Source organism: Falco punctatus (assembly GCF_963210335.1).
Source record: "Falco punctatus genome assembly, chromosome: 3".
NCBI classification, from domain to species: domain Eukaryota; kingdom Metazoa; phylum Chordata; class Aves; order Falconiformes; family Falconidae; genus Falco; species Falco punctatus.
This window is the reverse complement of record NC_137582.1, coordinates 107,280,993-107,756,683: the sequence shown is the minus strand read 5'-3', so window position 1 is coordinate 107,756,683 and position 475,691 is coordinate 107,280,993. Positions and strand designations below refer to the sequence as shown.

The window sequence follows — 475,691 nt, the reverse complement described above, 5'->3', positions numbered from 1 at the left end:
GTTGGCTTCATCCGCTTTCTACCCTTTAATTCATGCCACACCTTTTAATACTTTAGCTGTGGCTAGAGTTGTTTGCACACACCTCACACACACCCCTCTCCTACAATAACTATCAAGAACTTTTCCCTTAGATCATCAGTTAAGTACACTTTCTGATAAAAAACTCCTGTTTGAGAATGTGTGCCACCTTCCCATATCAGACCCGCACTTAGATTCAACGACAAACAGAAGCTCCTGAAGTGCAAGAAACCATTTTCCAGTCTGTCCTTGATCGGAAACCAAATTTTGAGCAAGGGTGAAACAAAACCACAAAGCATTTGGTTTCAGTGTCCATGCCATCCTGAAATCATCAGGAATTTTGTCACAAACTTCAGCCGAGGTAGGATCAAGCCCCTATATCAATGACAACAAGAAAACAGTCCTTCGCAGTTACCAAAACCAATCAGGTTTTCTAATTTCTAAATAGCATTTTCAACCACTTCTACTTTAAAAAGGTCATAGACTCGTCCGTGTAGCTCATTGGATTGTATTATCAGGATAAATCCACAAAGTGAGAACAAGTTAAGCCACTTGAGAATGTAACAGTTTGGGATTTTTTTTTTTTTTTGCCTTCTTCCTTTATGAAGAAATGTATTTTTTCAGGAAATGGGGGAGCTGCAAAGAAGTGACAGTCAGTGAGTGATGAGACAAACTTGAAAAAGAGGAAGCAATTGCTACATTTGGAGAAATACAGGCAACGTTACATTGCTTTTTAGGAAGTGCAGTATTTTGAGTCCCAGTTTCTCTTTGATCCTCCTCCTGGGCAATGTTAAGAGCCCAGTCTGCAAGGAATTAAGGAAACAACAGACTTGTATGAAGTTAATGGTATCTTTAATGTAACTCAAATGTCCTTCAGGTGCTGAAAGATCCATTCAAACTGTAAAGTGATAACACAGCGTGACGCTAGGATGGAATATAGCACTAAGTTTTACAGAGTCAAAGAATTCATCAGTAAAACAACACTTTCCAGCAGAGAGGAACCACACTCAGACACGGTGCCTTTGTCAGCCATGCCTGTCCATATCAATTACTGACTACAAAAGCTAACCAAGTAGTAAATTTACATTGGAGTTGGCTCTTGTGTGTTTTTTTCCAAATTCATTAAGATGAAAGTGCTAAATCACTACTAGAGCCATTTTCCACAAGAACACATATTGGCTGTTAAACATTTCAAAGCGGCAGGGCTTTTTCCCACACAGTAACTTCATGCAGTTGCTCAACATTTCGCAAGAGGCATGAACTCTACAACACGATGAACGCTTATCCTCATTAATTGGTGGAGATAAGACTGCTAATCAGCTGAGCCTATCCTATTTATAAAAGAGCTACAGTTACAACAGCAGCTCTGAGCTGCCCAGGTTCAGCAGCGACCTTGGAAACTCTGCTTGCTGGTCTGGATGAATATAACAGTCGGACTGGTAACACCTCTTCCCTCCTCTACAAACTGAAGTGCCATGAGAAATAGTAGAGTCTTATGTCCCTTTTGAGCATGTCCTCCCTACCATCACGATCAGAACAGTGTAGCTCAGCACTCTAACCCAGATTGTCCTTCCTTTCTCCCAGGGAAGACACTGGGAAAAAATAAGGGGAAACGTTGTCAGTAACATTGAGAAATAAGCATGAAAACATGCTGCTTTTTTCTACTAAGGGTCTCAGTTCTGTGAAATATAATTTGGCTTTGAACTAACAAAAAAGATAATTTAACAAAAATGCTATTGCTTGTTTGACTAATCGCACAGAAGACTGGTGCCTGATACAGAGAAGCTCTGTTCAATCTCCATCTACAGCCCAAACCTACCTTCAGCAGTAGAAAGGACTTCCACTGAACAGGAAACAATTAACAAATTGTCTCTATTAACACCTATCAGGGTTGAAAAACATAGTTCTTACCTCCCAAACTTAATTCCAGTCTCTGATGACTCAAAATTCCTGAGAAATCATGAGAAATAAAAATGTACCACAAAGTTTAAATTCTGAAGAAAATGGTGGCATGTGAGTATGACAAGTAAGGTATTTATCAATGGTCACAAACTACAAAGCCACTGACATAAAGACAAAGAAATGTATGCCACAGCATTGCATTCGTTATTCAGGCTGATTACAAACACCTCCAATCCTTACGTAAATGTCATTATCCCAATTTTAAAGACTGAACTAGATTAACCAACTTGCACAAGGGTTAATAAATCTGTGGCAAAGCTGAGATAAGCAATTGGGAATGTTGGCTTGTAGCCCCACACTCAATCCACCTGACAATACAGATCGTGTTGGATAACGTCAGGATAGGATTGAGAGCTGTTAGACAGTAAAGAAAACCTAGGTAGTAAGGAGCAGAGAGATTCTGGGGAAATCAAACAGGTCAAGGGCAGTACCAAACAAGCACCCAGGACTTGCCTCCTATCTCGTGGCAGGATGTGGAGAAGAGACCTATGGAGAATGGCTTGGGATACAGCTTGGGGAGTTTTGGGAGGTGGTCCTGTCTCTCCCTGCGTGACTACTGGAGTCTGTTTTTCTGCCTTCAGAACAGATAAAGACAGTTACTTCCCTCTTTATCAATTTGTCAAGACTGTAACCTCATTGATACAGGAAATGCCTCTTTGCACGCGCCTGAGAAGCACACAGTCCATGCTTTATGGATTTCCAGTTGCTACCCTAATACAAATAAGAATTAAAACCAAGGTTTACTTACTACACCATGTTCACAGGAAACCTGGTGATTCTTTTTAGGAAAGACCTTGATTCACAGGAGATCTTGATTCATTTTAGGAAAGCAGCCTGATTAATTAGAAAATTTAAAAGCTTCTAGTTGCTTCAGTTTCCCTGGAGAAAACAGAATAAGGTGTCTGATAGGCAAGCACACTGCTGCAGCACTGAATTTCAAGCCAAATTACTAACTAGATGTGCAGTCCAGAAGAATTAATTCTGTTGACAAAGCCAACATTGTCCACAATTCCAAGTGGAGAGACTAAAGGGAACTCTAGAGAAAAACTCTTGGTTTTCTATTAAATACCTTCACCCTGACTGTTTGGGGAGATCTGGGTGATTGCAGTTGCTATCTACCCCAAGCCACCAGTGCCTCCAACACTTACGATAGGAACATAGGAGATATGTCAGAATCCAGCCTTAGGGAATTCTAGCACTTTCTCAATATTTCAAGGAAACTGTCCTCTTTGTGTCACCTTGGCTGTCATTGGAACACACCCCATCACTGTAACAAACAGCTAGAAGAGTGAAATTGCAACTTCAGCTACCAGCTGGCTCTTGATAGCACAGGCAGCTGGTTGTTCTATGTTCTTTACTTGCCAGAAGCCACTCAAGTCAAGCAAGTAAGATAAACACGCTAGTGTAATAATGGAGGAAGTTGGGTCACAAGCTTTCATAACTGCCCAAACTTCGAGAACAGTCTAACGAGCAGCACCAAAGAAACTGAGTAAGATGGTTCCTTTACATTCAATTCCTCTTTGTTGTCATGTATTATCAGTCACGTTGACATCTGGAGACTGTTATGCAGCTATGGAATGATTTTAAGTAGCAACAGGCACAAGCTCAGCAGGTGACATGAAAAGTAAAATGGCCAAACCCTGTTGTTGTTACTAGCAAGGATTAGCAAGCGAAAGAATTACCACTGCAGGCTTTTCTTGTCTAAGTGCTGTCAAGTATAAAATACTATGTTCTTGTTCCAAAGAGAATGTAGACGGAAGAGTCATTCTTATGTCTAGGTTACCACAATAAAACCTTAACACATACCAGCTGACTACAGTCTGTACCAAGTAGTCATACAATGTGCTGCAAACATGCACATTCACTACTACAGTGTGGCTGATGCTTGCTAGCTCGTTATGAGTTAACACTTAAATTTCTGCTTTGAAAGTCAGTAGCGAGCCCATTTGCAGCTTGGTCACGAACAAAAATTTCCTTGCAGCCCTAAGACACTACAGTTCTAAGTCCAAGAGCTTTGTTGTCCTCAGCTGGCAAAATTATTGACATCTTCTTACTATATGGCTCTAAAGTCATTGGAAGTAAGCACTCCTTTGCAGTGGCTGGTTTATCAGACAGACTGTACTCTTGTATTAAACACTTAAAAAAGCCAACAGTCCCTGGATTACCAAATTACTCTTCCTCTGTTATTTTTTTCTTGTAACTGAGGCTCTTTTGTTCCTTTGACTTTTAGGTTTGTGCTGTCCAAATTACTAGCTAGATGTGCGTGATAGCACATGAAAGAAATCTAACCAGTGTCTTGGTATTACCACGGCACTCTTATTTTTTATTTATTTATTTTTAATAAACTTAAAATCTTGCTGAAAGACCTTCATAAGTGAGTGTCTGGATTGCGACTTGCTGATGAGAGTCTTATGGAGTCGGCTTGCTTTTCACGCAGAGGTGAGCCAAACCAAGGCCAATGCCAACACAACATGGACTTGAGACAGAAATAATGCTTGGAAAAACCTATGCAAAGGGAAAACTTAAAAATAATTCTGAAAACAGGAACATGTAAAAACAGTTGATGTGATCAGTACAACACAAATGCAGAGCAAACAAATTTGGAATCCAAAAGCTTCAGTGTAAGATAAGATTAATTCTGAATAGAAGCCTTAAATCACACCCTTCTAACTGTCAAAAACAGAACTGAGGAGAGACTAGTCTCTGCCAGCTACTGGTGCATTTGCATTACAATTATCTATACACCAGCATTATTAACATTCTTCTTTTCATGTATTCAGTTCCCTTGTATTTTGCAGATGCTCAGATCACAGATGCATTTGAAAACCTTCCCGTTCAAAACCTTTGTTCTAGTTCTCAGAAAGCCACAGAAAGGTGATGAAGATATCCTTTTCCTTTCCACAAAAGGAAATATACCTACGAAATAGCTTATACTAAAAGAACCACCTGCACTATAGTTAAATGATCCTTTTCTTCACAGAAAAGAGCAAGGTAATTTTTTCAGATAAAAGAATGACACACAAGAGGTCTGCACCTGCATTTACAACAGCCTGGGTAAAATTACTGGTCCTGCTCCCTTAGACAGGAGGCTGAGTGACTGTGGATCCCAGTGAAACCTCTCTTTTCCCTAAGACATTTGCGCTAGAAAAAGTGCCAGAAAGAAGCACTGGTCTGTTCTTGTAAGACTGACTTGTTCCCATGATTCATAATAAGCTACAGTTAGGCACCAATTTACCTTTCCTCTTCATTCCAGGTGATTTTCCTAATTAGTGGTCAGGCAGCTATTTAAAAAAAATAAATTACCAAAACATCATCCAACAATAACATCCATGCATATTGCCATCTCCCATCAGACCTATGTCTCCACCTCATTCCCCCAGTTAACTATTTCTTCCTTAAAGACAACGTTTCTTTTTAAACCTAACAGAAAACCTTTAGTTTCCTGCATTTGCTGATTTCTTCCTCTGCTGCTGGAGAACAAACTTTCGAGCATTTCCAGTTCTGGCAGTGTTCCCTGCTAACCCTCAAAGCTTTCCAGCAAGCATGGCTGATCCTGAATCATGCTTTCGCTTCCTGTTTGTCTCCCAAGTATTCCCCTGGTGTGAGATGGCAGCAAAGTTAGTCAGAAAACATTTCAGTAACCAGGTCAGCAACGTAATGTTTATAAGTCTATTATTGAACAACTCCTAAACAGAGGGAAATAGGGCTTGGTGATACCTCAAGAGGTCATTCCTTTGCCCCAAGGCAGGGATCAATTCTATCCATGTCATGTCTAGCAAAAATTTACCAAAACTGTTCTCAACGTTTGCTAATGGTAGAAACACTATAGCAACCCAAGGCTACATATTTCAGTGTTGTAACCATTGCATTACTAAGCTTTTTCTAGTGCTACATTCTGATACTCCGTACATCCTTGATACATTCAGAACTCAAATTAATTCATCAGGGACAAGGGAAAAAAAAATAATCCATTAATTCCAGCAGCCTTTTACACAGAAACTTCTGTCTCTTCTCAGTCTTTTTTTTTTTTTTTTTTAAGATTGAAATGCCTCTGCTGTCTTAAACAGTTCTTACACAGTATGATATCTACATCTCTGATATTTTCATTGTTGTCTTCTGGACATTTTCCAGCTTATCCATGTTTTTCTTACAGAACACGACCTGACATTGCAACCATTACACTGCTTGAAACTACCACTGCATCAGAAAAGTTACTTTACAAGGCTTGCAGGGATAATTCCATTTGTACAACCTAGGATAACATTAGCCTTCTCTGCAGTGGCATGATGTTGTTGATTGACATTTAGCTGGGGATCTATTTAAATTGTGTGATCCTTGTCCAAAGCACTGCTACTGATCTTTGCCTTCCCATTTGTATTTTTGCATTTTCTTACTTCTCCTACACGAGGCAGTACTTTTTCCTACTGATTGTTACCTATTTTTTCTGGACAACTTCTCTAACTGACCTAATCACCACAGAGGTCACTGTTCTCCAATGTATTTGTAGTCCCATTCATTCTCACATTATCTACTCAAAGCACAGTAAATGATAAAGGCTTTCCTCACATCTTTTGCAAGTTTACTTTTAAAGCAACTGATTTTTTTAAAAAACATTTAATTGCTACAAGACTTAAAATGTGAAAGTACTTGAAATACATGAGAAATTCTGAAGTAAATACTTGGCTTTTCAGATACTTGGAGTGACAGCTTTTAGCCAGTTTGACTTGTCACACAAAACCTTCTTGGGTACAAAAATTGTGGCAGTTGCAATGACCACAGCAGAACGTATACATGTTGGCAGAGCAAATGCAATTCTCTCAGCTTATGAGTACGGCTGTAACTGCTTCCCCTTACACCGAGCTTGTATGTGTGAACACACACAGAGTGCTATAACCATGTATGTAACCCTGCACACATTTGCTTGGCACCAATTCTCATTCTTTACATGTTCTGGAGTTTCCCTGTAGCTTCCAGAATTGGAATTCCTACAGCCTACAATCACCTCTCAGGGCTTGTCAGGTAGTTCACAGGCTCAAGCAAAGGTGTATGCCCTGCTCTTCATGGTGTGGGACTGCTGTCCCCTCAGGACAGGAGCAGCAGGAGTGTGTGCCCCCAGGGCAGGGGTACCCAAACAAGTCTGTGCCACAGGGAGCGGCAGAATTGCCGCTGCTCCTATCGCACCACTGCACCTTCTCCCAAAACCTGCACAGAGGTGGGCAGGGAGCAGGAAATCCTGGAAACCAGGGAAGAGCTGCTGTAAAAACTGCAGCAGCGCCCTCTGGCGTTTAGGAGATGGTGCAAAGTTCTTAACTGAGCTTAATTAATGAAGGGGCAAGTCGTCCATGGGTTGAAGCACAAAAGGTTAGCTTTGTAACTAAGCTCAGTAATGCCACTTACACCATCTCTGTGACAGCAGACTGGCCGTCAGCCAGATGCAACTCGTTGTTCTTTCCCACATGGTTCCCTGCAACTTTTAAGTCCACCCAGTTTGGAACACACAAGAGGTTGGCTTTGCTATTCCTTTACACACAGGCTGTGTAAAGATTGAGAGTAGAAAAGAAGTAGTATCTCCTCATCATACTTTGTATTTATCAATCAATGCAGAAGATTCAGGAAAACAGCATGTTTTGCCATGGCATCTAAGAGGGACAGAAGGATGCAGTAAGACTTTGTATTGTAGGTTTCACAAAGGAGTATTGTTTCTAACAGTATTCCCTAACAATAGCAGTTGTATATTCCCAAACCACTAAATACAAGAGTCTCTGGAAACACGCAGTAGGGCATATTTCCTGGTATAAATCATGTATTGAAAAAATTATGCTGGCCTGAGCATTTGCTTACCATCTTTCATCAACGCAGCATCTTACACGCACTTCAACCTACTACACACACCACAAAGTCATTACCGACCAGTAAATTACTAATAGGTTTTGTATAATTGCTGGCACTCCTATTGTGGAGTATAAATCTGTCACAAAATTTAAGACTTTGTTCATAGGGTTTTGTTATTTATTTTATTTCCCTACTCAGAATGTAATCACAACCCATTGAAGTAATATAATAAAAATATAGATGATCTTCAACAATATGAAGACCCTTAACAACATACTACACTGTTTACCTTTTTGTGTGTTAGTACTTTGTCACGTTTGCAACATTTTTGTGGAATCCTCTTGGAAGCTGTCAGCCCCTCTGATGCTTATCATTGATGGGAAGAGCCTGTTGTGTAAGAAGAGGGTCCACCTCTCTCCAGGGAGGTATGGGTCTACATAAATCAGACCCTGGCAGGAAAAATAAGAGTGAAAAAAAAGCTGACAAGGACAGGGGATCCAGGTTAGAATAAGAAAGAGCAATGCAGGAGGTTGAAACAATATTCATGAGCCTGTGAAAGGCTTGGGAAATTAATAGGTGGTCTCTAGAAAAGCTTTGCCCTACTGGATAAGTAGACCAGAGAATGGAAAAAGCCCCACATTTCAATGAACTTCCCCCTGTTGAGCTTCCTTCACTCACATCAACAGACTGAAGGAGAGGTTTTGAGGAGAACATATCATACCCCCTTTGGAACAACATTCTTATAACCCGTAAAGTGGAGCAGAAGAACAAAAGTTAGGCTTTCTCCAGGGATGAACCACAGTAACAGGTACCAAAAAATCCCAGCTACCTTACGCTGCAGGCTCGTTAGTGCTGTATTAGATGCATTTCCATTTTAGGTGCATTTCCACCACAACAGGGCTAGGGCATATAAAACATGATGAGCTTGCCTCATAGTAAGGGCTTATCTTTGCATATCATTAGAAGATATGATGAGTGTTCTCACAGGGTTAATGCAACAAGGAAGACCATGCTGTGGCATTTAGAATAATCCAGAGCCGCTACGTGGCAACTCTGGCAGCAGCAGCACAGCCAGCTATACAGAGGGCATGGCAGCTGCCATTCCTAGCTTTTGGTACCTCGATTGCCCTTGAGCCACACCTTGACATTGAGAAAGACCTCTACTCTTGCAAATCCTTATGGATCACTCCGGGACAAGTGCCCAGGCTAAACGGGGCATCAGCAGCAGGTGGCAGCTGCAGCCTGGCACTTCCAAGCCAGTGAGGCACGCTGGGTTCAAAGCAAAGTCAAATTTTGTTTCATGGTACAGCACCCCAGACACAGCGGACTCGGTGAGGGTCTCATGCTCACCGTGGGATGGTATCTTGCAAGAGAGCATATGGAGGCAGACATCAGTTCTATCAATTTGCAAGGTCGTGCCCCACTCTATGCTGTGTGTGCATGGAAGCAAGCCCGTCCATAGGTCTCTATAGGGATACCTTACCTCACCGAGCGACTTGCAGAAATGAGAGGCTCATGTTACTCATATCCCAGCTGCTATTTTCTCCACATTTTAAACACACTCTCCTAACATGCTCAATTGTATGATATTAAGTCACAAAGGCGTAATATTTTTTGTAGATGGGCTGAAGTTTCAGCTCTATTTTAATACATGTCCACAAAATTAAGAAATACCCTCCGCTACCCTTCACCTATGGCAAGACAGCATCTATAAATGCTCCTTGCTTTGGCAATTACATTAGCAGTGTGAAGTTGCAGGCGGGGGTCAAGATTTACTTGTACTGGGTTCTGCCTACGAAGCAACAGGAATCAAATCCCACAGCTAAAAAGCTTCTGATGAACTTTAGGGTCTTGTTCCCTTACATCTCTTATATTTGTTTCCTTTCATAAAATACGCTGGGAAATTCATGCACATTCTGTCAAACATCACTCTGGAACCAGAATTTCAAATCTCAACATAAGTGACCAGAAATAAAACTACTTAGATCTAATTAACATAATAGTTCATTATACGGTTATGACTACAGGGTCAGAAGCCAGACCCCAAATGTCACGCAAGTCTAGGAAAAGCAGTATTTGATGTTCACATATGGTATAACCTTCACTTTCCAGCAGTGAAGAGTCCATACCCGACCACTCATGCGAGCAAAGCTCCTAAATGACGTATGGCACTACTAGGAATTAGTTCTTAACGCTTTCCATCGGGATCGCAAGTCTTTTATTTCAGCCAGCAATAGTGCAGGTAGCCCCTCTGAAAAGGGTAGGATACACATCAGAATCACTTGCAGGCTGTTTCACCAACGATCCTCAGAAGCTCTGGACTAAGAATGAAAGTTGCTGGCTTTGTGACATGGAAAAGGAGGGGAAGGAAAGATCCAAGTAACTTTCAGATGTGATGCAGCTGCCCAGTTACGTAATTTTTCAAAGAGCCCAGACAATTATTTTACGGTCTGGTCTTCCTCCACAGAGCTGAATTTCCATACTGCAAAGCATTAAAGCCTCTCACTACCAACAAAACCAGGGCTGTCACCCGAGTAGGGAGAACAGGTTCATAAATCCCCTTTGATATAACTGCAGAGGATGTCCTGTGAAAAACTCAGCCAAATGCAACTCCTAAGATTCTCTCTACTAGAATAAACTGTAAAATTAAGACTATTCGTGCTTTACCTGGCTTACACCCAAATGTGTTACAGCACATTTCCTCCAACAATACCAGAACGTCATGCTAATCCCACCCTGATCCTGTTGCCATCATCTTTTGCTGCTCACTAGAGTGATTCTGCATGGCGGAAAATGATGGCAACTGCCAAGATTCATCAGCCTGAGCAAGCGGATGTCAGGCAGGAAAAGCAAACTTGAAGGAACACTCTTCTCGCCAAACACAGAACCGCAGGCCGGGGAGCAAGCCCGTTTTCCTACTCAGCCATTACACGACGAGGGTAAATCGCAAGCATCTCCACGCCACAGGCTCCCTGTATACAAAATGGAGGAAACTCCCTCCTCATGGGAGTACAATGAAATCTGCTGGGAGGTTTTTGCCTTTTTAGCTGGAGACACATGCAGGCATTGTGTTACCAAGTTGACAAAGCAGTTCAAAAGGGCACATGCAGGTTTGGCAAGAGATTTTGTAAAAAAAAAAAAATAAAATTGGAAATGGTTCAGATAAAAAGGCTTCTTTGCAAACATCTTGCTGCTGCAATATAGCTGGTGAAAGAAAACTAAACAGCCTGCTATTGTAGCACTGCTTCTTGCCATTCAAAATGTAAACAGTAAAGCATTAGAAATAGTTAAAACTCTTCAGACCCAACATGAGGACAGAAAGGTTTTGAAGTTCTTAGCAGCTGCACTACTAACCGTAACTGCACATTTTCCATCCAGCGCGCACCACAAGTTTTAATTGATGACGCTGGTTGAACTACAAAGAACTGACAAGAATAGTTTAGAAACTAAGGGTGAGTACAATACAGCTGCCACACTGTAAAACAGGTCCAAGAAGTTTAATTTATGTTTTTAGTAGAGAACCAGAAGCTAGCGCTGTTAATTTAAGCTCTACAATTTGGTGAGGAACTTTCACTTTTACCAGGATCAGAGCTGAGGTCAGAAGGCAGCCTGGCTCACATGTGGTATTTCTGGTTAAGTTACTCTTGGCGTAGAGAACTGTGACAAGCTTCAAAGAACAAGAATGATCCTCTTGCTTATGAAAGTTTAACCTTCAGTTCTGATAAGCTGTTCCTTGGAAGTCTATCTGTAACTGCTCCATTTCCTGCCACCACATCTGATGCTATCACCTGATTGAAATAAGCCATGGGAGGAGAAAGATAAAACTACTCGACAGGATCATTTTTTAATTCCAACATCACTTTTTAGAGCTGCCACTGACACCAGCCTGGGCAATGCATCTCATTTTCCTCCACACTGAATGTTCTTCACTTTTTAGCCTTCCTTTATAATTCAGGTTAATACCTCATACCCCAGGCAACTCTCACATTGCTTGACAGTGGGAACTCGTGACACGATTTGACAAGCTTTTCAGAATGCAGCGGGTTAAACACAGATCTGATGCAAGTAGCACATGAAATACAGAATTGTTCAATTAAGTGATGCGGTCATAGTTGGAAAAGCTCCCAGATCCCTCATTAGTGCAAACTGGTGTCCATCACGCCCTGAGCTATCACTCCTCGAATACTTAATTGTTCATTCAAGAGCTCAGATCCCCACTAGGCAAAGAACAGCAGCTGTTGAACAGTTAAACAGCTCCTACCTCTGTAAGAAAACTTGGGAGGGGCCTGGAGGGGCCAAAGGAAAGGTGGAACTGGTACTCCTAAGTGGAAATCCCGATGATTCCTCCCTTCACCTATTTTTTTTGTTGCTTTCAGAAAGAAGAAACCAGGGTGAAAGGAACTGTTAAAATGCTTAAACACTGAAAAATAAGGTTGAGTTTTCATTGACTCGAGAAGATGGATGGACTTCAGCTCCAGCAAATACCATCAGCTTGTCATTTTTATTTTTCTATTGCCAGAAGGTGTCTTCCCAAGCCCTCCTGAAGAAAATAAGGTGAGGTGAAAGATACTAGTTGAAGAGGTTTTTATCCCCAGGCTTTCTTTGCTTGATGATGCCAACTGTGAATGCATTCATGATTTATGGTCTCAGACTATAAATCATACTTACAACAAAATAAACTAAGCAAACTATATCCTGCCCCTCCTGTTGCAGCTGAAGCAGCAGAGGTAATACATCCCGACATAGGGGATGGAAATGGAGTATCCAATGACATTCACACTTTCACAAAGACGGGTCCACAGGCAAGAGTTCCCTGGCAAACGCAGGCATAGAACTATTAATGCCACAGGAGCAGAGGTGTTTATCAATATGTAAGACACTTCTTGTTTGTGATTAGCAAGATTTTTAATTGCTCTGTGAGTTAGAACCTCTTAGAAACATTTCTGGTAGTCTGCAGTATGTATATGTACCTACAGGCTAAGGGAGATGTAACAAACCTGCGTGTTTCTCTGTTACCTGCAAAGCACAGCCCGTGTCACAGGTGGTACAGACGCTGATGTTCTCTACTTTTCCAAAACAGAATTGTTTAGAAACTCTCACAGCTTCTTGTATTATTTGATTTAAACACTAATTCGGTGCCACTAAGCACAGAATTAAATAAAGGTATTCCCCTACTTGGCTGCAAGAGAGGGACTCCTGTGGGTGGTTCTGAAAATCTAGAAAGGTCTCTAGTGATCTGCTTTCCGACGCACTGATGGACAGCCGTGGCAGCAACGTTAGGTAAGACTCCAACAGCCAGACTTCAAGGTAATTTAACCATCATATCATCACATGGGTTAGAAACGCGGGAGCTCAGTTGTAGTTCTAATTTCACATCATGGGTTTGTAAAACTCATGTAGGTCTGCAGACCATCTTACAGCAAAGCACACAAGCTGGTTCACGGAAAAAGACTCAAAAAACCATGAAAGCAAATTCCAAACAGTTTTGCTTGGTGTGAAGAGGAGACTGAAATAACCTTCCATTAAGTGAACTACAAACTGTACCTAGACCATCTCATGTACTATTTAACGCCCTCTGGTTACTACCACAGTATTCTGAGCACCTTCAGTGAGAAAGAACACAGTGCAAAAAACCTTGCAGTTCTAAAGCTTGAGTAACTTTAAGTGCCAGATGTTGTCTACCACTCTAATTCTTGTTCTTCCCACTGGATTAAGCATCAGCTTCAGGGAGCCAAGGATCAAACACAATTATTCCCATTAGACCTTGTTTCACTTTTGTTTATAGCAGCACAGTAAGTAAATCGCTAAAAAAAAAAAAGACAAGGAACTATGGTGAAAAAATATCAATGAGAGTTTAAGTAAATATATGCATTTACATATGATTACAGCATGACTCACTCTGTCAAGCATGAGCCAGTGTAGAAGAGGATCTGCTGCTGCCTACTTGCTGCTCTTCACTCAACACAGATCCTTATTTTGCAAGAGACAAAACCCGATTATTAGAATTTTACAGATCTTAAAATAAGTTTGCTTTTGTAAACAAGGACTTGGAATTTATGTGATGGTTCTATCAGATACAAGAATAGTATCTATCACAGCCATACTCATTCCAACTGTACAAAGGTGCTTCACTACACTGCTAGATAGAAGCAAACAGCAGTCTGACCTTAACGTGAATACCTTGTCAATCAAAGTAGCTTCACTATAAACTCCAGATCCCGATTCCTACTTAAAGCAGAGGAAGAAAGCTGAAAAGAGCAAGCACTTGGGATCAGAGCTGTGATACAGCATGTTAAAAATGTTGAGCAGGAGTTCAGATATACTGGGGGTGGGGGAGACTCAGAGAAGAGCAGAGAATTAATGGATGGAGGTCATGAAGCAAGCCTTAGTATATTCTAAATAAGACTTGGATTTAAAGCAAAGAGACCCTGCTCTAGTTAACACTGGCTCATTTTAACCTCTCCACCTCTGCCATCTGAAGTTTTTACGTTAAAAATTAGAAAAGAAAATCCCTCTAAAAGTTAGGAAAAGCTCGTTTTGTTTTGGGAAAAAAAATCCGAGCCTCTTCAATGGACTCTAAGGCTACACAAAGAAGGCGTTTCACATACTAGGAACACATACTGCAGGCAGATTCAGCACAGGCTTTTATGTCACACATGCTTTCTCCATACTGACCACCCATCTTGTTATGTTTGATACCACCAGATGGAGCTGCACTGTTTGTACTTCCACATGTGACTTTCATGAAACCTCAGCATTTAACCATCTTGAAGAGTTCATCCTTTTTACCAGACTCTTTCCTCGCTTATCTATTTTGCCATTTAAAAATCTGTTATGTCAAATCAACTTTTCATTTTTACTTCCAGCTCCACAGATGATTACCTCTCAGGGTCAATCCCATCTCACCACACTCATCTAGAGCAAATGGCTTATGAATAATTAAAGAAGGAAAAGAAGATTCTCTTTGTTCTATTTTATGACAAAATTGACTTGGTTTAAGCCTGGAATTACTTGAATGAGTATTTTGCGGGGCCTGTGTTTCTAAAGGGTGAGTTTTTAGCAGCCAGCTCCCTGAGCAATGGGGCGCACCCAGCTTTTATTCACATTTCTATGGCTTCAGTTTTCTACGTGACATAGTGGGTAATTTCACAAACACAGTCTGTGTTACTATCCCATCCATGCTTTTCAAAATACTCCTTGGAGACTTCTTAGTATTGACATTTGAAGAAAAAGGTGAGTAGCCTGTTTCAGAAGGATTCAACTTTGCCTTCCTTTAATGAACATATTTTGAGCAGGCCCAGATCATCGGGGAAGCGCTCTGCAGTGCTGGCTCCTCGTCTGGCAGAGCCACAAGCTGTCCGTATTGGACATCAGTTGAGGAATGGCCATGGCAAGCAGGAGCTCAAGCTTTCATACTTCTGCTGAACTGATTTAAGCCATAAAGCAAGTGCTACATGAGGAAACGTCTCCCTGGTCTGCATTTCAACGCTCTGAAATACGCACAGGAGACAAACTGGCAGCAGCAGCGTCCAGCCCCAGATGTGCAGCCCTGTGGTCAGGCAGCCAGAAACCTGCCAGTCGCACACCAGGGAACAGGAACCGCAGCTTGTCTGAGCAGCATTCCCTGCAGAAAGAGTTTAACACGACCAGTTCAGCCTGCAACAACAACCAGCCACAGCAGAACCAAAACCTTCATTTTCTCCGTCCCAAGTGGTGACAGAGCCGACCCCTGGATTTTGATTTACCAGAGGTTTCACAACAACAGTAAGAAAAGGAGACAGAGGAGGAACTTTTTAAATCTTCAGGTACACTAGACCAAAGTAATGATGTCTACATCAGCAGATAACACTGCTAACAAAAAAAAGCCATGTGACAGGACACAAGCAGCTGCCATTCAGACATAAGATGTCTGCTCCCATCGCTGAGCAGACAGGGAATTTTCCTGTGACAGGGCCATCCACATCAGGGCTCCCAAGGGAACAGGCTAAGCATCCCTGTTCTACAACAGTGCAACTGAAATCTACTGTTTATTCCTTCAAAACTTTCTCCAGTACTTCTTTCTCCCTTTCTAGTAAACCCCTGAAACAGAAAAAATTCAACTTCTCACGTGCTTTAGGAGAATTATTACACGTTGGAATGCAATACAGATAGTGAGCAATTCAACTCAGATCCATTGAGCTACCTGGTGTTTAAAACAGAAGCAGAATTTCTAAAGACTTTATAAAAATAAAAACAGTGTATGACTATGCAAAAATAGTCAACTGCTGTTATAACTTGTTCATTTATTATTTTTTTTTTATTCTTTTCCCCAAAACTGAATTCATGGTTACACCTACACTAAAAACAGTGCTACTCGTAACACTGATCTGTTTCAGACCAAGTTACACAGAACTCAGCAAGGGTGGCAGGTTTTATTGTTTACTTTGCCACTTCCCAGAAACCAGATCATTATATTTTTAGCTCTTACAAGGCACGATTCAATCAGTAATTCAAGTATGTTTCCCAGCTGATTTAAAACATACACTCCAGGTCACAATGATCAACAGTCAGAATGGCCAACTCCACTCTTGGCTAGTAGAACCTCAGATCCCTTCCAATACATTAAATTCGTTAAAAAATTAAGGGCCTTGAGCGGCACAGAAAACATTGTAATTAAAAGTCTTAACTCAGATACCGAAATTGAGAAATCTGTTATCTCTTCCTTCACTTGACTCCTTCCCCTCAGCTGCACGAGAAGATTCCAATCCCATGAAGTCCCTCTATTACTGGGACACACCTTCCAACCCAGGACCAGACAACTGCTTTTCCCACCTCCACACCCACCCGTTATCCAAGTACCTCAGATCCATCGGTCTTGTCCACCTTTGCCATCTAACATGCTTCATAAACATGCAAACTTCTACTCCATCCTCCTTCGCAAAGACACCACTCCTCAACGCTTCACGTATCTAGTATCTACTCGGGAGCCCATGAGTAAGAAACTGCAAGCGCTGCCACTAAGACCAAGCAGAGACAAAGCATTCTCACATATTGGTGTTCTCAGTTCATGAAACCTTGCTCCAGAAATTTGCCAGCAGCTAGGCGAAGCTGCTCTTTTGGAAACACATCCCAGAATTATCTGTAAGTCAGAGTCTCTTCAAAGCCTACAAGAGCTCCTGTGTCACTACGATTGCTATAGGAAAGATCACATATGCCGTTTTGGTTTGGCTCCTGATCCAAGCCCACCCTAAAGCTAAAGGCATTTGAAACTCAAAGACTTGGCCCAAAGACGCAAGAGTTCAGAGCTTCTCACTTTGCACACCCGTTTTTCTTCACTTACAGCTCTCTGAATAACTAAGCACACAGACAGATATTTAAATAATATAGTTTAAAGCTTCACATTTAACAGCACTGTCTGTAATAAGAGGCATTTGCAACTGTTTGCATTTCAAATAAATCATGCTGCACATTAGCCTCTTGACACAAGAGGTTACTATCTTGGCAGGGATTTTATTGCCAGCAGAGGCATTCTCAGCACAGGCAAGAAGCAGTAATTTAACATACGGATAGAGATTAAGGAAGGTAAGACAGATCATGTCTGCATTGATTTTATTATAGACTAGACAAAGTCAGAGATGAAATACCCGTTGGAATAAAAATGTACCACACGAGCGGAAAAAACAGCTATACCATTTGGAATTGGAAAAGACTAAATCTGAATTCCCAGATTTAAGCATTTCCAGCCACGAGCTACTTACCAGTACTCTGCAGTCCAAAAACCCAAAGCCTGCAGTTACCGGCTGCTAGCTAAGTAATGTCACCATCATATTTTCCATACTCACAGCTTTTAAAAACTTCTCCATTGAGGCTGAGAATTTCCATGTTTGGTATGAAACCAAGCCATGGCATTGGAATTCCTCTCGATTGATGCAAAATGAGGGCAAAACCACTTTTGTTTAGGTCAGAACAAGAGAAGAGACTTTACCCACTAAAAATACAAAACAAAACCCTCAAGTGGACCGATACCAAGCTGTTAAACCAAATGCTTTCAATACCTCGTCTCAGGAATTTGCTTCTGTGGGTATGAAATCCTTTTTTTTTTTTTCTAGATACAGTTCCGCCTTGTGGAGACTTTGCTCTTACCAAGCATTAAAATGACAACTACTTACCTTTCTCAATCCCTACAGTAAGGACAGCTAACAAGGACAACAGAGCTTATATGGTCAGATCCTCAAATGGCAATAACACAAGATGTCCCGCTCAATTCTTTTCCTATTCAAGGACACAAAAGTTTTAAAAGAAGTTACTGAACATTTTGCAGATTTCCTATTTCAGGTGTTAACACTTTTATATACCACAAAGCATTTTTGTGATGTATACCACACGAATCATACTAGTGACTTTCATTTGGAGGTTGAGCTAAGAGAGCTACCAGCAGTTTTTGATTAAGCTTTTGAGCAGCTCTAGCAGTCAAACCAAGAAACGTCCGTCTTGCATTGTTCCGAATGGAGGAAGCAAAACGCCTGCAGCCACTAAGCTCCTCCACATCCCTGGCATTCAGCCTTAGCACATATTGCATATTTACACATACACATCCCGGTGACACTTTCCAATAACAAAACCCATGAGCCTTTTAGTTCATCTCGCAGCTCTGTTTTGCTTTAAAACGAAACCCACATCTCTGCACATCAATACACACCTCATAACATACTGCACACCCTGCCCAATCAATCATTAAAAATCCAAGCTGTTTTAAAATGCTGAACAATTTGTTGTGGGGCAGCATACATGTGCCTCATGTTTATTTCATAACTCAAATCCTGCCGGAAACAGTTTTGGGAGTTGAACAATAAGCTGCAAAACAGATCAGTCAAAACTCATGTCAAACTGCTTTATTACATCTTAAATAACATTACATTTTAATATAGTATCTATCTTGCATCCAGCTTTCTTGAAGTACACTGACTTTAAAATTAAATACAAAAGGTGAAGAGGGATACAGGGCGTGGAGAAAGCTCTACAGAGTAGTTTCATGAGAGAGAGTAAGAGGGAATTCATCTTTTATGCCAAATCCAGGCCTAACGCACAATTACAGCACATTTTTGTACAGAATGTTGCAGAAAAAACAAAATGGAGAAAAGCTACTACTGCTGCTAGGAAGGAGCATTTCTGGATACAGTGAGAAGATAGGAAAGTTTAACAGAACAATCTGCTGTCCAAACACTGCTGCTTTTAACATTTTATTTGAAAAGAAAGCCAGGAAAACCTGCTCATTACAAAAATGACTCTGATCAGATGCAAAGGACTCATCCTACAAGAGGAACTGGCTGTGAGGAACTGATTTATAAAGAAGATGGTCTAGGTTCCCTCCTCCCACACCCCAGAATCTTTGACAGCGATTGTTTGAACAGGCTGTTTCTTTAAAAAAAAAAAAGTGACTTATCACGCTACTCCAAAACGTGCATAGCTTTGTACTCGAGTTCTTCATAGATTTATGCACAGAGTAGCAACAATAAATGAATACAGCGACAATGGTTACAGTTTTTAAACAGGTTATTTCTTCAAAGAAAAAACATCTAAGGACTTAGTCCAATATGCACTTTTTAGCATTTCTACAGCATGCGATTCTAAGAGTAAACCCACCCAATATGGCAAACAATCAAAAAAGGTTTTTTTTTTTGTTTAACTTAGAAAGTTCAAGATCATTATTTTCAAAACATTGATTTGTACATCATTTCATACACAAAGAATTGACTCAATACCCAAGTGTAGGATAGGTCTCTTTTGAAAACAGAGATTCCTGGTTGTTGAGACTTATAGGATAGTGTTAGGATATATAAACTGCCCTTTCAAGTGGACAAAACCAAAACAGATTAAAAAAAATCAGTGTGGTGAAAAAGGGGGGGGGCAGGAGGGACCAAGGATTGCATTTGTTATCCATAAAAGGTGAAAGGATTCTTTAAACAAGCATTCATTACCTTTTACAGCATGTGCTTGGTTACCTTACTGCTTAACATTATCCTATATATGCCAAGTTTTGTGCAACAATTATCTGTGATACTAAAAAATAAAATAAAAAAATTAGGGACTAAATTTACAGCGTTAACAACCCCCAGATGCTCTGGGCTAGGACTCCCTTGTTTTGCTCAATTAAATACATAAAGAAATGTATTTAAAAAGGAAACTTGAAAAAAATCCTGCTACAAACATGACTTTAAAATTTGCAAGTGTGTGAGATAAAGTCCTTAACTTCAACTTGGAAACTACAGTGAAAGCTAACTGTTTCACAATTATGCTCAAGTTTATTTTCTGGTCATGCTTTTATGATAGTGTTTCATTTTTAAATTCTCAAGACAAAAAAAAATGGTCCCAAAAGGAATGCACAATTTCATTTTGCTTACAACACAGAAATTCTTCTTGGAAAGGTAATTGTGCTCTTCATTTCAGCAACAGGAGACGGAAAAGATCTTGCCCTTTGAAGTTGGGGAGGATGGGGGTCCAAGTTAGTATGGTTGGATTGGATATGCTATCATTTTTAATTTTCAACCGTTGGAAACTTCTTCCAGTCATGGAGTCCGCTGCTCTTCTGACACATAGAAAGATTTGTTAACAGTTGCACTTCGATAAACCACAATCAAGTTTAAAGTTTGCTCTCGCTACCCACTGACACATTCGGCCATTACCTCACCACTGTCAAGAATGCCATTTATTTACCAACCCAGACTCAGAAGACCATACGGTCATCCCAACCAGGAAAATAAAATATGCCAAAAATAGTTCATCACAAAAATGTCCTTGCATACATTAAACAAATAGCCTTTTAAGAACACATACATGTTTTTTCTGCAGTGACTTTCCTAATCTGAACTATAAGCTTGCAGCATGAGTAAAACAGCACTGTTTGGACCTGGAAAAAAGCATTCTGAATCCCAAACAAGGAGTCTTAATTAACTGGCTACCTACCTGCTTCAGTTCCAGATCTTGAGGAAGCTGTCCCATGATCCTGTTGCCACTGCCATACCATCATCAGTCACACCTAAGCAACTGACACGGTTATCATGACCGGCAAGGACACCTATAAATAAGAACATGTAACAAACACATTACCTTCATGATTTCGTATTTCAGTTCCAGTAACAGAGACGCGCACATTTGGATTAGTCAACATATCCAATCAAAGATCTTGAACAAACATAGCTGGAATTTTTAAATGCTTTTGGTTTTATAAGCACAAACATAGATATAATTGGGTGCGTTTGCAAGGGGGTAATAGAGTAAATGCATTACTCCAAAATTTTCCTTGTGTATTCCCCACATTATGACCTTTACTGGTTTCTCATGAGTTGTCAAGTCACCACCCCGAAAATTCTGCTGACAATGTCATAGCAATCATAACCACACACTGCACAGCTCATAGTATTTCCTCTCCACAGTGATAAAGATCAGTTAGATTTTTACAAAAATTTTTACGTGCAAAATCAGAAGTTAGGCTGAATTATGCTATGAACACTAAAGCATTTTAAATCTAATTTTATCTTACTACATTCACAAGCACTTACAAGACAAACTCCTATAAACCCATATTGACAAATAGATTGTATCTGGTACAATTCAATTACAGTATTAAAAAACCCAGAATCGGCACATCAAACAGAAAAATTAATGTTTTCCTCTATCCCCTTTAATTTAAGGGTTTGCAGCAGGTAAAAAGAAAACTGAATTATGTTCAAGCTCTTTCTCATCCACAGCACTGAGCTAAGATATTCTTGACAGTCTTAAAACTAATCTTCCAGCATCAATTACACTGCTCATAGGATTCTCCTCATTCATATTTTGGGCTTTCCCCCTCCATTTATTATTCTCCAATACAGAACATTAATTAAGTCAGTTTTAGTTCTTACACGAACTAATACGTTTCAAAATTAGTATTTTTAGCTGCTAAAAGTCTGTGTAACAATGACTACTTGATACACAAGGATTCCTGATGTTTGGACAAGTAACATTTCTGATCTACTCTGTAAAAGCAGTAACGCTGTGCGAGTAACACCATTAATCTCCAGATCCTATTAAACCCATACAAGCGTCTAAGCCTCAGCACAGAATTGTGCCCTCCTGCAGCAGAAACCAAATCGTGATGGAGCAGACAATACCATGTTCAGAAATTCAGTGCGATACCAAACACAGCTGCCAGAGCTAAGAGAAATACTGTGGGGTTACCTAGGGTGTACTGTGGATATAGCATCAGTATATCAAGATGTGGTCTACTATCACATTAGTTATGCGCTGCAATTTGGTAAAAGAGCATGCCAGGCAGTCTACATTTGAATTGAATAAATAACCAAGGTGTTTAATGTAGAATCAGGCATAATAGAGGTGTCAAATCTGCTCAGCAATCTTAAGTCTCAGAATATCTCAAATAAGCAGAACATTTGACAAAGTACTTGTTGAAATCAGTTCTAGAACTTGGGAATAAAGAATCAGACTTCATGGGTACGTGGCCATAAACCCAGATCAGTATAAGGAATTGTCTCTCATTCCTACAGGTAAGCAGTATCACCACCACCTCCTATTCTTTTTCTTAATGAAGGTCTTTCAAAGAGAAAAAACCAGGGAAAACCATGTAATTGTTTTCACAGTACTTAAATACAGCCAACTGTAAACTAACCTAAACACAAATCAAGGGAATTATCTCAATTCATCTCCATGCAAGCTTCTACACCCAATTATGGTCTCAATCAGAAGTACAAGAAACTCGAGTTGTACATCTCAACACACAGACAAGACAAGGCTGATTCATAAAATACATTTCAGTACCAAAATAATTGTGTTCGGCATCACCAACTTGCAAACAGAACCAAATGCTATTGTACAATATATGAACAAAGTATCCACAGTTGCAGCTTCTCAGCACTGATAAAAACTATCATGAATACTGGAAGGAAGAAAGAATAAAATCTGAGTGGTAAAACAAAGTTGCTAGAAACAGAAATTAACAAACCCAGTGGAAACTATCTTGGTATAGTCCAAGATTACATGATTGTTGACATTTTTTTCAACTTGCAGTATGTGCTCCCCTCAAAGCAAGGAGTCAGTCTGCACCAGATAACGTACTTCACAAATGCACGTGGAAGAATATTCTGCTTGGCTGGTGGTTTTTGTTTGCTTTTAAAACCCACCCATGATAATTTTAAAAGCCCTAGACTACTTTATTTGGTAAGAGTAGGTGCTTGTTCTCCTCCCTGTTCTGATACAGGTAACAAAACATTTGCAGCCTAATTTATACCTTTTCTCCTTTTTTCTAATACGAGGTTTCACTTTAAAGAACTGAAGTTTAATTATCTTTGAACCATAAATTTCATACTCATCTCCTCAAAAGATAATCTCCAGTGTTTGCTGTTTCACTGCTTTCTCTACAGCTACTGCTACAAATAAAAAAATAAATAGCAACATTAAGGTTTAATTTTTGAACAGTTCCTATATAAAAAATGCCATAAAGTCTAAAAAAAAAAAGCCCTCCACTTCCAAACCCTTGTCTTTAATAGCAGTCTTCCTATTCTCAAGCATCTATTATCCCCTTCTATTTTTTAGCAGTATTCCAATTTATTTATTAACACCATTAAGCTACTTTCATCACCCGTCATCCTAAAACAGGTTATCACAGAGTTTTAAAGAGACAGGGAATGCTACCATGTCCATCTATACGACAACTTACACATTCAGTACGCCACACTGTTTATAATTTTTAAAACTCAAACCATTTACCTGCCCTATCGGCTTTCAGTGTGTCCCAGACATTGCAGTTGAAGTCATCATAACCAGCTAGGAGGAGACGTCCACTCTTGGAAAATGCTACAGAGGTGATGCCACAGATGATGTTATCGTGTGAATAAACCATAAGTTCTTGATCAGCCCGAAGATCAAAAAGCCTGCATGTAGCATCATCCGAGCCTGTGGCAAATGCGTTGCCATTTGGGAAGAACTTTAACAGGGGAGGAGAAGAAAGAAAAAAAAGACACATTATTTCAGACTATTCCTCCGTCCCATTGAATATACCGTTTTGTACGGACCGAGTGAAAAGAGAAAGCAGCAAAGAAGAGTATACACCTCTCCACTACTGAGACAGGGGAAAAACCAGTGAAGTGATTAAGAGCATGCAAAGAACTGCCACTGTTTCCATTTACCACAATGGATCTGAAGTTGTACAAACTTCAGGTACTTTCCCCAGCTACAAAAGCTATTAATTAAAGAAAATATGCCATAATACTACCTCATACAGCACATGCTCAAAAGCAAAGACCAGAGAAATAGAAATTTATAAATCCCATGTCTTTTGTTCAAGTTAATACGTACACAGATGGCATTGATGTCTGACTCATGGCCAGTGAAGGTTTGCCGACACATTCCTTCTCTAACATCCCACAGTTTGGCAGAGGCATCACAGGCACCAGAAACAAAACACCGGGCATCAGGAGCAAGAGACAAACTCATGACATCTCCAGTGTGCCCAGTAAATGTCGTTGTCTGCTGACCAGTTTCTATGTCCCAGAGAGCGCTTGAAGGAATAATTTAAAAGGCAAAAATCAACATATTTGCACTCCATTAGAAGGTCTAGACCGCAATTCTTGCCTAAATCTGTTCATTTACATCACTGCTAAGAAGGAAAACTCCATGAAGTATAAGAAATATATGAGTAGCAGTAACAAACATTCTTTGTTGAACTATTTGGTTATGTTACAGGATAACTGCACACAGAAGATTTTAAAAGCTATCTTAAATTTTAAAATATTGAGAGATTTAAATTGAAACAGTGCATACAACCTAACTACTAATACTCATGGCTGTTTATACACAAAGTTCTTATGACATGCCAATGACTATTGCCCAGTACTACTACAAGGCTGATTTAAAGCAGCAGTGTTAAGGCTATAGCAAAAGCTGAGCCAGCTTTTCTCCTTTTAAAAACTTAAATCATGAAGTTACACATCCTCAGTATGTCTGCCATCTCAAAGCTGCACCACTTGCCCAGCAAAATCACAGCAAGATCACTACTACAGTGATAATCTGAAGAGTATAAAAGGATGAAAGAACACCATCACCTCCCTAACAAGAGGTCCAAACGGTTAAGGAAGATTTTTAATTTCTGTAATCAGAATGGTGGCAGATTTGCACTAGGCAAATACTTTGATACTGTACTTTGAAGCCCAGCTGAACCGATGTTAAGGACCAACTGTCAACCAGACAACTGTACAGTTACTACAGCTGAAGCAGCTGTATTTTTTATAAAGAGCATAATTTTAACAAACCCTGTTTGCAGTTGGTTTGTTTGTTGTTTTTAAAAAAAAAAAAAAAACCAACACATATTTAGAAACATTCTTGTGTAAAAAACCAAACATATATATTCAATAGCTACTCAGAATCAGTGGACTAATAGGTGGGCATTCAAAGAGACTGACGTTGTGTAGGAAAGGTATTTATTGCACAACCTTTGCTAGAAGAACTGCTGGGTCAGAGAACTGTAATGCTTTTAGGAATTAGATATAATAGAAAATTCCCTGAAAGAAGATTGAGGTCTTTTTTTGTTCAGAAGCTAGTACTTAAGACATACACCTACATTCTCCTCAAAAAACCCAACTACTGTCACTGTAGAATATTTTCTAAGAGCTCTTCTGAATAACAACTTAAACTAAATTCTGTGTTAGAAAAAGCTAAAAATGACTTTACAAATAATACATACTGAATACTAAACAAGTTTGAGAAAACTGATTAGTCTAATACACTTATTTCTGAAAGCCAAACAGTTACAGTAAAAAAAAAACTTCCCATACCATCTTAACACAAAGAATTAGGCCAGAGTCTTTGGAACATGGGCATAACTAAACAGCCAAAGTTCACAAAATTTCAAAGTCCAGCTTTTCCATTACTAATAAAACATGACCTATGAACAATAATCAATCACATTTAGTTTCTGGGTGACGATTAGGTTTACGAAGAATAAAGTTTCCTTCAATAATAGAGTAGAGCTGTGAAAAGTCATTACTAACAATCACGTCAACATTCTACTGCTTACCAAGTGGTGTCACCAGAGCTGGTAACGATTTGATTATCATCCAAGAAACGACAGCATGACAAGTATCCTGAAAACAAAATAAAAAGTTGATGAATAAGACCAGAGATTACTCTTCACATAGCATACTGGCTTGCTTATGTTGCTTCTTCCTCTCCTGAAGATGCAGCAAGAACTACTATATAAGCTTAAAATACAAACGCAGCCGATCTTTATATAGGAACTTCCAATGTTTTGGACAAACAAAAATGTTTGGCTGTTTAGAGACCATGCCCAATTCAACCGCCACGCTAGCACAGTGATACACTGGCATCACAGCAAGTCAGCCTAAACAAAGATATCTGTGACACAGAAGAAAAACTTAAGCAGCTTACCCAAAGAGGGTAGAAACTTTTGGAGACACCTTGCCAATTTTTCTGTTGGTAGAGTGGGGAGATTAGGAGGAAAAAGAGAAAGAGAGTGTAGCGAGGCAGAAGCATGGAATCCACTGGCCAACCTGGCGAGAAGTATAGGTAACCCTGCACCGTATACACTAAACTTTCTTTAAAAGTGGATCTGTAATGTCACTGCATCCAGGAACAACAAATGCTTATGACCTCCACAGTATCATGCAACTACTGAGAAAAAATAAACTACATTCTTGGTCAGTACAGAAAACAGAGACTATACATCGGATGTTTCCCAACAGTGGCATCAAAGAATTTCATCTGAAAGCTCTAAAGCATCTTGGTACTGAGGTACCACAAGCCAAACTATCAAGCTAACAACTGATTACAAAATATGTCTGTCCTGCCAGCCGCCTCTGTTTCAGACAAACATCTTCTGAAAATCCAAACTACAGCAAAATATGAAACCTGTAAACATCAGCTTCCAGCTATAGGCTTTGTTCAATTCTGGAACAGAAATGCAGCTCATTCTTCAAGAAGATTCCACACAAACTGATCAGGCCTCAAATGTACTCCTTTGACATTCCTTGTATTACAGCAAAATCCCGCTTCTCATGTTAAGTAAACTGTTTCCCCAGTGATATAGTTTATAACCATAAAGACCATTAAGAAGCTATATATCAATAGAAATAATGCCCTTTTATTGCTAAAATATTTTTCAGTATTTTGATATATACATGGCCACACACTGCAACCTAAAACTCCCTGTGTCCAAACATCATTCCAAACTTCCCTGTGTCCTGAAGGGTGGGCAGGAGGCAGGGGGAGAAGAGAAGAGCACCTTCCTGGAAATCACTTTACTGGTCATATCACAGCCACTATCTGAAGGTCAAATCAGCACTGCATTCTCACACCCTTAACATCATCCACAGGGTACAGAATTCCTCTAAATCAATAAAACATGCTTTGCAAGAAAAACAGCTGAAAGAAAATTAAGTAACATTAAGTATACTTTAATTCACATTTAACTTTCTGCATAAAAATTCGTTAACATATAACTGTTTATTTCTGAGTAACCTTATTTGCTTCAGTGAGCAGTCTATACCATTTTCTTTACTCCGAACAGTCAGAAAACCAGCAAGGCACAGAGCCCACCTGACATTTTGTCTGAAGAACTGTTAGAGGCTTTCTCTGGAGCCAAGCTGAAAGCCTTTAGAGCAACCTACCTTTGTTTTGGATTAGTCCTTGTGGAAACAAAAAGACCATAAAGATGACACGCAGCTTCAGAGCTGCAGCTTTAGGAGAAATGCCTAATTACAGTTCATTCCTTCACTCAGATTGCTGGAGGTATTACTGATTCCACAAGAATGCAGAAGACTACCGATGCATGCGGCAGGCTCAGTACTACATGAGAACTTTACAAGACGCCAAAGTGCCTAATAAATAGCCAGTGTTTTCATTTTCAGCAGAGTTCAAGAAACAACCCACACAGCTTTCCTCTGAAAATTTTTCCAAGCCCATTCACAGAAGAATAAAAATACAACCTGTCCATTGTCAGACAATATACAAAAGCAGCTCACATTTTTCATGTTACTGCTGCTTATATGGTGCTCATCTCTGTTAACTGTACATTCTTCGGGAAGTGAGAACCTCTTCAGCCACTGAATTTGCTTTAGTAGGTACTTTGTGACACTGGGTCTCTTCAGAAACAAAAACTTTCAACTTATCCCCAATACTTAAAACAGTAGCTTTTAAGCACCTTGAGGGATTTTCTTGCTTCAAAAATTAACACCTGCGTTTCTACAATCCTTCTTACCTAACAAGATAAATGTTGCTTCACCTGTCACTAGGACAACTTTGCAGCTACAGTTTACAACCTAATTCACCAAGTAAAGCCTACAAGTCTACCCCTCTCATCAACAACAAGGAAGCCCACCTTAGAAACTGAAGGCAAAAATTAGTCTATTTATTTTGGGAAGAAGGGAGGGAAGTAAAAACAGAAGAGGAAGCAACACCACATCTCTGCAACTAAAAAACAGCTCCACCAGAAGGCAGCTGTCTTGCTTATGAAAAGTTAAAACGCATTCTCATTATACTTCTTTTGTTCAAAGAGTATCATCCTTAAAAAAAAGTTTTTAAAAAGGAGGGAGAAAAAGCCATTTAAAAACAGGTAGCATGCAGCTACGGTCCCACCTGAGAAACAGAGGCGAACAATGAAGTTTCTCTCTTTAATTAGGAAATTATGTTTAAAAGGTTGTGGTTTGTTGGGGTTTTTTTGTTTTGTTTTGTTGTTGTTTTTTTTAAAATCTTCACCATGTGCTTAAGTAACTTAGATCATTCTGAACAGGCACTCACCTGTGTGACCAGCTAGTTCACGGCTGACACGTACATTCCCTTCACGAGTTTTCAAGTTATAAATGGAACAGATGTTATCAAGACCACCACAAGCCACATAATTTCCAGAAGGAGCATATGCACAGGTCATGACCCAGGATGAACGCAGGGGAATAGCATGCACCTGAAACCAATACATTAATGTATTTCATCTGCAAAACAACTGGTTCAGTAATTTATTAGCAGGAAGTTTTTCACTTCTCTCAGGACATACATCATCTTTTTGTCAAAAGGACAAGAAGAAAACAGTGAAAAGTCTTTGGCTGTTTGAGTATCAAACTATTTTGAGGGTAATTTGCATATATAGCTCACCAGGCTCATCATTACTTGTAATGACGTAATTAATACCTCACATTTGCCTTTCCTGCGTTCAGTTTAATCAGCAATTTTTGTAAAAACAAAATTATTTCATTTCAGTGCTCTGATTACTATTGGTTTATTATAGATTCAGGAAAATATTGACGTCCAAGTACAGTCAGCAGAACTGCAAATTCCAGGCTTAGATGCTATGCTATGAATGAACAAGTAAGGAAATCGCTTTCACTGCCATTTAAATCCTTCTTTGGAAACCCACTGCAAGCAATCAAGCTTCACATTTAAATAACTACCCCATGTTTCCTTGTCATGCTGTGCTCAAAGAACTTACTAAAAAAAATTATCGAAGCTAAACCTGTTCTATCTTGTAAACTCACTGCATTCATCCTTCAAATTTGTTCATAACATCTTTAAGAAAGTGATCATATCCTTATAGATATTGTGAGATTTCATGCAATATTAACAATCTTCTGGCATTTAAGTAAACAATAAAGATTACTGTAGTAGCAGAGGAATATACAGTAATCAGTGAAACTACAGCAATCAGTAGTTAAACCACCACCACCACCCTGCACTAAAACCAGAACCAGCTCGTTTTTGGAAGCCTTCTACCAAAGAACTATCAGAATAATAAACTTGAATAATTTTATTTTATCATCAGGAAAAGCTGATATTTCTGACAACTGCATTACTGCCAAAAGAACATCCACAGACTATCATTCAAGTATTTTTGCATTAGTGGCTTCCAGGTGCTACCTGGTCAAGTTTAATACCATTTCAACACCAAGCTGTTGCCTACCTATCATTCCAGAGGGTTGGTGGTTTGGTTGGGTTTTTTTGGTTTGGTTTTTTTTTGGGGGGGTGGGGTGGGGGTGTTGTTTGTTTGGGGTTTTTCACTTCTTCTGGGGTGGGTGTTTTTTTGTTTTCATCCCAATCGCTATTTCACTGAATCAATACTGCCAAGAGGTATGGGGGGAGGACATTCTTTGCAGCTGAACAGCTCTATTTCCGATTCTAGTAAAAATTTTACCAGTCTAGTAACAACCTCTGATTCCATTCCCCCCAGTTAAGAAAGCTGCCTTCTGCCTCTTGATGCTGCCAGGGATTACTTGGTATTCATGTAAGAACTGAAGGTACTAATACAGAAATCATGGTATACAGTGATTATTTTACTAGCTTATCTTTCACCTGTTACAGTAATTAGGTCACATTTTCCTGCAGGCTGGGGTCAAAGGAGAAGGATGAAGGCAAAACCAGAAGGTTTTTATTTTTGCGCTTTTTTTTTTTTTTTTTTTTTTTACAAGCAGTATTATTACTCTTTAGAGAAGTTATGGATTCATTAATTTCACAACTGGGATTCAACAATAATCCTAGCTATTGAGGTTGATGCTGCAATTGTTTGGTTTTGCTTCTTTCTCCTCTGTAGCATGCCATTTGCTCCAGCACATTGGCAAAACTGCTTTTAAGGCTATGACTAGCTGAGCCATGAAAATTTATTTCAAATAAAGTCAGTTCCATGCTCCTGGACATGCACAACAGACTTGAACAGGTCTGTCAACCCAACTTAAAGGGGCAATGTGTGAATTGTTGATAGCCCTGATGCAGTAACCATAATCAGAAAATACCAATCACTGTCATATGAAAGCAAAAGTAATCCTGAACTGCATCACGTGACTGCAGCCAGAAAGTGATGACCCATTATCTATACACCAAGTCGTTCAATACTTAACTGCAGACACCAAATTACTACAGCTATGCTTGATTCTCTGACCTTACTGGTGCAACCTGCCGATTACTTCTTGCCCTCTGTTGACCAGTTTCTCTGCAGTACCAAAACAAATCAAAGCCTTCTCTAGAATTAATTATTCCACTGTTTTCCATTTGTGGTGCACATTTCTCTACACAATGTGCTTAAGATACTGCTATATTCTTTAAATGCAAACTTTCTTCTTTTAGACAATTCAAAATTTGGTCTTAGGACCATTGAACTAACGTGGCCATCATCACAACAGGCAACATTTCCTTCCTTTGTATTTGCAATTGAATTACATCGCAACACACCCATCAAGGCTTACCTTGTTTGTAGTATAGCTGTCCCAAATTATAAGTTTGCCATCCTGGGAGGCACTAACTAGAAGCCTAGAGAGGAGACAGGAGGAAAACACAATTATTGCACGAAAAAAGAAGGATCATTTTTGTAAAGACATTTGCCTCAACTATCAAGGCCAAGGTACTTGAAACCATTTAAATACACTGCGGCATTACTCAATTCAGGTATTAGCACTATAAAAGTAATTTTGCAAGTACCCAATTTCAATGCTAAATTTTACAGAACCATGTGATAGAACACCTGCATGTTAACACATTCTGACTTCAGGAAAACTGTAGCCATATAAGTAACATCTCAATCTTGAAAACTGATGGAGAAATCCTGCACAGAATCAATGTTTCTGTGTTCTGCATGCAGCCTTCAGATTCTTGGAGTTTGGCAATCTACGCTATCAATATGTTTTCCTTTTTCCTACATTTACAACAGGAATTTAAGTTACAAAACATCCAAAACCCCTGAATGAATGTCAGCACTGAAATACAATGGAAACAAAACGCAGCAAAGATATTGCTAATGGAAGGGTAGTATTAGAAGATTTTTACTCTAAATTGGGACCATCTCAGTCCCCCACCCAGCGATCACATTTGAAATGTGATGCACCTAATTCATTGTTCAGAGCTCTCTTACTTGCTTTGAATGCGTTTGATAGATCAGATATACTGACATGAGAAGTCTGTATAGTCTCCACATTTTCTAAGTCACTGTGGATAAAATACTCCAATATGGTACTCAAATTTGTTCTGTGCATCTTCTTCCAACCATTTTCAAGCTGAACAATACCAGGCAATCAGAGTACTCCAGTCTCTCTGCATTTTTTTTTTTCTCTCTAGGTTATATTTTAGAGCAATCTTGAAACATTTTGCCAAACAAATTGAATCCCCATCTTTTAAATAAGCTGTATGCTGAAGAGAAGCCTGAAGCAATGAACTCTACCTATCAGTGGAAATTAGCTTCCTTCACAGGCATAGAAAACTGAGGTGTGAAACACTGAGTTTAACAACGTAACAATTGTGATCATTGTGATTTTTAAGTACTAAGCAATTCGGAAACGGAAAGTTTAAGTATGCACCTTCATGATGCATACTGTCATCTTTGTTAAGCACTTGGCTTGTTGCTTTAGTGTATTTACTGTATGGATACACACAAGAGTTCATGCAGTTCTTCCATAAGGCACAGCTTATTTACACAAATGTGGTAAGACTGTAAGTTCAGTATCAAGCTTCCAGCAGAGGCTACCTGTAACTTACAAACACCTTAGCTGCAACTTCAGAATTCTTAAGGGGAAACTGATTTTTTTTTAATCTGTTCCTGCAAGGAAGCAGCAACGTATTCTTTGAACTGAAGTCTGAAAATTTGCTGCCATTAGTGTGCCTTAAAATTCTTGTAAAGAAAAAAGAATGAAAGTAGCTGACGCTACTGTCATTTAGTTTCTCTCTAACCAAGTATCAGTAGTTAAGAGGAAGCATTTAGGGAAAAAAAGACAACTGATAATGAAACCTACTCTATCTCCACAGCTCCTCAAAATTCATGTGCTACTGCAAGTACATTTTTCAGGCAAGCAGACAAAGACAGGTATTGTGCTATCAAACTTAGATTTAGATTGGAAAAACACAGACATTAGGAGTGAAAAAGTGGTATTAACTGTTTCTGAATTCTCTTGGCTGTCTGAGTTCTCTTGGAATTAGCAGTTCCTAATGGTCAGAAACAGAAAAATAACAGCAACCTCGGCATCCAACTTTCCAAAGAACAGTGAAGCCAGTGATGCAATTTTGTTATCACTCGCACCCACCTGGAATCAGTCCCCCAGTGCATTGCATAAATTTTAGCCAGGTGTCCCCGGAGTGTTCTTCTAGTGCGCATTTGAATTCTCCCCACTGGGTCAATATTGGCTGTGATCTGAAACAGGAATGGTGTCACACACTGAATTTTTCACTTCAGAGTTCCAGAAGTAACACATCATACCCAATTACATTTAAATGAGCATTTCAATGCAGTGTAAAGTCCAACATTTTCAACACTGACTGAGTTTTTACAAGTTGCCTAATCAAAAGTTACATCATTTTATGTGCTGTATCTTTATTGAATGAAGAAAACAGCCTCTCTATTGCATTTATAGAGTCTCAGAAATCACTTTGTTTAGGTTGTATCTTCTCAGACTTCTAGGATTTCAGACCTTTGATCTGAGTTTTCTACTCCTGTAGAGATAAAAGCACTAGACTAACATTTTTTTTCTAGAAAGATGGGTGTGGGGAGGTATATCAGGCTTTAAACATGTCTCCACCTTTAAAGAATGAATTAATAACTTGCTTTCGGCTCCAAATGGCTTTCCCTTCCAAGTATATGATTATCAAATTCATAGTACTCCTGATGTAACTTCTTGAAGATAAAAGTAGCCTCTAGAATAAGTGAATAGCAAAGCGAGGAAGTTTAGCTGTCATTATGCTGTTAAATTAATTAAGTTCTCCAGTCTGGAAAGAACCAACAACCACCCAAAAAAAAAAACCCCAAAACAGTACAACACTTCCTTAAGTAGTAGACTCCACAACAAATCCAAGCGTTTCTGAGTTTATTTTATGGATAATGTCTGCATACTTCTCATGTCTGTGTTACAAAATTCTTTAGCCAGTGCATTTGAGTAAAGATCTCTGCTTCTCTTCAAAGGCTATCAACACAGCTTAGGAGTCAGATGAACAGCTAAGAATGCTTTCCTGAAATAAACTCCTTTCATGGTGGACATCTTTCATATTAACTAATAATGAAGCTTTTTTTTTTTTTCCTTTTCTCTTTTTCCAAACTTTCATCCTGGAAAATACTCTACATCATGCCTCATATAAAATGAGATCACAAGATATGTATGTACACTTAAATAAATACTGATCATACCTTTAATACTTGATACTTTAGTGACATTTTAAATTAATAACCTGACATCAATCACTTTTGTACCAGCTATCTTAAATCAGACACACAGGATTAATAGTCAGCATTCAAGCAAATATAGTGAAATAGGTGACAAGAGTAAATTGATTCATGATGTATCTAGAAAAAACCCAAAGACTTGCCACCTGTTCCAGTGCCATAATAAGCTGCTTCAGTCTAAATTCCTACCAGATTTCTAGAAAAAAATGCTACTGTACCTCCATGAGATACATCTCCAGAGCTGTATCTCCAGAGTACAAATTTTCCTTTCCCCAAGTTCATGCTGGCTGAAGCCATGCCAATAGGATGGAAATGTGATAGTGCAGCAAGATGCTAAGGTATTAGCCCGAGTTCAGAAGCAGTTCAGACATAAGTGCAGCATCATGAGGAAATAAGTAGGTTAACCTCAGCAGGTCTTACGGTTCAGACTACCACGGTAACGCAACTGCACTACCACCGTATCTGCAGCAGAACACAGAGGCTCCCCTGCATTATTTTCCATTGAGATGTGCCCCGAGTCACTTCTTTAAGAAGCTACTGCTCTCAAAAACCGGACAAATGTAAACAGCGTACTTATTTCTGGAAGAAACCACCTGAAGGCAAAACGAAAAAACTAATAAAAAGGAGGCAAAAAATACTCACTTGCACTTACCTTCTTATACCATATTTTCTTTTGGTAAAGGAGACAAATTTTCATAATTCATGTTAAACTCTTAAATGCTTACCTGAGCCAGGGTGGCATCCGCACATGCTTTCCTAGCATCCTGCAATGGGAGAAAATTGGAGAAATCGGAGAAAGTTCTGTACATTTCTTTATGCTCTCTCTGTTTTGTCAAATTGATCAAGCACACTCAAAACAAAATTCAGAAAGCATTTCTGCTTGTCAACCAGAGAGGACCCAGCCTAACTGCAGCACAAACATGATATGCTGTCTGCTGTCAGAAAACATTGAGCATATTGATCATTTATAACTCAGAAATTTTCTTCTTCTTTTGAAAGAAAGGTAACAATTTTCACCATGAAGACAGTCCAGCAATGGAACTGCTGGCCCAGACAGGCTGTTCAGTCTCCATTCTTGGAGGTTTTCAAAACCTAACTGGACAAAGGCCTGAATAAGCTGGCCTCACTTCAAGCAGATCATTGCTTAACATTGGTTATGGTCTGCCTCAGAAAGACTTCAGTAAACATTTATTTTGATTAAATGCATTCTGTGCATTATTTGCATAACTATTATCTTCTAAGCAATATTTAAGACCAAAAAATAATTTCCTAAAGCATTTACAGGCACTTGCCCTTTCTAAATATCCACAACATTAACTCTGACGTTGTGAAACTATTTAACTCAACACATCGTTTCTGTCCATCTCTCTTCTCCTCAAGACACACAAATGACAGTTCATCTGTACTGGTGCTTCAGGATCCACGGATACAATACGTACTCTGATTTGGTTTTTCAGTTGCTCAGCCTCCTGGCGTAACTGGTCAAGCTCACTCATTTTCCTGTGCTAAAGGTGTGCTTCACTGCCACCTCTGAAACAACCAGAAATCTGAAAGACAGGTGATAATAATGAGAATCAGTAGCAGTCATAGCCTGAAGTTACTGGAGTAGAAAAGTCCTTCCAGCCACCTCAAACAGCACTTGAAAAAAGGCAGACTGGTTTATAAGTATTGGAACACACATGAAAATACTTCTCTGAAATCTCTTCAGAATAAGGTGTTACCACACATGAATATACTTCACTTTTTTCCAGCCACAGTAACTAAAATACTACTTGGACTTATTCCTTTCCTCCAGGTCTCATTTTTGCAAATCTTTTTTTTTAAATTAGTGTTTTTCTGATTCGGTTTTGTATAAACTCAAAATTCTCAGAAGGGAACCAGCAGATACCCTAATGTTAGACAAGAAAATCAGAACTGCTCTGTAGGTTTTAAGAATAGAGTAAGAAATCCGTCTACCAAAGAATAAGCACCTTAAGCATTTACAGACTGACACAAGCACTTGCAAAATGCTGTAGAAAAGACCTATTATGAATGCTATCTGCAACACAGCAGTTATGAGAAGTGTTCCAATACAGGAATAAAATGAGATTGCTCACAAATGTTGTTCATGATTTTACTTTTTTGTAAAGACAATTGCTAAATTGTCTCCCTGAGATATCCAGAATAGATTCTAACATGTTGTCAGGATAAAACTATTATTTTTTGAATGTAAGGATGAAGGGAGGAGTTTGAGAAACTGCTGCCAAACATTTTCCCCCTCTAAGACTCTATTTTCTATTATCAATAAGCACCAAATTACTAACACGTATCCCTCTGCCTGCTGTACTCCGCAGCCAGCAAGATAGAGGCTCAATAAATCATAATGATCACTGAAAACTCTCAACTACTACCTATACAGTCCCTGAACTATGGGACTGTTTTCCGAAATAATAACCATCTAGATTTTTAAGCATAGAACTTACATTTAAAAGCCACTGTTCCAGAAAGATAGTGTTGGTGTTTTCCCTAGCATTCCATACCTAAACTTCAGCTATTCTTGAACTTTTTGTTTTAAAATCTCTGCAGCTTGATACCAATATGAGATACTGAGGAAACATGCTGATGAAGTTTTATCTTTCATTGCAGAACAAGATAATCTGTTCCGTTTTCAAATGCTACACAGATCACCTGGAGTTTATAAGTAAACACTAGTAGCATGGTTTTTGAACATTTATTAGCCAGAACTGACCCTTTATTATTAAACAAAGCAAATGCTTTGCTAGCAGCTTTACATATTATTCTGTTAAGATTTAATCAGCTTATTTATCTTTGCAAGCATGCGTGTGTTGGTTGTTTGGTGTTTTTTTTCCCTAAAGCCCTTCCCAAGGAGAAAGATGAGGATAAATTCCAAATTTTTACCAAAGTAACAGAGAATATACTGTGGAGGCAAACTAAAGCAGCGGAGCAAACATCACTGTCAAAAGACAAGCCTCAAAAGAGTTATTAAGAGTTTAACATTCCTTAAATGTTGTTATCCCACATCACCAGACATATCTCAGAGTTCTCTTCATAGTGGCCTGTATTCCAAGGCAAGGACCTCAAGGAACAAATGTCACATCTTGTTGTATCATCATTTACAAATTTATGCTCCTCTCCGAAACCCAACATATTTTAGAAAAGTCATTGTAGCTAGCTTGTCTCAAAACCTCCATTCACACAACTTCAAAGCCCTTTCACTGTATTGTGAAACTAGGTCTCCCTCTCTTCTGGTCCCAGGGTCATCTGTAAGTCCCTTTAAAGACTGCTTGTTCAGCAGAGTCCAAAATCCAGTTAAGACAAAACCTATCAAGAGTGGTTTATTATCCTATAACCACCTTTTGTTTCAAATGCTCTTCTGTTTCTCAAGACGTTTTGTTCATTCTACATTTAAGACAAAACACTCTGTGGTTGGGTGTCCCTACAGCTTTTAACATGCAGTCATCACTGTCCACAGCTCCTGTGTATTCACACACATTGTGAAACAGTATGCACTACTCTTGCCATAAAGAAATCAAACTCTAAAGGCTGTTCTTAAGAATAAACTGCACATTTTCAGATCTTTTAGCTTTTTGATATCCAGTTCTCTTTCTGCCATTCTCCAAGTTAATATATAAGCCCATTTTGCACTAAGCAAATACTAACTTCTCCAGGCAGAATACAAAGAATTTAGAGATGGTATCATTCCTGTTTCAGAGAAAGAAGTAACGACCCAAAACTTAAGCTTTGCTCAAGGTCACAGCAACTCAAGGACAGGATTAAGGTAAAGATTTAGGACACTAGAATTCCAGCTGCAGAGTTACAGGTAACTACACTGAAAATTTACATGCAGCTTTATTTAAATATAATAGGATGAATAATCTAATGTCAGTCAAAGCAGATACATACTCTAGTAACATGCAACTTAAAATAGCACCAATTTTTTGTGTGCGCTATGCAACAGAATTCTCCCGTAATTAAATGAAACAAAGCTTCTTCATATCGAACAGGAAGAGGCCCACAGAGATAAACATTAATCCTAGGAAAAAAGTCATACTGAGAAAGTTTACTTCACAGAAACTGAACCTGCAGTTTAATTTAAAACAAATCATACAAGCTTATTTCATGGCTTGTGCCTTATTGCTTAACATAGCATGCACTGAAGGGTACTACTGCAAACGTAAAGCCAGATGAAGCAGCCCAATAATATCGAGTGTCTTCTGCAGTAACACAGAAGCAGTAACACTGATACAGCCACATGAGAAGCTGAAGGGACGTAAATCGCATTCTCTGGGTGATGGGATATCATAGCTTAACTAACATGTACGTGTGTGCCTTCACACCAATAAAACCTCCATTACACTCCGACAGGCCTAGCACAGTAACTGTATGGGTACTTTTGTTACAAAAGAGACTGTCAGACCAAATTCAAGACAATACTCTGCCGCAGCACTTTGCCTCCATTCTCTTCCAAGTCCCACTTAGGCAGGGGCAGAACAACCCAAACTTCACAATCTGTAAGGATTAACTAAACACACTGATGGAATTCAACCTTCGGAGTCATTTCATAAATGTTCTTTGCCGCACAGGGAAGTCCAACATGCATATATGTAACCTGCCCTACCTATTGTGCAGCTAACCTCCTAAAATGCTTTATTTGTGAGCTCCACATCAAGATAGCTGCTCACTAACGTTTTAAGGAAAGCTTCTTTTTAATGAACAACTTCAAAATGGTTTACCATCGCTACAGAAACCTTCACACCTACATATAAGACACTGTCTCCATTATCACGAGGCAGCAAGTTGTTCAGGGAACTTAACTACTATTGTTGAAGCAGCTTTATGGATCTTGACCTTCGGCCACTTGCTAGGTATGACTTAGGTTTCATTATTTGCTGCATGACAATTAGTAGCCAAATGCATAGGACCCTTCATGTCTTTCCCACCTCCAACATCGTATCTGCGAGCAAGTCCCTATCTCGAAGTTAGATACACTTTTAGAGTTATAAATTAGCCCCCGCACATTACCAGCAACTCCAAACTCTGGACTGCATTTCTGACAGCATCCATAGGAATTAATTAAACCAGATTTCCACATCCCCTTTGTAGTTTTTGTTGCTTCAACATCAACAGGAAGTTCTAATTCCTGCCAACTCACTAACACTCAGGAAACAAAAATCCTAATGAAGCCAAGGGCATTAAAATATAGCAGTTCTCTGAAGCAGACTGTAAAATTTATGGGACAACCAGCTTGGTGATCCCTCTATTTCTTTTACACTAAGTCTTAGGCAATTAAATTTATGGCAGAAACATGAGATCCGTGGGGGAAAAAGGGTTCCATCCTCTCGTGTACCTTTCAACTATACTGTAAATCAGCAGAATTTACTAGTGTCTAGCATTTGAAAAAAACCCAAATCTTTAAAAGAGCAAGAACAGGTAAAGTCAGGAAAATGTATAGGAAAACAAAATATTTTTACCTGTTTTCACTCTTGATACATGGGACATTTTTATACACATTTATTCGTATTATACGCAGAACTACCAAGCAGAGACTGTTCAATATATGATATATGCTCATCACAAACTAGCACAATTGAATATCAGGAAATAATGTATTTTTGTTTCTTCGCATGTTCTAAAAGGCATTTCACCCCCATTTTAAAGGACAGTTTCTAGGAGAAACTGTAAGCTTGAACTGGATGATGCTTGTATTTCTGGGGGTTTGAAAGACATTACAAAATTTCCAAATCAAGCAAACCTCATGCAAAAAATAACTACTCAAGTTCCACACACTTTTTTTCCAAATAATCACCATAGCTGTAAGGAAATAGATGGCAGCCAAACCCATGCTTACCTCACTTTCTTTTGAATATGTTACTGTGTTCTTGAAGGCAGTCTTCTCAAGAATAACACATTCACTTTGCTGAACTCATTCAAGACCTTTCCAGAGGCTGAAGTGCTTAAGTGTCTCTGCTCTAAGCCTAATTCCCCCTAATCTTGTTGACAAGTATACCTTGTAGATAATTCTCTTCTTGCTAGGGACAACAATATGCATACTTGCAAAGTCAGTTTACTAGTCTTCACTACTCCAAATGACCCAAATCTCTAATCTCTTCTTACAAGTTACCCATAGAAAAGTCACTTTGTTCCCCACACAGGAAAATCACATATTGACTTCACCTAATTTATTACTTTCCATTTATGATAAAACTTCACAATTCAACTATGTCAAAACAATTTGTGTCACTCACCTCAAAGTAACAACTTCGGGGTTTGTTTTTCCTCTAAGCTACGTGAGCTATATTCCTATGCAAAAGTAAAGTTATATAATTGACTGTCTGCCCAGTGGATGTATATGTTGAACTTCACACAGAATCTTTGAACTGAATGGAAAGCCTTATGAAATCTACAAAACTTCCACATACTTCCTGCAAATAGAGATATACTTAGGACCCCAGTATAATAATTCTAATTTAAAGGCAAAGCTCACTACTCAGAAAACAGTGACAGAACAATTAAAAGACTAAGCAAGAACTCAAAATCACTCATTTCATTGTTACAACTCTAGTGTCCTTTCCAGAGCTCAAGCTGTTTATGCAATTAAGTCCAGTTACTGAAACCAAGGTATCATTAATATCATCACATTTATATGTAGACTGATGTTTGCCTACATTATAAGAGAAATGGGAAGAGTTGAATACAACTCATCCAAAAACTAAATATGATTCCTCCGAAAAACCACCTGGTAATAGCAATGAGGCAACTCTTACTAACCACTTTGTATTTTAATTTTCTCACACCATTCCTATTTAAAAAAAAAAAAAGTAAAGAAGGACAGAGTCTTCCATCCTCCCCGAAACAGCCTGTCCTGTGAATTATCTCTACAGATTCAAGGAGAGAACACAATTTTAAATCACAGCTATCATTAAATCAAATATTTAGATCTTCTATCCCCTGATGGCCAAACCTTGTTTGCTACAAGGTATCTTAACTATACATTGCTACTACCAAAAAGTAAAGTAATCGCACCAAGCCACTGTTGATGCAAACTCTGGTAACACAAAAGGTTTAATGTTATATTGTTAGAGTATTATTACCCAAGTACAATAATTTCATTAGAAGGTTAGCCAAATCACCTTCTCCCAAATGAATAGGCTGTCCAATACTTGTTCCCTCAACATCTTTCCTGCTAATATGCATCACTCCAATAGATACAAAACAGCTAGAAGGAAAGCAAAACACATAATTTGCAAAAACAGACCCAAAACTTCACAACCTTAATAATGAGCTCATGTTATGCCTACCAGACAGTCGCATAGCAGGTCATCTGATTAAATGAAGCTGCGCTAATCTAGTAGATACCATAAATCCTATTAGCAACATTCACAGCAGCTTGTACATTTTCACAATGACAAAGGAATTATAAACAATCCACCATTAGTTCCAATGTTTTGACACCATATTGGCTTTGAAAAGCTGAGAGGTTTTTTGCTATTTAATCGGAAGTATATATTGATCCCTATTTGACCTTTATTCAATAGAAAACACAGTAAGATCAGAATTGTTGTGGAATAAATTTGAGGTGTTCTCTCCCCCATTTATATGATCCAAAATAGAAGATGAAAAAATTTGGGGCTGCCTTCTGATCCTAAAGTACACATACCTCCAGATACAGTGATCACCAAAAAAGGTGTCCATAGTTTCAGAAGTTAAAAATCATAGAAAAGGTATACAGGAACACAACATAAGAAATCTACGGAATCACACAAGCTTCTGAGAGACAAACTTTATTTGAATGGGGGGAAAAAACCCTGTGGAACACACACTGAATACCTCAAAGACATTGGCTTAATAACCAGCACTGGTTAAAACAAAAGATTACACAGGAAATAGGACAGAAAATACTGAAAACAGCATAATGCCTTTGAGTAAAAGCAATGGTTTGTCTACACTGGGAACACTGTATTCCGTTTCTGCTTCTCCAAAAAAGAACATTGGAGGTGTCTAGGGTTGACCAAGGTAACCAATTAAAGAACATCTCAGAAGACAGATTTAGAGAAAGAGACAGGGACTAGCCTGCTGCTTGCTTTTTGAAAACCATGTAAATAACTAGTAATTGATAGTAACATGTTTAACTGAGCAAATCCTTTCTACACAATACATGACTAACTAGTAACGTTCCTCACAGAATAAAGGGCTCTACAACAGGGAAACATTTGATATTATAGTCTGGAAGGTAATGAATATTTCACTGTTCCAAGACTATTAGTAATAATTATGATCACATAGAACATAAACTCTGGAACTTTCAGGTTCTGTTTAAATAATACTGACACACTGAAAAGAACATTCTGACAGGAGCCACTTTGCTCAAAAGAAATTTGGCCTTCTTTTGTCAAACATGGCAGATAAGTAATTTTTCATTCATGAGAGAATAACTGTTCTCATAATTTTATTTATTACAGTTCCCTGCCCCACTGAGATGAAACAGTTACATCTATGGTCTCCCTCTGCTTTGTCAGTTCCATTTCTGAAAGAAGGCAGGCACTAACATCTATTATTTACCAGGTTTCCTGGCCATTTAAAAATTCTTCCTGTTGACATAAGAATATACATGCCAAAGTATAGACTTGCACAGATTAACAGCCAGAAACCTCAAGTTAGACACTCTTTAAAAATAGTGTGACTTTCTCAAGCACTAGGAAAAAGAAATTATCTGATTTCTCTACTTACATTTTCTCTCACTACAGTAGAAAGCCAACTTCTGCTGTCAAACATGTAAATTCTGGAAAAAAAACCCAAAACCAGAATTAGTATAATTATCAAGAAATAATACCAGTTTCTAAAAAAAAAAACAACCTAACAAATCAAAATACCATCAAAGCACAGACTAATTTTTGTTAGCTAACTTAAACAGCTGGCTTGTCTTCATGAAGGAAATGGGCACTGCTTTAATAATACTAACATAACCAAAAGATTTGCTCATGTCAAGAACTTTTAACATTCTTTTTCCAAGAAAACTCCTGCAATCCTCACATCACCAATTCTCCTCCCCTAGTGACAACAGAAGTCCATACTATTAGAGAGTTTAGGATTGTAACAAAACATTGTCTCACTCATACAAGACTTATTTTCACTGCACTACAAAGTGCCCCCCCAACTGCATTTACAAAGCATTGAAATTATTTCTGCTCAATACCATTCCTGACATATGCTTGCTTTCCAAGCACAGTTAATATCAAGCTACCTATTTTATCAAAAGAAGTTATATAAACCTCCTACTAAGAAGCTCAAGTGAGAGCACAACACTCTTCTAGAAGAGTTACGACTTCAAATCACTAAAGATACTAAGAAGTAAAAATTGTCATATTAAGCAACTCACACACTTGCAGTCTGGAAGACTGTAATTATTTAACATACAAACTGGCTTTGTAGCAAGGTGAAAAAACTTCTTGTAAGAGATTTTGGAACAATCTTTTTACTCTGGCAGCACAAAGTAATAATTATAGTTCACCCCAAGATCTGAAACATTAGACAACCGCTTATACCTTCAGAACACCTGCAGTCTGTCACTAACAGACAAGAAGACAAGGGCTATAGGTGATGTCAATAGACACCCGAACGTACATAGTCAGAGCCACTGCATCAGGACAGCGGAAGATTATTCTAAGTGCAAAGCAAGAATGTACTGAAGCAAAATAATCTTAAATCAGAAAGCCAGTCAACAACTTCATATACTTTAAACTGAAATGCTTACATGTAAATGTGTCTTTCTGATTTTACAGTTCACTATAAGCTGGAAAATTTACAAACCACTTCAGTGTCTGGTATGGAGGTTAAGCTACTTAGGATATGGATCATCCTCATCCAAGCTCATTTACAGATGAACAGTTTAATACTGTGATTATGAAACCATCACAGTGTAAGCAGTTTTGTTTGTTACTGCCAGAACAACACACTTTTAGACATAAAACAGTAACTCACACTTAGAGGCCAAGCTCCACCCTCCCCCCCCCCCCCCAAAGACACAAACACATGACATGACCATTTTTAAGTTCTGAAAAAAGATCAGCTATATTCAACTTTCAGAAGATAGGAAAAAAATTGCCCACACTGCAGAGATAATGAAATCTAATTAAATTCTTAAAGAATTACCTGAAATGTAAACAAGTAAAATTATGCTGGAACACTAACAGCACACAGAATACACAATAGCAAAGGCCAAAACACACACCATTATTGTCCTGTGCTGCACCCTCATTAATGCAGGAGAGGTGTTGCAGATTTCATATGCCTTCTGCAAAAAAGAAAAACAAAAACAAAACAAAAAAAGCTACTTTAACCAGCCTGCAAGAAGAGTAAGGAAGCATAACAGCAAACTTTTCCACAAAGTTTAGTTTATTTCTTAAACCAGGTTAAGTTTTCAGTTAGGTATGCTGAAAGCATCCTGTGATGCCTGCAGAATGCAATCCTGGCAACTGAGGTATTTTCAATTCTACGTTAAAGACAGCTCATTCAAGAACAAAAGTAGACAGGCTACTTAGGAAAAGAAGGTCTGCATTGCACAAGCTTCCATTTTTAGTTAAAATGTAGCCTGGCAAAAGCAACATGAAAATTACAGGCCAACTCGTTCACCACACCACAGTACTGGTTCAGGAAAGGGAGTTCTTGTAACAAGCTTCACATACTCTGCCTTAACCAGCCTTTAAACCCTGCTTAGCTGAGAGATTGAGGTTCTCAACATCAAGAACTGGGGTTTCTAAAACAGAAAAGAACAAACTTCAAGCATGGTTCAAGTACCAAAGCATCTGAAGGTCAGCCAGCCCAACCCATGGCTAGCATCCCCAGTGTCCCCACGTGCCCACAGCCTTCTGCTCAAAGCAAAGCAGCACAGCAGTTTGGACTAAAAACAGTTGGGTAGCTCCAGGAGGCAAAAGCATCATCATTTCTGGGTAGTTTCCCTACTACAGGTACTTGCTAACTGCTGTCAGCCTAATAATCTTTTTTCCTTTAAAGATACTAAAGTAGCTATACTGAGGTGACAACCCAGCCTAAAAAGTTAACTCCAGCATCCACCAGAATACAAATTTTCATGTGAAGACAACTCTTCTGCAGAGCAGACTACAACTTTTTCCATGAGGTTGGGGAAAGCAGGGAAGAAAAGAGGGAAGAAAGGAAGAAAAGGGACTCTGAAGAGTAGGGAAAGAAAGCATTTAGAAATATTTTACTTTAACATCATAGCAAATCTGAACAACCCTCCAAAACTCAAGCAACTTTCTAAGAAGATTAAATACATTAACTGTAGCCCTCTCCAAAGCCATTCACTGTGTAAACACATTTTTCTTATTGGCCTATGGATTCAGTGAGACATAAACCCCCAATATTCTGGACATTAACTCTACCTGCACATCACCTTAAGACTGCTTTACAGTCTGACTAGATGCTAAGGCCAATATCTGAACTGCAGCAAAAGCATTCTAGCTGGTCAAAACACACCATCAATTAATACGTAGGCTGACGTGAGGCCAGGCACATCAGACAAGACACTTGCCCACCGTTTGGCTCAGCCCCTAGGACAAGGTTTGACCAGGCTTTGTAAGCAGCTGCCTCTAGTGTGGGGATGCAGACAGAGCACAGGCAACACCAATTCCTCTTTAGCAGGGAGATCTCCAGCATAGCTGCAGGAGGGATCCCACCCCAAACCAGTCCCCAAGAGAGGTATACCACATTTTGGGGGCCCTGGCTGACTGCAAGCTGAACACAAGTTTGGCAAAGACAACCAACAGCACCCAGCACTGCATCAGGAAGAACATTGTGGGTCAAGGGAGGCGATCCTTCCCCTCTGCTCAGCACCGGTGAGGCCACATCTGCAGTACCATGTCCAGTTCTGGGCTCCCCAGTACATGAGAGACATGGAGCTACGGGACAGAGTTCAGCAAAGGGCCTCGAAGATGATTAAGCAACTGGAGCATCTCTCATGAGGAGAGGCTGAAAAATACATTCAGCCTGAAGAAGGCTCAGAGAAGGGGTTTATCAGCGTTTTCAGTCTTCTATATACACATGTTCTTTGAGTGGCTTTGTCAACATAGTTTAAAACAGATCTCAACCAACACTAGTAAAAACTAGCTTCCATAACCGTTACACCACTTGAATCTTAAAAAGATCTTGCACACCACATCCTCCTGCAAGAGTGGCACATAAAGTAGTTTTACCCAAGGCATTCAACCAGATATGATTTGATTGGAGGGGGAAAAAACAAAAACCTACTAGCAAACATCAATATTATTATTTAGATAAAACAAAAATTTCAAATGAAGTTACTTTGCTATGCTGGTGTATCTTCCTTATCAGCATGCACCCATCAAACAGGATGCATCCTATACCCAGCAAGGATGGCTGTATGTAGGCAGGCAGTTATTAATTTTGCGTGCAGATGCTTCTGTTGAGGTACGCAACACTTATCACCACTATAACATTATCAACTACATGGCAGAGATGTCTGTGAGACCAAGAACTGCAAGTTAGTTTATTAAAATTATTTCTTATAGTATACATAGATTACTATTGTCACAGAACAGTATCTTGATGCCCAAGAGATGACACCACCTTTCCAAATCACTGCAACAACATGAAATTCCCATTACGCCATCAGGCAACAGTAATTAGAAGGCTGAAATTTAAAGCTATGCTTCAAGACTGTTCTGTATAAATAAAAAAAGAGAAGACCTATCCTCAGTTTGATGACTTGGTCCTACATATCGATATAAACAGTTCCATCAGACAGCTAGAAACTTGAAGGACGTTTTGCTATCTGCATGCGTATGTGCTTCTCCAAGAGTTAATTCTTGTTCAGACTTTTCTTGTGGAGTACAGATCTGTATTGCAGAAAGCTTAGTCTTTGCTGTCACCTCCTACATGAGCAGCTTTGAAGGACAGCCTGTGGAAGTATAAGATAATAATTACAAATTCATAAATCTAAATATGCTCAAGTGAATGGATACAACCTCTTCTCATTTATTTGAAGCCTTCTTTGTGGGAATCATCTGCTGCGTCTATAATTTCCAAGCACACAAGCTTTGAAAAGCAAGCAATACCTTACTAACAGGTTTGCAAAACAGACTGCCCTAGTAGGGACAATGCCAGATTGTATAACTCCTTTGAAAACTTAGTGAAAACACTTCTGTAGTCAAAGGCTAGCGTGGCTGGACCATTTCTGTGGGAGGTATTGGCTGCTTCTTGTGTGGAAGAATTGCCAAGTTTCCAGCTGAAGCAGTTATTGTGCTCAGTAGACATTTTTCCATATATTAGTGTGAAGTACACACAAAACACGCTAATATCAGGTCAACAAGTGTTAATGGTCATTATGCAACAGTTACATTAGCTGGTTAAAGACCTAACAAATTTCCATTAATTCTTGAATTACAGGTCTTCATTTAACTACCCAGCTTTCTAGGTGGGTCACTGATGATAATACTTAAAAGAGATTTTGTGCATAAACCCCCTGCAGAATACCCGGTAATGCAAGATTCTGAAAAACTAGTTTTGTTGCATCTGCTCTGTCCAAAGTTAGGATTTTCTGGTAAATTAAATTCTTTGCTTGTTTCCCCATGCACAAGATTTCAAGGAAAATACATTTAAAGCTCCACTCATAACTTAACAGTATAAAGTTGCAGCTCTATTAGGAGCTATGATCTTTATGACTTGACTACAAATGACATGTCCTTCCCACCCCACCCCATTTCCAGTAGCAGAAATCTAGAAATGCTTTCCTCCTGAAGAAATTTGTACATTTTTGTACAATTTGTACAAAATTTGTACATACTCTGCTTCACACGTCTAGAAGACTGCATAAGGTAAAAAAATAATTTCTCATAGCTGCATAGACACAGCAAAATTGCTGCCTAAAGAATAAAGGTCAGTTCTAGGGTCCTACCAAAGTTCTGGCTACACTCCTTCATCCTGTAATGTTATTCACAAAAGACAGTACGTACAACAGGAAAATCCAGGCATAACAGATTTACATGGAACAGCTTCTGACCAGTCAGCATGACCTTCCATCAAACTGCCTTCAGCTAAGTAGCAAGGACAGGAATTTTAGCACTTCAGAATCTCACAAACAAAACAAAAAACAACCAAAGACAACAAAACCCATCCACCATTAATAACTGCTAGTACTCAGAAAAAAAGAAAAATAAAAAAATTAAGCTTTCATTTCAGAAAATTCAAGGGAGAAACCAGATATTAACGAATCTGGAAACCTTGCAAGACCCTGAAAAGCCCCAATTCAATGAGACAGTTTCACATTCAAAGTCTCAAATTTGAATTACTGTCTCAGTGAAACACTGCATTGTTGTCTCTTCCAAAAGTGTTACAGAATAAGAATAATTCACGAAAAAGTTAACTTCTATGTGCAAATTCCTATGTGCATGAGGTTATTACCTCTGTAATATTACCAAGGTAAAGCAACACAGCATCTACTGAAAATCACCAAACTAGCTATACATGCATCAGCTTTCACTTGCATGGCCAAATTTTCTAAGACCTGACAACTCATCTCTCCCTATTCTCAACAAGTATTCAAAAATAAACCTTTTGGATCATTACCCACTTCTGCAGAATAGAATACTAAACAGCAGACAACAATGCTTAAGATCACGGCAGGCACATATGCTTGCAATAAACAGCTTTGCAGTGAAGTGGACCATCTCCTTCTGCCACCAACAGTGAACAAACTCAACCTGTCTTCATGCAAGACAGCATCCCAATGCTGCCAAAATACTCACATTTCCTGATGCTAATCCCATGACCTACATTTAAAAAAAAAAAAAAATCATACTGATGCAGTATCTAAGCATAAAAATCTGGACTGTAATAGGTCACTTCATTAATCCTTTCTAAATGTATCTGCAAGCTATGTGCATTATTAAAATAAAAATCTTAATTCTAGGTACAGCAGAGAGTTTATGTAAAAAAAAAAAGAACTGATGATGACAAGTTTAACAAATGCCTAAATCTAAATGCTTTAAAAAAATAATCAAAAATTTAAAAAAAGAGGGGTCTTAGGAGATTCTCTGAAGTAACTCACAAACAGTAGTAAGTGTTGCTATTTTAGCAACCCAATTCAAGAATTCCTAACTACATCTCTTCTTTCTGCCTTGCATGAAAGAAATTCACATTTAAGAGCATTCTAACACTCCCTGATAAGTGGCAGGCATAGGAAGCCTGCTTATTTTAAGAACAAAAATTAGTGATATGTAGTATAAGTTTTCAACAGTTATTTATTAAGAATGTCAAATGCCAATACTTTGGGTTTTATTCCTTTGTTCAAAATCATCTCTAGTTATTACTCCTTCTGAAGAGCAACACACCTACCAATAAACTGCATCAATTTTATCAAAGTGGCCAGTGATGGTTTTGGCTGTCGTCTTCCCTGATCTTACAATTAAAGAAACCAAAAAAAAACCACAGTAAGTCAGGAAAACTTAGAACCTGCTTGTGCATAAATTCTATCTACATTTATCAGAAAAATAAATTACTGAAAATTGTCACTTTATAGTCAAGTATCCCCTTATCCAAAATCAAACAATTTGGTTGCCTCATACTAGACATAACCCTTTAGACAGGAAAACACAACTGAGGCAGCACTGAAGGAGAATATATTACTATTAATTAACCAACACAGAAATGACTAAGCATTTATTACTAAATGCTTCTATCTGCAGAGCTTTACAGCAACTGAACAGTTGTTTCTTACTTCAACTGTCATCTTTCATTGCTTGCTTCAGTTCTTATCATTAACCCCCAGTTTTGTACTGGCATTTTCACTTCATTTGTAAACTGACAACAATCTCTGTTTACCTAAGCAAGGCAAAGCACATGCACAACAGGGATATCGCAGTCCTACTTCAGACTACTGACACACACCATATTTCTCACTACTTAAAACTAATAGCTACATAAGTAGCTACAAAAGTAAAACGTATAACTAAAGGTTGTTGGATCCAAACTCTTCTCACAACATACAACTATTTATGAGCTGCAGAATCAAAACCTAAGTCTTACTGGCTAAAAAAAAAAAAACAAAACACCAAAAAAAAACCTACCACAAACCACTCTGCACTTCAAGTGCAAGCGACAAATCAAAAAGGTTTTAGTTAATTCCTCAGGCCCACTAATATGAATCCACTAGGCTTTGTGCCATTTGTCCAGATAGTATTGTTCCTTCCAATATTTTTTTTTTTAATCACAGTAACTATTTATATCCCCTTGGAATTGTGATAAAGTTATTTCATAATTTTTTTAGGAAATAAGGTGTTTTTTTTACATAAGCCCTTTAGCATCAGGAATGCTTAAAACCTTTACTTAAGAGGGGGAAAAAAACCCCACATACATAGCAGGAGTTATCTGGAAAGCTGCTAGTAATAATACCAGTTTCATAGTTTGGATTTTAAGTGTTAAGGAAGCACAAGGGGAAAAAGCCAAGGGTAAAACTTTAGCACAAATCCATCAAATATAGCAAGGCTGCCCAGTGTGAAATGTCACCAACAATGTGTTTGCAGAGGTGAACAAAATAATGCACTCTCATACACCCACACCCCCACAAAACAAGAAATCCATTATTTCTTCTCCAGAGGACCTAAAGTAATGTCACAGTATCAGGATATTACCTTTTCAGAAAACGTGTAATTTCTCATAAAGATCAGCTGAATCTACAGGTGGCGGGTTTAGGGCAGTTCCAAATGCAAGCTACACAGTACATTTTCTTCTAGAAGTTGGAAATGGAAGCATACTGCTGTAGGACCAGTTCACACATCATCCCAGTGTAACAAATCAGTGACAGAATTGCAAAATAACAAATGACAACACATTACACACCTGAATATATATACTTGCTTCTTTTTAGTAAAAGTCAACATTAGAAATATATTTATTAAGGTAACAAAACAAGTTTGTAATCCACAATTTAAGAACATGACTATACTAAAATGCAATCCTATTAAGAAACATAATTCTTGCCAATTCTCATTAAGTTTCCAAACGTCACTTTTGGGTATACCAGTTTTCCAGTAAGTATTCAGGTCATTTTCTACGATTTAAATACGTTCAAGAAGTCCTCATGAAGAGTGATATATTTCTCTCTCACGATGATGCTCTCTGCTCAAGCTCTCCCCAGATATTTCACAGTAGTGCTGAGGAGAGCACAGCATGTGACTGGAACATGTTGCACTGAATTCACAAGCAGATGAATGGCTAGATACAAAACCTGGCACAGAGGTGAGTGCTTACACCACATCCTGCCACCAAAATCCCAAATATTACAGTAAAATCCATCAGGTGGATCAACTGCCACTGTCTGGGGGTTAGAGGTATGAGAAGAACAAGTATTTTCCAAAAGCCTGAATGATATTCCTCAGCTCTGCTTGCCAAGACATCTGTATCAGCATCATCTTCTCAACCTTGTTAAAAATCATGTATTGTTTTAGATATTACCATTATGGTGACATCAGTAGGTACGTTAAGATCTTCACTACAATATTTATTATATTAGAGGAGGAAATGCGCTATGTGTATGTGATCACTTATTTACAATACAAAAGCCAGAAACAAAAATAGCAAAATTAGACACAAAACAACATCAGTAAGACTGTGTACATGCATAAGCACAGAACATTAGTAGAAATTCCTATTATTGTATTTTGTATTTCCAAAAATTTCAGCTCAACTATTTTATCAACAGAAGCTGAATCACCCGTTTCATTCTACATATGCCAGCTAGTAAAGAGTCAACTGAGTCAAAGGAGAATCAGCTGCTTCCTATTTACACCCTTTAAAAAAAAATATAACTTCCAGAATGCTACTTTTAGCAGTACTATTTTGTACATCCTTAAAAGTCAAACCATTTGAAATTAGAAGAAATAGCCTATCAAATCAACATACCCTTATCCCTGAGCTAAGGGAGACATTTACAGATATAATATGGTCTTTTATGGAGAATTTTGCTTCTGAAGAGCATCCCCCTCATCCACACATGTAGAAACAGACTTTAATTGAGATACTCACATGTTTAAATGTCTCACTGCGCTAAGGACCTCAAAACACTAATGAAAAACATATTATGTTTCCAGGAGCAGCAAGATAATTTATATTCTATCAATTCTGAACTGTGCTTTACCACACGGATCGGGAGTTCTGCCCAAAATGCCTTTCACTGTAGGATCGAATCCTGAAAGGGTACTTCAGTAACATGGATTCTTCTTTCTGCTCTGACTTAGAAAGACTTGTAAGAGAGTAAGCAAGCTTTACTCATATTAAGTTTTCATAAAAAATAAAAAGACTACTAATAAAAAAATCCAATAGCATCAACAAAGGCACTGCATCTTAGAGACAGCCTGGACAAGCCTTAATAACTACCTTCTCACTGTAACTACGATCACATCCTCCCTCAATAAAAATACGGTAGTTAAGACATTTGAACAAACCATCTGCTCTCTTTGTGCGTCTGCTACAGAGACCGTGCAAGACAGCCTCAGAGATCATCTAAGAGAAAAATAGTCATTCTTTACAACCATGTTAAAGATCTTATCCAAGCTTTAGCTAAATAATAAAAAGAACACATTTCATTGAAATAAGAATTTAGGTGTTCAAACTGCACACTGTTCTTCAGAAAGAGATTAACAGACCACTGTTAGAAAGAAGTTAAGCTACACCATGAAATAACCACTTCTCAGCACCAGTCTGAAGATAGAAAGTATTTATTTCAGTGGACCTTAAAACTTAAAATTTATTATATACATTGAGCAGATAAAAGAATACTCAGTAGAGATTAAAATATGGCATGACTTCTCTGATCTTTCCCCCCCCAAATTAGACAGAGCAATACTTTGTTCTTTAGCTCTGCAATCAGCATAACCCATCTGTAATCAAAGTGCAAGCAGTTCCACTGGATTTGGTAGCAATGATCTATACCCCCAGTAGCTCACCAATTTCTCCCAGCACAGTGACTGTATTTTGATATGTACTGTAGATACACGGTAAGTTAAGGTACAGAAGAACAGGAACAAGAAAAGCAAGGTCGACAGACTGGAAAGTAGAGTAACACAGGAGACCTTGAAGCCATTAGACTGAGAACTGTTGTTTAGGAACAGACACAATGCAACAACACAGCCCAGAGACGGAATCACAACAGAAAGCACAAAGGTACAACAGGAAACATTTGCTTTCACACTTGGGTGTTCTTCTTTCCATAATACTGCATTAACCCTCTTAAAATTTCTGGCATTAGTCTTTAAGTAGCAGTTGTACTCCTCTAGGTATTATGCATCCAGTTAACTGATAAAAATCGAGGAAAATTGGATAAAAAGAAAACGAGTACTACTAGGGTTTGGAGCCAGAGTGGAAATTAAGACAGACAAAACTTAAAACATCAGAAGACAATCCCTTCTTTTTTTTCTTTTTTTTTTTTTTTTTTTTTTTGGGGGGGGGGGGGCGGGATACATGCAAAGTGAATTCAAAAAAGCACAGTCTGCTTTAAACAAAGCCAGCTGCCAGTATAGTTAGTTGAAATCTGTTACTCGAGGTTTTTCACTGATTTCCCTAACCGTCTGCACACACCCCTTCATACAAGCGCTGCTTCATGTTTATTTGGAGCCTCTGGACACTACTGTAGTGCAAAACTATGTGGGTTTTTGAAGGGAGAGTGGTTTTGCATTTGTTTTTCAAACAGAAAACGCACTAAACTGCAGTAGACAATGTATCAGCTTGGTCCTTTAAAAACAGAAGGGGAGAAAGCTTTGAAGACTGGCCACTACCACCTAATACAGAGTATTAGAGATTCTGACTTGGGAAAAAGTTACTGTTGCTTCCAACTCCAGCTTCCACTTAGAAAAGCTTGCTTTTACAGGTTCCTCCATCTTTTGTGAGAGCCAAGCTGCTCATTATCTAAAAGCCAAACTATCACAGTTTTGCAGCACAGGGTATGATGATAAACTGTTTGCCCATCTTGGTTTCCTCAAATGCCAATTTGTGAACTGGCAAGGCAGCTGCTGAACAGCAGATGTCTATGCCACCTTTTGTGACAGAGGGCAGCAATAACTGACTTCCCCAGAGCGAGCCCTTTTAAGTTTAATTCACAACAGCAAGGATATGGAACAGAAAAATTACTACAGGATAAATTTGACTGAGAAATCAAAAACAAATGAATTAAACCTGAAATCTCCACAGGATGTATCCAGGTGAACTGGTAGGCACTGCTAGCTAGGTGACACAGCTTCACATCCCATCTTATCTCAAGAAAATATGTTCAAAAGCTTTATATATTTGATCCCCAGGGTAGCAAACACAAAGCAGCTTGATTTAGTATGAGTTCCATCTTCTGATAAGAGTTAAAGGGAATAGAGAAGAGTCAGACTAGAAACAAACATGAAGATAACTGGGCATCTTCTCACATCTAAGGAATTGACTAAGATTTCCATAATTTTTTTAAGAACTTCATTCTGTTTTCAAGGTTTCTGAGTTTATAGTGTTTATAACATGTTTCCTCCTTGCCTTCCAGATACTCTACTCTGCTTTTAAAGGATACAGTTTTTTATTTTTGAAAACATTCCATGATTTAACCTCGGATCTCCTGAATTTACAGGATGTCAAAAAAGACTGATAAGACTTTGAATAATCAGATACGTAACTACTCACACCTGTGAACTACTTGCCCAGGTATTAAAACTGCAAACACAGGTTCTGCACAAGTTCTGCCTTCCCCACATACCAGCAATGAATCTTTTTGTAGGACAAACCGAAGTATTTCCTGAAATGCTGAAGCTTCACCTATTGTCTATAGGCACAAGAAAAAAGGAAGACAGTAAAGTTGAACTAACCCATGACTTCACTGTGCAGTTTCTACGATATTCAAGTTTTCATACATGAAAATGCACTTCCCCAACTTCTCAAGCATCTATTAAAGACACACTTTGTCAAGACTTTAAATCTGTTAAATTGTTGCTGTTCAGTATTATTTCATTTTCTTTAAATATTATACCATCTTTTAACCAAAATGCTGTATATTGACTTCTACAGCAAGTTGACAGGCACTAGCCAGATAATATCGGACAACCTGTAGTGAAATCCAGGACTTAGTAACTTGAAGCACAATTAAATTGCCACATGCATCAAGTGAACCATCCTTGACCTCTGTACAGACAACACCTTTGTTAAACAAGCAGCAGTGTATCTCCAGTATTTTACCACTTCACAAAGAATGTGCAACAGGAATATCAAACATATGTTCTAACAAAGAGAACTCCTTAATTAGTACAGTAAAATCTTATTCCAAGTACCAAAGGTTTCAGCAGACTATCACATCGACTTTGTTTTTCTAGACAAACAGAAAAAAATTACCACACCACCCTCCAAACACATTTGCTTGGCTATCTGAAGAAAACAGTTTTGGGAACTAAACTTGAAAAATCCAAAAGGCCCATAAAGAGATTTCTTCTCAGCATCTTGAAGCACATGTAGGCCTGCTTTGGTGCACACTGTCAGTTCATTTACTGGAAACAAAACATACATTAAGTTTTGTATTATGCAGTTATAACTCATGGTGTTTGTTTTTTTTAATTTTGAGATTCAAATGTTGCTATGTTCAACACATACCTTGAACCACTTGGTGTTAACTAACATGGATCAGCTCAACAATTTAAAAAAATGGAACAGAACTTTAGATATATGGCAAAACCAGATTGACTGCACTAGTTTTCACCACAAAGATCTCACTAGAAAATATTAGTTTTGCACACATATCAAACTAAGTTTGGGGATATCTGGTCAATGCTGCTTACTAACTGAACATTTCTGCCTGGTCTTTCAGTAGCAAAGATAACTAAGCATTAAGTTTTAAGATCTCTGCATTAACAAAAAAAGGCATGTTCCTACCATTGTCTGTATGCTTTTAACCTCGGAGCTTTGACCCACCTCCTATCCTTCAATTGTTCTGGCAAATCTCTCAACTACCTACAGAAGTCAAACAGCTGAATTGAATACAAAGTGTTCCAAATTTAAAAGAGTACACCAGAGCAGTTCAACTTCTCTAATTCCAGAAGCAAGCCACATACCCCACCAATTACAGGGGAGCAACACCTCAGGCAACAGCTTACAAGGCACAACATCTGGACAGATACAAGCATACCAGATAACCTCCAAAAACGTTTGTAAGCTGAACAGCCTGCTCAGGGTATATTTTACTAGACTGTTTACCTACTAAGTCCCAATGAGAAAGTTCTCATTACAATAAAGTAAAGCACACAGCATTAATACTGGGCACATATTTCATTTTCTGCGAGAGTTCAACTGCAATTTTTCAAGTGCACAATTAGCAATTTTTCTGTCAGAGCAGTGTTGGAGATTTGTTTTGGCATTTCACAGAAATAAAACAAAACCAATCCAGCTTCTGGAATAGCTCCATGGTTTTGCAAATAATCTTAGATAACCTCTATTTATTGACAGATTTCAATAAATCCTAAAATGTCAGGATGAACACAAAGCACATGTTACTGAACAGACTTCTAAGATGGTTCCCTACATCCAGACCAAGATAGGCCAGGCAGCCAGAAAAGCAGTAAGAAAACAAAAGTGTACAGAATTAACAGCTCACCTGCAGTAGTTAAGCAGATATTCTTTGTCTTTCTTACAAAAAAAGAAATAACTAGCATAAGCTACTCTAAAGTCTACCATAATAGAAGAAAAATCAAGCCACAGAGGTAAGACATTGCTTTCCTGTCAGTGATGTCAACTTTGTGGGTGTTCATCTTTGTGAAAGTCATACAGAAAGCTTTGCGGAATTTCTTATTTAGTCCCCTGTACTCAATACAATTTGATTTTGTAAAAAAAGATGAGCAATATCATCACTGATACCTGAGCTGGTAAAAATCTCACAACTACTTTGACAGACAGCATGCAGGAGTTTCCAGAGGGAAGTATTTTGGTTTTACTCTCCCCCCCACACACACACACACCCCCACCCCAGCCCCTTTCCCTAGGGGGTGAAAAAGACAGACATGAATATAGTGAGAAAAATCTTTACATAGTTTTTAATATAGGCCTGCATTACATAAAGCTTCAAAAAAACCCACCAATCTAATCTATCACAGATAATTAATATTTTCTTTTTTGGGAGTGCTGACAGGCATTACTGCAGTTTTCAAGACGACATCAAAAATTTTCTCATCCGAGAAAAACATGATAAACATAACTGGCAAGAAATTTTAGGCAAACCTTCCTCAGATCAATATAGGAACATACAAAAAAAAGAGTATTTAGCTATTTACAATTCAGTTCATCCTTCTAACATATAGAAGGTGTTTCTTTTCTATGCATAGGACCCTTAGAAATTGTAGTAATCTGACAGACTGAAATTCTACTTAAATAAATCCCCCATATTTTTAATGAAGCGGTTTCATGCAAACTACTTACAGAAATGAACTACATTTCACATTAAAATGGCAACTAGATCTTCAATCACTCTTTCCCTTCACTGTGTTATCCTGCTACTGATTTTCCCCCTCGTCAAGTTCATATTATTTTTATCAATAGTATTTAGAAGATTTAGCCTTTACAGGTCTTTACAACCGTCAATTACAGAGCTACCTTCCATCTTGTCTCCTTTAAGTTCCCTCAGATCACCTTTTTCAGGTCTTCAGCTTCATTTTCCCTTCTGCATTATTAGGATTCCAAAACAGACACGGCACAGGAAAATCAAGTTTTAACTCTTCAGCCTCACAAAATAAAAAAATAATTATAGCTCTTATCTTCATAAGTCTGCGACAAGTGACAAAAATAACCTTTTGTCTTCAAAATTGTTTTCAACAATTCCTAAGTCAAAGAAATTTGGAAAAAATAATTTTAAAACAAGGTCTACCTGAGTATTCAAGCCAGTAAGAAATCTCAGAGATCTTGGTATTAACCTACATATTCCGCTTGTTCACCAGCCAAACAGGGCTCAGACTCATGAGCAAGTTTCCAACATCAGCTGACCCACAAAAGTCATCTCTATGCACCCTTTAGGCTTACGTTGAGTTTGAGATATTGGGATTAATTTGGTCCCCCCTGAAAAAGGGCTATGCTTATTTGAATAACCTTGCATTTATCTTAAGAGTGCAGGCACGGATAATTACCACGGAATAGCTGACAGAGGGCAACCATTAATCCAAAGACAGGTCTTCTGAACGTCTGCAACATCTAAACCATTCCCATTTTAAACGTGCTATAGTTATTTGTATTGGATTTCAACAAGGTTTACATCCAGCAACATTTAAACAACTGAAGTATTTGCTTAGTAACTGCTTTCTCAAGCAGTTATTCCTGTGTCTGTCATTCCATGCCCCTCGCCCCAATGACCTAAAATACCAATAACCAGGTCAATGTGTAACATTTACTATGGGATCCTTATTTTCTGGCACTTAATTTTGAGAACCAAACAACTGAGTGTTCAGGCCAGTGCTGGAAACCCTGGAGAGAATTTAAAGTTATAATTTCCAAGATTCCCTACAAATTACGCTTCCATGATGTCTCCAAAAATTTTTTTTGGCTTACACATACAAATTACCATGTAGGCATCTAATTACAGCATCCCCAGTAACACTGAGCATAAGATATGCACAGGTAAGATATGCACAGCAGGCCGACACCTTATCTTCACCATTTCCAGATGGCATGCATGAATATTGTTGTGTCATTACTCTCTAGCTGGGTTCAAGAAAGAAGATTCCTGGATGTCTAAAAATATACCGGGCAAGGCAAGCATTGCCCCCTAATAACAATTACACTCAAGGTTCCAACCAGTCTTCCAGACAAACAGAAATACTTTATTATATTTCAAGAGGCTAACACATTGTACCACATTCTGTATCACTAATAAATGGAATGGACATTTAATACAAGTGAATATAGTCTTACGAGCTATTAATTGTGAAGAACACATTTTAGAAGGTCAGCTGTTTAAAAAACAGGCCAAGAACATCTGATCTTTGTGTTCCCAAAAATACTTCTAAATGCGTATTTTTGTTCAAAGGCTAACCATCTCCTTTCGCTCTACCTAGAACCCTGCTAGTACTTTAAAAATGCAGTATTCTGCTTCAAAACCTATTTTGGAGTGTCCATATTTTTGTACTGTGGAAGAAAGCCTTCCACAGTAATTTACATTGATTATTTTGGCATCTGAAGTAAAGGTACTGTTCATGGCCAGCTCAGAGCTTTTAAAAACCTCTTAATGTTCTGCTGAACTACCAGTTGGCTCAAGTATCTATGGATTCTGCATACATTTCTGTTTGGTGAAAAACAAATCCATGCACACAAAATCCCCAGCATACTAGACACCCTGTGAAGAAATAATAAATTGAGATACTATGTTAAATAGAAACATAGGGGCTTGGGGGTATTTTTGTTTTTTATCATGACCTTGGCTAATACTAGTTCCAACATTATCAGTGGGGAGAAAAAAAACATTTTGAATGGAATATGTATTCTTTTCATTTTGAGTCTGCACTTCAAGCAATCAAGAGACTCCCTTAATTTTTTCTCCACTTTATCTTCAATCATACGTTTAAGAAACATTCCATTAACATGAGTGAGTTTTCAAGATTATAGATATTTTCCCCCCAACATAATCAGTAAAATACTAGGGGGGGGAGGGGGGGAATAATACCCAAAATAACGTCATGAACATAGGCATTAAAGGCTCCAAAGACAACTCACCTAAGTATAATTCAACCACATGATTGCACGATTTCTCATTCAACTTGCTAGCAACACACTAGCACCAAATGCAATTTTTGAAACAATATGGTATGCCATATGGCTAAAACTGGATATTAAAATTGAGAATATCAATTACCAATCCACTAATGCCGAGAGCCAAAATCCATGGACAGTAAGAATTTAATCCAATTCACTGACTACAACATGAGCTGAGCCCGATGTACATAAGACAAATCTATTGCTGGCTTCACAGAAAGCAAGCAACTTTTTTTTTTTTTTAAGCACAATAACTACAAAGCTAGCTAAACCAAACACTTCCTTAACATTCCTAAGTACAGCAATAGGCATCACAAGAATCTGCAGAAGCAAGGCAAGTTTCAGATGAACTGGCATCTTGTTTCACATGGATAGAAACATAAAAACTAAGTAACTAAGAGGAAACAGTTAGAGTTGTTTTCCACATGACCAAATTGAAGCCTGCAAAGCACCAGGAAGTTATTACACACTACAGCCAACGTCTTGCTTAATTTCAGGAAAAGGCATCCTACAAACGCAAAAGATATATATTTCTACTATAATTAAAGGATCCTGAAAGTAATTGCATTAATTGAAGGAATTTCTTTTTCTATTGTTTTAATTGCTCTAGTTTAAATTTTTTTATAGCTGTATAGACTGTTCATTCTTGGATGATACTAATACTACACAAAATTCTATACGCTTCCTAATTAGACAACACTTTATTGGTTATTTACACAAGAAGAATCCTCATTAAGTATAAAAACAACATTCTCAGATTCCATGAGGTATGGAGATGATTTAAAAACTGTTCTGCTAAGATTTACTATGGAATTCTAACTTACATGTTGCCAAAGCTTTCATGGTAGAATGCTTGCTACGTACTGACTTAGCAGCTGGCAAGGACTAAACAAGGATAAATGCAATTTATCTTACCCAATACAGAATCCCACATCACCCTACTCCTTTCTGATCCTGTACTGAAAGGCCCAAGTAGTAGTACCAAAAAACCTGCACAACTAGTTTCAAGCTCAACAGGACATTACAAGTACCATCAAATGGAATTAACAGTTTATTGGACAAGTATTCTTGATTTAAAAATTGATCTTAACATACCAGATAAGTAAAAGGCATTTAGCTAATTTCAGGTTTGTTTGGGGGGTTTTTTCCCCCCCCTTAAAAAAGAACAAACCAACAATGCAAGCCTCAATTGCAAATCAGCTCTTCAGCTTCCTAGCTTCCTTGTGTATGAACTACAGCTGGGCTATTACAATAAACTAACAAACAACTGATTATACATTAAGCCATAGATAACTAGTACTAAAAAGGTTGATATTACCAAAGGTTTGGAGGTCATTTAAATACAGGAGACATAACAAGCATTTATTATTTTTCATGCTGGGAAGTGTATTATTTTAAGCCTGAGTCCAGTATATCAAATATTAACCAAGCTATTTTGTTTGGGCTACCAAAGTTAGGAAGCTTGGCACTATAGTGAAAGATCACAAAAGTTACAATCTGAAAGTCCATTTTCCTTAAAAGATGCTAAAAAGCACACATAAGAGGCTTTAGAAATGTATAATGTCATTTTAAATACATCACAGACACAGACCTGTTTTAATAGCCCCAAAACCTTTCTTATTCTTTCCCATAGGAATTAGTTACCTAGAGTATGACAATAAATCTGGGTCAAAAGCAGTTTTAATGGGCCTTTGCAAATTGTTAGCATTCTGAAGCAGATGGAAGACTCTCTTGTATTAGAGAAAGATAACTGTCTGCACGGGGTCTGATGATTACCTGGCTAGTAGAGAACCAGCAACAGTACACAGCCCCAGCAGAGCCTTTGCGTACCTGTGGTCTAGGTTTAAAATACTGTTTTTCAGCAACAGGCTTAATAAAAGCCAAGAACATTTTGATGGTATTAAGCAGGCACTGCAAGGTAAAAAAGAAAATCATGTCACCCCTTTATCCAGTAAGAGCCTATGTGAACATTTCAATAAAACTATTTACTCCTCCCACCTAGTTCCTATCTGGAGAAGCTCACAAAAATTAAGAAAAAAACCCCACAGATTTCTTGCAGCAATCTTCCAAATGCTCCTCCTACCCCCACCCCCCCAAAAAAAAGAAGAAAGCAAAAAGAACGAGAAAGTAAATCTAAAATACAATTACGAAATAAGATCTAGTTTGGCAAAGCTGTGGTGAGGAGGAGTTGAAAAATGAGAGCTGCCTTGCTGCAAACGCCATCTTGTCGCAGCTATTGGGCCCAGGCACAGAAAGATCCATTCATTCACAGCAAAAAGAAAATCAAACACACACCCTTGGCTAATCTGCAGCCACCAAAACAACTACACTATTATCACCCCTTCTCTTTCTCCTTTCCTAAGGCATGGAAGGAGGAGAAGAAAAAAAAAACCAAAACGAAACAAAACCTTCGATATATATTACATTTAGAGCAAGTTTAGATATTAACATGTTCGTTTCCTCACATGTATTTCACACACACATCAACAGCATTTTGTCTTGATTTACATCCTTGTGTTTAGCGATCAGCTTAAAATATGGGATAAATCTCCCGCGATTAGGTGCGGATGTTTTACAGCAGCAAAACGTTTAATTTTTCAGTCTTAAATCACCTCTCCAAGTTGAGCCAACTATTCTCAAACGCTGTTTCAATAATCACTTAAGGCTTACATTTACAGTCCTTTCCTCCTATTTTCTCCTGTGGAGACAATACATAATAACGTGGCAGCCGGCATCCTAGGAAGAATGCCTTATTTAAAATAACGAGTCCCAAGCAAGACTTTGTTGGAGAATAATGAAATATCACATTCGTTAAAATTTCAGTTCATTTTCAGGAATGATGAATTGATGTCTTACAACAACCTCTATATCATTCTGATTTCCTTCTGGACAAGAATTTTTTTTTAATAGAACGCCTCGTCTCTTTCATATTTACATACAAGACTTTACACCTCTTCATTTCCTATAAAGCTGTAGATTTAAAAACCCTGCTCCTTCAATATCCTTGGTATGGATAAAAAATAAACAAATACTGAAATGCTTTCAGTAAGAAGCGGGGAAGCGAAACGATATCTTTAAGAGCATTTCCGAGGAGCAAACTCCATTTTTCTATTGTAGCAAACACCCTCCATGATCTTCGTTATCGCTGCTACGGGCACACAGAAACATGCAGCACCGTGATACATGGGGGGACGACAAATACACGGTCTAAATCCCCCCGAGGCTCGGCTTTTGAAGGGAAGAAGCCCCTTCCCCAACCCCCCCTCCCGGGCACAGGCAGCCGGGGCCAGCCTGCGCGCCCCCCGCCGGGCCGGGGGCTGCTGGAAGCCGTCTTACCCTGGGCGTCTCACCCCCGTCTCCTCTCAATCAGTTTTCCACCATTACAGCCGGCACCACCATAGCTTTTTCTTGAATCTCTCTCCAAATATCCCCTCTGCCGGCTGGATGGCTCGGGAAACTCGCCTTTTGCGCCTTAACGAGTGCAAAAAAACACCTCAAACCCGTCTAGCAGAGACCACTACGGCGTAATTATAATTAAAAATGGAACCCCGCAAGATCCAAGGTCTCCTCCCTTTTCGCCTTAAAGCCTTCAAGAGAGAATCAGTCCCACCCCCACCTTTCTCTCCTCCTCCTCCAGCTACAAACACACTTCTTTTTTAGGGGAAGCTGGAGCACCGAGGAGGTGGGGAAGCGCGGGGGAGGGGGGCTATTTCCAACCCCGCCATACTAAGAGGTGGACAAACCATCAGCCGCCCTTCCTCCTCTCCGGCGGGGGCCGCGGAGAACGGGTGGGCGAGGCGGCGGGGGCCGGCCCGGGGCCCCGGCGAGGCGAGAGCCGAGGGAGCGGCGGGGGGCGGGGGGCCGGGGGAAAGGAGAAGTGCGGCGGCGGGGGAGAGGAGCGGGGCGCAGCCGCGCAGAGGAGGAAGGAGCCGGCGCTGAGGGGGAGCCAGGGCCGCCGGCGGGAAGATGGCCCCGGGGTGGGGCCGGGGGGCTCGGCGAGGCGGGCGGCGGCGGGAAGGCGACGAGGCTTTTGTGCGCTCCCCCCCCACACCCCCACACCCCGCTTTCGCTCCCCTCAGACGGTTACCTGCCCTTCCGGCCGCTGCTCATTAACCGGGCCGGGACGTCCGTCGCCCGCGGCTCCTGCCCGCGTCCCGCCGGCCTGGGGAGGGGAAGGGGGGCGGAGGAGGAGGAGGGGGCGGAGGAGGAGGGGAGCCGCCCGCGCTCTGCCCGGCTGGGTCCCGGGGAGGCGGCCGCGCCGGCCGGGGGAGTCGAGTCGGAAGGAGAGCGCGGCGGGGGAGGGGGGTGTCGCTGGGTCTCGACTCCTCCTCGCACGCCGGGCGCCCGCTCAGCTCCCCGCAGCCATCGGGAAGCGAGAGCCTGGGCGCGGTTAACCTCCCCCCTCCGCCCCGCCCGTGCTGCCCGGCCGGGAAACCCCGGCTCGGCTCGGCTCCACGCCCCGCCGCCGGCCCCCGGCACCGCCCCGCCCTGCCAGGCGGCGCCGCCGACGGCAAGCGCAGGCCCGGCCTCGCCGGAGGCCTCGGCGCCTCGCCCGAGGCCTCGGCGCCTCGCCCGGAGAAAGGGGGCGGGGGGGGAACCCGCCAGCGCGGCCGGCGGGGCCACGGTGCGCGCTCCCGGGCCCTCGCCGCGCGCGCACGGGGGGCAACGCCCTTCCAGTCAGGCGGGCGGGCGGGAAGCGGGGAGCGCGGCTGCCCGTCCCCCGCCCATGGCGGGCTGGGTCGGCCCCGCTCCCGCCGCTTCCTCCTCCAGCGCGAACAAAGGCCGGGGGAGGAGGCGAGGGGGAGGGGAGGTGGGCTCGCTCCTGCCCCGCCGCGCCCAGGCCGCAAACAAGCGTGTAAGAGCCTGGCCGCGAACAAAAGAAAAACAGGCCCGGAAACAGCCCCACAAACGACGTTATGTACGTAGAGTCGCTCCGAGAGAGCAGGGCCCCGAGGAGAGGCCGGCGCCCCTTCAGCGGCGTAAGGCAGTGCTGAGGTAGGCGCCTCGGGCTGCTGAGCACCAGTGAGGGGCACAGGTCTTCAAATGCCACTTCCAAGAATGCTGGCGAGCAGCAAACACCTTTGTCTCACCATCTTTACCTCAGGAACTCGACAGCGAGCGGCAACTCAGTATCCTCAGAACTTCTTTTTTCTAATGTTGCTTATAAGGGTACTAGCACGGCTAAAGTTTCCAGAGCCTTCTTTTCATATTCTTCTCACAGCTTGAGTGTCCATCGCTGCTCAGGAAGGCACTGCAGGCAAGGGCAAATCAAAGAAAAGATTAGGGAACATAAAACCATGCCATTTCTGTTTTACAGACTGGGCCTCAAGTAAGCCAGGCACGATATATGTTCCAGGATGGAATCAGTTCACACCAGCACTCACACACTAAAACATTGTTACTTAATAACAATACTTAATAACAACACTTAAGTATACATAAAATATTATATCACTTCTTGTTCTACCATTAGGTCTAAATCTGGGAGGGGTGGGGGAGTGTTCCCACATTTGTTTATACTTTTCTAAGAGGTGAAATTACCTTGCTACCCAACTAGGGTTACAATAAAAGGGAAAAAAAAAAAACAAACCACAGCATCATAGCAAATTTTGAATCAAAAAACCTATCCAGAAAGAACATGTAAAAATAAAAAAAACCCTCACAACCAAAAAAAAAGGTTAGGGAGAACAGTAGTTTTGCAAATTCTCCCCTTAGTAGTTGCTAGCTTCTCCAGAATTTAAAACAAACTGTTACTACCGCCATGCTTTCTGGGAAGGTAGGTGTGGTTACCTCTAATTAGTAAGAGAAAGAATAGGTTTGCCAATTAAATTGTAGGAAAGTGGGTTGGCTATTATTCAGGTTGTCTGTTACTAACAGCTATTAGATCCTGGTGTGGTTAAGTCTTTGTTTTATAATAACCAAATGCTTGTTTTTAAATAACCTGTATGCTGTGCTAAAGCTTTAATTCTTTGCCCTGAGATTCACAAGTAACAAAATAAGAAATCTACTGAACTCAGAATAAAGGATTTTTGATATATAGTCCCAAATTGCTTATATTCTGCTCAGTAACCGTGTGGAAATAATTCCTGTTCCACCCCGAAAGAAATACGCATGCATGTGCATTGTGGACAGGAGCTGACCCATTAAAATCTGTGGAGCCACTTGTATGCAGATGAGGATGTATGTTGATGTTCTTGAGGCTGGGGCTGGACATTCATCTAGCATTCCCATCTGCAATATACCAATTAATGTAAGTGCTTAAGAAACACCACAAGTTTATTAGAAATTTGTAAAGTTTTCTAGAGATTTCAGTATCAGTTATACACATTATTGCAATATTTAAGTCAAGAAGTCTCAGGGAGATTTATAGTAGATAAGTTTCACGATTTTGCATATGTGTGTGTGCTAGGGATTGCTTTTATGCATAGCAGACATTAAAATGCCCTTTTGGGGATACACCACCATTTGTGTAGAAAAGAATGGCCTACATCGTGAGGGGAAAAAAAGTATGATACATAAAGGATTAAAAAAAAATGATTTGCTAAGAAAAATTCATAAGTCCTATGAGACTTTGTGGAAAATTTTCAGCTAACACTGGATCATACAGAAGAAATCTGTGTAATGAACAAAAATAATGTTCTGATGTTCATAATAAATAGTAAATCACATTTTGTTTCTTCAAGAGATTAGTGGCATTGAGATTTTGCTACCAGACTAGAAGAATTGTTGTGTGAATTAGCTGTATCATAATAAACTAATGCATGCTTCTTTCCCATTGCACATGCCTTATCATACAAATACTTACTGCTGTTCTTCCTTATAATCCTCTTTCATGCTTTTAGTAATGGGATAATTATAGTACCTAAACATTTTGTCTTGGTTTGGTGGTTTGTTTTTTTTTTTTTTAAATGAAATACATGTTCAGATCTTATCTTCTCCTAGGAATCTCTAATTTTTCTTGCATTCTGATTTTGATGCTTTCTCTCTTCTATGAGAACTGAAGGGAATTTCTCTCCACAGGTCTGTGCTCTGCCATGTCTTTAATTCCATGGAATTTGGGTAAGGAAATCAAACTGGCCGAATGTGTTCAAACATGCTGAATATAACCACATATACACATAACTAATGCGCTCACCACACCCGTTCTTTTGTAAAAATACAAGTGTTACAGTAGTTCCTGTTTCTGATCTAGTGATGTAATTGTATCTTATTTTCCACTGAAAAATTTGATTGATACATAGTTATACTACTAGCATGAAGAGGGATTACAAAGATTGGAAGTGGTTGTTTAACAGAGCAGAGGGTTGGTTTCAGCTGGGGTGGGTGGGGTGGTTTTGTTTTGTAAATCTCAAATGGGCAAATCAGTTTTGCTGCATTTTAAAATCTGCCAAAGGAATCACACATTACTGTGTGCAACACAATGTTTAATTCTGATGCCTTCATATAGTCCTGTACTATATATGCATTATCTTTATTTTTAAAATTTCTTTTTGATTTTTAATCTTTTTTTTTTTGTATGTGCATAAAGATACATACAGAAACTGTCCTAGATTGTAGCATTCAGTGGAGGAGTGTGCAGATCACCAGAAATAAGTGGACTTACTCGATGTATGAGTTTATGATTCTGTACATTACAAAAATATTGGTTGTAACTGAAAATATAACTAAAATATCTGCTAATACCTGAAGTTGTAATATATATAATTAACAAAACCAAATCTTTATTGGTCCCCTTCAAAGTACCTAGTATAGGCGAAACAAATTAAAATATCTGAAATAGACGGGAAATGTAACTCTCACGGTTTCACAAAACAGTGAAACCTCTAAGGTGCAGCTTCCACATATGCTAGGACTAGGTCAACTGAAGCCAAAATAGAAGTTTTTCTTCTGAAGCTTGGTTTAGATATAAAGACAACCTCTCCTGTAATCAGGTTGCTCCATAGTTCTCAGTTGCAAAATTTCTTGTACCTTTTTCTCAATCAGCTGATATTAACCCCTTTATAGAGTGCATACTGAATTAGATGAACCTTTAGGCAGTTTCACTGGTTTGTGTGTTTGTTCAGCTCTTTCAAACATGATGATAAAACTACCCGGACTTTGTCATACCTGGTGTGCTGCTAGAACACCTGTTTTTGCAGGCTGTTCTGCCATTCAAAACCCTCATGTTACAACACAGCTATAGCACACTGGTGGCGAGACTGAAATAACATTGTTTCAAGCCTTTTGTGGAATACAAAGGAATTGGTTGTTAAAATGAAAAAATGGCTGTCTCTGTATTGCTAATGGTGAAGAATTATGCCACACATAGTTTTATACTTTTACCAACTCCTGATTAATAGGGCATCTGCTTAAACAGAGCCAATGATTGCATACATGTGAAAAATTGCTTTGTAGCTCTCAGCCTCCAGGCTCTGCTTTTGCTCTTGCGTGTGTGTGGCTGCCATCAACAGGTAAAAATGAAGGCTACTGAGAGGCTTTAGAATATTTGTGAAATACAGACTTAGGAATCTTAAGAACAAAAAATGCCATTTTTTTTCCCTCATCTGCAAAGGTCTTGCACTGTGTGAGAGAGGGGGAGTACTTCCAGGGAGTGGGAGTACTGGAATGTTTCCTACATCCTGGTCTTACAGCCACGTGTGGCCTATTCAAACATCCCCGCCTATTCAAAGGCAATAACCCTCAGTCGAACAAGTGGACTAGACAGGTTAGGTTAATGAACTGCTTCAGGAATCCCAACTACATTTTCTGTCAGATACATGGCTGTATCTTTAACCGTAAGCCAATTAAAAATGCAGACCTGGAGGGTGCAGTTGAATTTTTGAGTCTAGTAGCTAATATGACAAGTAGCCATGCCATGTGATATTCCTTGAAAGCTGTGGAAACTTCACCTTAAGATTAGTTTGTTTGTTTTTTCCCTTTGCTAATCCACTTGTAAGGCAATTTGCCTCTCAAAGCCTTATTGCATTGTTTAGAAACAGTGACATTCACTCATTTAATGATGCTGTAATGCATACTGCAGTAATTCTGGAGGCATTCATATCAGGTCTTTGTAAGCATAATGGTTAAAAATGCAACAGCTGCTTTTCTTAGGCTGCAGGAGCAGGAAGTCTTGTTCAAAAGCAACAAGACATAAGGACAGATACTGCATTGTCCTGAGAGGAGGTGTTCTTTTTCAACAAGAGCAGCAAGGATGTAACTAGGTCCCCAATGTATTAATGAGTACGGGTTTTATTTGCAAGTGAAATTGCCATTGCATGTTGTTTAGAAATATGCTATATTCATGTTTCATGGAATGTTTTGTCAGGATTTTTGTAATTTCTTAGAAAGTAATTAATTTTTGCATACAAAAATAGCATTTCTATAATCAAAATTTACATACTGTTATTTGAGTAAATATACTGCGTGATTCTTATAACAATTGAAGATGCTCCTTTAAAGGGTAACTACCACCACACAGCTATGTTATGCTTTCTAAAGGAAGGGTGGAAAATCAGCACTTCTCAAAATTGCATAGCTCCTCACATGGTATAAAAATACTACAGAATTAATAAACAGTTATGTTTTGCCTACATATCTGTGACTTCTCAGGTGAGCATTTCTGATGGACTTACCCAAAACAGTAAGTTAAAGCACCACCTCATATTCCAGAATCACACCAGCACTATTTCCCATTCCAGAATATTTTGTCTGCCTTTGTATCCTTTGGTTGTTATAGTGTGCATTCCATTAAAACTGCAGAGATTCATAGAGATGTTCATGTGGTTCTGACCTTTAGTTCTTGCTCCATTTGGTCCCAAACGCAATGCAGAGCCCTTGTTCCTCCTGCCTTTCCACCCAAATTAAATGAAGCTTATACAATGTTTCAATTTCAGCTATGCTTCAGTCCCAAGTCTATTTAGAGGATCAGGTTTTTTTTGTTGTGGGTTAGGTTTTGGGTTTTTTCTTAAAAAACAACCCTGATTCAGAACTGTTCCAACCTGCTGTTATTTGCCAGTTCTTCAACAATTGAAAGAAAATCATGGCTGCTGCTTTCTGAGAAAGGACCCAGGTAGCAAAGTATCAAGAACGTTCATTAGAGAAAATAAATAAGTAAAAGCATACTGAATAGAAATACTCAGTGAGGCCAAGCAGAGCAAAAAGGAGGGGTAACTCAGTTTCCTTAGTTACATTCTACATTCTTACAGTTTCTTTCAGTTTGCCTATTACAATGGAACAAAAGAGTTATTTTAAATAAATTCTGATAACTAAAGTATAAAATTAGAGAAACTGTTTTAGTCTGAAGAGAATATAATTGACAAGATTTTGAGGTAGAAGGAGCTAGTTTTGAGAGTCTTCATTTAATTTAGGACAAAAAGGCAGGAATATCCATATACCTGAGTTTTCTGACTAATACAGTCTTGGAAGATGATACTGAACTTCTTATGGTATGGATTAGAGTGGCTTATCTCTGAAATGGATCAAGAACAGTCGATTCAGAATTGCTGAGAGACTTTGCAAGTTGTTTCAAAATCCTTTGAAAAAAATTCCATTGTTGTGTGTAAGCAAAGTAGAAGAGAGTTGTGAAGGCCCACAGCTTTCCTATAGATTTCATTCTGTTGCATTGATGTACGTATATGTTACTGTGAGTGTCATAAGCATATCTGTTACATAACTGTCTTTGAATATCTCATTCTTGACGGAGGCAGAATAAACTACATGGGAACAGTATACACTGGTCTACATATGTCCTAAAGGGCATTATATGTAGTCTTGTTTTCTCATAAAGTCTGGCTGAGGTAGTTTTATTTCCAGGGGAAAATCTCATTCCTATTGCCTTGTGCTCCATTTTTAAATCAATGCTCATAAGCATCTCTGACTTAATCATAAAAACAATCATAAAAATTTGTTGCCTAGATCCTGAGTGTGATTGTTATGTTTAGCATACCTTGAAGCACTTGCCAAAGCCAAAAAAATATCACTACTGTCGTCTTAGACATAGGAAATTGATGCATAATGATGTGAAATTACTTAGCCACTACCACCGAGCAGTTTATGGAAAGAAGCAAGATGAAGTGTTAGGGTTGCTTGAACCTGGACCTAATATTCCTTGCAGTCGGTGCCATAATTTTATACTGTGATACAATCATATAGTGCAATACGAATATGTAATTTTGTAATCTATATGGTCATCTGCCAACCTTGAAGTATATGGATGTCTTAACATTGGTCCAAGCCTGTTTGTACACTTAAGAACCACTTTATCTGTTTTTTTTCCTTCTATTTATAGAAACCCATATTGAGAGAGCCAGAAAAATAGGGTTTTGGTGCTCTTTTCGTACAATCAGAATTGTGTCCGAGCTCTTTTCCATGTGCTGGGGATTGTACAAGGTTTTGTTCTGGTTTTGCTTCATATTCAGGTGTGTATTACTAGTTTGCTTTTTTCACTGTACCTTTAAACTTGGCAAGCTGTAGCTTGGCTTTTTAAATTCCTTTGGTACTCCTGACAAAGAGGCTGCCCTACCTGGGCCAATGGTTATTTTTTCAACACGATCAAGTCCCTTAGTGAAATGGAACAAGCATAGCTGGCTTTGCAGTGGCTTGAATCACAGAAAACATTGCTAGAAACAAGGGATAATATAAAATAAGGTATGAACATCTTTTTCAAAATCTCATATCCTGTATGGAGTGTAGGTCATTCAGAGCTGGGGTAGAAATGAAGGAGTAAGTGCACAAATATTTAGAAGCAAGTAAATGGAAATATGTTTTCCTGTATGGACACCCATCCTGCAGCTATAATAGCAACAAAGGGCATTGTTCCAATAATCTTAGAAATCAGATTCTATGGGGGTGTGTGTGGGTGTGTGTGTGTACACATATACACACATCCAGCTACACACTTCTATATCTTCCTTGAAGTAATCAATCTTTTAAGTAACATTTCCATTGCATGAATACTGCTTAAGCAGTTTGAGGAAAAGCTTAAAGCCAAATATTTCCCATTTAAACGGACTTTCCTCAAGGGGATCATTGTCTTATTGGGCAACTAACAGATAAACAACTAGTACCTTGGAGATGCTGAGAATTTAGAATCCACATTGAGAATTCAGCCTAGCTACTTGACTTTCCATGATGTCAGACTCATCAGACCTGCAGTATATTTTGCCTGCGAGAAGTACCTCCAAATACAAGAAAGAATTTGCTTACCTAGCTATGTGTCAGATTCCCACAGAACATTCTTCCATTCTTGACAAAGCAGTTTTGGAAAGTGGGCACAGGTGTGTGTCCTAATGAAGCTCCTACCAAACATTGGTGTTACTGATGAGAGCACTGTTCTTTCAAAGAGCCTTACCTTATTTTATTGCTGCAGTTGAAGGAGAGCTTTGATTCCACAATCCAGAAGACAAAAACTGCATTCATAAAGCAAAAATATTTGGAGTCAGGGGACTTTTACTACTGTCCTTGGAGAATGTATGTTTAGTCAAACAAAGCCTGTTTGTGATACAGGAAAGGGATAAGGCATGCTTAGAATGTTAAATAGTCATTAATTTCATCAGAATATATAATATAATGAGTGGATTAAATAATGGTTATATCCTGTACTTCAAAAGTATCTATTTATTTGGGACAGTGTACTGGGACTGAGCAAAATACAATGATGAAAGACAGTCTGAAAAACGGGTAGACTTCTGTCATCCATATTAAGAAAATCGGCAGCTGAATTCAGCCCAATCACTCTGTTCCTGCAGTGGAAGAGAACTCAAAAGAACAAAAAAATGCATGCTAATCTTATTATCTCAGAAGCAGCTCCAGAAAAATCAGTGTGAATGTTATATAAGGTGTGTAGGGGTTATTCATAGACTGTATGACAATGGAGGCTGTTGCTTAAGCAGCCCTAAGAGCTTTCCAGACTGAAGATACAAAATGGTTAAATGACATGACTGGGCACGAAGTTGTGAGAGAAGCAGTGAGAGTCACTGGTCGTCAGGTCCCGAGTTGTGTGCGTTTGGTTATGTGTACTCCCTGCTGTGCTGGTCTTGGACAGGAAAGCACTGTGCAGAAAACCTAGAAGAGAAAATTGGTTCTAATGGTACATTAAACCACAACCTGAGCAGGCCAAACAATACAGTGATTCCGAGAAAGACCTGCATATTGCTTTTCCTTATTCACCAGAGCAGAAGGAATTAGTATGAGAAATTAATGAAGATCATGCGAGGAGCAGAAGGGATGAAATTTCTTTACAGAATTGAGTTGCAAAAACCCAAGCAGAATCAAAGTGGGAGTATTCAGGACCCCTGTCTACCTTGCTGTTCAGTTGCTAAGGATGAAAGAACTTGCACAGGTCTACACTTCTCATTCAAAGGACATGAATTTTCAAATATACAAGATGATGGGGTGAGTCTTCTAATTTACAGAAAGAAAACTTGCAAGCTCCGGGTTTCTGTTACAGTAAACATCCCAAATCTCAAACCACTTGTCAGCAAAAATACCAATTCTGCAAAACCTTTTCTTGTGAGCACCTGTTAGAAAAAAATGTGCTTACAAAATTCACGTTTCCAAGCAACAAAACAAAACATACATGAAGTGAAACAGCTCTTAAGCCACTACCCAAGGGAACTGATAGAGACAGTCACCTATAGTACTAGATTTTCAGAGGCTGAGCAGTACGATTCCAAGAGTTCTGAGATTTATGTTACATGAACACATGATATGCAGTTTTACCCCCTCGTAACAGCCAGAATTTCATTGTGCATGCTTGAATGCTTAAGTTGGTTATAAAAAAAAAAAGAAAGAAAAAACATGAGCAAATACTGTCATGAACAGAGAGGTAAGCATACACTCCAGCCTTACTTCCAATGAGCTGGGCAGCTTCAATTACTCAGCACTGGATAAAGAGGAACATACATAGTTTCTTACATCTTTATTTAAAAGATTTATAAAGCCATAATGTAACTTTTTCATTTCATTCCATCTTTTCCCCCAATATCCACAGATTGGCTTGATACAAAACTCTGTGTTGAAATTATTTTGTTTTTTTAGGTGCTGGCTTGTATTTCTTAGGGAAATAACTCCCATGGGCAACACTGAAAATAAGATGTGGGCTGTACAGGTTTTTTATATGAAGTAAAGACTTTTCAGTCCTGTGTGTTTCAAATACCGTATCTTAGCATCTCCTTGGTGCTAACTATTGTTTATGAATGTTGTCATTTACTTTAAAGGAAATCTAACTTCTGTTTTCTTCTTATCCATGCTTCCACTATCTATATAACTCTTCAGCTCCCTCCAGGGGTGTCAATACATGGTTTGCTGTCTTGGTTATCTCTTTTAAAGAAAAATCCACTTGCAGTTTATCCTGCCTGCATAACAGTCTTGTTGCTAGTTGCCCCATATAGCACAAAACAAATGGGTTATGGCTTCTTCAAGAAGATGGGCTTGAAATTCCAGAGTGGGACTCTAATCTTTTCAGATTTATTCTTGGCTTGGCTGTGGAGGCTGATTTTGAATGAATTATTTAGCTCCTTTCCTTTATATGTACCAATGGGGAATGGACATAGCAATGCACAATAGTAGTATTGCAAGACTTCCAGTAATGCTTTCAAAGTACTTTAAGATTCTTGGATTGGAAAAAAATGAAGAAATTGTAACTATTGTTGCTGCTGTTACTGAATTCAGTGTTTCTCAGCTCTGGAAATAGGATTCAAAAATTCATTGGCAGGGATACGGGATGAGAAAAGTTACAATCCTTCTCCTGTATTTTGCAGTATTTGCATGTGGAAATATCTGTGTGTGTTTGAGCCAGTAGGAAGTTTCTCTCTTGGGAAGAATTAACGCTTTAGTAAATAAACAGCAAGCAAAACTGAGTTTTTATACAAAGACAATTACACGTAATGGAAAAAAAATAAGCCCCTCTACATGTATATTTTTGCTTAGTCAAGCCAAAATATTTATTGAAAAAATAATTTTGATGGGAAATATTTTGATAAACCTTAAAACACAAACAGATTTGGACTAAGTCGTTCTAAAGGGTCAAGGAACACATTCAAAAAATAGATAATCAAAGTAACATAAGCTACCCATTTTCCTCAATGGTAACAGGTCTCCATGAACACACACAAAACTAGGAAGAAAACCCACAAAAACCCCGGTATTCTCCAAAAGCCTTTAACTTTTAATTAACTGAACAAACTATTTTCAGAACTGATAATAAACTATTCATAGGTGATTATTGCATTATGAGTTTTGATACTTCATTAAAGAAATTTTTACTTGAGAACTGTAACAGCTGGAAACTAGGTTTTAAATTATAATGTGAGCAACATGCTGGCAAATTTCTTACCTACAAAAGCTCAGTAACAGAGCTGCAACATTGCCCATGTGTGTTTAGGCTGAGTTATGCTGTTATATTACTGATGTGTATTATGCTAATCCAATAAAACATAAAGACCATTGTATCTTTTCTGACTTCTACCACACTGGTACCAGTAGAGATTTGCATTGGTAATATAACAGCAGCAGAACAATCTAGAGAATTGTTGATGCGTCCTATTTTGAGGTTATGGATCTTAGCCTGCAAGTAAGTAAAATTACCCACTAACTCCAGTGACTCCTGAAAGCTTTAGAACATCCTAGAAAAGATTCAACATTATGAAGGAAGACATATCAATATGCTACTCACCACTTAAATATGAAAAACCTTTATGACAGTTTCAAATATGTGAGCTTACTGCAGTATTTTGAACATCTTAGATTACTGGATAGTACTTTAAAGAATAGTTTTGTTTCCTTCAAATAGAATATTTCCAAAAAGTAATCAAATAGTTTCATTTCTCCATGTTCCTACCTTTTTTTAAATTTTTTCAGTCCTATGGATTGTAGGCTGCCATCATAACGTACCTACAGATAATTTAGCTTGCAATGGCTTTAAAAAGAATATGTTAGAGGAGAAACAGACCTTGAAAAACAAGTCTTATTAGTAACACCTTTATAGTATTAGAAATGCAAGAAGTGAACGTACTTTTAAATGTAAGCTTCTGTTTTGAGTTTCCTTTAGTTTTATGATCAGATTAGTCAATTTTTGCATCTCCCCATAGTTCTGTATTGGGGTTTAAATCCTCACAACTGATGTAATACAAGTAAAGATGAATGACATTTTCAGTACTTCTAATAAAACCTCTTTCCACTGCCAAAATTAACATTGGCGTCAAAGAGAAAAGCACTACTATGTGGTTTACTAATATGCACTAGTCAGCAGATAGGAGTCTAGGTACAGCATCACCCTTCAGCATTTCTTATTGACAGTACTCCTGTTTATTGATCTCTTACTCTAAGCACCCGAATGTAACCAAAACTCAGTGGTTCTTTTTGTATTCTTTTTTCTTGTATGAACAAGCGGGTGACATGGTATGGATTTTAAACACTCACTGCTTCCCAAAGCAAGCAATTGCATTTGGCACTGAGGTGACCCCCCTTTTTATGCTTTCACGTTTTGACTTTCTGCCAGCCTTGGGGTAGGCTGCCTGTTAGTAACACGTGTCTCATAAGAAAGCTGTCAATTATTATTCAAAAGCAGTGCTCTGCTCTGTCTATGGATTGCATTAGTTTATTTTCAACAATGTGCTTGCTCAGCCTGTGCTACAGCTAAAACCAGATCTCTGTACTTATTTCTGCCACCATACGTATAGCCATCAGAGAAGCGAGAAGAGATCTTGGGAACACAAAGATTCAGTCCAGGGGAACTGAAAGAGCTATAGCTCTCCGCCTGTCCTCTTCCTAGTACAACTACTCAAAATAGCCTGCATTGTGGATCACAAGAGTGATTAGCTGTGCAGGCCTCTCTCTCCCTGTTGTATTGCAGCTGTACGGGTGCCTATTCTAGCTACGCTGGTGAAAGGTACTGAAGCAGGTGCTGCTACTGTTCTTTTCCCTAGTATAGCATGTTCTGTTCTGGAGATAGGTTGGTGATGGAATAAACTATGCTTGGTAGAGCTTAGTCATACGTGCTCTGCAAATACAGCATGCTGGTTTTGTTATACCAAGAGAGCATTCTTGCAGGGAATGGATACGCCATACACTAAAGCATTAGTAGCATAGCCACACATCCCAGAGATAGCTCAACAGGCAAATATCAGAACTGAAAGCATCATAAGCTATGTCAGTGTATTGCCACACCTCAATTTAGCCCTGGTGTACAGTGCTTCGCTACCCTGGCTGTATTGGTTCTGTGATCCTAGCAAGGATCTTTGCATGTATACATATATACCACAGAGTAGTGCCAGTTTCTACAGACCTAGCTCAGAGGTCTTTAACATTGTGTCACTCTTAAAACATCGTCATTTTCCTAGCATATTTAACATGCAAACTACATTATAACTAGGCTCTGGAAGTGCTGGTTTTTTGACGTATTTCAGCTTGAGGCTCAAACTGGACAAGTGGGCAGACTGGCCCTCAGCCTGGAGCCTAGCAAATTGTTTTTAAGGGACACTGAAGCCTAGACAAAAATCTAGGAAGTTAAATTAGCCTATTAAAATTAGTGATAGCTTAGGTGTTGACTTGCTCCAGACTTGGTTTTCCACAGTCTTTCTTACTCTGAAATTGTTGCAAATTTACACTATGGCTAAATTTCTCACTGTCATCAATAAGGGTCTTGCCTAATTTGCTGTGGAAATGGGATTGCATGTCAGTAAGAGATACCTTTATCACCCATTTTGATCACATTTGCTTTAGGGACTAGGTGCAGCTTTGTGTGCAGTTACAAAATGCAGCTCAACAGTTCAGGATATTTTAGGGATTAAGTCTCATCATTAAGAACCACTGTCTTCTGTGCTGCCTGTCTTGAACACTTCAGCTGAAGGAATTGGTTATCAACACAAACTGCTCTACAGTCTTAAAGGTTTTCACTCTGTGCAGGCAAGGCTTAAATATGTTCCCTGCTATTCTGCATATAAAGAGGTGGAGGAAGGAAATCTGGAGAGGAAGCTGAACTTCCTGTGCCAGAGATTTCATACTGGAACCTTCCCTGAATTCAAGACAATGTAGCAACAGTTTAAGATATGAATCACTAGAACTGCAGACATACACAGGATTTGAAGAAAGACCCTTCTGCATGCAGACCTGTGATTTAGGGACTCGTGTTTCTGGAAATTCATAAAGAACAAGCTGGCTAATTTTTAGACCTAGCAGTTGCCTCTTTCACCCCCCACCCCATCTCCAAGCTGATAATAAACTCCCTCTTTTTTTTGGTTTCATTTCTCCGAATGTTGTTTCGGAGTTGTGAAGCAGCCAGTTTGGGCATCTGGGTTAACCACGGGTAAGTGACTGCACAAAGTGACACACAAAAGAAACACACACCGAATGGCCATCTAAAAGGACAAGGTCTAAGCAGGCAAACGGGAGGTGAGAAGGAAGAAGGGCTGTATCTAATGGAACTATCAATTGATTAGACACACACAAACACTTGCAGTTTTATGATTTACAATTACAAACGGATTAAGAAGTCGCCAAACTAATCCCACAGATGCTCAAATTACCCTTATTCTGATTCTTTTTCCATTGTTTAATTATGTTAGCGTGTGTTACCTAGCATCTTGCACATCAATTAAAGGATTAAATCTTAGAGATTTGGGGGTATAAGTTTTGTACCTAAAATAGTGGGATGTGTTAGCAAATAAAGAGGTAGGAATTGATCTTTCTTTATTATTATTCTTATAGCATAGTACTGAGCAGAGGATTTACAGTATCACTAGCTACAATTCACATCAGAAAACAAAGACAATTATTTTTTGTCAATAACTGATCATTTTGATTGAAACATGTAGCAGCAAGGGCATGCTATGATGAAATACTTTTTTTTGTTGGTGACAATGAGATAAACTAGATAAAGCAAAGGAAATATCTCTTCCTTTTCTGGCCTGGAAGACCATTATTCCTTATGTTCTTTTTTTAATCCAGGCAGTTTCCTGTATTTCTAAAGCATGATCTCCCACAGGAGGGGTCTTTATATAGCATCTTCTACCCAAAAGCACCATGCAAAGCAGTAGGAAGATTGCATTTCTTTTTCCTGCTTTCAAGCAGTTTATCCATTTCTGATTAAGCAGTTCATGCAGATGCATCTCCTCTCTCTCCTCTGCTCTTTGTCTGATTTCATCTTGCCAATTTTCTTACCGTTGGGACACAAATCAGCAGCATACTGAGCTGACCGCTGTAATCACAAGCTTGTGTTGAACTCTCACTGTATGAGATGATGCAATGTCAGTCTGAGTAGTGCAATAAAAACCATTGCATAGGTAGCATCAGCAAAGCTTACAGCCTGCCAGCACAGTATGAGGAGGTAAACAGAGTGATCAGGTATCCGGCTTACATGATATTTCCCATGGTCTGCTTTATGCAACTGTTTATTCTAGGCTCACATTCAGTAGAAATACACTAAATATCACACTTAAATTCAGGTGAAATTCATTAATGATTTAGACAAGCTGGACAAAGGATGAGATAAAATATTTTGATGATTAAGGAATTGAAGTATCTGACATAAAGAGAGGATGAGCAAGCTGGGATTCTATGGCCTCAAGGAGAGATGGTTGAGGAGGGATCTTATCAATGCATAGAAATACCTGATGGAAGGGCATAAAGATGACAGAGACAGACTTTTCTCAATGGGCACCAGCTGACAGGGTGAGAAGCAGTGGGTACAACCTGAAATGCAGGAAACTCCACTTCAACATTCAAAAAATTAATTCTACTCTAAGGGTGGTCAGACATTAGAGCAGGCTGCCTAGAGAGGCAGTGGCACCTCCACGCTTGGAGAGTTCAAAGCCAGGGTGGACAGGGCCGTGAGCAAGAGGGTGGTGTCCGAAGGTCCCTTCCAGCCTCTGTGGCTCTATAATTGTTCACCAATGGAAAATGCAGGGGAAGACGTTGGAAGTGATATGTTGTATAGATGCCCAGGATATCCGTGGTAGAGCTGGAGCCTGTCACGCTCCAGGATGTCTCTTGATTGAAAGATAACCCTACCCATTATCAAAGAATTTTTCTGTAGTATTAAAGTGAAACATAACGGAACTTTTTTTTTACTTCCCACATGGCCCAAGTCAGTTGAATTCCAGTGTTTTACAGCAGATATGGGGGGCGTTCTATCAAGATGGAAAAATAAAGAAGTCTATATATGCAATTTTAAAGTAAGAAAGAAAATCGTGTAACAGTTTTTCCTCCAAATAATCTCACAAAATTTAATTGACTTCATAGGTGTTGACTTCCAGCACCGTGTATGAAAAATGGACATTCACATAGGCCACTTAGGCTCCTTGTGCCATCTTGTGGAAGAAGGCAATCTAGCTAGCGTGACAGATGTGAAGACAAGTTCTCCAAACACACGTGGTTTGTTTATTTTTATGGCCTTCTGGTTAGCTAGCTAATCACAATTAAATTGCCTTTAAAAAGAGCTGAAGTGACCCTATGTGCAGTGCAGAACAGCTTCTTTCTATCTTCTTCACAGAAGACTGGTGTGTCTCTGACAACTGCCTTTTGACAAGGGATGCAGCCACTTGGCAAACGTTGTTTGGGGGTAAAAAGGCTGGCATGTCTTGCCCCACGGAGCTGAACAAAGCTGCTTGCCTAGTCTGATCTGGAAAGTGTGGAGAGGATGGAAGGCAGACTACAGAGACTTCTGAACTAGACCAAAAGACTATAGATTACAGATCAAAGACTGAGTCTCAGCAAGAGAGAAATCAAAGTTATAAAAATTAAATGCTTGTACAAACTGACAAAGAAGTAGCATTCTTTTTCATGTTTACATCCAAGGTGCTGTCTCTCAGGACATTTGATCCCCAACAGGTCAGCAATCTGGCAAGATAAACTACTGTCACAAGATGCCTACCATCATCTCGTTAGGCAATCTTGCACTGATCCTGGGCCCATCACGGAAATTTCTCTCTCCTCAGCTTCTTCCTCCAGTTAGGAATGTTGTAATGATGACTGGATTAGGCACCTGAAGACCAGAGGCTGTTTCTAAATTTCACACTGCTCATTTTCCCCTAGTTCCTTCTCTAGATTCCACCCCCCTCCAGAGGGGGAGGGAGCAGGGAATTTTTTTTTCCTGAGCTTCATGTCCCACACAAAGTTCATCATGCTCTGACGGTGTTATCTGTATTTCATTATGACAGTGCAGCCCACGCTCAATGTATTCATCCTCAAAATTCTTTGCAAGATAAGATAGTGCTGCAGCCTCTGTTTTACAGGCCCATGTCATATGGGAAGCCTGTGGCAGAACCAGTAGCTGAGCTGGGTTTCCCAGGCCAATACTTTGACCTTGGGACTATGCTTCCTTACTTGTGAGAAGGAAGTAGCTTATGCTGTAAACTGTTAGCATGGAAAGAGAAAAAACAATGCACACAGAGTTCAACATCAGGCGCTTCTTTGTTTGCTTCCTTTTTGAACTATTTGGGAAAACAGGGTAAAAAAGTGAGTAAAAATTAAGCGGTTCAATGAAGATTCAGGCATTTCTACATTTGAGATAGAAATTTATTTTCTCCTTTCTCCAGGTGTCCAGAGCAAGCTTTATTATTCTAAGAAGATGTGAAATATCTTTTAAAGTATGCATTCTTTTCCACAGCCCCCTTCTTCCCCCCAGTAAGATAAAAAGAGCTCTGGTATTTTATATTCTGCATTTCAACTGACCAGAACAGAATGTTTCCCCAGTAATGTGGTTTTGCACCTAAGCTTTTTTGTGCATTGGATTTAACCTTAGGATGTAATATTTCATAAAACATTTATGGTCTCCATTTTTGTAAAGCACAATTCCCCTATGATACTTTGTTTTCATAGTCTGCTCTGAATACAATTCAAAGGCTTTTCTCATGGTTTGCATTTCAGTTGTGGGTAGAGGAAAGAACCTCTGCTACTTGCAGCAAAATTAATAGATATCTCCCTAAGCAAAAATAGTTCCAACAGGTAAAGATGATTAGAATCAGAGCCAGGAGACAGGTGAGAGCAACAATAGGGAAAGTGATTCTGTGAGAGCTATTTTATTCTGTAAGCAAGCAGATTTTGTACGTCTCCAAGTGTCCCACTCGTCAGTACTGGCAATAGCAGTGAATCTTTTCCCTCAAAACCTGCACCTGATAAAGTTGAAATGCAGTTAGAAAAGAAACCAACCAAACCTTCTAAACTTTGCAAGGGGGAGGGGGGCGGGGCAGCAAGGCAGACAAAGGCAACTGCAAGGCAGAAGAAGAAATGTTTTTTCTCTGACTCTTACTATATCTAGACCCTATTGATGCTTCACTTTGGATGCTGCAGGTTTACCACTTAATACCCTCCGAAGATGATAATGCATCGATTATAAAAGCCATTATAGATGTACCACTTATATTGTTAATGAGCTTGGCTATAAAGGGATTTGCAACCTGAATTGCATGACAGAGCCAAGGTATAATTTGCTCTGGGCTATAAAGCCTATGAATTATTGAGGCAATTTACTTCCAAGTCTGCATTTTCTTTTTGAGCACAAGTGCTCATGATGAGTGCATGTGTGTGCGAGAGTGGAGAGACAAGACTGCAAGCTGCTGGCAGTGATGTAAGCACCAGCTTCTCCAGCAGTACATCTCCCTGTCATAGGCTCTTTCACACAGCCAGCAAATAGCAACAGAAAATAACCAGCAAAACAATCATTTTGGACAAATGAGAGAAGAAAAATTGCATGCTAAACAGTGCCAAATGAGCACCAAATTCAAATCACAATTAGAAATGCACTTTGGGTAATTACAGAGAGGGGCTTTTCCTTTAGAGATGTCACAAAGCTTGTGTGGATATAATCGGACTTGAGTGGATCTCGTGATGGTGAAAAAACACTAGACTGAAATCAGAATTCTTAGATCCTCCATCAGCTCCCCCCTCTGCTGTGGGATTAACCCTCCTACTTTATGTTCTTTTTAAACCTGATTTCTTATAGAAGTGAGGCTTTGTAATCACAGTCAAATCCATGTCTCGTCTCCCCTCTTCCCACTCTCCACACCCAGATAATAATTCCTGAATCCACTGACCAGTTTCAAGCACGGTGATAGGGAACGGGAGGTTTCAAAGACAGGAAGCTTCCAAATGTTTCATGAAAACAGGAGCTGCATAGAGAAGGGGGATCTTTTAACACCACCATTGCAAGAAAGACTCGGGCCTGAGCTCACCCTTCTTAGGCACTGGAGGGTGCACACAAGAAAAAGCTTATGCATGCCCTAACTGTAAGGAAAGCTGCTAGTGCAGGTTACACCTTCTTTAATGTTAGGGAACTTTGTCATAAGATTTAGGCACCTAGAAAACCAGGCTGCATTACTTCCACTGCTCAAGGAATTCAGAGGTTTGGGTTTTGGGTTTTTTTTGAGGGTTTCTTTGTGGGTTTTGGGTTTGTGGTGTCTGTGTCCCACAAATCCCCAGCTGTTGGTATTATTTGAATATGAAGAATATGTCTCTATGACCAGATTCCCACTATAGTAGGCACTGTGGGAGAATTTCCTGCACCAGAGAACACAAGTCTTAAACTCCAGACTGACAGGCTGGGAAAAGAAACAGAAGCATAAGAGAAACGACTCGATAGAGGTCACCTAACAGTCTTCTAAACAGAACACATCTCAGCAGCACATGCATGGGCAGCTGCAAGCAGATTTCCCCACAAGCCAGGGAGTAGAAGCCTTCGTCGTTAGAAAGGGAAATCATTGCAATAGTGGCATTGTAAAATGTGAGCACTTGCATCAATATGCTGTCAATGTAGCTCTGGGTAAGAAAGATGCTGCATTTAAAAATCACCAAGTTAATTGTGGTCATCAAGAACCTGTCTAGATTATAGCTTCCAGTACTGCCAGGACCATTAAAGCCCATTTAGTATAAGCAATCCTGAGAAGAGTTTGTAGATTTCTTCAGCATAAACCAGATTAATCTTTGGTATGTTGTCACAATAGACCTTTTCTTATCTCTGCAAGTGGTATAAGTATTTTTGGCACCAGCTGAGTACCAGGGAACAACCAGTGCCATGGATGGATTATTTGTTATTACTCAAAAGGTTAAAGGAAAGGAAATATCTATCAAATGTTTTCTCTTAATTGTCTTTTCTGAAATTCCTAGCAAGTATATCTATAATTCTTATATTTTAAAATATATGGTTTCAGAAGAAGTGTCCTTTGGACATGTTAGACACGTAGAGCTTGGCTGTGAGCTCCAATCTTAAGCAGATACTCAGAGGCAAGTCTTCCAAAAATAGGGCTCTCAGTCTCAAGCTCTTGAAGCCATAAGGGGTGTTCAAGAAACCCTGTCTCTAGATGACTAACTGCCTAGCCGTCTTCTGCAATATGAAAGGGAGAGTTCATTTTCCATTTAGGGCCAGCACTTCACATAGATTAGTGATTTTCTATCTGAGCATTCTTCAAAGATACTAAGAACACGACACATAGAAAGAAAGGCAATACCTTTCTTTGCTGTACCACGCTAACACCTGCAGCTTCTCTATGTGCCTGTAATATTCCATTTTTTACACACATAGCACGAGACTTGTATGAAAAAAGTGTTGTGATACACACTTATCAAAAACAAATGATTTCAGAGTAACCCTGAGCAGATCTAACTATGAGTGGAGTCCTGTTTGGTTAAATGCCTACCTTAAAATCATTTAGATACGCATGAATGACTAGCTTATTAGAAAGTAAATGAAATTTTTTAATCTGCCCATTTAAATTCACTTCTCTGTTCTAGAAAACTTTTTTTTAAAAAAAACTGTTTAATTATTAAAGCATTTTTGAGCGGGCATAATTTATAGGTTATTTCTTTATAAATGGAGATATACTGATCCTGGATCTTCCCGAGAGACTGTTCTATACTACCACAAGAGACAGCACATTTCTCGTGAAAGGCTTCTGGTCTACACATTCGCAGTTTAGATGACTATAGCACTAATAAATAGCATCAGTTATAGTGTCTTGTTTTGAAATTTCAAAGTACATTAAAAACTGGCTATAAGAAATACCCATAGAGAACACTTCATTTCTCACTAATATACACCCATGTCTAGATGCTGTTTGATGGCTCTTTAAGAGCCTATGGCAACACTGTGCAAGGTTTCTGACCAGAAACTGAGACATCATACCTGTTTGGAAATACAGGAGGGAATGTATATGTGGCTAAAAGGAATAAAACTGAACGTAATCTCTTTTTCTGCAGAAGGATCTCATTTTGTGTCCTCTGACTTTAATAGTGCAGAATCCAAATCTAAAGGCAAACATTTACATTCCAAATACTTATCACTGAGAAAACCAGGGACCCAGTCATCATACCCGGCAAGAATAAGAAAAGTTTAAGAATAATCCTATCCCTCCTTTCCCTTTTACATGCTCTGTAGAATAAACACAAAGGAACACTATGTCTGTCTAGGCTGTGAGCTTTTGAAAGTATCCCACTTTTGAGGCTGTTTGAACCTCATTAAGAGCATCAACAACAAAACAAAGTTTTCTAGGACTGTAAGATCAGATCCCACACTGAGAGGTAAACAGCTTTGCAGAACACAAAGCAAAAGTCAAATGAGAAACAGCTGAAAACAGCAATTGAAATCAAGACAGAGCATTAATCTCCCTTCCACATGTTTGGATTTACTTTGTGAGTTTTAAAACATCAGTTAAAACAAAGTTAATTTTATCTTACCGTACAGTAGGATTAGGAGCTCATAGTGTCCTCTTCCTGGTCATATTACAAAGATGCATCTTGAGCAGAAGCTGGCAACTAAGCCTATTTTTATAGACATCAGCAACAGGAAAGTCTGTCTTTCTCCAACTTGCCCAATTAAACAGAAAGGACACAGGTGATCAGGTGAGACTATTTCCCACTCTCCTTCCTGCTCTTTAGCATTAGGTAGAGCACATGGGAGCAACGTTTTCAAGCTGTTGCTTGTGTAGGCCAGGATTCAGGAGACCACTCTTTTAATGCTTTTTTCTGACATGAGTTGGTTAAGGGGTCATTTTCTCTCACTGTATGCCCGCACACAACAGTGATTCTAATTGATGAACTGGACTTTCTGTACAAATATAAACTGTTCTGAAGATGGGAAGACAGCTCTTTGTTTGCTGCAGGAATTTAAATGGAATTTGTAAATCCCCTAGTCATGATCTTTCTGTCTGGAGGGATGTAACTTCTGCAATGCTATTGAGCTGAAGAAACCTGTTAAGTGGAGATGTAAATAACGAACAGTTGTGGGGGTAATTTGCCTCCTCAAAAACATAGGGCCAGGGACAGCTTTGATTATCGGTTTTCTGTAAGGAGTCAGACAATTTTGATAAAGGGCTGAGACATGACTATTGAAAACATTGTCAGGAGCAAACTGAGCTGCTTTTGATGTACAAAGAAAATTCTGTGTTTCTGCAGGCTGATTAGGTCGGCAGTTTATGTTAACAAATAGTTTATATTTGAATTAATGAACCATGTTATAAGGCAAGGGACCTGGGCAAGACACAAGACTTTTCCTTAGGTGTTAGAAAGGAAACACCAGGTGATGCCCTTCTTCCTAGGAAGTCAGGGAAAAAACTAAGTGCTTTATTCACTGTGCTGTGTCAAACAACACTTGCTTCCAACATGGATACACAGAAACTCCATTCCTGCAGCGTTACTCTTTCCCTACTCTGTTCTTTTGTAAAGCAGAGGCAAGTCCAGTTGTTTTCTTTTACTCTGGATAATGACTTGTGGAAGTATGGAATTAAGGACGGGAGTGATAGATTACTGCAGGGCAATTCCAGCTAGGCTAGACTGGCAACAGAGGTGCCCCAGATTGAGACAGGCTTTTCTATTAATGCAGGTGGTAACAGAGTCAGATCTGATTTGTGAGCACTCCACAGGCACTTAGAGTTTAGACCAGGGTCTTGCAGGTAGAACTATCATCCTCCATAACCAGATGGAGACAGATCTCCCTGTGGTTTGGTAGATTAGTCTGCCAGGTCCAGCTGACAACTCACAAGACTGAAGCATTGTGTAAGTAAAAGCATGAAGGGAAGTCAAACCGTTGTGCTGATTCCTCCATCCTCCCCAGGCAAGCTCAGTCCTTGCACTGCAGAGCAACCTCTGAGCGACAAAGCAAAACCAGGCCTTAGGGGCACCCTCGCGCCTGCAACAGCTTGGCTCTGCTGAAGCTCTTCCCCGGGGGGAGGTAATGCGATATACTGAGAAGGGAAGGACTGCCCTCTTGTGTCAGTCACCATTTTTTCAGTTGCCTGGTTTTATGTTCCTGTTTCTATTAGTGAGTGAGTGCTCAGCCATTTCCCACCAACAGATATTTCTTCTTTGGAAAGACATAGAATTGGTTCCTGAGTACTATCCTGATGGGAAAGCTCAATAAATAAAAATACATCTGCTCTATTTGTGACATGGGGACACCCAGAACTGGGCACATGTTGCTCTTTCAGCTAGAGATATCTAAATAGCTACATTGCGTTATGCCTAGCCTCCATCCTGGCACAGAAAAAGGCAGAGGAGAGAATAAACCAGAAGTATAACTAAGAATGAGAGAGAAGAGATAGAAAAGAAGCAGATCTGTTAAACCAGCCTTTCCCTGCAACACTCATAGTAAGCTACATGCAAGTTAAATATAGAATCAACACTTCCCTAGGGAGCCGGACTCTAACAGCTCACACACCATGAACGTGTGGCAGAGATTTAGTCCCAGTCCTGTCGGCTGGCAGAGAGATCTTAATTTTTAAATCATTAGTGCTCATTCCCAGGGTAGTTATTGCAGCAATGGTTGTCAGAGGATAGGCTTCTAAAGGCCATACAAGATTTCGTGCCCACCACTTCTACTGCTTATTAATGACAGACACCTAGGATTTGTGGAAGGTAGCCCTTTCTCACAGCTACCAAAGCAACTTCAGCAGAAATGCAGACCACCAGTCACATTCTTGTTAGAAGGCCAGTCAACAGTAACTCTGACCTAGCACTTCACACTTCAAGTTACATTTGTTAACAGCACCTAGTGCTCGTGCTTTCTTTCCCTCTTTCATGTTGTAGATAATCACATAGCAATGAACCATCCTGTAGATTGCTCATGTTCATAGAGGTAGCCAAATTAGCACCTTGTTAAAGTGTATTTAAAAAAATCACTACTCAGGAGTGGACAAAATCCATACTGTTCGGAATATGGGAGGGACAAGAAAGGGAAAGCTGTCATTTAAAAAAAGAGCTCTCATAGCCCATATTTTTGTCTGGGCTGAGACTACTCTAATAGACTCCAAGCCCCAGCCTTAAAATAATGCACAGCAGTTACCCTTGCTATTACTATTTCACAAAGAAACATTCCTAAAAGAGTAATTTTCCTGGGCTATTGCGCATCCCATGCAATGACATTTAGTATTTGTAACCAATTCTAGGTGGCACAGCTAGAATATGCTTTGTATCATCCTGCACAGTACTGAGCTCATCTCCATACTGAACTGGTGAAAGCTGCCAAGAATGTTCAATATTTTTTTTTCTTTTCTGTACTGAAGAGACGCCCTGACACCTGAGCAGATTAAGTATAAGCACCTTTGAAATATCTGATGACTATTTGAAACTCATTAGTAATACTTAACCATGTGTGCAAGTGTCTCTTTGAGACTAGTTTGTATTTTAACTGGCAAAAATAAGTAGTAAAAGGATCCCACTCAAGCCAGCTCATCCTGAAAATATAAGTTTAAAGATACTAAAAAGACCACAACCCAACTCAAAAACAATCCCTTCAGGTCTCATGACCAACAAAAAAGTATCTTTTCTCATCTGTCTCATTCCTTGTCTCTAGCTGTGAAACATAACATCATGCATTTCCCTCCACACACTTTCCTGTCCTTCTTTGCCATCTTCCTGCAGTTTAATGAACATGTGCCATTATGTAGCAATTTGCACTCCAGCAATTTCCTGGACAGTTAATGTTCTGAAAAGAGGCTATTCAGCGTGACTTGCTAGGATTCCCCTTTCAACTCCAGTTTGGGAAGCTTCTGTTCTGGAACAACAGCTTGCTCTTTGTACTGTTCTGACTCCTTGTGTTCGTTCCCAAGATGGCAAAATTCCCCTGACCTTTTTTGTTGCCATATGCTGGACACAAGGAATATATAAATATTTTTTAATCTGAAGATGGAAAGCATTCATGTCCCACTTTTACAGGCATTTTTAAACTTCTGCCCTTTTACTTCATTTCATATCCTTGAAGGAGCTTTACCAGATCACAGCCGTCATAGAAAACATTTCTTCTAACTGTCAGATCATTACAAGGGCATGAGAGGAAACATCTTTCCATCATAACCTACTTATAAAACCAAACTCTTCATGTCTTCTTTAACTCTTACTGTGCTTCCCTTCCTTTACTCCCCATCTGAAATGAGTCAGAGCTGCAGCTGTTCTTGTGTTGCATCTTCTGATTTTTCTGAATCTGCCTGTGTTGCTGGATCTCTGTTGATTGTATCAGGTGAATACTGGATGGGATTCAGCCCACCTGGTGTCACCTGTCCAGGGGTGTCATTGAGTTTCTGGCTTATCTGTGCTACTTCAGTGTACTGTTTACCCATTTGGACAACTTCATCGTAAGAAGGTGGCAACTCCATCGCATAGAGACTGTAAGCTGGAGGGGACACAGTGGTCTTATCCATATCTACAAATAGCGAAGGAATAGGGACACTCAGAGGGTACTGAAACGAGCTATATGCTGTGAAGAAAAAGGAATTAGAAAACAAAATTAGACACCTGCATGGAATGCTGATATATAAAGCTATAATCCTGCTTTTCTCCAAGAAATTATGGACTCATTTTTGTGGTGTCAGAACATATGCACTATATACTAAAAGCTATCAGTTATAGTTACTCATGATGGAATCTAAACATTCTCCAAAAGAAAGCAGTCAGAAGAGAAAATGCCTCTGCATATCACCATCCAGTTGTTATTGTGAAATACCTGATGTAGTACATGTATGTTGTAACACAGGTAGTTTCAGTTGGGTTTGTACATGAACAACTGAACAGTTCCTCACATTAGAGGTAACTTTGGCTGGAATAGCTGGACAGTGAGATGGGCAGAAAAGTTAAAAAATGTGGGAATGGCGATAAGAACAGATGTGGGAGACTACATATAAGATGCTAACCCACCATGGGCTTTATTTTAACCCCTCTAGCATTAAATCCTACTGGTCTTCTGCAGTCACTCACTGTGTTGCCCTGATAACCTTCCTTTCCCTCTCTTGCCCACCCTACGGGGCTGAAAGTTGTTCTGGGAGTACATCAGAAAGTCCCGGTTACTGCAAGGCTTAGACACAGCATTCCAGGCACTTGTTCAATAGCAAAGCCCTGTTGAATAGTTGACACCCAGAGGATACTTACAGGTCACGGTGCTGTGGGCAGTGCTGTCACTGTCAATAGCAATAACTGTCAGATCATCAGGGTGCCTAGGGCAGGTCTCAACTGGAAGCCTCTTCTTCTGGCAGCAGAATCTGATGCAGCTTGCTGTGATCCCACAGAGCAGGAGCAGGAAAACAGTCAGCAAGATTAGCCTTAGAGAATGAGGGAGAATTGCATCATTTCATCGCTTAGATTTTACTTCTTCCAGAGCTGAATATATTTTCACTTTAAACAGGTGAAAGGTCAAACCTCCTAGGTTTAGTTCTGAATTGGTACTGGATCCTGAATTAGAAAGTTGGATCACAAACACTCAGTATAAAGGCTGGATTTGAGGGCTTCAGACTTGCACAAGTTTTGTTCATTTTTTTGCAAATTGTTTTAGAAAAATGCTTGCAAGCAACTTAAAACCCTGTGTGAGAAAAATAAGCTGCCCCACTGGAACTTTGCATTGAAACATTCTTCCAGCACAAGGAGTTCTTACCTCACCGCCAGCCCATCAGTATTTCCTAACACTCCACCAGCTGCATGCTGGTGTGTTCCCTGAAATCATCCTGCCTTTATGCTGCTGCCCCCGATGAAGGCAGAAATCACCCAGGTAAAGACATCTCAGCATAGTAGATCTCAGTATACATCTCAGCACTAGCTCATTAGCTTTGATTATTTCAATGCTGCCTAATTCCAGAAGCCTTCTTCCAATATTTTACCTAACCACGTATTTTTAAACAGTTCTATGTATCAACAAGTTCTAAGAAAGCAAAGAATATCAACCAAAATTAGTCCAGACTGAATGACAGCTAAAGTAACCAACTCACTTTGTGTGCTACCATTGAAAGTAATATATTGATGGAATGCAAACTATAAAAAAATAATGCTAGGACACCTATAATGCATGCTAGGCAAGAAACAAAAATCCACTTCTGAGAAGAGTTTACCCTTTTACTTGTGGCTGTTTTCCCTCTTTCATTCAAAGAGCCAGTAAACAGGTTTGTAGAGAGCTTGAGTTCAGGATGAAAATGCAACACTGAGCTACCAGTCCCTCGTCCCCTGAGCACCGAGGCTGTGTGCTGGGCAGTGTGGCACCGGGCCCCGACGCGTCCTTGCTGCATAGCTGCTGTTGGGTTTGGCAAAGCTGGCTATGCAGAACGAGCAAACAAGCCCCTCAGTTAAACTGTCGCGTACTCAGAAAGGAAAGATGACACATCCCCAGACGAATGCTGAACCCTGCCTGACACCTTATCTCCCCCGTGCTCTCTGCTGGAACATATTCTGCTGGCAGCTTTCATAAAACCCAGGAGAAGCCCTTGCCTCCACCCTGTCTAAGAGAAAAGTGTTTCCATTGCTTTACTACAATTACTGGTCATAATAACTTCCAAATTATTCTGGGCTAGTAAGATTAATAGTAGACTTACCAGACATACCACAGACTTGTCCAATTAGGCATGTTCTAAGGGCATCTGTGAAAGAAGGCAGATGATTCACCGATTTAAATACTTGCAGTCAAACACAGAATGTACGACAGGGAATGAATTTCACTTGATCTCCGAGGTGAAAAAGGGAAAGCAATCAGTAAGAACATGGAACAAAACCCCTTTAGATTTAGTTTCAGAGGACTGTTCTTAGTAGTTGTTAAATTACTTCAGCTGAGAACATGCAAATAATCCCACTGTAAAAGCTGGCTTCCAAGTCAATGTTTTTACAAACTAGTACTTTACTATTGCTTAGGAGAGAGAACTACACATGCTGGATTCTCAAAAAATGAATCAAAATGTTCTTTAAGGTTAACTGATCTGAGGTACCTAGTACCTTAGACCCAGCCTAAGACAACTGCCTACTGGCCCCAGTTATTTTTTAATTACTTTTTCATAGCTCCAATGCAACCTGAAATGTTGGTTTTTTGGTTGGGTTTGGGCTTTTTTTCCCCTGATCTACTTACAGTACAAAGGGAACAACTTCTATTGCATTTCAGCTGCCACAGCAGCATCGCACAGCCGCTGCCCTGGGCCACGGAAAACTCTGCACAGGGACTTTTCCAAAGGTGGCACTTCAGAGTCATTTTGAAACTGAGAGCCACCCACCCTCGCCCGCGGAGCGGGGCGGCCGAGCCAGGCCTGGGACTTGGCACGGAGATCAACACCGCAGCGGTAAGGGACGGCGGCCACCAGCCCTCGTCCCCGCCCGTGGAATCGTGGGTTACTCACTGATCAGGGCTCCTGCAGTTACTCTCAGAAGAGCAGAGCGATACCTAGCCAAGAGGGAAAAGAATAACCAATAAAAGATCTGTCAGCAGGCAGCCGAACGAGGAGCCGCGGCTCCAGCCGGCGCGTCCGCCCAGCTGAGCCCAGTGCTGCGGGGGGCTCCGTAAATACCGTCCCGCCGCGCGCGGGCGGCGCTCCGGGAGGCACCGCCCAGCGGGGGCTCGGCTCGGCTCGGCTCGGCTCGGCTCGGCTGAATTCGGCTGGGCTCGGCTGGATTAGGCTCGGCTCGGCTCGGCTCGGCTCGGCTGAGCTCGGCTCGGCTCCGCTCCGCTCCGCTGGACTCGGCTGGGCTCGGCCCGCCGGCGGAGTGCGGCTCTCCGCGGGCCCTGCTTGGCATGACCTCTGGCAGCGGCAGCCGCGCACCCTGCGCCCGTGCGGCCTCGGGGTTTGAGGGGGGGATGTGAAAGGAGTGAGAAACCAGGGATGCAAAACAGCTGAGACAAAGGTTTGGAAAAGCAGATCATTTCCCTTTTTAAAAATAGTCCTGTTAAAACGCGTGAAATGTGACTGTGAAGGCATTGAGTGCTCTCTGGAGACCACGTTGCTCCAAAATAATTTAACTCCATCCCACATTTCAAATTCAGAAATTCAGTTAAAATACCTACACGTTGCTCTACGGTTACCTCAAACCCTGGTGCTGATGCTCTTCGCTAGAAACTCCAGGGAGAGATGTCCCATGGCTGTGGTTATCCTGGCTGTTACAGCGATCCTGCCCGGCCCTACGTGGCAGATTCCCAGGCGACGCCTGGCTATTTAACGGGATTGCATATAGCCCCTGGTGCCGAGAAGCTCCAAGCCCTCTCAGGAGTTAGGACTCACTACCAGTTGAAGAACAAGCCGTGTGCCAGAGGTCAGCCCGACCCACCCTGCGAAGGGGCGAGGACTAGTCCTGCTTCAGAGCAGAAGGTGCCTTCAAGGGAGGACTAACATGGCAGAGGTCAGTTAGGTGGCAAAGAAAGGTGTTAAGAGATGATGATAGCTGGGTGATCATGACGCTGGGTGAGCAACAAAGACAGGTATCTAGAGCTGCACAGCAGGGGAGCTAATTAATGGATTAGTGAGATTTCAACTGGAGAAGAAAGGGGAAGATCAACTAAAGAAATGGCATTTTGAGGTACCGGCTGATGTCCCCGATAGACTCAGAGGTGCATATGGGGGTGCATCTATAAAAGCCGCTCTAGTAATGAGAATGGGACAAAATACAAGGATGCTTGGGGTGGCTTTTTTTTTTAGATTTTAAGGCAACACAAGAGAGCATATTTGGACTTGTGTTGTTAGAGGTTTCATCTATAAGAAGCATGGATAAGTTCCAGTTGGGTTTGCGTGGCAAGGTTGTGGAAGTGGGGGGCTACAGGGGTGGCCTCTGTGAGAAACTGCTAGAAGCTTCCCCCATGTCTGGCAGGGCCAGAGCCAGCTGGCTCCGAGATGGACCCGCCGCGGGCCAAGGCCAAGCCCAACAGTGACGGTGGTAGCGCCGCTGGGATAACTTATTCAAGGGGGAAAAAACCCTGTGCAAGTGCGCCAAAGGGAGTGAGGGTATGTGAGAGGAACCGCCCTGCAGCCCCCCGGGTCAGTGCAGAGGGCAGGAGATGCTCCAGGCACCGGAGCAGAGATTCTCCAGCAGCCTGTGATGAAGACCATGGTGAGGCAGGCTGTGCCCCTCAGCCCATGGGGGTTAGTGGTGGAGCAGATCCCCATGTGCGTCCCATGGAGGACCCCATGCTGGGGCAGGGGGTGCCCGAAGGCGGCTGTGACCCGTGGGCAGCCTGTGCTGGAGAAGCTCCTGGCAGGACCTGTGGCCCTGTGGGGAGAGGAGCCTGGGCTGGGGACCCCATGAGGACCCAGGCTGGAGCCGGCTGTGCCTGAGGGGCTGCACCCCATGGGAAGGACCCTCGCTGGGGCAGCGCATGAAGAACTGCAGCCCATGGGAAGGGCTCAGCTGGAGAAGTTCATGGAGAACTATCTCCTGTGAGAGGGACCCCAGGCTGGGGCAGGGGAAGAGCATGAGGAGGAAGGAGCAGGAAGACAATGTGTGATGAACAGACTGCAACCCCCACGCCCTGTCCCCCTGCACCTCTCTCAGGAGTAAAGTTAAGCCTGGGAAGAAAGGAGGTGTTGGGGAAAGGTCTTTTAGAATTTTGGGTTTATTTTTCATTATCCTATTCCAATTTGATTGGCAATACATTATTTTTTCCCCAAATTGAGCCTGTTTTGCCTGTGATGGTAATTACCAAGTGATTTCCTGGTCCTTATCTCGACCCACAAGCCTTTCATTACATTTTCTCTCCCCTGCCCAACTGAGGAGGGGAGGGATCGAGCAGCTTTGGTGGGCACCTGGCATCCAGCCAGGCTCCCGTCCCCCAAACATGGGGGCCATCACGCCATTGGGAGCAATGACGGACAGCTGGGAAGTACCGGGTTCGATAGATGGCATTTGTTCCTTTTGCTCCACCAGGCTCCGTAGTGGCATGTGGCATACTGACTAAAGTATTTTCCTACAGGACTGCTCAGGGTCATGGGACCATTGCTCATTTAGGAAAAGCCGCAGTTGTTAAGTGTGAAGCAATCTCTGAAGTCACTCAATAAGCAGAACGTATATTAATAAGATATGTATGACACTAGTACTTATTGTCTCATTTCCTTTCTGTTTTAGAAATGAGCTAGATATAGCTTTTAAGGATAAAAAGAGCATACACAGATATGAGTTGCTTTCTTATTAAACTAGAACCGGATCAAAGCCAAGTGTACGTTTGCATTTAGCTCCAAATCTGAAAGCGCAAGAGTTTCTGTCCAGCAACCCCAGTGACTGCAGTTGCAAAACGCAGTCTGAAAGCACACTGTTCAGAAGTGCAGTTACAGGAACAGAAAACTAGCTTCTGGGAAACTTGGATATACTTTTGGGGTTACATTGTTCATATTATCCTCACAATATGGCCTCCATCCCTTCTGGAGTCCTGTAATATGGAAACAGAACTATCAGATTACATGTTTAGAATCTCCTGGCAATTTCCATACCGCATGTGCTGTGATTGTGGATAACCTGCTTTGGAAGCACAGTATTGAACAGGATTTTTTGCTTTTTCGAGAGATTAACTTGCATGAAGGGTATAGCTGCTGTGTTGAGCTTCTTCTGGTAGTTGTGAACTTAAGCCATGCAAGTAGAATATGCAATAGCGCGCTCAGGTCTGTCCTCGAGGAATTACCTACAAACACACTATTTCTAGTTTACCTTGGTGTGTCTAAATTAGCAGGAGAATTGTTTTCAGTAGTCAGTCATCCCAGTCAATTTTCTGTTTCCTGTACTGGGAAAGATCAAGAAGCTATTTTTGTATATGTCATACATAAGAATTGTTTAGGTAGGAGCATCCCCGTAGAACTCCTAAATTTTCAGTAGACTGACAGTGTGCACCTCGGATCCCTGCAAATTTGCATTGTGAAGATTCTAAAGAGGCTCAGCACCAATTAAAAATATAGCAAAAGCAAGTATGTTAATTGCATGAAATTATTTTAGTTATTTCTGTTTCAGAAGTCAGATCTCTTAGGGAATCCTTGGCTGCTCACTCATCATACACACACACAAGCAAGAGGTTTTAGGCAAGTGGAGAGTCGCAGTGGTGAAATGGAATACAACTGTCACAGGGTTTAGGCACTGACTTTTCCACTTTAGTCAGCTTATATCAAAGAAACAAGCTCTGTCCGGTATCTATTAAGGGAAACTTGTTTACTCCACTCTGCTATAGACTGGCAAACCTAAATTAAATGCTAGATCAAGCCCAAGAACCACAGCAAATATGTAAGAGGATTCATTGTTTCTTTTTGGAAAAGATCCCACTGCTTTCTATCTGCCCTTGGTGAAATGGGCAATTCTCATTCGAATGACCCTGGAACATCCAAGGGCTACATTCTGCAGGAAAAGTAACCGTACTTCCACTTTTCAAGTTGTAGTTGTGTTCCAGGTGAAGAAGCATAGCCTGCACGTCTGTGTTAAGTCTTACAATGGATCTGCTTTCCCACATCAGATAATTTTCCCTTTCACATCAGCTTGTCTCTCTCATTGCCCAAGTATTGCTTCACGCAAGAGCTGGGCATGCTGAACTACGTGTGCCAAAGGAACCAATACAATCCCATAAGAAAGGAAAACCCAGTCCTGCACGGATCAGCCATTATGCCCCCAAGAAGTCAAATATGATTAGTTTTGAGGCCTGAGATAAATAACAGGCTTTCCTCTTATGAAAAAGAGTAAAAAACATTCAGATTTCTGCAAGTGCTTTACCGAACGTCAGCTGCTATAGTGCAGGCATAGTTTTCTTTATTTTCAGGACCCCAGAAACAACAACCTCTTCTTACTATCATGGTTCCACACTCCCCTTGGAGAGAATAAACACATGTCTAGCTTGGAGTATAGAAACTTTGAACTGTGACACCCAGAACCTTACACTTACTTCAAGTCTGTGAAATAATTCCTATAGATTGTCAAGATCAAGTCCAAAGAATGCAGTTAACGACGGGTTCCACCCTTTGCCTGCCTTTGAAACCATTTGGTGCAGACAATGACTTCAGGTGGTCAATGGCGGCTGATCTTTATAACCAGCTTAACGCCCTGATGAACACACCAATATGATGCTGTGTGCTTGACCCTCCAGCTTCTACAGCTGAGCGGGCACATCCAGAGCTCTCTAATGCTGTTACGAGTCCGTCAGATCCAGCGTTACTCTCGGCTGGACCAGCCGGTCCTTGCATATATACACCTTCTTCCCACTTACTAAACTGCCTTCTTGCTCTTGGAAGCAACCTCTGCATTTTTTCAACATTGTCACATTCTTTACATGTATTCTTTAAACTTCTTTACCTTTTTTAATCCTTTGGATGCTTTTTCACAGTACCTGACCTCTATGAAGTGGAAAATCCCTGAGACAGGGGTGTTGTTTCCTGGTAGACAATTTTACACTTATTTTCAGCATATTATATGGTTATGAGAGTCTGGAGACTAATTTACTCTCAGCCATTACTTTTCAGTTTTCAAGAGTGAAATCCAAGGGACCCTCACATAATGGGTGCCCTCAAATTAACTGCCTGAAATAAACCTTCCACTCCAACGTGCCGTGCCCTTCCCTGCTTTCTGCAAGCTTCCCTATCATGAGGTGACTGTCAGCTGTGCAGTACTATTTGCAGGTTTCCTATTATGTAGCGATATTTCATCTCCCTTTTAGGGCTGCAAGGACTGTAAGAGAATCAGCACACAAACCTCATTGTCCTGAACCTCAACCCGACCACCACAGCTGTGCCACCAGAAATACTCAGCGCCTCTCTTAGGGAGGCAGAGCTGTCTCTGGCTAGCACTGCCACCTCCCCGCCAGCTCCTGCCTCCTCCCATGGTGACTTGTTCATTGCTTCAGTATCTGTAGGTCTTTAGACTGAAGGGTTCAGTAACCGCAGCCACTCAACCCGGTGCTATTCAATGAGAACGGATCAAACACACTGCCTTTGGGAAAACAAGGAACTCCACTCCATCAGTTATACAAGCTTCCTCTATAAAAGGGGGATACTAGTTAAAGTATTTCTTGTGACAGTTGCCTTACTCCTTTTTCCTGCAGTAGCTTGTCACATTTTTACCTTAGGGATATTTCCAAATGGTCTGTTTCTATCTTCCCACTACACAATCTAAATAAGCCATTTTAACAGCTACACAGGGGCAAACAGCAACATACCTTCAGAGTGGTGGTGAGGGAGTTTTCCCACAGACAGAGTGCGATACAAGATTTAAAAGGTTATCTATGTTCCTAGATGTCTGCTTACTTCCTGGTCCCTTGGCTGTCCACAGTGTAGTTCCTCTGGACTTTTCCCTGAACTAGTTACTGCTTCCTGACAAAAGTTACACCTGCAGGGCGCTCCAGCCACCCCGGTAACAGGAAGAAATGTACTCTTAGTCAGAACTGAGAGGAAAGCAAATGTAGAGATACAAAGTTCCTGTACAGCCATGACATAAGGCAAATGTTTAACTCTATCCAGCCACGCAGTGGACAGCATGATCACTATTTCCTCCTTGACCATGCGTCATCAGGAAGATTTCATAGTGTGTTGTAAAAACAACCGCCCAAACATTTTGGAGGAAACTTGAATAAGAAGCTTTATTCTGGTCTTCAGAAGGGAAAAGTTAAGGATCTTCTGAATCCATGAAAATGCATCTCAAATTGGAGACAGATACATTGTTTGAAACTCACCCATGTAGATGTAAAAAAGATATTCATGCTGAGGGAATGCCCACCTTCGGGAGACACTGTGATTAACAGCAGATGGATCTACTTGGGCCCCTCATTAATTCTTCCACCACAAGATTACTGCCACAGAGTCCGCTTGAAAATGAAACTAGTGGAACCAGAGTTTACATAGAATTTTGTGGGGAAACCCCCAGAAATATTACATGTTACCTGCTCCCCTCGCATATTTGCAACAACTTCAAAATATTTACGTGTTTCAACCGAGAACCAGTGATCTCCCAGTAACACAAGCCTAATCTTTCCGTGTAGCCTGGTTCCCTCACTTAGTGGGAGCATATGCAGACACAACTTTTGCCATCAAGAGGATCCGGTAAGATTCCTTAACGTCACCTTTCAAGGTCAGGAGGGCTGTCACAAGCAGAGGGTCATCAGCCTATAAGAAAACGCACACGTAAAACCAACCTTTTTTTTGTGTACATAGAACAAGTTAGTTGATCAAGTTCTAAATTATGTATTTTATGTCTCTGTTGTAAGACAGACCAGTTACGGCTACAGATTACCTCTCTTCCCACTGTGTTGGCTCTGTATTTCCATGCAAGGCTCATACTGCAGTAAGTAAAGTAACAATGACTAAGCATTCTATCCCTAGAGTGCTATAGATATCGTCACCACATCACAGCCATGACAGCTGGGTACAGCAGCAGTGCAGTGCGCTGCAGTGAGGGTTGGGGAAGAAGTGGATCCTGTTAGCCATCAGTTAGTGTTAAATCTTGTGTAACAACCAGTGGTTACCAAGAGGCACGATGGCAACCTGAGAAATCATCCCAGGAACTCTACTGCCTTCTTTCTGCACATGACAGCAGCAATCTTTTAATTTTGGAACAAGCTACTCATTCCACCATCCCACACACAGCTCACAACAAAAAGCAGGGGAGTAAATTCTTTCAGTCTCCATGAATGCCCAAGAAGATGAATCAGGAAGGGCAATCACAGCCCTGTAGAGATGTTTGGACCTCCCACCTAGACTGTGCAATACAAAAAGGCAGAAGTAGCCAGGGAAACAGGGTTCATAAAGCCGTTCATAAAGTGGAAAATCAAAAACGCCCCACTGACTTCCAGGAACACACCAATGGAAAGGCAGCCCACAGCTGAAAGAAATGTGAACACTGTAGCAAAATGAACCCTGTAAACTTAGTTCTGTGTCAGCGGGACTGCGGGCTTTCTTGCACAGGGGACATTAAAAAAATCAGTGTTACTTTAGTTACCAGCAGCAGCACTTTGGCTTTTTGGTGCTATATAATGCCATGACCTGTCAGAAGTCATTCTACGTTCTGTAAGATGCGAGCGAAATTCTTGTTCTTTTCATCACGCAGATGAACGGTGAGGTGTAGCAAGCCTCCAAATCAAACATACCGTTTCTGGCTTTTATTCTCCCACCGGTGTTTATACCAGCCTATACACCTCCCTTTGGTAGCTACATGTGGCTGACACGGTAGAGATCAGCTTTTGTACCGCTCCTACCAGTCGGTGCAAGCAGCTGCCACACGCTCCCAGTTTCAGCTGCAAAGTGCTGTAGCAACTGTGACTTACCTCGAAGTCAGCAGGTGGCACCCAAGAAACATCGATGCATTTTACTTGTCCGCGCTCAACCGTTCCCTTCCCAGCGCCGAGGGTGAACCCCTGCTGCTGCAGGAGGGGCAGGCTGTCCAAACTGAACTCCACGGGCTGCGAGAGACACACAAACCCCTCGTTACAGCCCGGTCTGCTCCTGCAGCACAATGACTGTTCCTCACTGCCTTGCCCAGATGCTGTATGTGGGCCCGCCGCTTGCCAAATCGCTTCTGCCCTTTGAAACTGCAAGGGGCCAGCCATCCTGTTTGCTCTGTCAAGTTGGGACGAAATACTGTACTGAAATAACAGGGGCAGACCTGTAATTCAGTCCTGTGCTCAAACGTCCAGATTTCAGAATTAGGGAAGCAAACTGCTACATTAATTTTGTTGCTGACTTCATATGATAATGCAAAATCCTCATATTAGCTCCTGAAAAAATAATCTTTTCTTTTCAAACATCGGTGCTTTTATAATGTAAAGTTTATCAGAAATCCTGAAAACTGTATTTTTTCATTTATAGACTGATTTTTTGAAAGAAAGAACCAGTAACCATTTGTACACTGTCAGTATTCCTTACAGCACCTGACATAAAACCACCCTTTTTATTTTCTTTACCTTCTTAGATGCAAACCGAGCTGTCTGTATAGCTCCAACTTTCAGTTCTGCCCTTGCTGGCACCGGAGGACTCTCTCCCTCAATGTACTCCAGAATGAGGAGAATGGACTTCACTGGTTCCTTTGGCTCTAAACAAATATGAATCAAGTAAACTTTGAGACAGTCAAAACTGAGCGATCACCAGTTTGGAACAAGCATAAATCACACCAGGATGGTTCAAAACAAAATGATATTGTGGCAAAGTCATCAGCTGGCATAGATAAGTAGATCCTCCTTAAAGAGTTAGTGAGGAATTAAGCAAAAGGAGGTTTTGCATAATTTGCAGTTGCAAACTGCAATTGTTAATTGTTTATCAAGTTTCATGTTTGTTTTCTAGCCCCATGGCACATATATTGTATGTATTACACTTCTACTTGTGTGTGGTACATGCTTGGATTTATTTATAACTCAGGAGCTAGGAGTTGTTTATATATGGTTTCTGAAAACAGATCAAGTCCAAGAAAGTTAAGGGAGAATAAACTTAAGCCCCCCAAATCGTGTCTGTTTCGTAACAGCACAATCAGGAGAGTCCAGGATGTGTTATTATATATGACATAATTCTATAAACATTCAGTACAAGTCAGAGAAGTGGCAGAAAGCAAACACCTCTTCATACCTTGTAGCAATATTAAATTACAACCATTTCTTGCAAGGTACATTGCAAAGACAGAAGATCGTCATTAAGATAGAACTGCATTACAATTAAGAGAAAACCTTTCCATAAAGATAAAGCTTCCTGCATTTTTTGTGTGTTACAGATACAGGCTATGCCATGCTATTATTTGTTCTGATTCTGGAAAAGTAATCTTTAATTTACTTTTTCTTAAAGGATGAGGAACAGGCCTGTGTCTTATCACCCACTGCTTTGTAGGAAGGTGCAGGTGGTAACATATTACCTCCTTTTAGCGCTTCCTGCGATGACACAGGTGACACTACAGCCAAGGACTCCACGGGCACATCTAGTGGAACCCCCCCCTCCACAAACATGGGATGCTCTCTTGCTGCGCCCTTTAGCTGGATCACATGGGCTGTTTCCTGTGTGAGACAAACGCTTCAAATGCAGGTTACAGCTTAAGTCCCGGTGTAACTGGGGTACCGACACAACAGCATCCATCGCACAGACACTACTACATCTCCCGCCTCTTGCCGAGAGGCCCTGTACTCTACTGCCAAAATCCCGCACCTGCCCCTTGCCCACCCACAGGCACTTCTGTATGAAACAACCTTTTGTTCTTGGGCAGGGAGGGGACTGGACAATTTATACTAAAGCCCCTAAAAGAGCTAAAATTATCTGCCGCCGAACTCAGCTAAAGTCTGTGAACCAGGACCAGTTTCCATTCCTCTTCAGTGTATTCCCATTTGCATTCTTAACCCCAGTTCCAAAGATAAATGGGGAGACAAAGCTTGCAAGGAGAGAAACGGTTCTTATTTGCTCCCTATCAGTCTCTGCTCCGCCTTTGCAGTGCCTGCTGATGGTCATTAGCTGGCACTCTTCATTAACCTTTGCTGGGTCTCCTTTGGAACAGGGCACGAAGCCCCTGCTGCGCTGCCAGCCTGCGTATCCTGACTTGGGCTCCGTCTAAGCTCAACTGCTGCTCTGCAGATGGAAACCACTTTCCTCATGCTGAGTGACCACAGAAGCAGCGCCTGGTACTCAGTGCACCTGTCAGTTTGCATTGTGCAGGGGTAGCTCTGCTCTCCGCTGCCATTAAATGCTACCTGCAGAGAACCCAGCCGGAGCTGTGCTCGGTACGTGGCAGCTCCCATCACCTCCCACTGACACCGTGCGGACAGCTGGGCAGGACGCGGACTGAATCCCAAGTCGCTACTGTTATGAATTAATAACTGAATATTTAAAACCTGAAAAAAAAAAAGTGAACCTGCCATCTCCTGCCTACCTCAGTTAATCTAATGCAGGTAGTATTTCTGCCTACAAATGCTGTCCACTAGATATAATTATTCGAAACTCCTACCAAGACCCATGCTGATAAAAGTTACTATAAGTCATTCTTAGACTTTGGTTTCATAATCCAGGTATCTTGATGTCTCACCTTGCCAAAGAGCACAACCTTGAGACGGTCAGAATAGTACAGACTTTCATGATCAGGACTGAAAGTAACTGTAAAATCCTGACTCTTCCCAGAAACAATTTCTCCTTCTGTTGGAAAGATGCTGAACACACTTAAGCCATTATAGTTCTGTGTTCCTGGTAAATAAAAATGAGGATACAAATAAGAAAGGAGAACAGCTCCGTTTTACTTCCTCATGTATTTAAACCCATTTAATTTTTGGTGAAGCAGCAAGTAAATAAGACCCGATACCTGGTTCTGCAGCAAAACAGGGGTTTAGAAACATCAGATAAATCCATCTATCGGTTTAATGCATTCACCTCTAGAGGAACTGAGGAAGCATCACCAAACCCCTCCTATATTCTAATATGTTTTTACAGAGGTGGACATCCCTAAATTTAATCTTTAATATGCTATTACTGTGTGGGCTTATTCAGATTCAAATACTAGTATCTCCTTGCTGGTAGATATTTGCTCGGGCTGCATAAATTTATAGCTAGTCATATTGAAAGAATCGGTATGGCTCCTACCGGGGAAACAAAATCTTAAATTTCAGTGATGTGATACCCCAGGTTTTGGCAACTGTGTAGCTCTAACAGGACAAAGTAATTCTGCTTTATACTTCATGAGTCTTAAACAAAAGAAAAAGAGAAAAAGAAAAAAAAAGTTTACCAACAAACTCTGTTCTTTGCAAAGAGGACGTGATAAAGGATGGAAGGCTCTGCTGATCTTTGTCCCTCGCTGATGAGAGCGAATCCAGTTGTATGGAGTATCGCAGGCTCAGCGTGGAAGTGTTCTGTATCTGATGACATTCATTCACACAACGTCATTTTCATTAAGAAAAACGATTCTCAAGCCTGTAGGATCCATGGTTTGTGAACTGGCTGAATTGATTTTGCTGCATTGCTGCACTATGTACCCAGATGCCACTGAAAGCACGCGCTATTGCCACCCACAACATGCCCTGTCAGCCCCCGGCCCCCAGCAACAGGGACCAGACTCCTTTTAAAAATCTTGCATCATGTAATGTATTTTGGTTACTGACATACTTAAAGCCAAAATCTGAGAGGAGAAAAATTATGCTTAGATCTTGACCTGTTTCCGAGTCTGGGGGAACGTGCAGTACCTGAATGAGTGAATTGGAGTTAAACTGCCCCAGACCGGACCACGGCAGACCCTCACGTGCTCTTTGTAGCAGCAGTTCTGCATTTCACCCAGGTACCTTTGTCACTGCTTTGTGTGCATGCTGCGCAGCCTCAGCTGTGACAGCAGTCATGGGCAGAATAAAGAAAGAGGGCAAATGTTTCTAACCGTGGTAAAAGCAAAGCCATGTCTGACTTCACACCCCTTTCATACTGACTAGATCTGTGGAGATCACCGCACCGAGCATCTCTCATTTTCCATTACAAAAGTGCCAGATCTCTGTTTTTCTGTAGAGGCTGCAGGCAGGACAGAAGCAGCCGACAAGATCCTCCCGGCACAGCTTTGTTACCTTTGGCCTGAAACCCTCTCGGCACCACGCACTTTTGAAGCGACGTTCTTTTGCCTGCAGTTTGCCACCCAGCCTTACATTCTGCTGGACTAGAAACTACAGAACTTCCTTACAAAAATGGGCTTCCTGGGTCAGCATCGAGGGATTTACCTTGAATGTGGAAGTCACCTTCTCTCTGGCTACAACATAGCCCATATGGAGTACTTCGTCCACAGAGCAAACCGTCGATGGCATCACCCCATGACCCGTGATACTGAGGGTTAGATTGGTTTTTGTCATCCCGACATCCAGCGTTTCAAAAAACTGCCAAGGGGATTCCTGTGTCAGCCCTTCTGTGGAAGGAAAACAGCCCCCACCCTCCACCCACCCCCCTCGCACCAACGGGCTGACACTACAGAACTTCTGGATTTAGCGCACAAAGATCCAAACATCGGGAAAGGCTATGCACAGGCAACCAAGCTTCTCTTGCTATTCTACAGCCTCACCCCAGTCAGCAACAGGTGTCTATTGCACAGCCCGTTACATCTCTCTGTCCCTCTTCTTTTTCCCCATTAATGTTGTATCTCTTACTCACCCATTTACTCTCATTTGGACAAAAAGAGATGATGAGGGCTTTATTTTCACCTGGCTCAAGCATCTCAACTCGTCTGACCAACAGGAAGGGACCATTGGGATTCAGAACTGAGAATCCCAGCTAAAATAGTGCAGCTTAAGGAAAAAAGAGTTTATAAACAAAGACTGAGGAAAGAGATATAAGGACAGGTTCTAAGTATTGTTCAGACCAAATATGTATAAACTAACCATCTATAAGCTTTTTCAGAGATCAACACCTAACTCAGAGAAAAGAACTAATTTTTTTTTTTCCCCCACAGAATTTATATAGTTGCAAGACTCTTTTCCAGCTAATAAGATAGCCACATAATTTTATTTTCAGGTTTTGCCTGGACCGGCTCATTAACACCCTAAGAGCCAGAGACATGCCTTTTCCTACATTATCCCCCACAGTTTAACCCAGACAAGCCAGCGTAGCAGCCTCTTCTTACAAGGTATTCAGGAATTCAGAGAATCAGTGTGCAAAAAAGAGGAGTTGTGCTGCTTCATATGTACATCATCCTGTTTTGAAGCTACAGCTTTGCCATCAGTACCTAGCACTCTTTAGAGAGTGGTTAAGTGCTTCTCAAGTTTGGCTCTAAGCAGAATTATTTCCAGTGAAAAGGGTGGAATGGAATTAGCTTTCCAGTAGGTCACCTGGGCTCGTCCAATATATTCTTCATGTCACCTGCTGCCTCACTCTGAAAGATGTGTGTTAAGTCTGAAGTGTGCTACCTCCTACTTATTTTAGTGTCAAACAGTTCCTCCTACAGATAAGAGAGTCAAATTAAACAGAAGATGAATGGCAAATGAACTTACGTGTTCCAAACAAGGATACTTCCAGCTTCTCTGGGGAGATATTTTGTATTGTAATTCGCTTAAATGTTCTGTGGCCTGACAAGAATAAAAACATTTCAAAAAGTGATGATGCTCACTCATGCACTACCTTTCCTCCTTTTTACCTATGCTTCTACCTGGGCCAAACATTCACCCCATTTCCATGGCTAGTACTTTAGTCAATGCCCTCCAAAATACTTTCAGATTTGGACAGTCACTTGTAGAGCTTCCGATGCCATGTTTTGGAACCAAGTCTGCTTTTTTACATGCCTTAGCTGGCCAGACAGGCTCCTAATTTTCCACCTAAGTACCTATCCCAGGACTAATTTCTATACTGACATTTGCAAATCAACTGAACAATGTAAAAAGCAAACACACAAATCTGTGCTGAGAAGAAATTAACATCAGACAAAAGAAATCAAAGCTTGAATTAAAATTTCATACCTACTGCAACATCACCAAAATTGACTGGGTTTTTTCCATTATCTGAAGTGACCACAACAGATGGCGCTACAGCTGGACAGTGCAACTCCAAATACAAAGTGTTGTAAGGGCTAGAGAGATAGTAAAAGGATATTTGCTCTTGGATCATACAAAAATAAAAACTATTGTCAGAAATCTGTTCTTACTCTGTATCACAGGGTATCAATACATTGGTATTACAAAACAGTAAGTAACTTCTGATGGCTGACTTGACGTTCTGTATGCCCAAGCAGAAAGATGAACTACATCTGGCTTAAGTTTTTCATAAAATTACTCTTCAGGCTGCTTTGATATTAATGTGTTTGATTCTTATCCAACTAGTGGGTTGTAAGCATGCGTTTCTACCAGTGACCTATGAAATAATTAAGATCAAAAAAACATTTTCCTCCCCAAATGACTAAATTAACATGCCCACCATTTCCCCCTCAAATTTCTGAACTATCATGAATTGCAAATACCTGCAGCTTAAGTTTTCAGGGCCTTTCGTTTCATCGATATGTCCGCTTGCAACAAAGCATGGTATGATGTATTTTTCAAACTTCCCACTGAAATTCCTCATCAGGGAGGCCTGGGCTGCCATATAAGCATCAGAACTAGAAAATCCAGGAATAAGAATCATCTCAGTAAGTGAGAGAGCAAGAAAAGAAAAAAAGGCAAATATCTACTGAGCTATTTGTGTTTACTGTTTCTTAGGCACACATTCAAGATGGAACAGTGAAACTAAGCGACTGTCTTGGTGCACAGTCATGGACTCACCCTACTAAGTAGTCTGATTTTCTCACCAAAAGAGAATAAAAATTATAAATCCAGATAATAGAAGTTATATGAAACACTGCAAAATCCTCAATACGATTTCCTTATGTTGAATACATTAGGTATTCCAGTGTCTTCCCATACTTCTACATCATTTCAATGATGTGTGAAGACATGATCACATTTCTCTAATGCAATATGCCAAGCAACACTTCATAATGGGAGTTTTAAAATATAAATTTTATTTTGATGACATGTACTGGAAGTATTTAAAAATTACAATTAACGGATTGCAGTGAACTTGGGATTTTAGTTAAAAAATATCTAGCATCCAGTACAGCCAAATGCCTGATGTTTAAACATATATTTACTTCCAAACACTTCTAAATTCCTCAGATTAGGCAGAAGCATGGTTCTAAAAAGTTGAATTATATGCTAAATGTGGGACCTCAAGTATCAGATTTTGCATCTAAGTATCTAAATCTGTAGACTGCACATGCTACCAATGTTAGTTCTCACTGAGGTACATGTCCTGTAAAAGGACTATTTAAAATGCACATTTCCAGGACTGAAGATGACCATGACTAATATTGACAGACTGCATAAGCCCTCAAAAAAGGGAAAAAAATATCAACCCACACCCACTGATATGGGCCATCAGATGGCTTCTGTCTGGGATGATTCAGCTCTGCTAGACCTCTTCAGACAAGGTGTATGCGTAGTAATCCCCTTTGGTAACTGAGTTGAGCTTCCTAGTTGCCCTTCAAAATAATACCCTTGTTTGCTCAGCCACATACCCACAGAGACACATCTCAGGCTTTCTGATATATTCTTTGAAGTCTTCAATCCGTCTGATGCATAAAGGGATTCTGTGCCTTACATGAGAGGGTACAGCTGTGTGGCTTAAAAGCAGTCCTAATTTTGGAAACAGCCTTTGCAATACAGCAAAAGCTATTTCTTCTCTACAGTGTGCTTGCTCGTCTGCCTATAGGTTTTAGTAGATTTATTGAACTACTTATAAAGAGAATGTTGTCCACATAGTACAAGGTGCGTTTGTCGACTTACTCAGGCTTTAACTCTTCGGATTTTGGTTGTTCAGAACTGTTTAGAGAAGTCAGGTATTTACTGCCCTCATCCCTTACAAGCTGTCTGGAAGACTGCCGCCGGGTAATGGAAATGCTTAATTTCTTCCCCTCTCTCTTTTCATCTTTCTTCCTTTTCTGCAAATACACACAGAGAGGCATTATACACTGAGGGTGTAATCCAATCAAGACATCAATTTACAAATACACAGGCCCTGGCCCAAGGAAACAGATCCTAAGAGTTTATGGAGTGCACAAAACAAGGTAACAGCAGTACAATTATGGTTACAAGCCACAGACAACAGTAGTTATTACATATATTTCTAATAATGTAAAATTAAGTTGAAATGGACATATTTACCCCATCTTAAGAGTTCCACTACTGAAGCACATGAGTAAAAGACTGTATCTCTTATAGGAAATGTACCTATTTATCTCATAATTAAAGACACCCGTAAGTGCTCACATAAATTAACTGACCCACAGCTCTGCATATAAAGTTCACGTATGCTGTAAATTGGCATGAGGTGTAGGAACTTTTCTTTTTTTTAAGAGTACCTGCAGTTAGCATTTGCAAGAAAATCTGCTAGGGATCCTTTTGAAATTGTTAGCATGAAATTAAATTATTGTTCAGCAAGGAGACTACACATTAAGCACAACAGTACCTTCATACTCTTGTCTTTTATAGGCAGGTCTTACAGGGATCATGAGTTTGGGCTTCATTAATATGCAAATAATTTTATGATAAAAATACCATCCAGATAAACAAATATCTGGAAGTAACAGACCAACAGCATGTGCTAGTTCTTAGCATTCCTTACTTGTATTTCTGCCCCCATCGCAGCTGCTCTGCAAAGCCTCCGAACTGCCTCTTCTCTGATTAGCTGATCTGACAATGTTGGTCTGAAGGACACTTGAATCAAGCTTTTCTGGGAGTGCGAGAGCATACACAAGAGCGATAGGCAAAAATTCAGCCCTCATACTTGCATGACACCTACAAAGCTCAATAGCAGCAGACACATGAGAGCAAAAAAATTAACAAATAAAATACAATTGTTTTGCCAAGTGAGTAAGACGATCCCAAGGTTAGTTGGAGCTTTTTTGGAACTCTGCTGTGTTACAGTGGGCTGGTTTTACATGACCAGTGTTTTTGATATTTAAACACTCTTCAAATAAATCACAATGACAACAGTGGGGAAAGAACATTCAGGGTGAAAATTCCCATAAAGCATTAGCCAGGTGTGATGGTTAACCCCTCACGTGTTTGATTTAAAACACTGGTTCAAACATTACAAAATATTGTAAAAATTGTCTTTTGCCTTGTTAGCTTAAAAGATTATGTCCAACGTCAGACTTTCAAGGGGAAGAAGTATTCCAAATCCACCATTGGGTTGAATTTCAACAAACTTCAAAATGGCAGGATCAGAAATTATTGCGGGTAAAATAAGAAAGTATTAGCTAAATTATCAAAATTACAAAATATTCCATCTACTCTAATAATAATTTCTGTTTTCAGCTTCATTTACAAGTGACAGCATTTGTGAGGATGTAGATGATCAAAAGATTTGGCAGAACCCTCGAGGTTTAAAGTGAATTTACCTTCCCAGGCAGCACAGTTCCAACAGAAGGTGCAATTGTCACTGGACAGTCTTCTGGCACACAGAATTCAAATGAAGCGGGTCCAACCGGGGCAACTTCCCCGTTGCCAGTTCTGGGGACAGCATGAGTAAAGGGGTTGACGCTCACACGGGAGTTCATCACATACAGTGTTGCTGTAGACACACCATTTAAAGCTGTTGCAGCAAAGCGAACTAAGGAATGAGACAATTCAAGAGGTGGGTGGACTCCAACTGCTTTGCATGACAGCTTGAATTGTCTAAAAATAAACACATGATAAATTGTCTCAGCATAAAATAGTCTCTTAATCAGCCCGGAAAATAGGGAACTAATCCTGTAGTCCCTATTTAAGCAGAATTTCAAGCTTGCAATGGGAATTTTGCCTAAAGATGAACAATAATACTATCTATTTTTAATGCACAATTGGCTAGAGTCCCTGCTTGAATTCTTCCTCTGTGAACTTCTGGAAATACATCCAGTCAAATCAAAGTTTATGCCATCATTATTTTAGTAGCATTAGCTTAACGTATGAAACATTTTTACAAAAAAGATTCCTTCGGCAATTCAGCTGAAAAAGGAAGCAGGGCACAGCAAGTGAAGTGACCTGGGGCAAGCCTGCAGCTTGGATAAGTGACAAGGATAAATTTCAGGAAAAGCCATCTCAGTAAAGACAGACGTAAACAAAGAATGAAACTAAGAAGCACTGAGCAACTCTTGTCAACTGGAGAATCCTTACCTGCCTCACATTTTTATCCTAGCCTTTCCTCTTCAAAGCAGGCAGGGATTTAATTTCGGAACTAGCTTACCAGTGGAAATCCAGTGTGATTTAGACTTCTAGATTACCTACCGGTTTCTTAACATACCTATTAATCTCTGACTTGCAGGTTAGTTCAAAGCTGTACTCTTTGGCCTTGTTAGCTTTAAAGATTATGTCCAACGTCAGGCTTTCAAGGGGAAGAAGTATTCCAAATCCATCACTGGGCTGAATTTCAACAAACTTCAAAATGGCAGGATCAGAAATTATTGTGGGTAAAATAAGAAAGTATTAGCTGAATTATCAAATCGTTAATAAATTAAAACAAGACATTACTGGCAAGATAAGAAAATGTTGTTTTTAAATCTACAGATGTCAGAGGAACAGAAACCTTCTACTGAGAAGCTTTCATCTGAGTTAGTGACTAGCGTCTGACTGACGTGCAGATTTCTCATCTCAACGTAACTTGAAAGGCATTAAATCCATTAACTCAGGCTTCAGCGGAATCTCTTCTCCGGTTTCTTACCATCTATGGTAATCACCATTCCCTAATGATGTTTATTTACTCTTCATAGCCAAATGAATGAAATATGATGAAAATCTCAACAGTTCTCCCTGTGTCTTTGAAGAGCTGATTCCTCTGTGGTATGCAGATACCACAGCAACAAGTACCAGTTCAATATCTATAAATGTATACTGGTTTGTGTTTGAGCTGATGATCATTCACGAATGTCTCCCCATCACATTTTAAGCTTATCATGAAAGACATACTGTGAAGTAAAGATTTAATGAAGCTGAAGATACACATTTCTTTTAGCTATCTCCTTGATTTTAATCCCTAAAATGGCAGAGAGAGGGAGAACGCCTAATTAAATGTCAGGTTCCTCTAGCTCTGATTCCAATATGCCAAACCATTTCACACTGCAATCATCATGCTGTTATGAAGCTTGAACAGCTAACTTTTGGGGGAAAAAAATATAAAACATCAGTAGACCTAGCCCACACGAAACTGGCAGCTCCTGTGATTAATTTAGCTTCCGTGTCAATTTACAGTAAAAAAAAGTCAGAAAACACCTAGGCTTGGGTCAAGGGATGGCTCCCAACACACAGTTTGGCCATGGCCATCCTGCTTTACAAAGTGCTTAGGTGCTTGGATGCAAATTGTGCGATACTCCTCAGCCTCAGCCACAGCGACATCCCTAAGCCTGGTGTATTTAGTAGTGTAAGTGACCTGTGAGTCTGAACGACAAGTGCACCAGGTATTGTTGGAAAGACCAGGTATCCTAATAGGATAAAGTCAGCCTAATGACGTTACGTAGGCGAGAACTGTAATGGCTCCTCAAAGGTGTTCATACTGCTTGGAAAATACTTAGGGTATAGTAAGATGAAATTTACACAAAGCAGTACCAGAACTGGTCTGCGTGCTTCCACAGTGCTGAGGCAGAGGTATTTCCATGGGTTTGCAAGAACCAATGGTGATTTATTTACATTCACATTGAAACACGGTTTCATAACAATTACATGTATTTTGATGCAAGAAGAGGTGTGTGTGGGATAACTACGTACCTCTGGAAGCCCCACAAATCCAAACTCTTGCGGCAAGATAGATTTGTTTGTTATCCTGACATTTGCCTGCACAGCTTCATGGATCGTACAGAATCCAAAATTTATTTGTGATGGACTGATTTCCAAATCAGAAGTAGTAACAATTGCATGGACAGTAAAATTAACTTTTTTAGCCTGAAACAAATGCAAGAGCACAGGATAAAAAAACCCATCTGTAAGGGCAGGATTTAAGTGAATTGTCATCTGAAAAGATAACAGCAAAAAGTTATTCTACTCTAGTCCTTGACAATAACATGTGTAACATGTCTACATAACAAATGTAAATATCTATCTAGGCCTCCTTGTTTTCCAAAAATAAGCAGTAGGAAACATCTTTGATAAGTAAAATTAAAAAAAAATAAAAATCTGTATCTCAAATTCCACACGCTAGAATGGAATCACACCTGCATCTTCAGGAAAATGTAAACTGTAAGAATATGCTGCACCTGCAGTACACATCAGAATACAAAGATTGTACTATGGTATCTAATCACTCTCTGGTACGAAATAAGCTACTGGGGAATAGATGAGCGCTAATGAGAAAGGATGTACCTTTCTACACTGTAAACATGCTGACCAGAAGAAACCATCAAATCTGTATTATCACTTTAAGCACCTTTTACTTGTTGAAGTCCTATGATAATAGTAAAGAAGTAATCTAAGATTAGGTATCACTAAGTGAATATTCACTAAAATTATTTCATCTATTTTCAGTCTGATAACCAGCATAATTAAAATCACTAACTTTATCTGCAATCAGTATTGTCACTGGGACTTCCAGAATTCTTGTTTCCTCATTAAAATAGCTCCCTGCATCTTCAGGAAGAGAGTGCCTGAAAATCAAAAATACATTGTTTCATAAAAATATTCTTACTGTCTTTTAGCTAAGGGGAATAATAAAGTTTTGATGGATGTATTTCTGAACAAAAAGTAAAAAATCAAACCAGATACTTAAGGTCTAAAGGTTTTATTATTCACAGCTTTTATTCTTAACACAGTATTTGTGCTCAAATAGGAGCATTCTCACGTATAACTGGATAAGCGTCAACTCCAATGCTTAACTAAAACCTTGTATGCAAATACTAGGGAAAATGGTGGAAGAAAAAGCCAATCAAAAATTAGTGACGTATGAATTTCCACCTTCTGACCAAGAAAAAGAAGATGCAGTCAGATCAGAAATATTACGGACTTGTCCCAGTTTTCCTACACAACGGCATACCTTCAGCCAACCTGCCCTGGGCAGGTACGCACGGCTTGCAAGGGTGCAAGGAAGGTAGAGCAATTGAGCTTGCGTGTTAATGCTGGATTTTTTTATTTTTAAAGACAGGATCTCGCACACAGAGCAGCTCAGGGCAGTTACTCACAGAGGCCTGCATCCATTTATCCTCCTTTCAAATGCCATCCAGTCATTTAACATTCTGAAAAATTTACGGCTTACTTTATAATTGGAATATAAGCCGCCTGCGTCTTTGCTGCAACCACAGCACATACCCAACCCAACCCCACCCAACCCAGGCAATCATTTCCTTTTGACACTGATGTTAGTTAATTACCAGCCAGTCTGCGGCAGAACCAATTGTATCGCATAGCACAGAGACCTAAATAAAGTGAAACAAACTTGGGAGACCAATAGTGTCTGATTATATACCAGATCCGTAATTTATAAGAAGTACGTGGGGCTTCTGTAGCTGAAGCATCTTGCCATCATAAGCTCAATTTCAGAGCTTCAAGCCAAGACAATACAAAAGCTCCAGCATTTTTAGCTTTACTGGTCTATTTATAGTGTCTTACAGCATCCGAGTGAATTGCTTCATATTCTTAGGTCTCCACAGTGATCATGTTCCTACTACTACTACTGGAATTACATGCAATTTTTAAATGTATTGTTAAAGACTAGTTAATGACCAGACAGCACCCACTCAGTCACCATGGTGATCCAAAATCCCGATGGCTGCTATTTTGCAAGTCTGAAATGTGACTTTAGAAGGTGATTTTCCAAGGTGTTGCTAACTTATTTAAAGATAGCAAGGTAGGAATAAAGTACCAGCTTTCACTTTGTCACAGGACATTAGAATAGGAGAAGAAATTCATCTATTACAAAATAATTCAGAGGCGGTAAAAATAACTGTTAACTGTACGTGCACAGTGATGGACTCTAAATTAGCTGTTAACACCTTGGGGAAAAGACACTGAAATCCTTCAGACAGTTCCCTGAAAATGGCATCTTCATGCTTAAAAGCAATTAAAGAGAAGCATAAAAGACAAATCAGATTTAGACTGCCAGCATCTGCAGGACTAGCTCCAAATGCAGAAAACCTAAAAGACGTGGTATTTGGGAATTCTGAGAGTCAGCAGATTAGAGAACAAGTAAACAGAGAACGTCTGCTTCAAACACCCAGGAAGTTATGAGTGTTGTAACATCTGATCAAGCATTTCAGTGTGCGCAGAATACTCGGGAGAACTTCCCAAGCCTCCAGGTATCTATCTGTTCCCTTGGTATTGCTGAATGAGTGTTTCTTTTTACTTTTGTGTTACCTGCAATATAGCTTTTCTATTACTACAGCTTATAGCACTGAGGCAGTGAGGAGGCACTTACAGAAATGTATCACTTGCTCAGGACTTCGCACCAGCTTGTAGCAAGCTCAGCTTCCCTGTCACACATGCACCCCCCCTGTGCGCTGGGTCTTTTAAAACTGATCCGTATACTGAAACAGCCAAATACTTATTTGTGTATCAGAAATGCCTTAATCTCATCAAATCTCCTTTCTGAAGCTTCCCCATTTTTCAAAGGAAGATTAATGTTCTAAATCCAAGCTATGCTTCTATCCACTCAGTACGCAGCACAGTGCTTTACAGCATCCGAAGTTTAGGAACTGAAAAATGTCACGATAATGGTTACTGTTGTTGTAATCTGATCGGATTTGAGATGTTGGAAGAACTGTAAATACTTCCAGTTCTTTGAAAACTAACCTGGTGAAAATTTCAAAATCAGTGATTGCCTCTCAGTTTAGAATCCAGAGACACTGAGCACGTCAGAGAAGACCCAAATATACACTTACATCAAAGGGACTACATAACCTATATGAAAATAGCAGCAGGTTTGCAGCAGCAATCAACGCAGAAGCTGCTGAAGTACTTGGCTCTACACCAGAATTAGGTTTTATATCATTTAATTTATATTTGAAAAGAAATGTCCTGTTAAATTCTTTAGGATGGCAATGATGAGGTAAATAAAACTAACAGTGATCAACAGAGGCTCTTGTATTTAAATTTTTAAAAACCAGAACTCTTCGTTTCCAGTAACTGAGTTATGTTTGTATATGTCGATGTGCCATGAAATGGAGAAACTTGCTGGGATAAGGCTTTTAGCATCTTAGAAGACGTCATATAAATTGCCACATGAAATTCAAGACCAATACATCCATATTTTGAAGAAAAATGTAAACAGGCAGGAGAGAGAGGAACAGGAAGCCCAACCATTCTTACCTTAATTAGCAAGCACAGGAGTTCTTGTCCAGAAATTATTTAATCAGTGATCCGTGAAGTAGCCACCTGCCTAGATAACCTCTCTCTCATATGAGAATAGCTTCCCCACAGAAATGGGAGCAGCCTACCAGGAACGCAACTGCTAAGATTTTCACACTACTGCTGTCACCACAGGAGAAGCATTTCCTCACAGGTATGTGATCCAAGTTAATTTCCTCCTTGAGCATCTGGCAACTTTTAAGGGGGAGAGCAGGGGGGAGCGGAGGCCTGCCTTGACACCAGCAGCGTGAAGTCCAGCCTGCTACGGTGTGAAGGAAAAAAAACCCCAACTCTGCTCTGCTTTTCCACTGACAGCTTCCTACAGATATTGTCTTAAATACTGAAAAGATTAGTGTCGTTAGATTACCTGGGCAGAAACTTAAGTCGCACACTGAAGGATGACTGAGCTTGAATGTAACCTGTTTTTGGAAGCAGCTCCATGTGCTTACTCAATCCTTTGCATACTTCAAACTTCAAACGCAGCGTGGCTTTTGCTCTGCAGACAGATCAGACATGCCGAGGTGGCTGTGAGGCCGCCTGCACAGCCACCTCAGCAACATTTGCTCTTGGAGTTTGGTTTCCTCCCACCCGCACCCTCGCACCTCTGCTCTACATTACCATTATAACAACTGTAGGTACACCTAGCTGTATTTCAAGAAATATACACAGCTGATTGGAACATAAGTGCAGCACAGCAGTAAGTCAGATCAGGGGAAAATCAAAGCCAAATTATTGTGAAATATCAGATAATTATTTGCTCCGAGCATAATTTCCTCTGACTGAATCAATAGGAATGACTCACGTAATGTTTGAGACACCTAATTGATCCTAGCTGCAGCAGAGAACCCACTCAAGACTCAGAGTAGTCTTGTCATGCTGGATCTAGGTTATGTAACAATTGCTGGTGGGTAGGACGTAACAAATAAAAACCTGTTATTCTGTCTAAGAAACAGAAAAATGAAGACCAGCGACCCCCAAGTGGGGCCAAGGGTACCTAGATGCTGCTTAAGCGGCTAACAAGCACTTGAAGTCCCAGCCTGTAGTCAGAAGAATCAAAACAATGAACCTGGAAGTGCAAAACACACCTAAAACATCAACACGTACCCGGTTTGTGAATTCCATTCATCCTCTTTGTCATAATTATCTCAAAATTTCAATACCAAAAATTAAGCCTGTACAGGCAGGAAAAGAACCCTCAGACTCAGGGGCAGGGGGGAGGCAGGCCTGTCTTATCCCATAAATGCACTGAGAACACTGCTGCTGTTGGTCTTTCTCCCCAAAACTGTGGTGACTTTTTTAAACAGATGTGAATTCACAGTGCTCTTGTAACTTTCCCTCTAACAGCAGAGATCCCGCAGGGCTAGAAGTCATAGCGTGGCTAAGCTGAGACTGCCAGTTCCTCTGCTAAAACGTGTGATCAATCTGCCCTATGAATGGCATCTTGGAAGTTAGGAAACATCTCCCTGTTCGCTGAATTCTGGCCATATTATAATGCAGCGATAGCCACAGACCATACCTTGCCCTGGAATTGTATGTCTAAGTGCAAAATTGCCAAGCAATTTACAAATATTTCAGCTTGTCATTTTCCTTCTCTTGGACTGGTTTACAAGCTGCCAGTCCAGATGGTCTGCTCTAAATCAACAGCTATAGCATGTGGTACCGGGAGCCTGCAATGATTTCTGACTGTTGACAATCTAAAAGAGCTATATACTACTTCATTAAATCAGTGCAGATTATAACCTGCCAAAGAAATTACTTTTCAAAGCGATTTATACTGGACAGGATTCTGATAAGAAGATACTTCCACCCTTTCTGCTGCTGCTTTACGCTTTCTGATTACTGTATTCTATGTGACCAGAAAAAAAGCCCAAAACCCCAAACCAACCCAGTATTAACTAACATTCTGCGATTCTACTGAGCTTGCTGGGGCACTTAAGTGCCAGAGCACTTGAAAATTTGATCTGCTATTTATGCTGTAGACTACAGTGTCATCGATTGCTGCAGCAATAAGATATAGGCAAGTTCTTTATGCTCTGCTGTCAGATGTTTGTGTGTACTGGAGCTGGACAAAATGCTATTCTAACCATTCATCTCCCTTGGGTTGGGGTCAGATTTTGCCCCAAAAATCTGAAGAATTATCTCACTACGAGTTTTAAGGTTGTTTGGGGTTTTTCCGATTGTTTTTTGTTTGTTTGTTGTTGGTTCTTGGTTTTTTTGCTATAACTAGTTAGGGATTGGAGCAGAAATTTGTAAGAATACTCCTGAAGAGCAGCATTATTTAAGTATCTCATTAACACTTAATTAAAGTACCTGCGTTCTGGAAGTTATGCCAATAAGATTTCACATCTACTGGCTTCAAACTTCAGTTCTCACTAGCGAAGGCATTTCAGCAGCTGTCAGACAAGCAGCCTTTTCAGCTGGGCTGCGGCAAGTTTACCTTTGGGCTCCCTCAAGTGAGTGGCTGCTCCCAGCGTTAGCTCAGACAGAGCTGTAGTAACTCTAGCTGATACACAGCTCCCATGTGCAGCCATTGTAACAACCCGTTACCTTTGGTTGTATCCTGACAGCAGTTTGGGCGCTTCTTTGCTTCCCTGATAACTGTCCTGGGCTCGGGATCCTGGGTCTGTGTGTAGCTCCAGACCACAGACCCTAGTGAGAGGACCTTTCCCCAGTTTTTCACTATCACAATTAAAATGCAGCAACTTACTACTCTAACTTAAGAAATTTTTCTTGACTGATAGTAGTTTATAGCTATTTTCAGCAGTTTAAATTCATTCTGTTTGAGAAGTGGTTTGACATGTACCGTGTAACAATGAGGAATCCTCTTTGATACACGCTACATAATATTTTCAGTAGCTACTAGAGGAAAAAACTTCTCAGGCATCATGTCTGAATGACAAAATGTATCTACTTTTGCAGCATAAAATGTTGAGAGACGTGATGTTCCTGCACACTAAATACTTTGAATTTCAGCCCAAATGACTGTGTAACAAAGAAAATTTTCCTAACTGTGGAAAATTGGGTGATAAATCAAAGACTTGATTTGCCAAGGTACGAAGGCCAGTACACTGCGTATTAAGTGCTCTTAATTTAGTGAAACTTGGCAAAGGATCAGCAGGATTTTTCCCTCAGTTGAGAAGTTTTGCCCTAAGCAATTTGACAGCTTCTATCTTTGGGATCCCCTTGAAATCTTAAGTTTTCATTAGGAGAGTTATTCTGCTTCTATACTTGCAAGTTTTATCCCTGGGTTATCTAGACCAAGTAAAATCACTTATATAACAACTTGTGCTTGTCATATCTGTAAGCTGAATTTCTGAGATAACAGCTTTACTCATTTCTTTCCAACTGTGAAGAATCTCTGCAGTCTGTAATTCTGGTAAGAGGTTTAGAATGGATGCCTTCTACAGAACCAATCTCTCCCCCACCCTCCCACAAACCCACCCCAACCCTATTTAAAAAGAATCTAAGAAATGCAAATTGTTAAAATAAGCGCTCAATAGTGACTGCATTAGGTGGAGAGAAGACACCCAGCACCTGAAGACAACTGAGTAAAAGATCATACAACTACCCTCTAATAGCACAAAATCTCTGGCAGCCAATCAGCTGAAATATTATCTTTATATTAGAGTGCAAACAGAACCAGTCTCCGGACATCACTGACTTGGACTACAGAAACACCCAGACATTTTATCCCCTGCACATTGCTATTTGGTCACTAGCTGTGTACTCACAAGGTATCCTGTCACTCCAGTGCAGTGCTAAGGCCTGTATGGGTTAGGAAAAGTTGTATCCTTCCCATTTTATGGTAAACACAAAAGGACTGACACGAGTTATCCAGCATTGTACTCCAAATCTGGAAATACTGGTGACTGACCTTCTCAATAAAGAACAGTTGGCATGCGGCTGGCTTCCAGACTGTAAGTCTCCCATGGACTTTAATTAAAGGTAAAATAGCTGAGAAACAACAAAATACTCTTTCCTAAATTTTCCTGGCTGAAGCAATTATACCCAATGTGCACTTAAGTTTAGACTCATTTATCTCCCTAATGCTCAGTGTGCAAATCCCACACGATGGAACTTGGTGGGGCTGCTGTTCCCGAGGAACTTGACAGTTCTACCATAGAACAGGTACAGCACAGGGTATCTTGCAGCAGCATGTATTAACCCAGATACTTCATAGCTACGGCTAGTCTTGGGAATCTGGGAGCGTAGGGTACCCAATTCCAATTTCCACAGCAGCGTGGAACTTGGAGGACTTTCAGGATGTCCTCCTGGAACACCAGAGAAAAACCCAAACTGTTCTTCAGCTTCCTGGGACAAGATGGGTCTGGCACAACAGAATCTCAAGACATCATCTAGTAGCTGAAGATCTCATTATTTAGCCATAGCAAGGCAGCTGCGAATTAAAGGGTAGCTCACCTGCTTTGAATGACAACGCAATCCTGATAGAGTCGGTCATACATACAGATCTTTAAATCAACGTTGGGATTGGGCACCCAAACCGGCACATCAACAGAAACCCCAACGGCACTAAAGCATAGCTGTTAATACATAAATCAAGAGTGCAATTATTTTTGTTAGTCTCAAATTCTTACTGATCTAGACAGAACAAGACTTTCTGCTATAAACTAGAGCTGAATAAAATATTCTAGTATTCATATTGCAACAGGTTCTTTAATTAGGCAAATCATTCATAAAATAAAACCTAGGTGTTATGGTGTCCCAGCAGGAAAAAAAACTGTACTTTGATTTCAATTCTTTGATAGGGAACATGAAGGAATTGCATGCATTGAAAAGAAATATTTAAAGTGCATCTAGCTTAAGTGAATATGCCGTAATTCACAAACTTGAGAGACTGCAGCTTGTTTAGCCAGCAGAGCAATGCTGTAACAGCAGCAGTGCTGCACTTGCTGTAATGACCTCAGGTCTGACAGCAGTGACCACATAGCTCAGACTTGGACAAAATGACCCTGCAGGAGCAGGAGAGGGTGCCCACAGGAGCCTTTGGTACGCATCTGCAGCTCCTTTTGTAGACTACTCCATCTGTAGACCATGGAGAGAGCCAAGACTGGCCTACTGAGCTTCTTGGAAATTTTTCTTTTTTTTTTTGGCAAGCTTCTGTGAACTGTTCCCAGGCAGAATTTGGCTTCCAATGAAGTGTAGAATCAAAATATGCTGAAGTGGTAACTAAAGTTGTCATCTCTTCCAGCTTTCACACATCAGTTTCACTACTGCACGCTAAATAATTCCAATTCTGATATATCAGAAAGAAAATAAACTACGTGGGTTGGGAATAGAGGGGAATTAGATGTTTTCCAGTATGATGTCTGATAAAATGGGAATATCAGGATTATTTGCACAGAAATTTAAGGGAACCAACAAGTTTAACAACCATACTGCATCAGAAAGAAGGACCGTGATTTACAGTTACCTCCCACCAGAGCACATAATACTTGATCACGTGGTACCTCATTGTTATTACTTAGAACGTTCATAAAACATATCTGTCCTCTAACTCCTTCTCCTGTTTTTAATATAGGATTTTTGAGCGCTCTTAATTCTTGGGAAAAGCAGAAGTAGGAGGACTCTAAACTCTTTTTCTACAGTGTTTTGAAGCAAGTCTTGCACAAAATCACTCACTGGTTTGCAGTCTGAGTTGTCAAACATGATCACAAACTCTGCCCGCACATCTCCAGGGATAGCTGGGACAAATATAATCTGAAGTTTGACTGAGCTGCGGGGTCCAATTTCACCTTCAGTAACCTAAACAAGAAGTAACATGTTTTTAATGAAAATACTATATTACTGTAGTTGGCTATAGACTGTATTGAAATAAAGAAGCACTATATACTCATACTATACAAACACTCTACTACACCTAGCTTGTAACCAGATTGAACACACTATGCAAGAGAAAAAATAAATAAATCAGTATTAGTAGCTCCCTAGGAGGTTTGTTGTGGGGAAAAGACTTGGCATGACACATGGTTTCGCAACAAATCTTACTGAGTCTCCCCTGTTACTGCAGGAGTCTGTATGACAGCTAAATAATGTGGTTTACCAAAGTGTTTCCATCATGTATTGGGGAATGTGTAACTAAAACATGGAGAAGCAGCCTTCTGCAGCCATTCAAAGATCTGCTCTGCTGATTGCAGCACTGAGTCCACCTGCCTTTCGTATGCATAAGAGGAAGCCATAAATGCTAGTACCACCAGGATCTGCGCTCTCATACCCACATTTTGTAATATGGCTCAAGTCTGACATTTCCCAGACATTCTTCCTGCCCCATCTTTTGTGTTGTCACCAGACTTTGTGTAACTACAGAACAACACAGCAGAAAAAAGTTTCACATACACACATACACACAGAGTTAAATTATGGAAAACGTAAATTTATACAGAATCTGTCAGCTCAAATAAGTCAAATAAGATCAAAAGAAAGGGCAAATGTGTCATGTGATTTCATTTAAAGAATTAATTGTAATATAGTGAAGTCCAGCGGGCTTGAAACCGATCATGCACCTAACCATTTCCCACCAGAGCCAAAGCAATGTATTTAATGTAGGCTTAGACTAGTGAAAACCTTGGATCCGTATCTCAGGGTATTCATTACCTTTCCAAGCATGATTTCCACTGGTGTTTCTTCAGGCGAAAGTTCCACTACATTATGTGCGTTGTCTATGTCTAGATCTGATCTGGAATGTGATATATCTTGACCAAGTTGTTCTGGGGAAGAAAAAAAACCAAACCACAACCAAAATCCCACAGAATGCTGGATGTGTGCATCTAGTCACTTATCAAAAATAACAAACCGGGCAGAAGTACATTGATTTTGGTCAATATTGCAAATCAAGTAACGTATGCCAGTGATGGGGAAACATAAATGTCTAGAAGGCGATTTCTGTTTGGCCATACAACTTTGCCCTACCCTAGAAGCCTACCTCAGGCACCTGAGCCTTCCACTACAGAACACCAATATTGATGTTTCAGTAGGACAAAGCGTATACTGGAGGTTGTTAACATCAAGGAACGCAAATTCAGCTGAAAGTGAGAGCTGGGCTTTAAGAGCAATTTCAGTGGGACAAAGCAAGGCAGTGTGGAGGACTCGCAACACAAGTGAAAGTGCTGCTTCACTTTATGCTCAAAACAACTGCAATAATAAGCACCTTTTAAATAAACAGTCTCCCACTAGGGCTTCAAAGTGCCTTAAACTAATGCATCACGAGAGAGATGAAGCTAACGCTGGACTCCATGGCAGTACTCAACTGCAAACCATATCCTTCACGTTAACCAGGAAAAAGATCAGAGTGTCACAAGGTATGTTAATGTGCCAAAGCAGTGGATTTTTTTTTTTAAGGTCTGAAAACATCTTTACGTGTTCTTTGGAGACAGCTACTGTGATTTATGGAATCGCTCCATTTCACAATACAGATCCCAGATTTAAAAAAAGCAAGCCACCCACTACCTTTTCATGGAACTTTTAGTTTCCTGCAATTGGAAAGATCAACATCGAGACGTAATGTTAAAGAATACAGATAATAAAGAAATCAAGAAAGTCTTTCTTCTACAAGACTGGATTTTATTAAGCACCTGGTAAACATCAGGAATGAGATGGAAAATGTCTGAGGAGGTTCATCTTTCTGCTTCCTTGTTCCTAGAACCACAGACTATAAAAATAAACCTGTCATGTGGATTTCTATTCTGAGAAGTGGGTATTCAGTTGCTGAGACAAGAATGATAACAATTTTGTAGTTTCTGTAAGCCAGTTGGGTTCTGTATTCTTCTGAGACTGAATTGTTGATCGCTAATGAGAAGTGAGATTCTCTGCTGCTTTTGATATAATGGTGTCAGTACATTATTTTTAGTCATTTTTTTGTGAGGCAGCATACAAAGAACTCTAACATTACTACTAGAGTAATGAACTGCTTAATTTACTGAGTAACTCTGCAAACTGAATTCCACAGTTCATTACAGGAAACCCTACAAATGGATAATGCTTGGCCTGGAAAACTGCACTGGCTATTTTCTAAGGTAGTCAGCTTACCTGCGGAACTACTGCTCCGGCTTGTCTCAGCTCTCTGCTGCTCCACCTGGGCAGCACAGCAGGTCACTTCCTTACTACCCTCAGGACAAACTTGTTCCTTCTTCTCAACTGCAGCTGTCACAGGACTATCGCTGTTTTTCTTTACAGGGACATCGTCACTGAAGTGTTCAGTAACCTATTAGAAAACAAAGAAAAAAGTATTTTCAACTGTGTCTGCTCATCTAGCTTGCATCAGCTCCAGTTTTATCAAGCAGTTGCAAATCAAACTTGTGTTTTCTTGCAACTGTTCCACATTATAAATGGAGAAGTGTGCTGCACTTTCTAAAAACTACACATTCTCCTAGACCTTTATGAACGAGCAGATTTAATTTTTGCTGGCTGCCCAAAACAGGTAAATAATACAACAGGAGCAATACAGTGTCAGTTATTTTACAATTAACAGAACTAACATTCTTCTCGTGGAAACACAGGCAGTTCTATGTCAAAATTAGGTCTGCTAAAACTAGACTTCCGTTTATTACACACCTACAAAGGACAGAATACAGAAGGGAAACCATGGATACAGACAGTGTTATTTCACAAATTCTATTATTTGAACCATGCTTTTAATGTAAGGATAATATATGAGTTGAAAACCGTGGCAAATAGCTCAGCAGTTTCACTGTACGTAGTATTTAATGTAATGTTTCAAATGAGAGGTCATGTCTTTTCTTGGAACTTAAAAATTTGCTAGATTATCAAGCAGAGAATTTTGAAAACCATCTGAGCCAATTGTTCTTCAGCAATCAAAGAAATTAAAAGACTGCACTGATGGAAAAAGGATAAAGACTCTGCACTGAGCTTACAAGAACATACAGGCACTTCATAAAAGATACACAGCCTAGTAGTGCTATTCTCTCTGGTCAAGGACCTGTGAAATCTATCTGTTTATGTGTACTACCTAGGCAACACTTGAGGAAAAAGGAACATTTATGATAGTGATATTCATCAACACAGGAATTACAAAACACAAGCTCCTACCACAGTGAGCGGTTCATTGCTGTTGGGGTTTTTTTTGTTTGCTTGGGTTTTTTTAAAATCTGAAAGTTTCCCCACTTTAAGAATGAACTCTACAACTTATTTAGCACATCTTCAGAGTTAAGTTGTTCCGACTACTCAAAAATCCGGCCCACAGTGCTGACATGCAAAGACAATTGTATGCATGCTTTCTTGTGTCTTTCACTTAAAACTATCTGCTACATGGAGGAGTACAACTGTTAGGATTCCTCCGTTTTCTGTCAGCTTTGAAACTGGCATGCTGTAGGAGCAACCATCAGGTCTAACACCACACATTTTGTCAGCTCTGCACCAAGTGTCTGAGTCTTGGTACATTTCTCCAGTCTCTGCTTCATTCCCACCCAGGACATTCCACAGGACACAGTATTAGAATCATTTGCATTCATTCCACTATTGATTGGAGAGATCCTCTTCAATTTTTTTCACACTATTTATTATTGTTGTTTTCAGGCAACAGCCCTCAATGGGATTATTAGTCAAACGACGACAGCTCCTTCCCTTCTAACAACAGCTGTCAGTAACTGTGACTGTCCTTTGGGCAGCAAGGGAAAATCACAGGCTAGTGCTCCCATTTGTCATTACTCCATTGCTAGTTTTGCAACTGTTAGCATTTCTCTTAAGTCCAGGAGTTGGGACTTTAAGTGACTCTGCCAGAATCTCCTCTTAACCAAAGTATTTTTTCCTAATTTTCATGGATGTGGAGAAGATAGAAATCATTACATAAATGACTGAAATGTTACAAAAAATTATCACTGTTAGTTTCCCCCCTACCCCCTAAATAATTTTAAATTACTTAAATTTAAATTTCTCTTCTGATAGTTGGGGATCTAACAGATTGTATCAAGACAGGCCAGCTCAAACATAAACAAACTACTAAAGGTTGGAGCAGATGATCTTCCAAAGCCCACTCCAACCTGAGCTATGATTCTACCACACTTTGCAAAGCAGAATGTTTCTGTTGATTTAGGGAAATCCTTTTGAACCTACCATTCTTCCAGGAGAAGATTTTTCTGTTGCTCTGCATGTACTACTGTCACCTGCTGACATCTGAACTTTGAATCTTGTTCCCAAAGCTCCACTGTTTGTCAGGTTGATGGTCCGTGAAATTGTCTCTCCCACCACATGGCTGCCGAAGTCAATGAGCTCTTTATCTAGTGCCAGCTGTAAGAAGATAAACCATTATTTACTACTGTCCTAGATAGTCAGTAATGTCAATTAAATGAGCATCCACCTTTTCAAGAATAAGACTTTGCATTTCTTATTATCATTTCAAAGACCGTATCAAATAATGACATGAACTGCGGGTATCCTTCTGCCTTCTTGCAGCAGCCAACTCATTAAAACAATGTCATGTTAAACTGAGCCCCTTCCATCGCAGTCCGCAAGGGGAAAACCAGGCTAAATTCTGCTCATAGTAACAGCTTGCATAAGCCTTTAGGTCGTTACTCTGGAAACAGGTAATATTTATGTACCAATTCAGCACTGATATTCTTGTATTACAGAAAAACGGTTTTCCTAGCATCAAGCTGAGAAGCAAGCAGCATTTAACATCATATAGTGACTATGTATCAGTTTGTAACACATCCTGCCTTGTTTCTTTGAGCTATCGTGGTTTACAAGGAGTTTATGAAGTAATACGCTGCTTCATAAAGAATTTTTAATGATTTTGATAACAAAAGGCTTGTTATTCAAGTTCAAGCATCAAAAAGACAAAGGCAACTTGGTTGCTTGTTAGTATCCTGCTTACAGCTGAACTCTTCCCACTTTCAGGGCATAAAGAACAGGAGTTCCTGGGTGTAATCAGTGCCCCACGCTGGTATGAACTCTCTAGATGAAGAAAACTCCTCCTCTGACCAAAGCTAAACGTGCTGGCTTGCAGCTGCATTGTGCAGACTCATCTTCAGGATCTTCTAACTGGAAACCAACAGAGTCCTATACACATACTCAGATTTAAGATATCACATATTGCTGTAGGAAGCTAGAATGATATCACAAGTGCTTAAAATGAAGCACATCCTTAAATATCTTACAAGAATGCTAATATAATAATTATAGCGCACTAACTTTCAGTTACTTCCCCTCTTCTATTTTCTGTGTAACAGATTGTTCTTGATTCATTTCCCTGTGCACAAAATTTTCAACATGTTGTCCGGTAAAGAAACTTTACATGCAATCCTATTCATTCAATTTACTAAAATCTAACAATCACAAATTCCAGGAAGACACTCATATGTCTAAACACCTTTTAAAAATTATTTGTTATTATTACGTATGCTCCCAGCATGCCCCAGATTTTGTATTTCTAGTCTTATTCTGATACTGGGTGTCTCCTTGCATAATCTTTTCCCTCTAGCATTGTATATACTCATCTATAGTTTCTTTTGGCCTATAAAGCTACTCTTAGCTGTGAAGGAAGTAATTTAAAAACAAAGCTGTTGCTTTTATCAAATACTTTATTCAAATTAGCTCATAGGAAGTTAGGGTATCTAAAAACAGTTAGTGCAGGCTGTATTTCCAACTCTTAAGAGTAAACATATTATCTTCTTCACCTAAAATTCAGTATAGACTTCTCAAAAGATTTTGAGATGCTGAAAGGAAATGATACATGCTTTTGACAAATGCCAGAAAAGATAGAAAGATATTATGTGGTTTTTGTCTACATAGAAAACTATAGAATCAACTACTGCAGGTCTGGGATGGAATTTCCAAAAATTCCAATGAAAAAAAGATAGTTCATTTCCAGCCAGCGTTTCTCTTCCCAGTGTAACACCATGTCATCCACTTCTGAACAGAACTACTGCAGTCAACCCCAACCTGAAGTTAAAGCTACAGTTCACGGTTAAGTAAACCCATTAAGGTAATTTTGTATAAGGCTCACTGTAATCTGGGAAGCTAAGGAACGAATCATTTTCTGGAAAGAAACTCTCCATTTAGAAAATGAAAAAGAAAGAAATTTAAATATTTCTTGCTAAATATTTTCAATTATGTTTATGCTATCACACATTTTCTATTACTGTTGTTATACTGACTCTGAACATACTTGAAGTCACTTACAATGCATCTCTTGGGTGTACATTTCAGTGGAACAGAAAAAGAACCTGTCTGTGCCATAAACATGACTTCTCCTTCCAGGGTTTCATTTATCTGGAAAACAACAACAAAAAAAAACCAACCAACCCAACCAAGTAATCCTGAATGATTCAGCCTGTGTAGCCTGGTGAAAAATATTTTCACTCATTCTGAGTAACATACCTATCTCTACAGATTCTACATTTCTGCTTTAAAATAGTTTTGGTAACTGCCTGGCTAAGTTTAGCTAGGCGGTATTATAGATCTTTTTGTTTGGAGCATGTTTCAAAACATAGTCCAAGAATACTTAGTGGCAGGCATTCTAAAACGTGTGCTCAGAATATGCCTTACGACAATTTAACAGAGCTGGAACATGCACGCAGTCGTTCATTACAACACTGCCTTGCCTAGGAATGTCGTTTCCTTGTTAACAGTTAAGAAATTAAATTAATGATGCTTTTAATCAGACTGCTGGATTATATTAGGATTCTCATAATTGTGTAACTTAGCACTCTGGTACACTTACCATTGGCTTAAATGTTACCACCAATTCACAGGACATTCCAGCAGACATTTTGCCGGGTGGGTCAAAACTGTGGAGATAATTAACATAAAACTCCAAATTAAAGCTATGTATGAAACATCCAGCTCCTACTCTGGTAACAATAGCAGATCTATTTTTCCCCCCCCACTTGGATAATTACTTGGAAAAGTGAGAATGAGCGACAGATTAATGAAAAGCTATAGAACCCTGCTGCAATTGTAAGACTACAAAGGCTGACTCTTTATCGAGGCTTTACTCAGAAAGCCTTACAAGTGCTTTTAAAAGGCAAGACTTACTGCCTTCGTGCTACAGACAAAGAGCCTGCAGGCAAACAGGTGAAGCTGAGGCTTGGTAATATCACCAAGAACAGGGTGGCCCAATCGCCTATTCAAACAGCGAGGAAGCTTCTCCTGTCACCCATTGAGCGTTGCTCTGTAACATCTCCCCTGTCCAAACAGGAAATTAAGTGGGGAAAAAAACCCAGAAGGTAGCTGCAAACAATTAGAGAATGTGCTGCTCGCTGCAAACTGTATCAAAATTATCTTGAATAGAAACTGTCACTCATTTCAATGCCTCATTTCACGGTCTCTGTGATGCAAGCAAAATGCCCATCAGAAGACAAAAAATCTCACAGCTGCACTCTAAATGAAATTATCAAGGCATGACTGGAGACCTGTTCTGCCTGACGGAAACAGAAAGGAAGATAAGACAAAATAGATAAAAAGTTGTTAGCCGTGGGTATACCTGATCAAAGTGAAACACTGAAACAATTTTAGCAAAACAAAATGAAAACCAAAACAAAAGCAAGATGAAACATTTTTAAACAGAAAGGGGAAACGCTGTTCAGAGTTCAGGAGCTTAAAATGTGAACAGGGAAATAAGCATCTGTATAGTGACCTTCAGAACAGGTCACTAGCAGTTTCCCCTGAGAAAGACTCTAAGGAATAGCTCCTTTATTTCAAACGTTACCTTGATAAAATATTTATGATTTAGAGCACAGGCTGCCAAACACACAAACACACAGAGAACCACTATGCTAAGAATAGATCCTCATTGCATGAGGATGTAATAATGCTCATTTTAACCATTAGAATATAGTCTTTTATTAGCAAATGTAACATCTGTCACTAAACAGTTCTCAAGTAGTAAGTCTACAACTACCTGTGCAAATGATGCAGAGGACAACTGATACCATGGCAGCTTAGATGTACTGAGCATTTTCAAAAAGCTTGGTAAAACTGTTTTGTGACAAACAATTTATGTATGGTTCTACCCGAGAAAAGATAATCATTATACAGTGTAAGGACAGTGTCTGCAAATCTGATCTGTGCTCTTCAAATTATTAATAATATGACAAAGGTTAATAAGATCTATATGTTATTTTTGCTATCTATCTATCTATCTGACAAATGTATGGATGTCCAATTTACTTGAAAAAACATGAATTCATCCCTCAGACATTGAAGAATCATTGACTCTTTCTATTCACAATACGTAGAGTTTCATTTGTCTTTGGAGAGTACTTTGAAAGGCAATTATATCAAGGAAAGACCTAGGCCTTCCAGAAAGAGTTCTTTCATTTTTGGTCACAAATCCAAGGTGCAGATTTAAAATATTGAATTGTCCAACACACTAAATGAGAAAAAAATCACCTAATAAATCGGTCTTTGAGAGCCTGAAACCCCTCTCATTTTGTCAGAAGATTAGTTAGCTTCAGGCTTTGTAATAGAAATTAAATTTATTGTAAGTCAGTCCAAATTAAACCGACATACCTGATTTCAAAAGGAGAAAAAAACTACATTCATACTCGGCCAAGGACCAGAGCAAGTTTAAAAGCTTAAGTGCTCTGCTGTATTGTGGTCAATTACGCACCTCCATCAGCCTGTGACTGAAGTGCTAACCATCTCTACCAAGATCTCCTACAGCAGCTGGATTCAGACCTTACAGCTCTCCAGTGATTCCCTTCAGTCAAGAACTGTAGCATCTTCACATCCCAGTGTACTCTTAACAGGGACCAAGAGGGCAGGCAACAGCTTAACTATACACTGTAATTTTTCTCATCGAGCAAGCTGGAAATTCCAAGTGCAATCTAGCACTACAAAGTGGCAGTGGGTAGTGAGCTGGAAAATGATCCCTGGAGTATGAAATCAGTTACTGAGGTAATACAACTTATTTATTTCACCGGGATATAATTAAACAGAATTGGTTTCTTCAGGTCAGTCAGCGATAAGAATTGAAGTCTTTATGTAAAGTTAACTTTTTATGTAAGCCAAATTAATTCACTCTGGTGTCTCCTATTTGTCAATAAGGTTCACTTACACACAAACAAGAGCTCTGGCAGTTTTTCATTTTTAGGCTAGACTAAAATCTTTCTTTCTTTTCATTTCACAGAGTTCCAAGTAAATATTTTATTTTCTTGACTCACTTTTCAGGTAAAGACAAGTTGTGGAAAGTAATACTTTACATTGTTGAAGACTTGGAGTATCTCCAGAGAAAGCTAGTGCCTGAATTATTCTTAGAAAGCAATATTTTGTGGATATTTCCTTTTATTTATTTACTAACAGCCAAATAAAATCATTTATACAGTTAAACTGAGATCAATTTGCAACCTCTCCCAACTGGATGGAGTACTTCGTTATATAACCTGTCAGCAGGATTATATGAATGTTCTTTCCCAAGACCACAGGATTTGAACTTAAGTGCTCTTTGCCCACAGACTGCTTCCTTGATTTCATCAGCTTCCTTACACACAAACTTCAGCAGTCATCTAGAAATTCTGTGAATCATGCACCGAAGGATGGCAGCTGGTGAGAGGTTTGCCTGGGTTTAAAGGCCCTTGTGGTGGCCTAGAAAGAAGCTTGGGTCCTCTTTTACTTCTTTGTACCAATGAAGAGGTCCTTTTTAAAATGTTCTGACATTTTTGAAAAAAGCTTTCTACTTGTTCAGGGCTGGTAGCTGCCACAGGTCTCTATTGCTTTCCACAGATTAGGGGCTGGTCCCTTCTTATCACCACTACAGAAACCAACGACATGCAGCTGAGGCTTAGTAAGCCTCTTGCTCCTCAGCTTGGAGACACAGTTTCTTTCCTCGTCACACAAGAATGGAATCTAGTAATTTAGATGTGTCTACTGAAATTATTTAATATGATACAGAATTTGCTTACATCTGCTGTGGTACAAAGGTAAAAAAAGCAACTAGTCTACAGTTAATTTTACTTACTGAATACTGATGAAGTCCTTAAGCCATTCACTGATTCCCACTAGTCTGCAGGAATTAACACTGTAGGATGCGTTTATCAAAGCTATCTTCTTTTTGTAGATTTGACCAACATCAAAATCCTTGGAACACCAAACATATCAGGTGGTGTGAGTTACAGGAAGTAGCGTTTACACACATCATGACAAAACCAACTGCTTTCACCACAGCTGTGCCCACAGTCCCTATTGGGGTCCTTGGCCTGTGTGCAAAGTATTATCTAAACCCATCAAGCCCTGCCTGGCTCCAAACAAACCCTTGTAAAACACATAGCCTACATAGCCAGGAACTCACGCTTCATGGCTGGGGCACATTACTTGCGTTGGTGCGCAGCTAACACACCAAGCTGCTCTGTCTTTTCTTGCAGTGAACGTCAAAGATGTCAAGTCACATGTGTGGACTAACCAAGTTAACAATTTAAGACTGTGTGTAGCAAAGGCAACACAGATTTCTGAAACACAGAGCTGGGTGTCACCGTCTTCTGACAGAGGTCTGCTGTTTCTGTGCAAGGCACAGGTTCCCAGCTCATCAAACCTCATCAAACCAGAACGCCAGGAAAGCTGTACAGCTGGGCACATCCACTAACACGTAGATGAGTCTTGTGGGCTGCCTGGCAGCACGTTTCTCTGACACAAAAGGTTTGTCTGATGTGCCATACTAGCAACCTTTTCAAGTACAGAGGACTAGGCAGAGTGTTATACTTTCTCACAGTACACTTGTTAATTAAAATACAGATATACTGCCGCTCACTTTCCTCATGACCAGTACGATATGATGGTCGCTTGCAAACTGAAATCTTGACTGGGTCATAGTCATGACTTCAAGGGCATTTTTTTATAGTCATATTGTATATACAAACAATACCTAAGTAACAGTTAGGCTGCGCTTAAAAAAAACCCAACCAAACAACAACAGAACACAGCGTAACAAGCTGTTTCATTATTTGCTCATCTTTCTGGCAGTATTTAAATTCCCCTAAGTAAAGGAAGTATTTTATAATTTAGAACTAAGTAGTGAAACTAAGTAGTTTATTTAACCTGATTGTAACTTAAAGAGATTGCTAGATAAAAAGGCAAATACTGTCTCACGTTTGACTAAAGACCTATCAAAGACAAGAAGTATTATATTTTCTTTTCCTTCCCATGCAACAGACTTTTGATCAAGACATTGCTATGTACATACAGTAGACACATACATCATCTTTATAGATCCTACACAGAACGGTCACTAACCTTAAAATGAATGCAGCTTGGTTTACTATAGAAAGTACATCCCTTACGTTCACGACCAGACACTATTTGCTTGTGAAAAACTCCAGTTTGGAATTTCTCCCTTTTTTTGTCAAAAAGTTCTTCTTTCACTACACTTGTAGCCAGCTGCTTTGGAACCATTTCTTCTTTGGATATCTAATAAGGAACATCGATAAAAAACACCATGACTGTAAGTGTGATCACAGAATCTGTAGCTCCAAGTAGAAAAGTCTGCAGAATGGAATCTTTTAGGATCTGGCCAGCCTTTATCTGTTTCTCTCCAGATCAAATTCAGCCTCCCAGCTTCCATATGAAGAATTTTACTCTCAGCTGTCTGTTCTGTAGCTTATCATCCAACACTATGACATAGTGTTTTTAAAGGCAGCATTAGATCTTGTGCGCTTAAAGGATTTTTTTCTCCCTCAACTTCTTAAACAAATACTCATTCAGAAAAAATCAGCTAACTTCACTGCAACATGGCAGCTAAGCTGGTGAAGGTTCTGGAGCATAAGTCCTATGAGAAGCGGCCGAGAGAACTGGGGTTGCTTAGCCTGGAGAAGAGGAGACACAGGGGGGGCGTTATTGCTCTCTACAACTACCTGGGGGTCAGTCTCTTCCCCCAGATAACAAGTGACAGGACAATAGGAAACAGCCTCAAGTTGCACCAGGGGAGGGTTAGATCGGGTATTAGCAAATTTTTTTTCAACTGAAAGGGTGGTAAAGCACTGGCACAGGCTGCCCAGGGAGGTGGCAGAATCACCATCCCTGGAGTTGTTAAAACAAAATGCGTAGATGTGATGCTCAGGGACATGGTTAAGCGGTGGGCTTGGCAGTGCTGGGGTAACGGTTAGACTTGATGATCTCAAAGATCTTTCCCAACCTAAGTGATTCTGTGGTTATCATTTCAGTTATGGTCCAGCACTTCTTCCATGAAAGTATGTACTGACATTATTTCTTTTTGATTGATTACAAAGTCTGCTCTTAAATGTCTTCTACATCTCAGAAAAAGCAGTACATGCAAGTATACCTTTGAATCACATTTAGGATTTTAACTTCACAGTTCCACTGTATAAGAGTATTTTATATTATTTTATATTATACTCCACTTTATAAGAGTATTAAGTATATTATTTACTTCTGTTTAGAGTATAGAATACTACTACTTTGCTAGAAGGTATGCTTTTCTTTGCCTGTTATTATTTCTAGTACGAGATATCACAACTTTTACCTTGTGCAAGTCACATTCCTGATCCCAAAGTCCTGGGAACTCAGGTTCTAGTAGGGTTTTGTCCCTCTCTTTCTCATCGTCATCACTTTCACAGAGCACGTCATGGGGTATTTCTTCAGAATTCTCTCCTACAGAAGCAGTTCTCTCACCCGCTGAGGAACAAGCTAGTGGAGAGTGCCATGACTTCTGTGAAAGACCGTAAGTTTTGAAGATACAGTTAAAAATTACTAAAGGACAGTTACTTCAACAGTTAACAGTTTATGAGCTCTTTTAACACAAAAATGACAGGTGTATAAAGCTCAGAGGCCAAGGATGACAACTTAGGTCAATCCTTTCTTAAAACACCGAATACAAACAAAATCTTACGTTAAAAGCATCTGTACGCTGTTAACTGTACACTGTAGGAGGCTAGAAACCAGTCCCCAGGCATGAGAACACTGACTGCAGTTTTTGAATGTTTTGTATATCACGTGATAACCAAGGGCTTTGTTGTTTCGTTGTAGTATGACTATTTCTACCAACACCTCCCTCCCCACCTCTTTTCTTTTAAATACCTAAAGATTGCATGAGGCCACTAGTTTCATCAGGGAATTAAATTCCATCATTTCACCTCCATTCACCTTCATTTTCCAAGCCAGTACTCCCTGGAATACTGCGAAGATAAAAACCAACGGAACTATCCAGACCGCTTATGTCCCTGGTCTCCTTTGTAATACAGTTGAAATATTTCTCGTGTGCTCACAAACTCATCTGAATCCTTACTCAGGGATGAAGGTAATTAAATAGGAAGTGATGGTACTCTGCATGGCTTTTGATGCCTCTTGCGATTCATGTGTCTGAAAATTCATGTCTTCTTACAAACCTCCCCACACCAAGCAAGACAGTGTCTTTATTCATATAAGCATCAACAAGCAAGACAAGGGAGACTAACGGTCATTAAGAGATCTAGGGGAGAAATGACCACCCACTTGTTCTGTACTATCCGGTGTTTGGTTGTAGGCTCTGCTATTCAGAGACAAGAGAATTCACTGACCTGCACCTCTGACAAAAAGTACACCTAAAGACAGGTAATTCTTAGGCCTTTGTTTACCTGTGATACTGCTCCAGCTGAGTGTTTGCAGGTCTTCTCGATATATCGCCACGTTTGCGTTCTCCACAGTGAAGAATCCTCAAGTTTACCACTACCCTTAATTGCCTTAGTACAGGACTGACTTCTTTTCTGCTTGCAAATAGAAGCTTCTTCTTGCAAAATTCGAGAAACAATCTCAATTTTTCTTGACTTTTGCCGTTTTCTAAAAGCTCTGTAATGTTGTAAGAAATATTAAACCAACTATGAATTATTATATTAATAATATTCACTGCAGTCCAGTTTCTTTTGAGCCTCTAAGCTAAAGAGCAAGTCTTTAAATTGGGTGCATTGGTAATTTGTGCGAAGACAACAGGTGATTTAGAGGCTATTTATACATTTTTGCAGACTAAATATACTCAATTACAGTGTTTTACAAGTTGAGGAGTTGACAAACCATAGCAGTCACCGCTACTGAAAAACGAAGGGTTTAAATACTTTTCCTAACCTTGTCAGCTATTTAAAGAAAACTGCCTATCTGAAATCCAGTGGATTTAATAAAGGAAGGAAGAATGTTTTAAGATAAGGACATAAATACTGAACTTGGAAGATATGAATTCAAAGCTATGTACAACTACAAATTCCATGACACACTGCGTAGCATGACAAAAGTGACAGTAGATAATTTAATCTCAGTTTTAATACCAGCAGTTTAGTACACAATTTTCTGCAACAAATATTACCCACACTAATGATCAGTTTTAATATAGACCTTCACCTCTTCAAGTAATCCATATAAATAATTACTGATTCTAAACAGGAGCAAAGAAAATATCACCTCTCATTTAAATACAGGCTACTAGCTACTGAAGCACTTTAATGTCTGAATGTAGCCTCATAATGTCCCATTGCAGCAGATAAATGGCATCCTATTTGTAATGTATTTTTGCAAAATCGCAGTACAAGGAAGTTAAATCACGGATACAAAGACATAGGAGCAGTATACTGACTCCCAGTGCTAACTGCCTTAAGTAAAAAGCCATCCACTCTTCCTATCAGTTCTTGGCTTTACAAATCTTTTTGTAGGTGATATACAAATTAATGGCATAATGGTTTTAATGACTAAAGAATTATTTTCTTTTGCAGATAATTCAGAAATGTATGTTCAGGCTGAAATCTACTCGGAGAAAACTGAGAACATCCCTTCACAGGAGAGGAGAATGGCAGAGCCCTGGGAGAAATAACTAAGCAGTTCCTCAGCAGATTAGGAGGATAGTAGCTGAAATTAGAAGAGAACTGCTATGAGGAACACGACACAGCTAACGTTAAGACTAACAACCTGTGATCTCCCTTGGCCTGCAAAGGGAAACAGTGAAAGGCAGAAAGCAAGGTGAAAAGGATTAAACTTAAGAGTTGGGTATTTCCAGCAGATCTCTACAAACTCATACGATTATTTTATTAATATGCTTTTTAGAACATATTTAGGGATAGCAGAGGTGGTGTTACGCAGCTGTCAAAACTGAAGCTTTATTTAATCAAAACTTAGGACTTACTGGACCTTTATTAAACCTCTAACATTTGCTACAGTTTACTGCCCTTGTAGCAAAGCCAGCATGCAGAAATGCATATCTCAGCCATCCTCTGTTTGGTATCTTAGCTCAAATTCATCTTCATGAGTGGTTAAAAACAATAATTATGCTTTTTACCAGAGCAGATGACGTACAGGCACATTCCCATCAACTTTGTTACACAGGCAGACGAGTACTTTCAATCAGAAAAAGCATGAAGACTACCTTGCTTCTACTGCAGTGCAATCTTCCAGAGACTGTCTCTAAAAGCCTATGAAAGCTATTCAGTTTCTGTAGGGACAGCGTTCAGGAAATGCAGAAGTACAGTTACTTCGGGCATCCAGTTTAGATTCACTGAATTCCCCTCCTGAAGCAGTTTATCTTCTTTGCACTACTGATAGAACATGGGCTCCTAACTTTGGTTCTCTGAATAACACACCTAAGCTAGAAGTTCAAGTCGCTTAGAACAGACTATACAAATATCACACATCCAGAGTATAAGCATGAGTTCACTCCCTTGAGACAGCATCGTAAATCTTATGTTTTCAGAATCTGATTAAGAGCTCAAATATATTCCTGCATGAGCATCAGTAGGCAGCTGAGAGTTTGAGATAGATAGGAATACTTACTGTTTCTCTTTTTCATGCTCTAGCTGTCGTTTATGGAGGAAAATTTCCTTGGCAACATTGCCTCCTTCTGCTAGGACAGCTTCCCTCATTTCCATCTCCTGCCTCTTTGCCTCAAAGGCCATTGCTTTCTTCAAAGCCTGAAGAGTTTGGAGTTTTTCCTATGAAGCCACACAAACCAGTTTAGTATTTGATTCATGTATTAAAGAATATAAACCAGAATCTAGTGTTGGTCTCCTTATCTAAGTATGAATTCATGGTAGATTTCCCTGAAGTAGAACTTCCTGTCTTTAATACACACGGTACTCATGGTGTGCTGAGATGCAGAAAGCTCTGCCTAGGTTAGGGCTACTTCTTTACGCTCCTAGCCTGCCTCTGAAATGCTACTCCATGAAGCAATGTGGAAAGATACAGTTCTAAACAAACCAGTATTAAATAAATGTAATTCCTTCAGATTTTACAGAACATAAGTAGAAAAGCAAAGTAGCACAGCTCAGAAATTCTTAGTTTACATTATTTAAATTCTTAAGTAACTGGTTTTCTTCTGTATGAAGCATAGTTGCACTGGGATTCAAATAACTAGAAATGCTTCTGGCTGGGTTTCAGAGAACTTGTAGTTTGCATTATTTTGAAGAGTCACCCTACCAGAACAGCTAGATTGTTGACAGAATCAGCTCTCTAAGTAGAAGTGTCAAAATCTGCCCATACAAATCTAGCACCATTACTCCTATAGTTAAATTCTCCCCAGTTTCAAGGGATTTGGTCAGTGATCTGACAGCATCACGCAATTCTGCAACAAAAACTCAAATTACTTGCATTAAAACCTAGCAGTCTAACAAGCCAGTTCCTTCACTCCCTATGCAAGCCACAGCAGCAGTACCCTGTTGGAAGTTAGGCTGTTTTTCAGGGAAAGCACAGCTTGTATCCTTCTCTCCATATGCTCCTGAGTTTTCACTTCTTCCTTTGCATTTTTTTCATGAATTCTGTAAGCAAAGTAAAATCTTTCAGGCTCATATCCTGGAAAGCTTTTAGTATTAGAATGTTTAACCTGACAAGTAGTAATTGTCGATGTCACCAAACATTCTTCCTGTAAGCCTCTGTGTTTACTATGATACTGGGTGTGGGTACAGCGTAACAGTTGGAAGACTCTTCTATATACGGTACCGCTCAAGTTGCAAGTGCCAACAGGCTTTCAACTAGTTTGCTCAACAACTTTTTTTTTTTTTTTTTTAAATTTTGAATATGAAGAATGTGTTCCACATTATGACATATGTCTAGTTGCTAAAATAAAGTAAGAATTCAGGTGTTGCTCATATAACCATTATCTAAACAATTACATAGCGAACTTTATATGAGCCAACCACTTGTATCCACGTTAAAAATAAACCCTAGGAACTCCAAAAGCTAGAAATATGTGGGCATGAATCAAGCCTGAGAGTATTCCAGGTAAACTAGAAAAAAACCTAGTAAGATCAACATATTTGATACATTACCCAGGGAAAAAAAAAATGGTTTGTTTCTATTTGGTTGTTTGTTTTCAATTATTAAGTCTCACATGCCATCTAATGAAAAATAAACCATCACAGAAACAGTACAATTATTTACATGACCTTTTTCAATGAAGTGCTAGCATACAAGTAAAAGTAAGTAACAAAGCTTCACAGTTTCTTTAGTAGCAAAATAATTCAACAGCGCAGTAATTATATAAACATAAACCCATGAAGAGAACATTTAATTTACCATTGTCCTGGGTTCAGCTGGGGTAGAGTTAATTTTCTTCTTAGTAGCTGGTGCAGTGCTGCCTTTTGGATGTGGTATGAGAACAATGCTGGTAGCACACTGATGTTTTTAGTTGTTGCTGGGTAATGCTTATACTAAGTCAAGGACTTTTCAGTTTCATGGGCCCTGCCAGCGAGAGGGCTGGAGAGGCACAGGACAGGACATGGGGGGGGGACACAGCCAGGACAGGTGACCCGAACTAGCCAAAGGGCTATTCCATACCATATGGTGTCATGCTGAATATATAAACTGGGGGAAGAAGGAGGACAGGGGGGACATCAGGCATTATGGCATTCGTCTTCCTGAGTAACTGGTACACGTGATGGAGCCCTGCTGCCCTGGGAATGGCTGAACACCCCCTTGCCCGTGGGGAGTGGGGAATGAATTCCTTCTTTTGCTTTGCTTGTGTGTGCAGCTTTTGCTTTACCTATTAAATTGTTCCTATCTCAACCCTCGAGCTTTACGTTCCTTTCTTATTCTCCCCCTGTCCCTCTGGGTGAGGGGGAGTGAGCGAGCAGCTGCGTGGTGCTTGGCTGCCGGCTGAGGTTAAACCACAACAACCATCAACCAGAAAAGAACAGGAGCACAAAGAAATGGCCTATCAACCAATTTCACCAGGCTGCAAGAAAGCTTTTTTACCACATTTCAGAGGGAATATACAACAGCAGAGAGCAGGTTTGAAACCTGGAATTTAGTTATACTACTTCAGAAACAGTTCAGTTAATGACATAAATATATATGAAATGTTTCAAATCGTTATTAATGCCTGCAAGCAGTCAGACCCCTCTGCATCTCATCAAAAAGGGACACCTTCAGCTACAGGGACCCTGAAGACTACACTAGTGCAGTAAGTGGATCGTCAGCTTTCCAAGTCCTTTTGTGCCATGCAAAATTTGATTGCTTCACTGCCACTAAGTGAATGCTTCATGGCAGAAGATTTCCAAGTGTAACGGAAGACACACCTAGCAGAGAAATGACTATATTTCAAAGACTGAAGGATAAACTATTGCACACCAGAGAATGTATACAATAACAGAATAAACAATAACCTTGCTATGCTTTCTCTGAGGAAACGGACTGCTTTTTCATGGTTCCTTTTGGCATCTTCAAGTATTTTTTTATGCCTTTCTTGATATTTTTTCTGGGCTTCCTCTTCTTTTCTACAAAAACACAAGCAAACCAACAATTGCAGCAGGACTAAGGAAACCTTAATTCCAACACAATGACATCTAAGGGTGGGGGTGGGGAGATTATTAATATGTGCTGAAACAAGGAGACTAATCTCCGCCAACTTCCCCCCCTCCCCCTCCCCTCCTGTTTTCACAAAACCAAGTGGTTTTATATGTAGAAAAATTTTTTTAGACATTTTAGACAAATTTCTAAACTAGTGTTCGCTTTCTCTCCAAGAAATCTCGATGAACCTCACCATAGGTTCAGAAGGTGCTGGTGGCCAACAACAATGCAGACACATGCAGTTAGTCTGATCCAGCAACTTCATTTCCTTAGACAAAAAGCATTCACAGTTTTTGTGTTTAGCAAGTTTATTTTCATAGATCAGAAATCTTTGCCTGCAGAACTGCAAGACTGTGGGCAATTTTTACTTTAGTTATGTTTCCTCATGCTTCTGAAGCAACATGCAGCTAAGAAACACAATATCACTATTTTTGGATATTATTTAAATTAGCTCATCTTCTCAACACCTGAAATAGTGAGCTGGCTAAAAGTAATTTGGAGAAAGGAAGCAGAGGCTTATAGATGCTTACTTTGCTCTAGCCCGCCGATTTTCTTCTGCTTGCAGTGCTGCTATTTCTTCCTTCCAAATCCGCACCTTTGCTCGTTCTTGGTATTGCATCTCTAGCTCCTCCTCATCTTTTTTAAGTTGTTCATGGAGGATTTCATATTTTCCCTGCTCAGTTTCTATCTGCCACATCTCAAGCCTTTAAAACAAAGCATGAGCTGCTTTCACTGAAATACTGACATTCTTTCACTTACTTGAGACTATCGGGTAGCTAAGGCTCTACATAAAATAAATAAAATAAAAGATAAAATCGAAAATATATCCATGTTTTAATTTATTTCTTTAAATTATATTGTAAATCATACCTTGTCACTGACACAGGTATTGTACCTTTCAGACTAAGGCTCATATCTAACAGCATATCTCATTTTAAAGACATCAAAAATATCAGTAAGCAAAAAAGTAAAAACAAATTAAAGCTCAAGGCTCTCTTTCTCAAATTTACATTCACCCAGAAAAAATAAGACAACAAGAAAAATTAGAAAAATAGCTTTTTCTTCAACAGTAAATAACTTCAGGGACAGGCCATAGCTTTTATTCTTCTATGCTTTGTTGAAGGAATTTCGATATGATAGGGATACGTTTGAACCGATTAATAGTTATTGCTAATCACACAATAAATGAGTCAAGCCTTTATAAGCTATTATACAACACTGCAGCAGAACACTCTGTATCCTGGTTAACCAAGTGGTTAACCACATCCATAAGCTCATGCTTGTGTTCTTCCTTTGATGCAGTGGCATTAGTAGTTGTACCTCTGGTGCTAAAATATAAACACACGCTCCCATTGCCTTCCACAAAACAGTTTTATTCTGTCTTATATAAGTAATTTAGTATGTGTGAACAATCAATTACAAACAGCAATACTAGCCTAGCATAAAAATACCACTACAATGTCTCCATTCTCAATTTAAATCTTTTTCTTTATGCCCTAAAAAAAAAACCACTAAGAAGCATATATTAGAAGCATTTATGCTCATTCAGAGATCAATGTCACAGACAGATTTACTTTCATCCAGCTTATTTCCCATTTAAAATAAGACCTGTTTAGGTCCACAAATTCTGGACAACTCAACTAAAACTAAAACTTCATTTATGTGTGCAAAACTAACTCAAGGACTGAGCCACAAGCAAGCAGTTTCCTAAGCAATGAACTGTTCAGGCTAAAAGTTGCTCTTGAGATCCGCTGCTTTGCAGTCAACCTCACATGACCTCAAACGATGTAGTTCAGTATTTACAAGCAACTTCCGTAGTGATTAACTTTTGAATCCATTAAACAGTATATGAAGAACACAATAAAGATTGATTCCCATCAGACTGTTTCTCATTCCCTCACTTACATGTTTTCTTGTAGTGTCACAGCAACTTTCAACTCAAAATCCTCCTCTTCCTCCAGTTCAGCGCACAATTGATTGCGCAGTGCCTGAAGGCGGGACAAGGCTTCACTGTTAACATTAAAAAGAAACAATCAGGAAGAAACTGGAACTAATAAAGGTTAAAAAATATAATCTGACCCCCACCTCCAAGATCAGCAGTGATAAAAAGTAGGTTTGAGGCTGAGATTTATGTTTTAGAACTCCACTAATTTATGCACTCTCTTATTTAGCCTTCTCAGTATCCATTCTTCATTCAAAGGCACAGCTTTCTTTAAACTATTACACACTGAAATACTCCTCTAAGTTTCAACCAAAGCCATTGACCGGTAAAGTTTAATGAGACTGTTCATTTCTCAAGCTGATAAAAGTAGTATTACTGATAAAAATTAGTTTAAGCGAACCTAGACTGATTTTGCTTTTAAAACAGCATTACAATATTCCATATACTTCGTCTACAATGGCAGCATTGCCAGACAGTTATTTTCCTTGGTCTTCTCTACCCAGGAAGACTAACAGAAAGTATGCAGAATCAACCACGAACTGACTATATTCAACACAGACTCCCTTCCCCAAAATGAAAATTGGAAATGGATCTTCTACCTGAACCTACTACTCTTACTTCAGAATTTTTGTATTGGGCATCAGTAATGTTAATGTCAGCTAGTATTTTCATTACTGCTAAAATACATTACCTCTGAGCTTCATAAACCAGACATTTATCAAGTTTCTTATTCTATTATTAACTTGTTAAATATAATAGATTGCAAGAATTGATAAGCACAAAAACTTCCACAGAGCTTTTCTGTCTTTGTTGGGTTTTGTTACTAAAACTGTCTGAGATCCTGAACAGGGAGTACTAGCACCCATCATAGGGGTCTCATTAGCATTCAACTCATCATTTTTGTTTAAGCAGATATTCCATTTTGGCAGTTAACCTACCTTTATCATTGCACCATTCATCAACACACTAACTTGAAGATTAACACAGATCATAAAATGCAGCTGCAAAGTTTGTTCACAATACACTGGTTCCTGGTACACAACCCACCCACTTCTTTCTATTTAAACCAAATGTGAAGAGTACAGTAAATTGCCTCCCACTTTATAGCAGAAGCGTTACAGAACAGCTCCTGGATGCAGAACTACTCCTGAAAGGCATTCATGCATTTCACAATATAAAATAAACAAAAAAAGAAATGGCATATATATACATACATACATATATATATATGAAAAAATCCTGATTGTAACAGTTAACAGAAGCAAACTCATGACCTCTAAAACTGTCATAGCACATTGGGTTGGTTCATCATACTGAACAGAAGTGATTGAGACCCTGATAAACATAATTGACAGTAATGGGCTAGGCTGATAAAATAACCTGTTGCTGTTATATTTTAAAATATCTTTCCTGTCCATTCTTAAGTTTCCACCTCTTTCTGCACTGATTTACCTAACAGAATATTACCCCTAGACCAGAAAGCATAGAGGTCAATGATTCCCAAGCCAATCCACCATTAGTCTATTTCAAAAGGAGGAATTATTGTTGGAAATACATTCAGCCGGAAAGTGACTGCAGTATTAGCCACATGCCTTCAGCGACAGGGGAGTGAAAGCATTGCTCTGCTCAACAGCTGAAAGTGCAGCAGCCTTGTACCAGAACAGCCTTCCAAGCTAATGCAGTTACAGCTTAACCTGAGCATGACAACGGGTTTCATCACTGGTCTGTTAATGTCTTTAACATATGTGCTTAAGAATTCTATCAACTGTTCAACAATATGGAGAGATGAAACCAAGAAAGTTTATCTCATTAATTACACACAGATAAACACAGTGGATGCCTGTAATCTTTGGCATCCAGAAACTCTCTACCTACACATTGCCAGCCTCCTCCTCTCTCTCTATTTCAAAGTCTAAATAATCCAGCTGCTCTGCTAGCACCTTGATCCGCCGTTGACAGGTACTCAGATCATCTCTGCAAGAAACAAACAGATTATTTATATTTTGCAAGTTCTTCACTCTTTCTGAAGAAATTTTTCCTTTTGTGGGCAAGAGTCACAGCTAGGATTCCTTCAGCTCTCCCAGTTCCCCACCACCATCTCACTTTTTCTTTTAAGATCTCACTATGAGGTTCTTCAGAAGCCCTGGTTAATTTCAAACATTTTCTCCAAAGATCCAGGAAAATGTGACAAGTGTATTCTGACATCATCCATAGTTCAGGCATCAAAAATGACAACAGCATAAACAGCATCTTTGTACATTAGCTTTCTTCAGAAACAGTTGCTGCTAAGGAACATCTTTGTGACCTTAGCACATCAAAACACTCATAGAAGGTGCTTCTCTTGAGTTATGTGAGCAACTCCACCGACTCTAATGTACCATATCCATCACAGTTAAGAAAATGTTTCCAATTAATTTTCCATTTGATCTTTCCAACTGACTATTGAACTATCATGATTGTGCAGACATCATTGAAAGGAATTAGCATCTAGTTCTCCCAGACCAAACATCTCTTCTTTAACATTCATTACTGCATTTAATTTTTTCAAGTATGTAATTAATTCTTATCCTCGATCCTTAATTCTTTACAAGAGTTTGGGGATATAATGAAAATATTCTATTAAAAAAGTGTTGCCATCACATAACTTTCAAAAAAAGAATTCTATAAACTGTAGTATTTGTTACAGATACAGTATCCCAGTATTTGATGATGACTTAGGCCATCGGATCATGTTCGCTTAAATACTAAACCTGGCTTTTTGGGCCACAAGTTCCTTTTCTTTGACCATGTCACTGAGCTCTTTTAGGTTCCTCTGTAAGGTTAATACACAAGCTTTATCTGTATACTTCATAGCCTGAGTTTTATTAATGTAGTCCACATAGTGTTCCAAGCTTTTCCTTTGAATTTAAACACAATTAACAATGAAACCATAATGAGAAATTATGTGAAGTTTGTACATCATCCACTTATGCATTTGTGGGTTGTTTCAGTTTTGTTCTTAGTCTAGCAGAACTGTTACAGATATGACCAGTATAAATAAGGAAACAAACTAACATAATCTGTACAGAAGTTTACACACACATGCATTTAAGCCAAGATTTTTAGACATGCATATCTGATGTTGAACATTTACACCAACATTTAATGCATGAATTATGGGTCTTTGTTCTGAAATGCCTGTGGTTGATTATACCTCGGGTTTGCAAATTCAATTTTTCCTGAACAACAGTCTAAAACTTTAAAGGGAACATTCCATACTAGTTTAAAACATATTATATACAGCAGACCAGTTTGTTGATGTGCTAATCTCTCTTATCATTTTGGTCTGCTTAAACACATAGCAAGAAAAGGTCTGAAGGTCTGGGGGGTTTTGTTTGTTTTTCTAAATCATTTTGGTGTATTTTGAGTTTATCTGTTGATAATGGTAACACTGCCAGCACGTATTGGTGGTAGGTATATGTGCAATGCAACCTCCCACATACATATGTTAATAGATGTTATTTGAGCTTTTCATCGTGCCTTATAACCCTGCACCAGGTCATTCCAGGGCAGAGATTAACAGCCTCCTCAAAGTAAGCCAAACCATGCATTGATCTTTGACGAGAGCAATAGCTACTTAAGGCCACATTCAGACCACTAAATTCCTTTCCAGGCATGACCTCTGTTACATGTAAACTTACTTCTTCAGGAGTAAGTCCACTGTACCACCTACTTGTAAAATCAATGAGTACAAATCTACCATCATACCAATATCTGGTCTATCACCATACCACTTTACACAGTGGTATGAAACCCTGTACACGTGAAAAAACTTACAATCCAACACTGGTATTCTTTGGCAGACAAGCTTCTCTTTTTCCAACTGCTCCTGATGTTCTACAAGTACAGAGGGATAGAAACACAACACTACATATTATTACAAAGAGTTGACTGAGTTTTAGAAGAAGTGTAAATTGGTTTGAGAAGAGCCAAATCACCCACATTAACGTGGTGCAATCATTGTGTTACATGTGCACACCTACAATGGCTTCAGATTAGAAAGTGTTCAGTCTGTCTTTATCTTACCCAGCTCATTGTTTTAACAGTAGCAACCAATTAATTTTTTGTAGACGTCTATATTGCCTATGACTAATTTGACAAAAGAATGCATAGTTGAATTAACCAAACCTTCTCTTGAAAATGTTTAAAGGAAATTACTATCAAGAAAATTACTGTTAGGACTGGTAAGAAGTGATTTACATGCTAGAATCAGGTTTGTCTCCAGCTCGTTCAGCAGTGTCCTCATTTCCCATTTTGACACCACAAGCCAACTCTTCTTCAAGCTGGTATTCTAACAGATATTAAAACAACAGTTTAATAAAGAGATTTAAAACTCTAAAACTCAAAGCTCTAGGTATACTTCCTATCAAGTCAAAACATGGACAATCAGAGACAACATTTTATAGCATTACTTCAGTGTATATTAAAAAAAAAAAATTGTATAACAAGACACACAGGACTACTATGGTACACCTGCAAACCCAAACAGGAAAATACCCTCTGCCTTCACTATGGAAGTGTCACCAACAATCCAATGCAGGTGGAAAAAAACCCAAACAAAAACAGGGAGGGGCAGGGGGGAGGCTAATTATTGACAGGTTTTGGCCAACAGCCTAGTATGTTTATCTGACATTACCTTATCCTACTGTACTGTGAAGATCAAAATTTTTTATAAGAATTCTTGTAATCAAGAAAATTACAACGAGAAAAGAGCAACCCAAGAACTCTTTTTAACGTAAAGATCAATATTCAGCACTACACCACGATAATCTGTAAAGTGGTAGATACGTATTAGATTTTTACCATCAATAAATCTGAACCAAAATGCCTTACAGAGGTAAAAAGTAGAGAATTTACTGCTACAGAAAAGATGAGTTTGATTTGGGTTAGTTACAGCTGTGTAGCATAATGCTAGAGAATACCTACTGGAATCATTGCATTTACTTGGAATGTCATTCAACCCTAGAACCGTACTGTTCCCATCTACTATGTTAGAAGACACATTAATGTTAGGTTTTTGTGAGTTATCCAAACAATACACAATTTTCACCCTCCCAGTGTTCTTCCACATCAGAGAACTGACCAGCTTCCTCTTCGTTTTCTTCCAGAAATGGTGGAAGATATTTTTGCTCTTCTTCCTTAGTATAATTGATCTCATTATCTTCCATACTGATAGTTCTTTCAAAATGACCAGGCTAAGAAAGAGAAGAGCATAGGATTTACATATATATATATATATATATATATATATATATATATATATAAAATCTCCAAGAACTTGCAATAGTGGTGACTATATCTTGAGATTAATTAATAGCATTCAGTAAATACTTAATGCTTGTGAAATAACTGGATACAATCACACACCTTTGTACTAGTCAAACACTTTGAGTATCAACTTTAATAAATGTCTTCTAGAAAAGAAAGGCCACTACCATTGTTTTTTTTTAATAGCAATCAGTTCAATAATTAAACAAACCTTGTGAATGTATTTTATCTACTTAGGCAATCACTTTACTCAGGATGATTAGGGAACAACTCCAACAAACACTACTTGCTTTTGTGTCCTATGCAGTTACCGAATGTTAAGTAAACAGTTCTCATCTCAAATGCTGACACCATTAATTAGAATTCAGTAAATTCTATATGTCATCTGGAATGAGTTATCACCACATGCCTGAGCATCTCAACAAGATCTTACTCATACAGAGAGTTGTACACATGATGAGTATTAGTGAGGGTGGTGGCTCAGCTTTGGGTGCATTTATCAATCCTTCTCAGGAACTCAGAAACATAAACTAGAAGAGAGTTATCTATTTTCTCCAGGTAAGGAACAGAGAAAATACTTCATGTAAGTATGGTGCAGACCAACCAAATCATAAGAACCACCTTAAAACCAAGCCAGAATTTCCACAATGGGCTGCGACTGACTTAGGGATGTTGGCGGCACTGGGAAGTCACACAAACACAAGACGAGCCCACAGCCGCCCCAAAGGCTTCCCCAGCTCCAGCCGCCCCAAAGGCTTCCCCAGCTCCAGCTGCCCCAAAGCTTCCCGCAGCTCCAGCCGCCCGCAGCACCGCCCCGGGGACACCAGGCCGAGCCCTACCGGCGGCAGAGGGCCCGAGGGCCTTCCACCGGGCCGCCACCCCGCAGCGCCTCACCGCCTGCAGGCCGCGGCCCGCGCCAGCCGCCAGGAGCCCGCCCAGGGCCCGCGGCTGCGCCTCTCCCCGCCCCCCCCCGCCCCGGCGGCCCTCCGCGCCCCGCCGCCCCAGAGCAGCCCGGAAAGCCCCGCGCGGCCCGCCGCTGGGCCGAGACGTCCTCCCGGGGGCCCACAGCTGGCGCGGCGGCGGGCAGGGCCGAGCAGGCCGCCCCGGGCCCCGCGCCTCACCGCCGCCTCAGCGCGGCTGCGGTCGTTGGCTCCGCTGCCACGGCAACGCGGCAAACCACACCCAGCCGACCGTGCGGGGCCCCCCGCCCGCGCAGTGGTGCGCGCCGAGCGCCGCCGTGCTGGCAATGCCAAGGGCGGGCCGAGGGGCGGCGCGGGGGGGGCCGCGGGCCTGCCCCGGCCAGCGGGTGGCACAGCTGAGCGCCGGGGCGGCGCGTTGTGTCTGTTCCCGCCTCGACGATTCTTTTATTTTTAGTAGCAGAGGTTAAAAGATGAACTGCTCTGCAACGCGACGGCTTTCCGGCTGTGATTGGCAAGGGCTGTCACATCTTGGGGAGCTTTTGGCACGTGCACTAAGATACATGTAAGGACGAGTGGCATGGCCGTGTGCCCCTCACTGCCCCGTGTCGCACATGTGGCTGCAGGGCCGTGGCACCTCTCCAGCCACGCTTGGGCGTTGAGCTCGGCTGGCTTCAGGTACCTGAAATCCCAGAAATTTCCAACTTTCAGCTTACTATTTACTTTACACACACGTCTACACTTTCAGCAAGTTGGTGGCATTATGATGGAAAAAAAATCTTTTTAGTCAATTGACCTGATGTTCCGCCATGCAGAAGTCCTGTAGATTTGAAGGTCGGAATAGGCACATTTTAGAATATTGAAGATTATCCAGTTTCAATCCAGCATGAAGCTGTCTTAAATGGCTTTTCAGAAATAAGCCTGTGCTATTCTGACAATAGGATTTCACCATTAGTTACTAATTAAAGGTTATTACAGAAAAAATCCTGTGTACTGATCACACTGCCCATCTGTAACGTCATGTTCTGAATGCTTCCTCCAGCTTCAGCAGAAACCGCAGGTCTTGAGGTTCCTGGTAAATAATGGTCGTTACAAGCATGCCCAGAATCACTAGATGAGCAAGTGTTTAGATGGTATTTCAGTAATTGACACAGTAAAGCTAATGTGTCTGTATTCAGAGGATGTGTCTCCGTTGGAATACTCTGCTCTTCAGCGGTATCTTCTGAACCTGCGTGTTTGCTACCATGTGATCAGTTGCCAGGTTTTAGCTCTGAACTGGTAATTAACTGGGTTTCCTTTCTATTCTGTTCCAGGTATTGCCTTGACAAAGTTAAGGAACAGTGCAGTTCCATTCACAGAAAAGCAGATCCTTGTCCCCTTATTCTTGGCGCTGGGCCTAAATGACATGCTAGAGAAATTCAGCTATGCAAAGATTCCAAGGGATTCAGTTATTAAAATATTGGGGCATCGTTCTTTAAGCGGAGCTCCATACCAAAATACACACTGATCTATACACAGAGACAGAAAGCATTCTCGGATTTATTTAATTGAAAATGTTCCCCAATTGTTAGCAGTATTTCTGTAATTTTTTACAGTTGCTATGAGAAGCAAGGTCTGTTTTTTTGATACCATGCATGTAAGCACACGCTGCTAATCTAAATATTTATTTCCACTGGCACCCACAGTATAGAGTATATATTATTCACAGCAGCCCATTAATTGTCCTACACTTATGCTATACGTCCTCATTCTTTAGAAATATATGGACATTCTGAGCTCTATAGATGGTAGAATCTTGATTTTATGGCATCTATTCATATTACATAAAACAAATTACATACAGACATTTGCAGGATTAAAGCTACAAGATGTAGGCTAAAAATATGCAGTGATTAACTGTATAGCTCTCTCTGCAGATCTAGAATAGATATAACTGTTGTTAACTCTGAACCTGCCAGTTCTCACACTCCTTTAGTCAGGACGCAAAAGATCCAAGGACATTTTTTTCCCCTCAAGAAAACACTTGTAAGAACACCTGGTAATGTCACTGATTTTCAGTTTCTTGTGATATTTTTATCCAGGATATTTATTTAGTCCCAGTTTACAACTGTGTGGATGATTTTCATAACAACAACAAAAAAAACCAAACGTAGTTTTAGCAATAAATAAATACGAGTTTAACCTCTAAGGTTCCTAAAACCCTAATCAACACCTGAGTCAAAAAAGAATAGCTGATTTGTGTCTTTGCTGTAAACCAGAATGGATTATTACCACTGCTGCAGCCAGAGACATAGCATTCAGACATGATTAGGAATTGAATTGTCATTTTGTAGAAAATGTTGACATAATATTCACTCTGAACTGGACAAAGTTCAAATTGCTAATCCAACTTAATACAGAAATACCAGCTGTTTTGTTACTGAGGTTTTACAATAACCCCCTTCCCATCAGCACCAGTCGGCTCAGAGTGCTCACTACCAGTTACGCCTGACTGCGTGATTTCCTGGCCACTGGTCATGATTTTGCATCGGGTGATTAATTTGACATGAGGGAAAGGCAATCTAGATTTTTATCTCCCATATAGATGCAAGAAGAGAAAAGATACCTGCAGTTCCTCTGAAGATGCTAAGTTACAGCTCCCCAGGCAAGTTCTTACCTCCCGATCCACAACTTAGCCCTGCCAAATTAAAGTAAGTGAATCTATTCCAGCTTTAAGCTTCAGGAGATGCACAAAAAGGCATTGGGTGATGGTACTTTTCTAGACTTCGTAGGCCCTGACCACCAGTGATACACCTCAGAGAAACTGGGTAATGTAGTAAGCATGTATAAACTAATACCCTGCTGTTTTCTTAAGGTGAAGTTAAATTTAGAGGCATTTCAATGGAGTTACCTTAGTACCACCCCATGATAGACTGGAAACTTGGTAGAACTGGACGGTTTGGTTTGCTATATGGCTACATGCCGTGCTTCTGCCGGCAGTTGGTATTTCTTTTCTGAACGTTTCCAAGGTGACAGTAGCTCATATACGGAGCTTTCTAGCTTTTAGGCAGGAAGACATGCCAATAATGGAATCTTAATTTTTGCAGCGTGGTTCATAGCAGATTACATAAAACAACTTCTCTGACCCTATTCTATGATACAGATAACTTTAACAACAGCAAACAACTGTAAACAATGGCACAATGTTGATAAGCCTCTTACCAGTGAGTCACCCTTACAGATGTAGTAAGAAAGAGCGAGAGGGGAGTTTGCTACCAGAGCAGTCCATCAAGAAAGGACCCAGGGTGACATCAGCTGTGAGTGCACCATTGAGAGCAACACATCTGGAGTAAGGCAATCATCTCCAGTCCTGGAACTAGCCCTGGCTCAGGGACAAAGTGGGGAATTTCATCCCAAATCTGTTGCGTGGAGAAAAGAAAAAGAGGGCAAAGTGTCTGGCCACACTGCACTTCTTGATTTAAAAAAAAAAATATCTATGCAGACTAAGGGAGGAACTGCATGTTCTTCAGAACGTTTGGAAACAGGTAAAAACTGGATTTCTCAGCCAGTGCTTTAGGTGAGAAGACAAGTTGTGGTTAGACTGATCTTTACTAAATACAGACACATTTGTGTTGGGGCCACGGGACATGCATACAGTGCAAGCACAGTACAGCCTCTGAAATGAGCTAAATATTCCCACCATGAGATTGCTACTGAAATTCTGAAACCTCATTTATAAAAATAGGCATATGTGTGTAATTTATATATCTAGAGACATTTGGAGACGTTGCCACAACAGTCTTTCACTAGCTTTTAAGTCAAATCATGGGACAGTGAAACTAATTATCTATGTGGTACATTTTTTGCCTCTAAAAATTTTATGTGACAATATGACATCTTTACTTTTCTGGCAGTAAAACTACCTATCCTGTTAAGAAAATTGTCCATTAAGAATATCAGGTAAAGCAGTGCAACTGTAAAATGAATTTTAATAATGTCCTTTTGAAATGCTCTCAGAATCCTGAGGTAAGAAAGGACTATGAACACTTGTTCTTTGACCCAAATCACTGAGCATATTTCTCTGCAATCCCATCAAGCCATGCCCTCCAATAAAATTTCTTACCACAAATTAAATACATTATTTTACCATAGCAGTTACAAAAGTATGAGTGACTATGATCAGGAAAAAATCACGCTGGTTACATGTTCCAGAAGAAAAATACTTGACAGGTTTTGAAATGTGGGTTTCTGGCTTTAAGTATAGCAAAATACTACTTCAAAGTTGTGACCTTTGCTACTAGTTGAGAAAGGGTAAATGCTTCAAATATTACTAATTGTTAATATAGTAATAATAACTAATGGTTTAATAAATAGTAAAGTTTATAAACGATATCTACTTGTGAAGTTGTCCAGATGTGGGCAGAGCCCATCAACTTTCGACAGACTCACATAGTCAGCTAATACAGAAATACCAACCTGGGTATCACCGTGGTCGTCATTACACCACCTTGCCAGATCTGCTCTCGGTTTACATGTACAAGAGCAGAGATGGAATTTTGTTCTGAACTGTGTAACTCTGACCTGACAACCTGGCCGTGTTGGAGCACGGTTTGATCCCATGCGGTCTCTGATGATCCAGCTGGGCTCCATATGCGAGGTCAGCCTATAGGATTGGTATTTCCATAAGAGCTAGTGCCTGCAGCCACATGCATTGAGGAGACGTAGTAATTTAGTAGAGTGACAAAAAGGCTTAAGAAACATTTAATATCTTGGGCCATATTTTTAAGTATATTTGACAGTTCCAAGCCAGTAGCTAAAGGAAAGCTTTAATTATTTTCAAGAGGATTAGATGGGAAAGATTTGGGGAGCTTATTTAAATTGTTTTGTTTTGATGTTTTAATAGCAATTTTAATTGTTTTTTAATCTATCTCTTGAGAAATTTTAATCTGTCATTGACTGTAAAGAGTTTGGGATATTCTGCTAGAATTGTAGGAAATTAAATACATTGTTTATCATTATAATTTTATCCCTTTTCTTCCCTTTGGCTAATAGGAATTATTAATTATGCGTGGGGGTGTACATATATATGTGTGTGTATATATATAGAATCACAGAATCATTTAGGGTGGAAAAGACATTTAAGATCATTGAGTCCAACTGTTAATCTAGCATGTAAAAGCCCATTTTGCTTAACTATGTATTTGTATGCAAAGTCAACTAAAACCAAGGCTGAAAGACCTAGTGTTTATCCTTCTTCTATGTAATACAGAGGTTATAATTAGGGCCCATATACATCGAATGTAACGTATTTATCTGAGAGAACTTACATATTTTCAGATTGTGTGGGAATGCATCTTAGAACATCTCCTTTTCTGAAGTACAGACACAAAGTGGTAGCTAAATCAGTCCTGTGAAAATAACCTGAGATTTTGTTAAACCCAGGCACTATTTTGGTGGTGATGGAAAACTCCCTGTATATATTTCTTCCATTCATGACGACAGTATTAATCCACATCTCTAGTACAAAACCTTGATCATTCGAGATGATTTCAGCAATTCGATAAATATCCCTATGCAATGCCCAGTGAAATGAATGCGACGGTTATTTTTTTTCCAGGGATAATCAGAATGCTGGTAATATACACCTTGATTACCAGATTTTTTCAGAGAAAAGTATTAAAATCCTGAAGCTAAACCTATTCCCATCATGACTGCATTGAAGAATTTGTGGTCTTTTGGCTGTAGAGCTCCTGAAAAAGGAGTATAGTGGTTGAAGGAGAAGTAAGAAAGAGAACTAGCTTAATGAATTTAGAGAAAATATGTAGGTGATACTTTTCCTGTTCTTTTTTGCAGTATCAGAACCATTGACAGCAAAGAACTTTTTCATGGGATCAAAGTAAGCGCTGAAAGTTTAGTTGTAGAAATACAATTCTTTTAGGGGATTGCCATTGTATTTTCATTTGTTTTAATGGTCAAACGTGTAGCAACATCTACCTCTTCAGAGCATATGTTGCCCTGATGTACATATACCAACACACAAATACACACACTCACACACTTCCATATGTTATGTGTTACAAACATATATATATGTGTTATACACATATAAAATACACGTATACACACACTCATTCTAAATGTACAAATTGCCTCGGCTGATTTTTGCTATTTTTACAGACATCTGCTGACGACACGGAAAACTGTTCTTTTTTACTAGTAAATTAAATAACGGCTGTCTAGCCAGAGAAAAACAATACTAAGGGATTCTCAGAATAGGTACATAGCTCACTGGAACACCATCTCTGAGAATAGGAAAAACGTGAAAAAATGTCACCTGAGAATATCCTGGAAGGTATAAAACTGTTCTATTATACAGAGAGACAAAATCATTCTGTTCTGTATGTCATCCTGTAAATGCCATTAAAAACCTTTTGGCTTCCCTCCTCCAAAAAAAACCCAAACAGTTTTCATGTAACAAACCAACTTCTTGAGTTTAAATTTAGGTCTTTTCCTTCTCAGCGTGCGTTAGCTGCAGGCATGACCATTGAAATGTGCAAGGAAGGAAAAGATCAGAAAGAAAATACCCCCCCACGTCGTTCTTAAGATGTTTGTGACATAAGATCTTATGTGTCTGTGGAGGTATGTTTGTGTATGTATTGTGTACGTCTGTTCTCATCCTGGATCCCATGGGGCTGTCATTCCCCTCACCCACCGCCCCTTAGTTGCCATTTGAAATATTGGTATTAAATGACAATAGAAAAATAAGCCTAGGAAAAGATAAATCAAGCACTTTACCCCAGGTGCATCCTTTACTTTGCTTAAGGTATCTATACATTCATTTTTGCTTTTAATTTCTTTAAAATGTCTCCTTCGCAGTGTGTCCTTTGTGGGTTGGTTTTAAAAATTGTCATTCTAGATTGAACAGTACCAAAAAGCAGAGGAGGCAGAGGAGGAGAGAAGAAAAGAGCGAATATGGAGGAGAAAATCGAGTTTGACCTGCAAGTAAAGATGAAACCGAACTCCCGACCAGCCCGAACGGCCGGGCTTCCCTGCGGACCCTGTGCGATGGGTCCCGTTCCGGAGGGGCGAGCCGCGTCCCCGAGAGGGGGAAGGCACCGTCGGGGCGGGGGCACGGCGGTACCGGGCGCCAGCGCTGCCGGCCCCCAGCAGCCGTGGAGTGCAGTGATGCCAGCCCCGCAGCAGCCGTGGGGTGCTGCCGTGGGGTGCAGCGCTGCCGGCCCCCAGCAGCCGTGGCGTGCAGTGATGCCAGCCCCGCAGTAGCCGTGGGGTGCAGTGATGCCGGCCCCCCAGCAGCCGTGGGGTGCAGCCGTGGGGTGCAGTGATGCCAGCCCCCCAGCAGCCGCGGGGTGCAGAGCTGCCGGCCCCCAGCAGCCGCGGGGTGCAGCGATGCTGGACCTCCGAGCAGCCGTGGGGTGCAGCCGTGGGGTGCAGCGCTGCCGGCCCCCCAGCAGCCGCGGGGTGCAGCCGTGGGGTGCAGCGCTGCCTGCTCCCCGCAGTCACCTGAAGCGTGTCACTTCAGAGGAGCCCCTTAGCCAGCCGAGCGCGACGAGGCAGAAGTTTGTAACACCTCGGGGCTGCCTCGTTCCCTTTCCTGCCGCCAGCCGGGGCCGGCTTTCCGCAGCGAGGAGGTAGCAGCGTGCCCCCGGCAGGGTCCCCCCCTATTTATACGCCCTCTCCCCCCGGCGCGCTGCTCGGGGCCGGGCTGCAGCTGCGCTCGCCCCGGAGCGGTGCAGCCGGGTTTGGCGGGGGGCGGGCGGGGGCGGCGGCAGCGCTCTCCGGCACACACGGCGCCCGGGGCCCCGCTCGCCCGCCGGTGGACCTGCTCTCCATCCCGCCGGACTGCCCGTGGCCAAACCGCCTTTGCCCTTTGCGGCATCTCCCTCCTCCTCCTCCTTCTCGCCGCGATGATTCGCACAGGACGCGGCTAGTGCCCCCGGAGCGCTCCGCGGGACTCGGCTGGCCTCTCGGAGGTTATTTTGGGCAAGCAGCCGGGCGGGCTGGGCGAGCGGCGGAGGGCGGCGGGGGAGCGCTGCCGGGGCCACCCGCTGCCCGGCGCGGGTTGCCTGCATGGCTCCCGGGCACTGTAGAGACTGTGGGGGCTGCTGCTGAGCAACAATACAGTGCTTTAAACTCAACTTCTCACAGCAAGCAAGGATGGCAACACTACTGGAGCTCTGGAGCTGCCAAGAGAGCTGGGGAACCTGGGTTCTGTTTGTCACTGTCTAATAAATGGGAGTAAAATGGAATTTCTTACCTGGGTTTTTCCTGCCTTGGTTCTACTGTGCACCCAGCAGCACAGGTGTATCAGGTAAGAAAACCTCTTATCGTTCTTTCTTAGACTGGCCTTTGACAGCTACTCTCTCGGTGCGGCTGGGGTGAGAAACGCCAGCTCTGGGGGGAGCCCCCAGCCTTGCCCAGGGGTGCCCCCATGTCGGGGCTGCCACTGCTTCCAGGGAGTGTTCAGTAGACAAAGGGGTCTTGACGGAAGTTTCCTTAGGAGCAGCAGTTCCTTGGGTTAATCGAGGGGGGTGTTTTTAACAGGGTGCCTGCAGAAGCCTTTTCCCGAGGGCACTTAATTTAAATCGGGGCCAGTCACTTCTTGTGATGGCACCGCACATCCCGGTGGGCTCATCCCCCCAAACAGCTCTGTAGGATGCCTGTTCCAGCATGAAACCCCTCCATAAACCCAGCAGAGCCAGTGGGGTACTGACTGAGCATCATCGCTTGGGGCCTCCATAGCTGCAATTAAACCCCCCAAAATACAGACGTTCCTTTCTAATGGGTTCATTAAGTTGTCCTGAACTTGAGACAAGAGAGACTAGCAGAAATCTTAGAAAAAACGTTTGAAGAACGCCAACCATTTCTTAAAATAATAAATTGTAAAGATATATGTTTGCAATTCTCAGTCACATTTATTCAGAAGGTGTTAGCTAGGCAACCAGCTACGTTCTCTGTATATTCTCCTACAGATCTGGAGGCTGTATGTGGAGAAAGCTTGCCATGATTATGCAATGAAAAGAGAAGGGGGAGTAAAAAAGAACTTGCTGCATGTAAAAACATGCCTACATCACCCACAGCAGAGATGGCTGTGGTATTAAAGGGGTCTTCCTACTTCTACTCTACAAACATTATTAATAGCTTCAGAGGAGTATAAGAAGCAGTGATAATTATAGTAAGACATAACATTGCTGTTATAGTTTCTGGAATGAATTAGATCTGATTTTTTCACTGGGAAGGAAAAGCATCTCGCATTAGAGGAAGTGTCAAGTCAACTGCTGTTATTCAGGACTGACATACTGATTTATCCTGTGACCTTGAATCTGTTATCCAGGGTCAGATCCTGACACCCTCATGCTCTGAAGCAATCCAGTATTACAGTGAAGGCAGAGAAAACACTGCTTATGACTTAAGGGCATCAAGATCTTGCCTATCATTTCAATGATCCTGTTTCTCTATCTGCACCTGGGCTAGGATTCAGTATTTTGGTTGAAAAGGACTGTTTGAGTATAAAAGAAGAGGGGAAAAAAAATCTAAAGACGAGTCAGCTTTCTCAGCCTCTGTCTTCAAGGTCTGTTCCTAGGCACAGCAACAGCCAGGATACGTGCAACCTATAAATTGTTGGAAGCATTATTTTATATCTGGATTAATCACCTAGTTACTTGCCTTTCTTCCTCCAGTTAGACAATAGTGATGAGTTGTTTGTTGGAAATACATATACTCATGGCAGAGAGTATGGCAAGGCAAATCCTAGCTTGTGAAATTCCAACTGTTTGGTTTGTATTACTTTTCCAAATATGTCAAAGTGTAAGACATTCAGTGGTCAAAGAGAGCTGCTCTGTTTAGTACAAATTTTCTGAAGATTCAGGATTTAGTGGGGCTATGGCAGAATTGTTAATCTTGTAAAAAGTGAGTAACCTTGCTTACATGTGTACTTTTGTTGAGTTAAACAGAACTAAACCAAAATTTTATCCTTGCATCAGTAAAATCACTCACACATAGATGACCTATGAAATGATTCCTCCTGCAAGGGCCCAAGAAGCACATTAATGTCCTTATCATTCTTCCTTGGAGTTCTGTAATATGTTATTACATATAATTATTTCTGGTAAAGGATGCTTTTATGAAAAGCCGCATTTTATTAATACTTTGGTTTTATAATAATGGGTAAAACTGCCAATAGGTACATTTTATTGCTCTAATTTTGTTTTCTAAACGTAATGTGGTTCATGGTTATGATGTCAGAGGCCATCCAAACCCACTAAATTCTCTGCTTGCGAGTTCTATGGACTGTATATTGACAGGTGTAAGCAAAAAGATAGTCAAAAAAAGGAAGAATATTTCAGTGAGTTCTGAACTCAGTGGTATGATGTAAGACTTCCCAAAGGCAAAACTACCTATTAAAATAATGTTAAGGTTTGGCAGAGGAGGGAAGTGGGGAATACGTGTAGCCTGCTTCCTCACAGCACTTTTGAATATCCTTCCAGGGTGCTTTAGAGAGCTGTATTTGAAGCAAGTTCTCTGTCATGTGTGCTATTTGGCTGAAGTGAGTGAATCAAATTCAGCCTCAGTCAGCACATCCTTCTCATGACAGTGCTTTTTTCAAATAAACATTTTAAAAAAGTAGTAATTTTTGGTCCCTTTGAGACAGTGACTAGTGGCAGGAAATTGGGCATTTATATGATTGACAGCTGTCTGGGGCAAAGACTGTAGCTTCCACTATTTTATCAGAGTTTGATATGCTGTGGATGCTGCAACAATAAATGTGCCACAGTGAATGAGATCATCTGCTGAAATACACTTAGTGAAATATTTCTTCATTTATGTGGGTAAAGAGCACTATTGACAGGAGTTTTGGGGTGTATGTCTGTACTTTGTAATTCTTTACTGAAGGAGATTCTAATTCTCTCATTAAAAATAGGTGTATCTTTTATATAAGATTCTGTGACGGTTAGATAATTGCATATAATTGTCCTTCTGTTGTGTGTCTCCCTCAGCCTTATACTTCTATTCATGGAAACAGAACGGCTTTAACATGTGAATGTATGCAGGGTGGTCCATTTTCTATAGCTTAAAACTCACAGAGAGGAAATAAGGGCTTTGATGTTCAAAAGGTTGCCATGAATTAAGCCTAATGCTTTTTCAATTACATTTCAAAATAGAAAACACATTTACAGTGAGCTTCACTTAGAGTCAGGAATGGCAGATGGGAAGGATACACATACTGCTCTGGATAATCCTGGAGTTTGACAGAAGCCAGATTGTTCACTGACCTTGTAGGATATTCCTTGTCTTTTTCCGAACAAAAAGTTTTCTTCCGTGGCAGTGACATCTGGGACATTTGCCCCCAAAAGATTATCTCAAAGAAAATGAAATGTATCCATCCCATCCCTCAGCATCAGTCAAACTGGTATTTCCATCTACCAGGTTAAGATTCATATAACAACTATGTCACAGTCCCGCATAAAATCAGGTTAGCGATTTAAAGAAGAAACCGAAGATGCAAAAAGTGATTTTCCACAGCTTACTGCTATACATGCTTGTCAGAAGGTTAGTGCGCTCTCCCTACAAGTGTGACCTAAAGTCAGTATCTCATTGGCCACTGACGTAAAGATGCTGCTGAGCTTTTTGCATTGCTGCTACAGCTTGTGGCACTGCTGTGCCAAAATAATATTGCCAATGTTATCTCTTGTTCAGCTGCTGTAGTGCACACATTCACACAGGACATAAAGACTGTCTCTTTCCTTGGCCTAATTTAAATACCAGATATTTACTAGAAATGTTGATAAATTTCTAGCGAACATTTTCAAGCAGCGTTCTGGAGTATATTGAACGCAGGCTAATACCTCACTTGCCTGACAAGCACTTTAAAGATGTGCTGTCCAAGCTGATTGATCCTTCTCCTCCAGATCACTCCACGTTAGTAGAACGCAACTGTTCTGCAGCAGCTGGGAGAAAGATAGAAAGGATTTGGAGATATACGTGCTTCGTATTCTACAACTGCTGAAAGAGGTGCATTTCTTTGTTCTGTCATTGGAGATTCATTGCTTGCAGTTGCTTTCCCTAACCCATGTCAAGGACAGTTTTGTTCAGCAAAGAAGAATTGTTCAGCAATCATAGTTTTGGCCATTTTATCAGTGGTGACTTCCTTTCCCCTTTGTCAAGTGCACAAGAGAACTAACTATTCTTTTCACAGTTTAAACAGCAGTAATCTCTTTTCTGCTGCTCACAACAAGCTCTGTGGAAGTGCTTGCAATGCTTAAACTCCAGGTATGGGCAGATCTAAATATATTCTCCAAAATATAGGCTTGAAATGACATGTGTACAGAGTCAGAGTGTGGATGAAAAAGCATCTTCTTCAGCTTTAGATCTGGGAGTGACTTCCAGAGTGATATTAGTACACATGACTATGTTGCCATTCCGTCAGCTAGGCATGCCACTCTGGTCTGGTGCAAAGATAAGATAAGCTTTTTTATGAGCTGTTATGCCCTTTGAATTTTAAAAATCCATCGCTTAATTTTACAAAGTCCTTTTCTCACTAGAACAAGCTTTACAGCAGCTTACATCAGGAAGTGAAGTTGCTGAATCAACTAATAGTAGTTTCCTTTCTTTTTCATCTTTACTGCTTACACTATAAAAAGTTAATCCCTTCCAACGTGTCTTTTCTATGCCACTCTTCTTTTTTCAGGTACAATAAAAGAATAATATTTTAGGTCATATATAATCCCAACTGCTTATCAAGGATGAGTGAAATTCTCCCACCATTCTTCATGTAACTCTAAAGCACTGGATCTGATGTAGAGAAGTCTAAAGGAACGGCTCAAAGGAGTTACAACAACTGGTCTGTAACGTGCCATGAAAATAAAGGTCTGCTGCGCAAAGTTGTCATTTTTGACTGAGGACTGCTATATTACCTGCTAATATTCACACTTTTATCTTCACCAGATAAAAAAGAAATGAAAATATTATAGGCAGAATAATATTCTTGAGTGTGTTATTTCTCTTCTCCCTCAATCATCTTGAGGGACAAGAGAGGGGACTGGGAGATTTCTGCTATGCTGGAGGACCTGGGATGACTTCAGACCTAAAGAGCACATGTCAGATTGACACAAGGGGAACCTGGGCTCATTTACGCCCTGCTGAATTATACACCCAAGCATACAGCCCCTGCTGCATTAGTTCTTTGGTCTGTGTTATTTCCCTTGCTCTGTCAGCCTCCGTGTCAGTCTGGGTAGTTTAAAGGTAAAATATAGGTTCACAGAATGGCTGAGGTTGGCAAGGACCTCTGCTCCAACCCCCTGCTCAAGCAGGGCCACCCAGCGCCAGCTGCCCAGGACCACGTTCAGACAGCATTTAAATACCCTCAAGGAGGGAGACCACAACCTCTCGGCCACCTCTCCCAGTGCTCAGTCACCCTCCCAGTGGAAGAGTGTTCCCTGATGCTCACGCAGAACCTCCTGTGTTCCTCTGGTCCTGTCACTGGGCACCACTGCAAAGAGCCCGGCTCTGCTGCCAGGACACCCTCCCTGCAGGTATCTGTGTACCCGGACAAGATCCCCCCGAACCTTCTCTCCTCCCTGCTAAACAGCCCAGCTCTCTCAGTTCTTCCTCATTTTTCCACAGAGATGCTCTAGTCCCTTAATCATCTGCATGAAAAAAAATCTAATATTAGCAAAAGCTTTTGTTAACTCAGCGATAACTGTTTGTAAATGAAACTGTAGGTTATTCTGATTCACGTATTCTCTTTGAAGCTTTTCTGTGAGCACCATGCTAGTGTGTGAGAATGGCAATAACTGAGTAATTTTGTTGCCTATTTCAAAAATTTTTTAAAATAAACCAGTAGTATAAACATCAAAAAAGTAAATCTAGCCGTAAAATTATTTCAGCTGTAATACTGTAACACTGTAATAAACCCTCCCACTAGTATTAAGTGCATATAGCTCTACTAACTTCAACACATTTGTTACACTGATGATCTGACCCTAAGGCTTTATTAATAATAGAAACAAGATTCTTTTTAATTGTGTCATGGATATTTAAGCAAAAGTCCCTCTAGATTGTAATCTGCTTAAAACACACAGCAAACTACAGCCCACAGTTTTTAACCCAACTCTCTCGTTATTTTAACTTCCTTTTAGCTCTATGGCTCTCCTTAATGCCATGAAAATAGAATACGACACAGGATAACTGCTGCACACTGTAAATGCTTTTTCAAAAAGATGAGGCTCCTGGCAGTTCTTACAATGACAGTATTTCTTTTATAGCAAGTGGCTGATTGTAAGTCAGTTATCTGGGGATGAGTTCTTGATGCATGCAAGTAGCAATAACTATTGTGAAAGAGGAGCAGCGGAATTTGTTTTTATTATTTTTTCTCGGGTTGGGTACTCATAAATATACATGGTATTCTGGTTTTACAACAACTTGTACCTAGCACTTTCATACTACTGTGTACGTAGGAAGCATAAGCTAGATTCTTCCACCCTCACAGATCAGGCACACAAGATAGGTCCCTACAGTACAGTCACCTTTGGACTTGAGTATAGTTTTCAAAACACTTTGCAGAACTTGGCTGCAGTTTTAGCAACAGGAATCAAAGAGCACCACCTTCTACTGAAAAGGCAGAGATTTTAAGCACATACAGTCATTCAAGTGTATTGTAGTTATTTTCTCTAATCAGGAAAAGCTGTAAAGTATCATTCTTTACCTATAAAAGGAGTTCAGGCATTTTGCTGATTACGAATACCATTACCTATCTACAGCTGAGACAAGTTACAATAAAGTAGATTTTTAAACAAAATACTTTCAACACAGTCATGTATTCTCTCATCTGTCCCAGGTCTTAATGTAAAAAAGTATTTGTTTTCTGTATTAGCTGATAGCCTTAGTATTTCCAGAAATAGGGTAGTGAATGTAAAAGAAAAGAAATGAAAGTGTTTCTGAACTGCAATGTTTGATGGTATGAGAACAAAGCCATACCTTACCATCCGAAAATATAATTTCATTTAAGTAAATACTGACAGTCAGATGATTGAAAGACCAGCACATAGGAAACAGCAGTCTGATAGAAGTGTTTATATAGTTGATGAGGCCCAATAAAGAAGGAAAAAGCTCGGTCAACATCTGTTATAGATCTTCAAAGCTGTTGTCTAAATCAATTACGTTATTCCGATTTAAGTAGCTGAAAACATGGCTCGGAGTCTTCCAAGATCCTTAATCAGAAGAGATACAGGAACCTGAGAAATACCTGAGATAGTAGTTTAAGATGTACATACAGCACTGGGCTCACGGCAAGGAAACATTATAAAGGCAATTTAATATATATCCCCAATTTTAACATTTTGTGGTGAATTAATGAAGTTTCACTTCGGAGCAGTGCTGCTATGATTTAAGGTCACTTAAGCTTTGACAACTCCACTAATGTGAGTTTTCAGTGTCTCTACTGCTCAGAATTTATATTCCATCATAGTCGCAGAAATCCTTCCTTATATAATTGCCTCCATGCATGTGGGGCAAGAATTTTATGACCAGGTTGATCAAAGATTTTTTTTTCAGTCCCCTGTGTGAAGAAGAGTTGGTTACTGTAGGATACTCTGCTATAGTGCTAGCCATAACGGCATGTGCTGAGCTGAATGCCCAGACTGGCATATTTTGGAGAGAAAAAACATGTGCTTTATGTGGGTCAATGTCACATGAACACTCTAAGAAAAGTTACGTAAGTACTAAGGCAGAATATGTTTATGGTATATCACTCTGCAGCCTTTCATCGATGTTTAACTAGTTTCTCTTCTGTTACTAGTGATATATATCTCTCAAATGCCATATTTATTGCTGGACTCGGTGGAAGATGCTAAAATAGTGCTCAGACAGTTTCGATATAGTACTTGCATTTAGATCCAGGCCCTTTCAAACCGCTGGCAACTTGTCTCTTAGCAAATAGTTGTGGTAGACATTGTCACAGTCCTTCATTTATCTATTCCTGTCGTGTCACTCACAATGCTGGCAAAAGGAATTATGTGAACAGGCACAGATCTTCTTCAAATGAAGCCTGCCAGCTCAGTTTAAACAGTTAATGAAGATAATATCAGCTTGCCTTTGTTTAGAAAAGATTATGGAATATCCACATAATTGCTTGTACCAGGAAGGTTGAAGGGCTGTCATCTGCCAGGTGGTGGAAAATGGCAACAAGAAACTGTGCTAATGTCTTCAGGGAGCATCACTGGATCAGAAAGAAGCATATGCCTAGCACCTGAGAGATGGAGCCTTATTCTTGGGAGGGGGGCTGTGGTGTGCTGCACAAATCCAACAGCCACACGTTACCTCCCAAACAAAACCTACCGCCTGTTTGCTGGCTCACTCAGGTCCAAGAGTGACTACAAAAGGACGCGTGCATTACGGCATCCCACACTCCTAACCTGAGGACAGATGGCCAAACACCCCCACTGCCTGATGCTGGCAAGCACAAAACAGCACAAGCAGGTGAGCTGGGGCCCTCCCAGCATGATGGAACCATCCATAGATGCCCAAAACTCTGGGGCACCTGTGGGAAGGTGGAGTGGGACCGCGACATTTCAGTGCTATGGATGCCTCACTCAGTGCTCAAGACCACGGACAGGAATGGCCCCAAATCCAGACCCATAGTCAGGACTTGCCCCTGCATTCCTAGGACCCATGGAGCACACCTCAGGTCCCAGGACAATGGCCAAAGCCTTCAGGCTCACCACTATGGGCAGCTCCTCACACTGCAGAGCCATGAGCCTCTCTTGAGGTCTCGGGAGGCTCCCGAGTCCCCTGGACCACAGGCAGCCACCTCTTTGGCTCAGAATGCAGGGGAACCCCTGGGGCTTTGGGGACCTGTGGACAGCACCTCCTGAGCTCCCACCACTGCTGCTGCACCCCGCGTTCGGGTCCAACTGTGGGCAGCTCTGCGCTGGCTCGGGCACATGCCCCTCAGTGCTCCTGTGCTTTCAGCTGGTCACTTTTTAAGCAAGATCTCCTTTTTGACCCTATCTTTGCAGTTTTCATGTATTTACACACCTTCTGTTAGCATTGCTTTTCACATTTCCAAGGCTCAATGGTACTTTTCACGGTATTGAAGATGTTAAATTCAAATTCCAGCTGTATAATTTTTACTGTTTTCCCATCAGATTTGACAATGTACCAGCCTTCTTGATCTCAGCTGTTCCATAGTGGTACTAGGAGCCGTCACAGCTGCTGTGTCCTGCTACCCAGATAGCTGCATTTCAGCATCCACAGCTGCATTTTATGCAGTATACAAAGTATCCTGGTTTCTCTCATGCTTTCTTCATATTTCTTAGTCTTTTTTTTGCTACTTCTTTTTTTAAAAGAAAAAACCTTTAAAAAGTACACACTTGTATTTTAGGAAGAGAGCATAGTCTTGCCTGAAATATGTTTTGATTTAAACAGCAATATCTGAAATGGTTTTCCTATCTATATACGGTATTTTTTCACTAAATTACCAATAACTGATTATATTGTAGGTGGTCTCTGGTGTAAAAGAAGTCAATATATCTTCCGTTTTCTGTTATTCTTCTGTTTGTAAACATGGCCAAGTTTTAAAAGATACTTGTTCTCTTCACCTAGAGCTATGAGTGACATCGGAGATTACATAGGTTCCAACATCGAAATATCCTGGTTACCCAACCTGGATGATTTGATGAAAGGGTATGCACGTAATTTCAGGCCTGGGATTGGAGGTGAGACTTTCAGAATAATGTCTCTTTTGTTTCTTACAGTCCCTCTACCCTCTGATGTTTATGTGAACTTCATCCTCTACAGGATTAAAAGGTTGCGATTATCTATTACTTGGATACTTGAAATAATACGAATCAAAAATTTGCTTGAATTTGAAAAAAGACAGACTGTACAACAGAATTTGCAATGCAGTTTTCGTGCTTATACAGTTCTTAAATCACTGATACCTAAATTGAAGGAATGTTGGATTACATTAAATGGCAATAATTTCTCTTTGCTTGAAGTCATGCTGTCTTAAATTAGATGACGTGGTTTCCAGAAAGGATTCCATAATTTTCAGTAGCCGTGGTTAGATCTCATGTCCTTTATAGTGAAGCGAGGTGTTCTGTTGGAAATTGAGGATGCAATCTGTAAAAGACTTAAATCTTTTGCTTTAAGGTAGATGGAAAGCATACTTTATCATGGGAAACACTTTCATGAATTCGCTCTGTATGAAAGAATTAACAGACTTGGGTCATCTATATTTTTATAGGTACTATGATGATGTAAATTACCCCATTCAAACATTTTTCCTCAGGTCCTCCTGTTAATGTTGCTCTCGCAATTGAAGTAGCCAGCATTGACCACATCTCAGAAGTGAACATGGTACGTTATCAGTTACACCTACCAAGTTGTGAATGTATGTACTGCAATGACAGGAAGTGTAGAAAACTAATTCAATAGAGAGATAGTTGATCCCCAGCATGTTCGGAGTGAAGAAATTGCCACAAGAAGAGACTGAAAAGAACAAACACTGTATTTTAAGACATGGGCAGAGTCTATTCTGACAGACACTGGCAATTACAAGAATCCGGACATGTGTAAGTCACTAAGATTTCTTAGTACAGTTAGCAAAATTGGATCTGTGCAGTGCTTACTAACAAAAAGCCTCATTTTAAACATGAACACCAACTTCAAATTCCCTTTCACCACAGATACTTCCAAAAAGAAGCAAAAGGAACGATTGTTGTGAGGTGCTCCTCACTTTTAAGTAACACTTTCCCATAAAGCAGTGGAGTATTAACAACTTACAAATCACATAAACATGCGTAGGCATGGATTAACTGCATCTCTGAAACACAATAGATTTAATTTCAAAACATAAACTTTAGCTTTCTCTCTATCCTTTCCTTTCATGACAGTGAGTAAATTCACTCATTTTTTTAGTTTTGCTTTAAAAAAAACATTCCAAACCAAAAGCCGTACTCGTGGAGCTATATAAACTGATTTTCTTCATCAAGACATATGCAACTCTTGCAACATGTTATATACAACACTGGCATTGAATCACTTTTTGATATCTTGGTTTTATCCATGGTAGAAACATATGACAGAAATCAAAACGCTTGGGCAGCTCTATGGTTGATGAATATAAAAATACTTATTTGCACTGGAAGCAGTTAATATGTTTCTAGGCTAATACAATGATTTCTGACCAACTCCCAAGACGTGATTGTTCTATTTCTTTAGCATCACTTTTTAATTGGGATTTCTCTTGTCATAGGAATACACCATGACAGTATTTTTGCACCAGAGCTGGCGAGATGACCGTCTGTCTTACAACCACACCAATGAAACTTTGGGCTTAGACAGCCGGTTTGTGGACAAGCTCTGGTTGCCAGATACTTTCATAGTAAATGCCAAGTCTGCTTGGTTCCATGATGTGACTGTGGAAAACAAACTTATCAGGCTGCAGCCAGATGGAGTCATTTTATACAGCATCAGGTGAGTGAAAAAGAGTGCAAGTGTAATCTATTATGTATTAACTTTTTGAACACACTATAAAGGAATCACTCAGTTTTCCTAGGGTGACTTCCTAAAATAATTATTCATTTAAAATGGAAGAAAGTAGTAGTGACTCCTATTAGAGATCCCTTTGCTTCACAAAGATTGCACTGCCAGGAAGGTATCTTTGGAAACATTAATGCATTTTCCACTGCATAACCACTGATCACTTTCAGAATGTGGAGATAAGTATCTTACAACTATTTGGTCACCAGGCGAGGAGATGCTGAATACAGAGTAAAGATTCTGTTCTCTACTCTGTCACTATTTTCCAAGGGAACTATAATCCTGATTTATCCTCAACTTCCCCATCTTTCAAACAGAGAAAGTAGTATTTCCTCCCTTTGGAAGAATGTTCTTGTTAGAACTCAGTAACTATATCTACAGTTAATTGTGTAATGTTTGAAAAAATAACAAGTGTGTATCTTTGAAATTGTAAGTCCAAAGTCACCCTTAAGGTACTGGTAGTGATCTTGGGGACAGTGGAAGGAAGTGGATTTGACTCAGAAAAGTCCTTTTTATCATCAGAAGTAGCTGAAGCCTCCTCTGACATTAGACAAGTCATTTGTTCTTTCTCCGATTTCCCCCCACCTTTGGGTTTCCCACAGACTTAGTAAAGGCAATAGCCATGAGGATTTTGAAAACGTTTCCTATATTAGTATTAAGGTTTCAAAGTCTTTGATTTAGTCTTTCACATTCTGAGGAAAAGGCTCGATCAGAATGTAACTAACTGGTGTTCACTTGCTTGGAACAGGATTACCTCAACAGTGGCCTGTGACATGGACCTTTCCAAGTATCCCATGGATGAGCAAGAATGCATGTTGGATTTGGAGAGCTGTAAGGGCTGAGTACAGTGTTTCATATAACCTATATTTTGTTTAAAGCCTGCATATATGGTATTTAGCTTGCTGAAGTTTGCTGGGGTGCTTCTGCTTTAGTCAATGAAATGTAAGTGGTGCCTTAGGAATTAGAAATAAAGGCTACAAACATGAACCTCTTAATTCTCTGTGTTGGACACTAGGCTAGGGACTTTTCAATAGCAGTTCAGCTGTGATCCAATTCAAAACTATAGATTTAATTTAGTGAAGATGAACAACCTACAGCCTTGCTGACAAATGTCTGGAACTTTGTGCCTGACATAAGACTAGTGCAATTGGGACAGTCACTAGCATTACTGAGGTTTGCATCAAATCCAGTGAGAACTAGTAGAGAAGCCCACAGGCAAAATCTGATGTGCTATTTTTTCTTCATGAGAAAACAGGAAAAAGAAAGAACTCCCTGCTTTTAATTAATGTCATTGTGACTAACACTTACATAGCTGTTTAACTTGCCTAGGCATTCCTGTATCTGTTACACAGAAATCAATCAGAATACTGCATGGATGGGCTTAAATTAATTTGTACTCACAAAGGAGGGTGAAGAATAAGTTTATATTTTGTCCAACCTGTATTTTACGTACAATCAGCATGTAATTCCCATGAGACTTAATATTTTTGAATGAAATTCACCACTGACACAAGCAGGGGCCACCCCATCAATGGCAATGAATCCGGCCTTTTGTGGGTTTTATGTCAAGGAGTTGACAGGTCCCGAGGGTTCCAGAGTTTTGTGAATAGCAGCTTCTGAACAGATCCCTGGCCTATTGATGCAAGTTTATATATATATATATATATATATATTTAGCACTGACTTTGTTTTATAGGCAATTAACCACAATACCATTTTATCTTGTCAAAAATAGCAATCTACAGTTTTACTTATGTTATCACCAAATGCAGAGGCAGCAGACAGTGAACCAGCAATCGGTTCTCTCTCCCAGCAAGTTCTCTAGGGAATTTTGGTGGTGGTTGAATTTTTTAATTGAATTTGATGGGTTTGATTTCAGTGAAACAAACATGCAGAAATAAAGCTCATTAAACAAGTGAATGATTTAGTAGTAAGCTGTCCATTAACAGCAAAACTAGCAAAGATCGATTTCCTATGGATTTGCATATTACATACATTTCTTCATATGTGTTTTCCCCCTTCTCTCATGTCCCTGGTGCCCTGCACCTCTCCTAGGTGTTACCTTCCAGCTGGCACCCGTGCCAAACTGCAGTCTGATTTTATACTGCATGCCAAACTGCAGTCTGATTTTTAATAGGCCGATGTACACGTGATTATCGAGCTAGCTGGTGCATGTCAGAATGGACATGGGTCTGGGTTATACAGCTGTTCTCTAATCGCATGCACAAGTTTGATTTTCTGTTCTCTACACATCATGCCATACAAAACTTCCAAGAATCTAGAATTTCAAGAACCAGGAAATCAAGAATTTGGAACCTTTACCTTTTTGTCATTTTGGTCTGAAAATATTAAAGAGGTTCAAAAGCTGTTAGGAGGAGAACTGAGAGAAAAACAATGCATAAGCAGTTTGCATAGATCTTGTTTTCTTATTGAACTGCTTTAAGCCTGGGGGGTGGGGGGTGGGGGTGGTGCTGACAGTTGTTTCCATGAGTGGGGATTCATATGAACAATTCAGCAGCATACTTTACTTCATGCAGTGTCCATTTGAAAAAGCCCTGTAGGGCTTGGAAGGGGAGAGACAGAGCCAACTGGACACATTTTTTGAGGACACCAGGAGAATCCCTGACAAGGAAACCTGTTTCCTTGACGCTGCCTGACTGGTACAGAGTACCTATCTCATAAAAATCAATGTGCGAACTTGGCAATAGACTTGCAGTCCAGAATTACTCTCTGATCTGTTTTTACTAGGATCGGCATAGACAGATTAGGTGTGGTAATTATTTTCTTTTACCAGCAGAAATTTCTGTGACTCTTGAGATCCAAGCACAGTGCAGGGGTAAGTAGGCTAGTTTGAGTGCTACAGTAACTGTTACTTTTCAGTATGCAAATGAGCTTTTTAAGAGATAATCTGAATATTTCTCATGACACTGAAGTGCATTGTGCCATACCACATATCACATATTGCCAGTCAGTGTGAATTGGCTTAGATTATTCTTCCTGCAGGAAAGCTACCCCAATGTGACACTGGCAACGCTGATGTTGCCAGGACAATGAATTATCCAGACTGAGTCACAGCATGTTTGCAATGGGACTGATCACAACTAGCGTAGCAGACGAATTAGAGGAATTCCACTGCTGAGTCCCCCAAGTTGTTTCTTCCTCAAACTTTGTGCTTATTCAGCTTTCTTTTGGCAGATGGCTACTCTTCAGAGGACATTGTCTACCACTGGTCAGAAAACCAGGAGGAGATCCATGGGCTAGATAAGCTGCAGCTTGCTCAATTCACGATTACCAACTACCGCTTCACAACAGAAATTATGAACTTCAAATCTGGTAACAGGATCTCTCTTCAATTCAGGGACAGTATCTGACTTTTCCTTGCATAGGGAAACCTCCTATATCTATAATAGAAAATCCTTCTTCTTAAGTAATTTAAGAACCTGTCAGGTTTCTGATAAGAGCTTTCTTAAGCTTACACTTGTAAAAAATGCCAGCCTTCGCTGAGCCTTCAGGTAGCCACTGTAGCATATTATGCCCTTTAGCTTGGTATGCTTGACAAAATACTGTGTGGAATAGCCAGACAGCACCTGATAAAAAACATTTGAGGTATAGCTCACATTTCTTGACCTAATTTGCAACTAAATTTGCAGCTAAAGAAAAATTTCCATTGACCCTGATGTTATGTGGCTTATGACGTACAGTCAGACCATTCTAATTCTATCCAGTAGAAGTCAGTGGTGTATATGCGTAGCATTGGGTTTATTGCAATGTTTGTAAAAGACTGGAGTAATTTCTTTCCTGCTGATTTTTCATCCTCTTTCATGTATTCAGATTCTCATTTATGCTGCACATCTCCTCTAAGCTCTTTTTTGAGTTTGAAATTAACTTGGCCTTTTAAAAAATCTAAATTTAGTATCTGGAGGACTTTCTACAGCAGATGATAAGACAGTACACATTTTGAAGCAATACTGTTATTTGAGAAGACTCATGATTTTATTTTCAGATCTGGCATTGATATGACCTGAGACAAATAATTTGACTTATTCTTAGCTGATGAGAACTGTGGTATTTGTGCAGGGTTTATGAAGACTAATTGAACATTCAAAAAAGCTTTTTGTGATCTTGTCTGAAATATGTTTAAGAATGTCGATCTGTGTCATTATATGAAATGTTATTTTGAATATCAGTTTAACTGCAATTCTCACAGTCAGAGTCCTTCTCTGTCCGCTCTTTTTTCCAGCAGGTCAGTTTCCCAGGCTCAGTCTCCACTTCCATCTTCGACGAAATCGGGGAGTTTACATCATTCAGTCTTATGTTCCTTCTATCTTACTAGTGGCCATGTCGTGGGTATCCTTCTGGATCAGTCAGTCAGCTGTGCCTGCCAGAGTGTCATTAGGTAAAACAGATAGTTAGGGGAACTAACAGGGGAGGGGTATGCTGATGCTGTAATTATGCTCTCTAATAATTCTCATTTTCTGTGAAGGTGCACTTATGAATATACTATGTTTACATCTGCAGAAGGGATGATCCTTTAAAAGATTTCCCTCATGTTTTAATTTCTGTCATGCTATCAGAGCAGCTGCCTCAGTAAAGAAGAGAAAATAACCAGGGTTAAAAGCAACAGTGAATATGAGGCAGATGTATGAAAGAATTGATTTGAAGGAACTGGGACAGTGACAAAAAAATGTTCCTAGAGCTTGTGGATCTGCTTGCCTGAGTAAGGGTTGCAAGTCTAGATGCCAACGTTTTTGAGAGTTAAGTCTTCTGGTTTTGTCTGTGCTGATCTAGAACAGAACCAAGGATAACATGTTCAAAGCTTCCTCAGTCATTAATACAAATGCACAGTTTTTTACAAGCTCTCCTGTTCTGAAAATCAGAAGGCATAAAATTAGGAGGCTTCTACTGTGAAAATAGTCCTCAGCTTCAGCTTAGTAAGTACACTTATTATGGTGTATACTGTGAAACCTAAAGTAAAATTTCTCATGCTACACTGCAGGTATAACTACCGTTCTTACTATGACTACACTGATGGTCAGCGCCCGATCTTCGCTTCCACGAGCATCTGCCATCAAGGCGCTTGATGTTTACTTCTGGATTTGCTATGTGTTTGTCTTCGCTGCACTGGTAGAATATGCATTTGCACATTTCAATGCTGACTACATGAAAAAGCAGAAAAACAAGATAAAGGCGAGAAGGCAGAGTGGAGAGGTCAGTAAGATAAAGGCGAGAAGGCAGAGCGGAGAGGTCAGTAAGCGTAATACTGTGAATAACTTTGCAAAAGCAATCACCCTGCATCATGATCTTTTTCTCCTATGGAAGCAAATTCTTCTACTTCTTTTGAAAGAAAAAAATATCCCGATTCATTCGTCACATTAATATGACAAGCAACCAAATGCAACTGCTAATTTGCCTTTGAGCATGGTTAGCACTAAAGACAACATATTCTTACATGGTTTGCTGCTGTATTTAAGATAGGAAATGCAGAAAAAGAGAGAATGAGTAAGAAGAGAGGCAAAGCATGTCTTCAGCCAAATTTGTACATCTTACACTTTGAGAGTATATTTAGACCCTTTGATATTTGTCCAGTCCTCAGTGTAAGATACAGTAACTTTGAGTTGCTCCTGTAGGGTCAGGGCAAACTCATTACAACAGTATTACAGGAGATGGGGGAGAAAGGCCTTTTTTTAGGAGGTGTTCTTCAGTAGCTAGTTCTGCTAAGACTCTTAGTTCTGCTACAGCCTAATAAAATGCTGTCAGCAAACCGAAAATCAGGCCTGTAGTCTTCAGTGTTGTCCTCTGGAGACCACATTTTTATGCCCAAGCTGCCTATGGTAAATACAGATATAATTAGCCTGGTTACATAGGTAGGAAGCCCAGTGAAAACAAAGGAGTACGTAGGTGAATTTTCTTCCATGAACTCCAGATGCACTTTGCTGCTTTCTTCATGTACATACATGTGTGTTAGTGATGGAGCACGGTGAATTCATTAAGGTTTTATTAAGCCATAGCGAATATGACTGATCCATGTTCATTTTCTGTCCCACCTCCACATTCTCTCAGCTTTGACAAGAGCCTGAGAACTGCCTATTGGCCACACAATGTGATAACTGTCTCCTTCATATATTTTTTTATATATCTATATATAAAATATATATGTATTATAGCCAGTCAATTATCTTCAGTCAGGAGGGCCTAAGCATGCTGTCTCAATGGTGCTTCAGTAATTCAGAGCATGTAAAATTATAACCAGAATTCAGATGTGATAAGCAAGTAACAAGTACCATTCAGCATTTATGAGTCTCACAGGTATTTCTTCATGTCAGTATCATGGTCAGGCTAGCTTGGATGAAGTACATACCTATGCCCTAGAAATTGCTCTTATAGGCTCTCCTCTTTCCTTTGCAGATAAACGTGAAGAATGCCATCGTTCTGTTTTCCCTTTCCATAGCTGGTGTGAACCAGGAACTGGCCATTTCCAATAGGCAGCACCGAATTCCCAGAAGCCTGCCTGGATCATATGGCACAATAGAAATAGAAACTGGAGAGACAAAACAGCAGCACATAATGAAACTGGATAAAAAGAGTGGTCTGAAGTCCCTCTTTAAGCCCATTGATGCTGATACCATTGATATATATGCCAGAGCCGTGTTCCCAGCAGCATTTGCAGCAGTCAATGTTATATACTGGGTTGCGTACACGATGTGAAAAAAAAAAAAAAAAAAGAAAAGAAAGAAAGAAAATTCATGTGGAGAGCTACAAAATGAACAATAGCTTTGGACTAAAAAGCCCTTGCTGTAACTGTATTGATCCATGTCTTCTCAAAATATTTTCCAACAAGCTTGAGACACTTCTAAAGTCAAGAGAGTCCTGCTACCAATTCCTACTAAAAGCAGCAATTTATTACCGGTCTGATTTGATACAATAATAGCTGTACTCTGCCAAACAATCCCAGCTCCTTATTTCCTGTATTACCATAAGACAGTTTTACATATGTACATACTGCAGCAAAAGTTTAAATCTTAAATTACCATGTTTTTCCTTCACTTTAAAGGTTGATCAGTAATGAAGATTTGGCTTTTCACACTCAGATCATTTCTTTTTTTGTAATGGAAGAGCTAATTCCTTACTTCCACATGACTGATTTTCTGCATCTGGCCTTCTGTGGGATGGTCTAGGTTTAACAGGAGTGCTGAAGTTGGAGTTTTTAATCATAAAAATCTCATGAACAAAGTAAAAGAGAATAGAGGGGAGTGGAGACTTTTTCTTAAATTATTTGTCTTGGATAAATTATTGAAAACATTTCAATGCTCTTAGTCACAGCATGAAATAAAATATACTACGTAAAATTCTACTGAATTGTTAATAATGACTGTATTACATTTCAGATCTAAGCTAATGAAAGTTTAAACACTTAAACACATTAATGTTTATTAGTTTAATAGGCCCCAAAATAGATGAAATTATTTAGAAACACAGGGAAAGCTCAGGCTTCCGATGTTGGATTGGGAAAAATTTTAAAGGTGCTTGATAATGAAATAACTCAGATTCCATTTTCAGGAAAGACTTTAGAATTCATTCTGTTAATTTTTAGTGAATGTCTACCATGTGTGCCTCTGAAAATATCCTTTTTGCATCTGTCCCTAAATAGCCGAGTGAAGTAAAAAAAATGTCATAACTGGCTTTAAGTTACTTGGTTGCTTTGGATATTCTTGCCATTTTTATTCAGAGGCTGATCTAATATGTTAGGTCTCTTCACTTCCATTATTTGAAATTTGTGGGTATTTGCTGCCTAATTCAGGACTAGATTCTCTCACCCAACTCATGCAAAATAACACTTTGTTCTGTAAATAATTCCAGTGAGCTCAGCAAATGAATTCACAACACTATTCACAACAAACGTAAGTTTCACAATTAATCTTTAAAAAAGTCCACAGTAAATATATTGGGGTATGGATTAAAACAACTGAAATACTGTAAGTATAGGAAACCAATGTCAGGCACTTCAAAAGGGAAATTGTTTTTTGAGGATTTTGTTGCCTTGAGAGTGAGAGGTGGTTTTAAATATAGAGGCTGACATAAAAGAAAATATGAAATGAGAGAGGGAGGGAAAGACTAAAGCAAAGAAAGTGGTTGAAAGGTATGATGGAAGGGAGCATGGGGAGGTGCAAGGTTGAACAAGCTAAAAACTGTACGTAAGAGAAGAGCTGCACTGGGATTTGAAGATGGGGATCTCAAACATAGTGGCTAATGATTAATAGTTGAATTGCAATAAGGATGAAACAAGCATCTGATCACAGTGGAGTGTGGGCACGTTCCTCCTGCCTTACTTCTCTGTGACATATGGTTTGATTTCATATGACCAGCACTGAAAGATAGAGCATTTTAACACAGATTCATAACTTAAAATTTGTTCAGTATCACTGAAGTAAGAGAATGCTTTGAAGAAAAAATAATGATGCTGAACTGAGCTATAACAGAAAATAAGCTCCCGTGGTATTTCAGACTTAGGTTCACCTCAGTCTTTAGCTTCTGTTATAACAGAAAAACTATCTGCCAAGACTGTGCTTGAAAGCACAAACTAACATCAAACTGTAATTGTTCCACAACGTTCTCACCAGTCTAGCCCCGGACTGAGACACCCAGATTTTGCTCCAAGATCTTGCCACTGACTTTGGGGAATCTCAGTTAATTCATTTCACTGCATCATCTGCAAAATTGATACAATGATACTGATTTCTTTCCTATATCTTTGAGTTTTACAGAAGAAAAACCCTTCAGGAGAGACAGAAACTCTTACCCTCCAACTAGGTAAGTGCATCCAACTAGTACTTATGATGCTATTTGCCATAGTTTCTGAATTAAAGCAAAATATTAATTTAATTCACCTCATCCAGAAAGCTCATGAAATTCTGCATCTCCTTCCATATTACGCAGGTAATCAGGCTTCTTTTTCCTCCTGCTTCTCCTCTTCCTATTATATTTTTCTTGTGTTTGTTCCTGATGTTGATGAAATTCTACATTACAGAAATACACAATTTTTTTCTAAGTGTGTTTTTGGTCATAATCACTTTCTCCCCAAGGAAGTTCAACCTCTCCTGCTCTCTTCTGAATCATTCTTGCTGTTTTATATAATGATTAAGTGCAGAATGGAATAAAACGAGCACAAGCATGACTTTACAATGTGTTTTCCTTACTACGTTGTTGCTTTTTCCATGGTCCTGGGTCAGGTCCTTGACGTATCTTAAGTTCCCTTTCTACCTCTCCTTTCAGCTTAAACCCAAACTTTTTTCAGTTTATGGCTGACCTGATTCTTGTCTAGCCTTGGAAGGCTCAGAAGTTTAAATTTAACTCTTGGATGATGCACTTTTATAGGCAAGGTGAGATCATAGCAAGTCTGAAATACTCTGCTCAGCACTTTGAACAGTATCACCACAACAATATTACACCCTTTAGAAAGGCCATAGTGCCTTATTCTTCTATGTTACATTTACATAAATCAGAAATAATCTTCGGTTTAAAATCAGTAGATTAACTACTGCTACAGAAAGTAGAATCTAACTTTTTTGTATCTTGCTTGTTTCTCTAGCTATTAGTTTATTACATTGCCTGTCAGGGTTAGTATCTACTACTGATAGTATCTACTACTTCAGTATCTACTGAAATTATTGACTAAATTCAGCTGAAGAAATACTCGCAGCAAGTTCCTATGGAGTGTAAATCATAAGAAAATAATTCATGATTTCGGAATTAAAGTTGTTAAAGAGCAGAGAACAAAGCATTGGCCCAGTCCCACTAGTGTGCACTGGCTGGTTATTTGGAGTACTTAGCAAGAAGGAGGAGGCAAATATTATGAAGGCAATGTCTAATCTAATTATTTCAGCAGTAATAGTTTGTAATTGTGCACCTGACATAACCCCTTACATTGAAGCCAACTGAGTAATCACATGGGGTTATTGGACAAAATTAGTTGCTTCTCCATCTGGGAGACAGTCATGGGCTGCGTGCCCTGCTGACTTCTTCAAAAGGTTTATTCAGTGAATTTGTTCTCTAGTTTGACTGGTGATCTTCAAGGTGCACAGCTTAGTTGTGACTAATCAAAGCAAAGGTGATAGAAATCTTTTCCTCACAAAAATACCCCAGCCAGAATGCTAGACTATCACAATGTTGGAGACAGAAGCATAAATAAAGGGGAAAACATTGCAGGCACTCAGAAATGTGCACTGTGAGCATACATATGGCAATTGTGTCCATTTCAGGAACAAGGTGACTCAGAGGGGAGAACAGGTGTTTCAGCTACTGTTACTGCACTTGCATGAGTAGCACAAGACAAAACACCTCCATCATCAAGAGTAGGATTTTCTTAAATCTGTTTCCAGAGCCAGAAATAGAAAAGTCAGATGCCATTCAAACTCTTTCAAGGAGAAACTTCAGTACAAGAGTATGGTGTAATGATTGGAGTTTTGCATAAATTTGAATCTTCTGTATTTTTGCGTGTGCTTTATTTGTATTTTTTTATTATTTGAAATCATCATACTTAAAAATCATCAAACATTATTATGCTAGGCATATTAACACCTAAAGACAATGATCTATTCAACTCTAATTTCATTATGCCCTTAATAAACAGAATTTGATGTCAGTTGAATGCTGACTTTGGATGGGTTCTACTAGTGCCAAGGAGGGGGGGGAGAAAAAAAGTGTGTGACAGATAAGAAGGCACTTTTTCTGTGCTGTACCTGAAAGCATTTGTATTCCTTCCAGCAATTTAGAATACTGCTCTATGGACTGGCGTGTCTGTGAGAACGAGTGGGATATGTGTTAATGTAATCATTCTAAATGTGAAGTGTTAATAAAATGTAGATATACAGAAACTGGAGCTTCTATAAACAGACAAAATAGACATTCCAACTATTGAACTGGAAGATAAAATGCATTAGAAGGAAAATCAAAATAACCTCAGAGATTTCATCCCATAATGAAATCCTGCCTATTCAGTGCCCAGGGGCTTGTAAAACTCTACTTTGGCCTTGACAACAGAAGAGAAAGTACCATTCTGTATTCATGAGTGCTTTCTGTGGGGCACTTATGCAGACGACTTTATTTATGTTAAAAAATTGCTGTTGCTGCCTCAAGAGATTGAGAAGGATCAGAAGGCACAAGATGAAGAAGAGCAAGATACTGCATGATTTGTCTGGAAGTAATGCTGGCAGTGACAGCAGTATTAAGAGGTTAATATACAGAAATGACTGTCCTCCTTCTGGGTAAAAATGAAAGCATTTATCCAAGTATATAGTAAAAGCTCTCGCATCAGCTCTTAACTGGTTTTCTAATCCAATAGATAATGTAGCGAAACCAATTTAACTCAATGAGGCTTCTACTGTTGGTACAACAAAACACTTAATACGATTGCTCTGATTTTAAATACTCAGTGTCATTAACCTAAGAAAGCACTTCACATCAGGAGGAAAACAGCACCCCTGCATATTTGTCTGTGAAGGAGAATAGGTAACAAAAAAACTTATTGACAGCATCTGAAAATATTTTAATTAAAAAAAAAAATCTGAAGCAACTCCCTCATGCCCTCTTTATTACAGCAGCTTAAAACACTTGCAATGGTTGAAAGCTGTTTGATGTTATAATAACGCTGTGTGCAATATGTTACAAACACAGATAGCTAATTCCTCTTAATGAAAACTGAACAAAAAATTGGCAATAAACATGTCTTATTTGGATGGATTTGCTGAAAATGAGAAAGATGGTACTTCTGCCTTTATAGCTTGTGTCTTAAATGAAATGAATTTGAGGATCTAAGCCCATCATTACATAATGCATTAGGGATCTGTTCTCTCCTCATACCAGCTTTATGTCGTGGCTATTCCTTTTACTAAGTCCTGCACAGTAAAACAAATTTGAGAAGACAGTTAAGTCCAGGCTGTCAGAAAATATAGTACCAACAGAACGAATCAGATGTTATTGGGACTTCACTGTTCCACAAAAACAAATCCAAAAAAAGAAATCCAAATATCCCTAATTTTTGAAACATCTGAAACCTCTTTAGATCACTCTAGATTTAAGACCAACCAACACTCAGGACTAATTCCACTGAATGAAAGATCCCTGCAGCCCAGTGTCCAATCTCCACCTTTTAGTATAGTCTGTCATGGAGCTGCTGATGTGTGTCTTTTACTGAGCTCGGTAATGCTCAGCAGTTACAAGCATTGCTCTTTGTATTCTCAAGTGGGGCAAAGACAGACAATATTAGAAACCAAAGAAAAGTGCTTTTATACTTGCAGGTCTCATCTACACACACACACACAAAAAGTTGTACTGATTTAACCAAATTAGTTTCACAAGCTCCTTTTGTCAGGGCTGTCGTTTCAGCTCACGCAGAGAAGAGCACCCAAACTAATGGTAGAACTTCCTTGTTCAGGCAAAGCCTATGAAATTTCCGTGAGGGGATTTACCAAAAATATTCTAACTTTTCAGAATTGTTTAAATGCTTAATTGAAATAGTTTAAGATAGTAAGGAGATGGGTGCTCAGGAAAACAAAGAATATTTGAAATAGGTAACAAGTATTTTTCAGGCTTTGAAACTAAGTTGTTCAACAATAATTAGCCCTGCAAACTAGTCCAGGTTTCACCTGAGAAGAGGAGGATTTCTGATAGTGTCCTACAGATGTATTAAGGGATAAGGGATGTAAAAAAAATATATATTATGAAATAGACTGTACATTCTTTATTTCGTGATTGCTTTTAAACAGTTTTTATATTCCTATAGTAACCATAAAACATTAAGCAACAGAGAACAATTATCTTCTGGTTAAGGTAAGATTTCTCATACAGTTTGTGCTCCTTGGGAACGTTCATAAACAAAATATTGCCTTCTGTACCTCTTTTGCTCTAGAGTTATATTCCTTAATTTGTTGGCTTAGTTTACTGTATTGCAAATAGATGGGAGGGGGTGGTTTTCTTCTTTCATGTTTGGTTGTGTTTTTTTTTTTTTTAACTACTTGATGTAAGAAGAAGTAAAGGTAAGGGAAACCTGAGAGTCACAAGCTCAAATGTTTGTGTTCACAGGATCCATTAACAACTTCAGCAGAAAGCCTGGCATTTAAAAAGCCAGTGGGATCAGGCTCCTACCATGCAATTAATAATACACAATACAATTATTTATTACAAAATGTCCCAACTAGTATTACAGCTCCTAGCTTACTGGGATTTTAAAGATATATCTGAGAGATACTTACCCCAACAAGTTTAAAAACTCAACTGGAAAAGAAGTAGCAAAAATAATTTGTATAAACTTTCTGTGTAATTAAGGAAGAGACAGTTTAGCAAGTTGGTCAGAGGGAGTTGAATCCGGAGTAGCTTTGGAAATCTATGTATAAATTCCTGTGAAAGGAATCCAACCTTTGGAAACTTACTCCTTGCTTTAACTCCTGCAATACTTATATTTCACCTGATACTTAGTTATCTTTCCCTTCGTTTCACTTGAAAAGTATTTCACCCTTTGGAAAAAGGAAATTTTCTTTCTCTTTGGCATAAGAACATATTAGGCAAAACCAATACAATCTCATCACACAGGTATGAAAAACAGTGAGACTAAAAGTCTCAGTTTACAAACCTCTGTACCTTCCAATGAGTATTACATAAAAGGCAAGAAACTCAACCCTGTGATTTTGGCCCAAACACCTTTAACATAGTCACTGGGTAACAAGTTACTAACAAATACACGTTTGCATCAGTTGCTTACAAAGTAATCTGAACAAGAGCACTGGGAGTTACCTTTGCCAGCACAAATATCACAAAACTCTCAATTTTCATGCATTGGGTTACCGCATGGGCTAGGGAGGACATTTTTCTTTACACAGTAATAAATAATTGGCCAGCTTTGAAAGGTAGGTATGTGGAACAGGTATAAATGGAAGTAGCAAAATAATATATAGGCCATTGAGCTATTCCAGTATTACTACAGTCTTAAGATTAAATACAGATTGATGAAATACAGAGTAATCTGTAAAACATCTGGTATAGGACTCCATCCAGACTGTTCTTCCTTTATTGCTACATTTCTTTCAGATTTAGAGAAACACAAAAGATCTATTTCTATACATCTTAAACTTGCTGTGTTGTTGTACCTATATTTAGAATTATCCTATCCTTATCTTTCCAGGCTGTGTGTGCAACTTTCACACATACAAGCTCATACATGCATAGATATAAAAGACAGGAGGATTCTATTTGTTATTTATAAATCATAGTGCATATAGTATTTTAAAATTGAACCTGTACTTTATAAAGAAGAAACATTTAATATGTCAGCTATGATTATTTTCAGATTGCCTAAAATGGTGGTTCTGTGCAGGCTTATTGAAGAAGCCAGCAGGCACTTCTTGGATTTGGAATATTTTGAACTAAGAATACCTGTCTTTCCATCAAACTGAATGCTGGCTGGACCAATAATGAGAAGTTAGGGCAGCACCATTAAGCCTGATTCAGAGAAAGCAATAGAAAGAGGATTCTTGAGGATCCAAGGTGAAAACTTGATCCTCAGGGTTAAGTCTTTTTTGTTTAAAATTTTCATCATTTTCTTCCACCCTCTGAAATGACAATTGCATGTCTTCCACGGTAGAAGCAGTCATTTTCTTTCTTGCATAGTTTCTTTCACTGCTCTCTTTTATAAGAGGAATTGTTGCTTTCTAAAGGATTAGGACCATGTTATGCAGCAAGAAGAAAGAAGCCTCTGTGATTTATAGCATATTATGTGCTGGTGAACATATAATAAAAGGGAAGTGGGGAAAATTTGTGTTTCTACAGAGATAGATTGTTTAAATATCCTGAAAAAATGAATACAGCAGCATACAGGTTTGGTTTTATTCGCTTTTAAACATACATATCTTGGGCTACCCATAGAATTCTTTATCCTTCTGGCTAACATGTTGTCAATAAAAATGAGTTAGCTTCTGGGTGCTTCTGTCTTATATAAGGAAGACAAGTAAGGGAGGTGTTGACTTAAAATAGTCTTGAAACATTATTCATTTTGTCTATTTTAACATGGGCTAGAAAAACACTAATATTCAATCCAGCAAGAAAATCTGCAAAGAATTACCATGGTGATTTCTGATGTTATGTAGGATATATGCTTTAGTCCAGTTTATCTTAAAATATGTTAATGCTCTGCCTTATAATTTTTATCCAAGCTTAATGGCATTTGGCCCAGATTCATTCCCATTGGACTTAATAACTTCACTGCCATTGATTGAAATAGAAACAATAGTTTGTCTCTTGCTTGGCAAAAAGAGTAAAAAGTCTGAAAAGCAGCCTGCATGTCTGCACGTTGCTGGTTTGTTCTGCTTAAGATGACATTCTGTGGGAACACATTTTCATTCTAGAACGACACAGAACTGGTTACTCACATTTCACATATATTGGAAGATAGTATCCGTCTCTCTCAATGTATTTGTTTTTTTTGTTCATAGTCTGAAATCATCATTCTAATCCCTGTTAAATCTTTAAAATCTTGAAAAGTTTTTAAAGGACCTTGGAAAGGTCCTAATGTAGCTGAAAATCTGAAGTCACTAATTCAAATAATAACAGTATATCCATCATCTTCTACTGAGGCAAAACTAGTGCTGACTGCCCCTGGTTTTGCAACAATTGTCTTTAAAAACTAGTTGTCCTAATGATGTTTTAATTGAAGCATTTAGGAGGGAGAAAATTAGAAGGATTTTTTTTTTTGGTCAACTTTGTCGAAAACATACAAGTACTTTGTGGATAGAGCAGTTAAAAATAAAAAGTAATTTCAGCACAGAAAGGGTAGAAAAATCCGCAAGTCCTGCCACCCAGTCATAAGTTTAAGAACTTACAACTCTGTAACTTTCTGTCTAAATTTGCAAAATATCTCTGTACATAATCTGTTCTGTGAGGAGTCCATATAGTGAGTGCAATGATTCTTCAGCAACCTTCAGTAGTAGGAACAATTCCAATAGTTTTAGTCATTTAAGCAATGAAGGTCCTAGCTGAGCTACTTGCTAATTAATTACACAACTTGATGTGTTCATTGAACTACTAAAATTAAAACACAGAGCTTTTCCTCCCTGTTTCTTACACCAGTGGAAAGGGGAGATGTAAACATCAATATGGCAACTATAGCTCCCAAACTACAAGGACAGAGTCTTCATCTCTGCTGAATTCCTCACCTGTGAAATAAAATGAACCATAACCAATATGTATCCTCTGATCTTTGTTTCTAAAGAGGTGTATTTCTTTCAAAGAAAAGCCTTTTGTAAGCCAGAGATAGTGCTCTGGAGATGAGATGGATCAACTGGCAGTGACAGTGAGCTAAGACCCTCCTAGCTATGACTGATAACAATGTTATGCTTTCAGTCCAGTAGCACCTTTGCCTCCCACTCACATCTTAACAGCAGACCTGGAGTGTTTCTCTTGGTGATCTGCAATTCTCATACTGCTGGAAAGGGTGTTAAGCAATAGCACCTTAAACATTAAACTCAGTAGTCCTCACTGGGTTAAATAACAGAGCTTTTTCCCTTTAGGATCTGGGATACATGATGATAACGGTTATCAGGCAGACTTTCTAAACTGATGTATAATTAGGTCATAAAGATGAAGACAAAGCACTTCAACATGAAAATCTTGAAACAATGAGCAATCTATGAGCATGCCTGTTTTAGTCAAACACTGATTGTCTAATGATACATTGGCAAAACTAACTTTAAACTTAAGACATTCTAGCAGATTTTTATGTGTATAAATAAATTTCCTTGAAAAAATCTTATTCCCATAATGGTTCCTTTATGTGTGTGAGTATCCCTTTCAGTCAAGATCTTTTGCTTTTTCAAACCTTGGCATTCAGAGTGTCAGTCAAAAACAAATTTGTGATCTGAGCTATAGAAAAAATAAATGTTGCTAGTCAATAAATCTTTTCTGTGACGATTCTCTATTTACAGTTTATGTGATGTCTTGTTTCAGACCATTCTTCATCTGATTTTATAACCCCTTCTCCATTAAATGAACATTTCAATATGGTAAATATCCCAATGCTGGCGTTGCGTAAGTGCTTCGTACATATTTCAATAGTTGCCCCACTTGTGACTTAACTTATTTTAACCAAAGGTATCGTTCAGAAGAATAAGCCACCATATTGTTTTACTAACCCAACTGCATGAACATCATATGCTGAAATATATAACATGGTGTACTGCATTCTACTAACCAAAAATATTTTTTAACAGCAATAAATTAGCTAAGCTTTCTTCTACGCAACCAAATGTGTTTGCAACGCAAAGAACTTGATGTGTTCATTGAACTACCAAAATTAAAACACAGAGCTTTTCCTCCCTGTTTCTTACACCAGTGGAAAGGGGAGATGTAAACATCAATATAGCAACTATAGCTCCCAAACTACAAGGACAGAGTCTTCATCTCTGCTGAATTCCTCACCTGTGAAACAAGATGAACCATAACCAATATGCATCCTCTGATCTTTGTTTTAAAAGCATAGCACCATCTTTAAATCTCTCTCCATCATTTGTAGCCTGGATTCACAGACTTACTTTTTCTGGATCTATACTCATCTTTACAATACCAACTTGTACAAGTGGAAGCACATAGTATGAATGGGTAAGCATTAGGTTACTCCTTTTTTTTTCTTTCTTTGCATAGCAGCTGTTGCTGGCAGAATAACAATAGGTTAATATAAAGCACAAGCACTTGAACAGATCTGTACATCAAAATGTAAAAAAAGAACTGCTGAGATCATTTGTAAAGAGAGGTTGGAGCTATTTGGAAAAGTTACAATGCTTTTCCATCAGACAAATGCATCTATCAGTAGATCAGAAAGAGGCAAATGCACAGAGGAAACAATAGGCACAAGGGTTAAAATATAATAAAATTCAATACACACAATCAGTTTCAGATGCAGTAGGTACCTTCCAAAACCATGCATTACTTACAGATTTTAAGCAGGATGAGTAAAGATGACAAGGTAAAATTTGTTTCTGTCTCTTGGTTATGCTGAAGTCCAGCTTGAAGAGAAAATGGTTCCTGTGACCTAAAACCAAACAGGACAAAATTGTATATTGTTAGGTTTTTCTCCTGGTTTTGTAGATATTTGTGCCAAAATACTAGTTACAGGTACTAAACCTGTGATACCAAATTATTTTTACACTATTCACCAAGCTAGGTAACTTTCAAATCCAGAAATATTCTCATCTCTTCCTAGCTGTAGTGTATAAAATTGTATTTGACAATTAGTTGTTTCTTTTGAGCGGTGCATGTAGAGAAAATGCTCTGAGAGATTTTGGAATATGATTCCTTTCACTGAAAATGTCAAAAGACACTACTTTCTTCACATGAAGCCTGGAATAAATTATTTGGTTTCATTCTGTGGATTCAGCGAGGTATTTAAGTGCTTCATGTTTTTAAGCATGCAGGACAAATTATTCTGTGAATAATGGCTCAAGACAGCAAGGAATGTATACCCCTACAGCCCAGTTTTCCTATGCAACCACAGCCTGTTTCTTTCAAGACACCAACTGAAAAAGGAGGTAAGGAAGATTACTACATTCTTGTTACAGGCGCTAAAGCAGTTGTACTTCATAGTCTAAGAGTTTCCAGACCCACTAAGTAACAAATGTTTTCTAGAATTTTAAAAAGGAAAATACATCTACAAAAACCTTGCACTGGAGTGATATTAACAGACATTAATACAAATATCTGACACCTGAAGCAGTACGTTAGATTGATGCTATCATTGACCCCAAATCATTTTTTTCCCTTAAATTTGTAAAGAACAGTCCTCAACAGCCTGTAGCATTAAAATAAAGAACTAGCACTTATTAGCACTGTATATACAACTGTTTCCCAGACAGTTGCCTAGGAATATTGTGCCATCTGCTGGAACTGCACAGATACACATGCTTAAATAGAGGCTTCCAGGTCACTGTCAAAGACAAAAATGAAATTATGAGGGAGACATTAAGTTTGGAAACCAGCACTCTGGATGTTCATAACTTTTAGTCAAAAAGACAATTAATAATGAGGTAACTTCAGAGTATATAAGCTGCAGCAGTTGAAATACCAACATCAGATGCCTTAGCAAATCGGTGCTCTCTGACGCCAGCATAAATCCATGGCACAACGGGGCCCTAAGGTTGAATGTAGTATTACATGTGTGGAGAAGGATGATCACAAGGGCCATACCTGTATAAAGCAGGAGCAGCTCCACTGTAGATGAGGTGATAGGATCATAACACAAGCTAACATAGAGCCTGAGATCCTGACACATTTCACTAAGAACGCTCTGGAAATTAAGTATGTCCTCCTGAAGGTAACTTACACTGGACCTCAGCAGCTCCTGGGGAGTACTGGCTGCTATTCACCCTGGTTGCTAATAAGCCACACTGACTTTCAGGAAAATAAAATAGAAGGCAAATCTGAATGGGTATTTCTCTTGCAGGAGGAACTCCTCCTTTCTCATAGAACTGAAATACTGATACTGGTAAGGAAATCAATTATCCCACCTCTTAAAAAAAAAACCAACCCTTTTAGACCATATGACAGATTTATGATTTGCCAAAGCTCATCATATAAACAAAGGGAAGCAAGAATTGGAAACTCCCATTTTGTTGGGCTGGATATCATAAGACTGATTTTCGAAACAGAACTGAAATACTTGAAAAAAACTGGTTTTAAGCTTTCTCTTTTTTAAACAAACCAGTTCATAGGCTGCTCTTCAGACTAAGAGTTATGATATCAAGAGGTAATAATAATAATTTTTAAAAGAACTAAAATTTTAGATGCAATAAATATCTTATTTAAACCTGGGATAAAATAAAATAAAATTAGAAGCCTGTCAGCTCTTCAAACCTAGCTGTAGTAGACAGCAATATTACAACTTTTCATCAGGTGAGGATGGTTTAGTAGAAGACAAAAAGTGCAATACTGTGCCATCTGGGGGAAAATAATTTTTTTTTTTTAAAAAAAAAGCAAAGCTCAGGAATACACTCGGGATTTGCAGCTCCAGGACAACAGAAGTTGATTATGCTTCAAATACAATATGCCAGAAACAATGATCATACAATATGTTGCATTTTCAAACCAGTTACAACCTTGTTAGCTAATGCACAGAGCAAAGCTGACATCCTCTCCAAAAAATGCCATCTGCCCAGAAGTGGGAAGCATCTAGTAAGAAATTCAAGTGCTTAAACAGTCTTGTAATATAAGAAAATATAAACCAACTCAAAGTAAGACTTCTAAAATAACAGCGTTAGTAATAAGTGATCAACTACAAAATATCTCTGCAAGAAGTAAAAAATACTATTGTGATTTTCTTCAAGCACTGAAAACATACCTGATCTTTGGTCCTCAATAAGTTGCAGTAGGAAAAAATAACAACAATAAGACACAGAAAATCTCAAATCACAGTTCTGAAGAACTGTACTACCTTTTATCTTTCAAACCAACAACTCAAGGAGCTGAAGTCGTCTAATTGACATAACAGAGATCAAAGCCTAACTTGCCCTGAAAGAATTATGTTTGTAGACAAGCTTACATAATGTTCTCCATTTTAAGCAGAGGAAATTTGGAACACATGAAGATTTAAGAGCCCATTCAGAAACTGTATTGACAGCTCCCACTAAGATAAAATCAACAGTGGATACACGAATAATCCAGATTAAAAACTGATAAATGAAACCATTTGGTGCACTTCCTTGGTATCAGAGAAAACATCTAGACTGATGAGCATACTGCTACATAAACCAGTATTAACTGTTATTTATTTGTATTTTGGAAGATTAATGAGATACCAAAAGGTGGCTCAGGGCTACACTGATGCAAACTCACCAACACATATGCACACAGAGACAATGTGAAAGTGCTAAATGGTATCTAAAAAGACCTTGATGCAAGTGGTGTACACAGGTAATAGCAGGAGACTAAGGTGTTGTGGGTTTTTTTCTTCTCCATTTTCAAAATACAGACTATGGCTGCTCAACTCCAGGTAATGAAAAAAAAATAATCTAACATTTGTGACACCTTGGTTTGGTTTTTCAAATTTGGTGGGTTACTGTTGCCCAGTGGCAGATATAAGTAGATCAACAAAAGTCCCAAAGCAAACCTTTTGCTTGGATAGCACATTGGCTTGGGAAATGGTTTGAGGAGACAAGGGAAAGAACTACCTGGCCAGGACAAACAACATTTGCACCGGGGGCCTCCTGAGTTCAATGTCCTGCACCTTCACATGAGGAACAGGCAAAGCCCCCACTTGCTGTACCCAGGGGAGGGCTCTGCTTCAGCCACAGCTGGTCCACAGGCTGAAATCAAAAGATCAAAGTATTATCAGGGGAAAAAAACCCCAAACCACCAACCAAACCAACTTTACAGAGCTAAAGGCATGAACCATTTCACAGAGTTGCTCTTTGTGAAACTGTGGTTAATTCAACAACACTAATACAATGTAATCAGTTGTTGTCCCCTCTCCCCTCTGCTCTGGCCGCTCAGAAATCTAATATTGTTTATTTTTGTTATCTTATTTCCTCTTTATTATCTTGCCCGCGGTTTTCGTGGTTTAACACTTCGGAATGCACCTCTCCAGGCCCAGCTTGATGTTTACACTCGTTAGAGAGATTTATGTTCCCGTGGCAGGAAACCGGCGTCCCCAGGGGCAACGCTGCTCCCCGCGGTGAGGTGGCCGGGCCCTGGGTGGAGCTGGCAGGGGGTTTATTGGGGGGTGGTGGTGGTGGGCGCTTTTGTTTCGCCTGAGGTGTTCTGGAGACCCAGAGCGGGCTGGGCCTGCGGGACCCCACGGGAGGAACCCCCGCCGCCGCCAGGCCACTCCGCGGGACCCCGGGCGGCGCCCGCGCTCCGCCCCTCGCCTCAGCACCGCCCTGGGCCAGCCCTGAGGCGGCCCCCCAGCCGCCCGCCCGCGGGGGTGTCCGCCGCTGCCGCCCGAGCCACCCCGCTCCTCCCGCCGGGAGGAAGCCACCTCAGGAAGCCACAGCCCCACAGTGACAAGCCTCTACCTCTCCAGAGGGCTGCAAAAAACGGGCAGAGACGCCAACTCGCTGCCCCCGCAGCGCTGTAGCGGTCGCAGCCGCCTCTTCCCTCAGGCCTAGGGCCTCCTTCCGCCACAGCGGCGCGGGCACGGCAGGGCACCGGAGCGCCACGGCGGAGCATGACCGGCGGCGGACAGCCCGCATCTGCCCCGCGCGCCTGCTGCTGGCTTCTCCTATTGGATGCAGGTGTTCTACTACCGCTCCCCCACTCGTTTTTGATTGGCCGTGACGCTCCTAACTCGCCAGGTAACGGTTCCCGGCCTATGATTGGTCGTAGGTGGGCGGGATCCTTTTGGGGATTGGCTCCAGGTGAGTCGTAGCTTGCTATTGGTTGACAGGTAGTGTAGGAGGTGTTCTATTGGCTGTGGGCGCTAACCTTCTTAGTCCGCCATGTTCGGCGCGGTGGTGCCGTTGCCGCGGGAGCGGGCGCGGGGCGGGGAGGCAGGAGGCGGCTGAGGCGGGGACCGGGTGCTTTTCCCGCTGCCCGCTCCGCCGCGCGCTGCCGCCGGCCCGTCCCGGGGCCCTGCCGGTACCGGAGGGCTGCGGGGAGCCAAAGTCCGGTCCTGAAACTTCCTCGCGGGACTTTGAGCAACTTGAGGCCACGAAGGTGTAGGCGGGCCCCGGCGACGCGGAGCCGCGCCCCCCCCCCCCCCTCCCCCCCCTCCCCCGAGGCGGAGAGCGCCCTCCACTCTCACCGGCTTCGTGGAGCGGGCGGGCAGCGGGCCCCTGGGGCCCCGCTCCCTGAGGTGGGACCCAGCTCTGCCGGAGCAGGTAGGAGGGAGGGCCGGTCCCGGAGGCTGGGGGGAGCCCGGCGCGATCGTCCCGGGCGACGGTGTCGCCTTCCGGCTGCTGCCGCCCGCGCCGCGTGTCCGGCAGGCCCCGCGCTGAGGGGGCGGCCCGGCCCGGGAGGGGCGGAGGGGGTGGGTGTGCGCCGGGGTCCCTCCCTGGTCCCCACGGCCCTGCCTTCCCGGGCCGGGGTTAGCGAGCTGCCTGTATATGTATATATGTATACGTGTGTTTATATATGTGAGGGAAGGGGGTGGCGAGTTTGAATAAACAAGGTGTTTGTCAATCTCCAGTCATCAAAGTAACTTAAATTACCCCTGTGAGTTCCTCCTCTGCTTTTCTTGCGTTAGATTTGTAACCAACATTAATTGATAGTAGGCTTCCATGTGTATAAAAACTGTTTTGACTTAAAATGCGCTACTCTGCGGAAGAAAAGAGCCAGAAGCCGCACTGATGAATAAGTAAACACTTCTTTGGAGTATTTTTGCCCAAGAGGGAACTGTTGGGTGTTTTATTAAAAAGCATCCTTAAATGCTTGGGATGTTTATGTAAAACTGAATTGTACAGGGTGTTTTTAACTGATCTCATTTAGTTTCTGTGCGGGTCAATGGATTTGTGTATTTTCCTTTTGATTTCTTGCTGTTCTACTTAAAGCTACTTCTGTTCATAAAATTTGACACAACTGATGTGTTTAGTAAGAGTGTGTGTACATTCAGCTATATTCTGGTTTTCTTTCTGTGCAGCTGGATTGAAAATCATCTGGAGGAGGAATGCGTATTTCACATGTGAAGGTGTTCAGAAATAAGACTTAACCTGTTTTGAGTGAACTTATTTCTATATATTTAAAATCTCATTTAGACTGCTAAATACAGACCATGCCTAGCAGAATGGGCTCAAAAATTGATTTGAACAAAGACTTCATCAGAGTGAAAGCACACTATAGTGGGTAAGTCAGCGTATTCTCTCCTGTATATTGTGCCCTGTCTAATTTTGAAGTGTATCAGACAGGAGTTCATAGTCTGACCTAGTGATAGAGTAAACCACAGTGTTGGTAGATTTGTTATTAATGTCAGATCAGGTATGTAAACTTCTGGGCTATTAAAATACCACCTGGACTCCTGCAGCATGCTCGTTGTAGAAAAGAGTTGGTAGTTTGTTCTTCTCTTGAAACAAGAGGAAATGCACAAAACTGGCATGCAGTTACGCTGGGCTGATGGGTTATTGATTTCTCTTTTGTTACAAGTGTTTGTGGTCACGGACAGGTATAAATCCATCTCTTGCATCCAGATGCGGTTACTGCATTTCATTGTGTCTACTTTGTAATAAAGGTACGACAAATCTTACATAATGAACTCTACAGGTTACTCAGGAATTAGGAGGAACTATGACTTACACGTTTGCACTTACAAATGTCTATTTGTGACTCTGTGCTCCTTGGGACAAAACATGTAAAGCTGAATGCGAGTCCTTTTCTAGTGGGGATTTTTGGATACTATTTTAACTTGCAGCACTTTTTGTCTTGGAAAATTAGAGTAAGTGTTGAAGTAATAAGTGAGTGCCATTGGGTTTGTCCTTTTTTGTTTGTCTTACAGAAATTTTAGAAGGTATTATTGGAATTACTTCCATTAATACTTAATAAATATGAGAAATGAGGGGAATTTGCGTAGATGGCAAGTTATCAGTAAACTTAGATGAACCTATGCAGGCTGGTTGAAGACTCAGTTTTAATTGATTTAAAACAAATAAACACACAATCTTTGTTTTCCTGCTGTGAATAAATACTAAAAGTAAACTCTTGTATAGTTTGCCCTTTAATTTTTGATGGCTGATTCCCCTGCTCCCCTCCCAGTAATTTGACTAATGCATTTTGAAGGGCAATGAGATGTTAACATGGTTGCTTCAGTTATTTTCACAATGCTTGTTTTTGTAGCTCTGATTTAAGACAATAAAGAAGAAGTCAAGGTCCTTTATCACTTCAGTCATCAGCAGTCAGGAAGATTTTTTATTACTTCAGTGTGAAATTCGGGTTTTCAGACATGTTTAAACTCATGTTGCTTTGGTCTCTCCTGTCTTCCTCCAAGACCTAAGTTTAAGTCATTTGTGGAGTTAAATATTTAGCTTAATTAAATCCTTAGACTTGATTCGAAATATTTAAACTAAACTTACTGGCTAGGTGTCCTGAGTCATCTTTTATGATGTTTTACTGCTAAATAAGTTAATGTTGCTACTGCTGTGGCAGATCTTCTATTGTGTAGAAAAATGCTATGTTGCATTAAATGTGTATAAAAGTCACCTCACCAAATTTTATTGAAAACAAAATGTTTTCTTGCTAAGCTTATCCACAGAGTCAGCATGGAGTAGTTTGAGGTCCTGAGTTTAGAAATTTAGAGCAGTGGTACTAATTCGGTAAATGCCAGTTTTCTTATAAATTAGTGTGAAAATGTGTCTGATTTTACTTTAGCTGGCTTCAATTTCTAGCTGTGCTACTGACTTCTTTCCCTTATGCCTACTCATTTGGCTTTTTATGTCTTCGTTTTGCCACCTGTCAATTGAAAGTCTAGCAGAATCTGTTGATTTAGAGTTCGCTTATGTATAGGTTAAATTTTCATATGAAAATTTGCTTAGTTAAAACATAGGTAAGCTTTTAGTGGTCAGAAGTCATGTCAAAATATAACAAAATACAGAAATTTGCTAGTTGAAATAGAATTTAGAAGAAATCCATTTATGAAAGCAAATGGGACTGTATGCTGTGGTTCATTGTTAACTGTTGCTCAGTAATTTCTGAAATGTGTTCACAATAGTTAATGCAGATCAGTTGGGTTTTGTTATCATTAATCTGCACCATGGTTTTGTTTTGGTTATTTAATAGATGCATGTAAACTGCTTCTTGAACTCTGAGTGAAAGATATATTTGCTGTTACTAGTAATTATTTTCTGCTCCATAGTTTTATCCTGCACCTCTGAATCATGTCATAGATAGGCTTAAGTTGAAAGGAACAGACGAACTTCAAGTAATTGTGTGATGCACTTCTGAGGTGCATGGATGTGCATGCTTCTCTGAAACTGCTGTTGGCCAGCTGCCTTAGCTCTGTAAGGGAAGGCACTATAAACACAAATAGAACTTAGTGTAAACCGTTTGGGATAACTTGCTGGCAGATAGTGTTGATATAAAACAAATGTGTCTGTAGAGCTTGTCTGCAGAAGTGGAGGAGGTGATACTTGTGTCACAATTAGAATTCATGTATAATTATTATGATGTTTTACAATAAACTACTACTGTAGTTTCTGTAATGCTATATTCAGTAATTTCCGTAAACTGTGAAGTCTGTAAGTCAGTTCACAAAACGGGTTCTAAGCTCAGTGAATTTTGGTTTTGTTGTACTGATCAAATTCTGTGAATAAGAGCTGACTTTTGGCATTGTAGACTGTATAACTGATTATCTCAGTGTCTCCATTAAAGTATTCATTTAAATCTCAGTATTCCGTTAAAGTACTCGTCTTTTGAACAAATTTGACAAACTGCAGGAAGTCATTGATGCTGGACAATTTCAGAATTAAGGACAAGCTCATTCAGGTAGCTGCTAAAAAATTAAAATAATAGTACAATATATCATTTTGAAATCCCAGTTAAAAATATAAGCAGGAGGAAGTTCTAAAGCACATGACTGTTGAGTCTGTCTGTGGAGTCCTAGTATCTCAGGTATTCATGCTTCTGGGTGTGACAGAGTTCTTCACATAGCATAGCATAAATAACTTTGTTTTGTAATCTACTTATGCAGTTAACTTGTGTAATTCTTATTTCATTATGTCAGTTAATTAGTTTATCTGTTTTACACCTGGTTACTTGAAATCACTTCATTTAGAGCAGTGATGCAGTATAGTTTGATGTATGTTAACTTGGTTCTAAACTGTGACACACTTAATCTATCACTGTGAATGATTCTCTTGCTATAACCACTTACACATAACTTCATATTACTTTGTAGTGTCCCATTTCAGGTATCTGACAAAGAAAAGTGTCCTGTGAGGTTTATCAGTATTAAAAGAATGAAAGATTTTCATTTATCTGTGCCCTGATTGCCTAATGTGGCTGTACAGACATTAAGATGAAACACAGTAAATCTCAAAAGAACATGGACATCATTGAGATATAAGAATAACTTGGAATAAATATTATTAATGTTTGCGTCTGCAGTAGGTGCTATTTAGCATAGTCCACCTGTGTTTTGTCCAATATCAAGTTCATTAACTTAGTAGAATGGCAGTGCCATCTGTTTATAATAATTTTAAGAATTTAAGGTTGATACTAATCATTTTGTCAGCTTGGAGTTTGTAGCGTGCATAGTGGAGTATTGTCTTCCTGCATAATTTCAGTTTTTGAGTAGTATTTAGATACTTGTGAAAGTGTGATTGACCAGAGTTACCACAGATCTAGCTATTTCATTCCGTGAGTAGCTTGTGGTGGCAGGGCATTAAGTAATGAGCTGCATTTGTTAGTGACCTTGTCTTGGTGAAAGGTGTTGTGCCAGACCTCAGACACTCCTTTGAGAGCTGGTTTGGTCTCTTCCTTTCATAAGTGCATAAAATAGACTTTTTCTGACAGGGAGTTGTTCTTAACCTCACCTGACAGCTCTCAGTATTGTACAATAATGTGGATTTACAAGTTGGCAGTTAGCATGCCTATTTCTTTTCCCATTGTTATTCTGAAGAATTACTAAGTTGCTGTTCTTTGAGAACTTAACAAATTGTAGATTAAAGGTACACTTGAAAAGACAGCAGTACTTTTAATCTGAATTTGAAACTTAGTTCAGTTCTTAATAACTTAAGTTATTGTCTTAGAGCTTTTCTTGTAATTTTTCTTGGCAAAGGCAAAATACAAAGTTATTAGTGCATATAATTTAAAATGTCATAGAAGTCATATGTCTATGTCATAGGACTTAAGATTCCTAGTTCAGTGTAGTACCTTTTAGCTTCTGGTTGAAAGATGAGACTAGGAAAAATATGTAATATAACATGTTTTCTAAAATGACTTGACACATGGTATGAAAATAGGAAAATCTCAGTCATGTTGGGAAGCTTCTGGTAAACTTACTGTGTTAAACTAAGAGGGGAAAGAATTACATGTGCCAGTAGCCATTAAATATAAAACTTTTCCTAACTATCCCCTAGGTTTTGAAAGCACTGAGATGACTTGAGTACATCTCCTCTTTCTTCCTGTACTTAATTAGTTCCTTTCCTTGTCATTTGAAGCCTATTTAGAAAACAGGAGAAAGTCCAGTTTGTATCCTCATATTTAGGTTTGCATAATCTGTTTGTTTTTTTTTTTTAATCTTTGTCCTACTTTGACAGTACTGTGTGGGCTTGATATAATCAAGAGTTGTTCTCACAAATGCCTGAGCGTACTGTGTGGTTGATGTTAGTGGAGTTCAGTACTGGGTTCATGTTCTCAAAACACCATGAGGGTAGAGCAGAAGATGCAGAATTTGAGTAAGATTTTATCCGAGTTTTCTTGTAATGATATCTTTTGAGAATTTACCTAATCAAAGCTTTCTCTCTAACAATATAGTGGATGTGAGGAGAAACCTACATTTTAAAAGGATTTTACCATAATTGGTATTTTTCTTCTGTCCCGATGGGAGAAGTACCCGGATAAAATTTAATTCTTACTGAGTCTTGGGATCATTTTACACCACTTCAAACCTTGATAGTTACAATAAGGGAACTTGACTTACCCAAGTAAACATGCATTAAAAATAGATCACTAACACAGTTATTTCTTCCATCCTGAAGTATTTTTTAAAAAAGTTAAACATGGTAAGATGTAATCCTGTTGACTTCTGGCAACTAATTTATGTTAGTGGGAGCATTCATACGAGGAGTCCTGATTCTGTAAGTATGACTTTGCAGCTTAGTGTCCATAGATGGAATTGTTGGAATATGCAGGCTAATGCAGATACTTTCTGGTTAAAGCTTATGTTTTCATCTCATGCAGGGACATCCTGATAACAAACTTGGATGCATCAATGAGCTACGATGAACTTTGTGATGAAGTGCATGAGATGTGTAATTTACAACAGGAGCAGCCAATTACCCTCAAGTGGATCGATGATGAAGGTATTGTACTGAAATACTACTTAGGCATTCTTGGGTTTATTGTTCATAGTGATACAAAGAAGGGGCATTGAGGAAACTTGTTTACACAAGTTCTATATTGTGGAGTTACTTTTTGTTCCTAAACACCAGGGTATGTAAACCTGCCTTATAAAGCAGCAGGGAGCTAGAAGAAAGAGCTGCAAAGCATCATGGTTGATTGTGGTAGCCCTTGAATTCAATTCTGTAGAAGTGAAGTCTTCGTAGAACTTCAGTATTTTCCTATTCCATACTTCTATGCTGAATGCAAACTTTGTTTCAGTTTCACACTTTCATAGGCCTAATGCTGTAACCCCCAAAATTCTCAATTTTGTATTCTTGGCAAGATCACTTTTTGATGTTTTTAACCCTGTCAGCTTTCAAAATGACATAGGTATTTGTGTTTCCTGAATTGTGATTTCTCTTTTAAACAAGTGTTTCTGAGAAGCAATGCAATTGTAATTCCAGAAGGCTGGTTTTACCTCTTTGAGGATTTTTATATTTTATGGAAGGTAGGTGCTAAGAATTCCAGTGACAATAATTGGTTTTCTCTTTTTATGGTGGTTGTTCCTGGCAACTGCATGATTGTCACTGATGGTTGTGTTGATTATAAACATACCCTCTTCAAGAATCAGAGGGTAGATGTTTATATTTAAAGGAGTGTTCTACTAAATTGATTGTTAATATAGTGCTGATGTAAGCTACAATGACCAATCAAATTCTAGTCACCTTTATTTCATGTTGTGGGTTTTTTTCACTTGACTGATACTTCAGAGTACCATTTTTCAAAGATAATGGATATTACGTAAAAACTTACCAGAAATAAGTTTTTTCCCTATTGTGGTGAGGAAAAATGCCCAGTATATTTAAAGTACGTTATGTCCAGAAAAAGAAATAGGAGGTGGTCATGGTGGAGGGTGTTCATATGTGGGGAAAGTAGTGTAAAGTTTTATTTTTGTGGAAAGTGGAGTTGATAACAAATCATTTTTACGTGATTTTATTGAAGTATTTTTCTTATGCGGTTCCACAGGAAAGGTTGATGATGCCAGATCTCATTGTTCTAAGTTATCTTCAGGTGTAAAGCAGTTTATCATTATTCTTCCACAAATAGTTGTATGTGAGAGAAACTTACCTTTTCTTTACCTTTCCTATAGGCTCTGAAATATCGGCGTGGTGTGAGATGGGTTTGCATATTTTTTTCTGCTGTAAAATGTGGCAGTTCTCTGCAGCCTTAAGTTAGAGCCTTCTGGTTGTTGTGAGTAGTAGTGACATGGGGATACTTGATGCTGAGTGCCTTTGCTACTTTATTTTGCTTCCTTTTGGAATTTATGTGTCTGCTTGCGATTTAACAGAAGTGTAATGCATCTGTAACTCATAGTGGGCAGAACTCCTGACGTAGTATGTTGAAAACAGCTACGGTGCAATTATACATCTGCACAGGTGCTTGGTAATTTTCTTCTTGCACTTTGCCAAAGCCACGGTCTGCAGCAGAACTCCTAGAACTGAATGTCGAAAGATGAAAAAATACTAGTTTGTGTTTTGGTTTTTGAATGATGGCCTACACCGCTCTCTTAGCAGAGTCACATTGTTCGGTGGTCGAATGGAATTTCAAAATAATGGTTGAGGAAAGAGGTAGCCTGTAGTCAAAGAAGATTCAGTCCTCTTAAAATATCAAGGAGTGGTATCAATTATTTTTAAAATATACTGTTTATCTTCTGTTTACCAAGAAAGACAAAGGCAACTAGGAACTTCAGTTTCCTACCCCTCAGTTTCATGGCAGTCTAATACAAAATAACCTGATCAGAGATGCACAGATAACAAATACATTGCATGTGTTTAGCTATCAGAACTGCATGACTGCTAATAAAAGGAAGATTCTTGTAGGACAGAAAAAAATCTCATGGGTTTTGACTGGGAGGATTTTAAGACGTGATTCCTGTTAACTATTCTTGCTTTGGCTATCTGTTGCATTAGCTTTTTGAGTTTTACTTAAAAGAATGGATTTTTTTTTTTGTAGTTGCAGTTCTATTAAGTTTTCTTCTAGTCTTGGTTAAATACGTACCTGTACGACCCTTTTTCTAATTCCTGAATCTAAGTTTTCCAGTTTCAACCAACCTGCTGTTTTGGCTGCCCTCAGTCCTCACAGGTTTTAGGAGTTATCCTATTTCTGCATATGAGTGAATGTTTCTACGTATTGCCACATGTAATTTAAGTCCATTTGACTGATTGCACGAACAGATGTTCTCTTTGAAACTATGTTAAAGCACACAGTTGCTGAGGCGTAATGAATAAAGAAAAATACCAAAGAGCTGAAGGAAATGAATTTTCTGTTGGGCTTTTTTAACGTTTCTCTGTTTTTGGCAACATCCAAAATGTCTGAACTACTAACTCAGTCACAATAAAATCCCACAAACATGTAAGGAATGTGGATTTTTGATTTACAATACAAATAATTCTTTTGTCGTTCATGTTGCATTATTGCAGTATTTATAGATTATCAGGAGCAGTGGCTTTCAAAGAGTGGTATCTTTTATTTTTGAAAAAAATATTCTTAATTTTTAAAAATAAAAAAATGAGCTTCATTTACTATGTGGGTCGACAGTGACACCACTTGATCCATATGTTGTATGGTCATGTGTCACATATGGTGGACAAGGTGTACTGCGGGGAGAGTGGGTGTTCGACAAAGTTTCAGGAGTTGAGAGTGACACCTTCGCTCATTTGCTTGCTTTTAGTGTGTTGTGACGCACTGCAGTTTACGTGTGCCTGGTTAAGTGGATTTATGGATTAATTACCTAGTTTTAACTAAAATAACCCACACAAGGTGATGCTAATAATGTGAGCACAGGCAGGCAACAAGAAAATGGTGGAGCTGACGCTTCTACTCTTAACTATGAACTGTCAGCCACATTGCAAGGTAAAAACAATGACTATAATCAGATGTGACAAGAGGTCGGCCACAAAGATTTGGAGTTGTCAGGAATGGTATTTGAAATATGTATTTACATCCACTGTTTTTAATGATGAACCTCACCTTAAGTGTATGTAGTATTCTGAGAAAATGGATAATGATAGTATGAAGCTGTCATGGTTAGCAAGGCATATAAAACCTAAGTATCTAGAGTAAGGGAAGTTTTTATCTTTTTATAAGCCTGGTGATGCTCAGTTTGGTACTTGACAAAACTTCACTAAATGTGAAGTTAAAATTTTAGAAGCCAGTTTTGAGGCTTCTTACTTAACAGCAGAAGACAAAAAGCCACATACCTTTGGGGAAACACTCGTTCTTCCTGTCATGGTAAAAGTGACTGGAATAATACATAGAAAAGAAGATGGGGACAAGCTGAAATGCATTCATTTGTCAGAAAATATGCTTGGAAGATGCATGGAAGGTACTGCTGAAAGTTTGAAGAAACAAGTATTAAAACAAAGTATGCAGTGTGGGAAGCTTGCGGTACGGTTGGATGAAAGTACAGATGTTTCTAATATGCCTCAGCTGATGGTATTTGCTAGATTCTGTTTAAATAGTGAGGGTGTGTGGAGATGTAGTTTTTTGAGAGTCACTGAAGGAAAAAAGATGTACTGGAAAAGATAAGATCTTAAGAGTAAATGACTTCAATAAAAGCAGCATGTTTTGGAAAAACTGTGTAAGTCTCCACTGATGGAGAGGCTGATTTGACTGGGTGTGTGTGTCTAAGATTCTGTAGTAAGGTTGCAAAGAGAGCACCACAAGTGAAATTCATCCACTGCATTGTTCACAGGCAAGCTGTTGCAGCAAAGGAGTTGGAGCTAGGAGTGCACAGAGTGCTACGGGATGTCATCAGTGTGATTAATTTTATAAAATCAAAAATTTCAGATAGCACAATATTTACAATGCTTGGTGATGTTGAGAAGTGACCAGGAAACTTCTGTATGTGACCAGGAAACTTTTGTACCTCAGAGAGGTTAGCTGATTATCTTGCAGCAAAGTACTTAAGAGTTCTTAACCTTAAAGATGTTACGTATTTTTCTTTTACAAAAAAATAAATCTTCCAAATACGCAGACATTATCTGTGATGACAAGTGGCTGTCAGTAGTATGCTATCTAGCAGTTATTTTTAAAAAAATAAATAAACACTTGATCACAATGACTGAGAAAATAACTGCTTTTCAAAAGGAACTTGTGCTACATGGAGACAGCATTTCGAAAATCGGTTTGGAGATATTTCTATTGTTCCATTGGACTTAAACTTGGAAATGGAATCTTGTAACCTGTTAAGTCTTCTAAACGGTTTCAGTGAATTTTGAACCTATTAGTTAAAAATGCAACACTTTCAGATTAGTTTGCAAGAACAGCTGATTGACATGAGGGAAGATGAAAATTTACTAACTGAATGGCAGCAAAACCTTTGCATAAATGGTGGATGGGATTGAAGGAGTGTTAAAATTTAGTAAGCACAGCCAATGATGTGCTTCTTTCATTTGGATCTACATCTATTATTTTGAGGTTTCTTTTTTGAAGCTATGATACCATTAAAACCAAGTATTGAAATAAACTGAGTTTAGAACCAGACCTTTGAATCACTATGTCATAAAATGTTAAACAAAGATTTTCAAAAGTCATGAAGCCAGTTCAAACGCATTATCTTACTAAAAAGATTTTAAATTTTTAATAATTTGAGCTAAGTTTTTGTGCCATTAATAAAAACATTTTGATTTTAAAATTTATCTCATCCTTTAGAAATTTTTATCTTGGTGTATTTTTTTATAATGTAGATATTAGGGTTTTGTGCTCAGAAAATTTTAATGATGGGGTGTGCTGCTGAAAAAGTTTGGAGACCAGCGATCCAGAGGTTGTCATGGGCTGTTAAAATAGTATTTCTGCCTACCAGAGAGGTATTCTGCTATTATGTTCAATTCAGATGTTTAACATTAAGGGAAAATGTCCTCACTTAAACTGATTAGGATTTATACCTTGGGGATATTGTCTGACTCGATACTTGCATTTCCTGTATTTTCTTAATATAAAGCTAATAGTACATGTCAGAGAAATGGAGTAAAGTGTGCATCAAGCGTGGTATTTGAGACCAGGCCTTAGTGTGCTGTAATGATTCTGTCTCAGTTTTAGTCTTTTCCCTGTGAATTTCATCCTGAATGATATCTCATAGTTTGGGGTATGTGTGTTTTTCTGGTTTATCTATTTTAATAGTTAGGCTTTTTAGAGTACTCTTGAAATTGTGGCTGGCATGTTGCCTTTTTAAGAACTCGTGAAAGCTCTGTTTGTTGAATCCCCTACTAAAGAATGCGGGTATGGAAGACAAAGTCATAGAAACTAAGGCTTGATCTGTTTCTGAAAGAGAGGGTTGTTTCTGGCTAGGCAGGTTTTATGAATTTTTTTCCTTCAGTTTCCTTTTTTTCTACTTCTAAACCTAAGTTAAAAGCAAAAATGTGAACCTGTTTTCCTCAAAACATATAAGCAAACCTTGAAAATTTTAGAAGCTTTTAGAGAGAAATTAATTTTGCGTTACTTACGTATTTACATCTGTGTTGCCATGTTGGTATCCCATCCGTAACTTTAATCTGTGTATCTCATTTCTTACACTTGGTAATCATAGATTGCTTTTCTGTCAGTCTAGCAAGAGGGACTCAACTAAAATCTATGTGTACCTTCATAACTTTTAAGTTAATGTATCATGATTCTGCAGTCAGCAAAGGTAAGATGGTAAGTTAATGGGCCTTTTAACAAAGGGTAAATTAATTTTGAATTAAACTTTCAGGTTACTAGGAAGTGATCTTGGTTTTTTTCTGCTGTGTGTTAAAAGATCTTTAAGCACATCTATTCACTTTTGCATTTTGTTGTCCCCTTGCAAACCAACATAGTATATTTATATCTACTGAGTTTCGATGAAATTCAAAGAAAAGAAGAAAAAGGTGTTGATATCTTTTGGCTTTGTTCAAAATGCCAGCTTAATATCAAATGATTGAAAGAAAAGCAGTCCTGGAGGCTCGTGTGTTTCTTACTAATTGAAATTCCCCACTTAAGCAAATCCGTGACTGAAGAATTATATGTTGCTTTTTTGTTAGGTGACCCATGTACCATTTCATCTCAGATGGAACTGGAAGAAGCCTTCCGTTTGTACTGTCAAAACAGAGATGAAGGGCTGATTATTCACGGCAAGTATTACACTATTCAAGAACCTGTATGCATTTGTTGATAATTCTAGTATAATTTTAAATCTGAGATTGGAACAACTCCTTTGCGTGTCAGATAATGTTGTTCTATATGTAGCTGGTTCCCTATAATTTGATGTTGTAAGAAGGAAGTGTTGTTTTGGGTGTGGAGCACAAAGTTGAAACCATACAGTAGGCTTTGAGGGGGCTTCAGGTTCTAAAATGCACAGATTTATGAATGCTGTGGTCAAATATAAGACCTTGCTAGTATGGAACCAAATTCTGATAATGTCACTTCTCACGTAGAATTACTTAAAGGCTTCCAGAAACTGTCTTTGTGTAAACATATTCAAGAATCAAGGAAAAAGTACTGCTGAGAATCTTTTCACTTAAAAATCTAATCTTTTTGTTTTAGTTTTCCCAAGTATTCCAGAGAAACCCGGCATGCCTTGTCCAGGAGAAGATAGTGAGTACTAAAATGTTACCCAGTTTTAGCTTTTTTCAGTCACGTGAAAGAGAAATATATTTAAAGATTTTCATAATCTTTCACGTGTATCTGCTGTGTGGTTTCTTAATAGAATGTGAAGTGCTTGGTATTTTATCAACAGAGAAATTATATAAATCAGCATTGTAGTACTGTGTTAATATTTGAGGATTAATATTCATTTTCCAGTATTGGGAGGAAATGTCAGGATTTTAGATGTGCATTTGAATGTGGTCCTTTGCTTTTGTGGTCCTCTTGGTTTCTTAACTTGCAGGGAGAAGAAGTGATGTACTGAAGAAGGGGGAAATAGAGCTTTTTCTATAAAAACTAGTTTGTTATTAATCTCTAAAATTTTTCTGTATTAATATCTTAAAAAATCTTGTGAAAGGTACATAAACCTCCAGAGGGAAGATACATGATTCATAATGGTGTGCTTGTATTAGAGTAACTTAACTGCACAGGGATAAAAGGATTAAAATAGCTGTATAGTCACTTTTTTGTTATGAAGGGGTGTCATCAGTATGTTAGTTCATATGTCTGTAAATGTTAATGAAAAGAATGTGAATAACTGAGTGACAGAGTTACCAGGTGATGCTTGGCTAGTCACAGTTGTACAAATGCTAACTGAAGAATTGAAGGACCTTTGCTCTTTTCTTAGGAAGATACAAGAGCAGATAAAATTAATTGCTGATAAAAGCAAGTAATGCATACTAGAAGACAGTTGAAGACTGGCTAAAATGTGTAGTGCAGTGGTCAGTAGTTGTGAAGAAGATTTTTAATTAGAGAAATAATACTATCATACTAATAGTTGCTCTATTGAGAACTTTTACTGAAATTTAAAAGATGGAGTGAGATGGAATAAATACCAAAATATTATAGTTTAAATATGATTTTTTTACATTTCAACTACAGTAAATGGTTACATGTAAAAAGCAGTTTTCATGTTGTGGCTAGGTTATTGAAGTTGTCTTAGAGAAAGAAAAAAAAGTAAATGTGCAACACTCTGCTGTCCTTGTTCAGCCAGTTAGAGAAAATAAGCTGTTTTCTACGCAGATCAGAAGTGCAAAACAGATTATTTTCCTTGAGACACCTCATTTTTTTTCCAGAAGGAAAAAGATGATATCTGTGTGGTGTTCCCAGTTTGCTTTTAGGGGGAGCCAATCAAACTTTGGTATAGCTGTTTCCAGTATACTATTTTCTATTTATCTGAGTTTTTTCATGCCTGGTTTAATGTTCTTGTTTGTGTACTTTCTTGTATTTATCAGAATAGTAGCTTGGTGGGTTTCTTACTAATTTTGTTCAAGTTTCCAACAAGGAAATGGATAACCAGTCCATCTTGCTATAGCACATAATGTACTTTACTGCATGTGTAAGCAAATAAGACTTAATTTCAGTACTTGTTTGTCCATGAGTTAAAATTCAGGTGAGGACTGTCTGGTTATAATTTAATCTGTTGAAAGTGTATGGGTTTTACTATGATGTCACTTTCTGATTTAGCTTAACAGGTTGAAAATACCAGTGGGAAAATATTTTCAGGCTCACGTTCCATGATCGTTCTGGACAGAGTGGTCTTAGTTCTCTAGGTCTAAATGTGTTCTTGATGTGATTTGTATACCAGGAATCCTGCTTTTTTCTGGAACCTGAGTTACAGGAGGTGTTACATCCTAAACTGAACCCTTTCCCTGGAAGGGGGTCAGGTTTGCATTGGCAGGCAAAAATTGAACCTCTGTGAATACTGTTAGCAACAGTAACAGTTTTGGTTTTCCCTGTGCCTTGTTACTTTTCTCAAATCTTATTTTGTTAATGATATCTTAGGATGTTTGGGGTTAGCTCAGTGTCTTGTGTGCCTTTGACGTTTGTGAGACTTACAGTACAAGTGATGAATTGGGGGATTAGCTAGCCTTAGGATGCTTGTCATGCTCTGTCATGGCAGACTTTGGTGCTGAAGGTAAATTTAAGCATTCATAAGTCTTCAGACTGTGTTCTGTGCAACTGTGTCTTTCAGTGAAGACAGAAAGGTTGATTTTATTTACATTTCTAACTTTGGGGGGCCTCCCACCTTAGTTCTGCAGTTAAGAATGGAATGACCAAGTCTCTATAACTTGCTTCTAACTTGTTGGATGAAAATTGTAGGAAGTGAGCTCATATGGGTGTCTGTGCCACTCTGCTTTCCCAGTATAAGAACTGAAAGAACCAGCTGGCTCTAGCTGTGCTTCCATTCCTGTAGCTGTTTGAAGAGGGAAGGAGGAAGTACTTGAGTTGTGCCAACCTGGACTGGTGCTACTCCCTAATAGAATTATTTGCCCTTATTTGTGAAAACCCAGAGCAAATAAATGGGACGTGCTGTCAAGAAATGTAAGCTAACTGGAGGAGAGACAAGGATGTTGCTTAAAGGGTTATCTGTGCAAATTATATGGCATAATAAAGTTCACTGCAATTTAATGATCTCATTAAAAGTGTAGATATTTTAGTGCAAAGTTTTTTGTGTTAATTTGTTAGATGTTTTTGTTCTCTCAAGCCATGAGATGAGCTACAGAAGCACATAGGTTAGTGTGGCTCAGATGACCTGGTTATTCTGTCTGTAGGGTATTTCTCCCCACATGGTTTTACAGGTCACGTTGAATGATGCTTTGATTGTTTAAAAAGCCTGCTTAGTAGGATGTGCTTGGTAGGTGATTTGTGGTCAGATTTCTTGTAATTTAATGAATTCATTGCATTTTGCTTCTTTGCATCCATGGGGCCTACATGGAAATCTGGTATTGTGGCCTAGTTGTAACTCTTTTCAAATGGTTTTACAGCAGACCTATTAAATTGTATCAGTACTAATTTAGCATCAACTAATGTATTCAAGTGTTGTTCATTGTTAGCTAAAGGCATACAACAAAAATCTGCATTGCATTTAGACTGTATGGAAAAGTTATTGATATTGGTGATTTAGTTTATTTAACGGACTATTTATTTTGACAGGACTAAAATATTGTCCTTTGATCGTAAAATACTCAGTGTTTTTCACATACTTGTTTTATATGGCTTTATCATTGTAGTTATGTTCATAGGAAATCCTTTTAAAAAATGAGGATATTACATATGCACTTTTCTAGAGCATTATGTTTACACTATAAAGGAGCTTATGAGTTTGCCTCAAGTTATTTCCAGAGATGAATAAACAGTTGTAGTTGTCGCTCTATCCAAAATGGGCTTCCACTTAAATTAGCAGTCTAAGTGTGGACTTTTAGTTTGTTACAGAACTGCAGACAGCTTGAAATGGAATTTTTAAACAAAACTATTCGAATGCTAAATTATTTCATTTGCAATGTGTTGCTCAGACTTGTTCATATTAGAAATAGTCACTCCGTGACCCAATAGTATGTAATCTTCTGAATCGCAAATATTTTGCAGTGAATTTCTGTAGAGTTGTAGGTTTTTCTCTCCAGTTACTTCAGAACAATTCTTTGGAAGAAGAGTGCAGAAATACATGCTGAATGTTCTGCATTTATGTTGAAATGTAGTAATATAGTTGCTAGCTGTCCTGGACCTTTTTAAATTGTTTTGAGATTGTACCAGCCAGCAAAGCTTGAAATAAATGCACATAATCCATGAACGGAATAAACTATGTGACTAATATTTCAATTCTATTTGCATGCCTTAAGAAAAGTTATTTTCATGCTTGAAGAACCTACCTTCATATTGATGCGATGCTGTCTGTAAGATAGAATTTGTACAGTCTTCAGCATCTTGTATTGTCTCTATTCCTTTTGCTCCTGAATTTTTGTGCTCCTTTCTTTCTTTTTCTTTTTTTTTTTTTTTTTTGTTTTCCCTGCCTAGACCCAGCTCACACTATAAATGTATGGCTACTGTATGAACAGTACCTTTTACCTTCAGCAAGACAGTTAACCCATCCCCACACACTGGAATGGCAGTGCTGCTACGTGGGTGAGGTGGCAGGATTCCTGAAACGTCTTGCATCTCTTCCCAGATACTGAATGTGACCTCTCACAGGCGTTTCTAGCATCTGCTGGACTGGAGCCGTGGATACTTTATCACAATGTTTCCTGATAAAGATGGCAGACTTTTAGGCCAGTCTTTTGTATTTCAAAATATTTTTACTTTTTTTAGTAGATCAGCTATTCTTTTGGAATTGATATTAAACAAGGTTGTTTCTGACATGTTTAGGTGTGTATTTCTCTTCTGTGCTCATGATGGCCTTCGTGATACCCTGATACAAAGCATGGTGTCTGATTGGCAGTTTTATAACTTAGTTATTGTAGTCTCAGCTTATTTACATTGACAGACCTCGATCTGATTTATCGCTCTTGGTGCTGCAGTGCATTGTATAACAAAGCATGTTCAGCTGAACAATTTCTATCGATTTGTAGGACTTCCCTAATGGAATTGACGGTTTTATCAGAGAAATACTTGTTTTTGTGACATCAGCTCCTTGACATCCATGCCATGTTTTAGTTTGTGCCTCAGCTGCTAGCTACAGCCTCTCAAGGGAGCCAGTACCACCCGTGCCTGGATACATGAGGCAGAGATGTGAAAGGGAGAGACGGGGGTAACCAGTCTTCCATTAAATATTTGCTCTTAATGTTCGAGCTGATCCTGCCTATTGTCCTTGCTATCTAATGGTATTCAAACAGCGGCATCAGTGGAATAAAGGGAAAATGTTTCATTTCATACCTCCTACATTGTAAAGCATAAAGAATTACATGCTGAAGAAGCTAAAGAATAAAACCCAGTGAGTAATGCATGCTTTTTCTATAGATTTTATGTATCATCATTGTGGTTGCTGTTAAGAATTGAGACCATTGATGCAGTATGTGTGTACGTGTGGTGCAGTAGATAATAGAACTCAGCATTTCGGTTATGATACAGTTGCTTTGCCTACCACCCTCCTTTGCAGCCATAGATTGTTACAAATGCGGAGATTCCAGCTGCCTCTTGTGCGTAGGGATGTGGCTGAGAGACCTCTCAGAAATGCTGATAAAATTGCATTGAAAGGACTCTTGGGGAATGTATTTTAGGAGGAAAAGAACAGAAAAGTGCGTGGTGATGCTGCTGCTAATATTGGAGACTGATGAAAGAAATGTATCCAAAAAACCCTGACGGTATGTGTTCAGGGCCTGTTTATTGTAAGATTGCTTATGTAAAGATTAACAATTTGGAAGCATCATGTTCTAGGGCCTTTTTGTTGAATTGTGTTTAGTGGATTGTCTTAGATGGGTGTTTTTTAATTGTGAAATAATTGTTTTGAATTAAGGTTTAGTTTCTGATATCGTCAGAATAAACTGTGCTAGTTTATTACTTCTGCATTTTTACATCTGAACAAATAGATATGTGTATTCAATGTTAAAAATAATCTTGGATTTAGGGAGCTAGTGCTTAACAAATTTTAGGGTTGTTTTGCTATTGGTTTCGTTAAATAGAAGAATGCAGGCTAGGAAACCTTTAATTTCACAAAAGAGAATGAATATGCTTTTAATGTATAAGTACTTAGGGCATTAGTGTGATAGTAGACTAATGATTTTATTATCTAATATTTCTGGCTGATTTTGCTGCCTTTTTTTTTTGGTAATGATTACACTGTGTTGTGGATGTCTCTTACGCTCTTTGTTTATCTGCTTGGTATTTTAGAATTAGGTGTTTGGACTTGATTTTTCCCCAAGCCACCTTTCCTGAAAATTTCATTGTAGGATTGTGTAAAGGTATCAGACTAACCTAATTATTGTTCTGAGCTATTTTATTTCAGGCATAGATGTTTTGTTTTGCTTTATGTTCTGTCTGATACTACAAAATAGCTCTGTAAGGCTTCTTGCTATGGTAGTGTGGCCTGTAAATATTTTTCTAGCTCATAAGGCAGGTTTTTCCCTTCATTTGTTACTGTATTGGCAGCAGTGATTAGGTTATTCAGAGCACGTGAACCAATTTCATCCCCCAATGAAGAAAGGAACTATTGCGACCATAGAGACTATTCTGAAGACATAGATTGGATTGCGCTGGATAATTAGGCAATTTTGAAACTGCTAGTAACCCTCTCCTGGTTTTTAGTAATTGAACTGACAGAGGAGAAAATTGGACTATTTTTGATGTAAGATATATTGTTGCTTAGGAATTGAAAATAGCTGTGTCATAGTTTCTGAAGAATACCTGAAATCTCTTTGCCAGTCTTAACAGTGTACCACATTTTTTTCATATGTGGCATATTTGAAAAATACACATTTTGAGATGGTGTAAGTTACTGAAAACAGAATTGTAGTTAAAGGTCTGTTTTGCTTATAATAATTTAATGTTTTTAGTTATAAAATCTAAATGTTTTTCTTGGCTATGAAGCAACCAGTAAAGAGTAAAGAGCTAGGCCTCCCTTTTGATAATTGAGGTGTGAAATTACAAGGCATCTGATTGTGGGGTTTGATATCTTCCCTTACTTTAAGATGCTGGATGTCTTAACAGATGTTTGTACACCAATTTGTAAACTATAAACTAAAAATACAATGGAATAAGGAATGCTTGGACTAGTTTTTAAGGTGTCATCACCAACAACCTGCATTCTTTTTTATTATCTTTTTAATTTCACACCCTTGTCTTAGCTATTGCTCAGAATGTAGTGTAATCGTGCAGGAAACATGTCACCTGGTTTTAGAAAACTTCTTTTGAGTGTAATGTCTAGCTTAATCCCCGTGTGTTCTCTCTCATACTTCCAGTCTATATACTTGTCATAAGTTGGTAAATCCACTTTTGATGTACAGGCATTTGGGGTAACTAAATTTTGCTGTTATTTGTTGGAATTAATGGACATCTGTGAGCCTGTTAGGCCTGTCTGTTTCAGTACCTTGAAAGAGCTATTTAATGACTCTTAAATGATGTGGTCAAGGTTAATTATATATTATTATGCTTGGGATTCCGTGTAATACTTTTTAAAACTGGTTGCTCTATGCAAATTATGTTTTTTAATGTTTAGCTGAGCCACAGAAATAGCAACGGAGGCCTGCAGGGCAGGTAAATGAGCTCTTCAACACCTATCTCTTGGTTTTTTGAGTTGCTGTGTGAAAAACAGGATTTTGTGAGAGATATCAGGTGCTGCTGTTTTGAAATGGAGAGCACTTCAGGAGTGAAGCCTTGTAAGACTAAGTAGTGACAGCATTTGGCTAGCCACTGAATACTTGCTGTCAGTACAAATCTGGAGGGTAAATAAATCCTCTGAAGTAAAAAAAGCTAGAAGCGTCTAACTTCAGGCATGCTGAAAGGGTTGTTTTCAGAAGAGGCATGTGAGTCCTAATCATCACTGTCAGTGCAAGAGTTAAGCGTTGAACAGACTCTGCAGTTCTGTCCTTAAACCACAGGGGGAAGGTAGTGACTTGGGTAGTGGAAAAATGAAAAACTGATATTCTCAGTGTTGACTAGGAAGCACCTCATCTGTAATTCTGAACTTCCATTACTAATTCTTCTGTATCTGTAAGTGCTTGTCCTTGTATTAGTACCTGGGGAAACATTTAAAAGGAAACCAGAAACTGTTTGAAAGTAAAACTTCAAAGATTTTATTATGGTCCTCTTTACTTTTACAATAATGTACTCATTCTAATTATAATAGTAATAATTATAATGCTGTAATATGCTTCTTCCAATAATTTAGGTTATCTACTGTGTTCTTCAATAAAGCAGGCACAGGTGCCCTGTGACTGGTGTAGGACTCCCTGGTTTTTAGATTGTCAACTCTGATAAAAACTATTGTTACCCATAGGGATTGCAAAGAGAGGAAAGCCTCAGGCAGGCAGAGTGATAAGTTTGATATTGTAGGGCCTGAAACAATAGATCTGGTGTTGGAACTGATCTATTAATTTCAAGGTGCAATCACTGTTTTTAGCAATAGCACTACTGAATTTCGTTAGAAGGAATAGGTATCATCATAATGATTTTACACAGTGGATCTCATCTTACCCACTGATAATGGAGAGCATGCTAAAAATCAAAAGGGTTTTAGGTGGGAAGCAGTGCGTAAACTTTGCACGTTTGTTATAACTATTCCTTTGCTCTGTGGTGTGAATTGAAAACCCCCTTCCAGAAGCTGAAATGTTCATTTGAAAGATTTAAACATGCTTTCTTTAACATGTTAAACAGTATAGCTTTCCATTAACAGACCGGACAAAAGGGCAGATACATAAGACTGTATCATATGTAACTTTTTTCCTCCATAAAGATGAGAAGCTGTTGGATGGAAGGTTGCTTTCTTTGGAGATTAATTCTCTGTGTTATAAAAGAAGCAAACTGGAAGACTTCCTTGGTTTGCTATTAGAATTAGTGTATAATTGTTGTGGCTTAACCCAGTAGGCAGCTAAATACCACATGGAGTCTCATGTGCACACATCCTTTCCCCCCATCCCCTATAGAATGGGGGAGAGAATTGGAAAAAGAATTAAATTTATGGTTTGAGAAACAGACAATTTAATAGGACAGAAAAGGAAGGGAAAAATAATAAGGAGTGATGATGGTAAAAGAACTAGAGTGTACGAAACACAGTGCACAATACTGACTGATGCCCAGCCAGTTCCGGAGCAGTGGCCCCTGGTCAACTTTCCCCCTAGTTTATGTACTGGGCATGAGGTCATATGGTATGGAATATCCCTTTGGGCAGTTTGGGCTGGCTGTCCTGGCTGCATCTCTTCCCAGCTTCTTGTGCCCCCCAGCCCTGTCACTGGTGGGGCTGAAAAGTCCTAGACTCGGTAAGCACTGCTCAGCAGTAGCTAAAACATCTCTGTATTATCAGCATTATTCTCATCCTAAATCCGAAACACAACACTGTACCAGCTACTAGGAAGAAAATTAACACACTCTCAGCCAAAACCAGGACAGTCATTTAATTCAGAATATAACAGATGTGATGAGTAACTCCTGAAACTGTTCAGATTTTTTTATTTAGCTACTGTCACTAAATAGTAAGTTTAGTAGTGGTTTATATTCCTGCAAAATCTGCTTATTTTGTACTTGTGAAATGTATAAATGCTGTATCTGTATAGTATATGAGGAAGCTCAGATGGGGTAAAAGTACAAATGGGAGAATCTCTCGGAGATTTGATTTATTTATTGAATGATAAAAAGTAAGCGTAGTTCATAGAACTCAGGTTGTGACATCATCAGAATGGTCATTACACACACTTAATTTTAGCTTGCTTTCCTCCAAATATGAGCAGAAGAAGGTGCTGTGAAGTACAGATGTGTCAAAACAGTCAGACTGAAAAGCGATAGGTCTGCAGAGTTAGTCCTGCTGCAAGGTAACAGTGTCCTCTGTCATACTGACGTATTGCATAATTTAGTTTTCTGGGTATAGTATTAGCAGATGACTGATTAAATTGGAAAGAGTTCAGAGAAATAGGCTCAAGGGTCTGATGTCTTCGGAAAGATGAAGTACACCTTTATGAAGTAATAACTAAAATGAGTTTCTGTCATTCTGCTAATACTGGAGAAATGTAAATATTGGGAAGGGAAATGGAACTGTTTTAGAGTGGATCATAAGCTGAAGTAATGGAATCATGCTGTGAAGGAAAACAGCCTGACTCAGAAAATGTGTCCTAACCCTGAGACTGTAAGAAACAAATAATGGTTTCAAGGGCATTGTGAAGGCCACTTAGAAAAGCTTTATGAATTTAAAATAAATATTAAATCCATTTTGAATAGCTGGTGGGTTTTTTAAACAGTTTTGTATTTTTACTGATGATGTGATGAAATAGGTGTTGGTGCCTATGTCTCGTATACCTGTGAGACCAAGTGAAAATTTGATCTGACCAAGTTTTAATTGATCACACTTCCATAAACTGGATTCAGTTCCTTCTGATTGCTGTATAGCTCAGTTGCAGAAAGAACTGGGATTCACTCACCCCTTTCAGCTACCAACAGGTATGAGTCGTGTACTCAAAGGATTAACTTTTTCTAGAAAATGTGTGGTGTCAAGTCTAGATTAAGATCCCCAGCAAGTCTTAAATCATGCAGGCTACTGATAATGCACAGTAGAAGCAAATTCTTGCAGGAAACTTCATTGGGTTGCTTCTCACTTCTTTGTATGCCTTCTTCAGTAATTCCAAATTATATAGAAGACAGAGGCTTTCTGTTTTCAGAAAGCTTTTATTTATAATTGAAAGTAGTGCTTCATATATGTGCTAAGACACAGAAGTTTATTAAAAAACAAAAGTGGCCTGTAAAGTGGATGCAGATGTAGATTAGCATCCAGTAACTGGATTTAATGAGGACTTCTTGAGTAACGCTTTGTGTACTTTGCTTTGTTATTTTCAAGCACATCTGATAAATTTCATGTAAAATCATAAAATTCTGATGTCTGGTTATGAGAACTTTATAGAAGAGGAACTATAGAAACTATAAAACTAATGAAATAACTTTATAGAAAAGCCATGACCCTTGCATAGAAAAATATTTTGAGTTCTGAGTTAAACAAGGCAAGATAAAGTCTTGTGAAGCAGTGAAGTGCAATTTTGGACACTGAAAGCATAAATTCCTTTAGCCACTTCAAAATATTTTAAGCCATAATATTTTTCCTGTATATCTGCCATATTAAATTCTTGGGGGTTTTGGTTAAAGAAAGAATTTTAAATAATGCTGGTAAAAGAATGCTCTCTTGTATTATTTTGTCATGTAATGCTATTATATTTTGGCGATTTAGTTCCAAAATAATTACCCTCCTTTCAAAGAAAGTGCAAGTTTAATTTCATTAGTGTATGCTGGAAAGATTATACAAACTTCTGTAGACCCTGCATACAGGTCAATGTAGTGTTGTATGTTTAAAACAAATCAACACTTCTCAGCAAACAACCGTCTTGATACATAAATACCAAATCTGTTTTCAATAAATTGACAAATGTTTTTGCTTTGACTAGATAATGAGTAAACTCTGGGCCATAGTCACTGATTTGTATTCTTAACAGTTCATAGTGATGAGTTAATAAATGGTTAGTCTCAAAAGCAAAAAGAGAATGCAAATTCTGCAAATGACTTCACAGTTGGAGTTCTAGGATTTGGTATGGAAGTGGATTGCCCGAACTTCCTACAGTTTCTCCACCAGGTGGCTGGGAGAATCCTCCTCTTACCCTAGTTTGGTACCAGATTTATCTATCTTGGTAACACTGCAACTGTATTCAGCTGTTCAACTTAAATGCACAGTAGTCTTTAATGAAAAGAAACCAATTGTTGACTGCGATGTAGCTGTGTTAAATTGTCAGTCTTTCTTTGCAAAACTGAACCTCACCTTCAGCATGAGGTTCAAGTTATAACTGTTCATGTGCATTGTGCAACGTATATACAAGCCAGACAGATGGTCAATTTAGCCATGGGACTTACTGTGCTCAGCAGCCTAACCAAAACAATCCCAGTTCTTATATGTGGTGTTAAGGTAATCTGGATCAATTAAAAATGTGGGGTTTGCTATATCTTATTGTAAGATTATTTTTTTAAAAAGATTATTTGTTGTTTGCCAGAAACTTGCCAAGTATCTCATAGCAAGCAAATGCATGATGGTTGGAGGGTTACATTTCCGTTACCATTTTCAAGAAATAATTTTGTAAACTGTGTTTGTGTTTGCTGTTAAATGTCTAGATAGCTTTTTTAAAGTATCAGTTGATTATTATCTTTTGCTTAAGAGATAGTAGGTCAAATCCGTGGATGTCTCCTGTTTGTTTGATAGCTAAAGTAACTATTTTGTTTGTTATTCTGGTAGGATGTAGTTGTCTTTCACACTGCATGTGAGTGGCACCTCTGAGGCCTCATCAACAGTATTTTTCAGTTCATCAGTCCCTCTGATCACAAGTAAAGGGAACTTTTAAGGACAACTTACCTATTGTCTACATGTTTTATTTTTTGTATTCTTGTGAATGTAAGGTGGTATTATTTTTTGCTTGAAAGCTAAAGTCTCTATTTTAAAAAATTGTTTTTAGATCCCTTTGTTTCTTAATTTTTTCATGCAATCAGTGTTTTTAATGACAAGGCAATCTACATTTTCTAATCACCATTCATAGTGAGCATTTTAACTTGGAGACCAAGAAAGAGCGTAAGGCATTAATAGGTGTGATTGATCTAAAGAGGCATACAGCACCAGTGCAGCAGAGACTTCTTGAAATAGAGTTGTTACCTCTGTTTTTATTGGGGGGTGTTGTTTTTGTAAGTGTGACTTACCACCTTGCAATGGCATGGAGCCATTTTAACAGAAGGATATGAATATAAGCAACCAGGAGATCATGCATGAGAAAACAGCGTGTACGGCCGACAGGTTTTCCACCTAGCAGTCCTGAAATGGGAGTCAGTTGACCCCCTTTGAAGTCAGTGGGGAACAGAATATTCAAGCAGTATTCTAGCTGTGTTGCAGTAAATGCTGGGTAAGCATTCCTGTTGTGAGAGTTCTATTTCCTCATTGGTTCTCTGCTGATGCTATATGTAGTATGCTTCCTTTGTCATTATTGCCATCTTAATTGTGCTTGATTTTTTAAATTTTTTTTAATAGAGGTTGATCTGACTTTGTAGTTAGTTTTAGTGGGTGTTCAAAAAGAAAAGAAGGATGGGGATATATGGTTCCCCAACTGCTAATCAGTTTTAAATAAAATAAAAAATGCTGTCTTCTGACCATTTTCATTACTGCAAGAGGTGGAAGTGCTTAATACCTTTATATTGTTAAGGATACACTTTTCCTGACTTCTGAAAAGGAATGGCACTTGTACATAGCAGCTTATTCATAATAAAAAGAAGGGCCAGTTAACATCCCATACAATGTGTGTCTGTTACGTGCTTCAGAAAGCAGTTCTATTGTTTCAATTTAACTGTTTGGGACATATTAAGTAACAGATATGTGAAACAATGTACTATCAAAGTTCTTTAAAATTTACTTTCCCCAAACTTCTTCTATCTTTATATGTAATTATTTTCATATGTTACCTTTTCATCTAATTCAGTCTTATCTGAAATACAAATATCAGTTTCCTACTTGTAATTCATGAGTTGGTTTTGAAAGAATGCTCATTTGTCTGCTCAGCAAAACATTAAAAGAACAAAACAAAAACTGGGCATTCTCATACTGTCCAGCTGGCAGGCCATGTAATTGGCCTGTAAACAAGTTGCATTAATCTCTGAGAAGTGATTTGCAGCAATAGCAAATTATCTCTGTGCTTAGTATAGTAAAAGATTTTATTATAGTTTGATCACATAAAAGTAGACTTTGGAATTGCATTTGTAAATCCAAATGCAGAAGAAGAAAATTTTGTGGCCATCTTACTGCCATTCATTGATGTAAACCACACTTCTCAGGCAACTGCTTAGTTCTTTTACATATTTAAAAAAACCCAAGCATTTCTAAACTTTCAGGTGGAAAAATACTATTTTGGGCTTCAGGGCAGGTTGGGCCTGTCTCTCCAGTTGTCTCTTCTTCAGTATTGGGAAAATACGTTCTCACTTGAAAAAACAATTCTGACTTCTATTTCTCCATCCTTTACCAAGTTACATTTTCAAAGGTAAGGTTCACATCCTTTCTGCTGAGTTCTGAGGAGGCCGCTACTGGGCGGGGGGGGGGGGGGGGGGGGGGGGCTGTTATCTGTAGATGAGTTAATTTGGAATGAACACTGAATAACAGACAAGTGGCTGATCCATTTATATCCATAATTACATTTTTTTGTCTATTTATTTTTTTCCTAAAAGTGGGTATTTTTCTTTAAAGATGGAAAAAAACCAACCCTAGGGAATGTCTTTCAAAAAAACAATCTTAAATATATTTACAAGGTTCATTGTGCATTACTGTTAGTGATGTAGTTGCACAGCTTGACAACAGAGGGAAGAATTGCACAATGGCAACAGTCAGTTGTCTCACACTGCTTTTTACGTAGAGACAGCTGGTTAATTTTGTTTCAGTTTGAGTATTTTTATTTCCCTTGTAATATTAACTTGAAAAACAGTCTTTTTTTTTCCCGATTTCCCAAACTTGGAAGTAGATAAAGTTCAGTACATTCATTGTAATTAGAATATGTATTTGTGTTCCTTAATAAAAAATTGTTACACCTGTTAGCAGCTTAAAATATCTTTTGAGTTTTCCTCTGGACTTGTTCACATACAAAATGAATATTGAAAAATACTTCTTTTTATTTTGTTACGCAAAGGCTTGTCTTCAATATCCATCAGAAAGATTATTTCAATTAGGGATATGATATCTCCTTCAGCTTCCCAGCAGCTTACTCAAAGTCCTTGATGAGTTAACTGATGTGTACTATAAAAATAAATGGAAAACCTAGCCTTTTCCATTAAGCGCAGTAATAAAATACTTGTGCTGTTGTGATGGAATTCCTTTTTCTAGTTAGCTGGGATCAATCATGACTCTAAAAACTTGCAAGTTTCATGGAATCCCTTACTTATTTAATGCTAAAGTGTTCTGGAAACATCTACCAAAACATTTTGTTTCATGTTCAGAAGTACCTTTTTCCCATATGAAGTGTAGGGGTGAAATGCATACTGAAAGCATTTGTTCACACATCATAGAACATTGACAATAAGTTCTTTGTTTCTTACCTCAAGATACATACTTGCTGCCATTTTAAGAACCTTTTTATTGGTCAAGATGGTTTCTTTCATCTAGTTTAGCTCTGGTTAGGATTTTTGAAGCTGACTGCTTCTAAATAATATTAAAAACCCAACTCCTTCTTATAATTTCCTGTTTTTCTTAAGTGAATCTTTAGGGTGTCCTCTTTCATGGGTGCATTACTAGATACACAGAATATGTGTTTTAGTCCAGTTCTATAGGTTATTCTAAGCAGGTTGCCCAGGGTCATGGCCAGATGGCTTTTGAATATTTCTACAACCTCTCTGGTCAACCTGTCCCAGTGCTCAGTCACCCTTGTAGTGAGGCGGTGGTCTGTGATGGTCAGAAGGGACCTCCTGTGTGTGTTTGTGCCCATTGCCTCTGGTCTTGTCACTGGGCAGCACAGAAAATAGCCTGACTCGGTCTTACGGATCCCTTCCCTCCAGGTGTTTGTGTACATAGATGGGATGTCTCTGAACCTTCTCTTTTCTAGGCTGAACAGCCCCAGCTCTCTCAGCCTTTCCTCATATGAGAGATGCTCCAGTGCTTTGGTCATCTCTGTGGCCCTTCTTTGGACTCTCTCTAATAGCACCATGCCTCTCTTGTACTGGGGAGAGCTGGTGGATATGGCACTGCAGGTGTGGCCTCACCAGTGCTGAGGGGAAGGATCAACATCCTTGACCTTCTGGCATTGTTCCTTCCTGACACAGCCCAGGACACAGCTGCCTTTGCCACAAGAGCACATTGTGGGCTTGTGTTCAACTTGGTGCCCACCAACACCACCAGGTCCTTTTCTTCCAAGCTGCTTTCCAGCTATTGGGCCCCTGGCATATACTGGTGTGTGAGGTCATACCTCCCTGGGTGCAGGACTTCACACGCTTCCATTTGAGCTTCAGGAGCTTCCCTCCCTGCTCAGTTCTCCAGGGGTTGAGTTCTCTTTGGCAGCACAACTGTGTGAGTCCCAATTTTGTATCATCGGCGAAGCTGCTGAGGGTGTGCTCTGCCCCATCCAGATCACTGGTGAGGATGCTGAACAGATTGGAACCAGTGTTGTCCCCTGGGGTATGCTGATACTCATGGTATTCCAATTAGACTTTGCGCCACTGGCTGAATATGGATTACAAAAATGAATACTATTATTGGTAATACTAAGAACATATTATTCTGTCATATAATCATACTGTGCAATAATAATAACAACGGAACTTGTGATATATAAAGGTGTGTCTTACAAGCATTGCTGTTTTCTCCTTTTTTAACCTTCGTCCCTTTTAGAGTTGGGAAATGGGTTTGCCTTGGACCCTGTGCTGAATCAGCGGCAGCTGTAGTGGTAAACTGCAGGGGTTCCTACTTCTTTAGGCTACACTATATTCAGGTTTTGTTGGACTGCTGCCTCACAAGTATATGATATAAACCCCTGACTTTGATTTAATATTTACCGGTAATTAGGGAAGTGACTTGTTCCTTTATTTACAGACTTCATCAGCACAAGCTGCTCGTTAACTTATCATTCACTTAATATTCCTCGTGTCAGTGATAAGCTAATGTTCAGCACACAGATGTATTAGGTTGCCTCCATATGGTGCTTTGTCTAATGAATCAATTAGCTATTTTGGAAAAAATCCTGGAGTTTCTTTTTTCTCGTGGTGAAAAGTCATCCTGCAAATGGTGGAATGGTTTTTCATTGATGTTTGTGTTTGAGCATATTTTTAGGCAAAACCTTTGCAATAGTTTTGCTAGGTTCTTGTGTATATTTTCTATGCACTTAGGAAAAGCAGTGTTTTTTGTTTGCTTTAAAGTTTGTATGTAGCAGATTTTGAAGAGCTATTAGGGTTAAATAAAGATAGCCAGTGATACACCTCTATTCTAGTCACTGTATCTTTGCCACTTCTGTGGCATGCAGTCTTTTAGCTCCTTTAAGAATTTGGTTTTTTTCCAAATTGTTAACAATTGATTTAATAGTGCAATGTCTGTTTCAAATGCTGGAAAGTAAACATTTGCACATGCAAATAGAGTAACATATGAATGTTTGTGGATTTGGCACTGTAGATATGTGGAGTCACAGAAACTTCAGTACTTTCGTGTGCCTTGCTTTTGAAGGACAAAAATAGAGTATCTAAAATCAGACCCAGTATTACAAGCAGTGTTCACACATTGTATGTCAGTAGGCTGTGATTTTGGCTTGCTCGATATTAAGTTAAAATAATTTTCAACAAACTGTTCGTTATTTGCATTGTCTTTTGACAGGGAAAATGTTTGGATTTTTTTTTTATTTTAAAAAACCCTAAATTTCATCTATAAGCTGTGGATATTTAAAACTTAGCTGTTTAAAACTTGAAAGATGAGAATTTAAGATGTTTTTGGATTAACTTCTGAGGATTATAAATTTACAGTTTTAATACCTTGTCAGAATGTAGCAATGCTTATCAATCAGGTCTTATCAATGTTCTTAAATGAAATATTCTTTGCTGCATTGTCTGGGGCATTTTAGTTAACACAAAAGGATTTTTCTACATACAGTATTGGTCATTATGGATTTTTCACTTGTATTAGACTGATAAAAGGACAGCTTTAACACTAACATAATATTGGACTCTGTTTAAAAGCAAAGAAACAAAAAAACCCAACCCCCCCACCTCACCCCCCTCCTCTGTTCAACTTCCTGACTGAGTCTGGTGGAGAAGTTGCAATTTTTTAAGAAGAAAAATAAAGCAATATGATAGACCCTGTTAAGGTGACAGGGAAGAAGCGAGGATCAGTGTTATAGTGACCAAATGCAATTGCTTGCTACAAAACTGAGTTGTTTTGGCTGGCAGAACCAGTGTATCTAGGTATGAAATACAGCATATATGGAGCCATGCACAAGGTATCATAAACACGTATGTTTTACTGTTGTCTTCTCAGATGGAGTTATTTATGATTCCTATGCTCTTTAGTTTTCCTTTCCCTATGAAACTGCTGTACTTGATATTTTTCCTGTTCAAAGTACATGAAATAGATTTTGTACAAGCTGCCAACTGTGTTAAGTTGCATTATAACTGGTATAAATAATTTGTTTTTTAAAAGGCATACCAGTTAAAACTTTGTATTGGAAAAATTTTACTCATCATGTTACTGAAGACAGCTTTAAAACAATGCTATTGAAATGAGAATTATTCTAGTTGTTCACATTTTTTTTTTCCAAGTAAGAGGATATTATAACACCCATTAAAACACTGTAAAATACTTTTCCTGGAAATGTTTGAGAGGATGTCAGACTCTTCTCACTGCCTAAAATATGCTTGTTAACTTTTAAATATTACAGTAAACTTTTGAGAACTCCTAAATTAGAATTTCTTCATCAGTGTGATTAAAACAAATTATTCAACAATGAAAAACTTGCCAAATCTTTTTTTAAAGCTTTTTAGCCTCTTGGTAGCAGGAGTACGTTGTTGCTTTTAACATCGCTACTGAATTTTCTGCTTGCCTCGCCACCCTCTTCTGTTTTGCCCTGCGTGCTCCCCACTGCACCCAGTACCCACTTGCATTGCCTGCTGGGGAGAGCTGGTGGTCCTGGTTTGTGGCAGGGGTTGGCTGTGTCCCCTTTACAGCTTTGTACAGCTCTGAGTAGGGCTGGTGTTGCCCAACGGGGTTTTCAACACTTTGTAGCAAATTCTCTAATCAGCCAGTCACACTACAATTGCACACATGCATGTGAAAAGTGACAACAAAAGAAATTTGGAGTAGGTGCTAGATGCTGTCCTCTTGAAAAGTCTGGCTTAAACAGATTAAATGATTTGTTATGTTTAGAATATATCGGAAATAATTGGAGACCTATGCTTGAACTGTTTGCTTAACAGAAGGAAATATTTTTGGGTAACGTTTAATCGCAAGATACAAATGAGGTCAAATAATGTAACTCTCAAGACTTGTAACATCTTTAATATTGCATATCTAATAGCACCAGACACCCTTTACGTGTTTACATATGAAGGTGAGATCAGCATCGTAATTTTACTAGAGGAAGCTGTTTCTTTAACGGTTATCTGTTGCTCTCACCTGAGCTTGAACAGCAAGCAGCCAAGAAACTGTAACAAGATTATGATCATGTGAGGAAAAAGAGACAGGGATAGAGAAAAGGGAGAGGCAGTGGTGAAAGCACATCCTGCAGAAGCTGTCATTTACGGCTGCCTTTAAAAAAAAAAAATCGCAGGGATTTTAGCTGTGCGTTGATATTTAGAAAAGCAAGATTGTTTTAGGTCACAACTTGCTTCCCATAGTGTGTCTGTATTGCTGGGCTAGCATGCTGCTGCTTTACACCTTTTTCATTTCTTTCTTAGAATCAATCTACCGACGTGGAGCCAGAAGATGGAGGAAGCTGTACCGAGTGAATGGGCATTTGTTTCAAGCCAAACGTTTTAACAGAGTGAGTACTGTTGCATAAAATGTTGGGTTTTGGTAATGTTCTGTGGTAATTGTTTTCTCAGTCTGTGCTTTTTCTATATTTGAGTGTTGAAAAGAAAGGAAAAGCAAGATGCTTATTCATGTGACTTCTCAGTCTATGCAGTGTTATTCAGGTCATAACATTCAGGAAAAACTTGAAAGTCTTTGAATCTAGGATGGAGTTAATAATATAGGATTGGTGAAATTAAATTCTTTTTAAAGTCTCTAAAATTTTTTTTTTGTGACTATTTAAACTGATATATATTTTGAGCACTTCTTACCTCCTTTCTGCTCTTTACTTGATTTCGATTGCTTGTTGAATCTTTTACCTTTAGTACTTTTTGTCACTTTTAAAGATTAGAGCTCTTGATGTTAGCTTTAACTGTTTTCAGTCTGAGGTATTACATAGTCTAATTAAGAACAAACACCCCTGTTTTATTGAGCTAAAATACAACTGTGTTAATATGACTTAATCCAAATACGCAAGTGAATGTCGCTTTAAGGCTGAGACACCTCCTTCACTTATCCCATTATGCCTAAGTATTGCAGCATATATACAAATGTAGTATATGCTTTTGGGAATTCCATACAAAACTGAGTACGGTGAGGTGAGTTTAGCTTTTTGATTCAACAGTAACATTTTTTATTTTTTTTTTAATTATGAAATTAGCTCTTTTTTTCCCTAATGCTCCCCACCCCAAAACTGCATTGAAGGAAGGAAAAGCCCCTTAAAACTCAGTATCATATCACATACTTAGGTGAAAAACATGTCATGTGTCTGAATTATAACATGCATTTGTATAATGTGATGTGTGAAGTAATGTTTTTTAATTTATAGTATGAAGCTTCAATGTGCGTATTTGCTACATGGTTAAAACATGTTTCTTTGAAACACTGTGAGTGCATACCTGCCATGTTGTTAATCCATGTCATAGTGACGTTTTAACTGAAATTAGGCAAATAGTGAATAGACGCATAAAGATTTTGAAACCTCATTAGCATGCTCATTTGTCAACAATCCTTAACAAGACTACTTTGTTATAACTATCTGTATACAAATGAAATACTATAAAGCTGGAACACAAAGCACATCCAACTGAAGTTAGTAATAAAGTTGATATGAACTGTAAAATGTGACATTAAAAGTATAAATTAATAATAAATTATGGTCATATATGTATTACTGAATTAGATACCAAATTAAAATTCTGACTGGATTTTAATCCTTATGAATTCATTCCTCTTTCAAAATAACCTTTTAAAACTTTTTCAGATAATTCTGGTGAACAAACACATGCAAAATCTAAACTTGTTGAACATAATGTAAAGGTTAACTCTTTGTTATGGCTGTGTTTGTAAGCGTTTTCGAGAGGCGAGAGAGGGGTGCCTGTATTACTGAAAGAATTTGGGACCTGACACTACATCTTTTTTTTTTCTTTTTTTTCCTTCCCTCCCTTGCTTCCCTGCATCTGACTGAAATAAATGAGATTATTTTCTTGCATGTCATTTCCAGGGCCTAAGACATTTATTTAATTTTAATATTAGTGCTACCAAACCTGTACAAGAATACTGAAGGAAGTCTGATGGACCAGGAATTTTGAAAGAAGTGGCTATAGATAGATGTCCAAGGCTTCCTCTCTTATTAGGCAGTATGATTTTTGGCTGTTTTTTTTTCCTGAGCAGTGCAGTCTGGGTTTCTCCTAATCAAGGAGGACTGGCTGTACAGATGAATGGGATGTAGTTAAGTTTTGTTTTCTACAACTGTCAAAATATGAGAAGGGCAATACAGAAAATAGTTCTTAAAAATTATCCATTCTTTAATCATTATTTCTTCTATTATTTTTTATGTTTTCTAATACTACTAGTAAGTATTTATAGTAGCTTAACACTTTTGGGCGGGACACCGTGTGTGATTCATTAGTCTGAGGATCTGAATAACCGCACTCTAACTTGCCGTTTGCTAGGAGGAACAGAGTTCCACTGTTTTGTGGCTTTGGGACAGTTGCAGAGTTCTGTCTAAGCCTGAAGTGGGGGATGAGTGCAGGACTTCATCTGCAGCTTGCAAAATGATAGGCCGTGTCTTAGGTTGTTACGGTAATTACTGTAGAAAATTTGCAGGTAGGGAATAGTGACTAAGTCTTCTGTTGGTAACCTGTGTGCTGTATGGAGGGATGGCTGAGACTAGGTGACTTTTTGGCATGTAAGAATCTCAGATTGCTATTTGGCATTTTGGATGAAGTGGATAAAATGACCACAGCACACATCCACTGGAAAAATTATTTAAAGATCTGCCCTGTTAAAGTCAGCAGTAGAATGTCTGGCTTCTTAATTTGTCCTCATTTTTATTTAATTTATTCAGATGCCATTTTGTTGCACGTATAAAAAAGGCCATATATTTTTTTATATTAAATAGTGCAACATAGGGAGGTTTTACATCAGACTTGTTAGATGAGTTTTAATTACTCAAAGTTTCTACTGATGTTTTACCACTGTTAAAGTATATAGGTGCAGATATTGAACATTCCTCATACTTTAACTTGTCTTTTTTAACACTTTGTGCCAGTGTTCTCCAGTTTGTGTGTTTTTCATGCATAATTATGTAGTGCAAGTCCTGTCAGTTTTGTTTAGGTAACCTCTGTCAGAATCTGAAACTCAAAATATACTTATTCTCTAAGAATAATTTGCTAATGTTAGGCTGTAATGTGTTCCATATGCTGGAGATACTTGTTTTCCTAACATCCATTAAAAAAGGACTGCATTTAGCTGAATTCTTAAGTATAAAGTGTAACCTTCAGCTAGCAGGGAAACCCTGGATATTCTAAAAAGAATTATTATTGAACATCTGTTAGGAGGTGACCAGGATAGGTTCTTGTTGGGTGGATTCTTGTTAGATAACTACTCATCTACAGAAAATAATTGATAACTGAATTGATAATATGCATTCTGCCTTTCAGAGAGCATATTGTGGCCAGTGCGGTGAAAGGATATGGGGTCTCGGAAGGCAAGGCTACAAGTGTATCAACTGCAAATTGTTGGTCCATAAACGTTGTCATATACTTGTTCCACTGACCTGCAAAAGGCATATGGTAAGTTTGCGTTCTGTATAAAGCTAAGATGTTTCATTGTGTCCCGTGTTGTTGTTTGTAGATGTGCATCCTGAGTATTTAAATGCTGTGTATGGCTGTAGATCTATGACACACGGTGGTATTTGGTTTTCAGTTCCTGAAATGACTATGGAGGGCAAGCCTTTGGATTGTGAGCAGTCTGGGAAAAGTGAGAAAAGAAAACTTGTGATACGATTTAAGTGTGAGCAAGCTTGAGTTTGACTTCTACAGTAGACATATTGCATTTTATATATGGATAAAAGAGTTGTCACTGACAATCTTGGCATTGGTTCCTTCTAGCCTATGGGAATGTTTTAAGAACTAAAGTGCTTGCATGGGTTTTGCGCTACTGCTTGTAAAAAGGCTTGTTGCTTTCATGGTCTTGCCATCGTGGTTTCTCCGGTACTTCCTCATCCTCTCCATTTCCCTTATTCCAGTGGCAATGCTAGTGTCTTTCCTTGGCTATAAATGTGCGTCTGTATCCCTGAATATTAGCCCTTCCCCATACTCATTGCAGACTATAATCAGTGTCTCACAGGTGGTTGCCTCACGTTTTTTCTAACTCAAAATTTTAACCAGTATTTTTCTTTATTGGTATTGCATGTGACGTGCCTTGACATGACTAGATCCTTTGCCAATTTGTTTATGCGTGTTGCTATACCTACTGGAATAGTCCTACATGTCTCATAATGAGTTGGGAATGAGAGCAGCGTCCAAACATACTGTAAAACTCTTTGGTATTGTGATCTTTACAGATTTATGGAATTATGGAATATGCCAGTGCTCTAAATTCAGTGTGTAACATCATGCTGGAGTGTTACCTTAGTTGCAGTTCCATATGAAATGGACTCAGGAGTCTTAAATAGAATTAAAGTTTGAACTTTACAATAAAATATACTAATCTTACTTCTAGAAAACAGCTAAACATCTGTTGCAGTTGCTGAGAATGGTTGACATGGCATTTAGGCTTTTGGTAGGCTGGTTTTATAATGCATTACAAAAGGTTAATATCAGGAAATATTTCCTGCCAAATCCAGTTTTCATTCTGGAAGATGCAAATATAAGCTTCTCATTATATTGTAGTTATGTGGCACGACATACTTAAAAAGGAACTGCATAAACCAACGGTTTTTTCCTATGTAACTTCTGTGTTTTGCAAGGATTCGGTCATGCCTTCCCAGGAACCTCAGTTAGATGATAAAAATGATGAAGTTGACCTCCCTTCAGAAGAAACTGATGGAAGTGAGTACTTTGTTGTTTAATTGGAATTCATACGTTTCCCCGTTTGGAGGCCCAGTTTCAACTCTTCCTGTTTGATTTTTTTTTGAAGTTTACTTTGGGTTATCTCTAGTTTAGTCCCATGGACTAAAAGCTCGTTAGGGACTCGGTTACAGTAGATGTACTTCTGAAGCATATCTTCTGGTTTGATTTCAACCTAAATTTGTATGCTCCAAAACCATTCCAGAATGTGAAATAAAGCACAGAGCAACTGGCAACAATGGATTTACTTTTTAGAACAAACAAACCCCCTCCACTTCAGATCCAAGCTGTGATGCTAATATAAGTGCACCCTCAGACTTTTAAGTATTTAGTTTTGTGTAATTTGGAGTGTTATTTCTAGGTTAATATTTTTTGATGGTTTAACCTGTCTTGTTTTAAGGGCCCAGTTATCATATCCATTCTCCAAAATTATTCTGGCCTTTGTCAGATACTGTTATGAGCTCAAAGGTTTATCGTTGGATTTCTTACTGTCTCAGAGTTGGTTGTTTCTACAGCGCCCTTAGGATCTGCTGTCAGAATTACAAGAATAAAGTGGAAAAAATTTGGTCAGCTGTCCCTTGGTATCTGAAGTGAACTTCTGGCCCTAAGCTACTAAACCAACCTTCCATTTATCAACTTTTTAAATTATTTCTAATTAAGGTCTTTAATAATGACCAACTTGTTTGATTCCTTTTCCAGTTCCCTACATTCCTTCAAACCGGAAACATGACAACATTAAAGATGACTCTGAGGTATGTTTTAGAAATGTTTTTGTAATTCATGTTTGCACACTCTCAATCATACAGCTCTTTATAAAATAGGTAATTACTTGTCCTATTTCTTCTGCTACCTTTGAAAAAAGAATTCTGGGTTTTCTTTCTGAAAACTGATATTTTTTTTTAAGCATTTTTGATAGATTTTTGATATTTCTTCTATGTACAGCTCTTTCTATCCCAGTTATGATGTGGGAGAGACTTTGTTCTTTTTTTTTTTTTCCCCTCCGTTCATGTTGGGGCAACAGTGATTTAGTAGAGGGTTTGACTTCATTGGTCTTTGCAACAATGGTGGCTTTGACATTGTCTTGTCTGTTCTCTCTAATGGATGTACAGCCTTTATCACCCCCAGGCTACTTCTACCAGCTATCATTGTGAAAGTTGCTTCAGTCTGATAATACATTAACTATAGAGCTCTCTGAAATATTTCGTATAAATAATACCTAATAATTTATAGACAGCTCTTGTGGAAATACAAGTGGAATAACATACACTTAAACTCTGTTTTTCAGCTCTTTTGTAGTCGGTCTGATACAATCTCTCCATACCAAGAACGTTACTCCCTTAAAGCAGTTTGAAAAATCTCAATCCATTTTAATTCTAAAGAGCTTTAAGACATTATTTTTAAAAAGGCTTCTGGCATATTTCAAATAAATAGGATGCACCCGGCAGAACGCTAGCAGTTAGTTTGATACCCTGCTTTTAACAAGCCTTCACCTTTTTTTTACCTCTGCCTTCACGACAATACTTGTCACTACCATTATTTTACACTTGAGTAGTTCCCGCTCTTGGGTAAGTGACTGCCTTACTTTCAGACATATGTCTAGATTTTATCTCAGATTCAGAGTTGGAAGGGTATAAATTTGAAACACCTCAGATAATTTTAATTGCTATCTAGAATTGCTGACTTCTGATATAGTTAGTGCTCAGGTAGATGCTGTTTGTGTTTAATTTTTGCTAGGTGCTGTTTGCTCACCTGTTCTGAATTGTGCTGCTCTGATTTTCCCACCTTGCTTTTGAGCTTTACTGAAATAATTTAAGGTATCCTACAGAGAGGATGTGGCATTCTGGGAGCTTTGTTGACTAGAATCTTTAAGCTCTGAGCAATCTCTTCTAATAGCAGTCAATCCTAGATCAAGATTCTTTATATAAATACTTTCCATAGTTCAGCAGAATGCTGATCTGCCTACAAGTACAGTATTATGAGGTCAGGTAAAAATAGGCCGTGGAAGTATGTTAAAGCATTGTATATATTGGTGAGGCATGAAATGTCAGAGTACATGCTGCATTTGTCTAGTTCAACAGCTTGATTTTCAGTCTCACATGTTCACATCTAATTTCAGCCGAGTCAAGATAAAATTTATATTTTTAACTAATTAATTTCAAAATAACATTCTTAATATTGGCGTATTTCCTGCAGATTGTTGCATTTGAGAAATTGGTATCTGCTGCTGTATGTTCCCAGGCACCTATTAGAAATTTTCATTTTCATTAAAACTGTAGTGAACTTATTACAGACAGCTCTTGCCTAAACTGAAACAGACAGGTACATTAATTAGCAAATTACTGCTTCCTTATCAGCTCTTTTTTTTTTTTAGAGAGCCTTTATTAATTTGTACTACAATATCTGTCAGAATATGAAATACGCTCTTCTACAATGCCTGCAGTTCAAGAATTTAAATAAAGCCTAATTTCTGAAGGCATTGCATTCCATTTTCAAGTAGGGAATATGTAAATGATTCATTGAACAAACTACTACCTTGAAAAACACAGCAACTTTTAGTAAGAGCAAAACCAATACCAACCGATCATTTCTAAACAGATGTGTTACAATCAGCCATTCAGATCTGTGTGCCACTGACAATGGCCAGCAAACTCAGCAAATTCTGTCCAGTGGCTGAAGACCTCTTTGCTTGAATACTTACTTGTTATGAAAATGTCTTCTATTTCTAGCATCTGTTTCTTTTTATACAGGATATCAAACCAGTCATTGATGGAATGGATGGAATTAAGATTTCTCAGGGGCTTGGACTACAGGACTTTGATTTAATCAGAGTTATCGGACGTGGAAGTTATGCCAAAGTTCTTTTAGTTCGGTTAAAAAAGAATGATCAAATTTATGCTATGAAAGTAGTGAAAAAAGAATTGGTCCATGATGATGAGGTAAAAGTCTGTATTAATTGCATTGTTACATATTGTAAAAAGTTAGTATGCTTTAACAAAAAACATTCCATTAAGAAAGCAGCTAAGGTTTTAGACAGCAGTTCCATGTAGAATTTTATGACTTTTGAACTCGTTTGTCATCAACTGTCTGCATGAAGCACCAGACTAAATCTGAGAGAAATGTCCCTTATTTTAATAACAATTAACAATTTTAATAGTCCTAATAGAATGCACGTGAAAAGTATTCCAACCTGAATGTGCTAATCTGTAAATGATGATATAAATAGGGTCGAATTTGGGCACTGTTTTCCAAGGTGAATGAACGTACCTGCAAAGTATTATCTGTAATTCAAATAGGGGCTGAAATTGTGTTCTTATAGTCAGAATTATAGGACTTATGTGCAAGTGACACAGTACTCTGGAATATTTTTTTTTTTCCATGGGTTAAAAAAAATTATGCTACTGCCATTTGAGGTCACTATGTTTTAACTGCCTTGTAAAAAATACTTGTCTGCCACAGAAATCAGTGCTGCATTTCTTGATTATTTCCAAAATCCTGTTGAAATTTTTTTTAATGCAAGATCTCAAATGCACAAGTTTCAGGGGAAAAAAAGCCACCAACCAACCCTTCATCTTTTTCCTGTAATTGTCATGCTTCTTGAAAGGTATGGATTTCATATCCATCCTATTTTTTTCATAAATGTGATGAACCAATCACAACAAGCAAGGAAGGTAGATCTGAACCACCTACAATGCTGTTAGACTGGAACCTGCTGTGTTCGGTAATAGAACAGGGGATGGGGTAACTGGAATGCATGTGGTCAGACCACAGCTCTGATGAAACTACTGAGACACCTGACGGAACGATAAGAAGCATTGTCAGGGTGCCGGCTTTATTGGAGTGCTGCAGTGTGACATGCTCGTGCAGGAGTGGTAGCATGTATGATGGGGTACAGAAAGTATGACACCAGTAAAGATTTGATGAATAAAGAAGTACTGTGTCATCCTTGCGGGTGGAATCCCAGGCTCTTAATAAAATAAAAAAAGAGATGGACAATCAGTCTCACCTCATAGGGAATTTCTTATATAGCTATTGTTACAATAGAAAGTGAATTTTTAAGCTGACGATGTTGTATTTTATACTGTTAGGAAGGCTGGATTTCTTGGAAGTAGGATGTTGGAAAAAAACCCAGACCACATTGTTTTAAGTACTACTTCTGTTGGTACTTTCAGTCAGTTTCTTTTGCTGCCATTTTTGTCATTATTCCAGAGGCTAGGGTTAGGACAGTAAAGTTGTCAAGCTCTTCTGAAATACTTTGCCTTGCTCACGTGCTTGGTGGGGTTTTTTTCTGACCAAAGATTAGATTGTTGTGTGGTTTATTTACTATTTTCTTTAACACATGCTTTTCCAAGAAGGTAGAAACTAAGTAGAAGTATTAATGGGTTACGCAGTTTTTCCTGAGAATCAGAGGTAGATGAGAAGTCTGTCTTGAATAGTGGCTCTCATAGATAACTGCATAGAAGATAGAGCTATTAGGTTTTTCTTTTCTATGAGGTAGGCTGTATAATGAAATTCTGGGAATTGATAGGAAATTCACTGAATTCTGTGAAAGCATGAGACGTTGCAAGTAATGGAAATTTCACCTAGTAAGTCTTTCACGGAGAAAGACAATTAATTACATAGAAAGTATGTTTAAATGGGCTGGTGCTTTCCAGATAATGGAATTGTTGCTGGGGAGTGGTGAGCATTCTTTTCTAAAGGAAACTGAAGCAAATCAAATACCTGGGCTTCTGCTATTAATATTTTTCTAATCTTGTTAACAGTAGTGCACTAGTGTAGTACTGATGTACTAGTACACAAGCGCAATAATCAATGAGTTTTCCAGACTGTTAAAGAGAAGCTCATTCAGTAAAAAAAAAAGAAGTGGACATGTTTATTGTTTTACTCAAAACTGGATGTTTGGCTCATGTTTGGACCCAGGTTTAACCTTCCAACGTGTTAGGTCTTCAGGAGGGTGTGAGTATAAAACCTAACAGATTTATTTGATCTGATGGTGATATTTCTTGATTTCATCTGAGACTTTAGTTTGCCTAATTATCCTTGAAGGGAAGGCCTGGTTTCTCAATTTCTGTGTTTTTTGTCTCCAGATAGGTTGGAAAGCTGGAATATCTGTTGGAAATGGAGAATTTTTAGAACAGTTACATTTCCAGTAATGTAACATGGCAGTGTACTGAGTGTTTGCAGGGTGGAACATGATCGGTGTATTGCATGAGGAGCAAATATCTACTGCTAAAATCAGTTGTACTTAAGGTTTACATTTGGTACGGTTATATGAAAAATGATGAATTGCTTTGTTATTGCGGATCTGAACTTTGAAGTACTATGCTCACATCCTTCAAATTTTGATAGATGTTTATTATATGGTATTGCACTGGGTATTCAGGACTTCTCCCTCTTGAAGTATTAAAGGTAGTCTGATACTTTTAAGAATGGTTTTGGTTGTACAAACTAATCGGGTTTTGGTAGTTTCATTGAATTAATTTTGAGTTTCAGATAAGAAAACAAAGTTCAGTTTGTTTGAACCTTTTAAAAACTGGAGAGTCACATCGCTTCTGTAACTAGCATGAGTTGCTTCAGCAGCCTTGGGATCATTTAGCTAAGACAATTTATTTCTATGAAGCAGTATGAGCAGTGTAGCAAATATTGCAGATGTATGATATTTTTAAATGGCTTAAATTTTGTGCAGACCTTTCTACGTGGTTAAGAAATTCCTGAATATGTAATTGAATTAAAATGTTTTCTAACTTCCTCCAGATTTTAGGGGGGGTTGTCTTTCTGAAGAACATATGTAACAATGACGGTATATGTAAGGGAGCATAGATGTTCACAATTTCTTTTCTGGGAATACCCACAGTGGTTATCCAGCAGGAGTTCTGATTGTTCAATTACTCTATTTCAGGATATTGATTGGGTACAGACAGAGAAACATGTGTTTGAACAGGCATCCAGTAACCCATTCCTAGTTGGTTTACATTCATGCTTTCAAACAACAAGTCGGTAAGAAAGATCTGAAATTACTTTGTTTTGAAAATCTTGATCATTGTACTAACTGCTTCTCATAAAGCAAACGTAACCACTGCCATCACGTAGTAATTTTTGGAAGGAAGCATTAGTATCATTAGCCAGTGTCGTGTAGAGAAAAAGGCAGGCTTTTCCAGGTCATGATCCAAAGGGAGAAGGGAAATGAGGAGGAGGAGCTGTGCGCTGTCTTCCTGAGCGCCACCGGCTGTGTGACTTCAGGAATAGGAGGATAGTAGCGGGGTAAAACAGAGCTTTAAGAGAGAGCTTATAATATTTGATTCTATTGAGGAGAGCCAAATCGCTTCTCGGAGGTCTGAACTGTAGTTCTCTGTTCTTCAAAACAGCATAAGAGTTGGGCTGCTCAGTAATCATAGTTTTCAATAATAACTTTAAAACCTACATGTGTATGAAGTATGTTTTACCTATGAGGCTTATGAGCCCTTAGCACATACTGATCAATGATGTGATTTTAATTGAAACAGTGCTTAATAAGATACTTAGATACATTGAAATTTATTTTATTTTGTCCTGGTGTGCAAAATCCAAAGGGGACAATTTGCTTCTTATTTTGCAATTGGAATATGAGGAAAATCATTAAGAACTTTCATGCCCATGTTCATGTATGTCACTGGGCTGTTTGGATATGTGGGGGTTTTGTGATTTGGGTATTCTTGTTTTTACAGGCACCTGATTACTGTTAACCTTTTATAATGCGTGGTGCCATATGTATCATAATCAGGAGATGAAAGTCATTCTATCCAGCTTACTTGAGTGGCATTCTGTGTAGAGTGCAAACAATTTAGGAAGTTTTCATGGATTATCTAGTCATTTACACTAACACAAAATACAAAAATTCAAGTGGTCAGGCAGGGTGAAGTATTGAGAGGGAGGCTTCTTATAAATATCGTAAACAAGAAAAAGACCAAAATCAGCACTATGAAGTTCCTTTGCGTGCCACTTTGGTAGTTACTCTGACATACTCAAGGAGCAGAAATAGAAAAAATATATGCTGAATGTAGTCAAAGCTTTCTGTATTCCTCTTGTATTTTTAGGAGTCTGTTTTTCCAGCCTAGCTTCTCCTTGTGGTGAAACTAGGTTGTTGCTTATAACTTCAGCCATTTGCCATGGATATAGTCATGATGCCATGAATTCACAATTTGTTTGTAGCTGTGATGTTATAAAATCACGATTCTGACCTCATTACAGGAACAGAGAAGCACGAAACTGATTTCAAGTGAATAAACTCATCAACATGAGATTGTGTTAACTGGCCCAAAGAAAAAAGCTGTATTTTGTGTATAAGTGTATTAATAGGGGAGGAAATGTTGGAAAAGAACATGTTCTTTCTCTTAAGTATAATTTTAAATAAATTTTTAAGATAAAAGAAATGTGTCCTTAAAGGTGGTAATTGATGCTAAATGTAGCTGTTTACATTGTTTCAGATACTAGTGATGTTTGTTTATTACTGTAATGAAAGACATGCCTTGGGCTTGCCCTGAATTTCCAGATAAGTCTCTTCCAAGGTGGCAACAATCTGAAACCTCCGTCCTGCGAAACCATTGGTGTTTGAGTAAATCATTCTAAAACCAGCAAGGAGTGCCAGTCTTCGCACACTTAGGTGCTTGATCGTAACTTAACACAGGGAGCTTTAAACTGCAGATTCTGAATGGGGGTAAACGTTGGAAGCTCCTAAATAGGATAGGAAAGTTGGAAGCAAAAATACCAGGAATGCTGTAATAAAATACAATTTTTTTTATAAATGCTTAAAAAAGCATTAGCTATTTATTGTTTATCTAATTTTAAATTAGTGCTTATATTCTTCTGGTGAGGCCAATGAAAGACTTGCAAGCTGGGTTGTATCCAATAATTTTTCCTGGTTTACCTTTTCAGTTTTTAACACTTAAGTGTTTCAAGTGAAGAATCTTTTTCAAAGAAAATAAAAATCTTCTTTAATTGTTACCAGTTAGAATGATCTGAGAGACTGGAGCATGTGTTTTCCAAATGTAATGTTTTCCAGTGTGTGGATATATGGAAAGGAGTTTTCAACTCATGGAAAATGAAGTGTATAAGGAAATAGTGCCTCCTGGGATAGCCGCAGCCTTCGTAAGAAACTCTCACTCAGCATGTTTCTATCCTGTAGGTCTCTCTGACCTTGGCAGCATTGCCTGGATCATCTTTTCCCAAGGATGAAACCTTTCCTGCGAACTGTAATAGAAGTCTTTTTATATGGCTGATTCCACCTGTATTTCTTTCCCCTACTGACTTTTCTCTTGTTTGTTTTGAGAAGACTATTCAAAAACTTGTTCTACAGAGCATCTAGTAGGTCTTGAGACTGCAACCTTTCTGTGCCCAGACCTTCCATTTAGTGGATATGCTGTGTAGAGAGTAACACAAGTGGGTCCATCACGCTTTCTTTTAATTCACATTTTTCTACAGCTAAAGGTCTTGGCAAAGTCAAGGCAGGGTGGGATTTCATTATCCGTCCTGCTAGCTCACCAAATTTAGTTTTAGTCTCTGATAAATTATAGACATAAGGGAATTGATTCTCTCAGTCCTCAAATTCTGTAGTCTCAGTCTATCTATGCAAATGAAACACAACTTTTTTTTGTTCCAGGTAAGACAGTATGTTTCTTAACAGTGTGTCAGGAAGAGTTCAGTGGTGATCATAGTCTTAACAGAAATAATTTTGTATGTGTATATTAACAATATGCTAGATCATGTAACTTTAAATGGGAAAAAGATTGTCATATGCTATTCAGATAAAACTTTTTTATTTAAAGTAAATTTGGGTTACGTTTTTCTAAGTGAGCCTTACGTCATCTTGCTTTCAATAAATCTGAGCTTTTCAGGGACTGAACCAGCACAAACAGCAAGCTTCATAGTTACGTATTTAATTGCTATCACAAATCCTACAAAATATATTCATCTCTGTAATATTGCCAGATACTCATTACTTACTGTTAATGAAGTAATTTTTAAAAGATGGTGACCTTTTAGTGGCAAAACTATATCAGAAACACAAATGAGTTTTTTCAGATTTTGCCCATGTGGAAACCTTGGTGACTTAGGTGTATATGAACTACACCTCGTCTGCAAAGCTTTTCAGATGTAATGCTGCAGCTTGGCTATTAAAAAAGGACTTAGTCAAGCAGAGTAACAATTTAATAATGATTACATTAGGGTAAAGCTGTGTCAGACTGAGTAAGAAAGGTTTGCATTTAAATTGCATCTTTTAAAGTTTGGGTTTTTTTTATCTTAAAACTTATTTTAAATGGTCAGCATTGTTTCAGGCAGGCTTATTTTTTTTCAGGTGTTGTTAGTCAAAGCAGTGCACTCACTGAGCAAATTTTATATTGTGGAGTTTTATTCCGTAAAAGTCAAAAGAATCAACATCTTTGAAGAAGAGATAATTGCGTAACTATGTTGTTCTTACATTTTTTTTCAAAGGAGTGGCAATTTTACCTTTTTTGGATAAACTTTCTTTTTTGCCATGTGTCATCTTTTAGCATACTTCTGTGATTTTGTTATAATTTCTAAGTAATTTTTAAAGAAATCTCTATCATTATATGCTTAGGGTTGGCGGGTTTTTTACATCTGTTGCAGAGTACCTTATTATATTGGGCAAATGCTGTTGTCTTCTGTACTGTTTAAGTAGTTCTGCAGATTTCACACCAAGTAGTAGTCTGTTGTATGCAGCTGCCTTTCCTCTCCAGTTAGTCTGGCATTTAAATAAAGGATGTGATCCTACGTAATATGGATCAAATAAGCATTCTCTTTTTTTCTCTGAAGTAGTTTCTGTAACTATAGAAACCTAGAACTCTGAATCAAGAGCGGAAGTGAAAATCGCTCAAATTGGAAGGATAAGAATAGGTTTTCTTCTTGAGATTTTCCTTGGAATCCATTAATTGTATTATATACTTTCAGATTGTTTCTTGTCATAGAGTATGTAAACGGGGGTGATCTTATGTTTCACATGCAACGGCAAAGGAAACTTCCCGAGGAACATGCAAGGTATTTTACTAACGCATTTATGGTGATTTTTTTGGTTGTAGTTTTTTAATGTTGTATGAAATGCTTTCCAAACTTTATTCCATAAAAGAAGATAAATAGCAAAGAAAGAACAAAAGGTTTATTCTTAATTTTAGAAGATTCTGCCCTGGGAAGATATGTTACTTTTATTATTTTGAATGCATTTTTTTTTAAAGAAAGCAGGCATTTGATAAGTAGTAACAGTTATTCCTATTTACTTCTGTTTATTGCTTCATATTTAGGTAACGTTTCTTTGATCTGTTGATAGAAGATGTAACTACTTACTTTCATCTTAGGTTGAATTAATATGGTGTTGGTAGGAGAAGATAAAAAATCTGTTCTGCATGGCTTTGCACTACACAAAGTCTCAGTGTAACTCTTAATAAGCTGAAAACACAGGGCTTCTGTGTCATACGTGGAATTTTCAGGAAAAAATCTGTAGGATAAAGAAAATTTTTTTCACTTTACTAATTAAGAAAATATTTTATTTCCCATATTTACTTTAAGGCGTGACTTTACAATATATGAGGTTAGTGTCCTTACGAGTAAATGTAGCTTGGTTTCGGTATACCAAATGACAGATAAAAGCTGACCGTAAACTTGTATTTTAAGAACAGATTTTTTTAACTGTACCAGATTTTATTCAATCTTAATGCTAATATGAATTTTTTCCTTTGTAATTTCAGGTTTTATGCTGCTGAAATTTGTATTGCTCTAAACTTCCTACATGAAAGAGGCATCATCTACAGAGATTTAAAACTAGACAATGTTCTTTTAGATGCAGAGGGTCATATCAAATTAACAGATTATGGCATGTGCAAGGTAGGATTTTTCTTACCTTTCTTTTGTCGCTTTGACATTCAGTAGTATATCTCTTTTAATGCTCGTGTTGCTGAACCCAGAATTTGGTTGTAGAATGGGAACTTTATTCTGAAAAATGGCTGTTGTATGATAGAACCACTTTTGTGATTTTTTTTTTTTTCCTTTGTGTATTTCAAGTTATGTGGGTCACTCATTTCTTTTATCTGTTTATTTCCTGCGTGACCCAAGCGGAAAATCTATCTTTAAGACAAGTATGTTTTTGAAAGGGTCTTTTCCATCTTTTCATGACGTGTGCTCCTGTGAGTATGAATTGCATTCATCGTTCTCTGGGGCTGGACTGGACATTATGAACCAACAGGGGCTGTCCAGTATCGCTGTTCTTAGGCTGCAATCTTTGGTGCTGAGAGGCGATTTAGAGAGCATTATTTTCAAAGCACCTGGTAAAGTGTGGCATGTACGTAATGTGATGCAGGAGAAAGCAAGAAAACGTCAATAGAAAAAACTAAATTTAAAAATTAGATGTGTAAAGTTGGAATGCCAGATGTGACGGAAGTGTTTCTAATCTGACCAGAATTCTGCTGTCCCCTTAGAGCTGTTGATTTGACCTCAAGTCTCCTTGTTCTTGCTACACTGTTTCTGGCTAGTTTGTGAAATGAGATTAAAGTCCGGTCTTTTTGTGTGTGAGAATTAAGTTTCTGAAGCTAAAATTGTATCTGGTATTATGTTGTTTTTTACAAGTCCAGGGATTGAGTGTATAATACTAATTTTTACTTAGCTTATTTCAGAACGTGGTTAAGGCCTGTTATGGTGACATAATGAGGAAAGCTCATCTCGCTCCCTCCACAGAATAGATATTGCACCAGTTTCTAGGAATGCTGGACTAGAATGATTCACCACTGTCAAAGTGCACAGGTTGTGGGGCTTCAGTTGGAATGCAGCAGTTATGTAAAAGTTTGATTTCTTCATTCCTAAAAAGTGAAGGTTTTCCCCAACATCTGTTTGGAAAGGACTTCCATGTTGGTTTTGATCTAAATTGTGTAACTTTGATTTGAATTGAACTAAAGTGTATCTGTAAACAGTAAGCAAAATGTTGTTACAAATGTGTTTGTGATTCAGTTTTTATCAATTAATTGGCTGAAGGTAAGCTGTAAAGTCATAAGCCGGCTTTGCGCACCATGAGTATTTATTTTGCTCTACCATTGCCTTTTTTGAAAGGAAGGTCTTTAGACTCCCTAAGTAACTTGGCTTTGTAAGTCTAATAAAGGGAAATTCCCAGAAAAGGAGGTCAGCTTTTAATCTATGAAACGATTTATGCACGTAGGAAGGTTTGGGCCCTGGTGACACTACAAGCACTTTCTGTGGGACACCAAATTATATTGCACCAGAGATCCTCAGAGGAGAAGAATATGGTAAGCTGTGACTAAACAATTTGTAATTATAACAAATCACAAAGAAAAGTTCTAATTCTAGGTTGCTTGAAACCCATTTATTCTTAATTTCCACGTTCTTGTGCTGTTTTATGTTGAGACAATTGAATGTATATTGTACAATTTTAATTTTTTCTGAAATGATAAGGTTATATTTGTTTTCCTCTTGCAGTTGCTCATTTCAGCTTCTTTTTAAATCATACGTTGCCTGAAAAATGACTATTAAATGATACTGTAGCAAAACAAAGTCCTTTCCTTGAAGAACTTGACAGCCCCCAGCTACTATTATCTACCAGGCAAGGCTATAGAATGCTATAGCAAAGTTACTGCTCATGCAGAAGTCAAAAGTATAATGATGTTTTTAACCAGTATTGTTATTTGTGAACTGATCTGCTCAATAGGTTGAATCTGTCTTTTAGTTATGTTTTAATTTAATTAAAATGTTCAGCATAAATAAAAATCTGGAACTTCTCAGCTTAAATACACTGAATTTTCATTGAAGCGTTGGTGTCTGGCAGACTATACAGATTACACCTATACGGATTACATTTGTAATCCCAGTTCAGAAAGGTCTCTCAAATGTCACCCAGTGACGGCGTAAGTCGTGATGCCTGTGGCTTCAGTGAAAGTAGAGAATTTCAGTAGTTCATAGAACCAGGTGATTAATCATCATTTATGAGAGAAAACACCTAAGTTCAAGGAGTCCTGCCTGAAAATCTGCTCTGCAAATACTTACAGGGTTCAGTGTGGACTGGTGGGCTCTCGGTGTGTTGATGTTTGAAATGATGGCAGGAAGGTCTCCTTTTGATATTATTACTGACAATCCAGACATGAACACTGAAGATTACCTCTTCCAAGGTATAGTCATTTTGATGTTATTTTTTTGTTTGTTCTTGGGGGAGAAATAATTAAAACTAGTAGTTCCAGGACAGTTAGGTTTTCTTTCTGAGTTGTTATTGTATAGCTGCCTCTAGATCTACTGTAGATAAAGGGCCCCAGTATTATCAGTTCTTCATCCCAGGAATTGATTTTGTTGGAGTCGGATAAAACGCTCTGGAATTAGGAAGCCTTTTTCAGACAATAAAATATTTCTTTAAAATGACCACATTTTGGAAATAATGGACAGAAATTGTGTAGAAAGGTGTTTTCGTTAGACGGGAGTCCACAGGCCAGGAATGAATTTTAAAGCGCAGTGAGAGCATAGGAGGATCTTTCTTGACAATAGTATATCAACCTATAGTTTTGTTCCAGAAAATTTGATTATTTTTTTTTTTAACTTGTAATTAATACAATTTTTTCTTAACTGTTTTGCCCCTCAGGATTAGTGATGTTTGAATTTCTCTTAAAAAAAGCAGTAATACTTGCCATATTTATTACAACAGAAACAGTAACAGTTGGGGGAATAGCGAAGTTGCTTTCTCCTCCCTAATATGTAGAACCATTCTTTAAACTAGTTACTACAATTATGTGACAGAAACTGCCATGGACGTCTTGATGAGCCTAATGTTAAATCAATTCCTGCTTAAAATCATGCTTTTCCATATAGTGAGGACGCTGCAAAAGTTTTTCTTCCCTATTTATACTACAAACAATAGAAAAGGGTAATGAAGCTTAACGGTTGGGTTTTTTTAGGAAATCTTGACATGTCCGTATAACAGTGCCTTGAATTACTGTAGCTGCTTTTGCTTGCATTATTTTAAACAATTACTGTATCTTCCCATTTTCCAAATGGTAATGTTTTTAACTAATAAAATGTTTGTATTGAAATCCTGGGCAATGTTAAAACAAAAACCTTTTATTGCTGTTTTTAAACCTTTAACAGTTATTCTTGAGAAGCCAATCCGGATTCCAAGGTTCCTTTCTGTCAAGGCTTCCCATGTATTAAAAGGATTTTTAAACAAGGTAAGTAACAGTCTCTTATTTTTAGCATCTAAGATCTGGTAGTCAGAGCTTCCTCTTGAAAGCAATACAGTTAAGAAGTTAATCTGCTTACTCCTAGGAAAGTCTATAAAACCTTGGTATCCTGTATGTTAAAGAAACCCACTTCTCAGTTGCTAGTTTACTGAGGGACTTCCATAGCACATACTTGACTTAAAAGCCTGCAGCTAGTTGGGAAAAATAACTATAGGTTTCTTTATAAACTCTTCTGTAATACTTAACTGTTTCTTTTATTGAGCTGATTGAAATCCATAGAACCATTATAATTTAAAATGGAAAAAGAAGGATATGAATTATACATTATTAAATAAATATTTTTTTTAGGTTGTAAAATATCATTTTAAAATGAAATTTCAAACAAACTTCATTTTTAAAAAAAGAATGAAGATCCCTTGATAGCCATAATATGTTGATCTTAGCAGCAGTTTACGTAGTAATGGGGAATGCTGGAGTCGTGTATGTGGGCTTTTGACAAACACAAACTAACTGCTGCAGAGTATGTAATACGAGTTTCTGTGTTTTCTGCAGGATCCCAAAGAGAGGCTTGGTTGTCAGCCACAGACAGGATTTTCTGATATCAAGTCTCATACATTTTTCCGCAGCATAGACTGGGATCTGGTAAAAATAATTACTTCTGGTTTATATGTGTTCAAAAGGAATAGATTCTTTTAGTTTATTAATTGTGTGCGTATATTACAACCCCTTTACAAACAGTGAAATTCAATTCCATAAATTCAAAAGCTATTTTGCTTTCTCCAGGTGATGGAGAAACAAGCTTTCTTTCATGATCATAAAGGAAATGAGCTTTATTTCAAAAATCTGGCTTGCTTCCAAACTCTAAGAATGGTTACAACTTGTGGGTATTGTATTTAAGATACATGATGAATTTTTTAAAAAAAATACTAAAGCATTGGTGGAATCATTTATTCCTTGGTTTCTGTTTGGAGAGTCTGCAAACTTATGCACTGGGTTCTGCTGCTATAAAATTTATTCATCATTCATCATACACGCAAGGTGCCTGCAATTGTAGAGTGAAGGACTGCACAGATTTCCAGTGTCAGAGTTCAGTGCCTTACTCTTCTGGGTGCTCATTTCATATCATCCGATGAGTAAACATTGCAGACTCCACTGAATGAGGAAGTGTGGCCTAGCAAATACAGCCCACTGGAATGCTATCCCGGTACTTCATCTCTCTTGCTGTGATTAGAAACCTTTTCTGCCTTGACAGGAAGGTTAGTGGTTGGTTAACACAGCCAGTAGACTGGGTAGAGTGTCATGAAACCAGTTTGGATACAACCATGGGAGATGAGGTGCTTCGGTTACATAAAGCATTTGCAAACTACTTATAATACGTTAAAAAGGAAAAAAAAAACCCAACCTGAATTTACAAATTGTATGGTTTTTAAAATCAGTAGGTTTATTCAGGTAGGTAACAGGGTTTAGTAACATGAGTAGGCATGAGTACAACCAGGTCCTTTTTTTTTTAAGGATGTGGCTTGAAAGCTGTGTGGTTATTAAAAATGATTCTCTGATGATTACTTTCAGGTTTTCTTTATTACTGCTGGTGCGAGGGAAGTTTTTAGTTCATGATGGAGTAGATGACTTGCATTTCAGTGGTTTTGGAAGCATACAATTTTATTGAAATTGTTTTTTAGAAGTCTCTGTTACTGGGTAATTGTGCTTGCTTCTGTCTTGATCATAGAAAAACATCACAGAAATTACATTTATTATGTTTATTAACACTTGAGCAATAAAACAATTGGGAACATTAATTTTCTTTTTTTAATACCTAGTTGAACAGTGAAAAAATATACGTGCAGTAGTTCCGTAGGCCTGGGAAGTCTGCTGGAAGCATAGAAACAGGCAGGCGGCAGTGCCTGTAATAACATGAGAGTGGTTCAGAGGAGGAGAGAAAACAGCTTGATGAAATTTCTGCTTTGAAGCCTGCTGTTCAGACCTTCATTGTTAACATTCTTCAGAGAAGAGATTCACTACATAAGGAGCCAGTGTTTTAAAATACCTGGCGTTTACAAAATTATTCATTTAATGAAGGCAGTCCCTAATTTTGTCAGACATCCCTTGTTTTGTATTCTTCCTTAAGCCTACGTGTTGTTTTGTTATGTTAGCTCCTGAGTGGTGCGATAATGCAACTTGCTTGAGTTTGTGGTAAAGCATAAGCATCATGTGCTGCAAGGTTTCTGTTTGGTTTTGCAGAGATTTTTTTGGGAGAGAGGGAAAGAGAGAAGACTGGATTTGATTTTTTTTCTTACTTCTATAAGAAACTCTTAATTGCAGTTGGTAATTTTTGGTCACCATTTGTGCTGATTTGAATTCTGAATAATTTTTTACCTACTTTTTTGGCTGAAAGCTTTGATATTAAATATCATTTTAAAAAAACAAACCTAATGGGAATATTTAGGTGATCTGTTTTGCAATATGATTAGGACTGTGCTGCTCAAGAGGATCTAAACTGATAAATTTTAAGCTAAATTTCTAATAAGAGTGTTGGGAAGTGTATTCATGAGAGAATGGAAAAAGTTTGGAAAGGTTTTTTAGTTATTTGAATTTTCTTTGCAATGCAAGTGATGAGTAGAAAAGATTTAGACTTCAAAGCTTTTTCAAATCTTTTCAAGTTGAAAGGCAAGGAACTTAGTCTAATGCTGACTAAATTATTTTTTGTGTGAAGCTTGAGTTAAATGGAAAAGTAAATAACAGTAAAGTGAACACATATACCATAAACACTTTTTTTCCTAGCGTTAGTCATCTGAGTTGTGCGTGGCACAGCTAAGAACATTTCAGATTACTCACTCTGCACACAGGATGGCTTAACAGCATTCAGGGAGGTACCAACACAACCTTTTTTTGATTAAGTGCATGAAGTCTGTTCTTACCCTGGTGCCTGGTTTTATGGTATTTATCCATTGTAGGCTGAAGAAAACAACAAAGCCATTGCTAGTGTTAGCTGCGTACAGAAGCAGTAAGCTTTTTTCTAGAGCTGTACCAACATTTTTTTATTCATTTTCTCAAGTTAAAGGCTGCAAGGTCACTGTATGTTTTTTTTAAAGAGTGCTTTAATGCTTTACTAAGTATAACGTAGAAGAGGCAGCTTGATGTTTAACAACCACTTGAATGCCTTGCTGTCGAAATGTCAATGCATAGCTACAACTGACTCATGATGACAATCTTTCTACCTTACTTCAATTTTTAAATATTCATTTTGCTTTTTTTTTCATACTGCCGTTCTTGTTTGGCAGGAGATAATTTTGTCTTTCTTACAACTTTATTTCATGATGCTTTCTAAGACCTGATAGCTGATGGGATGTTGATATATTGGGATTCACTGCCCAGAAAGTTTCCTGATTTCCTTGTATCTTCTGTGCTCTTGTCTTAAACCTGGAAGGCAAGATTTTTCTGCGATTGATCATGTTTTTGTTGGTCACACTGTGGTGAGCATGTTGAGACGTCCTGGCCCTAAAACCAGGTTTCCTACCCATGCTGGAAATATAAATAATCCTTTTGGTCAGTGGTAACTACTTTTCACTTATGTAATGCTTACCTGGTTGGCTTTTTTAAGTTAGATGATGCAGATTGTAGCTTTGGGGGGGGGTTAACTGAGTATAAATTTTAGAATTAGAATGTTGGTATCTGTGTTACTACAGATTTGACTAGATGACAGATTATTTTTTTTCTCCCCACTGCTGTGGTGGTAAGAATTTCAGGTTAAAGGCTAACTCAAGCAAGTTACTTACTCTGTGTAAATGTGTTGCAGCTAATCTGGCAGAGGTTTCCCTTCCTGATAAATACAATCAGTAGCTTTTCCATATTTGTATGCTTATATTCCTAAATTGTCAGGTTTACTTACTACAGTCTTATGTCCTCTGTGTCTCTGTAGACCTTAAACTAAAATCTGAGTCTTGAGATTAACAATTGCAATTTTTATGTATGACCTATGAAATATCAGAAGTAGGTCCCCCCTAATTGCACAGCAATGCTGTTCCTCAGGAAGAAAAGTAAATATATTATGCTAACTCTTGTATTGCAGCAGTAAGCATCTGTGTGGGAAATTTTCAGTCCTGAGTGTCATCTACCAAGTTAGAGAAAACTTACATAGCTGAATTATTTATGGAATTCTATTTTTGAATGCAGAACTCTAATTATATTGGTGTCTGTTGCCTGGCTTTTAATGTGTATTACTTAAGTATTTTGACATTTCTCTCCAATAACATTTAATGTAGTTGAATTTGTAGAGTTTGTTAATTATTTCAGGAAGTATTACTATAGTAACTTATTTCTGGTTGGAGTGCGAGGTTTTGTTATTTGTGTAAATTTGGCTTTTGTTGTTAGTGTTGTTTTGAAACACACAGAAGCCTTCCCTTTTTTCTTATGAAACTGACCTGTATATTATATCAAACCAATACAGTTTGTATAAACTTCTGTTTTAAATGTAAGAAATCTACTGTTCTACATTTTGAATAATTGTATCTCAAAAGTGGCAATAACTTATATATAGCCCATAAGAATGACCAGGAATATTAAGAAAAATTTTACATTGAATGGTGGCGAAGGGACTTCCCTGGGACGTGTGCAACTTGCCCGTTTTACTTGGCACGTTCTGGGGAGATACATGTGAATGACATATGGACTTCATAGCTTAAGCATATTGCTGTTACTGACATGCAGCAACACTGAGGCCTCTGCAAAATGCAGTTGAATTTCATAACATACAGGCATGCCAGGTGTAATGCATTCCTCTTTGCAGCTGGAGAACCTTCTTCAGAAGAAGGTGTCAAAAGAATATTAATGAGCTTGAATACTGTTTAGTGTTAGGAGTGTGAGGGACTTGCAAGACCTTTAAAGAGAATTTGCAGATCTTGGTGGCGAAGATCCCTCTTTTCAGTGTTCCATCCAGACCTGCAAAGAAGTTGGAGCCAGGGGGAAAGCTGACTCAGCGCAGCACAAGAATTCACAGGAAGAACGATATCTGGTCAAGAGTAAAATAATCTTTACTTGCACTTAGGGGGTGAGGAGAGGGAAGCAGTTTTTGGATCACTTTATCAAATTCAAAGATCATAGAGATCTTTCCAAACAAATCTTAAAAATTATATTTTGTTCATGATCAAAATGAATTTTCCTGTTTTTAAATTATTTTCAGCCTTTTTTACTCTTAACATGATAAGCCTTCAAAAGCATACCAGCACCACACTGACTAGGGAACCCAAGAAGTCACAGTTGACTCTAATCTTGCGCAGTGACCCATCAGGGTCTGTGATAAGGGAGCAGAAAGAAAAGTGGTCATTCGGTTCTTTCTACAGGAATTCTGACAAAGCATACCTGACTCTTGTTGTAGGAAAAAAAAATTAAAAAAATTGTTTACATTTACTCATCATAAACATGACATTTTCTTACAGCTTTGAAGGCTTTTGAAGTGTATGTACTGTTGCTCTATGTTACTATATTTTGGAATTTAGTTGCCATATTAACTTTGACTTTTTACTGAAGTTAACATCATTTTAATCTATCTCTCGGTTTAATGGACAATAAAACACTGAACTGCAGTTAAGCAAATGCTTCAAGTTTACGTGCCGTCAGTTACTGTAAAAATTTATTTTACCGAACTTCTTGTAATTGCAAATAGGATATGATGAATGTGATCCACATGTGAATACTGTAAGGATGGACTTTAAGTCAAGAATGAAGGGAGACAGAACTAAAAAGATCTCTGATTAAGGTGGCTTGTCAAAAGGTTTTGGAGCTATCTTTAATTATGGGTAAAATTTATGCAAGCTGTATAGCTTGTATACATTTTACTGAATGCCTTTTTACAACTGTAAAATCATATAAATGGGTTGATTTTTGCCTGTGATAGTACTTTTTAAAGTAATGATAGGAAAATAGGCTAGTTTTCTATCCTCTGCAGAGAAGTATGAAATTGCTCCATCTTCTTGTCAGCAGCTCTCTTATGTCTGCAGTGAAAAAATACTGCTTGGCTGCCTCATTGTGTTCTGGAAATGTTTTCGTACAAGTTCCAAATTTCTTCAGCCACACCAAAGCAGATAGCGTTTCTTGAAAGGAAGCAGGACTAGGGTTTGGATCTATTGGAAATAACAGCTGAAATAAAGGGAGTACACAAGTTCAGCCTTTTCTGAAGTTTATCCAGGAAAATACCTGTTACCTCCCTACAGATTAAAGGGCTAGATTCCTTAAAGAGTTTTCTTTCTCCCTAGACACCTTGAATAACAAAGCACATATCCCTGTACAAAAACATCCTTGGACAGATGAATCAGTCTTGTAGCAACATAGGTATATACTTTAAAAGGAGAAGGCATAATGAAAGTTTTATTTAAATAGTGTGGCGGTCTGAATTGCAGGTAGTATGTACATTTCTTTTTCCATCTCAGAAGAGAGATTATCAGATGACCTGGCTGCATAACTTGTTAATTCTCAGTGATACCAGGTGACCCTCATGGTCTCTGTGTTTGTTATCGCACATCCTGTACTCTGGACAGACCATTCCATCTCATTTGTTGAGTTCTGTTACTGTCTTACTGGGACCAAAGGCGGCTAAATATGTCAGCATGAAAATAATAAATTTCTCACTGCAGAAAAGTTAGTACTTTCTGTAAACCAAAGTACATACTGTAACTTGGTGAGACAGATGTCCAAACGGGAATTTTAAACCTGAATCTGTGTTGGAAATTCACTAACGTACTTAAAAAAGAAGGGGATGGGGAGGTGGGGATGTATATCCATAGGAGAATATATTTTTTTTATTATTACTTTATTGTTAGGGTGGTTTAGCTTGCCATATATGGCTCAAAAGTAGAAAAAATCTGGAAGCTGCTCGTAGATTGCTGGAAATAGTAGTGTAGAAAGTGCATGGAAACCTAAACAATGTGGTGAGTTGTTTAAATCTTAGAAGAACAACTTAGGTACAGCATGGCTGATGGAGCAGTGTGGCTTTAACCAACAGAAGAGAATGCAGACAGCGCGAACTGGAGAGCTACCACGTCTTTAAAATCGATCTCACCCAACTGGCAACTTCACAGTAATTAACATTAACAGAAAGTTGGGCTTTGCTTTTGCATGAGCAGATACCAAAAAAAGCATTTCAAAAAATTAAGAATTACAACTGATACTAAATACTCTCTTGCATCTAGTATTTCATAAGACTGTGAAACAGAAAGGAAGACGATCTGCTTCTTTCCCAGCAAAAGGCATGTCATGGTTGGCTAATAGCCTCATTAATGTGTATTTTAATTTTTAAATTAAAATGATGAAAACAAAACTCTGTAAGGCATTTCAATCTCCATACAAACCCACATGTTAAGAGGCTTATAGCTTTGTCATTTAATGCTGTTATCGCTGAGGATGTGTTGCATGAAAACAAATTGCATTTGTCAGTTTTCCGTTGGTGTCATGAGGTCTCTTCCAGAGGGAGTTTTGAATGTTGATTTTCTATCTGATGTTTCTCTAGAGGAGCGGTGACCTCCAGTGGCCAGCAAGGCTAACCCAAACTGTATATACCACGTAGGCCAAACCAGATCAGAATAAGATCAAGTCTGGTAGCCTGTCTATCAAAGCCAATACCAGCAGCTTCAGAGGAAGGTAAAAATGGTTCCAAATGCTCCTAGCCTACAATGTTTCTCATACGGATAACTAACTTCCTTCTGATCCATATAACAGTCAATTTTATGCCCTGTAGCATGAGTGTTGATGTAGATGGTGTACATGTATAGCTCAAAAATACTGATCGGAAAATGCTGTAACATTCTCTTACGTTACACAGTCTTTTTAAGTACAAACTTCTGTGGTGATACATTCCCCGTTACGTTAAGGAATTTAAGTGGATTATAATTCCTAGGTTTAAAACAAAACGTATCTCCACAATTGAGAGAAAGCAAGAAGAATTCATTTAACCAGAATTTCATTCTGAAATAAAGAGCAATTTATTTTTTAAGCAATGGTGTGTCTATTGATATCATTACCAAAAAGAAAATTATTAGTGGTGAGATACATAACATAATTTAAAACCTTATCCCCACTCTCCCTGAAAACATTTTTTCTGCCCATACATAGAAACACAGTTTTGCACTAGGTAGAATTTTAGTTTTATGTAGAATTTTCCGGGAATTTCTTAAGGATCTTCAAGTTTAACAAGCTTAGTAATTACATGGTCTGACTCGCTGTTATCAGGGAAGACTAAGCTTCTGTTTTTGCAGAGGCAATGTATTTGTGAAATGGTCTGTGGAGGTTTTAAGTATTGTTAATATTACAGTGTAAACTCTGTTGCGCAACTATTCTGGTTGAGATTCTGTATTCATATCTTTAAGCTGCACTGATTTTATTTTTTTTCTAAGGGAGTGGAGAAAAATAAACTTGCTATGACATCTTTGTCCTTTTATGATCTGACTAAAGGGTTCTCTCCAGCAGGAACAGGAACGTCCCCTGTCATAAATTATTCAGTGTGTTCACAGATGCCTCAGTGATTCTGCAACCCAGAATTTACAGCTAGCCTTCCTTCTGTTTGCTGCAGCACCTTCAATTCTGCCTCAGCGTGCCCCCTCTATTACCAGGGTATACGTGGGAGAAGTTTTGTACCTCTGTTCCAATAAAGCTTTGTGAGATTCTTCTTTACAAAGCCTGTAACAGTGAGATGCTGATCCTCCTGTAAATTCTGCTTAGGTGACCCACTGAACAAAAAAGACATGCACTGGTGACAGGCACACTCTCTTTAGTATTAGAAGCATGGATTTATTTACTTTATATTTTCCTTTGTTCTTCTAATTAATGTCTGATTCACTAATGTTAAATAGGAAAACCAGATTCCTAACTCTATCATACATAAGAAATCCTTAGTATTTTCTAAGAGCATTTCAAACAGCTGTGGAAGCAAGGAGTGTAGCTTGAAGCCTCCACTCTGAAAATAGCAATGCTGACAAATGCATTACAAGCATTATTCAGAAAGGATGTTGAGATATATGTGCCAATGCTGAAAAACAGGATTCCCACAATTATTTTTTTTCTTATCTCACTTCATCATTTTCTTCTACAGGCAAAGTGATGACTTGAATGCATTTGTAGGTTCAAGATTGGCGTTTGTAGTCAGTGCCTCCTTACCAATTAAGTAAACATTTGGCAGAATTGGCTTTTTAGATGGTCATATATAGAATAATTGTGAAAAAAATGTGGTTATCTATTACGTATAACCTAGTCATGCGTATAAAAATTTCTAAATTGGCAATCTGGGGCCAAGTTAAAATTTTCATTCTCTGATGGGCAGTAACGACTCTTCAAGTGTTGCTGCAGGGATTACGTTCTTTTTACAAAATATACAAAACTTATTAGCATCTATAAATAGTTACAAAAAGGTAAAACTACAGTTGATTAAAAAGCGCATTTTATGAGGCAGTATATGCTAGCATCTTCATTGGGTTAGTATATTTAATTGCCAATTTAATCTTTTGTCATGTCCTTGCTCTGTAACTGGCACGCTGGTTGTACTTTTAAAGTTGGGTTTCTAACGAAACTATGTTTTCTCAGTCTGTGTGGCTAACAAGAAGTGTCACAATCTGGTCCTAAAGTACTTTTGGAGCATGAGACTCACTGGCAGAATTTTTGAGTAGAAAAATCAGGAGATTCAATCAAATATTAAAAAAGAAATAAGAAGCATTGACATCTTAGAAGGGCAAATTTTCTGGGTAATCTTAAATGTTTCTCACAGTACTCCCAAGGTCAATGTTGTTGCAATTTTGCCTGATCCTCCAAATTCCTAAGACTTTATTTACACCTAGGAGTTTGCTGATGTGAAAGGAAATATATAAGGCAGTTTGTTTGTAGAATGTAGCCATTTAAAATTCTTTTACTTAAACCTTTTGCATGGCAAGTTGAAAACATCTGATATATCTTCCTGCCTTGTACTGTACTAATGGCATATGTTTTACTGTTTGAAACATATGATGTAGTTGTATATGGTTTGGAAACTAAACTTCCAGTGATACCTTCTGAGTATTATGTATTGAGCTATAAAAGAAAGCTTGTAGATTGTGGAAGGAAAATCGATCGAGTTTCTTATGACTTTGTATAGGTTAAAGCTAGTCTTGATTCCATTAAATCAGGTGGAGCCTCCATTTGAAAGGTTTAATGTAACTCCCTTCAAATGCTTATACTACAGCAATAGTGTTTTTAATGTAATTGTGAAGGAAGAGGGACTTCCACATTGTACCGTTCATTCGCCAGGTGCGACCCTTATGAGTTTTGAGCCGTTTCATCAGTCCTTGCTTAATTTGAAGGCTGGTAGATCTCAAAGATATTCTGTTTTGTTTTATGTGAAAATGAGCATCTTGGTAGATGGGATCAGTTTAGTTCCCTAGTGGGGGAAGACAGAGGAATTGAGCTTTTATGTGTTCTGTCCTCAAAAGCAGCTCTCTAATCGGAACACTTGCATCAGTTTGTAGTGAAGCTGGGGGGGGGGCAGGGGGAGCAGAGGTGGACATGTGGTCATGGGCGAGGAGGCAGGGGAGATGCAGGATGCTGGGTGTAAGAACTCTGCAAGTATTGTGGTCAGTATTGCATGGGGTCTGGGAAAGCTAAAGCCAGAAGTCAGAGTTGCTTATTTCTAAATTACTAATTACAGTCCAATCCAGGTGAGCGTCCAAAGTCATTGCAGCAGCTTCTTGAAAGCAATAGGTGTTCTCAGACACAATGCCATGCAGGATCAAGTAAATCTAGAGTATCCAGGAAAACTGAATAAGTAGCTTGTAATTTTGGGCTGTGTGGTCCTTACGGGTCCCTTCCAACTTGAGATACTCCATGGTTATATGAATTTTTAATGTCAATTTGTGAGCTAGTTTTAGACTTCAGTGTATGACATTTTCTTATTTAATGCTTAGTGAATACGGTAATTTACTTACTGAGCTAATAAGATTTCTTCATAGCCAGTTTGCCCATAAAGAGTCTCGCCATACCTCTCATTAATGTGTGCATGTGAGGGTCTTGTATTTAGAATGAAAGATACTATTAACTGGTTTTATTTAGTTCAACTCTTTTTCTGTCATTGATTGCTGCAGCACACAGACATTTTGATTTTCCTACTATTTCTAATTAGAAAGGCAGAGGTACAGTTTATACTTTTTAAATTTTACGCTTTTTCAAATATAATTCTTCTCTAGCGTTAATGCACCCCTTGTCACCTTTGTTGCGTTCCATCCCTGAATTACGCATTCTTGGTATAAGGTGTTACCTCAGCATATCGACAGCTGGGGATGCTGACCAAAGGTCAGTCACCTTTCCACAAAGCGCACAGGTGTTCATAGAACAGCCTTAACTAAAAGCACACCCTATTAAGCAGTGTAATGTCTCTGGAATGCTGTGAATTTCTAGTTAGATTTAAAAGTGTTTGAAAAATTAGCTGTCGTCGTGTGTTACCGATGTGTTTGAGTTCCTGTCTTTGGCGTTAAACAGGATTGTGTACCAGAATGAGACGCTTTGAACTGGTGCGTTTGCTTGTGAGAAGGAACTGAGCGATAGCTATCGCTTGGCTGTTCCGTGGACTGCTTAGTGTAAAAGAATAATTTGAATATTCCCCAGACTGTAGGGATGGGAGAGAGGCAGCTAATGCTGATTTGCAACCAGTGAGTTTAATAATTCCTTTTTCTTCCCTCTTGTTATGAAGTAGAAGAGAGTTTTCTTGGGTTTCTTAAACAGTCTTTATGTTAGGGTGCAGTTTGAAATTGCAATTAGAGGATTCTCTTCATAAAAGTGAGTAGCGTATCACTAATAACTTCAGGAAAAACGTGAGACGTATCAACACACTTGAATAATTCATAGTCAAGTCTACAAGAGCTCCACTGGTTTGTTGTGGCTTGAGATACTTCAGCTGGGAGGCTCAGTAATATGATAGATGTAACATGTAGATAACGTAGTAGTATTACTTGTCATCTGTGGTAAAAAGTGATTTAGCTGTTAAGAACTGAGCTGGCTGTGCAAGATGACAAACTGATTATCAACTGGTGTGACATACTGGTTTCCAGTATATCAGCTGGAGTAGTTGCTCAGGCTTCCACATGTGAAAATTCTTACCTGTGATTTTCTAGTGGGTCTGGAACTATGACAACTTGAAAATAAGCTTAAAAAGGTGGAAATCTTCATGGATAGTGATTTATACAAATAACATTTAATCTGTCATCAGCTCCTGTATCACTCGGACCTGGTATAAAAGAGATCTGATAACTCTGGAGGATAGTAGGGATTTGGCTTAAATCAGAAAACTATAGATACTATGGAACATGCGGCTAGTATAGCAAATGAGAAGAGGTTCTTAATGACTACAACCAGCATTATTTGAGTAAAAAAAAAATTCCCCATGTTTTATCGACTATCCCTGATGAGGTAGGTAGATAAGGGGTTTCAGCTCCTGTAGCAGGAAATATTGCATGTAAATGTATTCGTGGTTACATTTTAATTGCAGAATAAAATTCTGGGCTGCTTTAGCTGCTCTGTTGATGAGTACTACGTGCTTTTAGTGATTGCTTACCTGTGGTTAGTGATTGATTGGGACATAAATATTGCTTGCTTTTTCATTCTGTGCTGGAATTAACGCTAACAAATAATCCTGGTTATGTTGATTTGATGTGATCTAAGAGGCTGCCTTTACAAGAGGCAACTTTAGAGGAGCTTATAAAAGGGAAAAATTAGTTATGAACTGGGAAAGCATCTTGCCTTGAATGGAGAGCTTCTGGAATATGTTCTCTGCTTGAAAACTGTGGAGCCAGATGTATATAGCAACAGTATTCTTAATAGATAAGGCAGAAGGCTTGGGAAACATTTTTTTTTTTAGTCTTAATTTTAAGTTCTGCTATTTTTTGAAGCTTTTGTGTTTAAAATACAGCAGTAGGATAAACAGGATGAGCATATATCATTTAGTGTCAAAATCTACTAGTCTAAAACTCAATGTCAGGCTGTATTTAACGTGTTTATATATTCCACCAATATTGTAGTCAACTATAGTGACTTTTCTGTGTGTGTACTCTAGAGCCGATGTATGTTGATACTCTTGGGGGATTTTGTAAATATTCAATATTCTAATTTTTCCCCTGTCCCATTATATCTTCTTCTTAGCTGGAAAAGAAGCAAACAACCCCTCCATTTCAGCCTCAGATCACAGACGATTACGGTTTGGATAACTTTGATACACAGTTCACCAGCGAACCTGTGCAGCTAACCCCAGACGATGAGTATGTTTTTCTTTTTCTCCAAATACAATTGCATGATAAGAAATTAATGTATAAACTCCTTGAAAATTACGAAGAAGCTATGTACTTATCATTGGAACATGGTCAAGTTAAATATCTTGATAACTTCTCCATACTTCTTACATCCTTCAAACTTCTTAGGACTGCCTAGTGTTCTGCGTCCAGAGTACAATATTGATTTGCTGTTTAGCACATGCTTGGCACTGGAAGTAGAGATGGGAATTTGGTTCCTGACCCAGGCAGCTTGTATTTCCGTAGTCGGGAGAAACAATTGAGGCACAGCTCTTTGGGTCTCGGAATAACGTTGAGATAGCAGGAGAATCTTCCAGAAAGCTGCTAGTTAAAAGCACTATGGGAAAAAAAAATGCAGAAAGAAAAAGTATGTGTTCATAAGGTAATGTAAAAGCTGAGGAGTGACTGCTGTACGCGAAGGCAGAAGTTCCTTCAGATACAAGGTGGCATATAAGAAGACAGGCTCTAGTTTTGGTAGCTGGATGGGAGACAACTTGCCCAAAGTGCTAAAGAGAGTAATTGTTCACAGTTTTCAGGGTTTACAGAAGTGTTACATTTAAAATTGGTACTTGAACTCCCTTTGGAAATGCAATGTGGGAAAATGTTGGAGAGAAAAAGTCTTGTGGACTTCTTGGCATATGTCTCATGATACATGTATTATCAGAGCTAAGGGGGGGCGAATGCCAACAGTGGAAAAAACGGAGTATCTAATTGCTGAGGAACGCAACAGTTGGGGGAAGTCCATTCTTTTTCTTCTAAAGCACGTTTTTCTTTCAAGGCTTGAGTGTGCAACGCTAATGCCAGATGGCACTTAAATACACCTTTTAAAGAACTCTAAAATACTGTTTCTCATTGAAGAGCAGTATGGTGCGTGTTTTCTTTTGAAATTTTTGTGCTATTCTACCAAAAATACAATGAAACTTTCTGCTGCTTGTTTGACTTTTTGATGCAGAAGTAAAATGAATCAAAGGAGATTTGGGATTTGTTGAAAATCTAAGACTTGGAATCCCAAAATCTGTGCAGCTGGGATTTCTAGATGAGCTTTACTGTCAGGGAACAGTGAAGACTTGCATTGCACGTTTTACACTTACACTTTCACAGTATATTTCATTGATTTAAGTTTGGATTTCCTTATGGGACTAGGTGCCTTCTGCTGAAGACTACAATGCACTCTTTTTCCAGATGTTTTCAGCCTGTTGTCCTGTTCACCAGTTTCATGTTTGAAGCAAACCTGTTTGTTAAATTTCCAGCGCTTTGCATTCTTTACGATTTCTAACTGAAGTTTGTAGAGCAACTGATGGTGTTCTAGAATGAGTATGTGGGTCTCATCAGATGTTTCATAAAGCTGATTCTAAAATCTTGCTTTTGGAAATGGGATTTTAGTAATGGATTTATGATTCCTACTTGCTTAGATACCCTCTGAAGTACTGCATGCAGTGGGATGCCCCGCTGGCAGAGGCCGTTGCATACTGTGCACAGGCTGTCATACTGCGAGGCACAAGATTGTCACATTGCAGCCCATGTGCTTCTATTAGTTTTCCCTCTTCTCTGTTGCTACACAACAAAGCTAAACTGCTCTGAAAGAAAGACAAGACCATTTCAAAACCTTTTTCATAAAGTGCCTGCTAATCCTAGGTCAACCCCCAGCATTAGGTCAGGGAATTTTTATTTGTACAAATACATGTTCTGTTGATTACATTTATCATTGTAAAGATGAACACTGTAAGCAGTGTTTGAGCATTGAGGCTGCTCCGGTGGTGATAAATTCGCTGTTGCAGGGTCTTTCCCTTGCTGTGTTCTTGGGTGACAGCTTCTCATCCTGAAGTAATTGTGCATTTGGAGATTTCATTGTGGATATTTGGGTGTCTGGGTGCTCAAGCTGGATTTTTGTGAAAATTACCTATGTATCGTGGATCCACATAGTTCACAACCTGTTCTCTCTTTCTCAGGAGTTCAGCATGTAGGAAGGGAGTAACTGAAAGGAAACCAAAGTGTGAAGGGCTTCAGTTACCGTTTCTGTGACACCAGAGAATTGCAAGGCATATTCATGCTTTACAGGTTCTAGCTGGCAACAAAATTACAAATACCAAGTGTATGTGCACTTACAGTGGGAAGTTTTGTGAACATTAAATCTTAAAAGAAATTCTCCCTTTGTATATACATAAATTTATGTCTTTTCTTGGATTTCCTGTGCATACAGTATGTATTTTTTAAAAAGTATTAGCTTTGTGCTTGACTCTTTCATAGTATTTATCTTATATGTAACATTAGCAGACCTTGCTGACAGCAAAATATCTGTTTATTATCTGTAAACTGGTGTTACAGAACAGCAGCCATCTATTATATGCTTCTTTTGGGGCCTTATAAGTATGGATGTTACCTAACTGGGAGGGCAACAGAAACTTTTTATCAGATATTTCAAAATTTCCAGTCATATTACTTTAGATACTGGCATAAAAAAATTAGCATTACGAATCTGTATGTTCAGAGACTTGCTTTTTTTCCCCGTTTATTGTTGTTTCTGTACAACTTCATAAATATACATTTCTGTAAGGTATTTTGTTACCCCTTGAGGAAAAAGTACAGCAACAACAGTAGTAATTGCAATTGATAAAACTATATCAGTGCTTTTGTTTGTTTTTCAGAGATATAATAAAGCGAATAGATCAGTCAGAATTTGAAGGATTTGAATATATTAATCCATTATTGCTGTCAACAGAAGAATCAGTATGAAGGAATGACATCTTCATTGTGGACAGTGTGAATGACCTTTAAATTTACCCTTAACTACAGTTATGCATGCGAGGCTGGGGAACTGTAAGATTTTGGACGGAGACCAATGATTTAACAAAAAAAAATAAAAAATTGCTGCTGAAAATCAAAGAAGAGAATAATGATTTTGGTGGGTGTCTTCTGCCACTTAGTGATTCTTAAGTTCTGGGCACTGACACAACTGGCTTCATTAATGAAGGAATTTGCATTTTGTGCCTGTTTCATGAAGGATTGAAACGTTCATTGCATCCCTGGAAAAGGAGATTCTGAAGAACTTTTGAGATCCACACACTTTCTACAAACATTTGATGCAATGAGCTACCAGTTGAAGAACATGACAGTGTAACATCCTGAAGAATAAAATATATTACGGTGGTGTTGAAGCTTATTTTTGATGCCTTTTTTCACAAGTGGTACCTGTCTAAACGTCTCAGATATATTTAAAAGGAGTTGTGTTTTATTAGCAATCAAAACATAAATTTGGGTACAAGATTTAAGTGCCTAAATGGATAAACTGCATTGAAGAATTATTACATATTTGGAACGTTCTTAAACCTGGTAAGTTCTGCTTGTTAATATTAAGTAACCATTTACATATGAAACATACAGTTCACAGCTGCAGCCTAATGTTCATTTGCATCTTTTTAGAATTGGAAATGCAGAGTGACTCAGCAATATTAATTCCAAATTAGAATTTACAGGATCAATTTCAAAATCTGTTGTCTTAAACTCCAAATTTACCAAAATGTATGGATTGAAGAAAACCAAATTTGCACACAAAGGATTACTGAAGATACTTAAGCAGTGCCTACACCTACAGTGATGTTGTGTTGTATATTAGATTTTTGAAAAGTATTTTTATCAACAATACAAGTATTCAGAAATAGAGCAAAAGTATAATAAAGCATAGCCTTAAAGTTTAAAGAGTAAATCTAGAATAACCATAATATAAAATACACTTTCCTGATAAAGCACACCTCCTACTTATGATAAACTGTCTGCTTACAGTTACTCAGTGTATATTAATAACTAATCATTCTACAGAAGAGAATGGGATGTTTTGGTAAAATGATTTGCATCAAAGTAGTAAATTTTTTTAATGGAAGAAAAATTAATACCTAAGAAATTGGATAAAGCAGAAGAACTATCAAATTGCTTCTTGTGGAAACTGGGGGTGGGGGGGCGGCGGGGGTGGGGGGGGGCAGGGAAAGGGTGTATTACATCACAAAAGTTAATAATTTATCAGCTTGGAAAAGCTCCCGTTGCTACATGTGAGGATTATGAAGCGTGCATTGCCATCTGAAACTTGAGGTGCTGTGAAGATTTACCTGCCTCCGTAAGGAACAACAGCCGAGGCAGTGTTCCTTTTTGTTAGGTTTTGGATTGACTATATTGTGTGGGTTGTAGAGATAGGGGGAGAAAAAATTTTTTGGGAAGGAAAAAAAATGAGAAACCCTGTGCCATGACATCTCACCTAATTTGGTGTAAAACGCAGGATAAATTGCAACACTTTAACTTTCTTTACATTAACATATGGTTTTCTCAGGGTACAGCATTGCATTAGGTGCTGAACATGACATCTTTCGGATTCATATCCAGGTCATGAGGTGCTAGGACGAGACTGCCAAAACATTGTTTAAAATTTTCAATTAATCATTGATTAACGATCTACATTTTGTATCCCCTCATTAGCCACAATTATGCAGATCTGTGGTTACTTGGTTATATTAATCCCATTCAGATTTCAGTTGTGGGTTTCTCTCTGTTGGACTGTAGCATTTCATATTAAGCAAAATGTGTTCTAATCAGCACTAAATAATTTAACCAGTAAGAAGTACTTGCCTCAAATGCCTGGACTTCAGATATTTTATTATCTACTAAAGAAAACATTTACCTTTTAAATGTCATCTGACCTTTTTTTAATTACTCTTTTTCTGCCTTTTCCCTGGCAATTGCTTTATTTACCCTGAATAACTTTTCTTTCCGTGTTTTCAGCTCCCCTGGTAATAAAACTAATCAATAGTTATCGGAGTGACTGCAGGCAGCTCATGAATGGAAATACGACAGATTAAGCTGTCCTTTGACATGCCAGGGCAAAGAACTTGGAAATATTAGAAACGTGGGTTGGGGTTGGTTTTTTTTAACCATTTTTCTAGGTTTCAGAACATTTTCAGAGGGAGGGAAGGAAGAACAGAAAGACACATTTGCTAAACAAACATTGTAAAGACTACTTGATTTTATTTAAAAATTTACAGGCATTTACAATGTTGCTGTGTTGCCAAATAGTTTGCTGGATACAAGTTTGGTTGCTCATGTGCAAGTGTTTGAATAATGTTCTGTTCATGATGAAGGGGAAATTTTTTATATAAAGTACTTGTTTTATAAATAAAAGAAAATGAAGGATGTAATTAAATGTGTGGTTTGGAAAAAAAATCCTAATATATTACAAATGGATCTGGTAATGATATATAGTTGTCTTATTTGAAATAGTAAATGAAAATTCTAGCTAATTTAATGATTGTAAAACAGTAAATATGTTCTTGTAGTTTTGTATAATTAATTAGTTGGGATCTTTGCTGACCAGTTTTAATTGTGCAGAAGATGGTATACTAATCCATAACAGCTAAGATCATTTATATTCTTGCACATCTATTAAAGACTTTAATGAAAAAGTTAATAGACTGTTATTATTTATCAGTAAACTGGGCTATGTCCAACTTGCACTTTTTCAAGAGACCCCATTGTAAATTAAAATATATAGGATTCTTCCTGTATTTTGATACTGTATTCTGTGTTTATTCTGTATCCTTGGGTCGCACCTGAAGTGTAGGGAGGTCCAGATTTGTTGGGATAGAAAACGGTTCAGGTACTGAAGTTTAACATGAGCTGTGCTCTTCTCTGCTGGATGCGAAGGCACTGGTGATCAAAACAGCCAAACTGGGCAGAATTGTGCTCCTCCAGCACACAGGCCTTCGGCAGGAAACCAGTTTGAACTTGAGGCTGTGACTGGAGAGTGTGTGCTGCCTGAATAAGAGACCCTGTTCCGTAAACAATTAACTGTGCTGGGGAGAAATGAACAACCTACTCCGGTTTATTTCATCCCTTCTGTTTGTTACTCAACTATCGCTAAACTTCATTTATTGTCATTCATGGGAAAGGCTGTTTTTCTCAAGCTTACAAAACATTTACCTGCTACTGTTAAGTTAGCAAAACACTAGCTGAGTCTTCTGAATACCTTTTAGCTGAAACAGACTCTCAGGTTGTCTTTATTCTCCATCACTGTGGGGCAGGGGGAGTGGAACTGATACAAAAAGCAGCTGGTTTGGCTGACTGGGTATATTAAATCTTCCTTTGCATTTCAGTACTGTGACACGGGTAGAAGTGTTCTCTCTGGAGCCTGACCAGTTTAGGCTGGTCATGTTTATCAAGTGGATACCAACTGCAAAAGCTACAAAGTAAGGTTATGAATTTAGCTGTGTTCCTTCAGAAAGAGAAAAAACCCCACAACATACCCTTTATCTGGTGTGGGCTTATGTTTTCTTTTAACATAGATATACTTGCAGAATCAACTGTACAATCATAAGTTCTTACTTAGATATTAAAATAATGAAAAATGCGAAGCTTCAATGACTTTTTAATTAAGCTTATTTTCACAGGTTACCTATTCAGAAAGAAGGAAGTTAGTAAACTTTGGGATTAGAATAATAGTTCTCTTGTTCAGCTGCTTTCGTCCACAGTTAAGAGATTCAGAACAACTGTGGTGCATCAGCCAAAACAGGTTCTTCAGGGACTGCAACAGACACTTTTCCAGAAGTACCCAGATTCAGGGAGTATCAAGACTGATTTCCCAGGGGTTCTCTGGGACATCCTACAGCACCGTTTTCAGAACTAGAACTAGTTTATATGCATGTGAGAGGATTTAAAATAAAAAGACACCAAAGACTCAAGGTGGTGCTTGACCTTCTATTGAGTTACTGGTTTGTGATGCTAAAGCAAGTCTGAGCCAAGGATGTGCTGCCTCGACACATTTTTCCTTTTCCTTTGAGAAAGGTTCATCCTTGGCCTTGTTCCTTTGCTTGTCATTCTGGATTTACCACGTTACATCATCTGCACTTTCAGACAAGCACCGAGCAAGATGGCCATCAATATCCAGTTGTGACAGTCTGCAAATACAGAGAATTTTTTCAGTGAGAAAGTTAAATCCTTTTATTTACACTATTCACCTTCGCTCCCTCATTTCCTCAGCAATCGCAGAAGTGTTCCTATGCTCAGCATAGTCGTTCCTATGCTCAGCATTTCTATCAGCCACACTTGTGTAGCTGCTATCACCTCCTGCTAGCTAGTTTATGTCATTTACTAGAAGACAATGCTCACGTTCCGTATTCTCTAGACAAGTAACACTATCCTTGGTAATATCATGCTATTGATACAGGGTGGAAAACTATTGCCTTACTCCACATCCCACTCCAACCTGACTGTACAGGAGATGCCATTTCTGATAGAGAAAGGATGCTTGCCCATGTCTGCTTTCCTTTTCCTTTTTTGGCAGGCTATTTTTGCAATTGTGATTGTCACCCTCCCTGCTGCCCATATTACAACTTTTTGTAAGGCAGATCCTAAAAAAGTTGAAACTAATCCTAATCAGCACAGAATTACCAGTAGCACGGAACTGGTGTATGTTTAACCTTTCTGTCTAAATCTCAATATAATGACCACAATATTATAAACATTAATGAAGCCATCTTTCTGTCTCCTTGTTCAGCCTCCAAAAGGAAGAAAAAGTTCCAGCCAATACATCTTGTGGTATTGGAGAACCTGTTGAAAAGCACGTTTTCAACAACTATGGCAGCCTAAATACTACTAAGTGGTGTTAATTTCAAGAGAGAATGTAATTCTTATTGTAGAGTAGACATCCAGTTGCTGGGAGGGAGGATTATTTTATATTGAGATACATATATGTGTAAAGGTAGCTCAACAGCAACGGAGGGCTGAGGTCTTATTTAGCTCTACTACTGGAGCTTGCATAAGAAAAATCCACTTCCGTCTTGTCCAGACCTTGAAAGCTAAATCCAAATTTAAAAGCACAGCTGCTCAGCCAAAGGCATTCAGATGAACAGGTACCAGTACAGCTGTAACAATGATGTCTAGATCTTGAAAAGGTAGTGACAGGTGTGAAATTAACCCATCTAACTCTAAAGTTAAGTTTTTTTAACTATTAAGAATGCCATGCTGGAATGGTTTGTGGATTATGATACAAATTTCACCAAAACATCTTTTCATACTCAAGTATTTAAAACTGCTAATTCTGCATATACTAGCAAGGTTTAGGAGAGAGGTCAAAATTAGCTTGCTTTCTGAAGCAGTATAATCTACTAATCATGAACTTGTAAACTAATTAGAAGTAGGCAATTCTGACAGTTAAAAAGTACTTTGCTTCTTAGAAGTTTTGTCTATTTTCACTATTTTGTATATACAGAATGTATCCAGAACCATTTGGAGTTTTGTATACTGTGAAGTTATTAAAAAAAAAATAAAATACTTACGTTCCACTAAAATTAACCAGACACATTGGACAACTGTCAAGAGTTGAGGATCCTTCACTCTGATTTTCTGTCTTCTCCTCGCAGCTTTCAGTTCCAGGTCCACTCACAAGAGGAGGCTGCTTCTCTGCAGGCACATATCTGGCCTCACCAAATGACACATTCCCTTGCTGTGTTTCTGTTTGAAGCTCTTTCCTGTCATTTTCTTTTCTGTTTTCCCTGCTGCTCTGTACAGTCCCCGTGCAGGGCTTTTTAAAGCTAAAAGCTTTTGCAGAGCTTTGTGACAATGCCAAGTGGTGTGTAGAACTTCTGTGCTGTGTGAGTTGATGTGATTTGGGACTTGAATCCAGTTTTGAAATATCTTCTGTGTCTTCCCCAACCATATTTTTGGCTTGATCTGTAATAGTTACAGAGGATGTTTTCTCAGCTGTAGAAGGTAAACTTCTCAGTTTATCTGCTTGGTCCCATCCTTTCTGTGAATGGTCGATCTGGCTCTGTGTTAGCTGATGGGAGCTAAGATCCTTTGGGTTTAGATGTTCTTCTTTGCCAAAAGATGGGAATGATACCCACTGAAAGTCTCTCATTCCAATTGTAAAGACTTCTTGTTCTTGTAGACTCTCTTCCTTGGAACTCTGTGACACACAGACACATACACTCATACACAGTCTTCAAACAAATGCAGTCCAATTGATACATAAAACCAAGGCTGAACATACTATACATACTGAGAAAACTAAACTACATTGAATAAAAGAACGTTTTATTTACTTCTATCTCCAGCACTTGTAAAGCAATCAAGAGTTTATGCATTATGTGTCTTCCTTTAACATTTCTAAATTGATACAAGAGGGTACTCTCTTAATGTGTTCCATAGAGGGTATGGATGCAAACAACAACCTGGTGCTGTTCAGAAAAATAATTCTACTTTAGAAGGATGGTGTTTTCCTTGTTAAAATATTGCCTAACACTATTGGTGCAATGTAATAATTGTTTCTGTGTAATTCACCTCTGTTACAGTTTGCCTTTTCCAGTGTAATTCCATTAGGGAGATGCTAGTGCTTATGACCAGTCAGTATACTTACACAGGTTACCTTCAGCAAAATGTTGTAAAGAATTTGCCATAGCGCAAAAAAGGCCCCTATAGTTGTCCTTACACTACCTGCCACGCAATGCTGTCACACCACTGTATGTAGAGACTAGGGAGCTGAAAGCCAACATGTATTTAAAAGCTATTTTCAGATTGTTTCTCCTGTTATCATTGTTCAGAGCATCACTGTTGTAAGCAGTACACAAAGTGCAGACAAGAAGGATACACCACACTACCTGTGCAGAGAACTCTGGAAAACTGGGCACTGTTTGCCAGTCCGTGCATTGTAAATCTTGACTGATGTTTTTCAGTAACAAAATCCATGTTTTCTCACACTCATTTAAGTCATCTTCTTCAAACCATGAACATCTGTCAGCCAATGTCCTGTAAAGACAGACAGTCCAATAGTTTGAGAGTGGGAGAAAGAGAAGAAAGTATTCTGCATTGCTTTTAGTTTGCCTTTTAATCAACTTGATTTATCCCTCCTGTAATGCTGATGTTTCAAAAAAGTAGAAGTTTTTAAATTAACTTCCAGTAGCTGACAGTGCATCAGCCTCTTTCAGCCCAGTTCAGTGGCTATGTGTGGTGGCTGCTTTCTTTTTGTTAATGGCTAAGCAGAAGGTAGGGATGTGATTGAAAAGTGTGTAACTTTCCCATTTGTACAACATAAAACTCCATTCTTACCCATTTTCTTTTGATCAAGTAGCACTATATGTGCTAAACCAAAAGTAAGATTTGATAACGTTGCCATTTCAAACCACAAAGAGGCACATAAAAAGCATGTGTCAGTAGGTGCAAGTATGCAAATGCAGATTTTGCAGTTTTTAAAAGAGAAGCAAGATGGCTGCCTGTGGAGGCAAAAAAAAAGATTTAGCTGTTTATAATATTATTTTTTTACCAATGGAATACCCGTCTAGCCTACAGCAAGATTCTTCTGCAACAGAGGCATTATTTAACCTATAAACTAATTTTTACAGTTTACCATGACTTACATAACTTGTACAGCTGTCAAAAAAAATTACTGAAGTTTTTTTTAAAAAAAGTCTTAAAGCCTTGCTTTCTACTTGTAACAGATGAGATGTAGGTATTTATTACTGTCTTCACTTCCAAGTGAAAGGGTTTTTTTCCCTCTCGGACACTTAAGTTGGCACCTGCTGAGCACAGAAACCACTGAAATGTTTGCACTGAGGATGACAATCGCATTGACCCCACGTATGCTCGACCATTCCCATCCTGCCGTCTGAAATTCCTGATTACCTTTCGAAACAACTTGATCTACATGCTTAGGATGGCATCAGGAAGGTTTAACTACAAAGTAACCATTAAAAGGTTTTTATACTAGTAATGCTGTATAAAGACAGTTTCAAGAGAAGGATGGCTTGTTAATGTCAGAATGTTCAGCGTTCCCCCTTCTTACTAATGCTTTTTCTTGGGTCACTGTCCAGGAATGATGCTGCACTGAGAAGAAATTAGAGCAAAGCCTTAGAAGCCCTCAGAAAGGGAGCAATCTGCCGTCCCAAGCCTGTTGTTGGAAGGGGCACGACGGCCTGCTTGCTCATCCCAACAGGCCGAGGCAAGAACCGAACTGCTCACAGCCACTTCACCCCGCCTTTCTTCAATCCTCCCCTACCCGAGGGCTGGAAAAAAACGGGAATTCTCTCTGATGTCCTGCGAGCCCTACTGTAAAGAAGGAAAACTTAATTTCCATACGTTAGTATTTCTCATGGGCCTCTGTTCTGCACCAGAGAGCAGGCAGAAGGCGCAGGGCCGGCGCACGGTATTTTGCAACTGGCTTCTGGGATTTTTGCAGGCGCTGGTTTATAAAATTGCATTAACACACCAGCGCCCCAGGCCGCAGGTGGGCCCGAGGGCCCAGAGCCGCCCCCGCCGCCGCGGAGGGTGGGGCGGCCCCCGCCCCAGGCGCCCGGCACCGGCGGCGGCAGCTGCGGCCGTTCCCCGCCCGGGCCCCGGCCCCTCCGGGAGCGACGTTCCCTCCTCCCGGACTCACTGGCGCCGCCGCGGGGGCTCCCGGCCGGGGCTGGGCTCCCGGCTGCCAGCTGCCGGCGCCTTCCGGGGCCTGAGGCGCAGCTTGGCGGCTGCTTCCTCGGACATGGCTGAGGCGCAGGGCCCGCCCGGCCGCCTCCTGCAGCCGCTGTCTCACCGCTCCCCCCCTCGCCTCGCCGGCGGACGGCGCTGGCGGCCGCGGGAGAGCGGCCCGGCCGCGGGCTCTTCCTCTTCCTCTTCCTCTTCCTCTTCCTCTTCCTCTTCCTCTTCCTCTTCCTCTTCCTCTTCCTCTTCCTCTTCCTCCTCCTCCTCCTCCGCTCGGCCGCGGCGCCCCCAGCTCCTGTCCCGCCCCCGGAGCCGCCCCGACTGCACGGCAGCGGCCACCCGCCAGCCCCGGCCCGCCTTTTTCCTGAAGGGAAGCCCGCCTTTTTCCTGAGGGGAAGCCCGCTCGTCTCTAGCCCCTGCGCAGCGCCGCGCAGAGCTCGACGGGGCCTGTAGTACCTCAGCTGCGAGGTGCTTGGCAGCCTCGAAAGCCATCCTTTCCGCGTTACCTTTACTCCGTCAGCTTTATTTATGTGTAGCGTTTGAGTGTACACGGGGTTGGACGTGGAGCGGCCGTCGTGGCAATGCAGCGTGGCCTGTTCGCGTAGGGCCACGGCGGCTTGCGGGGCCCGGTGCCGGGGCTGGGCCGGCCGGTGCAGGCGGCGTTGTCCGGGCGCGGGGGCTGCACATGATGGCGGTGGGCCCAGCTCCGCCATGGCCGCGGTGCCGGCCAAAGGTCCTTTATCCCTACAGTAGATTGAGATCGCGCCCCTCATCTAATTTCTTTCAGGAAATAGTCTGTTGAAGTGATTCAGTTTGTCTTTTTTGGCAGGAACATCACCGGGTGACTTGAAATAAAGCACTTAGAGTGGCACCAGCACGGGTAGTTTTTGACATGGATGGAGGCGCTAACCAGGCTGTGGCCTTTCCAAACGCAGATGTAACAGAGAAGTGATGACAGACTCTTCATAATTCTCCAACAGCAGATAAAAGGATCAGAAAGTAATAGCTGATTAAATTCTTCACAATTGATATGAGAATAATTGTAGAAGGAAATAAATTCTGTCTGGCAACAGGTGCTTATGAAGGAGAGTGGGTACAGAGTGCTCTTTTTCATAAAACTAGTGATATATTATTGGTACAAGATGAATCCAAGTTCATGCTTCTTTTCTGTAACTACCTTTACACAGTGCTAAATGTCCTGTGGACTGTTTCATCCTTGGATTCTTGAGGCTAAAAAGGGAGGTATGAGTACTGATGATGCAGCACTGCATTCAAAGTTATGCCTGTGAATTACTGTGTTGGGCATACAGACCACCAAAAATGCATTAAGTAACAGCTGATCTGAGTTTCTACATGTCTTGAAGGGATCTGAAATAGGAAAGTGGCATTCCGATACCAGAGTTCATAGATTCACATTTGAAATAGATAGGTAGATTGAACCTGAGAAGTGACAGGTACAGCCAGCCAGCTGCCTCAAAATGTGTTACAGGCTGAAGATGATTTAGTTAGAGTGTAACCACAGATCTGAGAGGCTCAGTCCAGCTTACAGCTTTCCTATGTTAACTCAGGTACTTTGTATTTCTGTGAGTCTGTATCTATAGTGAGGTCATGTCTTCCATTCTCTGTAATAAGTGATTAGAAGAGTGTTAATGGGTTTCCTTTTTACATAAGAGTGAGGATGAAATTCAGAAGTGTGAAGTGTTTGGTTACTAATGGGAGCTGTGTAAGTTGCTACAGTAGATAGCCCTGCTGAAAAATAAAAATAAAACCCAGTAAGCATACTAGAGTGCTAGCATTTCTGCTATGTGATAAGCAGACTAGAATGAGAATGAAGTTCAGGAAGAAAGAAATGAGAATGGAAAAGCCAATTACTGTCATGCAGACTAACATTTTCCCATATTAATATTTGCTTACAGCTACCGCAGTACCCAAGAAATACCGGGACAGTTGCAGTGTTCTGCCTTTCATTTTTGTTGCCATTTAGAAGCTGCTTCCCAGTGAGGTGAAATGAGATTCCAGGCAATAGGTCCTCCTCCTTTCCCTCTTTGGCAGGAAAGGCATTCTCCCAAAAGTTCCAGGTGGAACAAGGTAAGCTGAACAGAGGCAAGGGGTGAATTTGAATCTGAAGATTTTAGGCCCACTGTGGAAAGAAAGATGGTGATGGCAGCAGACACAGAGCAAAGAATAGCAAGAGGGACTGTATATACATAAAGCCAAAGTGTAGATTGAAAGGGGATCAGCCATGTAAGTGGTTGAAAATGAGATAACCAAGAAGGGGTAAAAATTTGATTCCACAACTGCTGATGCTAATTGAAGAAGACAAACCAAAAATTTGGGGTTTTTTACTTGTCAACTTTAATGAATTATAAAACACAGGACTGATTATCGCCACTTGGCGGCAGCAAACAATATAAAAATCTTGCTTTAAAATTACCTGAGGGGCAGTGAAAGCTATCAGATTGAGTTTATGTCTGCAGCCCTCTGTACATATTTCTAGCTGTATCTATGTTAATTATTGTTTATGCCACAGCGTTTCTTCTTTTGTTCCTGGGATGTTTGGGTTAGTGTTTTATATGTCTTATGACCCCTTGGATACTACTTTGATAATCCTTTGCTCTTAATTCATGCATCGTACCAACACATTTATTTTGATAGACATCTCCTGAAACAGCAATCAGCAATGTAGTCTGTTTTTCATGCTGAAGGTGTTGCTGTGTGGTGCTGTTAGGACTACGAGTTGTGCATTATAGCATTTGCAAAAGCTTTATTATGGGTAAGCATAAAAAATAGTTATTGTGCAGTAAGGGCCACAAATGAAAGAATATAATAAGAATAGTGAAAATTATGACTTCAACAGCTGATTGTAAAAAGCAAAAGGGAAAAACCTTGCTTCTGTAGCAACTGTAGCTTGTAGGTGGTTTTGTAGTCTGTAGATTTAACTTAAAACTTGATGCTGTAAGTTTTTTTCCCCCATTGTTATCTGCTTAATGCATACCCATTAAAACTTATGGAGGCAGGCGTGACAGTAATGTTTTCATTCCTGCTCTGTCTGTTTCTGTAACTGCCCGTAGATGTGAAACTGGGATTCCAGAAATCTTTGTCTGCTATGTGTACTCAGTATTTTTCATCTGCATCTTTCCAGAATTAATAGTGTACTTATAGCTTGAAGGTGAAGTGTAGAATAGGACCTGTTCTTGGTTCTGCTGTGTTGCACAACATCATGTCTACTGTTTCCTCCGCTGACATGGAAATCCTATTACTTCCTGCTTGACTTTGGATCTTGCATAATTAATAATTAGAATGTTTTGTGATCTTAGAAAAAAGTTCTCATAGAAATGCAAAGAGTAGTCTTTATCATCATCAGCCTTGACTGGATTTGAGCCAGTGGTCAAGGGATTTGAGCTTTTGGAAGCTAGAATGCTTCTGCAGATTATCTTTAGGGATTTCCTTGTAAATGGAGTGCCAGCATGTGTAGTTATCTATTCCCTGTAGAGTCTCATCAAGCTGCACACACTTAATCTTTACTTACATGGTCCCTGATTCTTGCTGTAAAGTGGGCCTCAGTTTTAACTTTTGCTCTCAGGAAGAAGGGGCTATTATAACAAATTCTAATCCTTTTGCAATTCCACAATCACTAAAGCCTATAAATTGCCTGCCAAACAAACCAAGTGATCTTTTCCTGGGCTTGAAGGAAAGAGGAGAGTGTAAAATGCAGGTGCCAGCATTTGCTGGGGAAGAACTGGTACATTATCAACTAATCCGCCTTCTGCTATTTCTGATTTCCTACCCAACAGCTGCAACATTGAATGAGAGCTTCTGCATTTGGGAAGAATTAGGAAGCCTGGTAATGCAGGGTCTCTATTACAGATACAACAGCTCACAGACAGGGAGGAGATTTTTGCTGCCGGTGTAGAATTTGGAGTGCAAGGCATTTTATAGCCTGGAAAAATTGTAATTTTCAGCTGTTGTTATGGAGTAATCAGTGAAGAAGAGATGCCATAGTTTCTGCTAGGTTTCTCTCATAGCCTGATGTAATTGCATGCATAGCTATTATTTTTCTTAATGTACCACTCTGAGGCTAAAGCACATGCAGTGTTTATTAATTTTATTATTTTTTTATGTGCTGACTGATGTTTGCAGATAGTTTTATCCTTCTGAAAAATCTTTGGTTATGTGGTGCTGGCTCCTGTATCAGATAACAATGTTCAGAATAAATTGTGCCTAGCTAGAAAATGGAATCATTATTGCTACATTTTAATTATTTAATCAGTGCTTGGTTTAGGAGGATATGTTGATAAGTTTTTGTCCTTGTCAAATAGTCTGTGACTTCACTCAAGGATTAATGTGTCCATTCTGTTAAATGCCATAAAGGAAAATGTCCCCAAAGATGCCACAGGAGACTGAAGTATGTATAGTGGAGCATCAGTGAAAGCTGCTGCAGCAAATGGACTTTACGGTGTATCTCCTCTAAAGCCTAGTGGCAGCAAATGTAGCGCTGGAAAGAGCAACTCAATCATGTTGGCTCACTCAGTACAGTGCTAATCACTGTCTGTAGTGAAATGGGAAAGTCTGACTATTTTCATCAACATGATGTATTACAATTCAAGCCACAAAATTATGAAAGCTGTGTAAGACTTCCTTTAGCGTAGTCAGGAAAATAAGGATGACATGCAGTTTCAAATTGAGAAGTGCAGGCTTGTTGCTGCTTCCAGAGAAAGTCAGTTGAGTGAAGACAGTTTTGTAGGTTCTCCCTAATTTTAGTTGTAGGTGACATAGTCTTTTCAATGAAGAGTCACTACCTTGGAAACCTGCTTCCTCTGGTAGCTTATGAGAACCTGAATTTGTTAATGTGCAGCGTCCAGTGCACATCTCATCTTTTCAATTCAGCCTTTCCTTTTCAAGCATAAGGACAGATCAGTACCTGTGTGGCTGTATATTGAAAATCAAGCCTTGTGACATTTATATGCCAAGATGAGAAGACCTAAAAAGAGGACTAGGGAGACTAGCGTGGCATTTGTGGGTACCAGGTTGCCAAGGAGGCATATTGTATTGAAACAGTTGCCTGGGAAACATTTAAAAATACATTGAATGGAAAAGCATATGTGATGTGCCCACAAGCGTTCTGTGTGAATGAAATGCCATGGCTGATGATGGCACCAAGAGACTGTTACTATTACATGTAAAGATGCTGCTAGTGATGTGGGGTGGGTTTTTGGTTTTTTCCCCTCCCCATACCCTATTTGTAGGAGGTGCACCAAAGGAAGATTGTTTTGCTCTTGGCTGATGGATTAAAGTAAACGTAGAGAAAGTGGTACGTGTAGTCAGCAGCAGCAGCTGGAGATGGAAAGGGCAATTTGGCTTCATTTAGGCAACCTAAACCAATTGACGAGAGGCTTGTACAATTCCCCCTCAAAACTAACAGCAGCACTGCTGAAACTCCTACAGGATAAATATGAATGATTCTCTGAATGGTACTTCAATTGTGCTAAAAATGTATTTGGAGGCTCTGACGTCATTACAATTGGGCTATACATGTAAAAGTTGTGTAACATGCAAAGAGTTTTTGCTTAAAGCAGGTTGGATAGCACAGATGAAAAACTCTCACTGACCTAACTTGGGAGGAGGGCAAGGGGGGAGTGGAAATAGAGGGAGATGAAGGGAGAAGTTTTCAGAAGATAGCCCAACTGCTCTAGTTCTTCCTCAGATCAGACTCATTGAAAGATGGTACTGAGAAAAAAAGAATGACAAAGGAAGGGAACAGTGACACTGGAACTAAAATGAACAATTATATCCACTCTTTATTTCACAGAAAGAAAACTTTTTTCCTATGCAGCCAAGAAACGAGGGAGCTAGCAACTGTAATCTATGATATCCTACCCTGGACTAAGAGGTTCATCTGCTAGTCATTTCCAGATATTAAAATGCATCTCCTCTTCACTAAGGATGAGTGGCAGGTATGAAGCTGGTTAGAATTATAATCTTCCTGCCTAATCCTCCTTTGGAGATTTAGAAACAAATACCCTACTCTTGATTTGCTAGAGGCTTAAGAAGCCTGTTTGGGAGCCAGCAGATTTAGCTTGGTGTCCAGCCTTTATGTGGTACAGACTGAGACAGTAAATTTTTTGGGAGAGAGACGCAGTGGAGAGGAGTTCTGTTGACTAAGAAGGAAGGTCCAGAGGCCTTTTTGTTAGTAGCAGCTGTGCAAAGATAAGTTGTCTTATAGGAAGAAGACCCCAGGGCCTTAGTTTCTTGAAGATGTTGCCTGTTTGAAGCTGTGAAGTTGCTGTTTATTTGGTAACGTGTGTGCTTTTCCCCAGTGAGGAAGCATTTTGACCGATGGAGGCTGCTAACTTTGCTGTCATTTTGGCCAGTGAGAGGATGCTTTTTGGCTGGCTGTCTAATTTGGGCACAATCTGCTCAAGCATCTGAGGTGATCCAATGGTTGTATTGGAAAACCATGAATCAGATGTGTGCCAGTCAAGTCCTGGTATCACTCATCATTTTTCTGGCCCAGTGTGTAGTTAAATTGAGTCCTGATGTTTCTAGGCCCTGGGGTTAGTGTAAGAGAAGCCGGGAGAATTTGCCTTTCATCTTCCCCTCACAGTTTTGCAATGTGACTGAAAACTGTTGGAGAGAATGTTTCAGATCTCAAACAAAGATTAGGTTTGATGGCATGAAGCCGTGGGTTCTGTGGCCCAGCCTAGAATTCTGCTGAGGGAGTTGTATAATCTCCCCATACTTTAAAGAATTTCAGCTTTGAATTTAGGATCAAATATGGCTTGAGGTTTTCATATTTCTTGCTTGCTTTCTTGGTGTTTTTTTGTTGAGTTTTGTTTTTTGGGGGTTTGGTTTGGGTTTCTTTTTTTTTTTTTAAGTGTGTCTCACAGTATTGCAGCCTATAGCATTTTGAGTTACTCCCGTTCGCTGTGTATCGTTCCTCCATTTGAAATAAGCATACTAAAGGGCTCCACCAAAAAAAAAAATCCATAAATAATACCTGTAGTAATTACAGAATATCACCTGTCTTGTTTGTGGGCATGAAACCACAAAACAGTGTGGCAAAATTACCAATACTAATTAATGTGTTGTGGTATTATCCATAACTAGAATGGTATATAAAATCAACTTAAAATAGAATGTAATTAAACAGATTAGTGTTTGCTTATTTCTTCAACAAATACAGATAGTAGGTTTAGTTAGTTTTGCAGGTTTTTTAAGGACTAGCTAGTGTTTTAGAAAGAAAATCTAGTAAATCTGAAGGTATAACCAAAGCTGTGGATGCAAGTCTAAATCTTTTCACTTTTCACTGAGTGCACTTGAGTTGCAGCCTGGTGTAATTTTATTGCATTACGAAAATGTCTTGGAAATAGGCAGTATGTCCCTGCTACCCGTCCTAAACTCTTTCCTTTTTCATATTCATTCTCCCTCTGTCTGTCATTAGTGCTTAACTTGATGAAAGAAATACAAAATGGGACTTAGAAGACTTGACAGTAAAATACAGTAGAGCTATAGTTTCTTTTTTCCCAGATGTCATTTATTTAATTGTATCAGACATAGGCTGAGTTTGGTTTATTTACATTGTCTTATACCCGTTGAACTGAAACTGGCTTGTGACATTCTCAATCCGAAAGGTTATTCTGCCTGGAATATATCTTGTTATGACCAAACTGCAACACCTAGTTAGAGATATTAAAGTAGGTGTTTGCCTGCCTTTGCTGTCACTTTGTAGCTCCCAGCATCTGTAAATCAAATCCGTTTAGACTACTTCAAGGAAAAGAAAAAAAAAAGCTGATGCCTTCTTGCCACATCCAAACAGTACTGCTCTCGAATGATAACTTCATGCTACTGTTCCTTTTGTAAGTGATTTTAAAATTGGGCTGATTTTGGAGTATTTTCCCCAGCTGACCTCTTCTGTTCCCCACATCCACTTTGCCATTCCTTCAAATCTGTGTTCTTCAGATCTGTGCTGCTCTCATAGAAATGTGATTGCTCTCTGTTAATCAGTGGAAAATACTCTGAAAGAGATGTGTAGTAGCTGAAACAACATGTTGTGATGCTGGGTTAGGATGGGAAGTATGTTTAGTTAGCTAAAGTAGTTACTCTGTTTTGTACCACAGACTGGTTGCGTTATTAGCCTATTTTTCATTAGTATGCCCTACCATACTGGAATCAGATGTTTTATCAGAAGATGGTGAGGAAGGGTAGCAGCAGCACAGTTCTCTGTGGCTGTTCTGTACCCTGCATAACAGCTTCTATCCAGATCCCACTGGGCAAGAGGCAACATCACAAAGTGCTGTGAAAGAATTGGCACTGTTAAACCTTAGTGTCAAAGGAAGACATGAATCCAGTTCTTACAAGAAGCTGTTTTGGGCTAATTGAATTGGCCAGACATGATGAGATACAGTCTATGACCAATGCAGCTTTGTAGGCAGAAATGTCAAATATAGATGCATTTAAGTGATAGCTGCCTCTTATTCCCTAGAAAACCAAATGAGATTTAGAGAAGCCTGCTTGATGTAGTCTACTGTACAAAGTTCAAAAGACAGGAGTAATCAGTAGGAAATTGTCATCAGTTCTTTTGGGAGTGGGTTTTGGTTTTTGCAATTACAGAGAAACTAGAATTGACATCCCCATTTGCTAGTCACATTGTTTAGTAAGGGATGATAGTTTTTCTGAAGAATGTATCTGTTCAGTGATGATTTAATTTAGGAACTAATTCAGGGGATTTCTACTGTCTGTAGTGAGATGTATAAGTCAGAATACTTAATTACCTTCTGGCCTTAAAGTAGCCCTTTCTTATTTTATTTCATACTTATACCTGTTTATGAGATGGAACACAGGTGCACAAAAATTAAAGATATTGCCTAAGATAATGCAAGACCTGCGAACTGAACTCTGGCCTGTTGTTTACTGGGTCTTCGCACAGGCATAAGACTAATCTTCCCATCAAGCAGTGTTGTACTCCCAAGGGCTTTCAACACAGTGTCTTTCATCAGCTTTGAATTCACTAGAGGGAAAAAAAAAAAGATGGGACATCTTTCTGAAAGTCTTTGCCTAATAGCTCATGTCTTCCAAAGTATTGATAAACATGAGTGCAAATAGACAGTCTCCTTTGCCCCAGAGACATGCTCTGGCTTTAGTACCACACTTTTAATGACAAACATTCACCTAGTTTACCATATGCATTCTTTTATCTTTGCTGTTCTCTGTGCATGTTAGGAGATTTATTTCTACTCATAATGTATTTCATGTGTGTTAGTTGTAAATATTGTACTCATAAATCAGCCCGGACCATCCAGCCCCAAGGATGGAGACAGCTTACAATAGGTCTGTCTGCTTCAGATTGTGAGACTGTACTCGTTCTCTGTTTTTTCCATTGCTTGGCTCTGTTAGTGGCATGTTGCCAGTCTCATGTCTCACATTAACAGGAATATTATATATTACTGAATTTAAAGTGTTTTTCCTTCAGGACTAGAAGAATGTAATGGAGCATGCATCTGGCAGCATGACATTATTCCTATGGTGTGCAGCATGCCCTCCATGCAGAGAATCGCCACCATGGATTTCTGCGCACTGAGGTAGGTCTTAGACCAGGTTGGGGACACATTATGTCGGGGATTGCATGCCTATATACATAATGTGTAATGAAAAACTGATTCTTCTCCCTTCCCTTCACCAAATTCTCTAAATTAAATACCACAGAAGTAGCAAGTATGAAGCATAATCCCAGAAGTCCATTTTTTTCATCCCACCTCTAGAACCAGCTCCATCTGTGTTCACACCTACTGACCTCACTTTTTTCCTCTGGGAGATGGAAACTGATTTTTCTTGCCTCATAAGATGTTTTTGGAGAATATATTAGTTCATAAAGTATATGCATGAGGACATATCAACACTACAGAAAGACATATCAAACTGCCCCAAAACTAGGATTGTTACTCCTCATTGTCAGGTAGTTTCATTGGGACTCCTCTCCATTTGTCCTCTTGCTGGAAAGCTTGTTTTCTTGGCAGGAACTGCAAGTATTTTCTGCAGAGCTTCTGTTAAATTATTACCCTTCTTACTGATTTTTAAGGTTCTTGTGCTCTCAAAATTTCTGTGTTTGCATGAAACAAGGCTGCATTAAACTGCATGGTCTAAAGCAATCAATATTCTATAAGCTTCTAGTGTTTTAATTGGCTTGGTTTTGTAAGTCTGAAATGGGCTGAGCTGCAGGGCTAAACTAAACAGAGTCTGTCATACCAAAAATACTCTGAAGGAGTATATTTCTTCATGGTAGTGCAGCTAAACACACCACATTTGCTGTAGTTAGTGCATATCACCCTTGTGCCTATGCTTCCTATCTTATTTATATATACCTAAGTATGTTTCTAGGTATTTGATTCTCAGAGGCCATGTTAAACCAGCGTCTTCTGGCCTAATAAACTCTTGATTTGCCTCACGCAGTACATCCCAAAAATATAAACTCACATTAAAATAAGGAAAGGTTCCCCAGAACAGTCTGTGACCCAGAGCATATGATGCATTTCAGGAGAGCTGGAAAGGAGAATGGTGTCATCACCTGAGGGGAAACAAAAATCAGAAAGAAACGAGGAGGGGAAATTTTGGTGCTTATTTTTAGACTCCGTGGGTGAGTATTATTTTCAGCTTTGTCTATATTAATTTCTGCAGAACACAGTGTTAATGTGTGATTAGGCTATCTACGAACAGAGTATCATCATTTCTAGCTAAAGCTAAAGTAATCACTCACTAGCAGTCCCTGAAGACTCCATATACCCGTTTGCACCAGGATAAGGTAGCAAAGACATGACTACAGGCAACGTAGATAGGTCTGAGACAGCTATAAACTAGCTAGTTGAGAGGTAAACCTTACACATGTATTTATACTTAATGAATTCAGAAAAGCCTATCCATAATGCTGGGTCAATACGCCATGTAGCTGAAGATAATCTGTTACTGGTATTAATGTGAATTAGTTTAAAGCTAACTTTAGATACATTTCTGTGGAGCTGTTCTTGTACTTGTGATTGCATACCTTCAGCATCTTCTTGATTTAGCGCAAGGCTACAGACTCGTAAGTTTCATTGAAGAACATGCTGCTTGTTAATCAGCACTTTATTGTCTCAGTATGCTTAAAATAAGCATTTTGTCGCATTCAAGAAGAAGAAACTTTATTGGTTTGCATTCTGGCACCATGCTTCATGTTGCCAAGTGCTGTCAGTTGGCTTCTCTGTAACTTATTTACAGAGAGAGGGAGCTTGAGATTGAAACACTCTGGTAACAATTTTCACCAGAAACGTATTGGGTGTGTTATAGAAGTATCTCTAATGTTACAAAGAACAAGAGACTTAATGGGTAATAGTCTGATCTGGTGTGCTAGCGAGGTCCCCTTTAGAGGTTTGATTGCTGTGTAGGACAGGGAAGACAAGGCTAAAATTCCCCTGTTGCACAATGAATACAGTGAAAGGAAGGAAAGAAGATAGCATCTTATCAAAGGATCTTCTGGTTTCCTTTATAAACAGCTAAGAAGCAGCTTTAGCACTTCTCTTTCTCAGTATTAAGAGAAGGACCTTTGAGAGGACAATAGCTGTTAGGCCTACCAAAATTCTCTTTGACTGTCTTAAGAATGTGTCTCTAGTCTAAGTAGCAATAAAAGCTAATACTGCGTTAAAGCCAGATGTTTCTAGTTAGTCTGCAATGTTGTCTTAATTTGATGTGGAGGCAGGAAAGTACAATGGAGTCTGATCTTTGCTTTGAGAAACCTGCTTTTGTCACTAGTCCTGAAGCTGGCCTTTTGACTAACTCCGTTTGCGTCATTTCATCTCTACATCACTTTATACTTCATACTTCATATCACCACATATTTTACAAACACATCAGCGGAAGGACTGCTTGCTGCCAGTGATGTACCTTACACAAAAAAGACCCATATCCTGTTTTATATTATTAGGTATCGCTGTCATTAAATTCAATAATTTACAGAAACTTACAGTCAGAATTTTCTAAACAAGAATCAAGTACAACAGACATGGTAAAGCTATTTTGCTAGCTTTTATTATAAATGGAGTATCAGAAAAGGCAACAGAGGAGGCCATAGCCTAGATAAGAGGAGCTAAATGCTGAAGTGATAAACTAGTAGTTCCCAAACCCAGTCTGTGAAACCATAAAGTATATTAATTCCTAAAGTCCAGTAATCTGTGAAAAGATTTGAGGCTTGACTGTGGCAAAATAGCACAGAAGTTTGGGAAGAACTGAATTGAACAATATATCTCCTCTGCAGAAGACAACATGCAGCTTCTGAAAAAGACTTCTGGAAGCCTGTTCAATCTGGTGATGGTCTTGGAAGGTTTACTGTTGTAAATAGATACTGTTAGAGTCTTTATTAAATGCCATATGAAATAGGATTTAATAATGGGTATGTATTTTTAGCCTCTCACAGAGCACATCCCATTGCAGGGTTGTTTTTTTTTTAAGGAAAAATCCAAACCAAACAAACCCAAAGAAAGCTTTCTTAGGGCAGGTGTCCACAAAATACATGCGTGAGGTTTTTGTCTTGGAAAATGCAGCAGATTGTAGCTAATCTTGAACTCTCTCACAGCTTTCTTTTCTAATAAGAATTTAACAAAATGCTATGTGTAATTATCTGTGTTCCCAATGTTTTTTGAGTTATTTATTGAGTTCTATTATGCAGCAGCTTTTTCAGAAGATTGTGAGGGCCAGAAACATACAATTAAGTCTTGTTTTGAATCACCCAACTGAGAACAAAATCTAGAAAAAAAAATTATTTGGATTACAAAATGTCAGAAGCATATTGATATAATTATCCCTAAAAGGAGATAATGTAGGAAATTGGATGGATTGAGTTATTACAAACATTCATGGAATAAAAACACTATCAAAGATTACAAGAATCATACAACCAGTGAACCGAAAGTGTAAAAACAACGCTTTGGAAATTAATATTTTCCCAAGAAAACTTTCCAGTAAGAACCTGGGAAACTGCACTTTTTCTTGTGGGTAAAAAGAAGCCACATTCCAACTTTAAAGAGACAGTGCTTCTGGAGAACTCACACATCCAGAATGTACTCTATCTCCTTTAAAACTATGAAAAAAAAAGTTTAGGGACTTAATCTAGGGTTTTTTTCCCCCAGTGTATGCCTGTTATTCTTTTTGTGTGTTTTTCCATGTGGATGGTAAAAGTAGATGGGACAATTTCACAACTGCTTCCATTTCTTTTTCTGACTCCTGTGTACTTGTGGAGTTGCTGCTAGTGGAAAAATAATAATAAAATCACTCCAGGGAACAGAGTGCACAGCATATTTTGTTGACATTTTAACATGTATGTTGGTAACCCTTTTCCTACCCTAGATTTTGTGAGCTTGCTTTTGGTCAGGACTGGTGTGCTTTGCTAACAAACTGCTTTGCTAATGAAATGAGAAACTTTAATTGCTGTTTCAAATCCAGTATGTGCTAGTAGCAACTTAATGGTTCTTTTCTATAGGGTTATTTTAAGTGACCCATAAATAAACAGTTACATGGTCTCAGATGTGTTCCAGCCTAAATGACAAATGCAATTGGTCTTAATTGGTTTCCTTGGTAGTTCTCAGAGTTTTCAGAGAGAACCTTGACTAGTTAGTCTTAAAATTGCTCATTCCTTTGACTTTTGCTGGTGGTTCTTGGAAGTTTCTCAAGGCATTGTTGATTGAAACATACTGTTGAAATAGTGTAAAAGTGAAGTCCCACCCTCTGGCTGACAGAACTGGACCTTTTGTGTAGACAAAGGACTTCAGTCTTCAGGGCTGTCATGTCCGATATCCTTCATTGGTAATAAATGCACAGAAAAAAAGGCAAAGAGTGCAGAAGCAGTCCCTGCTTCAGCTCCCTTTCTATATGGAAGCACAGACTTGAGCTTATAACATGTACCATGAAGCACAAATACTTTTTTTTTTTTTTTAACTGCATACTGCTGGTTATACCGTTGAGAGTGTGAAAGTATTCAGAAATGATGGAATGTTTGTATGGCTAGAAAGAACACCCAAATTTATTACAGTAATGATCTTTAAAACAAATTACAACAACATCAGAGAGGAAACAAGAGAACCCTTTTAATACTTGGTGGTGGAGGGACTTATTTTTTGGACTGGTGCCTCTTGAAGAGTCTTAAACTTTCCTGTGAGGCAGCTAGTCATGGCCAATGTCATCAGAAGGATAGTGGAGTCTATATGTGATACATTCCAGCAATTCCTGTGCTGAAAATATCACCAACAACTTTTGATGTCAAGACACAAAGGCTTGGTCCCAGAATTATTGTGGATCAGAGAAGTAAACTTTGTGGAGGGAGAGAAATATAAGACTTGCTTTAAGACTTAAAAATGCTTGTTCCTGGGGGATTTTTTGACAGTGTTACTATGAGCATAAGTTTATTTTAATCCAGTAGTGGCCATCCTCCTTTTTTCTTGGTTTGTTTTTTGTTTTGTTTTGGTTTTTTTTTTTTTGTTGTTGGTGTTTTTTTTTTTTTTTTTTTTTTTTGGCTTAGCTAACTGTACAAATTACTCAGTTTTCCTGTGTAGAAATTCAAATGGAGCAAAAATAATCCAAGCCTTGGATTTCTAAATTTGAGTAGCTTTTAAAAAAGAAATAGTTTTGAAGCAAGAACAATAATCTTTCTGGTAGTGGGTGGCATAAAGAGGCTGTTTTTTCCATTCAGGGCTTTTTCTTTTAAATGTATTTGATTTAGATTGATTTAACTTGATGTGGGAATTGAAAGTCTGACTCTGAAACTTCCTGTTCTGAGTTGTGGCTTAAGTGAGTTGCTGGATGAATGTGTCTTACCATTCTTGTGTCTTCTTTCTCGCATAGCAATCCTTGATTCTGATGAGTTTCCATCACATGCATGGGCTTGATGGGGCAGTGCACTCAAGACTGGTTAAAAGCACACAAAATTGGTGCTTCTATCCAGACATCCTGTTTTTGGAGAGAATTACTTTGTTTCTTTCCTTTGCCTTAGTCTGTCAGTACAGTGTAACTTCTGTAAGTGCTTTGAAACCCTGATGGAGGACTTGATGAGTTCCTTAAATGGAAGTTATACATTACATTCTACCAGGTGCTGGTAAATAGCCTCAGTGGAAGTGGAAATATTCTATCTTGCCTTTTGTTCATGGATCCCACTTCACTGTTCTTTCAGCAAATTGGTAGTTTACCCATTTTCAGTACTTGTTTAAAGATTTTGTGGAATGTTGTACAATGTCTGTGACAGTTCAGACTTAGTCCTCCACTTTGAGCTAAGCCACATCAAGCAGGTGGGCACCAGGGGTTTCCCTTAAGTTAGAGCGCATGAGAAACAGTTCTGTCTTTCCAAGCTCTGCAGCAATAGCTTTTAAGTTACAGCAACATCTACAGATGTTTCCCCTCTTCTGACTACTTGTGTCAACAGGAAATGGCCAATATGCATAAAGTGGCTCCTAAACTTAAAACTTCTGCAAGCAGTACAGAAAGAAATCAGAGGCTATAGGTATGCTGGTAAATTACCAGTTCAGGGAAAGGTTTCTGGACTCTGGAACTTTGTTGTACATGGATATATTATTGAAAGAGCTTTTCCACGATTTTGGCTGGACCAGCTAGCACTTTCTCAGTTTCTCAGTGATTTTGGTTCGAGACCTGTTGTGACCCAAAGCCCGTTAATACAAGGCATTTTGCATTCACTCATCCTGGTTTAGACGTGGGTAACTTCATGTTGTGGACATGTATTGTGGCCACATGGCATGAAACACTCACACAGAACAAGCTCAGACTTGTTTAAATTAGTAATACAGATCTGTGCAGGGTATCTGAAATATAGGGGGGAAAATAGGTAGCTTATATTGATTGTATGATCCCATTTATGAAAAGTTGTATATTGAAGCCCGTGTTCTAAATATTTCTAGATTTTTTTAAATACTAAACTGATTACGTATTTATAGTGAACTTAACAGTTACTGCTTTCTTATGTTTTTAGGAAATTTCCCCCTTTTTTCCTTGAGTCATTTAATAGAAACTAGAGGTCAGAGCAGCTCTTCATGATGAAAATGCACTGGTTTTATCTGTTCTCTGACTCATTTTTTGGTGAAGAAAATAAAGAAGAAGGAAAGAGTCTTTGAATCTTTTTAGTGTAATGGAAAGTGTATTGAAAATGATTCCTTTATGTGCTTGCGTGTGTGCTGTTTTCAAGGTTCTTTTACTTTTTAAAGAAAGTTTTCAGAATCTTACAGATTATATAGACCTTCTGGATTTCTTTCTGCACTTTAGATTTCTAGTGAGTGATACCTGGGAGCACTAAGTAACTGTTGAGAACATCTGAGGCAAGTCTTTATGACTGTCAAACAGCATAACTTGTTATACCAAATCCAATGTCTGTGAATCATCTTAAAAATCCAAATGTTAGTAAAGACAATTAGCATGGGTTTAGTGAGCACAAAATTCAACTTCACAAGGTAAAGCAGACAACCTTTCACCCAGTGTAGAGCATCAGCTATACAATCTCCTCTGATGAGGTGCAGAGGCCTTTGTGCTCAGTCACTGACAACTCAAATTTGAAGCATGACTTTGTGTGAGCTATCTTTCATTGCACGATTTGGGTCCAGTTTGGCAATCCCTTGGAGTCAGTTGACCAGCAACCCTGTGCCAGTGTCAGGTTTCTAGAGACTATACACTCCCTCTGAGTAGGTTCTAGCTAACCAGCTCCTTAGTTCCCCTTCCATTGCTCTGTGAAATATTTGCAGATCCTGTATTTTGTGACTGGCCCAGTTACTGACTTGCCTCCTGTACTGTTTATCCTACTGGGATCATGTTATTTTTTTCAGAGATGACCTCCCTTGCTCACAAACCACAGCTAATTTGGTTTTATTTCCCTCCCTGCCCCCTCCTTTGGGCATGCTAGTAGTGATTCTAACTGGCTGTTAACTTGTACTCTGCAGTTATCACCGAGCCTTTCCAAGTTAAATATTGCAAATGAAAATCAGAATATGCTTGGCACTGTCTTCAGTTGGAGGTGCAGTCTGCACTTTAGGAGGTGATGGTCATTACCAAATGTCAGCTTTGGAGAGATTCAACATATAGGAATGCTCTGGTTCAGATTACCTGCCCATGTATTTGTCTAGACAGGTTCACAGGCGCTTCAGATGCCTTTAATAAGGAAGGGAAACATGGATGTGTAAGGAAGAGTTTGTAGTGCACACAAAGTGCTTTCAAATAAAATTTTGAAAATGCACAGAGTGCATATTCCTATTTGCTGGAACTGTGTAGCAACAAAATCCATTAAAAAAAATCTGGATGGCTGTTCACTCAGGTGACTCAGACCAGTGCAAACAAACTCAACTCATCACCCACCACTGAAAACAAGGCAACCAGACCTTCTAGTTACTCAGTTATTGATAGATGTCTGTGGGAGCAAATTGTCAGGAATGGTAGCTGAAACTTTTTAGAAGCAATTTTTTCTTGCTTGCTTTTCCTAGAACTAAAATAAAATAAGAACAGGATCTGTGGCCTGGCACATCTCCAGAGGAATTTCAGGGACTTTATTCATCAATTATAAAATGAAAAGCATTGGGTAATGGGCAAAAATGGCCAAGTATCTATGTGAACTTGGTGAGATTTTCTAGCCTGTCTTCTAACGACCTCATTGTTTCTGCTGCTGAGTGAGAAGAGTCTGTGCAGAGGCAATTTGAATGGGTAGCTCTTTTTGATGATGGGGGTGAGGACTAAAAACATGGTGCAAAAACTTGTTTAGCGTAGGTAATGCAGTAGATCATGACAAAGCTGTCCTCTTATTTCTAGTGCTAAACATGATCTGGTAGGCTGGTTCATCTTGTAATACACAGCTCTTTACGTGGCCACATGTAAAGCTTTAATAAGGGAAGGCATATTATGCGTTTCCACTTCATGGAAGAAGGAAGGGAGAATTGACTTGCTGAAGATGGCCTTGCTGACCTGGGGAAGAATCAGAGATTCAGTTCTGAAGTCTCTTAAGTCCATCAAGCCACGTGTCTTTGTAATCGATTGCAGCTGATAAAAATGTCAGTGATCCGGGAATAGTAAATACGGAAGGGAGGCATGAGAAAGATTAAATATGGATAAACTGCAGGTGAATCCTGAACATATACAACTCCAATGTGGGTAAGACTGAACATTTCAAAGAAAGCATTATTATTGATAATTGTTAGTCATTGAGCTCTTCTAGGTGTGAACAGAAAATTAAAGGCAATATAAATCTGTATCATATACTTGGGTTTTGCATGCTTTCTTTAACCTGGATGTGCTCCCCATGGAGCTTCTGTAGGCCAGCACAAAATAATCTGCATTGATCTAAACAGACTTAATTTTCTATGTGTAAAACGACTAAAATTGGCATTTTTGTATCTTACTAAGCTTTTCTTTTTAGGCTTAAACACAGGACAGACTTCAAACCTGATTTCTCATCTTATCGTGCAAATAATACTCTGAATCTTGCAGGATCATAACTTTTTGTATAAAGCTTTCCAGCTGTTTTTTGTTGATAAAAGACTTAGCTGGGCATCAAGAGATAAGAGAGTAGGACTGAGAAGTTGCTGACTTAGTCTTGTAATCTTCCTGCACTGCATTCCCATAGGGAAGTTATGGATAGTTGTAACTCTGTACAAGTTAATGTTCTAATCCCTGAATCCCATTCAGAGGCATTGAATTTGGTGAAAATTTTGGGTGTCTGACACCTTACAGGATTCAGTTTTATATATAGGCTTTCTATTTCTGACAGATCGTTAGTGTAGAGCTCAAATTGATTAACTGTGCTGTTACTCTGAATTTGAGTATGTTGTGTTCTGGGACCAAGTCTGACTGGAAACTTCAGTGACACCTGTTGGAAGGACTCTGAATCTTCAGGATCCAGATTAGGAGAAAGTGTCAGGATCAAACATGATTTATAGCATCAAGAATTTTCTTTAGTATCGCCAGCTAAGAATGGCAATGGAGTTTGTGATAGCCTAAGAGCTTATATTCTTTGCTTCTGAGCAAATATGCTATCCATACTCCTGCTGAGATAAAGACTTGTCTTGATGTTCCAGATAACTAATTATATAGACAAAGAGATAAAATTAAGACAAATTAATTGAAAATGGAAGATTAGTTAGACAAATGGAAAAAATACATACAGATGGTTAGAAGCACCTAAAATCCCATGTGGTGCAGTGACTGCTAAGTCAGCTAGCAATTTTTTATGAATGAGAAATCTAATAAGGAAAGGAAACCAGTTAAAATTTGCCCTAGAGCAACTGTAACTTATACACCTCTTTTTTTTGGTTCATAAACACCTTTGTCTCCTGCAAAAATACTTGTGAAGATGCTTTTCAATATGGTTTGCTAAGTTTTGTTGCTTGGCTTCATTGTTCTTGCAAATCAGCAAATTAATTCCATTTGCAGTTCAATTTTTTTCTAAGACAAGGAATGTTTATGCCAGATTGCTGTTCCTACCTTTACCCTTAAAACTCACACACCATGGGAACTCCGTGTTGCAGAAATACACAGCTGTAGCAAAGTATAGTATGCATGTGGAAAGATCTCGTAGGGCCAGGCTATGACATGTATTTTCTAGTGCTAATCCATGAAATAACTTCAGATGTGCATCAAATAGCACTTTTATCTCATGTTTAATTGTTAAATACAATCAGTGAAGTTGTTAGATTTATGTCACCATCCTTTTGTCTCAACGTCATATGACAATCATTCTGTTTTTTTCACTATACCTGTCCTATAGCTGATTTATACCGAACATGGCAGATAAGGCTCTCATAGAGTGATTACAGTGAAATCATTCCAGTCTGATGCTAATGTAAGACAAAACTGGATCTCTGAAGTCAGAATTTTCCCTAGACTAGTGAAGAAGAGAAGGTGTTCTCCTTAGCTGGTGGGGGATTTTTTGTTCACTTGTTTATGCAGAAGTTTGTGACTTCTTAATATTCCACACTGTCAGAAAGAGGCCAGTGCTGTTGCAAAGTACATAGAGAAAGAAGTCTAGAGTAGAAAAAGTCTAAAAATCAGAGAAGGCCATGGAGCTGATGAGAAAATGAGAGGTGACATGAGAACAGGAAGGGAAGGGGAAGGTTATGTCATTAGAGACTGGAATTCAATGTTTTGATGAAACTCCATGGATACAGGAAGGAGCAGGGCGGGTAAAAATAGCTAAATGAAAATGGTATGAGTTCCAAGAATTCAGCTCTCTGAAAAGAAAGAAATATATGTTCTTGCTTAAAAACAGGAGGAAAAAGTTATATTTTTTTAATAAGCATTAGAAAGAATGAAGGAGAAAGGGGCAAAATTTGCTGACAGCATTTTTTTTCCCCTCCAACCAAACCTTGAAATTTTGTGTTATTATACACATTTCATCCAAATCCTCAGTGGCTTGGTTCCCTAGAGAGAGCATGCTTTTTCAGTAACGTCGTCTCATCAGAAGACCTTGGAGGCTGTTCAAATTAAAGGGTTTTTTTGGGCTGAGCACATGCTAATGCTTACAGACACAAGATTCTCTCACTCCCTGACTGATACAAAACACTACTGACCACTGGATGAGAAAATGGCCGTAGTGTATAGAATAGTTTACTTTTCAGGAGTCAAATTTGCCCAAAGCTAGCAAGCAACTAGATTGGTTTCTATTTTTTTTGGTTTTTACTGATTTGCATATGCTCACATCCCTCCCCCCCTGAAGATTCACATCTCATCTATAAAACAGAAAGCTCTTACTACAAGAAAAAGAAAGAAAGAAAATCAACCAATTCACTTCGATTTTGTTTTTGTTAATTTCTGAACAGATGGTACCATATCACAATGGAAGTTTTATAAAAATTTCCATCTTTTAACTGAGTGCAGGCCTGAAATTTTTCCCTGGTGAAAATGCGGAGTGTGAGTCATTAAACATGCTATGCACTATCTGCATGGGATTTTCACTTACTGTATTCAGAAAAGTCAGAAAGCCATTCCATTACAGTAACTGCTTTTTTTTTTTTTTTTACTCCACCTGGGCAAATGGCCAATTCCATCATCTCAGGCTCAGCAGTATGAACAAGGAAGGTACAGTCTGAGGAGAGGATGTAATGCACAGACAAGGGGAGAGGTGTTGCTCCACAGCCCAAGGGCAGGAGTCAATTTCTAAAGCTTAAACAATTGTCAAAAGAGGTGGCCTGAGTTATGATTTCTCCAGTCCGGTCTGAATTCACTAGTTGAAAAGTAATGGCCTGGTTTTACAAGTGACAGGTTATATTGCCTACAAAGTGTTCAGCACCTACTGCGTCTTGGCCCTAAATTATCATTATGGAGACAGAGAGCCTAAACTTAATTTTTGTGTGGACTCCATTTGAGATTTGGCACTGATTGCTGTGTGACAAATAAGATCTGGAGATGCTGAGTGTGATTTTTCTGCAGCAGGTCTACTGATTTGACCTTGAAGAGCAAGGAGTTCAAGCTCTCCAGTCTATTGTAGAGTTCATCTTAACGAAGTTACAGAATTTTGCTGGGGGCCAGGGGGAATATAAAGGAATTTTTACATCATGGCTTCAAGGCACTTGTAAAATCCTTCAGTTCTCTCCAGGGCCCTGACTGCAGTCTCTGACACCTAGTCCTCAATACACAGCATCTTCCTGAGGAGTGCAGTGCTCATCAGTTTTGTCAGCTTGCTGTTTCTTGTGTTGGTCTATGTAACACATATAGATCAAAATTGCCCTGGTGAAATCAAATCAGGGTCTGAAATTTGCAGTTTGGAATTTGTATCATCTCAAGGTAGTATCTACACCCATTTTAGAGTGGAGATGTGAAAAAGGCATGAGATGTGTTGCCCCTTAGTCACTAACATTAATGGGTGTGTTAGAAATGCAGAAAGATGGATGGATGGATGGATGGATGGATCATGTTCCAAGGTCTCTGTCATTCAGGAAAAGATTAGTTAATTATTCTCAGTCTGTGTGATACTTAATGACATCTAGAAGAGAGGTGAATGGCATCTTGTTGGATGGCAAGGATAATATAGAACACAATTTCCCCTGAAGAAATAGCTCACATACCTTATATAATGAATGAGCTCATTTTGCCTGTGTTTGCCAGAAACAATAAAAGTTAGAAAATGTCCCAGTAATTAAAATAAAGTGTTACCCAGATTTATGGTGAGAAATGTGAAATGTCAGGCAATTGAGTGCAGCTCCACACTCACAAATAAGCTTCACATTCGTTAGAACAGGTTGCATTCATTACTAAGAACAGTGTGGGTCCAGTGCTAGCCCCAGAAGGCAATGAATGGTTTCTCCTGCTCAGGGAAAGAAAGCAGAGGGGAGGGAAAGGTGCCAGCTGGCATGTTAGCTGATGGATCTTGGGTCCTAGTGGTAATGCTGCAGTATGCACAGTACAGACATGATCATTGCTTCAAGATGGGCTTTCCATTACATGATGGATAGTAGGAAGATGGGAGGGAGAGTACCATTCTCAGGCCTGCCACATGCAGAAAAGAAATCTGCTAGAAGTTTTTGAAGGGTGGAGATGAAAAAGGGGAATCTAAGCAGGGCCAGACTTTCCTGCCATCCTTCCTCTCACAGTCACTGATTTGTTTTGTTTTAAATACAAATGCTATACCTATGGATTCTGTAAAGCTTATGAATATGAGTTCCTCACTTGCTTAAAATAATATTAAACTCTAATTGTTCTGGAGACCATTTTTTTGTCAGAGTGCCACACAGGACAAGTGAAGTGGGTATAATCTACATAAGTACTATGCATATAGACATAGGGAATACTGAAAGTGTAGGACTGTTGGAAACAGAAGTGAAACTCACTGGAAGTCTGTGGTGTAAGCTTATTTGAGCAGTACCCATGCAAGTCATGCTGAAACATTGCCTTTCTGCTCTGTATAGCTAGAAGAGAGTAGGCTGCTGAAATGTCCTTCTGCTGTGACACAAGGGTTGTGATATTGAGAACCTGCTGCCTTAACATTGCTTGTTGCTAGCTTTTGCACTCCTCTTTTCTGGCATGGCTAATTAAAAATTGAAGAAACTTGAAATGGAAATGCTTTATGTAAAAACTAATCTGACAATCTAAGCTGTTTAGAAACTGAAATGATGTCTTTTCCTGAAAAAAAGAATGGGGCAATGTAAAGTCGCAGGCATTTCAGTGAATGCCAGTTCTGTGGAGAACTTTCATTACCTGATTCTACCACACTGAGGGTGTCTGAAGTGTCTGATTCAGAAAGCAGCCTGTCTTGCCCACTGGAGTATGAATGAGGTCTTATGGACAAAACCAAACAAACCAGCCCCAAACCCCTTCTGTCTTTTAGTGCTGGATTCTCTTCTCACACAAATTTTATTTGGGAATAGTTCTAGGAATACCAGTGGAGTTTTGTTAGAAAAAATATTAAGTTAAAGCAGTTGATTTTAACTTGGTAAAAGATTTAGTTTCTGATAAAGATCTTCAGTGTGGCCTTAAGCCAGTTGTATATCCTCTCTGTTCCTCAGTTCCACATCTGTAAAATGACAGTATGAATTTGTTTCTTTTTCATTACATGCTTGTAAGAAAAATCTCATTATGCTAATGAGGTGTGCATATGCTTTAATCACAGGTTCATTCAGAAAGCCCATAAATAAAATAAATATGAGATCAACCCATAAGAATTTGTGAGAAAGGAGTAGAAATTCCACATTTTTAGGACAGCACATTCTGAATTACTGAAGTGATGATGCAAGCACTTAATCTCCATAGAGTGCCTAGTGCTCTGTGGGTTATTTATAGGAGACGCAGGCCTTTAAAATAAATTGCAGGTTCACATGTCAGACCAGCAGATAGACGATCACTTTACAACAAGGGGTAGATATCCTAAATTTCGGGCAGACTGTGGGGCACATTCCCTGCCATGATTTTGGATCTTGAACTGTTGTAAAGTATGTTCCAAAGAACATGAGAAAAGGGACTAGATTCAGAAGCCTTAGTGATAACCCAGCTAGCAGATAATAAGGTCTTACATAGTCTTTCTAGCAAAGGTGCACTTAAGCATATCAATATTATTTGCAAAATATGGATATTGTGTTGATGAGAAACTATCTCAAAGATGGAAGAGATTACAGAAGAGAGATGTGAATTCCATGGAGTCTCTGAGAAGCTATTGAGGAAGGGAATGTTTGGCCTTAAACTTGCACATGGGTTTCAGGTGAAATGGAAATGAGGCACTATTAATCGTACCATCACGCAAGTTGATACATGATAGCTGTAGAGCCCAGCACTGTTGCCCTTTTACTCACCACAGCAGCTGCAGCAGATCAAATCAGTATTCCCACAGCTTCTCTGCATGATAGAGTGTGTGTGGGAGGGCAAGGGAGGGGAGTTAACCCACTTTGTTTTGGTGAAGCTCAAAGCTGAGGTTTTGCTAATCAGGAACTCCTGTAGTGCAAGGTTGGCCCACTCATTTCCTTTGATACTGATTGCTTTGGGATACACTAGACATCTATAAGCCCTAAGCTATAGGAGCTACTTTGCTTAAGTCTTAGGTTTAACTTAAATGTGTTGATTTTAATTCCCTAAGATGGTGATAGTGACTATTTGGTAATAGCCTGAGTAAGAACCATGCTAGGAGGAAATGCTGAGGGTAGATAGTAACAGTTCAGTTGCTCTTTTTACAGGGACAGGGCTTTGTCTGTGTATTCTTATCCCTTCCTCTGTTGGATGTGTATGCTATGCCTTGTTTGCTTATTGCTGGATAAGCTGAGAAAAGAAAGATCCTATTTTAATATAAATGACAAAGTCTGTGCAGCCCTGAGTCACCTAACGACTATTCTGTAAGCTCCTTTGGGAATCCCAAGAGTTCCAGCTTGTATTCCCTTCTCTAACTCACACTTTTTCCAGTAAATTAATTTTTTTATTGGCGGTAGCAAGCATGTCTTTTTTTTTTTAATAAGGTGTTTGGCAGCGTCCACTGGGGCATGTAGGTACAGAGTGTGTGGGTGGGAGAGGCAGCCCTGAGCAACATACCAGGCAACTTGGGACAAAAAAATTCTAAAAGATGGAGAGCTCTTTCATGTGCTTTTAACAACCCCTCACCTCCTATATTTCCTAGGATGCCTGGTGCTTTCTTGCAATTTAAATGTGAATTTTAGGTGTGAGACCAAGTCATGTTTTAGGCAGGTTGTGTGTTCATTACATATATTAATCATGGATGTATGCCTATTAGTCATACTCTGTGATATTTCAAGCCAGTTCTTAAGTTCAGTAGAGTCAGGCAGCTTTTGTTCTGAATAGCCTGCTGAATTGTGTTAGCGTGATAGCTGCTATGCTGGCCAGCACTAAGGACTTCTGGAGCAAAAAGCATCGGTTGTTGTAACCTGAGCTTAAAGGCCAAATCTTATCCTAGATGATTATCCTCTGAGGATGGAATAGAGAGGAATACAAGATGTATATTGATCAAGAGGTCCTGTACTTTGGAAAGAAGTAAAAGATATAGGAGATAGGCTATGGAGCTGAGCTGGACAGGAACCAAGAATTGTGCACGGAGTTAAGAAAATAACGATGACTTCTGAATCCCTGGGATTCTCTCCTTAGTGGTGGCAGAAGCTGGTAAAATATAATCATTTAAATGAACCAAACCCATAAAATACAGCATAGCTAGCTTCCACCATTGAAAAGATCAGATATTAAACCAATCTGTTTGGCAGAGAAAGGAGAGGCAAGACCCTGGAGAGGAGCAGCATTCTAGTCAGAGTTTGCTTTACCATGTATGCCCAGGTCACAGATGCTAAAAGGGAAGAAGGTAAGATCTCTTCTGTTTTACGTATGCCTGCTTTGTGCATTGCCTCAGAGTCTGTTTCCAGCATTCCCAAATTCTGTTACTGTGATTTTTTTTCTCTTCAGTTTATTCCTTGGTCTTGAGTTTCTCTCAAATGGTAGAAGATTTTTATGTGGTACAGCCAAGCTGGCTCTGGCTTCCAGGAGGTAGAGGTCAGCCCTGTAGCTCCTTAGCCTTTGCTGTTCAAAATATACAACTTGGGTATTTTCATTGGAAGCACAAAGCATGGCTGGATTGGGAATAATCTGTGAAAGGGGAGCTTTGCTTTTCTGTCCTCGCTCTGGACTTGCTTTCTCAGTCTTCCTGTGGTTTGGACCCTACAAGCTACTGGGCAACTGAAGGTAGAGATGCTGCATGATTACAATCTTGCTTTGTGCATTGGATTATCCTTTTGAATGGTAACACCTTCAAAAATTGTCTGAGAGGAATGAATGGCAAGGCCTAGCTATTTTTGACTCTTAATTACTAAGAGATTTGGTTGCATGTCAGTTACTGAAAATCAAGATCATTCTTTGGATGCTTAATGTTAAGAGCTTAGGTCTGGCCTTTATTGCCATAAAGGCAGTATTAAGATCTTCAAAATAAAAAAAATAAAAAAAAAAAAAAGATTTTTCAGGCACGTGTAGAGGGCAAAACTTCAAGGCTCCCTGAAAGAAAAAAACAACCCTCTATTTCTTGCATTTCTCAGAAACTCCTTGCAATAGCACTGAGACAGCATATGTGCCTTAGAAGGTGATCAGACTTCCACAGGTGGATTCTGGAAACTAGAATCATCCATACTTTCTCTTGAAAAGAGAAAGAATTAAGTCCAGTAAATGATAAGGTGTCTGTTTCTTCAGCTTGTGGTGGAGAGGGCTGGAGAGTAGAACAGCAAGGTGAAGTGCATATTGCTCTGTGCCATCAGACAAGTGGAAAAAATTCTACTTGTTTTTGCTGCTGTTTGAACTGGGCTAGAGACAGTAGGTGAAATGTGCTGCTGTTCTCCTGGTTTACCTGTTAGAGACTTTCTAAATGCTGAACAGCTTCATGAAGAGAAAGTGACCACTAAGCCCTGAGCTCGTTGGCTTATTGATCCAAATAGTGATGACTGATTTTCCCTATAGCCAGAACACTGCAGTAAGTTTCACAGAGGGTGCCCTGAGAATGCCAGAAAAACCCAGATCAGTTCCAGCTCTGCTTCCCATGTGCTTTTTTGAGAGTGGAATTCCCCACTGGAATGACCTCCTGCTTATCCAAAGTCACCTTAAGAAATCTTCACCAACTGCCAACTCGTGTAATTCCGCAATTTCAGAAAGTTTTACATCTACCTATATCCCACCTCCCCACTTACAATCTCACAATTAACAATTTTGGTTTTACTGCTCCCAGAATAGATCTTGCCACTGCTTGGAGCACAGTAAACGCCTAAAATAACTGTAAAAAAGCTATTAGTATGTAAATTAAACCTGTAACCAGTCTGTGTGAAGTGTAGTATACGGGTTAGATTTTCAAGGCTGTGCAGTGTTGCAAAGCTCACCTAGAAAATGGTGGGACTTGATAGGTGATAAATACCATAGAAGTCTTACCCCCCTCACTAAGCTCTTTGACCTGAAAGGCATTGTGTAAATAGTTGATTTTTCCATTAATTAAAAGAAGAGAACTTTTTTGTTGACATGGATCCATTGCTGACCTTCTCAGACAGTGAAATTTTTTCTTTGGCTCATCTTAAATGTGACTGAATAATGTTTTTTTTTTTTCTTGTGGCTTTTTAGATGTTTTTAAATTCTCTTAATTCAGTACATATCTAAGAAATATGTACAAAAAGTTGTGGTCTCTTTAAAAAGAAAAGTTTCAAAATTTGTTTTAGCCAAGAAGATATGAAGTGAATACACATTTGTGAAATAATTTTCTGTAAGTGGAATCTGTGTGTTGAGGAAAAACTGAAATATTTGATTGAAAAAGACCACATGACTTTCAGATATCTTTTTCAACAGAGAGTTTGAAACCTTACTCTGCAGATTCTGGATAGTTTGGCATTCCCCAGTTTCACTGTAAGGGAAATGATCAATGAAAATGATGACCTTTAATGGATAGTCTCTAAAGAAAAGGAGGGAAGAAGTACCCTGGTCATGCAGAAAGTGTTTTACTTCAGTACTGGAACGTCACAGTTAGAAATTAATATATACAATGCAAACATGGAGAGATTAGGAGTTTGCTGCCGTGAAGAATTTACTGTCTTACGTGAGTTACAGGAGGAATTTTGATGTGTCACATTTGCCCCTACGCTTTTATTTTTCACTGACCTTCCTTCTTCACAATCTTCACAATAGGCCCTTCCCAAATGTTTTGTCAAATAGCTGCAATATACAGCATGGTCCTTGATAAAACCAGAGGGGGACCGGGTGTGAATTCGTTTAGAATATACTTCTCATATGCCTATATAAACATATGCATAAACATGATACCCTCCACTTGGGGAACGTGTAAAAGGTGGGGCGCGATACTTGTGAGAGGCACCAAGTTCTGCAAATGAAGGCGATGGGGAGGGAAACGAATTGCCTGTTAAATATGGAAAATGGAGTCTGCTTTTTGTTCTGGGCCTTTGGAATCTGTGGGTGGATTGGAACTGGCAGGCAGGGAGCAAACACCCACCCACCATAGGGCTGTGTGGTTCAGAAGTTTACAAGAGTGTTTGTGTTCCAGGAGCTGTTGGCCTTGAAGCCAATGGAGAGGGGGAGGAGATGAGGGAGAGAGTGAGAAAAACAGTGTGGTGTTAGGGCCCTTCCTTGGAGATATTTTTCCCCTCTCCTTTCTCCAGCTAGAGGGCTTTGGAACTGGAGCAAGACAAACAGTTACTGGGGGAAAGATTAATATGCTTTTAAGATGCGCAGTGCTCTCAGTCTGTCATCAGGGGAGGCAGAGAGGCAGAGACTTCGGCAGCCACTGCCACCTTAATCCCAAACAACAGCTCTCATCGCTCGCCCTTCTCCTGCCCTGCTGCTGTTAAATTCTGCAGTCTGTGGGACATAAAAAAATGGAAGTTTTCCTGTATTGTTACTGCAGGAGTTGAAAACTTGCTTCTCTCCTGTCATGATTTTACATTCAGAAGCTGCCACTCTAATTGGTCACCATCTGGATATTGCAGATACAGAAACTGAGGCACAGAGAGACTAAACAACTTGCCCAAGGCAACAGGAAGTCTGTGGGAGATCTGGGAATAGACCCCAGATGTCCTGAGTTTTCCATCTTAACCACAAGACCATCCTTCCTGTCTTCTTGGTAGCCCCCTCTGCTTCAGGAATTCTGTTTATGAATTCCACCCATAAACAATCTGATGCATGATCCTGTGATTTACTTGCAGGAAAGAGTCATTTGGAAGGGAAAATGGCACCTCCCTTAAAATGAACTGCAGTTACTGCTGTCCTTTCTTTTTAGGGGGGTAAAGGAGGGGGAGGGCAACAAAACCAGCTTCCAGAGCTAAGAAGCTAAGAAGCTTCTTCATTGCTACCCAGGCTTCCCACAAGCATTCATTTTGTTCTTTAAAAGAGTCGGGAACTCCATGTGTGATGTTTGAGTATATTTGGCCATTTATATTTTAGTGAGTTGAAAAAAAAAAAAAAGAAAGATGACTGAAACTGGACTAAATCCATCTAGGGAATTATTCTGCTGCTGGTCTCCATTGTGTCTGAGTACCTTCAATGGCAGTCAGTCTGTCTGCCTGATCCCTAATGGACTTCATTCTGTATGCGGTGCTTCTCCCTCGCCACTGTAAGAACTTTTCTAAGATGAGGCTGGGCAGTGGGAGGGGGTTTCTTTCTAATAAGGCACACCCTTTGGTTTGGAAATGATGGAATGGATGGAATGTCATAGATGTCTTTCATATTACCAAAAGGTGCCATACATAGTTTATGAAGGGTATTACTGAAAGTTATTCTTAACTAAAACCTTTTTAGGTACCCTTGTTACTCAGTGAAGAATATTCCTAGCCCTGCTTTCTCTTACTGTGGTAACCTCTTTAGCGTCAGGAATCAACAAATGGCCTGCATTGTTAGATCATGTCTTCAGGCCTCACTATTGTGGTAATAGCTAAAAATTCCACTTGTGGATCAGTAAATCCATGTGTGATGCATTATATAGACAGAAACGTAAAGGGTACTACCTGCCGCTAATGGTTTTCTATAATAATTTGGTAAAGCTTCTCTAAGTGTCTTCTCTCCACGCACGAAGATGTGACTGATGGCTTGGACCAATGTGTTTGGTTCTTGCCTTCTCTGAACTCCCCTTTAGTAGCTGAAGGCTCGATGTCTGGGCTGGATGCTGAGCAGGTTCCTCTCTGGAGGAATGCTGATTTAGTTGCAAGATCAAAGTGCTTTTGCCAGTCTGTGACACCTCTCTCCTTTACTCAGAATGGGATTTCAGAATAAAAAAATACAACTGAAATATGAGAGCTTGCTGTGTTCCCTGCCCCATTGCATTGATTCTGAGTAAATCGAGGTATTTTTGGTTTCTGCTTGCTTTTTAAAAGAGTGTTTGGGTATTTGTCTGTCCATTCCTCCTCTTTTGTCCCGATCTACCTGTTTTTTCTGCTTTTGTAATGTAAAGTCTTTTGGAGGAGACTGAGCACTCAACTTCTGCACCACGCAGGCAGCATAGCAAGACTCCATGCAACGAGGAGTGCTTAAAGCCACCATTGCATTACAAGTAGTGTTTTAACAACTGTATTGGTGTGGAATTGCTCTCTGGCCTTTTTTTTGGCACAGGCAGGCTGACAGAGCTGGGGAGATACCAGACGTAACCTTTCAAGCTTGGTTCTTACCTTCGCCCTCAGCGCTGGGCGCAGTTATTTTTTTAGGATTCCAGTTATGCAGCCCATGGAAAAAAAGGGAGAAGCCAGATTTTGTGCTTTGAAATGTGAAATTAACAGAGACTAGCGAGCACCTCATTCCCGACCTGAGCAGCATCGCCGCCAGCAGCGTGGCAGCGCCCAGGGCGGCAGTGCTTTGCCCGCGGCGTTCGGGGCCGGTGGCGGGGGACCCTCGGCCGGCGGCGCTCGGCAGGGGGCGCTCGCCCCTGGGCCTACGGCGCGGGCGGGCGGTGTGGCGTGCCCGCCGGCCCCGGACATGCCCCGCCGCCGTGTGCGGCCGTAGCGGTACCGACCTGCCCGCGTTTGCGAGCAGTGTGTTTATTGCTCCCCGGCCCCGCCTCGGCGGGGACTTGGGCAGCTCACCTGCCCCCCTGCACACCTGTGTTGCTGTGTGCCTCACGCTCCTGCCACTTGTGAAGAGCGCACAGGCGTCGCGTGTGACGTGTGTCGAGAGCAGGGACCGCGTGTGCACGTCGCGCCGGGTGCAGCCAGTGTGCGGCTGGCCACGCTGCGCACCCCAGAATGCGCTGCCGGGGTGTGCTGTTTTCGGCCGTACATCGCGTTTGCACGCCTGCGATTTCGGTTCGTGGAGAGGGGCGTGTGCTCGAAGTTGAACTTGGGCGTTGAGAGCAGGTTTTGCGACGGACGGCGTTTCTGCGGCGTGCCTGCGCTCAGTGAGCAGCCGGCAGAAGCGTTCTCGCTTGCTCCCTTTTCACCGCTGTCCAGAAAGCGAGCGGCGAAAGGGAAAAGCCCTCGCCCTACCGCCCCTCCTTCGCGGCGCGGCGGTCTGTGAACCCAGCAGTTTACCCTCCCTCCCCGGCGCTGCCGCCCGGGGCCGCGCTGCGCGCCTGCCTGTGCAGGAGCTCGGCGCAGAGCGGAGGGGGGAGGCGGCCGCTGTTCCTGGAAGAGCCCGGCCTGGGGAGTTGGTCACATTCTTGGCTGGGATTCAATGACTGAGGCAGACACCAACAAACAGAGGGGGGGAGGAGGAGTGAGGGAGGCTGAGCCAGCCTGCATTAGCTCAGCTCTCAGGCACTCTCAGTCTCTGCTGGAAAGAGGAGCTGGGAGGATGTGCGCTCTGTTACCGCGGCTCCCCACGGCACGCCGAGAAGACCGAGAGAAATAAGGGAAGAAAGACGAACCGAGAGACAAGGAGTCCTCCCAGATCAAGCTGAGGGACCACGAGGGGGAAGGGAGCCTGCTTTTGCCCGTCCGAAGCCCCCGCGCCGTTTTGGAAGTGCCAGAGATTTGGGCCTTTTCCTTTTCTTCTGCGTTGTTCCCTTCCACAGACCAAGCTTTCTTCCTCCTCCTGCTTTTTACTTTACTCCCCCGCGCCTTCCTTTCGGTGGATATGGACAGAAGGGTGATTACTGCAGAGAAGCAGCAGCCGCCAGAACATATTTGAGCCCCTGGTGCTCGGAGCGTGGCACAGACTTTTTGTATTTCTGTGGGTGGCGTGTGTGTGTGAGAGAGAGAGAGAGAGAGAGAGAGTGTGAGTGTGTGTGGTGGAGGTGTGGGAGGCGGGATTGGTTTGCCTGGGGGGTTGGCTGAGGGGGTGAGTGCTCGGATGAAGACCTCTTTTTGCCGTGACTCTCTGCTCCATCGGGGCAGCTTGGAGACTTGGAGGTTTTGAAATTGTAACGAACCAAGAGAAAAGAAAGAAGAGAGAGACACGCATACAAAAGGATTTATTTCCTATTCGTTAGTGGATTGTTAAACCTGAGTGGGAAGAAGGAAAAAAACCAGGGGTGGGTTGTTTTATTTTGTTCATAATTTTTTTCTTAAAAAAAATAATAATCCCTTAAGTGGATTTGTACCAGGGTGGAAGATAACTGGGGATTTTTGTTGTTTATTTTGGGAATAGAAACTAAAAAATGGAGACTGTAAGTAGAAGCAGCTTCCAGCCTCATCCAGGACTGCAGAAGACCTTGGAACAGTTTCATCTGAGCTCTATGAGCTCCCTGGGTGGCCCTGCTGCTTTCTCAGCACGATGGGCACAGGAGATGTACAAGAAAGACAATGGCAAAGACCCAGCAGAACCTGTACTGCATCTGCCCCCTATCCAGCCTCCTCCGGTAATGCCTGGTCCCTTCTTCATGCCCTCGGACAGATCCACAGAGAGGTGCGAGACCATCCTGGAAGGGGAAACCATCTCCTGCTTCGTGGTGGGTGGAGAAAAGCGGCTTTGCTTGCCCCAGATCCTGAACTCGGTGCTCAGGGACTTCTCCCTGCAGCAGATTAATTCGGTGTGTGATGAGCTACATATTTACTGCTCCAGATGCACTGCTGACCAGCTGGAAATCCTCAAAGTCATGGGCATCCTGCCCTTCTCTGCTCCTTCCTGCGGGCTCATCACTAAAACTGATGCTGAGAGGCTTTGTAACGCCTTGCTTTATGGTGGCACCTATCCTCCCCACTGCAAGAAGGAATTCTCTAGCACAATTGAGCTGGAGCTTACAGAGAAGAGCTTCAAGGTGTATCATGAGTGCTTTGGGAAGTGTAAGGGACTCTTGGTGCCAGAGCTTTACAGTAACCCCAGCGCAGCCTGCATCCAGTGCTTGGACTGCAGGCTTATGTACCCACCTCACAAATTTGTGGTCCACTCTCACAAATCGCTGGAAAACAGGACTTGCCACTGGGGCTTTGACTCTGCAAACTGGAGATCCTATATTCTCCTCAGCCAGGATTACACTGGGAAAGAGGAGAAAGCTAGACTGGGCCAGCTCTTAGACGAAATGAAAGAAAAATTTGACTATAACAACAAATACAAGAGGAAAGCCCCCAGGGTAAGTGATGCCTTTAATTTTTAAGGGGGTGAGGAGGTGGGGAGAAAGAAAAATTTTATGTAATTTCGGTAACATCCATTGATATAGCCAATTTGTTACCAGCTGCTTTTTCCTTTGGGTCATTTAGCAATCTAATCCTGTTTTTAATTCTCACCACGTGTGTGTTAATGTAGACGAGCAGTGTTTTGAGATGGCACCTTTTTTCCTCTGGTTGTGTTCTGAACACGGTAGTTGGGAGTTTAAATCATACGTGTGTGTTTGCATATCTTACTGTACATGGAACCTGATCTTTGAAACCTATCGCACTACCCCAGACTTCAGCAGGAAGTATGTGATTTCGGGTCCTAAGAGCTTCAGTTAGGGGTCGAGACAAGGAAGAAGCAGAAAACAAGTAACAGTTACTGATCGCCCCAGGCGCAAATACAAACGATAAACTGCATGCCGCCACGGGTGGAGGTGGGGGCTAAATTGTCTCAGTGCTTGTCTTGAAATTAAAATGTGGCTGCTAAGAAAAAAATCTGACAGTAATGCAGGTTGATGGTGTTCAGGTTAAGTGTGAGGAGCGTGAATGGATAATTCTTTGCTTTTAGAGTATCCCTGTGGAGTCTGAATCTCCCCACCAGACAGGCTTTTGTGTATTGGATTATGTATACATTCAGTAAAAGAATCTGTCTAGGGCCAGCTGCAGCAGCTTCTTAAGGTATGCCATGCTGTGCTGAGGCAGACAGCTAAAGCACGGTTTTTTTTTAGGTGTCTTTTGTTTTTCTTTCAGTCTGAGCTGCCTGTAGATCCCAGAATCCTTGGTGTGTGGGTGGGAGGCCGCCTTGGCATCTGGCACCAGTCCTGAGCAATGGGCAGCAGTGCCACAAGGCCTTGAGGACTTGCTGACAGACACCGGGATGTCTGGCTAGCTGGCGATGGTGCAACTGGCTGTGGGATGAGCAATTTCCCTGCCCGCTCCCGCCCCCCCCCCCCCCCCCCCCCCTTGCCCCAATATAAGGTTAAAGCAAACTCTTACCTACTGAGTTTTAAACTGCAAGTTTGTTGATTGCGTTCTGCCTCATTTGTTAAAGATTTCCACACTTTTCTTTGGTTTTATGTGTTTGGAGTGGAAGGCAATGACACAAGCCTCAAAAAGAGAAGCAACGTTTAAAGCACTGAGAATGTTCAGTAAAATTCTTAATTAAATTACCAAATACCTGTTTAAAGGGGCGGACACACACTGAGACTTAAATACAGCTTTTATTTCTAAAAAAGTCTCAAAAATACCCAAACAAAACCCAGGGTTTTTAAAATACCCTCCGCAAACAATGCGGTAATTGCTACAGCTAGCTTAAGAGGCCTAGTTTACCCATTTGATCGGCCTCCACGGTTTTTGATTAAGGAACAGAGTCTCACTCAAGTTCCAGTTTCTGTCCTGGTCTTGTGCTGAGCCCCCGTTTCAGTCCATGTCCTCACCCCTCCTTTTCCTCCCGCTTGAGTGTCAGAACTGCTGTGACAAAGCTAGGCTGTAATGAGCCACATTATCTCCGTGGTTGGAGGTGGATGTGTTTTTAATGGCTTGTCTATTCTCTGTCAATCATGTGCTAAGATGGAATGGTGGGATAGATGTATACGAATGTCTGTGAGAGGAGAATAGGGCTCTGAAAGTGGAGGCATTTTTCATGTCAGGAAATGAATTTTCTAGGGCATACTTCGTTTGGGAAGCAAATTTAAGAAATCTCCACGTTCTTGCTCTAGAAAAGTACTCTGTTCCTAGCTCAGTCATTTCCAGACTTTAACTAAAATGACTGTTAGTAGAGGTGTGCTTTCCTTGTAAGAAAAGGCTTTTACAGCATTCTGTTGAATTGTATAATTTATCCAGCACCCCAGGTGAGGTTGCAGGTGGAGAATAAGAAGAGAGTACTAAATTTTGGCTTGGTCTGAGTTTTTTGGGAACCCTTTAATAGGTCCTAGTTCAGAACACAGCAGGCACTTTCCCCCCACCCTCCAAAATTTTCATGCAGCGCTTCTTGCAGAGTGAATTCAAGATACCTAATAGAGGACACCAAAAATTATGTAAGGAAATCGTGGTGATCTCTTCCTCAGAAAATTTTGCCAAAAATCTGTCATCATAAAACGTTAAGTCTCCTGCGTAAGTTCATTTGGGAATTGGCAAGGAGTTTGATGGGGAGGAACAGTGGTGTGTGCTCAGATGATGGGCTGAAGGAAAAAGAATGCTTTTTTGTATGTCCTATGCAGAACTGGGCTTAGGTTTCAAGGCTTTTGAGCTGTCTCCAGGTCTCTCTATTAATGTGGGGCAGTCTCGATGAGACCTTGACAATGCTGGCAGAGTTTTGTACACTTATCCTTCCTTTTTCTGAAGTCTTTTTCCATTGGGCTTAGCCAACAGATATCATATGCTAAGGTCATTTGTGTTGTAGCAGTGTGTGCAGATAATTATGGAGAGATTTAATCAGGCTCTAAGATTGGTAGGCTGTGGCCAGGGGCAAGTAACATTGGCGTAAAGTTGAGATGCTTAGTAAGGGAATGAAAGGATGGTCCCATGTCTGCTGCTGGGTGTTTGTGTTAATTACTGTCAGTCTGTGTGGGTTTTGTGTGTCTGTCTGTCTCTGTGGATGAAAGGGTGAAGCATATGTGTCTTTGTGGTGGTCTTCCTTTTTGATGTAGATCTCCGCATTGCTTTGTTCTATATTATACAGAGGTGTTTGTGTGTGTTGTGTGCCATAATCTGCTGTGTCAGATATTTGGTCTTCTACTTTCAAGAGTGGACTTTTTATCAGTTTCCCTATTTATTTATGTATGTGTATGTACACATTGCTCTGCGTGTTGTGTTTTTCCTGGGGCTCTGCTAGTATGTTGGTAGCATGGGATGCATGTGACCATTTCTGTGGCTGTTTAAGCAGCAGTGAGATTTTTGACCTTTTTGTATGTCTTCATGAGGTTTATGTGATGAGGTATGTAGATTTGTGCCAGCACAGCTCTGCCTTTTAAGGGTTTGATTTAAATGGAGGAGCTGGGTTGGCACAAGCCCCTGTTGCAGATTCAGCGTACTGGCAAAACTGCCTTTTTTTCCTGTCCCACCCCCCTTCCCTTTTTTTCCTTGGTGTGGTTTTAAAGCATTGCTGCAAGGCATAGCTTTACCTAGATACCTCATACTCAACATATATTTCTGTATGCATCAAGTATCCCTTGTGCATCTCTTATCAGTCTGTATCGAGAGATGGATACATAGATGCAGATACATTGTCTCTCAGTTAGCCTGGTTGGTTGAACAAGGTGCATGTTGTCTAGTCTTGCCACTTCATGCAGATCTAGGCAAAAGCTTCTGCCAAATCAGCAAAGGGTCTTAACCAAAAACTGGGGGGATTTGTGACAGCTGAAACCCCCACTAAAGCAGGAACCATAAAGGCCTCAGCTTCTTCCCTTGCCCTCTTGTAAAATTTTGATTTTTTTATATCCTCCCTGTTCAGCCTTGGATAAGCAATTGACCTCCCATAAGCTCCTTCACCTTCCTGCCACGTCCCAAAGCTCTCTCTTGTCTTGAACCATATGATAACTTCTCCATTTTCCTTTGTTGGTATCCTTCACTGGGTTTTCCACCTTCTCACATGCTCATGCAGTGTTTTTTTTCCCCTGCCTTTTTTTTTTTTTTTTTTTTTTTTTTTTCCCCTCTCTGGTCTCTCAGTGTCTCTGTGTACCAACATGGCTTTTACTTGAGTGAGTGTCTTGTTTCCCTACCTGTGTCTCATTTCATCCACCATTACTGGCATGGAGCACAATTGCTACATTCTGGGGTATTTCTAGAAATTTAAAATGTGAATAACTCAACAGGGTTGCAAAACAGGGTCCTAGAAATCCGTCATCAGTGCCAAAGCCTTTTTCTGAGGCTCAGCAGCTGGTGCATGTTGAGCATTCACTTGCTGGTATAGATACGGCCTTGGTGTGTCTCTCACTCTCTTTCCACTTCTGTGACAGACAGCGCTCTGCTTTCTTAACATCAGTATTCCTCCACTGTGATTGAATTAGTTCAAAAAGCAGGCCTGAAGGCTTTGTTGGTTGCTATTTCCAGTACAGGAGGGTGGGTTTGACTCTGTTTCTTCTGAACCCTTTTTTTTTTTTTCTTTTTTAAATATTGAACCGAGCCACGTTTGACAGTGCTTTCATATTTCCTACCTGTGTGCCAGACATCTGTACTTTCAGCAAAACTGTATGTGATCAGACACCAAGAAGGATAAGAGAGCTTTCCTTGCACACGTGTGAACACACCCACACACGCTAGCACTGCAGTGTTCCCACGGTTCAAGTCCCAGCAGCACTTCTATGAAGTAGTTGGGAGCTAGAAGCAGCATTCTGGGTACTGACACACAAATGAGCACACAAGGCCTCCCACTTTATTTCACAATGCCTACCAACCCAGTGCTGCCACAACATGCAGCTTTCTCAGCTGGAGTAAGGTTTAGCCAGGTCAAGTGTGCAGCCGAATCACAGAACAAAAATTGCTGAAAGTGAAATAGTGCAGTACTGAGTTCTAGGGTAGCTGTGGACTTTTTAGGTGCTACACAGTGGTTGCTGTGCTGTGCTTTATGGCCACCTGAAATGCTGCAGCAGTTAAGAGCTAGAATGCATGTCTATCCTGAAGTCCTGCCTCCTGGCAGTAGTAATGTTTTTATTTGTTAGTAGTATATATCCTATGGTAGGTGTAGCAGAGAGATTGTGATTTTATTCACAGGCAGTAGGGTTCAGGCCGCTGGATGGATTTCTTCTTTTTGGTACAAACTGGCTTGAATGAATACTCTTGGAAAAATTTGCCTAAGAACTGAGGGTTCAGTTTTTCCATGGAACCATGAAGTAATTTGTTCTCTTACCTGATGCTCAAGAATTATATTAGAGATTCTCCAGTAAAAATTTTGAAGTCGCTAAAACAAAAATGTTGAAGTCTTGAGGCAGTAGTTTGCTTCAGAATCCTTTTTCAGCTTAAAAGTTGGACTTCAGAAACGATAACTATGCTTAAACAAAATGCTGTGTACCTGAGATGTCAATGTTTAAGCAGACATCAGCAATTTTTTCCCAAGCGTGCAAACAGTTTTACAGATGTTGTAGATCGAGAACAAAGAAGCAGGTACGTGCATGTGTGTTAGACAAAGAATATACTGCAAATAGTGATCTAATGGTGTTGAGTCAACTATGGCTCTGTGTTGCCCCAGAATAGTTTTTAAGTTCCTGAATTCGGTTGTCTTGAGTTAGGGAGTTACATGCAATCTCATCTTTTGAAAATCACTGCCTAGATTATTTAAACATCTGCTTCTCCATTGTCTGGGCTGTCTCACTTGCCTCTCCATTTCTGTGGTTTCTGGCTTGGACGTATGTTCTGCCCAAACAGTAGCATGCTTTGAAGATGCATGTAAACACAGTTTATTTTTTGGATGTGTTAGGAGCCTAACACCTGGTCTCCGTGCCAGGATATGAACGTGGTTATCACTAGCTCGAGCTGACTGACCAATGAGGGTGTGTTTGCACTTGCTGAGAGGCGCGTTCAGATCAGTGTTGTAAAAGCATCTGGAGGCGTCCGTACGAGGCTGCTCCGAGCGTGTCTAGACAACGCAGTGGTTAAAATTCTGGCAGCCACTTGTACCTTATCTACACCTTCCTTGAGTCTCAGTGCTGCTGGATCAGGGGGAACTTTGGGGCTACGTCGAGGTGGTTGAGCCCAAGCAAGATTTGGGTATCTAAAGGGATGCATTGTCCGTTGTAATTGAAAATTCATGGGTTTTTTGTCTATTAGCAAAGTTATTTTGCCAAAGTTAAGGGGTTTGAATGGTACTGACTATAGTAAGGAGTGGGCTGGCTGGCTGTAACTGGTGATAACTGATGATTGGAACTCACATTGCTGGCTTAGCTGGCCAGACTGCTTTGCCTTTGTGTCTCAATGTGTGCAGTACTTAGACCCGGAAATTTTTTTAATTCTCACATGTTTTGTTTTGTTTTAAAAAGCAAACTTTGAACTTGATGCTGTAATTCTTATTTAGCAGGAACTGTCATGGAACAGTGATGCTAAATCCAACAGGGGGTTCTTGGAAAGAAATTAGAGCTTAGACAAAAGTAACTTAGATTGAATTGTAGAGAATGTATTGATAGAATACTGTCAATTGGTAGGCTAATTTATTTTAGCTGAGTGGCCATAGAGCACTTAATTCAAATTGATCTTCACATCCAGGAAGCATTACTTTAAAATGTAGTAATATAGCGTGGTTTTGTTTAAAATTTGTCAATTGTAGTATGTGTGTTAATGATACGCTTTATTAGATAATATCTAATGTTTTTGCATGTGTTTTCTGAATCTGAGTAATACACATTAATAAATCTGCACCATTTTTTTAAATATTATTCTGCTTTCTCAGTCTCTACTACAGTCAGTATGTATTCTTGAAAAGTAATTACAGAGAAGCAAGTTTGCTTTGAAAAGATGTGCTCTGGTTCCCTTACCTTCCTCATTTACACCTTGTGTAGTCTTCTGTGTCTCTTACATTTCATTATCAGTGTAGAGTTCAAGCTCAGATTATTGTGAAAATCACCTGTTCCCATATCTTCTGGAACATACAAGGTTAACATGAAGGTTTGGGGCTTTGAGGCTAGTTCTGCAGTTCTCACTCAAGCAATCAGCTGGCGTAGTAATTGGAACCAGTTCACCCACAAACCACGGAAGACTTACATATATATATTTATATCAGACTTCTTCCTGTGTGTTGACTGGTAGTACTTGCAGTCATAGAATGGAGGGACAGATTCTGAATCAGAATATAGCAGTGTTGAGACAAAGTAACTTCACTAAGTTTGTGGTCTTACCTGGCATTTACAGGACTGTGCTAAAGCTGAGTGCAGAGCCTGTAGTTCTGCTACTGCAGTATTTTCATATTGCTCATTAGCGAGGTTTTGGTTTCATACATGTTTGATGGTGCTCTGATCCTGACAGATCTTACTGAATGGGGCAATGGTTTCTGCAGCTGGGAGCTAGCTTCAGACTGAAAGGATTTTGTCTGCTGGTTGCTACAAGCAACATTGGGTTTTAAGGCTGTGGTAGATATCTAACTGGGTGGGATTTTTTTGTTCCTATATTTAGGATTTGTGGGTTTTGGTCAGGTTTTTTTTTGTTTTGGTTTGGTTTTTTATAGAGTGGGATTATTTTTTTTCTGATGAGGAAGTATGTCTAAAGTCGGGATGAGGGCCAGTCTTTTTTTCAGATGCAAATTCAAGGACCATAGACTTGGCCTCAAAATTGTATCTGGTGCAGGTGCAGTTAGTTCTTTGAGTGTGCTCATTTTGTTGGTATTGGGCAAGCCTGCTGGCTGATAGAGGTTGGCCCCTCTGCGCTGAGCTAATTATTTTGATTTGACTTTTGGTTGGATGAGGTAACAAAACCACCAAGCTCTGATTCTGTCAGGGTTTCATGGACAGAGCTCTTCTGGAAGCCAATGGGAATTCCCATATGTGGAGCTATTATCGTTGGCTCCATCTACGGTTTGGTTGCTATCACATAAAGCTGAGCTTCTCCAAGCAGTGGATGCATGTTAGAACCACCTGATAAGCTGCATAGTCATATGTTCCGTTAAATGAAACAGGTGCTGCTACGCTTTCTCAAGTTAAGTAGCCTTTACTTATTTTAACAGTCTTATTAAGAAGTCGGGGAAAACGTACATGAGGACAGAGATTCTGTGTGTATGTAAAAACTGCAGCATCATTCTGTATACTGGAGATAAACAGCAAAGGAGCTAATCAATAGCGTGGTTTCTGGCTTTGTTGTTTATTGATTGATGGACCATTACCTTTGCACGTGCTTTTTAGAAAATATGAATTTTATGTTTGGTTTTCTGTTTTTTTGTGGTTTGGTTGTTTGTATTTTTGTTGGGTTTGTTGGTTTTTTTTTTTTTAATTGAAGCAGTTTCTGTTTTTGTATGAGAATCAGTTGCATTGGAAGCACAAGAATTGCTTAGGCTTTAAAGATTAAAAGACAGTAACAACATAAACAAAATAAGATACAGCCCTAGTGCTTGTCTTTTTCCTACAGAAGATTTCAGCGATACATTCAGAAGACCTACCCCTGTGCTTTGTCTTCATCCTCTGTTCAGTCAATGGTATCGTTTTATAGAATAAGGTCATTGACTTGGATTGCTTCTTGGTTTCTCAACCCTTTTCACCAGCCAGTTTGTGTAATGTCTGTCTGAAACATTGAGTAAGGGCATTGAAATAGCAGACAGGATATCAAGTGTTCGGAAGTCTGGGTTAAGTATAACAGACAGTTCTGGCTGGTGAAAGGGGAGCAGCCCCTTGAGCTCGGTTACAGATCAGTCTCTGTGGAAACAGCAGACTGGTCTTTGCATCCCTGCTGCAGCTTTTCCCCTCTGTTCCCTCCACACCCATATAATTAATTGTGTGTGGGTGCACCTCTTTTCTAGAGATGTGTCTTCCTTGTTTCTTAGTGGCACAGAATTATATGTAATAATGTCTCTTTCTAAGGATTACATAAGTTGAAGATGATTTCTCCACTGGGAGAATTATGCAAGTTTAAACTGAAATGTATTTAGAAAGCTTTTATGTGTGTGTTTTCTGACTCGCAATGCAGAGGGTGATTTATTTGCATCCTTAATTGGACAACATCTGTTAGGGTTGGAAGAAAAACCATTTCATATGTTTTCACTGTCATATCCTGCATTTTTATGAAGTCCCCTACCCCCTCCACTTCGAAGTCTACATTACCTGTGTTACAGGCTCTGATTCTTCGTGCCCAAGTAGAATCAGCCAGGTACTCAAGTTGGACGGTCTTCTGGGGAAAGGTCTGCAGAATTTTTAATGCCTATCTGCATTGGTGTTTTGTGCCAGTGCTGCTGTTAAAATTAGCAGTAATACTACCTGTTTTCTTTCAGTCTTTGGATTTTTCTCCTTTTATAAGAAGTTGTTACCTTTATTACCATTAAACAGAAGATAATGCTGGTGAGGCTTCCCAATCCTGTCAGTGAAGAAAGAGTCTAAAATGCTTCTGTGATGTTGCTCTTCATAATCTTTGACTATTTAGTAAAAACTTTCCTGCTACTTTTCACCAGAATTAAACTGCTTTGTGTCACTTGCCACAGGAGAAAGCTACTACAGTCAAGTGCATTTGTTGAACTTGAAGAGGCCAAAGTAACTTCTTGCTTAAATGCGAACTCCTGCATGAGGCTATTTGTGTGACTGTATCCTGCAGTCCGAAATCTGGCAGCTGACCTATGCACACAACCCTTATCAGTTTCCCTGGGGGAGCTGCACAGATCTGAAGGGCTGTCCATACAGTTCAGATGGCAGAAATAGGATCATGGTAGTAATTTCCTTTCTTTTATCATGTAATACTGGAGTGCTGCGTATCTTGGACCGCATACATAATGCTTGTAGGTGCTGTTTTCAGGATCTAGCTAACAAAATTAATTCTGCTGAGTATTAGAAAATACAGGTTATCCAGGGATCATGCTGCTTACTAAAACAGATGGTAGTAGTACCAATTGGAAGCAATGAATTACTTTAAATAATTAAAACCCCTTTGTAAGTATTAAATTTCTCCTGGTCCTAAATTTTTGACACACCTTTGAAAAAAGCAAACCAAAAGTTCTCAGTATTGTTCAGGTTTACATATTTATAGCAGTAAAAGAAGTTTTATAGCTTTTATACAGCGTTATGGGCTAGAAAGGCAGAAAATAGACAATATTGAGATTATAATGTGGTCTGATTTCAGTAACCTTTGTTGATGTAATGGATTTCAGGTTTACACTTTTGTTATTAAGAATTTCTCATTAAATTGTATGTTAAGCATGCTTTTCCAAGGTACCATCGTTCCACAGTTGAGAAACTTACCTGAGTTGAAAGATAATGGAGTGTCATTCAAGAAAAAAGAAAAAGAATTTGCCATTCTTAACTCCCCACTAGCAGTTTCAGTTTATTCAGTGGGTGTGAATTATCTCACACATTCTGATATGATTTAGAAATGCTCCTTTGAAATAAAGGTATTTAGAATAGTGCAGAGCTGCTGTATGAAGTACATTAGATTCAAAAGAGTACAAACTGCAGCATTAGGTCCATTATTGATACTTCTTTGTTCCCATTCATTCACTAATAAGAAACATGCCATACAATGAGTCCTTGCACTGATATATCCAAAGAGTTAGTTTTGTTTGGCTTTTTGCCTTTTTCTTTTTCTGCCACAACAGTGTAGTTTTTTGCAAAACTGGTGAAGCCAAATAATCTTTGGACCATATTTGGCAGTAGGTAATGATGTAATTGGCGAAATGGTGTAAAGCACTCTATTACACTGTTCAGCGGATATGCAGAACTACTGTTCAAAGGCCTTGGCCCTCACAGGATAGCAATTTATAGTTCCTTTTCTAAAAAAATTAATTTCTAGAACCATATTTATGTGAAAACAGATTTTATAATGGATTCATTGATCCTTCTTTAGCCCTGTTGATTCCAGGTGTAGCACTGCTAAATTTTGAAGGAAAAAATTAAATTATATTTTCATTATTATAGAATTTTATATTTTAAATTATTTTGGAATTTTATTACATAGATTTGTGTGAATACAAAGGGAAAAAAAGTGATCTGGAGGGAGAGAGGGGCAGAAGGAGTTGGCAGTGCTATACTTACTATTTACTTGTTTTTACCATATGACTTGCATCATTATTTATAGCATTGTTTAACTTACCCATGTGCCTTTTAAGTAAATTTGGTCTTTTTGCGGTTTTTTTAACAATTAACCTAGCCGTGATGAGGCTTGAATGAATATCATCTGCACACCTGTTTAATATTAAAGATCAGGCATTCAGTGCTTTGTGGCTTCAGCTTGAAATTCAAGTGGCTTTGAGTCATCCCTTTCGTCTTTTGTTTGGGTGGAAAAAAGGAGTGGCAGTAAACGGCCTGCAGCTAAGAAATGAAAGAGTTGAATTAGGTTTTAGAAATGTTAGTCTTGGCATTTGGGACATTTGCATTTGTACAGATTGTCACGCTTCGCTTTATTTTGAGTTTAGCAGTTCAGTGCTCAGGATGAAAAATGTTACATATCTTTTTCCCAGTTACACGACACATGCATGCTACACTGGAAGAGTAGGAAGGAGCTGGAGTATGAGCTGTGGTTTCACATTTCGAGAAGATTACTAGTAATAGTGGCCTGTGGATTATTGCCCCACCTGTAGTTTCCATGCTGTGGTGCACAGCTGACTGAGTTTGCTTTTGACAGCACCTTCTAATGCTGTGAACCAGAGGATGGTCCACTCTTTAAAAATCCAAATGAATCAATGAGACAGAAATTGCTGAGAAAGAATTGCAGTGTTCTCTTTGTCTCACTTGAATTTGGCTTAGTTTGTAAAGCTTCATCAGTTGAAGTGTAGGTATAGGAGAAGCTATAGTATAACACAGAGGGAGGGGACATGTGTGTAAGTTAACAGCAGGAGTATCTTACCCGTATCATTGCTGAGTATTGGGTAAACAACCATCACTTGTGTTACATTACTGAATTGCTTTAGTGTGTAGAGTTATATTGATGTATTTATAGATGCATAGATGAGATTTAATTTCTACCATTATAGAAAAGAGGTAATATTTTAAATAACTCTGTGGTCTAGACCTTGAGGGTCTTTAATCAGTGTATGCAGTGAGAATGATCCACTTGAAATCAGTGTAGTTGTGCTGTCATGCAAACCATGCCAGGAACTGATTTGAGTAAATGGAAGAAATAGGAGTTTCATTGCAAAGACCCTGAAGTATAGTCTTAATTGGACCTAATGCCTTGCTTTAATTCAGGGAAGGTCGTTGAGGCAACGTTTTGTTCTGTGGTTTGACTCCTGTGAAGGCAATGGACTTGGTCCAAGTTTATCAAAATGTATTTTAGAGTGGAAATCACTTATCGTGGTTTCTGAATATAGCCTGTTTTTCTCACTGTTTATAATTTGAGGGTCGAATTCTGCTGAGATTTTTCAAGTGAAAATTTGAGTAATTCATGGGATTTCATGATTTCATGGAGGTTTTCTTTACAGAAGTCTGCATTTAAATTCTACTCTTAAAAACGTACATGTAAATTTATAATTTAATTTTCTAAAAATTGTATCAAATTTGCCCTCATTAGCTGGACTAATTTATTGGTGCTGTTTTCTCTTCTTCAAACTTGATTTGATTTCGGTAGATTCACACTAAACTAGCTATTTTTTTGTATCTAAAAGGGACGTTCATTCATGTTCTCCTTAAAGAGCAGCTGGATCCCATCTTGACAGATGTGAAACCCCTTAAGTTTGTTGTGTGTGGGTGTTTTCGTGAAAAAAATCTCTTTTATTAATTAGACCCCCCTCTCTTTTGAACTTTTTTAGTCCCTGAGTCAAAATCATAATCCCCTGTGACATCAGAATTAATTGCTGTAGACAGTTTGGATGTCACAAAGTGAGCATTATGTCTCAGGGAAGGGAAGCATGGAGACACATGGATCCTGTTTCAAACAAATCTCTTAACTAAGAAAAGGTTGCTTGATTTTTGTTTTCGTTATAAAAATAGAAACAAAATGTTGCTTGAGATTATAATTGCAAAGTAACAATTGAGTTGCTCCAAATTCACCCCACCAAATCTACCTCGGTAATCATGTAAAAGATTCTCCAAACTGGCTTTCTGTAATTTCTGTTTTGGCAGGGGAGAACTGCAGTTCTGTGGGTTATATTACTGTAGGGCCAAAACTGAATTGCTACCCTGGAAAAACTTTTTAAATGATTGGCATCACAGATCTGTGTCCTAAAGTAGTAGTTTGCAGAAGTAGGTTCGTAATTACCAGCTCCATTGCTCATCTTCCTGCTGTTTTGGACATACTGGTAGCTTTTTTTTTTTTTTTTTTTTGTGGTGGTGGTGTTTTTGTGTTTTGGTTTGTTGGTTCTGTTGTGTTTTTTTTCCAGGCTCCTTCTGTAGGCTTCTTGCCCGAGTGCATCTTGGGATTTCCCTTTTGCTGAATGAGCTGCTTGTTTGGGAGGGAGGAAGTAAGGTCCCTTCTGGATTAGGAGGGAATGGGGGTGGAGGGTGGGGAAATGTCCTGTTTCACATGCAAAGCACACTGAACTGAAAAAAACAACCCAACAACAACAAAAAAAACCCCACATGAAAACCTTCTAACAAAACCATCCATGTCACAGACTGGCAGAGCAGCTGCTGGCTTTGTTAGGGGGAATATTCATGTTTCAAAGACTTACAGAACCTTTAAAAAATGAGATAAAGAAGGGAATTAATTTTTTTATTTTTAAGATACCAGCTGAGATAAAAAAAAATAATCTCCTTACCAATATCTGTGAATGGAACATGCTATCAACTGATGGGATACCAACTTCCACAACAAAGTCAGGAGCTCAGTGAGATACGTTGTTATGATCTACTCTCTTCTTTCTGCGATTTGAATGTAAAAATGGCCCTGATTCTTCACTTGCTCACATCAGTATTAGCTGCATGTAATTTGATTGCAGTTAAGTTTCTCCTGCTTGGCCTAATAAGTGATCTAGCAAAAGGAAAAAGTAGCTTTTCCAGTATTAACATAATGTTATTTCAGCTGGGAGCAGTAAAATTGTGCAACAAATAAGGAGCCCTGTGCTGAATTTTTTTCTTTTTTTTTAATCAGTGATTGTTAATCTGGAATTAGATGGGAAAGTTTCCATAATGCTCAAGAAGTATGGAGGGCAGCTATACTTTACTCAGTTGTCTGCAGTTCTCATTCTCCCCTTCCTGGTCAGATCAGCAGAAGATCAATTAATCAAAAAAAAAAGTTAAAGGTAGAAACCCCAAACCTTTGCAAATATTTGTCTTACTAAAGATACCATCATAATAATTAGTGTTAAACCCTGTTTAATGTATAGTGCAGGTGCACCCCCCCAGCTTGTACCATTTCGTTACTCAGTCTTGTCAAAGCAAATACTAATGCAGAGTATTATACTGGCTTAAGGCTGCAGTGTCTCTGTTGTAGGTGGTGGTAGCATGGAAGTGGTATCAGCATCATCTGTGTTCTTGGCACAAACAGTATGAGGCTGACGCTGTGGTCATTCCTGTTGCTGTTTGTAAGATTGTATGTATTACAAGATGTGATTGTTTCAATTTCTGGAATAAATGGGGGCTGCTATTTCATTAAAAAGTTGGTTCTTGGGTTATTGATATAAGAAGCCTCACTTGAAAAAGCAGGCTATTAAAAGGAACAACTCATAGAACTGGTCTCTTTTTTTCCAGGGTTTTTTACAAGTAGTAAACTTGATGGCTATCTCACATAGTCCTACTTCAGTAATGGTGCAACTCCAGGCATCAGACATGTTCTGATGTTTTTATCAGTGGCTGTATAAAATCTTTTTCTCTGGAGATAAGCAAGCTAAGTGTCTTTTGTATTGTTTTTATTTTTCTGATTTATAAGATCAAAAATGATAGAAGTTGGTAATGTAATAATAACACTTTTCAACTGTGGAAGTATCTCTGTCACAAAAGTACAACATAAAAAGATAGAAGGAAGTGCTGTACTGCAGCCCTAGCAGATTTCTGGTTTGTAAGCTGAACCCATTTTCTTGCACATTTTCAAATGCTGTAGAATCTCACCTTTTAGAAAGGGAAGTGTGTTAGCATCACTTCTGCAGTGGTAGCCTTCCAAATGTGAGCAGGTATTAACTTTTGCTGTAGTGTTTGCCTGTGTCTGTTGACTGGCCTGAAACAATGAGTCCCGTTTTTATGTTGTGGGGAGGTTGTGTTCCTGACTCTGAATCCTTATCCACTTAAATAAAAAAGTCATAATCTGACATCCTTGGAGCAGGGCTTTTGACAGAGTGGTTTCATCCTGCACACTTTGGGTCATTTACGAGCAATGTAGCTTGCAGATAATTGCAACTCTAGTTGATCTTAGTGTCAAAGGGGTTTTTTCATGCTACAAGTCTGAATGTTTTCTCAAACCTTTCTTTAAATTCATGTTTAGTGGCAAGGAGGGGCAGATGTTGATACTTTTCCTCCTGCAGTTATTGAAATGAAACTATTTGGGGTTTTTAAGGAGAAATGGATTCTCTTGGACATAACTCCTTCTTTGAGAGTAACTGAGAGCTGTATGTATGAGCAGACAATAGTGATCACAGGTTAAAGTAGGGGAATAGTTAACTTGGATATAAAACATTTGCTGTTGTTCTGAATATTACTATTGGAATAGTGACTGATTGGAATCAGTTATGTTCTAATGTTTAATAAAAAATGTTGAAAGTCTCAGTTGAAAATTTCTGTTTCATTCAGAAACTGCCATTGTTTCTGCTTATTACCCTTAGTTTATTTTACTTAGCTGCCTTCCGCACAAGGAAGTGCTTGTGTAATGCCCAAGCCATTCCCATTCCTCACTGAATGATATGCAAATCTAGTCAATTAAGCAGGGGGGATTTAATTAGCAGTTTAACTTCATGTGTGAAGTGTCTTGCCTTAATTACTTAACAGTTTTTTTGCAAATTTGCTAAGTTTTTTTTTCCCACAGAACTATCAAAACTGTGATATTCCCCCCCCCCCCCCCCCCGCCCTTTCCTTTTTCTTGGTAACATTTTCAAATACTGAGTATTGCCCAGTGCATTTGACCTTTGTACTGCTTTTGTATATGTGCGTCTCTGTATATATAAAGCTCTTTTCAAAGCTGTGGGGACAAAGCAAAACTATGTTTATTGTCTCAGAGTAGAACAATACATTTTAAAAAAGAAAAATTAAGGATTTTTGTGCTTAAAATTTGGACTGAAAGGCCATCTATTTGTTGTTCTTTATAGCTAGATGACATCATTATAGTAGTATCTGAGTAATGGCCTAATATGGTTGTCATGCATTATATCAAATGGTTGCTTTTGGTTCACATTCTGTCTGGACAAGTTGCATTACTGCAGAATATAAGTGCATTGCTGTGTCAGTGCGGTTGCAGTGATGCAAGTAACTCTATATTAGTGCAAACAAGAATACTGTGCTGGTGTAGAATGTGGCATTTTTTTGTTTCACATCTTCTCATTTGGATTATTTGAGCATGTGAGAATGGCACCATTTAATTTGGTGATACTCAGAAGGCCATCCCTGCCATTCTGATTTATGTATCAGGATGGTGCTGTTTGCAGCCTTGTGTTTGGTTTCTTAATACATTGAGGGTGGGAAAATGTGCTATGGAATGATGTGGTATCACCCATTACTTACTGTATCACCACTCATATGACTTACATATACATCAAGACTGTAAGACAGATTACAGATTGCTGTAGCTTGATATTTTATTACTTCTCAGTTTTATATTGACAGTTGCTTTATATTCTGGAACTGATAACCAAAGCAAGAGGACTATTTTTGAGGAAGTGCTTTGTTGCAAAGGCCGAGTATGTTTTTTAGACTGGGGAATCACAAGAAAAATACCTGGAGTTCATGTGGATTGTTCCATAGTCTGGTCCAGGATTATCTGATTTAAAACATCTAGACTCCCAGCTAGGTGGTGGTTCTTCTCTTCCTCCCTTTCTGTCTTTAATTCAGCTCTCTTCCAGCCCCCAGTGTGAGAATCTCTGGGAATGGTAGAATTAAGGTAAAAACCTAGGAGACAGAGGAAACAAGATTAATTTCTATTATCTTCTCCCTTAATAACCCCAAATCACATTTGAATGTATCCCAGGACAGATACAAGTATGTGACTCTCCCTTCCTTTGGCTCAGCACAGCAGATGGTCTAGCTACTAAGATTCCTGGCACATTGCAATTTTTAGTGTAATTGGGTGCAGTTCTGCTGTTTTGATACCCATTTTCGTCAACAAATAGTATTTATCCCTATGACAGCAGATATATCAAAGCCAGATATGAATTGCAAAGCAAAGTTTGTCATCTGTTGTCATTCAGGCGTACTGGCTTTAGAGAAGAACCTGGCTAACTTCCATACGCTTAGCCTGTAGGTATTTCTCTCTTCCTCGCCCCCTACCTCCTCTCCTGCAGTTGCCAAATACCAGGATGCCACTATAAATGCATACAAACGAATAGGAGTGAGAACTCATGAAAGGTCTGCAGGATATTTAGCCATGAAGCACCATGCTATAATGCAGCATTTGGTTTGGAAGGTGCTGTTTTGGTACAGAGCTTCCCTTGACCTCCCAGCTGCATTATTGTAAACGTTGCATTTCATAAAAACTCAGAGAAACGGCTGTCTTTAAAAGTATCTCTAGGCAGTAGTCAGGTGGTAAGTGAAGCGGTTTAAGAGCTGGGACAGTCTTCTAATGCTTTATGCTGACATGTATGCAAATCTGCCATTAATAAGTGGAAATGAAGCTTCTTGGACCAGCTGTAGTAGTATGCAGTCAGTGATCCCATGGTTTGTTAAAGGACCCCGTTCTAATTAGTCAGTCACCGCTTATTTCTCCAACTTGAAGACAACACAATAGGAATACTCGAAGTCAGGGAAGAAGAGTGTTGGGCAAGGTTTGCTTAAATGAACGTTCAGGAGCGCATCTGGTACTATATGGCTTCACCAGTAGTTTCTTAAAATGATAGGTAGTATGGCTTCTATGCTAGAAGGGTTTTTATTGCAGCCTGACTCCATTGCTGTAGGACTGAGCCATTGTGAACTGTGATATGTTGAAGAGCCTTTCTCTGATGGACTGAAAGTGTCCATCTGTTTGTGTCTCATAGCAATATGCTGATAGTGATTCCTTTTACTGCCTGTTGGCTGCTGTTTTGGATCGGTACATCTACATGCATGGAGGAAAGGCTGGGGAGGAACAAGAACAACATTTTCACTTACTGTCCACTGCACCACAGATTTACAGGTATTATCCAGCGATTGTTTTAAAGGGCTTGTTCTGTAGAATCTGACATAACCTTTTGATTTTCCATCAGTACAGCTAGAAATTTTGCTCATTTTTCTTCCACAACACACAAACTGCCTTTAACTTCACTGTATAATTGATGGTGTAGTAGAGACATCCTCAGTTTAAAGCTTTTAGATTTGAAAATGGAGTTTCTACCAACCAGGAGTTTGAGACATGCATAAGAAAGTACTGCATTAGTTCTAGTGACTAGTTCTTACATCTATGCATCTTGTAGAGTATAGATTTTAAATAATTTAAAGCACAGATTACTGTCTGCAGTAGCAGTGTTGTTAGAATCACTTTAGTCAGCAGACATCCAGTCTAGGCAAAAGGCTAGGATGCTCATCTTTCCTTCAGGTCCTTTGATTAAAGGATCCTGTTTAAAGATTTACTGTAGCACCATATGATGGGAAATTCACCCTATTAATAATTCTTTTTATGAAAACAGATGAAACATTTCTAAACCAGAACTCCTCATTTTGTATAACTGCTTTTCATAAATTGCTTCTGTGAAACAAAGATATGTTAGAAAGAAAGAAAAAAGTACTACACTTCTTACACTTAGGATTTCAGTCCTTGCTTGTATCTCCACCACCCCAACCCCTAATATTAGTGGAAATGTCAAAGAATTCTGTAATATAAAGTACTTCTCCATTTCCACAGAGTTGCAGTACATTTTATATAAGCCTGTGGAGGTCTTGCTTCCTAATTGCAATGGAAGGGGCTCAAGAAAGCAAAAATTAAGAAAAACCATGGAGGGAACGGACCTATTTGGTTTCCAAATAGAAATGTAAATGCTGTGATTCAGAACTCACATTTTACTTTTAAATATCATACCACTTCTAAAAGTGTAATAATAAATAACATACATGTTTTAATTGGATGTGTTCATTCCTGTATTTTTTCTGTGCTTTTCCAAGCTATGTTCTAGAGGCGCTTTCATCAAATTTATTATTATTAATCTTATTAAGATCATGCATTGGTTCCAGGATATTTCTTTATAGAATTTCTTTCCAGTTCAGCCAGGGCAACCCTTTTGTTGAACCTTCTTTTGGATAGTGTTCCCATGTGCTGCGAAGGCGCTGACACATGACCTCGTTACACATAGAAAACCCTAAATGTCCTGCCCCTTGCCAAACCTATCACAAAACTACCCATCACCCCCTTTTCAGGATCCCAGATGGTAAATAGCAGCAGGAGGTGAAAGGGGAGCTTTGTCTCCATTCTGAGTCCTGTTTTAAGTATTCTGTGTCTGTCTGTATCCCTCTGCTTTTCCCACTCTGCCCATAAATTAGCAAGCCAGCTTTTCTGACAAGGGAAGACAAAATGTCCATAAGCTGCAGTAACATCACCTCCTCAAGATAACGTTTTTGAACAGTCTTCAGTTTCATTTTACGCAATTGTGATCTCTCTTCATTTGGATAGAACTTCCGTTTGGCCTGCTCACTACAGTATTGGGGGAAACGCAGCTTTTCCTGAACATCAGGCTGCAATTTCTAATTTCTTTGGCATGTTGAAGTTTACTTACAAACAAAAACAACAAAAACACCCTGCAAAAATCTGCTTGTCTAGTTTGGCTGTTTTTGTAAAGCCAGAGTTGCAAGAGGAGCAGCAGTTTCTGGTAGATGGTGTGCTCTGGGAGCAGCTGGCTTTATGAGTGTATAAAGGGATTTATTAGGCAGTGAAAGGAGCATGGATATGGTCAGTGGATACAGCAACACAGGCGGAGTTGCTGTGCAAATCTGTGACCATTTTTAGAAGCTGTGCTTTGCTCCTAGGATTCACCAAGCAGGATATTGTCTCTGCACACTTTTCCCATGGAGTTCCCCTAAGTGGCAACAATTTCCTTTCACTTTATGGAGGAAAGATGATGTGGACTTTTGTGCAGGGGAAGAGCTCTGTAGCATGAACTGTGCTAGTGTTGCTTCTGGAACAGTCTTGGCAGTGTCTGTCTGTATTGAGACAATAGCTAGGTATATTCATGATTATTTTCGGGTTGGTAGATGTGAAGGATGAGAAAATTTATACATTGATCATCTCTCTAAATTGAGGTATCAAGTTGAAGTATACCTACAAGAATAGGAAACTTGGTCACTTTTTTTTTTTGCTGTGCATTACACAGTTTTCATATTGTGTGGCTTCTACAAAGAAACACTGATTTGTGCTGAGTATATGTCCTTCCTTGCTTGTTGCAGAGAGGTTGTTTGGCTTTTCTTAATTAAGATACTGCATTCTCCTTAACTAACCCTTGTAATTCCAAAACCACCCTGTATTCGTCCTGAACGTGAAATCTGGCAGCTTTGTGAGTTTGGGATTAGTCTTTCCTCTGACCTGGACTGCAGCTGAAGTAATGACTTTCCAGTTTCAGCTGATTGGAAATCAGAGACTGGTGAACTGAAATACTGAAGACTTAATGAATTCCCTGAATTCCCTGGTGGTTTTTTGGTACATCTTTATTTTAAACTGTTGAATATTAATGAGGAAAGGGGAGTGGGAGTGCAAGGCCTGTTTACTGGCTAGTACTTGAAAGGGCTATTCTTTTTTATTTGTTTGTTTCATTTTATGTTGCAAATATTGTTGTAGAAATCCTGTGTGGTTGCCAGGTTCCTACCTAGCCTTTGGATGCCAAGTGATTGTCAGCTGGGAAGCTGGGAGGGATTTAAAGTAATATTGCCTCTTTTGCAAATTTCGTGGCTTGCAAACTTAGAGTGAATCCACCTTTGACTATTTTTTTAATGAGCCTTCATTTTGAAGTGATGAGAAGGATCATGAGGAAGACAGAAGATCTCATGTGTCTCTTGCTCTGTTTTCTGGGTAAGAATACTCTGCTTTCCACCTTGTAAGTTAATTAGCAAAGTTCTTTTCCTCCTCTGGGATCTCCTGTGTTTCTTCTGACCTGTAATTCTATGTATAGTCATCGAGTAAAATAGATCTGATGGGCTTAGTTCTGACACGTTGTGTTTTGACAGCACATTTTGTTCATACTGAGTCAATACTTTTGAAGCCGTAGTTGCTTGGTCACTTTAATCTGGCATACACCTAGTTGCTGCCAAAACTCCTTTTGGCTTCTGCCCTAACACCAGCCTACTGTTCCTGTCACCTTCTTTAACTGTCACTAGTGCTTTTATGGCTGCACGATGTGCAACAACTCACCAGGGAATCAATCTGCCTGAAAATTAGTCATTATATAAGGGAGAGTCACAAAAATTAACTGAACAAATGTGCTGTTGGTGTACAGAAAAAGAAGTTGGGGTTGGTTTGTTGGCTTATTCACTGTTGTTACGTATTGTTGTTTGAGATTGCCAAAGGTATGAAAGTTTCAGTTAACTAAGTATGGTTTACGTGTTGGTGCTTTATCCTTTATCCTAAAACTAAACAATATCAGGAACAGACTAGCAATGGTGGGCGTGTGAATTAGATAGAATCAAGTACCACTTCTTCAGCCCTAGCTTCTGTAATTTGTTAAACTTTCATGTAGTAGATGTGGCTGCTAAAGATTAGGTCAGTATCTTTTCTTTAACACCTTATTAGGCTGTTGCTCTAAACCATGAGCTTCTGGGAATGCATTTTTCTTTTTTTTTTCTTCCTTTTTTTTTTAGAAAGGCTCTTGATGGATGAAGCTGTAAAATGAATAGAAATAGTGTCTCCCTCTTCCTTTTTCCTCCTACTCAACGCTCACACACAGTCAGCCCTGGGGTCTTTTCTTTCTGTGTGGTTGGCAGAACAGAGAGAGAGAGGAGACTGTCTGGGCCCCTAGTGCTGTCATGAGAAGAATAGTGGTGCTGTTACCGCTAAATCTAAAGGGACAAGCCTGTGTATGTATGCTGCAGCAGCCAGCGGGCTGAATTAGTGGCATTTAGGCACTGCTAAGAGGCTAATTGAGTCACTGGTACTTGCTGATTAAACCAGCAAATCCAATAATGTATGGATGTGCATGTTTGTGTTTGGTTCTATGCTCTCTGAAAAGTAAGAATGCTAGGTTTTCTTTAACCCTTTCCATTTTGGTCAGGTTACTCAGTAGCTTAAGGAATATCAAATAACAAAAATATCTAAATGTATGTGTTGGGGAGATCCATCTTTGTTTATTCCATTCTTTTCTTCCTGCTCTGTGCAGCGGGATTGGATAAGAAGGCATTAAAACAGTTCCATTTTCAGTTGCTGAACCCTACCAGTTTTGAAAAAGCCATCTTAGACGAGCCTTTGGTTTAATATGGGATAATCAGAATTGTGAAGTGACAGAAAGAGGGTAAAGAACTGAAGCCAGCCATGATGGATGACACATCCATGCCATGGAGGTATGACAGATGAAGCCTATGTTGGAATTTTGGATGGCATCCATCTTGAACCACTCCACCTTGCTCAGAATTGTGTTAGTAATGCACAGGTGGTGGTTGCACCACTGCTTCTGAATATCTAATCTAGTAACTGCATAAACAATTCAACTGTCAGAGATAATGATGAGGATTATAATGTAGGTAAAGAGAGCTCTGGTTTTAAGTGTGTTGTAAAGGGAGTAGGTACAGAATCTGTAAAGCTGACCTAAACTTCTAATACACCCTTGTGATATATTTTCTAATCCATTGTCATTCCTGAAATCTGCCCACAGGCAGGCCCCGCTTTGCTTTTGCTCACAGTGGTTGTTACAACGATTGTGTCTTGATTGACTTAAGTAGAATTATTCCTAATTTACAGCACTCCAACTGGAGAGCAGTATTAGATTCTTGTGTTTCTCTTTGAAGTATGCAGAGCTCTCATGGAGGCTGTTGTGCTGAGGGCATATTGCTTTCAGTGATTCTTTTTAATTTTGTTTTTAACATTTAAGAAGAATAAGACGCCTCTCAATCTAAACCAGAAGGACATGTATGAAAAAATAGTAAGACGCATAGAGGCGAATGGTGGGTTCAGAACCTTGTGAGTCATTGCGGAGAGATTGACAGTTTGGGAACATGAACGCGGAGGAGTGAGGATGGGATGCTCAGGGGCTGATGAGATAAGGGAGTCTATAGAATGTCAGCAGAGGGGTCAGCAGCAGCATGCATTTCATTCCAGAGTTAAACTCAGGCATTGGGAAATGGCATTCCTTGATGGCAAACACAATCTGACAGTTCTCAGCTAGCTACAGTATTCGCCTCCTCCTCTCCCCCCCACCCCCCCCAACTGCATATCAGTGGATGCTTTGGAGATCATGCCTGTTCTTGCCTTCAAAGCAGCAACAAGAAAATATTTAAAGCCGCAAGCACACCTTGGAGGCTTTGCAGGGTAAGTCAGGTTAGCAAGAAATTTATCTACTTTAAAAAATTGCATCCCTATTCAGGCAGCTCACTTCTTGGGGTAGTCAATCTGTTTTATCTCCTATTTAGAGATTACGAAGCTTTACTCTATATGTAGCAATTCACTTTCGTCTTTCTTACTCTTCTTTCTGTCTTTCTTCTTCCTGTGTATGTGAAAGAATTTCCTTCTGTTTGTGGGCAGGCCTGGACTGGATCAGCTCCTGGAATTAACTACATAGGATTTCATTCATTCCTCCTCTGAAATTACTTGGTGTTTGCTAGGTATAACTTGTTCATGGGTGGTGTTATTATTATTACCAAAGGTGCAGGGAGGTAATACTGCTTTAGTGGGTAGGGCAGAAGATTGAGTGGAGGAGAACTTTTTATAGTCGCAGCTCTTGATACCATTTAACTGGGTGACCTTGGGCAAGTTCCTTCACTCCTCTGTGAAACAGGACTAACAATGTTTACCTCCCTGCCCAACAGGGTTCTGAAGAGGATTTTTGTGAAGCATTTAACATATATACAGGTTTGTATTATTGCTGAGAATTGTTATTTATGAATTTGTATGAAAGGTGCTAAGACGTTACCTGACCTTGGCCTTCACATGCAACTCATTACAGACTTGTGGTTGATCTGAATTTAGGTAGCAGAAGAGACAAGGAGCGTTGTCCTCAGGAGCTGTTGACATCCTCAGAAGCTGTTGACATCCTCAGAAGAGAAAGTGGCAAACCCAGTTTCTCCCTCTCTAATTAGCACTGAGTTAAAAGAGAAAAATGGATTTATTCTGAATGTGTAGTCATTTTGGTAGTGTTTTGGGGATGGGGTCTAGGAAGGCTTCTGCCAAAATGAGTATGTATTGTTTTTCTGTAGACCTTTTTTGTGAGATCCTACACTACAGCTCTTATTGCTGAGGGAGAGGGGAAGAAATAATGATGAAACATTGTGCTATGGTTTTATTTTTGAATCCTGACAACTGAGTTTTGACAGGGGAATCAACAGCACAGAGACCCATGAGAAGGTTGCACAAGCACTGTCTCCAGGGTGTCACTCTTGTGGTGTTAAGGAAAACTTCCTCTTTTAATCAATACCACAGTGCAGCTGTGCTGCTTTGAGTGGTCATAGCTGGGAGGGTTTCCAGTTTGTAAAGGAAAGAAGGATGTGATCCTCATCTCATTTGATCCTTTACACAGAGTGGAAGAGGAGCAGGAACGTTGTGAAGGAGACCATGGCAGACCTGTGTTGTTGAGGGAGAATTTTCTTTGGCAGAAACGGAAAAACACAGCCATAAGCTTGCCTTGCATGCTTTCCCTGCAAACTACAAAGTGCTGAGGATGGAAATGTGGCTCAGAGTGACTTGATATAGCCATGACCTTAGTTTGAACTACTGCACTGTTTTGTAGTGTTGCTGGTGTCCATACAGCTAAATACTGGTTATTTTCTCATGTGTTCCCAGATGCCAGGTGAAGAAGTAATGACATTTTTTTTAGGGTTTGACAGATGTTACTCCTGAGCTCTGCCAGTATTTTGTTTTGTTGCAGTTGTCCTGTCTATTTTAACAAAAGCAGCCTTTTTGCATTGAGTTGTCATAGGACTTCATGTTTGGGTTGAAGTTTGTTGAAAGACAGACGTATGTGAGTACCAAATGCTTTATAATAAATGTTCTAGCCTTGTAGTTTCTAGGTCTTCTCAGGTGACATGGGTCACTTGTATAATGACAGCTATCAGATAACATCTTCTGTCCCTGCTTGGAGCCAGCAATCTTCTATTTTAGTCTACTGTGCTGGCAAGGCAAGCTTAGGTCAGATAGAAACCTGTCAAAAGCTCTGATCTGAACAAACTACTTTCTCCTATTCTGACGTCTTTCAGTTTGCACTTCGTGGTCAGGGTGTTAACACTCACTTCTAAAATCTTACCGTATTCAGTGCACACATTGTGGGTATAATGAATTAAAATGTGAACTTGGGACATGAAGAAACGTAAACTGGTGTAGAATGGAGTAAGTATCACTGTTGTTCTTATCAGTTTGTTAGAAATTTCTAGAGTGCTATAGCCCTGTCTCTTCCACAAGTCTATAAAGTTGAATGGATCAAGAGATGCAGTGGATTTTCACACATTTTAGGGGAGTTCTGTGGTAAAATAATTGGGTTTAATTACACTAATAAAACATTTAATGCTCACTCTTCCACCCAAAGAACTCCTGAAACCCCTACATGAGTGGATTTTTTATGCTAGCTGGAAATACTCAGGCACATGTGGCTACCCAGCTCCCTGTCCCTTTTCTGGACTTATTCTTGCAACTGTTTTTCAGTTCAAACTCAGCTGAGACTTTCTGGAGGACTTCTGTGCACTCAAGGTTTTTTTGGTCCAGGCTTACAATAAAGGCTGCTGGGGTGTGTGTGTGTGTGTTCAGTTTGGTTGCAGAAACACTTTTGTTTTTTAACTTAATCATAGAAGTTGTAAACTAGAAATGCTTCATATGATCAGATGGTGTCTGGTCTGCAAATGAATCCCCTGAAACATTCCTGGCTAGCATCTCTTGCAGCGATTGCCTCATGTGGAGGGCCATCCCTTGTCTACTTGGTCCCTTAGGTTTCTTTTTCTTCAAGCTGTATTTGTCTTGTTGAAATCTTTGAAGACGACAGTGGTATTTCCACTCTATTCATGTGACTTTTAAGCAGATATAAGCAGTATAAGCGTATTTGCAGATTTTACCTGGAGTTTCTAAGTTTTGTGTGTGGTAACATTTGCAGGGGTGGAGCTTTTGTAAGTGTTTACGTTCTTACAAAGTTCTGTATTTGGTTTAAAATTAATATGCCTTACCTTTTAAGTGAATGAACATGCTAGTACCAATGGTTTGTGAATTATTAAAAAAATATTTATGTAACTCATTATTTAGAGTTTTGACCCCATATTCAGATTATTGTTTGGAGAAAGGAAAGATCTTTTCGGTGGTGGAAGATGAAATGAAATTCAAATTTTTTGTTAATTGTTGTTTTGAGGGAAATAGATCTCTCTTTCTTGGGTACAAGAACATACTTTTCCCAGAATGTAAGCAATGTGCTACATACAAAAGAGAAAAGTCTGACTGATTTTCACTAGAGGTAGAGGTTGCTGGCTGAATTGTCTTCATTTTAAAGTTTGGGAGGTTTTTGTTGTTTGTCATGGCTCTGTGTGCTCTTACCCCTGATGCAACCCTGATCCTGTAAGGGTCGTGTGATCACAGTGGGGTGACCTGTACTAAACAGCCAGATGTTACATAGCTGGTGGTGACTTTAAAGGAGTAAGAAAGTTCCTTTGTCCTCCCCCTGCTCCTGCCCCAACTCATTCTCTGCTTTATATTGTAAGGATAGATTTGGAAAGTCTTTATGTCCTTAATTAATTTTAAAATTGCATCATCAGTAGACTTCAGGTTGAGCATTTGTGTAAACCAGAACTTTCCATGATAATAAAAAAGTTTCACATAAAGCAGATACTTTGTTTCCTTGTTTTAAACACAAATGCACTGATTAGCACTTCCTCTCTGTATTTGTAGCTGGCTGTTCACGTTGTCACATTTGTACTTGCAGTGAGATGCTTATGTCACTTCGCACCTGATTCTCCTATGGAAAGGTCTCGTCAGACAGCTTTCATCAGAAGTATCTTTTTGTGAAGTACAAAAGACACTTTCCAATACGCTTCATATGCATTTCATGGCACTTTTGCGTTAGGTTTCTACTCGAGTGACAAAGAGAGTTCAGTGTAAAGGAGAAGAGTTTGTACGTTTCTTACTAGGAGTAATACTGCCTTGACAGCACCACTCAGTACAGATGGTTACTGGAAGGGCCTCACTCTGGTTTAAGGTTTGAATTTTTACCTTTAAAAGTAAGAGTGGATTTTGAATATGGGCAATTATTCTATATTAAATGTGCTTTCTTAATCTGTGAAGGACTTGAAGGTGCACTGGCCTGAATGGTGCTATGAAAGGGAAAGTCTGTGGCAATAAAAAAGGGATTTTGCAAATTTCTGTTCTGTGAGAGGGCTGATTCTAATGGAATTGAATTGTTTAGTTGAAATGGTGCTTGTTTGAGAAAATTAGAAGGGTTTCATTCCTGTCATAACAGAATTGGGTCACTGTCCTTTTTAACTGGGTCATAGGAGTTTCCAGCATGGGAGGCCTCTTACCATGTTTGATGAGGGTGAAGTATTAGAACAGCCCGGTCCTGTTAACTCTTACTGCAAGGTGTTATGCTTTCTGCCTGCAGTATTCATGAGGAAACTACCTGCCCTCATAAATGCAAGGTACTGCCTATTAAAGATGTTTTCTGGTAACTGACTGGGAGCCTGGTCCAGTTGATCTTTACTGATACGTGTCTGACCTGGGCCCGAGATGTGGAGGTCAAGCCTTTCCAAGTTAGCCCAGTGCCTCTGGCTTCTGTTGTGGCCAGAAGCTGTCATGTATTTCACTGGAGGAAAGGAAAAATGCTAATATATGGAACTGTGGTTTGAGTGTTCTGGGCTCTTTCAGTTCACTTACCTATTCAATCAATCCTGCTTTAAAAACACTGCCTTACTGTAACACTGTTTTGAGGGTGGCTCCCACCCTCAAACCACAGTCTGGGAAGGCTTTAGGAGTTACAGAGTAAAACCCCTCTCATTAGGGAGAGAGAGAGTGAGTCTCCCCTGTTTGTCTGCTTTATGTGAGAAGAGGCAGTGTCTAAAAACCAAAACAAAAAACCCCATAGCACAACAACTGGCTTCCTTCCATGAACTAGCCTTATTTCCAGCCTGTCCGCCATGGTACCAGGGGCACAGTCTGTTGTTGAGAGGCTGCACTTGTATGTACATAAAGCCTTGTGATTTGTGTTTAGAGCCGGAGTCTCCTAGAGTTCAGCTCTGCTGGAACAAAATGTTCAAGACAATGCTGTGGGATCCAGCTGGAGGTTTAGCATTAATGCAGTGTCAGCCAGATGGAAATGAGGTGGAGAGGGTTGCAGAGGGGTGGGGGATGGGGAATCTCTTCCCTTGAGAGGGAAAAGAAAACAATAGTAACTCCGAAATACATATTCACATGTATCTATAGTGTTACGTGCTAACTATGATAGGCATGTTCTCATTCAGCTTGTTGCCAGTGAGATGTCAGTTGTGCTTTGTGTGTGGTTGATACAGTAAATAGGGCAGAGACTGCTCTCAGTGAAAAGCCTCCACTGATTTGGGATGTACACTGACATAACTAGAGCATAATTTGCTCATTGCGTATGATGTTCAAAAGACCCTAGTGAGTTTGTGTGTACATCTGGACATGCCTGGTATTGGCCTGCTTTTCAGGAAGTACCAAATGCACATGTTTCAAAATTACCCATATTGAAAGATACAAGTAACTTTCTCAAAACTTTAGAATTGTTTCTAGATGCAGCATGCAGCTGGAAAGAATAACAGCCCAAATCTGTCCTCTCTGGCACCTTTTAGTTCTGCTGATGTGAATGTACGTGCTTATGGATAGCTGAGCACAGAGCAAGGTCCACCAAGTTTTTCAGCCTCTTTTTACAGGATTACTTTGTTCTTTGAAACGGCTCTGATGGGGTATAAGATGATGTTGAAATGAAGCTTCCAGCTCCACTTGTGCATGTCGATGCAGTTGAAGTTTTAGATACCTCTTTGCACTTGATGCCAACATTTGATATGGTGAAAGTAATTTCACATTAGTAGTGCCTATGAAGAAAAATCTGTTTCATCTCTTTCTTGCCATACAAGACTGGAAATCGTAAATCACCAAGCCTCTGGAAAGTCAGTAGCTGTGTGACCAGGAGAATCAGGGAGCTGTCACAGTGGTTCTGTGCAGAAATCATGGAAAAGAAAAAGAAAGGAAAAAAAAGAAAAAGGCAAAAAAAAAAAAATATCCATGCCAGTTGGAGAAGACCAGGCAACTTTCTTCTGTTCCATGGTTCTCAGACAATACAGCCTTCTGCTACTGTCTTGAGATAAAGCAAAATATTCAGCAACATATTCTCTCTTGCTTTAAATGAGCCCAAATCCATGGTGCTCATCTAAGGATATCTGAAGGAGCTTGGTAGGTGGCTCTTCTGTGGAGCCACAGAGGCTGTTCATATTGTTTGTGTCTCTCTCTTTCTGTTGGTTTCCCATTTAAACTGAGCAAAGCAGAAATATCTGAATGCTGATCCAAAAAGCCAGTTCTGCTTTTGCTTAAAAAGGATTTAGCAAGATAGTATCTCTCCTCCCTCTCTTTTATTGGCATATTTTGCTCTTTCCTCTTTAAGAGGAGAGGTCAGCAGGTTCTAGTGAAATCTACTTGAAAAAATGGAGAAATACTCCGTGGTCCATTCCTGTAAGCAGTCTTGGTTCAGCAGTAACTTTTAGAACATTTCTGGAAGCACTGTGGTGTTCTAAACCATATTTCAGGGCCACTCTGAGTAACTTCAAGTATTAATTTACCATCCCAGAGACTGGGTGGCTGCAGCTGGGTGAGCAGTGGTACAGCATTGCTGTCAGCCCTCTGAGGAATGTCTTTGGGGAGAGGACACTTCCTTCATGTAATAAAGGAAAAACTTCCAATGTAAGAATGAGAAGAGGAAGCACAGTGGTATTCCACTTAGTGACCTTGTCTAGGAACGATCAGAAAGCAAGTGGAGATGTATTCTTACTTCTGGAACATTCATAGGTCATTCTCCAAGTGACTGAAGACTTGGCAGTATCAGAGTTGGCTGTAGTCATGTGTTGGATGCTGAACTATTAATTAAATTACCCACAGCACAAGTCCCTGGCTAAAGCCTTTAAAAGTGTTTAGCACTCTTTCATCTGTGCCCTAGTATCTTTTGGGAGCAGCTTGCAATTAAAGTCAGATATTGATGAAAACTGGCAAGGCTTTTAAACAGGGTGATACTAGTAGTAGTAAAAAGCCAGCACACTCAGTGATTTACTGGTGGCGGGTCAGTGCTGGGAAAGCCTGTACCCCTTCTTTAAAAGTCTCCCCTCCCAAACATGCAGTTCCCAGGCTCCCATTCACTACTCATTTAGAGAATGAATGTCTGTCTTTTCTCTTACGTATGTTCCTGTGGTCTGTGTGATCATAAGTTGCATTGCTGTGCTTCATTTTCCACTGCATGTGGCTTCTAGGCTTTTGTGCGGCTTCTTTAGAATTTCACAAGTACATCACAAGATGCTATTTTCAGTCGCTACGGGATAAAGAGTGTTTAAGATCTTCAGAATGCCCTTTGCCACTTTCCATTAAGTCTGTGGAGATACTCAGAAAACCAAATGAATAAACCAAAACTCTTGGTAAATCCTAGTCCAGCCTGTTCATTTTTACTCACACAGATGAGTTCAAAAAGTGTTGGTGGTTGCCCCCCCCCCCCCCCCCCAGTTTATTTTGATCCTGGCATACAGTTTTTCCAGATAGATAGCTCTTTTACTCCCCGAGTCAGGAGCATATGCTTGCTTAATCAGCCACAGAACTTCAGTGTATATCTCAGTCCCTCAGACAGCATTTCTTACACGCTGTACTTAGGCAAAGGAGCTGGGCCAAGCAGGAATAAACATGCTGTGGTATTTTATTTTATTTTTTTCTGTCTGAGGGTTTCCTGGTGACTGTGAATGATGAGGGATACTTCTGATGTGTCTATCTGTCTGAACATTTAATCATAGGATCCTAGAATGGTTTAGGTTGGAAGGGACCTTTAAAGATCATTTGGTTCCAACCCCCCTGCTGTGGGCAGGGACACCTTCCACTAGTCCAGGATGCTGGAGGCCCCATCCAGCCTGGCCTTGAACACTCCCAGGGATGTGGCATCCACAGCTGCTCTGGGCAACTTGAGCACTTATCTGGCCATTATGGTGTAACTTCTCAGGTCTAATGTACAGAAGAGTCTGTACTTTACTTCTCTGTGAAATGTGTCCCTTCTTACATTTCTGATGCCGCTTCTTTGGAGCAGGGTGGCCAGCTGATAATTCAGTGTTGCTTTTGAAGGGCAGGCCCGTTACATCGGAGTGCTGGAGAAGTACCTGCCTGTAAGCAGCTGAAAGGAACCTGTTGGCACCAGCACTTTCTCATTCTGTTGTGCCACATTCCTGTCGGTTCCCACTCTGAACGAAGCTTATGTAACGGTCTCTGAAGCAGAAGAGGGGTCACTTCAGGTGGCTGTTTTGAACTGGTAGTGTCTCCTCTCTAATACTGTCTAGAAGGATTTGTTGGATCCTTTTTTTCAAAAGGAGACGCCAGGCGTGCATGCACTTTCACACACGAACATGGCGATGCCGCACTGGGATTTAAGGGCAAATGGAAGCCAGGGCTGTGACAGGAGGTGTGATTAGGAGTACAATCCTCTCACAGTGCTTTGCTTTTGCATTTAAAGAAACTTCTGTGTGCTCAGCATTCATATTTGCTGCCCCAGTGACATCACACACTGTCAGGACTGCAGTTACAGCAGTACCACCAGCAGCGCTTTACCTTTCCTGCTTAGTTTGCCTGAGACTGTTAGATCATTTACATATGTTAAACAGCCATTGTGTGACCCTGTGACAAAGAGTTTTATTTTATCTGCTCCTTGGAGGAGTAAACTGAGATAGAGAATGACCTGATGGCTTGTCTGTGGACACACAAGAAGTTATCTGGTGGACCTGCATTTAGAACCCTGGAGTCCAGGCTCTGCTGCGCTCTGATGGCTTGATAAGCTTTTCCTCCTGGCATGCAGCCCAGGACCAGCGAGTCTTCACCTCCAGTGTGGTGTTCTGACCTACCTATTGAATCTCCAGACCTGAGAATAAAAGCTGGGTGTCATGACGACCAGCTGTTTTAAGCAGCAAGCTGCAGTGTGAGTGCCCAGAGGAAACTGTGTAGTCAATGAGGAGGTTGACTTGCCAGCTCCTGTTGAACTAGTGCAGCCTTTAACTGAGTGTAGACTTGGTAGCTGCCCTGCGACTTGATTCCCTCCCTAGGCACTGCTAGAACTTTTTGGATTGTTCTGACCAGTACTGCTTGAGGTAAGTACAGACACTCTCCTTCCCCCTTGCCCTTTTCAATTTCTGGATATTCAGCTTGTGGATACTTCCTTGGGGTCTGATTTTCAGAAGACGTGTGCGCTGCAGTGTGAAAATAGAAGCCTACTAAAATATCCCAAGGAGAATATACAAACATAGAGGTTCCCAAAAATCACTCATCATTTTAGGAAGTCTGCTTTATTTCTGAAGTTATTTTACATTCAGCCCGTTTAGGTTTTTCTACCAGGCAATTGTTACATGCTCTTTGCATGCCTGGAAAATTATCAGATATAATGAAAATAAGCATGTTGATGGTATTGTGTCGTCTTGCCACCTGTATTGAATGTCCCAGGCGAACCTTAATGAATGTGGTAGCTAACTGGAGAAAGGCTGCATGGTGTGAGGAATATCATTAAAGGTATGGATTAGGGCAGTCAGCTATACAGCAGTCATCACTGTGGTTAGGGGGATGATGAGACACTTAAGCAGACGAGAAAGAAACTGATACTGGGCTTATGTCAAAAAGCTTTTCTTTTTAAAATAATTTCCATACTTTTGATGAGATTCTGTGTTGGAGGCAGTGTTACTTTCAACTCATCTTCATGTGTATATACTGGCATTTTTGATAACTAAATAATTTAAAATTGCATCTTAATTTCTGTGTGCTATGGATTCTACAATTTTGGTAGAAAATTAAATACACAAACACTTTAGAGATTCACTAAGATAAGAGAACCTGAGGTAAAGTGTAGTATTTACATTGTTTTAGATAATACATGCTTTATTGAAATTTACAAGACAGGGGAAGAAAAGAACAGGTACTTTTAAGAAATGGGTTTTGTAGTACACAACTAGATGCAATTTATCTAATCCCTTTAGTCTTGTTCCTTCCTTTCTTCCTCCCTGTCATTTCTCAGGGATAAAAATAGACGTTATGCCATTTCATTTTGGAGATCTCAATTAACAAGGATACAAAGGAAGCTTTGTGTCTGAGATCTCCTCTGTTGGGATGCAGGTTTTTCTCTTAATGGGCCATAAACTTTAAGTTACTGCTCTTCCTTAAAAGGCTATTGGGGCTGGTCAAAAGTTAGGATGAAATACCATGCATATATAATTTCAGGTTATATACAAACAGTGTAAGGACTTTGCTCTGCGAGCCTTTCTGTGGTTCCTTGTCATATAAATTGGCACATGAAAGTCCAACCGATGTCAGTTGGGGTTCCAGATCAAATGTTGGGTTTGGTTTTTTTAATACCTGATTCCATTAATACAACTCCAGGAACACCTAGGTCACAGTTAGGAAAGTTTAATCTTCAGGCCTGTATTGCTCCATGTGCTCCCTAAGTATGCCTTTGCATTGGCTGACATACAGCTATAACCACTAAACTATTAACCGGGTAGCAAAATTCTCCAGAAATCCAGAATTTCATGAGCATCATGAACAAAAAATTACGAACAGTTAATGTGTATCTGGTCAGTTTCAGGCAATGTACAGTTCTGGTTTTGTGTCAGGTGATCATTTCTTTCCCTCTGTGGCACATTTGATGCCTTGATTCTGAGCCTGCTTTGGTTTTCCTGTTAAGTGCCTGAGTCGTGTGCTGCTCTTGGTGGTAGTTTGCTTTTCCTCTACCAATGTGAATGGATGTATATGGATGTTCGCAATGTTGTACTGTCTTTACAGGTGAGATAGCAAAAGTAATATTCAGAATTTTCCTTTCCCCAACACTTCAGCAGATAGCTGGAAGAAGGGGTTACAAGCTGCTTGGGTGGAGCTTTTAGTAAGTAGAGAAGAAGGACATACCTTGAAGAAAATCCATATACAGCCTTTGGCCCGGTGAGATCTTGGAAAGACCTGTTGTTGCACTTTGTGCACACACAAAAAAATTAAGCAGGATCCTGTTCGGTAACATGGTGCCTCATTGAAGAAGCAGAAAACCCAGAAACCAACCTCAGTGTAGGAGAAAAAAAGATAAAAGTTTGGATGACTATCAAAATGCCTTGAGCTGCATTCAAAGCAGAGTTTCTTACGGGCGTAAATTGTACAAGAGGGGAGGGGGAGTTAAACAGCACTAGATGGACACGTCATAGTACTCTCTCCTGTATACAGTATTTCTTCGTAAGACAGGGATTGTGTTTAGCTCTGTTTTTTCCCCAAAACTGTATTCCACATTTGTGTGGGAAAAGTATCTATATGGCATTGTATGTTATAAGATCTTTCTGCAGAAACACACTGCAAACTAGTATTTATTTTAATGAAAGATGCTTATGGTATGTTACTTTAGAGAGAAGATGCTGAACGAGATACTTAACTGTTTACCTGCACCTCTTAATTATAGGAAGAATTGACTATAAATAAACTGACACTTTCCATTATCTTGCTTTTTATTAAGCCTTGAATTCATGTTTCTTTCCTCTAGTTGTACATGGTTTGACCGGCTTATGTTCATTCTAGGCTGGACTGGTTCCTGGATGATCTGTCACTTTGTTAAGCAAAAATTAGGGGGGTACATGTACATTCTTGATTATATATATTTTTAAGACAATGAGACCAGTTCTGTTCAGGCGCCACTATAAAAGGTATCTACGTTCCACATACCCCTTTCTCAAAATGTTTCCCAGCAGTGTTAATTAATAAAACCCCCTCCTCTTCCCCCAGTGTTAACTTATTTATAGGCAAAGGGCATGTTAAATTCAGTAAATAACTTCCTGCATTTTTATAAGTATTTTAAAAGTATCAGACTCTTTGGCAGTATTGGAAGGTTTCATATGGTCTTTGTTTAGTGTCGGGATGTAAGTTACATGCATGAAGTAAATAAGAGGGATGTATCAGTCCTTCTGCTGACCAGATGTTAGAGGAAAAGAAAAACAAACTAAAAAACCCTAACTAAAAATGGCAGAAAAAAGGTGTGCTGAGAATTTACTTTTCAACTGTATTTAGGTTTTACAACAAATAGCAAGAGAACTCGGTATGGCCAAACCCCCTTATTTTTGGTATAAGAGTGCCTAAGGAGAGCTCTGTAATGGGAACAGAATTAGAAATGCTTCCATTTTTCTGGAAGCAGGGGAAGAGCCGACAAAGATGAAGCTGAATTTCCCAAAGAACTCAAGGCTCATTTTTAAGGCAAAGGAATTTTCCCTTCTAGAACTATGTATACTTCTGAGAGAAGAAGTTGGCAAAGCGTATTCATCCCCAAGTGAAACAATTGGGAAACTGTTCATAATCTTTGGTTCTGGTCATTACTGAATGCTGGACTACATTGGCTATTAAACTGATTTCTTCTGGGAACTCACGCATGAGTTATTTGGTGTCTTAGTTCTGTTGTATCAAACCTACAGAAATTTGTTTGAAGTTGTCTAATCGATCATACTGTGCACCTGTATAGATTTATTTTGGTTTTGTTTTGTTCTGTGAAGGACTCTGATGTGTTATCTTGAGGGTGCCTGCTTCTTATTTAGCAAGAGTAAGATCGGGATCACAAGGAAATGAGAAGTATTGCAAAGTCTTCTGGGACTGTGTCTTGTCTAGAAAATCACATCAGGGCAGGACGAATCCATACAAGAACAATAACACTTAAGTGAGGATTGAACCTGATTAGATCTGCATGTAGATAAGATGTTTTACCTAAATCAACCATAGGTGCTCGTTTTGCATTTGTGACCGTGGGGCTTCTTGCTAGCACTGGTGAATCTGTGCTGCTGTGTTACAATTGTGTACTGTACCACACCGAGTAAAGAGAACACCTAAGGGAGAAGAAGGAGCAGTAAAATCCAACTGAAGTATGTGAGAGAAGAATCAATCCCCTAATTAAATCTAGGTGGTAAAAGTTAAGATACCTTCTGAGGTCCTGTCTGTGCATTTCCTGGTAAAGTTCATAAGAAGTTGAAGATGTTCGTAATTGAGAGAAGCTTGGAGTTGAGGCTTTCTCTGGATTTGAAAGGCTGAATTCTTTTCTTTTTCATTTTCTTTCTTTCTCCCCCTTCTCTGCTCATTAACAAGGTGCTATTTGTGGTCATTAGGAGGCACCCAGAGCAATTAGGTCCAACTGACCTTCGTGATAGCTATTCAAGACAGAAGCTAAAGCAGGATGGTATTGTAAACAACAGAAAGGGGGTCACACTAAACTTTATGGCTTGTTGGTATGTGTGTGTGGGAGATTGGAGGATGATGCAGTCAGCATCCCTGTAAATCTTATTTATCACTGATACGGGGGAGGATACTAAATCTGAGGGGAATCCTAGGACAGTGAGGTTGTGAACTTTGGGGTTTTATCAGTTAAAATGGCAGAGGGAGTAATGGGAGAAGGAAGGAATGAAATTAACAGAATAAGACTAAATGACTCAGCTCTGAGTGTGAACTGCTTGTGGACTGGAGTTAAAGGGGAAAAATACTTTATTAACTGGGGCATGTAAGAGTAACCCTTCTGTGTGTCCATCTAACCCAGTATCCTGTCTCCGCAAAGCGGACAACAGTAAATGCTGAAGGAAAGAGACTAAGCTAAGCATACAGAGAGATACTTTCCCCAATATAAACTCTAGTCATGTGTGACTTCAGGGTTTCCTGAGTTGGAAGTTATGTCTTTGTCTGTAATAGCCTTAAGGGACTTTCCTTCCTTGAGTTTGTCAGGACTCCATTTTATCACTGTTGTTGTCTCCAGTGAAAAGCTAGTTCTGATTTGAGTACTGGAAAAGTCAAGTTACATACAAACAGTCACAGGCATTTAATTGCCATACCTCATCATCAGCTGAGCTGTGATAAGCAAGTGGATATACGTAGTCCCAGCTTGTTATAAGTGGATCTTAAACAAAACAGATTTGTTTGTGTCACCCTCATAGCGCTTGCAGTGGGATGGTGGTGTACCCACCCACTTCAATGCAGATTAATTGGTGATAGTAGTTTTTTTAGTTTCATAATCCTGTCTATCCCTGTAGGAAGAACCTTTGGTGTCCATGCTTTTTCAGCAATAAAGATTTATGCAGCTGCATTAATTGAAAGAAGCTGTGCTGTTTTGCAACAGCCCTTGGAGTAGAAGCAGCATATGACACTGTTTAGGCAAGGAAGTGTCCAGAGGAACATGGTTAGGACGTATCCGTAACCAGATTTGTTAATATGGAGTCACAGATGGATCCGCTGCCTCCAATTGCAGAGTAATGGCAATTCCTACTTTGGCAAATGAGTCTGTGAGATTTTGGGGGGTTTGGTGTGTGTGGGGGGTGTTCCAAATTCTTTGGTGTCTGCTTGGGAGAGATGAAACTGATGCTTGTAGTGTATTCACAAGTTAAATGGTTATGGCAGTGGGTTAGAGGAAGAGGGGGAAAAAAGGATTTGTGGGACAGTTATGGCAAAACAAGATAGAAAAGTTGAGTGCAGCTGAAGCAGAAACAGGAGTATCTTCCCTCCCTGCCCTGGGCTCTGCAGTACTGCTTCGTCTTAGCGCAGGCAGGTGTGGTTGGAAGTCCGGAGCCTGTCCATGCGGGGAAGCAGTGCAGTGGAAAGAAAAGTTAAGAGTCCAGTGTTACCTTCCACAGCAGCTCCCTGCCTGGGCTTTCTGTTCTATAATAAAAATGACAGTATTCCAGAGCTCTGCTGTGGAAGCTCTCTAGTCGCTATGGCATAAAATGCCTTTTGTTCTAGAATACTGTATCCACGCAGAAGCCATTCTGGAATAGGTGTTACAATTTTTTTGTGTGTCCACAAGCCGGTATCTTTATAATGGCAGGTTTGCTTTACCTGTGGTGATCGTGTTCACTTATTGAGCACCAATCAAGAGAAATAGTCACAAAATGCTCCCGGCGACAGAGCATCTCTAGGCCCCGTTTACATGGCAGTATCAAAGGTTAAAGCTGCTTCTAAGGGCAAGAGAACCTCATCTTGTGTTTGCTTCTTAAACGTGTGCCATACTTCCAGTATAACATACATGCTTCATGAATAGCTAACTTGCTGCTGCTTCTCAATCTGGGCATGAATTCCTCGCACAGAATCGAAACTACGTTGGTACAGACGGGATCAGCTTCATAAAGGTTCGAAGGGCTCTGCATCCTCCCGTGGTGGGCTGGGTAGAGAAAGGTTCGGCCCCTTCCAGTTTTATGTGGGGTCAGGCAGTCACTAGGGATGGAAGAAGGTTCCCAGTAGAGTCCACCATCTGGCAATCATAAAACAAGTAATCAACATTTTTTTGAGGAGGATGGCGAGGAAACAAGCTGCAGACGATTGTCCTGAGATCGCGGCCCCGCACAGACACCTTTATGGCTCTTCTCTGTTCTGGTTGGTGTCTGCGCAGCAGGTCAAAAGTTCAGGCTGTCCTCTCCCCCTGCTTTTTGCTTCCAAAGATGGGAATTAGGCAGGGGACTGGAATGCCGAGAGACTGTAAAATGGCTTGTCCTCGCTAGCCCCTCCTACCCCTTTCTTTCCTTTTCCCGTATGTTGCTGCCTGTGTTGTGGGTGGAGGCTGGGCAACGCAGGCTCGGGTTGCTGGAGCACTTGGAGAACAGAGAAATTAAACACAGCTTGAACTTTGGAAAATGCTGTAGTTAGATGAAGCGGCCAGGCAGCCTCCCAAACAATGAACTGGCAAGTTCAGGCTTTTTGGTTACTTTTTTTTCCCTGAACACAATTAGTAGCTTATAAAAGGTTGTTGTGCTGCTGTACGAGACCTTGGAGGAAAACAAGAAGATGAAGATTTCAGAGACCGCTGCTTAGAGTAGCACGCAAAATGTTTTCGAAAGAGATGGTGCATTGTCAGTGGAGTGCTTCTGGGCAGTATTGTCACAGAAACAGATGACATTAAAGAGGAGAGCAGGTCGATGATTCAGCATATCTTTCTTTGAATTATACCACAGGAAAGTAGAAGTTGGAATAACTATATGAGGCTTTCTTTTCTGCTAACTTGCATGTTTTATATGATTATAGCTCCTCCCACTCAGCCACTTATCCAGTGCTGTAGCCACCCTCACTTTAAGGGTGAAAATTCCAGTTTACCAGATGTGACAGGAGCAACATCTGACAGATATGCTTTGTGCATTAAACGAGTGCCATAACCATTCAGCCTGATTCTCCTTCTCATAATGAAAATAAGGAGCATGAGTAACTGCATCAATACATGTAGCTACACCCACTGCAGAATCAGTAGGCAGGCAGAATGAGGCTTAAAGTATTACAACAACAACAACCAAATTCAGAGAGAAATGTCTGAAACCAGGAACAAGTATAAAATATGAGTGAGGTTGAACTGTGAATACGGAACATTTTTCAGGTGGTAATGAGCTTTTTCTAAACAAAATAACTTGATTAATTTATTTTTCTGAATAATAAAGACCGTTTTAGAACAGCCATACCTGACTAATGTGAATCATTCTGTAAACTGTTCCCCCCCCCCAACACAGAACCTCCAGATTAACAAATATGCTGGAATGCAGTGTGCACATCTGGTCTGCATTACTGTGGACCTGGCTGTAATCACATGGAGAAAGCTACCTTGGATTTTTATGTAGAAATGTTTGTATTATACAAAACCCCCGTTGCCAAGCAATTTTTATTAAAACGGCCAGTTTATGCTCAATATAGTGTCCTGCTGAGGAGCTCAGAATACCATGAAAATCTATGCACAGCTTCACTCCCACTGTTAAAGTTCCAGGGGCTGAGGGTAACCAGCGTACTAGGTGAGGGGTGAATGCTGTGTGAGATTTTGTCTATACTAACACTTTTCTTTGTGGAATATCCAGTTGTTGCTGCCATCTTGACAGCCTTGCCTGTTATAGTAGATTGCTAAGGAAGCTGCATTTTGCCTGAATGCTGCAGCAGGTCTGAATGACGTGGAAATTAAAATATCACAATGTAGGCTAAGCTAGTACTCCTGATGGACCTCTAGTCTAAAAGTGGGGAATTAAACCAAAATGTATAGTAGCCAAGGGGAGCATGGCAGGGGTTAGTTTTGAGGGCTGAAGGGTTTCTAATGGTGCATGGAAGATTAGAAATGCTTACTTTGAAATCCCAGTTCTCAGGACATAATTTTAGAAGTTGCTTAGGATAATTCTCTTAGGGATTTAAAATGATTAAGATTTACCATGTGCTTTAAAGATGCTTCACATTAGAATACTGATCTGACCTGACTAGCAATGCTTTCCAGAACTTGATTCTAAAAGTGTTACTGCAAATCCAGAGCTTTGGCTCAGTGAAATTTGGGTTAATAAATATCTGTGAAAATTCTCACAGACAACACTTTCGTGTAGACATACTGGGGAGGTGTCTAAGCAGTACAGAGTTAGAAATAAATATTGGCAGAACACTATACTACTTTTGTTATCATTCTGCAAGAGTCAGAAGAATTGGTACTCTTGGTAGATCAGGGAAACACAACTTTTTTCAAGAACTAAGACTCTTCAGCTAAGGAGGTTATTTTGCATTTCCAGCTAAAAGCACGCCTCACAAATTCTTACATAGACTAAACCTTAACAAGTGGCACCAAAGGTCGTAAGACAGAAAGGGGAAGAAGGAGGGCTGATTTCGTAGTGTTGTGTCAGTCACAACTGTCTACCGGAAAACCACAGAAACCTGCCTGGATCTATGTGGACGCCCAGTCACAACATACTTTGTTGGCCAAATGTTTTTTTCCTGTCCAGCAGTTCTGCCTGTCTTTGTACAGTGTACTTTCTCCTCTTACCCAGTGTGTCCTGTAGGAGATCTCGGAGCTGTTACAGAATGCGTGCAAGTTTGTACCTTGCTCTGGCATAAATTGTTTCATTTTAGTTTGTTTTAAAATGCTGTTACATAGAGAAGCAAAGACTTTGATGGATAGAGAGGCTACAGGTAGTTCATCTTCTCCCACTGCTGCTTCCTTCTTTTCACAATACGGGGATCTTTGCATGCAGATGAAGGAAAACTTAGTTCTTGTCCAGACTGGCTAGAAGAAATGGAATGTTTTTTTTTTCTTCAAAAAGTAGCATTTACATGCCCTTGCGTATTGTGCTTGTAAAAGCTGTTCTGCAATGTTTTTTTAGAGTGGTGGTTGAAATATTTCAACTTATTAAGTTTAATTCTTGTGTGGGGTGTAAGAAGTGCAAGCAAGGAGAAGAAAATACGTTTTGTGCTGTTTAGTGTAACAGCTTGTGATAACAAGAACTTCTGTGAAGCTTACCTTAAATAAGGGTTTGGATTATTTTTTTAATTTTTTTTTTTTTTTTTTAACCCAAGAAGAGAAAATAGTATTATTATTAAGCATCCCAGCTGACACCGGAGCTCACAGTGGCCTCTGGATATATATAAAGTGGTGAGCTGTTTGCAGAATCAGGTCCTAAGATTTTACACGTCTGGGATCCACAACATGCTGTGTCCACATGGAAAATCTGCATAATATTTAACCTAATGGGTGAATTTGAAGTCCTAGAGCTAAGTCAGTGCAGCTGTACTTGGTGTGTGTGAAACAGACCTGGTAAGAATGGTCTTTTTGTGTAGATTTGTCAGTTAGGAACATCTTAAAATTAAGTGCAACCAACACAAAATACGAGTCCATTGCTGTTGACACCAGTTTAGTTAAAAACTAGTGCAGCTTTTCAGTGTAGAAATGATGTTGGTATTCCTTTCCTCATGCACAGTTTAATTGCTCTCCTTTAAAGAGGAAGTTTAAATCTCCAACTGAGTGTATGCCAGACTCCTGACATGCATGACAATTGAACTGTGTCTTTTTCTGCCGGCTATTTAACAACACTATTGGCATATAAAAATCACTTAAATTGAATGACTTGGCCTAGCTGAAAGTGGTGTTAGGTGCAAAGATAAAAATAAGGTAATATGAAATTGCCTTCCTAGCATAAAACTCAATTTTGCCCAGATACTCTTATTACAGTGACAATTTGGGAAAAAAAAATAAATACCCTTGTCCTGTCACAGTAGTTTGTACAGCTTGTTAAATCCATATACATCCATGCAGTGAGGGCTACTCTCCCTTTATTTATGCTGAACTTACTCATTATATTTAATTTTTTTTTCATTATTGCAGGAGCCCTGTTAGAGCTTTAGATGTACCACCTTTTTTGAACACATTTTCTTGGCACAAATTGGTGTGTTTTGTTGGTCTGTCACATCAAGCAATATCCTTGTCAGTGCCAACTAATTGCTTTCAATCAACTGCTGAGCATGAAAGGCTGGTCTGAATGTTCATTAAAGCATGTTAAAAAGCACAGGACACATGATTTCTTGTAAAATATGAGCCTAGAAGGGTGGTTCTGTAGGAAATAGGCTGACACATCTACATTTTGCATTGAGGAACTGCCATGCAGGTGGGTAGATGAAGCAGGCGTGAGTGATTTATGTCAGAATTTAGTGCCTGTCACTTGGGAGTGAGTGTGAAAGTGGTCAGGAAGAAACCGTTCCTCCTTGATTGCTGTAGGGACCATCAGGGACCATCTGCTTGCTTACAAACTCTGCTGGCATAGCTGTTACTGATAGGATGATAGTATAGGGCAGCAGAGGAATGCAGGTGATACTTCATATAACATATCAAAAATAATCCACTAGCATCCTACTTAGATAATGTCGGGGATAATTGACTTGAGTCTGAATTTCTCCTTCTTGCTAATTCATTTGTTTGCAGGCTGTTCATTTTAGTGTATGCCTGCCTCTTTTGATTGTCTTGGCATCCAACTTGACATTTAAATTGCATATAATTTATTAAGATAACAGTACTTTGTCACCTAGCTGTCCAGAGCTGCTGTTTTTTCTGCCTACCTTGCTCGTTGGTTCAAAACTAAGCTTCTCTTAAAAGGCTTGCAAGCACTAGGAGTAAGGAGATACAGCCACTGCAACTACTCTGTATCTTCCCCACCTCAGAACTGTCATGTCTAGTACCTTTGTGTAGAGCCAAAGCTCAAAAGGTCATAGCTCTTGTGTGTGTGTGTGTTTATTGCCTTCCGTTTAGTTCTCAAGAGTCCCATTTCATGACCATCGTCAGTCCTGGCCAGGGCATGAGGCAGGTCAGGGGTGTTATCTCTTTATGACTTTTGGGTGGTGGTTTTTTGGGTTTTGGTTTTTTGTTTTGTTTTTTTTTGGTTTTTTTTTTGAGAAGTAGTCATTCTTTCTCTTCCTTACAAGTTCATTTGAAAGTTCTAGAAATAACATTGGCTATCAATGTTTGGAACATTTTTATTCTTTAAGAGAAGCTGAGTGTTTACCTTAATTTTAAAATAAGACAAAAACTTCAAAACCCAAAGCAGTTGCGAGACTTCACAGCTGCCTAGAATAACAGCCTAAGTGTAGGAGAAATAGTGGGATTGAAATTAGGGGAGAAACAGCTATGCATCATTTTTGCCTCTCTTTTCTAACAACAGGAATCCTTCCTTTACCCGGTGAAGGACTCGTGTACTACTGCTTCCTGATGTCCAGTACATTCATAAACCCTTTCAAAGGCCCTCAGCGTATTTTTTTTCCCTGTGAAAATGTAAAACTTAGTTCTAGGACATGTGACTTGCTATGACAAGAGGTGCAAAGAAAATACATCTAAATTCTGGTGAGGCATGAACAGGCTTGGGGAGAAGCAGCAAGAACCACACTGTCTGCCTCCCCCACCACCCCTTTTGTTGCTCTGCCTGTACTGGATGGTGGAACAGGGAAGTAATGCATATTTTGTGCCTTGTATTTAAATTGTGATGTTAGCTTTGGAAGATTCTTTCCAGATAAATGCCTTGCTTTCTGACTGGGAGATGGGAGATGTGTTTTGTCTTTACCATGACCTTCAAAAGGTAGAGCATATCTGCTGTTTCATGGGGGATTCCTTATGGTTTTGGGACTTTTATTTTGTAATAGAAGTAGTTTAGTTGTGCCCCTCCTGATTTATTTAAAACAAGCACAAATGATCAGTAAAGCACTTGAACACCAGAGCTATGTCTTATTCTTTCTTGTTAGAAGACATGTCTTACCATTCCTATTCCTATGCATTGTAATCAAATTACCTTTTAATTTCCTTGTAAACAGTATAGGATAATATTTTCCAAATTGATTCCTCTAGGGCTTTGTTGATAGGAGACAGTAACAGGGCATTTTTCTACAAAAGTATGGCAAAGCTGCTGTTCTCTATTACAGCATTTGTATGTATCTTTAGAGAAGTATCTAAGAGCACCGAGTACTTTATCCAGGTGGACTGTTTGAGAAGTGCGTGTTCTCCCATTGCCTGGTAGCTTTCATAATTCACTGGTATCTTTTCTAATCCACCACAGTCACCCTCCAAGAAAACTCTTGAAAAGTTAGTAGAAGGAGATCTGGTCTTTTGCTGAGGTAGCCTAACTACATAACGGAAAATAGCCTAAAGATCGAAATAGGTCTTTAAGTTTCATGTGCTACTTCAAAAACAGGCTAATGTTTTGGAATAGTGGTTTTTTTCCTTAAAAATGAAAAAATACAAGACCTAAAAAGAAACATTTGCTCATCAAGTTGTGAAAAAATCAAGGCTATGAACAGGCAGAAAGATGAAGATGTGTGAAATTAAGATAAGGATCTCCACAGGAGAATCAGAGGGATTATACTGCTGTTCCCATTTTGATTTTTGCTTTTTCTTCTGATACTTCCGGGGAAGCCTCAGTTCTCTTGATTAGTAATGTTGGCTTTCTTTTTCAGTGAAGTTGTGCTTTGCAGATGGCATTGAAATAAAAAGGTTTTGCTGAGATGCTGTTTAAAAAGCGGTGTCCAAGAGAGGAGAGAGGCACATACTATCTTAGTCCATACAGCGTTAGTGTTGTGGTATTTCGGTTTTTCGTTGTAACCCCTTTACTTGAGGAACATGGTTTGAACTCGGTTGACTTCAGGCCACAGGGATTGTAATACAGGGTTTTCTGGGGCTTACCACTACCAGATGAAGGCTTTGCATTCTGTATGCTTGAATTTCTTATTTTTAAAGATACTAAATCAGAAGTATTTAAAGTATGCCATTTTCCCCCCTAATGATAAATAAGGGCAACTTAAAGTTTGTCAGGTCTTGACTTTCCTCCTTAAGTCTTCCTTTCATTTGTAGGCGGATAACCTGTCAGTCCAGAGCTGAGACGTCAGCCCTAGACTTGTCCTAGAACTTCCAAGCTGCTCTTGGTAGTGTTAGAGTGGCATGAGTCGCCGTCTTTGCTTAGCAGTCCACAATCAAAGTTCAGCATCTTGGTTGCTAGTGAACTTTCCCCTTTTTGTCACAAAATGTTGAAAGTGAGGAAGTGAATATTTATTTTTGGTTGTCCAAACCAAAACCACCTCAAAAGGGTTTGATTTCTGGGAAGCAATGAGCACTTTTGTAGGTTTGTAGATATGTCATACAGTGTTCCACAAAATGTTATTCAATTGTTGCACGTATTTTTAGGCATAGTTTATTTGTTTTGTGGTAGAAACTGGAGGTACTGAGGACAGAATAAATGTTCCCTCTCCTGGGAAGTTTAGTGCTTAAGCCCAAAGAAACTAATTGGATGCAGTAGGTAGGTTTTCTTCCTTCACCTAACTTCCCAATATGCAGCAATACATGTGTCATAAAAACAACCAAAAATAACTTGCCTGTTTCAATTTGCTTGATTACCAGGCTAGAGCAATTTACAAACTGCAAAAAGCAGAAATGCCATTGTGAACACATGGGCATTGTGTCCCAGGAAATAATGATACTGCAGCATTCAGATCACATAAAATCTCCTGTCACGGTTTGAATATGGAATAGATCCGATTCCTAGCTGCACTTTCAGAGGAAATCTGAAAAAGGTAGGGGTGACAGGAAGGTGTCCTGGTGGGTGCGTAACTAAGTTACAAGATTATTTGCTTTTTTGACATATCCAGTGCCTGGTCTGTGTTTGTATACAACTTGAAAGCAGAATGATTTGCATTAGATAGCATAGACATAAAAATGGACATATGGATTGTTTTGAAGGAAGTGAAAATTGTTTTTGTTTCTGCAAACTGGTGCATTTAAAAATACGTTGTCAAAAAAATTCCAAACCTGCTTTTACTTCAAACAGTCCTGTGAAAGCTTGTGTAGGGGTTAATATTACAGGCTTGAGTGACTTGAAGTTGTAAGAACCCTTGGAATGTGTAAAGAGGGGAAGGATTCCGTAGATAAGTCTGAACTCTGAACTCAGGCACAATCCAGTTTATACCTTAATCTCCACCAATAAAAGCAGCATCAGCTGTCTGACTGAGTCAGGACACTACTCCTCCTGTGTAAGTTGTTCAAATAAAGAAAGTAGGCTATTACACCTGAGAAGAGGGCAAAGAAGGTGTATTGTGCTATTCTTGAGCTTTGAAACACATAAAGCACTAGTGTTAAAAAAAAAATAAAAATAGAAGTGTTCTTCTGAGGTTGCATAGTCTATTCCGTCTCATGAAACTTAACCTTCTTGCAGGGGAGTTGATTTTGTTTGTTTATTTTTTTTCATTAGACAATGCTCTGACACCACCACCACTCCCTCTTGCCCATTTCTGTTCCTGTATAGCTCAGCATTTGCAGTGTTGCAGATGACCACTTGCATTAAGAATTACATGAAGAGGATCAGGTAGCCTTTTTTCTTTTTTTCTTTTTTTTTTTTTAAAAAAAACTTAATGTTTGTGCTTAATGTGACTGAGGAATGCATTTTACTTTAGCCAGCAGCAGTTTGTCAAAGGTAGCAAAATAGCCTGGTGAAATAGCTAATCAATGGAAGTGTCCCCAGAAGCACTTCTTATGTCATTCGGAGCTCTGACAGTGACTGTGTTGTGCAGCCATGGAAAAGCAGCAAATAGAAGCTACCTGCTCCTGTGCAAGCAAGGAAGAGGGAGGAAGAGAGGCATCGATTGCTGCTATGCTTTCATTTGGAAATATTTCCATTTCAAAATGGTAAAAACCTGACTTGGACATTACTCCAAGTCCAATATTTTATCAGCAGAGGCCTATTATTTAGTTTGCATGTTAACATGCTTTCCTTTTCGTGATTGTTTTGGTTGCCTCCTCCGAACTTCACCCCTCGGTGAAGTTCTGAAGAAGTTGCCCATGTAGAAAAACATGGGAATGAGTAGGTTTGTGTGAGTCTTGTTTTCTCAGCCACCAGCCTTTGATTCTTTAAACATATGAACAAGACTGATTGCTAGTCTTAAGTATTTTATGGGAGGAAAACCTCTTTGGGGAGATTCTAGAACATAGAAAAAATGGTTTGCGATTGTAACACTTAAGTAGATTGAGATATTTTCTTGGGTCATAGTTATATCTTGATTGTAATGGTCAGAGAGTGAACCCTGGGGTATTTCAAATGTGAAATTACTAGCTATTTGAAAATCTGCAAGAAAAAAATGAAATGACATAAAGTTTAAATCCATAAATTTATATTTTTTTCCAAAAGTTGCTTGTGAATTTGGGTGGACTACCTAAGACAGCCTGTGAGCCTTGGTTTTTAAGACAGTGATGACTGCGCAGCTGTTGAAAATCAGTTCTATCTTGATTTTAGGACCTGATTTTAGTTGAACTTCACTCTGGTCCCCCAGAAATGAAGGCATGTAAAACCATAATTTGTTCTTAAAATTTTAAACCAGTACTACAGGCAGAACAAACTGTTACTTGGACATTCCACCTGATGAAGCAACGTCTCATGACTTCATTAAAATCAGGAGCTTGCTATGTCATTCCAAATCTCATTTACTCAATATCTTTCCTTTATACATCATTCCAGCTGGTTTTCTGACCTAGGGCATCATTTATTTTCTTACAGTCAGAGTATATTGTGTTCTTAAGAACTGGTCATGGGCGTGAAGGTCAGAGCAATTGGTTTCTATTTCTGTCTGTTGCTGAGTGATGGACTCGAAATCCTTGCCTTTGTTAACCTATCTGTAAAAAATGGAGATAATGCTGCTTATAGACTTATGTGAAGCACTTAGAGGGTTATCTTTTTTGATAGACTGCTTGTTAGGGAAGGATAAAATGGCTTGAGTGCTTGTGCCAAAACTAGACTGCACTGAACATTTGGAGAAATTTATTTTAATTTGAATTTTCACTCTTGCTGCTAGTGAAAGGCAGAAGGGAAGAAGTACTTCAAAAAGCAAGTCTCACAAGCTTTTTTTCGTTTAGGGCTCATGGAAAGCAGGAAGTGCAGCAATTCCCATGAAAGAGGTGCAATCCATGTTTTTAATGAATAAGGTTGGAGGATCACTGACAAGGCTGCATTTATTTAAACTAAGTTTCAAACCATACTACTAGTGTTGAAGGACACAGTCCTATAAGGTGCAAAAAATACTCTGTTCTGCCATTCCTTTTCAAATAGGAGCTGCTCAGCATCCTGCTAATATGAGCTAAGGCTCTTCCTTAGAAAGATCCTGATGAAGGGATCTGATTTCAAAGTGGAGACAAGACCAGAAAAAGTACCCTTAGGACTCTGAACTATACAGTACCTTTAAAGTGTATAGGGCAGTGATGGCAAAACTTTTTATTTTCAGGTGGAAAATTATGCTTAAGAGATCATTATTATTAATACCAGCTTCTGTTTAGTGCCAGACTTGGTGGTGAGGGCAAAGGTTCACTATTTGTGATCTCTGCACGCTATGTAGTTCAGAGAAAACTCCCGTGCCACACTGGAATCGATGTTCATAGTTTTGATGTTGTAGGGATGTGGATAAAGGCTGCTTTACAAGTGGCTGTGTTGCCCCAGTGGCTACTTTGCCCCCTGCCTGCTTCCTGCTGTGCCCTTAGGAGTTCTCCAGACAGCTGAGGGTTAGAAAGGGGTAGCAGGTGAGGTAAGGGAGTGTCTGCTTGGTTGCACGGAAACCTGTCCCTTATCACCTACCACCACTTCTTTGAAGGTTGCTCAAGGTTTAAAGTTCTGGGTTTGAGTAATCAGTCCAGCATAGGACCTTACAAAGGGAAACAATGGCTGAATACAGTGCTGTAAATGCTGTCACTAAGGAAGTGGCTTGGTTTGTCTGAATTTACAACCTTCCTGAGACAATCCAAAATGCACTACTTAGATTCTGCCCTTAAAACAAAAGTATCCTCTTGGCTATATTTTTCAGCCCAGTTTCTGCCGCTTCCCCCCCCCCCCCCCCCTCTTTTTTTTTTTTAAGCCACCATTTTCTTCCAATGCTTGTTCTCTAGGGTTTTTTTGGTCATTATATCATGTTTCTCAGTGGAGATGCTTTTTTATTTTTTCTTAAAAAAAAAAAGAAAAGAAAAAAGAAAAGCAGCCTCTCATCAGAGGAATGTGCAAGCAGAGTACATTTAAGAGCCACATTCTGTGCTGCCATGGCAACCAGAGTTTTAAAAATGATACCGTCGGTGTTCCAAAATGATGCAACCTACAATGAACATCAGGAATAATTAAGAAAAGTAGTGTGTGCTCTATGCTCAAGAGAAGAAACGATGAAGGGACCATTTCCTGATTCATTTCCACCCCTCCCATAACATTTACTGTTGTTTGGGTTTGGTTTTTTTGGGTTGGTTTGCTTTTGATTTTTTTTTTTTTTTTGCAGTGCTAGTACTCTCACTGTGGTCAATGGCAGGTTTGTTAGAGACCTTAACATTTTATCACTGAGTGGTTTTATAATGTGGTGATATTGCTGCATCTAGTTAGTTAGTTAAATAACTGCAGTGCTGTCATGTGGCTCTGCTAGGTAAGAAGGTCTTGACTCAAGGAGCCGATGCTAGCCTCCTTCCAAGGCCTTCCAGTCAGTGATGTATCAATTGCAAGGTACTCCTGTCGCAACATACGAGCTCTGTCATAGCATAAAGGCCGTGCATTTAGTATTATCCCTTTTTATGCTTCATTTCCATCTTTCATTATACTACCAGTAATGGAGAGGGAGCAGTAAAAAAAATGGAAGTCCCAGGGGTAGATGATGGTGCGTGGAGGAGTCAAGAGGGCTTGAAAATGGCAAAGGTCACAGGTTAAGACCCTTTACTGGGAAGAACAGAAGCAGTCTGAACTTGTTAATGAAATGGCTGGGATTTTTAGTGTTGGGTAGAGAAAGTGAGGAGACTGGGAAAGAACAGCAGCCCAAGCTTTCTGTGAAGTCTCACAAAGCTTAGCTGTGAATATTGCTGCTAATCCAATGAACTGGATACCTTCTCCTACCTCATTTTTTTCCAAACAACAAATTCACTTTTTTCAAGATAAACTGTTCAGTCTGTTTAGGAGAATAAGACTGAATCCTGCTGTTTTCTGGAAACCGAAGAAGAAAACGTATCTGCTAATTAAATTACTAAAATTGAAATAGCCATGAAACTTCTAAACAGGATTGCTTACTCTGGGGAGAATTAGTACATTTCCAGTTTGAGGACAAATGCTCCTTTAATGGACAATGGAAGGTTTTGCTCCTTTGCTGGTTATATCAGATCTTCATTACCTGCCAAGTGAAGTATCTTAAACATGGGTTCATGCATGAAGGTGGTGTACAACAACGAGATTACCCCTGACTTTAACTTCCTGAAAAGCTGTTAAGTTTGTCTTTCCTTTTCCTGCTATGCTATTCTACTTTCTGTGCCCTAGCAACTCAGAGAAGCCTTGTGAAACAGATTCTGTATTCCTTCAAGTTTGTTTAATGATGTATCTTAAATAACAATGATGATAATAATAATAATAAATAAATAAATAACAAAAAAACCCAAACAGCCAGAAGTGAATAGTACAAGGACAGCTCACTCCCATATGTTATAGAATTAGTGAGATTACACGTCCCAGCAGTGTAATTGCCACCCACAGCTGTACCTCCACACCCCCACGCTCCCTTCCCCCCTCTTTCCAGCATCCCCACCTGGAAAGTAAGAAAGAAACATCTTTGTGGAAATGCGGAGCTTCTTGTTCTTAACTGTTTGAGGTGAATCTCTAAAAGAACACAGACTTCATGCCCCAACCACTTCCCAAGAGTCTGGTATTATAAGAATCCGATTTCTTTTCTCTTTTGCTGACGAGACAGATTGAAAGTGTATTTTACAGGCACACCCTTTCAGGTTTCTCTATCTCCTAGCTTGCATTAATTTTTAATCACTTCCTCCAGTTGACATGCAACAACGCCTCTAAGGACTGCCTGAATTTATTCTTAGGCAACGACTCAGCCTTTATCAAAAAAATCTAAGGTGAAGTGACCTTAAAACCTTCAGAAAATGGATTCCAATTTCAGATACGCTGGTATGCATTGGCTTCAGGGGAGCAATATGAGCCTCCCTGAGATTGGAATCTGTCCACAAGAAAAGCCCCTTGCATTGTAGAGCAAATTCAGGCTTCTGGATTTTCTGAAATACATGTGTGTCTGGTAGTGGAGGATTCTTTGTACAATTACAGAATTGTGGAATTGCTGCCCAGTTTTCAGGCAAGAGAGAGAAAGGCCCTGCTGGGTCCATTAACCCTGTTGTTTTGAAGTTTTAAACTCATTGTATTTCAGCAAGCAAAGTGAATACTTAGGAGGATGTAAATGTCGGTGTATGGGTGAATATTCAAAAGGTCTGTATAGGAAATACTCCGTAGATCGTTAAAGATGCCATTTCATTTCCCAGGTGATGTGCCAGATCGATTCCAATTAGAACATGTAACTAGAAAACCAACATGGGGGAAGGGAGATTTATAGTATAGGGGGTGTGAGTAACCTTACCATGTGGAGTATATGTCCATGGCGTTTTGAAAAGTAGCAGGCACTATGTGTATGGGATCCAAACACTCTTTTTGGAATATTCTGTTCCCAGGCTCTGTGGTGGCAGTTTTTAGTGCTAGAACCTTGCTATCTGTCTAACAGCCTTTGCTGCTAGTTTGTAGGCTGAGAATTCAGGTCAGAAACCTGAAAGAAGCTCTTGGTAACGTTTAGGGTGGAACACGTGGACCCGTGCACTTGCATACACAGAAATACAGAAAGCAGCAAGCCTCTTCCATGTGAATGCGTCTTTAATCCACTGGTAGGGGGTTGCCTGTCCTGGAGGCATAAGGGGAAGTCATGCGGTGCTGGTGAATGGATTTGCTTTGGACATAGTCCCAGCCGGGGAAATTGTGTGACAATTTTAGGGCAAAGGTTCCCCTTGGGTGACATTCGACAGTATTTCAAATATACTGTGTGTGTTACTGAGCCTGTGTGCGTTACTCCTCTGCCTTGAGACAAATAAGGCTTCAGAGAATTAATGAGCTGTTCGCTGGGGATGACCCTGCTTGTCTCTGAATGACAAAGGAGTGGCTTATGTCTGCAGGCTGGGTGAGTGCCGTCAGCGCAGGACTCTGCTGTCAGATGCACAGTCAGGTTTGCAGATTTCTGAGCGGGCTTGCCATCAAAGATTGAATTTACTTAAACGTGCCTACAGGTACATGTACACAGAGCAGTATTGGCGTCCACCGCATGTAGCGCAAATGCCTATTAAAGGACATGCGACATGCATCTTGCATACCGGTATGACATGCCGGAAAACCACATATGGATTTACCAGGCCATCAAGGGAAAACAGGCTCTTTCCCGGGCCTCCCTGCTGCGGCTTCGAGAATGCCTGCGAAATGCGTCAGTGCTGGCGCGGCGGCCAGCCGGGCAGACGGGGCGTGCGCTCGCAGGACGGAACAGCCGCAGTCTGGGCTCCCAGCCTCCTGGCTAGACTGGAGAAACTTATAATTGAGTTCCTGAGCCTCCCCTCCCCTCCCTGCAGCTCAGCTGAAAAACACACTGGCTCCCAGCCATGCCCTTTCACAGTGACCTTGCCTGCAAATAGCGCGCAGGAATTTTTACAGGCACTGTGCACTTGGAAGAAGGGCTGGGGGGGTGTCAGTAGGGAGATGGGGAGGGGGCATGCAGGGCCCTGCGGTTTAAAAACGAAATCTCATCAGCTTCCCCTGTCAGCCTCACCCCCCACATGAAAATCAGCGACCCCATGAATTGCAAATTCCCTTTTATTGTGCATGCTCTTTTTTACAATGCTATACATTAATTTCTTCTGACGGTATGACAAATTGTAAGTGTCTAAAGATGAATGTAGTTTAAAGGAAATAGTTTAACCTAGTGGCAGGATGATGCACTATGTACTTAGGTTCACTGCACATTCTTCTCTGGCATATATGTAAAAAAATACATATATGTATTACACATATATCTGGCTTATATTAAGAAAATATAGGGAGAGAGTGTGTGTGCATATATGAATGCATAAAAATGTTCATACATCCAGTTACACATGAACGTAATGTAAAATGATAGTGGTAATGGCTGTCTACTTAGTATATATACATCAAAAGCAGCAGCAGCCACTGGCTAAAAATAACCCCAAATTCTTCTCTCAAATTACATCAATTAAGCTTAGAACATTTGATATAAAAAGTTGGGCTGTTAAATTTTGTTTAAGAATTACTGGTTCTTCTGGGATGCTGTGATGCAGGCTGTAGAAATCATTGGGCTAGGGAGCCACACATAATTTTGCCTCTGACCAGCTGTGTGGTGTTGAAGAAAGCACCTTGACTCCTCCACCTTCTATCAGCAGTATTAAGTGAAATAGTAAGCTTTTCTGGGAAGGATGAGCATGACCAATGTCAGCATAGGCATCCCCTGAATCCTTTCTGGGGCCTCTGGAAGTGCTGCGGTAGCAGTATTATCACTCATGCATTTTCACCTAGAGCTTTGAAAGTAATACAGAAATACTCTTGCTGCTCTGTCTGGTATCGTAAGAGATATTCTTGCTGTAGCTGCATTGTGCAGTCTCTTGGATTCGAAGGTGTTCAGCACTTTGCAGGATCATGCTTTTCACACGTTGCCACCTTGCTCTCAATCACTGAATCAGCTCATGCAACATGTCAGTTGTATCACACTCTTCAGACATATATTAGAACTTCATGATACAAAAGGGAAAATGGATTATCTAGAAGTGGCTTTAATTAAAACTTGTTTTTCTTGCCTGCTCTCCTGTGTTTATGTCTGTGGCAGCCCACTCCCTGTAGTCAGCAAGCTTCTTTTCATTGCTCTCAAAAGTTCAGCTGTTGCAATCAAAGGTAATTTTGTTTGTGCAAGATACTCATCTGCAAAGGAAGGGCCAAGAATAGGGGTGAAAGAGAGGACAGTAGGCAGATGACTTAAGTGTTTCTATTAGGCCTTTCTGACAACCCCAATAATTCTTTAATGGCTTCCTAATAAAGTGTAACATCACTATGTCTGAGAGGGTTTTTTTGGACAGCTTTTTTACTCATTCACTAACAGGTATGAAAAAGAAGCAGTCAAAATCAGAAGATCTCTACATGTGTCTGCACTGTCTTTATAAGATGCTACAACAGTGTCCAAGTTCTTTTGATCTTTTTTATACAGAAGGGGAGTAATGGACTAAATGTCATGACATGTAAATTCAACTGGAAGCTTCAGCAGTACATACTATGCTCCTGGCACCTTTTATGTAAGCAACCCAGAGTCTCCCCCCCAGAGGGTTTTTATACCTGAGGGATTAAATAGAAAAAAAAAAAAAAAAGGGTGGTGGTGGTGTTTTCTTCTGTTGCAAGATAGAATTTGCTTAGTGTGACTTTCTCCGAGACATATGGTGTAGCAGCACCTGTTTTGTAAGTATGATCTCAGTGCAGAGAGAGCAGATCCTCGAGAATAGAGGAAATTTCATCTCTCCTTCCCATAATTCCACCTGGCTGCCACCTGCTCCCACATTTAATTGGCCCTCATCCCTTGGCTCCCCACACCGACCGCAGGGTAAGCAGGAGGAAGTGGAGACAGACAGTGAGTATGCAAAGTGTTGTGGGGAAACAAAAGGGACTTCGAAAGAGCAGCTCAGATAGAAGCCAGGCTGGTTCATATCAGGCTTGTCTGTCATCAAGGGGTGGTGACTGGCCAAAGTATCACAGCCTCTCACTTCGTGGGAAGACACAGTATAGCTTCTTGTCCACCTGGGCCAGTAATCTCAGTAACTGGGTATAAACTGTGTGGCACTTCACATTTAGAGTCGTAGAATCATTTAGGTTGGAAACTACCTTTAAGGTCACTGAGTCCAACTGTTAACCCAGCACTGCAAAGTCTACCACTAAACCATGTCCTTAAGTGCCACATCTGCACATGTTTTAAGTACTTCCAGGGGTGGGGACTCAGCCGCCTCCCTGGACAGCCTGTGCCAATACTTAACAACCCTTTCAGTGACAAAATTTTTCCTGATATCCAATCTAAACCTCCCCTGGTGCAACCTGAGGCAGTTTACTCCCATTCTATCGCTTGTTACTTGGGAGAAGAGACTGACCCCCACCTCACTACTGTCTATTTTCGGGTAGTTGTAGGGAGCAATCAGGTCCCCCCCGAGCTGCCTCCTCTCGCAGCCGAACACCCCCAGTGCCTCAGCCGCTCCTCGTAGGACTTGTTCTGAAGAAAGATCTGTTGCCATTTGACGCTGGACTAGCAGTTCACAAGTTTTCATCCTTCTAGTTTTGTAGCACAGAATAATGGTGATAACAGCTGGGAATATCCAAGTGTAGTTGGCAGTAATATCCGCACACCAGGGATAAACATCCTGACAAAAACGGAGTGTTTATTTGCATGTGGATGTCACTGCTTGGTAAATTCCAACACATCTGGTTATTGCCACTGAGATTTGCCACTAAAAAGAAGGGTGTTTCGCCTCATTTTTCCCAGAACAAAGTGAGCATGGCTGCTCATGTAAAGGAGGTTTGAGAAGCTGCTACTTAACAGATTTACTTCCTCCTTGTCTGTGTTCAGTCCCACCTTTACTGAGTTCAACCACCTTTTTTAACTTGCTTAGTAAGACCACAAATATTTAACCACGGTTTCTTAACTTAATCTAACCACACTGGTAGCCGTGGTAAAGACTAGCAACTTCGGAAGGAAAAAGCGGTAGTAATACAATTAACCTGTGTGCATCTGTTTTGTGAGCTGAGCACTTGTTTGAAGTGCTTACACCACGTGCACATTGGGGCAGGTTGTGAACAGTGCCCATGTGCTTCATTACTCAAAAGTGACTTTATAGATTGTGGAATATCACTCTGAAACAAGTTAAAAAATGAAGTTGTTAGTAATAATCCTGAAGCCTTATATATTTGCACAAATCAGTGTTTCATAATGGCAGGTCACTATTATTGCTGTTTCTCTGCTGGGGAAGCTGAGGCAGAGAGGGGAACACCTCAAGGTCTTTCACTGAATTGACGCACAGGGAAGGTCCCCTCACTCCTAGTGCACTGTTTGTAGAGCAATCTGTTCCTGCAGTTGTGTCTTTACAGATCACTTCTCTCTCTTTTGCACATCTGCACTGGACAGCTAGCTGGAGGTAAAGGCTCAGAATGCTTGAAATAAGGACTTTTTATGCAGATGGGCCCTGAGTTACAGGCGCAGCTGGTATGGCTCAAATTAATTCTTGATAAAGTCAGGATTCACATTGGTATTGTGCTGTGAAGTGAGCAAGCTTTCCTGTTCTGATTGAGGCCTACAGTTCCTTACTGTCCCACAGCAGCTTTCTGAAGTGTTCTCCATCCATTTCTGCCACTGAAAATATGCAGGTCTAAACTATTCTAAGTTCTGGAAGACCAGAATTTCGCTGACACATGATAGAAGATGGTTCTTAATTAGCTCAGGGGAGCCTTTTTCCATTGTAGCATTTTTCTTCTGTTGTGCAGTGGAGCTCTGGATTTCATTTCAGCACCTGTCTGGTGGTTAGTGGATGAACACCTTCTCAGCATGCAAGGAAAGGGAGGAGAAGGACATCCAGAGGAAAGAAAGTTGCTTACATGATCTTGGCATGGCTGAGACGGTTTGCAAAGAATTTGTTTTGCAATACTGCACGCTGGAGCCACAAGAGACATCCAGACAGCGTGATGTAGCTCTTGCTGATTTGCAGCATTAATTTAAGCTTCTTTCTATGTGGCTGCATTTTCACTTCCTTTTCTAGAAAAATAGCAAACTGAAGATAAATGCTGTTCTTATTGCCCGTATGCCCCACATGCATGCTTTTAGAAGTGGAGCTATGCTGCAGCAGCGGGGACAGTCTGTGAAAGGGAGAGATAAGAAACCCACCTCAGTTTAACGAGAATTAATTGCTTTTGCTTTGGTTCCAGAACGTTCCTTTTCTATGTATAAGGGTCTAATGGTTATTTTGATGGATAGCACATTATATGAAATTGTCTTTTACCTTTTATTCTGGGAGGCTTTGAATTTTCTTTAGTGTCTGTCTACATGAGATGCCAGAAAAATGCAGGAAGCAGACCTTACTGAGCTTTCCTATAGCGCGTGCTGCTTATGTGAAGGAGTATGTGCAGTGTTCTTCAGGTGCAGTGCCCAGTTGCCAGTGTCTGGGATGTTGTTGGATTTAGTGGAGGAAGGAAGAGGCCAACATGACCCTTGTTTAGCTCTTCCTCGTAGCTTTTGCCTCTCACCCCTCAGTTCTGAATTTATTTTAAAACATTGTAAGTATTCAGAAGATGATGGATGTGAGGGCTCAGATGACTGCATATGTGGAGGAGCGGACATCCCCAAGCTGTATCCTTAGTAGTCATTCCAAGGTAAGCTGTCTTTCTCAGTCAATTAGAACTTTAAAGCAGCCTTAGGACTGCTCTGTTATAGTATTTCTGGGTCTAGACATACCCTGAAGTGTGCAAACACAAACACAGTGCATTGTTACACCTGTGGTTGGCCTGAAGCAGAACTTGCACCATTACAGAAATAATGCGTATGAAATCTATTCTTGCAGGGCCTTTTTGTTTACTTTGAGGCTCCTTTACGCTGTTGTAAAGAGGTTTTAATGCAATTTAGAATGCACTGCACAGTTCGTCACCAGCTTCCAAGCACACAAATGGGAAAATTAACAGCTGTTTTCGAGTGTAGCTGATTTCCTGAGGACCACCTCTCCCCCACTCTAATGGAACACAGAGATGATAGTGAAATGCAGTAGCAGAATAGAACGGCAGGAACTGACCCTCTAAATCATCTTGAAGTCAAACAGCATTAAACAGTTCCTGATGCCGCCTGCCAAGTGCACATTATCATTGCGTCTCTTGAGTAGCACAGCCATTTACAGATAAGAAAAGGCTAATGCCCTCAGAGGAGTGGGATAGTGTTTACAGAGGTGTCGGTACCAATTTAGCAAGTCAATACAGTATCTGTTTCTTTGCCTTTATTGCATATTTAAGGAACAGTCCTGCTCCAGGTAGAACGCCTGGTATTCTGAACAGGCAGAGGCAGGCAGCCAGGCAGCACATCTTGAGTGTTACAGGTGGCCTGTACACAGGACTTGTATCGTGTGTGTCTCTTGTTGGTATCTACATACAGTTTTCAGTGTGGTGCATGTGATAGTGTAGTGAAGAGTCTTGCAGTTGCTCCAGTGGGAGCCGGGAATAAGGATATGTAAATTTAATTCCTTTGCCAGATAAATCCTCTGTAAGCATGATCCAAATCACGTTAATCCAGATCTGTAAAAAGGGGCCTTTCTTCTCCTCGTCTTTGGATTGTAAACTCTTTGGGATAGGAATTGCTTGTGTATGCATGTATTTGTAGCACTCTGCTCTCGTGTGAGAGACGTAAAAACTTTTGCGATGTTCGTACCGGAAGAATTGGATCAATTGAAAGTTTTTTACAGAGAGCAAAGTCTTGTCAGTGAACTGAGAATTCATCCCCTCTGCCAAGGAGGAAGCAAGGGTATAGGTAGCCTGGTACTGTTATTTGATTGCAGAACAAAGGAGGAAGTAATTAGGCCACACCCTTTATATGTTCCCTTCCCCTGCACGGATGTGAATTTCGGACTAAGACTTAAAGAATGTTAAAGGTAAGGGTGTACTTACTACCTAGAAAAAAAACCAGATTAAATGGTACAGAGTCCATGGAAGCTGTTGTGCACCAACCCAATCTGGTTTTGTTGCCAGCTGAAACAAGAAGTTACGTATGATTCTGTTTTTCGTCTTTCCATATTTCTTTTTTCCATTAGCTTTAGAGTCGATTAATGTTTATACAGACTGAGTCACTAATCCCTACCCAGCCACCAAAGAATGCATTTAATTCACAGCTCAAGCAGCAAACTGAATGTTTAAATTGACTCAACCTTTGTGGAGGCTTTGATCCATTCTGGAGGAGAGTGACTAAGTGAAACCAGGGGAAGTCAGCCTGCGATACCCCAGCTTACAGCTTTTGCTGTGGGATCATTTTCACAAAGAACACTGAATGTTACAAGCAGTTTGGGAGTGGCATCATGAATTCTGGAGCTGGGACAATGGCTGCTTTTTGCCGTGCACAACAGTGCAAAATGACTGGGCAGCAGTGTCACAAAACATTTGGGGCTCTTCAGGCTGTTTTTCTAAGTGCCAGCCCCTTTGAGTGCTTGGATTTGGGTACCTTAAGAGGGATTTAACTTTCACAAAGTGCTGAATACACACATTCTGAAAAACAGGAGTCTGGAAGCTTGTCATATGAAAAGCCTTGGTTATTGCCTTTTTCAAAATGTGTGCTCTTTGGTCAGTTTTTCAAATGTCAAACCAATAGTATTAAAGAAGTCAATCAAATGTGGTCAAAGGCCATAGCATTAAAACAAGCCTTTTTCTCTGTGTCATGTGTCCTCATCCTGTCCCTTCCCCCCCCCTCCATCGTAGGTCCGTTGTCTGCCCTCCCCCTGCATTTTGTGTACTTTTGGAGCACTGAAAGATTTGCTGCAGCTGGATTTCAGGTGTAAATAGCTAGGCTGTGTGTGGCTGGTTATGGGAAGTATCCTTGATCTCTCCTCTAGGGACTCCACGGAATCTGGAGAGTATCCTTTCCAGGATGTAGTGCCATGCTTATGTCTCTGACCAGTGACATACTGAACCAAGTGCTTCATCCACTTGGTTTTGGAGCCTTGGAGAAAGGGGGTAAATTGTCTCTTTTGAGTTGTGCAATTCCTGTTGTACGTTTTCTGGGGAGCAGCCAGAAATCCCTGCACACTGCCTCTCTTTTCTCCCTCTTATGCACACTCTGTCTCTCTAGCTTTTCTCTTGCCTTTTGTGCCAAGAATGCGGTGGGGGAAGGGGGAACCGCACAGGAAATGCCTCTTCTTTTCTCTAACGACATTTCCAGCTGCATTTGAATGGGAGAATTCGAGGAGGGGGAAAGCATCAAATCAGTGGAAAGTTGTTCAGCTGCCAAGTCAAACTGGTACATTTTAGCTCTGGAGACAGTAGAGCCTTTTCTCCTGAATTTTGGCCCATTTTTAAAGTTCCGTTTTTGGAAAAGCGGGGGGAAAAGAAGTTAGTGACATCAGTGCTCCTGGTTTTTATTTATATGCATATTTTTTTCAGCAAAAGTGAAGCTAATTTGTAGCTTTGCTTTTAGAGGTTGAAAGTGCAGTCGGTTTAGGAAAGCTTAAGAAAGGTAATGCCTTTTTCTTTCATAGCAAGGAGTGTCTGCCTGCCTATCCATCTTTTGTTTATCCATCCATCCACCCACCTACCCACCCACGTGCAGTGCCAGAACCTCCTGCTTACTGCCTTCCATCCTTCTTCTCGGTGTTATTATTTAGTAACTTGCCTGTCACACCTGGGGCATACATTAAAGCAATATGTTGCAATGCAGGATCAGCCCTTTTTCAAGTAACTGTGGATTGATCAGAATAAGGATAGCCTTGCAATTTATGAGGTGCCAAGGAAGCAAAGGGGTTAGTTGCAAGGTAAAGAAATGGGAGAGATGTAGATAGGACAGGAGATGAAAGGTGTTTTACACCAGACAGCATGATTTCTTTTCTTCATCTCAGTCCAACAAGAAGGAGGCGTTCTCCCCACATTCTCTAAGTGTTGCAGGAGGAGATGGGCTTCGCCTGTGGCATGCTAAATTTGGAGTTTATCTCTCTCCTTGGTTGAGTGCCCAGCATCACGAGATCTTTTGTTCAGTTCATGTTCAAATAGTATTCTTTTTGTGGCTTGTGAGAGTAAAATTTGTGGTGGACCTAATAGAAGCGGCAAGCAAGCCCTAGAATCTTTCTGATGGTGAATGTTACAGTCTTTAACAGTTTGAGTGCTGTGTATTTTGCAATTGTTTGCCATATAAACTGTGTTCCTTTGAGTAAGGTGCAGTGAGACATCAAAGCTCTGCAGCAGCTTTACCTTGTGCAAAAAAAATTAAAAGGAGGAGGAAAGAAAGGAGGGGGAAAAAAAAGCTTGTTATTAGCAGCCTGGTTGTCTGCATTTAGAAAACCTATTAAAAATGCATCATGCTGAGGAGACAGTCTGCACAGTGTGTAAAAAAGATGGGTTGCAATAATTCTGTCTCGGTGTTTTGAACCACAGCCTCAGACAAAATACATAAGGGGGGGGGGTGGTTGGGAATGAAATTCTGAGAAAAGTTGTTTATTGCTAGTGTGATTGCATTCTGGACTCAAACCAAATGCCTGGCTGTGCGAGGGTCACAGAGGAACTGCAGCAGGCAAAGGGAAAAATGGGAGCAGGATGACGAGGGTGCTGGTGGAGATGTCTCGTAATTCTGAGATGATCTACCCGTGAAGTTACGGAATGAGAGCTGGAGTTTAGCTCAGCTGGATTGATCCCAATTGCTCTTGAGCTAGGGTAAATCAAAGATGACTTTCTGTAAGTCACATGGCAATACATTGATGGGAAACTCCAATATGACTTCACTGAAACCCAAGAGTTGTTTGATTCTTCTACTCTCTGCATTTGTTAAGGTTAAAGGAAGTGTGCAGAGGTAGCAGAATGTCCTGAGGAAGGGGGGTGTGGGGTGTGGGGTGGTGGAGAGTTCAGTCTTTTAATTCTCTGCATTTGAGTGAGTCTGCATCTCTCTGCTTTATACAGTGGATCATGGTTAATGCCCTGGCACAAAGTTTCAGGTCACCACCAACAGGGAGGTTGAATTGGTCACCTGCATAAGCATCTTCTTCATGCGTGTGTGCACTCTGCCTGCCACCAGAAGCACGCATCGTGTTCTCACGGTGCGCTGCAGGCCTGGCTAAGTTACAGGCAAGGTGTGTAGCATCTCATAGAATCCAGCTGTTCCTCCCAAGGCTTTTTCACCCCAAATCTGTAGTTGCTGCATTTACCACATAACTATATTCTTTCTCTGACAGCATGGAGGAGCAGATGGGGTCTAGTATAATGCCAGCTTCTCTGGTGGTGCTCTACAGCCTTCTGTCTCTATCCTTAAAGAGAGGAAGGAGAGGGGAGGGAGTGTTGGAACTTCCTTCTTTCCAGGTTTGACTCACCATTTGCCCTGAGGATCCCCACAAAAGCAGGAGTCACCAGACTTGTCCAGCACATGCTGTCTTCGCAGCCTGCAGGGTAATGCATGCTGTGAGCGGTCTCTGCCCTTTTTCTTCTCCTCTCCAAAAAGCTGGATTCCTTTAGCTTTCTACTCGTAAGCCTTCTGTGCCCTGTTCTGTTGTCCCTTACTGCTTTCTGAGTGCACAAGGGAGGCCAGTGAGTGCGCAGGGGAGGCTAGTGTTTCCTGCAGGTTGGGAGGGAAAGAGCAGCAAGGGAGCTTTGAGCCTCCCTCTTCTTGATAGCAGGAATCATTTTCACTTGGCATTTCCATACTCTGTAGCTATGCTGGTTTTCTTACCTAACATTGTGAAAGAATAGTTGTAATACTGCAAGGCTGGGAGTTCACTTACTCTGACCTTTTGGAAATCTTTTTCTTCAAAGGTTTGAGGCTTCTTGTGTTGAAAGGCAAACAAGAAGTACTACAGAAACCCCTAAACTGTGATAAATCATTTCTTCCATTTATTACTTCTTTGTTGTTCTCCTCTCTTGCGTCAGTTTGTTGTAGGAAGATTTTTTGAGTGAAGTGCTGTACAGTAATGGAGCCACTCAGTATCCAGCAAGGTACTTTCTCGCAGTCTCTCCACTCAGAACTTCATTTTAACATTATAAACAGTCTTCTGCTCTCATAAGCATAAATCCTTTTTGTTTAGATAAAGGAGAACTGTCTAATAGCTACGTGTGGCTTTTGACACATAGTTGAGCTGTTCTTATTCTGTAAGGTGGGTTAGGGTGCAGAACAGAATTTTAGAAGAATTGGGTTTTGTTCTTAGTTGTACTGGCTTTTTGTGGCAAATTACTGTATTCTCTAATGTCTGTTTCTCCAAGTGCAGGAAGTCAGTTAAAAATGTCTGGTTTATTTGTCTGCATTTGGATGTCTGCAAAGTCATATACGAATGACATATACTGCAATATTGTTAACTGTCATGAGAAACTGCTGCTTATTTAGTGCGATTCTGTGCACATTATTTTTTTGTTGTGTTTGCATTTGTCCTTAATTATCTGTGATAGGTACCATTTCGTAATACTGTTAAGCTTGTTTTGTATATGCATGAGAACGTGCTAGATAGGTTTAAGGATCTGTCCTCGTACATCAGGGTGGAAAAAGAAAAAGAACTCAAGTCCTGCTTCACAGTATTGTGTACTAGCCTGAAGACAGTGGCCCATTTCACGTGTCCTTCTGAGCATCCTTGGTTTCTGCTCATAAAATTTTGTATTTAAGGTGTTAAGTCTTCTGTGTCCCCTCTTCTATTATTATTTGTTAGCTGTGACCATTGACTTACTATAAGTCGTATGGGAAGGATGTGACACAAATAAAACAACAATTTAAGGTCAGTTGGTGATTTACAGTGTCTTTTTTGATACTTGACTTAAAGAGATTTGTGAAAGGCTGGGCAGCATGTGTCATGCTGTGTACAGGCTCTGACAGTGGTGCTTCAGCAATGCTTCAAAGGCAGCGGAGTGCTGATGTCTAGGGGGATATGCTGTGAAATTCGCCATGGGCCAGTGAGCACTGAAAAGCAAAAATGGAGCAGCAGATTGCCAGTTTCTGGTTTCAGTTTTCTTCTATGTTGCCTCATTTTTGAGGTGAGCTGTTATTTTTATTGGCACATGGAGATTGATGAAGAAGAACAGCAAAAGTGTATGATTATGTGAAAGGTGATGAAACAACTCTTTTAATTGCAAAACTGACTGAATGTCAAAATGACTTGAGGCACTGGAAGTTCCAAAATAAAGATAATGTACTTGGGTCAGCGGAGTACAATACACAGTAAAACCTTTGACTTCTGTCATTAGGTTCACCTCCATCCTCTTAAGGGAAATCAAGAAAGGAAAATGTAATATTTACTATAAGAGATAAATATGTACCATGTTTGGGTTGGCCCACAGTGCAACTGGAGTCCGGATAGAACCTTCAGAGCTGTGTAAGCATCTCCCAGAGCAAGGGCAGTGCCAGTCAGCAGCAGGCCTCTTTCATCACTTGTTAGTACAAAACCCTCCAAAGAAACGTCCCAGTTACAAGAGCAAGCATGTCAAGAGTCTTACGTGAACATAACTGGATGAACAGTAAGTTTTTCACATTGTGGAGGGAGTCAGCCTGTTCTGGGGAAGTTTCCAGGGCTTCTCAAGGCCATTGCATTCAGGCAGCCCTGCCCTGTCAGAGAGGAAGCAAAATTAAAGTAACAGTACTAGCCCACCATGGTACAAAACAGCATTCCGGAGCTGCTGGCATTGGTAATCCCTTTCCAGAAACATGGGCTTTGTTGCTCTTAGATGGGAAGACACAGAACTCCAGAGGACTGAAGACGTGGCTCATGGATGGATGGATGGGTGGATCTGTGTAGGTACTCCCTCAGGGCAATGGTGATTTTGGTTTGGTCGCCTTAGCCCATGTGTCGGATAACACCTGTGAATTAGTGGTTACTCAGAAGGTTTGTGGTGTGGAATAGAGTTTGAGTGAAGGAACGTTAACTTCTTTTAGACCAGCTTTAGACTGGAAATCTTTGCTGGTCTCCATTGCCACTAGTTGTATTTCTCTTTGGAAACCAGCGTAACCTTTTTGAGAGTTGTCTTTGTATTTATCCCATGTCACAGGTGTCTTTTTAATAGGAAGCAAAATGTATGTAGGTCCATTTTTTGTGCAAATACTATTCGCAAAGAAATGTGAATGAGCTGTTTGGCTTTTTCAAAGGTCTTAGGATTATGCTGTCTGGTTAGTGTTCTAGAAAACCCTCTGAGTCTGGTCCAGTCCGGGTGGGGATGCCTGGTCCCTCTCCTTTTGTAAGTGTTCATTCTCCTGCTAGCTGCTGGAGACAAAAAAATGCGGGCAGATAAAAAGCAAGAAGTGAGCAGGTCTTTTGTTGCTGTAAAATTGTATCTGTGCTGTGGAGCAGAGGGCACAACATCTGTTGCTCTCCTGGATAGGCCTCTCGGTCCTAGATGGATGGGACTGTTGCCTTTATCCCGAGCAGCTGAGAACAATACCTTGAAGGATCAGATGTGCTTGGCAGCCTGTGGGTATCCTGGACATTTCTTTCCATGTCTCTGTGTTTCTCTTGAGTCTGCCTTGGGCCAGGCTGTGTTTGTGGAGCTGGAGGTTGGCTCAAACTTGCTGTTATGTCGGTTTCTATGGAGGAAAAAAAAAAACATACGGGTTGCCAGACCTGGAAGAGTATTAAAAAAGGAGAAGGAGGAAGTGGGGGGAGGGTGGTGAGGGGAGTATGGGGTGGAGGAGAAATGTGATCCTCGTGTGCTCTGAAGGTGAAATCTTGATTTCACCGCGCTCCCCCCATTTTTGAATTGGATGGGGTGGGTTTTGACTTCCCAGGCTTGCAAAGCCAGGGTGAAATATGTGTGCCTTCAACAGAGGTGTGCTTTCGGCAGGGGTGGTTTCTGACCCCGAAGCCAATTTAGTTGATAACTGAACCCAACTGGTTTGTCTAGTGCTGTGGGAAACAGATTAGGGTTCACCCGTGGTAGATCACAGAGGTGCTTTGGGTTGTATTTCTATCAAGGCCCCTGGATGATTTGCAGAATAAAGAGATTAATGGAGCAATTGTTTCATGCAAGTGGTTCCAAACTCTCCCTTGCCTTCCTTAGATTGTTAAATCAATCTCGGCAAGCTCTGTGCTCTGCTCTTTCAGGAGTAGTTTCGAACTGCTACCCCTCTCTTTCCACGTACATCGCAAGTTACATTGCAGTAGGTGTGTTTCCAGTGTTCCAATAGCAACGTCTGGCATCAGATAAAAGCCCCTGCAACTTTTCTGTTAATGGAAGTGAATGGGTTTTATCATCTTGCTTTCTGTCTGCCTGGTATAGAAGACGTCTCTTAAGATCCTGCCTCTAGGGAGTTCTTGCAGCTTCCTGTAAAGTGGCGAGTCATTATGTGTTCTGATCGGGATGCAGAAGGAACCAAAACAAATCAAGAAGAAATTATGTGCCGTCAAGTTAATACTCTAGTGTCCATCCTTTCGTGAGATATCGATTTTAAAATATATCACTTCTTAGCTGGTTTGGTTTTTTTTATGATTTCCGAAACTGCTTGCATCTCTAGTCTTATTAAGACAGAACAACTCCAGCCAGCCATTGATACTAACCTGTCCTCGCAAACCCTTTCCATGTTTTCTGTATTCAGTGGGAATCCTGCAGTCTTGCAGGATTTGATCCTCCATTTTGTAGCTTTGGGCTGCTGTATAACTAGAGGTGAGACCCCCATGTTGATTTCACCCATGACAGAAACTGAAGCAGTCCTAAACAAGAGCTGGTGTTCACCCTCTGTGGTGTCCCAGACCTCAGACTAGAAGGAAGTTTGAGGGTCTTCAGGTGTCAGTATAATAATTCAGACTTGAATGGAGGTTGGTGGGATTTGGAAACTTGTTTTCTGACCAGACCTGGAACTGGGTTTCAGGAAGCTGGGAGCAATTTATGGTTTTGTGTAGAAACCAGACAGAATTTCTTTCTGTGGGTTCCTTCCCGCCCCTCCCCCCCCCCCCCCCCCCCGCCCCCCCCGCCCCGGGTTTTGGTTTTACTGCCTTCAGAAATAGTCAAAGGACATATATGGACCTATATACCCGAAGTAAATACCCCATCGGTGCAGGTTCTCACGGTAGAATACTCGGTTGTTCCTCATTCTGAGGAATATTCCCTCTTCTTTAAAACCAAAAAGTACCTCTCTCAGAAATGCTGAGTCATAGAACTTTGGTATCTTTGCTTTTAAAAGAAATCATTAATTCTGGGTTGTGTAAACTTTCCTGTGCTGATAAAAGTGTGTCACATTTTGGGGTTCTTCTTGCTTCCACATTTCACATTAGAAATCAAGACAAATCAAGGAACAAATTCTGTACTCTGTGGGCATAATTATTTGCACCTTAGGGCTTGGTATAATTGCTTTTACAGGTAGATAATATTCTCAGAAATATTCAAAAAGCATGCTGTATTTGATATATTGTTTTTACAGAGAAAAGATTGTTTTTTTAAAAAAAGAAACTCATCAGAATCTTTAACATTAAAGACAACCTCAAGATAAATATGTGCTTACTTCAGGCAGTCCAGTGTATCTTTTATTTTTTTACTAAATAGAGATGATGTTCTTTTCAAACACTGTTGCATCTGCATCTTGTATGCTGGTATTTTTCTTGGGGATAAGACAGGTGAAAGTACAGGACAAGGTACAGACATACACAGTGGGTCATCAGCCGTCTGGCTGACAATAGAACGTGGTTTTGTACTAAGAAAAAGATGGAGTATCTCACATGGGATTTTATTATTGCTAATATTGTTTTGAATTGTTCATCTGTATCTTACATAAAATCTTAACGATTCCTCTTGGAAGTCCTGATGTCCTGTAGGATATCCTGACATTTTTGAACAGTGTAAATCTGAAGAGCATTTTAGCTGCAGACCGAAGGTCAGCATTGAGAAGAGCCTAGCAAAGGAGGATTTTCTCCACGTAGTAGTTGGTTTTAGAACAAAGCCCAGAACACTTAGTCAACTTAACCACATTTGCTCCTTGCATTTTGACACTTCAGACGCTGACTGCAGCAAGGTGGTTTCAGATATCTTAATTGCAACATGGTCTGGAGGGTGAGGCATTTCTGTTGTAATCCGCCTTATTTCGACAGCCTAGACCTGGACTAGTAGAGGAAAGCGTAATCATCTCGTGCTGTTGCACACTGAGGGCTGTGCCTCGGTGGTGGTGTCTTTGGGGCTGAGCTGTTAGATCTGAGCAGTGCCCAACACACTAGGGATGTTATTCAGCTTACCCTCGTATACGATCACAGTAAATATGATCATTTGTAGTAACTCTGGTAATAATATGTAGCTGAAAAAGTTTGATAAGGTGGCATGCTTGTGCAGAGAAAAGCAGCAGTGAGTCCAAGCTGCTTGCTTGGAAATTGTGTTTGTGGGAGGGGGGCACAGGCCAGCACGTCTGCTGGAACTCATCCACCCTAAAATTTCCTTGGTTCCTAGCAGTCCCCTCAGTAAACATTGGCCTCAGCTGGCAGCTAAAGCAGGGCAAGAGTTTATTTTTATTTCTTGGAATTCGGTAGACCTGAAATCTCTGTTAAATGTTAACTTTCAAAAGACACATGCATCAGCATTCTGAGCCACCGCTGGTATGAAAAAAGAAGAGATTATAGAGAACGTAAATTGAACTATATTTTGCCCTTTTCCAGCCTCCTGTCTCTTCCTTCCTCTCCATGCATTTCTGTATGGCCTGTAGAAGAATCTGCAGACAACTGCACCATCGAGTACATATTATTTTTTACTTTTAATTTTATCATAGAAGAAACTGAGCTGGCAAAGATTTAATCCCATTCCCCCTTTTCTTTTTTTTTTAGAATGTTTTCATGTAAGTGATTATGGTGGTTGCCATAGGAGAAAAACAGCAGTTTAGAGAGTCAGTTGCTGAAGTGTTGACTCATAGATTGAGTGCTAAATAGGTGTTTTAAGGCTTTGCTGAACTGTTATCAAAAATGGCACAAAATGTCTCTCTTGCCTCAGTTTGTAAACTGCATGTGCATATATAATTAACAGAGAGACCTTGTTAAATAGACAGTTTTGACCTCAGGAAAAAAAAATAATTCCAGAATTTTAGCTTAAGTTTAAGCAGTTTGTCATCCAGATTAAGCTTCATTCTGTAAAGACCTGAGAGAAGAAATGTGTTCCTGTTGCATTAATTTGTTACTTTTAAGAGTTTCAGCTAGTCAGTTTAATTTTTCCCCCCCCTCTTTCTTCCCAACAACATTTTGGAATTACTCCAGTTTTATGTCAAACTAGGACGTTGGATAGACAATTGAAAGAACTGAATTTATGTTGAATCCTCTCCCACTTCTGAGTATTTGTGGTGAAAGAGAATAATCTGTGCAAGTGAATGGTCTGATTTTCCCCCCCCAAGTTTCAGATTTTATTTTCTATGACAGTTCTGTAAATCTGGAATGGCTCCATTGACGACATCTTGGCATTCATTTGTTGACATTTTTTTCTTTCGATGCTATTAGTAGTATGTCCCTTTCTGATTGTAAGCTGTGATTATAGGCTCCATTTCACAGTAATACCAAGACTGGGTTCATTATTATTCATACTGTAGTAGAGGCTGGAAACCAGAATCATGACCTTCTGCGTTTACTGCTCTATAAATGCACAGAGGCCTTTACTTCCTTAATTCTTGAAATCTAATTTAGCAGAAAATGAAGCAAATGAGTAAGACTTTTCAAAAGAGGACAAAGGTAACGAGTAGGTGTAGCAGTAATCAGGATAGCTATTGTGCAACCTGATTGTTTGCTCACAATACTAAATACATATACACATATATGTGTGTGTGTGTGCATATATATGTAAACCACATCAACTCCCTTCACCCAGTACAGTCTTTCAGTTTACCTGAAATCATATTAGGTATGAGAGCAGAAGAGTGTTCTAAATAGAAGATTGTAGGGTTTTTGTGGATAAACTCAAGCAGGAGAATTCCATCAAAAGAACGCTCTTGCATGCAAATGGCATGTCCATGCAACATGTGTGTGCACGTACCGGTCTGTATTCTTCTGCAGAGATCCTTCCACTTTGGCTGGATGGGATGGATGTGTTTGGATGGTTGGATGATTGTGTCCCAAGTGTTTTCTATAATAGACACTTTGGGAAATAAAATTATTCATATCTGGGAAAGAACAGAAGTGATGAGAGAATCAGAGTTTTTGGAGTTTGGATTTTTGCTGCTGTTTGTTTTAAAGATGAATTCCAAAGCACCTCAGTTATGTAGTAAAAATAATACCTACTTTGCCCTCTTTCACTTCCCATGTTATCTGTGCATTCCATCATTCCAGCTTGTTCACATTGACTTTGGGCAAAAACATTTGCTTCTCAAAAAGATTGTTTATACTCAAAGCATTTGCTACCTTACTGTAAGTCTGACTAGCAACGGTAAACTATATTGACAAAATATAAAATGCGTAACAGCTGTCTCAAAGTTAGCATAAACTATAGGAGTACTGCTTTGAGTGTTTATAGTGCGTCCTGAAATGTCAAGTAAGGCTCCTCTGGCTGTAAGTATCCTTTTAATTTACACAGATGTTTCTTCATCATCTATTCTTTTCAGGCTGTTGGAATGATCAACAATTTAGTCTAATTGTGCTGGATGTTTGGGTTGTAAGGCTGTTTATTTTGTCTGTATGTCTGGAAAATTCACTGTTTCAAGGACTTGACTCAACTCCACAGACCGCACATGATTTAGAGAGGAATGGGTTGTGTGTTTGTTAAAACCTTGAAGATGATATTACCAAGCTTGGTTGCAAGCACTATTCTTCTATTCCTGGCTCTGCAACGTGGCAGGTTGCTTCCCCCATCTACATGCCGCATGTGTAAAATGGTAGTGCTGATAATAATTACCTGTTAGCGTAACGGCTTGAGATCTGTGGATAAGAAAGTGCTATTATTCTGCTCACAGCAAATTATTTCCCTTTTCTGGAGACTAAGATGACTGTAGTTAATTCTTACATTATTATGTCTTCTGGGCCTGATTTTCTTAAATAAAGCCCAAATTTGGCAAAATAATGAACTGAGCATGCTTTGCCAAGCTAAGATTGTCTTTGTCATTGAATAAATAAACCATGGTGTCAGTAATGGAGGAACTCAGGCATTTTACTGAGCACTTAAAACATGGGTTTCAAAGTTCACGGTGGCAGATCTTGCATAGGAAAGCTGTGAAGTCCTTTCTTCAAGACTGTCACAGGATGATTTTTCCTATTGCTTGATGAATTTATACTGCGTTAACTCTCTGCAAACAGGATTCGTAGAACATTTTGCCTACTCTGAATTTATTTTCCACATAATTTAGTCTGTTTTCGTGCTAATAAGTAAATTCCATATACAATGCAAATACCGAGAACTTGTGCTTACATGGAACAGAGGTAAATATTTGACTTTTGTATTGTTCTTGAACCCTTTACCCATAGTACACATGGGGAAATTAGTTTAGCATCTAGAATCTATGTATGTCTTTGCAGGAAGAGCACTTGCAAAAGTTATGTATCAAGCCAGCAGTCCAGGTAGCCGCAGTTTTTGGGCTAGCCTTGATGTCGTGCCAGCTGCATGTCACGGGGATCCTTTCAAGTGCATCAGCTGCAGTTTCTCAGTTGAGTTTGTATTGACTGGTAATAAAAGAGGTGAGGTTTATTGTGTGTGTGTGTGTGGTGTTGTTTTTTTTTTTTAAAATAAATCTTACATTAATAGTAGTATGTTTTTTGTTTCGTAATTGACATATTGATTGTAAGTAAAGATAGCTCCCAAGGCTGGCAAAGCAACCAGCTTAGTGGGAGTGGGGGGGTTGTTCTTGGAGAGCTCAGTCTGGCCTCACCTCAGGCGGTGAAGTAAGCTGGAGGAGATCCTGCCGTGTGCCTGTGATCCCTGACAAAAATGGTCTTTCTTATAACCAAGGAAGGGAGAGTGAAGAGAAACTAAAAAAGCAATGGTGTAATTATTCCCTTTGTAACAAATCCTATGGATCTTTAATAGCTGTAGTCAAACAACCCTTCTTCACCTCCCTTGATCACGATAGATAATCAATGGTCTCGGACAACTGATGTGTAATAAAATACCAGTTAGCGCAAGAAAACCCAATGCGTGGAGAAGCAAAGAGCCTTTAATGACTATAAGACTATTATTTAATCCCAGTATGTTCCTTGGAGAGTTCTGAGTTTATATAAGTGTCTCAGGCTACAATACATTAGGTTTGCAATTAATAGCTGGTTTTCACTGATTGGAAGTATTTATAAAGTGATTGAAGTATTGCTTTTTAACACAACTAGTAGATTTAGATGTGTGTGTGTCATCTTGTGTTTATAAAGAAGGCTAGTGGTTTTGCCCTGGAGTTACTGGGGTCTGTAGTGTACACACCGTTGCATTGGTGGAGATGGAGCAGAGGTGAGCAAAATGTACTTTCTTTTTTAGGAGTGCAGTCTTGAAATTGTATGACCTTATTCAAAGTATTAGTTTTCCTTATTAGCAAGAATAATAATTTGAAAGACTGCAGACTACCTGATACAGGCCATTTATTAAGTAACATCTGAAATACATTAAGTTAGTGGGTTGGTTTGTCACTTTATGGAATTTTTCTACAGTCAGCTGTGGGACTTTGGGAGCTTTTGGGAAAATTGCAGAACTGTATGTTGTGTGTGCTTTCCACCACAAAGCTGGTCAGTTGCTTACGTGTTTTCCTACTTACTTTCAGTGTAAATGCATTACTTTGGTTTGTGTTTTACTTCTGACAAGTACTTAGACCAAACGTTCTTGGTAATGCTGTGGTAGTGATTGATGGTTTTGCAGGCTGCAGTTAGGTCTGGTTGCTGGAGCACAAGGAGAGGTGTCTACTACATATTTACTGTTGGGACTCGGGGCGCTGGAGCCAATGTAAGCAGCAAGCGTTAAGAGCGATCAGTAATGAGACTTGACCTTTTCGAGACTGGGGCACTCATGAAGCATTATTGTAGGCAAATATTCTAAGTCAGGCGGCATGGGACTTGGGTAATGAATAATGGAAGTGTGTGTACATGTATAGTAGTCGATAATAACAGTGTAAGCAATGCTTTTCTAGTGCTCCAGTGGCACACCCCCCCCCGTCACCTGTAGAACTTGTGAACTGACAGCTGCTGTTAGTGTTTCTCATTACATGAACTGTTATATGAATTGATCTGGTGTTTAGGTAAAACTCGGTTTGAACAAAACACTAAACCATTTTGGAGACAACCTGTAGAAAAGTGAGTTTGCCTCTTTACTGCTGTATTCTTTGTTCTTTTTGGGGGGTGAAGTAGGCAGAACAACACTTCAGTGGAATACGACAGAGCCATAACACCTTCTTGAGAAGTTTCTCTGTGTGTGCTGTCTGTGGTTTCTGATACTTCACATTTTGGAAAATGAGATAGTTAAAAACCGGCAGCTAAGCAGTAGATCTGTGGAGGGGAATCATTGCAGGAGTTTGTTGGAGGAAGAAATAACCACCCTGCACACTCTCCGTGCCCTGGGTAATTGGTGTAGTGGCAGTTATGTCACATAGTATCCATGTTGAGAAGAACATTCAGTGCCATAATGACTATAGTGACTATTGCCGGGTGTTTCTTAATCTCTTTTTGCATGGTTAGATCAAAACTTTTATAGTTGAGGCACATGCCTTTCATTTCAGTGACCTTTTACAGCAAACACTATGGGAAAGGAAATAATGGAATATTATAATTGGGGTTTAGTCTCCCACCGCAGGTAAGTTACATTTGCAAACTGTGGTTTGATCATGAAGTTACCACAGCTGCTTTCCTAGGGGATGCACATGCTCCCAAATGAACTGTATGGGATTTCTCCCTGTCAAATATTCAGTAGCCTGTAGGGTGAGCAAGGCTGTGGATGCATTTTGATGTCTCTGACTGAGGGGCAGTATTATACCTCTTTGAAATCTTTCATTCCTTATTCTGTTTTATTTTGCTTTTCTTGTAAAACTGCGAGCAGTCGCACGTCCTACCCTTTTCTCAGCTTTCCAAAAGTTCCTCGAGTTCCTTTTTCTTTTCTTCTTACTTTACCTAATGTTCTCTCCCTTCTTTCCCCCCAGTTTTGATCCCTCCTTAGCCTATTTCATCGTAATTAAAATATAATGTATAAATCATCATTCTATGCCAAACCATGAATCTTTTGCATGGGGGGTGGGGTGGGGGGAAGGAGAGAGAGAAAAATCTGAACAAATAAAAGGTTTTATTTTGCATGGAAACTTGGCAGACTTTCATGTGCCAGCTTCCAGACACAACTAATACTGGGCTTATTTTGCACAAGGGGGTGATTTAAAGTAACATACCTCTTGCTAGAAATACTAGAACTTATTTTCTTCTTGTTACTCCTTCTCCTTTACCACCTTCAAAATTGTGTATTTTGCAACAGATTACTTTTACTAACATTCCTCTGCTGTGTCTTTAAAGATAATAGCCAGTGGAAAGTGCTCTTTCCCGTTGCTCTTTTTTTTTCTGCGTGTGCAAATAGCGATAGTGCTTTGCAATTCTATCTATGGATCTCAGAACATTTTGCAAATATGTGTTAATTACAGACTCCTGATGGGTGGTCTTAGAATGTTACTGCAATGAACAGAAAAATAATGGTAATACCACCCAGTGTATGACTCTGCTCTCATTTTTAAGCCCTGTTGATAGTAGAGACTTCAACTATGATTGTATACTAGCCAGAAGTTGTCCTCTTACTCTGGTGAATAGCTTCTTAAGATAGAAATGTTAGTCCTGTCACAGCTGGATATGGTGCATCTGTATATACTCTACAACCTGTCAGTATTAGCATTCCATGAAAATGTGGGCAGCTGTCCTGAAGTATAGTAATATCAGATCTCAGGAGGAATAGCATTTTAAAATATGTAATGTTACTTTTCTGATTCTTAAGGTGCTGTAGCATAAACCACAACATACTGTGATTTCAGATCTTTCTGGTTTTCTCTGTTGGTCTCCCATAACTCTGAAATGGCTTGGTTTAAAAATGTTTTGCAGGCCCCTTATGTATTTCATTTCACTGAAGGTGGGAAAATGTCCAGCCAGTGATTGATGTTTTTTTGGAACTTGTTCAGACGTTTTACTTAGCTGGGATGGAGAGGGTTCTTACATTTGAATCTGATCCAGCATTCCCTGTGCTGCAAAGCTCCTGCTGGCTTCTTACTGACTTTTTGCTCTTAAATTTATAAAGAAGAGAGAGAGGGGGGGAAAAAAAGCATCAAAAAGTACAGCAAACCTGAAATATTTCAGTTAATTCTGTGTTGAAGCTGAAAATGTAAAACTTCAGAACAGGTAGGTTTCCACTTTCTTCCTTTTTCCCATTGTCTTGTTGCACCACCTGGATTCCTGTGTGGTTACTGGGGTTTTCTTCTGCAGTGCAACGCTAGTTGATCAGGTGATATAAATATGAGCAGTCAGTGTTAGTGGACAATTATGTCTATGAAGTTAGAAAAATTTCCAAGTTAAGGATTTCTGAGGAAGCTGTTAAGCTGTATTCTGAAGCTTGTGTTCAATGCTAAGCCTGAACTGGGACCTCATTCCACGAAAAAGAGATGTGAACATCCCTGAGGGAGTTTGGGACAGGTGTGTCCTAGAAGAAGCAGATTTTCAACAGCACAGCAAAAATGATGGCAAAAAACCCTCCTGATATCTTTGCAGAATGAGGTTTGGAAAAATGACTTAGAATGCAGGCCTGGTTGCATCCTTAATGCTGGAGCAGCTTTCAAGCAGCTCTATAATTTGGAATGTGAGTGACGTCAGTTCTTCTGGCCATCTGGTTAGAAAATCTAGTTGTAACTGAAAATATCCAGCCTTTTTTTCTCCATTGCTAGGTGGTGACTACACACTTATGTAATTTAACAGCTCAAATTCTTTTCCATTCTGGTGATCTCTTCACGAAGTCGTAACAGAGTGGATGCTACTAAAAAGGTATCATCAACTTACTCAACATTAGCAATTTGTCAAGGAAAGGGTAACCGCTTCAGGGGAAGGTGCAAAGCTGGGGGTTAGAAGATACAATGCTGTTTGTTCTGGTACAAGTTTGGCATGTGACCTTGGACAAGTACTTTCCCATTTTTCTACCTCAGTTTCCCCCACTTATTAAACAGTGATAATGACACTTCCTATCTTACAGGCATTGTTAGGTTCTAATGAGTCATGCTCTGAAACACTTAGAAAGGCAGCAAGGTATTGTTATAATTACTGCCTGTGGTGTTCTGCTCATTCCCTGCTTTTTTTTTTTTTTTTTCCCTCCCTTTTTTAATGCTTGGCACATCCAAACATCCCATTTTAATTCTGCTCTTTAAATATTTCTAGAGCCTCGCTGCTCCTTCTGCAGAGGTTGTAGACTGGATTACAAAATTGTATTGATGAAAAATATGCATGAAAATGCACTCTCTGATAGCGTATGAAAAATAAAGGGATGCAAAACTGTCAGCCATTTCGTAAAGCCTTTTTAATGGCAAAACTCAGAAGAGCTGAAGAACAGGTTGTAAACTGAGGAACTGTAAACATAGCCATACAACTTAAGATTCATGTAAAACATTCCTGTTTGATTTACTCGGATTTCTAGAAAATACGTTTTCTAAGCAAAATAACCACAACACCCTGTGTTTCATTTTTGTTTAATCCTTCTTCTAGTTCTTGATGGAAAAGTTAAATCTTTTGCTTTTATTGATCCTTAATGACAGCAGAGTCCTGAACCAAGCATCCCTTAGTTCCCTCCAGTACTCTAGCTCAGCCGAGTCATCTAGATGAAATGCCAGATTTTGTTAGTGACCGTGAAAAGAGAACTGATATTGCTAGGGAAAAGTATGATGGAGAATTTGCTAGAGCTGAAGTTTTAGGATCTCGGGGGGGGGGGAGGGGGCGGGCGGAAATTACTTTTTGCATATTCTTTTTAGATTCTCATGTCGTGCTTATTAATTTAATACTTAACTTGGAACGGAAGGAACTCCTCCATTTTATTATTCCGAAGAAGTGTGTGAAGGGGACAGCATTAAAAACAAGTGATAAATAAAATAGAAAACAACTTAGTGGAATTAAGAAATGATCACATTGTTCTGCCCCATCTCCTTTTTTTAAAGCAAATAAACATTTTGTGTTGCATTAGAGGGATTTAAAAATGGAGAGTGGTATGTAAAATCAGTCAGTAGATCCAGTCAGCAGATCTACTGAAGGACTAGCAGGCATACAAACATTGCTGCAGGTAAGCTGGAATTTGAATTTGCCATTCACCAGCTGCTTTGGTAAAAGACTTTTAGCTTCTGGAAATACATAGTAGCTCGCCCTTTAGTGGTGAAGGGAAAGCTGTGTCACTGAATGGAAAGCTACCCAAATTTTACTCTGGCTTTACAGGAATACATGTCTGTGGCTGTAGAGGAGCTCAGCTACTTGTATATTTGCTTATGTGCCACACTGCTGTGCTAAGAAATAAATTAGGAGGATCAGTTGTCAATGAATAAATAACAAAGAGAAGAACTCCCAGTCTTAAGGAAAGTTGTGATAGGCAGGAAATGTCCGTATTTGTATAATATCAAAAACATTCACTGTACAATGATCCTTTTCTCTTTTTTGCCTTCCCTGAAAGCTTTTCCACCTGTCATGCATAGGTGAAAACTTCATTGACTGTTCAACTGGCCATAGCACCTGCTACTGTGGAACAACAAACCTTTGTATTGCATCTCTTGTTATAATGCACCACTTTTGTACATGAATACTGAGCTGGAGCTCTAGAGCTTACATTTATTTTCCTAAAGCACTAGGAAGAATGATTTCATATTAGGGGGGAAAAAAGGAATGGAAATTACTCCGTGGTTAGATTTAATTGTTTTGAATCCTTACAGTGTTTCATGGGAAAATGTACTGAGGAGATGTGCAGTATAGTGGGAAATGTGATGGAAAGGTATAATTTGACCACCTACCACTAGCAGCTGAAAAGTAATTCTAAGGGCTGCGTGCCGATCAGGATTAATCACTATTTCATTATTGCAAATACCTTCTTTTTCACTCCTGCAATCCATCATGGTAGGTTCTAGGCATCAGAAGATGTTTGGTTGAGGTAAAGAGGAGGCAGAGACCAACCCTGTGCCTGTGAGATGCACGAGAGCACAGTTGGTCTGGTGCAGTTTTAGAGTCTTTTGCTGTGGAAATTGCCTTGGCAGAAGAATGGGGAAAAGGACTGGAAGGGCAGGCCCACCCATCGCAGGACAGCATCGCATCTCTAGACAGTTTATGGCCCCCCTGTCTAGTCATTTACCTCCAACTGAACTCTGGCGATGGACGTGGCCAAGTGTTTCATTTGGACAAGAAAAAAAAGAGCATTATTGAAAGGGACTGACCTTTCCATCACCCTGTTCTGTCGTCATGGTGCTTTTATAGCATTTCTCTCAACCAGCCCCTTCCCTTTTCTAAACCACAATAATTCCCCTCCTCCTCTCAGTCCATCCTCCCAGGAGACTTGGTGGTTTCTCTTTATTTTCACAGGCACCTGCACTGCTGCGCTCGTCCCCTAAAATCTTGTGAGCTTCTGGCAAAAGCTAAAATAATCAGCTTTGGTCCATCAGGAAAGCTTGGAGACACTGGGTTTCCCTCTCTTCTAGGTACCTGTGTGCCTTGTGAGCAGGCTTAGGAGAGAGACCAAGACCAGATGAGCCCTGGAAATGGATTTCCTCTTTTGCTCGGGGAAGAGTAGCGGAGGGTATTTTGTATGGCACTTGCGCTACTGGAGCATTAGTTTTATAGATAGAGTGGCTTTTAGTTTATAGAGCAGGGAGTCTAGTGCGTTTCCTCTGATCTAAAATCCATTTTGATAGTGGGAAATAATCCTGTTGAGCCCCGTATTCTCTTTCAAAATTGACTGTTAACGGTATTAAGGCACAAGGCTGGCAGCACTGATGAAATTATTCAGGCAGAGCAGATCTATTCGGGATACCTGTCTGTAGGTAAGCGATGGATAGAGAATGTGTGGCCATGGGAAATGTGTTTGTTATTCTGAGTGAAAAGTCGAGGCTGAAAATGGGGTTACTTATTTTCCTTAAGCACGTAGTAAACATATTTTTGTCAGTGCAGTGGTAACAGTGAAAATTTCAATTCATTACTTTTTTTTTTTCTTTACAAGAATTCCTACCCAGTCTAGATGTTGAATAGCTTTTGTTTAAAATTACAGATTTACAGCATATTTGGAAAAGTGGTGCATTTCTATGAATTAGTATTGGTAGACACCAAGTATGTAAACTGCGCAAAGTAACACTTCAGCCATTTTCAGGGGAAACCAAGGTGCGTTGGGCATGGTCGTTTGCATTCAAGAGGTTTTGTTGTTACTGGTTTCCAGGGATTATTCTGTATTCTTCATGCAACAATTTTACCTGTGCTGCTTCAGTGTATTTTGCACAGTCGGGACCTTTTGTGCATATTTGTTCTAGCTATTATGGTCACCTAGACTGTACCTGCCATACCTCCTGGGTTTCACACGGACCCAGTGGGAGCGTGTGCATCATTCCAGGTGATCTTTGTATTTTCCTTCTTCTCGATGTACATTCAGTGTTTACAATACTGGAAAACACTGCAAGCACAACTTTTGGAGACCTAGTCTTCTAGATGCAGCCCCTTTCTCCCTTTCAGTTGCACTGTTTCTTCCCACATACCTGATGCTAATGATGTCCTTTCTGAGCAAGCAGGGTGGTGGGAGAGCTCAGGATTGAAACTCCCTGTAACTTGGCTATACCTGGGTAGTGCTAGTGCTGTGGAACTTTCCTGTTGGAATCTGGCATAAATTGAGGGTAGAATCAAGACTTTATAGTTCACACAAGTGTCAAGTCAAGACGCAGGCTCAGAGAGGTGGATATTTAAATACTAATCAAATATTTCTGCCCAAGAACCTGGCATACCTGTGGTAAAGTAAAAAGTGCAATGAAAGTGTTATTCCTTAAAGATTCATCTCTGCATGCTTGGAGATGTAAAAGCTGGATTTTGCTCAAACTTTTAATGAACATTAGAATTCGGTAGTGTATAGCTGATATTGTACTTGGGCTGGAATACTCAGCTGACAGTTCTGTGCAGTGCCCATTTGACCATCTGAAGCATTTTTATTTAATATCAAGTATAGTGCCGGGAGGGTAAGAAGGAGTTAATGTTGTTCAGTCACTCAGGTGAAACCTTGGCTGGTAAGACAGCTATGTCCTTGCCCAGGTTGTGTTTCCACAGTTTTATGTTGCACCTCGGCAAATTTTAATCTTTGTAGTAATCATACTTACTAGGCATGAGGCTTGAATATAAGCCAAAAAAAAAAAAAAAAAGAAGAAAGAAGACAAAACTGCTGCCAGGTTATTCCACCAGCCATATCGCTGGCTTATTGATGAGCCATGGGCTGTAAGCCAAGTTTTCCCTAGCCTCTAGGGGATCCGCATGGATGGAGGGGATGGAAGAGGGGTGGTACTTCCACTGTGCGGGAAAGGGCCAGACAGAAAAATTGATTGTTACTTTAATGTTACCTGACATAAGAGAAGGTGGAAGTAGAGGACGGAGAAAAACTGCAACCTCAGCACTACATTAGAAGCACTGTGACTTACTAGAAGATATTTGTGTCCTCTTTCTCTCCCGCAGACCAATTTGTAGAATCCTTTCTAGGGAAAAAGAAAACAACAAGGGAGTGAGTATGTGTAGCTCAGTTGCACAGTGTCCTGCTAGGACTGTGTGTACAAAGGTGGCGTTAGTCAGGCTGTTGATGATTCCTGCAGAATTGTAACCTCTTCTTAATAATGCTGTAAATAAACCCATCAGAGTGGGTAAAATCACAGCTATAGCAGGAAAAAAATGATTCAGGCATGCAGACGCAGTGGTAAAAACCTTCAGAACTGTGTAATTTGTGTATGATGGCTAAACCACTTTTACACAAAGATAGCTTGGTTTATTCGTGATCTGCATTTTGGGTGCAGTTTCAGGCATTTACAGGTAAAACATCTTTGCCCACAGGAAGGAGTTACCTTTCACTGTCAGCTTACTATCCCAAGGGGTTCCTGTATATTAGGAGAAATGTGCATCGGTTCCTTTGCCATTCTGAACCAGAAAATTACTTTTATCCTACTGAAACATGTAATTATTAAAAAAGAGCCATTCATTAAAATAGTTCTGTAGCCTTATTGTTTCGTGTGGAGAAGAAGACACCACAAAAATAAATCTGAGTTACGTGTGAGGCATAAAAGTGTTGTTTAAGGTGTTAACAAATCTTGGTCAGCTGACATAAGTGAGCTGGGAAGAAAAGATGCTTAAGCATAGCCCCTTATAACAGTGACCAGTCTTGTAGAGGGTTGCAACAACGTTTTTGAGGGTATTTAGACACTTGTTTCTCTCTGTGGAAGTCTTGTACCTGAACCTGTATAAACTTAGGAGAGTTACTGGTTGCCTACAGTGCAGGTGTCTAAGTCTGTGCCGACTGATAGATTATTTGGTATGTTTTAAAGCACCCACTTTAGGACAAATTGCAGTCTAAAAGTGCCTTTCTGTTGACTGAAGGGGAATCTAGACAGCTATTTCAAATGTAGACAACTTGTTGTAAACATCTAAAAGCAGATGATATCTCACCTGTGGTGAACCCGATTTTAAATAGCCATATGCTGCATATAGGTACTTAGGTTAGAACTTGGTACATAAACTTACTGTCTGAGAACAGAGTGAAAAAAAAGATTGGTCATACTGGATCAGACTACGGGTAGGTTTGGTACAGCATCTGATGGTGACGTGTCAGGAAAAGGAGCAAAAAAAGAGCAACTCTTGTGGAATGTCCAGTTTGGAGACCATTACTGTAGGCTAACTTCGGTCTTACTTGTAAGTGAACTGCGTGCTCTTCTCCAGAACGATAAGCTGAGACGTCTGGAGTTGTTGGGCATTTCCACAACTATATCCTGCAATAGTTTTCTGCAATTATTTGGAGGTTGCAGAGAAAGGTTGGAAAACTGAATGTTCAACATGAGGAAGACAAAACTCATGAGCTCCATCTTGAATTGTTTCCCAGCTGGAATTAATGGTGCTTAACCCTATTAAAGAATTAGGAAAATTAGATTCTTTGGATTTTGTTTTTTATGAAAACATTAGTCTCGTTTCTGTAGTGCCTTTTATTTGAAAGTCACAAACACAAAATTCTGATACTGTTTACACTAACGTAGTTTAATGAAACATATGCGTTATTTGATTTACATAAAGCCATTCAAATAACATCAGTAGCTGAGCCAGGAATAAAATACGGTAATCCTGACCTTCAGGCCTTTGTAACAATTACTCTTTCCCTAAAGCAGATAAACAGTTCATTCTCCAAATGTCAGAAGGGGGAGGAGGGGGGTGTTCTTCTGTTTTAATATTTTTCCTGTGAAAACAAGAAACAGTTATTGGAAGTATTCATGAGAAGAGCATGTGCCCTTCACATTAGCTACGGTGAGATGCAGGTAGCTAGAACCAGTGAGTTTTGCACAAAACGTAGGTCTGTGACCCTGGATTTAAAAAACAAGTGTGCCTGGTTTAATTCAGTGGATCTTAAAATCAGGCTGTTGACATTTATTTATTCGGTGTCCCAACTCCCTCCTAGCAGTGCTTGAAGACCACTTTTGTCACCCCATGTTAGGAATTTTGGGGTTTAGAGTGATAATGCAGACAAAAAAAATTGACTATAAAAAGAGTGATCTTGAGGTTTGGGGGTTTTCCTGGGATTTTTGTCCAGATTTAATATTAATTATAATTAAAAAGGGGAAGAAAGAACACATTAACATGAATGCTTTCCCACCCATCTGAAAGCTACTCTAACTTGCATTCCACATGGGTCTTGTTAGCTCTACAATAATTACTGCTAACAGCACATGATTTTAGTATCTAATCCTATTAGTCATGACCCAAATCAGCTTTAAAATGGTTAAATGCATAGAAGAGGAGTAGGAGTAGAGTGTCAAGAATAGCTTGGAAGAAGATGTTATCCCACATACCAAGGAGCTGGTATCTCAAAGGTGTCACAGTGATGGAAGTGAGGAGAGGACTAAACTGCCAAGTGGGCTTACCAAATAAATACCGACTTCCAATGGAACATGCGCTTTCATTAATTGAAAATCCCCCTTGGCACTCCCAATGTAGAGCTTCCGCAAACTTCAGGGGAAGCTGTTCTTGTACTACATCTTTGAAAATAATACCCATCACAACTGCCAGTGATTTCTGGTGTTCGGAGAATCGGGAGATCAGGAGCCAGAATCCAGCAGCCTTTATCTTTAGCTCTGGCATTCGCTGGAGTGAGTCACTTGGCCTGCTTTTGTTGTGCAGTATGAGGATGGGAACAGGGCTCATGCATCTGATGGCACAGCTTGTTGGCTTTTCATACAGGTCATGACTGAAGCTGCTGTAAAATTAGGCCTAATTTCTGAAATTAATCGTCACTAAAAAAGCTTTTTTGGCCTTAGTGTTTGGTTCATTGTGCAGAGTTGTGTAAATGCTGCTCCATTTACATTTTTTATACTCCTGTTTCTCACCATTCTAAACATGCTATCGTGCTGTCTTTGGATGGATGAAAAGATCCACAGACCTACAAAGTAGCAAGTGGAAAATGTAGGAAAGAATGTCAAGAGCACTGACGGGGTCTGAGGTAGCAGTGCTGGAAATTTACAGCGTATGTGTTGGAGTACAGCAAGTGTCAGAAAACCCACCTTCAAGGATGTCTTGATGGTGTTAATGCATTCACATTAAGTGCAGCCCTTAATTCATTTGCATATCTTAGTTGCTTGGTACTTACCGATAGCTTTGCACCCTGTCTAGAGGAAAGGTGATGCAGGAGGTAGCAAATTTCAAGATACTCTAATTTAAAGTGTACATTTGCCAGAGAGAGATACTGCTTCACTTCTGCTTTTAAAGGGGAAGGGGGGAGGGCTTAATGTTGCAGCTATCCCTTTAAGGATTGTGGTTATAGTCCATGTTTTAATCGCTACTTTGATCTGATTAAATCCTCAGCCACAGAGAAATCAGCTTAGAGAAACATGTCTCCTGTTGAACCCGAGAGCAACAGCAGTTTAGAAAATGAAGCCAAGCCAAATACCATTAGAAAAAAATAAAAGCTTTAGCACTCACAAATTGTATGGGGACGTTGTAAATCACATAGCATTGCTTTACAACAGGATGTTTCGAGTCTACTGATGGTGGATATCCAAAATGAAAATCACCTAACTATACTGTGGTTTCATCTCCTCTGCAGACACATTATATCTGTCCCAAACATAAAACGAAACCTTCTGGATTTTGTTGGGTTTTTATTCTTGTGCCTTCTGCCTCTTAATATGGTGTCAGGAATCAGGTATGTGTAGGATGGAGAAAGGGGAGGAGTTACGGTTCTTTGCCCAGGAGTTAGGGATCAAACAAAGATTTAATATTTTTTCAATCTGCCTGCCTTCTTGCTGCACTCAGTCTTTTTTCAAGATCGTTATACAAATCCATACATGAGTCTCTTAAGATTATAACACAAAAAGTATCCCATTAAACAATTCTGATGGCACCCAAGAAAAGTCCTTAATATCTGGATCAATATTAAAGCTGTATGGAGGAAAAAAAGGGGGGGAGGAACCCTGCTTATTTAAAATGAGAAATGTTTTTTCCCTCATCTTAGATTTACCCTAATATTACTCGCAGTGTGGCTTTCAGCAGGCTCTTTGTTCATCCTTAGTAGTAACAGGCAAGGAGCGTCTACCACTGACTGCTAATCCCAAATTAAAGTTACTACACTTCTTTACGTTGTTTCACCTGATCTTTTGAGTCAGCAGGACTACAACAGTTTCATCCTAGAGCAAAAATTGAGTTTTTTCTGTCCAAATTCACATGAAGTAGGAATCAGGATATGCAAGTCTTGGTTATAACAATTCTGCAAGAAAAGTCGGTCTTTTCTGCCTGCGTCTTTATCTGAAATTCTAAGGAAGCAGTGTTTTGCAGTTAAGACCTTGTTTACACTCTCACTTCAGCTCTACTAAGCCAGAACAGTTAGACTATACCATTATGTAAGGATTGCCATTTTAAAGCTCTTCTGCAAAGTAATCAGCTTCACAGCATTCCTGGGTGACATAAGCATGAGTTTGATCAGGGTTAAGTGACTTGCCCAAGGTCATGCAGGTCTGCAGGGTGAGAGGCAGGACAAGAATCATGTTTTACCACAGTGTCCAAAAATCTTAACCAACTTTTAGTCATGTCTATTCACTAAACTTTGTGAACTGTTAACAGGCCCTGTTAGCCCTCAGGATGCTTCAGGCGCAGTTATACAAGCACACAAGTACACAAGCAGAACGTGTGTCTCCACTAATCTTTTCCCCTCTTAGTAAAGTTTCTTAGTGACGACTAGAGCAACAGCAGTATTCCTGCCTGCAGGCAAGGCAGTGATTTTGACAGGTTTGTTAGTTGTCATGCCTCCTGCAGCATGGCATTAGCTTTGCCCTAGGAGGGAGGCTTAACAGGGGAGGGGATCTGAGAAGACTAAATTTCAAGGAACTGTCTCGGTTTTGGGCTGAGTTACACTACCCCTTGTTGAAGAACATAAAGCCTCCAACTGCGTCCTTGGTCAACAGAAGGTAGTTACAAGGGGTGCATGCAGTCAGACACATAAATACAGGGGAGGGGGAGGTTCCTATTTTATTTTTTTTTTTTTTTTAATTATAAACCTGCAGGGGAGAAAAGGCTTGTACAAAACCAGACCCAGATCTGCCTAGAATACAGCCAGCCAGCTATTCTGGGAAGGCAACAGCGAACAAAAGACATGAGAAAGGCAAGAAGACCGAGGGCCCCAACCTATTGTTTCCCCTCTTCATTCCAAATAATCATGACTTCCATGACCTCCTGGCTTGTTCCCTCCAATGAGGATTTCAGGACAGCTGCTACCCTGAACAGCTGAGCCAGGCATTATTTGCCTGGTTTCCCGCAGTTCCTTCCTCCCACTTCAGCAGCAGTTGAAATGATAAACGTCTCTCTCACAAAATTAATTTGTATTCTTTTAGAAAGGTTTGGGATTCTATTTGGTATTTCAAATAGTTTTTCCTTCCCTGCTCCTGAAATTTGCTACTTTATCTCCATTCTGTGTTCCATTTGCAGAATTTTTGCTTCTGTGCAACGATGGCTCAGCCTGTTTCTTGTGGAAGTTGACTAAACTTGGCTTTGTCAAGAATAGGGTTGCAAGTTTGTTGGAGAGAGTTTAGCAGAGGTGCAGCATAGTTCAGGTTTTTGTGCTCTTAAGCAGAAGTCTTGCTATCATGGTTGGGAGAAGCTGCCCAAATTTTTTGAAAAATAATCCACAGGCCACATGCATGGAGGAACGTAGATGACCACAAAAGATTTTTGCCTTAATGTGTTTGAGGCCTTTGAAGCTTTTGTCTGTTGTATCCAGGTACGCCTAGTTTTATTTCTACCTAAAGGTGATAATTTTTGTTCCCATTGTTGGCTGGCAAGGTTCTCCTCAAGATGAACTTTTATTTTTCTCAGCCTCGGTAGTGTTTCTTTAGGTGAAATGTCAACTTCCTTCTGATTCACGCTTTCTAAGCAAAATTTACACCATAGTCAGTATGGTGCATTTATACCAGCAGGCTGGTTGGTTTTTTTCCGTGGGGAGATAAAAATCTGCCCTGGCTGGAGTCATGCCTCTATCCAACCCATCCTGTCCACTTCTGCTTGATTTCTGCATGGTGCGTCACCTTCTCAGGCCTCCTTCTGCCAGGTTGATGCCTTGCACAGAGACGAAGGATTTTCAGCCAGCTACACACTTTGTCCAGCTGAGGTGTGGTGACCACGGCGGTGTTTCATTGCTCTATTTCCAGTGCAGGTCTTGGGCCTCTCCTTCAAGTTAACCGGGGTTTTTTATGTCCAATGTTGGGAAAATGGAACAGAGAGATCCTTAATAGAGGATAGGTATTAATAAAAATACAATTCAGGGATTTGAGGTGGTGACATATAATCTCATGGTTAAGCAGGGACTAAAATAAATAAAAAGCATTAGCTGGAACATTTCTTCACCTCTAATGCCGCCTTCTAACAGGAACATCTGAACCATGACTTTGTCTATCCAGGCTCTGCATTTTATGTTGGGTTGCACAAGCGAATAGGTGGGTGCTCAGGCCAATTTTGGATTTTTCTTCCATGCTGCAATTGTGCGCTTTTTTCTTTTGGTGTTTTCAGTGCAACAAGACAATTCAGTGTATGGTGGTTTGCAAATACAAAAAGTCCTTATGCCAGGTTATTCTCACAGTTTTGTGTTTTCTTTTATATATCCTTTAGCTCTGGCATTGTAAGGTTGGTTAAGTTACTCTTATGGGGAACTTCAAACATCAAAGCAAACCATAGGACTCCCCATCTTCCAGTACCGAAGGATTGCATTGTGGTTTGATTGTGCTGGCACGGTGGGTGACACTGGGAGAGATTGTTTGCTTGGATTTTCATTATTAATCTGTTATGAATCTGACTTTAATGCAGCAGGTGAAGGTTACACAGCAAGTAGTCTTTTATAGATTTGTTTTCTTGGAGGTGTGTGTTCATGGCAACATTGTAGAGAGAATGAAGATTGTCTTCCAGAGCTACAAATGAAGAAGGAATTTCTCTTTGCAAGAAGCAAAATGGTTTTGGTCCTTTTTGGAAGATGTCAGGCCACTTTTCCACAGTCATCTTCCTGGCCTTCATCCTGGTCTCTCTGTAGTTGCAGTAAATGTGTATGCAGCAAGTGCAGGCATCTAACTGAACGCCTTAGTCTGGTGTATGTGGTGCACATATCTACTGGATTGTCCAGGAATACACCACAGTGCTGCAAAGACAGCAGCGCAGGACCTCATGCCCAAATCTGTCCTCTTGGAAATGACCGGTAGTTCTCCTCTTCCTTCCTTCCTTTCAGAAGCAAGGGAGCATATGTCTGAATGCAGATGTTTGACATTTCTCATGCCACCCCACAGATCTGAGCCCTTCATCTATGTTATCACAATTTCCTGTACAGGCTCAGCCTATGGTTATTAAATTCCCTTCTGTGCATGATCCACCCTCACTTCAGCTTCTGTCACCAGACAGAGATTTCCTGTCCCTGTTCTGGGTGGATACACACCACCTCTTTCCCCACCTCCCCCCCTTTTTTTTTTTGTTTGTTTGGGTTTTGGTTTTTTTTTCATGTGTTGCATACTGGAGGTACGAAAACAGCATTGAAATGCAGACCCTGTGAAACTGTGTTCCTGAGCAGTTGCGTTCCCTCCACACAGGTCTGATCTTCTTCCACCGAAACGGATGTTATGGTGTTTGCTTTCGTGGAGCGAGGGCCTGATTCAGTCTTTTCCTTGACCCAAGGCTTTTACATCAGGCATTCACTGCTAATTTACACCACAGCTTTGGCAAAAATACAGCGCAGTTCTACTGGAAGGCCACAAACCTACGCTTATGTAAGGTTTTGCTTGCTTCCTTTTGGCTGGGAAGCTCGTGATGGTTTTAAACATACAGCACTTCTCAAAGTCTTGTGTGTTTCCATCACTGCATTACAGGGCTTCCTTAGAAAAGTTCAACTTGCAACTTGTTTTCAGGCTTCAAAGTTTCAGACAAAAGAAGAAAACAAAATATGAGACTTTGAAGCCGTCATGATACCGGGGCTGAATTTCAATTCTGTGTGGATTCCCGTGATGCGTTTGATGCAGCATCAATGTTGTGATAGCATAATTCCACAAGAAGAAAGGAAGGCAGACTTAGACTGTTACCTTGGAAATCTTGCTTACTATGCAGATTGTAAGTCCTTTGTGTTGACAATGAGAACTAAAAAATGCATCCCATGGTCTAAGGAAAGGAAAGTGGGGGAAGGGGAGTTGGTGTTTATAGCTCCAAACTTTCTCTCAACTCCTTTCTTTGTATTTCTGATCTCAGGCTGCAGTCCAGGCTCCATGGTGGTTTGTAATTAAACCCAAATTTTGAAGGTTCTGTGGAGTTCTCGTTGCCTATGAGGTCAAACTGAATCTGGTTTCTATCATGGAATATTTCAGTTCAGTTACCCCTTGAGGAAGTATGGGAACAGACAGTCCATTCATATTGAACAGATGACCGAGGCTTAAAAAAACCCTTTTTGTCTATTAAGCTTATGGCTAAGATATTATGAAAACGGCTTAATAGTGTGCCCTAACATTTATACCACACTATTTTCTTACTTTAATTTTCCAGGCAATTAAAAATAATTGAAAGTTACTGCCAAACCCCCTGAAGATATACTTTTTCTTTCAAATAAGCTTATTTTCATACTTGTGAGGTCACCAGATATTTATTTGACCATCTTTATAGGGGTCAGGCACATTACACACACAGAATGGAGACGTGGAATAGAACTCGCATTGTAGCAGGAAAGTGAGAAGTGAGAGCAAAAAAACACTATTTGTCATGGCCGGTGGGTGTTCGTATTTATTATTTGGGCACGACAAACGTAACTCATTATACATATACTCACTGAGGGCTCAATTCTGCAGTTCACTTAAGTACTATAAGTTAAATCTGTGTTTAAAGCCTATTAATGTTGAATAGATGTAAACAAAAGTTTGAATGCTGTGTCAGACAGGCAGGATGAATTGGGGCCAGCAGAGCCCTCGAGGGGGTTCCTCAGCTGAGTAAGGTCCAGTCTCGCGTGGCATTTTGCTCCCGTTGGCCCTTTCAGGGTGCTGTTGGCATTCTAACGTCCCTAAGAGCCTCTGTGGCAGTGAGCAGCAATGCAGCAGGGAGAGAAAGCAGGAATTACATCCGGAGATGTAGACCGAAAGGAGTCAAACCTCTCTAATCTTCTCCCCTATTAATAGAGTTGTAGCAGACACAACCCATGTGGCTGCGCAGTCACGCTGCACTGTAATATTGCTTAGCCACTTCTCCCCCTAAAGGCTTAAAATCTATCACATTATACAAGAACTGAAAGCCTTCTCGTAGTGTCCCAGATTTCCCTCTCCTGTCCGTCCCCTTCCCCTTCCATTTTTCTCTTCACATTATCTTTTGCTGCCTCGCTTGATGTTATGCAAAATGTTTTTTTTAAAAAATACATTGTGTATCTCTCTATATAGATATTTACATACATTCTATGGGTATTCTCTCACCTGTAGTCAGAAGGCAAGTTTATGTTGGAAAAAAAAGAAAAAATAGGTGGGCTTTTTGTCAAAAGTATGTATATTGAATGAGAGAATTTGCTGAAGGCTGCTGCTTTAGTATTGGTGTTTGTGTTGATCCTCGCAGTGCAGGGGGTAGTATTTTGCTGTTGTTTTTTTTGTAATTGTTGCAAATGTTTCTCTTTACTCCATGTTACTAGCCCTTTTGCAGGACAGAAGTCCTTTTGGAAGTGTATCGCTCCTGCATGGTAAATGTCCCAGCTAAAATGAATTCTATTTGGACAAATCGCTCACTGAACATAAAAGGTTCCTCCAAAGCAAACCCTTTCTGGCAGAGGAGGACTGATTTGCTGCATGGATTTGCTGGAACGAGTAAACTACAGGGTCCGCTCCTCTCTTCATTCCTCCTCCTCCTTCTATCCCTCATAACACACCTTCCCCCCCTCCCCGCCCTTAACTCAGCATCTGGTGGAAAGAGCATGTGATGCTTATTTCTAAAGGCAGTAAAATAAGCTTTGAAAGTCTAAGACTGTAATTGGTCGTCTGCCTTTATCCTTGGAGCTCTGGGGAGGTTTCAGAAGTAATAACTGTTACTTAAAGTAGATGAGCTTCTTGTGGCTCGCTTGGAATTGTAGAGCACATTAGTTGTCAGGTGTTAAGGAAGCATCTGCCTGTCTGTAGCTTTCAAAACATTTTGTAAGTTAAGAATTTAGGGTTTTCCTGTCTTTATATATGGATAGTAAGAAGTTACTCCTCAAGAAGTGTGCTGTGACAGAAATGGCCTGCCTTGGCTGAAAAGTTACGAAAGAAAACCAAATTCCTTTAATGATATTTTCTCGGTATCTTACTTAAAGCTCTTGGCACCTACCATATTCGTAACTGTATGGTTACTACTCTTCTCCTTCAGTCAAAAAGGTAGTCATCTTTTGATAAAAAAGACTCGAGGTGGTAGTTTCCAGTAGAAGGGGATAGATAACTGCGGCCTTGCACCATGTTGTTTCACTAGGACTACGGGGTTTCCATTTCCACTGTCTTTTAACCTTAATAGGATTTGTAACTATCAGTCCATGAGTGATGTATTGATGGTATATTTCACCGATATATATTTAAAGCAGTCTTGGGTTTAAATCTGCGTTGTCCATTGGTTAGAACAGAAAATTCAGACTCACTGGTGACGTGTTATACTCAGTCAGTGACTTCACGAATATATTTGTGCTAATTGCAATTGTTTCCCTACACCTTGTTGTGCCTGGGCTTCAAAGCAAAGAGCCTGGCTCCCAGTCCTGTCATGAGACACATAGACTGTATCTTCCAGAATGGTTGTAAGCTTTCCTGTAGTCATCTCGAGTAAATGAAGTGCAAGTGAAAAATAAACCACAGCCCTAGGGCAGTGCTGCCGCTCTGCAGCCTTGAGGATCACAGTTGTTTCATAGAGTTTTTATTCCATTGTATTGTTGATTGCCAAAATGATACTGCAACCAAACTAAACGCAAATGCATTGTAGCAGCAGATGAGGTAGAAGGGTGGGGAGGCAGAGCAGGTTGTCAGAAGGAGCCCTATAAATAACTGCAGGTGAGTACGGATCGCGGTGCAGACAAGCGGGGTTGTATTTGCTATGCTCCGCTGGCTCTTCAGACTTGGAAGTAATTCATCATGATGTCCTTAGACTGTTGTCCCTGGCTTAGGCTGACAAAAGACTCTGTTTCATTGCCCTCACCCCTCGGTGTCACATGCTTACGCACGTGTGCCCGGCTTTTGCAAAGGTCTTGAAAGAAAACCTACCTGCCACGTATCTCTGATTAGGTGTTGAGAGGGACGCTGGGGGGAGGACTGAAGTCTTTATTTTTCGACTGAATTGTGAGAGATTGTTAAATATACAGTGCTTATTGACTTTGGTATTTTATATGCTGTTTTCTTTTCTTCCCATAATTGTTCTGATCTAAAACTAAACACAGACCTTTGAGCTTTGTTTTAAAAAATGCACAGCCAGTTAAATAGACAAAATTATTTTAAAAAAACATAGTTCTGGTAACAATCCATAAAATTAATCCGTATGACCTTGATTGTATTTTTGCCTGATGTGCACTGCTGTAGGAGTGTGGTAGGGTTTTGGTTTAATGTCAAGTTGTGTAATGAAGTTTTGGCACAGAAGACTATAGATAGGAGACAGTTGCCCTGAGAGCTCACCACTGCAATTAACTGCCCTGGAGGTGTTGTGGCTTCAGACATGCACAGTCCTTGGACTTGTCTGGGAGAAAGCAAGTGTGTCATAGATGTGCTGTGAAGACACCAGGTTCTAGCAGGATGGGTCTTTGTAACTGCAGTGGTAAAATAATGTGTCATCCTAATAATTGTGAAACCTGTGAGTAGGGCTTGTGCTCGGGAAAGACGCCCAAGTAAGAGAGGTGAAGGTCAGATGAACCCAGGAGGAAGATGTTCTGAAGAGCAAAAAGGTCTCTGTAATTTAAAAAAAAAGAAAAAGAAAAAAAGAAAGGTAGGGTGCTGGTAGCTTTGTAGTTGCATCCCCGTGTTGAAGCAGGGGCAGGTTCTGTGCCCTAGGGAGCTCTGCAGGCACCAGAGGAGCTGGGGAAGGACCCAGTCAGGGCAGCCTTGAGCTTGGCAGCTGCCCGCCCGGGTCACGCCGGGGACTTTGATGAAGGAGCACCGAAAGCCCGTCTGTGTCCCATCAGTTGAGAGCCTGCTCTCTCCTCTCCTGGCTTCATGAACTGAAATTCATGATTCTTTAGTTGGTACTTGAGGAAGATACACGGTGCCTGGTAGAGAGCTGGTATTAGTGGAAATCACAAGGGGGATACTTGTCCTTTTATGTAACGTTTGAAGCTAAAATGAGATTCTTGGCTGGCGGAGTGGACATGTCTCCACAACACAGGAACTGATGCCTTGGAGAGAGTTTGAAGCTGCAACTTAAGTGCAGTTACAGAAGCCTGGTTTCATTTCAAAGAAAACGTGAGGAGAAAATTGTGTCCACAAACATCTTTTTAATTACCAGATCTGTGACCCCACAAACAATTCAGCAAAAATCGGGCAAAGCAAATCTGTTCGTAGAGGAAACTGATTTTCCTTGATGAATCTGATGGCGTAACTTCCCTCAGCTTCAGTTACAGCAGGAGCCGAGCCCTTGGTTCCTTCCAACTGCCAAACGTGCTTTGTCTTTCCCTGGAACACCCGTGCGTGTGTGTGCCGGCACATATGGCTGCTCATTTGTGTCCTCAGTCAGTCACGCTCTCCTTCCCTGCCTATTGACAGGGCATCAGCGAGTTCCCAGGCAACTGTTGCCAATAAAAACGGCGAGAGGAAAAGGGGCCATTCTTCCTTCTTAGCCCCTCTGACCTGGTTTATACTGGTCTCGATCACTGGCTTTACTCAACCAGTGGGAAGTGTGAGTTGTACTTTTGTTTTGTTTTAAACCAGAGGGCAGGGAATTCTTTTCGAGCTGTAATTTTAGTGTCCACTGGAAGGGCAAAACAGACTCTTGGAGTGGAAAAGAGGCTTCCAGTTGTGTCAGCCAAGAGCCAAAACGCAAGTACATCGTGTAACAAATAGTCAGCTTTCTTTTCAGATGCTTTTTTAAAAAAGAAAAATAATCAAGAGGGCACTTCATTTGAGGGATTTAACACTGACATTGAGATAGCTGACAGCCACATTCACACACAGCTTTTACTTTGTTTCTGGCTTATTTCAGCTTTCCCATCTGTGCAGTGGGTATCATACTATGATGGGTTTGTGCTTCTTGTGCCCACAGCAGAGGGATTTCAGTGAGAAGAAGCAGAGAAGCAGAATCACTTTGAATGGGAAATACTGATTTTGTTGAGCAGCTGCTAAAGATGGGTAGCATTTGAGACTAGGAGAATGGCTATTAAAAAGTCAATGTTAGTAGAAGCTTTGGAGAGTTTTAAGGATTTATAGGATCAGATTTATATCAACGAGTAATTTTATATGATAGATTTACGAGCAGAACAGATAAATAAAGGAGTAATTGTTGAGATCAGGAATTAAACAGCTAGTTGAACTGGCCAGGCATTTTTTCTCGTGCAGGTTTCCAGGTAGCACATCTTCATGCTAACCAAGCTTCAGTAATACTGAACTCACGAGAAACTTAACAAGCTGTAGTAAAGTCTCCAGTGTCCCAAAAGAATCCCAGAAGGCTTACCAGTCTTTGTGAAAGAGAAAAGTGGCGAGAATGTTTGCATTTCCTCCCTCCATTTCAAAATCAAGTCTCTGGATCTGGGGTTTACCTGGGAGGTTTTTGCCAGTGTTGCTGTACCACAGCTCACTGGAAATGCCTTACGGCCTGCTCCTTGGGATAAGTGCAATCATCAGATGTCATCTGGCCGAATTTTTGTACTAAAAGAATAAAAGGAAAGAAATGTTGAGACAGGAGAGGAAGCCTTTTTTTCTTTCTTTTATGCTAGCCAAGCTTTGAAAATGGATGATGACTTACGCCAGGGGCTATGTAGAGTGTTCTAGAAAATAATTTACATTTGCCTTTACAAAATGAATTCATCAAAGGTACTCTGTAGGAATTTGCCTTAAACTGAGATAGTGTCTGAAATAAAATAGTCCAGTCCCTTTTCACATCTTCTGTTGTAAATTTTGGATGTGATTCTGTAGAAATTAAGGATTTTTGCACAGGTGTGAGAAAAGCTCAGTTCCTAATTTTTTAAGATGAACTTCCTATACTACCATATGACTAAGACATTACCTCTTGACATAGCATTTTCTCTTAGACCAGCTGAGAGGTTGAGTTTACATCACTGTCAGTGAAGTAAAACCAGGCTTTTGCACAAGCAGAAGATCCCCTCCCAGGAAGAGACGGAGTGAGTCCTTGTAGGCTCATCAATAGGAAGGGAGCGCAGGTTAGTTCCAGTGAGATTTTTTTTTTTTTTTTTTTTCCCCCACAGCTCCTTTTTATGGCTGTGCATAGCAGGCGCTCTCCGAAGCGCTCTCAACTGTGGTTTGTGAAGATTCCCCACAGGTCAGACTTGGGGGACACACTGGCAGCCAGCATGTGTGCTGTGAAGGCAAGAATAGAAAGCAAATACTTCCCGTAATCACACGTCCCAAAATGACAGGGTAAAATGAGTACTTATGCTTCCACCAGAGCAGTGAAAAATGGGAAGATGGAAAGTCTGGACTCCTGCCCAATGAAACCAAAATTGTAAAAAAGAAAAATAAAACAAATGCTACATACACTCCCTAGAACTGACACTGCAATGTGGTAATTTTTTTCTCTTTTAAATATATACAGTAGACAAGCAGTAAATCTTCTTACAGCTCCATAGAACAGCATTATTTTTAGCTTTTTTTTTTATTATCGAGACAACCCTTCATAGCTCTTTCAATCTGTACCTGAGTATATTTATTTTTTTTAATCCACATGAAATTGCAGTCCTTATAAAGACCTCTAATACCTTATTAATCATTTCTGGACTATGTCACAAAGAGGCTTTAGGAAGCAAGTGTTCTACCCATCAGTTGATGTGCTTGTGAGGGCTTAAAGGATGCAGATAAAGGGCCCTTTTTCCCACATTGAAGATACCTCTCATTTTGCATTTTTTTTAAGTTTGATTTTAACTTGAAATTTGAAAGAAGTCTTAAGACAACCAGAGAAGCACAGAGCAGCGCACTCCCTTTTCGTGTGGTTCAGCCTGGGTTTAGATAGACTCAGGCCTGAGGTTCATAAAAGCACCAGGTGGAGGATTGTAAGTTCAGTTCCCAGGTTCAGGAATCGTGGTCTTGGTAACCTCCAGAAGGAGCTTTGAATACTTGTCACTGGTAAAAGGTACTTTTCTTCTGAAATGCCATTTTCTAAGGTCGTGCCATCAGGAGCCTGAACCAGTCTTGGGGCTCTGCAGAAAAAAGTTACTTGGGCACTACTGGAGGAAGAGTTACCACACAGCGCCGTGACTTCATTGTGCTTAAAATAAGACTTTGCGTCCTTTTCTTCCAAGTAAAAGTAGAGGATAAACCTCAAAGCACCCATTTTGTATCTACAGGTCAGCTGAGTTTAAGTGGTCCATGGTCCCACAAGTGAACAAGAAAAGCCATTTAGAATAGAACCTAAAAGTTCTGACTTTCAGTTCCCACTTGTGTTACTCAATGTGTGCTCTTCAGGGAGCAGGAACAGAACCCATATACTCTGACTTCTCAGCAACAATCTATGCAGATAGTTTCTGGAGACTTTCCTAGGGCTCTCCAGGCATTACGAGTAGCATGAAATACAGAGGTTGGGGTAGTTGCTTAGATTTGTTTTCGTCACTGAGTGTGAAAAGCCATCAGTGCCTGTAATAAGATGCTTTCAGAGCTTCTCATACTTGTTTATTTTATTGAATAGTTGTGCAGGTGACAAGGGTAATGATCTCTACAGTTTTTTGTTCCCTTGCTGTGCTCAGACTCCCAGCATTTCACCTTTTGTGAAATGTGCCTTTCCTGCACAGAAATGTTAAATCACGTATGAAAACTTTGTCCCCGTAATGTTTAACAGCCAAGTTCCCAAGTCAAATAAGCAGCACTAGCAGCGTTCTCACATGCTTCACTTGCAGATGCCATAACCGAATGCAGTGCAGTTGCCTGGAAAGGTAGTTTCAATCCATCTTTTTTGCTGTGTATAGGGTTTTTTTTGGGGTATCAGATAAGCTTATTCTTAAGAGCAAGCTAGTGTTGGTGAAATACGCTTGGCAAAACCTGGAGAATAAATAGAACATCTCAGTAGCGCAACTTGTCCTGGCTTCTAGTGTGCTTTTGCTCTGGTGCAACTTACGAGCTTTTGAAAATGCCATCCATCCTGCCTGAATTCTGACACAGAGAAACACCTCAGAAGGGTGAGAAAAAAGGCTGTTGATGAAACTCCTGCTTGGTCCTTGCCTTCCCCGAGTATGTTAAAACGATGCCGAGTTTTCCCAGTAAGATGTGTACTTGCCCAGTCCACTCCTTGTAACCCAGCAAGGACCTAATGGATGGGTCTGCATGAACTGCTAAGAAAAACAAGCCTGTTGCTTGGCTGGCACAAACCTGCTAGAGATGGCTCTCCGCTGCTCTGGAAAACGCCTGGTATCCATAAATTGAAATAGGTGGAAATCTTCAGGCACTTTGGTAACATTTTTACTGGTATATCTGTAGTGTCAGAGGGGTTTATTCTTGACACATCTTTTAAAGCAGAACGGAGTTGGTCTTAGTTTCCTAGGGGAGGGTAGTGGAAATTATTTCCTTCGGATCTTAGAAATCAATCAGTAGCAAAACTTGGAGTCACAAGCCCTTTTCTGTTTGTGTGTTCCACCCCTGTGTTCTCTACAAAAATCATCTTTCCTAGCCAGTTTACCCAAGGAGGAAAGTTTTATTGAGGCTAGGTGTCAGGCTAGGCTTTCAGAGTTTCCATGGGCTGCGGTGCAGAAGCGTGCGTTGCCAACAGGGTCTCGCACCTTTACCGCTCTCAGTAGGACAGTCGCTGCTTTAGGTGTTTGCCTAAATTCCATATTCCCTTGGAGCCTGTGAGTACATGTGGGCTGAGATGGTCAGATGATCATTTTTAAGAGGAAAAAAATATTAAATAGCAATTAAACAATAATTTGTAATGCAAGGCTCACGAAATTCGTGGGGAGACCCGGCTCACCCAGTGGACCCCAAGTGAACCTCAGGTACAGACCAGCAGAGCCGCGCTGCAGCAGCACAGACTGGGCTGCAGCTTTAGCTCTCGACGCCAGCGTGGGCATTTGATGCTGGTGGTAAAAACGTGCTCACTATCAGACTTTTGCTCTTTCAGTGTATTTTTATCTTCTGATGTCTGACACATTTTGAACCCAAGGAGTCTCTCTCCAGGGTTTCAGCATGCTTGTATCAGACCGGCATCTGGTCTTGTGGTTTGTGCCCCTAATGAGAAAGCTGCTTAATTTTCACACCCAAAGTATCAGATGAGACAGGAAGCCCCACCCTTTCTCATGGTGTAACTGAACTCAGCTCTTTGCATAAACTAGCAGCCGAAACAGTAGCCTGAACAAAATTATTGTATCTGTATCCTATCCTTAGATATACAGCTCCGCCGCCCCCCCCCCCCCCCCCCCTTTTTTTTTCCTACTCTGGTTATATGTGCTTTTCTAGCTGCACAGTTTTCAGTGGAGATGTTTCTGACTTGCACCCGAGTTAGGAATATGAAATTGAATTCTTCAGCTTGCCAGTATCCTCCCAATTATTTTTTTTAAAGAGACCTAAATAGATTTCTATGCGTTGGGATAGCTTGATAAGCATTTGGGGACATGAAAGCTTTAATTTCTAAAGATGCCACATTGGATGCCGTGATTTCTGCTGGTGCGGTATCCGCGCTTCCAGTCCACCTTTAAAAGGAGTGGCCTGGGCCAAGGCACAGACTCCCCAGCCTCATCAGTCTGCACTGAGCATCCTCTGTCCCTTTAACTGTCCAGCTCCTGCACAGAGCCCCGTGCAGTGGGTCACTGCACCTGCCCCCAGCCCCTCAGATGTTCCCAGTGCTGCAGTAGCTGCGCCAGCACCAGGCTGGCACTGCATCACTGCCTTTGGAGAGCAGAGAAGCCTGGAGTTTTTACTCTTTCACTCATATCCTTCACCACACGTTGTGGAAATGCATTCACACCTAGCCTGGAAAGGTTACAAACAGATAAACATATGCCGTTACCCTGTTTTAACAGAGATCTGTGTTTTCAATTAGGTTTTGGAATTGGATGCCAAACTTAGACCCAGATATGGGAAGGTTTTATCGGCAGAGGATAGATCAGAATTTGGAGCATGGCCTGCTTTTCTGAAGGTCCATTTCTGAGCTAAAAGTTCCACAGGCGAGGAGGCCTCTTAAATATTTTCAGCTCGTTTCACCTCCTCTTTTCCATTCCTAAGGCGGCAAAAGCAGCCCATTTTTCACTGCCACATGCATCACTATCATCAGCTGAACAACACAGCAAAACCTGGGCTGACAAGCACCCAGAAGTTTGAAGGATTTTAACACGGTCCTTGGTGTTTTGTGAACATGGAGCTGCACTGAGTGTTCGCCCTGCTTGCGGTGCCGGTTGTTTTTTTACACAAAGCAGAAATGCACGCATTTGGCAATACACACCTTCATGTAGGCTTAGACAGTCGGTTGCGTAAGACCGGTTGCAGTGCCGTTGCCATTTTGCAGGTTTTGGGCTGTGCTGGCGTTCGGTCCTTCCCAAGGACGTGCTGTCCTGTTTGTCATGGTCTTAGCTTATCCCTTAGCAGATAGCTGCTCGCATCAGTCTCGAAAAGGCACAGCAGTCACGGGACAGCGGAGCGAAGGGCGAGAGAACAGCCCTCAGCTGCTCAGCCCAGTTACGTAGTGTTGGAAATGAGGGAAAAGAAAGTGAATTACTTCAGCAAATGTATTTTGGTAGATCCCCAGGCACCAAGAATCATATCCGTGAGCACTCCCAAATCTTAAGAATATTTTCTGCGGTCATTTTCCATTTTGTGTTGCAATGAGAAGCAACATTCAGGTGTCGTGCTGACCTGGTACTGCCTGGTCTGCTGCTTGTGTTCGTAGCACGGAGCGCTGGAGAAGGCATGCCTTTTTCAGGAGGAGAGGGTCAAAAATTCTTTTTACTGGTCTCATGGTTTGTTACTGTAAAACTTAACTGAAATAGAAAATTAGATGTGACATGTCAAATGTGGCCCTGGTTGGCGAGCAGCCAAATTGGGCCGCTTCATTTCAGTTTGCCTTAAAATGGCTGACGTGACAGTTCACGTGCCCAAATTTCCCTTTGGAATGTACTTTTGAAATCTTTTTTTAGTAACTTTATAAATCTTTTTGTATCTGTTTTTCCTCAAAAATCAGTTGCTTCAGAAAACAGCAGCCCAAAAGCTGAAGTAAATGTTTCACGTAGCATTTCTGGGCCCACTTTGTATCGTGAAGTTTCTTACATCTGTGGACTGGAGCAAATGTATGTTAAGAAATCACTTTGCCCAGCGCAAAGCCCATTTGACAACAAATTATTAAGTTGCCTACAACAGAAGAAAAACCGAATAGCAAATAAGGAAATGTTTATTTCCGTCTTCTAGGGTTTGAGTTCAAGTTTTTTGTAAGTCATTTCTGAAGGTGGCAAAAAAGTTACATCAGATTTTCAGTATTTCTTTTGCAACTTTGTATGTTTCATTATTTGGCAAAGAGAGAAAATGAAATAAAATCAGCCATATTTGAGCCAATACCTAGGTTTGCTGGCTGCTGCGGCTGGGTTGGAAGTGTCAGAGTGGGGTATATTGTTGCCTGGAATCTGTCCGAGAGTGGGATGTAATCGGTGAGTCATACGAAGAGAAGATTTTGTGTTCAGTATCTAGTCTTGTTGCGCATCTAAGTAGCTTCCTATAGTTGTGAGCAAAGTTGTTTCTGCCTCTTCAGGGTCGGACAGCTGCGCAGAACAAGAGTTGTGCCACACAGCACGTCCCTGACCTGCTCTGGGTGTTTATAGGTGGCATTTTTGATGAGTTTGCGACACAGCCACAGTATTTCTGCGGAGGGGGACCAGAGTGCTTTCAGTGGGATGTCCAAGCAGAGAGACATATAGAAGAGCAAAAATTTAATCAAATGACTACAGGTTGTGTCAGAAACCTTCCGTTTCATGAGTCTTGGAGATGACCCCCCGTTTCTTGCCTAATAGCAACATGTAGTGCCTAGTACTTCATAGACCAGCTGGGAAACTACCAGAACTATTACATTTTTACATTGTTGAGATGGAACCTAAACACGGGGTGGGTTTCTTAAAGCCTCCACTGAGAGGCAATCCCCGCCTCAGCCAGCAGATATCCGGGTAAACGAAATGGGGTGGTGGATGGAACGGAAACTGGCGGGGGTCATCACAGCAGCTCAGAACTTAGGCCAGCAGCAGCCCTTTTGTGAGTCTAGCCAAAGGTGACCTGAAGTCAGAAAAATTTGTGCACCCCACTTAGCACCTGCTTTTCTCTCCCCTTTTTTGCACCCCATTCCCACCCCTGTGGGGAAGGCAAGCCTGTTTCTCCCCCATGCACACACCTTGTTCAGTGCTTTTGTTTCTAGCAGCAGCTCATGATTTCAGATCAGTACTGGCTGCTGGCAGCAAAAGGTTAAGCATCATGTCCCAGGTCTGCTGAACTGCTGTGTGCTCCGAGCCCTCCTGATGGTTGGTGTCAGCCTTGATTTAAAGGGGAAAGACGAGGGACAGTGGGGAAAGCTGGAGATGAGACAGGATTGCTTTAAAAATGCAAATGAGATCATTCTGTTGAAATATCTCCCCTCAAACCTTTCTAAAACCTGACACTTGCTCTCCTTTTCCCAAAGTTGCTTATCGGGACCGTGATGCCGCTGGGCTGCGAGCGGTGTGGCGGAGGGTACCGGAGGGGTGCCGTACTGGCCGAGGTGGCCGTCTCCACGCCTGCCTGAACAGAATGTTCTGCAGACAGCAGAGCGCGGATGGTCGGGGGGAGGAACGGGTTTCCATGCTGAGTCTTGCCACCTGTTGCCTTTTCCATTCCAAGCCCCCCTTCCTCCCCACCCTCCACCCCAAGTTCCCCTCCCCACACAGCTCACCATCCCCAGTGGATAGGGTTGGGATCAGTAGTCACTTGCCAAATGCCTTTCTAATGCTGTCACTAATTCTGCACAGACAGCATCTCTGAAAGCAAAAACAAATCTTTTCCAATGCATTGTCCTGCGTTTTCTACAAAAAGCAGTTAGAAATGCCTTTCCTTAGTTGCGTTAGGTGGGAGGGACCATGCCACAGCCACTGCGAGAGTCAACCCCAGGGAAGCCTGAAGCTGTGCTGAAAGAATCTGCTGCAAATCCATTGAAGCTGGCATTTGGCACTGGCACGGGCTAATTTTGTACTTGGGGTTACACATATACACACCCCTGTCATTCTCCCTCATCTGCTACATATGGAAAGCTGCCCCAAGCTCCGGAGTGCCAGGGAATGTTTTGCTAAAACCTCCAGACTTGGTTTGATTATGTTACTATGCACACTGGGCTGTGGAAGCGGCAAGAGTGGTGTGTGCTGCCAGATGAACTGGCACCAACTAGTCACCGGCTTGAGCCACGGTTCCACATGGCTGCCCTGCTGCCATGAAAGTAGTAGACTGCTCATGGACATGAGGTCATAATTTCCTGCTAATTAAGGTGTGCAAAGGGGATGGCATTGCTCTAGTTACAGGGCTGTTGGGTTTGCCTGGAAGTCAACTGGGAGTCTGGAGGAGTGCTTTTCAGTTCCCCGTGTACTCCTCACGTGAAGTCCTTTAGATCACCCTTTTCAGGGTTGAGTAGCCATCTGGAGGGGCGGTTTCCAAGTTCCCAATTCAAGATGCCTTGAAGGGGACTGATCTGCAGAACACAAGACATTGGCAAATAGGATCCTTTCTTCCACTGGCAAGTAGACCTGGTTTTGAAGCGTTTCAGGCTCTCAGAATGTTGCCATGCCTGTGTTTTACAGACGCACCTGTATAAATACTTGTTTGCCCACAAAAATCACAGTGGAGGTGTAAGGATGAAAACATTTAATGCAAATAGGAGCGATTACTAGCCCTTGCAGCATGGTTCTGCCACCTTCCTTAGAACTGGGCTGAAGGTGAATGTGGAAAGGTAGAGAGTTTGGAACGGCAAAAAGAAAGAGAACAAAGAAAAAGGAATAGAAATTGAGGTGGTATGTTTCTCTTATTATTTCTGGTCGTGATGCAGCATAAGGTCCCCTTCTCCCTCCCTGCTGATAGATGTGTTTGTACTGGCAAGGCTTCAAGCTGGTATCCCCAGTGCACCAGTTAAACCAGTAGTTACCAATTTTTTTGCAAGCCACGCTGGGACTATAGGAATTTTATTCCTTCACAGTGTTGAAGGAAAGGGGTTTTGCTTGCCAAAGGGCTTTCTTATGCTTGAGGATGATTTATGGGCCAAGCTGAGCCACTTGTGGAAAAGGCAAAGCAGCTCTTGGCAGCACCCCCAGAATCCACTGCAGCTGTGGGGTAGTGAAGTCATCGGCATAACAACCACTGCAAACAGAATAACAAAGTCTGTTCTGTTCTCATTTAAAATAATCTTTCCAGTTCAGCAACCACATTAAACCTTACCTTTCTGCATACAAAAATAATAAAAGACCAATAGTTCTCTGCAACATGGTGTGAATGTCTCACTTACGTTACTGCCTATCGCTCCTGCACCATCTACATTTTACTGGAGTATTTGAAATGAAGGAATGAAGCCACATCATGTCACAGTTTGTGTCTGTCCCTTGTTTTCACTCCTTTGTTTGTCCTTACGTTTTAGAAATCAGAAAAAAATCCCAGTGTTTCTTTCTTTTAAATACAGAATTTGCTTTTGCCTTATAACCTGTTTTTAAGTTGATTGCAAAATGAGTAATTCTGTCTTTGATTTTTTCTGCCTGTCTTTGTTTCAGGTCCCTTCAGATCCTCCTGCTTCCAAAAAGCCCAAAATAGATGACTCTGCTTCCCAATCTCCAGCTTCTACTGAGAAAGAAAAACAGTCCAGTTGGTTACGGTCCTTATCCAGTTCATCTAATAAGGTGATTGCTGAATATTTTGTAACCAAAAGAGAGATCAAATTAGCATGTAGCATGGCTCTACTGAAACCAGAATGAGAAAAAGAACTTGCCCGGGTTTTCTACATCAATAACATTTCAGTCCTCCTGCTAGTAACCATTGAGCTATACAGTCCTCCCAGTTTCCTTGCCGTCTCCCAGTGTTCACTGGCTTTCATTGTGACAATGAAATAAGCAATTCCTTCGTGCCTTTGAGGTACAAGAATTTGCAAGACTCGAGAGCCTTTTGCGGTCTCTGCAAACTACATATAACCTATTGGCAGAGAAAAAACATGGGAGGTTTTGCATTAGTGCAGTCCCCCTCTTCTAGTGGAATCTACGAAGTAGGTAGGTCCTAGCTGGGGGTGGTGGTTTCAGAGATCACAGAGTGCATACTGAAAAGCATCACCGCTCTGATGCACTCCATTTTGATTTATCGTTTAAAAGATTGTTTGTATTTACTTGTTTTTCTTTCCCCTCCTTCCCAGAGTATTGGCTGTGTCCATCCCCGTCAGCGTCTCTCAGCTTTCCGGCCCTGGTCCCCTGCTGTATCGGCAAATGAGAAAGAGCTCTCAACCCATCTTCCCGCATTGATCCGAGACAGGTAAGGGGGCACAAGCTGAAGGGGGAGTGGGGTCAGCAGCTGCGGAGGTTCGTTTGACAGCGGGTGTTGCTTTATTTGCTTTATGTTTGTCGTCTTGCACTGTCAACTGATGGCTTTGTAACTCAGTCGGTCCACTAGTATAGACCAAAAAGCATTTGCAGCTACGATGCTTTGATTTGCACAAGAGAAATAAAAAAAAAGTATTGATAAAATTAAATATTGAATCATTAAATAGGTTTTCTTAGGTGAAATGTTCCATGAAAGTCTGAAATGAAGGCTGCTTCTGTGAACCTATGATCATTTTGGGGTAGAGTCATAAGAAGTTCTCGAGCTTCACTGTTTAAAGGAAGACTGAGTTACTCTCCCAGGGCAGGTGCTCAGGGACTGGCCGGCTATTTCCAGGCAACTGGCACTGGTAACTGCAGCAGCTCCGTCACACCAGCGGGTCAGTGTGGCCAGCACAGCTGGGTGCTCCCTTCTGTTGCCAGTAGCACAGGAAGATGAAGGGCTGGTTGGACAGCACAGGCTACCCTGGAGCCTCCCGATGCCCGTGGTCCTGGCAGGTAACGGCAGCGCACACGGGGCAGGAGAGCCTGTGGAAGGCTCCTCAGCTTCTAACACCCATCAGAATGCTGATGCTTTAGGCCAGGTTCTGTGCTTGGATAGCAACATAATTAAACTGGTACGAGAATGAGTCTCCACCCGCAAGAGGTGGGACTGCTGGTGTCACAGCTCAGAAAGTGTTAGGGCAATTAGACGTTCCTCCGCCAGACTGGAACTGTTTGGTCTGAAAAACCTTTTTGCCAGGTTTCTGCCTAAGGGTAATGATTCCTTTGGAAGGTTTGACTAACGTGGCCAGGTGTTTTTAGGGAGTGTTATGGAGAACATATTTTGCTGCCTTAATGAACAAGTTTCTTAGAAGCTGGGGGGGATTGATGTTAGAAAAAAAAAAAGGAAGGAAAAGAAACCTCCCAGCATATCCTTGCTTTTAAACAGGCTGTTAAATGAGGTAGGGAGAGAAGGGCTATACTGCTGGAAGAGCATGTCCTTGCTATCCCTGTGAGAAATGTGGCCAATTGAAGTCTTTTGGGGGGAAAAAACCCACCTTGAACAGGTTCAGGAGAAATTTTACTACATAACTGAAGAAACATCATGTAGTAGATGCTGGATGGAAGTTGCAAAGACAGTCTTTGCTGTGTTTTTTGCAAAATTTTATGTATTTGACATTACAGTATTACTGTCCTTTAACATAGTTTGTTGGGTTTTTTAACTGGTTTTCCATCTGTGCACCCAGATGCATGCTGTGTCAAAAAATTAAAGATACACAAGAATCTGGTTTTTGCATTCTGTGGCCTTTCTTAAGGCAGTGCCGTTTCCAAGTTTACAAAACATTTGTGGATAGACAGAAGTAAAAGTGTGCAGTTCGGTAAAATAGTAATGCGTGAAGATCTTTATTATTTTTAGACTCTGGAAGATCTCATCTCTTTGGTGCTCGTAGAATATCTGGCACTTGGAACATGATCCCTTCTGAACTGGGTGGAGATTAGCTGTATAAATCATCCCCGTGTTTAAATGAGTGCTAAACAGTAAGCAAATACATAGGCAGATTCTTAGCTGGTGTAAATCAATGGAACTTCCATTCCAGTAAGTGTCTCGCAGTTTCAGTGTAACACATGGATTGGGAAGCATTGTAAAGCCAGGAATATGACTGTTTTCTCCTTCCTTTTGCTTCCCCCTCTCCAAAACAGTTTTTACTCCTACAAAAGCTTTGAGAATGCTGTGGCCCCCAATGTGGCACTTGCACCTCCAGCCCAACAGAAAATTGTGAGCAACCCACCCTGTGCCACAGTAGTATCACGGAGCAGCGAGCCACTGAGCAGCACTGTCCAGCCACGGAAAAGAAAACTTGCTGCAGAGAACACAGCAATCCCAGAGGCAGCAGCCGCTGTCACAGCCACTGTTACTGCCACTGAAGAGGATAAGGAATCAGAAGCAGAAATTGAAGTAGAAACGAGGGAAGAATGTAAGCGACAGTTTTATCTGCTTTTGTTTTATTTGTGCTGGATTTTCCTCAGCAATCCGCCGGAGTTAGCTGTTTGACTGGGGTTGTGTTTAAGTGTAATTCTGGAAGTCTAATACCTCAATGTGATGTCAAAATACCAAAAAAAATGAAGAATGGCCCATAAGCTGGGGGGGGGGGGGGTTTCCTGGGAGAGGAACATGCATCAGCAAAAAAGCAGCACCTGAACTGCAGGTGCCGACTAACCTGGATTTTTGTATTGACGTAGGTAAGCGTTGTGCAGAAGACAAAATGTAGGTGGTGGTCACATAAAAACTGGTGGTTTGCTATCTTATCAAGAGCCTTCCATAAAAGCCTTTGTGGGATGCACACAAATAGCCTGCACAACTTCCAGAGCACACGTGTGTGCAAGCGTGGAATTTTGTGTCAGACAAAGAATATGGCCATGCAGTTTCAGTGCCGCATCTGCAGAGCTGAATTCCGAAGGCAGAGATCAGGAGCCAGGATGCTCTTCAACAGTATTGTGGTCTTGGGCTGCTCGTGAGAGATGAGGACACTGGCATCACCTTATTAATGTCACTTAGGTAATTCTGCCGCTGCCCTCAGTGTGTTCAGTCCTTACTCAGTGCAGGCAGGTCATGCAAAAAGAAGAAATTTTACCCACTGAAAAGAGCAGGATCACGTAGGTTTCCCTGAAGAAATCTGTTTCTTCACACTCACAGAGAGAACACTGTGACATAAATTCCAAAGTCCCAATTCAAGCAAATAGTAAGTTGGTCCCTTCAGTCCGTCAGGTTTGCATTTTCATTATATTTCAAGTATCAAAGTATAAAACAAGTATTTTCCTTCTTCTGGTTTGGTTTTTTTTTCATTGAGTATTATCTCCTCTGTACAAAAGGGCCTCTATATTTTGAGCTACATTAGTTTTAGACACTATTTTATTAATCTTCAATGTTTCTATTTTTCAGTCACCTCCTCCTTGTCCTCGCTGTCGTCCCCATCCTTTACTTCATCCAGCTCTGCAAAGGACATGAGCTCACCTGGGATGCAAGCCCCAGTCACAGTCAACAGTTCATATGAGGTTGCACCACATTCTGACTCTCACAGCAGCGGGTTGGAAGCTGAGCTGGAGCACCTAAGGCAGGCCCTGGACAGTGGCCTAGATACAAAAGAAGCCAAAGAAAAATTCCTCCATGAAGTTGTTAAAATGAGAGTGAAGCAGGAAGAGAAGCTAAATGCTGCCTTGCAAGCCAAACGCAGTCTACACCAGGTAATGTTGCAAAACCGCTTTCTCCTACCGCTGTCTGCAAATACTTTTCCAGGTAGAAACCATTAGGTAGTCAGTCTCATGTAAAAAAGAATTGCCTCATCTTTCCCAAATAGTAACAGCCTTGACTGGGGTACTGTTTGTAAATTCAGCCGGGAAACCAAAGCGTACAGGAACCGTTCTGACATTTTTAAGCTCGCCACCTGTTTTTGCCTTGGGGTATAAATCCATGGTTACCGAAATCAACATCTCTTCAATACCAAAAAAAATCTGAAAAAGTCCAGCACGGACTTTTTGTTTTCATTTCGCTGAACTAGAAACTTGTCTGTCCCTTAGGAGGCTTTCTCTGTAGTTTTAAAAGACCTGTGGAAATCCTGCCGTTGCCTAGCTGAGGGAGGGCATTCCTGGGACGCAGAGGCACTTGCAGAAGCTCTGGTGAAGAGCTGAACCCCAGGGCTTTGTTAGGCACTCCGTTAGCCACGCGTCACTGAATCGTTCTTGCTTCCTTCAGTGGAGAAGCTCCTTGTTTCTGGAAGGGCTTGATACAGTGGTCGTACCAAAGACAGAGCGGTCAGATAAAGGCTGCTAACGGCCAGTACTTCTCTGCAGACCGCAGTGGCTGGACAGAACAGCGGGTGAACAAAAGTAGTATGTAGAAATGAAAGCTAGAGCCGATGTAGAAGATTTGCATGTCCTCTGAATATTGTATGTGGAGCTAGAAGTGCAATCCGTTAGCTGCAGCTGGGGTGCTGACTGTAAAAGAAAGGCCTTGGTTCATCCAGCGTGGGAGATGGAAAAGCAGGACTTGTGCTGTTGCTCGAAAGCAGGTATACAGTCGTGTTAGCTGGCACAAGGCGTTTTGTTTCTTTGGGGAAAGGACAGAGCTCACAGGTGTGATTTGTGTCCAGTATGACCGCTCGGTTTAAAAAAACACCCAAAGCCCCAGTACTTGACTCCTACTACCAGGCAGGAGGAGGTGAGAGAGAGATTGTATCAAGTGCATAAATAGCATGGCAATTAGAGTTTTAAGAAAAGTTTGCCAGCTCAAATGGCTGCAGTATAGCGAGGCACTCTCTGTGCCGCGTACCTCTCAGGTGGAGGTGGCTCGTTCCACACTAGCTGCAGGTCCAGGGCCTGGAGAAGGGAGGCCGAGAGCTGTCTTTGCAACCGGCACCTTTGGCAAATCATTTCTTTCCTTTGTGTTTCAGTAAATGTGTGTCTTGTTTTATGTATTTACAATATTTACAAGCTGTACATATTCAAAGTTAATTTTTAAATACCTACACTAAATACGCAGTGCGTACTTAACATAAAGCAGGAATCACATGAAGTAGTTGAAGCAGAATGGAGTGTGGAGGCATTCCATCAAGCAACGTGGCAGAGAGAGAGGGAACAGGGTACCTGGCCGTCATTTTTCCACTGGGGCAGCTGCGGGTTTCCAGTTCCACACACAGAGAAGGTGCATGTGTGCAGGCGCCCAGAGGCAAGGCTGAGCTAACAATGGCCTGGCTGGGAAGTGAGATTGTCAAGAGAGCGCATTTCCCATGACCCGGCTGCAGTGTTATTAACAGAAACTCTTTGCTGTGAGGGTTTGACGCTGACAGAGGAAGTGCTGCTTCTGGGGGGGGGGGGAAAGTCCAACTTTAGTTTCCCATTTAACCATTTAGGAGACAGACCTTCAGTGAGCCACAGTTTTGTGCTTATGGGGAACATGTCTTTCTAACAACAGCTTTTTAACAACTTAGGAGATTCTTCCTTTGTACCTTTAGGTTCCTTGTCGTTATCACATCAGCCAACGGCTTTCTCTGGGCTATGAGATCTCAAGGTAGCAGCTCCTATTAAGAACCTGGACAGTGAGAGTGGCCGTTCCCAGAGCGAAGCACGCCTTCGATTTAGCTTAAGGTTTTAGCCTGGAGTTTTCCAGACACTGTGACAGAGCAGTCTGTTGGCTGGTTGCCAAGAGACTTAGATGCGACACACCAGTTACCTGTAGCAAAACAAAATTGCCTAGAGTTAGAAAGAAGATACACAATTTGTCTTTTGTCGTACTTGCCTTAAGTGTTTTTTTGGGGGAGGCTTGATAAAATGGAACCCCTTACTGATTTCTTCAGCGAGCAGGAAAGTTCCTTGTTCGGCTTTGCTGTACACAAAGGGCATTTGCAAATGGCATTTATCATAACATGGTGTATATGCAGCGTCTTCCGTTATGGTGCAGGCATTGCAGTTGGTTGGTTTAAAACTTTGAGCTAGTGCAGAGCACATTGCTAGTAGCTCTCTCCAACTGCAGTTCATCTTTATTCAGTCACAGATGGTCACAGCTATTTTGCTTGACAAAGCAAAACGCGGCTGTAGCATATAGCTTTTTATTATCCAAGAATTCAGGGTATCTTGAGCATACATGTTGATTTAAAGGAGAAGAGCTTGTACAAAGTTCAGGATGAGGTTTAGATGTGAGCCTTCTTGGTTCATAACCAGCAGAAGGTGGGAATTCCAGCTGGATCACTTCCTTTACGGTTCTGTTTCCTTGGTGTAATCTAGTCTCTGCTCCCCAGTTCTCACAAGTTAACTGCTTCTGTATCCTAGGAGCTGGAGTTCCTAAGAGTGGCTAAGAAGGAGAAACTGAGAGAAGCAACAGAGGCGAAGCGCAACTTAAGGAAAGAGATCGAACGTCTGAGAGCCGAGAATGAGAAGAAAATGAAGGAAGCCAATGAGTCTCGGATACGACTGAAGAGGGAACTGGAACAAGCCAGGCAGATCCGGGTGTGCGACAAGGGCTGTGAAGCAGGCAGGCTCCGGGCCAAGTACTCAGCCCAGGTAAGACCCAAACACTGAAAGCTGTCAGGGAAGCAAGCTTCCTGCCGTTGTGGTGCTCAGTGCTCGGGGTTAGGTCAGGTGTCTGTCCGCCCTCCAGTGCCAGGGGCCTTGTTTTGTCGAATTTGATCCAAGTCCAGCTCCTGTCTGTGTAGCGCCCCTGCCCTGTGATGCCAGTTGGCCACCCCAGCCCTAACGCAAGGTGTTACCAACCTGCCTGCGCTCCCACCGCCCCGTCAGTCCCACAGTTCTGCCAAGAACTCTGCACATTTGTCAGCTGAAAATCACTATTTACAGAGAAGACAAACGCTAGACATTATTTCAGTTCCACAAATACTCTGTTGGCACCGCCAATGCATAGGGATCCATTTCAGAACTGTAAATATTGGGCAGAGCCACTTTCTCTGCTAGTGTTTTCCCTTGAAGATCAGCCTGGACCTCCAGGACCTCTTCAGGACTAGAGAAGGGGCCAAGGCCCGTCCGTAAGCACACCACAGTGCTGGGGGGGAAGCGCTGTTTACAGCTGTAAAGCCTAAGAGCACCAAACTGTCAAGCCTGAGAAAAGCCTTCCAGTTTGATCTCAGGGAAAGCTCTAGGAATGCAGGAACATGTTGTTACAAGCAACATGTATGCTCTAAGCTTTCGTCCTAAAATTCCCTCCCCACCCTCTGTGCATCAGATTCTCTTGTAAAAAAGGATTTTGAAGTTTCTTTAAACCACCCAAAGCCAAGTGAACTAAGAGCTGAGGCTGCACCCCCTTAAGCCACCTTGTTGCGTCTTGGTGTGGCGGGGCACATGGCATGCGGCATGCAAGGCCACCCACTGTTCCAAGCCCCCTGAAATGATCCTGTGTAATGTGCTGAGCTGAGAGCAGGATGGCAACCTCCTGGATTTCCATGAGAAACAGCCCTGAAGAGGAATCCATTGCATGCCCTGCCTTCCCCTTCCTCCAGTAAAACAATCCCAGCTGCCCAGTAATGCCTTTCCTATGAAAGGGCATGGTCCCACACCCACTGTTAACCCCCTCAACTCCCCCCTCCATGGAGGGGGACTCCCAAACAGCCCCTCTCCTTAAAGCTCAATGCCTTTCCTTGCCACAGCTGCCTCCTCTGTAGCTGTGCGCTGACCTGCTCCCACCTAAACATTCCTCTGCCAAACCACTGTCTCCATCACTGCTTCCCAAGCTAAAAGCCAGGCTGAGAAATGCAGGAATAAAAGGCAAGGTGCAGCAAGTGTTGGCAACAGGTGGTCTTGGAAAAATGGGGCACACTTGCCAAAATTTAAACTCCCATGGCAGAGACATATCACTTACCATGCAACCACACAGGTGTCATACACTTGCAGGATTAGTTTGTGTGTTAAAACGTAGCTGAGTTAACGTGAAGGAAACTCTTCTAGACCACGGTTACTGTAGCCGCTTTTTTTGTCACAGATGTCGTTTAACACACATGCTCCATGAAGGTGGTGGCACACCTAAAGTGCAAACTGCAGATATTTGGGGCAGTCACTTTAAGGGGTGGGGGGGGCAGAGGAAAAGAAAGGGCAAGAGCAGTCAGACATTCTTCTAACCCCAGGCTCTCAATAACGGGAAGGGGAGTGGTCCACTCATACCACTATGAGACATGTCTAACCAGGAGACCAGAAGCAGGAAATGATGTGGGCTTCCTCTCTAGCATCACAGGATGTCTCACTGATAAGAGGTGTCCAGACTAAACATAACCAGATTGAGAGCTGCTGCTCTGGGCGTTGCCAGCAGTTCACTTCCACTCGGGCACAAAAAAGCAAGGCAGCAGCAAGTGCAGATAAAAGGAAACGCCATCCATACGCAACAGCTCTGCACATCTGCAGGTGTCCCCTCCCTCACCTTTGACATGCATGAAAGCTTTTGACAACGTGGAGTTTCAGTCTCCTAATACATTTCTTCCTTGGGAGGCAATAAATAAGGTTTCCTGATACAAAATCACCTCAAAAAGAATTCAATTAGCTGAATATTCTGCAAGTTTGTCTTTAGAAAAGAGACTCATGGCACATTCGCAGGATCAGCGGGGGTGTCCTGTGGTACCTAAGTTAGGCTTGCTGTCGCAGCAGCAGGGTGCAGCGCAGCAGCACGAGGACAGGGGTGAAGCCGCAGACGCGGTACTGCTGTGCTTGGGCAACAGACCGCATGGCAGCTGGTGTCTTGGGGGCTGGGACAGCTGCTTTACTCAGCAAGTACCTCAGAGGTTTCTGCATGGCCCTGAATAGAAAAATACCTTAAGTAACTTCAAAGTCTGCATTTTACCAGCAGTCAATATGACTTAAGTTCTTAGGTCATATAAGAAGTTCTAAAATAAAGCTTTACACGTCCTTTTACCTTTAATTTGGAATGCACACAGGAAGTTTGTCACGTTGCGTTCATCACTTATTATTTCAGACGAAACCGCAGTTCTCTAGGCAGGCTTAGTCTAAGAGAAACAGGCAAGCATGAGAGGAAATAAGACAACAAATTCAGGGGTGTAAGTGTCTTTGTGTAAGCTTAAAGTATTAGAGGCTTGAAACCTATGTGTGCTTTATGCCTTTCTTTTTTCTTACCTTGATACTGAGATCCAAATATGGGTGGGCTGGTGGGTTAGCATTCATTTTAGCCCCAGACGTATGAGTTTTCCTTTCCTTTCTTAAATGGCAATCTTTGAAAACTGCTAATCCTATAGTTGCATATTTCAAACCGCTGCAGTTTTTCTAATGTTTCCGCACCCTTGAATACTGGGACTTTTCTCTGCCTTTGTTATCGGTAAGCAAAAAATAGGAAGATTGAGCACTGGGGCCTTTGGGGAGGCCAAGGCCATCTGCGTGTCTTGCTGTAAGTTGGGAAAAGACCGTTCAATCTCAGCAGGCGATCTCTCCAGAGGCTGGCCGCAATGTGTGTTTCGTTAAGTCCGTTTCTGTGCAAAGTCAGTACACGTTAGGACCCAGTGGGACCCACTCCTGCCCTCTGAAGTCCAGCTTTTTGTTTATGAGCTGAAACGTTGGTCATTTTCACTGTTGCTTAGAGAGTTTCTGCTCTTTCAGAGGGATCCCTGCATCCCAGACTTTCTCACATCCATGTTCACAGTCCCCCTGCCAGCTACCTCCCTGTCCTCCTGACAGTCCCTTGCATATAATACAAAGGACAGGACGGTTCTTGCACAAGCGGATACCACAGTTGCTTTTGTTGGACATTAACGTATAGCTGAGGCATAGGCCCTTCTCCTAGGCAACTGCGTGTCTTTGTGGTCCTCCTATTAATAATAACCACTGTAACAGAGCTGAAAGTAAATCGCCTGCGCAGCCTTAGCTTGTCGTTTCCTTTGCTGAATTGCTGGCTGCCTACAGAAACAGCAGTAATGGTTTAAGAAGTACAGTGACCAGAGCTCCATTTCACACTAAGGCACTCTTAACTACTCTGTTTTTCACCCTCCTTTCTGGAACTTAAGCCACCAGAAATATTTAAGAATTTCAAAGCTAAACAGTGCCTGCAGTGCACTTGCATAATTGTACAGTAGCATATGGAAAAAAGTAGGGGAAAGGGAATGTCTTCCTCACCTCGACTTTGCCGGTCTGATGCCTGGAAGTCCGTGGTTTTCTTGTTCTTCTCACTTTGTGCTAAGGTACTAGCCTGTGTCGAAGTCTGCAGAATCACGACGGAGCCAAAATAATAAAATGGTTCATTCTGTTTCTTTATATGCTTCTCTCTAGATTGAGGACCTACAGGTTAAGCTTCAGCATGCAGAGGCTGACAGGGAGCAGCTCCGAGCTGACCTGATGCATGAAAGGGAGGCTCGAGAACACTTGGAAAAAGTAGTCAAGGAACTTCAGGAACAACTGTGGCCTAAATCAAGCAGTCAACCCAGCAGTGACAACACAACGAGCAACATCGAGAACTAAACCACCACCACCACGTTGTCTAACACACACACAGAATGACCTATATGCACAGTAAGGGAGGATGTGTGGGGTACGTGTGTAAGTGCATGTGTGAGTAGTTGTGTCTTGGCACACAGATCTATGAATATGGATTCTTATTAGTTGGAAGGCAAATGTTACTCTCTATAACAGAAGCACTGAATTACGCCTCTTTTTTTTCCAATCCATATAGCACAACATCTTACTGTGCCTATAAAACACAAAGTGTTTATAAACAAAATACTTTTAAGTCCACAGCAAATTTTCTACTGGCAAACTCCAAGCAAGCAGCACCGTCCAACTAAAATCAGAGTACACGGCCAGCACGGCAGTGTTTTTATGCTGCCCTTCTGCCTGTTGGAACATTTTGGAATTTAAAAACAAACTTTTCTTATAAGCTATTTAAAATAATTCATTACACAGACTTGGTATTAAAAAATTAACAAGATTTTTATAATGAACCTTTAAAAGCAAAACAAAAAAACCAGAAAACCTTCGATGCACAATTTTTAATGACTTGTTATAGGCTTTGGGATTCTTAACGTAGAAGCCCTCTGGTGATGATGCCATTTCATTACCAGTTTTCCAGCCTTCTAGGAAGCCATCACACTTTTAATCCCGTCACGTGGTTGTATGAGAATTTCAGAGTGCTTTTCAAAGTTGATTTTTTTCCTTAGAAAGAGTTCTCTTCATTTCCTGGCCTGAACACAAGAAGAAAGGAAGATGCAGGATTGTAAAGGGGGGGTGGGGGATTGGAAGAGATATATGCTTTAGAATTACAAGCCCAGCCTTACAGACTACAGTGTTTGCAAATCATGCCATCTTTTCTAAAGACATCTTCATTAATTGATGTGTTCAAAAGACACTTCATCCAAGAGCACTTCAGCTTTAGGAAAAGAAGGAAAAAAGGGAGGAAATGGATGATCTGTTAAGTCGGTTGAGAAATAAAGCAGAAGACCTATGCGTTTTGAAGTCATTCTGAAATCTTTACTTCAGAGCTTTCAGTTTTCTGGAAAACTCATCTTTGTTGCACCATCTTACCATAAATTCAGTATTCACCTGCTTTTATTATGAACTGTCAGTCAGGATTTCTGTGCCCAAGGAGAGTGCAACATTGCACTATCGGATACTACAGAAAAGAAAACCAACATTTTTGCTGCTGTGAATAAGCCTACATCTTTTTAAAATTTTTTTTTGTTTTTAAAAAGAGAAATTACTTTAATTTTGGGATCCAAGCCGCAGCCCCGGAATAAAAATGCAGCATGCCATCACTCTGTCTTACTTGTGGTAGTGGTGGTGTTTATTTTTCCTTTTTTTTTTTTTTTTAAAAAAAATTATTTAAAACTGCACTTTGTCAGATTCTTACTCTGCATTTTATTCCATATTTCTAAAGTTTACAAGTTGAGCATTCTATATCCTACCCTGCCTAACAGATGTGAAAATCAGCAACCCCCTTTGCCACCCTGTGACACCTCGGCATCATTTACCTTCATGCAAAATGAGGATTCAGCAGGTCTAGAATGCTACCAAATACGAAATTGGCAAACCAGTGTGCTACTGGTTGAGTTTTTAACCTGTTTTGCGTGGCTTTGTCTCTAACGGAAGTTGGGAAGCAGTAGAGATGCTCCCGAAGTGCGTAACAAATAAGGTTGGTGCTTTACTGAACAAGAGAAAGGTTCTTTTTGCCCACAAACACTCACCTCTTACACGCTCAAGCTTATCAGCATAAAGTGAAAATTTGATCTGGGGCTGCAGAAGTGCCTTCCAGCTCATTTTTCCTCTCAGCATCTTATATAGGCACTGCTGACATGTTTTTTTTTACCTTAAAGAATAAAAAGGACAAAAAATAGGAAAAAAAGACAACCCTATGCATCATCATACACAGAAGTTATTCTAAATGAAGAAACGTATTTCCAGTAATCTTTATTTGCTTTTGGACATTAATGCAAGCTATGTAAGCTTCAAAATTATTTCCCCATAGACAGAAAGCGGCTTCCAATCCTAAAATTATAGTATTTACTTACAGTACATTAGAGAGAATTTTTTTTTTTAAACAAGAGCTGTTTGCTTGAAACCATTATAATAACCATTATAATAACTGTGAGCATTAACAAAGAAGTTCATATATATGTTTTAGGTACAAAAGAAGAAATATGAAAGGAGTAGAATTACTGGGACGTTGTAAAACTGTTGGGAGCAAGAAACAGTTATACCAAGTAAATTACACGAACCTGTCCGTTTATACAGGGGTTTGCCCTTGTGTGTTTGGGATGCTGGAGACCGAGCCTGGGTGCCGATCTCCTCTTCTAAAGTGCAATGCAAAAGGAATTTTGAATATGCTTAAGCAAGTTGTTTTTTTTTTTTAATGTGTTTTTTTTTTCTTCTTTGTATGTTTTTTTCTGCGATTATTAAATCATATGCATGGAATTAAAATCTCTGCCATACGTATATTCATTAATGGGCATTATTACTGTCTTATGTAAAGGGTTTATGTTGTTATGCAGTATGCATAAAAATGTTCTCAGCCTTATGTTTTCCAGATCTGTATTATTCACATATTTCTTCAAGGGAAACTAAATCATTTTAGCTTTAGTTAATCATTGTGCATTTCAGAGTCTCATACGCTACGCTTTACTGCCATGTTACGAAATTACACAAAGAACAAATGTATTCCCACCCCCACTGTCAGCTTCTTTGAAGCCTTACTGCTTCAAGTTTGTTTCTTTGGGTTTCTCCCCCTGCTCTTTGTGTCTCCCCCCGTAGGACTCAACAAAAAATGCCAGCATGTCCATCTCGCTCCATCTTTGCCCCCAGAAAAGCCGCCCACTTACCTGCAGCGTGTGACTTAGTTTTTCTTTCTTGTGTGTCTAGGGAAGCACACAGATTCACGGGCACAATTTCTGCGGTGCCTACGATGCTTTTATCCTCCAACATTCACAAAATCCGCATTCTTTTCCAAGGGAAAAAATAGAACAGTAAATAGTCTTGTCACAGAACCAGCATCACTCATGCTTCCCATGCAAATGGGGTAAGATTTGCAAGACAATTCTCCAAAATGAAGCTACAGCTATTGTTATGAAACAGTGGTTTCTTCTGCCGTGCATTACGGTAATTCTGTAAAGTGGAATGTCTGACAAAGGAACCTCACAATGTTTGAGGTTAAGACTCAGTAGTATTTTGATCTCTGGGAGTGAAAACTTACTAGTAAAAATGCTTATGTAAATTAAGTTTTTAAATCAGCAAGATCGAATCAGGTGCAAAAAGTCTGGGAACAACCATTCTACACCAGCAGTTAATCAACAGGAGGTTTACAGGATAGGAGCCTCTTCAATAATTTTGTTTTCCCTAAATACATTTTGTCTTAACAATAAAATATTTCTGCCAAATATATCATTCACTTCTACTTGAGAATTCCCAGGCACGTGCTTTCTTTTAAAACTGTCAGAAGACGGCCACAGAGACACTAATTTTCGAAGGCGGCTGTCAAGATGGTGGGAGTCTTCAGAGAAAAAAAAAAAAAAAAAAGGTTGTGAAGGAGTTTAAGGCAAGGGAGTTCTGTGTGTAATTTCTGTGTCTGCAGCACGTTGGTAGCACACCTGGTAGCCCGTTCAGATGGAACTGCTTTTCTTTTGACTTACTGTTGAGTCCCTGCTGCATTCCATTTGCACTCCGACCGGTGAGTGTAGGGATTGTAAAGTCACATCTTCTCATTTCATCTGCTCTTTAGTTTCCTTTAAGAAGTTAAAAGGGAGAAGAGGTGTTTCATACAGGCTGTTGACTCTCCCTGTACTTAAAAATATATTACTTAATACTTGTATATTCACTTTAATTACTCATTGTTTCTATTACTGAAAGAAGACTTAACGAAGGGAAAAAAAAACCAACAGCAATAACATTCATATCTATGGAGCAGCTAACTAGTATACATAATATTCTGCTTTTCAAACAGAACTAGCCAATGTAAAAAAAAAAAAGTTAAAAGTAAATTCAACATGTAAATACTTTTTTTCATTTTACACTGTTGTATTATAAGTGTATATGGTGTTTACTTTTTCAAAACTCTTTCTTACCTGGTAGTTGTCTTGTTTTATGAGTTGTGTTTTTAACTGAGAAGAAACTTTGCTGTCTGTTAGGAAAAACAAAACAAAATCTTTTTGCAAGTTTTAAATGTGGGTTAACCTTTCTCCATCATTTGCATTTTATTTGTCCTTATTTTCACTGTAAAGTATTTTATTACCAAAAGGCTGATTTTCTTTCCATTCTGCACTCTCATCAGTCCATGTGTTTTAGAGAGAAGTTTTGTGTTGGTTTGGTTGTTGTTTTGTTTTTTAAATCAAAAGAACTCACAGAAATGACATTTTTTCAATTGAAGAAAAATAAATCTTTACATTTATAATAGCCAATAGCATTTCAGCACATTTTTGTTATCCTGGTCTCTCCTATGCTGCTGCTAATGACAATATTATGACTTACTCTACTATTCTAGAACTATTTTTATGTAAGTAATGTATGCTTTCTTGTTTATAAATGCCTGATTTAAAAAAAAATAAGAAAAAAGCTTGGCATATTTATCTATTTCGCTGTGTACCTTGATAGTCCTTTTCCACCCCCTTTTCCACATCCCTTCCCCTTGAAGCAGATAATATTGTAAAATAAAGGACTTTATGAGATTATGTATGAAAATAGCTATGCTTATATACCACAGTGACTGAATGTACAGTGTATAGACGCATTACCTAAAATAAAATTGTTTGTCCAGAAAAAAATAAATAGCTATGGTACGTTTTTTGACTTTTCTGCGCTGGCAGCTGTGGCCTCATTGTTGAGCACCAGCAAACTTCAGCGACCACGCAGGTGTCTACCTGAAAAAGCGCTGGGTACCGCTGCTGGGGAAGTCACGACTTCTTAATTTTAGTTCACCGCCAGCAGCTGGCTTAGAGAAGCTCTGCGACGCACACGCGCACACATAACTGCTTGAAATTGTCATTTGCCTCGTCTTAATTTCCCAGGTTGCACATGTGTATGTAGCTAAAGCACCAGCAGAGGTAATGGCAATAATAATAAAACCCGCCACCTTTACTTCAGCGCTGGGAAGGAAAGGCAGTGCCAGCTGCACTTTCTTCCAAGAACCAGATGTTCTGACAAGATGTTCCTGGGCAAGAGCCCTGGTGGCTGAACGTGGGGTTGTGTGCCGGTGGCGCCGGGACGCTGTCGAGCCGCCTCGAGAAGGGGCTGAAGAAGAGGGGATGTGGCTCAGCCTGCCGCAGCCTGGTGATGACGGCTGAGCTAACGAGGTGTGGGCTTACACAGTTTAAGGCTGGCGTTGGTCCGATGTCTCCTCATGGCACGGGCCACCTCAGAAGTCTAATGACGGGAGAAGTGATTATTATATGCTAATACTACTATATGTGTATATCCAAGCCCTGTTTATAAAGTGGCTAACCTGTTGTAGCCTGCAAGCCGATGCTTGGGTCTGAGCTCATATCACTTATCCACACGCTCGTCCTCTACACACACGCACCCCGCGAACAACAAACCCCATTTTGTCTACAGGTTAGCAGTAGCACTAAATTCCCTTTGACATTGGAGGGTTCCTGCCATGATTTATCTTTTCTGGCATGCCAAAACCAAAAAAATCTGCCTTATCACCTTGAGTGCACCAAGGTGCACTAACAACCTGAGGCTGAGAGTTGAACCAGCACCTTGTTCACACAGTTTCCCAGCCAGCCTAGTGCTGAGGCTCCCTAAGGCAACATCAAAACGGACAATCGCTTTCGGGGCTGCATGTGACAATATTCTAAGGAGAATGGAATTTAATTGGAAACGACACATATACAGCTTTGTGGGGAAAGTCTAACGCCGAAGTTAAATTTCTTTTGAACAACGATAATTGCAAGCGCACAAAAGTTTGTACCAGGTCAGAGAAAAAGAAATACAAGAGGGGAAAAATGCAAAAAGCAGAAGATGGAAATGTATGTTAAAGTAATTCTCTCATGGTTTTCTGAGAAACGGCTGCAGAATTTCCACAGCTCTGGTACATTTCTTAACATACTCTTGTAAAACAGTGGAAAAGCCAGAGAATGAGCGGACAGCTTAAAAAAAAAAAACAAAACTACTTTGTATTTCTGACTCCTTGCAGCCTTGCTTTCTAAGGAGTTAGCTTATTTCCCGTTTCTACCACCCAGCTATTCACAGCGGGCAAAGCCAGGCTGAGCTGCAAGTCTTTCTCTGCAGCAGGTGAAACGTGTCCCGCATCCCTGGTCTGTCTCACTGCAGCAGCCCTGCACCCTGTCCTTCCAGCTCGCCCAGAATATCACTCGTTTATCAGCTGTTCCTTTTCCCCCTGACCCCCACAAAGTGAGCACAGATGCAGAAGTGAGCTCATTTTTCCTGAGTATTAAAGCCTCCAAAGCCATCCAGCCACCCTTGCTATCTGCTGTGTGACTGAAGCCATAGGAGCGATGGTGCTGGAGCTACAGGCTCCGAGCCTAAAGCCTTTTGTGTGATGATGGACTCTTGGATAAACGATCGTATACACTGCATTCTGTATGGGGGGTTAGAGCAATGCCCCTCTTGCCCTTGGTCTGGCTAGAACTACCTCTGACTGTGTTGAGTGACTGTAGATTAAAAATGAGTTTTCTTCCAAGGGCCAAACTGCAGCAAAGCACCCACTCCTGGTCACCATTAGCCCATCAGTGCCATTCCATGTAAATTCAAAACACCACAAAAAAATCAGACCCTCCATTCTGTCTCTCTTCAGCTGTCGATTTAAAACCCTACAGCCCAAAAGAAAACTGCTGAAACAGTAAGGCTTCGATTCCCTCTTTGCGGCTGTGGGCCTCCTGTTCCTATCCTAAATGGTGTCTCTTGCTAAAATCTCATTTTGTAGCATAATTACAGCCCACGAGTTTCTGGCACCTGCATTGCTTTCTCCAGCGCTTGAGTCTTAATTCCTCTGCCAACAGGTAGCACAGAACTGTCTGGGAAAGCAGAGTTCGTTACCAAACCCACTTCCTGCAGGTCTGTGACTTCAATGGACACTTAGGAGTATTGGGAATCAAATGGATCATTCATCCTCTTGGTCCCAATAGGGAGAAAATTAAAAAAATAATAATAATTAAAAAAAAAAATCCATCTGTGTCTTTGCTAGAAACAAGGAGATGTGTACAAGCCACAACAGCTCAGGAAGCATCGGAGGGACTGATTTGGTTTTGGAGCAAAGGGTTCCTATAATAGCTTGATAACAAAAAAATTAACCTTGGAAAAAATTAAAGATAGTAATAAGGTAATGACAAAGCATTGTCAATTAACTTCATACACATTGCATGTGATGTCTTCCAACACAATTAATTTGAATGAATACAAAGAACTCTGTCTGAATTGACCCATTAACAGTTCCAAAAATTCAGAACCAATGTAGATTCAATTCCTGGAGGTCATAAGTGATCAGAGATGAAGGCTGGCGTCTGCAAACACTAACCCACGCATCCAGCTGAGCACACTAAAGCTCTCCAGCTTGATGTCAACTTACACTTGCACATTTGCCATTGTCTAAAGCCTTAAAGAATGGAATACAACTGCATTAGTAACTCCTGCCCCCAAATGACTAGCAGCAAACAGGTGTTTTCACCCTTTGTTGATACCCAGGGGAATCAGGAAGGTTTTAAATCTAAACACAGGTCCATATCCTTCATGTGTAAAACGATCTTGTGCCCCCATATGCAATCCACATACATGTCCCTTCACTTGTACATCTGTTACTATTAGTTTGGTTTCCAAAATTAAACAACAAAGTTCAAATAACTTTCCTCTATTGACAATTATCTCTTGTAGTTAAAAAGTATACAGCTGACAAATCTTTTTAGTTTTCTGATATGCTTAAGGGACACACTTCATGTAATGTTGTTCCGCAGATTTTGTACACAAAAAAATAGGTCTGAAGCGACCAGATTGCCAGTTACTTTCAGGAAAACCAGCTGTGTTTCTGTCAGCACATCACATCGACATTTTCTCTGAAATTTTTAGTATCTTTGGAAATACCTCACTTTGGAGCAAAATGGCTTTAAAGAAAGGAAGATGTTCTCATATCACAAGGGGCAGGAGTCACACTCTAGCCCCTTAAAGAATTCACCAGCTTGTTTCCTTCATAGTAGAATTCCTTCAGTTAGGAAAGGTCACTTACCATCCTGCAGCAGATCGGGAAATTAACTCAAATTCACATAGATACAGATCCTACTACCCCTACACTGATAAAAGAACACTTCACAGTCGTTATGCAACGAGACAAAGACAAGATACAAATCTTTCCAGACCACAAAAACGGCTTCAGGTTCGCTCTAAACCAGCACTGGTGTAGGCCAGTGGTTTGAACAAAAGCAGCCCCTCCTGGTAGGAGAATGCCTGTTCCCCCTGTTTTCCCCCTGTTGTACATTTGCCATTACAGAACTGCACCTCTATCAGCCCTGGGTTAGTGCCAGCTGCCAAGTCGGGTAAGAAGGACACAGCACTTCTAGAGTTTTCAAAAGAATTTACAAGTAAACCTTGTTTGTTTTAGTTTCTTTCTAAAGTCAGCTGAGGCTAACTTGGAAATAGGGCTTGGCCTCACATACGGAAATCTCTGACGCCTGAATCCAGCTATCCAGTCCTATTGGACACCTTCCTAATTCTTGGACTATGCCTTTTCAGCTATCCCAAATTTATCTGGCTCCTCTGTATTCTAGGAGCTTTCAGTTAACTGACCTAGAGTACAAGCACAAACACAAAAATAAAAAGAAAAAACCCCACAAACATACCTTTCGTTTGCCTCCACTGTCCTGAACGCAAGTCTTTCTGACAAAAGATGTATACTTTAGATGACTGTCACAGATCCTCACGGAGCTATAGGTAAATTCTGGCAAAACCTGAAAAGACACACAAAAATACTATCAATTTTTTTGTGTTAACTGGCTGGTATATAAACCCAAAAATCACACCCAAAAACCCCAGTTTATTTTGACATTGTAAATGAGGTGTTCAGGTGTGGTTTGTGAGCCTGAACAGACAGCTGGGGACGCACTGGGAAGAGCCACATTTTCCAAAGGCATGAAGTCAGGTGCCTGTCAGAGAGTTTCTTACTGGGCAGCAAGAAATTGAGACATCCGAAACACTTATGGTCACTCATTAAAACCTTTTCTTTTACTCCATTTCCCTCACCTTTACTGGATTTTTATAGTCTTTCTTTTGGCAACATGCCTCTACCGATGCAGCTGCAGTTCATGCAAAGGTCATCACCACCTCTTAACTCCATCAATGTGTCACCCAAAATGCCCATTTGCACAGATGAACCGGAGCAAGACGACTGGTCTTTAAAATATAGGGCAAATTACAGACAGGGAAAATGGGAAAATGAAGCAAATTGTTTGTCATTGCTCGTTCAATGATTAAAAAAGAGTTAATGAAGAATTGTTTAGTCTGTTTTGAGGATTCGTTCTATAGAAATTCTTACTGCCTAATGTGTTACGTTAAGTCACACAGCACTTGTGACCATTTGAGGAACCTGACTACGTCCAGAGCACAACTTTGCATTGAAGAGATAAGCCACCTCTCCTGGTGTTACTTCTCAGAGTGACTGACTTCTCATGCTATTCCTGTTGCAGAAACAAGATATAAAACCAGGTTTAGATTGGTAAGACTTAATAGCAGAGGCTGAAAACATACTCTGTCACCAGGGAACTCCGAGTGCAACAACACATACTACTGGTAAGAAAGACCAGTCAAACTGTCTGGTGTTTATGATTAAGGAGGTAACTGGGTTTTGAAAATTCTAGTTATTCTGCCGAAATAACTTTAGTTTCCTTAATATAAGAACCAAACCACTAGGAATCAGATGTGAACCTACTCAGTTGAACGCTTTGGAGTACCTCCAAAACCAAAAGGGCAGTCACATTGTCACTGCACTGATTCACTGAGTATCACACAGTATTTTCTCTTTCTACACTCTCAGTGTAAGCTGTGGGAAGGGAACAGCACCGGAGGAAATGCTTTTGCATATACTGGCTGCCAAGTTGTTGCTATAATGACAATATATTTTCTATATTGCAAGAAGTCCTATGGGTATTTACAGTACCGGTCAATCAATCGGTTGTAACCCTATTTTCACCTCCCAACCCACCTGCCAGCACCCCCATTCAACATGGAAGCAAGAGCTCGCCAAGCTTGCTTGCGGGCTCCTGCAGAACTCAGCATTCCCAAGCGAAAAGCTCTGATCTGTTGGACACCTCAGGCAAGCTCCCACAAGGAATCTGAACAGTTTGGGAATGAGCACAGCTCTGTGAGCTGCAGCCTAGTCTGCAACCAAAAATCCAGGGTTCCCTTCTTCTCCAGCACAACAAAAATACTTTGAGATCAACTGATAAATCTGAGTTCAGCTAAAGCTGGCAATGTCCACAGAGACCTGACTCACAGGACTTGGTATGCTGGCGTACCCCTGGAATTTAACTTCGTTTCACGAAGCAGGAGTTAAAGTTTGTTAGAGGCCTCAGCCCGCTTTGTGCTCAGCTCCCTACCAATGCGAGCGAGCTACAGTCCCTACCCCAAAGAAGTTTCATTCAAACTGGAACAAGAAAGAACAAGGCGGGGAAAAATCAATAGCAAAGTGAGGTGAACTGACCCAAGCTCAAACTGGCTGCTGGAGATCAGACATAAAAATCAAATTTCCTGAGGCCTGACCCGAAGTAAAGAGATTTCATGTCTTAGTCAATAGCTTATATTATTCAGCACCAGGAAACAAAAGAAACCAAATAAAACAAAATCAAGCCACCCAAACCCAAAAACCTATGCCCCCCCCCCCCCCCCCCCCATGCTCTTAGAGATGGTCATTTTGCACGTGGTGTATACGCAGTAAATCAGAACACTGTATAGAGCACAACTAAAATAAATGGCTGCAAAATACCCAACCTTGGACTAAACAACAGCTCAGCACTGCACCTCGATCCTTTCCGTGTTACTGCAGGCAGCACCCCCTATTTATACCCAACAGATGTGGCAAAGGGAAAACTGAACATACACGTAGCAGAAACAGGGGTTTGGTAGGGGGGGTCAGTAGAAATTATGTGAGCCCTTGTAACTGCCCATGGTATCCAAACTGTACTTTTTACAGGCTCCCACGTTCATTTGCTGAAAAGATATTAAAGAAATACATCTTGGCACATCTGTGAGGAAGGGATAAAACTTGCAGGAAATGATAGGAACCAGGGAAGCAGTAAAAACCCAGGAGTGTCAGAGTTAATGATGATATGTGAGTAATCCAGTTATAAAGGCACTGTCAGGAGGAAGAGAGCACAAATATAATAAAACACAGCTGTGTGACGTACACTCCAGTGGAATTTTTATTAGATGGCTTATGTGCACTTTAAGTGTACCTGACTACAATGCAAATTCCCACACACTTTTATTTGGGAGGGAAAAAAGTTTCCACAGATCTCTGCACTGAGCTGATTTAGTGGAATTGTTTTGTACAGTATCCGCGGGTTTTCTGGATCATCTTTTTGAATTTACCTTTGTATTTGTTTTCTGCCGAGTCAGCTCCTTAATCTGGAACCTGGAGAATTTCATGCTTTTAAGTACTTCCCCAGAGACTATTCCAGCCCAGCTATCCTAGTCCTCCGGTGGAAGTACCACTCGTCCCAAGTGACTACCCTTGTATCTCCCACGTGTATGAACCCTAAGACAAAAACCCTGCAGGACAAGAGGAAACCTACACAGGTCAAAGGAGAATGAGGTTTAACTGCTTCAAAGGAGGTCAGGTTTGTTCCAAAATCTGCTCATTTCTGTAAACACCATAAAGGCCATAAGCTTGAGTGATCATCGCTGTCTTGGGAATGAAGCTTACAATCAGACATTTATAAACCCAGTTCACCCACACGATGTTTTGAGTTCATGAAACAAGCGTGGCTACACAAGCTGTCAGCGTGGCTGACATTCCAAGACCTGAAACACTAGATATTCTTGAGCTGCAGAAACTCCTTTATTGGCCAGCTGTTAAAAAACGTCATTAAAACTTTACCTCTGTGTGGCCAAAGTATAAAACCAGGTACTATACAACATGTTAAGGCTGTTGGCCACGCAGCCCGCAGATGAAACTGATTCGACCAGTACAAATGGATTCTTTTTTGTAGTATCCCAAGTGACCACTTCCCTGCTATATGGATCTACATTCTTATTTGTTCATTCATCAAGTAGGAAGAACCTACCGATCATCTCCACAGATGTACTGGTGGCCAATGCAATGTCCATTGCAGGCCTACCAGGGGGAAGTGTCATTTTAGAGAGGGTAACACTGTTAAGCACTCCTAAACCTAGCTCCTGGATTTCAACGTTGCTTTGCAAAACAAATAACCAGTCAGACATGCAGAAGTCAAGTTTCCTTTCCTTTTCCTTTCCAGCCCATAAGGGAAGCGAGAAGTAGATATACTAATGAAAGCAAAACACCAAAACCCACCACAATATGCTATAATTCCTTGCGTATTAAAAAAAAAACAACACAAACAAAAAAACCCACACCCAAAGCTTCCGTAGGCATTGCACCTGCCCCTGAACTCAAGACCCAGCAACTTTCAGTAGATCTCAGTACTGGATTGCATGCCATGCAGCAACTGCATTGCCAAGAGATGCAACACATGCGTCATTTTTAAGTAGTAGAATTTTACTAGTACTGCCTCTGAAGTATTCAGTTACTGTATCTTCATTCATGTCATAGTTGCTCTTTCTACAACACTTTGCAAGTAAATATTGCGATATGGTGAGCAATGAGATACTTCGGCGACACCAAAAAAAGAAAAAGAACACTGAACGATACGTTAAGACTGGCAGCGGGCACCAGGTTCACAACTGGATCTGGTGCCATTAGGTTCAAGGCTCTGTAGATAAGTTCTGAGCTCCTTCTGCACACACGGGTCCCACTGACGTTAGTGGAGGTGCACAAAATTACGAGCAAGTAGAAGTAAAGCATGGCTCCCCCACCTGCCTTGCCCATGAACTGAGCTTGCTATAAACAGATTCTTTAAGCTCTGACTCTCGCAGTGTGTAAAGCAGGGATCCCATGCTGTTTAATTCAATTTGGCAGGTAACATAGGTGAAAGGCATTGATTTCTTCCCTCGCTCCCCCCCTTCTCTTCCATCAATTTTCCCAGATAAGAAGCCTGTGGCTCAGACCCTGCTGGTGACGGATGCCTTGTAATTGCTTTGAATGGATTATCACCAGACATCTAGCAGGCATTTACAGTGCTACAGCTGTAATCAGAAACAGTCTCACCCAGTGGAAGGGCTCTGAGGAAGAGACAGCTGTCTCTGCTGCCTCTGCCTTGTCTCTCTGGTCTTATATTAAAAATATAAATACATGAACTCAGGCTTAATACAGTAATATCTAGGACATCCAACTGAAAGCAGGGTCCAGATGGGCTAAGTGCCACTCAAACCCTAAGAACCCATCTCTGATTCTGATGTCTATATAGTACAACTCAGGCCACAAGAAGATTGTCCTTCCATACTGCTGAAAACCTGCACCTGGCCAAGTGAGTATCCACCCATTTCAATGGGTCACTTTGCCAAAAAGTTGGGAAATCAAAAAATACATATTCTGTTCTGGCAATTATTGGCTGAAAGACATTAGATAAGACACTTCTTGCCTCAGCTTACTGTTGTTTTTCTTCCTCCGCCTAGACTAAATTGTTAGTAGTTTGTTTACAAGGATCACAGCAACATTCTAATTTGGTATCTGGGATTCAATTTGTATGGCTGGAGGGAGAAAAAACGAGTAAATAAGCATGAGAGAGACTGTTACACAGGAATAAAATTAAGCAATTTGATCTACTGTATTTTATCTTAATTTTGTACATAGCTGCCCCATACCAAGAGAGAGTAGATCCATGTCCATGATGCTTAAAATGAAAATTGGATCAACAGCAACAGTTTTTTTGCCCAGCAAAGTTTAATTAGGAGTAACATAAGGAAAAACCCTCAAAACACATATCTGACTGTTCAAAAATTAAACATCCACAGTATCTGCCTACAATCATAAATACACATCCATCCTGCACCACAAACATTCCATTAATATTTGGTGCAAAGACATTTGCACTTGGCCCTTTTTCCAGAAGTTTTTTCAGAGGGGCAAACGCCACAAGGAAGGGTCACATGCCTCTCCCTATCACCACCTCTCTTTCCTTTGGCAGACCTTCTCCCCTGATAGGACTGAACAGGGCAAAACTGGTCCCACTCTGTATTTTCTTGTCACTATTAGTAAGGTCTCATTCACTAGGGTTTCTTCTTCCAACACAAGGTTTGCATTAGGATTCCTACACTACGCAACAGAAACCATGCTTTCTTCCCCTCAGAGAAATAGAACTCGGACACTTTAATCTGCTTCATTTTCTTGATGTGCAATTTTTTAGCACTTGTGCCACACTGTCAGCCCTGGGTGTAATGCAGTTGCTCATGCAGCATCATATTTTGACCAGTCTGCAGAGGACATTTACATGGGCAACAGCAGCCTGATAGGAAAGGTTTTCATGTTTAGTACGAAGAGTACAAGCTTCGCATTTCCAAACTCTAATTTGAACCAAAAATCAATTCTACCTTGAAACAAGTTTCATCTAACACTATGTTCCAGCTCAAAGCTCCCTCTGCTCTCTTTGAAAACAACATGAAACCTTTCTTGGAGCAAATCAAGTGTTGCTGTCAGTTTGGTGCTTAGATCATCAGTGAGAATCCTTCCCCGTGTACTCCAAACCTACTTGTCTAACAAAACACTGAAGGACCTCATTTTAAGTGATGCTAATTTCCCAGAAGTCCACTGGATGAGAACTTAGAATGTTTCCTACTAGCTTATTATACGTGCAGAAGTTGACTAATATAAAAAGGGAGCTTTTAAAAAAATCATATGACACAACAAGTAACATGAAAATCCTCTCCAATTTTTGCACCTTGAAAAGCAGAATGAAGGCGGGGGAAGAGGGGACAGTGGATTTGCTGCCACACATGTACAAACTGACTCTGTAGGGCTTGTGTGCCTGGGAGATAATGTGCTTTGCAGGTCATTGGCTCTCAAGCACCCTGTTATCTCTCTGTAACACACACCTTGTTGTGTCTTACTGCTTAATTACAGCTGATATGCAGGCCATAATATTGCTTATCATTAGCCAGAGGATGACAATTACAAGTTAAGATTAAACTGCTTTCTTTTTTTCTTCAGCCAAGTCTCTGTATGACACTTCCTCAGCCCAAGAAAAGATTTGCACATGCAGAACAAATCCATATACTAATTGGTTATGTGCCCCTCATAATGATGTACAATTTAGGAAGCACACACCACGAACAGTACTGAATATTGCATACAGCCTATATCTCAACCTGGAGGGTCAGCTGGTCAGCTGCACATGCCTGAAAAATCTCAAGACTGCACTGAAGACAAGGAAACACTGTGATCTGCTACCCGGGACAGGTTCCAGCCTGGTGCCCATCACAAGCTGTGCTCCAGCTTGCAGGAAGCTCAGTCCTTCCCTTTAGCCATCACTTTTCAACTCATCTTTCACTCCATCAGCTTTAGCCTCTCTTCATTCCTCTCCTCCCTGTGTTCTAAAAAGGCTTGATAGTGGTTTAGATGACATCTGTCACACAAGCAGAGGAGCAGCTGCATGCATCCATCCTCCCCTTAGCATTCTCTTGCATTATGATGCACTGCAGAAATTTGGGGCTTAGTTCAGCAGAACACTGAAGTATATACTTGACTTGAAAACAGTGTTTCATGCATCTCAAAGTCTTTTCGCTTTATCAGGGCTTTTGTTTCAGAAATGGACGCAGTTAAGCGAGATCCTACAGTTGGGAAGCAGTTTGAAAGACTGGACTATTAAAGGATCAGCAAAAAACGACGAGTCTGCAACTCTTGTTAAGTAGCTACGCCCTCTTCAAGAAACAGAGATGTGTTGTTCTGCACAAACAGCCCAAAGACTTAAAAGACTGCTTACAAATATTCTGCACTAAAATCCACAACGGCCTGAGAGGAGATTTAACTACTGATCACCAACAATAAAGCTTACAGACTGAATAAATTCTGTGTTTCTATACCTCTGCTAAGCATCTGAGATTCCCTCAGAGCAAAGCCTTCAACTCCTCAACATAAATGTGATAACATACAGTTGTGATGACTCAGTGTCAGAGGTCAATGGTTTAAATCTCATGTCCTGTAGTTTGTCAGCTCCCATTTATCCTATCCAGCACTGCACAAGAGTATGACACGTAAATCTTCCAAAAATGTGTTCTGATCTTTCACCTACAGTAGATTAAAAATAGCCTAGAGCAAGAGCTTTTAGCATTTTGTCATAGCAATTTCTCCGTCAAATATGATAGATAGCCAGCTACATGGAAAGAATGAACCAAACCAGAGATCAGATAATGAAAAAGTCTGAATTACACCTCCAAGGAGCAGGAGTTCTACTCATGGTGGAAATCCCCACTTAGCTCACTCCACTGAGCCTGTGTGTTGCAGCACAGAACATGTCATAAGACTCATCCAGTTAAGGCGTTTATTTCCTCCCTGCATATTTTTCATTTAAATCTCACAACAGTTTTGGGAGCTCAGGCAAAAGTCTCAAGTTCTGTTTTGGATTTTGCAGTCTTCTAGCATGATTTTGGGCACAATGCCCATTTTAAGTTTTATTAAAAAATAGTAATTCTTTAAAGACAGGTGCTAATTTTGGTTATCCAACAACATAAGACCATCAGCCACCCAAATTTCCTGAAACCCAGCTGCCTAAAAGTGTCTCAAGCCAGAAGAGTGAATACCCTAAACAAAACATCTTCCTTGAGTAATCTTGCTGAATTATTCTGGTTTTAAGCCTTGCAATCTTACTTCTAGGTATCTTCTGGTGATCTGGCAGCAATGAGATCTATATCACCATCATTAAAGCAGATGACAACTCTTCACTACCAGTAAAAAGAGAATCTTGACAGCAAACCAGCCTGATGTATTACTGCTAGGTTCTAATGGTTTCCTTCTAAAAAGAAAAATCAGATTGAGGTTTATACACATTCATTTTCACTAACCTAATTTCAGGAAGTTTTCACAATGTGTTAAATAAAAAAAGTCCAGTAGCTTATAGTAAAATCAGTATCATCAACACTTATGAAACCCTCCCAAGATGACTTCTACTCTTGTTTATCATAATGGTTTTAAAGGAGCTAAACTAGGAAGAAAATGCCACAAGATGTACTCAACAGTCAGAAGGTTACAGTAGAGAAGATTCCCTCTACATTCATTAGCTAGGTACAAAAGTTGAAGAAGTATTAATAAATCCAAAGAAGGACTTTACTGCCTGAAAGAGAATCTATTTTTCTAATGTTATCAATTGGTTTAATAAATGCTGTTGTCTATTACCATAAACTGTGCTTCACTCGTACCTTTAGATCACCACAGCCGCGACTGCCAAAGTGGAATAGATGTCCAAAGTATTTATTCAGGAAACTAAAGCTTCCAAAGCTGCAGCTGCTCCCATATTTATTCAGAATGATGCACACTTTCCCAGCAGCTTATAAAGACGGGAACATCTGTTTACCAGACACCTTTATGACATTCTACCTCTCTGAGTAGTGTGCTAAGATTTGAAGAGTTATCATGTTGAATCTTGCAGAGATGCTAAATAAACTGCACCCAAAAAAAAAAAAAAAAAGCACAGAATTGCTCATAACCCTTCCCTCCTTCCTAGTCTCCATTCTCCAAAGACTCAGCAGCACAACAATCCAGGTGTTTACCAAATATAAACCAACAGGTAAAAACAGATACAAAATCATTTCGGCAGCTCTCTGCTTCTCGTGGATTCTGCCGTGCATGTGAAGCAGCACAAGCCACCCATGTGAGCTCCCAGAAGTTACTTACACAAAGATAGAGAAGATGGCCTGGGGGGCGGGAGGAGGACACATCGAAGAACAAGCCAAACTAAACCCAACAAAGCTTTGTACCGAAGTCCTCTAGAAACACTTGAGAACCTAGGAATTTGTACACTCTCTTCAACAATCCAGGCCCCAACTTCCAAGCTTTCCAGAGAGGCTGCCCTTTCACTTCAAGCCGATCTCCGACCCCATTTTGTCAGAACAAAAGTAGACACCACAAAGTATGTTACATATATTAACATAAAAACAGAAAACCCATTTGGGAAGCCCTCAGAAGAGCACCCATAACAGGCACACGTAGCATAGGTCTTACTCATGCAAGTTATCAATAGGAGTACTTCTTTTCAGAATCATGTGAGATTAACTGTAAAATGAGTTTCACCTACAAATCAGAACTGAGTCAATACTACAGAATTTCACCCATTAGTTCCTTCACAAACACATGATCATTTTGATCAGGTTTTACCTTTGGACCACGAAACTAGAGCCTGTCTGCTTTGCTTTTGGAACTATCACAATTGTAACAACCTGCAACATCAGAAATTTCCCCACTTTTCTAACATGCTAATCAAAACCAGAGGTACCACCTTGCTCTCTCCAAAGTCCACATGCAGGCTCTTGGATTAGGGTAGAACACACAGAGAAAAATGTATGTAGAGTTTGGACTAGATGATCTTTACATTCCATGATATTTGTGTTTATGCTTTCCCATAGCCATCTTTACATGCCTCAGGGAGTCATCTGCAGGGCCAAACTAATGTGGTCTTGAGATGACCATATCACCTGTTCATGTCATTTCTGATGCCTGGATCAGAAGAAGAGATCCTGTGTTATTTTAATGTTTATGTTATATCTGTGTTATTTTAGCCCCATGAACGGGCCTGTGGAAGGAAAAGAGCCCATGAAAAGTTAACACAAATGTCTGGACACTTGGGTCAATTCCAATTTAACTGAACACTGCAGTATCCTCAGAGTTCCCTTAGAGCTTTGGGGTTTGGAGGGATGGGGCAGAGGGTGGCATAGGCTCTTCTAGCCCCAGGTACTAACAGTACAGATTTCCATCTATTCGATATTGCAGTGTTTTCTGGCTAATGTAGTCATGTACGAAACTGTCTGTCATACAAAAAGCTGTAATTTCACATACTGCAGCAGTGAGAGAGAACACACAAAAAAAAGGTACAGCTGCTAAACTTCACACCAGAAGCCAATCCAAACAGAGGAAACATGGGTGACTCAAGCGAGACAGAAAAGAATCATTAAATGAAAGATTAAAGAGAAAATAAAGGAAAACATGTTTATCACCATTATATTGAAAGATACTTGTGGGTTTTGTTACTTGTATTTTGGTATATTGTTGATTATTTATACTTGGGTAGAGTTTGGAGGATCAAATTGAGTATGAGATTCAGCCTCAGCCCCAAATGGTTTGTGACGTAGATACATACAGCAAACAAAGCAGTGGGAGAAAGAAAGGCATTGAGAAAGGAAGGAACTGACTCCTCCAGCACCACCGAAGTTGACAATGGAAATGCAACACATCTCCTCTGAGAGCCATCCAGTGCCTTCTAGCACTGAAACAGGCAGCATTTCCCCATTTTTTCCCAGCTGCCAGTCATCATAATACCTTCTTATCTGTATTCTCAAGATAAATCCCATATGCATTAGAGACGAAAGCGCTCTGACAAATTCTAGGTAATGTACAGTAAACAGCACGTGTGCAAAGGGAGACTATTTTCTGCCTCTGCTCACAGTTACATAGGGTCTCACAGCCCTGCCATGGCATGAGAATCCACTGGATCTTACAGAGGCCAAACGCCCTGTCCTCTCCTCTGTTCCTGCACTCAGTCACATGTCATACTAACTTTCCATTTATAAGCAGTTTATAAGTAGGCAATCAACTATTCACAGATGTTACAAACATTTTACAGGTCAGGGCACTACACATGCTAGGGTTAACAATTATTTGCTAAAGCAGCTATTAATCATTTACAAAATGTATATGAATTGAAACTCGGTATAATTCATTACTATGTATAATGGCTGTTATCTCGGCTGCCACACTGGAGATTGGTCCAAGGATCTCTGCAGTTCAAAGATTAACCACACATCTAAGGTTAGAAACAGCCAAGATTCCCAACAAGAAGCTGTGACAGGCTCATGCTTACCACAGGCTGGATTCACAAAACTATGACCCATACTGGAAAGTTAACTAAAACTCCTTAATGAATGAACCAAAATGTTGCTACTTCAAGAATGTATCTAATTGTTCGGTCCTGATTTTTCATTATCTACAGTTTGGGTGAGCAAAGTGACCAGGTGCTAACCATTCATTTGTACAGATATAAATAACTGCACTGAAGTTCATGGAAGAAAGGCAGGGATATTCAAGTCCCCTGAATTTTAGGCATCCTGTTACTATTGGTGCTTTTCTTGAACGTGTGGGAGTATTTCCTGACCACTTTGGAAGGATACAAAGGAATAGTTTTATTTCTTTGGTACTTTTAGTGAGATGAGTAAGAAAGTTGTAAGTGAACTCAAACTGCTGAGTAGGGGTAGTTTCAGACACCTCAAATGCTGTGAAGGATACCTTTTAAAGCCAGGGTACAACACCAGATACATGTATCTCTTTTTAGAAATGCTATTTATCCCTCCTAGACTTGTGTTCTGATCAACCATGAAGCAAGGTACCCTATCCAGGGAAATTTTTCTGGAAAAAAGTATTCTCCTCCCTTCTCACCAAAGACCTGCTCTTACAAGCAGCTGAACTTCTGGGGAACCAAAGCCCTAAGCCACCTGGCAGAAATCACCAAGGCATGTTTCTGACTCACTGTCACAGGTCGCGACCTACCACCATTGCCAATGTTCATGGGATGTTTTCTCTTCCTCTTCTCCTCCCCAAAGAAACTCAATTACAAATTGGGAAAATCCCGCAGTAAAATTTTTCCCTCACGGGGCTGAATGTCTGTCACCTCTGTGAGAACACACTCCAGAAGAATTCCACAGTTGTTGGTTAGCTGTCAATGCCAGTTACATCAGCGACTACAGAAATATTGAGCAGTTCAGGTTGGAGAGCAAGAGAACAGGTGACCTACTATCCCTTCCATGAAATTTATGCCTTGATTGCTAACTGCCCGTGCATGAAATATAAAACGTCTCTCTACTTTAAAAGCAACATCACTTTGTTCTGGCAAATTGATTGGGTTTTCAGTGGATTTTTTTTTCTTCAGCATGAACTCAAATCACGTGCACTTATGCCATATTTCAATTATCCATTACATAAGTGATCTTCTTGCATTAAATCCGATTTAGTTAAGAGTTTACAACACAGTCAGCACAACATTTTCCTCTGTGAATGTTTTTCATTCTTCAAAACCACTTGTGTACTACTGGGAAAACTGGTACTTCCTCTTCCAATAACGCCACCTGCAATAGGTGCATACTTGTCACATTTAACTATGCAACATCAGAACCTAGTTCCAGCTTGACAATTATATCCTTCCTGCTCCTATACAGATGCATACTTGTACAATAAGTCAGCTAACCACCAGCTCTAATCCAAGGAAATGTTTAAGCATATTCTTAACAAAGCAAAGGAGTAACTGTATTACCACTAAATGGGACTATTTACTTGCTTAAGCATGTGCTTAAACACTTTCCTGAATGGAGACTGTGCTAACGTACAGGGCAGACTAGTCTTTAACGTAACCCTGGAGATACAAGAAGAGTGTCCAGGCTGCATTTGTGCAGCCTGATAAGCACTAATCTGATAAAGACTTAACCACACAGGCTATATGCGTCAATGAAGACAGTGTAGCAAGTGGATATTACGAGGATACTGCTTATCTAGCTGAGAACAAATGAAAATTCATTTGAAGAACTTGGTGTTTTAGAGATAAAAGCTGGGGAGGTCTTGCAGGGTGGACACTTCAAGATGAGGTTATCACCACAACAAGCAGGCTTTGTGAGGTTATCACAACAACCCCACCTCTTTATTACAGTGGCTATTAAAAGATAAAGCCGCAGACCTTCAAAAGGTGTCGAGGTATCTCATTCCAATTTAAATCATTGGACAGTAAAGCACTTGGGAGCCTCTGAAAATCTGGATCCTAATGGCACTCATTTTAAATTGTGATCAAATTTATAATATACTTTTTTTTAAAAAAATTGTCTGTTCCACATTAATTCTTCATGAATTGTTGGAACAAATGAATCTGCAAATTTAGATTATAAAGGGAAGAATCATAAGGGAAGCATGCTCCATATTTCATGTTGTCTCCCATACAGAGAAAACAGCTAGAAACATATTGTAATCCTTAACGTGATAGTGCCACTGACACACTTCAGGAGGTTGTTTACACGTGCTCAGGGAGCCTGCATACATAGCAAAAACACAGGCTAGTGTGGTAAAAGGGCCATTAGAAAAAAATATCCTGTACAACCTGAGAAAAAGGGGCACTGCATGGCTGTGCAGCTGCCTGAAGTTCTGTTTCTTCTAACAAAACATCCAAAGGGCCATCTCTCCAAGTGCTTCTCGTATGGACCATTTACTGGGATGCAATTCAGCTGTGATGCAGGGAAAGCACCCCTGCACTGTCAAATGTCCAAGGCTGGAGCAGGAGTTAGTGAAGAAAGCTAATCTCACAAGCTGCTGGGCTCAAGAACAAACTGCAAATATATAATTACGCAGCACATTGGCATTCTTACACTACTTCATTGCTCCATGCAAGGATAGCTTTGATTACCCAAGGAGCTTTAAAAGAAGAGAAGAATTCAGTTATCTTCGACTTCAGTTAGAAATGATCTGGATGATCAGAGAAATTGAAGCAGAGTTCAGGAGCTGCAGGTTCAGCTCTACAATGCTACTTTGTGTGGAATGCTGCACAGAAACATCTTACTTAGATTTTATAACACACATTTCCAGTTTCACACCACTGTTTAACTTAGTGTAACAGGGCAAAGGCACAGAAAGGGCTAGTCCTTCTCTCATTTGTTAAAGAAAAAAAGTGGATTTAATAAACATCTTTAACATCATAAAAATGCTTTATAAACATTCTTTGGTCAATTTAAATTTTGTTTTCCAGATCATATTTCCAGCTTTTTTCTACCCCAATATCCCCCTAGTTTCACTGACAGATATGAAAAGCCTTCACATCCTTGTGCTTCTGTGATAGAATACCAGTTCCCAGGTGGATTCCAGCACCAAAAATGAGCCCTTCAGTTTGGTGTGGGACAACAATTAAGACACATTTGCTCATTCATCATACCATGAACACCTGTGTGTCTCCCCAGCTGACCCAGTGGCAGCTACAAGGACCCCAAGGCTTTCAAAAATAATGCTCAGTGTCTCTTGAAATTAAGCCACTGATGATTAGTTCTGGAATTTTAAAATATTTCCTTTCTCAAACATGTCAGAGCTAAAGGAAACATAAAATAACCTTTCTTCTTCCTTATCTTGAAAACGTCTCTGTAATGAAGTCCAACCCATACAGAAAGGCCTGCCTTCTCACCTAGTGAAAAAGAACACTGGCCAGTTTCATTTCCCCAGCACCGAAATGCTTAAATTCCCTGCTTTACAGAAAAATTGCAACTCTGAGCTAGACTCAGTGGTTTCAGTTCTCAGGAGGTTTGTTTCCCACAGCTGCTCTTCAGCCAAGCTGTGAACGAACCTGAAAATTCATTTGAAAAACCTTCTATGGTTTCTCATGCTTTCACAATTACATTATAGCTCTTTCCTCAACATTTACCACCACCCCCTGCAGGGAATTCCCCCGAACACATGGGTAAAATTTACCGGGAAGGCTTGTAAACCTTGATAAGCGTTTCACCTCAAACAATGCAAAAACTTGGTTTTAAATAAGTCTGGGAAATTTTCTTTTACAAGCTCTGTGATTTTGTTCTGGAAGCTTGGGCTTTTAAAGTTCTGTTCCGTGAGCTGGATTTAGAGCCCACTGAAGGAACTGGAAGGACTCACATTAATGTTCGTGGGCTCCAAATTTTCAACTTGCTAATTTCTGTCATTTTGCCAGCAACTCAGCAGGAAGGTATTCCGTGAGCTGAGGCTGAGGACGACTATCCTCCCTCTGATCAGAAGCCGAGTTAGTGGCTGGGGTACTTTACGTGAAATATCATACGAGCCACTCTGCAGGGGCTAAAGCATCTTCCCTTCTGCCAGATGAGAACAGGGTGCACAGGTCTCCGTGGAACAGTGTCGGACCTGACTCTTTACCAACTTTATTTATATTAGTCCTCAAGTGATCACTGAGGTCACAGCATTTGCACATCAGAGTAACAGTCACCATGGAAACCAGTAAACTGGCATCTGCTTGATGTCTTGTTTTAAAGGAGCTGTGAAGCTGCTTTGCACTCGGGTAGGAAAATCTGCAAGCGTACAGCTCCCATCGTTGAAGCATTTATTTTTTTCATGTCTCAATTACACATTCCACTTTCCAGCCTTGCCCTATTATTGGTACATCGTTTACTCTAAATGCACCAGACGCTCTCGCCAGAATCACTCAGGCCCATTTACTACCGCTTATTTGTTACTGGGTTAAGATTCTACCAGAAACTAGCATAGAGTCAGCCCCCAAATTCACACCCTAGAACCCAAAGCCAGAAGTGCTCATTTTTAAATCACATTGGCAAATCAATTTTCAAATTATTCAGAACATGTTAACAAAATCTTGATCATCATCATCTTATTATATGCTATATATAAAAATATCTCTTATATTATCTATAAATCCAGCTATTTATCTTCAAGGTAATAGTTAAACAGAAGAGCCACAGTAGCTGTTAGTTTCTGATGAACATATACAAAAAAAGATGCCTGCAATCTCTATATTGAACCCATACTGATTTCATGTGCTCATTTTTACAACATACAAGTGCCTAAATTTTACATTAGCCATGACCCTGCATTTCCTAAACCCTCAAATAAACAAAAGTGTGAACCTAAGACACATCTTTCATAGATTAGCGTTCAAAACTGTAGTTATTTTGGGGTGGGAACTTCCTACTACATATGAACATAGCTCTAGAAAAGTACATCTTTGATCTTTTATATAGCTAGCACATCACATAATAACTAATAATGTTCAAAAGTTTATTACATATTCACACACACTGCTGCATAAAGTTCATGCCCGTGAACACCATTCCAAATCCCATAAGTATTTCTGCCTGATCAAAGGAAATTACTGAATACAGAATCAGCTACAATGACACCCGCTGGAGCATAACTTAAAATAAACGCCATGTAAACAACCTCCTGAAGTATGTTCAGCGGTACTATCACATTCTTTAAAAAGTAAAGGCGACATGAAAAGCAAAAGGGGTGTGTGGGGGGGTGGTGTTTAGACAGATTTTAATTTCATGTAACAGATACTTACATTAGTAAATTAAACATGCATAGGAATGTTCCCAAACATCGAGGGCAGCTGACAGAGAATGGCTCATGCCTACAATAGAAAGCTCTCGAGTCTGAAACAGGGTGACTGCATATAAACTACTTATTGGGAATGGTCTCTAACTGCAAACCATACCTGGGAACAGTTTAGAAAAATACTAGCTGGCATGGGCCAAAATTCTGCCAAGAAACATTCCAGCACTTCAATAGTACAGTATCATGTTCCACATTTGAGGAACATTCTTGGGAACATTCCCAGGCATCCTTGATTTTACTAGTGTGGACAAAGCCTAAGATTTCCAGATGCTTACTAGAATAAAGTTTTGCTTCTTGGGCGCTATCTTCCGAACAGAGAACCCATGCAAAACAAAACAAAAACAAAACCACCCCTCCAAACAAAAAAGAATTGAATGAATATTACAGTTGACAATACTTCCTACAAGCATCATAGCACTTGCCAGAAAGCTGTATTCTTATTAGACCTTTAGTCTACACCCTCGCTCTGCTGTTGTCCTGGAATAAACAATGACAACAGTAATTTGGACAGATAGCTTGCAGATTCAGTTCAAACAACACTGGCAGAAGATCTTAACTTTGGAATTGAAAAAAAGGGATCTCAAAGCACCAATCAATACCAGCTATAATGAGAAACATTAAGAAGTGTCTCTGCTAGTGAAAGCACAAACAAAATGATGCTTCCTGCCCACAAGGCTCTGAGGTGTCCCTTTTCCTCCTTTTCACCTCTTTCACCCTTAGTTCCTTTTGATCAGCACAACAAAGGTGTCATTTTAACATTTCTGGAGAGCAACTAATTCTAGCTGCTGTGCAGCTACATCATCGAGTTGTTAACAAAAAGTTCTATGAAACCAATGTACTACTTCATGATGTTCAGAAAGGCAAACAGAATGTGGGGAATCACTAGAAAAGGAAAACAAAACAGATAGCACTTCTACATCACTAGGTAAATTCATGAGTATGCCCACATTCAGATCCAGTACTGTCATCTTCCCGCCACACACCCACACACCCCCTACCCCAACCACCATTTTAAAAAAAAGAAAACAGTAGAACTGGAAAAGGTACAGAAAATGGAGTAAAGTATAGGTAAAGACCAATTTCTATGCACACAGCAGTTACATAAACTGCAACTCCTTGCCAGAGCACATTGCAGACGCTAAAATTCAAAAAGCAATTCGACAAACAGAAGAAACATCAACAAACCCTACAGAAAAAGGCAGCAATTTTGGCTCAAGACCTTGAACCATGGAGACTGGGAGTCTGTACTGGGTAGGTGTCACTATACATTTGCTCTGCTCTCCTGGGCATAGGACATGAGCATTTCTCTGAGGCAGGATATTAGGCTAGACTAATCTTTTGCCTGACACTGTATTATCTGTTCTCACATTGATTTAATTTAGCCAGCATGGAGACAGAGTGGTAAGGAGCTGGTATGACAGGCTTTCTCACAGCCTACCAAATGGAGTAAATATCCAACAAGTGTGTTGTGCCCCCCTCGCAATGGGTCTGCAAGCGAATTCCTGCTGTGCCACCCCTGCTGTTAGGGGACACAGCTGTCTGATGCTTGCTATCTGTGCTACAAAACACAGCTAATACATAGACATATTAAGATCACATGATGGTTTACATGATTCCAATAAATTTTACCACAGCCTGGTAAGGCAGACATCATTATCACTCACTTCACAGCAGAAAATTAAGGTGGTTTTGGTTTTGCGTTTCTCTTGTGTACTTTTTAGCATTCCTTACATAATTTGGTTAACAGACCATACATTTGAAACTTACGCAAAAAAGCACTATCAGAGTAATGCATTCAAAATAATCAGACCATGAATCGTTTTCTACATAGAAATATTTTTAAACGGCTTAAAAACCTTTCTTTTCTTGTTTCAAACAACTTTCAGATTTTCATTTGCTTCCCTTGATTTCTAATTCCTGATGTACTTGGATCGCATTTTCAAGAGTTTCTTTTCTCCAACTTCAAAAGCCATAGAAACTCGGCTTTTTAAACATGCAGCTAATAGTCCTATGACTAGAGGTGGGCTTGACAAAAACTCCCAAGTATCACGATGTTAAAAATCAAAGAGTTGGCAAAGTACCTCAAATTTGAGGAGGTGAAGAAATATGAGTGGCACTAGACGGACTTGAACAGCTGTACATATTTCAGCCCAAGATTTGAAAATTTCTGTCAAAATATTGCAGTGAAAAACTAACATTCTCCATGGAAAGCAGCTATTTTTGGTGAAAATGCTATTTTATCAAAACTCTATTTTCCATTAAACACAGTTTTGACAGAAATTTTTCAACTATCCTTATTCAGTGTTATGCTCTGTAGTTGAAAATGTTAGCAGTTTTTTAGGCTGTCTCTACAACTGCAAAGATTTATAGGGACTTGCCAAAGATGGCAAACAGAAAAAAAAAATTATCTGATTTAAGACTAATATCTCTGTCCCTTCACATTATACACATCCATGGAAATTATTTTTACTTAAGTTTAATAGAACACATGATAGCAATGCTATTTCAAGAAAGCTGTTCATCCTTCTTTTTGTGATCCCCCCGCTAGTTCTGGCAAAGCATCCCTCCTCAATTAGTAAAGCACTGGAGACTTTCATTTTGGCTTAATTAACTAGGGGATAATTTTTCACCTAGTCAGGTCCTGGTACCACTGGCTCAGTGTGTTGATTTTGGGAGTCCTCTAGGTGGAGTTGCCCCTTCCTCAAATCCTGAAGAACCGTATTCAGGCCAGGACTAAGCAGACTTGCCCGCTGGAATTACGCAGGACTCCCCAGGCTGGGCTCCATAGGCTGGCTGCCTGCTGCTGACCGGTTGTATCACATTGCAGCTCAGTCTGAAGTAAAACTGGGGGGGTGGGAGTGGGGCGCAGGGGGAGAAGAATCAAGAGGGTGCAAAACAGAGTTCTCTGGAAAATCAGAAACCCACGGGAAAAGGAGAAAGAAGGCTAGAGAACTTGTGAGCATATTTTACGCAACACTTTTTTTTAAGCTTTCCAAAATGTGTTTACAAGGTTTCGGGGCTGTGCAGCCTCCCCCATTGTGTGCTGAGCTTTGCCTAAACTAGCAAGCATTTGGAAACAAGGCTGAGCTCATTAGTAATGAGGCAAAACAGAAGCTACAGCAGTGACCTTCACACAGCTTAGTCCTGGCTTTTGCCCCCAGACTGCAAAGGGGAGATTAACTAGCAGAGGCCTGGAGGACACTTACAGCTATTCCACCCTTGGTGCTCCTGGTGGGCCACTGCTGTTGCACAGAAATAAAGCGTCAGAATATCAGCTGGTGTAAATCAGCATATCTCCACTGAAGTCAGGGGTCACATTCATAGCCGATATGAGAACTAGCGAAACATTAGAGTCAATGAAGTCATACAATGGTACAGCAACTGAAAACATGAGCTGGATTTTGCTGCCAGTATTAGAATACGTATTCCTATGTCCCTCTTTCCTCTTCGTCCCCTGCTCAGGTGAACTTACACAGTCACAGTTACTAGGAAAAGTACCTAGGCTTACATTCAGTGACTGTCTGACGAGAAGCAGTCCATAAGAACTTTTTAACCTGACACAATTATTCATACAGCCAATTTGCAAGATACGCATATGCCAGCAAAAGTAAGGCATAACCCACATACAGAACACTTTGGACCTAAGGGAAAAAAACCAAATCAACCCCCAGGTCTGAAGACAGATCCGAGCAAAGGAATGCTTCCATATAACGTCTCTCTCTGACTAGATTAACCAAAAAATGATGCAGGGAAACAACAGCCTGTTTCCAAATCAGAGAGATGTGTACACATGTACACGCACAGATTTTTTTTGCTGATTGTCTCTATGGAACCCCTAAATATCCACCAACATTATAAATCCTTCCTTCCTGCAAGCCAGCATTCCCCAGCCCGTTCCATCTCTCACTTCCCCCACAAAAATGACAGACTGACTCTAATCTCCCACCTGCATAAATCTCCTACAGACAACCACAAATATTTTAGCTATGCTGATTTATGGAAGCACAAGCAAGACTAAACCAGGAGATATATCCTCCATGCACAATGACTGATGGCTTGCTGCAAATCTTTCCATTTAAAGCACTGTCACTTTTGCAGTTCCATAGAGAGAGGGAAAAAGCAGAATAAAGTAACATGCAGTAATGCAACTTATGGCAGCTCCGGGGGGTAGGGGGGAGCATTTGTGCAACCTGATTTTTTCCAAGTTTTCCTGCATAGATTCCTTGCTACAAACTGAAGAAATTTTATTTGAGAGAAGATGGGAAAACAGCTGCAAGACCCCACAAGCCTTCCTCCTCTGCCCCGCGCCTCCATCCATCCCATTTTCTGACTTTAACTGACCATAGCAATCTTGATTTACAACCAATGGGAAGTTGCCTCTTTAACCAATGCTCTGCAGCTGATGCTGCCTGCTTTAGTACCCATGGATTGAAAGAATGAATGAATAGGGGGATTCCCTACTAAGACTTAACTACAGCAGTAAACAAGATCAGGCGGTAGCTCCTGATTCCAGAATAGTTAATGGCAAAGACCTCCCTGCGTTCAGTGGACTGAGCTTTGAAGGCCACGAGACACAGGGAACTCCCCTTGACCTCAGAGAATACCCAACATAGACAGGATTAGTCTGATGAGAATGAGACCAGGACCACTGAGTTTACTCATGGCAGATAAACAAAAAAGGCACAAACTGTGCACAACAAGAGACCCGTCAGCATCTGGTTCAGTGTCTCCATGCTGTGTAAGGGCCCCACAGAGAGAAGAGCTTTCAGAGGACGTTGAATTCATTTAGCTGCTCTCAGCTAAGCTGCTTTAAGATTTGTGTTTTGCACAAGGACATCAACAGGGACAAATAATGCTGTTGTGGCAACACATTATTACTCTTCTGCTGAGTACTGACAGTCACAGTTTCAAAGAGCTGGGCTGAGACCTGAAGTCACAGAGGAAATAAAGGGGTTTCTGTATTCTTGGCTCCACTGACACCATTTTCCTGGCACTGTTTCCTCCTCTGCACCTTCCTTGAGTGGACAAAGTCTTCCCTGCTAGCCTGTTGAAAGCCACAATTTCACGTGTTGTCACAAGCATGTTAGTCGCAATGTCCAATTGACAGCTGTATGCTTCCTGCTCTACTGCAACTAACTGGCTAGTAAGCAAAGCCTTACAGCAGCATCACTAATCATACTCCTTTTTTTCAAGACTAAAACTTAATTGACTTACCAAAAATTTTGCTGGGCACAAGTCATCTATGTTTTCACATCCTGGCTGCAAGGCACTAGCTGGAAAAGAGAAAGAGAGAGGAACAGTTGGTTAAAAAGAAGAGCAACAGCTATTTTATTTCTTTGGAATGCGGAGCAACACAGGCATATCTGAAATGCAATGGTTATTCTAGGGCACATCACATTGTCTACATGGTCCATTATACAGAATTCTGGACTCAATTTCTTCTCCAGGGTCTGTGAATAATCACTTCCTTTCTCTAGGCCTTAATTTCCTCAGTCAATAAAATGGGGAAAATTATATATACTCACCTTAGAAATGCATTTAGTGACAAAGCTCTGTGTAATAGCTAATTGTGCAATATCATTAATAAAGGAGGAGACAGCTGCTAAGTATCTTGGGACATATTCACATCCATATCAATGATAAAAGTTCTATGTTTGCTTTACTTTTCTCATCCAATACTTATGATTGAAACTTGAGAATATCTGTTCTAACAGGAAACTTTGCTTTCCCTTGCTATGAATAAAAAAATGAAACAAAACATTACTAGCTCAAAAATGTGAAAAGAAAAACCTTATTTGAGAATGAAATAAAAAAAAAACCCAGAACTCAGTGACAGACACTCTAGGAAAGGCCAGAAGACTTAGATACACTTACACACTAAATATCATTTGGATTTTGCTCTAAAAGTAACTTTGCAGACTGCTTGCACATTTTCTTGAGTCACCCGCTTGAAGCAGTGAAATGATATTTGTATTAAGAACAATCTTGGTAAGAAACAGTATAGAAAAAAGATTTAAAAAAGGTAAATGAGGATTTTGAGAAGTTTGGCAGTGGGGTAGAATAATCATCAACATGAGGGCAGCAGCATGTTCCCCACCTTTCCACCACAACTACCTTTTAGCATGAAAAACTTCTCAATTCACGCATCAGACTGATAGCAAATGACTTGAACAATTCTGACAGCTATTTGTATTTGCACTATCTAGGGTATAAAATAATACTTTCTCAAATCTGTTCAATATGGCAGATGCTGGTGAACAGCACTATTACAAACCAGGTGCCCGTTAAGGGTATAAAAGCATGACAAGGCTTAAATTGATGCTGCCAGGGTGATACTTTGTTCTTTACATCTCAGAATCCATACTGTCTGTCTCTATTGGCTGTACTGTGACAGTCTCACTAGGCTAAAGAAAAGATTCATTCTGCTGTGGCAAAAAACCTGAAGATACCGTCTTTGACAAGCACAAATTTTAATTAATGTACTCACTGTGAAGTAGCTGCCGCCAGGAAAAAATGAACAGAATTTTGGCTTAAATACCCTAGACATCAAAGAACAGTTCCAAAGAGGTCCACATAAAAACCTGGATGGTAGCAACTCAAAGCAAAAAATAGAAAGGTCTTAGCCAAACTATGAAACATCAAGGAAACTGAAAAAAAGAAATAAAAAAGAAAAAAACCCTGAACCATTGCTTTTTATTTCTGCTAGTCATCTTTTGGACACATGGGCAATGATTTCAAATAATTGTACATAATACTACTAAAGCCTTGGGTTATGTGTGAACCCATACGTGTCAGAACAATGGAAGATAGTTATATAAGATGATGATCGCTACATGAGAAATACACATACAAATAGTTGTGGGGTCAGGGTTCAGGGCTGAGCCTGCCACATGTAAGTAAGAGACGAGTATCACAGCTAACGTGAGTCCTAGTTCAAATTCAGTCCGTTATTTGGAGTGGATCTGAGCAATTTTTGCTGAAAGTTCTTGTATTTCCCCAAACAATATGCTTCAGATCAAAGCTTGTGCATACACACATGTACACAATATAAACCCAAGGATTATTAACTTATATTAACTTAAAATAAGAATGCCAAAACCTACAGATGAAATGTATTTCCATTATAATTCTAGTCTGTCTGCAACTGATTGTCATATACATTCAGCCTCTTGGTACCTAAAGATGATTCTATCACTGATCTACCAAAGGCTAAATACAGCTACAGGAGACACAGATTAGAGGATCTGACCACTTAGCATAAGCGGAGCATGAAAGTAAACAACATGCTCATGCTAGTAAGGTTGAAGTATTATTCAGCTGGTTAGATCACATTCCCACATGGCCTGTAACTACAAATTAACAAGTCAAGACAGACACTCCTAAAAAGAAGTTTTGCACTTTTCAGGAAAAGTTCAGAAGTAATTTTTGGAGAAGACAACAGCAGCTGCTGTCAGGCTTCCTGCAACTGCAGGAATTTTTCAGGTGTACACAGTGCACTATTAGATGGTGATCAAGCATAATGAATTATAAACCAATTATAACATTGTACATAGGAACCAAATCACTGAATTTTTTTGTAAGAAAAAGGCAATGTTTTTCCTGAAGTACCAACAGCGTACCATTTTATTACTAATACTTAATCACATGGGTCATTTGATTGGCTTAGTTAGTGAAAGGGTGCTGTCCTCCAAGATTAATTCATAATTAAAAGTAATAAACAAGGTTTTGGTCTTATCAAGATGTACTATCAAGAACATTTACCCATCTTTAATTTTAGAGAAAGATTCAAAAATAGAGCAGAAAAATGTATTTTTACCCTTGTGGCCACTGTTGCCACAAAATATCAAAACAATCCCCCACTACATAGCTGAAAGGGGAATAAATATTGTATGTTTGAATTGTTTTAAGAAAGCAGTGAAACCAATTAGGGATATCTATAAAGGAGAAGAGTGTATTACAATTTTATTGTCTGAAGTTCTGAGTAACTACTGGTTCACAGATGTACAGCCATTATTTGGAAAGCACAACTTCATACAAAAATTGATTGAAACTAAAGGTAAGAATGAGCACAGCATATCGTAACTATGGGCACAGTTTGACTCTCCATTGTTTCCACTCAGGGATGACCATCCTCACCATCTAGACAGAACCCAGACTACTAAACTAATCAAACTAAACACCCAAGATGCAGACAACAAATTGCAATGCAAAAAGTTAAAGTGCAAATTTATAAAAAAAAAAATTAAAAAAAAAGAATCAATGCTTATATTCAACCTTCCTCAAATGGCAACAATTTACTAAAGGAACCAGTATGTCAAAAGCTGGTCTCAAGCTTTTCACTGCACAATAGGTAAAACTGGAGGAGGTCTTGAGGAGTAACAGTTTGCTTTAGTGAGTTTTTGGGGAAGGTAGGTAGAGGGCCATCTAGGAGTTGTTACTTTGTTCTGGTAGAAGACATAGAATTTACAAGTCATTGTGTTAGATGCTGTACAAACATAACAAATAGAGACGTGTTCAAAGGACCCTCATCTTTTCAAGTGGGTTGCTCAAATACATTTAATAAAGATATACTACAGCTCTGCCTTGCTAAGGAAAAAAGAATCCATATTGTTTTGTTTAATTGGATTAAATCATGATACTGCTGTTTACTAAAAGTAATTTACTTATGAGAACCATGTCTGTATGATGTCCAGAATGGAAAGTTTGCTGCACATATAAGCTAGATATTTATGGGGAAAAATCAGGAGAGTTTAGGCAATTGGAGTTCATTTCTAACCCCCTCAGGTTCAAGCGAGACCACATTGAGACAACTACAAAGCAGCTCTAGTACATCCAGGTCCATGAGAAGACGGTGGACATCCTGTATCCCAGAAGAAACATGCAAATGAAGCTAGAGATATTTTCAGTTATTAAACTCTTTACAGGATCTACCCATGACCAAAATGTACTGGAATAGCCTCCCCGTCTCTCGCCCTCCTTGTCCCTCAACACGATGCCACTGGCACCTCAGTGCTCCGAGCAGGCCCTCTCTGAGCACGGTGTCCCATGACTCTCCTGAATATAAGGGTTTCTCCTGAAGCTGTGCAGACCGAGAGAGCTGTTTTACTAAAGTAAAACCTTAAATGTGGTTATGCAACTTACCACTTCCAGAAAACCAAAGAAAAGGGACAAAGTGAATCATTTCTAAACAACCGAACAGAAACCAGTCCTATAAGAGCTTTCCTTTGTAGATTATCCTCTTCAAGCTGAAGTACAACACTACTGCAAGCCTTTCTGATTTAGGCTTAGCACACACTGTCTGTGTTTTCTGTGCCTAAGCTGCTACTGCTAAGACAGAACGAAGCAGGTGATCTTTCTACTCCGCATTCTGGAAGCTAGACTGGTAAAATAAATGAGGGGTCCACAGAGTCTTAGCAGTTCACAGACTTGACCTACTTCAAAGAAAAACCAAGAAGGGCAGTGGCAGGTTCATGCTGTGAAGAAATTGTTGCTGCTCCAACCCACCACGCCAGATTGTAGGATGCTGCTGTGAGGTCACCTGAACAGATTCACTACAGAATTCAAAGCCACAAAGTGACCTATTTTACGCCCGATAATGAAATAAGATGTTAGGAATTGTTTCCAGAGAAGTACCTGGTCACTGACTGCAGTAAAACCTCTGTGTAGTTAGTACAGCCCTCTCTAGTACTGCCTGCACAAGTTTGTGTTAGAAACTTGCTACATGCACAACCATGCTCACTTCTAACATGTTACTTATTTGAGAGATACAGAAAGCACACATAATCAGAGACAAACCACACAAGGGTAAATGTTATGAGGGTCAGTTTCCTATCATTCCTAAATGCTACCAGACTCCTCTAAGTCAAAAGTAATCCTTAATGAGAACAATTTAAACCGGAAATCAAAACAGGGGTGTATATATACAATTAAATAACTGGTGAATGGCTGTCTGAAAAATTTCTGAAATTTTCAGAGGAGGTTAAATTCTGAATTAAGAGCCAGGAATTTCAAATCTGAAACAGCAATTTTTGGACAATTCTATAATTTCTGACTAGTAAGCCCTTCACAAAGAAGAAGGTACATTTTCATGATTCACTACCAAAAAATTAAGACAAATTTTCCAGGTGAGCTCAACTCCCAAATTAGGTACCTAAATGATAGCTTAATTGCCAAAACCACATCAGACAATATCTAGTCTGAAACTGTATTCCTATTTCTTTTGGTCCATAGGAAAATGGTATTTTGGCAAAATCAAGAGGTTTCACATCAACAGAAAAGAAGAGCTCATTTGCCACAACACAGGAAATACAGTGCTTTCTGACTTTTTCTGCAACTCTGATGACTTTTTTTTCATAAGAACTTACTACTTGGAAAGCAGATAGAACTTTAAGCATTAACAGACTCTTTCAATACTAATCAGGAGTTAGCAGTGAATGGATAGTTTCACAGTCTACAAAACCAGTAACCTGTTGTGCTGTCGAAAGCTGCAGAATTGCCATCTCCTCGTCTTGGTCCCTTTCTTGAACCACACGTGCTGTAACACAGCAGTCAGCCTGATCAGGGTGCAAACATGGCAAGGAGGAAAAAACCTACCCTTTTAGATTTCCGCCTCCTTATCTCAATGACTGACTGCACAGTCATGACTGCCTGCAAAAGGAAAGGGGCAAGACAATATAATGTGGAGGCAAAGCCAACCTAGACCAGTTCGACTGACAAATGAGACTGCACTCTCAAAGAAAAGAACCAGGGCCCCATGAAAGGAACAACTACTCTCTCTACTCTAGCATTCTGTAATAAACTAAACACAAACTGTCTGCTGCTCTGTTCTGACAGTGGAGAACTTAGGAACATAAAACACAGAACCCACATATCGCAGCAATCCCCATCTCAGTGCTCTTTGTTTCCGCCCGAAGCCTGCATGATCTCACTGCTAAAGCATTGATCTTGGTTCTGTGCATGAAATGGGTGTATACTGGCTGACTTGTTAGCACATTTTTCTCATGCTGCTGGGCGCACTTCTCTTAGCATCCAATATTTTTGGCTTTGCCTTTAAAAACAGAATGCGTAATGGAGAGGCTGGGAATATTTTTTGTGCAGAGGAGAGGAAAATGTATTTCAAACTGAGCAAGAAAGCTGCCATTTCAAACACTGAGAGAAAGGTTCACACGAGAAAACCGCGTACAGCATTTTGAACATTAAGAAAATTCTGACCAATTGAGGGAACCTATAACTTCACAGCCTGGATGTTTACCTCTCATATAGGGACTGAGGATACTATCCACATGCTGCAGCTGTGGATTCTGCATGTCAACAAAGACAGATTTGTTAAGCTTCAGCTGAGTACGCATCTGCCTGCTCCTTTCGCTGCAGGTTGCAGAACTGATGTTATAACAGGCAGACTTCAAAACTCCAAAAAAACATTCCTTTAAACACGAGGGTCAGATGGTTCTGATCAAAAGAAAATAAATCAGAAAAGCAAACAAACGCACACAGTAAGCCAAGTTTCACCACGAAAGGCAAGACAATCTTTTTTCCTTGCCTGCTATTGCCCTTATTATCTTTAAAATAGCGGTTCTGGGAAGGAGATTTCAATATATGCCATTAAAAATGCTGTGGCCAAGCCTACAGAGCACATTAACCAGAGGGAAAGGTAAACTACTCTGGATGTTCTACCTAATGAAATGATTTAATAACATCAGCTAGTATAGTTCACTTATAAAAACTTCCATAAGCTTTAGCACTGTATTTTACTCAATTGAGAATTCGTGACAGCTGTTAAGACACCAGCTATCCAATTAGGGCAGAGGAATGGTACAATTCCAATAATTGATTTCAAAATTTGTCAGAAAATTAGAGAAAGTGATCATGACTTTTTTTTTTTCTTCTAAAGAAGGTATTATATGCGACACCTAAAATATTTCTTGAGTGGTACTAAGGAAATGTTTGCACATGGCAAACAGGCTGAAATCTGGGTAAGAACAAATCCACAATGGTTCACATGGCTGATGGAAGTACTTCACAAGACAGTCACAGACAACTAGGAAGGTCTGTTGCAGGTTTTATTTTTGGCTTGGTGAAACGTGATATATAAGATTATCAGATGTACTTGCAGAGAGATAAAGCGGTATAGAACAGAGACAAGATCTGGGCTATTTAATGAAACACCTTCTGTTAAAAACTCAGCTACATAAAAAGGCTGTATCCTGCAAACTTCTGCAGGCCCAAGCAGAGGGTCTGCCCAGAAAACTGTTGTTTGTATTTCTCGACAAGGTCACCTAAGTACAAACCTCTTCCCATCTTTGGATAAAATGGGTAAGCAGAGGGACATACTACACTAAGACCTGGGCAAACCCAGGATCATCTCCCCTGCCTTACCACCAAGGGCAGTTTATGACTCAGTTCAAGAATGACTGACTGCCAGACCTACTCAGCACAACTAATTGCCTTGCACCAGGCACGTGGTCTAGACTTAAAAACTACCCAAAAATAGATAGCTTGGGAAAGATAGGATGTGCAGAGCCTGGTAGTTAAATTTGGAAGTATCCATGCTCAACCCAGGACAAGACAAGATCTTATGCCACATAATCTGCAATTTTTATTACTTGTTTGGCCTCAAGATGTTTTTGCAATATATTGGAAGGTTAACACGGACAAGCAGCTTGCACAAAAGGGAAAAGGTAACTCCTGAGCTCAATTTGTGGCTATGATACCAGCTCTTTCTTGCAGTATCTCTTTGGTCACTTACCCTCATTTCTGCATATAAAGTACATTTAAGTAACAGCTTCAGATTCATTGGGAGAGCAAGATGAGCACACAGAGGTGAGCTGAGGTTTGCACACCTCTTCAAAATCCTTCAGCTACAGACACCGAAGTAAACATTCAACACGTTAGAAAAATTCTGGTGTTAAAGAGCTTTTTTCCATTATAACTGGGAAGTTCACACATCCAAAGGATACACTTTCCCTTTTCTTGAACCAAATTAATTTCTGTTACTACTGCAATGACAAAGCCTGAGGAACTTACACCCAAGTTCTTGGCCTGTGTATTGTGGTCACCAAAAAAAATGCAGTCTGTTTCTCTGCAAGGTAGGCCAGCTGCATGATGTTGTAAATGCCAAGAATGATGAAGGTACAGGGCCTAAGAAACAGAGACTATATTACTTCACTGTGCAGACAGCTAACACAGAATTGCTTGCAGCAGGGCAGGAAATCATATCAAAGATCTCTCCATGATCTTGGCGTCTCCTACACAGATCCTCATCCTCCTTACTAATGCTCATGGAGCTGGAAGATTGCAACAGCTCTGGTGCTTGTCCAGTGGGATGAGGAACAAAAGGCTTGAGCAAAATGATCATGGATGTAAGTTGCTGATACTGCCTATGTGGTAAACTCAACCATTTTTTCTAACATCTCAGCTTAAGAGCAGTCAGCTGCTCACTGTGGGGCCAAGATAATGAATCTCACTCAGAATGCATGGCAAACAGAGGCATTCTGAAGAAAGAATGAAGAGATCTGAAGTCAAGATATGTGTTCTAAAATGCTGGGCCAAGTGGCATATGCCTGTCCGGTAATTCCTTCTGCCTTCGTCTTCTGAACTGTGTAATAGCGTGTGACTAATATCAGTCCTCCCACTTCTTCAGCCTAGTCATTTCAGCTGATATTTTAAAGTGTACCACACTATGTGCTGACATGCCTCCACCCTCTGCTAGCTTTCCTGTTCTAGAGAGAGACAGAGAGAGAATGACTCATGCATCTCTCCTACTATTCAAACCTTCTAAGCAAATTCAAATGAAAGTTTTAAAGGTGCCCTCTTGATTTGGGAATGCCTGGGTGGGGTTTTCTTTTTCTGTGTGCTTGTTTTGTCAAATTATATGTAATTTTCCAACCTCTTTGATGCTGAGACATTTTAATAATTCATGAACCTTTCTGACACTATCAAACTGCAATTTGGAAATGTCAGAGTACCCACTGGTATAGGCATTTGTGGATGCCTATAGGAAAGGAAACGGAAAGAAAGAAGGGTGGTAGAATCAGGTTGCTAAATGCCACGTCTGGCTTGTACTTTGACAGCCACAATTAAACATGGTGGTGCTGGAAAGAAGAAAGCGAAAAAAGTGAAAGTGCATTTTAGACCCGGTACCAGTATTAAATGACTTCATAACACTGGAGATCGTTATTTAACTTTCAGCATATTAATGTCACTTTTAAATGCAAAGTATTTTATCATCAACTCTGGGCATCTTCAAGAGATTGTCATATGATGATTACTACACCAGAGGTAGAACAGCAGCAATCAATCCTGACTGCAAAGTGAGCAAAGAAACAATGAAACCATCAGGAAACACAGACCTGAAAGAGCATTTCTAAGTTTCACAAAACTTGAGCTATTTTGAAGGAGCAGGCTATATCTCAAGAGCAGATGAAAATCCTCATCAGAAAACTGCCTGCCTGCAGATCCTGCTTGCAGCTTCACCCAAACACAGCTGATTACAACAGTAATGGAATAATTAAAAAAAAGCTGGATTACTATAAGGCAGATAGATCCCCACCTCTGATGGCTTTACAGGTCAAACCGACCTCCATCTGGGAGCCTGTGTGCAGCCAGTGGATGTACCATGGTCATGTGGCCATAAGGAAACATGATCTGACACTTTGTTTCTTTATCACATAGAAGTGTAACACTAAGAAAACAATTCTTGTGTTTTGGTTTTTGTTTTTTTAAAACACATGTTAAGAATCCTTAAATGGAACAGAAAACAGCCCTTAAAATCAACTACTTCGAATCAAGAAGCTAGAGAGAAATGCTGTTCAGAAGAGCTGTGATATTTTGTTTTTAACCTAGATCTCCAGAGAACTGGGAGAGGAAAATCATTAGGGAGATCACAGCTCTGCTAAGTACTGCTTTCTCATAGACTTTTACTCCAGGCCAAGTCTTGCCCACAGACATGATCTAGAGAAAGGCACAATCTGATAAAGGCAGCTTGCTTAGTGGCACCTAATGTTGTCCCCAGGACTGCTTGAGAAACCCAGACGTCTTCTTCCCTTCCCGAGCAGCAAGCTCCTGGGGATTCAGAGATGTTTTTCTGGAACCAAACCTCTAGGAAAGGCCTAGGAAGATGAGAGGTTAGGGGCATAGGGGACTGATGTTAGCTTGCTTAAAAGGCTGAACATCTGCATACTTAGTTAACTTTAAAAAGTTAGACTGAGAGGATATGACATGCTTTAGGGGGTGTCTGACCTTCACGTACACGGGTAACCTCTGTTATAGGGGAAAATGCAAGCAGCTGGAGGCCTGCCGAGCTGCCCTCTGCTCTAGGCGTAAAACCCCGCTGCCAGCCTCCAAAACAACCCCGAGGCAGGTTCTAGCAGCCTACTTACAGTCAGCCCTCGCCTCGGGGATTCACTTCCTCCCGTTAAGAGGAGAAACGTCCCTCACCAGCCCCGGTGAGGAGGAGGCGGCCCTCCGCGCCTCAGGCGGGCGGGGAGCGGCGTCCCGCCAAGAGCGCGCGCGGGGCCCCGGCCCTCACCCCTCACCCGCGGCCGGCCCCTTTAAGAGCCTCGGCGGCGCCCCCTGGCGGGCGGACCCCCGGGCCGGGCGGCAGCGGCGGCTCCCGAGGCGCGGGCGGCGGGAGGAGCGCGGCGGGGCGGAGTCGCCAGGCCCGGGCCCCTCTCCCCGCCGGCAGCGGCAAGCCCCGCGCTGTTCCAGTGTCCGTGGCCCCGGGGCTTGCACGGCGCTCGGGCCCGCCCCCGGGGCTCTGCCCCTCAGGAAAACTGCGCGGACCCCGGCGGCAGCACCCGGCCCGGGAGGGTCGGGCCCCTCGGCCGGCGCCAGGCACGGCCTGTCTGCAGGGGGACGGGGCGCTTCGCCAGCGGCTTCGGAGGAACCAGAACGCGCTTCCCCAAACCCTCCTCACGCCGGGAGAGCCCCCCCAGCTGCCCCCGCCGCCCCGGGCCCGTGGGGTGCGTTTTGTCTCGGGGGCGCCCGGCCCACACGTGTCACTGACTCACCCAGGCGACTGCCAAATCACTAGACCATGAATACCTCTTAAAAAAAATAGAAAAAAATAAAAATAAGCAGCCTAATCGCAGCTTGTCAAGTATAAAAGCGGGGACACCGGCAGCCCAAACCTTACGGGTAGTGCCGGCTCCCCCCCACCCCCCACCCCCAGCTCCGAGGCCGAAGGGTTTGCCGGAACGGGCAGGCGGCGTTTTATCACTTAGAGATTGCAAGTTGGATGGCAAAGTCTGGTCTGATGGCTAGCTGGATAATTTGTCTCTCGGCTCACAGAGAAATGATGGAAGTCAATTTGACAGCTGCAAGGCTCCCCAGAGATTCCAGACCCAAAGTGCATAGAGCAGTGACAGACACGGCAATGCTCGGAATATCAATGAAGCTCTGCCTGGGAATAATGCTGAGGCAATACAAATTGCACATGTTCAGCTGGAAGGTTATCACTATCATTATAGTCATTAATTATTGTTATTATTACTTCTATTATTAAGACATAAAAGAAGCCAAAAGCTCTGCGTGGTCTCCTAGAAAACAGATGAGTTCCTGGTTCTGACCCACACCTGCCCTCCATTTCGTGCAATCGTATCGCTGTAAGCAGAGCTACAGAGGGTTAAGAAGATCCCGCACCCTAAGAACCCACCAAGCTTTCCAGCTGTTCAAAAAGGAATAGCACTTGGTCTGAGGTCAGGGAAGGAACAGACTCATTTGGACCCAGCCTTCCTGTGCCTCACGAGAGCACTGCGAGGGGAAACTCGATTGCTTTCTCTTCTCAGGGCGCTGGCGGCTGCCCTGCAGACCGGCGGGTGACCAGGCAGGACGCGAGGCAAGGAAGATCAGAACCAAAGCACAAGAACAACAGCATACAGAGTCCTGGTGTGTGTTCACGCCAACAGAACTGATAACGGCAGAACTTACTGAAGGCCGAATCCTGCTGTATCTAGCAGACTGCAGTTTATCAGCTTAAAATAACAACGTGCAAGTCCCTATTATGCGGTTTCTTGGATGGGTGGCAATAAAACTGGACATCCTTTTCTGCCGCTTGCAGATACAGGTGGTCTCACGTGGAAGCGAATTTAGATTCTTTGCTTATTCTAAATTCTTAGGTTTTCTTGGAAAGTCTTGGGCAGTTGGCTCAAGTATCTTTAAAGTTGAAGCCAAGCGCAGCAGTTAGGGGGCAAAGGAGAGAGGGGAAGACAATCAAACCTCTAAGCAAAACTGCTTTTGTGTTCATATTCAAAACTATTATTTTTTGCCATTGGAGAGAAGAGGTCAATTAAAGCAATACACTAGAACCCGCTTACATAGCAAATTTATTCCTGAAAAATAGATTTACAAGGGACACTAAGCTCAGTGGCAACAGCGTCAATTCAGTCAGAAGAAGCACAATTGTTTGGCTAAAACTATGGCAACTGTACAGATACTAACATGCAATCCTGCTTTATTAAATCAAACCTCTAGTGAATCTGTTATCACCATAGTAACACTGTAGTTATTACATGGAAACATGTTGAACTACAGTTTGATATTAGCATCTGGTTAGCATCTGCACAGTTTCGTATTCACATTACTAAAATTATAATCCAGGCAGAGAAAAGCTGAAGTAACTATAGCTTTAAGGCCAAACCCTGGTCTCAGGTGCATTATATTTAACATACAAGTCCATGATATGTACCCTATATCTGGATTTATAATTAGGGTCTTGGTGTGGTATTTAGAGGTTAGTTTATGTATCTCCTAGGATGCGAATGCACACACACCACGTCGTTCTTAAAAATATCCATGCAAAAAAACTGCAGAACCATATGATGATTGCAGCTGACCTTCTCACAAGCGCTCTCCAAAGCGACCCAGGTTTGCAGAGACTGCTTCAAACATTCCAAAGCTCCAAGCAGTTTCCAACAGAGCTTGTTTTATTCTTATTTATTTTAAGCCACCTGCCACAACATTTTTCCTGTCTTCTTCCTCCCACATAAAGTGTGGCACTTTGTATTCAGGCCAGTGCCATTTTGTGAATAAAGTTAGGAATTTTGCAATCTGAGAAAAGTGATAGGTTTAAGGCCTAAAGATCTACACACAGTCAGGATGAGAAGTGGCTGAGTTATCACTAGAAAGAGATATTTCTGGGGTTTAAAAAAAAAAAAAAAAAAAAAAAAAAAAGGAAAAACATGGTTACACAGTTTTCTTTTGAGCTAATTATAGATTGTGATATACATTTGTTCCTTTGCCACTAAAGCCCACATACTTAGACTCCCAGTAATCCAGTTTCTAGATTTATAGACAGAAGATGGAAGCTAGTAAGTATTCTTCCAGTTATTAAAACATAATTTCTTTTTTGCAGGATGTAGCATAAAGAAAATAATTTCTAAGAAAATTCTAGTTTCTCTAAGGGAAAAAAAAAAAAAAAAAAAAAAGATCAGTGTTGCATGCTATTGAAGATATACCTGTCTTTGCCTGGGCTTTGCTATTCTTTGTCATGCCAAACACAGAGATGGAGGAACAATTTAAAGTAAAGTACAATTTTAAGAAAGTCGGTAAATTGAAACACTTATTTTCTCAATGTGTCTCTCACCAAGTGATTAAAGCACCAGAAGTCAGCAGAAAAAAAATCATAAAAGTCTGTATTATCAAGTTAATTATACAAATAACAGGAAAAAGTGTTGTATAATCCTCACCCAAGAGTTAGATTGCCTATCTGCATTCTCCATATGTCTTCCTTCTCATAACTGGATATTATACAATATGAGAAGGCAGCACAACACAGGAACAAGAGTGACAGAATATAATTTCTAGTAACAATTTGCTGCCTCAAAAATAGCCATGTAAAATTAGGTCTTTTTTTTTTCCCCCTACTTGCATGGTCTAACAAACTTACCCTCTACTCAGCTGATTCATGTTTAGCTTCAACCCTTCCTAACAACCTCTCTGCTGTTCCTGCTTGATCTCAGCCATGTCATGTAGACTGTCTTAAGGAATGTAGCCTGTTTGAGGCAGAATAAAAGAACAAACTAGCAGTTGAGAAGAAAGTTGTGTCATTTTTTCTTCTCAATAAACTAAAGATCTCATAAGCAAGAAAACATAATTGCATAACAGCTGGGTATCTAGATAAAAGAGACGTCCAATGCTCCCTCAGAAAAATAAACACTTTCCAGAGACTATATATTGCAAACAACTGGAATATGTGGCATTTCAGTCCTCTCCCACCAGAGAAATCTGTTAGATGTCGCTGCATGTTATTTTGCAAAGACAACATACGTGATCCCTGTGCCATGAAGTTATTTCCATATGGATCACAAAGCCATTTCTTTGAAAGTATATAGGAAAGATGAATAAACGGAGTTAAACTGACTGCATGGGCTAACTTGCCACTACCCTTGAAGGCATGTAATATAAATGCAGAATAAGTTATGGATAAATAACTGGAGCAAAATAAACACTATCTTAATATTCCAATTTTCAAACAAATCAGAATATTCTGATTGGGTTGCACCTATCCTCCACATTTCTAATGAGGCAGAGTACGCTGTGAGTGGGACAGGATTAAATGCACAGCTTTTAGAAGTGCTTAAATACCTACACCTGTAGATAATACTTAGATTTTCAAAAGCACATGGTACCCACCTGCCACCAAAATCAGTGGAGAGTAAAATATACTGGGTGGTCTCAAAACTCCTGTCACATATAGCAGCTTTTCTAAAAGAATCTAATACCTTTTACTTAATCCATTCCCATGCAATTGTCAAGTAGAAATATATTTAAACAAGTTGTTTAATGCTTTGAAGATTATAGCTGTCTGAGGTTTCATGAGTTACTTGTTGAATATTGGTAGGGTTCATGGTTTCAGTTGCAGCAGGAGACAAACCACTGTTAGCACTTGCCCTGGCTTCAAAATTCAAAAAACATATTTAATTTTTGCTTTTTGTGTCTGCTACCATGGAAGGCGTGATGAAGCATACGAGAGACAAGAAGGCAGAAGAATACTTGAATCCATGCAATACACAGCCATGATGCTTTCTGATATTTCCAGAGGATATCCACTGACATAACGCAGCATACATAGACTTGCACGGCCCAACCTGAGTGCTGTGGCTACAGCAGCCACAAGAGCTTGAAGAGGCCTTCCAGGTTCATAGATAAGTCTAGAGAACATCCCCTTCAAGGGCATTTGGTCTTATTTCCTATATAACCCAGATTAAGCAGTTCCACACAGTAATTACTGCCACTGAAGTAGCTACTCCTCCCAGCTGCGTAAGTGAAAATGAGCCAGCCTTCATGTAAACCATATGGAGGGAGGAGTTCATATTGCTTAACTATGATGGCAGGTGAAGATTAAGATTACTGGTGTTGTACATACACTTCCTTTCTGCAGTCTGCAATAAAAAGCACCATTTTGGCTTAAACTACTGCCACAAACTGGAATTCAGTGCAATAGGCTCTACGGTAACTAGATGCAAGCACGGAGCAGCATCCACTGCAACCTGCAAATCTGAAACAGTGCGTTTTTGTGTAAAAAAACCGCCGCAACCAAACCCAAACCAAAATACCAACCAACCAAACCCCCTGCCCATACATAATTGGAAAGACAACATAACAAATACCACCACTAAGGGCAGACAAACAGAAATAACAATTGGGAAAAGGATTAAAACCTGCAGCTTTTTTTTGTGTGTGTGTGCGTGCTTTTTAGTCGCATGTCAAGTTTATAGATATACTTTTCCTCCTTAAATACAGGTTCTACTAACTCCCTCCTGCCTCCCTCATAAAGCAAAGGATAAAGCTAGTTAAAGACATGATCCTTCTCCTTGTCAGGTAAGGATGAGACGCAGCTTTGACAAAGACAACAGTTACACCAGTAAGAAGCCAACACCAGGGAAGATCAGACCTTATGCTTTACATAGAAGTTCTTAGGCAACTCAAGTTCAACTTACCTAATGCACACAAGCTCTCTGCAAGGAAAACACATCACTTCAGACTCACCATGAGGTGAACCAGGTGGGGTCAGTAACCTACTGGGACTGATCCCGCCTGGCTTACTTCATGGAAAAACTGAAGTGCTATATATTTGCTGGGCTTTTCTTCAGCATAGCTTACACACATTGGTTCCTCTAAAGTTACTTCTTGCTTCCCCACTCCCCCAAACCCACTTTTTTTTTCTTTTTAACAGGAAGAAAAGCCCCACAAGGACCCACACTGAGCAGTCACATCTCTAAAAGTAAAAAAAGATACCTCATACACATTCCTGCTTCAACAAAAAACCAAAACCATAACAGGACTGATCTGCTGCTGTTTTTCCTCTCGCTCTGATCTTTGGCATTCCCTTCCCCACTATTCAGCTCACCTTTCAGGAGAAACTGCTGCTTCCAAATGGCAATTTCATAAGCACCTGTGAGAGAACTTAATTGGAACTAATTATCTGTTGGTTGTCTGGGACCTGAGGAGTCACAGCAATTACTTCAGTCAAGAAACAACCTGGGGGAGGGCGTTGCTTCTTTTCAGAAAAATGAACTAAGCTACTCCCTAAAGGAAAGTTCTTAAAGAGATGGAACCTGTCAAATACAAGTTAAATACAAGTCAGTGAAACACTGCAACCAATCATTTATTATTACGAGTAACAATCACATCTCCACCAGTAATATGTATATGTTCATCGAAAATAGGTCTTCTTGTGCTAGTTTTGATATGATTATAGATTTGTTACTAATGTAGACAAGGCAGACATTGCCATTCAGGTAGGTAAGCAAAGGGAATAAGAAGATAGCAAGCAACCTTGGATAATTTTGGACCTGGGTCTAACTGGGAGTTAATCATCTACATGGAGAAGAAAGGAAAGGTAGAGGTGAGAGGTTAAAGAAAGAAGGAAGCTTAGTGGAAAAGGCTGCGAGTTGGAAGAAATAGTTGTGAGCCCAAAGCAGAAAGAATTCAATGGAAGTGCAGAAAATTCTCTGGTGATTTATAACTGTACAGTTCTCATTCTATGAAATAATGATAACTGAAATTAAGTCCTCTTTCAACACTACAGGACATTTCCTTTGTGATGGAGATGAATCCCTTAAGAACTGTGAGGAGGAACATGAGCCATAGTGAAATATTACTGTTTTAGCCAAGAGAGAGCAACATCAACTTTGTAATATATGTTTGCCTGTGTAGCACAGGTGCATTTTAACCAAGTCTCCCAGGAGATTCGCCTAAGGCCAGGCTGTCGCTGTATAAAAAGAACAGAAAAGAAATATGTTTAAGTAATAGCAAAGGTAAATTTGGCCGGACTGCTGCCTAATGGGAGAAAGAAGGAATAATACAATTTTTTAAAAGCAACTCTCCAGAGGCTGGCTCCCCTTACTTAAGACTTCCCTGCAGCACATGTGCTTGGGAAGACACAAGCCAGGTATTTATTTTCAGTTCTGTTGAAATTCAAAAAAGAAGACAGCCCTTCTGGAAGCATAAGTAACTACTTTGGGACAAAGCAACAGAGTTTACAGAGTACACGGTTTTAGTAGCAGCCAAGGTAGAGCCTGTAAGTGGATGATACCATGAAGCATTGATGCAATCTTTACACTTCGCAACTACATTCTTAAACCAATTTAGCTCTGACTTCAGTGTCTGCAGAATCAAGCAGAAGATGACCAGAGGAGGAGACAATGATGGTATTCAGTGATGGAAAAAAAAATAAATGAATAAAACTGTAAATACTTTTTTAGGGCAGGAGTTGCTTTGCTGGAGGGTGCCTGCATAAGTGTTATTATGGCTGGATGACAACAGGCAAGATTCTCTTCGGATCCAAAACATTAGCCAGATTAAATTTTCTCAGAAATCACCAGTATCCCCTTGACAGCAAACCAGATAGCAACTGTGGGCAGTTCATGAGGTCTTACTCCCAGCACGCCACCTAAAGAAATCAGAGGGTCAAGCCTTTCCTTTTTCCTTCAAGACTGGTCAAAGTCCTTCTCCACCAGCTGACAGTTAATGAGGTCCAAGACCCCACGGGGATTCACTTAGCTAATGAGAGCTGAAGACTTGGACTCTGCAGGTAGCTCTAAGAATCTTCCTGGATAAGACCCTATATGTTTGAAATCAAAAAGCATGGCCATGCTTCATGGTAGACTGCATTGGTAAAATTTTTTATCATGCCTTCTGTCTGTTGGGTAATCTCCATTAAACTTGACAAAAACTTCTGATAAAATCTACACTGAGAACAAAGAACAACGAGGAGGAGGAGAAAGGGCGAATTTTAACAGCTTATATATGACTTTCCATAAAATCCATGGTCTTCCTTTCTGTATCATCTACACAAAGACCCCAAAGTTGGCAAATTAGGGGAAAGGGAATCAAAGATTATTTGCATAAAATGGAAACAGAAAAAACCCAGAGCTATACAGAATAAATTATATTCTACTCAAAGGAAATTCACAGCCCTGTTTCTATAATCTTGGGAAGGAAGCCAAAGACGACTGGAAATACACAGAAAGCTTTAAACAATTGATCTTACTGGGAGGTTACACTGATACCTTTTATCCTCCTGGTATCCAGATGTTTCAAGAAACTACCCAGAAGTGAAACACTTGTAAGTTTCTAGGAAATAAAGTGGAGAATCATTTTCCTCTTTCCCTTCCAGCCTCCTGTCAAGCCATCTATCTAGCCTGCAGTACCTGCGTGTAAGTTCTCCGTAATACCGCAGACAGCCTGCCTCAGGCTTTTGATCTTAGATCTCACAAAAGCCATGAAAAGGTGAAGGGAGGTAGCAGTTGAAAAGGAGCATCCTGAGGGAGACACTGTGTGTTGCAGCAGCTGCTGCAATGATGGCTGGGCTGGTGCTCCTGAAAGAGAATGGTTTGTGTCAAGGAATGCTGTACTGCTGGACAATACTGTGGTTTTCAGAGAAGAGGTAGGGAGAGCATTTTGACAATCTGCACTTTTAATACCTTCAGTACAGAGATGCTGGAAATGGCTGTACTTTAGCGATGGCTTATGTTGTGCCTTTACAGATTTAGACCTAGTGCTTCAATTACATGCACAACATTATTGCTCCAGCTTTGCCCTCAGAAATCAAACGGCAGCGGCCCAAATGCTAGATGCAGACCCCAATCTGTAAGGCATTACAAAACACTACAAGATATTATTTTATCTACAAGTGCTAAGAGGTTAGCATTTCTCTACCCTACTAACTACAATCTGATGTGCCTTCTTGAGGCAGATTTCAATGAAGAAAAATCCTCTGACAACCCCCGCCCTCTTCCAACATAAAAACTGGAGCATGCCTCTTTAAAACTAGCCTATTTAGGCCACAGATGCTAAATGAATTCAGCAGACAGACGGAGTAATGGAATGTCAGTGTTCCAGTCTGCTGCCTTGAAGCAATAGGGGTTTTTTTATTATTAATTTCTCCTCTCATTTTCCAATGCTGCCTCTGGGCTCCATGCTTTAGATGCAGTATTCTTGTCAGTCTCGCTAACCCAATTTGGATATAATTAAATTTTAAAATATTAAAGGGATTATAAATACTTCCCACCCCACTTCTCCCGCCCCATTCCCTTTCATGCTGTCCCTCTAAAACTGCTGAATTTTGCTTCAGGACTTAAAATGTGTTACTGCAGAATCTGATTTGTTACTGCAGTTTCCTTTGCAAAGGCTGGAGAATATCTGAAAGGAAAAAAGCCCAGAGTTAATTCCAGTAAAAGGTGCCCAGGAGCTTTATGAGATAAAGAGCTTTCTGCCATTCTGACATCTTGGAACCTGATCTCACTCCCATTTAAATTAATGTTAAGACTCTCAAATTCTTAAAACAGAAAGATTTTTGAGTCATATACGAGTCCTCATAATGCTACAACAAGGATGCAGTTTATCACAGAATGATTGAGGTTGAGATCATCTAGTCTAACCACGCTGCTCAAGCAGGGTCAGCTAGAGTAGTTTGCTCAGCACCATGCCCAGTCGGATTTTGAATATATCCAAGGATGGAGACTCCACAACCTGCCTGAACAACCTGTTCCAGTGTTTGACCACCCTCACAGTCAAAAGCTTTTTCTTGTGTTGAGACTGAACACAAGAAGTCTGTTTCTTTCTTGTACTGGAGAGCCCAGACCTGGCCACAGTACTCCAGATGTGGCCTCGCCAGTGCTGAGGAGAGGGAAAGGATCACCTTCCTTGACCTGCCGGCAGTGCTTCTCCTAATGTACCCCAGGGTGATGTATGTTGCCCACCCTTCCTGTGAGGATGTCTTGCTGGCTCATGGTCAGCTTGTCGTCCACTGGCACCCCAAGATTCTTCTCTGCAAAGCTGCTTCCCAGCCGGCTGGCCCACAGCACGCACTGGTGCCTGAGGTTACTCCTCCCTGGGTGCAAGACTTTGCATTTCCTTTTGCTGAGCTTCGTGAGGTTCTTCTTTGCCCAGTTCTCCAGCCTGTCCAGGTCCCTTTGAATGGCAGCACAAGCATCTGGTGTGCAGTCACTCCTTGTCATCACCCGCAGTTACTGAGCATGCCGTGTGCCCTATCATCCAGGTTATAAATGAAGATGCTAAATGCTGTTGGCCCCAGTATCAACCCCTGGGGTACATGGCTACTGATTTGGCTGCAGCTGGACTTTGTGCCGCTGACCAGAATCCTCCAGGCTCTGCCATTCAGCCAGTTTTCAACCCATCCTGATTTATCGTAACAGGATTATTTTTACCATTATGCTTTCTATTACTTAAAGAAAACAACTGAAACTTGGCACTGTCCCTATATATAGCATCCTACTCTATAGCAATACTATCATAATCATCAGAGCCCTTTGCTGATTTAATTTTAGGCCTCAAAGATCCTAGATATCCTGACAGATACAAATGTACACTCTGCATTTCACTGCTGTGAAGATGGAGGCAGAAAAGCGACATAACTTGCCAAAGATAAAACAGCAAAATGAAAGGCAGAACTGTGAACAGATTCGAGGAGCCCTGTCACAGAGACCCTAGAAAATACACCTTCGCTGTGATGTATGGCTGCTTCAAACTACCCGCAAGCTACAAACACCTGCCCGATAACTTTTCCTGTGTGGTTAGGCCAGCATGAGACAAGGAAGGGTCTTCTACTTGTTGCCTTTATTGTTTAAATAACAAACTTTTAATTTAACTAATTGTAGTGAACTTTGGCATCTAATGGTATTCAGCCTCAAAAAAGAGGGAAAATGTCATTAGCCCTTATTTAAAAAAGGAGATAATCGACGCCACAATTTTCAAGCTGGCTTAGCATCTACACCATAAATCAGAATCCAAACGCCTGTTTTCTTTTTGACATGTGAGAAGCATCCAGATTTTCCAAAGTTCAAAACCAAGTATCTCCCATTGAGAACACCAGATAATATCCCCTCATTATACCCCATTTCTTGAGCGAATAATACAATTTCCCTGTTCACCTTGTGCTTATGGATAAGGCCTGAAGCTTCTGGTTGCTGAATATCTAGACACTTACACAGGCTTATAGATCCGTAAGGCTAGAAAGAACAGTCTCTCCTGTGTAGCACATCTCATACATTAGCAGGGGGCATTTTCTTCTCTTTATATGTCCAACAAATAGACTGAAATGGTATGTATTTACAGTCCTGACATGGAAGCCGAATTATTCTGGTCATGTGTCTCCAGCCCTGACTATTGGGATCTTTTAAAAGAGAGTTCTCCAGGTTTAGAAAGACGGTCACAATGTCAGTCTCACAACAGACGAAGGTTTCCTCGCTCTCAGGCTTGCCCTTTTGTGGGTCCACCATGCTGCTATTATTTTAAAGCTACATCTGGAACAGAGCCTACAAAAGAAAAGATGAGACCTTTACCAACTCATCTATGCCATCTTTGTCCCACATGTCCATCTTGAAAGCATTCTGCTCAGCTTCAGATCTTTCTGGGTCACCAGTGGTTTGTTTCAACAACTGTACTCCAGACCTCACTGAGACTCAACCAGTCAGCTTTGTTTATGGCTTCTATTTCCTGTATATCCTCATTGATTGCATTTCCCAGTTCACGCCACATCTCGGATGGAAAATAAAAAGTGGGGGAAACAAAGGGAATCCAGCGCATCACCCACATCATGTGTAATGCATAAGCTGAGGTTAAGCGGAGCGTGAGAATGGCTGTTGAGGAACTTAGGCTTACTTTTGCCTGGAAAGGAGTCAGAAGAATCCAAACTAACCCAGGTTTGGCTAATGATTTTGATGCAAAATTCTGACACCACTGGAAACAAAAACCCCAAACAAACAAGGTCACTGGACTGCTCCAAAGACTCTGGGGCATATTAGAGAAGGCAGATTTGTGGTTTTTCACATACAGAAAATGAAGCTCTAGAATGTGGAAACAGTTTTATATCAAACATGGGCAGGGCTCAGTGACCAGTGACCTGGGTGCTTCGAAAAAGATAGCAGCCAAGATATCACTGAGAACTGATACATATAAAGATGTGCACATGGTAATTTTATCTGAACCTGAGTTACAATGATTTACAGCTTGTAGTTTATACTGGAGAAAAACCTGTTTGACTTTTTTTCTCTGTCTTACAATATTGAGGGAGGTAGCTTGGTTTGGGCATCAGAACTCAGAAGAATATAGGTCTGTTCCTCATTCAAGCAAAATCACTGGGTACTATTGGGCACGTAACACTGTACTGCACTTGAGAAAAGCCAGACACTGGTATGCACCCTGTAATAACTGGGAATGTCGTCTATTCAGCATGGCTGAAGATGACGCCTCTCTAAGTCTGCTTACCTTCCATAAAATAACTGTTGCTTTGTGAGAGGATACGAAGATACATTCTTTAGATTACTTGAATTTCTCAGTTCTCATAGAATCAGTGACTGTATATGAATCACCCATTATACTGAATATTTAGGTCAGAGAAAAGCATGCAAACTGACAGCACAGTATGTAAAATTAAGGGCATTCTATCAATTTGTCTGTGACATGGTTTTCTTGGGGGTACTTCTAATTAGTAAATCTTCCTACCTTGTTTATTGTTTCCTGAGAAGCAGTATAGCTGGATGTTAAGAAAACGGATCTTTTAATCAGTGTAAATCCTCTGCATTTTTCAGAATAATTTTATGACATGACTTAGGAGAGAAACAAGCCTCAGTTAAAGTGGAAGTGAAGAGAGCAGCAGTGGCAGCATCAAAAGGACAGGAAGACTACGTTTACATTATTGTAGGAATATGCAGTTGTAAAAGCATGAGCTAGTCTGTCCTGAAATAAAGGAACTCCTAGCTCAGAGTCCCTGGTTAGGCATATGACAGATACCCATTTTTTCTGCATCAGGCAAAGAAGACATCCATAATACAGTGAGCTATACTTGGGCTGAAGAAAAAAGCTTTTAAAAGATAGCAAGTGATGCCATACTTTTTCATTATGGAGCATGCTATGCAAAGATCTGGGTAGTCAGCTCCCACCAACCATCTGGAGAGAGAAGTCACTCAAATTTAAGTGCTGAACCTGCTGTGGTAGACAATCAGTGCCAGTGAACCACTCACTACTCTCCCCCTGTCTGTTTTCCTGCCTTTTGCTGCAATAGAGCCTTAAAATAAAATAATCTGGCTACCACTTTCCAAACACCCGCTTCCAAACACCCCAGCTTCCATCTGCAGAGTGCACTTCATTCATTGGACAAAGCGGGCCACTTCCACAGAAAAAGCTATACTGAAGGTCTGACCGACAGGGAAATGCCATGGAAAGGAAATAACACATGAAAACATTGCCTCTTCTTTACCGAGCTCATCACGGCCCTGTGTTAAACCCTAATTTCTGTTTTATGTCTCCCTGATTCCTCCCCAGTGCTTAATGTCTCTTTTCACTCCTCTTAAAAGCTTCCAGGGGCTGAGATCTTGGGAACCCAGCAAGCTCACTGAGTTTGCCTTATGAAAAGTGACTTTAAGTGCCAGGGAGGGTTTAGCAGCTTTGAAATAAAAGGAACTTTCGACCATGTTGCCATAAATTGCTTTGTTGCCTGTAGTCAGCAAGAATCAACTTGAAGACTTCTGGAGCCTGAGGGTATCAATTGCTTTGTTTTTTCCCCTCTATCAAATCTATCCTCCAGTGACTTGTGTTACACTCCAGGCTGCTCTGGGATGCTCAGCAGATGCTAAATGGGGCACAAGAGACATATCAAGCCCCTTGGCATGTATATATTTTTAAATCAAATAGGCAGACACGGGCAAAAGAATCTGCGATGGTGAATCAAACGTTCCTAGCTTGTTCTATTGTACACAGTCATCCTGCCTTCCTGTAGGACGAGACAGTAACTGAGTGACTCAAGTCTAAATAGCTTGGGATCAAGTGCTATAAGCCTTACTCATGTGCACACCAGTTCCAGTGGGCTCACTGGGACAGCTTGTGTTATAGCAGGTCATTTCATGGATGAAGGCCTATGAAGAATATTTGTAGGTGGGAACAATCTGATGAGAATAGAATACAGATTATGTCAGTTAAAGAAACAATTTGGTGCACAGCAGCTGTAAAAAAAAAACCAAGAGGATATGGAGTGCTGTTTCCACAATAGCAGCTCCCAAAGAGAAGGAATACTGAGCAATTTAATAACATTGGGATGCCCCTGCCCCTGCTTTTTCTACTAACCAATAACATAAAAAGCTTACCAGATAAAGGGGACTACTGATGGCTTTTTCTCCTTTGAACTTGTCTGCATGCATAAATTGCACAGAATTAACCTAAATTAGACAGGGACACTGGTAGCAGTCCTACCTGTCATAACTTTTTCTTAAAAGGAAATAGGGAGAAAGACAAATGAAGGATGATGAGCTCGCTTCATTTTAACAATTGATCAGCTACGTGCATACCTACCTAAAGGCAGAAGAATAAAGCCTACTGGGAAAAAACCTCTGGTATAAATGAAACCTGTTTGTGAAAAAGAAGCTGACGTAACTGAAACATAAATAATGAACGGTATGTATAGATGCTGTATTTGCTGTAAATTATCACCTATGGAGAATGATGTACAGACAAACTGAAGCATTCAAAGAGCATAATATATTTTTAAAATTTGGATCTCTGCTGCTGAAGTGTGAGAGCTGCTTAGCAAAGCAGAGTGAAGGCTGGTGCAATGATTACAACACTAATGCAGCAGCTGGGAGAGCTGTATTCACTCCCCTTTGTCAACACAGATCTTCCATATGAGCTTTGCCAACTGATTTAGCTTTGCAGGGTGTCAGATTCCTATCTAAAATGCTGAAAGAACAATTCTCTCCTATTTAACAAGGATAAGGAACAGGCAAATACATGATAGATTGTGAGACAGTCAGGCACTGTAGTGGTGAGGATCAGGAAAGCCCTGACACCGGCTGGGAGTGTTACTTGCTTGTGAGCATGTACTGAAGAAATGGTAGAATAAGTTTATCAGAGTCCAGCACTCTGCGCACCAATGCCACTAGAGAGAATGTGCTTGCCGTAAAAAGTCTGAGAAGTCCAATTTCATGTATCAGAAGTTTTTCACAATTAGTTAATACTTTTGGTTCTGGAGCTTCAAAGTCAACAGAGACCATGTATTTCACTGGTAGAAATAATAGCTGATTGAACTACAACGATGCAAACTCAGGGAGAAATCACCTGCCTAGAACTCCACTGAAGTCAGTATAGCCTTAGCTACCCGAAAAGACCAGTTCTTAGTAAATCCATTCCAGCTTGGAACAACTTCATGACTGTTGTTCCTTTTCTGCTTCCATTACATCCTCACAGCAGGGCATCGGCTTGCCTTGTGCACTGGTGCTAAGTGCACGGCTGCAGTAAGCAGACAGTCCCGGCTTGCTGCTGCTGCTGCTGCAGTGCCTGGCTGGCCCCACAGCTCAGAAACATGTGCCACTCCGATTAATAAAACAGTGTGTACTGCTGGAACGATACCAAATTGCTCTCATCTCTGTGTTTCCTAATTTCTCTTGTAGCCCTCACCCTTCAAACAGGAACAAAGATCTCCCCTGTCTGGTATTGCTAGCTGTGGAAAGGGACTGTTAATTACTCAGCATGTCACTTTGATGAAGGCAGCATGTTGGGAAGCAAACCAGCCTCTTGCATGACCACTAACCCAGCCCTTCCTCTTCCTCTTCCCCCACAGCAGACAGATGCCGAGTGCATGGGCCCAGGTGCACACACGCAGGAAATAAGTGCAGTCAGTGTCTCAGACAGCAGCCGTCGGGAGGTCTCGGCAGGATTTGGCTTGGTTTCTGTGTGAAACAGGAATGAGGCAAGATGACAGACATAGGTGCTCATTTCCTGTAGAAATGTTGTACGGTAGCAGTTGTCCTTAGTTCCATGAGTGCAGGGCTGGGTGTCCGTCCAGGAAAAGGAGCTGCCATGAAATAGTGGGATCCATGCTGCTGTCATGCACCAGTTCTGAACACTGGACCTTTAATTCTTTAGCTCATGGGAAGTTTGAGTGGAAAGAGAAACTCTGAAAAAATTACAGGAAATGGGAGCATGGGCATGTTTAGTGTTTAGGGAGGAACGAGCTCGGAAATCCCAGAAACTGCAATTAATCAATGGACAATTAAAACCTGATTTAGGCTTTGCTCACTGTTTGCTCAGGCAAACTTCTCAGAGAAGTCAAGGCAAATCTGCTTTAGTAAAGAAGGAAAAACTGTACCTCTGACAAATGGCTACACTACCTTTTTGCAGGGAATTTTCTTAGAGGAGAAAGGCACACTGTAAATAACAATGTCTCCTGAGAGATTACTGTGCATTTTGCAGAGAGAAACTGAGGCACCAAGGTGCTATGACTTCCCCAAGGCCCCATGAAAAGTCAGGTGTCTTAACATGCACCTCTGCATATTAGCTAGCAGTGAAACTTTTTTTTTTTTTTTCATCACTGTAAACAAAAGAAGCTTCATTGTTTTGGTGTTTGCATCTGATGGTGGAAACACAAATCTCTTCTTCCAGGAGTTGTGCGTTAACTCCTTAAGGATGAAACATCATAGAAACCCAGCAGTTAGAACGACCAGGCAGGGTCCCTGCCATTTGTATATAACGAGCTAAACAACATTCAGATTTTAATATGTATTCCTGGACTAGCACTGGCAACTTTTGATAATCCTAACAGGGGAGCAGGAGGATGGTGCAGATATCTGAGTGATCCCAGCATGCTAAATCTTCATCAGACAAGCCAGCTATCCATAGCAGACTGAGTAACACTGCACTGCTGACTTCATGCAAAACTTCAGCGGCTGTAAACTTTACAGAATAAAAGAAAAGCCTGTTCAGATGAAGATCTTATTCACTAGATCAAAGGAATATGAAGTGACATCAACTGCGTGGTTCTGATTTAGATCCAATATATGAAACACCGTACAAGCATAAGAAAATTAAGTCCAGATATACAAGCGGGCCAAAAAATGCAGGGCCCTAGAAAAATAAAACCAATTACAGAGAGGCATTCAGAGGGTGATTATGAGATCCTCAGCCTCTATCAGAATTGGATTTTGTGTCGATAACACACAGTCTGTTAAAGGCACAAGGAAACAAGGACTTCTTGGTAGACTTCTTCCTTGGTAGAGGTCTTTCAGTGCTGATTACTTCACCTAAAGCAGGCCTGGTGCAGGCTGAAGCCCCTAAGTGACTTACTAAAGGCTATGAAAAGACCCAGTGGCAGTTTTGAACAGAGCCAAGACAGCGAGTGTCCTTGTCTTAGAACATCACACTGTTTCCCCCATGCTTGTCAACTTCAAAGGGTAGGGAGAGAGGAGGAAGGGTAGTAATTTGTGGTAAGCTGCTTATTAATCTTTTCTCAGTTATAGAATTAGGGCTCAATGAGCTAAGTAGGCCTCAGGAGTTATGGACCTGAGAACTAGCACAATAATCAGATCAGTGATCGCAGTTAATCTCATTCTACAGTGTCAGCCTTGCATGGTTGTTTGCCTCCCACAAGCAGCACTCAGACATGATGATTCATAGTAGCCTTCAGAGCCTTGGGGGTCCATCCATGGCAGTTAATGGGGGCCCTGTGAGCAAAAAATGCACAGTACAGCCTGTGTTACAGTCTCATTTCCCCTCCTTAGTTGACAGAAGCATCAAGTGCACTTGTGCTCTGAGGTCTGCGCTATATAAATATCCCCAGGAAATAAATAAATGCCAGTGCACTTGTGCATTTCCCTCAGATATTCTTCTCCCCAGCTGCTGTGATGACAGTACTTACTAGGAATCAGGCATTTCATTCTGGCTCACTGTTCTGCTGGAGGGAGATGGGAACAAGATGCTCCTGAGGCAAGGGAAGGGGAGGGTAGCAATTCCGTTACCAGAATATTGGTCTGTTTATTTACAGATGCACACACACACACACAAACCTATGGAGAACATTGGAAATTAATTTATTCTCACCCTGCAACTGAAGGGGACAGCTGAAGACTGAAACCTTACTCAATTCGAGGGCAAAGCTGTGAGAGAGGGGAGAGTTTAGGACTAGGGTTTTAATTATCATCCAGATTGGTGCTGAGACTAGATACCTGTTGTGAGGAGTAAAATAGAAGGGGATTGTCTTCGTGATTCATTTTTCCAGCAATTCTGGCCACAGGCCATCTGGCTGTGATTGGCTTGAGTCCCACAGGACATTGCTGATGACAAATAAAGCGTCCCCAGGACAGGCATCACCCACCGTGGCATAAATGGGAACCGAGGTATTCAGAAATTGAACAACTGTGACTAAGGACTAGGCTCGCAGGCTACTCTTCTCTCAAAAGCAAGCCAGGCTTACAGACCTGTTCATTCCCCAAACACTCTGATCCAACAAAACTGTGCTAGAGACAAGAGACAAACAAAAAGGAGGGTTTTAAGGGGAAGCTGAGAAGCCATGTGGTACTAGCTAGAGACCCAGGGAAGCCTGGTTCCATTTCCCTGGGGACAGAGCTCTGAACATCTGTTCTCCTCCTACCCTCTGTCTTATACTGCACGTTTAGTTAGACTGCAAATTTGTTGAGGTTGGGACTGCCTTTCGCTGTGTGTTTAGCACTTACCAGCACAGAAGTTTTAACTTTTTCAGATCCTCAGTGTATACTGTAATATTTTTAACAATTAAGTGAAACCTATAGAATGGGGTTGACTCAATCATTCTAAGTGTATAGATTCATGTCTGTCATGTGTGATCTCCTGCCCCACCTTGCAGTAGAACAGAATTTAAAGCCCAGAACTGTCCAGAACTAAATACACAACATCTGCTTGGCTGTTTGAGTCACCAAGTTCTTGGGCCTGACCCAGAGCTCTACTAATGCCGTTAAAATCACAATGAATTGAATAGATATTTCCGAACACCACCAGAAGACATGAAGTGAGGCTTCTAGTCCATACTCTGGGTCTTCTATGTCCTGGGTAAACCATGCCACCTTTGGATGCCTTGGTGATATCTAGAGAATAAGAATGCTCACCTATCTTTATAAAGATTAGGAATTAAATTTTTGAAATGCAGTGGAATCTTCTGAGTCCATTGGAGCAGAGGCTGAGAACAGAAACATCAGGATTCTGCATGCAAGAGGAACTGTGTTCCTGTGCCAGAGCAGCCACTGCTGATCAGCTCGGCACAAAGTCTTTTAACCTGGAAACTCAACAGCGACTATGGACAGATGAGCCTGTTGCAAGCTGGCTTTTGCTTGTCTTTGTGTCTGCAGGTGGGTCTGAGCCAAGGGAAAGCCCAGCCAATGTGACTGTTCCGGCATTATCTCTTTACAGTTGGTCACAAATGACCTTGCAATGCATATCGTTTCCTGGAACAGCTGCATCCCTGCTCTTTCCCTGGAGACCATCTCTGGGCAGACATGAAGTCACATCCCAACAAGTTCTCACATCAGTCTGAGTATTAAATAGAAGAAGTGCAAATGCTCTCTCCTGTGCAGGATATGTATATTCAGTGAGAACAGCTAGGTTTCAGGGATGGTTCTCCAAAGGGAGACAGACCTTCTCATTTCAGCTCGCCATTAATTATCGTCAGGTCACCTGGTTAAATCTCTAATAACAACAGACACACACTGTTAATTTCTGTGGCAATCTGGATGCTGCTGTCAACATCAAGTTCACTTGCCAGTGTTTATCACTCCCCATGGCCCTCAGACAAGGCCGAATTACCATTTAACTGGAATGTGTTCCATCAGTCAGAATTGATGGAGAGTACCCCATTCTCATTCATAGCTGGGGTCTGCTGCACTCTGTACCACACATCCCACCTTCTTGCAAATCTTAACTAAATGACAAGCCCGTATTAGTTTCACTAGGGTTATGCATGGCAAATTATTGCTGTGTTTGTTTTTTCTGTTCTGTTCATGAGATACGTCCAGTATTGTAATGAAATGGTGCACAGACATCAGTTTATCTGGTGGACTAAGGTCATTTAGTTTCAGAAGCACCTGTGAATTCTGTGGTTTGGTCCCGGCGGTTAACTGTCATATAACAATACCGTCTAGAACAGAAATCACCACATCTCAGTGAAACTAATAGGTTTCGACCAAAAGATGTCTAAAGTCTAGAACAGCAGGAAATCCTGCAACCTGGGATGAAGGCTTGTCCTGGTTGTTCTTACATCAGATCCAAAGCACAGCACTGTACTAGCTACGAAGAAGAAAGTTAACCCCATCCCAGCTGAAACCAGAACAAGGCTGAAAACACCTGGACAACAAGACTTAGGTCAATGGGAAGGCCAGGAAGGGGCACAAATACTGGAAAAGCAGATGGATAGATCTGTGATGCAACCATAGCAGCATCTGTGTACAAGTGTGGGAGTGCAGGACTGCTGCAGGTGAAAAAATGTGTGCATTAACGAAATTCTGTATATATGAGTTTAAGGCAGATTTTAAATGGAGTAATAAGGATCTAACAGTCTAGAGCTGAAGTGTTTCAGAATTGTGTGGCAGCTCAAAATGGAGGTAGGAGATTCTGCATACTTGATTAGGACTTGACAGAACCAGCCCACATATCCTGCACCTACCTCTTGCTGTCCTTTCCATTCATAATCACTCCCAAAGCAATCAGATATAAAACTAGGGCCTCTCTTGATTTCTTTTCGTATGCTGTCTTATGTGGATGAAAAATGTGGGTATAAAATGCTAGGGAACATCCTTTATGATATGATATACATCAATATGATTTCATTGACCTGACATTATGATTTTTGCCAGAAGATCCCACTCCAATGCCTGAACTGCGGCACAAGATTCTCCTTCCTTTCTTTCATTACTCTTTCACCCTGAACCTAGCTATGTCCTTCTCATTTACCAACCGACCCCAGCTCAAAGACTGACTGCTGGAATGAGTCGCTGACCTCTCCCTCTTCCTGAGTCTGTCTTTACACAGGGATCTATGTGTTTTGTCTAGTGCTAATGAGCTGGCCTGTGTTATCTCTAATGTCATTTTAAAATTAAATTAACCCCAGACTGTGGGTGTGTGTTTGCATGGTGATAGTAATACGTTGGGAAGGAGGATGCCTTGGGCGCACACATGAAACCTGCAAAGCTTCTCTGTCGGCTTTGGCTGCTGTGCTGACTGGCACCACCCCAGGGGAGAGTATGCCCATGCATCACAAATTTGCTTTTTGGTTCCCCTTCCACCCACCCCTGAGCCGAGTTCTCTGCCAACTCAGCTTCTGTATAAATCAAAGGGAAATATTCTCCCCCTCCTGTTTTTTTCTTTTCCTGAACAGATTGGATGTCATTATGTGCAGCTGAGCTTGCTGAGGCTTGGGCAGGGGAGGAGGGGACAGGAGGAGTGATGGAAAGAAGAGACGGTTTTAGAAAAAATGCTCGCAGTCCATCAGAGGGGGAAAACAGCCTCCAGCTACAAGTAACCAGCACTTCACACACACTCTGATATACTAGGGAAACCCAGAGAGCTTTAATATTTAAAAATAAAATAGAGAGTCAGGAAAAAAGAACTAGAAGGGAAAGGATGTTATCCCTGTTGATGGAGCAATGA

At 40.2% G+C, this 475,691-nt stretch overlaps 8 protein-coding genes and 3 long non-coding RNA genes across 24 annotated transcripts in view; 4 read left to right on the top strand and 7 right to left on the bottom strand.

Annotated features, from left to right (window-relative positions):
- Positions 1-18,668: 18,668 nt before the first annotated feature.
- On the bottom strand, positions 18,669-64,217 carry GNB1 (G protein subunit beta 1). 8 transcript variants are annotated; one of them, XM_080381323.1, is made up of 13 exons: positions 63,840-64,217; positions 44,208-44,270; positions 42,707-42,758; positions 35,419-35,526; positions 34,705-34,743; positions 32,850-32,956; positions 31,026-31,089; positions 28,597-28,759; positions 25,859-25,925; positions 24,142-24,343; positions 23,554-23,770; positions 20,755-20,866; positions 18,669-20,374 (listed from the first exon to the last, which is right to left on the bottom strand). In XM_080381323.1, the coding sequence occupies exons 4-12, from the start codon at positions 35,473-35,475 to the stop codon at positions 20,760-20,762; spliced, it is 1,023 nt and encodes a 340-aa protein (XP_080237449.1). In that variant the 5' UTR covers positions 35,476-35,526; positions 42,707-42,758; positions 44,208-44,270; positions 63,840-64,217; the 3' UTR covers positions 18,669-20,374; positions 20,755-20,759. The 8 variants fall into 8 exon arrangements, with proteins under 8 accessions (XP_080237449.1, XP_080237442.1, XP_080237444.1 ...); XM_080381316.1 differs by having other exon boundaries at positions 18,669-20,377; positions 63,840-64,215; XM_080381318.1 differs by lacking the exon at positions 63,840-64,217 and adding an exon at positions 63,089-63,223 and having other exon boundaries at positions 18,669-20,377.
- A 960-nt stretch (positions 64,218-65,177) lies between these two features.
- On the top strand, positions 65,178-80,494 carry LOC308061406. The gene is made up of 2 exons (XR_013927200.1): positions 65,178-80,101; positions 80,220-80,494. It is a non-coding gene; the product is annotated as an uncharacterized lncRNA (long non-coding RNA).
- An 8,318-nt stretch (positions 80,495-88,812) lies between these two features.
- On the bottom strand, positions 88,813-92,470 carry TMEM52 (transmembrane protein 52). 2 transcript variants are annotated; one of them, XM_080381328.1, is made up of 4 exons: positions 92,293-92,470; positions 91,504-91,548; positions 90,077-90,246; positions 88,813-89,408 (listed from the first exon to the last, which is right to left on the bottom strand). In XM_080381328.1, the coding sequence occupies exons 2-4, from the start codon at positions 91,533-91,535 to the stop codon at positions 89,089-89,091; spliced, it is 522 nt and encodes a 173-aa protein (XP_080237454.1). In that variant the 5' UTR covers positions 91,536-91,548; positions 92,293-92,470; the 3' UTR covers positions 88,813-89,088. The 2 variants fall into 2 exon arrangements, with proteins under 2 accessions (XP_080237454.1, XP_080237453.1); XM_080381327.1 differs by having other exon boundaries at positions 91,504-91,586; positions 92,294-92,468.
- Positions 92,471-92,680: 210 nt separating this feature from the next.
- CFAP74 (cilia and flagella associated protein 74) lies at positions 92,681-190,384 on the bottom strand. The gene is made up of 40 exons (XM_080381294.1): positions 190,106-190,384; positions 186,035-186,132; positions 147,422-147,533; positions 146,539-146,629; positions 146,116-146,175; positions 144,175-144,273; positions 142,263-142,367; positions 140,888-141,061; positions 140,174-140,284; positions 138,226-138,328; positions 137,349-137,506; positions 135,176-135,386; positions 134,086-134,271; positions 132,840-133,013; positions 131,572-131,690; positions 128,335-128,401; positions 127,794-127,883; positions 125,727-125,900; positions 123,684-123,858; positions 122,253-122,365; positions 121,281-121,403; positions 120,060-120,181; positions 116,008-116,136; positions 112,861-112,948; positions 112,077-112,250; positions 110,620-110,753; positions 109,739-110,015; positions 108,961-109,068; positions 108,123-108,277; positions 106,763-106,897; positions 106,266-106,375; positions 105,823-105,878; positions 104,968-105,087; positions 104,544-104,696; positions 103,574-103,703; positions 102,884-103,038; positions 101,729-101,867; positions 100,794-100,921; positions 100,158-100,292; positions 92,681-99,000 (listed from the first exon to the last, which is right to left on the bottom strand). Exons 1-40 carry the CDS (start codon positions 190,257-190,259, stop codon positions 98,887-98,889), a joined length of 5,259 nt encoding a protein of 1,752 aa, XP_080237420.1. The 5' UTR covers positions 190,260-190,384; the 3' UTR covers positions 92,681-98,886.
- On the top strand, positions 154,356-178,783 carry GABRD (gamma-aminobutyric acid type A receptor subunit delta). Of its 3 annotated transcripts, none has more exons than XM_080381305.1 (9): positions 154,356-156,831; positions 166,122-166,234; positions 166,810-166,877; positions 167,776-167,996; positions 168,811-168,893; positions 171,258-171,395; positions 172,306-172,458; positions 173,059-173,270; positions 174,468-178,783. In XM_080381305.1, the coding sequence occupies exons 1-9, from the start codon at positions 156,764-156,766 to the stop codon at positions 174,765-174,767; spliced, it is 1,356 nt and encodes a 451-aa protein (XP_080237431.1). In that variant the 5' UTR covers positions 154,356-156,763; the 3' UTR covers positions 174,768-178,783. The 3 variants fall into 3 exon arrangements, with proteins under 3 accessions (XP_080237431.1, XP_080237429.1, XP_080237430.1); XM_080381303.1 differs by having other exon boundaries at positions 173,059-173,306; XM_080381304.1 differs by having other exon boundaries at positions 172,303-172,458.
- Positions 190,251-259,961, top strand: PRKCZ (protein kinase C zeta). 2 transcript variants are annotated; one of them, XM_080381301.1, is made up of 19 exons: positions 190,251-190,384; positions 191,668-191,870; positions 196,917-197,038; positions 203,114-203,203; positions 203,616-203,666; positions 222,555-222,640; positions 225,612-225,743; positions 226,922-227,003; positions 227,721-227,773; positions 229,769-229,957; positions 232,918-233,015; positions 236,964-237,050; positions 237,755-237,890; positions 239,212-239,299; positions 240,056-240,175; positions 241,140-241,219; positions 241,784-241,873; positions 254,372-254,487; positions 257,163-259,961. In XM_080381301.1, the coding sequence occupies exons 2-19, from the start codon at positions 191,800-191,802 to the stop codon at positions 257,248-257,250; spliced, it is 1,779 nt and encodes a 592-aa protein (XP_080237427.1). In that variant the 5' UTR covers positions 190,251-190,384; positions 191,668-191,799; the 3' UTR covers positions 257,251-259,961. The 2 variants fall into 2 exon arrangements, with proteins under 2 accessions (XP_080237427.1, XP_080237428.1); XM_080381302.1 differs by lacking the exon at positions 190,251-190,384 and adding an exon at positions 190,438-190,909.
- On the bottom strand, positions 259,508-266,167 carry FAAP20 (FA core complex associated protein 20). Its single transcript, XM_080381324.1, has 4 exons — positions 265,925-266,167; positions 264,153-264,300; positions 262,833-263,461; positions 259,508-261,452 (listed from the first exon to the last, which is right to left on the bottom strand). Exons 1-4 carry the CDS (start codon positions 266,026-266,028, stop codon positions 261,380-261,382), a joined length of 954 nt encoding a protein of 317 aa, XP_080237450.1. The 5' UTR covers positions 266,029-266,167; the 3' UTR covers positions 259,508-261,379.
- A 20,860-nt stretch (positions 266,168-287,027) lies between these two features.
- Positions 287,028-414,749, top strand: SKI (SKI proto-oncogene). 2 transcript variants are annotated; one of them, XM_080381277.1, is made up of 8 exons: positions 287,028-298,369; positions 298,486-299,407; positions 402,665-402,790; positions 403,294-403,409; positions 405,158-405,432; positions 406,398-406,699; positions 409,280-409,510; positions 413,222-414,749. In XM_080381277.1, exons 2-8 carry the CDS (start codon positions 298,496-298,498, stop codon positions 413,408-413,410), a joined length of 2,151 nt encoding a protein of 716 aa, XP_080237403.1. In that variant the 5' UTR covers positions 287,028-298,369; positions 298,486-298,495; the 3' UTR covers positions 413,411-414,749. The 2 variants fall into 2 exon arrangements, with proteins under 2 accessions (XP_080237403.1, XP_080237402.1); XM_080381276.1 differs by having other exon boundaries at positions 287,028-299,407.
- LOC308061391 lies at positions 306,565-402,658 on the bottom strand. The gene is made up of 2 exons (XR_013927197.1): positions 400,279-402,658; positions 306,565-393,620 (listed from the first exon to the last, which is right to left on the bottom strand). It is a non-coding gene; the product is annotated as an uncharacterized lncRNA (long non-coding RNA).
- On the bottom strand, positions 409,587-413,215 carry LOC308061390. 2 transcript variants are annotated; one of them, XR_013927196.1, is made up of 3 exons: positions 413,069-413,215; positions 411,861-411,951; positions 409,587-411,743 (listed from the first exon to the last, which is right to left on the bottom strand). It is a non-coding gene; the product is annotated as an uncharacterized lncRNA (long non-coding RNA). The 2 variants fall into 2 exon arrangements; XR_013927195.1 differs by having other exon boundaries at positions 409,587-411,951.
- A 13-nt stretch (positions 414,750-414,762) lies between the features above and the next one.
- Positions 414,763-475,691, bottom strand: part of MORN1 (MORN repeat containing 1) — a gene marked incomplete at its 5' end in the record, with an annotated part of 180,856 nt that continues 119,927 nt past the window's right edge. The window contains 2 exon segments of the mRNA XM_080380680.1: positions 414,763-444,064; positions 465,241-475,691. The exon segment at positions 465,241-475,691 is cut by the window's right edge and continues 4,621 nt beyond it.

Bases quoted from the DNA above. Each gene is read 5' to 3' on its own strand.
- FAAP20 (XM_080381324.1), bottom strand. From the start codon at position 266,028: ATGTCCGAGGAAGCAGCCGCCAAGCTGCGCCTCAGGCCCCGGAAGGCG. The intron at 264,301-265,924 runs GTGAGTCCGGGA...CTGTCTTTACAG, and splicing joins GAGCCCCCGCGGCGGCGCCA to GACATTGGCTGACAGATGTT. The intron at 263,462-264,152 runs GTAGTGTGGTGT...TGTGTGTCACAG, and splicing joins TTCCAGAGTTCTCTGCACAG to AGTTCCAAGGAAGAGAGTCT.
- TMEM52 (XM_080381328.1), bottom strand. From the start codon at position 91,535: ATGCCTAATTGGACAAGTCTGTGGTATGTCTG. The intron at 90,247-91,503 runs GTAAGTCTACTA...TCATTCTCTAAG, and splicing joins ACAAGTCTGTGGTATGTCTG to GCTAATCTTGCTGACTGTTT. The intron at 89,409-90,076 runs GTAAGTATCCTC...TTTTCTTCACAG, and splicing joins TGCCCACAGCACCGTGACCT to CATATAGCTCGTTTCAGTAC.
- PRKCZ (XM_080381301.1), top strand. From the start codon at position 191,800: ATGCCTAGCAGAATGGGCTCAAAAATTGATTTGAACAAAGACTTCATC. The intron at 237,891-239,211 runs GTAGGATTTTTC...TTATGCACGTAG, and splicing joins CAGATTATGGCATGTGCAAG to GAAGGTTTGGGCCCTGGTGA. The intron at 241,220-241,783 runs GTAAGTAACAGT...TGTTTTCTGCAG, and splicing joins TAAAAGGATTTTTAAACAAG to GATCCCAAAGAGAGGCTTGG.
- GNB1 (XM_080381323.1), bottom strand. From the start codon at position 35,475: ATGAGTGAGCTTGACCAGTTACGCCAGGAGGCTGAGCAACTGAAAAAC. The intron at 32,957-34,704 runs GTAAGCATTTAA...TTCCTGTTTCAG, and splicing joins CGGATGCCACCCTGGCTCAG to ATCACAGCCAATATTGACCC. The intron at 31,090-32,849 runs GTGGGTGCGAGT...TCTCCTCTCTAG, and splicing joins CACTGGGGGACTGATTCCAG to GCTTCTAGTTAGTGCCTCCC.
- SKI (XM_080381277.1), top strand. From the start codon at position 298,496: ATGGAGACTGTAAGTAGAAGCAGCTTCCAGCCTCATCCAGGACTGCAG. The intron at 299,408-402,664 runs GTAAGTGATGCC...TCTTTGTTTCAG, and splicing joins ACAAGAGGAAAGCCCCCAGG to GTCCCTTCAGATCCTCCTGC. The intron at 402,791-403,293 runs GTGATTGCTGAA...CCTCCTTCCCAG, and splicing joins TATCCAGTTCATCTAATAAG to AGTATTGGCTGTGTCCATCC.
- CFAP74 (XM_080381294.1), bottom strand. From the start codon at position 190,259: ATGCTCCGCCGTGGCGCTCCGGTGCCCTGCCGTGCCCGCGCCGCTGTG. The intron at 135,387-137,348 runs GTAAGTATTCCT...ACAACATTACAG, and splicing joins GAGCATGAAAAAGAGAAACA to AGCTTTTAGAAAACGGCAAA. The intron at 99,001-100,157 runs GTAAGTCACAGT...GTTTTCTTATAG, and splicing joins TGCCACCTGCTGACTTCGAG to GCTGATGACCCTCTGCTTGT.
- GABRD (XM_080381303.1), top strand. From the start codon at position 156,764: ATGGAATTTCTTACCTGGGTTTTTCCTGCCTTGGTTCTACTGTGCACC. The intron at 156,832-166,121 runs GTAAGAAAACCT...CTCTTCACCTAG, and splicing joins CAGCAGCACAGGTGTATCAG to AGCTATGAGTGACATCGGAG. The intron at 172,459-173,058 runs GTAAAACAGATA...GCTACACTGCAG, and splicing joins GCCTGCCAGAGTGTCATTAG to GTATAACTACCGTTCTTACT.